The sequence below is a fragment of the Sitophilus oryzae genome, unplaced genomic scaffold, assembly GCF_002938485.1.
Source record: "Sitophilus oryzae breed Bouriz unplaced genomic scaffold, Soryzae_2.0 scaffold_111_pilon_pilon, whole genome shotgun sequence".
In the NCBI taxonomy this organism is placed as follows: Eukaryota; Metazoa; Arthropoda; class Insecta; order Coleoptera; family Curculionidae; genus Sitophilus; species Sitophilus oryzae.
The window spans coordinates 1,976,580-2,545,343 of record NW_022145749.1 but is presented as its reverse complement, the minus strand read 5'-3'; the positions used below and the strand labels follow the sequence as shown (position 1 = coordinate 2,545,343).

Here is a 568,764-nt window from a genome sequence, read left to right as displayed (position 1 = left end):
CTATCTAAATGTTAAATATCATAGTCAGAAATAGTTTTATTATTGATTAACTGTAAAAATGGTATACTTATAAGTTTTATCAAATATTGTGATTTACTTTCTACCTTGTAGTCAAAATTTATATTTAATTGTTTTCACTCTTGGCTTTAGGTCGTTGGGGTTGCAAAGATGTTTCTAGATTTTGTTCATTATTTTTTTATTTTGTGACGACGTTTCGACAGTATATGTCTTTTTCAAGCCTCTTGAACGTAGATTCTTACAGAGTTAAAATTTGTTAAACTGGACAACACAATAACACATATTAACTATTGTTTTTAATTGTTTTTGGACATTACACTTTACTATAGAGCACGTACGTATTTCCTTGCAGATCGCTCTGTATAAAACACATTTATCGTTTCAATACCCGATGTCTACTGAAAAAAAAAAGAAAAATTATATTTAATAAACTGTAAAATTTATATATTCTTATGTTTTATTAAAGTTACTCTGATATACTAATATATCAGTGTAGCTTTAAAACTAAATCCTTTGAAATCAAATATAAACATAAAAAATATTTACAGCAGAAAAGGCGAACGCGCTGGGTTAAACGTAGTCTCTACTAAGAACACGGAGGGGCGCTTTGACCCAAAATTTTACTATTAAGTTTTATATCTACCTTAATAGAAGATTATTTTCTTTTATCTATGAGCTGAGCTTCTACCTGAATCCCTAGCGGGAAATTTAAATTCCAGTAGTCTAAGAGCTGGCTCCATAAAAAACCTTATCATCATTACATGGCTAATTTTTTGTGTGAAGTATCCTTTTGTGTAGCCATTATGAAATAGTCATGTCTGCCAGCGCGATCCCGGGGCTTAAAGCAGGGGTGGCCAATCGAAAGGGTGAAATTTTGACACTAAAAATATTATAAGGTACACGAGTTATAATTGCGAAAATAGCTTTTATTTATTATTAAGAAACGTGGAAAATTGTTGGCAGGCATTTTTCTGGTCGCTAAAATGCTGACAGACAACGCGAAAGAGGCATGAAATTTTAAAATGTGTGCATTATTTTTAAATTTTCCTGTATATTTTAGCGAACTTTATAGAACAGCCTGTTTTTTTAGCCCAATTTCTTAACCTATTTTCAGCCCAATTTCTTAACCTATCATGCTTACTTACGGCTTTACTCTATGCCTACGACACTAAAATAATGAATGCAAGGACAGAAAAAAAACAAGTGTCCCACAAACTTATTTAAAAATAAATCAATTTCTTTTTAAATTTTAAAACTTGAATAACTCGGTTATTTTGGACTTATTTGCAGGAAAATGGTAAAAAGAAAATATGTTTCTTTTATCGAGTGGTAGCTCTGAAAATATTTGCACTTATTCAAGATTCACCCTGTAGAGTAATATCGCATTTTTTATAACTGTCTACCGCTGATTGAGCCACGATTTTTTTGTTTGTTCTTTCGCATACGCCTTTTTAAATAAATAAACATGACATTCCACCAATCGACATGCATGTATACGATGATTTTTTTTGTCAAATTTCATGCCTTTTTCGGGTTGTCTGCCGGAATTTTAGCTGTCATGTCAATGTCTGTAACCAGTTTTATCCGTTTTTTACACATGTAACGATGATAATAAGGTTTTTGGTTGGCAACAATGAATATAAAATCGCACCTTCGATTACGTAACTAAAGTCGTGTGGTTATGCTCTAAAAGGTGAGATGGGTGAGTCTAGAAGCAGTACCTCGCCATACCAATCTTCCGATATTATACATGGTGTTCCTTAGTGAAATGCTAATATTTAGACAGCAATTGTTAGAGGTATTCTAAAAACACAGTGGCATTTACTCAGTGGGGGTGAAAGATACCATCGCGTAACCGCTAAGTACTTCTAATTCTTGTCTAGATTTTACGGACAATTTAAAAATAAGAACCTTTAAGCTTGATTTTTATGCACCCGTTGTCCGACGATACGTTGATACGATATTAATTTTATTGGTAGAATTTAAAGACCTTGATTGGTTAGAAAATAACGCAGTTTTTAAATTTATTGCATTTTCATGCCTCCGTTTATCGGATATACGTTGGTGTTATTTTATATTTTCGTTTTCATAACTATTTTGCTATTTTACTTATATTTTTATTCAGGTTAGATTAAATTTGTCACAAAAGTGTCAAAACATCCGTTATCGTATGAACGGATCCGTTGACGGGCTGAAGTAAAATATTTACGGATGAAAAGGGCGCGAAAACGCTATGACCAATCAGAGCGCCGTCGGACCATCGTATCAACGTATAACGGATGCATGAAAATGAAGCTTTATTCCTTCCGCAAAGAAAAAAATACATAGCCACTAAGTCCAGAGGCATCGGCGACCTCGACGGCCAACGACTGGGATCTTGGTTAGCTATTTAATTATTCTCGAAATTGGCTGCAAAAATGTATCAGTTTTTTTGGCAGATCATCAATAAGGGGTCCAAAGCCTACTATATAGTTTAAAGTGGCAAACTTATAAAAATTCAGTATTTCGAAGGGGACTATAACAAAATATCAAATGTGCTATATTTTTGGAAAGGTAATTTTAAGTTCTTTTCACTTAATTAAAAATATACAGCGTGTTCCTAATAAAAATCAAATCAATTTTTCTGTTGATAACTCTTGAATTATTAAGATTACAGTTGAGGGTTGGCACCTTTGGTGTTACACAGCAAAATAAAAACACTAAATCACCACAATACACCAAAACACTTTTACTTTTACACTGGACGCGCGTTTCGCTAACCATGTTAGCATCATCAGCAGATGATTATAAACTAAAGTACAATCTACAAGTTGAGCGTTTATATACTCGCTCAGTGGGCACCGAGTGGGCGTGGCAAAATCTAGCCAAACCGAGTCAGAGCCAACTGAGCGTAACAGTTAAATTTCCGCCACTAGAGTAGTAGGAACAAAGAACTTGAAGGAATTGGACCGTTGACTCTGTTCATACTATCTTTACATTTATTAATTCTGATGCTTTCATATGCATCTAATTGCTTGTAATTTGAGACTTGTTTAATTAATTTTAAATTATTAAGATCTATACAATGTTCTTTATCAACAATATGTTCGGCAACGCAAGATTTATCCGGTCTACCATATCTTATCTGAGCTAAATGTTCTTTAAATCTAGTTAATATTGATCTTCTAGTTTGCCCAACATATTTCTGATTACAATCTTACAAGAAATTTCATAAATACCCGACCTTTCCAGTGGAGGTGTTTTATCCTTTGTATTGCCTAATAATTGTTGTAATTTATTATTAGCACTATACACAAGTTTATAATTGACATTCTTAAAAATTACTTTTAGACCACAGGATAACTCTCTATCAAACGGTATCGAAAAATATTTAGACGTATCTTCCTCCACTTGAAAAGTCGAATTTTCAGGAAATCATTAAGCTATACCTACGTTTTCTAATTAATTTATCAACTAGTGAAGGAGAATATCCATTACACTCAGCTACATTCCTAATGTAATCTCTTTCTATTTCATTTCTTTCGTTGGAAAGTGGGAAACTAAGTAATCTATGAACTAAGAAATTTAAACTAGCCATTTTATGTTCAACACTATGATGTGATTCATTAGGAATATATCAGCGTGTGGTATTTTTCCTATAGATATCAAATTCCACGCAATTATTAGTATTTCTAATAACTAATACATCTAGAAATGGTAATCTGTCGTTGTTCTCAATTTCATGCGTAAATTTAATGGAAGGAAAACGATTATTTAACTTAGAAATAAAATTATCTATGGTGTCTCAATGTGTGTCAAAAACAACAAAAATATCATCCACATACCTAACCCATACTCTTGGAAAATACTTAAACTGATTCTTAGCTTCCACTTCAAACCTGCTCATGAATAAATTAGCCAAAAATGGAGACAATGGATTACCCATTGCTGTACCTTCCCGCTGTTCAAAAAAGTTGTTATTAAATTGAAAACAGTTTTGTTTCATACATAACGATGTAAGCTCAATATATTCAATCACAGTTTTGTTGTCGAGACCATTTGCGTTCAGTAATTCCTTCAAATAGCCTAAAGTATGTGGAATTGGAGCACTTGGGAACAACGAAGATACACAAAGGAGACCAAAATTTCACCTTCATGCAATGTTATATCTTTAATTTTGTTAATGAATTCAATATTATTTTTAACTGAGAAAGAAGGTTCATGATCAGGTAAATTTTCGAACTCCCTTGATAACCATTTTGCCAAATTATAAGTCGGAGAACCTACAGCCGAAACAATTGGGCGCATAGACTTGTCCGGCTTATGAATTTTTGGCAAAGCATACAATTTTGGTAATGAGGGATTGGATACTTGCAATTTCCTCTTTAAAGAAAGATCAATAAGGGTGTTACATTCTTTTAGAGTTTTTTTAACGTCTGCTACCATCTTAGACAAGGGATTCTTTTTCAAATTTATGTAGGGGCCATTATCGATTAAGTTGTTAACCTTATCATAATAGTCTTTTTTATCTAATATAACAACCTTATTTCCCTTATCAGCTTTTAGATAGAAACAATCTTTGTTACGCAAACTCTTGACAATATTGTGCTCTTTGTTAGATTTTAATGAATTACTTGAAACAATATTTTTTGATAACTGATTTCTACAAGCCTCTCTTGCAAATACTTTAGAAGCCTCGGGCAAGTGCTGAATAGCAGTTTCAACACCAACGACGATTTCCTCCAAAGCGCTACCAGAGTTGGGCAATGCATACTTTAAACCTTTGTTTAATAAACTGAGCTCTTGTTTATCAAAAGTCTGCGAAGAAAGATTTTCCACTATGTTTATGTCTCTTTGGAAAACATGTTTGTTTTTAGAGCTTTTTAATTTTTACCCTCCCGTTTTGCCCCATGGTCGCTTGAATTAATGAATAAATCTTTGAAAAATGAATACCGACCGCCGCGCCAGGGCCGGCACCGCCACCTAGACTGGTAGCGGGAGGGAATTTAGCTTATAGCTTTAAAATTGTGCACGCAGGGACGGTACTACGTATAGAAAAATCAAGATAATACATTCGGACTGGACGCCTCATATAATTACGATCGAACTTCACTTCAGGTAAGTTCGTTTGATCGTATAATTAAAAATATACAGCGTGTCCCTAATAAAAATCAAATCAATTTTTCTGTTGATAACTCTTGAATTATTAATTTAAAAAAAATATACTTTAACCATTAAATTCTACGCAAAAAGGTGCTTTGAAAATGTTCTCATAAAAATAAAAAACTTTCCATAGCAAAAAAGTTTGGTTTGGTTTTCGGTTCAGCGATTTTTTAAAAATGCACATTTTTGAAAAACACTCCGTAACTCATAAACGGTAACAGATACCCATGTGCGGTTTTCGTTTTCACCATCATGTTTTTTTTTATAAAAATTGAGCTCCATCAGACATTTCCTATCAGTTTTCGTCTATATCATATAGAAAAGGGTGTTTCCCTTTACACCCTGTACAATATAAAAAAAAAGTAAAAAGCATTTGATATAATGCAGATAACGCTAATAGCAAATAATTTGGATCTACTTCTTGACTTAATTAATTTGAAATATTAATTTTAATAAATAATTTCTCTTTTCCTGTAATATTTCTTATATACATATATTTATAAAATGTAACTTAGATAGTTCAACAGAAACAACTATTTTTAAACTCTAGATTATTTTCCTTTGCCTTGTAAAATCTCTCGTATTAAAGTAACACATGACAAATGAGTGACATTTTTGCCAATGATGTCATCTAAGTTTGAATTTTATATTAATGTCAGAAAAATTAAAGTAGGAAACTACGGAAATTTATAAAAGAACAGTAAATCTAATAAACACCATGGAGCAATTAGGAAAGAAATATGGGAGACCCGACGTTGAGAGAGTCGGTTTATTCAGCGAAATGCCATACATGAATGGCACAGGCTACGTTTCACCATTTCCAAGTAAGTAAATTTAGATCAGAATTTATTATTGGCTATTTAGTAAGAGCATAACCTCAAAAATGTATGTTGTTTTATTAAACGAAGAAAAAATATTAAAGAAACATGTTTCTGCAATTATGAAAAAAATATTTTATTGCAATTACATATGTATGTGCTACAGATATGCAGAGGCCTTACTTTGTTATTTACATACTTATATCTTAAAAAAAGGCGGTTTCTAAACCAAAAAAAGGCGGTTTCTAAACCGCCTTCTTTCTTTTGGTCAAAGAGAATCTATTCTCATATAGTTTGCACAAATCTGTCTGCACAAGCCGTTTTGTACAAAATTTGCGCAAATCTATCTTTTCAAACTTAAGGTCCGTTTTCACGTTCAAGCAGCTTGCGCAAATTGATTTGTGCATGCAAATTTGCACAAATCGAACTGAATTGGTGTCTTCGTTTTAACGTTCAGTTTGAACTGCACAAATTAATGGACAAGTGAACAATAGAGAAAACCTGAATAGTTGCGATTCAACTATTGTGATGTGTGTGCAGAATAATGGACCAAGAAGACGAACTACTGGCAGTAGCAGGTGTTTTAATAATTAAAAAATTAAAGGAGCCAAAAAAACGAAGAGCCTCCCAGAGATCTTGGATCGAAAAGAGGGACACCTATTTCCATATTAATTTGATTAAAGAACTAGCAAATGAGCCAAACGATTACACGGATACAAGTAAATAAGGCACGAAATTCGCTGCTACAGACATGCGCGGAAGTAGGCGATTGCGTTAAAAAGTTGGAGTGTCGTTTATACGTTCATGCACTTGCGCTAACCACAAGAAAATTATCTGGCCGCTCCAGATTCACTCAAATCAAACTTTTTGGCTTGTGCAAGTTTGCGATTTCGGTTTTCATGCAACAAGTTACTTGTGCAAATCGTACACGCACAAGCCACAGCGTGAAAACGCACCTTTACCTAGAGATTCAGTTAGTTGGTGCTATTTCAGGGGTCTAATATCAAAAGCAGCCAACTCCATCATTCTTCCACTCCGACTAGGGTTGCCACCTTTTTGCAAAGTAAAAAGGGACATTGGACTATAAAAAAGGACCGGGGGAGAGGGAGGGGGGTAAGCTTTAAAATTTTGAAAAGCTCTTTTTAAGATCAAAATGGTTAAAAAATAAAGCCAAACCATTTGAGATTAAACGGAGAATTGTAAATAATGGCACACAAATTAATACTTTTGTGGCGTTTGAATAAAAAAAAATATTTATGTTTTATAACATGTCTAATTAAATTTGGAAGAAAGGAGTATTGCTGGTTGTTGTAGTTGATTTTCTCAAGGAAAATACGTGAATAAAAAGGACTTTTTAGGTCAAAAAAAGTCAAAAGGACAATTTGTTAAAGGACAAAAAAGGACTGTCCTCTTCAAAAAAGGACAAGTGGCAAACCTAACTCTGACGCCGCAACATATACGGTCCTATAATTAAATTTGCACTTGAAATTGATACTAATAAAATATCTAAACTGAGTTAAAAATCAAGACGAGACAAATTTTATTGGAACCAAATTTTTGAACTAACGATTTCTGTTTACATTTTACGATTTATTGCCGCAATTTGTGCAAATTATTTGAGAGTTGAACCCCTTAATATCGATATTGTTTTTGGTTCCTAATTCTTTAGTATTTAGTCTATATAGTTATTCTTCAGTCTTTTTTTACTTTCTTCTAAACCGTTTTACCTTTTACACTAATGAGTGCTTTATTTTGTATAATAGTATTAAAAGTAATTGCTGAGGCTGTGAGACAGAACAGAATCTGCAATGCTATTATAGTAAATATTTGTTAGTAATATTTTATAACAAAAAACTGTTTTTTAAACCTTTTCCATAATATAGTATTGATATGCATATCGTTAATAAGTATACACTCACCGGCAAGAAAAACGGGCAACTTAAAAGTTGCGTGTATTTTAAAGTTTAATATATTTTGTTCTAGTGGGCCAATTTGGTGATTTTTAAGCAATATTTAGCTGAATTATTTGACTTTTTAGTGTCTCTTTCGAAATTTTAAATGAAATTTCCCATCTGACATTTATAGAAAGGAAAACAAAATGTTGATATTGGTGAAAGTTTGAAACACCCTGTAGAATATGTTAAAACAGAAAGGAATTTAAGAATTACTTTATCATCTAGTTACATCCTTTCTCCATAGTTTGATTATTGGTTTATCTTGTTAGCTTTATTTTTCTTGGATACTGACATTACATAAATTCTAAACACTATCTCATCATAGGTCCATTGAGTGGGACCAAACCAAATAAAATATCCAGAAAAGATGCACCTAGATGATGAAATGATTTTTAAGTTTCTTGCTTTTTTAATATATCTACACGCATCCCGACAAGAGAAGAATGGGAAAGCAACCGAGTAATGAACACTCAAGAGATAGCAGTCTACACAGATGCTTCCGCAACTTCAGGGGGCACAGGTATAGGCATCTTCTCAGAGGAACTAGACATCCGACAATCTTTAAGACTATCGGATGGCTGTAATGTTCTACAAGCAGAGGTTTACGCCATAGAGGAAGCGGCTAGTTGTATACGAGAGAAAATTGCTAATAGACCAATAGGGGATATAGTGATATACTCTGACAGCTTGGCCGCTTTAAGAATCATCACCATGCAATCAGTGAGATAGAAAATTGTGATGGAATGCCGAGAAGCACTGTCCTGGCTGCGTCAGGGCGGGGCTATTCTGTGCTGGATGCCAGGCCACAGCAATGTGGTGGACAATCAGGAAGCAGACAGACTCGCCAAAGACGGGGCCAGGGGAGAGGCCGTGGCAGATGACCCACCACTTATGACGATCAACACACTGAAGGAAGCTATAGGAACTGCCATCAAAGCTAGCAGCAAGAGACGTGGCAACACCGTGAGGACTGCGCTGCAGCTAGAAGACTATAGCCAGCGGTAGATAGCAAAAAGACAAAACAACTACTACAGCACAAAAAGGACCTAGTACGCATAATTGTAGGTGTCGTCACTGGAAACTGTCCCACGGGGGTAAACCTCGTGAGATGGAAAGTTTCCGACGACGACTACTGCAGAGAATGCGGAGAGGAAGAAGAAACCATAGAGCACCTGCTGTGCCACTGTTCGACACTGGAATACCGACGCTTTAAAACTTTAGGGCGAGGTTTTTTGAGGACTAGAGGAAGCAGCAGAAGCCAACATCAGCGACATCGGGAACTTTGCAAAGAGCTGGAAGTGCTTTAACGCAAAGAAATAATAAGAAGAAGGTTTGGTAAAACAATACAGGGGTATCGCAATGGCTCAAGGCCTCCGAGTGAGGGATCATACATGATCCCAAACCCCAGCAACCTAACCTAACATATTCTACAGGGTGTTTCTCCAAAACTTTTACCAAAATAACAACATTTTGTGTTCCCCTATAATTGACTGAGGGGAACTTTTATTTTAATTTAGAAAGAGATACTAAAAGTCAAATATTTAGCTTCAAATTGCTTTGAAATTTTTGGCAAAAAGATTTTCAAAATTGGTCCACTAGAACACAATATATAAAACTTTAAAATACATGAAATTTTAAGGAGTCCGTTTTTTGTGTCGGTGAGTCTGTATATTTATCTATTTTGTTTAATCAAAGTCATTTTGTTTCAGAACAAAGAGTCGAAAAAGGTAAAAATTTGTTAGCTGGAGGTCCGAAAGTCAAAGCTGGCTGGCAAGATTGCTATTTTGATAAAGAGTTTAAAAGATTGTTTACTGGGGAAGCAATCAAAGGCCGTGGCCTGAAACCGCAAGTAGTTCTTAGGGTCCTTATTCTTGCAACTTGAGAAAAGAAAAATCTAAAAATATCCACTTCCGTTATCTTGCTAAATGATGGTACTATTTACCCATCATCATTAATAGTATTCTTTGCTAAACATTGTCATACATAAAATACAATGTTCTCTTTGAATATACGACCAGATTTTGCATGTATTTTTTTCAATATGACTAATTTTATATTTCATTACCTAGTTTTCCACAGATATATAAAATAAAACAGTAATCTCGATATTCTACTGAAAGCTTTCATTTATATTTTCAGTATTTCCATTTTAAAATAAATGTTCTCTACACAAGAATAGGGGTCCTATTTTATATATTTTCTTACAGATAGGTGCAAATATTTTAAAAAGTGGCACATCCAATTAAATGAATTCAACTAAATATATTATTTATATTTTATTATAAACACAAATAGAAGTAAGAAAGCTATTCTATTTTACTTTTAAGTATACATTATTTTAATATTTTTGTTAGAATACGAAATATATAAGTAAATATATAACTTCCATTGTTATTATTATTATACCATATAATAGGGTATTACACTTTATAATATGCCAACAAAACAGGCGGTAAACAAGTGTCATCTTAGAAAGGAACAATCGGAAACAGGAGGAATATCTGATAGTCATTCAATTCGAAGTTGGCCGACCAAAGCCTAGAGAAGCTGAAAAAGTTAGGCAAAGAAAATAAAGTCCTCCTACCCTATAGGTGCCAGCTCACAAAGGGATAGAAAGCTATGGAAAAGCAAACGATTTTGCTAGAAAAGGAGGGACACTCCACTAAGTGGACCAAAACCGTTCTACTTTCTAAGTGGAGACCAACTTAAAGCGGAACTCAAGAACCTGGAAGACTCCATCCGTAACCTGGAATGGGAATCCTTAAACGATATAAAACATTCGAAGAAATATCTCAGAATATAGGACCGAGAAAAATCAAAGATTTGACCGCTTGATTTGAGTAAGAACAATCTTTGGATTGTCACGTGAATTTTAACAGAACACTGTCTCCTTCTCAACGAACCCCTCAGTTGATTAAAGCTAAGAAACAACGGCAAAAATGCAGTTTCTATGAGGAAAATAGGGAAACACCAGAATATCCCATCACTGAGTGCGCCGAGACGACAACCATTCGTGCCATAAAAATTTTAGTACCACTGATAACGGAGATGGAGAACTAGCCTCTGTGAAGCTGTCTCAGATACTGTTTTTTGTCAAAGCCCTGAGACTGTATATTGAGTTATAATTTGTTATAACTCAAAAAAGGGGTGCACACAATAGATGTGTAAGGTCTAAACATTCTACATTCTACAAATAAGATACTTCACTTTGTGCTAAATGTATACTGTGTTCCCTTGTAACTAAAGTAGATCATAATACATGGTAACACGTCAAGGCATTTAAATTGTATTTTTCCTGAAAATGTTTCGATCAAAAAAAATAGCTAATACTCAAATCTATTTAGGAAATCGTAGATACCTAAGACTTAGCCCGATCCTGTCGTGTTAAGCCACACCCAAAATAACAAACACACGAGCAGTTTGTTACAAAACCATATACATTATATATAACTGTAATCACAAAACTTCAATCTATTTCCGTATTGTAATAAAATTTTAAATTACGTCTTTATTTTCGAGAAAATTTAGTCCAAGCATAAGGAATATTTTGTTGATATTTGACCACCAAAATCTTAAAAATAAAAAAGTTTTCTAAAAATTTGCTACAATACGGATATATATCCTTTACCTTTAATTTGCTTCTTCATTTGTAAAAATACCTAGCCAGTTTTACATAAAACGTTAAATGCCGAACGCTTATTTAGCCTTATTTAGCTTCTTTTCAATCGCATATCAATGTCTAATACAAAGAACCGCATTTACCATGCTGTCGCACTGACATAAGATGTGTTCTGTGTTTTTTTCTTGAGATTGAGAAAAGCTGCACATGGCTTCGTCTACACTAGAGCTGTGACAGTTATTCTGTTTTTGCTTATATCAGTTCTGCAGTAAATGTTGGCGAATATTCTACTATTAAGCACTATCTCTTCCTTGCAAATTTTTCCACCATTCTAAAGATTTGTTAGTGGTCAATCACTATTCTGTGCGACTGCTTTTGCAATGCGGCAGAAAATTTCTGCGCTGATGAATGGCATTTTTAAACCTTATTTAGCCATTTTATCTATCTTTTTTATTTTCCTTGTAACCCTAGAACCCAAGAAAGAGACTGGCATGTATCTGCATCACAGGTGCCATGAGAACATGTCCAACAGCAGCAATGGAGGCCATTTTAGACCTAACAACACTGCATATTTTCGTCGGTAGTTATGCCAATGCGACAATGATTAGAATGGTCATTGACGGTAACACTACTGGGAAAACTTTCAGGTCAGGGGCTTGGAACACCCTCAAAAAGGTCTCCACTTCTCCAATTCCCAGTGGATGACATACCAAGAATTTACAACTTTGAGAAACACCTCACTGTAGTATTGAGTAATAAAAAGGATTGGAAGGAAGAAACGCTTACTCAGCATATAAAAACCATACCATAACGTGGTATACTGATGCTTCCAAAACCAAAGCAGGGACAGGAATAGGGGTATTTGGGCTGAAAACCAAATACTCCAAACCAATGGACACCTACCCCAGTATCCTTCAGGCAGAAATTTAAGCTATCGAAAGATGCGTACAATTTATCTTAGATAGGAACTATCGAAAACAGGAAATTGCCATCCTATCCGATAGTCAAGCAGCACTAAACGCGATCAACTCAGTAACCATCAATTCGAAGTTGGCCAAAGAATGCCTACAAGCTCAACAAACTAGGCAAAGAAAATAAAGTCTTCCTACTCTGGGTACCTGCTCACCAAGGGATAAAATGCAATGAAAAAGCAAATGATCTAGCTAGGAAAGGAGCGAACACTCCACTAACCGGACCAGAACCGTTCTGTTTTCCAAACGGGAACCAACAGAAAGCGGAACTGAAGAATCTGGAAGACTCCATCCGTAACTTGGAATGGGTATCCTCCAACGGTCTAAGACACTCAAAAAAGTTCCTCAAAACTTACGACCGAGAAAAATTAAAGGTTTTCCTTGATTTAAGTAAAAACAATTTTCGGATTGTCACGGGGTTTCTAACAGGACACTGTCTCCTCAACGAACACCTCATTAGACTGAAGCTGAGAAACAACGGCGAATGCAGATTCTGTGGGGAAAATGGGGAAACACCAGAACACCTTATCACTGAGTGCGCCGAGACGACGACCATTCGTGCCATGAACTTTGGTACGGCTGATGTCGAGGATGGAGAGCTGGCCTCTGTGGAGCCGTCTCAGATACTGGCTTTTGTTAAAGCCTTGAGACTGTATGATGAGTTATAACTCGTTATAACTCAAGAAAAGGGAACATGCAATAGATCTGTAAGATCGCGGTGATTAACTCCCCTCATAAACATTATACATTCTACAACCCTAGAACCCCCGTAACATAGAACAAACTTTTACATGTGTATTTTGGGTAAAAACGCTATCATACACGATGTCATATAGTTAAACGAGTAAAGTTTTAAACGGTTTAAATTATTTGCACCTATTTAAGAGTCACTTGTTTAGAATTTTCTTTTTAAAAGTTAATTTTTTTATTCACAGACCACCGCCTAAATTTAAAAACATATCCCAACGACCATTTGTACCTGCCGGAGAAACCAAGTGGCATGGCACTCCTGGCGATTGGTACGGTACCTTTGGGGGACGAGTTGAAGCATTGGATACTAAGTTGAAACCTCAACCACCATTCAAGCGCGAGCCAGGTAACCTCCTTACTAGTCCAGGAAAGAAGGGCGGTTATGGCTACAACAATATATGTATTAATCCGTATCCCGAACATAGGTATTGATATTAATTATACAAAGTGGCGCATCTCATTCGTCTCGGTTGACTATACAAAAACGGAAAGATGTAGAAGCAAAATATTTTATGGGTATGTAGAAAGACAATGTGCATAATTTAAAATTATTTTCAAATGTCCAGGGTGTGTTGGAACTAAGATTTATACCAAAGTTATACTTTTTCTTATGGAACACCCTGTATTTTATTTTATTTTTGGATTCCTGGGCATAAAATAAGGCATATAGGGGTATCAAAAATTGCCGGTATATTTTAAATATTTATTTTACATAAAAACTGTAAAAAATAAAAAAAAACTGTCAAATGCAACACTATGTATATTTTAAAATAAGTCGAAGCAGATTTAAATACCCTTTCAAATTATATTAGGGTTTCCTATACCTATCTGGCTCAGATTTTGAATAAAAAGAGATTTTTCTATGTAGCTATGTGTATGTATGAACTTATGTAGCTATTTCAAAATAAACATTAGTTTCTGGACTTTATTTAAATTTATAAAAGGTTACTTTTATTTAATTTACCTACCATAAGATTTAATAAGTAAGAACAAGTAAGTATTTATTATTTTATCAAGAAAAATGAAGCAGTATTAATAAAAATGAAGCTGGCGATGACGGAAGGAATGGATATGTTACTAGTGATCTCATTTTGTAAAGAAAATTGCTTCTTGGCCTGAAGGGTTTACAGCCCAAAAATATCCAAATAGGAATTTTCTTGACAAGCGCTCATTTGAAAAATTACTTTTCCTATTTCGCAGAGCTCTTAGTGTTGTATATGAAAAAACTATTAGGCAGAAACATGTCGTTGGAGCTGGAAGTAAAAAAAATGAATTTGCCTTAATTGGTTCTTTTATAGAAAATCCAATATATCTACATCTACAAGTCATCGTAATATAAAGCAAAGAACTATTTCTTCGTTTTTCTTGATAAAATAATAAATACTTACTTATTGAACTATTGTGTTATAGGTAAATTAAATAAATGTAAAGTGTCACTAGAAAATTGCCATGGCGACACCAGCCATCTTGATTGCCATTTTATTGAAAAATCGCTTTTTATTCAAAATCTGAGTCAGATCGCTATAGGAAACCCTAATATAGTTTGAAAGAGCATTTAAATCTGCTTCGACTTATTATAAAATATACATAGTGTTGCATTTGAAATAACGAAGTTTTTATGTAAAATAAATATTTAAAATAGACCAGCAATTTTTGATACCCCTGTATACATTTTAGGAAACAATCAAATTTTTTAGTAAAGTTTATTTCTCTGGCTTAAAAGTCAGCACAAGAATTAATATTCTGCAAAGTAATGTACCGGGTGTTGACAAACTTTTTTATTATAGCATGAATATTTAAATATCTTTAAATATCTCAAAAACCAAAGCCTTTAAACATATTAAATCTTTATAATAAATGCCTTATTTTATGCATAACAATCCAAAAATGACATAAAATACGGGTGTGTGTTCCACAAGAAAAAATATAACTCTGGTATGGATTTTAGTTCTGACACACCCTGTATATTTGAAAATAATTTTAAATTATGCAAATTTCCTCCTCACATATACCCATATAATATTTTGTTTCCACATCTTTCCGTTTTCTAACATAACATTTTTTTAATTCTTTTATAAAGTCAATAATATACTAAAGGTAGCCACACAGAGTTTTTAAAGTGAAACTTCTTTACGCGCGTTGGGAGTAAAAATTCAAGGCCGTGAGACTCGGCCTTGAATGATGACAGCGAGAGGTCGTGACGCGTGAGAGGAAAAGTGATAGCGGCAGTGTTGCCACCTCTACCCCATTCCGGGTAGATTTCCCCCCTTTGTAAAACAATAATTTAACCCCGCTATCTCGTGATAATCTACTCCGATAAAAAGTAAGCTTGTGGCAACATTGCGTAACGATATGTGCCATATGCTGGTAAGAAAATCATTATAATAAACTTCATATTGTACTAACCTTATGTGCTAGGAAGTAAATTTTCATGCATATTTTCATCGATAGGTTTTGTAGCTTCTGAATAAAGGTCTAGGTAAAGTATCTGGCTCATTTGTCAGCTCAGTTAAAATGTGTATGTTGTAATTCCTTGAAACGGTTTATTGTACAAATAAATGCACAGTCTCTATTATTTACAGTGTGGAGAAGTATGGAGTACAACCAAAATATAAAGATTATGGTCGGAAACTGGATGGCCCACTAGTTTTAGGAATGCATTCCAAGTCCTATTTTGAAAGAAATCCCTTTAAAGAACCTGACAAATTTAAACCTGGGCCAACCTATGTTCGGCCGGTAGAAAAAGAACGGCCATTCTTACCACCTGGAAAGTTCATACCAAATGGACCAGGAAAATGGGTACACATTGTCTTTTTACTTAATATTATGTTTTAATATTCAAATTTATCGATTTCTTATTATCAATACATTTTTGTACATGCTCTAAATTACTATCAATTTTTTATCATATTATTATACAGGATGGTCCAAACTGTATTCCGGAAACTTCGGCAGCATATTCTGCCACATGAAAATAAGAAAAGTTCGTATAAACTTCTATCCAAAAATGCTTCGTTTCGAAGATACAAGGTGTAGACGTTTCATTTTTATTTTTTTCTAATAATTTTTGAACTAAATTCGGTATTTGAATAAAAATTAGTATGTGGGAGTTTTTTGACATGATAAATCTGATTTCGATGTCAATATGAATCCTACTTGTAAGGGGAGTCTCCTACATATTTTTTAACTGTTTTGAAGAGTAATAACTTTTCGTCCGTTTCTGTATTACACTACTGAGTGAAAAAATATACATTTCCGTAATTTTTTACGTAATAAATATTTATTGGAAAAAATCACAGCGAGCAACTGCTTTCACGATATTTAGAATGGAAATAGTCAATACATATCATTATTGAAAAAAAAAATAAACATGTTGACTAGATAGTTATTTGACTGATATAAATTTGGGAACTTCTAATTTTTTTAAGCTAATCACGATTTTTTCTGATAAAACAGTTTTTGTTAAATCTTTGGCACAAAATCATTACAAATTTATTACTTCAGACTAATAATTACCCAGCCAACATTTACAATTTTCGTCAATTATGACATGTATTGACTATTTCGATTCCAAATATATTGAGAACCATTAATCGCAGCGATTTTTACCAAGAGACCTTTTTTACGTAGAAAATTATGAAAATGTATATTTTTTCACTCGGCAGTTTCACTCGGCAATCGAATTTTTCATGTCAAAAAACATCCAGACATCAATTTTCATCCAAATATCGGCATAACTCTTCTACACCCTGTGTCTCTGAAACGAAGTATTTTAGGACGTAAGTTTATACGAACTTTTTTACTTATTTTTGTGTGCAGAATATGCTGACGAAGTTTCCGGAATACGGTTCGGACCACCCTGTATAATGAATTTTTCTGTACTTCGCTATGCAAAAACTGACAGAAAAATACCTTTTGCATGTCGGCATTTCATTTCATACCATTATTTCTAATTCGTTATGTTTTTGTTGAAATCTTTATTTTTACAGAACAAAGTTCCTGAAAAATGTGTGTCATTATTGTCACCAGATAAAAGCAGCGCAAAAAAGCGTTTTTCTGTTTTTTTTTTGTCTATTATGTATCATTCAACCATGCTTTTCGTTGCAAAAAACTTGAACCGTTGTTCGTTGACGAATTTAAGAGTCAAACCTGAAATATAAGTTCTATGACAAGAAAATCGGAATTTAAAAAGTCAATATTTGATATTTCTACTGGTTTATCAAATCGTCTTTTACCGATATTTTTCATGGACCGTACCTAGTTTTACAGAATTATTTTATTAAACAGAATTGTATCTATTTATCTTATTTAAATACTGTAGAAGTCATTTTGAAATCCATTTTGATTTCCATGCTCGACACTTTATTATTATAACAAAATAGTCTTGTATTTTCATTTCGACTACAAATTAAAATCAGTTATGCATGAAAACTTAATATTAGTTTTGTAATAGAATTAGAAAAATGTGCTCAACAAAGTAATCAGCTAGGATATAACCCTTTAACAACTCTTTTACATGCTTTTACAGAATAGATTTTAAATAATGTGTATTTTTTCAGCCTGGTGGCTGCCATGCGGGATGTTTTGATAAATACCCAGAATACAAACCAGAAAAATACGTATCCATATATGAACTTACAAAACCAAAAAAACGTACTGGTGGAAATTTCTTCCCTCAATCATATGCAGATAAGTCCTTTTATTCATGTTCGGTAATAAATGAAAATGTTCGATTCAGAGTGAACGAGGTTAATTATAAATCGTACGAACCTACTTTTATAAAGCACTTAGTGAAATAGTATTTATATGAAAATTAAACAGAAAACAGTCTTGGCCTTATTTTAGTTTAATATTAATTCTGATATTTGCTTCATCTTGTCTTCTTTAATAATTGTCTTTTATTATTAACTTTTAAATTGTCAAGTGTCGTTTGAACTTTCGATGTCCATTGGAAATGGTCGATTATGGGTACTCCATCAACAAAGGCAAGAGATTCCAACATGGAGTAAATGAAGAGCTACGTAGGGCAGCAATAATTCCTGTCGAATAGATGGCGATGTTGGTTGGTGAAAGTAGTATAGTAACCGGGATACTACGCTAATTGTTGCTTGATGGCATGTGTCTATCAGCAGCTATCGTACCTACCGGAACTTTTAGATATTCCTTTAAGTATTGTAATTTACTTGAAATATACTTTCAGCGCAGATGGAGTTTTCCCTCACAACTCTGAAAATATTAAAATTTTATTAAACGACGTTTGATATTTCCCAAATCCATGAATTGGTACCAATATAGACCCTACGATAGCCTCCATGGTCCCCGGATTTGTCCGGTCTCGATTTCTGTATATAGGGATTTTTCAAATATGAAATATATCATGGCAACTACAAAGTCAAAGACCTAGAAAATGCTATTAGGCAAGCTTTTAGATATTTGCAAACCTCATCCCGTTATAAAAAAAAGAAAAAATATATTTTCAGAGATTCAGTGGTAACAGTTAAAGTAAAATATTTCAGTCCCACATAAAATTTTAATATGTGTATGACTATTTTAGTAAATATCTATCATTTTGATTTTTTTTATTATCTTTCACAGCCTACTAATAAGAAACTGATATCTTTTAAATATTGCAGTAAATAGTGAAAATAAATATAGAGTGATATATATTTTTGAGAAGCTTACAGTAAGGTGGATTATATGATTTATAAATATCTGTACAGGGTGTTCCATTTGAAAACACATAACTTTAATTCATATTTTCAAAAATATTTGTTTCGTAGAATAACAGACCACGCCACTGTATTCTACGCAAAAAAAACTCTCCAATAAACAGTTTTTGCCTTCTCGATACCTTTTACCATAACAGAGATACGGGGGGTGTCCCAAATTGCAAAATTTTTAAAAAGACCCTGTAGCTCAGAAACGAAGAACGCTATGAAAATTTTGTTTACTGTATCTTCCGTTTGACAGAAAAGTGGGACAGCTTCCAATCTTTACTAATAATGGAGATACTGTATGATTTCAACGAAAATGGGACACCCTGTACATATGCTTTCTGCAGAAAACTGCCGGCGAAAAAAAAAACCAATTGGCACATAATCTTTATTTTAACTCTTTCATATTTATACATACTCTTATAAACAAATAAATAACATCGTAATGTACTAAGTACTGAATTTTTTACATCTAAAATACAAACACAAAAGACAACAAAGAAAGAAAATATAGTCAACAAACACATTTACGTGTTCTTTCGACGAATTTTATAAATACAAAAGAAAACTGAAAGAAAATCGTATACAACGAAAAAAAAATCAAAAATGTTAGTCAAAGAAATAAATCGTTTATATTATATACATGTCCTAAGCTGACTAGTATCGAAATATTTAAATTTTGTTGTCCATTACCTCAATTGCGCAATCCTTAAAAGGATTGGATGAGATGGATGACTTTGAACCAAGCAGAAATTAATAATTTTTTTTGATACTATTTCTTACACCGCACCAGCGAGAAAGCTTATTCACAATACTCCGGTAATTCTGATCATTCAGATACCTGCTTAGAATTCTTTTAAGAATTTTTAAACATTAGCTTTTTGTGCTCCAACACGACAAACGATATTCATAAATAATAACATTACATGTGTATATATCTTGGGCAAGTTTACACAACTAGAAATTAGAGTATGGTGATCGGGGACTCTCAAACGTTAGGGGCTTGTATACATCTCTCGAACCACCCCATCCTCTAGGTGCGGTGTTGTAGTTATGCAAACTGTCAAAGTTGATTTTCTTCTGGGTCGGTAGAGGTGTAGATAGTAAAGAATCGTCGTAGGTTTGGCTGGGTATATAGTTCGGCGGTGCAGTATATTCAGTAGTTGGAGAATGAGCGTTGTATGCTGGAGCATAGAGATTTGGCAGAGGCGCATTGCTTTCTTTCGGCACAAAGGTTTGAGGTGCCACGTCGGGTTTGTATGTTGGCGATAGCGGAGGTTTTGATTGTGGTCTTGGAAGGGTAGATGAGCCTAGAATATATAATTTATTTGTTAAAATCATAGTTAAAAAAAAATCACCAGTAGTATTTTAGAATTTGGACAGACATGGTTGTACTTATGGAGGGTAGAGGTAAGGAGAAACAATTTTTTAAAAAAGTGGTCATCAAAATGGGAAAAATAAGGGTTCATTAAATGACCCTAGTGGCGCTAAGAAACAATAAGGGGTTGAACTGAACTTAGCGGACTGACAGAGCTGAAGAGCTGAAGACAGTCAAAAAGAGAGGCAACACGCGCCTTCAGGAATCGCATATTTATCTATCTCTTTTTATTTATTTTCTCTTAGAAAAAATTTTGTCGCTCCTTTCAAATGTAGAATTTTTGGTTACAGCAACGCCATATTAAGTGTTTCGTGTTTGATGACCACTTTTCAATACATGTTCATATATGTATATACAGGGGGTCCGTACGCAGGCTGGGCGTACATTAGAAGTTTCTAGAGAACTACAATATCTAGATCGGAGATTTTTTTGCATGTTACTGTTTCACAACGAGATCTATACTCTGTTTTTTTTCTCAGGTAAGATTTCGACAGTCGATGACAGAAAAAAAGCAGATGACTTCCATACCAATCCAATTATTTCACTAAAAGAAGTTTCTAATATTTTTTAAGTTAACTATGGATGGGTTTATAAATAAATACGTCATGCGTCATTTCTTGTTGTTTTTAACCAGTTTTATTGGTTTATTTTAAAAATGACAGATCATATTTCAATATTATTGGTTTGACGCAACGATGAACGACAAACGCACGCTTATGCGTATGAACTCGACTTAACATTTTTGAGAGTTGTCAAACTCTTGCCAAATTATAGGTTATAATTTTGTGTCATATTATGTCAAATAGAAATGATAAATATTTTGCATTTTGCATTTTGGATTGTGTTGTTACTTGTGTTTCGTGTTTTTTAAAATTAAGTGGACGAAAACTCGAGGGAAAATTAAGTGTTGACGATGAACAAAGGTCCGATTAAATTTATATCTCCGAAACTGAAGTTCCAAGAAAAGTCGTAATATTTCTACAAATTCATTTACCCACTAGTAGATATAAAAAGCATTTATGGTAAACTCTGTCTCAAATTGTTTCTGAAAAATAAAATTAATTTTCTTAAAAAGGTCCGATTAAATTTATATCTTCCAAACTAAAGTTCCAAGAAAAGTCGTAATATATCTACAAATTCATTTACCCACTAGTAGATATAAAGAGCATTTTTGGTAAACTCTGTCTCAAATAGTTTCTGAAAAATAAAATTAATTTTCTTAAAAAGGTCCGATTAAATTTATATCTCCGAAACTAAAGTTCCAAGAAAAGTCGTAATATATCTACAAATTCATTTACCCACTAGTAGATATAAAAAGCATTTTTGGTAAACTCTGTCTCAAATAGTTTCTGAAAAATAAAATTAATTTTCTTAAAAAGGTCCGATTAAATTTATATCTTCCAAACTAAAGTTCCAAGAAAAGTCGTAATATATCTACAAATTCATTTACCCACTAGTAGATATAAAGAGCATTTTTGGTAAACTCTGTCTCAAATAGTTTCTGAAAAATAAAATTAATTTTCTTAAAAAGGTCTGATTAAATTTATATCTCCGAAACTGAAGTTCCAAGAAAAGTCGTAATATTTCTACAAATTCATTTACCCACTAGTAGATATAAAAAGCATTTATGGTAAACTCTGGCTCAAAGAGTTTCTGAAAATGCTCTGACGGAGATATAAATTTAATCGGATCTTTGTTGAGGGAAAAATCAGTATTTTGAAGTAATCACTTGTCACTCAAAATTTAAATATATTAATTATTCCAATTGTACCAACTTATTTCTTTGTAAAATAAAATAAACTATTTTGAAATTAAAATAACACATCTATCACTGTCAAGGATTTTGTCGTTGGACAGACTATATCGACTAAAAAATATTTTCAATATGGCGGCACTTCCGGAAATACCGGAAGTTGACAGCAACTTTCTTATTTTAAATAGGTACTCCTATTTTTTATAACATACTTAAATTCTATGTAAGTTTTTTTATAAATTTTGATATCAAACACTATACAGGGAGTCCCAGAAATAAGTGCAGATATTTTAAGGGGTGGTAGATCTTGATAAAAGAAGCATATTTTCCCTTTGTCGTTTTTCAAATAAGTCCAAAATAACGGAATTATTTTATTTTGAAAATTCCCAAAAAAAAAATGATTTTTTCCTAAAATTTTGAGAACCATTGGATCTTTTCTGGATTTTCTTTCTTGTAAATTTAATCTAATACCTATGTTGCCACATTATCAAGAAATTATGTTTTTTAACTAAAAACTAAAAAAAAATCCAAAAAAATTTTCAAAAAATTTCGAATTTTCAAAAATTTTTTTTCGCGAAGAAAACCTCATAGGCGTGTTTCTGGGGTTGAACTATACTACCAGTTAAAATATTTGCACTTATTTCTGGGACACCCTGTATATCTAACATTAACCGTTTTTGAGAAAAACATATTTAAAATTTTTGAAGGAAAGAAACTGCCTATCAAAACAATCTGTGTAGCCGTGGCTAACGTCATATTCAAGGCCTGACTGTTTTGACAGTTCTGCCGAACTGGTCGAGAATTAGTAGTCGTAAACAAACCAATTGTTTTCATTAGTTTCGCAACAAATCTGTGTTTTTTACCCGTTTCTATGCTAATAAAATTATACTAAATAATTTTGAGTGAATAGCATATTTGACAGGTCTATCTATCTAGATCCGATTCATAACATCGTACCCGCGAAATAAACCATACTTTCGGTAAAAATTATAGTAACACCGGCGATGCCAGCTGTGTGTCCGGACTAGGAAAAAGTTGGGGAATTTATATAAAAACATAATTAATAGCGTTAGTGTTAGTGTATAGTGTTAAACCAACGTAAGTGACGTGTATTTTTAGGTAAAACAGTTGTCGTTTCTTTATTTTTACTTTGTGAAATAAAAAATGCCGCGACATTGTTCTATGCATGTGCCTTGTAGCAGCAATTATAATAAGTACTCAGGATCTGTCTACATTCTCTTTCCCAACAATATTAACTGTAACTAAGTCACGTCCAAAACCTACAGAAGATGCTGTTCCTTCCATTTTTTCTAAATCAACCCTCTTATATGACTGTGCATGTTCCCATAAAGAGAAAACATCCCGATGAAAGAAAACAAGATTTGGAAATTCAGGATGATATAAATATTGAAAATTATTATTATTATTATGAAATGGCAATATATTTTAAAGAAATTAAATGAATTGTACTTTATTTCAGTATTTTATATAAAAAAAATATCTTTATCTTTTTATTTATGATTTATGGAAATGGTTACTTGAACATCGAACTACAAATTACTTAATGATAATAGTTAATTCTACCTGATATCCACATTTTTTAAATATGTTAGGCAAATTTTTACATTTATTTTTAATTAAACTTTAAAATGTATTCTGCCCTTATCATATACAATACATTTTCTTAACTTGTCGATAAAGTATAGTTTTCAATTTTTTTAATATTTGGAAACTTCATCACAAGGTAAATTATTACTAGCTGCTAAATACTTGCTAACGCAATTTTAGGACATGCTTTTTATTATCTGGATTTTATTCTGTTCATCTTATGCTGTTGTTTATTTCATATTAACATTCGTGTTTTAAATCTAAATTTTAATGTTTTTCAATTACTTTAACGCGATAAAAAGTTAATGTTATTTTTTAATACCTTTGTGTATAATATTTTTCATATTTATATCTGGCAAAACTATCAATAAATACTATTATTTATGCAAAAACTATATGCAGTACCATATGGCACAATTCAAAAGCCCGACTATTAGCGGTGACGTCACAAATCGATGTCTCTGGCCTGTATCTCATGTTGGTTATGGTGTAGCCTAAACGGCAAATTTAGTGATTACCACAGCCACTGTGGCATTAAGAGAAGACATGTTGCTATCTATTTCAAAAATTAAATTGCTCGAATGTCATATAATATTGGCATGAAATTGAGCGATTAAAAATTATCATAAATCATTTTTTTCAAATGGAAACTGGAAACCCATTCTCTTTATTTCACTAGTGAAAATGTTTTTCAATAATTCATTACCTTGTGATTATACATGTTCCTATACCTAAAATAATTCGTTTTTAGGTTGTTTAAAATTTACTTTTAAAGCGTAATTTTTTCTTGATTTTATCTAGCTTACGGTCAAACCATCAGACAATTTATTTCCTTCTGTCAAAAAAATCATTATTTGAATTTCGTATAAATACTGCTAGTAAAAGTCTATAAAGAGTAAAAATATATCTCGTATTTTAGTGATAGCTAATGTCAGTATGACATGGCCAGATATAGTTTTACATTGTGTGATGTTTAAAGTCATAAGCAACTGATTAACAACCAAAAAATGTATTCTTTAAAACTGAATTTTAAAATAACTTAAAAACGATTTAGTTTAGGTATAGGAATTATAGGTTTATAGGAACATGGATAATAAGAAAGTAACGAACTAAAAAACCTTTTCATTAGTGAAATAAAAATAGTAGGTTTCCATTTGAAAAAAATTATTTATGATAATTTTTTAATCGCTGAATTCCATGATAGGCCATGACATATTACGGCCAATATTATATGACATTCAAACAACAGAAGATTCAAACACAGACTGTGGTAATCACTAAATTTGTCGTTTAGGCGATACAGATTTTTTTTACAGGCAGTTATTTTCCTCCAAAAATTTTAAATATTTTTGTTTCTCAAAAACGGTTAATGTTAGATATAGAGTGTTCGATGTCAAAATTCATAAAATTTTAGAGAGAATAATTATATTATATAATTATATATATTTATATATATATATTATATAATATAATTATTCTCTATATATCTATATATATATATATATATATATATATATATATATATATATATATATATATATATATATATATATATATATATATATATATATATATATATATATATATATATATATATATATATTATATATATATATATATAATATAAAATGGGGTAGCCATTTAAGATAAGAAAGTTGCTGTCAGCTTCCGGTATTTCCGGAAGTGCCGTCATATTCAAAAATATTTTTAATCGATAGATCTCGTTGTGAAACAATAATGTGCAAAAAATCTCCGATCTAGAAGTTGTAGTTCTCTAGAAACTTCTAATGCATGCTCAGCCTGGGACACCTTGTATATTATTGTCCAATTTCAAACAAACGTTGGTTGGATAGTTATACTGAATCCAGTTAATTAGACACAAACACGATAAAACAGTTATCATTCACATTAAGCTGGATGCATATTTTAAAGCTTGCCTGGTATTAATTGCTCATAAGAATTTCCATTGCTTGTAGAGGCGAATTGCATCTGCTGTTGGGAGGAGTACTGGGAAGAGTATTGGGAAGAAGAATATTTACAAAAGGAACTGTTTTCTGATTGTTGCAAGGAATATACTTTTGTAGGATCTGGTTGTAGATAATTAGATGATTGCACTTTAGAACTTGTAATGTAATATAGATTATCAAAATCTTGTTCGGCTTGTTTCAGCATACTTTGTTGTTGAATCATTTTTTGTTCTTTAAAGTTAATATTATTGCTTTGAGTACTATTAATGTTGGTATTTATAGAATTATTCTGCTTATCTGCATTTGGATGCCTTAAGCTTAATTTTTCTACGACATCAGGCAAAGGTTCTCGAATTTGTTTGTATTGCATGGGAGGCATAATTGATTGTTCAAAACTTTCTATTAACGATTTCACCGGTACTTTAACATAGTCTTCATTTTCTTCTGTTATTGTATCGGCTTGGTTTAAGGTATGATCGTTTCTATCATGTTGTTGATCTAGATATGTTTGATGTGTTGGAAGACTTTGGGGAAAGATGTTTGGTACAATTTGTTGTTGTTGATTAAATTGTGTCATAGGTGACTGCACTCTATAATTAGTATTATTTACACCATTTGTGTGTTGAGGCACGTGTCGCAAATTTTGTGATCTTGAGTAACCGTTATTAGTATTAGGATCGATATATTCTTCTTGTACTATTTGGAAATCGATATCATATTCTCTGTTTTGTTCGTAAAATACTTTTTCTACCTCTTCAAATTCGTTTGGTCGTAATATTTCTACATCCGCTTTTTCATTAGTTTTAATTTCAGCTTTTAATTTTGAATTATCAGTAACTTCTTCCTCTGATTTTGTTTCCGACTGCTCAAAATGGACTTTGTTAGGTTCCCGAACTTCCACGACATTTTTTGATCCATCTTTATATCTTCTATCCAGCATAGACTTCTTCCTTCCAACCAAGGCCTTCTTAAATTCATCATTGATATTAAGTTCACCAAAAAGTGGTCTAGCCCCAATTATCGCACCAGGTGGTTTTTTACATATTTTTGGTTCAATATCTAAATTAATATCTTCTTTTGCTGGAGACTTCTTATTTATTATTGACACATTATTTTTAGCATTATTACTACTTTCCTTTTCCTCAGATTGAACTTTACTTGTATTGTCATCAACTACAACTTTATTGTTTTCATTATTAAGAGTTTTTCCTAAATTTTGATTTACCTCAATTGTTTCAGTCAAAATAATATTATTTATATCTTCTTTTTTGTTCGCTTCTGTTTCGTTTTCTTTTTGGGTCAAATCTTTATATTCAACGTCAAATCCTGTCATTCCTTTAATCGCATATTGGTTAACTACATCGAAAGCTGTTTTTATATTATTCAGCTCCGAGAAGCATTGCTTTTGTGACTGAATTACAGTTGATTTTTCCTGATTATTTTCTATGACCATTTTCCTTACATGTTCTTCATACTCTGGATTTTTCTGTTCCACTTCGACTTTCTCAATAATAATTTTTCTTTGGTCATTTGACTTATTTGATTTCTCTTCAGGATTCTTATCAATATTTAGGTTTAAATTAGCTTCCTGCGTTTCATTTGGTACAAAAATGTGAATAGGGGATTTACCTCTAGCATTAAAATGTCCTTGATTCTCAAAAAGCTCTGACTGTATAGTTCTCGAATTAGATGCCGAATTCGTAAAGCTATGTTCTGTAACTTTATTTTGAAAGTTAGCCAAGGCATAATTAAACTCGGGTTTAGGCGGTTTTGGAGCACATTTACCTAAAGGATTGTTTAGTTCATATTTTTTATCCGTTATTGAAACTGATTCGAATGGTTTAGATGGAATCGGTCGAAATAATGTAGATTCCTGTTTCTCAGTGGACAAATACTTCGAGATATTAGGAATAGTAGGAAACGGTATAGGCCTTTCTAATTCTACAGGTGTTTCTATAAATTCTGGAGGTGGAGGAAGAGGTTCATCAAGCTGAATGTCCGTTAAACCTTCCTCCATATTGATTGAAGATTGAATTTGAAAGGGAACAGGACTGGTCCGTAAAGTTACAATATCTTTCTCCAAAATTTCTGGGTTTAAAGTTATGTCGAGTATAGTAGGAAAAGGGGATGCTGGTCTAAGCACTGACTCCACGTCTTTATTTTCTTGAAAACTTTTTATGTCTTCATCGATAACTGTTTGCTCTAACACAACATCCGGAATTGAAGGAAACGGCGAAGCTGCCCGTTCTTGGCGTTTTCGATCTAGCTCAAGCTCAGCTTCTTTTTGTGGATCAGGTTTGGGCTCTAAAAATGTCGGCGTTACTGCGCGAATTACGCTAGATTTTACCGACTGTAAAGTTTCAATATTTTGCGATACGTCAGGAATAGTTGGAAAGGGTGAAGTTGGACGAGGTTCTTCTTTTACTGGAGGTTTTATGATATTAGATAAAGCAGCAGATATACTACCTAGCGAAAGAAAGATAAAAGCATTTTAAGCACAGAATTTAAAATTGTTATTTTACTAATATTAATAAAGTTATTACTATTTTTAACATACCAAATTGTTGTTTCTTGGCTGGTCCAGAATTCCAAGCTTGTGGTAGTGCAGGCTTGTAAACATCCACGTTGGAGGTGCCTTTTTGATAATTGTCAACTATTCTGTTGATGCTCTGACTATTGTATGCCGGATTATGGGCATAAGTCTTTTCAGAGTTGTATCTAATATAATTAGAAGCAAGAAAAACATATAACAATATCAGTTCAGAAAGAATGTAACACGAGTCATGCACACGATATAAAATTATATTATTCTATTGAGTAATGTTTTAGAATAGTCAAACCGGTATAGATATACTGTATTATATAATTTATTAAAATGGATGGTAATAAGCAATTGGTTGGTCTATTTATTTTAAAATACATGTTAAGAACATTGAAAGATAGATATTTTTTCTGCTTACCCATTTGACTTTGGTATTGCCCACGACGCCAGGTTGTCGCTTTTAAGTGCCTCTTCGTAGGAATTGACAGCAGGTGCTACGTAGTTGCCTTTTGTTGGCCAAACTGGTTCAACTTGAAAAGCAGCGTCTACTGAACCTGTTTCCAAAGCAGCTTCCCAAGGAGACTTTACAAGTTTTATACGTGGACGTGTAAATTTTTCCTATATATAAAAAATAATTTGAATTCAATCCTTCAGCAAAAAAATGCTAAAAGGATAAATCCATTTTCAAATATATCCAAATTATTTTTTGTTCTGTTTAATTTCACATAATATATTCTTAGAATGTATTGATTTTGTGGACATAGGACTGAATATACTTACTACTAAATAAATTTTCTGTGGCCAAAAGAATTAATACCTGAATTTCGTCTAGCTTTTCCTTATGTTGTAGTCTCTGTTGCGTTTCTGGTAGGTAGCTTGGTGCAGGACCTAGTGGAGGTGGAGGTACTGGAGACAGCACCGGTGTTGGAGATGGAGCAATGTCAGGTATAGTGGAGGGTGGTCGAGTTCCGTTAGTTTCCGCTACTACCCACTTTTCGGATCTCTTACGTCGTTTAGCAAATAATTCGGCACCTGAAAAAAATTAATTATCCCAGAAATTAAATGTTATATTTATAAATTTAATACTTAAAGCTGATATGATTGAGGCTGATGAATAGAAATATGCATACCTATACATCTTTTAAGTTTATAACATTTGTCTGAAAATTTTTCATTTGTTGTAAATGAAATATTTGCAAATCAATTTTAATATAATTTTTTACTGCATGCCATATAGGGATTATCCAATCCCAACAGAAATTATAATCGATTATCATTTCGAAGGCAACCTTGACGCCATTTTTTGTCGACCTCACTTATTGTTAGCCCTCTTCATTAAAATATCCAAATTTACATGTAGTTTCCTTCTGTCTTTGTAATAAAAGTTTATTTAACTCCTATTTATTTATTATAATAAACATAAAGCTTATTATTAAGTATTAACAATAATATGCGGAGTCACTCTAAAAGATAGAATGCGAAACCACGACATCAGAGGGAAATTGGAAGTGCAAGACATAGTGAGGTGGGGAAGATCAAGAAGGCGTCATTGGGAAGCCCATGTTGAAATAATGGACCACGATAGAATAACAAAATGGGAGCGAACATAAATATCCAACACACCCAGACCACAGATTAGGTATCCTATAAGTATACAGATAAAAATCTTGTCCCTAATTCGTGGTACGAAAGTTGTTTTTTATGACGATGTGCAAACGAGTCAAATTTCCTGTGCGCAAAAATAAACTCGCGTAAAAGAACAATAAACAGCGTAATAGTTTGGTAATAGAGAGATATCGCTAAACCGAATAGCATGCATGGACGTTAATAAGGCCAGGTGTTATTTCCTTTACGTGAGGTGGTATTAACTCTCTTCATTTATAGTTATCGGATCGGAAAGAATTCTCTTCGCGTCGCGTCCGCTATTTAAACTTAACCTAACTTTGAATTTAAAACTTTGAAATTGTTTTGTTTACTAGGTATTTTAAAACTAAAAGCTTAAAGTGCTTATGTTCAGTGCTTTATTGTTCAACGTCTGCCAGTGGGTTTAGGGCAACACGTCACAAATTCTCTTAGAAGGGCTAAGTCGTCCTCTGCTGTAAACCTAAGCCTCTTTACAAGTTCCTTAATATTGGAAGAGGTGGAATCCATATTTTGGGCCTTATTTATTTAATTAAAACTAATCCCAGCTACTTAAATATCAAATTACCTAAAAAAAATAAAGTAATAATTTAAAACAATTCAAACATAACCTAAAATAAAAGATCTCGCCGGCCGGCCCCGGTTGTCAAATACCCGCACATGCCCATTTAAGCAATTTTTAAACGTTATTTAGAAATAGCGCTTGGTGTAATTGATCCGCAAATTACGTCAGACGGTAACGTTATTAGCGGGTGTTGCGTTAAAAATTGACTCGCGCATATCGTAGCCATGGTAAGGTACCAACGAAATGTTAAGATATATGGAATGGGTTCCGTATCGATCGATGTTAGAATGAGACAGACAAGAAGGATAGCGATAGTCAGGGCAGAAAATGGCTTCTTGTCATTAAAACCGTGTGTTTTTGTCAGTTTTTGGTGCATGTTTTTAGAGATTTTTGAGTGTATTTTTGTTTTTGGTGGAGTTTTAAACTGTTATTTATACTTTTTGGTGATTATTACAAACATTTATAGACCGCATAGACGATTTTTTAGTTGTATTTGTGTTGAAATGGTTGAATCTTGCAGTGCAGTGAATTGTAGCAATAGGCGAACAAAGGAGGTTAAAATGAAGTTTCACAGGTAAGTTTTTCCCTTTGATTAGTAATGGATTGCTAAAATATTATCTATTTTTAATAAATAATAGAATTCCCAAGGACCCCAACTTAAGAAAGTTAGGGTTAGGGTTACTGGTTATGGTTACTAATTCAAAACAATATTTAAATCGGATTTCCAAATGAGTAGGACTTATTTCCAATTAAAGTCCTATCCTAAATGGCTAAATCTTTATAACTCTGCACGATACCGATAACATTAACAATTTTACGGTGCGTGTCATTTTTCCACATCGGTCACCAATATATTCCGCATAAAAAGTCGTTCGCTTCAGATCAAAAGGATTTTTTTTTCAAACGTCTCAAGAGTAATAACTTTTGTAATTTTAACGCCTATGCATAAAATAAAGCACTGTTACGCCGACGTGCATAAAAATGTTCCGTAACTGAAATTGACAGAAATCATATAGAAATATTCAGATTTTTGTCTAGGACAGTCTAGAAGGCCATGCTTTCTGCCTGGGTATGACCGCGCCAGAACTGTTTCCAATTTTCCGGTTTACTGTCACCCCCCTGGATACAACCTCTATATCAGAAGAACCTAGTTCCTAGTTCTGCACTACACTGCGAATGATATGTATTCGAACAGCGATTTTTTGTCACTTATATGTAAATTTAAAAATTTTAGTTTAGCGGTCTAATGGATTCACACGAAATTGCTTCAAAAATCGGTCCAACATTTAAATTGATGAACAGATATTTTTATATAGTTCTATAACATTTACAATTATTTTTCGATTTATTGTCTGTTATATGTTATAGAAATATTTTTTATAGTTTTCTAAGACACATTTTTATAACTTTTACAGTTATTTTTTTATTTATTATAAAGTTTCAATAAAATTATTTTTTTTTTATTTAAATCACATGATTAAAATTAAAAAAATCACTTGATTTTAATCAAGCCAACCCTGGGTATAAGTATGAAGGTAAGAGGTTTGCTTAAATTATAGCCTTGGATTTTTTACTAACCTATATAAAAAATAAATGTATACCTACTATTTAGTGTTTTTATTTATGTTTAGTTGGGTTAATCTCGAGTAATATATTTCTATTTTTCAAAATCAGTACTTTTATTACCTTACAATTACCTCCAAATTACCTAAAATGAATTTAAAGTGTTTTTATTACTATAAATCTGAAAATATTCCTCATATTTCCTATACCGGCCATTTAAATCCGCACGTCTTTTGCCCTGACTATCGCCGTCTCTCTCTCGGACCTCTCTTTCTTATGTTGGCTGCATATTCCGCTCATTGCTTAGATAGCCCGGGGCCATTCCATATATCTTAACATTTCGTTGCAAGGTACGCGTAAATGCTGCATGACGCTATTCGGTTTTCCGATATCTCTCTAATAACTGCGCCGGTCAGGCGCTGTGCACAATTTTAGAGGCCATAAGTGGGCGTACTATGTGCGCAAACTAGTAACCTAACTAGTGTCCGATTCCGAAAATTGGAACCACGAAAAACAATAAAGAAAAAACAAAGTTTATAATCTGCATAATCTGTGCCCAGACCAGCTGGCAAACCACCAACAAGATGGTACGAAATTTGGACATTTTGTTCACAAGAGGCTTAACATTATTTTGGCAAAAACTAAGATAATAGACATAGTTATCATATCATTTTTACAATTCAGATCCTAGGGTCTCAATTGTCAAACTTAAGTCAAAAAGACTTTAAACGACACTTTATATAACTTTAATTCCAACGCATTTTATGTAGGTATTTAATATTAAATAAGTTTTTAACAAAAATTTCCATCTATTAATCTAAATAAATAATACAAAGCCAAGTAAGTTACACCATTTCTAACTGAAGAACGAGTGAACCTATTTTTATTATCTCTGATTTGTTAAATTTATCCCAACAAAACGTAACTTTAGTTTATATCTTTACAAATATTTTTTTCGTAGAAAAACAGACTACGCCACTGTATTCTATGTAAAAAGTTCTACAAGAAATAGTTCAAATAGTTCTCACCTTCTCAAATTACAAAATTTTTAAGATCCTGTAGCCCAGAAACGAAGAGGACTGTGAAAATTTTGTTTATAGCAACTTCCGTTTAACAAAAAATTGATATAGGTTTGTGGAAAACGCATTTTCCTATCTTCACTAATAACTGAGATACTGTATGGTTACAACCAAAATGGGACATGAGGGAGAAATGGGACAACCTGTACTTTTACGTCAAAGAATGAGGGAATAGCCTTTTAAAGCCACATATTTTTTTTATGGGGGACATACATTTCTGTTAATATACTTAGAGTTGATTGTAAACTTTACTTAATATTACTGGACGAGACTAAGCTAGTCTAAAGTAAAAAATAAGTTAATGGGGTATTATTGTAGTTAAGTAAATAGATTAGTTTAATTAAATTTAAATGGTAAAATTTTCTTACATTTATTTAAGTGACTCACCTTTTCCTTTTGGTGAATTTAATCCTTTGACGATCTCTAAGCAAACCTCTGGAGATAGAGCGCTTTCGATATTGTATCCTTGTTTTCTCAATGAATTGATATCGTGGCACTGACCAGCTGGGTTCATAACCAGCTTCAGAGGGTCTTTTGGTTTACCAGCGCCATCGCTTGAGTCTTTGTTTAATCCTGCTTTACCTAAAGATTTATAAAGTAAAAAAAGTATTATTCAAGGAATGGAATATTATGAGAACGTATTACGAGTTTAATATAACTAAAAGTATTTTGTATTGAAAATTAGAAACGTATTTATATCTCCAGGGACGTATTGGAACTTCTGGTATGTACGCGACGTACGATGTGCTGGATAGACGATTTCAAGTCGGTTGCCAATAGCATCAAAAATAGGTTCAATGGAAAACCATACAGTTAAAATAACAATTTAAAGGCTATAAAAATATTGATTATACACAAAATAATAGAAATAAATTTGTTACTATAATTTTTAAAACTGTTTTTAAACATTTATATTATAAATTAGCATTGAGTACTTATGGAAGAAACTCAATCATATTCAATATTCAACTCTAGAATATCTCTTCCACTTTATCTAAAGAAAAAAAGATTCGACCAATGTGTACTACCAGTATGGTATGACCTATGCATTCGAAACCTGGACATTTAAAGGTTGGTTCCCACTATACCTTCCGTTTCCATTCCATATCCACTCCATATCCATTCGATATTTTTTATTGTATTCACGCTATACGTAAGCTTCCGTTCCGTATCAGTTCCATACTTATTATTGTACAGTTTATATCATTACGAAAGTTTTATTTTAAAAATGTGTATCTTTTGAAAAATGTAATACATTTAATTACGAGGTGAAAGAATAAATAAATATCAACAAAATGTTAACAGAGCTGGTACAAATGTAAAAACTTGACAACGCTGTTTACGATACGCTTCAGTCCATCCGCCAAAAAAATGTATGGAAGGAAAGAATATAGAACGGAAGGGAAACGGAACGAATAGTGTCCATTGTCCTATTCATTTACATGATATAATATTTTATAGAAACGGAAGGGAAACGGAAGGGAATTGATATGGAGGATATAGTGAGAATCAACCTTAAAACGGACATTATAAGAAAGCTGCAGGTCGCACAACGCTCAATGGAACGAAAGTGGTACGCTTATATAATATTAAAAATGAAATAACTTTTTGAAATACAGCTTTTAAGATTCGTTTTCAAAATTAAAATAAAAATGAAATTAGAACAGAAGCAATCCGGAATATCTCAAAATAATAAAATCTTAAAAAATATTGCTATGCTATTACTACTATTTTTGAATTTATATGCTGTAAACATTGACCCTTAATATTCTACATTAAAATAGAATATTGATTAATGTTGGAGTTCATATAATTTTAATAAAATTTGAATAATTAATATAAATTAATGATTTTCGTGGACTTTGAATATTTTACATGGATACTGCACCGACCAAAGAAAATAAAACTCCTGGATATTATTTTCTTTTGTAGATAGAGACCGGAAATACATAAAATTGTGTAATCGATAATGTTGTTTTTCTAAAAGTTACAAGACGAAAAACAGATCCAGACATGAACATATATATCGAGCCAACGGACGTTCAACTAACCTTATCTTATTTCAAAAGTAAATCGGCCAGAAGAAAAACTAATATTAGAAGCAGCTTCGACCCGTAATTGATTTCTAACGATTAGCACTAATACCGGTCTACTGGTACGTCTATTTGTACAACCGCCTGCCGTCACTTTATCTAGCAGTACTATATTTTGGGCGCTATGAATTTAGTTGCTAAATAACGCAGGGTCGGACTAATAATCAATTAATCCAGATTTAGTAGGGTCAAATGTGAGACATTCAAATAAACTACTGAAAACTTATATTCAGTCAGTTTTCTTGTTAGGAACATTTAACAATTATTACTAACAGACTGGTTAAGCGTGGAGTGTTGATTTCTAAAGCCAAATTGATGATTGTGAATGAGATTTTTTTCTTCGATGATTGGTTTTAGGCTTTTCAGTAATAGTTTTTCAAACAACTTAGATAGTGTCGGAAATAGTGCTATTGGTCTATACGATGTTGTTTCAAGAGGTGGCTTTCCTGGCTTAAGAATCATTATTACTTCAGCCACTTTCCAAAATTATGGTACATATTTCAATCTAAAAGAAGCATTTATTAAATTAGAAATGTTGACCAATGCTTTTCTTGGTAGCTCTTTTAAAATTTGTCCGATAATAGTGTCATAACCTGGTGCTTTTTTTTGGATTGATATTGGTTTTTATTTCTTGTTTAATTTCAGCTGGTGTTACAAGCGGAATTGTTTCACTTTCCTGTCCGCTAACGTGGGCAAATGTAATATCTTTCTCTTCTATATTAGGTTGGAATATTTCTTCAAGGTGGTCCGCAAATCTTTCTGTTTTTTGTTCATTGTTCCTGGCCCAGGTTCCATTCTCTTCTTTTATTGGAGGAGTTTGGATATCTTTTCAATTTTTTTGTAGTTTTCCGTAGTGAATATTCTGTGATAAAATCAGTTGTTAACGTACGCAGAATTTCGCTAATCGAATCGTTTTTTAATTGTTTAATTTCATTTCTTAGTTGGGTTGTGAAATTATTTAGCTTAGTTTTGTCTTTCGGGGCTCTGGAATAATGCCATCCTAACCTTTCTCGCTCTTCTTTTTTTTTATATTAATTCCATTTTTTGGGATAACTGTTACTTTCTTTTAATTTCAGTCGGCAATAGTGATATTGGTCCATACGATGTTGTTTCATGAGGTGGATTTCCTGGCTTAAGGATCATTATTACTTCAGACACTTTCCAAAATTATGGTACATATTTCAATTTAAAAGAAGCATTGATTAAATTAGAAATTTTGACCAATGCTTTTCTTGGTAGCTTTTTTAAAGTTTGTCCAGTAATAGGTTCATAACCTGGTGCTTTTTTTGGATTGATATTGGTTTTTATTTCTTGTTTAATTTCAGCTGGTGTTACAAGCGGAATTGTTTCACTTTTCTGCCCGCTAACGTGAGGGAATGTAATGTCTTCCTCTGCTATATTTGCTACTGGTTGGAATACTTCCTCAAGGTGGTCCGCAAATCTTTCTGTTTTTTGTTCATTGTTCCTGGCCCAGCTTCCATTTTCTTCTTTTATTAGAGGAATTTGGATATCTTTTCAAATTTTTGCAGTTTTCCGTAGAGAATATTCTGTGCTGAAATCAGCGGTTAACGTACGCAGAATTTCGCTAATCGAATCGTTTTTTAATTGTTTAATTTCATTTCTTAGTTGGGTTATGAGATTATTTAGCTTAGTTTTTTTTGTCTTTCGGGGCTCTGGAATAATGCCATCCTAACCTTTCTCGCTCTTCTTTTTTCTGATATTAATTCCATTTTTTTTGGATAATTGTTACCTTTTAGCTTTTTTTTTAATTTCAGTCGGCAATAGTGATGTTGGTACATACGATGTTGTTTCATGAGGTGGATTTCCTGGCTTAAGGATCATTATTAGTTCAGACACTTTCCAAAATTATGGTACATATTTCAATCTAAAAGAAGCATTGATTAAATTAGAAATTTTGACCAATGCTTTTCTTGGTAGCACTTTTAAAATTTGTCCAGTAATAGGGTCATAACTTGGTGCTTTTTTGGATTGATATTGGTTTTTATTTCTTGTTTAATTTCAGCTGGTGTTACAAGCGGAATTGTCTCACTTTCCTGCCCGCTAACGTGAGGAAATGTAATGTCTTCCTCTGCTATATTAGGTTGGAATACTTCTTCAAAGTGGTCCGCAAATCTTTCTGCTTTTTGTTGGTTGTTCCTGGCCCAGCTTCCATTCTTTTTTTTATTGGAGGATTGGATATCTTTTCAATTTTTTTGTAGTTTTCCATAGTGTTCCATAATATTCTGTGCTGGAATCAGTTGTTAACGTACGCAGAATTTCGCTAATCGTTTTTTAATTGTTTAATTTAATTTCTTAGTGGGATTTTCAGATTATTTGGCTTAGTTTTGTCTTTCGGGGCTATAAAATAATGCCATTCCTTTCTCGCTGTTCTTTTTTCTGATATTAATTCCAAAATTTCTTTGGGATAATTGTTACCTTTTAGCTTTCTTTTGATTTCATGGGTATTTCTCCATACTACATTTTGAAAGTCTTTCACTAACTTTACCACTTCAAAATTCAGTTATTCTTCGGTTCGTAGAGAGACTGCCGAGTCGATTCATTTTTCTAATGCTGATCTAAAACTTTCCCAATCTGTTTTTTATTAGTTAGACAGGCATTGCTGGGTTTACAGATAATGTCTTCACTTATAGTTAGCACAATGGGTGTATGATAAGTGTAAATATTAGACAACTTAATAGCATGTATATTTTTAAATTTTCGGCACAACTTAAATTTTTTAAAAAAATGTAAAGAAACCAAATAACTATACAAAAAAAATAACTTAAAAATGCTGCAAAGTTAGTCATCGGTGGAGATGTAACCTTAATATATGCAACCAACGCTTTCTTATATATTGATTAAAACAGTAGTTACTGAGATTAATATTGTTTTAAAGAAATACATTGTTTTAAAATTATCGCCATCAAATTTGCAATTCGATGTTTGCTCTTTCAATAGATTTTGAGTAAATCAATCAGTGAAAACCGTATCAAATTATGTTCATTGTTTTTTTAGCAAATGCTCTTACGTACAACCCAACAAACAGTTTTCTAGCTGTACTATATTTTGGGATATTAATCAAATCATTAATCTTTTATCATTAGATAAAAATATAAATTCAATACTCGACTATATCTTAATTTTTTGTGATCTGTTTATTGTACAGATTTTTCGATCTCTATTCCTTTATTATATGTAATGATATTTTGTTTGCAAATTATGTTTCTTGAGATACTTAGCACAAATGTTCAAAAGCAGGAAATAAATTTGAATCCAATCCTTGTCGATATTTCTAATTTCCATGGCAAATAGCCAAACCCCAATTTTTTCTGCTTCCGTATAATAATGTTTGCTTCAAAGAAAACAGAAATAACTAATTTAATATTTGCAACAGTTCAATCAACCTTTAATTATCCTGAGAAACAGTCACACAATTATTCGGATATAATATGAAACTAAAAGTTATATCAAACATAAAACGTAGAATATAATATATAAATAGTATTTAGTATATATAGTATTTACATGAAACGCATTCATGTAAATACTATTTTCAATACAAGAGGATGTAATAAGTAACTGCAATTAACATTTTACCAACATAATAAGGTCTTTAATTTTGAAGTTACAAAAATAAAATATACAAAAAATATAACAGTTTTTAACAAATTTTAAAATTAGGATCATTTATTCTTCTAGTATGTATTTCTTACATTTTCTTCAAATGCAGGAGAAGAACGAATACTCTCTAGTAATGAACTTTCAATGTTCAACAATTGACAGACTCTCTTGTTTTTGTGAATTCCGAAGATATGTTTTTCAGGTTTCCCACAATTTGTCTATTTATTTTTACTCTCTCATTGTGCATTTAAATATTAAGTCTGTATGCACTATACTTAGGGATATTTCAATTCTTTGTTTTTTCCCAAATAAAACAAAAACCTTTTCGGACCCAATGTGACTAAGTACTTCAATTCAATCGAAAAAAAAAATCATCGTAGACGGTAGTACTCCATACATTTTTCTCCTTGGAAAATAGTTGCCCTTGTCTACACAAGGGCAACAAAAAAGTTTATTGAGTGCCTTACATAACCAGCGTCCACTTTTATAAACATTCTCATTAAAATGACGAACACACGATTTTAATTTAGTATTAATATTCACAATGTGCTTTGGAGGTCCTTTTTCAATATTTTTTAATTTTTCTGAATACACCATAGAAACAATACTTCAGATTGCAAAATTATTTCTATTTTACAGCCGCACTCAGAATCGGTCATCGTAACGCGCGGCGAAATTTTTTTTTATTTTATACCACAAAACAGATGAGTTTTTGTGGTTGCATCACCCACCGACCAGTGACTTTTTTAAAAACAATATTTTGAATAATTGAATAATTTTATTATAATTTTTTGAAGGGATGCGACGCATCACCCGCACCAATGGAAGCTTCGCCGCCGATTTTAATGCGTTTCTTACTTTATGAGATCATAAAAATTCAACATCATCTAATTTATTAGTACGGTTTTTCTTTCACTTTTATTGGTATTTTTACGGTCGTGAGTTTTTATAGATCTTTCATCAAAGGATTTTACCATTTCTAACATGGCGCTTGCTGTATCTTTGCTATAATGTTATTTGTACGTATCTTATTACATTTTATACAAAATTCTAACCCATTCGTGTCAACGTTAGACTTATTTGTAAGAAAATGGTTCAAAATATTTTAATAAAGTGTGTTAATCGAGAAAAAAAAATTGACAAACGATATCCAAAAATGATAGAAGAAATGATTTATTATTGAACTGAAATAACAGACCATAGCAATAAGTAAAGAAACGCGTTTCCTTTATCTATGACTGAACTGCTACTGTCGATATTCTAATATTGTCCAAATAGAACACAATCTGGAATCACAGATATAATAAAGTAGCCATCATAAATATTATAGGTATTTTATTACACGGCATAAATTCTACCATAAAATATAATACTAACACTTAAAGAACAGCAGCTGTACAAAATTTAAGTCACGAAATTAGATATTTTTATATCACTATTATGATCAGTGGCGGACCCACGGAGGGGCTTCAAACCTTTGGCTCAAGTCCTCCCATCATGTAATAAAATATTATTAATTTATTATGGTAGAAACGACTACTGAGTACAAATCGTTTGTCGGACTGTATGTACTTGAGTAAAGTTTTGTATCTAGCCCCCCCCCCCACCTTTCTCGAATCCTGGATCCGCCCCTGATTATGATTGAGCTTTAAACTAAAGCGTAGTATTTAAGTGTGTAAACGTCGAAAAAAGTGTTAACATTCTAGTTTGTCTCACTTTTAATATTCTTTAACTTTATTTCTTTTTTATACTAATAACCTTATAATTTGTTTTTAATGTATCTCTAAGCTCAAAAAGTAATTTTAAAACCTGCCAAATTAAGTACAAAATACAATATTAACACTGTGTATATATTAAATTAGCAATTTCTAATTCTTTTTTTTTACAAAACGCTTAAAGATTTTACCTACCTTCACCTTCGTGTACCCATTTAACCGATCTTTTCTTTCTGTTGACGTACATTTGGAGTCCTTTGCTACTTTGGTTGCTGATGTCGCTCAAGGAACTTGATATTCTTTTTGCCAACTCCACCTGATCTTCCACCGTTGGATGGAATCCTTTTTCATAAAAGGAAGAAGACGCAAACATTTTCCCTGCAACAAGAATCGAAATTTAGCAGAAGAAGAATTAAGACTTATCAAGAATTTAATGGATTGTAAATTCTCTGATATATCATTCAACATTGTATGGAGAAGAATACAAGAAAGTTTCCACATATATTTTTATTTCCGAAATAAATTTCCTGACATTGTTATTTTATAAGATTTTTGTATGCATAAATGGATGCACCAACTTTAGCATTGATTAGATTAAATCGAACAACATAATATTATTTATATAATGTTAAACAAGTTTTAATATAAATTTATTAATAGTATAGAGAAAAATATCAACAGTTCTTCAAATTCTATTCTTGATATTTAAGAACCTTTATAAAAAACTTTAATATAAAGCTCCTGTTACAAATAATAAACTATTTACATTATAACATATTTCTGTACAAAATCTATTTAATTCTAAATTCAACTATTACGTTTTACCACCGCGTTGCATTGGTTTGATTACATTAATTTGAAGTATGAAAATTTATGTTATTTACACCGAGACGCCATATATTTTACACAGTCCATATGTACAGTCCCCTTGAAAATGGAGCTTTTTCTAGTAGCAAGGTCAGTTTACTTCTAGCGTAAGAAATACATACAGACTAGAGATGAGCAAGAAATCGCAAACTACGATTAAATCGCAGCGATTTTAAAATCGCAATCGCCACCTGCGATTGGCTCTTATAGGAAACTGCGATTGCGATTTCTTCTATTTGCGAGTTTCAATTTAGGCAACCAGTATTACTATAGCTGCGATTTGCCATCTTAATGCGAGTTGCAATTTTGCTGCGATTGTGATTTTGTAAACTAGGACCGTGACAACTTTCTATCTGCGAGTTTGAATTTTTAGGAGTTACGATTTGCGATTTTGTTGCGAATGTAATTTTGTGGTCTATTGAAGCATTTTATAGTAAACTGCGATTGGATTTTCTCTCTGATATTATTTATTTATAGAGGAAGTATTATTTTTCTAGGACCACGATCATAATATACCAGGTGTTCCTCAAGTGTGGTTTCCCCTATAACTTTTTTTATCTTTTCTGATAAAAAACGTGATTTGGTATGTTAGTATATGACATAAATTAGGATTGATTGACGTATTCAATTGTTTTTAGTCACTTCCTGTTTCACCGGAAATGACTACAACTTTTGATTTTTAAATGACACCCTCGGTATTTTTTTTAATTTATTCAATAGAAAATGACACTCTGAATAGAATGGCATATAATATGGCAACTTTTGACATTTTCGCTTAAACAAATCGTATTTTAAATTTCCATCTAGAATGTCATGGGTGTGTTAAAAACATTAATTTTAATCCAGATGCCTTGGAAAAATAGATTTCATCGTCTATTGTTTTTCGCGTCTTGTCCTGGCCAGTTAAAAGATGCCCAAATCGTATTTTAATCATATCTCAAATTTTGCAAATGGAACGAGGGTGGCTCATTGGCATATTTAGAAAAAGTTTTTTTTTAGGATTAATTTGTTTGGGTAAATATTAAAATCACAATCGCTGGTTACAGTCGCTGCATTCAAAAATCGCAATCGCAATTTCAATTGCGATTGGAGGATTGCAGTTTTGCTCATCTCTAATAGAGACTTCAAATAATTGTTCGGATTCGTGGAACATTGTATATTTTGAGCAAATCGCATCAAAACATGTTTTAGCGTTTTGTGGAAATCAAACTAGCTTTCTTACATGTTTGTGTAAGGTTAAAGAAAGGAAACATGATACTCACTTGCGGATTTTGGTTGAATTTGTTCTCCATCGGCGGGTGTGAATATTTTCTCCAAATTAATTGGTTTTGGTGGTGGCGCATTTTCATCCTAAAATTATAATTTTACGACATTAGAATTTTTCAAATAAATATTCAACATTTAAAATAAAATATTGAAATTCTAATAAAAAACGATTCTATTTTACAGATATTTTAAATACATTTGAGATTGGGACCTTTGGCTTTACAACTGCAAAATAAAACCTAGTGTTTTACTAGTAGTAGTATCTTTTATATAGAGTGTCATTCACGGCCATGGCATGAGACGTAAAGGCACCTGTTTTATCTGTCTAAATTATTTTTAGCATTACAGTTTTGCCGTTTCGTACTAAAAGTGGTAGCATCTTTGTAATTTAAATGGAACATAAATAATGGTAACATAAATAGGAATATTTTTTTCGAGATAAAAAATCAAACATGTCTAATGATAAACTAGTTAACATCAGCAGTATCCAAAGTGTTTTAAGAATACTGTATAAATAATACAAACATGATTATGGTTTTAAAAATTTTGGAAATTTTCATGTTAAAAGTTACAGTTAGGCATGGAATCTTTGGTGTCACAATAGCGAAATAAACACTAAAGCTTCGTTCAGAACTGCAATTAGTGGAATAAATTAGTGGTTTCAATTACACTTTATACTTTTTAGTTTTCGATTATTCACAATGTCTAAAAAACACAATAATTAAAATGAATAGAATATCCTAGCAACAGCTTGCGGTAGTCAGTTGTATCCATAGAAAAAACCTAATATTTAGCTTATAAAACAACAAACTTTTGATTTCTAACCACAATTTGTCTTGACGGATGATAATCAAAGGCCAAAATGACATTCCTCGCAACTTTTAAAGTATAATTAGTGGAAAAGTTAAAAGTTAGAGGTTTGTTAACTTTTTCCACTAATTGAAGATTCCTACCACTAATTTTAACGTTGTGAATGCTTACATGATTATTAAAGAAACAAACTTCTACGTTAACTGAAACCATTGATTTATTTCACTAATTTTGGGATTCTGAATGAAGCTTAATTCACCACAATACACCAAGACACTTTACTATATGTACCGCAAACTACACGAAAAGTGGTTTAGTGTATTGTCGTAAATTAGTTAAAAGTTAACAAGCAAATATTTCCAATATGCTGTATTATGAGACAATTTTATACAAGATTGTCTTTTATTTTTATCATAAAACATAATAAAAAAATATAAAAATTGAGGTTCATTCAAAATTGTGAACATCTTGTAATTTTTTAATTAATTTTCTGTTGCGCTATCTTCTGTTACGCTATTATAAAGTTTAATCAATTATTATAAATATTTATATAAATAATGTATTTAAGCTTCTTAAAAAAAAGAAATAAATGACTGAAAACGAAACTTAAATGTTATTTTTAACATTAAAATTAAAAATACTTTTATAAAGATTGCACCCTATGTATTGTTTTAAAAGGCAGTTATTTTTTATGCATTCATGCTTTATCTGCATAATAACTACCGTATGAACGAAAAAGACGGCGTCCAGTTGGCTTGAAAATGACGATCGATGACATTCCCTATATAATTTTCCATATAAAATGACAGCGATCTTCATTTCATAGCCATCGATAACGCCGTTTTTTTCGATCGTATGGTATAAATATGTACGAATAATAAATTCTAGTGATTTTCTTTATCATAGATAAATTTTTAGTAATTACGTAGTGTAATATAATATTTTTAATAGATAAAATTAATATAAAAAGAACTAAAATAGAAAACGAACTCAACTCAAATGAAAAATATATTTTACTTTGGATATAACTTTTTTAAGATAAAGATATTTTATAAAAGGAGTTAATATATTTCGGTAATAGAAATTATGTTATTTCATTACAATAACAGCTAAAATTATTTCTAAAATGTCTTCATTGTATTATGTATTTTTAGCACTAAGACCGAGAAATATATCAATTAATTTAAATACTCGCGCAAAATCCTAACAAACAATAAAACATGATGCGTATTTATTTATAATTAAACGCCTACGAAAATAAAACTCTTATTTTTAACGCCACGTACTTCAAAGTGCACATGTTTTTCTTTTTTTGGCTTATCCGTCTTTGTTTTAGCCGGCTCATTTCTATGATTTATATCATATCCATTATCGCTATCCGAGTATCCATTCGATTTGATGCTTCCAGATCCATTCACGTATCCGTTGGAATATCCATTCGATTTAAAGGTACTGGATTCGTTATGGCTGTATTTGTTGCTATAATTCTTGTAAACTTTTTCTTCCCTTGTTTCAATACGTCTAGAATACGTTGTATTTTCAGTTTTATCGAAGTACTGTTCCTTTTTGCTGTTCACACTCGATATTTCTCCACCCAGGAACATTTTAGTTGAGTTGTTTTTTAGGTTTGGCACTCATTCAAATGGTTCTTCACAAAAACTAATTTATTAAACAGATAGAGATTTATTCGGAAACACTGAACACTACCACGCATTCACAATGTATATTTTTTTAAATATTTTGAATTATATATAGAAACTCCCGAAAAAAACGATTTTACTGGATTTAATGAATATTTTCGTTCCAATGTGAAAAATAAAAAACCTGACGGATAAAAATTATCGGTTTTAACTGTAGTGAGATGGATTTTCGTACGGAATTGACAGTGCGCGTTTAAAAGTTTTGGCTACTAATCGACGAATGCGGGCCATGTGCTGCGCATTTTCCCGTCTATTAGATTTAGTTATGATGTAACTGACCGATGTTTATAGATTTTTCCGTACGCCTTTCTTTCCGAAAAATAAATAAAACTCGATTTATCGATTTTTCTCGGCCACACACACGCGAAATTCGAAAAACATGCCGATTAACTAGTTTCGGTTGATCGAATTGAGGCGGGCATAGTTTGGAACTATGCGTATTTTTGTTTTATCGTGTTTTTATTGAGTTTTTATGTTTGAGTTTCGTATAAAGCCGCCTGCCTACTCACATGGCAATCCACAGGGACCAATCTGCAGGGACCTTGCTCATATTGTCACATGTCAAAGCTGATATTACATAAATCAAGAATCTATCAAAAATGGGACAAACAAATCACGAGACGATTTCGAGGAGGCTTACATTCAAAAAATGACAGGAAAAACAATTATCTTTGAAAAATTACCTTTGAATTCAAATAACAAAAAACAACTGCAACTGTCAAAAATTTATCAAGAGACAAACATACAGGGTCGCTGATATGTATGGGAACAGTCGATTATTAGGTAAAACAATTATCTTTGAAAAATTACCTTTGAATTCAAATAACAAAAAACAACTGCAATTGTCAAAAATTTATCAAGAGACAAACATACAGGGTCGCTGATATGAAGCTGATATGTATGGGAACAGTCGATTATTAGGTAAAATAAAGGAGGTACAGCAAAAAGTTTAATACAAAAGTTATAGGATTTTTAAATATCTATTAGCGAGTAATAAATTTAAGTATACAGGGTCTTTTATAAAGTCGTGGAACATCAAAATTTCATTTTTTTAAATGGAACCCCCTGTATATTATTGCAAATTTTGATTCCTCCTTTAATTCTAAGCAAAAATCGAAGTACACACAATGTACCTCAAACCAACCGTTTCCGAGTTATTGACTTTTAAAAATATCACTTAAACAATTTGATTTCATTAATTTCGATGTGTTTGGTTTCATTTAACGATGCCATTCTGCGGAAACTGCGATACTTAATAATATTTGATATTAGTTTTCATGTTATCATTTATAGATGTATAAAATGAGACTATATCATATTACAAAATTTTCGTTTAAGATTTCAAAATCAAAATTTCATAATTCGGAAATTGTTGAATTTAGGTACATTACGTATGTGTATTACGATTATGTACCTAAATTCAACAATTATTGCCGAATTATGAAGTTGATTTTGAAATGTTAAACGAAAAAACGAAAATTTTGTATTTTCTAGACTTGAGATAATCTCATTTTATACATCTATAAATGCTAACATGAAAACTAATGTCAAATATTATTATTAAGAATCACAGTTTTCGCAGAATGGTACCGTATTTTCATTTGAAACCAAACACATCGAAATTAATTAGATCAATATGTTTAAGTGATATTTTTTAAAGCCAATAACTCGAAAATGGTTGGTTTGATCTGTGTGTATCTCGATTTTTGCTTAGAATTGAAGGAAGAACCGAAATATGCAATAATATACAGGGGTTCCATTTAAAAAAATAAAATTTTGATGTCCCACGACTTAAATTTATTACTCGCTAATAGACATTTATAAACCCTATAACTTTTATATTAAACTTTGTGCTGCACCTCTTATATTTTACCTAATAACCGACTGTTCCCATACATATCAGCAACCCTGTATATCCCCTAAAGCCACCTGATCACACGGTAATCTACAAGAGCCAATCTATAGAATACCTATAGATTGTCACGTGTGGAACTTGGCATTTAGATTTAAATGTCAGGAAGTCTTTAGTCGGTATCAATAGGTATACCTATCGAAAATTAAATGAACAAGACAACAGGTGATTTTGGTAGGCTACATTCAAAAAATAACACAATAAAATCAATTTGGATTTGAATTTAGATAACACAAAATAACTGTCACTATCACCCGTTTTAACGACGGAGTCGGCACGTTCATTTCCCTCTAGGCCAACATGACCTGTAGTTCAGTCATTGGGGATTTTTGCTTGGAAAAAAGTTCGGAAGTTTTGCAACTTTGGAGGGTTATAGGTTTTGGGGTGCAACCTAACTAAAATCCATGAAATGCACATTTCCAGACTTGCCGCCGGCGCCGCCATCTTGCCAAGATGGCGCCCAAAATCGGTATTTTGTGAATATCTCGAAAACTATGCGTTTATCACGAAAATTTGAGGAGAGCAGAATTAAAGAGAATAAAATTTCCTATAAAAAAGGTTCTATAAAAATGTTGGCTAAAGTCAACCGTTTAGGCACAAAATCGCTGGAAATTTTACAATTTTGCGTAAAATATGATATATTATTAATATTATGTATAGTCGATTTTCCGAAATCAAATGTCGATTAGGGTTCACTAAAACTAGTTTTAGTTTAGTTTCTTCAATTTTGTCATGAAACAGTGGCGTATCATTAATTCGCTCATTAATTTATGAATAATTAATAATTTTAATTATTGAAAATGTGTACTTGTTTCCACACCACCCAAGGCCTACTCCACTAGGTAACCCTCCCCGGAGGCCTACTCCACTAGGTAAATTAAAAACCTTAACTTATCTGCACAAGTCCGATGGACCTGGCTCATTGATGTCAAAGTCGATTGTGTCTGCTGTGCTGGGCTCATCAGGGTGGTCTCTCAATACGTCCAACTCTTCATCTTCAGCCGCCAGAGGGATATCTACAGGCAAGTCCCACTCCCAATCCCACTCCTCTTTATCGGATTCGTCGAGTGACACTTCAGTGACGTTGTCACAGGATTTCCCATTGCTGTCACAGGATTTCCCATTGCAGTATGCACAAATCATTGAACATTTTAATCCTGCTTTTCTGATCCGTAGGCTTTACCACAGTTGTTGGTTTTGCATTTACAGGATAAAAATATCAATAGGGATTTTGGAGCTGGATCTTTCAACGTTGTGACTGGAGTAATGCCTGTTTTTGTTTTCTTCCAACCCCATTCTTCGGCATCTTTGGTACAACCAGACCAATGCTGAACCTGGTGGTAAATTCGCAATGAATGCTGTCCAGCACGACAATTAATTATTCATAAATTAATGAGCGAATTAATGATACGCCACGGTTTCATGACAAAATTGAAGAAACTTAATTTTTAACTAGTTTTAGTGAACACTAATCGACATTTGATTTCGAAAAATCGACTATTATGTATATCATACTTTACGCAAAATTGTAAAATTTCCAGGGATTTTGTGCCTAAACGGTTGACTTTAGCGAAAATTTTCATATAATCTTTTTATAGTAAATTTTATTCTCTTTAATTTTGCTCTCTTCAAATTTTTGCGAAAAACGCATAGTTTTCGAGATATTTACAAAATACCGATTTTAAATCTTGGCAAATAGCGGCGCCGGCAGCTTAAGTCTGAAATATTGCATTTATGGATTTTAGTTAAGGGACCCAAAACCTATAAATCTGCAAAGTTTCAAAACTTCGAGCTTTTTCCAAAGACCTTTTTTGATCCCCAATGACTGAACTACTGGTATCCATATCAACGACACGTTGTTCCTATCGCCTAGTAAACTGAGTAATTTCTTACAGTGAATAGTTTTTATGGATGTCCATTTTCTTTCAACGCGTATATACAAAATTATGTTTATTGTTTATCCGGTGTATTATACTGCTCTACCAGCAGACGCACACAGGCTTCAATAGCAGTAACACAGCAATAACACATCCCAGAATCGCATCCGACTGTAGTTCGTCTACTAGTCAATTATGAACGAACTTGATTGTTCTTTGGCATTGTGGTGTAAAAATCTGTATGCAACCCATCTCCGCCTCTCTTTCCAAAAGAATTTTGAGAGATGGCTGCCATGTATAGCCCGTACATATTTTTGGAGTTTACTTTCCAGTTTCTGGTGCAAATTCGGCGGCATGGTTTTGAGCATAGACTTATCTTTATGAAATTATAGGAAAACCTCGTGAGAGCAGCAATTGTTACTATCAAATAAGGAACTGAAAATAATTAATTGTTTCTTTACAGGAAATATAGCAAAACTGCTTATTGGCGTTTAATACCGCTTTGTTTAGTAAACAATTAGATTTCATTTTTTTTTTAGTTTAATGCTACGGAAAGGGTGATAATAGTTATCGGAAAATGTGATACTTTAACAAGAGAAAAATATATGAAGTTAATCAAAGTTAATATAAACCATCTTTCAAAGAATGAAATCGAAATTATGTTACCATAGAATCTTCAGAGAAAAGCCTTTCAATTTTTAGGACTTCGACAAAGATCACCTATATTTTCATATTTTTTTCAATTTTCTTTAAAATGGTATAGAAATTTGGAAAAGTATAAACGGGATCAACTATTTTAGAATAAGCACATTTAAACACTTTTGTGTATCGCACTCAGTTTACTGACTTGAAATATTGGTGATAGAAAAGAATAAGCAAAAGAAGTACATCGAGCTGATCGTCGAGGTTCGCAGGCTATACCCTGAACTGCAATTAAGATTGTCGGCGTTTTAGGAGGGGTGAGAGCTCTTAACAGAACTTAGAAAAAAAAATTTATTATATAGCACGGTTCATCCGGGCATCTTGCGTTGCGTATGTAATTTTTTTTGAAGTTTCACCGGTCTAGGGGGGGGGCGGTAATTACCACTCCTCTAGAACCGCCCTTGCACTTTTTCTAGTTGATACATTAGCTAAAATACTATTACTGGATTACCTTGGACCTTGTCAATATATAATTTCTTCAAATAAGTGTATTTTTCAATGACTAAAGAATCCAAGGAAGTGTAACCCCCATATACGGGCTGCAGCAGAATTTGTACTATCTGGTCACAGCGACAATTTTAGCGATTTTTAATAGTTTTAGTGTAGTGAACTTTGTATAAACCTTATTACAATAGTAATTGATTATTCAGCTTTCAAGTGTAAAAGCCGCAACGATAAGAAAGAGTCAGGAGTTTCATAGACAAATGGTGGTCCACTTCAAGGTTATTAAAAGATAAGATTGTCTCGTAACTTTTGGACCAATAGGAGCGAAGCGGAATATCATCACTGTGACGTAGAGAGAACGTATAAAATCATAGATAAAAAGAATAAAGAATAGAATGCAACGGACAAAGAGAGATAAATGGGCAATGTAATAAAGAAAACAAACATCAAACAACTAAAAACTATGGACGCCATATACCATATACACAATGAATATCGATTCGGAAATGCACCGTCGGACTGTCGGCAGTTTTTATCTCTTTATCTATGAGCGGTAGCATCCCTGTGACGTAGTAGATGACGTTTCCGATAATGGCGGATCGAGTTACGAGATAACCTTATCTTTTAATAACCTTGGGTCCACTCCACCTTTTTAGCGTTTTCTTAGTTTTCTTATTGAGTTCGGTAATTATTTTTCGGATATTATATGTACTTGATGTGTGCTATAGGTCGATACTAGTTTTGTACCTTATGTTTAAACAACCAAACATTTTAATACGTTTTTTTCGTAATTAATTAATATTATACCATGGCATATACCATAGGCGTAGTCAAAACATTTATCAAAAATATAAATAAATATATCTTCAAGTTAAGCTAAGTTAAGAAAAATATGTGGCCACGGCACTGTTTGGAGCCATGGTAACAATTTGGTCTCGGGTGTAATATGTTCTCGTATTCTTTAGTCATTGGTATTTTTATATGAAAAATACAAGTTTTCGATCATTTAAAATTTACAATAAAAATGAACAAAGGAAAAAACAGTTTTACAATTAGAAACATGAAATCGTTTAGAAAAAAATAAGCTAAATAAAAGAAAACTCTAACAACATAACAACTACATACCAATCCGACTTTGAAGACTCTTTTCGTCAAATTCGTCAGAAACGCCTTCTTACTAGGATCACTTGTATCGGATGGTCTAAATCCTCTACTTTCGATAATCTCGGTGGTACTTTGACTCCTCTGAATTTGACCGAACGGTTGCCACGAAGTACTTGGAGTACCCGGTACCGAGGACGGGACAAATTTGGAGCTACTAGCGCTCTTCGACACCGAGTACGATTTTTTCGTGACGGAATACGAGGAAGAATTTTGAGATGATTTAGAATCTACCACTTTACTTATTAGTCTCATTTTGGTACTTCTTTGTAATATATATATAATCAGCTAGTAGTCATATCCGGGCTATATAATTTAAAGGGTGGCAAATAAAATTAGATGGTGCTTAGAATTTATCAGAGCCATTAGACTGGTGAAAAAAAAATTAAATGAATCTAAATATGAACTCTGAAATGTGAAGACTGAAACTTATATAGATAAAGGCAAAAAATATAAGAATATGCACACCAAACTAACTGAATATAACATATCATCCGGTTTAACTGGAAGGGCCAAAAGGCAAATGTTTTATTAACACCCTGTATATGCATTTTCGTGTTCGTATAGATATTTATTTTTTTTTTTGGCGATTTTTTCTAATAAGTTTGTATTATTTTTGAAAATGGTCGCACAAAGCAATTTTTATCCAATTTCAATATGGCAGAATTTTAAAGTTACTAATAAGCTTAGCATTAGACAGCCAGTCAATTATTTATATGGCATTTACTCTGCGTATACCGGGGTGCGTCTTGAAAGTGGCTCACCACTATAACTTTTAATTTTTTCAGATAAAACAACGAGAGTTGGTATGTTAGTATATGACATAAATCTGGATTGATTGACATATTCAATTGTTTTCGGTCACTTCCGGTTTCACCGGAAATGACTACAACTTTTGATTTTTAAATTGCACCCTCGGTATTTTTTTACTTTATTCGATAGAAAATGACACTCTGAATAGAATGACAATATCATGTGTCAACTTTTGACATTTTCGCATATGGTTTATTTGACATTGTAACCTGCGGTTCATAACGAAAATTTAACTCGAAATACCAAGTGTGGGGTATCAAATTATTCGTAAAAAAATGCTTTTTCCAAATATCCTAATGAGCCACCCTCGTTCCATTTGAAAAAATTGAGATATGGTTAAAAATACGATTTGGGCATCTTTTAACCGGCCAGGACAAGACACTAAAAGCATTAGACGATCAAATCGATTTTTCCAAGGCTCCTTGATTAAAAATTAGTGTTTTTAACACAGCAACGTCACTCTAGATTGAAATTTAAAATGCAATTTGTCTTTGAGCGAACATGTCAAAAGTTAACTTATGATATGTCATTCGATTCAGAATGTCATTTTCTATCGAATAAAGTAAAAAAATACCGAGAGTGCCATTTAAAAATCAAAAGTTGTAGTCATTTCCGGTGAAACTGGAAGTGACCGAAAACAATTGAATACGTCAATCAATCCTAATTTGTCATATACTAACACACCAAATCCCGTTTTTTATCTGAAAAAATAAAAACGCACCCCCGGGTGCGTCTCAAAAGTGGCTTACCCCTATAACTTTTTTATATATGTCAACTTTTGACATTCTCGCTTAATAAAAAATTGTTTTTTAAAATTCAATCTAGAGTGTCATGCGTATGTTAAAAACACTAATTCTTCAATAAGGAGCCTTGGAAAAATAGATTTGATCGTCTAATAGTCTAGGAGCTAGCCTATGTCACGTGTGCCGTTGTATGTCCCCTAAATTTTGTTGTGGGGATTTGCTAAGCACCTCTGGGAGTAATTGACAAAATTGGTCACATGGTCCAGAACATGGTCATTTGGTCGCCATATTTAAAAATTGCTGGCAAATCTAAAAAAATTTTTTTTTACTATATTTCCGTATAAAGTGCTCCGATTTTGCATTTTTAAAGATCAACTTACTCCTCTTATGAAGAAAAAAATTGTAATTAATTTACTGACAAATTTATTAGTTATTGGGATATTTTTAACATTTCCACTTAGCGGAGGAATTTGGAATATTTTCTTTAATTTTATTGAAATTACACATTCTTGTAATTATAAATAAATCATAATAGAAATTATAATAAAAATAATGTTTTGTTTATTGAAATTACACATTCTTCTTCTCACAAGAGTAATTTCAGGCGATTACAACACACCCCTTCCTGTGGATTTTGACGCTTACTGGGTCTCCTGTCAAAACAAAGAATTATTGCAGTCATACTTTGTTGATTGGGTATCCCGGAAAAAAGATTCTGTCACTGCATCTATTCCCATTTACCTGGGTGGCGTTGTTAAAGATGGTCAGCCAAGGTGTTTCAGTATAAAGAATGGCCGAATTGAAGAAGAACGTACGTTGGAATCTGATCATGAAGAAGCGGATGACAGAATGCTAACCCATATTTCTCACATGACACTGACTACAAACGTAAAGGACGCATTTATTTGTTCTACCGATACTGATGTTTTTGTTAGTGCAATTTACCACTACTTGCAGAAGTTGAAAAGTGCAGGACTTAAAGAGCTTTATGTTGCTTTTGGAGTAGGAAAAACGTTCCGGTATAAAAAAATTAAGATTAAAGTTAATTAACCAAGATTAGGTTTTTTCAGTTTTATACAGTTTTTTTCACAATATTTTGAAGTAATCACTTGTCACTCGCAATTTAAATATATTAATTATGCGTTCAAATTGTACCAATTTATTTCTTTGTAAAATAAAATAAACTACTTTGAAATTAAAATGACAGACACATCTATCACTGTCAAGGATTTTGTCGTTGGACAGACTATATTCCCCTTCACTCGTTTGATAGCAGATTAGCACTTAATGTTTTAACAGCTTTACCTGCCATTCATTCTTTAACCGGTTGCGATACTATAAGCAAGGTTAGTACAAAATTAGCAGCTCTGAAAGTAGCAAAATCGTATGCTGAAAAGCTCTTGTTAGAATTTGGTAAAGAGCCAGTAAATGAAGAAATGGAAAAACAAGTAGAAGAATTTTTGGTTCGTGCACTTTCATCAAACTTGAGTACAATGGATAAGCAGCGTTTCCATCAGTTCCATCATAAAAAATTACAAAACTTTCAAGATTTGGCCCCTACTTCAAGATCAAGCCGTCTTCACATAAAACGGAGCTACTTGCAATGCTACAAATCGATTCATGATTTGGACCCATGTGAAAAACTTAATCGGTTGAACTATGGTTACATAGAGAAAAAGATGGTATTTTGATTCCACAAGTAACAGACGACCCAAAGGACCCTGAAGACTTTTCTAGACCATGTAGTTGCTAGTGTGCTTCAGAGAAATTGTATGTCCCTGTAGAAAATTAAAAATAATGTGTTGCGACTTTTGTAAATGTAAAAGTAGTGTTTTAGACCAATGCAAGAACCCTCATACGTAAGTTTTCTGCTTAAACATCTTAATTTTTTGCATTCGAAAAATTATACTTGTTGCGCGTTTTTTGCGAATACGTCTTATGCATTTAAATATACTTTTATTATTTTAAAACGAATTTTTACTAGTGCTTAAAAATGCGCCATGGTTCCATATTTTTAAATTTTACTTTCCTCAAAAGAACTACAGTTAAAATATATGTATTCACAAAATTTGTTTGCGGTCAAAAAATGCGTATAATAACCTTTAAAACTAAAATCCCGACCCTTTGTTAGGAAGATATTAAAATATATAAGAAATTAGTAACATGTCGGCCATATTTAAATATGGCGACTAAACGACCACGATCTGGAGCATGTGACCAGTTGGTTTTTAAGCTCTTATACATATTTAATAAAACGCCGCACAAAAACTTAGGGGACATATAACTGCACACGAGACATGGGCTAGCGCCCGCACTATAATGTTTTTGGTGTCTTGTCCTGGCCAGTTGGAAAATGCTCAAATCGTATTTTTAATCGTATCTCAATTTTTTCAAATGGAACAAGGGTGGCTCATTAGCATATTTGGAAAAAGCATTTTTTTACGAATAATTTGATACCATACACTTGGTATTTCAAGTCAAATTTTCGTTATGAACCGCAAGTTATAATTTCAAATAAACCATATGCGAAAACGTCAAAAGTTGGCATATGATATGTTATTCTATTCAGAGTGACATTTTCTATCGAATAAAGTAAAAAAATACCGGGGGTGCCATTTAAAAATCAAAAGTTGTAGTCATTTCTGGTGAAACCGAAAGTGACCAAAAACATTTTTATACGTCAATCAATCCTAATTTATGTCATATACTAACACACCAAATCTCGTTTTTTAACTAAAAATAAAAAAATTAGAGAATTGAACCACTTTTGAGATGCACCCGGTATTAGTCTAAAGTCAAATATACAAAGGAAAACCTTAGATCAAAATCTAATTTTATTTGCCAGAATTTCATTAATTTTTTGGAAATAACATATAAGGTAACACGTTTATATTTTTTTTATATTATCATAAATTATTGTATGATCTAGTTCATATCTTATTTATATTAAATTAAGAATTGAATATTGTGATAAACTAATTTAAGATACTTTTAGCTAACACAACTCTGAAATTAATTTACACCTGTCTGCTGCACACAATCCTGAAGAAATCGTATATAAATAGAATTTATTATAGAAGAGATAAAATTAACCCAGACTGCATTTTATATTTACTCAAGTTTAATGTCAATATTCTACAGAGTGTCCAAACATTTTATTTATATCTTTATTCAAAAGTTTTATTTTTAATGTTTATTTTTTAATATTTATTTTTTAAGGTTGTTCTTATTCTATTAAAATGTCCTTAAAATCTCTATATGTTGCTATCAACTGATACTGATCAAATATAATTATTAGCCCTTTGTATAAATTATAAAGCATATAAATTTATAAATTAAAAGAATTACTATTTCATAGTTCAAAATAATAATAGCAGTGTTCTTTACAATTGCAATTTTCTTATTTTTAATTTAAATTTTCAAGAATAATATGAACATTATAAAAAAATGATATGTTATATTATAATATACAGGGTGGTCCGAACTGTATTCCGAAAACTTCGGTAGCATATTCTGCAGATTAAAATAAGTAAAAAAGTTCGTATAAATGTATGTCCTAAAATGCTTAGTTTCGGAGATACAGGGTGTAGCAATTTCATTTTTATTTCGATTTTTTCCAAATAATTTCTGAAGTAAAGTCAATATTTGAATGAAAATTGGTGTCTGGGAGTTTTTTGATATGAGAAATTTGATTTTGATGTCAATATGGCTCCTACTAGTAGAGGGCGCCACCTACATATTTTTAATCGGTTTGAAGAGTAATAACTTTTCGTCCGTACCTGTATAAAACTACTGAGTAAAAAATATACATTTAAGACGTATTTTACGTAAAAAAGGTCTCTTGGCAAAAATCGCTACGAGTAATGGTTTTCGAGATATTTAGAAGCGTAATTATTAATACCTGTCATCATTGACATTAATTAAACATATTATGTTGACTAAATAGTTATTAAACTGAAATCATAAATTTGAAATATTTTTGTGCCAAAAGTTTAACAGAAACTGTTTTATCATCATTTTTTGCAGAAAAATTTATGATTAATTAAAAAAAAATCAAAATTTTCAAATTTATTATTTCAGTGAAATAACTATCTACTCAACGTGTTTATTTTCGTCAATAATGACATGTATTGTCTATTTCAATTCTAAATATCTTAAGAACGGTTGCTCCTAGCGATTTTTACAAAGAGATATTTTTTACGTAAAAAGTCACAGAGATGTATATTTTTTCACTCGGTTGTTTTATACAGGTACGGACAAGAAGTTATTACGCTTCACAACAGTTAAAATACATGTAGGTAGCGCCCTCTACTAGTAGGAGTCATATTGACATCAAAACCAAATTTATCATGTCAAAAAACTCCCATACACCAATTTTCATCCAAATATTGACGTTACTTCAGAAATTATTTAGAAAAAATCGAAATAAAAATTGAACTTCTACACCCTGTATCTCTGAAACTAAGGATTTTAGGACCTACATTTATATCCATTCTAAATATCTTAAGAACGGTTGCTCGTAGCGATTTTTACAAAGAGATATTTTTTACTTAAAATGTCACAGAAATATATATTTTTTTACTCAGTAATTTTATACAGGTACGGACGAAATGTTATTACACTTTAAAACAGTTTAAACACGTGTAGGTGGCGCCCCCTACAAATAGGAGACATATATTCACATCAAAATCAAAATTCTCATGTCAAAAAACTGCCAGACACTTCAGAAATTATTTGGAAAAAATCGAAATAAAAATGAAATTTCTTCTCTCTATATCTCCGAAAGTAAGCATTTTAGGACATATATTTATACGAACTTTTTTACCTATTTTTATCTGCTGAATATGCTTCCGAAGTTTCCGTAATACAGTTCGGGCCACCCTGTATATTAGGAAAAAAAGCAATAAATACATATCATTCATCAAAATTGTGAAGCTTAGACTAGACTGGAAATAAAATTATATTAACAGATATTTTAGTTATATATCTTTAATTGTCCAATCTAGATAATAGGGTTCATTTTAAGAATTTAGTCTACTTTTAGAAACGAAGCAACATATACATATATTTCTTTAATATTTAGAAAATTATCTATAATATTTTCAAAATTAAAAAAAAATCTCTACAATAAAATAAATAAATTATTGCCTATTTATTATCATATTCATTGACATTTTTGTATTACAGCATACCAATTAAATAATATAATTTTTATGTATTTCACTCGGTGGATATAGATTCTACTTAATATGACATAAGTGCTGCCATCTAGATTTACTGATATTAAATAAAAGTAGCATAAATATTTCTAATGTGAATTAACTAACTTTTACGAATGTATTTTAATATGAATTTAATTACATAGAGAAAACCACAAACAATTTCAGCTAAATGCATCCTAAAGAATTAAAACAAGTAAGCAAAAAATAAATAAATATAAAAATTAGAAATAAAATATTTCAAATTAGTAATATTGATAAACCTAGTAGATATATATAATTGATCAATTATTATCATTAACTAAAAATAGATACCTACATATTTTAAGATAAGTTTAGTCTGTTTAAATTTAATTGTTTGCGTGGGTATGGAATCCAGAAAAAAATATTTCATAACTCGTGATGCATTACAGATTGACAATTTGAAATGATAATTGTGCCATTACCAAACTATTAATTAACTTGATTGGTCAAAAACAAACATGAAATTACTGGATAATTACAAATAGATAATTTTAAATATGTTAAATGTCAAATTTCACACTATAAATATTTAGACAAGGCATTTTTTCATTTCCATTACGAAAAACCGAAAATCGGCGTGCCAAACAAAAACGTATTTTTAGAACACAGCTAACTCGCCATACACATATTTAAATGTAACATATCCGTCGAATACGAACTGCATTTTGTTATTGTTAGTGCTAAAAAGATGATGGTTACAGCTCAGAAGAGATGAGACTCGATTAATAACCGAGGATGGGCTCATTTTCGTAACCTCGATACGTCGCATGATTTATACGAAACGATCTTACTGAAGGAAATAGATGAGCAGGAGATGATGATGCTGTCAAATTTGAGACAGCTCTCTCTTCTAGTTTGAGACTAAATATAAATGTGTCACTATAAGTTATACCCAAAAATAGCACTCGGAAAACCCGACACTAATCGCACACACGTCGCGTTACTCCAATTATTCTCGTTTTGGCAGAAAAAAAAGAGAGAAGACTTTAGAGCGATTTTAGTGCCATAACTGACCGCATTTGATAACGCCGATCTTGTAAGTACACCAAAAATAATTTCGCCAGCGTCTAAACGAATATATAGTTCGTTTCTGGATGATTTCCAATAATATCTAAAGTACTTATCAACGTTGAACAATATAGCCTATGCGTGGAACGGCGCGGCTGTTCCTGCCAAACCTTGTTGTCGCGTTCGGATCGTTTTTATAAACAAATTTTTCCCGTTAAAATGAAAAATTATTTATCTAGATGCTGGATAATGGCTTGGTGTTATTTTTGGACCTGGAACACACGTACGTCGCCGGTAGACCTAATGTAAACTTAGCATTCGTGATTTAATCCTGTTGTTTTCCAAGGTTGGATTGCCAACTAAATGGGTTTCCTGACTAGTATTATGCAGGAGTCTAACTCGATTATTCTCGCTAAGTGGTGTATGGTTGGAGGGAATTTTAATAAACGCCCACAATATATTTTACGCAGATATGTGTTGTTTATTGCCCAATGTCTGGACAAAAATAAATAATAGTACATTTACTTACCGCTCGCTGTTTACAGGATATGCCGCTTTCAATCAGTAGTTAAATAAGGAATACGGAATTTTTACATTCTGTATGTTCTGTAGAATTTGACTTTAAAAGTTGAAGTTGGAATGTGTCGGAAGTTCAAATGAAAGATGTAATTTTTTTACAGCAATCAATATATCAAATCCTTGAAATTTAATTTCGACTTCAAAATATCTTACATTATAAATTAAGATGATATGGATAGGTATCATTTTCCATATACAGGGTGTCCCAGAAATAAGTGCAAGAATTTTAACTGATAGTATATTGCGGCAGAAACACGCGTATGAGGTATTTTTTGCGAAAAAAAAAATTTGAATATTTGGAATTTTAAAAAACAAAATTGGAAATTTCTTTAGTTTTAAGTTAAAAAACATAATTTCTTGATAATATGGCAACATAGGTAGTAGCTTAAATTTACATGAAAGAAAATCCAGAAAAGATCCAGTGGTTCTCAAAATTTTAGCAACAAATCGCTTATTTTGGAAATTTTCAAAGTAAAATAACTCGGTTATTTCGGACTTATTTGAAAAACGGTAAAAAGAAAAAATGTTTCTTTTGGCCCGATCTACCACCCCTCAAAATACTTCCACTTATTTCTGGGACACCCTGTATAACTCAAAAGTAATTAAAATATTTTGAAGAAAGTATGTTTTTTCGTAACTGTTAGGAAAACCTACAAAATAAACGTGTTATTTTTTGTAAACAACACTGCGTTTGATCCAAACGGTAACCAGCTGTGGCTTTTTCGTAAGGTATATCTTCTTTTACAGGAGGTATATCACCGTACATAAAACTCAGAGTTTTATGTACGGTGGTAATATCGTCTCTCGTCGTCAAAAGCAAAATACAAAAAGAAAAAAACCTAATTAATGTCTAAATTTAACTATTCAAGGACCCTTTAGATTTGAGTAACTACGCCCAATACCGGGAGCGTCTCAAAAGTGGCTCACCCCTATAACTTTTTGATTTTTTCAGATAAAACAACGAGATTTGGTATGTTAGATTATGACATAAATTAGGATTGATTGACGGTATTCAATTGTTTTCGGTCACTTCCGGTTTCACCAGAAATGACTACAACTTTTGATTTTTAAATGGCACCCCCGGTAATTTTTACTTTATTCAATAGAAAATGACATTCTGAATGGAATGACATATCATATGTCAACTTTTGACATTCTCGCTTAATAAAAAATCGTATTTTAATATTCAATCTAGAGTGGCATGGCTATGTTAAAAACACTAATTCTTAATCAAAGAGCCTTAGAAAAATAGATTTGATCTTCTAATGATTTTAATGTCATATACATATATCAATTTTTTGAAATGGAACGAGGGTTGCTCATTAGCATATTTGAAAAAATCATTTTTTACGAATAATTTGATACCACACACTTGGTATTTTGAGTCAAATTTTCGTTTCGAACCGCTAGTTATAATTTGAAATTAACCATATGCAAAGATGTTAAAAGTTGACATATGATATGTCATTCTATACAGGGTGTCATTTTCTATCGAATGAAGTAACAAAATACCAAGAGTACCATTTAAAAATCAAAAGTTGTAGTCGTGTCCGGTAAAAACAAGAAGTGACCGAAAACAATTGAATACGTCCAATCAATCCTAATTTATTTCATATACTAACATACCAAATCTCGTTGCTTTATCTGAAAAAATAAAAAAGTTATAGGGGTGAGCCACTTTTGAGATGCACCCGGTATATACTGTTGGCGTTCTATTAAAATAAAATAACATAAAGTCAAACTTGCAATTAACAATTAATTACCACCTGATCATAACTGATCTTTAATTCGAATATTTAACTGTCCAGATGGTCTAGATATTTGATCAATATAAAAAGTCTCATATTCACATAGTATTTGGTATATCACATTATTTCCGGTTTGTTATTCAGTGTTCAGTGGTTTAAGCCCCATACATTTAAAATGGACAAAATAATTAACTCAACATTTCTCAGCTGTTATTTTTATAAGTTTACCATAGGCAACTAATAATACACACTATCATGACAAGGCCACGAAGGCTTTGACAAGGGCTACTATGACGTCACAACTGTCAGCTGAAGCGCGGGAAGAGGCGAACGTACGTCTTATGAGGATGAGCAATCCTATTAGTTTACCGTTCTTGGGTTTAGCCCCATACTCACTATGCGCTGATGCTGTTCGTCGATGCGGTTCATCAATGCGTTTTATAATTCCATTCTCACCTTGAAAGAAACCACCACGTTCGAAAAGAAAACGTTACGGATTTTTGGAGCTGATCATTTTTTTAAACTCAGCGCAGTGCTTTTTACAATAAGTACATTTTTTTTGTAGGTTTCTCTCCCAGTGGCGAAAAAGCCAAACTTCTTTCCATTGATTTTTCAAAAAAATAATACGCCATTAAGGTATAGACATTATTTATTAATGAAAACTTTTGACAATCTGCAAATTTTATTGAAATTTGTATTTTATGGAGCTCAGTGTGAATTAATGTACTGTTTCAATGACGACAATAACGACAATATCCAGAAATTCCGATTTAGATCGATGACTTACCATTCTTTCACCTGATAACCTTATTTAGAATTCTTAAACTTTGTATTTTCATTTTAATTGTTTTATCATAATTCTATTATAAAATGTAAAATAAAAATGTTTATAAATACACTCACCGGCACGAAGAACCGGCACCCTAAAATTTTGATGTATTTTAAAATTTAATAAATTTTGTTCTTGTGGCCCTATTTTGATGATTTATAAGTTACAATATTATATAGTTAGTTGATTTACAATATTAATATTTGGCTTTTTAGTATCTTTTTCTAAATTAAAAATGAAAGTTTCCATCTGCCAATTATACAAGGGAAAACAAAATGTAGATATTTTCGTGAAAGTTTGAAACACTCTATGGAATATGTTAAAAAAGCAAGGAATTTAAAAATTATTTTATCATCTAGGTACGTCTTAGAACCAAGTTTGTTTTTTGATTCATCTCAATTAGCTTTATTTTTATTCCTGATATTTGCTTTTTGAAAAAATAATATAGCATTGATTTTCCGGTCATCAGCACACCTATAAAAGAGTATTCATATTGTTTCACGAAACATGTCACTGTCATTGAAAAGTCATATTGTTTTTTTTTTTTATTGACGTTTACTCTAGTAGAGATGATTTTAAGTTGAATTATTGCTATTTTAATGGATCATGGTAGAGATCAACTTTTGGATTCAAAGCCATATCGCTATATAGTAACTGCCCAACAGACAATAATAATATATGATTTTTCGAAAGCAGTGACATTGCATAAATCATAAACACTATTTTATACGTGTGATGACTAGAACCAAAAGCAAAGGCATGGTTTTAATGTAAAAAATACGAAAAAAGGTTAGTGTCTTCTTCAAAAGCGAATATCTCAAAAAAAAATAAAACGATTGAGGTGAATCGAAAAACAAACTATCGAGAAAAGATACACCTAGAAGACAAAATTATTTTCAAATTCTTTGCTTTGTTAACGTACTCCACAGGACGTTACAAACTTTCACCAAAATATCAACATCTTGTTTTCCCTCGTATCATTTACATATGGCAACTTTTATTTTTAATTTAAAAAGAAATATTGAAAAGTCAAATAATTTAGCTAGAAACTGCTTAAAATACGTCAAAATCTGCCAACTAGAATAAAATACATAAAACTTCAAAATACATGAAAATTTTAAGGTGCCCGTTTTTCGTAGGTACCGGTGAGTGTACTTATTTAATATTTACAAATGAGAAAATATATAGTATTATAATGCCAGGACATTGAAGCAGTAGTGAAAAAAATGAAGCCCGACTATTATAGTATTAATGTATTTTTTATAGGTAAAATCACAAATTAAAAATCCAAAATTTTAAAAAGCATTTCCAATCAAAATAATGTCGCTGTTTTTCTCAATTAAACACAATCGCAATTCACAAAGTTCTAAAAAAAAACTTAGTGCTGGTTTTTATTATGTTGGTTAAAAATAGTTCATCTTTCTTCCATTTTGAAAAAACCATCTGCACGATATTTATAACTTTTTGTTCGGTCAAAAAATACACGTGTCATAAATGTGTGTCAATTATTCCAGACTTCCAGCGAAAAAAACTTGTTAAAAATTGCTTTAAAGTTGCACTGTCTGTGACGTCTTATATTTTTTAGTCTTACGTAGGAGGTGCTTGACACAGATAATCGTTCGACTTGTTAAAAGTAGATGTCAGTTAATGTTAGGCAGTAAAATTTTCATCGAAGCCATAAACTTTGATCTTATTTCGTCAGTAGTATATCTATGTTATTTAAACATTCAATATATTAAGCTTTAAATTTGTTTTAATAAAATAAACGTTAGAAAGTAACAGAAATATAGTGAACATTAATTAAAGCTATTGTTGGATTTTCAATTATATTAATACCGAGATTAATACATAAAATTAATCATTCATTCTGTCAATCTAACTGAAGCAGTCTAACTGATTCAATGTTACAAATGGACAAATAATGAACGTCGACACGTTTTCAGTGAAACTGAACAGTATATTCATACTTTCAGTGAAACTTACAGTAAGTTCTACTTTTGTTCATTTTGACAGAACCAAGTTTTCCAAGTTTAGAGAAAATATTGACCGAATTGACTTAATTGAAACGAATTGAAACTAATTATTTCTAATCTGTACCCTAGAAGCAAACTATCTTAAGTCCAAAATTGGCATAGGGGCGCAACTAGACACATAGTTTTGGGGGGGCTAAAGTCTTTTGGGGGGCTTAGGTCACTATACGATAATATTTCTAAGGATAAAGCCAATTTTATACGACCCGCATCATTCTCCTGGGGAGGGGGGGGGGCTAAACAACCCCTAGTTGCACCACTGGTTGCTTTTTCTCGTTCTACCAACCACCAACCACCCTTTGCTCTTTCTCGTTTTACCAATCTGTACCAATAAAAAAAATAGTCGGTCACGTAAATGCAGTTTGGCCCAAACATCTTTGATTAGTTTAGTATGTTATGTCCACGGGTCTATAGTGACGGAAATTGATTTTGACAGTTTTGCTATTTAGGGTAGTAAATTTAAACTTAATAAAGATAATAAATTGGTTCCAAATTGCAACATACATTCCTGTTTTGCCATTTCCTGTTAAATATTTTCATATTATACCAGTACTTAATATACTTTTATTTTTATTTTTTTTAATATAAGTTAAGCTTAATATAAGTTAACTACTGTTAATCTTTCTTTTTTAATATGCAAAAAATTATGTTAAGTCGCTCAAAAAAATGTTGGTATTTGTAAATGTATTAGTAATTTATAGTGATGGAATAACTCGAGCAAAAATTCGCTAGAGTACTCGATTATTGAAATAACCGACATCGCTCGATTATAAACGACTGATGCAAGTGACGAGTTCCGAGTAACGAACGCAAGCGATCCTAGAATGAAATAAATTGAAATCCGATTTTAATGTGACATACTCGATAAAAATCCGAGCGAATTTTCTACATACATTGCAGGTAGCAAATTTATATGACGTTATCCGTTGCGTATCTGAGTGACAAAACTTTACGACCTACACCGACAATGCTTTGAAATGAACGAAATCAAGCGAACTATTCGTCGCTCGTCGCTTGATACTTACCATTCATCACCCCCACGCAAATTACTGCTTGGCGCTTGGCGTTAACGAGTACTTACAACAAGCGACGGACGAAAAACGGTATTTTTAAATACGAGCGATATATCGCCCAAGCGATCGCTAGATTATTGCAATCGCTTGAAACTCGAGTACTCAATAATTAATCGGGTTTTCCCATCACTAGTAATTTATTTAAAAAACTGTTTTATATTTGATTTAAGTTCAAAATAAGTTGTTCATAAATCTAATATTTCAATAATTATAGGTTTAAAAATAACCGAGTAATTAGAAAATGGACTTCAAAAATTAAAATGAAAGTTCTAGAATGTTTATTTCACTTTGGTACTGATGTGTTAAACAGTAACTGTTTTATCAAGCTCGAAACAACAATGTAGCAATTTATTTTTGAGTAACTTTATAGAAGAGCGTGTATAGATGTATATGTATTTTAAATATAAATATTTTTATAAAGTGCATTCTTTGTGATTACAATGCCCAATGATCTTAATTTGTAAAGCCTTCTTATGCAAAGGATCATCTCATCACTAAATTTGAGTTTTTTTTCGAAATAAATAAATTTCAGAAAAAAATAAAAAGTATATCTCTGAGAAAATAATAAACAAACAATCATATGAATATACGATAAACGTAAAAAAACTAAAACGTTTTTTTGTTCAAATAGAGATATCTTAATATTCTTTTATAAAAATTAATTGATTAAAATTGTCTCTACTCTATTCCCGAAATAACCCGAAGTAGGTCAAGATCGAATAATGAAGATGGATATTTCGTATTTGCTCACCTAACTTTGCCTAGTCCCTGCTTATTTTTAATAGACGAAGATACACGAAATACCCTACTGGGGGTAACCCTCTTCAACATTCGTCTTTGACCTACTTCGTTCGACCTATTCGGCGAACAGTGTAGTGGCCGTTTGAAATTAACAATGCATTATGGAGAATATTTTGATCATTTGCCAATATACAGGGTGTCCCAGAAATAAGTGCAAGTATTTTAAGGGGTGGTAGATCTCCCTTTGTTGTTTTTCAAATAAGTCCAAAATAACGGAGTTATTTTACTTTGAAAATTTCAAAAAAAATAAATTTTTTACTAAAATGTTGAGAACCACTGGATCTTTTCTGGATTTTCTTTCTTGTAAATTTAATCTACTACCTATGTTGCCATATTATCAAGAAATTGTTGTTGTTGTTTTGAAAAAATTTAGGAATTTTCCGAATTTTCAATTTTTTTTTTTGCGAAAAAACACCTCATGGGCCTGATTCTGGGGTGAACTATACTCCCAGTTAAAATACTTACACTTATTCCTTAGACACCTTGTATTTAGCGGCAATATTTATTTTTAATAAAGGGATAAAATATTTCACATGACAAAAAATAGAATCTCTCTGGCTCTTTTTTTCACTTGACATAAAATTACTCACCTGTTGGTTTTCAGCATCTCCATATTTGTCAATAAGCTCTTGATTTATCTGAAAATGAGGCTAGATAAATTAATTATATTTCTCATCGCAATTAAAACAGATATTATCAATTTTGTATTTAATATATGACATCTCAAAATACAAACATTTTAATAATTATATTAATTAATTATGTTTATAGAATTTTTTTCTTATATTTTTATCTGCATTATTACCCACTGAAGTTTGGTACACTATATTTTTACATCCTATACAGGGTCCGGCAATAGTGCGTCGGGCATCTGTGGTTCCTAGAATAAAAAACTTGGAAACATTGTTTAAGTGTAAATCTAAAGTATGTATGAGAATGTATCTCAAGAAAATATTTTAACTTCTATAGGGTGGCTCAAAAAAATGTGTGAGGATCTGGATGTTTTTTTTAAATGGAACACCCTGTATATTATTCCATCTTTGGCTTCCTTTTAGATCACTTTACATAATCCTAAGATATGAGTAAATATATTTCGGTAGTTTCAGAGATATTAAAAATGAATAAAAAATATATATTTTTCAGCCCTTCTTTAAATATATTAAAAATACAAGAACTGTTCTGAAAACAGCACTATATTAGGTATTTACTTTAAATCATTTGTTCTTACTTTGCTATAAATATGGTAATCGTACATAATACAGGATGTTCAGTATTCTACGCCAAACTTTCTAAAATATAAAATATTTTTTCTTTGTTTTTTTTTAAATGGAACACCCTGTATATTATTTTTTTTATTAGACAGAGAGTTAAAGAATAAACATTTTTTTGTATTTAAAGTATTTCAAAATTGTTAATAGTTTTGCAGATACATGCAGTATTATTTCATATGGCGCTTTCAATGGTAAAATACGAGATAAAAATCATTGGATGGCTTTGATAAAACTGTGTAAAAACTTACTGTGGAAAAGCCATATGAAATATAAAACCGCAAATATCTGCGAAACTGTTAAAAATTTTAAAATGCTCTAAATACAAAAAATGTTTATTTTTTAATTCTCCATCTATTGAAAAAATAATATAAAGGGTGTTCCATTTAAAAAATATGAAGAAAATTTATTTTAGAGAGTTTGGCGTAAAATTTTGAACATCCTGTATAATTTATGATTTCCATATTTATAGCAAAGTAAGTACATACCATCTAAAGTAAATACCTATTATAGTTTTGACTTCAGGACAGTTCTTGTTTTATTAATAATTTTTTTAAAAAAGGCTAAAAAATATATAATTTTTATTTATTTATTAATATCACTGAAACTATCAAAACATATTTAATAATATTTTAGGATTATGTAAAGTGATCAGAAAGGAAGCCAAAAGTGCAATAATATACAGGGTGTTCCATTTATAAAAAAATCATCCCGATTCACTCACACTTCTTTGAGCCACCCTATAGAAGTTTTAATATTTTCCTGAAATACATCCTAGTACATGCTTTAGGTTTACCCTTAAATAAAATTCCAAAGTTTTTTTATTCTAGGAGCTACAGATGACCGGCGCAATATTGCCGGACCCTGTATGTCTCATTGGAGTTGTAACAGACATCTGTCTAAAGAAGAAAATTAATTATACATATTAGCTTTTTTCGTTTTCCTGTTATTACCGATTCTGAACCGTCCTAGAACTCTGCAGCGCATGCGCAAATGAAATAATGTCTTTATATTTCCTTCTGCGCATACGCATCACAGTTCTAGGGCGGTTCAGAATCGGTAATAACAGGAAAACGAAAAAAAGCTATTATAAAAAAAATATTAAATTGATAACATCCCTTTAAAATGTAATGTTTTTTTTATGATATGTGTGATATGTCACTACCTGTGAGGAATACAAACTATTAAATGCATGGGGTGGTACGGACATAGGGCGATATTTTGGTGGTTTGGTTGGTACACCTGTCGGCAATCTGGCAACCCAACTGTCATTCTGGCTTTTGTTTGAGTTCTTATAGGGATATGTGTTATAGATATGATTCTAGAAAAAGATCATGCAACATGTATGAGTATGACGTTCGCACTATTGTCACACAGTGTTTGGTTAAGTCAGCAAATTAGATGATTTCTCCAAACTTAAAAATATAAAAAATAAGTTGTAAACACATCATCAGCCTTTGATAACTATTTTGTAAGAAAAATATAAAATTTCTTGGAAAAAAATAATTAACATGCTAATTAAATTCCAGTTTTAGTTCATATTTCTCTTCAGTTTAGTTTTTTAAAATAATAAATAATTCCTGATAACTCTTAATATTTTATCTAATAATATATAAATCACGATATCAAAATAGGAAAGAATATTAAGCCACAGGTCATATGGCCAGCCAATGGTATAATCATTTACAAAACATCCCCCTTTAGAACATTTTCTTTAATGACAATAACTGGGAATAAAAGCTAAACTTTGCGAACAGTCGCCAGAGGCGCTACCAGTCTTTATAATGACAGTCAATTATTGACGTATAGTCATAATATTCAATTAATATTCATATTAATATTCATTTATTTTTAAAATTTGTCGAAATCTGTTTTTAATTCTATTTTGTGAATATTTTGGTGTGCGATTTTGGCAACTGCACTTTCTTTAATTAATGGTGTAATTATTCATGTTTTCTTAAGTACATTTGTATTTTAGATTACTATTTAAATTCACACTGGTGTATTTTAATGGAAAACTCAAACTTTCGAGAAGTGTAGAGTTCCTAATTACGAAAATAAAAATGTTTTTTTTGTTTTCTAAATCCCTCGAAATATCTGAAGAAGCACTTTTATTTAATAATTGTATTTTAACATATTCCATTTAATTTTAATATTTATGTGTTTCGTTACATTTAATTTTTTTAAAGTAAAATTAAATATGATTGCTTAACATGTAATTACATCATTTTTAACTAGTATAGTATACTGTCATGTATGTGTCAACAAAAAAAGAATACGAAAAATTGATGTAAATTGTTAATATAATTTAGTTCTCGTTAACTAAAAATAACTAAGAAGAAATGTGATAGAATTTAATGATAGGAGATGGAAAAAAAGTGGAGACCACAGTTCGCATAGGGCATAGAGAACAATTAGTGTAAACATAGAAAACTAATAGATAAAGAAATATCAAATAAGTACTCTAAGATACTATCAAAAACAGTAGAATAATATATAATGACACAACGAATAAATTAGAAAAACTTAACGTAGCTCTTTATTAATTATTAGACCGTTAAAGCACGGCCAAAGACATAGACGTAAACGTATCGTTTGACACGTACGGCTTGCGCAGTGAGAAATTCACTTGTGTTTACGGATACGTGATACGTATCTTTACGTGCCTTTACGTACGTGCAAAATGCAAACGTATCGAACCGAAGGAGTTTCGATTTTCACCTGAATGATGCCAAACGTACAAATTCACAAACAACTCGTTTCCACAACTGGCTAGTAATTAAGTTGTTTCATAAATTTTTGGGCCAGTGTAACAGAACTGGGCAAATTTTAATGCAATAAATTTGTATGAAAATATTAATCATAATAAACTCATTTTGGAATATATTTAATTAAATGCTAGTTCTTAGCCAAAATCCATATGAGGATTCTAAAAGATGGAATGTAATAAATAATTATAAAACTGTATCTGTTTTCTAATATTTTTTATTACTAAGAGCATTTTAAGTTGTAAGGAATACTTTCTGTAATAAAATAATTTCCATTTATAATTTTTTCATTTTTCGATATTACTTTTATAAATTTAATGTGGAATCAATGGAATAATAACTATACATTTTCTGTTTTAAAATCGAATAAATTGTTTCACAAAATAATTTAGAATTACAAATGTACCATTAATTTGCGATACGTACGTCAAAATACTTGCTTTAACTCTTGTTTACACGACAACGCAACGGCAGACGTAACGTAGGTTTCTGCGTTACGTGTCGAGAGATACGTATACGTATTGTGCCTTGCTTTAACTGTCTATTATAACTTAAAGCGGAACTCTAGAACTTGGAAGACTCCATCCGAAATCTGGAATGGGAATTCTCCAACAGTCTAAGACACTCCAAGAAATTTCTTAGAACTTACGATCGAGAAAAATCAAAGATTTTCCTTGATTTAAGTAAGAACAATCTTAAAATTGTCACGGTTTTTTAAGAGGACACTGCCTCATCAATGAACACCTCAGTCGATTTAAGCTAAGAATGCAGATTCTGTGGGGAAAATGGGGAATACCTCATCACTGCAGACGACAACCATTTGTGCATTAACTTTGGTACGACTGATATCGGAGATGGAGAACCGTCTGAGATACTGGCTTTTAACAAAGTTCTGAAGCTGTATGATGAGTTATAACTCAAGAAAGGGGACATAACAAGTCTGTAAAATTGGTTAGGTTAGTTATTAACTTCCCCCCTCTCATAGATTTTACATTCTACATTTTATTAATAATTATCAAAACATTTTGTACTGACGACGCGACGTGCTCACAACTTTGAATTTCACTATAGAATACCTGTTTTAAGATATCTTGATTCAAAGATGGTAGAAAACCTATTGGTTCCTGCTTCAATTCCTTATCCTTCTCAGCGTATTTGTCCAAGTCCGAAATAATTTCCTTTAAACTGTTTTTTATATTTTCTTCTTTAATCTCAGCCTTATTCTCTGCATTGCTGTTTAATATTCTTGGGATATCTGTATTACTGTCGCTTGTCAAGGTAATCTGTGGTACAGGTGGAGGTTGAGGAGAAGACAGTGGAGGTTCTAAGTCAGATAACCTCAAAGGAGACAGAGGTTCAACTGGAACATAACCCGAAGGTAACCAGTTAGTTGCTTCCTGGTTATTATTTGAGTCTATTGGTATTTCAGTTATTTTTTCAGGTGGTTTTACTGGTTGAGTTTGCTCTTGTGTACCAGCTGAAAATGTTACCGGTCTAAAACTATGAACATTTTGACCATTATTAAGATTCTGATTTACACCGTTAAATCCATTTACACTGATATTGTTTTCTTGTTTAACAGGTTCCTTGATTAGTTCTATACCACCTATTTTAGCTAAAGCGTCAGAATATATATCTTCAATTTCTTTTACAATGGGTTCTTTATTAACTGTACCGGTTAACTGCTTAGTTAGCTCAAAAGATTTTGGTGCCTCGAATGGTTTAAGAGGTTCAAAAGCTTTCACTGGCTCGAATGGTTTTAAAGGTTCAAAAGGTTTGAGTGGTTCGAAGGATTTGGTCGGTTCCAATGGTAGGGGTTTATAAAAGCCTGCTGGTGATGTGTTCCGCACGTACTTGATGGTTTCTTTTTCTTGTTGGTCCTAATAAAGACACAAAATTTATAATATATATTTTTAGTCTAAATTTAAGTAACGTTTTGTTAGTTCAGCTACATTTTACATTTTATACTGTAAACAGCTATGGGTAAAAAAGCCATGAAAGACACCGAGACATCAAACTTACCAGAATTCGTTCTCTTACAACTAGAGTCCACAATAGGAATAAGTCTCTGAAAAACTATGTAAATATTAATTGTTTAAGTTTTTGAACTAACTTTTATTGAAGTACTGTTGTTGTAATTTTACTTTTCTATATTTATACCATTTTTAATTGTAAAATATAAATAAAATGTCATATTTTGATACTATTTATCAATATTTTTATATATACTAAGCAAATAGAACCTATGACAAGATTTAAGTGTTCATAAAATACGCTCATCGGCACGAAAAAGGGACACCTTAAAATTTTGATGTATTTTCAAGTTTAATATATTTTGTTCTACCGATTTTGATGATTTTTAAGCAGTATGTGGCTAAATTATTTGACTTTTTAGTATCTCTTTCTAAGTTAAAAATGAAAGTTTGCATCTGTCAAATATACGAAGAAAAACTAAATGTTTATATTTTCGTGAAAGTTTGAATCACCCTGTGGAATATGTTAAGGCAGAAAGGAATTTACAAATCCCTCTATCATCTAGGCACATCCTCTCTCGTTATTTTGTTTTTTGGTTCATCTCAATAGTTTTATTTCTATTTTTTTGTTTTTTGTGTTTTTTTTGCTTCCGATGACGGAAAGAGATATACTTTACGAAACGTTAAGCATTTTTTGTCCGTTAGGCAAATTTGTTTATTATTAAACCACTGCTGACAGTTAGTCTCTGTTGGATACAAACGCAGCAGTGTTTACAAAAATAACTATATTACTTTGTAGATTTTTCTTACAGTGGCGAAATACCCATAGGACTTCTTTAGGGAGATGAATCCGTCACACACTTAGATGTATAGACATGTTTTAGTTTTATTTTTGTTGAACATATTCGCATTTAAAAACGTTAACATTTTTTGTAATTTTAACATTAAAACCATACCTTTCCTTTTGTTTCTTAGCGATAAACTTACAATAAATCGATCGACTCGATTCGAAGTGCTCATACAAACGCTGCTGAACATCTAGCAGATAAACTTATTTCGAGAAGGTGACTGCACTGTACTTCGTGTACACGTAAATCTGTTAGCGACATAATTTTGATCTCTATCATCTTCAATTAAAGCAACTCTAGCGGATACAGCTTTTGGACGCAAAACCATCTCTGCTAGAGTAACTGCCCAACAGCCAACAGACAATAATAGTATGATTTTTCAATAACAGTGACATTATATAATTTATAAACAACATTTCATAGGTCTGTTGACTGGGACCAAAAGCAAAGGCATGGTTTTAATGCAAAAATTACGAAAAAATGTTAGTGGCTTCTTTAAAAGTGAATATATCTAAAAAACAATAAAGCTATTGAGATGAAGCAAAAGATAAACTATCGGAAAAAGATGCATCTAGATGATAAAATTATTTTCAAATTCCTTGCTTTTTTAACATATTCCACAGATGGTTCCAAACTTTTACCAAAATAACAGCATATTGTGTTCCCTTGTATAGTTGACAGATGGGAACCGGAAGAGAGACATTTTTTAATTTAAGTCAAATAATTTACCTACAAATTGCTTAAAATATCATCAAAATCGGTCCGCTAGAACACGATATACAGGATGCTACAAATTCGAGGTACGAGTATTGGTATCTCGGAAACCGTAATAGATGGTTAAATTGGGGCAAAGTTGCTCCTTTAGATGTTCACCAAGATGCCAACAAAAAAGTTTTAGAAATTTCAAGGATTGCTGAGTTTTTTGGAAAAAACTTATTTTTGTGAAAATCGATTTTATGTTTTCCTGTCGTTATTTTTTAGAAAATCAAAAAACTAATAGCACATTCTCATAGCCACTTTATTAAGGCTATCTGACAGTATTTTTAGATTTTCAAATTAGCTGATAATTTGTGAAATTCAGAGGCCAACTTAATTTCTTTAAATACGGACCTGCATTTTATATTTCAGGTTTTAAAAGAGCTCGGTGTACTGAGTATAATGATTGATACTTTTTTTGATTTGAGTACCTTAAAAATAACAAAACTATTTTATTATTATGAAAAATAATATCAAGTCCGACTCTGGTTTTTTAAATTATTTAGTCTGATTATATTCATTGCAACAATATTGATCAGCACTAATTCACACTGAATAAGGAAAACCGAACCAATTGAACCAGGTCAGCAATTTAAAGATATTATTTTTAACTCTTTTTATTGTGAATTTGAAGTCTCAACGTCTAATCTAATTTAATAATAGGCATAATATTAATCGTAGTAATTATAAAAAAAATCAACTTTTTCAAACTAGTTTCTAATGCTCTACGCTCTACATGTTCGAAAGGGTTACCACCCTCCCTAATGCACATAATTATTTTTCTTTCAATCTTATTTATAGCTCTTTGATCGAATTTTGTAATATTTATTGTAAATACTGAAATATATTGATTTTACTTTTACAAATGACGTCAAGTAGTGTCCCCCCCCGTCCTGTCCCTTGGCGACAGGTCCAGAAACCCAGTTGGCCATTATACTGCTCAATTTCCAATCCATCTTACGGGGAAATGATTTGATTGTTTATATTATTTATTTTATACATTTTATTATTATTTCATTGCATTTGATTTTCCGTATTCAATGTTTTACCTCACGTCATTGTTAAGTTTGAAAGTTTATCAATATTGTAACGATGAAAGGATTAAATATTTTAAAAAACAGAACCCGATTTGAAATTAGTTTAATATATAGTGTTTAAATGTCAGAAACAAAAAAATAAGTGTTGCATATCATTGTATTCAGGAGACCGAGTTCTTTCAAAACTTGAATAAAAAATGCAGGTCCGCATTAAAAAAAAAAGCCGACCTCTGTATCTCACAAATTATCAGCTAATTTGAAAATCTAAAAATGCTATCAGATAGCCCCAATAAAGTGGCTATGAGAATGTGCAATTAGTTTTTTGATTTTCTAAAAAGTAACGACAGGAAAAAATAAAATCCATTTTCAAAAAAATCAATTTTTTCCAAAAAACTCATCAATCCTTAAAATTTTTAAAACTTTTTTGATGGCGTCTTGGTAAACATCCCAAGACGGCAACTTTGCCCCAATTTAACCATTTTCGTATCTATTACGGTTTCCGAGATACAAATGCTCGTACCTATAAAACTTTAAAATACATCAATATTTTAAGGTGTCCGTTTTTCATGCCCGGTGAGTGTATATTAAGTAGTCTGTAATGTACAAAGATTATTTCATTGTATCTCTACCTTTGGAAATAGTTTTATTGTACTGCGATTGTGATCTTGTTGTAGATTGTGTGTTTTTTCTACATAGTAATCCTATTGTTGTAGTTAATTTGTTTTTTTGTTACTATTTTTATTTTATATCATTTAATATAGGAGTCTGATGAAACTGAAATAAAAAATTTCGAATCTAAAAAAAGAAAAATCTAAATATAACTGTCAAGTTAGCTAAACCTAAAAAGTGCGTCATTACCACCGCGTTAAGGGTAATATGCCAAATTAAGGAATCTTTTATAAAAAAAAATAAAACATTTTCATCCTTTTTTAATGATGCCTTTTGGAAAATTATTATTAAATTTAATAATTGTTTAAGATCACTTCTTTTCTTCACTTAAAAACATAACCAAATTTAAAAGTTAAACAGAAATTGTAAGTGACTCATTAGATTACTACCAATACCGGGTGCGTCTCAAAATTGGCCCACCTCTATAACTTTTTTTTTATTTTTTCAGATAAAAAAACGAGATTTGGCATGTCTTGTATTTGACATAAATTACGATTGATTGAATTATTCAATTGTTTTCAGTCACTTCCTGTTTCACCGGATATGACTACAATTTTTTATTTTTAAATGGCACTCTCGGTATTTTGTTACTTTATTTGATAGAAAATGACAATCTGAATAGAATGACATATGTTATTTTTGACATTTCCGAATATGGTTTATTTGAAATTGCAACATGCGCTTCATAACAAAAATTTGACTCGAAATACCAAGTGTGTGGTACCAAATTATTCGTCCAAAAATTCCTTTTCCAAATATGCTAATGAGCCACCCTCGTTCCATTTGAAAAAATTAAGATATGATTAAAAATACGATTTGGGCATCATTTAACCGGCCGGGACAAGGCACTAAAAATATCAAATCTATTCTTCCAAGGCTCCTTGATTAAAAATTAGTGTTTTTAACATATTCATGGCACTCTAGATTGAAATTTAAAATACAATTTTGTTTTAAGCAAAAATGTCAAAAGTTGAAGAAGTAAAAATATACCGAGAGTGCCATTTAAAAATAAAAAGTTGTAGTCATTTCCGGTGAATCCTGTTTCACTGAAGTAGCCGAAAAGAATTGAATACGTCAATCAATCCTAATTTATGTCATATACTAACGTACCAAATCTAGTTTTTTTATTTGAAAAAATAAAAAAATTAAACCTAAACTAACTTTTGAGACGCACTCGTTAAACAACAAAAAATATTTAATTTAAATTTGAAAACATAATTAACTCTGAAAACATAATTATCTAATATTTTGTATGTTTCCAAACTAACGAAAAGACAATCGTAAGTCAATAGATTATGACAAACCTGAGACTTGCTTTAGAAATAAGGAAAAAATATCATAAATAATAAGGTAGTGGAATTCAATACTGCAAAAAAGTAGACAAATTTCATTATCTGTTTTACATTATACATATTTTTTTAAAAATTACTTTGTTGTTTTTGATCAAATACTTACCAACTAATAAAACCTTAGTTATCAAATTCTTTTATACGAAGGTATTTAAAAATTAAATGAAAATTTTTAAAAATAAACTGAAATTTAACCATTGTCTCTGTTTTTATTTATTGTAATATATAAATCGGAGTGCGGTAGACAGATAACATCACGTATCGGGCTTGTCAGTCAAAGAAAAGCTCATGAAAGAAAACGCCTTCCGTGACCATCTTCTGATACGTGTCAAATACTCGTCAGCGAGTAATGGCAGTATGTATGTATATAAACATTATAGACTTTCGCTGTAAAAAATACATTTAGAAAATGCTGTAAAAAATCGAAATGTATATTTTTAACTCCTAATGTTAAAACTCTAGGCAAATTTGTGTTCGAATAAAGAACTAGCGAAAAGCTTTGTCTGTCAGTTTTAAATCTAATTTTATATAAAATATATTTATGTTCATTACAGATTCTTTTTTATTAGCAAAATGATCTACTAGATTTTGCAGTAATGAGTTTTTACCCTAATAATTGGTTAATATTTTAAAATAACTACTAAGAGCAGTAACTAAATATATTAACTAACAAATTAGCAATATCTGAGAGAAGGGCAAAAAAAATTAACATAAACATAAAACTAGTAATAAAACTACGAAACACTAACTGATTTTTATAAATATTTAAGTATTAATAATAAGTATGTAATAAATTTGGACTCTATTAAATTATGTTTCTGTTTAATTCATTAAATGATCAATACATGTTCTATTTTTGTTTGAAAAACACTAGATTGAAAACATACGATAAAAATTATGCTGTATCTTATATACTTTTATATTTTAAAAGGACCATAATTTAGTATTCAACTTTTTTCTACCAAAAAAATATATACAAAATCATCATTGTGAACGTATATGATTTTTGTGTCTTAGCTTTTCTGTATAGCCGTTTTCTACTCTAAAACATTACACCACACATTTGCATAGTAAATAGAATAGAAAAATAGAGAAGGAAAGGTGTGTATATAAAGGTAATATGTAACCGAAGCTTCAAAACGTTACAATTCGACACGGACAGTCACTGACAAAACCAGCAGCTATATAGAACTGAGCGCGTGATTCTGCGCGTGATCATAACATTTTGAAGCTCAGTCTCTGAAAAGAAACGAACAATAATAGTACTATTAATACATTTATTGAAAACTAAATTGGAACAATACAATGTCAAAGTTCACATAAGCGAAGACCTAGAAAGGGTAACAGTCCAAAATTTTAGTAGTGGTGCAAAATAAAAAGAAGGAAATAAGTTAATCTACGCGGAAACAAATTAAGCGCCAGTTCTATATAACTTTGGGTGTATAAACAGAGACTAAAATACATTCTGTTGTATTCTGATATGTCTTTTCCTATAGTATCACATTCAATGCCTTATATAAGTAAATAAATGCACTACAAAATAAAGATTTATTTAGAAATGAGCATGATTAAAAAATGCAATGGAAAAAATAGTTTACCAAAAAAAATGTTACTCGGTCAAAATGAGTTTTAGTATTTTATACAAAATGAATATATTTCTTTACATAAAAGAAGTAACAAAAAGGACATCACAAAACATATATGTAATTCAACCCTCTATTTCATATTCTTCTGTTTCTTCCATTGAGTAACTTTCCGAAGATTCAAACTTAGTACTAAATACCTGTTTATTTGCTGATATTGTGGATGTTTCTTGTTGCATTACATTTTTGGTAGCTTCTATTTGTTGCTTTTTGTTATCTTCTACAATTGAAGTGTTTTCTTGGCCTTCGAATGTGGCGGTTTTCTGGTGCATTTTAGATTTGCCATCATCTTTGTGAACCTAAAATAAACGTTTATATTTATATAAATCATTTTTATAACTAAATACGGAAATAATAGTAAACAATTATTCGGGAATAATAGTATATTGTTCTATTAGGAGTAAAAATGATATTACAGGCATAAAAAGTCATTTTTACTCCGAATAAAACATGCTATTTTTTTTTCAAACGGCACAAATAATTTCTCAAATAATTTTAAACGTTCCAAATAGTATAAAAGATTAATACCTTGTATGTAATTATATATCGAGAAACTATGGTTACGCTCGTTGAATTTGACACTTTCTGTCAGTTTAATAATATATTTTCTTACTTTTATGCTTAAACTTCATTCAGAAAATCCCAGTTAGTGGAATAAATTAGTGGTTTCAATCAGGGGCGGGAAAGTGAAATAGCAAAACCGGTTCCACCGTTTCCACGGAAATTTCAAATAAAATAGTTCCAGCCTCAGGCGCTAGGTGGTAGTGCAATTATTTTTTAGGTTAAGAAGTTGCTACTAGTTATTGCCAGATGGCGTTAACTCAGAATTTTTTTGTAGTTTCCATAGTTTCCAAGGGCCATTGTCATCCTATTGTCAAATTCTCAAAAAATATTGTCGTTGTCATAGCGTCAATCATAATATTATCAAATGATTATCAAAACGTTTTTCAAACTATAATTTGTTATAATATGTGTTTTAATTAGACAATTCCTTTTGTTTGTGGCCCTAAAAATATAATGTAAGTCTTTTATTGTTGTCACTTAAGTACCTATTTATATTTACTCCATTTACAAAACTTTGGGGGTATTACGTTGGTCTTGTTTTATTATAATAACCGATGTTTAAGTATTTGATTTATAAATAAAAACTTTAAATAATAAATAATATTTACACATGTTTGGCTTTAATTTTATTTAATAATTGTATAAATTATACTGTTAAATCTTATTTTTTACACATCACAACGATACTTGTTATTAGTATTGTTGAATTTGTGTAAAAAATAAGATTTAATAGTCAAATTTAATTATTTTAGAGTAAAATTCAATAAATACGCTCATTTAAAAAGCCCGCGCATCGATCCATTTAAAACAAGCCCTACTCAATACATGGCGCCACTTCTGTAGGACCATTTTTCAGTATGGCAGAGTCCATTCTTTTTCTAGCTAGGTATATTCTTTGGTTTCAATTACACTTTATACTTTTTAGTTTATGATCATTCACAATGTCTAAAAAACACAATTAAAATTAATAAAATATCCTAGCAACAGCTTGCGGTAGTCTGTTGTATCCATAGAGAAAGCATAATATTTAGCTTATAAAATAATAAACTTTTGATTTCTAACCAAAATTTTTCTTGACGGGCGATAATCAAAGACCAAAATGACATTCCTCGCAAATTTTGAAGTATAATTAGCGGAAAAGTCAAAAGTTTGTTAACTTTTTCCACTAACTGAAAATTGCTACCACTAATTATGACGTTCTGAATGCTTACATTAAAATTAGGTGAAGAAACTTCTACGGCTAATTGAAACTATTAATTTATTCCACTGATTTCGAGGTTCTGAATGAAGTTTTAGGCGTTAAAGTGCTTTACTTTTATGCCTAGGCGCTAAAATTACTTTCACGAAATGACGTCAATCACGTCGCAAAAACTAATGCTCTTATGACATTTGAAAAAAAATAGTAATTTGTTTTATTTGACACCCCAGTCGAGTGATTGAAATCAGAGTTCATAACACTTCCAAAGAATGAGTCACTTTCTAAAACTGTTCCTAAAAGTCATTCATAGAAGATTATACCGAATATGTGAAGAGCAAATTGCACCCTATCAGTTTGGGTTCGTAAACGTGCAGAATCTGGTGAACAATGTAAGAAAAACTAGTAAGAAGTATGAACTCGACATAAATACAAATAACCTAACCTATAAGTTGTTAAAACCTATGATATATGCCTAGTGAAAATATACAGTACACGGAACGAACCACAGGCCGTCTGGTGCTCCCCTGTAAAATTAGAAAAATGGCGCTTATAAAATGTTTCCTCTGGGCCCTTCATTTACCTGGGCACAATGAATCGTGGGACAATTCGCAAGAAATCAAGTGCAGAATTGGAAAAGCCAAAAGTACATTTTTAATCATGAGCGCAATCTTTAAAAACCACACCTAACTCTAAAAATAAAGTAAACTACTAAGTTAGACTCCTAAAATTCTATGTCTACTCGGTTCTCCTGTATAGTTGAATCATACATCTGGAGGAGGATACCATATCAAAACTCCGATCATTCGATCTCTTGCTATTTAGGAGCATTCTGAGAATACTATGGACATCAATATCGTCAAATGCCGTAAGATGCAATATCTAGGTCACGTGATAAAGAAACAACGAAGGTATGAGCTCTTCCAAGGCAAAATCAAGAGAAACGACGTCCAGGACTCAGGAGAATTTCCTGGCTCGCGAACCTCAGATTCTGGTTCGAAAAGACGTCTCAACTCAGCTTTTCCGGATTGCCACCAACAAAATCATTATAGCCAGTATAATTGCCAGCGTCAGTAGCGGACAGGTACTCTAAGAAGAAGAATTTCAACAGTAACTCACTCGCAACCGATAATCACATTCTAAGTTTTTGATGTTAGATTTTTGATGATAGAGTTTACCCAAGACTTTACTTACAATTATGTTATTACTATTAACGCTACGTTACTATAAGAAAAACAGATGGTTTGTCATGGCGGATGAGAAAAGCTTATTTTTAAAATGTTTTCTGATTTTGCTCGACAAAAAAATAATGCTAATGTTACAACATCACCTTGGAACACGATCTAAATTAACAAACATAACTAGGGCGCTTTAAAGCCATCTAAAACAATAAATTACCATTAAAACCGCCATATTTACCAATTAATTCTTTATCCGAGCCTCTCTGGATAGTGTTGCACATTCGTTGCGATAATAAATGCGAGAAACACTTGCGCTGGCACAGGTAGCAACAGCCAATTAAAAGGTGCGTAAAAACGTCAGATGCGACATTCATACGGCCACATTTGAGAATTCGCGGGAATATATATGGTCGATTAAGTTTCCTCCGGAGGTTTATCACGACATACTCTAGTTCCTCCGTGATGTATAATCAAAAAACATCTAATTAAACTGCTTAATGCTTTATGGATATACAAAACGGCCAGGAATATTTTTATTTATTTTTTATAATGCTAAACGAAGTCAAAGACGGTAGAATGACAATGGATGATAATTTTGGCAACGTCAATATCTAGAGGTCATTTGCGGATATAAAACTCATCAAAAATTAACACCAATTATAGAAAGACTAAAAAAGGCCTAACCTAAACAATGTTCGACGGTAAGGTTTGGGTTGGATAGTAAACATTTTCAATTAAGTTATTTATATTATAAGTTACAATATTATTTATATATTAAGTTATATTTCAATTAAGTTAAGCTATTAAGTTATCTTGTACACTTCGCACTAAAAGAAGTTCTAAAAAGAACAATGTTCGACTGCAAGGTCTGCTAGTAAACATTTTTAGCTTAAAGTATCACAACACTATTTATTTAAAGCAAAAACTCGAAATACAAAACTGAAGTGAGAAAACGAATGACATTGTCAGGAAATAAATAAATAAATGCGGCAACTTGACATTTTTTACTGCAGAGCTACCATCTAAATCCCCAGCGCGAAATTTAAATTTCGCATGTCAGCACGGCGCCGAATATGTCCATGGCTGGCAACAATGAACTTAAAAATCGCGATCTCGATTACTTAATTAATATTAATAATTAATATTAGTTATTAATAATTATCGTTAATTGATATGACATGTAGAATCACATTTTTGATAAAAAAACAAAATAATTGAAAAAACTAATATATATAACTATATAAATAATAATCCTGATTTTTTTTATTTTCTTGGGATTTAGGTTCGGGAAAACTCTGATTAAGTTTTCATGTGGATTTTAAATAATAATCTTTATTAATATAGTTAGTTCGATCCAGAGACAAACTGTATAAAACAAAATATCGTTTTAGTGGCAATGTTTTCTAAAGATTGCGGTTAATTTTCTACATTCTACCTAATAAATGAATTTCAAATACCATTAAGTAGAAATATTTAAGGATCATTCTAAATGTAAGATCTAGCAGCCAAACAGTTGTGGCAATAACTTAACGGCAGTTAAAAGTCTAATATAATTTCCTGGGCGCATATCAATTTAGTACCACTGAAAATCTAATTTTATCCGGTAGTATTTTCTGCCCGAATCCTTGTAGTTTTTTTCTTGTTTACTGCCACTTTCAATTCATTTACATCTGTTGCGCTTGTATTTCAACCGAGGCTAATTATTTCAAATAAACATGCCGTATAACACGGCTGGAAAATATACTAAATGCTTTCTGGTTGATTTCAAATATACGGAAGGAAAACATCCAACGTTCAATTAGCGGTTTTGTAGCTACTTTGTAGGTGTTTCTAATTTTAGACCTTCGGAAAAGTCAATTTAGAGTTGAAGTCTGACTAGAAATTTTTTATCTATACAGTGTTTTCTCAGATGAATTTGCATTAGATGTAGATAAACAGAGTAATAAAGAATTATCTAGAGTGAATTTATTTTACACATCTATACATATATTGCGCAATCTATTCTGTGTAAGTTATCAATAATTCTTAAAGCACCGGTCCTTCTACAAAACCCTTCACGCATCTTCAACCACTTGCATCTTGCCAATGCAACCACTTGCAAATGTTACTCGCATCTAATGTAACTCGCAAATGATGTCAAGAATTGGGTTGCAGCTATGTCGAAACACCGGTTTCCAACAGCTCACCGATGTTAATCGACATTATACGATGTGATGTTAAACTCTGTCGTGCTGTTGTTTCATGACAAGAGTGTAAAATCTATTGACAAACACTGCTCCTTCACGCCGGTTCGACGCCAGATGAGATCGAATATCTCGTGAGTAAGAGTCGATTTAAACATTCGCCAAGTCGGTAGGCTATTAACAATGTTATGGCCGAGGACCGCAGTTCGGATTCCGCGTAAACAAAGTACACCTCATCTAAATTAAACTTAGCAGCAAAAAGGAGACACTAACTTAAAATATTTTTACGTATAATAACACCCTTTATAAATAATATAATTAAGTATAGTTAAGAACATTTGTATTTTAAATTTTTGGAATCCAGTAATCGATGGAAGAATGGGTTGATCACTATAGAAAGCTTTTAACTGAAGACAGACAAGAATATCGTAACCAATAGATATAGATGGCGTAGAAATACTAGTGGAACCAAAAACTATAGAGCAAACTATAAAAACACTCAAAAATGGAAAATCACCCGGTTCAGGAAATATTCCCGCAGAACTACTTAAATGTGAAACAAAGAAGCTGTATAAAATGATCACTAACCTCTTATAATAAATATCCAAATGGACATCCAGTCCCTGAAGAATAGAAAATGACCTAGATCTCTTCGATTCACAAAAAAATTGTGAGAAAGAGTGACTCAACAATGTATTGTGGAGTAAAGAAATAGGAAAGACGCGAAAATATAATATATAGGAGATAATAAAAGGAGAATAGAGGCAGTTGAAATGGACGTATTTAGGCGGTCTCTCGGGATATACAGACTAGAAAAGAGGAGAAATGAAGAAGTCAGAGCGCTAATTGGACTAGAGGAACCGCTGACAAAAGAAGTTGAAAACAAGCAGCTAATATGGTGCAATCACGTGCAGCGAATGGAGGATTCAAGACATCCTAAGAGAGTGATGGAATGAATACCCCCATACCTTAGAAGGAGAGGAAGACCAAAGAAAGTCTGGATGGAAGGAATAAATAAGGCCATGAGTGCCAGAAACCTTAGAGATGGACAGTGGAGCAAACGAGAGGTGTGGTAGAAGGGCATCGGACTAATTTTTAAAATTTGCATTAATTTCAAATTTGAAACAAGGGAATTGTATCTTGTGGAATTGTTACAATTGTGTTTTTAGGTGTAACTAAAATTATTTGTTGATATTGTTGACGTTGTAAATTCGGCAGGTATTATAAAAATGCGTTTAAATTAAATTTCGTAATAAGATATAGAGAATATATCAACTTATATTGTGTCTTATATTGTGTATTCAGAATTATGTCACTTTCGGACAAGAATATTTTAATTGAAGAAGCCAATTCTGATTGATTTGAATAATAATTGTTCACAAACTTAATGTTCAACCCCAAAACATATATATTTATTAGATATCTTATTTAAGACCCTTGCATATATATGCGTTGAGTTTAAAAGCTATATAAGAAAAGAACTGGATTTAAATATATTCTCTAAAACATAGGTCAATAACAATTGGCAAGGAAAAATTTACTAGACAGATTTACTGCATTTTTATGTATTCTGGTCTGCTTTTAACTCTTTTGAAAAACAATGTATACGAATAGTTGGTAAGACATCATTCCGAGGTGTAATAAATGTTGTGGTTTTTCTAAATTTGTTTCTTTGACGCATATCTATTGTTTCTATTTCATTTAACTATTATTTTTATATGGGTACATAACTTTTTAAAAATAGTAGAATAATTTATGAATATCAAGAAATGATCAAATATAGTTTATTATATACGAATCAAATATTTAAAAAATAATAAAAATTAATCTACAGTAGGTCTCCAGATTGTCTTTACATGAGGATTTTTTTAAATTAACATTTTGAGGAAAATGCATTCTTCATAAAAGTTTCGCTTTGCTTGTTCTAAAATCATTATAATCCCGTTTACACTATAATCCCGTTTACAATCTTCCTTTACAAGTTCTTTACCGTTTTAGAGAAAAATATAAAAATCATGAAAATGGATATACTTCTTTTAAGTCTCAAAAATCAAATCGGTTCCATGGTAATATCATTTTTAGGTTTTCATTCTTTGGTAGATGATTATTACTAATTTTGATTAACTTGATATTTTTTGCTGTTTTAATATGTTATAGAAGCACAGTATTTATTTAGCTCAATGCAACGAAAAAGGTGATTATAAATTTTGTGCTTCTTTAACAAAATATTAAAACAGTAAAAACATATGAAGTTAATTAAAATTAATAACAAACATCTATAAAACAATATGGAACTTAAGATGCAATAGCATTATTAGGCCTAATTATTTTTTTTTCATATAATTTATTAAAATATTAGTACCATTCATCATATTTACTATTAACTTAAAATAGAAAGACTATAATTAATTTGATCTTAATATACTTTCTAGAAAACTATGCTATCATAAACTACTTTTCTAGGTATATAGAAAAGTAGTCTCTTTGATCTTTGATCTTAAAAAAAGGAGGATGCGATGCAGAAATCAAGAGAAGACTGTGTATAGCCCGCAATTCCATCATCAAAGTTAATAAAATATGGAAAAATTGAGCCGTTTCAATTAGCAGCAAACTAAGACTACTAAGATCCAAGCAGATCTCCAAACCGTTGGGTAGACCAAATGAAAACGATAATAGGTCATAGTCTGCACAAGGCCAGTATTGCCGCGCAAGACATAACAACATGAAGAGACACAATAATTTCGATTTCATAATGTCACAATACTCCCATAGAGTAATAGGAAGGAGGAGGAGGCTGTCATAGCATTGCAGAAATTTGCATGAACAGTTCCACAAAACTATTATTAATTATGCCAAGACATGACTTTAAGACGTCTTATTCAATTATATTATTTGAATTAAATTAGTTTGCTACTGTTAATGGATACTTACTTCTGTCAAAGTAGTTTCCTCTACACATTCACTGTCTTCCTCTCTGTTAGCAGATACAATTTCTCCACTTTGTTGGGGCACAGATACTTGCATATTCGACATATTGGTGCTGTGTTCCCTATTCCGTTTATCTTCTACTTTGTTGGCAAAGTCTTCAATTTCAGGAAATTGTGCTGTTGTTTTTCTAAAAGAATAATTATGTATTAGAATGTAACTATAAATGTGAAACAAATTTTTATTGCGATTTGCATCCTTTGAATTGATATTGAGAATAATATAAAAAACGTGGTAGATGATTTAATGTTGATGAAGCAGGTATTCTCTATTATTAGAGAAGTGCCATAGAATGTTTCTCTAAATATAAATAAAGCATTTTTATTATATGTAGAAGTAAATTTTGTGTTCAAAGTGAAACGTCATCTGGTAAAAATATTTTTAAAAAACACTGCAGACATTGAGCTAATTACGTGTTTGACATCACAATTGTTCAACATCACAAAAGAACTGGTCCAAAAATAATCTAGTGCGTTTGAAGGAGGAAAAAAATCTACCCTCGACATTTATTGAATATCAATTAGCAATTATTTCCGACCTTTTTCCTAAGGTATGTCTATAAATAAACATAATGCGAAACTCCAGGTTTGTCAAAAGTATAAAAAAAAACGTTCAACAAATTGTCGAACCTGTTCGGTGTGCCAACAGAGAGTGCGTATAATATGTTTTGAGATTGGTACCAAAAAACAAAGAAAATCATTTTACACCATTGAAATAGCTATACTACCTTTCTTTAATTAATTACTTTTAAAAATCAGACTTTCAAAATCATCGACAAATAAGTTTAAAGGATTGTTTGGATTATTTTCAGGGTAGCGGTCACTGCGGTCAGTGTCTCAAAAACGTATTTGTTTATGTCTCAATATTTCGTAAAAATGTGCCACAGAATTTTATAGTTATAGACCTTTATAGATTTATTATAGACTTCTGAAAAGCTTGACATTCCAAAAGCATTATTTAGCGGTATATATCAGTGGTCATGCAAAATATTTGCTAAATATAGCAATTAATAATAATTAAATGAATAGGATTATATTATGATCATTGTTAAAAATGTAAAAGATAGTCGAAAACTTAATCATTTTTTTAAGAAGTAGCTCAGCCAAAAAGCGCGCAACAAGAGGCACGCCACAAAGAGGGGTATTCACCTCTGCTGTGGCAAATTGTAATGAACCCGATCCTGACCTCTCTGACAATGAAAGGAATTAGGACATAACGGCATATGCAGACAACGTGGTAATACTGATCGTTGGCCCGCAGATCAGTGATCAGATGGAATATGCTCTGAAGAAGCTAACAGAATGGATAAAAAGGAATGGTTTGAGCATCAACCCAGACAAAACCGAACTCATTCTGTGTACAAGAAAATACAAGATACTGAACGCTACCAAAGCTGGAAGGAAAGACACTTGCACTTGCTAAGGAAACAAAATATTCAGGAACCATTCTGGACTCGAAACTTTCCTGGAAAAGGAACAAGGAGGAAAGGATGATAAAGGGAACAAATGCATTCTATGCATGTAAGAAACTGTTTGAAAGAAGATGGGGTCTGCAGCCGTACATTATACACTGGACACTGTACACTGCTATAGTTAGATCAATTATTACCTATAGATCACTAGTATGGTGGGAAGCGGTACTTAAAGAAAGTAATAGAAAAAGCCTCACAAAAGTACACCGACTAGCAGCTCTAGGTACAACTGGAGCAAGAAACAACACAGCGCAAGCTGCTCTAGAAGTAATTCTGGCCTTACAATTAATCGACTGGCTCGTGAAGGATCTGGCCTCAAAGGGTGCCCTAAGATTATAGGAATCCAGTCTGTGGAACCAGGCCAACTACGGTCACTCCAGGATATTGCCAGTGATAAGGAAAATCATGGCAAACACGAGTCCATATCTGGTAGACCAGAAAACGCGCTACAGCTCGAAGACTGTAGCCAGTGGTAGATAGCATAAAGGCAAAACAACTACTAGAACACAAAAAGAACCTAGTACGCATAATTGTAGCTGTCATCACTGGAAACTGCTCCACGGGAGTAAACCTCGTGAGATGGAAGATTTCCAACGCCGACTACTGCAGAGAATGTGGAGAGGAAGAAGAAACCATATAGCACCTGCTGTACCACTGTCTGCCACTGGAATACCGACGCTTTAAAACTTTAGGGCAAGATTTTTTGCGGGATCAGACATGATCCCAAACCCCAGGGACCTATCCTAACCTACCTAGATGAAGTCTAATTAAAAATAGTTAAGAATTTTTCCACTATACAGATATATTCGAAAGTAAAGTAAACTTTTTTATACATATATAACACGTTGAATTTGAGATACCAATGACCAAATTTCGGACAATCTGTATATTATTCTTACAAGTCATATTATTATATTGATGTTTATTAATTATCTGTCACAACAAATCGTATTTTTTATGCATTCGTTTGGCCCAGATAACCAGAAGTCGACCCAACATTGCCACGGATACAAAACTAAAATTAACTATTTTTTTCAGGCTATAAGACCAGCTTAAAAAAAATAAATATACATATTGTCCACGTCGGGTATCTGGCTAGTGTCCAAGCATCGGTTCAGCTGGACTCATAAATAAAATCGGCCGATTTTAATTTTGAAGTTGCTGCAAGGTTTGCGTAATAAATAAGAAGACATATTATCTTCATATTGGATATTCTGGAACTTTCGTGTAACATCGCGATGGTTTTCAACGGCATTTGTAAATATTAACAGCTGCATTTATTTTCATTATAAGCAGATATTCTATAAATATATTAATACGGCCGAATACTATGTTGTTCTGTAGTGTGGTCAAAAAATCTTTAGAATAATGGACAAAGTCACCAGACAAACAGTTAAGAAGTTCATACTAAAAGAAATGATGATTATCAAAAACAGTAGTTGGTTTCCTAACAGTGCACTGCAAGCTCGAAACGAATCCATAAAGTTGATAGGATTGGTGGATGAAGCCATGTGCAAATTTCGTCAATCAATAAACAAAATGGCAGGACACATTTTATGGCAATGGAAAGGTGTCTAAGTTATCAGAATTTTTGAAAAGAATATGACTAAAGAATGTATAGTGGAGTGCCCAGAGACTTTTATCTCGGAATTCAATTACTGTGAATGTATGAATGTGAAACCTTCTGTATTGAGTTTTATAGATAAAATACTAAAATGTTTACCCATTTTTTTTCGTTGCTTTTAATTTTTTATTTTAGTAATTTTAGTAAATTCTTAATTATTTCCTTCTTAATGTTTTGATTTTTCTAATTCTTTTTCTAAGTAAATTTATTGAAATAAATAAATCTAATGCATAAGCTATACTTATTCTGCTTGTATTCTAATCATTGAAATTTTGATTGAAATCGAATTATACAGGGTGGTGTCATATACGACGCGGTTTTTACAAGGAGAACAAAAGTTTGTGTTGAAGTGAAATTTTGTGAGCTTATGTAAGTCAACTTAATGCATTTTCTAAAATTATGTAGAGTTCTACAGGGTGTCCCCAAAAAAAATTACACATCAAAGTTATGTTTTTTGTAATGGAACATGAACAACCCTATATATTAATTCATTTTTGGATTCTAGTAAAAAAATAAAGGTTTGTTTTATTAGAAAAGAATATGACTAAAATGTATAGTTTTTGAAATATATTCACATGCACGAAAAATGGTCACCTTAAAACTTTGATGTAAAGATTAATATATTTTGTTTTAATGGGCCGATTTTGATGATTTTTTAAGCAGTGTGTAGCCCAATTCTTTTACTTTTTAGTATCTTTTCCTAAATTAAAAATGATACTCCCCATCTTTTAATAATTATACGAGGGAAAACAGAATGTTGATATTTTGGTGAAAGTTTGAAACGCCCTGTGGAATATGTTAAAACAGCAAGAAATTTGAAAATCATTTTAACAGCTAGAGAACCATCCTTTCTCGATGGTTTGTTTTTTGGTTCATCTCATTAGCTTTATTTTTGTTGGAAATATTCGCTTTTGAAGAAGACACTAACATTTTTCGTATTTTTTACATTAAGACCATGCCTTTGCTTTTGGGCCTAGTCAACACATCTAGTAAGTTCTGGTCCCGAAGCGACATAAGATTTGCTTCATTTAATCTTCTTCTTATAGTCCGTTAGTTAATATGTACGTTCCTTAAGTGCAATTCATTATCAATTTGAAAAGCTGGCAAACGGCGGTTTCTTAGCGATAAACTGACAATAAGTCGATCGTCTCGATTAGGAGTTATCATACGAAGGTCCCTGGACGTCTAGATTGACGTCCTCACGAACTTGGTCATAATTCAAAAACCACTTAATATACTCTATGGTATTAAGATATTTTTGAAACCGGAATTTGACTCACCCTGTATATCTATAAAAATATTTTGGAAATGTAAACTACCATTAAACACATATTTTGTAAAAAGTTTGAAGTGAAAATCTCAAATAGGAATCCTGATACAGAGCTTTTCCGGAATGTGGAGCCATCTTGTATGTATGCATTTGTGTATATGTGTTTATTTAAATACTAAAGTGAAAGCAACGAATTTAAATGGATAAACTTTGTAATATATCTTATTAACAATACAATGCAAAAAGTTTTATAAAAATTCGTTCACAGGAAATGAATTCCGAGGTTTGTATCCCATAAGGGCTTAAACCACTCTACTAGTAACCTAAAAATCAAAAAAGAATCACAATATACATATAAAGGTCACAGTGGAATAGACCAATAACCACCTCTAGTGATGAACAAATGGACTCTTTTGGTATTGGTCTTGGTCATGGGTCTTACTCCAAGACTGGTGTTTTAATAGATGTTTACTAGATGCACTTTGTACATAGAAAAAATCTCGCTCATCACGAGCCACCTCAAAAAATCTAATCCTAGAGGTTGCCGTCTTGTGAGTACTGAGACTGCAAGCACAGACGCAGAAGAACTTTACCTCAATTTTCGGCTGACAAGAGCAATGTATCTATTACTAGAATTTTGACTGGTCGAATGAAATCGTAAGTCAAATATCGTAAGTCACAGCAACTTTTAAAAAGGCATATCAAACCATAGGGTATATATCAAACTATATAGTTTTTTTTTATGAAAACGCCGGGAACGATAATTGCAGAATAAAATTTAGTAACTTTTTTCTACTTTTTTGTTACTTTCATCTCCACCTAATATTTGTTTGTAGAACTGGGATGTACCGAACATAAATTGAGTTTTTTTAAGAGATAATTTAACTTCATTCATTTAGTTGACATTAACTCGCAAGAAGCAACCAAAGAACTACAATAAAATAAAAGAAAAACTTTCCTTGATTATGACCACAATTATGGCCCAAAACGAGAGAAGACTAAGGTGGATTTTGCTGATTATAATCATCTTTTTTAAGTAGTTTTGAGATTTGTCGACATTTTGCTGATAATAACTAACATATAAATTTGTTGGTAATTTACCTAAAACATAATAAATATGATAATAAATGATCATTTTGTATCCAGTTGCCAATGATTTTAAAAAAATGTTATTTATAAAATTTACAAGTAGATCCATTTTATAACATTATAGTAAATAAACTAGGCCTATACGAGATATTTAGAAGCCAAGATGACGGTATTTTGGAGTCTGTTTATATAAATCTCGGCATGTTGAAGTTGTAGGGGTACCGTTAGCTGTAATTACAGCTCGGTTTTAAGCGTTAGCTGTTATAACAAGCCAGTTTTAACCACTCTAGAGCGGTTAAAACCAATCTGTTATTACAGCCAACGGCACCTCTACCACTTCAACAAGCATGAGAAGCTATATAAACCGACACCAAATGGGCCGCCACCTTCGGTACTAAATATCTTGTACCGCCCTGGTTTATCTACTCATTATAACATGTCATAACGTTCCTTCATGACATGCTAATATTTAAAGGGGTGATTCTTAGACCTATTCTAAGAGAAAAACTTCATGTGAATGTATGTCCTAAACATCTTAATTTCTGAGATACAAGGTGGTAAAATTTTCTAAAAAATTTTTTTTTTCTCAATAACTCTGATTTTATGACAGATATCTTTATGAAACTTAATACACGTCTTCTATCCATCAAAATGTCTTTTTTGGCGTACAAGGAATCGTATTTATTTCAACCAGAACCGTCCATATGGGTTTTATTCTCTTAAAATAATGTTTTTCTTAAAAATCTCCATTCATTTCTAAATATTTTTTTATCTCTTGATTTGTTTTCATCCGATGCATAGTATTTGCTTAAAAAAATAAAACCAGTTTATTTCAGGGTCAAATCGCTGAAAATCTGATGCATCAGTGACTCTTGTGTGGAAATCATTTCTGCATCGATCGGCTGGAAGGAAATTAAGAAATAAAACATTTTTTTTTGTATATCAAAATATGTTTTTTGATGCATGGAAGACGTGTATCAAATATAACATTAGAGATATTTTGAAATACAAAATTTGAAAATTTTACCTCCCTGTATCTGAAATGTTAAGTTGTTTAGGACAGGGTTGGCATGATTTAAATCAAATGATTTAAATCAAGTAATTTTTTTAATTTTAATCATGTGATTTAAATTAAAAAAATAATTTTATTGAAACTTTATAATAAATCAAAAAATAACTGTAAAAGTTATAAAAACGTGTCCTAGAAAACTATAAAAAATATTTCTATAACAGATATAACAGTTAATAAAACGAAAAATAATTGTAAATGTTATAAAACTTTATAGAAATATATATTCATCAATTTAAATGTTTAGCCGATTTTTGAAGTAATTTCATGTGAATCCATTAGACCGCTAAACGCAGGGATTTATTTTAAAATTTATGCATATAAGTGACATAAATTCGCTGTTCAAATACATATCATTCGCAAAATCTAGTTCAGAACTAGGTTCTTCTAATATAGAGACTATATCTTCATTCCCGAGAATCTATAATCGTCAGAAAATATGTTGTTTTATTTTTTTTAAACGGTTATTTTATGTTTCTAAATTCCTACCGACATTTTGGTCTGCAGTAAGTACTTTACACTTTGACATTAGATAAAACATACTAATTTCATTCTCGATTTAAGACTATTTTAGAACAATGGTGTATTGTTATATTAGGAGTAAAAATTATACTTTTTTTGACGATGTTGTACCTTTCGACGTCCAGGGAGGTACAGGTACAGGGAGGTACAAAAAGTACATTTTTACTCCGAATAGAACATAATATTTTTTTTAAACATTACAAATAATTTTTTAATCAATTTCAAACATTGCAAATAATATAGACAGTAATCGAGCAACAATTTGTACACTCGTTGAATTTGACACTTAATATCAGTTTAATAAAATATTTTTGTACTTTTGTGCTTAGACGTAACAGTGCCTTACTTTTATGCCTAGACGTTAAAATGACAAAAATTAATAGTTTTAAGACGTTTGAAAAAATCCTTTTTGATCTGAAGCGAACGACTTTTTTTGCAGAATATATTGGTGACCGATGTGGAAAAAAACACGCGCCGTAGAATTGTTAATGTTGCCGGTATCGGGCAGAGTTATAAAGATTTAACCATTTAGGATAGGTCTCTAATTGAAAATAAGTCCTAGTCATTTGGAAATCCTATTTAAATGTTGTTTTGAATTAAAATCAAAAAAATCTAATTTAAATAAAAAAAATCTTATTTTTTTGATTTTTTTTTATGATTGATTCTTATTATCATGATTTTTTCCAACCCTGGTTTAGGAGATATATTCATATGAAGGTTTTTCTTAAAATAGGTCCAAGAATCACCTACTTATATATTAGCATGTCATTAAGTAACATCCTGTATACAATTAATAATAAAATATAATTATTTTATTAGATCTAATGAAGCATCTAGACTTAATTAACTGTATTGGCTTAATGCTCAATACCGTCTAAAAAATGTATCACTGAACTTTAGAACAAAACAAGTGGCGCAATAACATTCTCTGAATTGAATTTAAAACATCCCAAAATAACTGATGTAATTCATTTTTATATCTTGTTGGCCAACAACTTTCATACTTCACACACAAATCAAATTATATTAGCAACAAATGTTTAATGTATACGTTGATTTAATTTTAACTGTAATAAATTTAAATATTATACGTTTATAAAACTGTCTTTGGAATATTGAAATATGAAAGCGCAACATGAGTTTTTATATTGAAATTTGGTAACGAAGATGAATTTATGTAGAACACCACATTTTTTGATCACATATCGTTTTACCTTTCACTAAAATTTGCTCTATCCACTATAAAGCATCCGAGGACAGCTATAAGAGAATATTTAATATTGTTACTGTAAAAAGAAAATACAAATAATTAATTTTTAATCTACATTTTCGTGTGATGGGTTTATATTGCATGGGTTTGGGTTTTGCATTGCGTGCATGGATTTATATTTAATATTTACATAATTTTCTAAATTATATAGAAGTTCAAAAAATGATTATATTACAAAAATATTTGTTTGAGAAAATAAAAAAATACTTTTAGCATTTAGTTACTAGATTAATATATAATTATCATAACATCGCACTGTTGGTATAAATCTGCAAAAAAATTAAATGCAGACTATATTTAAAAAAAATATTCTAAAAAATAGTATATACTTAAAAAATATACTTCAAACCATGTTGTAATGTTTCATAGATAATTTGGATTTAGTAATTTTATTTTGATAAGAATTCATAAAAAACTATTGTTATGGCGGATTCAAAATTGAAATCCAACTGAATGCAAAAAAATTAGCAAACATAAAAATAAATTAAAAAAAAAATAATAACAATTATTGTCTATAATATATTTCGAGTAAATATAACAAAAATTTAAAAAGTTTAACAAAAAATTTTTTAAATAAAAATTTGTAAAATTGAGTTTGGAATAAAAGAATATATTGATGCATGAGGTTCAGTTCAAAGACTAACTACAAAAACCCAAACTAACTAAACCAACACCAAAAAATACTGCAATATTTGAGTAATATCTTCACTAACATAAACTACTTAAAATTAAAAATTACTGTTAGTCAAAGCTAGATTAGCCAAAAATAATTTAATTTCAAAATTTATAGCTTATTCACTAAACTATTCTAAACTTTAATCTTACATTAAGATACCAATCTACCAATCTGTCATTTTTATTAATTTTCTTTGCACATCAAATATTTTTCATAGATATTATTTGTGCCTAATTTTCACCAAGAATATTTTCAAGTATTTTTATTTATTTTCATTTGCTACAACTTTGTCACTGACCCGATCTAATTATTTCCATGTCATGCCATAAAGAATTAAAATCGCATAAACAAAACAATAAAACATTAGCTATTTTATGTTTACACAAAACTGTTATAAGTAAATTGTATTTAGTAGTGTGAATTCTAAATTTACCATCTCAATTTCAATTTGGAATTTTAAGATTATGTTTTGGTGCCAGAAAAATACATTATTCCAACATATTCACGGACTACTAAGCAATAATCCGCATTTTATGCTGCTATTAAAACAGAACCGTTACACCGACGTGCTTAAAATTGATCTAAATCTTGAAACTATAAAACCGTAATAGACGTTAAGGACTCATTATTGACTGAGAAATTTATTTTAACATTTATGCTCAGCAGATGACACTCACCCTTCGATAGCATTTTTCGGGTAGTAAAGATACCGGAAAAACAACAGCCAGAAATAATTCAACCAGTCACCAATCATCGTTGTTTACCTAAAACAAACTATAAATCCAGGAAGGAGAAGAAGTAAAATGAACTGAGCTAAAACTTGAAAAAAAATCGTTGAGTAAGATCCTGCACGAATCCTGACGAATGCACATAATATACGGCACTAATACCAATTAAAATTCATTTGAAATAAACTAATTAGAGAAGAAAATAATTACACGTTCCACTTGGCGACACGCAACTGATTCAGGTTGCGCACCTTTCCAAAGAGAAACCCCACTTCCGAAAAGTAGAATCCAACATCAATTGGGGATAGAGAAAGGTTGTTTTTATTGTATTGGCAGAAGTGCATGCAGCTGCAGGTAGTGTCGTTTGGAGTTTCTAGGTGGCAGGAGAAGAAAAAAATAACTACACGGAAGTGACCGAGAGACGGTCTATAGTGTACTTCTATACCTCTCAGGCTTTTATAAATAGATGGAGACAAACACAAAGGTGCATTGACGGATTTAAAAATAGGTCCTGTAATTGAATATGCCTAGAAAATTAAAAGGATAGATGTTTTAGCGAAGAGTCTGTTGGAAAAACACTCGGCTAATTAAAAGAAAATACATTTTGTTCTAAATATGGGATGCGGATATTTATAAAGAAACTAGTGAGGCTTTCATTGGACCAACAGCTCTATGGCTACTAACAAATAAGTTATAATGTTACTCTGAATAGTTATTTGTTTATATTTTTAACACCCACGATGAGCATTGTCATATACTAACGTAGTAGAAATTTGATTTCAGAATTATTTCATTGTTTTTGACTACTATTTACACAAGAAGTAATAATTAAATTCTAGTCTTAGCTAGTAAAGGATACAGCATAGTAGTTAATGTATCGTTACACAGTAGTTAGAGGCTTGTTTAGAAATCAAACTACTCTAAACATATTTGACATCATCTTAAATCATAATTCTCCGTGCTTTAGATTTTTTGAGGTGGCTGGATCTGCCTGATCCACTGCGATCTTTTATAGACCAGATCTATTGTAGCCTCTTCTGATCCTTAGGTTACATGCTCCAATCCTATACTTTTCAAAAAATCTAGCAACTTGGAGAGTGAACCATCCAAATAACTCTCTGTCAAAGACCTACCATTACCTATTACCGCGAACTGTACATTTGCCAGGCTGTCACACCGAGATAAAGGCTATATTCCGATGCAAAACCAGGCGAACCAGACCGGTAAACTACGGTAAAGAGCGGTTCCTGAAAAACATCGGTTTGATACGGAACGGTTTGGTAAAATATCGTAAACGTCAAATGTTGACGTTTTCTAAATTTCAATACCTCTATTATAAAATTTATCTTTTATGCATTTTTAATGTACCTAGTCTCTGCTTTTACGTTTGCTTCTTCTTTTCAATGGAGTTTCATATTGAAAAGTACTTTATAAATAAACTATTAAACTCGTTAGACAGCTCAAGTGAAGATTTGCAGGTCCAATATTAAAACAGATCAATAATAAATAAACAAATCTAATCAATATTTATATTTTTATAGCTTACAAAATATTCACGATTACTTGTCTTGTTTTTCATGTTTTCTTTAAATGTTCCTGACTATAAGAAACAATTGCTGCATCATAAGTTTAAATGGTCCTAAAAAGTAATTCTATTTGGTTAATAAAATTTATTTACATTTACTGCCTACCTCTATTGCTTTTGGATGTAGATATAAAATATTATAACAAATTTTAAAAATTAAATGAGAATTTCTCTCGAACTTCCAATATTTGCTTGATATCTCTCACATAAATGACATTGATTAACAAACAAAACCAGAAAACCCAGCCTTCTCGCGCTGGTTAGTTTGGTGACAGTTAAAACCAATTTTTTCAGGAACCGTATTTCGTAATAAGAAAACTTTCAGGAAACCGATAGAAACGGAACATAAAACCATAACCAAGGTAAGCAACGGAATACACCCAAAATGTGTTCTGTCGTTTCTTCCTCAGATTGACAAAACCTGCACATGGCTCCGTCCGTCAATCCCATTAGTTATAGGTGCCTATTCAGCTTACAATGCCCTCTGTTAGTAAATCCACTACAGCTTTGACTATCTTTCTGTCTTTGCTTATCAAGCCTGCCGTGAATTTTAGCAAATGTTACTTGTTACTACAATGAACTTTTTGGCCCTGGTAAGTTCCTCCACCGTTCTAGAAATTTCGTTTTCTGGCCATTCTCGTGACTGCTTTCGCGACGCCGCAGAATGGCATTAGGAGCCTTGTTTGGCCTTTTAAGCATGCCTTTTCGTTACCCTTGTAGCTCATGCCCTGGTACCCGCTAATGTAACATTGGTATATACGCTCACCCAAAGTATTTGGAGCACACGCTGCCTCGTGCCTTACTTTCGAATATATTTGGAAAATATCCATTTTTTCCATTTTGTTATTATTGCATCCTGGCTCTAATTGAAAATACCAATTTCCATACTCCAGTAGTTGCTACTTTTCTGCTCTACAAGATGGTACCATTAGATTTTAAACCTGACGTTTCAATTCCGAGATGTCACCAGCAACTTTTTTATCCAGAGTTTTATTTTATTTCTTTAAAGAGGAACCTGAATTGTTCAAATATTTCCTAAAAAACTTATAACCTCCCAAACACAATACTGTAGCACGTTTTTCGTCCAAAATGTATAATAAAGAATATTCCCATGAGATAATGGATAGCATCCACAGAATCAAAGCCCTCAAATGGCAGGACACCTGGCAAGAAGAACGGACAACAGATTGGAGAAGGACCACAAAAATTACAGCATGGTACCCACAAGGAATTAAAAGACCTAGAAGAAAACCGAACCTGAGATGGGACCATGATATTAGGAAATTAGCAGGGATTACTTGAGCCCGCATAGCCAACAATAGACAACAATGGGCCCAACTACAAAGGGAGTATCTAAATATGTGAGGGAGGCTACACCCTAATTGGACATGGTTGAATAAGCTGAAAATGATGATGAATGATGATAATGATTCCCATAAGAAACAATGTGTTGGAAAGAAATGTCTATACAGATCATTTGTGTGTATAAAAAGACAACCAACAATTGTCGGATAAGTGTGATGCATTTTGAGATCATAAAAATGGTAATAAAATCGAAACAATAATCAATATCAATTAGTGAAACATCTGATTTTACCATTTCTTATAAAACAAATTTAGGAGCAGAAACGTCAAAAACCGTGCATGTTATATACGTATATTTCTAATTATAAAATAGTATGTGTTTCGATATTATATTTTTTTCTCACAACGCTGATCTAAAAAAACTCCAATTTCTTGCCATCTAATGTCTCCAAAAATACGCACAATATTTTTCTATTTTTTACCGCTCCAAGAATAGATTTGCAAAACGAGGTTAAACCAACTTTTTAACATCCATTGTTGCAGACTTGTTGCAGACTATTAATCGCCGTCACCAGAAACCGAAGCTGCAAGAAATACGATATTTATGATGCCAAACGGTCGCTACAAATTCGAACTCATTAATTATGTTTATATTTAAAATGGCGAAAACAAATTATGCTTTAACGCTATCTGGCTTTATTTCCGCGTTCAAAATATGGCAGGACAATATGTGCATCATTGATCTAATATTATATTTTTCATCTTATAATAAAAAAAAATCTAAATATATAATACAAAACCACCATTAACTAGTAGTATACCTAAGGGTAAAGATTCAGACTATTTTTAAATGAATCTAGACAATAGCATAATAAAAAAAATAATTAAAGGAAATTCTTGGCTTTACAGTAGAAAACAAATGTATTTGTCTTGTTTCTATAATTAGTAATTCAAATAGCTGCATATACTATACAGGGTGGTCCAAACTATATTCCGGAAACTTTGACAGCATATTCTGCAGATAAAAATAATTAAAAAAGTTCGTATAAATGTATGTCCTAAAATTCTTAGTTTCGGAGACATACGGGGTGTAGAAGTCTCATTTTTATTTCGATTTTTTCCAAATAATTTCTGAAGTAAAGTCGATATTTGGATGAAAATTGGTATCTGGGAGTTTTTTGTCATGAGAAATTTGATTTTGATGTTAATATGACTCCTATTTTTAGAAGGCGCCACCCACAGATTGTTTAACTGGTTTAAAGAGTAATCAATTTTTGCCCGTCCCTGTATTACATTATTGAGTAAAAATGTACATTTACGACGTTTTGTACGTAAAGAGACCTTTTGGTGAAAATCTCTATGCGCAACCGTTCTCAAGATATTTAGAATGGAAATAGTCAATACATGTCATTATTAACAAAAAATAAACATGTTGAGTAGATAGTATATTGATGATATAACAGATGATAAATTTGGAAATTTTATTTAAATCCTTATAATATTTTTCTTCGAAAAAATTATGATAAGACAGTTTCTGTTGAACTTTTGTTACGAAAACATTTCAAATTTATGATTTTTTGATTTTAGTCTAATAACTATTTAGTAAACATGTTTAATTTATGTCAATGATGACAGGTATTTATAATTTGGATTCCAAATATCTTGAGAACCATTACTCGTAGCGATTTTTACCTCAAGACCTTTTTGACGTAAAAAACATCGTAATCAAAATAAAAATTAAATTTCTACACACTGTACCTCCGAAACTAAGCATTTTATTGCATACATTTATACAAACTTTTTTACTTATTTTAATGTGCAGAATATGCGGTCGAAGTTTCCGGAATACAATTCGGACCACCCTGTATAATGCAAAATCCCTACAGTACATTACATTTATGCAGGGTGTTTTTTAAAACCATGTGCCATCTTTCGCGGGGAGATTCCGCATGTAAAAATAAGATTTATTTTTCTTATCAATGGATTTATGATTTATCATAATTTTCTTCTAAATTCTTTTGGCTATTAGAGTGAAATTTTGATAGTCAAAGTTACTATCAACGCAACATATTTTAATGCTAAAAAAGTGTTGACAGATTCACCAGCGATGTACATATTGGTTATCAGTGGAATATTTTTCTAAAAAAACATGTGCGTCACTGGGAGTTTTCTTCTGTTAGCAGAATTGTGTAGACCGTTTAATGCCGATTAAAAGTTGTCTCTTGATATTTTGTCGATTTCAGTCTCCTTGATAAGATAAACGTAATTTTGTTAATTTGCTTTAATCCAAGCCTAATAGCAATCTTTAAAAAATTTAGTGTCAACTGACCAAAGTGTTCAATATGTACTAATTGTGCGGGTTCAGGGAACACAACGGCTGACTGACCACTGGGACTTTTGCTAAGCAGCTGACTGTTTTTGTGTGTAAAAATAGACCGTTTAGGCAACAGATTAACTCAGCCACACTGAACGCGCCCATTGATTCCTGATCGAAAAATATGAAAAAATGTTCTCATAAACATGGGTGGGTTACCGGATGTAAAAACGTTTAAAAAATAGGTCTTTTGTAATTATCCTAAGAAATGTTAATATAAATTAATATAAAATTAAATTAAATAAATAGTTTATTAATTTTATTTGAATTTTATTAATTATTGTCATTAATAAAATTGCGTTTATCTCATCAAGGAGATCGAAATCGACAAAATATCATGATACAATTTTCGACATTAAACAGCCTACACAATTTTACAAACAAGAGAAAAGAAAGTCAGTGGCGCACATATTTTTTCTTAGAAAAATATTACAGTGATAACTAGCGATGGGAACTATCGAATGAATTAGACTATCGAATGGTTAATGAATGAATGATTTCAACTATCGAATGGTTTTATTCGAATAAAATCATTCATTCATTTGTAAACTAAAGCATATGTGACAACCTCGCCGTGCGACTAAATGGTTATTGTTGAGCCACGACTATCGAATGCTTTTGATAAATGAAATTTAGTATTCGTTTGGATTTTGTATGCGTCAGTGCATTATTGGTTTTTCCAAATTTTTATAACTTGGCCGTATAAATACTGTGCTATTTTTGCGTTTATTAAAATAGTTAAAATACTAAAATAGTATTATTTTTAATTTTATTTATTGACGATTGTGTGCATGTGCAGGTGGTCAAAAATTTTTCCGATAATTTTGTGGTTTTCCGTAGTCCGATCTTTCAATTATTTCATTTTATTGGTATATGGTCTATTTTTTAATGGGAAATTTTGAGAAGTAGCAATTTTTAAGAGAGATGAGATGAACTTACAATTAATTTTAAAAATGCATATTTGTATTTTAGATGTTTTAATAATATGAATTAGTTGAACTTAATAATCATATTTAAGTAATGTGGTTGTATAATCATATTTAAGTAAATTGTTATCGAACTCAAACTATGGGGTGAGAAAATTAAAATGAAAGTTTTACACGTGCCAATTCAAAAAAAAAAAAGTTAACGATGTTTATATTTTGTTTATGCTAATTCTCTTACATGTAGTTTTTGCGAAGAAAAAATATTTCATTTATTTTTTAAAGTAAATGCCAGTAAAAGTAAATATAATTTTTAAATAGTAATATAAAGCACCTAATATAAATAATTTTGATTTCTAATTTTTATTTATATTTTCCTTCCATTACACTGCATGCTTAGAAAATTAATAAATGTTTATATTTCATGATTTTAAAATTTGTTGTTAATATAACAAATTAGTTCTGTAATTATTATTATTTAATAAACCAACGTTATAAAAAAATTAGAGACTATATTATTTTTAAATAGGATCTAATATAAATAATTTTGACATCTAATTTGTTGTTTATATTTTGCTACTACTTTAAAAAAAATATTTATATTAAATGATTTTAAATTTTGTTGTTAATAGGTATAACAAATTATTACTGTTATTATTATTTATTAAACCAGTCTTTGCTTAAAAACATTAAAAATAATTTTCCTACATCCAAAATAACAAGTATTATTGCAGTGTAACAGAATATTAATAAAAAAATGCAGAATATATAGACATACTATCCCTAACTAACTAAAGCCACAATAATATTCTTTGCTAATATCAACTAATACAAAAATATGGCAACAGCGCCCTTCATAATGTATTTTCTGTGTAAATACTAGCACCTCAATAAAAAAAATAATGTGTCCTTATCTATATATGACTCCGCAAAAATCAAAGATGCCGGCTTCTTCATAGCATTGCCACCGACCGCTTTCTCGGAAAAAACCTACGTCGCCGGGCGACAACTAAAAGTCAGTTAATATTTTATTATAATCGATCCTGACGAATAAAAATGAATGAATTTTATAAATGAATGAATTTTATAAATGAATGAATTTTATAAATGAATGAATTTTATAAATGAATGGTTTTGCTGCCGAATTAATTTTATTAATTATTGTCATTAATAAAATTGCGTTTATCTCATCAAGGAGATCGAAATCGACAAAATATCATGATACAATTTTCGACATTAAACAGCCTACACAATTTTACAAACAAGAGAAAAGAAAGTCAGTGGCGCACATATTTTTTCTTAGAAAAATATTACAGTGATAACCCATATGCACGTCTCTAGTGAATATGGCAACACTTTTTTAGCATTAAAATATGTTTCACTTATAGTAAGTTTTACCTTCAAAATTTTTAATTCTAATTATTAAAAGCATTTAGAGGCAACTATAATAAATGAAGATTTTAACTCCCTGTAGCAACGAAACGAAGCAGAATCGGACCCATGTTGATATGAGGAATAAATCTTATTTTTACATGATGAATCTCCACACGAAAATAGCACATGTTTTTGAAACACACTGTATACTAAAAAATCTAATTTATCTCGTATTTTAAATTGAAATTTGTATAGTACTGTGTAAAAACTAAAGAATAATAGAAAAAATGTAACTTTATATCCCTTTTAATTTTACTTTTGCGTGTTTTCTGTTACTCAACATATCTAATGGAATGTGGCTTTCTAAAATATTTCGCACAAAACGAGGACACCTCAAAAATTTCGTTAGTCTACCTTGAACCACATGTTACTGACTCACTCAAAAAGTATTTTAACGAAAACTAAAACACATCGTGAAAGTATGAATGTCTTCTACAGGCTGGTCCGAATTGTATTCGTAAAACTTCGGAAGTATATTCTGCCGATAAAAATAAGTAAAAAAGTTTGTATAAAGTTATGTCCTAAAATGCTTCGATTCGGAGATACAGACTGTAGAACTTTCGGTTTTATTTCGGTTTCTCAAATAATGTCTTGGATGATAACTGATTTCTGGGTATTTTTCGTTTCCAATTTTAGAACTTCTTGTTTTTTAAGCTAACCATGAAATTTCCTAAAAAAAATGCGATCAAACTGTTTCTATTGAATCTTTGGCATATAAACATTTCAAATTTATTTTCTGAAACTAATAAATATCCAGTCAACATGTGTAATTTTTGTCACTTATGACATGTATGTCAATACATTGTATGTCAATACAGTTTTGATTCCAAATATCTTAAGAACCATATTACTCGTAGCGTCTTTTACCGAGAGACCTTCTTTATGTAAAAAAATGACAGAAATGGATATTTTTTCGCTTAGGGCTCAAACGCACTGACGACCGTCGCAGCGACCAGCATTTGATTCAACGTTATTACTGGTCGCAGCTGAGTTTCCTAATAACATTGAAACAAATACTGGTCACAGCGACTTAGTCGTCGCGTCAGTCAAAACTATGCATTTCCATACCCATGTTTATAGAAACTTGAGGACTTATTTAAAACTTTCACAAGTTAATGATATTAAATTTTTTAAAGGTTGCTATTCTTACACTCAAAATTTTATTCGAAACGCTAAAAGTACTTCAAAGAAAATTATAATAAATCGAAAAAAAACATTAAGGACTTCAACACCCACAAAACGGAATCGGACCTATGTTGAAATGAAAAATTAATCTTATTTTTACGTGAGGAATCTCCCCACGAGAGATGGCACATGTTTTTTAGAAACGCCCTGAATAAAAATAATATAGTATCACTGTAAAGTTTTCAAAAAATTTCAAAATGATCTATAATGTTCAAAAATATTATATGTATGAAATTCATACTATAAATGAAAATAAAAAGTGTATGCTTAATTCACTGGCTTAAACAAAATGAAGAGAGTTAGTTTTCCGTAATAACTAAAAAATACTAAATTTAATTTGCTGCCGATAGATTTATCTGGTAACTGCTATTTTGTCGAAACTAAAACTAAAACTTTCATCTCCGTTACTCATAATCACTTAATCTCAGTCAATGAGTAGGAAAATAACCCACGTAAAAGTCTTTTTAGAAAACATTAAAATGCAGCATCATCACATGTTTTTATTGCTCATTCTTCAACGTCTCTTAGGGTATTTGAGTTTGATTTAAGTTTTATGTTAATGTATGTGAATTTAAAGGGTTATATTAATAACCAATAATTTTCGCAGTATGTATGTTGTACAACATGTCAAAATGCTAAACCTGTTGAGTTATTACATTTAGTATTTTTTGCTTTATGTTTAATAAAAATAATGGTTCAATCAGTAATTGCAATTTATAGGTACTTAAATTAAATGTTCTTAAGACCAGAAATATTCTGAAGTGAAAAAGTAGGAGAAGCATGCAGTTATCTGTATAATAGTATTTTTATATTCTCTGCGAAATATTTTTTTCTTATTCTTAAGCTTGATTTTCATGCATCCGTTATCCGACGATACTAATTTTATTGGTTGAATTTAAAGACTTCCATTGGTTAGAAACAGTTAACCAATTGAAGTCTTCAAATTCAACCAATAAAATTAATATCGTATCATCGTATCGTCGGACAACGGATGCATGAAAATCAAGCCTTAGTAAGGTGATAATAATAACATAAGGGAATAGGGTTAGTTGGGGTAATGGTAAACGATTTTAACAAAAATAATTTTAACATGAAAATGTACATGTATAACTTTGAAACTTTCATGTTTACACTGAAAATTTTAAATGGGTCTATTTTAAGAAACTTTACTTAATAGGTGCTTTCATAGACAGCTCGAAATTCGCAATAGATTCCAACATAAAACTAGTTTACATTTTCCCCGTAGAAAAATCAAATATTGTCATATTTTGGGTAAATGAAAACATATTGTTTACTGTGCTATAAGAGGTAGGAGGTTTTAAATGGGGATAATAATGGACAAAGAACTATACAAGTTACCTTTTAATTGGATTATAAGTGTGTTTGATGATTGTGAGGATAGGTTAAAAACTTTATTTCTTCTCGCACGTTTTTTAATTGCTTCCATTTTTAAAAATTTTCGTATTCCTTTTCATAAGTTATTCGGGATTTAAATGGAAGTAGTTTGGATATGGCGTTTGTCGCCTCAGCCTGAATATCTGTTGGTAATTTACTTATTTCGTCTTGAGCCATTTCTGGCTCCAATTCAATCAGCAATCGACACGAAAGAGAATTAAAAAATATTGAATCAAAACTGACAACTAAAGAGACCGCTTTATTTATTTGTCAAATTACATAGAAACCAACGCCAACCCAGAACAATATTTTTTTTTACTCGAAATAAATTCTTTGAAATAATAAATTTCTGAATATTTTTTAAAACGTAACTCGCTATGGAAAAAAATATTGTTTTATACACCACGATAAAATTGCATTATCGTCTCCCGAAATTAATTCGGTCGACGATAAACTACCATTTTATCGTCTTGTATTAAAAATAACTATGACAATGTCCTCTATGGAGACGAAATAAAAAAATATATTTTATCTCCATGGTTGGTCCATATGTCGAGTTAGTATTGAAAACTTTTTGAGAAATATGTCACAAGTGACGTGAATAAAAAGACAAACTTTATACAGGATGAGTCTTAAATAAGTGCAAATATTTTTAGAGGTAGTATATTTCGACCCCCGAAACACGATTAGTAGGTTTTTTCGCGAAAAAAAAATGAAAATTTGGAATTTTTTTAAATAATTTTTGGAAATTTTTTTAGCTTTGAATTAAAAAACATAATTCCTTAATAATATAGCAATATAGGTAATAGATTAAATTTACAAGAAAGAAAACCCAAAAAAGATCCAGCAGTTCTCAAAATTTAAGCAAAAAATATTTTTTTTGGAAATTTTCAAAGTAAAATAACGGGCTTATTTTGGACCTATTTGAAAAACGGTAACGAGAATTTTTTTTTTATCGATATTTACCAGCCCTGAAAATATTTGCACTTATTTAACTCACCCTGTATACATAAAAACATTATAAGATATCAAGAGATCATTTTTTGAAGAAAAAAGTGGATTTTTCGCCTCTGGAAATAAAATCTACAAAATAAACTGGAAACCAGCTTGTCAGTGGCTTTTTACTGGTAAAATTAATTTTCCTAACCATCAAAAAGTGGTTAGCATTTCGGAAACAAAAAGAATTCAGAAACAAAAAATTACAAAGAAAAAAACTATTTAAAATATCTAAATACAACTGGTCAAGAACACGTTAATTTTTAGCAGATACGTCTATTATGAACCATTACTGTTCTATCAAAATGATCATGAAGCCAACATGAAGTCAAACTACAAATTGACAATTACTTCCCGATCACAGTTAATTAATAATATGATTTAAACTAATGCAATTTTAACAAAACGTCAACGGTTCATAATAGAGGTATCTGCCCAAAAATAAAATGTTTCTGAATAGAATTTCCTTTGTTTTTTTTTTTGCTTCTAATGCATTTTCGACGGTTAGGCAAATTTGTTTTGATAGTAAAAAGCCAGTGGCAGCTGGTTTCTGTTCAGATTCAAATCAGTCGTGTTTACAAAAATAAGTTTTTTTTATTTTGTAGATTTTTTCCAGTGGCGAAAAAAACATATTTTTTCAATAAATAAACACGCCACAGAGGTATACCAGGTGCGTCTCAAAAGTGGCTCACCCTTTAACTCTTTTATTTTTTTAGTTAAAAAACGAGATTTGATATGTTAGTATACGACATAAATTAGGATTAATTGACGTATTCAATTGTTTTTGGTCACTTCCTGTTTCACCGGCAATGACTACAACTTTTAATTTTTAAATCGCAACCTCGGTATTTTTTTACTTTATTTGATAGAAAATAACACTCTGATTAGAATGACATATTATATGTCAACTTTTGACATTTTCGCATATGGTTTATATGAAATTATAACTTGGGGTTCGTAACGAAAATTCGACTAAAAATACCAGTGTGTGGTATCAAATTATTCGTAAAAAATGCCTTTTCCAAATATCCTAATGAGCCACCCTCGTTCCATTTGAAAAAATTGAGATATGATTAATAATACGATTTGAGCACTTTCTAACTGACCGGGATAAGACACTAAAAATATTAGACGATCAAATCTATTTTTCGAAGGCTCCTTGATTAAGAATTGGTGTTTTTAACATAGCCACCGCACTCTAGATTGCATTTTGAATACGATTTTTTATTAAGCGAGAATGTCAAAAGTTGACATATGATATGTCAATCTATCCAGAATGTCATTTCCTATCGAATAAAGTGAAAAGTTACCGAGGATGCCATTTGAAAATTGAAAGTTGTAGTCATTTCCGGTGAAACAGGAAATGACCAAAAACAATTAAATACGTCAATCAATCCTAATTTTTGTCATATAACTAACATACCAAATCTTGTTTTTTTATCTGAAAAAATAAAAAATTTACAAGGGTGAGCCACTTTTGAGACGCACCCGGTAGATATTATTTAAGATATGCATTCGTTTCAAATGTTTCTGCCTAACGAATGGGGTAAGTAGGTATTACCACCTTATTACATAGTAACTTAGCAGTTGAGCTTCATTCAGAACCTCCAAATTAGTGGAATAAATTAGTGGTTTCAATTAGCGTAGAAGTTTGTTCCTGTAATTTGAATGTAAGCACTCAGCACATCAAAATTAGTGGTAGGAATTTTCAATTAGTGAAAAAAGTTAACAAACTTCTAACTTTTCCAGAAATTACACTTCAAAATATAAATACATCTTTAAGATTTCCGATGTAGGAATGAGTTTTCAATAATAATAAAGCACTAAATAGGTAGATTTCTAAAATGACAACTTCATTTGACAGTTATCTTTTACCTTGACTGGTGCTCATAAGTAAATACAGGGCCATAAGAAAGGAGAAATATTTAAAAAGAAATCGGCGATAACTCGTAAATGGGCTAATCAAAAATATCTAAAGTTATTCGTTTGAATGTGGATTTTAGTGCTCTTTAGTGCTCTAATAGTAGTAATAATTAGGGAAGCCAATAATTGACCCCATTAAAATTTACATGGGATTTCCTATGTCCCGTCCGACGATGCAACACCCGGTATATCATTTAATGTCAATAATTAAGATATTTCATAACATAGGGCCTCAAAGCTGTCTTTTTGTTCTAAAGCACGCCGTTAAGAGACTTACCCAACAAGACTTCTTTCGCAAACACACCACGAGCCGATTTGAAGGCTGCGTTTTTGAAAGGTTGACTTAAGGAGGCCGGCGGCGGCAGATGACTAATCCCGGGGATGCGTCGGCCTCGTTCGGGATAGCGATCCTACGCGCACATAGGCTTTAACCTGGACCGGGATGACGCGTGACGTCACCGCTGCCGACGCCGACCGGCTCTATTTTTGCCAAATTTTCGGATAAAGTGCGGTGCGTGCGTACATACAAGTTCGGGAGAGGAGAGTTTTGGCACTGGGTTCGGATTGTTTCTGTCTTCGTTTTTAGGTCGGATTTAAACGGTGTCAGATATAGGAGAGAGTGTCGCGTTTTCACCATTATGTGCGAATAAATTATTTTGATTCGATTGTCTATTGTTCACTTTAAAAAATCGTTTTGGCATAGTCAATAGTTCTTATAAACAAAGTAAAAATATAATAATTTCTCAAAAAAAATCCTATATGGGCCTTTCGCTACTGCAAGAAAATCTACAAAATATAATAGTTATTTTTTGTAAACAGGTGCTGCGTTAATAGGTTTACTGATAAACAACGAACAAAAAAATGCTTAACGTTTCGGAAAGTTTAAAAAAAAGACATCTAGACCCTTAAATGTTCGAATTAAAGCACATAAAGATTATTTAAGAAAGGCCAACTTTCACAAATCCAAGATTTGTCAGCATTCATGGGATACAAAGAACAGAATAGATTTTAACAACGCCAAAACTATAATGAAAAATGCGATAGCCTCTAAAAGAAAAATAAGGAAGGCTGTTTTAAAACAATCTAATAAAAATAAATGTATTGCTCCTGCATGTGTAGATGTTAGTAATGTATGACACAAAAATTTAAAAAAGTTAAAAATTTAAAAAAATCGTACCTCCAAAATTACAGTAGCTAGCGAAACGCGGTTTTCAATTTAAGATTATAGGAATAATATTTGCAACAAAATTTGTCAATAATATCAAAAGTCAATAACATCAAAATCAGTCAAAGTCGCAGTTTTTGAGATAATTGAAAATAAAAGAACTGCCTACCAACTTTTTCCAACTTTTTATTAACATATTTTAGTATGGGCGGCTATACGTGCCTCCCGGTCCCAATTTTTTATAATAATTTCATTGTGAATTTTACACTTTAATAACACAAAAATGATAAATTAAAGAGCAAAATTATATTTAAAAAAATTGGCTTCTTATTAGACACCCATGGGACAGAAAATACGAAATATTTAGAATAGTACTAAAATTATAAAAGACTTTATTATTATTTTATTTAAAATAATTTACTGTTATGCAATATAGCATAATTCTACAAAACTTCGAGCTATTTTTCCAGCCGGAATACAAAAAACCTGACAATACAGATTGATTTATCTCCCATGTAGAATGTAGAATGAGTGGGAGGGGGGATAATCACCGCGACCTTATTACAGGTCTATTATGAGAGATCCCAGATTATCCCAGAGCCCTGACAAAAGCCAGTATCTGAGACGGTTTCACAAAGGGTAGTTGTCTATCTCCGATATATGTTTTGGTATTACCCTACAGAATCTGCATTCGTCGTTTTTTCTTAGCTTCAATCTACTGAGGTGTTCGTTGAGGAGATATGTCCTGTTAAAATGCATCTTATACTCACCTTGGATGATGGGTTGATTTGATGCGTCGATTTAATGCGCCGATACGATGCGTTTTGAGGAGGTTAGGTGGAATATCGGTTTTTGGTAAAGAAACTAATTAAAAAAAAACATGGTAAAAGTACTAACAAATCGCATAGACAAACCCCATCGACGCATCGTATTGAACAACCTCATCATACTGACTATGCGTGTATGGACGCATCGGCGCATTAGATCGACGCATTATCGCATAGTGAGTATGAAGCTTGGTGTAAAGGACGAAATTTGGTACAAAGATTCCTTGGGTGCCGTAAGTGAGCACTAAGAGAGGATTTTTGAAAATTTGTATTCTAAAGGGATTAACTGACGTAATTCAACAATAAAAAAACGATTACTGACAATAAATCCGTTAAAGGGGGTAAAATTTGTGGTGAGAATTATAACAAATTTTAAACACCTTCAATTAGAACAGAAACATACTAACCTCTAAAATGACAAGAAATTGTGTTTTTTTGTTGGTTAGACAAATTTGTTTAGAAGTAAATAGCATTGAGAAATGCTAATTTCCCATTAGATTCAAATCTAGCTCTACTTATTTCTTATTTATTTACTTTATTGCCATAATATCCAGCCGTTTAATAGAAGCACAACATACCGAGTGTTTCGCAAAAGCACCCCTATAAATTTCTAATTTTTAGATAAAAAAGGCGATTTGGTGTGTTAGTATACATTAATTAGGATTGATTGACGTATTAAACTGTTTACGGTCACTTCATGTTCAACGGAAATAACTACAACTGTGATATTTTTAAATGACGCCCTCGGTATTTTTACTTAATTTGGTAGAAAATGACATTTTGATTAGAATGATATATCATGTGTCAACTTATTTTGACATTTTCAATTAAAAACAATAGAGTTTTAACGAAATACCAAGTGTGTGATATCAAATTATTCGTAAAAATACTTTTTCCAAATATGCCAATGAATCACCCTCGTTCCATTTGAAAAAAATGAGTTATGACTAAAAATACGATTTGGGAATCTTTGACATGAAAAACATTAGACTATCAAGTTAATACAATAATTAATGATCAAGTCAAGAATATAATTTTTTAGTTTTAATCTTGTTATGACTTATTGGAACAGACTATAATTGACATCGACGTTTAATTGATAATTAAACTTTTCTTGCACCTGATAATCTCCAAAATTATAGTTTGTAAATTTAAGGAATGTTCCTAGTTGATTTATTTTAAAATGGATTTTCTATTGTGTCTACCACGATTTTTTAGGTATTTTTTTAAATTGGTTTCTATTATTGGTTCCATTAATTTCCAAATAGGCCACTAGAATACGTTGATTATTCAGTATACTACTAATGACGTGATACATTTTAAAAAATTTAATTTGAATAAGAAAACACTGGCGGTTCTGGTTTTATAATTGCTTTTCAGAAAGGAATTATAAATAACCAATGCAATGCTTTACAGATGTACAAATTGAATTATGGGTGTATTTTCCTGCAGAATTTGTTATTCAACATTTTTAAAATTCCACTTAAACGCATTAAAGAAGTTCAATAAACTTTTCAAATAACAATAAAGCTAAATTATAAAAAACACTTTAATAAGTATTTTATACTATATTATACTAAATTATATTTATTATTTTAACCATTTTAAATTAAACATAACTAACTTATGGTAGCTGCCTATTTTTTTGGCTAGGTGTCATAAAAAACTTTTGACATTTTACATGTATAATTTTGATAAAATTATGTTAAGGAAATTATTTTTATTCAACCACTCTCTTGTGAATCACTGATATGATTCCTATTCTTATGATTCATAAGTATGGAAAAATCACAAATATATTTATAGAAATTGGTGGAAAGCACAATTGTTTTTCATCTATTGGCCAGACTTGCAATATTTCTGAATTACAGCTAACAATAATATTATTGCTTTAAGGAAAGATAATAATCAAAATGAACATATTTTCCAGGTTATAAAAGCCCAACGTGTTTAGAAAGATAAAATATGTTGGCAGACCATCAATTTTCTGGAGAAATATTCATGTCTAATCAACAGTTTTGAATGGGCAACATTTATCATATACAGATGATAGATATAATTGACTTTACAACAGGTTATTAAATATATGCGTATAAAAGACATAAATTATAATAATACCGGGTGTTTCTCAAAAGTGGCTCACCCCTATTACATTTTTATTTTTTCAAATAAAAAAAGAGATTTGTTACATTAGTAAATAACATAAATCAGGATTGATTGACGTATTCATCTATTTTCTGTCACTTCCTGTTTCACCAAAAATGACTACAACTTTTGATTTTTAATGGTACTCTCGGTATTTTTTACTTTTTTGATAGAATATTTCATTCATGTACAAAAAATCCCATATGAAGCAGGTAATTTTCGGCGAAAATTGTCCGCTAAAATCGAAAATTACCCGGCGAAAATTTCCCACAGAATGTGTAAGTGACAATGACACATTTGTCACTTCGACGTAAATTATTTTTAATAGGTATTCTAAACTTTGATTCTAAAAATATCTCGATTTGGAAACGATTCTTTAAGTGCAATTGAAGAAAAAGTTGCCGAAAGTAAGCCGAAAAACACTATAATTAATCACCAGTATGTATGGAAACAGTTTATGGGCTTTATAAAAGATAGAAACTACATTTTGGATGCGAATATCTCAATCTCGGTACTGGTCAATATTCGCCGATTAGGCATTTAATATGAAAAGGAAAAACGGCAAGACTATAAGGATTTTACGGTAAAAACTGTTTGGAATGTAACAGTCAAGCTATTAATGGAAAAATACCAAAAAGAATATAATATTAAATTTAATCCTTTTACTGACACCGAATTTAAAATATCCTGGGAGGCAAAAGGTTCCAAAAGACAACATGCTTTCATGAAAAATTATCGGTAATTTTGATGCACTTGGTGTTGTAGAGCCCTAATTATTTAATAAAAAAATAGTAGTTTTGATAGAGTGCGTAGGGACAAGAGAGAACGCGTTGTCATGGCGTTGCCGCTAACACGGTAGAAAAACTGATAGCTGTCATGTTGAAAAAATATAGAATTACAAATTTATTTTCAATGAGCTTTCATTAAAAAAGTAAGGAGGAGAAAACCATCGTCCGAAGACCACAAACGTTAATATTGGGTAATTACTTCCCAAAATTACACTTTGAATAGAATAACATATAATATGTCAATTTTTGACATTTTCGCTTAAAAAATCGTATTTTAAATTTGGCTGTGTTAAATACACTAATTTTTAATCAATGAGCCTTGGGAAAATAGATTTGATCGTCTAATGTTTTTCGTGTCTTGTCCTGGCCGATTAAAATATGCCCAAATCGTATTTTTAATCATATCTTAATGTTTTCAACTAGAACAAGCGTGGCTCATTAGCATATTTGGAAAAAGCATTTTTTACGAATAATTTGGTACCTAATATTTGGTACACACTTTGGTACTCGAGATTGAAATTTAATATATGCTATTTTTTAATTAATTCAAATGTCAAAAGTTGACATATAGTATCTCATCCTATTCACTATATTATTTTCTGTCAAATAGAGTAAGAAAAGACTGAGAATACCATTTAAAAATTAAAAGGTGTAGTTATTTGTGACATGTCATACCTATACTAACATACTAAATCTTGTTTTTTTTTTCTGAGATAATAAAATGTTCGGGGTGAAACACTTTTGAAACACCCGGTGTATAAAAAAGCTTAATAATAAATAATGATAAATTGATACGGTTTAACAAAATATTATATCTGTTAATATGATAAATCGCGATTACTTATCCAATTCCCTCAAATGAGAAATAATAATTTTCTACTTGAATAAATATTGGGAATAAAAGTACATCCTAATTAAAAACTTTATTTTTTAAAGGAATCTGAACTGAAATTGCATTGATTCTAAGCCAAGAAAATATAGTGATATTGGGCGGGAATCTTACAACTCAGGAGGTGCATCTTCATCATAAATTATTCAGTTACCAGCTGATGTGATTCTCGCTTATTTTTAAGTATTCACAATAAGAACACCAGTGCCGATCGTTTTTTAAAACGAACTTGCAATGGAATGTTAAACAAATTTGTTAAACATAATCATATCACATAAGTTAAGCGAATATCTAAGTATATACCACAGCTTATTCAGTAGCAGCTGATCTTTGCTTAATTTTGAGTATTCGCTTTTAATTTAAAATGTAAAATTAATTAAGTAAAATATCTCGGTAATTTTGAACTTATTAGAAAAATGTTAAACAGAAAATATGTTTCTTTTATCGAGATCTGCAGCCATGAAAATGTTTGCACTTATTTAAGACACCCTGTTACGTAGGTTACATTTTAAGTTTTCTTAGTTTTTAGTTAAAAATCATAATTTTTTGATAATATGGTAACATAGGTAGTAGATTAAGTTTACAAGAAAGAATACACAGAAAAAATCCAGTGGTTCTCAAAATTTAGGCAAAAAATATATATATTTTTTTAATTTTCAAATAAAATAAGTCGGATATTTTGGACCTAATTCAAAAACGGTTAAGAGAAAATATGTTAATTTTATCGAAATCTATCAGCCCTGAAAATATTTGCACTTTATTAAGACTCACCCTGTATAATTTAAGTTATATTTTTTATCGTCTGTTATACTCTGCAGCCTGCAAATTTTTAAATTTATTGTTATACTAATTGTTTTCTGAGAGGTTATCGATCTGTAATTGGTGCGCTAAAATCAACACTTTTGGATATTTTTGAGCCAAGACTTTGGCAAGGACTGAGTTATTTGTACAAAAATAAAAACAATTAAATGTAGATATTTTAAAAACGATCTGAGATAAATTATATTAGCTGGTTTGTATTTTTTGCTTTATTTTACCTTTTAGTACTGCCTGTCACTTTTGTTTTTAGTATACTGGCATTTATTAGTTTTGAATCGATATTTCAGACGGTAAGTCTTTTGATGATTTATTTAATTATAGTTATTTTTTATACCAGACGATAAAATGCATAAAATAGCATACGACCGAAATAGCGTCGACCGAAAAGATTAATTCACGAGCGATGAAATTGCGATTTGCAATTTTATCGTCGTGTATAAAACAATATTTTTTTTCATAGCGAGTTAGGTACGTTTTAAAAAATATTCAGAAATTATTATTGCAAGGAATTTATTACGAGTAGAAAAAATATTGTGCTGAGTTGGCGTTGGTTTCTATGTAATTTGACAAATAAATAAAGCTGTCTCTTTAGTTGTCAGTTTTGAGTCAAAATTTTTTTATTCTCTTTCGTGTCGATTGCTGATTGAATTGGAGCCCGAAATGGCTCAAACCGAAATAAGTAAATTACCAACAGATATACAGGCTGAGGCGACAAACGCCATATCCAAACTACTTCCATTTAAATCCCGAATAACTTATGATCGAAAAGGAATACAAAAATTTTCAAAAATGGAAGCAATTAAAAAACGTACGAGAAGAAATAAAGTTTTTAACGTATCCTCGCTGTTAAAGTATCATTTAATCTACTCTTGCGGTTAAAGTATTATTCTATCTACTATTTTTGATAGATATAAGATATAAGGCAATTTTAACAGTTGAAGACTACAGGGGAAAAACGATCTAAGTCACATTTTCTTACTTTTGAGTTAAATGATTTTGAAACTTTAAAGACTAAAGGAAAAGAAATAATAAAATGTAGCGAATCGTAAGAAGTTTTTATCAATAGTTATATGTATAGACATTAACTGATTAACAGACAAAATAAAGAAAAATAATTTGTAGCTTTGTTAGATAAAATAAAACTCGTATTCGCTTGGTTCAATGGAAAAGTGATCCAAGTCCATATGGAATAATTCTGTATGTGGTTACTCCGAGGATTACTCGTACTGGAATAAAGAGAAAATGTGTTTTTATTCTCATTTTTATTATTAATATTGTTATTATATTTCCTTAATATTTTTTTATTTATTTCTTATTTTTATTATTATTTTTTATTAATATTATTAGCATTAGATTATTTTTTACTTAGGAATGGCGATTTGTTTCTGATAAAATGAAACTACACTACAGACAGTTCCCTTATGGTTCCACTAGAACCATTTCCAGAATTTAATTTCTTTGAATTTAAAACTAGTGACACAATAGACATAATCAGACTTTTTTTCTTAGGCAGAAATAAAAGCAATATAGTTAAATTGATATTACTCACCATATCTGCATCGTTTAGATGAGCATTGTTTGACGCACAAGGCAAATTTGTGTAGTAGTCTTGCAGAGATTCATCTACGAACTTTTTCAAAGATTGTAACTGTTCATACTTGAGTTTGGGCAAAGGAATTAGGTCAGCATAAAGTTGTTGTGGTGCTGAATATATAGCTATTTTTATTCGTTTTGTATTACTGATATACTTAGTCCGTTTTTCCCATGTAGTCTTCAGTTGCTATGGAAAAAAAATATTTTTTTTTAAATTTATTTTTTTCCATAGAAATAAATATTTTTTTATTAATAAATTCCTTGAAATAATAATTTCTGAATATTTTTTAAAATATTTTTAATTAATTGCATTATCGCCTCCCGAAATTAATTCACTCGCGATTTCATCGCTCGCTTTTCGGTCGACGATAAAATACCATTTTATCGTCTTGAATAAAAAATAACTATTAATATATCTAAAAAAAACGATTAATACATTTTAAATATTCCTTTGTTTCTTTAATACTTAAATTATTAATAAACAACTTAATCGAGACATGAACCCTCCATAACACAAATGCATTGTATTGTATTGACTAAGAGTGGGTCCCATGGGGGGGACCCTCCACTGAGGCCGCGAGGGCCTATTGTGGCTCAGTTTCTACACGCTCTAATTTACAAGAGCGTCAAAGTTCACCCTCAAGACCCAGCCTCCTAATATAGGCCGTTATGTCTGAGGGCGATATAGTCTCCTAGGTCTGATAGATCTAGCATGTGTTTGCCAAACATCTCAAACCTGGTCCTGCTCCCAGCGGGGCAGGTGCACATAACGTGCTTCATTGTTTCGTCATCTTCCATACAGAGTCGGCATTCGGCCTCTTCCACCAGTCCCGTCCTCTGTAGGTGAGATCTCAGCCGGCAGTGGCCCGTGTACACTGCAGTGAGCACACGCGTTCCATTCCTACCGGCCTTTAGGAGTTCTCCTGTTCTATGTTTGAAGGCCCTGCTAGGATTTTCTTGGCATGTTCCATTCCGGAACTGTCATTCCAGTCCCGGAACGTCGCACTCCTAACCCATTCACAGAGCCTGTCTCTTGCGAGATTTTTAGGAACGCTAAGTGTGTTTCTGGGCCCACGAATGGCGAGCCTGCACCAATTTTTGCGAGGGAATCAGCACGTTCATTTCCCTCTAGGCCGACATGTCCCGGTATTCATATTAGCGACACTTTGTTCCTATCTCCCAGTATATTGAGTAGTTTCTTACAATGAAGAATCGTCATAGACGTGCTTTTCGTTGCCTCAAGTGCTTTCAGCGCGGCTTAACTATCCGAAAATATGCATATTGTTTTCCCGGTGTATTGCTGTTCTACCAGCAGTTGCACACAGGTTTAAATAGCATATAGCTCAGCTTGGAAAATCGTGGTGTGTTTTCCAAGACTGTAGTAGATCTCAGTCTTTGGACTGCTGCAGTAAATTCCTGCTCCAGATCCTTTTTCGTTTTTGGATCCGTCCGTGTACCAACACATTTCCGCATGTAGTAAACCGTTTCCCGGCTTATCCCACTCGTCCCTATTCGGAAACAGGACGTTGTAGGTGCGCGTCAAGAGTTGGACTGGTGGTGTAAGATCCGAGATCATTCCCAGAATCTCATCCGACTGTAGTTCTTCTACTAGTCGGTTTTGTATGAACATAACTGTTCCTTGGCTTCCTCGGGCTATATTTAGAAACCTATATGTAGCCCATCTCGCTCTCTTCAGTAGAATTTGAAGAGGAGGTAGGTCAGTAGGGTTTCCATAGCTTTTGACGGCGTGGAATGGAAGGCACCAGTCACCGCTAAGCAGCTTGTCGTTGTAGTTTCGACAATTTATTCTTTGCCGTTATTTGGTTGGCTTTCTGCCACCAGGCAACTGCACCATACGTGATAATAGGTCTGATGGCCGTCACGTATAGCCAGTACATATTTTTGGGGTTTAATCCCCAGTTTCTACCACAAATTCGGCGGCATGCCCATAGAGCATAGCAAGCCTTTTTTGATGTTTTTTCCAGATGAGAGGTCCAGCTAAGTTTTTTGTCCAGGTTTAATCCCAGATACTTAACTTCCTCCGCAAACGGAATTGTCTCACCAAGAAGAATGGGCGGTTTCAGTTTGTCTGTTTTCCTTCTTCTGGTGAATGGTATGATCACGGTTTTCTGTGGGTTTACACTTAATTGTTCCAGTGTGCACCAGCCGTGAATTGCATCTAGGATTTCCTGTATTTTTGAGGAGATGTCCTCCTCTTTGTGTCCTTTTACTAGGATCACCAGGTCGTCCGCATATGCCTGTGCTTCAACCTCGTATGCATCGATGATTGCCATCAGGTCGTCCGCTAACAGGGTCCACAGAAGAGGAGAGAGAACTCCTCCTTGCGGGCATCCCCTGCCCGGAACAAACCTAACGGACTCACCACTGAGCGAGGTCGTTGCTACTCGATTTTTGAGCATTTGCTCAATCCATTCAGTTATGGTAGCTTCGACTCCTCGTGCTTTCACAGCGCCTAGGAGCGATTGAGGGGTGACATTGTTGAATGCTCCCTCAATATCTAGGAATATCCCTACCGCAATTTCTTTGCGATCAAAGGTACTCTTAATTTCCCCTACCAAATTGTGAGGGCCAGTTCTGTTGATTTTCCCTGTTGATAAGCATATTGTCGGACATTCAGGGGATTAGACGTAAGAATCCTCCCCCTAATATGTCCATCCAATATCTTCTCCAGAGTTTTCAGCAGAAATGATGTAAGGCTTATTGGTCGATATGAGCCAGGTTGTAGGTTTTGTTTCCCCTCTTTCGGTATGTACACCACTTTTGCTCTCAATGCATACACACAAAATTATTAGAATAAATGATTGGATTGAGGGATTGGAATTCTTGGGATTATAAAAAACTATTATTTATTTTAAATTATAATACTTAATTTTGTTTCAAAAACATTAACAAAAAAATTTTTATTACCACAGAAGTCTTTGTTTTTACCTATTTTTTACTTATTTGAAATAAGGATAAATTTTTTGACAATTTGGCGAAGGTAAATTTATTTTTTTTTTAATAAGATTTTTGGGGTAAATTTGAAATATTGCTGGAACTACAAAAAGAAATATGACCATTATATTATATTTAATTGATTTTATGTTAAAATATATTATTATAAATGTTAAATATTTATTATCTATTAGAAATATTATACTTATACGAAACTATTTAATATTTATTATATTTGTGTAAATTCACTAACGATTTATTCTAATATTATAAAATGAATGCAAAATGATTAGAAATGTACATATATTATAAATTCATATACAAGGATATTATATAGTATACAAAATACTTAAATAACGGCTTAAATAATACTTTTCATACCATCTGTGGTAAATTTAAACATCTATATATTCTAAATCTAAGTAGAATACTGTAGGAAAAGTATTTACCTTCCTGCTATTAGATGGAAACACATTCACATCTTTTAAATTCCTGCTAAATTTATATTTTCTTTAATACCTTGAGGCGACGGCTCGTCTAAGTTTTACTGGCGAATAGTAAGAAAAATAAATAATTTGATTTCTTTAAACCTCAAAATATTTATATGTATTTATAGTTTAAAGGAATCTTAAAGAAAAATATTTTCATATATTCCATGGAAATATTATGGTCTAAAAATATTTTTATTATTGCTGAAAACTAATTTTAAAATGTTGTCAAATTTACGCAAAAATGTAGAAAATAAAATTTTCCTTACTCGAAATATTCACAAATATAAAGTATTAGTAATATGGAGATAGATATTTATGCAGGGTGTCCCAATATTTCGTGAACATAGAACTACATACAGGGTGGCGCCCCTCATACGCCGCGCCGACCGCGCCTCCGAGGCTCCAAAGAGAACGACAGTTTGTATTGAAATTAAATTTTGTGAGCATATGTAGGTTAATTCAGAGCACTTTTTAAAAATATAGAGAGTTCTACAGGGTGTCCCCAAAAAAGTTACATATCAAAGTTGTGTTTTTTTAATGGAACACCCTATATATTAATTGATTTTCTGATTCTGGGAGAAAAATAAAGGTGAGTCTTATAAGAGAAGTATATGACTAAAATGTAAGGTTTTTGACATATTTGACATTTTCTAGAAATAAAGAACAATTTTTAAATTATAATAAAACCTACCTAAATTGGAATTTACCCGGTATAGCCTAATATGTAGTTAAATAAATAATATATTGTACTTTAAATCAAATTAAAAATTGATCCAAAAAGTTATACAGAGTGAGACAAAATTAATATGGTCACCTTTAAAAGCATTTTACTCTTTTATTTTAAATGGAACACCCAGTATATTATTCCGATATTCAATGGAGAATTCATGTCTCTTCAAAATACTATAAGGTTGCCTACCCCTCAAACAAAGATTTTCCTAGATATTTTCATTTACATGATTTGATCTGGATATATCTTTATTATTTGTAAAATTTAGGTGGCTGTGATATGGATATGTCTGACGTTACTTCAACATAGTGTTATTAGTCCAACTTTAATTAGTTATCATTTTGTGTCAGTTAAAACAAAAAAATCTCTTGGAAATTTGCCGAAAATGTAAACTTATCCTACATCAGCGAGAATTGATATGATTCTATTAGTTGGTGAATGTAGTATGCATTCATCAATTAATAGAATACTTAAATGCTCCTGATTTTATATAGTCTTGTTTTTTTTTATGGGGATATGTTAAGAACAGTGTTTAAAAAACTCGTCCAACTATTGTCGACAACATGAGAGAAATTATTGTAGCTGCTTTTCGAGGTAGAACTCCACATAAAAAATGCCTTTTAAAATTAAAAAATCCTTTTCAAAATCAATCATTTTATGCAGTTAACAGGAAGGGTTAGGATTTTATTTTGAGCATTTGATTTCATCTAGCTAATTTTTGTCACATAATTATAGGTTTATATCTAGTTTTAATTGTGTAATAATTAAAATATGTTTTAAACGTGTATCTTTTTATTACCGTTGAATATGTTACTCAACAATCTTTTATTTTTGTTAAATTAACAGAAGGTATATCACAGCTCACCTAGATTTTTTCAAATAATAAAGATTTACTGACGCAAAATCATAAAAATTAAAATATCTAGGAAAATCTTTGTCTGAAGAGTAGGCAACCTTAATAATATTTTGAAGATATATAAATTCTCCATTGAACATCGCAATAATATACTGGGTGTTCCATTTAAAATAAATGAGTAACTTGCTTTTAAAAGTAACTAATGTTCCATATTAATTTTGTCTCACAAATTTCAATTTGGTTTAGCATACAATGTTTACTGTAATTATATATCAGGCTATACAAGGTCAACTAAAACTTAGGTAGATATTAACAAAATTTAAAATTTACTCTTCATTTTCACAAAATGTGAAATAGGTATGTCAAAATCCTTAGATTTTAGGTATACGCTTCTTTAATAAAACTTACCTTTATTTTTTTCCTGGAATCCGAAAAACAATTAATATATAGGGTGATCCGTTAGAAAAAACACAACTTTGATGTGTAACTTTTTTTAGGGACACCCTGTATAATTCTATATATTTCTATAAAATGCTTTCAGTTAACCTACATATACTGAAAAAATTTTATTTCGATATAAACTACCGTTCTCCTTGGAGCATCCGCGGCTTATGAGAGGCGCTACCCTGTATATGGTGGTGGTGTAGTAAAATGTTGTGATAAGCATTTTTATTTAGGTGTAATTACACTAGTGACATTAATTCACCAACTAAACATTGCTGTCAGTTTATCTTTTCCTATAGGCAATAATTAATTTATTATATTGAATAACCACTGTCTATATAATAAGACAGTGGCGGTGCCAAGGCTTATGAGAATTAATGGTGTTTAAAGTGGCATTAAAAGATCCTTGAGTAACTAAGCCATGTTTGTGTCGGAATACCAACTAATATTAGATCTAATTTCAATTTGATTACTATGCACAAAAAGTTTTATGTAAGTTATACACTTTTGCATATCCAATTTTCTAAAAACCTTCATTCAGTTGTATTGAGAATTTTAAAATGATAAATTTAAATTAGTTTTTAAGTTTTAGAGTAGATATACAAGCGGTTTCACAGTGTAACCCGTAAATTCAGCATAATTGATTCAGCATATATGAAATGTGTCATAAAACTAAAAAGATTTTTTTAAAATAATATTAAATAATTACTTCTACACATCTAAATATTCTGAACACTCTCTCTATAATTAAACTATTACTGTAGATTATACCGGATGAGTCTTAAATATGTGCAAATATTTTCAGGGGTGGTATATTTCGATCCCAGCAACACGTCTATAGAATGTTCAGCCATCGTTCACCGTCATGTCATATTATATTGTCGAACTCTCTCAATCACTTGACAACCAGATGAAACAGATTGGTGACGTCATTACGGCATTTTGTAAATTACTGGATATTCTTTTTAGTCATTGTCATTTGATTCGGGGTTATAATTTTATTGACGGACATCAATCAATGTCAGAATTAAAAAATTGGCGCCAGGAGGCACGTATAGCCACCCATACTAAAATATGTTAATAAAAAGTTGGTAGGCAGTTCTTTTAGGTTCAAAGTAAAGGAATTTTTTCAATTTTGGTCTGCGGTTATTTCCCCTATTCGCCACCTGGGGTCGCGTCCGATGGGAGTTTGGAGTTCTCCACACGGATTTTCTCAAAAACGGACTACGGAAACACGGAGTATCTCAAAAACTGCGACTTTGACTGATTTTGATGTTATTACAAATTTTGTTGCAAATATTATTCCTAATCTTAAATTGAAAACCGGCGTTTCGCTAGCTACTGTAATTTTGGAGTTACGATTTTTTTAAAGTTTTAACCCCCTCCCAACCCCCTTACGAACCCCCCCACCCCCCACAAAAACTAATGGCCAGATTCTCGGGTGCCACAGTTGTTTTGTGCCAAATTTGGTTAAAATCGGTTTAACGGTTTTTGGGTTATCGTGTTACAGACGGACAGATGAACAAACAGACAAATACCATGAAAATATTTTGTATTTAGGACCCAAATAACTCATTTTCAGTGAAATTAAAAAAAACTTTTTTTTGCCGATCTTAATAGCCTACCCGAGGGGTGTCTCACTATTGGAATTACATGTACATTTTCCTTGGCAGTCGCTGGCAGTCATTGGCAGTCACCTATAATAATTACATGGCAGTCATAGGCAGTCTTCTTCGTAGTCCTTGGCAGTCGCTTCACAGTAAAATGATATTTTGGCAGTACTTGTACATTTTTTACCGAAGTGAGACACCCCTCGAGCCTACCACACCTGTTGGTATGGTCGGCTAAAAATATAAACATAAATATGAACTGATCTCACACACCCTACAGCTCATATTTGACAAATAATGATGACGTAACGGTGAAGTATTGCTGAACATTCTGTATAGCGAGTTTTTTCGCTAAAGAAGATGTGGAAAATAGTGGATTTTCTTTTAAATATTCCTATATATTTTAGAAAACTTTTTAGAACTGCCTGAGACACCTCAAATTTTCCCACATTATATTATGGGTGTAATTTCTTAATCTCTGATATTACCATAGATACGGCACTAAATGAAACGCAAATACAGAAAAATCCGGTGGCTCTCAAATTTGTTTAAAAATAAATAATTTTTTTTTAATTTTCAAACTTGATTAACTCGGTTATTTTGGACATTTTTGAAAAACGGTAAGGGGAAAATTTGATTCTTTTATCAAGATCTACCAGTCCTGAAAATATTTGCACTTACTTAAGACTCACCTTGTATATTAACTACAGCGCCGCTACTGGTTCCCCAATTACTTCTACCGTGCGAATCATTTCGCATTATTTCTGGTTAATGCAAACACATCGAAAAAGCAATGTTATTAAATATAGTAAGACAATAAAAGTGCACATATACACGCGCACATCGAAACGTTATTTACACGTTGTACATACAGATATAGTATAATAGGTGGTATTTGTAACTGGCTGAGCGATAAGATTGTGCCTCCATGATAATAGAAGAGTGGAGAGTGTAATGAGAAAAAGAGCCTGTATTCGACAAGGTCGAAGCTCCGGGATATCGTGAATTAGATGGAATTAAATCAGACTCGACGGCATCACTTTGGCGCTTAGTTATTCGCTGGGAAACAGCTCAAACGTCCGGCGTTTTCAGTTGAACTTGATTATCTTTACTCATTTGCTCGACAGTGATTAAAAAACCGGAAGTTCAGTGCGTAAAAGAGATGAGAAAGCGCGTAGAAAGGGGTAAGTACACAGTTACTAACTAACTTACCTTTAACTATCTGAGTTTGAATTGAATATGTATTCACCGGCACGAAAAACGGGTCCATTATCCTCATGTATGTATTTTAAAGTTTTAAAATATTGTTTTCTAGTTGATCAACTTTGATGATTTTTTAAGCAATTTGTAGTAAATTAGTAAGTAAATTATTTGACTTTTTAGTATCTCCTAAATTGAAAGTTCACGTCTATCATTTGTAGGAGGGAAAACATTATACAAAATGATGATATTTTGGTGAAAGTTTGAAACACCCTGTGGAATATCTCAAACTAAGCAAGGGATTAAAAAATTGTTTTATCATCTACGGGCATCTTTTCTTGATAGTTTGTTTTTTGGTTCATCTCAATAGCTTTATTTTTTTTAGATATTTGCTTTTGAAGAAGATACTGACATTTTTTCGTAATTTTTGCAGTAAAACCATAACTTTGCTTTTGGCCCTTGTTAATGGACTTATGAAATAGTGTTTATAATTTACGTAATGTCACTGTCATTGAAAAATCATATTATTATTGTCTGTTGGGCAGTAATCGCTGCTTGAGTAACTCCCAGTAAATAATAATAATATGATTTTTCAATGACAATCAGTAGCATGAGGCCTAAAAGCAAAGGCATGCTTTTAATGCTGAAAATGCTGTAAATCTTTACTGGTTTTTTCAAAACATATTTAATAAAAATAAAGCTATTGAGATGAACCAAAAAACAAACTATCGAGAAAAGAGATGATAAATGATTTTTAAATTCCTTGCTTTGTTAACATATTCCACAGAGTGTATCAAACTTTCACAATAACATCAACATTTTGTTTTCCCTCGTATAATTGACAGATGGAAACTTTCATTTTTAATTTAGAAAAACATACTAAGAGGTCAAATAATAGCTACAAATTGCTTAGAAAATCATCAAGATTGGCCCACTACAGAATATAGTTATTATGTGTATTATAGTGTTATAGTTATTATATGTGTATATGTGTATATGTGTATTATAGAAATATCAAAGTTTACAGATCTGTAAACTTTGCTATTATTAAATTTTAAAATACATTACAGTTTTAAAGTGCCGATGAATGTAATATATCTATTGTTTTGTTATCAAAATACAGATATTTAGCTGTATTGGATAAATGGAAAAATGGTCATTCTATCGAGAAAACGGTGTCACAGCAGTGGCCTTTGAACTGACATTGTCATAGAAATTACAAAATGTTGACAATTTCATAGCCCTCCAATCATTAAATTTTGTCTATATGGCGCTGAATCTAAAATGTAAAAAAAAATTGTTTTTTTTTCTGGAGTCGACATATACTACCTCTAAAATATTTGCACTTATTTAAGACTCACCCTGTATATAAACAAATAGTTTAAAAAAATATTATTAACAAACAACTGATTAAATGTTAACCATTAAAATTAATAAAGGATTGCTTATTTTCGTCAATAAACTAGAATAAACATTGTTGTGTTGTGCTTAATTGACATGTTGGTAAAATGTTTTATTTTAACTGTTTATTCAAAACATAGAAAAATTATCATCAACATAAAGAGGTTTCAATATTTTATATAATTTTCTGATATAACATCAATTATTATTGTTTTAAACTTTAACCTAAATTTTATTTTTATTTAAATTTTAAAACATTTATTTTACCATTTTTGGACCTATCGGTCATTTTCTGAGATTTCCATATTGGACATACCGTATGATCGAAAAAAAAATGGCGTCAGAGATGGCTATGAAATGAATATCGCTGTCATTTTATATGTAAAATTAAATGGGAAATGTCATCGATCCTCATTTCATAGCCATCGCTGACGCCCGTTTTTTCTTCGATCATTCGGTACTTTGGATACTCTATCCCACTGGGTAAACTTCCTAAATAATAAAATAAGTAATACAATTAAATATAATAATTTTTAAACAATTTAATAATAAACTTAATACTTTTACACAAATGTATTTCTTCAAGAATACTTTGCAGGTTAAATGAAGTAAAAAAATACATATTAATAAATAACGTTAAAGTTAAAACCTTGTGAATTCCGTAGAGGAAGATTTTAATATAAATTTTAGGAGACTCTATAATAAAAACGAATAGTGTCTGGCTTTAGTGCAATTCAATTTAAAATGTGTGCCATAAAAATGTACTAAATCTTCAAAGATACCAACATTACCTCTGTTAAAAATAGTTTAATGAAAAGCTTTACCACATAGATTCGTTTTGAATACCTAATTATATTCAACAGGTTGTTATGTACAAAATACCCATTAATCTTATAGAATCGTTACATAAATAAATTTCTATTCTATGTATGTATAAGAAGACAAAATCAGAAAGAGTTGATGAAAACATTTACCAAAAAGCACAGATATCATATTATGTGTATTGCCTGTGTGCTACCTCTAAAATACTAGCCACAAGTTTCATTTGCTGCTTTTTTCAGTAAATAAAACACTAAATTATACAGTACCAGTACAAACTTTTCGTAAGCGGCCTACACACTATACACGTCCAAATTAGTTGATTCGCCGTTCGGGTCAAAAATTGATTATTTTTACCCGATTTTACTATAAATCTATAAATAATAAATATATATAAATCGCCAGTTGAATTTGGTTTTGTATGGGTACATAAAGCTCCGATTTGATCAAAAAGTAAAAGAAAAATGGTCTTGCCCTCGCATTCTCGTTGCCTATTTTATAACAAGTATAAAAGGGGGAGCCTTAATTTTTATTGTATTTACAATAAAAATGACTTCAAGTAATTTTTATACTTTATTCTCCAATTTTGTTTTTTTCTCAATACATAACAACTAACAACACCATAACAACAAACTACCCATAATTTTATGCTTCCAGGAAGGAGTTGTCAACCTAGTTTTTGGCGCTATATTTAAATAATTCTTACACAAGAAAAAAAAAACGAAGATTATATGCTAAAAAGTGGCTTAATAGGCCAGTTAATATGGAGGTTGAGGTGGAAAAAATTAGTACCCAACCGATCTCAACGGGAATGTGTAGATAATGATCTCCTATTTAACCCCTCAAAGGTCCCATTCGGTCCCAGTGGGGGAAGTTTGAAAAAAACCGCCGCCATCTTGAATTTTTTTGTTTTTTTTAAATATCTCCGTTTGCATAACTTTCTTCGAAAAAACTGAAGATATGTTTTTTGTAGAGAATTATATTCAGAATATTTTACCTACAATCATTTTTTTTCTAAAATAGATAGTAATAGATATAGAGCAATTTTTTACTATACGTGTTATAAATTTTCCAGTTTTTTTAAACCAATCAGCTATAATTTTTGCCTTAGCAGTATAGTCTTAATATAGATAAACCCAGTATAAATTTAAGCATTAAAACAATTAAAAATAACGTTTAAATATTATTTATTAAATAAAATTATTGGTAAAAAAATATTATTAAATTAAAGTTATTAAATATAATCTGCTATGACGTCATCCTGCGTCAGCGTCAGCGTCATTTTCGTCCTCAACTAGAACACAAAAGTTTGTGCAACTGATTCCGTAACACTGACCACACTTTGAAGAATATTTAAGACCCAGTTTTCTACAAGAGCAATTTTTAGAGCACTGGCTCTTTGCAATAGCAAAAAAATAATTTTAGTAGGTCAGGAGGCGCCACATCTTCTGTTAATTGAATAGGTGTCAGATTGTCTTTTTGATCTTTCTTCCATCCACGTTGTAAAGGATCTAACTTGTTACCAATCCATTCTTGAATCTAAAAAATACAACTCATAACATTTGCTATAATAGATATATCTTTACAGTTACCTGAAAGTATGTCCTGAATAAATGGAGTTTATTCAGGACATTCTATTGTATAGAATACAATAGGATTATGTTAAGACAAGCCCTTAACACTACGTTTAATTTAGCTAATTTGCTTCCAACTAAGAACTCTGCAAAACTCCATTTACTCAGGACATACTTTCAGGTAACTGTAAAAATATATCTATTATAGGAATTTGTATAAGTTGTATTTTTTAGATTCAAGGATGGATTGGTAACAAGTTAGATCCTTTTCAATATGGATGGAAGAAAGATCAAAAAGGCAATCTATTCAATCAACATAAGATAAATCGCCTCCTGGCCTACTAAAATAATTGTTTTGCAATTATTGCAAAGAGAGTCAGTGCTCTAAAAATTGCTTTTTTAGAAAACTGGGTCTTAAATGTTCTTCAAAGTGTAGTCACGGAATCAGTTGCACAAACTTTTGTATTTTAGTTGAGAACAAAAATGCCGCTCAAGATGACGTCATATCAGATTATATTTAATAACTTTAATTTAATAATATTTTTTTAACAATAATTTTATTTAATAAATAATATTTAAACGTTATTTTTAATGGTTTTAATGCTTACATTTATACTTGTTTATCTATATTAATATTATACTGTTGTTAACGCAAAAATTATAGCTGATTGTTTTAAAAAAACTGTAAAATTTATAAAACGTATAGGAAAAAATTGCTCTATCTCTATTACTATTTATTTTAGCAAAAAAAATTATTGAAGGTAAAATATTCTAAATTTAATTCTCTGCAAGAAACATATATTTAGTTTTTTCAAAAAAAGTTATGCAAACGGAGATATTTGAAAAAAACAAAGATGGCGGCGGTTTTTTCAAACTTCCCCCACTGGGACCGAATGGGACTCTTGAGGGGTTAAATATAAAATTATTATCTACATACATATTCCCGTTGAGATTGGTTGGTTACTAATTTTTTCCACCTTTACGTATAATACTCGGCTACGTTTACTGGCCTGTAACAGAAGAAAATCGGCCTGTTGTGCGGCTTGCTCAGCCAACTCGGATCTGATTTACAATCATCAGGTGACAAGTCTACACACAACCCGATTTTTTATCCAACCCGACTAAATCTACCCAACCTGCCGACCCAATTGGATCGTGTGTGATCGGTTTTAAAATCTCCTGTTAATTACAAAATTACATAATTTAAATATTGATTATAAAACAACAAAATATACTAATCTATTATAGGCGTTATCAGTTAATAATTTGGCTAATTATAGTATTATCTTATGCTAATAATATGCATAATCAGTTTTCAAATATTCAAAAGCTCAATCTTTGAATACATATTTCATCACTTTTAGTTCTCATATAACAAAAACAAAGGGTATAAATAGACAAGTACTGGCACATTTTAGAAAGCAAATAATGTAAAGCTCAGTTCAAGCTCATAAAGCAAAAATATTGAAAAAAAAGCAAGAATATCACAAAGATGAAAGATGAAAGTACTGCTAAGTACTATATTCTGTCGTTTCGATTAGTTATTTTTAAGTATTTTTTTTTGTAATTAGTTTATATAGCAAATAACATAATTTCTACTCTATGAATCGAAATTAACATAAAATATGTTATTATGTTATACATTTTCTGTATTTACAATTTGTTTTATTGTTGGTTCAAGGTTTATTTGTCCTACGTTTAAACTAAATGAAAAATTAGCATCTATTTTAAATATTTCAAAAATATTTACTGTATGTTAAATTTGTTTGTCTATGATATTTTTTTCTAATCTACGAATATAAAAATTTTAATTTTTCAAAATGGGTATTTTTAAGTGTATAATATCAAATTTTATAGAGTTCGAATTAGTTCAGTTGAAAAGTTATGTAAAACAGTAAAAATTATTTCAAATTTTAAAATTTATTAAGTATCTAGAAAATAGTTTAAAACGTGGATTTATATTTTAATAGATAAATAGAAGCATACGCTACCATTTAGAAATCGTTATAAATACTATGTCCTTTGTTAAAATGATTTCTAAACTATTTAATACATGCTATTATTAACACTTGAAACAGACAAAAGTAATCAACTGTGAAGTATTCAAAAATTCTTATAAACATCCTAAACTCAGCCAATATGTTATACATTACCAAATTTTCTAATCTGTAAACTTTGACATTACATAGGATTATAAAAAATCGCATCAAAATATACATTTCAAAGAGATTAGTTTTCATGTATATAATAGCATGAAAACTATTTTTGATGTTATTTATAATTTTTTAAAACTCATATTTTAAAGAAAATATACTATTTAAAAGAAAATATAGTGTTTATTGATCTTATTGTAAATATAATTTATGTAAAACAAAAAGCTTTAACGTTTTTGAAATACTATGTTCAATTCGAGGGGTATCTCACTTGGGTAAAAAAAGTAGTTTCCAAAATATAATTTTACTACCAAGCGACTGCCAATGACTGCGAAGAAGACTGCCTATATCTGCCATATAATTAGAGTCGACTGCCGACGACGGCAAGTGACTGCCAAGAAAATGTAAAGATATAATTCCAAGTGTGAGACACCCCTTAGTGCAATTTAATATCAGGGATAACATTTGCAGAGCCGAAGATTATTAAACATATTGCAGTACTGTATTTACTCAATATTGCTTTAGTTTTTCAGGTATTTTATTTTAGTATTGAATTTCTATTTTGACATTTTATCTTCAATGTGCCACACAATTTTAGTTTTTATTTTATTTAATTTGGAACTTTGATAAAAAGATCTGAGCCTCACAAAGAAGATGAAACTTAATCAAAGCAAAAACTTCAAATAACTCCTTTAAATCTTTATAAAAACAGGGTAAAATCTTTGTAATTTAATGAAATACTCTAAACTCATTATAAACATTTCAATCTTTTTTAATAGTTCTTCACTCTGTCTCTTGAGAATTTTATTTTAATACACTACTGTGATCCATGTCCTCATACTCTGGGCGTCAGCTCACCAAGGAATAAAGAAATCAAATGATATAGCTAGAAAAGAAGTGAACACTCCACTAACAGGACCAAAACCGTTCTGCTTTCTTAGCGGAAACCAACTAAAAGAAAAAACTTGGAAGACTCCAAGCGTAACCTAGGGAATTGGAATCCTGCAATGGTCTGAGACATTCGAAGAAGTTTCTGAGGACTTACGACCTGAGACATTCGAAGAAGTTTCTGAGGACTTACGACCAAGAAAAATCGAGGAGTTTCTTTGATTTAAGTAAGAACAATCTTTGGATTGTCACGGGGTTTTTAACAGGACACTGTCTCCTCAAGAAAGAGGGACACACTACATCTGCAATGCTGCGGTGATGACCCCCTCCTACTCATTCGACATTCTACCACTGCATTGAACCCAATTATCTTTCGTTAAATCCAAACGGAGACCAGATGGTCAGTGGCTTAACGTTTCAGGAGAAATGTCTTCTCCTGAAATCTTTTGTTTATTGCTTCTGACGACGCGACGCGACGTGAGGAGATATAACTACTGGAAGGATACGCATTTTTTGTCGGTTAGGCAAACTTGTTTTACTACTATAAACCCACTTATAAGCTGCTATCTTAGGATTTATTTTTAACAGTAGTGTTTGCAAAAAATTTTAAAATTTGCAAAAACTTTTTTATTTTGTAGATTTCTCTTCCAATGGCGAAAAAATACAGAGATTTTCAAAAAATATACCCGGCTACAAAGGCATGAATATTATCTAATTTTTTGTTTCTACCTCAGATCAGCAACAAATCGCAAACTGCGATACAATCGCAGCGATTTTAAAATCACAATCGCAATCTGCGATTGGCTGTCATAGGAAACTGCGACTGCGAATTTTTCTATTTGCGAGTTTCAATTTAGGCAGCCAATATTACTATAGTTGCGATTTACGATTTTTTTCTACTTGCGAGTTTCAATTTAGGCAACCAACAACCAATATTACTATAGTTGCGATTTGCGATTTTGTTGTGACTGTGATTTTGTAAACTGGGACCGTGATAACCTTCTACCGGCGAGTTTGAATTTTTAGGAGTTGCGATTTGCGATTTTGTTGCGAATGTAATTTTGTGGTCCATTGAAGCATTTTATAGTAAACTGCGATTGAATTTTTTCTCTGAAGAAGAATGTATTATTTTTCTAGGGCCAAAATTATAATATTATGATCTTGGTATATACTGGGTGTTTCGCAAGAGTGCTTCGCCTCTATAACTTTTTTATTTTTTCTGATAAAAAAAACGAGATTTCGTATGTAAGCATCTGACATAAATTAGGATTGAATGGCGTATTCAATTCGTTTCGATTGCTTCCTGTTTCACCGGAAATGACTACAACTTTTTATTACAGTCGCAGCGATTTAAAAATCGCAATCGCTGTTTCAATTACGATCGGAGAATCGCAGTTTTGCTCATCTCTAATCGGTATTATTATATAAAAAATAAACAAGTTGATATAAAATATTATAAAATAAAGAAAAATAATATAAGTATAATAGAATATACACCAAATAATTAAAATAAGAAATAAAATAAGCGTTAATGAAGCAAATAAGAATTTATCTAATATAAAACAACAAGTAGATATCTAAGTAAATCTCGTAAATCGTAAAATCTTTAGTTCTGAAACAAATTATAAAATAAAGAAAAATAATAAGTAAAATAGAATATACACCAAATAATTAAAATAAGAAATAAAATAAGCGATAATGAAGCAAATAAGAATTTATCTAATATAAAACAACAGGTAGATATCTAAGTAAATCTAGTAAATCGTAAAATCTTTAGTTCTGAAACAAATTGATATTCTCTATATATTTTATATCGCTGTCCTAGTCTAAGCAGTACTTGTTTAACTTCCACCTGAGCGAAACGTTGCTAAATTATTTAAATAACGAGTTCTCATATTTAAATATCTAATCGTGTATTCAAATATTTGAAGTCTGCTGTTAACAGTCAACAAACAACATTACGGTGTTGTGCGATTGTATACAGAGTTCTCCAGGTAACTAACTATACTAAATGATAAAAAGCAACATTAACAATGAGAGAACCTTTTAGCTCGTACATTAAGTGTACACGCGCGTATGATAAAATTGTTGATATTGCTTGTTTAAAATGAATAAGATTTTATTTTAAAACGCGCTAAATAACATTATTTAGCAGGTTTTCCGTGTGAATTTTTCGACGACAAGAGTAATTTGATACCATGCCATTTTTAAGTTTATGTTGTGTTTTTAAGTATGAAATGGTGAAATGGCCATGTATAGTACTATCTAATTAGTATCAACATATATATCCTGTTGTAAATCACAGTTCTAATAACAAAATTATACTAATTATTTTCTCTACCTTTGTGTTGGGTTCATTATAGAAAAATACTTGAGAATTTCGTTATTGAAATAGAAAACTAATGAAATAAAATTAAGTATATATTTGCAGATATACATACATTTTGCAGGGTGGTACATCACCCCATGTCATCAAAAGCAAAAAAAAATACATCAAAAAACTATTTAAAATGTCTAAATGTAGCCATAGATACACCATAGATACAACTTAACAAGTATAGCAAGATGCCTATATTTTTCTATAGTTTGAAAATTTTTATATATACTTTCTGATTGACTTTAGTTTTCTGATTTACTGACAGAATATCCAATATTTTCCAGTAATATTAAATTGTTTTTATCTTATCTACTATATAAAAAACTAGTAATTTTTTATCATAATGGTTTTAACAAATTTGCTGTTTCCTGTAAAGTAGGATTGACGTAAAATAAATAAACATGATGTAAACAAGCAATATTAAATAATTGCAAGTTGATGACAACGTGCCTCATTTGATGGTATTTATAAACAATTTTTAATGTGAGTATATACAGGGTGTCCCAGAAATAAGTGCAAGTATTTTAACTGGTAGTATAGTTCAACCCCAGAAACACGCCTATGAGGTTTTTTTCGCGAAAAATTTTTCTTTAAAAATTCGAAATTTTTCGAAACATTTTTTGGAATTTCTTTTAGTTTTTAGTTAAAAACATAATTTCTTGATAATATCACAATATAGATATTAGATTAAATTTCCAAGAAAGAAAATCCAAAAAAGATCCAGTGGTAGTCAAAATTTTAGCAAAAATCATTTTTTTTTGTAAATTTTTAAAGTAAAATAACTTTGTTATTTTGGACTTATTTGAAAAACGATAAAGAGAAAATATGTTTCTTTTATCGAGATCTACCACGCCTTAAAATACTTGTACTTATTTCTGGGACACCCTGTATATTACACCACTTTGGTTATTTTCTAATTTTTGGAGAAACAAAATTTAATACATACATATTGTATAGACAGTTATGATATAATTTAATATAATTTACAATATTCTAGAGATTCTAGCAATAGTAAAAACATAAATATGCATTTTTGTTCGAATATGTATTATTGTTAGCTAAATGAAGTGTTATACAGGGTGAGTTTTCTACGATGTTCTCTATGGGTATATCGGAAACTACACTACTGGAGATAGAGAGTCAGTTAAAGAAGAGTTAAAGAATTGCAGTTTTGTGGGGTCATAAATATGCGCCTTTCAGATTTTTGAAAAAGTTCATGGCTTACTAGATATTTGGAAAAAATAAATTTCGACTATTTTAAAACTGGTACCTAATTCCATTATAATCTATTTTAGAAAAAAAGTTTTCAGATAAAAGTTGGTTGTAGATAATCACAACCTTATTGAAATCGTGTTTTCCGTCTTTTTCTAAAGCCTGCCATTTTTGAAATTGTTTATAAAGGATAAGAATTGGCTATAACTCAGTAATTTTTGGAAAAAAACATATTATAGCTTATATTGCTGAAAATCTTAAAAAATTGCGCGTTTTACGAAGTCATGGCCAACTATGGTTTCCGTTTAAAAAAACATATGTTTGTGTCATATGTCAAAAATGACAAACTTTAGAAAAAAACGGAGAACACAATCTCATTAAGGACATGATTATCTACAACTTTTATCTGAAAACTTTTTGTCTAAAATAGATTATAATGGAATTAGGGTCCATTTCTAAAATAGCCGAAATTTGTTTTTTTAGAAATATCTAGTTAGCCATGAACTTTTTCAAAAACCTGAAAGGCGCATTTTTATGACCCCACAAAACTACAATTCTTTCCCCATTTAACCGACTCTCTATCTCCAGTAGTTTCCGAGATACCCATAGAGAACATCGTAGAAAACTCACCCTGTATTTTAGCTAGGTTAACATTTTATTTATTTACTTGTACTAACCTATTTTGCATAAGGACAACCATGTTTACAACCGATAAATAATAAGTTTCTGCATTATCAACATATGGGAACCTATTTTGTTGGAAATATTAAAAAAAAATAGATTAAATTAGATGCAAATTGGTTATTAATTTTAGCTAGATTAGTAAGTGATAAACATCAGATTTATCCCAACTTCATGTGTTTATCTACTCGTATATTTGTTGGAAATTCCCAATCCATTAATGTCGTTTAATGTCGTTTCATACCTGTTTAGTAAAATATTTTAATATGGGTAGATATTTTTATATCAAGTATTCAAAATTCATGCCTATATCCCACCATACATGTACCCTTTTATACAGGGTCATACGTGTAAGGAAGAAGATCAGAGTGGTAAAAAAATGACAGAAACTTGAACGCGTCAGATTAAGGTAAGGTGAGTTAATTTTATGCCAGAAAAGTATGTATTTAAATAATCTGAGGATTTAAACGTGACATAAAGTCACAAAAAAGCAATAATTATACCTGCAGATAAAATGGCTAAACAAAGCTCATCAGTGTCAATCATAAGCTCAGAACCCTTCTGCGGTGTCCCAAAAACAGTCACGAGGATGCCCACAAAACAATGAGTGGCCAACCCATCTCTAGAATGGTTGAGAAAAGAAAAAAAGCTGAATAGGCATCTAAAGCTAATGGGATTAACACATAAAGCCATGTGCAAGTTCTGTCAATCTGAAGAAGAAACGACAGAACACATTTTATGTCGGTGCAATACCCTGGCAAATGTGCGGTTCTCGGCAACAGGCAATGATATGCCATTCACATGCAGATAGGCCAGCTATATGGAGGATTAAGTCTCCAAGTTGCTGAACTTTGTGAAAAGAATAGAACTGGAGAATGTAACCTAAGGATATCAGAGATAGACCACAATAGATCTAAAAAGGTCCCAGTGGCTCAAGCTGATAGCCACCTCAAATCTAATATAATCTAATATTTTTAAATTCTGCGATGAAGGGTTATAAAATATGTAAATATAATTTGCTAAAACTTAACTAACCCTAACTCTACATAAAATCATTATTATCAACTAACTTAATTTCTACAAATATGAAGCCACCTGAAAGAATCTAATCTAATCTAATGTAATACCTGAAATGGCCAAGTATTCTTTTATGACTATTTTTTTACATTTTTGAAATGCTTTACACGCTCCGTCCACTAGAAAAGACTACATCATATAACCTTTTTAGCCGACCATACCAATAGGTATGGTAGGCTATTAAGATCGGCAAAAAAAAGTTTTTTGAATTTCACTCAAAATGAGTTATTTGGGTCATAAATGACCTAAATACAAAATATTTTCATGGTGTCCGTCTGTCCGTCTGTCCGTCTGTCCGTCTGTCCGTCTGTCCGTCTGTCCGTCTGTCCGTCTGTCCGTCTGTCCGTCTGTCCGTCTGTCCGTCTGTCCGTCTGTCCAAATCTGTCTCGTCCGTCTGTCCGTCTGTCCGTCTGTCCGTCTGTCCGTCTGTCCGTCTGTCCGTCTGTCCGTCTGTCCGTCTGTCCGTCTGTCCGTCTGTCCGTCTGTCCGTCTGTCCGTCTGTCCGTCTGTCCGTCTGTCCGTCTGTCCGTCTGTCCGTCTGTCCGTCTGTCTGTAACACGATAACTCAAAAACCGCCAAACCAATTTTAACCAAATTTGGCACAAAAATACTGTGGCACCCGAGAATCTGGCCATTAGATTTTGGTGGGGGTGGGGGGTTGGTAAGGGGGTATGGGAGGGGGTTAAAATTATTTAAATATCGTAACTCCAAAATTACAGTAGCTAGCGAAACGCGGTTTTCAATTTAAGATTAGGAATAATATTTGCAACAAAATTTGTAATAACATCAAAATCAGTCAAAGTCGCAGTTTTTGAGATAAAAAAAATTGGAAAAAGTCCTTGGTAGCATATTCTGGAGATGAAAGTAGTGGTTTCGGTGATACAGGGTTTAGAAGTTTCATTTTTATTTCGATATTTTTCAAATAATTTCTGAAGTAACGTCAATATTTGGATGTACATTAGTGTCTGGGATTTCTTTGACATGCGAAATTTGATTTTGATGTCACTATGACTCCTACTTGTAGGTGACGCCACCTACATGTGTTAACTGTTTTGAAGAGTAATAACTTTTCGTGCGTACCTGTATAAAACTGCTGAGTGAAAAAATATGCATTTCCGTGATGATTTTTTTACGTAATAAATGTCTCTTGGTAAAAATCGCTACGAGCAACCGTTCTCAAGATATTTAGAATGGAATTAGTCAATACGTATCATTATTGAGAAAAAATAAACATGTTGAATAGATAGTTATTTAACTGAAATGATAAATTTGCGAACTTAAATTAATCACAAATTTTTCTTGGTAAAAATGATAACAAAACAGTTTCTCTTGAACTTTTGGCACAAAAACTTTACAAATTTATCTATTTAGAACTATTTAGTCAACATGTTTAATTTATGTCAATGATGACAGGTATTGATAATTTCTATTCCAAATATCTCGAGAACCATTACTCGCACCGATTTTTACCAAGAGACCTTTTTTACGCAAAAGACGTCGTAAATGTATATCTTTTTACTTAGTAGTTTTATACAGGTACGGACAAAAAGTTATTACTCTTCAAACCAGTAAAAAAATATGTAGGTAGCGTCCTCTACAAGTAGGAGTCATACTGACATCAAAATCGAATTTCTCATGTAAAAAAATGCCCAGACACCTATTTTCATCCAAATATTGACGTTCCTTCAGAAATTATTTGGAATAAATCAAAATAAAAATAAAATTTCTACACCCTGTATCTCCGAATCTAAGCATTTTAGGACAAACATTTATACGAACTTTTTTACTTATTTTTATCTGCAGAATATGCTGTCGAAGTTTCCGGAATACAGTTCGGACCACCCTGTATAAGTGCTTTTCTCTAGTTTATTTAGAAAGTGGAATAAAGATTTAACTTCATGTAATGCCATTACATCTAAGTAAAAAATAATTAAAACATCAGTAATAAATACTTTCAGCATCTAAAAATATAACTTCAAATCATTGGAATAAATACCTTTTTAAATATTTAAAGCTACATTTTTCTTAAGGTAATTTATCAGGTTAAATAAATGGCAAAGCTTATTTTAGAAGAGAAAAATAACTTCCAACCTTAGACATACCGTATCTACATACAATACTTAAGTGTAACAAACATCTTTTGTTAGAAGGTGAGAGAGAAGATAACCAGATTAAAGGTTTCTCGTCATATTTACTATTGATAGTCCTTTGTTTGATTTGTTTGGCTTTGTCCTATTATTGTTATGGAAAGCATCGAGACCTTTCTTTAACTGGATTACTGTACAGATAAAAAAATACCGATTTTATCATCTGTCTAGAGCCCAACAAAAATTATTTAAATTTTTTGTATATACATAACTGTAGATCTTATGTAAATTTCGATGTTTAATCTTTTGTATAATATTTTTCCTAACGAATGAAAAAATCAAATAAATCAAAATACTATGTTTTTAAAGAATTTACCTCACTTTGTAACTTCATAATTAATTTCATTTAAGCAATTATTATATTTAAGAAAACTATTATTCAAAAATAAAAGAAAATATAGTTATTAAATTTATTATTTTGTTGTAGATAAAATATTTAAATATTTTTAAATTTCTTAATTTGTAGATTGTCACTCTCACATATTATATTTTCTTCTTTTTGTCCGTTAACTCTCGAAAGAGTATGATGATATCATCTTTCAATTGCGCGGTTCGTTGTTCTCCATCCCTCTTTATCTTGAGTGGCTAGAGAAGCCTCTTCCAGACGGTGACCAATAATTCGCGTCGGATACCTTCCTCTTGGTCGTTTGCTATTAATCTTCCCTTCGATGATGATTTTTCCAATCGATCTGTTCTTCTTGAAATATGTCCAAAGTACCTAAGGTAATGACTGGTTTATTTTTCGATGTTCTGTGTATGAAAGTTGCAGCATTCTTTTATAGGTCGATATTTGAAAAGCATCTATTTTTCTTTTGTTTGTAGTTTTCACGGTCCAGGTCTCAGATGCATAAGTAGCGATATGAAAAATCAATGTGTTTAGTAATTTTAATTAGTTAGGGTGGGATATTGCAGGGTCTTTCCATATTCGAATCAGTATTATTGTTCAGTTACTATTATTGACTTTCTTTAGGAGATGCGAGACCTTAGGTCTGTTCTCAGAAGAATCCCTGACTAGTCAGCACGTTTCTCATTGGTTAAAATGCGTAGAAACCTGATTGTTAGTCTGGTTTCTACCCATTTTAACCAATGAGAAATGTGCTGACTAGTCAGGGATTCTTCTGAGAACAGACCTCTTGTCGTTGCGTTGGTGGGGAAGCGCCTGGACAAGGTACTATGGCTGGGTATCACCGATTTGATCGTTGTCTTGTCCCTGTCTGTAGTGTCGTAGCCAGGGACTTGCATCAAGGCGAATAACGATGCCGGATGGGACTACTCTGTAGACGACACTAAAACCCACGATACTCAAGACAAAGAAAGAGAGTCTCTCTTTTTCCTTATCTACGTACGAAATAAGGTTGATTCTCACTATACCTTCCGTTTCTATTCCATATCCATTCCATATCCGTTCCGTATTTTTATTGTAGTGACTATACCTAAGCTTCCGTTCCGTATCAGTTCCATACTTTTTATTGTACAATTTATATCATTACGAAAGTTTTATTTTAAAAATTTGTATCTTTAGAAAAAGGTAATAGATTTAATTAAGAGGCGAAAGGATAAATAAATATCAGCAAAATTTTAACAAAGCTGGTACAAACGTAAGAACTTGACAACGCTGTTTCCGATACGCTTCAGTCCGTCCGCCAAAAAAATGTATGGAAGGACATTCCATTTCCATTTTACCTACCTACTGATTTACTATGATTCCAGTAATAATTGTAAGTTTTTTTCCACATAATCATTATATTTTCTTGACCTAGCGGATGCATAATTTATTTTGATCTTCTGTTTTTCGTACCACAGTTTATAACTTTGTTTTGTATCAAAGTCACAGGCAAAGTTTCTATTTCAAATTTTACTTCATGGTGTTTATCTTCAAATGTTGTTGAAATATACTGCAACTTCCACAAACTATACATATTTAGAGTACACAGTGGGAAAATAATACGTTTCTTCTTTCACAAAATTAAGTGAAAAAACACAAGGTAAAAATAATCCAGTCTGTAATATTAATTATCAAAGTTCTATGAATCGCTGAATCCCCAAAACACATTCACAAATTGTAAATCTTCTTTAAAATGCTTTTGGTATTTTTTGTATGCTTTAAAAATACGGGAATGCAGATGATTTTTTAAATAGGGCCACATAATTACATACTCTGATATTTATAAAAAGTGCGCGGTTGTTTACAAAGACCATCAGCGGTAAAGTTCAGCTGAATTTGACGTAGACCGCGGTTGCGCGGTTCAGCTTCCGAGTATTTCGTCCTTAGAAAAGGAAAGAGATATTTTCTTTTCTTGTCTAGAGTATCGTGGGTTTTAGTGTCGTCTCTACTCTTCCGTTATACCAGAATTTAGTCTGTGGTCCTGTATCACGGGTAGAGGGTATGGTGGGGGGGGGGGGTCTTTAACCGCCTGGACCAAGAAGAGACAACTTTACCAAAAACCTAAATCCTATGATGGCGGGATGCGTGGCTAGTTAGAATAGTATTCTATCTAGCCTCTACTACTCTCAACCTTGGGGCATCAGGGGGCAACCCATTGTATCGTCTCCCTTACATCTACATGAGGAGCTCTATAGAAGTGGACCGACTAATCCTCGCGGTGTAATTGACCTAAAATCTAAAGAAGCTATAGTATAAGAGGGATATATCCAGGGCCTATTTTTCATCTGGTCTATCCCTAGACCCAAGCAAAAATTCGGGCCCTCTTTTCCAATAAAATTCAAAAATTCTTTTGTTAGTTTGGGCTAAAAAATAAAACGTTATTTTTAGATTGGGAAATCGCCGGTGCTGGTATCTTTGATATAAATTTATAAATAATTTTAAAAAATGCATTAATTATATCAATCTAAAGCTTATTTTATTTAATTCTATTTTCCTTATCAGAGGTAACTCTTTATTTTTCTCTGCTGTGTAAATTTACAATCGAATTTGAAATTATGAATATTTTACAACCTTTAACGGGCCCCCCAGACCACCGGGCCCAAGGCCCGGGCCTTATCGGTCTTATGGTAAAATAGGCCCTGGATATATCCTCTATTATAGATTTGGGATTCAGGACAACACTTCCAACGTTGGATCCAATATTTGGCATAGTTTTCGACAATGTTATACAATACACATAATTGGCAAGTGTGCCTCCCACACGATGTGGCAGATATCCGTGTATCCACCGTTGGAAGGTGTTTTCCAGATTATGGGACCGACTTTAGACAATAATATCTATATACCTAAAGTCTTGAATTTATATTTTCGACTATCACAATAGATATCTAATCACCGCCACATCATAAGGGATAACCAAGTCTGTGGTATAACTATGAAAATAAGATAATATATGATCTCATGTTACATTCTAGTATTAACTTTACTTGTTCTATAAGATTGCTGTTAAATTTAACCGAATTTTATTACCTGCCTAGAACTTTGCCATAAATATTAAAATTATTCGTATAAAGATAAATGTGGGCGGGCCTGTAAATTACAATTAATGCTTCTAATTTAATATTTTTACCGATAAATTTTTTTTATAAAAACTATGTACTATAAATTTATGTTAGAGTGTAAAAAAATAATTGTAATTGGTAAACTAAAACTTTAAAATTTGAGTAGTTTAAACGCAGCTTGAATCTGAGCTAAGTATTTAAAAAAATGCATATTGAGAAACCCTCTCATCAAAGCTAATTATACTGTAGGTATCGAAGTCAATAATTTAGTTGATGTTGAGAGGCGGAGCAAATCATTTTATCACTAAAAACCAGACATTTGTAATTAAAAAAATGTTTGAAAAGGTTACCATCCTTCCTATTGCACAAATTTATTTTTCGTTCAATTTTATTTGTAGCTCTTCGAACAGATCTTCCTCTTATACTTTCGAATGCATTTTCTAGCCTTTATTGTAAATGTATATATATCACTTTTACAAATACAATATTACTTTATTGATTTTCCGTATTCAATGTTTTACCCCACGTCATTGTTAAGTTTGAAAGCTAAATTAATTTTGTAACGATGAATAGATTAAATGTTAAAAAAAACAGAGCCGAACTTGAAATTAGTTTAAATAAATTCTGTTCACATGTCCGAAACAAAAAAAAATTGAGTGTGGCATATCATTGTACTCAAGAGACCGAGTTCTTTTAAAACCTCAAATAAAAAATGCATGTCAGTATTTAAAAAAAAATAAGTTCTAATTCTATTAATCTAATCTAAATTTTAAAAAAATAAGTATCTCACAAATTATGAGCTAATTTGAAATTCTAAAAATACTATCAGATAGCTCTAATAAAGTGGCTATGAGAATGTGCAATTATTTTTTGATTTAAAAAAAAAAAAAAGTAACGACAGGAAAAAATAAAATTGATCAAAAAAATCCGTTTTTTTTTCACAAAACTCAGCAGTTCCTAAAATTTTTAAAACTTTTTTATGGTATCTTGGTGAACATCCCAAAGCGCAACTTTGCCCCCAGTTTAACCTTCTTCGTACCTATTACGGTCACCGAAATACCAATGCTCGTACCTCGAATTTGTAGCACCCTGTATAGAAACTAATATTGAAAAGCGAATTATCTTATTACCTTTCACATATGTGTTAGAAATAACGTTCAATTCATACACCAATAACCATAAATGAGTAAGAAATTTTTCCAAATCCGCACCAACTTTTTAAATTCCTATACGATCCCAATATTTTACCACAGTAATAAATTATTTATTTTTATTTATATACAGACTAGCTCTTTCCAGGAAATTAGGTAGATTTCAAATAAGACGTTTATTTATTTAAACGATTTTCACGCGTTCAATAAACAGGGTATTTATGAAAAATGTGTGAAAACAGTAAACGGAAGATTTTCCAATCGAATGCTTCGTGCTGTGGCTTTATCTTTTTTATCTTTCCATTTATTGATAATATGATCTGCATACAGAACGGGATTATCTATTTCCTAGATGTTTTTTACCATATTATGATTCATTAACGTTGATTATCCTTTATCTTTATTAATAATAATATATGTAGCCAAATATTTTCGTCCAAAACACTTCTAGAAAATCTATTAAAAACGTGATTGTTTCACATTGAAAAGGAACATAAGCTATATTATATTTACTTAAATATAAGCAGGATGGTTACGAATGTTTTATTGTATTGTTATTATTGCTCTAGCGCTGTTCATAATATAGTCAGATTTTCTTCACCGCGCAGAGCTTATATCCCTATAACTTTTTTATTTCTTCAGATAAAAAAAACGAGATTTGGTATGTTACTATATAACATAAATTAGAAATGATTGACATATTCAGTTGTATTCGGTCACTTCCAGTTTTACCGGAAATGACTAAAATTTTTGACTTTTAAATGGCACCCTCGGTATTTTTTTACTTTATTCGATAGAAAATGGCACTCTGAATAGAATAATATATGTTGATATATATTTCAATATATATCAACTTTTGACATTTTTAGAAATAAATCGTATTTTAAATTTCAATCTATAGTGCCATGGCTGTATTAAAAATACTAATTTTTAATCAAGAAGCTTTGCAAAAATAGATTTGATCATCTAATGTTTTTCGTGCGGTTAAAATATGCCCAAATCATATTTTTAACAATATCTCAATTTTTTCAAATGGTACGAGGGTGCCTCATTAGCATATTTGGAATAATTTGGTACCACACACTTGGTATTTTAGGTCAAATTGTCGTTATATTTGTGGCCATGGACTTCTAAAATTTAAAATGCTATTTTTTTTTAATTGAAAATGTCAAAAATTGACATATGCTATGTCATTCTATTTACAGTGCCATTTTTTGTCGAATAAAGTAAAAAAATGCCGATGGTCCCAGTTAAAAGTCAAAAATTGTAGTAATTTCCGTTGCAACAAGAAATTACCAAAAAGAAATGAATACGTCAATCAATCCTAATTTATGTCATACAGTAAAATAGCAAATCTCATTCATTTATCTGAAAAAATAAAATAGTTATAGGGGTGAGCCACTTTTGAGACCGTTGGCTTAAAGCAATAATTCATTATAATTTAACAATACGGGTAAAACGGAATATCCAAAATTTAGAAAATATATAAGTGAATGCCTATGAAAATTATTTAATCATTTTTAAAAATAAATGTTATTTTAGTAAATCAGTGTCTACCTACAGGCCTTTAGCAGTAAATCAACTATGTACAGGGTGGCTCGAATTCGACGCTCATCATTGGGATTTCGGAAACCGTAAGAGATACAGGATCGGTTAAATGGAGGCAACGTTGCGCAATTTGATGCTCAATAAAATGCCGTATTGCATTTTGGAAAATTCCGAATACTTCCGAATATATTCGAAAAAAAAACCGGAATTTTCAATTTTGTTTTCTATTGTTTCCTGGTTTTATTTGTTAAGATAACTTAAAATGAAAAACACATTTTCATGGCTACTTTTTCTGCTCTATAACTCTGTGTGATTAAATATTGACTCTGACGTTTCGGCTTCTGGCGACCATCATCAATTTAATTTTTTTAATTACGGACCTGATTTTTTTTTCAATTTAATTAAATCCTTTTATCACTCTTAAAACACTATATATAGTCACTTTGATTTTTGCCGACGTTTCGTACAGAAAATTCCATCACCAGAATATTTTACGCAAAAAAAATAAAAAATATAAATGCTATACGGCATTTTATTGAGCATCAAATTGCGCAAGTTTGCCTCCATTTAACCGATCCTGTATCTCTTACGGTTTTCGAAATCCCAATGATGAGCGTCGAATTCGAGCCACCCTGTTACAGGATAAAAACAAAATCGTTTCATAAAACACTATTTAATTGTTTTTTATCCATTAAGTTTAATTTTTCTTTCTTCGTAATATAGCTCATCAAAACTCACATTTTCCATTAAAAAACAATTGAATATCAGATTCCAATGTGTATTTTTTTCATAATGTTTCTCCTAATCCAAATAATTGTAGTTTTTGTCTATCTGCTATTAATATTTTATAAATTCATACTGAAATTTCTTAGTTCACTTTTGAAAAGACATAAAAATGTCTTTTCTACAATTTTTTTTCTATATGTATAGACATATTGAATTCGTCATATTTTTGTAATAACGCAAAAGTTATATGTAAAGTATGTACAACGAAACAGAGAAGATTTTGACAAACGACTTTACCTGTGTATTAAAATGGCAGGCGTCAACTGTCACTGGTATCATCTGGCAGATCTCTATAGTACCGTATGATCGAAAAAAAAAGTTGGCGGCGTCCAGTTGGCTGGGAAATGACAGCGACCTTCATTTCATAGTTATCGCTGACGCCGCTTTTTTTTCGATCATATACGGTATATGGAAAACAAACTTGATCATTTTATCTATCCGATTATTTTTACTTGCATATTATACGTCTGTCAGTGTATATCTGTCTAAAAGTAGAAATAAATTAATAAACAAAACTTTTTTTTAAATCAAAATACCAAGTGGGGATTTCCAAAGTATCTAATTTTTCAATTAAGTCCATTTACGTCTAAATAACAAAATGTGCTTTTCAAATTAACAACAGTATTATAGTCTCCTTATTGTTTTAAAGTAAATTTATATTTTTTATGTAAATATTTGAGCATAAAAATAATATTCAAGACAATAAAACTAAAAAACAATCGAGTTCTTCATACATTACTTAGAAAAAAATGCTAAATAAGTATGTGACATTGCATGAAAATTAACCATGTTTTTATCAATATATTATTACTTACGCGTTTATAAACTTCTCCAAGTACTGAAAGATCTAAAAGTTTTATAATTCAAGTTTCTGCTGATCAAGCAATTTTTGACAAGACTATTATTCAAATTTCTCATTAGAATTAGTGCACCAAGTAGTAGAATTAGTTATGAGCAAGACCAAAACTAAAACTCACTAGCTCTTGGTCTTACAGTCTAATAGAAGTCTTGGTTTTGGTCTTGGTCTTGCTGCAAGACTCTTGCAAGTCTTTTTTTTTTCTCTTTTTTCTAACCTAACCAAACTATAAACATCGATATTTGGATAAAATTGTTAAATAGCTGTTTCTTACATGATAAATTCGATTTCGATGTTAATATGACTCCCACTTGTAGGAGCACCACGTACAAGTTTTAACTGTTTTGAAGAGTAATAAATTTTCATCTGTACCTGTATTACGCTGTTGCTTTTTTAATCTTGGTTTCACTGTCGGTTAAGACAAAATCGAAAACACCCATTTTACCCCTGAGGGTGTCTGGGAAGTTTGGTCGGTTAAGACAAACAATCTAAATCTATGAAAAAAATCATCAGTGCTGAAAAAAAAAATTATCTTTTCTTCTGCAAATGGCATTCTTGACATTTCAAAAACGGTTAAACTTAGGTAGAGAACATTATTACAGGATGTTTTTTTTATAATCTTATTTAGAATACAAAAATCAAAAAATATATAGGGTTTCTATTTTTCTATGATTCTACTCTTTGATACTTTTTTGCGGTAAACCAAAAGCATGTACTATGCCAAATGCCAAAAGTGTGTAAAGCGAAAACATAATTGTTGCACAAAATATCAGTTGATTGCTTTTTGTTCAATAAATTACAATTTTTTTTTCTTCAAAATATGGTTCAATCAAAACTCGCATTTTCTATTTATAAACAATAATTATTGATTAATGTGTAATATTTTATTACATAAATTATTTTATAAAGATCATACCAAATAAACTTTTAGTCACGTGATTAAGCTTGACCGGCACAGCATTGCCCACTTTTACATATTTTTTTTTAATCAAAATATTATAGGAAACAAAAGTAAATTAATTATAAATATATAAACAGTTATTATTTGAAGGGTCTAGGGGAAAAACATGATAAGCGCCATTTCACTGATTTTACAGGAGAGGACTGGACGGCTGGTAGTTATCAGTTTCTTGCCATTTATTCTATTTATTTCTACCAGGCATATATCACAGGATTTAACACTTCATTGCCCTGAGGAGTTAATACATTTTGAGGCCAGTTAGACCTACTAATATAATATTGCAAAATCCTAAAATTAAGAAATTGGCGCTTATCAAGATTTCCCCTGGACCCTTCATTTACATCAACAAAAGTCACCTCCTTAACAGCACTTAAGGGACATAAAGGACCATTACTACGACATTCCCGCTCAAAATATTCTAATAACGTTGTAATGATTTTTTTGTAACGGCTATTAAGCTATCGTGTACAATTTGCACTAAAAGAGGTTCTAAAAAGAACAATGTTCAACTGCAAAGTCTGCTAGTAAAAATGTTTAAGCTTAAAGTATCACAACACAATTCATTTAAACCAAAAACTCTTAATACAAAACTAAGTGTCAAAACGAATGACAATGACATTTTTTTCAGCAGAGCTACTACCTGAATCCCCAGCGGGAAATTTAAGTTCTAGTTAGTCAGCCCGGTGCCAAATATGTTCATGGTTGGCAACAATGGATTTAAAAATCGCGCGCTCCATTACGCATCTACAAGATTAATTGGTACGGCTTATACCTTTTGCTTTATGCAATAAACAAATTAACAGCAACTTTCAGTTAAACCGAAAGTACCAGCAAATGGAAAATCTTTTAAAATAAATAGCACCTGGAAATGATCTTAACATGCAAAAGATTCAAAACATTCAAATTTGTAACGTACTAGATTGTACCCTAAGCAGTTGCGTGAAAAACCCTATATTATAAACCTATAAATTAAATATGTTTTACCAAAAAAGTTTCAAATTTATAACATAATTAAGTGCATTCAATTTCATTGTCACCCGGTATACAACTGCATATTTGTTATACAGGATGGTTCAAACTGTATTCCGGAAACTTCGGCAGCATATTCTGCAGATAAAAATTAGTAAAAAAGTTCATATAAATGTATGTACTAAAATACTTTCATAAAAAGTTTCATTTTTATTTAGATTTTTCCCAAATAATTTCTGAAGTAACGTCAACATCTGGATGAAAAATGGTTTCTGCGATTTTTTTGACAAGAGAAATTTTATTTTGATCTCAATCTTTGAATAAGAAGACTAAGGAAGGAGCATATCAAAAATCTTAGGTACACCGCGATGGGCCTCAAATATGGCCGACTTAAATTCCGGTTTATCAGTGTCGTTCTAATTGTATTTAAAAAATGTAAAACTATGATGTAGGGTAGACGTGGGGTAGACTCAATAATTTGTTGTTTTATTTTACGTTGTGAATAAATGTTGGTAGTTATTAAAATTGTTATAAAAATATATAATTCTAATAAAAATAGATAAGTTATAATAAGTATTTATTAACACAAACATCCGATACGCTACTGAAGCAGGTAAGTCAAATTAACGTATCTAAATTCTTTGACATCTAATCTTTGACAAGTAATAAATAAAAGCTAAAATGCAAGAAAAATATATAATTTAGTTAATTTAAGTGAATTTCATAAATGATCTGTTTACTACACGTATGTATATTATATAGTCACTTACTAGCGAAAAGTTGTTCCATTATTTCACTCAATTTTTGCCGAGATCTAGCGCACGCTACACAACCAACTATTTTAGAGTCTTTTTCGATAAATCGCGATAGTGTCACTGTTAATTTAAGTTCTGCCACAATTTCCATCTAGATTTACTACCTTTATACAACTATCAGTAGTAGAATAAATAATAAATAACATAAAATAAGCTCCGTATAGACTGACAAATCCACAAAATTTCAAATCACATTCAAATGTGTCAAATGAATCGTCAAACAGAACTGTCAAGGATCCCCACCCTAGAGAGCTTTTATGGTGGCTTTTCCGCCCACCATGCATGAATACATGGATAGCATTATGCTCCTTCCTTAGTCTTCTTATTCAAAGATCTCAATATGACTCCTGTTTCTAGGTGGCGCCACCTACATGTGTTTTAACTGCTTTGAAGAGTAATAACTTTTCGTCCGTACCTGTATAAAACTACCGTGACTTTTTCTGTAAAAAATGTCTTTTGGTAAAAATCGGTACGAGCAACCGTTCTCAAAATATCTAGAATGGAAATAGTCAATACATGTCATTATTAACAATAAATAATCATGTTGTGTAGATAGTTATTTTAGTGAAATAATAAATTTGGGAAATTTTTATTTTTTTAATTTCATCATAAATTTTTCTGCGAAAAAACTATGATAAAACAGTTTCTGTTGAACTTTTGGCACAAAAACATTTTAAATATATGATTTCAGTCTAATAACTATTTACGTTAATATAACAATACACGTTTAATTTATGTCAATGATGACAGGTATCGATAATTTCGATTCCAAATATCTCGAGAACCATTACTCGTAGCGATTTTTACCAAGAGACCTTTTTTACGTAAAAAAAACCGACGTAAATGTACTACTTTTTACTAAGTAGTTTTATTCAAGTACGGACGAAAAGTTATTACTCTTCAAACCAGTTAAAATATATAGATGGCGCCCTCTACAAGTAGGAGTCATATTGACATCAAAATCAAATTTCTCATGCCAAAAAACTCCAGTTTTCATCGAAATATTTACGTTACTTCACAAATTATTTGAAAAAAATTGTAATAAAAAAGAAACTTCTACATCCTGTATCTCCGATACTAAGCATTTTAGAACATATATTTATACGAACTTTTTTACTTATTCAAGTTAAGTTTCCGGAATACAGTTTGGACCACTTTGTATTATTCTTTATTTATTACTTTAAATCGACCGTCTGGCGCATTATTTGAATGAATAAGCTAGCGAGTACGTTTCTGCATTGCCAATAATATTTTTCCACCGACATCTCTAAAACAATAATATTTTGATTTCAGGCCGATGAAATCTTTCACATGGCCCATTCGGAAATCCAGGACCGATCGTCACCTTGTTTCAAGCAGCTAACCAAGATGGTCCTAAAGGAGACTTCCTACGGTTTAAAAACGTATCCAGCTTCCGTACACGAGATTTCCGCTATGTTAGTCCATGCGCAAAGGGAGTCCCTGGACGAGACGGTTCCCGGCTCCCACCATCGCCTTCGCGACGAAGAGGATGACCGTCGTTTCGGCGACGTTTCGCGCCAGAATTTAAACGTCAACCGCGGGAGCAATCACCAATGCGGCAGTTTTTTCGCAAAGTGCAAATGCAAAAATGAACTCAAGTTGTCGGGCACGTCGCGGTCCTACTCCATTCCGGTGCCACGTGACACACACGTCGACAAACGTTTGTCCAGCCCAGAAATAGACTTGTCCGAGGTGACCAGCCGGCAACCCAACGTGTGTCTCAAGCCGAAAAGCCCCGGAACAGCTAGTCCTTCTAGCGTGATCAAAACGAACGTTTTCCTCAATCATCCCGAAATCACATTTCCTATTCCGGTCGAGGTCCCTGAGGAAGATTACCAGAAAAAAACTTTCCCAGCTCATCTCTATCCCGAAATTAAAAATAAACCGGACAATTTTCATAAAGGCACTGCCTTATCCTTAAATAACGCCAACGGAGTGCAGTCATCCAGAGAACAAGAGGCTGAAAAGTTCCTGAAGGAATTTGGGCTGTTCGGTCCGATGGGGAACGAAATCACTACAAACTTTCGCAGAAAATCTCGACCGTCGACCGACGAAACCTTTGCGAATCAAACGAAGAAAAGTTCCAAGTCACTGGAGGTGAAACCGAACATGAAGATGTCGAACGTTAATATTGAAGATTACGAACATTTGAAGAATGTGGTGGCCAGGTTGAAGAAAGACTTGTGCGACATGGAGATGAAATATAGCGCAGCGCAAGTGGAGTTGCACGAAACGAAGAACCTGTTGAGTTCCAAGGAGAATGAATTACTGAAGTTGCATAGAGAAGTTCATAAGCTCAAGGTAAGTTTTTGCTAAAAACTCAGGTTAATATTAATCTATTTAATGATGATGAGTCCTTGTTTAAGTTCATTAGTGACTTCGAAACTCGACGCCATTAATCGTGAACTTCGAAATTAGTGGAATCAATTGTTGTTCGTCTATTAATTGTAATTATAATATATATTATAATCTTAAAAGTCTATTACGCTGTACTTTCGGGTTACTCTCAGAGGTCGGGTAAGGCGGGTATATGGTGTGTGGGTGAACGAAATATATATATTATATTTCAGAAATCTGCTTAAGACTTAACCCGATCCTGTCGTGTCAAGCTACACCTAAAATTCCAAACACACGTGCTTTAATTAAAGGCTTGAGTAAGGTTTGCAGATCTTCAGCATTTGCCATAAAATAGCGAGTAATTTGTTACAAAACCATATAAATTATATATCACTGTAATCACAAAACTTCAATCTATTTCCATATTGTAACGGAATTTTAAATTATGTCTTTATTTTCGAGTTTTTTATGTCTTTATTTTCGAGTAGTTAGTTTCACCATCAAAATCTTAAAAATAAATAAGCTGTTTAAAAATGTGCTACAATACGGATATAGTATAATCTTTTATCTTTAATTTTCTTCTTCATTTGTGTAAAAATACCTAGCCAGTTTTACATGAAAGCCAGTTTTACACGTTAAATGCCGAACGCTTCTTTTGCTACTTTTTCGGACTAGTGAAACGGACACTTAACAATAAATGACACATTTTAATGTAACAATCATTTAGTACATCAAAATTAGCGGTAGTAGTTTTCAATCAATAGAAAAGGTTAGTAAAATCTTAACTTTTTTAACTAATTATACTTCAAAATGTGCGGATAATGTCATTTGGGCCTTTGATTATCATCCGTGAAGGGAAATTGTGGTTATGAATAAAAGGTTTAGTGTTTTAAAACTAAATTATTAGGCTTTCCATATGGAGACAACAACAACAGACTACCGCCAGCTGTTCCTAGAATATTCTATTAATTGTGAATGGTCGTAAACTAAAATGTATGAAGTATAATTGAAACCATGGAATTTAAGTGATTAAATAAGTTAAATAATGTTCTCTTGATAGTTAGCTGAATCAGCATTTATAGGGTTTATACTAAATAATAAAATAATACAACATAAAAATCAAAATCAGGATTTTAACACACCGAATGCACTTTTGCAAGCCAGTCTCTAAGTGTACTATTCTGCAATCTGTAGCATTCTTTACATAGCTTTTAATATGAAACAGTTAAATGCCTTCTTTATAAATTTTATAAACTATCAGTATTTTCGGTATAATTACATTTAAAAAGCTCTAATAGAAAATCTCAAATATAATTTTACCATTTAGTCAAACACTAAATTGAAAACATCTATCAATCTGAACACTAATGATACAAGTACATAATTATATCTTATGATAGTTGACTATCAAGAGTTGGTAATAGTTTTTAGAGTAAACATAGGCAAATTATATTTTGTTAATGTTATAAGGCTTTCATAAAAATGATTTTAATAAATTTGACATAAAACAGTTTTACAATTACATTTAATTAAATGTAATCATAAAAACTAAAAAAATAATAATAGTAAGGTGATAGAAAGAAAATTAGTCAATAGTACATTTATCGTGGTATTTCGAAAATTATAATGGAAATTTTTTGATAATCAATTTTATATTTTTGTTCAATGTTTGTTCAGATGTATAATCTATTAATATCGATATACCTATTAATATATCTTAAAAGTTCACATAATCACGATATATTGCGGATTTTATTAACAATTGAAGAATGAGTTTTTATTTTATATTTTGAGCTGAATAAATGCATAAAGCTACCATGTCTTACTTTTTATTTTTATCCGATTTATTATAAGTTAAAAATATACATATGTATCTGAAAAGAGTGAATGTGTTTCTTTATTTCTACGAATATTCCTGACCTTTGTCAGGATCTTAGAATGGACATTGTTGAAAGAGGAAAATTATTTGAAATATATTTTTAGAAACGCAAATTCGATTTATTCTTATTAATATTATTCGACTTTGTTCATAATAAAATACATATACAAGTATGTAATAGATTATTGTTTAAACTAAAACCATTAATTAATTATTAATATTTAGCCTTCTTAACTTATTTTTAAATTATTTATCGACAATGTTAGATAGTAATTTTGAGACACAATTACAGTCTTCCATACCTCCAATTAAATTACTACTCCGAATTACATTCAAACTGGAGGTAGCGATTGAAACTACATTTTTTAACTATAAAAAATATAAAATTTTATTATGAAACCATAACATAACAAATCATTTATTGACAACATATTAAATATTTGTATATTTTTGTTAATTATTTTTAAGTATAATTTATAAATAATGAAACAACAAAAAAAATATAGTTTAATCTTAATTCAATAATTATTAATTCGATTTATAATTAATACATTTTTATTTTATTAAAAGAATTATTAAAAATTATATTACTTTGCTGTCTATTCAATATTTATTTTTGTCCAAGATAGAAATTACTGTACAAATTTTCAAATAGCGTATAAATTTTATTGTTTTTTTGTTTTAATTTATCCTAAACAATGACGTAATACTTAAAATACGAGTATCACATAAATATATATATTTTTATTTAAAATTAAGATCAATTTACATATTGCTCTTGGAGTATTTTTTGAGTCAAAAACTATATTTTTTTTTGTTATAAACAGAATATCAATTTTCTTAATGCCTTTCTTTAAAACTGAAACTAGGTTAAAAATTGTGATACATAATTGTGACACCCTGTATATATAGCACTAAAATGTTTGTGTCCTCTTTTTCTTTAATTCACTTTAAGTTTACACTGGAGAAGGTAGAAGTATGGGAGGGGAGTTGTAGACTGTAGAATGAGTAAGTGGGGGGTTAATCACCGTGGCCTTAAAAATCTATTGTGTCCCCCTTTCTTGAGTTATAGCCAATCATACAGTTTGTAACTCATCATACATGGGAATCTTCTTGTTGGTTTATTTGGGAAATTAGGATATTGATGTAGGAACTGGGGTATTGTTGTTTTATTTGGGAAAGCTAGGCTAGAACCGGAGGAACTATGCTCCCATCCTATCAAGGACCTGCATAAGCTAGTGCAGGGCACAGGGATAGGAGAATGCTCCATCTTCTATCTAGCCACGCATCCCTTTGACCAGGTCCCGCCATCATAGGATTTAGGTTTTTGTTGAGGTTGTCTCCTCTTGGTCCGGGCGGTTAGGCTAAGACCCCCCCTACACCCTCTGCCCCTATACAGGACCACAGACAGTAGAGGGTGCCTGGTATGATGGACAGGGTAGTCCCATCCGGCATCGATATACGTCTTGGTGCTATTCCTTGGCCACGACACTACAGCCCGGGAGAAGACAATGAGATGCTCCTTAGACCCCGCTAAAGTGCCAGAGGAGATTCCTCCTAGCACCTGACTAGGAGCTTCCCTCCCAACGACAAGGTCTCGCACCTCCTAAAGAAAGATGGGAGGGGGGTTAATCACCGCAACTTTACAGATTTGTTGTGTTTCCCCTTTTCTTCAGTTATAACGAGTTATAATTCATCATACAGTTCCAGGGCTTTGAAAAAGCCAGAATCTGAGACGCTTTTACAGAGGTTAGTTCTCCATCTCCGATATCAGTCTACCAAACGTCATGACACGAATGTGTATCGTCTCTGCACATTCAATGATGAGGTGTTCTGGTTTTTCCCCATTTTCCCCAGAGAATTTACATTCGCCGTTGTTATTTAGCTTCAATCTACTGAGGTGTTCGTTGAGGAGACAGTGTCCTGTTAAAAAAACCCCCGTCACAATCCAAAGATTATTATTCTTACTGAAATCAAGGAAAATCTATTATTTTTCTCGGTCGTAAGTTCTGAGAAATTTTTTCGAGTGTCTTAGACCGTTGGAGGATTCCCATTCCAGGTTACGGATGGTGTCTTATAGGTTCGTGAGTTCCGCTTTGAGTTGGTTTCCCCTTGGGAAGCAGAACGGTTCTGGTCCAATTAGTGGAGTGTTCGCTCCTTTTCTAGATAGATTATTAGTCTTTTCGTTTTCTTCTATCCCTTATCTAACCTTACCTTATCAACCGATCAGAATTAATTATAATACTTTAGAGCTGGTTATCAGTAATGCAAACTTGATTATTAAATATTTCTGTTCATTTTACCTGATCTTAATTAAATATTTATGCAATTTTATAAATGATAAAAGCGGTAAATAATTGATTTAAATAAATGAGATCTGACCGATCTTATAGATATATTTTTTAAGTGGATTCAAAAGCTATTATGCTTCCCTTGTTTCTTATTACTTTTAAAAAGTGGTAAACTGGTTGTTGAATGTTTAAAAAACTCGTTCCTGTTGATATCCATAATACCGAAATATTAATTTTAGATTATCTAGACATATTAATTAATTCTGTTTTTAATTTTGATTTTAAATCTATTTTTAAAACCATGCATAATTTTTGTAAAGATTTATAAATTCAAGGGTAGAGGAGAAAAATACCGTATTTTTGATTAAAATAAAGTACACAAGCCAAATATATTTGAAGGTGTATAATCCAAATCTGATCTTATTTTAGAGTAAAACCTCTCTTGCATTCGAAAGCAATTGCATTCGAAAGTTAGATTAAATATTTGCTATGCCGGGCAAGAATCCCGTTATTGTCCCTGGTCTAATTTACCACAAGTCATCATACTTTGGGACCTTCTTTTCTAATTGCAAAACAACCAGCGAAAAGGTCCAAGATAAAACAACCTCAAAATTCATCGGAAGCGTTAGAACTCCTACCAGGAGACCAGAATTCCTAAAATAGAAAATTGTCATTAAACGCTGCAAAATACATGGACTTACTTTATTTCACCAAATTTACAATACAATAGAGATCGCTTGTCCTCTGTGTTTCCTTGAAGCGGCCAATAGATTATCAAACTGCGCAACAAATTGCGCAACACAGGCTGTTGCGCCGAGTTGCCAATGTATGGTTTAACGTTTGATGCGTTGCGCAATTGTTTGATAAGTTTCAAGAATGTATGAATTCTTTTGTGCAACAGGCGTTTGCGCGTTTGTATGTGTTGCGCTTCGTTGTGCAATATTTTAGTTCTTGTAGTTCTTTCATCCAAATTCTTTGTTTTCTTTTTCGTTTTTTGGTATCATTGACACCATCAATTTATATCTCCGAAACTAAAGTTCCAAAAAAATTCGTAATATATCTAGAAATTCATTTACCCACTAGAAGTTATAAAAAGCATTTTTGGTAAACTCTGTCTCTAATAGTTTCTGAAAAATAAAATTAGTTTTTTTAAAAAGGTCCGATTAAATTTATATCTCCGAAACTAAAGTTCCAAAAAAATTCGTAATATATCTAGAAATTCATTTACCCACTAGTTATAAAAAGCATTTTTGGTAAACTCTGTCCCTAATAGTTTCTGAAAAATAAAATTAATTTTTTAAAAAGGTCCGATTAAATTTATATCTACGAAACTAAAGTTCCAAAAAAATTCGTAATATATCTAGAAATTCATTTACCCACTAGTAGTTATAAAAAGCATTTTTGGTAAACTCTGTCTCTAATAGTTTCTGAAAAATAAAATTAATTTTTTTAAAAAGGTCCGATTAAATTTATATCTCCGAAACTAAAGTTCCAAAAAAAATCGTAATATATCTAGAAATTCATTTACCCACTAGTTATAAAAAGCATTTTTGGTAAACTCTGTCCCTAATAGTTTCTGAAAAATAAAATTATTTTTTTTTAAAAATATCCGATTAAATGTATATCTCCGAAACTAAAGTTCCAAAAAAATTCGTAATATATCTAGAAATTCATTTACCCGCTAGTAGTAATAAAAAGCATTTTTGGTAAACTCTGTCTCTAATAGTTTCTGAAATATAAAATTAATTTTTTTAAAAAGGTCCGATTAAATTTATATCTCCGAAACTAAAGTTCCAAAAAAATTCGTAATATATCTAGAAATTCATTTACCCACTAGTAGTTATAAAAAGCATTGAGGTATATACGGTAATAATTGACGCAATGGCAATTGAGGACATGATTGTTTCTCAAACGATGCACAACTTTTAATAAAAAATTGATCAAAATTTTACTAAGTGCATGGGTGATGCAGTTGTGCAAGGGAACGTTGCGCATCGCTTTGTTGCGCAACTTGCTTGATAATGTATGAACTGCTGAATCAGTTGTGCTACGCAACGTTGTGCATCGCTTTGTTGCGCAATTTGTTTGATAATGTATGGGCCGCTTGATCTTGATCTAGTAGAGTTTTAGTATTTCTATAATAAGGGAAACTCTATATATTTTTTATCCTTGCGCAGTATTTAATGTCTGTTGTCTGTATTGACAGACTTATGTGCAATATTTTTGAAATTGTACTCATACTGTTTATGCGTGCCATAAAAACCTTTTAGCTGGAAATAACCTTAATTAAATAAAAAATTAATTAAAAAATAAGTTCTTTTCATTTTCTGGTCCTAAATATGTTAACGCCATTACAGATAACTTGATTACATAATACCGTAACTATAACTTAACATATGGTATACTATAACTTAAATAACTTTCTTCTAATTTTTTGACTTGATAATGAAAATAGTTTCATCATCAACATATTCTGCTTTATCTATCCTTAGTTCAGTGATTTTTCCCTTGCATATTATTCTATTCAAGGGACTGTGTTGTTTGCTGTTTGATGTAATTCTGTTCCAGACTCTTTACTAATATTGTGATAAAATAATGTCGTAATTGTTTTCTCACACTTTAGATAAAAGCTCTTATATTACTAAATGTTTTTATTCCTTCTTGTACAACACTATAGGACTTACAGATAATAAAATAAAAAACTGAAAATGCATAAAGCTTCATTTTTATTGTCCTCTTTCATTTTATTTTCTAATAATATTTCAATGGATTAACCTGAAGATCAAAACCCACTGATAAAAAATGGATTGTAATTCTAGCAATTTTTAACGGAATAAAAGTTGTCGCTTAGCTGCTGGGCGATAAGTATTTTAATTTCCGCTCCTTGATTTCAATGGAGCAGCGTTTGCCGTTTATTGTCCTGCTAAATATACTGATATTTCCTTCCTTAGTCCACCCGTATCTGAATAAGGGAGAAACGAGGCTACAATGGCGAGGAAAGCTACAGATAGTTCTGACAGATATGGTTTAAATCAAATATAGGAATAATATATATAAGATTCCTTTCTTATATATATTATTGAACTAACTTCTATAATGAACATTAAATATTCGTTCTATTGATTGTCATAGTGTCACAGTTTTAGTTACCATACTCCTCCGAAAGGGCTTAACCGATTTTCATTAAATTTAAAATTTAATATAAAAATTTTTCATCAAATTTTTATTTTATGGACAAAATTTTTGTGTGGCATTAAAAAACAACTCTAAATTTTCACCCTTCTACTATCAATCCTTATTTTTTTAATAACAATAGTCTCTACTTATCCCGATCGTCCGTATAACTTTATAGGTTAACTTCCATTCATGTTCTTGTCCCATAATGTCCAAGGCAAAGTTCTCCAAAGTAAACTGCCAATTCTTTCTGATATCTCTCTCTTGTGCCTTGCCATTTAGGACAAGCAAAGAATGTGAGTTCCGCATTATCTATTGCTTCATAGTATCAACAAATCTTCGTATTTGATCTTTTTCTTTTATAGAAGAATGCGCTGAAGCAGCTGTGCCCTGAGAGGGCCTTGGTGAAGTAGTAGTCGACCTCCCCGTAGCGCCTATTCTGCCAGTTGCAATTAAATGTTCATGATGATCCTATATCTCCAACCATCGGCCTTGGGTACTAGTCCTCCAGTGCTCCTGCCAATTGACCATTAGTGAATTTCGCGCCGGCGCCGTGTCTCTCTCCTATCCGTTGTGTATGTTGGCTCTTTCATTGATGAGAAGGTCTATGGGTATGATGATAAGAAGGTCTATGGGTGGTGTTGTAGCTATTACTCCGACTGCTTCAGGCTGAGATTGTTTTGTACACGTAGATTTATTCTAATGCATATTAGTCTACGAACTCTAGTGAGTTTGCTGGTAAGTATCTTATTATTTGTTGCGTTATTCCGCACTGGTGCAGCATAGAGTACCTGGGATTGCATTACACATGCCAGTGCTTTCCTTTTAGATTAGCTTGGATCGGCTATATATGGCATAAGTCTGGAAAGGGTTTTCTCCGCTTTTTCTATGGTGCGATGTACGTGTATGGAGGAGGTGAGCTTGTTGTCCAGCCACACCTTGAGATATCTCAATGATCTATCAGGTACAATTCGTGTTCGAAGCAGGTTAAAATGCACTTGTTTCAAGTTAGTCCTTTTAGTTGGGAAGACCGCTTCTGTTTTTTTTTCTGGTGCGAGTCTGAGATCCAGTTTACGACCATCATTAGACCCAGATTACCTTTTTCCATGAGCCAGTCCTCACTCCTATCAACTGCTACCATTGCTATATTGTCTTCAAATCCAATTAACGTTACGTTCTTTGGCATTTCCGTCCTCAATAGATCGTCATATAAGAGTCATATAAGAATGTCCATACTAGGATAACTAAAGATGTTATTATTGTTTTCTCTAAAAACGGCTTCTTTAAATTTACGCTTTTTCCAATTAGGTTCCCTGTGGACAACCTGGAGTTCCAACCACTTTATGCTCGAATGTTTGTTTACATCTGAGTCTAGAAACAATAAATGTTAAATTATGAGGCAAAATTGGAGACCGTTTGTTTAGTATTTCACTGTCTTTATTTTTACTGTATTATACAGCTAGGAAGTTTTCGATATCAAGAAGAAACTAAAGATTTACATCCTAAGACCCTGAGAGCTATTTAAAGGGTTTAGTCTCCAAGTTGCTAAACTTTTTGAAAATAGTAATTGGACTGGAGAATGAACCTAAGGATCACAAGAGGACCACAATAGATCTAGAAAGGTCGCAATGGATCAAGCTGATGGCTACCTCAAATAAAATAATATTATATATACAATAGTATATAATCGAATACCTTAAAGGTAAGTCAGTCGAAAGTGCTCTGCATTCGGTAGTAGAGACAATTGAAAAATCCCTCAGGGATAAGGAATACACATTAGTGGCTTTCTTAGACATAGAGGGTGCTTTCAATAATGTAAAGGCAGAGGCTATCAAAAAAGCCATGGAGGAACTAAAGGTAGAGCAGTTAACCATCAACTGGGTGTTAGAAATGCTAGAGAACAGGACTATTACATCGGAGATGGAAAACAGCTCAGCCAAAAAGTGTGCAATAAGAGGAACGCTACAAGGAGGGGTATTAGCACCTCAGCTGTGGCTGATTGTAATGAACCCGATCCTGACCTCTCTGACAATGAAGGGAATTAGGATAAAGGTATATGCAGTCTACGTGGTAATATTAATCGTTGGCAAAGACTTGCAGACGATCAGTGACATCATGGAATCTGCTCTGAAGAAGCTAACGGAATGGGCAATAAGGAATGGTTTGGGCATCAACCCAGACAAAACCGAACTCAAGTTCACGCTACCAAAGCTGGAAGAGAAGACATTTTTTGTACTTGCTAAGCAGACAAAATATTTAGGAATCATTCTGGGCTCGAAGCTTTCCTGGAAAAGGAACACGGAGGAAAGGATGATAAAGGGAATAAATGCATTCTATGCATGTAAAAAACTATTTGGAAAGAGATGGGGTCTGCAACCGTACATTATATACTGGACATACACTGCTATAGTTAGACCAATCATCACTTATGGAGCACTAGTATGGTGGGAAGCGGTACTTAAAGAGACTAATAGAAAAAGCCTCACAAAAAATCGCCTCAATCGACTGGCTCGTGAAGGATCTGGCCGGTAAGGGTGCCCTAAGATTAACAGAATCCAATCTGTGGAACCAGACCAACTACGGTCACTCGAGGATATTGCCAATGATAGGGAAAATCATGGTGAACACGAGTCCACATCTACTAGACCAGGAAACGGACTATATGCTCACCAAACATGATTTTGGAGAAAAGATAAGGATTCGCATCCCGACAAGAGAAGAATAAGAAAGCAACCGAGTAATGAACACTCAAGAGATAGCAGTCTACACAGATGCTTCCGCAACTTCAGGAGGCACAGGTATAGGCATCTTCTCAGAGGAACTAGACATCCAACGATCTTTAAGTCTATCGGATGGCTGTAATGTTCTACAAGCGGAGGTTTACGCCATAAAGGAAGCGGCTAGTTGTACACAAGAGAAAATTGCTGATAGACCAATAGGGGATATAGTGATATACTCTGACAGCTTGGCCGCTTTAAGAAGCATCACCATGCAATCAGTGAGATCGAAAACTGTGATGGAATGCCGAAAAACACTGTCCTGGCTCCGTCATGGCGGGGCTACTCTGTGCTGGGTGCCAGGCCACAGCAATGTGGTGGGCAATCAGGAAGCAGACAGACTCGCCAAATACGGGGCCAGGGGAGAGGCTGTGGCAGATGACTCACTACTTGTGACGATCAACACACTGAAGGAAGCTATAGGAACTGCCATCAAGGCCAAGCAGCAAAAGACGTGGCAACACCGTGACGACTGCGCTACAGCTCGAAGACTATGGCCAATGGTAGATAGCAAAAAGACAAAACAACTATTATATCACTAAAAGGATCTAGTACGCATGTCCCACGAGGGTAAACCTGGTGAGCTGGAAAGTTTCCAACGACGACTACTGCAGAGAATGCGGAGGGACTAGAGGAAGCAGCAGAAGCCAAAATCAACGACATCGGGAACTTTGCAAAGGACTGGAAGTGTTTTAACAGGGGTATCGCACTGGGCCCAAGGCCTCCGAGTGAGGGATCAAACATGATCCCAAACCCCAGCAACCTAACCGAACCTGACCTATAATCTAATATTTTTAAACTCTGCGATTAAGGGTTGTAAAATATGTAAATATAATTTGCTAAAACTTAACTAACCCTAATACTACATAAAATTATTATTATCAACTAACTTAATTTCTACAAATGTGAACATATTTGCATCACACAACAGCAGGAAACTTTTATTTGCGTCATGAAAGGTTATGTTATGTATATAACAAATCTTATCACCTGTGATTTATTAATCTACGAGTACATAATTACAGATATATTTAGCTTGTACGAATTTTATTAACAAAAATACAATTATGTTCTATAAATAGCAGTGCAATTAAAGACACATTATGATTAACATTTTTTTGCTGATATAAAAATAATTTTGACAGGGAACATATTAATAATGGAGCAAAAATCATATTGTGGTCTCTCACACAATACCCAACCAATACTTAACTATGTTAAAAGTTTTTGAGGATATTATTTAAATAGGACACCTTTTTTCTAGCAAAGTTTAACAGTGGCTACGAAATTGCTTATATTATCTCCTAGCCACTTGTATAGTTTTTGTATTTTGAACACTATATTGAATTTCAAACAAATTTTGTGTTAAGTCAAATATGCCGTTTTAAATGCAGAGTATCCTAAAATACCAGATCATATATTTTTTGTCAATTTGTTTTAATTTTTATATACTATACAGGATACTCATAATAATATGCTAAAAATTACATTCCAACAAATTACAAAAACACTGGATTACTTTAATTACAAATTATAACTTCCATTTCTTTTTAAATTATTTTTATCACTTATATAAAAATATAATTAATTATTATACTAATTTATTAATATTGCATTACTACAGTTTATATACCCCGTGCTTTATTTTATATTAACAAGTATCTATAAATTAATATTGTTTTAGAGCGTATTGGAACAAACAACACCATGTCACGTAGAAGAAGATATTTTAACAAGTATCCAAGAAGAATATACGATGGCTAACAGTGTCCCTCAGCTGCAAAATGGGCACACTCATGTACACCCTCACACCGACAATGCCCATCATAAGAAACAGGGTGTATCAGCAGAGTCCAGTGAAAAAACTTTAAATGCCAGCGATATCACTATTACAAAATATGAGAAAGATTTCAGGTTAGTCAATTTTGTAGTATTTGAGTTGTATTCAAGTCTAAAAGATGATAGATTTCCATGACAATATTTTTCTGTTAATCTTCAGAAGTAGTAAACCAGAGTTGTATACCAATTATATATTATAGCTCTAAAAGCCTAAAAGGCTCATGGCTTGATTGGTTATATTTCTCCATTTGTTTCTGTCTTTCGCCTTTATTCTCCACCCAGCCACTCTCTTATACTTCTCAAGTCCTCTTCTACATAATTTTTCCATCTGATTCTCGGTCTACCCCTCCTTCTCTTTTCACCTATTTCACGTTTCATTATCATACTAGGAGTTCTTGCTTCAGCCATTCTTTCAATATATCCCAGCCATCTCAGTCTTTGTGCTCTTGCTACTCCCGTTATACTCGGTGCCCGATGTAGTTGCTTTAATTCTTCATTTGTTTTTCTGGTCCATATGTTGTCTATCTTCTTTCCTCCAAAAATCTTCCTCAGTATTTTTCTTTCCCAAATCTCTAACCTTGAACTTTCCGTTGCATTGAACATCCACGTTTCACATGTATACAGCACTATTGGTCGTATCATTGTTTGGTACATTCTGATTTTTAAACTTCTAGAAATTCTTACTCTTAATAATTTTCTGTAGTGCACTGACACATCTATTTCCTGCCATTACTCTTGCCATATTTTCTTGAGTTACATTTGGATTCCTTAGAAATACGGCTCCTAGATATGACAGTGAATGTATCTACTTCCTCAAACTTGTATCGTTTACCTCTCTCAGAATTCACTTGTAGACATCTTCCCTTCTAAAAATCACTATCTGACAAGTCCATAAATTTCGTTTTCTTCTCATTAAACACTAAGCCTACTTTTTGCGCTTGATTTTCTAGTCTTTTAGTCACCGATATCAGCTCTTTCCGATCTCTTGCTAAGATAACTAAATCATCAACAAAGGCTAAGCATTGGTGTATTTTTGTATACAGAAGGCTCTCTATGTTGATTCCCGCATTTTTTTATAATATGTATACCAATTACCTTATTATTATACTCCCTACATTATCAAGTATACACTGCTTTTATTTTAACTGTGAACATAGGCGGTCAATCACTGTAATTTGTAAATCACTCTCCTGTTGTGAGTCCATAACCAACCTTTTATCATCCATCGATGAAATACCGACAGGTAATACTGTTTTTCACCGAAAAATTAATAGACATGAAATAAAACACAAAATTTTTTTTTCGTTGAAACTTAGGATTTTTGGAATTTTTTTAGCTAGATCTATTTTTAGCTAAATAAAAAATATATTTTACAACAAAAATATCTTTTTGTTGTGTGAATATTGGTTGCATACCACTCAAATCCAATGCATTGGAACAGTCAATTTAAAAATGAAAATACTTAACAAAATAGCATTGCACTCTGTTAAGCCCTATGTTCACAGTTAAAATAAAAGCACGGTATGTATTCATCTACTACTTCCAACATTTATTGTACAGGGTGGGTCCTTGGACACTTTTAAAGTGAAACATCCTTTTCTATAGGAGATAGACGAAAAATAATATCGGTGTCTGTAGCTCAATTTTTATCAAAAACATGATCGTGAAAACCGCATCTGTTATGTAATGATATCTGTTATCGTTTATGAGTTACGGGGCGTTTTTCAAAAATGTGTATTTTTAACAAATCGTTGTAACTTTTTTGCTATGGAAAATTTTGTATTTTTATGAAAACATTTCCAAAGCACCTTTTTACGTAGAATTTAATGGTTTAAGTATAATTTTTTTAAAATTAAAAATTTAAGAATTATCAACAGAAAATTTGATTTTTTATATGGAACAACCTGTATATTTTTAATTCATTGAAAATAATTTAAAATTACCTTTCCAAAAATATAACATACTTGATATTTTGCTCGATTCCTGTTCGAGATATAGAGTTTTTAAAAATTCACCCACTTTGAACAAGTAGGCTTTGAACCGCGGCTGTAATGCAAGAAACATGTAGCTTTGAGCAGCGATTAAAACGAAAATAATATTTACAATGAGAGATTTAGAATTTTATAACAATTTAAACTATATTTAACAACATCAACACATTTAAAATATATCTAATAACAATAAAAATTAATAGCAAACCAAGACGAAAGAATTCCGCGAGAAGATTTCTTGTTGGGGGTGAAAGATTCCCTCACATAACCGCTAAGTACTTCTAATTCTTGTCTATATTATACGGGCAATTTAAAAATAAGAACCTTTATTCTCCCGCAAAGACAAAAATCCATATGCACTAAGACCGGCGGCCTCGATGACCAACGGCTGGGATCTTGGTTAGCTAATCATCAATTATTCTCGAAATTGGCTGCAATAGTTAGCTGATAGTTAGGGGTCCAAAGCCTACTACTTAAAAGTAGCGAACTTTTAAAAATGCTGTATTTCGTTGGTGATTATAACAAAATATCTGCTATAAAAGTGTGCTATATTTTTGGAAAGGTAATTTTATGTTCTTTTCGTTCAATTAAAAATATACAGGGCGTCCCAAATAAAAGATCAATTTTTCTGTTGATAACTCTTAAATTATTAATTTTAAAAAAATTATACTTAAACCATTAAATTCTACGTAAAAAAGTACTTTGGAAATGTTTTCATAAAAATAGAAAATTTTCCATAGCAAAAGAGTTACAGCAATTTGTTAAAAATGCACATTTTTGAAAAACACCCCGTAACTCCGAAACGGTAACAGATATCGATGTGCGGTTTTCACCATCATGTTTTTGATAAAAATTGAACTCCAGACACCCATATTAGTTTTCGTCTATCTCCTATAGAAAAGGGTGTTTCCCTTTAAAAGCGTCGAATTTGACCCACCCTATACATGACGGTCGATTTAATAGATTCATCAACTTGACTATAAGCTCATTTATGTGTTTTCTCCAGGGTTGTAGAGATCCATTAGAACATTATATCCTTTATACCTTTGTTTTTCCAATCTATATATTATTCTACAATGTTGTGAAAACTTTTTGGGGAAATTAAATATCCCTGGAATTTTTTAAAGGTCTGGATATAGGTACTTGGATTTAAGAAAAACTGCATGTATTTTAAATTAAAACTGAACAGGTAACAATGCAAAACCAGACAAATGTCAAAAAATCTTAAATTGTGTCGACCTATGATTTTATCATTGTCAAATGTAATTTGTTCTGCTGCTTACACTACTAAAGTTGTAGTTCCTACGGCTAGTGTCTTCGAAATGCATTTTGTAATTTAAAAGCTGTTCGAATTTGGCAAAAGCCGTAATGTATATAAAATACAATTTGATGATAATAGGTTGACAACTTAAGGTATCTGGGTATTTACCTGGTTTTGCATTGTTACCTGTACAATTTCGATTCTAAAATAGATGCCTCAAATTACCTCAAATCTATTTAAAATTTAGATCAAAGCAGCTCATCAAAGATGCGCTAATGGACAATGCGTTCCTAAAAAATCTGGATACGTCACAAATAAGGGAAATAGTTGATTCGATGGTGCCAAAAGACTTTTCCGCTGGTTCCTATGTTTTGAAGCAAGGCCATGCAGGTGTGCATTTGTTCGTGTCTGCCGACGGAGAATTTGAGGTGATTCAAGACGACAAAATCCTGGGGCATATGGGACCAGGCAAAGCTTTTGGAGAATTGGCAATATTGTATAACTGTACTAGGACCGCTTCTATTAAAGGTAGGTAATGTTAACGATCTATAATTTAGAACTAGATTGTAGATATTCTATATAAAAATAAAATTACCTATTTCCAGTAATAGTAGTCTCATACCAAAGTTTATGGTATGAATGGTTATCGTCTCGGCACACTCGATGATGAGGTGTTATCACCGGCAAGATCGGTGCCGGAGTCGGCGCTGGCTTTGCACTCCTTCCGACAGTTCTATTTAATTCTATTGTATTTGCCAGTCCCCGGCTAATTTACCGGATCGGAGTATATGTGAAGGACCTAATTTATTTATATTGCAATCGATTTCAGGTGCGGCACAGGCACCGATATTACCGGCGTGTGTGAATGCGCTCTTATGGTGTTTCTAGAGGTGGGCAAAGATTGAACGAGTCGTTCATTTGAACGAATATTAAAAATAAATATTGAGATTCAATTCATTGTTTGCAATACGGTTCGTTCAATTGAATCGTGGCCAGCGCGGATCCATAAGATTTGAACGATGAGCCGTAAAAAAGAATCGTGAGAATTGAATCGGATCACAATGCGATCATTGGTTCAAAGTGTCGTGAGAATTGATTCATTGCTTACAATACGGTTCGTTCAATTGAATCGCGGCCAGCACGTATCGACAAGATTTGAAGGATGAGCCGTAAAAAAGAATCGTGAGAATTGAATCGGATCACAATGCGATCGTTGGTTCAAAGAGTCATGAGAATTGATTCATTGCTTACAATACGGTTCGTTCAATTGAATCGCGGCCAGCACGTATCCATAAGATTTGAACGATGGGTCGTAAAAAAGAATCCTGAGAATTGAATCGAGTCACAATGCGATCGTTGGTTCAAAGTGTCGTGAGAATTGATTCATTGCTTACAATACGGTTCGTTCAATTGAATCGTGGCAGGCACGGATCCATAAGATTTGAACTATGAGCCGTAAAAAAGAATCGTAAGAATTGAATTGGATCACAATGTGATCGTTCGTTTCTACGCCGCGACGTAAAAGAGTCAGGCAGCAATATTTAGACTTGAACAAAATCCCTAAACAAATATCATGGGTATAAAATGCAAACGATAAGAAAGTTATTTACAAGAAAAAAACTTATTAATACTGTGCTTAGTACGGGAGTATCTGTAATGTATTTAATTTTCACGTTAATATTTTTGTTAAAATAATGATATTACCGACTATAAACCATTAAATGTCGGACTAAAACTCGAAATCGTGTTTTTATGCAAGTCCAAATAAATGTTATTGGCCTCTGCTCAATATGAAACTCAATAAATCTGCTACAATATCAAGGATTGATAATTTAATATTACTGTTAAAATAATCAGTCCAATTACGCTAGTGTCATAAACTGTTGAAAAACAAATGAAAGAACTCTATATTTCTTTTTCTGGTCCCTTAAGTAATTTTCCGACCAAATTATCGCCGGTAGTGCCAGTTACGATTCTTGTTTTTATGAAACGAAAATTGTGCTTGTGCATGAACGAATCGTAGGAGTCGATTCAATATGAGAAATTAAATTGTGATTCGATTTACTAAAAAGAATCGTAATGCCCATCACTAGGTGTTTCCGCATTTTCCCAATAAAACCTGCATTCGCCGTTTTTTGTTTTAACGGGACAGTTTTCTTTTAGCGGGACATTTTTCTCGGCCGGAAATATTCTCGTCTTTTTCAAGGCTGCAATACAGAGAAAAAAACCTACTTAGACTATAAAATTTAAACAGCCTCGGCACTATCCCCGAAATGTTTTACAAAGTAGTTCTGGAAATATTTCGTGAAACATTTCGCAAAACATTTCTGGAAATACTTTCAGAAGTAAACTCAAATATAAGCCCGTGTTATAAAAATTAGTTTCCTGAAATAAGTCGAGACGCGCCGTGATTGGTGGTTTGTTTTTTATTGTACGACAATTTAAAATATCAAATTACCAATATAATAATCAAAGATATATTTTTGGGTACATAATATTATAAAGTGATTTGCACAAATTTCAAATACAGGATTTTAGAATTTTATTACCATTATTTTATGTTCAGATATTCACATAATCATTTATTAAAATAATCTAGTAAAATATATAGTGTTGGCAACACTGTATAACTTTGATAGGAATATAAAAAAAGATAATAATTTTTTAAATAGCGCCACTTTTTCCTTGCTTGTATGACCTTTCATAATTTCATTTATCGTTCGAAATAGATAAACAAAAGTATGTCGGCAGTTTTCTTTTATAGTTAAAATTATTAAAAATTACTAATTCTAAATTATCGCTAAGAAAGTTATTACCATTTTATTAAATTAAGTTTTTTCGTTAACAAAATATTGTTAAAAAGATAGCATCCATTCAAGATCCATTCAACGTGGTTAGCGAAACGCCCGTCCAGAGTTTAAGAGTGTTGTGTCTATTGTGGTGAATTAGTTTTTAATTTTGCTATCTGTAATTAGCTGAATTTATTATATTATATTAAATAATTTCATGTATCATAAATACGGTTTGTATGTTTGTTGAAAACTAAATTTTATTTATTGAATGTTTAATTACATTTTTTGTCTATGTCTACAAAGATTTAATCTAACATTTTTTACTTCCTAAGATTTATTAAACCTTTCCAGTGTCATAAATTACAATGATTTTATGACATGACTTTTGTGAGGTCATACCATTAACCTTCCTACTAAAAATAAAAATTATTATTGTTCTACAGGATGAGTCTTAAATAAGTGCAAATATTTTCAGGGCTGGTAGCTCTCCATAACAGAAACATATTTTACATCGCCGTTTTCATGTAAGTCGAAAATAACCGAGTTACTTTGAAAAATTCCAAAAAAAAAATTTTTTTGCTTAAATTTTCAGAACCACTGAATCTTCTCTGGGGTTTCTTTCTTGTAAATTTAATCTACTACCTATGTTGCCATATTATCAAGAAATTATGTTTTTTAACTGAAAACTAAAAAAAATCCAAAAAAAAATTCAAAATATTCCAAATTTTCAATGTTTTTTTTTCGCGAATAAAACGTCATAATCGTGTTTCTGTAATCAAAATATACTACCCCTAAAAATGTTTGCACTTATTTAAGGCTCGCCAAAAATGACAGTAATCTTCGTTTCTAAGCTAACTCTAACACCATTTTTTTCGCCACATTATATAATCCTAGTTCTCTATAGTTGTATTTGAAATTCGTTAGGCGCGATTCTCACTATAACGTACAACGTACCGCCACCGTAACATCGAGCACCACTCATACATATAATAACATATTCACGCTTACAACACACCGTAACGTCGCTGTCGCGTCGCGCGTCGTGGCAACGTCCATCTCCCATTTACTTCATGTTTTAGGCTAAGCGCAAATTGAGTCGCGTGTATCGCGTGTGACATGACCAGGCACGACGCGAGTTTTTGTAAATAACAGAAATAAATGGGACAGCGCCAACGCGACCCGCGTGCCTCGCGTTCGCGTGCCTTAATTTTGATTATTATGAATACAGTAAAATTTCCACTTCGGCATCATCCGACGGACATCATCATTGCGGACCACCAAGAAGCGCTAGTGCCGCGCCTCTTCATGTCGGTCGCATCGTCATGTCAGGTCATGTCACACGCGACTCAATTTGCGCCTAGCCTTATGTCAAGCTCGACGACGCGACGTGACGGTGACAGTACGTTACAGTGAGAATCGCGTCTTACCCGGTTTTTCAAGTCATGGATTGAATTACACTAGAATTCACTATAAATAAGTACTGTAGAGTCAATTTGTGTAAGTTATTTATTGTGGGGCAAATTTTCAAACCTTTAAAGAATTATTTATCGGTTATTTATTTATAAATCGATAAATATAAACATTACTCTTTTTTTTGAGTCTTTATATTTATTGATGTCTAGTGCAATAAATTACTAATATTTTATGGCCCTTAAGCCATAAACATTACTGGAAAAATCAAAATTTAAACTGGTCTTGATTTTACCTGTATTTATAACACAAAAACCATAAGTAGTATTTATTTAATTATTATTTTACGTAAAGAATAAAAAACATAGTCCTACAAATTCCAATTGAGACCTGTTAATCGGTTTTTTATTGTAAAACGTCAGGTTCAAGAGAAATTTTTGAATTATTAAGCATACCGGCCTCGAAAAACGTTCAACATATTTAACGTTTGATAAGTAGGCGATTATTCGCCATAGCCGTATCGCTAAAATTATAAACAAACATTGGATCCGCAAACTCTTCAATCAGGCGCTCTTGGGAAACAATATCAAACAATCGCGCTTTAGTACTCTACGGCGTGTTGCCAAATGTTACCGAGATTATTCAACTAAACCTTTCACCATGTTTGACCTGCTCAGCTGTGCGGCTCACAAGAAATCCAGAAAAATCAACAAACATCACAAGAACCAGCCGTACCAGTTGTGGCTGCTGGCAGGAAAGCAATGGTTCAATTTTATTTTGAGAGGTATTGACTTCTCTGTTTAATTATAAACATTCTTTAAATAAACAGTTACATTTAGGTCAGAATTTATTAAAAAAATGTTTTATTTCAGCTTTGACGGATTCGAAAGTATGGATGCTGGACAGAAAAGTTTTCCAACAAATAATGAAAAGAACAGGATTGCAGAGACTTCAGGACAATATAAACTTTTTGAAATCGGTGCCTCTATTGGAAAACTTGTCAAACGATGTACTCACGAAGATAGCTGACGTCTTGGAAGTGGTACGTTTAAAAACGATTACTTAGATCTCTAAGTACAAAAATCTGAACAAATATTGTTTAGAAATACAAATTTCAATATTTGTCAATTTTCTAAAATTTAAACAATATATTAAGAGATTCTTGTTAGACTAATTGACGCTTTATCAACGATTGTTGTCACTAAAAATAATTTAGGAAATTTGAAATGCTATGACTCACGGTTTTATTTACGGACAGCTTACATAATGACTATACCGAGTGATATATTTGAAACTGGCTAAAGAAATATTTATGATACATTTTTAAATAAAATATTTGAAAATAATTAATATAGTTTTTTATCTTTTCATTGTCTTTTACGTGCATAGAGCTATATGTCAATGAGCTTGATTATTTTTTTTTTTTCAAATTGATAATTAGATTTCAGTAGAACAATTTGTTGTGTATGACGTATTTAACTTATTAAGTAAACGACGGATACAAAAAATTGATAAAAAATTAATTTCATTAAATATAATTTTTCTAATTGTTATTAATTGTTAAACATTTCATATTTCAATTTTAGGAATTTTATCCTGCTGGAGCTTATATTATCAGACAAGGTGCCAGCGGAGATACCTTCTTTATCATCAGCAGTGGATGTGTTAAAGTCACACAGAGACCTCCAGGTAAGATATGAGTTTATGATGACATGTTGAAACCAAAGGATTGGCATTAAAAATGTTTAATAAATACTAAACATTTTAATGGTGTAGTGAATACTTTAGTTTCGATATAAACAAATAAACGTACAATTTTGTATTTGTACTATTTAAATTATAATAATATTTTCTTCTTATTTTCCTATATTAGTAGAAGCTTTAAATATGATTTTTTATTATATTTACTCAAATATTATAGTTTATCTTAGTATAATAGAATATTAATAAGTATTAGTATAATTAGCGTCATACTGAGAAAAGTAAGTAATAGATTTTTTTATGTATTTTCTGTTAGGAAATAATTTTAACTTAGTATGTCCAGTTCAGATAACAATAATTGATTTATTAAACAGCCATAATTTCAAAAATAACTTAGTATCTATGGATTAAAATTATACCAATAATTATATCAATCGTCTCATGGTAGAAGCGTGGTCTGAATTTTAACATGTAAGACAGTGACGCAGACAGATCAATGAAAAATCAAATGTATTAAAAAGAAAAAAAGTTGGGTTGATACATTTTTTCTATGCGGTATTGTCAAAATTTGTATTAGTATTGATCGCATTTTTACAATAGTAATTTTATATGGAATTTAGTATTTGTTCTGTAGGTTTCTCATAAAATTGCCATTCCAGAAACACCGTTCGTACTATTTGTGCATTTATAAACATGGTATTGTTATAATATAAAAGATAAAAAACACAACAAAAGTAGAATGTAGAATAATCACTGCAACCTTAGAGATCTATTTTGTTCCCCTTTCTTGAGTTATAACTCGTCATACAGTTCCAGGGCTTTGACAAAAGCCAGTGTCTGAGACGGTTTTACAGAGGGCAGTTCTCCATCTTCAATATCAGTCGTGCCAAAGTTTATGACACGAATGGTTGTCGTCTCCGCGCACTGATGATGATTCTGGTGTTCTGGTGTTTGGGTGTTTCTGATGTTCTGGTGTTTCCCCATTTTCCCTACAGAATCTGTATTCGCCGTTTTTTCTAAGCTTTGATCTACTGAGCTGTTCATTGAGGAGACAGTGTCCTGTTAAAAAAAAAACCGTGACAATCCGAAGTTCTTGAATCTTTTAGTTGGTTTTCGCTTGGAAAGCAGAACGGTTTTGGTCCAGTTAGTGGAGTGTTTGTTCCTTTTCTAGCTAGATCATGTTTTCTCATTACCTTCTCTCCCTTGGTAAGCTAGCATCCAGAGTAGGAGGACTTTGTTTTCTTTGCCTAATTTGTTCAGCTTCTGTATGCATTATTTTGAATTGATTGATACTGAGTTGATCGTTTTTAACGCTGCTTAACAATAAAAATAAGCAAAGGTACAACAAAACTAAAAATATATAAAAAATCAAACAAATCAAAAATATCTTGTTAAAAAATCTTGTTATAAAAATAGATAAGAATCACCTTGTATATGTATGAATATATTTTTAAACTGGAAATCCATCATTACCAGAATACTGGATAAAAGATTATACCACATTATACTGAAAATTTCACACCTCTACTTTTCAACCAATAACATGCTTTAATGTTGACTAGTTACCATGGCAACTGAAAAAATTTCCGGAAATTTTTTCGAGGCGCCACGAAACTTTAGTGGAAATTTTTTGACAGTTGAAAAGGTAAACATAAGATCTACAATCATAATGTGAATGAACTACAATGTATATGTCTATATATTGAAATATTACCCATTTGAGTTTTAGCATTTGATGTAACTAAGGCTGGTAAAATTTTTTATTTAAGGAAATATGTTAGATATACCTACATATGAATTTCTTCGAAATTGCCATGTTCTAAAAAATATAGTTCTGCCGCCTTTATTTAACTAAAGCTGGTATTTTTCTATTTAACGAAATATGATGGATATATCTATATGATTTTTTTAGAATTTATTTCATGTTGAATTATCTTCAATGCCAAATCTTTAATGATATCGACTAATATAGCAAAATAATAACGAAACACATTTAGTAATTATAGGTTTTATTAATATTAAAAACACAATTATTGTAAATGTTTGTAGGCTGGCTTGAATTGGTGGTTTGAATCTGGGTATTTTCTGTTTTATTTTGCATTGTGCTCTGATCATGATTGAACTGGCTAGTACTTGATGAAATGCTCCTCATGGATTCAATCATCTGTTGATGATGTTCAGCGTCCAACTGTAAGTAAGGTTTGATCGACTGACTATTACTATGTCCAGTAATTTTAATGAGCTGTTGTTCACCAACTCCTTTCTTGGCCAAATTCGAAACAGCTGTTGCTCTTGCAGAATGATTGGTTATTTTAACTTTTTTAGTGTCAATTCCTATATCTGAAGCTGCTGATTTAAACCATGAAGATACAATGTTCTTACCAACTGGGCTATTCTTGTACCATCCTTTCGAATTGGGTTGATTCCAGTATGGGTTTGGTGTTAAGAATAGTCTGTCGGTTTGAATAAGATTTCCCCTTTTTTCCATCAACTTTCTAAACAAGCGAACCGGACACATTTGTGGATTTTCGAAATTTCTAATCAACCATTTACTATCCGACAGTTTTTTAGAACCACCTTGTGTGGTTTTAGAGAAAATTGGATTATATTCTATCCGACCTTTTGGGTTTCCGAAATTATCAGTTTCTTCTTTGAAGTATTGGATACAAGCAGAATGTCCTTCCCCTCCTCTCCATGCCAGCTCATGTGAAACTATGTGAAAAAATTTACGCTGCAACCCATCTGGAGTATTTTCATCCCACATTTCAATAATTTTTTTGTATTCGTCACTGGTTAAGGCTGAAGCACTCACTTTTCTTTTTGCTGAATCTCTCTGTAGTATTTTGCGCTTAGCATCGCGTGCAGCTCTGGCGGTCACAAATTCCACATCAGAAAACGGATTAAATTTTATTTTATATTTTTCGTAATAAATTTCTTGCAACTGCTTAGCAGTAGAGTTCCACATCACTTTGACCACACTTTCCTTATAATCTTCAAAATTTTTCTTTTTCATATTAAATGCGTAGTCCTCCAGTATAGTAGCCAGCTGTACTACACTCATACACTCATGAATATTATACGACTTTTCATCACAAAATTCAACAAACTGTTTCCATACACTTGATTTTGATTTTCGGGTGTTATCTGGTTTTATATTTTCAATTTCTTCTTTAATGACTTGTTGGTTTACTTTTCCAAATCGCGACATTTCGCTATACACTTCTTACTCTACGTACAGACGTTTTAAAACTAGTAATAGCTTAATGACAGAATCGCAAACAAAAATGACAAAACACATATATGTCAAAAACATCAATACCTTGGCCAACTTAACAAATTGAAATTATTTTAAAATGTCATGTTGGATTAATATTTTTTTTTCAAATTTAGGTGTGAAATTTTCTTACCGAATACCACGCAAGCTTAAATTATTCCTGGAAATTTTCTTTCGGGCACGAATATTTTAGGAAAATTATCCCTCGTCTTCGACTCGGGATAATTTTCAAAATATTCGTGCCCTCAAAAAAATTTCCGAAAATAATTTAAGCTCTTGTGATATTATAAGTGAAAATTTCTTATAATGTACCTGATATTAAACTTTTTTGGAAGACGAACTTTTTTCGAAACTTTTTTTTAAACAAAAATAAGGATCTTAACAAAATAATAACACGATATAATACAGCATCTATTACTTTTTAATCAGGTCAGGATTTGGGTAAACTCTGTAGTTTAATAATATAAATAAATTTATTTAGGACATCTAGAAGAAGAAGAAATACGCACGCTTGGTAGAGGCGATTATTTTGGAGAACAAGCACTGCTTAAGGAAGACTACAGAACTGCGTCAGTAATTGCTCTACATCCAGGAGTCGAATGTCTTACCCTCGATAGAGATTCCTTCAATCAGCTTTTAGGTAGCTTGAGTGAAATTCAAGAAAAAGATTACAGGGATGAAGAACGGATGAACAGGCCTGTAGTTCCTGAACAACAAGGTAATTTTATGGTTTCGTTTTATAAGTAGTTATGATTTGGTATTAACCAGAAAATATTTAACAAATGATACGCCAACTCCAAATTCATAAAATTATTTAGACAGTTTATTGATGTTGCTGTTCCATTTTAGAGTATGATTACATTGAACTTGACGATCTTGACATCATTGGCACATTAGGTGTGGGAGGTTTTGGTAGAGTTGAATTAGTACAATATACAAAGGATCCAACTCTCACATTTGCATTGAAATGTTTAAAGAAGCAACATATTGTTGAAACTCAGCAACAAGAACACATCTACAGTGAAAGGGACATAATGTTAAGTTGCAAAAGTCCATTTATATGCAGGTAATAATTTTGTATCTTTCTAAGACTATTATCCTCACGATTATAGAGTAGGTATCTTTCTGTATATTTACGTACGTCCGAAATGCAAGCATCACGAATCAGGAACCGAAGGTGTTTCGATTTTTCAAATTGTTTCGAACGTTTGAATTCGAAACAACAAACAGCTGCTTTTAATACCTGGCTAGTCATTTAAATTATTCAGAAATTTAAGTAAAAGAAAGTGTACGTACCAATATAATAAATTTTCAATTTGAAAAGATTAAGGAAAAGAATAATAACTCATTTTTCTATCAATCTAATTGTCGATCTAAATGTTAGTTTTTGGCTTTGGCAATGCAGATGAGGATTCTAAAAGGTGGAATTTAATTTAAGTAAATATCCCGTGAACAAAAGTAACCATAAATATTGTCTTTGTTCTCCGATAGTTTTTTTTGCTAAAAAATTTTAAAGTTTTTAGACTAATTCCTATAAATTGTTTTTTTTTAATCTTTGTTGTTCTTCTTCTTCTAATGCATATCCACTAATGGATTTTTACTATAAAATTTCCCAAGGTTTCTCTATTCCTGGCAATATATATTTACGACTGTACACCGTGAGCCCTGTCCACTGTCTCATATTTCTCAACTAAGATATTTTCATTTTTCTGATACCCCTCCGGCTTTCGATGTTTCCTTCTATCAACTGATGCAATATCTGATATTTTGTTTTACATTATACGCCCCAGATACAAAATCAATTTAACTCGTTTTTTGTGCACTTTTTCTGGAATAGCCAAAAAGAATATCATTAAGTCTGTCTTCAAATCTGTACCGACTCTAAGAAGCGTTCTAACAAAAACAAGGTCGGAATCATCGAAACAAGAGAAAGAGTGAATTTACCAGGTCCTTTGTGAATGCGGTGAGTCGTATATTATGGAGAGACTAAACGTCCTCTAAATGTAGAACTTGGCGAGCACAAAAAAAACATGTACAAAGAGGTGACATAAAGAAGCCAGGTATTGCAGACCATGTGTGGTCAAAATAGCACAATATAAAGTAGTTGGAAGCTTGGGATATCCACAAGGCGCACCTCACTCGAAAAGGCGTAAATTTGAAGAAGCCGTTTTATAGTCAACAATAATAACATTTTTTGCAATGCTACTGCGGAAATATCTACGATATGGCAACTGCTGATAACTCAGTGGACAACCTCAGGCTTGACTGCACCCAACTTCTTGCGCGAATGTAGTATAAAAGCTCAGTACCTAGTTTTAGGAATTAGATTAGTTTACACTTGATAACTAACCTAACCTAACCCTTTATTAGGTATTAAATATACTAGATATTAAAATTATATTCTTAAATATTTCTATAATTATTTATATTGATCTGGTTCTATAAAAATATATTTGTTATATTAAAATTAATATATATTTTTTTCATTAGATTATACCGAACTTACAAAGATTCCAAATACGTATACATGCTGCTGGAAGCATGCCTGGGCGGTGAAGTTTGGACAATACTAAGAGATAGAGGATGCTTTGATGACCACACTTGTAGATTTGTTACGGCATGTGTCATAGAGGCGTTCGACTATTTACACTCTAGAGGCATTATTTATAGAGATTTAAAACCGGAAAATCTCCTCGTTGATATCCAAGGTAAATTGTTAATAAATTTTAATTAATAATATTTAAATGCTTTATTATAAAATACAGTAAACACTGAATAATTTAAACACAAATAAATAACTTTTCAGCGGCTTAATTTTTAGACTGCAAATTTTCGATTTTTTTTGTTTTTATTATCAAAGAGTATCACAATTTTTGCCTTACACCTGGCCTTTTCAGAATTTACATGGGATTTCCTATGTCCCGTTTTTTGATACATCACACGGTATATTGGATAGGTATATATTAACAGTAAAATATTCTTTCAGGGTACGTTAAACTAGTGGACTTCGGATTTTCAAAAAGATTAGGTTACAGCAGTAAGACGTGGACGTTCTGTGGAACCCCAGTGTATGTTGCACCGGAAACAATTTTAAATAAAGGACATGACAGAGCAGTAGATTATTGGGCGTTAGGAATCTTAATGCACGAATTATTGACCGGCAAGTAAGTATAGGTTTAAAATAAATTATTAAAATACTTAAAGTATTCTAATGTTTCTTTTTTTTTCATAAAACCATCAACATCTCTAAAATACGTCTATTAGCATGTGATTTCGTAGATTCCTATAATAGGTATTATTTATTTGTAGTCCTCCATTTACGGCGTCAGATCCCATGAAAACGTATAATTTGATATTAAAGGGTATTGACATGGTTGATTTCGATAATGTAGGCAGATCCGCCCAAAGTCTAATAAAGAAATTGTGCAGGGATTTGCCATCAGAGAGACTTGGTTATCAGAGAGGTGGAATAATGGACATAAGAAAGCATAAGTAAGTTATGGCTAGTAATATTCATAAGATGATAGAATATTATAAGTATACAAAAATATTCTATAACTATATTCAGTCCTATTCTAATGTTATGTCTGAATTTTACGAAAATATTTTGTTGTCAAGCTATACATTTATTATTAAAACTATTCATTAAAATTTATTTTTATTACATTATTAAGATTAAGTATTCATCCCCTTTCGGTACTGAATAAATGTTTTTGTGAAAGCGTTTCGAAACTGACAGTTTTTGATATTTATTTGAAATGACATTAGCATTAAGAGTGTATTCAATGGCGTTGGAAAGTCCAAGAAATTCCACTATCTTTTTTGGCATACCTCCAATTGTATTGATTCCAACTGGCAGAGTACAGCATTGATTTATTCGATACGTCAAGAAAAATCACTGATGTGTCACAATGAGTGGTCGAGGTTTTGCGTACTTACGAAATACATGTAAGAAATTGATACCATCTATTGGTCTGACAATCCTTATTGGCATCTACGGTCAAAAACGTGATTTCTTCCCGTCTATATGCAAATACTCCAACGATTAAGACAAAATTATAGCTAACAGGAATTCTTTGTCATCGTCTTCTTTCATAAAGAAGCTTCGTTCTATTTCCAGTTTTGTAAATACTTTTGATTTCTTTGCCTGATATCCGGAAGCTTTTCTTTTTAAAAATGCAATAAGGTTTGTGAATTTGCTAATATCTATACGTTTCTGTTCAGGTAAATCATGGTGCGGAGCATCGAATATTTACTCCACGGAGTTGACGGCTTTAAGGTAGTGGATAACTTCAGGAAATAGGCTAGCAATATCTTTTCTGTGAAATTCTCAACATGACCCAGGTTTTAAAGTTGTTGTAGGTGGTCTCTTATAAGTTTTTCGACTTCCTAGGCACTAACGTGGATAGCGCAGTTTCAGCAGCTTGTTGAATATCCAAAGCCTCGTCATTATTACTCATTTTTTCACAAAGCTTTGTAAGAAATACGGCGACGTTCGAACCTGACAGAACTTTGTCATTAAACAACGCATAAACAATGCCTTAGAAACCGATTACCAGAACATTTTAAAAAATAAATAATCATAATAGCATGAAAATCTCAAATTACCCGCTTTCACAAAAAATCTTGTATGAAATTCGTTGCGAAAAGAGTGTTTTAAGCACTCGACGCATTTTGCGTCCCGTTCTTAAAACACATTCATTTCGCAACTTGTTACATAAATAGCTATTCTTTTGTAAATTCTTAAATTAGGGGAGTGAATAGAATTGAAAAACTATAAAGTAAAACAACGAAAGAGTACATATAAAACATCGTAACCGCTTGTTTAAAAATCATACAAATTTGCATAAATGTTCCTCTTTGAATTGTATTAGTTGGAAAAACAAAGCGATTTTGGGAAATTTTCCCTTTTAGAGAGTAAAATGGATGATTTTTTATGAAATGTATTATTACAAGGGAATAATTTTATATGAAATTTGTAGTTATAAAGGGGATGAAAGTTTTTTTTGCAATAAGAGCGATGCTTTTTTATTAAATTTGTTGCTGTCTGATCTGGTAGTACGGAAGTTTATACGAAGATTTTTTGAAGTGACACTGACAATAAGAAATATAAAAGAATTTTGTGGAATATCACGCGTGATTTTTGGTTGAAAATATTTATAGCCAAAGTGATGTATTATTTAAATACACACACCGGAAAAATCTAGGGATATAATTTTATTAAAGTTAAAAATAAATGTTTTGAATAAGCAACCACATATTTGTAGGCCGATTCTTTCTACTTCGATTGAAACGAAGTAGTCACACTAGTTATTTCTAAATTTGGGATATTTGCAGAAGTGTTTGTGCATTTTTTGTCAAATGTATAAAAAGCACCTAGCATCAATTGTTCGAATTTAACCTGTACTGGCTATGTTTTTATGATAACTGGCCACAATTCAATCAAATAAATATATTTAGTATTCAACGACATTATGGAGCGTAGACATCTTAACAGAGACGAAATAAGGGCCATGGGTATGCTCGAAGCTGGAATGCGCCAAATCGACGTAGCTAGAGCATTAAATACAACGCAAAGTGTAATATCGCGATTAAGTGCACGCTACCGTGAAAGTGGTGATGTTGCTGAAAGGCACACAGGGCGACATCGCAGTACTACCCCGCAGCAAGATCATTTTTTAAAATTAAATGATCGACGCCGACAGACTCTTACAGCACCAGAGCTTAGTTTAATTCTCCAGGAAACACATAATGTAACCGTTAGTCCTGACACTGTTCGCAATAGATTAAGAGAGGTCAACTTAAGAAGCAGACGCCCCTGGAGAGCTCAACCCTTAACGAGAGGAAATCGAGATATACGATATTTGTAGGCTCAAGATCATGTTCAGTGGTCGAATGAACAATGGGCCAATGTTCTCTTCACGGATGAGTCATGCTTTGGAATTCATCCGGATTCGAGAAAGCTTAGGGTATGAAGAGAACCGGGAAATATTATTCGGTTGGATCATGTTCTGGAAGTGCACCCTTATCAAGGTGGAACGCAGTTATGGTCTTGGGAGGAGTCCAGTTAGGCCGAAAAACCGATCTCGTTTTTCTTGAAAGGTTTCTAACAGGAATCACATATCGTGATTTAATTCTTGAGCCAGTCGTGTTACCATATGCCAATGATTTTGGGATTTTGGGAAACTTCATTCTCATGCATGACAATACAGCCAGAGTGGTAAGTGAGTTTATCAATCCTCATCAATTAAACATCTTACCCTGGCCGGCACAATCTACTGACCTCAACCCCATCGAGCACGTATGGGACGCGGTCCAAAGAAGAATTTTGAGAATGGGTATGCCTCGTGAAACTCGTAGGGATCTGGTTCGGGCCGTGAATGCAGCGTGGCAGGCTGTACTTCAAGAAGAGATCGACAACCTGATCAGGAGTATGGAAAGACGTTGTAGGGCTGTAATGAACAGTAGAGGAGGCCATACCCTTTATTAAGTAAAAATGGTTTTATCTTTTTTTTTAATTCACAGTTTAAGAGTTTTTTAATTCACAGTTTAAGAGTTAATTCACACAAAAAAAAATGTGTGTATTTTTTGAGTTCAATAAAAATCAAGGTAAATTTGAAAAATTCGGTAAAACTCGCATTTTTATTTCCAATACGTCCTGTAAACTATTTGTCTATTTTAATTTTATTGTATCAGAAATGCAAATAATAAAATTACTGACGATGGCTGGATAAAATTGTAATATCCCTAGACTTTTCCGGTGTGTTTAGATGAGCTAGTAAATACAGTAAAAATAATTCAGAGGTCTTTCTTTTCATAAGCTTCCATAGCGTATTGATACTGTCATCATCATCATCCTTTTCGGGGCTACTGAAAAGGATGAATTTATTAAGTTAACCGGATAACTAGGACTTACCTAACTAAAACTAAACAATTTTGATAGTGTATTTATTAGTTAGAAGTTGTTTTCAGTTGACATATTTTTAGACAATTTACTTTATCAACTTCTTCTGTTACAGGTGGTTTCAAGGTTTTGATTGGGATGGCTTGGTTGGCAGAACGCTACCATCACCAATTCAACAGCCCGTAAGAGGTCCTTGCGATACCAGCAACTTCGATTGTTTCCCAAAAGATAACGACATTCCTCCTGACGAGTTTTCAGACTGGGACGCGAATTTTTGACGTCAACTCGGTTTTTTAAACCTGGATCTCAATATTACCGTCAACAATTACTTTACGTCTTACTGAAATTTCAAGCAATTTAAAAAACAACTTGAATTTATGCAACAAACGTTACAGGGTCATAAGTGCATATTTCCTAGTTTTTTCACTATTCTTTAAATATTACAATTATTACAATAAACATAGATAATAAGTACCGTATATAGATATAATTACAAAGTTTTAATCTTTGTCTAATACGTACGCCTTATTCTTGAAGTGCCATAGTAGTATTCTTTATATACCTACCTATAAAAGTGCCTTGAATGTTTCTTGGTTTACTAGCCAGGTACACTTTGTGTCAATTTATTTTGTATTATATTATGAAATACGCTAACCAAATACACTTTTTTATGATATGATAAGCAAAGAATTACAGAAGCTCTTTCCTTGATCTAATTTCCTTGTTGTTGGGCGTTTAGTTAACCCTATCAAACGTGTATCAAAAATTTTCAAAATATAATAACAAAACGTAGTGGAACTGGATTCGCCTAGTCTTTAGATTTCTATTTAGTAAAATATCCATCTAAGTATGTATAAAGTAACGCATTGAAAAACATATTACAATTGTAATATGTTTCTAAATAAAATTGCTAACTGAGTATTTTTATCATATTCGTTCAAAGTTCGGTATATTTTCTCATATATGTTTAGTTATAGTTGTTTTTCAACTAAGTATTTTAAACATATTTTTACCTTTATTAGAATTAGGCTAGATAACCGAATATACTTTGGAACCAATAGTTATGATTTTATTAGAAAAATTATAGTGAGAGAATTGTGTTAAAAATTTAGTACAAGCCCTAATTAGCATTATTTCATTCTTATTTAATTATTTTCTCCTATTATTTTCTTTAAAAAGACAAGCTCATTGCATTTTAAAAACTTTAATATTTATTGTGACACGTTTTTCAAAATTACCAGTAGTTTATAAAATACTCAGCAATGCTGTGTCACTATAATATAAGTTATAGATACAATATCAAAATAAACAAATCAAAGGAGTATTGAATTATAAATATTTTAATTAATTTTGTAATTTCCTATTGATGATATACTAGATAATAAACAACAAACAACATATTTCTATAAATTGTGGTGCTGTGATATATTTAACCATAAATTTTAATAATTTTAGTAATTAATCAATAATCATTTTTTATATATGTTAGAACCATTTTTAGTAAATATGATTATACCGGATGATCTTCAAAAGTGGTTCACCCATATAACTTTTTTATTTTTTCAGATAAAAAAAACGAGATTTGGTATCTTAGTGTACGACATAAATAAAGATTGACTGACTTATTCAATTAGTTTCGTTCACTGCCTCTTTCACCCGAAATGACTATAACTTTTGATTTAAAGTGATACTCTCTGTATTTTTTTACTTTATTTAATAGAAAATTACATTCTGAAGAGGATGACATATTGTATGTGAACTTTTAATATTTTTGGTTAAAAATAGTACCTATTTTAAATTATTTCATTCTAGAGTCCAAGACAATAAATATATATATAACAACAATTTGACTGGAAATACCAAGTATGTGGTAAAAAATGAATTTTCCAAATCATATGCCTCCTTCCATTTGAACAAATTGAGTTATGATTAAAAATACGATTTAAGCATATTTTAACCGGTCAGGAAAGACACGAAAAACAGTACATGATCAAATCCATTTTTGTAAAGCTCTTTGATTAAAAATTAATGGTTTTAACAGAACCATGGCAGTCTAGATCATACAAAGTTAAAAAATACTGAGGGTGCCATTTAAAAATCAAAATTTGTAGTCATTTCCGGTAAAACAGGAAGTGACCGAAAAATATTGAATATGTCAATCAATCCCTATTTATGTCACATACTAAAATACCAAATATCGTATTTTTATCTGAAAAAAGAAAAAAATTATAGGGGTAAGCCACTTTGGAAAAACACCGGTATATGTATAACAATATAATAATTATAAATTATTGTTAAATATAATAAATTAGATAAACTTTTAGTATTACATAGTCAATCACTGGATGTTAAAGTTAATTGTTAAAATGTTATTAATAAATTTTATATATGTGGTAGATGTTTTTTAATCAACCTGAATATAGTTTTTTACGTTAATTAAAAGTATTCAAGGTTAAGGTAATTTGCATTTCAGGTAGTGTGATAAGAAAAATGGAACTGTTTGAAGTTTGTGACATTCAAAATAAGTGATAAAATGACACAAGCTAGTAATTGTGCTATTTTTAAAATTTTAAGGCAACGGTTCAGTGAAAATCGAGTTCCACTAATGTATTATAAAATTATACAGGTATGTTTTTAAATAATATTTTATTATTAGAATTAATCATAATAAACTACACTTTAGAGAGCTCCATAACATATATTATTCAAATTAACCAAACACATCCAACACAATCATTTTTTTAATAAAAATAATTTGATATTATGGAGAAAATAGAGTCAGTGTAAATATTATTTAATATAATTTTAAAAGACAGTATAATTTTAATTATTTCAATATTTTATATTTTTGTTGTTCTTCGTGCTAGTTGTTTTCTATGGAAAAAAAATATTGAAAATATTAACATTCCAGATCTTACGTCAATAAATCTAATCTTCCTATAATTATATAATGCATAAGGTGCAATTTTAGACCGTATGATCGAAAAAAAACGGCGTCAATAACTTGGGAATGACAATCGATAATAATTTTGGCAAGGCCAATCTCTAGACGTCATTTACTAAAAATTGACATAAAACTTGTTAAAAATTAACACTTATTATAGAAAGATTAAAATCACAAATCTGTTTACAAAAATTGGCGCCGGGAGGCACGTATAGCCGCCCATACTAAAATATGTTAATAAAAAGTTGGTAGGCAGTTCTTTTAGTTTGAATTATCTCAAAAACTGCGACTTTGACTGATTTTGATGTTATTACAAATTTTGTTGCAAATATTATTCCTAATCTTAAATTGAAAGCCGCGTTTCGCTAGCTACTGTAATTTTGGCGTTACGATTTTTTAAAATTTTTTAACCCCCTCCCATACCCCCTTATCAACACCCCACCCCCACCAAAAACTAATGGCCAGATTTTCGGGTGCCACAGGTTTCGGGTGCCAATATGTTTGTGCCAAATTTGGTTAAAATCGGTTTAGCCGTTTTCGAGTTATCGTGTTACAGACAGACGGACAGACACCATGAAAATATTTTGTATTTAGGTCATTTATGACCCAAATAACTCATTTTGAGTGAAATTAAAAAAACTTTTTTGCCGATCTTAATAGCCTACCATACCTATGGTGGTATGGTCGGCTAAAAATTTTTTTTTTCTCGAATTTTAAACTACACCATTTAAACATCATATTTACTCAATATACAGGGTGTCAAAAAATAGTGTATCTAACCCATATAACACACAATATCCGCAGGATATTCATGGAATGTCGGAATGTCCCATTATAAGATCATCTTATAAAGACATCTATAGGATATCCTCCAGACATCTGAAATCCTGTAGATGTCTCAGAATAGAATATCCTATGGATATATCTGTCGTATATCTAATGTACATCCAGCTGAGATATCCAAACATGGTCATGATAATAAAATATCCTAACAATATCGTCTAGATATTTAGGAAAAATAAATAATGTACTACCTTTTATATTACATAAAAAGCTATAAACCATACAGATAGATATATATTACGTCAAGGCAACAAAATATCCTGTTGGTATCTTCTGGATAACTTGAATATTTATGAGCTTGGCCACTCCCAGTAATACAGAGAATTTAAAACGCCCGCGCAAAAACTTTTCCACAATCCATCTATACAGTTGTTTGTTTTTGCATCGTGTATTATTCAGTTCTTTGATTTAGTGAAATTCGAGGTGAATTCGGTCGTTTGTCGTTATTGAATGGGCTTAAAAATGACTGAAACTAACAAAACTGGTTGAGTTTGACTTAGTTTTTTCTTATACTCATAGTCCTTGTTCTAGCAGAAATTCTATCCTAACCTCAACTAATGTCGAAAAACGACGAACGACTCAGGGTCTCACAATGAAAAATTTGTGACAAAATTATAGGTGAAAATTTATTGAAAAGCGCTTGTTCTTTATCCCTAAGCCCATTTTCGTGTTTGATCTATTCAAACAGAAATCCTATTTTTGTGTTTAAATTGTGAGTTTCTGGAATGTGTGGTGTTAGAAATTATACCTGTATCCTGTGTGCTAACTTTGATGTAAACTGTTGCTGCTAGACATAAACTGCTAGACTCCATAAAGGGTAGTATAATCTGGTATAATACCATATCATCGAAAAAAACGGCGTCAGAGGTGGTTTGGAAATGAAGATTGCTGTTAATTTGTATGTAAAATTATATAGGGAATGTCATCGATCGTAATTTTTCAAGCCAATTGAACGTCGTTTTTTTTCGATGGTACAGTATAAATTGAAAGGTCTTAACGCATACAAATAGACTTCTAAATTTTGACGCAAAATTCATTGACATAATATGTAGGTATATTTTAGAGCTGTTAATAAAAATATCCAATGAATAACGTCAAAATGTGGCTAATTAAAACTAAATCGCGAACGTTTTTACTATAAACTAAGGATGAAGTAAGTATTGTCAAATAACAGTCCTCATATAATGTCCTAAAAATATTCTATAATGCTCCCAACATCATCCTTGTATTATCCTATAAATATCCCAAATAATCGTAAAAGGCTTGCCTAGGGATGTCTTGAAGATGCCTTTTTTGTCCCATCTGGATATCCCATAAATATCCTCCTCTGGTTTTTGGATATCCCTAAGATATTTACTATATCCTTGGTGGATATCCTCAAGATATCTATAGGATTGTGTTGTGTTATATGGGAACTTTTGTGGGTGATCCTGCAGATAAAAATAAAACAAAAGTTCCTATAAACATATACCCTAAAATGTTGTCGAAAGATACACTTTTTGACATCCTGCATAAATAAATTACAACGTTCTTAAGGCCAACCGGTAGTAAGCGGCCGTAAAAAATAAAGAAGAGTACAGGAATTGACCCGCCCGTTTATTTTTCGATTGTAAAGTAGTAACATCACAGATAACACAATATGACTGTGATACCATGTTAATTTACTCGGAAAACTAAATTTAAAATAAAAAATACAAAATAATAATACAGAAAGAAACGTATTTTGCACGTAAATGATATTTTAAGCTACTTACGTAGATATTAAACAAATGGGTAGGTAGTTAGCCTTAATTTAACCCCATTATCAAATGTCTTTGTTCTAAAAATAGATATTGTCCAGTGCGTGGCAACTAAAATAGCGTGAGTTCTCTATGATAAGAATATAATTATTACATGGTAGTCGGGACATGAGCCTAATGGTTACACACCTTTAATCCAGAGTTATGTATGGTGTTTAAATACAATTTTTTCACGTATTTAAAATTATTTTTATACTTTTACATGTTTAAATGCAATTGACGTATAATCTACTTAAAAAACTCCACAATTTCATGTAACAAATAAACCAGTAAAAAAATGTCACTGTATAGCGATGTGTGCAATAGATCTTTTTCGTGGTTATTTTTAGTGATTCACAATATTCAATTTCTCGAAATAAACCGACTCCTACGATTCGTTCATTTGAACAAACTACATACAGGGTGTCCCATTTTTGTGTGCTTTACAGGGTTTCTCGTTTATGAGTGGAGATACTACAAAGGTGTGACTTTCACATCACTGTGCTACTTTTTTATGAAATTAAAGATGCTAAACATGTACAGATATTTGTCCTAACCTTCTTAGTTCATAAAATACAAGGCCAATTTGAAATTGTTGCATTTTTTGACCCCCTTCAAATTTTGGTTATCTTATAACTTATCGAAAAGTCGAAAACTGAGTTTCAGCGTTGATGAAAAGAGGTAGGAGGATACGCATCCTAATGGTCAAAAATTGGTGACAAATGTGGTTTGATTTCAATCTGCGGCCAACGCATAAAACACTCATTTTCTCTAATTCGGCTAGCGAAGGCATATCGAAGACGGTATGGAACTGAAAGCGACAGTGTTGCCATATTAAAATGTTTAATATCTGTAATACGTTTGACGAAAATATCTTTGGATGAAAATACCGCGTTATACAGGGTGTCCCAGAAATAAGTGCAAATATTTTAACTGGTAGTATAGTTCAACCCCAGAAACACGCCTATGAAGTTTTTTTTGCTAAAAAAATGTTGAAAATTTAAAATTTTTCTTGACATTTTCCGGGAAATTTGAAAACCCTTTTTAGTGCCACTTGTTTATTCACCTGAGATTTCCCTACGGTGTATCTAAACCTTGCAGTGTTGCAACCTCCTATGTTATCCACATTCTACATAGTTCGGCGGAACATAGTTCTACATTTATAAATTCATAGACAAATTCCTACTCAAAAAATTAGGAATGTTAAATTTAATCTTTTATCAGTGCTCATTATTAATAATTATAGAAAAAGAAACACATTAATTATTTTTAGTACTTACCCTTTCAATGAAAACTTAACAAAAACCACCGAAAATTAACTAAAACATTACGTTTATGACGTTTACGAAAATCTTTGTTATGTTGCAAAATAACTTTATTTTGGAATAAATTTAATAAAATGATTCATATTATTCACAATCAGGTCACAAAAAGAAATTCCTAAAATGTTTATCGTAATTTAGAATTCAATTCAAGAAATTTAGAAAACAGCCCAACGAATAATCGGTTCATTTTTGTTTTGTTTGTTTTCTTTCATGTTTCTCTGTTTTATTTGAACCACTGTTTTACAAAACACCTTGAAAAGCGCACATTACTTTGAATACCTTTCTGAATGAATAAATGTTGAGAATTATTGTCTCTTATCGCCACTTTACGAACTACTTTCAATCTAAGAAAATACATGTTTCACTCAACAATTATTGACAACGTATTTTGTTTTTTCGCTATTTTTTCGATGTATTTCGACAATTCCATCGGCAGCCTAACCGTCAACAAGAACTGCCGCGTGTGAACCGGTCCTTTGAGTCGCCGGTAGCCGCGCCGTCGTGGCGGGCTTGCGTCAGACGACGATGTTAAGCAACGTTGCCGTAGTTAGAACAATTTCAAATTCAAGACATTCGAAGCAATCAAATTCGTATTAAATTTTAAAGATAAAACAGAGAAACATGAAAGGAAATATAGAAAACAAAAATGAATTGATTATTCGTCGGGCTCTTTTCGATGTATTGAATTCTGAATTACGATAAAAATTTTAGAAATTTCTTTTTTGTGACCTTATCAATAACCAATTCATTTGTGTTTTGTTTGTTTTCTTTCATGTTTTTCTGTTTTATTTTTAAAATTTAAAAAGAATTTGATTGCTTCGAGTGTCTTGAATTTGAAATTGTTGAAACTACGGCAACCTCGCATGACGCAAGCTCGACACGGCGCACGGTGGATCGAGGTATAGGAAAATAGAGACATTGGCTCTAACATTGCAATGAAATGTCCGATTTTAATAGTTTTGACCAATTCGTATAGAGAAAACCTTACAATATTGAATTTATTATGAAATTTGACATTTGCTAAAAATCTAAGATGGCGGACATTATTGTAAATACAAAAAAAATTTTTTTGGACTATAAATAATTTTTTTTACTTTTCTTGCAGTAATAAAGTTAAATAAACACCTCATCACTGAGATACATTCTTTCTTGACTGTTCATTGTTTAATTGTATCCCAAGAAGTCATTTTACTATCCACTTTACAGAAAATAGATATACATTTTCATTTCTATTTTTAAATCGCAACCAAAATTGATGTAAAATCGGCCTTGTTTAAACGTTTTTTTTATTTTCTATCAAAATCGTTGTCCCGCTTTCAACGTGGTAGTAGCAAAAAGCGTATTATAATGTTTTACTAGAAGACCAATATGTCTTAAAACGAAAAGTGTTGTAAAACGCTAGAAATTTCGAACTTTTTAAAACAGCCAATGTCCACTCTTTAGCATTGAGTCGTTCCAGTGTGGCGGCGGCGCCACAAAGGAGCCGTTACCAGTGATGCGCCGCTCTTTTGGCCGACGGCCGACGCGACGGTTGCGCTGTCGATGGAATTGTTCAAATACATAGAAAAAATAGCGAAAAAACAAAATACGTATATAAAATTGTTGAGTGAAACATGTATTTTCTTAGATTGAAAGTAGTTCGGAAAGTGGCGGTAAGAGACAATAATTCTCAACATTTATTCATTCGGAAAGGTATTCAAAGTAATGTGTGCTGTTCAAGGTGTTTTGTAAATCAGTGGTTCAAATTGTGATGAGGCCTATATGAAAATAATGTGTTAAAAATGGGGACTGTTATTTTAGTAGTTATTATAATAGCATGTACAAGTAAAGCCGCACAGTGAAGTGTATTTTAGTTAAGTGTATATCGAAAAAGAGAACTGTCACAGTTACATCGATCTGTCATAAATATCTTTTTTAATGTTGGGTAAGTTTTTAATTTAACTTTTTAACACATTTTTTAACACATTATTAAATATTTAACTTTTTAATTTATTTTATGTAATAATATCACAATCTTAAAATGTAATGCATCTCTGCAAACTCCTCAGGTGTGTTGTGATTTTATGACTTACTTTTAACATATACTTTCTTGTCCCTATGGCAACACAGTGCGTCGAATTAACTGAAATCCGGGCTTGATCCGGGTAATTGGATGTAGTTGGCGATATCTGCCGGCGGTTCTCAAAATGTTGCGATTATTTTTTTAAATTTTCAAAGCTAAATAACTCGGTTATTTTCAATTTAATTTAAAAATGGTAAAGAGAAAATATGTTTATTTTGACCAGATCTACCACCCCCTAAAATATCTGCACTCATTTCTGGGACACCCTCCATATTGAAAATTTATTCGTGTAAGGCATAGAATAAACACAAAAATAAAAATTCTTTTATAGGTGCTGAATATGTCATATGATCGAAAAAAGTCGTTTAGTTCGCGGGGGAATGACGACTATTGACATATTTACCGTAATATTTTACATATGAAATAACAGCGATCTTCATTTCCCTGCTAACTCTGACGCCGTTCTGTTCAATCATGTAATATTATATTAAACTGTCTAATGATAGAAAATCCGTATTATTAATGTACCGTACCCAAAATCCGTAAATGTAAGGATTAATCCGTAGTTCTGGCAACACTGACTACGTTACAGTATTTATTATCCGCTGCGCTGTAAACGACTATCAGAGAGCAGTGTCGCAGAACTAAACTAAATCTCGGACAGATTTTGCGCCACGAAATCACCCATAAGGTTGCGCATCTTCTTATTTCTTTAATTAACGGTTTCATATTATAGTCTTTCATACAGAATCCAATGGCTAAATAGTTTTTCGCTGCCAGCTCTCGTTTTTGAAATATGACCCATACTTATGTTTTATTTAAATGGGACACCCTGTCTAAAAATATAATACACTTTATACTTTTTTTCATAAATAATATAAAAAAGCATTATTTAACTTTTTAACATTGGCTGCCGATCTATACTAATATATAAAATCCTTAAGTGACTGACATACTGATTAATCACGATCCTGCTCAAACCACTCAATGTAAGAAGCTCAATTTTGGCATACAGTTTGATTCTAGGGTGTAGAGGGTAATTTGTGGTAGAGGTTCGATAAGAAAGGATTTTTCGAAATTCCAGTTCCAAGAGGGTGAAACCACCCCTCAAATATTACAATATATTTTATTCAAAAAACGGTCAAGTTTCCGAAAAAATGCTTAAACACGTATTTTTATTTTGTTTTTTACATATTTTAAAAATTTTTAAAAATATATACAGGGTGTTTCGAAAAATCTGGTCATTCATTAATCACGATCCTGCTTAAAGCGCTTGACGTAAAAAGCTGATTTTTGGAAAACATATTGACTTTAGGGTGTAGAGGTTTGATAAGAAGGGATTTTTCGAAACTCGAATTCCAAGGGGGTGAAACTATCCCTCAAATATTAAAATATTTTTTATTTAAAAACCGGTGAGTTTTTCGGAAAAACTCTTAAACACGTATATTATATTTTGTTGTTTTACATATTTTAAGATTTTTTATAAATTTATACACGGTGTTTCATAAAGAATGACCATTGAGTAATCACGATTCTGCTTAAACTGCTTGACGTTTAAAGCTGATTTTTTGCAAACGGATTGACTGTGGGGTGTTCGATAAGGAAGGGTTTCTCGAATCTCAAATTCCAAGATGGTGAAAACGTCCCTCAAATATTACAATATTTGTTATTTAAAAAACGGTTAGTCTTTCGGGAAAACGCTTGAACAAGCATTTATTATTTTATTTTTTTATATTATATTTTGCATATATATTGCATTTATTTATATTATATTTGGTTTTTTTACATATTTTGAATTTTTTTAAAAAATCATACAGGGTGTTTTTGTTTGGTTTGGTTTGGAAAAACTACCCCTCAAATATTACCAAGTTACATAATGATATCGCCATATTGTTTTTTCTCATGCTGACACAAATGTGAGAAAATTTTATCCACTTTGTATGTTAATGGAAATTCTTGCTTTGCTTTATCATCACCATTACAAATGTTTAATTCGACGCGAAAGAAATCGCTGGGTACAGGCTAGTATAATATATGAAGTAAACCAAAACTGTCGAATAATTTATTTGGCGTTTTCAAATTTTAGTTATTGGCTAGTTCACTGTGTTTTAAATGTTCGCACAATTGCATCAAAAATATCAATAACTCTGATTGAGAACGTGTTCTCTAAAAACTAAATAAGTTCATCTCAATAATATTTAACAGTTTGCAACATTTTCGAATTTACTGTTTCTCGTAGAAATTATAAAAGGTGTTTATGGCAATTTTTGTGCCCCTTTATAAAAAACTACACAATACAATTTCGATTTTACACTAAAAATCCCTAGTATATTAACATCATACACCAATAGCTGCAAAAATAATAGCCATTACAATAAGTGCCCGTTGAAATTTCACGTCAGAAAGAAAAGAGAACAAGAAGCTATTATGTCTAAAAAAGGTTTTGTCTGCTAGATGAAAGATCCCTATCGCTGCACAACAAATTGCCCTTATGTCAGCAAATTTTAAAATCAATATATAGATACATAATATGTCGTGAGCCAATGAATTGTGTATTTTATTATACATGGTGGTCTGAATTGTATTCGGGAAACTTCGACAGCATGTCCATGTTCTGAAGATAAATAAGTAAAAAAGTTTTTTACTTATACACAAGTTTGCATAAATGTATGTCCTAAAATGCTTCGTTTTGGAGAGATACTCGTAGTGTGGAGAAGTCTCATTTTTATTTCGATTTTTTCCAAATAATTTCAGAACTAATGTCGATATTTGGATCAAAATTGATGTCTGGGAATTTTTTAACATAAAAAAATTTATTTCGTTATCAATATGAAAATATAAAAACAAAATATACATTTCCGTTGTTTTTCACATAAAAAGGATCTCTTCGTAGAAATCGCTACGACTAAAGGTTCTCGAGATATTTGGAATCGAAATAATGAATACATATAATGAATATATCATCATTGACATTAATTAAGCATGTTGACACTAGATAAACTAAAATCATAAATTTGAAATATGTTTGCACCAAAAGGTTCAAAACAAATTGTTTTATCATAATTTTTTCTAAAAAAAGATAGATTAATTTAAAAAATAAAAAGTTCCCATAGCTACCATTTCAGTCAAATATCTAGTAAACATATTTATTTTTGTCAATAATGACAAGTATTGATAATTTACATTCCAAATATCTTGAGAACGGTGGCTCCGAGCGATTTTTACCAAGAGGCCTTTTTACGTAAATAAAAGAAGGGGTCCCTGCCCCCAAACGCTTTGTGTAAGCCAGCAACGCTGAGAAAATTCATCATAGGATCACAGATAGGATCCCGGATTCAACTAACCTAATTGGTGGAGATTCTCGCATGTTCCGTTGCCACGCGGCAGCCATGCTCAGGCGGTTTTCCTATCAGTGGCGTATTTACGTTTTTGCTTTGGGAGGGGGGGGGTCCAATAAAGAAAAAAAATGACCACGAAATAAAAAGTACCTATAATTTGATAACAACAAATAACTTAGATATAAAAATACAAAACCAGATATAAAAATAAAAAACCGAACAAAAAGAATACAACTTATACAAAAATAATTAATAAAAAATAATCTAAATTAGTTTGTGATACCTACTATTCTAAAAAAAAATTTAACATGTTCTAATTGAGAGTGCCAATCTACAGGGTGGTTCAAAAAACATGTGCCATCTCTCGTAGGGAGATTTCTCGCGTAAAATATTTATTTTTCATATCAATATAGGTCCGATTCTGCTTTGTTTCGTAGCTACAGGGTGTTAAAGTCTTAATATTTTTTCGATTTATTATAATTTTCATTATTCATTACATTTTTCATTTCATTTTAAGTACTTTTAAAAGTTACTATAAATGTGACATATTTTAAAGTTAAAAAGTGTTGAAATATTCACCAGTGACGTGCATATGCGTTATCACTGGAATATTTTTTCTAAAAAAAGCATGTACGCTACTGACTTTTTTTTCCTGTTGTTAGCGAAATAGTGTAAGCAGTTTAATTCCGATTAAAAGTTGTCTCTTGATATTTTGTCGATTTTGGCCTCCTTGATGACACAAATGCAATTTTATTAATTTGCCTTGATTCAAGTCTGATAGCAATCTATAAAAAAATAATATCATTAACTTGCGTAAGTTTTAAAAAAGTACTTATTGATTCCTCATCAAAAAATACTTTAGGTTTACACTTAATCAAAATTTCCATTTTTTTTTCTACGAGCACAGATGCCCGACGCACTATTGCCCAACCTTGTATCGCAAAAAAAAATTCTTACCTGCTTTTTCCCCGAACCCTTCATATATTTTCATAAAAGACCGCGCACTTCTGAATATTTTATGAATGAAATCAGTAATGTTTGTAGGAAAGTGCGTTCCCCTTACCGTTACCATCGTTGTTTCAGATCCATTTGTCAGACTGTAGAGGCTATCGGTTCTTTCATTCAAACCTTCATTCCTCACAATTGTGATTAATTCCTTATTCCAAAATACTATAGAAGGGCAACTACAGAAATAAATCAGGCTAATACCCTGCCAAAGTCAACTAATCCAATTATATCTCCAACCCTCCTTGAACATGAGCCAAGGCCGCGCTCAACCACCTGTTTTCTCTAATTTTCAGTGTCCAGGCTCGGCGGCGCGACGATAGAGCCACCCAACGCAAGCGCTACCTGAAGCTAGAGCAGGAGGAAGGCCCTAAAGCCGCCGACGATATCGCTCGGAAGAAGAAGTGCCCCAGGTGTGACGGACTGACGGTTTCGCGATATCAACCACAACGAGCCCGGCGCCGGCAGTCGGCAACGCAACGGCGATATCGTACCGGTCCTGCCACGAGTGCCACGAGGAAGTCGACGACAGCAGCGAAGACGGCAGGTGATAAAGATCTCTGCGTCCATCATGACACAGTAATTAAAACAGAACGCTTTTTGATCTTTCTTTTCTGTTTGTTTATGTTTTTGTTTTTCGATTGCACCGTTGAAAGTCTAACAGCACCAATATAGTACCTGCATCGGGCACTAATATACACTGTAAATAAAACGAGTGCAGAAAAAAGTGCTTACTGGTGAGTTTAGATAATTTTCTTTATAGTTAGTTCATTTGGAAAAATTCACGATAAAATTTGAGGTGGTGGTTCCTCATCAAAAAAATATGGAAAATGTTCCTATATTTCATACCAATTAAGCTTTAAAAAATCTACGTAATCGAGGGCGCGATTTTTAAATTAATTGTTGCCAACCATGGACATATTCGACGCTGCCAGCTGGAATTTAAATTTCGCGCTGGAGATTCAGGTGGTAGCTCTGCTGTAAAAAATATCAAGTTGCCGCATTTATTTATTTATTTCCTGACATTGTCATTCGTTTTGACAATTTAGCTTTGCATTACGAGTTTTTGGCTAAATTAAAGAGTGTTATAATATTTTAAGCTTAAAAATGTTTACTAGCAGACTTTGCAGACGAACATTGTTCTTTTTAGAACCTATTTTAGTGCGAAGTGTACAAGATAGCTTAATAACAGTAAAAAACTCATTGCAACTTTATTAGAACATTTTGAACGGGAAAGCGGTAGTAATAGCCCTTTATGTCCCGTAAGTACTGTTAAGAAGGTGAGTTTTGTTTATGTAAATAATAACTGTTTATATATTTATAATTAATTTATTTTTGTTTTCTAAAATATATTGATTAAAAGAAAAAAAATATATACCGTAAAATATAACAAATTACAATTTGTAACTTTCATGTTCAGTGCTACCCAAAGCAAATTTAATAAAAAATAATGGTATCTAAGATAATTACAAAAAATATTAAGTAACTTAAAATATAAGATTTATCATACTGCATCTTTATAACAATGCATTTCCGGCCTCATGTTTATACTTTTTCCATATTTTCTATGAGAAATCGCTCCATAAAGTTTGGTCGTGCAATTTTTAAACAACCTGTATAAAAGCACCGCCACAATTAGGGAAACTTGTAAAATTCCTAACTCAGTCTTACACTCTCACTAAGTTTAATATGAATTTCGTCTTGAACTCAATTTCGATATTTTTTAAGAATTGTAGCTTGATTCCTCAAGAATACATCTGACTTATTGCTATTTTTAAACGATTTGAGGAATTTTGACTGTTTTTGAGATAATCTATGGAATGAGCAACTTATAACAATTACGAAGCGTTTATAGACTCATATATTCCAAATATTTTCTTTTTTTAGTAATTCTGACCTTAATTATCTCGCGGTACACCCTGGATAGCATCTAATTATAGACGTAAACTAAATAATCTAGCACAACTGGAGACAGTGGAGACCAAACAATCCTAGCTTAGATCTCTTGGTCAATTAACCTGCGTCATTATGGTAGACGGCAAAATACTAAGGGCTGGCAAAGGTTAGTCTTGGGTCGAGATTTCCGTATGTAAGAGCAGTACAAGGCTTTTATAATGTACTGAACAAAGAGAGGACAGTAAACACGTTGCCAAACGTATACAATAAACCGAGAAACTGTGCACGTCGCTAAGAGACGTGGAAGGGGATATAGCAGATTTGTCGCAGTTGACCGGTCGACCCAATCAATACCTCTGTCAGTAGAGTTTTTCTTATGTAAACATATTGTAAAATATCCGATCTTGAAAATAAAAAAAGTTTCAATATCTAAAGTGGTTCTTGAGTTATGGCCTGTTATGTGTTAAAAAGTTGAGTTTTTAAATTATCGCAATTACTGACGTTTTCTCGGTATAAAAGAAATGACACCCTTACGATATCCTTATAATTCCATTTCAGATGCTCAGAAACATGTCTAATGATTTTATCTAGTTATCTGTTGAAAAAAAAGTCTTTTAAAAATATGCGGTTTGCGATCGTGATTTTAGTTTACTTGATAGGGAAAGCCGTATCGGCAACGCCGCAACAGCACATCGTCGCGCGTGGCGTCGGTCGGTCGCATTTCTCTCTTCTCTCACTCCGACTTAATAAGGTCCCTATGCGATTTACTTTCACACATGTAAATGCCGACCCAAAAGTAACAGATGCCAGCACGGTATGATAAAATCCCTAGTCCTTGTAAGAACTATATTATAATAAAGAATTTAGTTCTAGCATATTAGTCAATAGGCAGACTAATATAGTGGAAAAAAATAGAAAAAGTATTAGCCAAGCTAGCAGTGTGAGATTCTTCACACGCTTTTACTATTATACCGGTTGGTGTATCGTCGTTGGATACAGCAAATTGCTTTTGAAACCTTTGAACTTTCCAGATATTGGCTCCCCTGTTAATTTTAAAGCGATGTTGTAAATAAGTTTTTTAATGGTCTGCGTATGGTGAATACACATGCCGAATTTGAACAATTTTCAACAAGCGGATTTTAAATAATTTAAGAAAAACTCACCTATTTTTAAATTTACTGAAACTGAACAAGTAATTTTAATAGTATTTTTATACGGTAGAGCTTTTGTCTAATTCACACTATCCGCATGTGATGTACTGTAGTAGTGTAGAAAGCACACAAATTACATTTGACAATGTTAAAATCATAGATTGCAGAGTGGGTTGACAACTTAGGGTATGGTGACATTTGCTTGGTTTGGCTCAAAAAACCACTGTCACAAAATTCTTTATTAGTGACCTGTTTCGGCAATTCCAGCCGTCATCAGAACTTTGCCAAAAACAGCTGTTCGTTTGACTTTATAGATGCGAAAAAACCGCAACGGAGAAATTTTTAGTCAAATTTAAAGTATTATATTTTTGTTATTTTTAGCCCTATTTTCATGATTTTTTAGCAAACTGTATATAATTATATCAACTTTAATTCGTAAACTAAGTTTTTTATAAACTTTGGTATTTGGCATATTATACACGGTTAATCTGGGGGTTGTTTTATTACCCTACCTTTAAAACACCCTGTGCAATAATTTCGTGTGTAAATTTTCCTAAAATATAATTTTGCGATTAGAACCATGACTCCTGAGCATTTTGTTTTTTGATTTATATCAATATATGCTTTGGCTAATTTTTAAGAGCGAAATAAACTAATCACGATCAATTTGCAATTTTTTCAATTATCATTACTTTTTGATGTTATTTTTTAACATAGCGAGATGGTTTGGTGACTATTGTCGTAACGTCATATTACGCTGCATTGCATACCTACTCTATACTAAATTAAAAAAAAAACGTTAAAGACTAACGATACAGTCCTATGGTTTTAATAAACATTCATAACGATAACAGAACTAACGATATTAAAGAAAACATCTGTAATACTCAAGTATACAAACAGAAAAAAAAATCTAAAAAATACCCTAATACTTACTGTTACTGCCTTTATATATATATATATGTCCGTTCATACTGTCATTGAGGCTGCATATATCATATTGCTTTATGCTTTCCCATTCTTCTCTACAAACCAAGCGAAGTTCATTTAATGAACCAGGTACCGCTTCGGGACCTCAAAACCTCCTGCCAAGCATTTTCCAAATAATGTCAAATATGATGGCCAGTCATAGTAATATATAGTTCACAATAATCACCAAAGCCGCTTTGTCATATTGAAAAATACCTTGAAAAGAAATGATAATTGAAAAAATTGAATCTTTCTCAAGAGGGGCGTTTGATAATATTATCAGAATTATAGAGAGGCAGAGAACTGCTTTCGTAGTAGTGTTTATTAATTAGGAGCGTTATTAAAACAATAATTATAAAATATTTATTGGTATTTTACAATTTTTTCATCTTAAAGATTTGATATCACACGCTGTTTTCAATTTTCTTGTTTCTCACTCTACAGATTGCTTTCACTCTACAAATAGCACTGAAAATTCCTTAATTCTTTTCCAGTCTTGTATATAAAAATGAATAGTTAAAAATGGTAATTAGTTGGATGTAAAAAATGTCTATAACCTATGTGGCGGATTCATCTCTCCAAAAAAATCCTATATGGGTATTTCGCCACTGCTAGAAAATTTACAAAATAAAATAGTTATTTTTTGTAAACACTCCTGCCTTAATCCAACGGAAACTACTTGTCAGCAGTTAGGTTTACAGATAAACAAATTTGCCTTTTTTTTGCGTTTCCGAAAGTTTATCTCTTTCCGTTGTCGGAAGCAAAAAAATACAAAAATAAAGAAAAAAACTATTTAAAATATTTAAATTCAACTATTCGAGAACATTTTAGTTTTTTTTTTTAAATAGATACGTCTACAAAAACCGTTGACGTTCTGTTAAAATGACATTAATTAAATGTAGTTGGATGTATTCGTGCAGAATCCAGCTATAATTTGTAACAAATATATCATAATCGGCGTTGCGTTCGAACTGAATTCGAAAAAATTGATGTTCAACATAGTGTAAATTTTGCCTCTCCTACTAATTGTTTAGTCAAAAAAATATTTAGAATTTGTCTCCAAGATTCTATTGTTTTTGCTTATTAATTTTTATATTAGTTAACAAATATAACGTTTTTTATAGTTTTTACCTAACATAATTGTATATAAATTGCCGGTATAGTAGCTATTTTCACAAAGCACTCTATACAGGGTGATTCACGGCCGTGGTACGTAAAAATTTGAATTTTTGCATAAAGTTGCCGCATCTATGTTTAATTAATAATAATAATAATAACTGATTTTGGAGACGACATTACGTTCATAACATATTTTGATCATTTATAAGTCAAATTAAAGCTATTTTAAATCTGTGCATGATGTTTTAAAGGTATATAAAGGGGTAGTATAGTATACATAGGGAAGTTATAAGGGTAATATTTCACCCTGTATAATACACAGAAAATCGACAATTCAAAACTTTCTTATGAAATAGCTCTAACTACTAATTTTCGAAACATAGTTTAAATAGTCTAAGGCTCACTAGCAATACTAAAAACTATCATTTAAAATATGTACATGAAAAAAAGACATAAAGGAAATGCTTACAAAATTGGAGGCGTGCGCAGACGAAGTCGCGGGAAAAAGCTAGTGTGTTTTTCATCTTTATAGATGTAATTCTTTCTGCAATATTTAACGACCTTCGATAAAAATTCCATATACCACACTGAAATCACGTATTGTATTATTTAACATTAAAATATATGATTAGTTTACTTTATAGTATTATAGTTATTATATTTTAGTTACCTATGTATAACACATATACAGGGTGAGTTTCCTACGATGTTCTCTATGGGTATCTCGGAAACTACTGGAGATAGAGAGTCGGTTAAATGGGGAAAGAATTGCAGTTTTGTGGGGTCATAAACATGCACCTTTCAGATTTTTGCAAAAGTTTATGGCTTACTAGATATTTTGAAAAAAACAAATTTCGGCTATTTTAACAATTGTCTTTAATTCCATTATAATCTATTTTAGACAAAAAGTTTTCAGATAAAAGGAAAACATATAGGAACTCAGGGGCCGGAAAGTGAAATAGCAAAAGCGGTTCCACCGTTTCCACGGAAATTTCAAATAGAATAGTTCCAGCCTCGGGCGCTAAGTGGTAGTGCAATTAATTTTTAGGTTAAGAAGTTGCTACTAGTTATTGCCAGATGGCGTTCAATCAGATTTTTTTTGTAGTTTCCATAGTTTCCAGCGGCCATTGTCATACTATTGTCAAATTCTCAAAAAATATTGTCGTTGTCATAGCGCCATAGTCATAATATTATCAAAAATGATATCAAAACGTTTTTCAAACTATAATTTGTTATATGTGTTTTTATTAGACAATTCCTTTTGTTTGTGGCCCTAAAAATATAATGTAAGTCTTTTATTTTTGCCATCATTTATGTACCTATATATATTTACTCCATTTACAAAACTTTGGGCATATTACGTTGGTCTTGTTTTATTATAATAAACGATGTTTAAATATTTGACATATAAATAAAAACTTTAAATAATAAATAATATTTACACATGTTTCGCTATAATTTTGTTTAATAATTGTATAAATTATACTGTTAAATCTTATTTTTTACACATCACAACGATACTTGTTATTAGTATTGTTGAATTTGTGTAAAAAATAAGATTTAATAATCAAATTTAATTATTTTAGAGCAAAATTCAATAAATACGCTCATTTAAAAAGCCCGCGCTTCGATCCATTTAAAACAAGCCCTACTCAATAGATGGCGCCACTTCTGTAGGACCATTTTTCAGTATGGCAGAGTCCATTCTTTTTCTAGCTAGGTATATTCTTTGTAGGAACTCTAAAAGCATCTAGACAGTGAAGTGTTTAACATTTTTATTTAATATTACTGTTCGTAGTTACTAACATTTTAAACTCTTATCTATTGGTAAGTGAACCCTAAAATGCAAATCAGCAAATGTGCTAACATGAAAAATATATACCCTGCTGGTCATCCAATTTATGTGGTCTGGATTTTAATGCGTGTGACAGAGAATAATATAAATGACCGATTGACAGACAGAGAGACAAAATCAAAAGCGGCATACAGTGTTGCCGGTTTTTTATGTTTGTAGGAAAATGTGTGTAGAAAAATATAAGCTATTTTAAAAACTTTCATGTATACTACTGAAATGAAGATAATATATCTATTACAGTTGTAGCAAAATGAGTAACTACCTAATAGTGAAAAATAAAGCAAAAGAATGCAACATTTTTTGTAAACGCCTACTTGTGCGGTTTGAAATTTTTATACAAAATCCGGCAATACCGTCTAGAAGAAATGCGCCGACCCAATTTTTAAATATTTTTAATACATTTTATTTTCCATTAAGCTGTCTACATCACTGTCTTACACGTTAAAATCCAAACCGCACAGTTTCAATAACCAAATCGGTATATTCAGACAATTAAGAGGGAGAGAGAGAGAGAGAGAGAGAGAGAGAGAGAGAGAGAGATCATTAAAAAAATAATTGTATCTAAAACATCCCAAGTCAAAACTAACAGTATATAAATATTTTATCAGAAGTAGGCTCTACAAGGGGGGTGACAGTGAAATAGGAAAATTGGAAACAGTCGTTAGTGTCATTCCTGTCATTCTCCTCACGACAAGTATGGCCGCCTAGACAAGGACAGCATTGTTTTTGTCCAACTATTGTATAACTTCACAGTTTAGAATTGACAGATTTCAGTTTCAGAGACAACTTCAGCTTTGTTCTAAAACAAATTAGAAAATATTCGACGCCATTTTAATTCATTCCGTTTAATTTCGTTTTGAAAGTTCAATTTAATATTTCGGCTGAAATTTATAAATATAAAAGTAATAAAGTATATAAAATATATATTACATGAAAAATCCTGGAGAAAATGACGTTTCTGCAGTAGTAGGTATATCCCATGTATATGAAAAATAGGTAGTAAATAAACACTGTTTTTACATTTTTTAGATGCAAGAAAATGGTGTTATAATCTCTTTGATCGGCGATTTTTTTGAAAATGGAAACAATTTACAGCAAGGTAAGATCATTTTTAACTATAGCCAACATTAGTTATCTCCAGTATGTGCGATTTATTATCAATAATGCAATAAATCGGACTGATAATCTGATTATGTTATCCGACTAAAAAGTCTCTTTTTGCTTCTTTTTGATTTATAAGCCAGGTCTCTTTGGGAATAATGGACGCTTTTTTTAAACAGTATATTTATATTTTATAACTCTTGATATTTTTACATTGTTAATTTTAGTATAAAAAAATTTGTTTTTCTGTTTTCAGGTTTCTGTATAAGGCTCCCGTTTTCATGTTCCTGTGTCCGTTTTCTGTCCTTGAAGTCTGCGAATACGTGTGTTTATTTACAAATTACTGTAAGTCATGCTTATACCTTAACTAATTTACGTTAAAAGTGCATATAATTGACTAATTGGTATTGAAACAATACAATCCTCTATATTTTTATATTTATTTAGTCACGTTGTTCCATATTTCAAATAAATATGTGTGAATAAATTATTTTTTGGTTTTATTTATGAAAAGAAAAAATACAAAATACATTTGAACTGAAGACCATTGAATAACCGGAAACGGAAATGAAAATTAAGCCATCATGTCTTTATCATGTCAACCTGTCAATTGCAAAATTAGTTCTCCAGACGACAACGGAGGCTTTCGGTGGCGTATCGTGTTTCCACGATTTAACACAGAGTTGACACTTGGGCTCTACTTCCAATATTGTTTAACAAACTCGATTTATTTTTTTTTAATATCTACCTATTAGACAGATCCTAAATAGATATCGTCATTGTTATTTTGAATAATACTAAAATTTTAGTGACAGGACCGAGGACAGATACCTAGAAAAGAAGAAAATATAATATACATAAAAACATCGCAAAACACGCAAAATCACAAAAAATAATCTAGATTCTCCGAACTAATACAAAAATTACTATATATTTATGCGCTATCTTAACATTAATTTATTCCTTTTTTTCTAGCCAAGCAAAAGCGCACGAAGACACAAAATTAATTTCCCAAAGTTCCTTTCTGTCGTTCGCAAGGTGGTGCCTAAGATATTTACGTCCGAACTATTTTTAGACAGTGGAACAGTGCCATTTCTTTAATTTCGTCCTATCCACTCCTTTGACACACCCCTAAGGTCAGCCTGACGCCATACTTTATTCCCTGAGGCAAAAAATACTATTTACACAGTGAACCATAAATAATATCGATTACATCAGCAGGGCTAGTGAAGTTTTAGCAATATTTGATTTTCTAAAAATATCTTAATCCTAACTAAATAATAATATAGAAAATAACCTAAAAAGTTATGGTTATTTTCTACATATTAAGTCTGTATCTTTTGATTCGGAACCGATTCCTACACTAAAATTTTTTGGATTACAGTGGAATCCAAACGAAGATAATTTTTCTTATGTTGTCACTCCGTCAGAGAGACCCTGTACAAAAAGAAATATTTTGTCAGACATCGCCCGTGTATATGATCCGCTGGGTTTTCTAACTCGGGTAACGCTTTTTTCAAAAATTATTAATACAAAAGTTATGGACTTTAAACTTAGATTGGGATGACGTTCCACCAGCGCATATTTTAAAAAGATGGAATGATTATAATTCTCATTTGTCAGAATTGTCCGCCCTACGCATACCTCGCTGTATTTTTTCGGAAACGTATGAATATGTCGATATATGTGGTTTTTGTGATGGATCTCAACATGCGTATGCAGCGTGTGTCTTTGTCCGAATTGTATCGCAAAACAGAATAAGTACAATTCTGCTCGCTGCTAAATCAAAGGTAGCACCGCTCAAAACGCAATCAATTCCTCACTTAGAACTATGTGCAGCTTTATTGCTCATACGATTAATAAATTTTGTGATAAAGTCACTCGCTGCGACGCTTACTTTTAAAAATATTTATACTTTTACTGATTCGCTTATTGTATTACATTGGCTTCACGCATCTCCTCATCGCTTTAAACCTTTTATCGCCAATCTCATCGCTCTTATTCAAAAAGAATTACCTAATTCTATTTGGTTGTACGTCGCTACGGCAAATAACGCTGCTGATCCAGAGGCCTTCTTTCTTTAGATTTTGTAAAATTCTCTTCTTGGTGGACAGGACCAGATTTTATCAAACTACTCGGATACTCTAAATCGGATAAGGAAGAAAGAAAAATTGCTTTAATAACGGTTAATCAATTTGACATTTTTGAACAACTTTTAGAAAAATATTCATCACTTTCTAAAATACAAAGAATTTTAGGATATGTTCAACGGTTTATTTTTAATTTGAGGAACCAAGTTATGGTCCATAACTCACTTAAACCTTTGTAATTAGTTTTGTATAAAAGTTACTAAGCCGCTTTGTTTATCCTGTGTTATATAACTAACTTCTCCCGCCATCGGATTTATGACTGCGATTGTGATAAAATAATAAAAAAACCAATTTACTTGGATCAACCAATTTACTTGGATCATATGCTCTTAGATGCTGCCGTATAATATGTCTACTTATATATGAAAGCTACTCGCGTCTCATTTGTACTCCTCTTGTAAAGTATACAGAAAAAATGACAAAAACTCTGAAATTAATTGTTCTCAATTTGTTATTCAAAGGTCATCCGTACCACTAAAATTGAGAAAGAACTCTCGCTTGACTGTTAGGCGGTACAAAGTTAGCAGGTTCAGCTATTTAAATCATAAAAATACAATGCTTTACTTGTAATAATTCTGCTATTTTAAAATAAGAATAAATTTGGTATAACACGTAATTCGTTAAATAAGTAATAAAACAATACTATCGATAAATCTTAAATACACAAATAGATTGTTTGCATTTTGGAAGGTAAAATATCAAATGTTTCATAATAGTGTGTGATATGATTCACTTTTTATAACTATTGCAGATGATACTATAGACCATTCTAGAACGCGTGACTTTGACAGATCATCCATTTTCGTTGGGAGAACCATTCATTTGCATTCATTTCTTTATGTTTTTAGTCTTTTATAGTGTTATAGATATGTTTTTTTTAATTCTTAATTTTCTTTAATCCACAATTTTCATTATCCTAGAATCAGTAGACGGTCAACCAATTAAGTGGTGTTTTTATGAGGCCGAATTACAGAAGACGAAGTCTTCTGGTATTTATCTGTTTGAGAAAATACTACGTCACCGACACAAAAATAATATTAAACAATTTTATGCGTAGTGTTTAGGCCTTCCATCCAGATTTAACTCAAGGATTGATGTTTTAGATATTATTTAAAATTTATAATATGTAAACTTTATACTATTAAAAATAAACACATATTTGTTTTAAATCGTATATTATACATAAATAAACCTACATTTATTAGTACATATTTTATCTCAACACAGCCCTGTTATCGTTAAACTTATTCAGCTGGTCTTGCAGAAGTGAAATCCTCAACACGTATTTGGGCTTATCGCCTTCTATCTCGGATTTAAATTGTTTAATTAAAATTGTTTGATGATTGGAGGATTATGAAAATTCACTACTCGATTTTCATAGTTTATAGCAACACCTTCAGCCTAAAAAAAACTTAATACCGCTTGTATATAACTTAAATAACAAAACTCTGAATCATCTCTAACTCTTTTTCTGAATCTCTCAAAGCTAGAAGATGAAGACTTACAGGGTTGGAGACAGGAAGTATTCACCCAGATTTTGGCTGGGTATCTAGTTTCGATTAGACTTATGTTCTAACGTAGCAGCTGGCTTTCCTATTAAAAAAAAACAAAATGTACTTAGGGCTAATTAAATTCTATCTAAACTAATATTTTTGAAAATGTGGACTCACCAGTTATAGAGTGTCTCGAACAAATTCGTTTTTTTAATCTGGCTTTCATTCAGGATCCCTCGTTTCAAAGCTTTTACCCACGCTTCTTTTCGCACTTTTTAGATAATGCATTTAAATTAACTTCTGCTTTATTGAACAATTAATAACACAGCAAAATGGGACATTTTTTACTGTTTTAACTTTGTTTGAACCTTGGATTAACGTGTTTACATATGGACAAGGTGAAAATGAATTAGTTAGTGACAGTTTGTGTGCCTCCCAGCAAATATGGCCGATCTGTCAGTGACGTCATTCTGGAATGGTCTATAGATAAAATGCCGGGACCTTTCCTTTAGTACCTTAAATTAAAGCGTTTCCAAAGTTAAAATAAATCAAATTCACTTTGGGTTTTCTATAATTGCTGCACTCTTAAGGCATTAATTTCTTCATTATTTTATCACAATTGCCGTCATAAATCCGATGGCGGGAGAAGTTAGTTATATAACACAGAATAAACAAAGCGGCGTCAGGGTTGCCTTGGAAATGAAGATGGATTTACATTAGGCTTGAATTAATTCTAGTTTACTGCATATTCTACTTACATAGTGTTTTCTAAAAAAATATATTATATTGCAGTTTTGTGGGTCATAAATAAGCGCCTTTCAGATTTTTGAAAAAGTTTATGGCTTACTACATATTTCGAAAATCACAAATTTCGGCTATTTTAAAAATTGTCCCTAATTCCATAATAATCTATTTTAGACAAAAAGTTTTCAAATAAAAATTGTAGATAATCACATTCCTAATGACATTGTTTTTCCGTTTTTTTTCTAAAACCTGTCATTTTTGACATATGACACAAACATATACTTTTTTAAATGGTTTAACATAGTTGACTTCAAAAAAGGCTCAATTTTTTAAGATTTTCAGCGATATAAGCATTATATGTGTTTTTTTTGAGAAATTGCTTAGTTATAGCCAATTATTATAATTTTTAAACACAATTTTACTGAGTTAGCCATAGAAACAATTTAAATTTAATAGTCGTGGCTCTCAGAAATATCAAACTGTCACATCCAAACTATGTAAATTAAAATAAACAAAGATTGTAAATATAAATTTTTCAAATGAAGAAAACCGTGTAGGATTATTGGTTCAACTTTTCTTGGCCATACTTTTTCGAGAATACGTTGACCGGTGAACGTTACTTACGCTTTTTAGGGAACGGTTTTCGAATTAAGAAAGGCACTGGAAGAGGCGGTACGGGAGAATTTTAATAAACTCGACCCGTTTTTAGTTTATTAGAAAAGCTAGTAATTCAGTTTTAAAAAGATGCAATCATGTTCTCAAAATGGCGGAAAATGTTCAAATTTTCTAAAATAACTTAAAGTGTATGTAGTGATATTATTTTTTTTAAGTTTTAGTTTGTGTAATGTAAATTGTAAAGTACCTTTTAATAAAATTTTCTGTCTTTTTATACGTTATGAGTCATAACAAAATAAGAATACCATACCATGCATTCAACTAAGTGAAATTAGTCAAGAAAGATAAGAATTGGCTAAAACTCGGTAATTTGTCGAAAAAAAAACATATTATAGCTTATATCGCTGAAAAGGTCAAAAAATTGCGTGTTTTACGAAGTCATGGCCAACTATGGTTTCCGTTTAAAAAAAACATATAAAAAGCGTAAGTAACGTTCACCGGTCAACGCATCCTCGTAAATGTATGGCCCAGAAAAGTTGAACCAATAATCCTACACACCTTTTTTCTTTCTTCATTTCAAATATTCTAATTTACAATTTTTGTTTATTTTAATTTACAAAGTTTGGATGTGACATCTCTGCGAGCAGCGACGCGATGGTTGAACTTGTTTCCATTAACTAAGTGAAATTGTTTAAAAATTATAAGAATTGGCGATAACTCAGTAATTTTTCGAAAAAAACATATCATAGCTTATACCACTGAAAACTTAAAAAATGGCGCTTTTTATGAAGTAATGGCCAACTATGGTTTCCATTTAAAAAAAGTTGTTTGTATCATATGTCAAAAATGACAGGCTTTAGAAAAAAACGGAGAATACAATATCATTAAGGATGTGATTATCTACCACTTTTATCCGAATACTTGTCTAAGATAGATTATAATGGAATTAGGGACAATTTTTAAAATAGCCGAAATTTTTTTTTTTTAATATCTAGTTGGCCATGGACTTTTTTAAAAATCTGAAAGGCGCATATTTATGACCCCACAAAACTGCAATTCTTTTCCCATTTCACCGACTCTCTATTTCCAGTAGTTTCCGAGATACCCATAGAGAACATCGTATAAAACTCACCCTGTATGTATAGGTGCGGCGTTGCCGAACTGCTCGCAATTACAAACCGTCACACAAAATCACGTCGAATGTGATATCTTAAAATATATCAGAATATGTAATTCTATATTTTTCTTGTCGATGTTTTTAATAAATTAAACAGGCAAAAATAATCATAACACTTTTATCGAAAAAAGCGACACTACAAATCGATAACAATAAGCGGTCATTTATTTGGTAATGACCCCCCAAGAAGCCGCACGCAATGCTTTATGGCCAACTGCCACCACCTCTCCCCATATCGATTAGAGAATTGGGGGTCGCTTATTTTCTGCGATGACTTTGTAATTATTTCTAAGAAACGTCAACAATGTGGAGCGTGTTCGTCACGCGACTTTGTGATTTCTTTGTCTCATTTTTTTTGGAATATTAGAATTCGCTAAATTACATTCACCCCGTGTCGTTCAACTTTTATTTTGCAATGACCACGCAGATTTTTTTAACATGGCTAACTTGTTTTTTTTGTATTTCGGCGTATTAAGATAATGGCTTACAGACTATAGAATAATTCCTTGGTCATAAATTATAATCTGTAATTTATCATAAATAGAAATAAAAATAAAGGCACACATTACTGTCCTTTGTAATTGTAATATAGTTATTTTAATGCTCAACTCACCTTTACCACAGCGTATCTGTGATCGAATAATTGTAATAATGTTTTTAACCTTTTTTTCAACATTTTTAACTTTGTTAGTAACTGTATATTATAACTTGACTTGTTTGTATGACTCTCTCAAAATATTTATCTATTGGGTTGGAGAACGTTTAGTCGCTTAGGCTGTAGATAGAAAGCAACCGACATAATATTACCGATATACCACACATATTAAAAATAAAATAATGGAGGCAGGCTGAGTCAAAATGTATTTTGGTTTTTACTATACTAGGGCTGGCATTTCTGGTCTTGGGTGCCGATTTTCGTGTGTACGAAGAGTACGGTCAACACGCTTAGCAAAATAAGACGTACTGAATAAAGACAGAAGGCAAGTATTTTCCCAAGCGCATGGAATCTAGAGTCAGATTAAGTGGTTATGTAACAAATACTTCGTATTTTTGCTCTCTCCGACTTACTAGATTGCCATAGCGATTCACTACTATACATATAAACGCCGACCCAAGGTTTTGCTTGCCAGCAGGGTATGCACAGTAATTATGACGATATGTACAGAGCTATTAACAATAATTGGAATAGTCGGCTATTCTGATTATACTCGTTTGGTTGGCAATAAATTTAAAAAATATGAATATTTATCGGCTGTTATCACTAGCGTCAAAGCAAAAAAAAAATTATATATGATTAATATTCTGACAATATTTAAATTAAAAAAATCAGATGAGAAATGATTGGGTTTAATCTGAATTTTTTCTAATTTAATTATTAAATAAAATAAAAAATTGCAATAAAAAAACGCGTATTAAAATGTATAAACTAGTTTTATTTTTTTAGAAAGTTATCCAATATACAGGATGTCTCAATATTCCATGGACATAGAACTACTACGTATTTTTGGAATTAAAATAAGTTTATTGAACACAATTTCCCTCTATACAAAAGTGCTTCGTTTGTCCGTTAGAAGAAATCAAACTTTAAAAAAATAAACACATTCCGATTTCAATGAGATTTTGGGTGTCTATGTGTTACTAAGTGCCTTAACATTTGACTTTCACAAAAATCAAGAAAAAGTACAAAAAAGGTGAAAACTACCTCCCCCCCCCCCTACCTAAATTTTAGTATAAATCCAAATTAACCGACAACCGACTTTTGTTCGTAAAATTGTCGTTGTAGTATTTACTACATTTTTCGTCTCTTGTAAAAATCGCCACCGCGCTTACTTTTTGAAGAAAAAACATTTTTTTCCCAATTTGACTTCCAAAAAATGTTTTTTATCACATCAAGCTATGGAGGCGCATAAAACCAATTGTGCCCTAATAGGTCGATTATAGACTCTCAGATAAATTTGCGCAACCAAACTGCACCAAAATTAAACTATCTTAAAAAACTCACCTAACAATTAAATGCGCATTCGATAAACAAATTGTAACGTTAAATCACAAAACATCCCCTTTTAGAACAATTTGAATACACAAAAATTGACACTTAAGGCCAGAAATACCGGTCGGGTATAATTTTTGTGTCGCAACTATAGTAATATTGGTTGCTTAAATTGAAACTGACAAATAGAAGAAATCGTAGTCGCAAATTCCTATGAGAGCCAATCGCAGGTTGTGACTGCGATTTTAAAATCGCTACAGGGTGTTAAAAGGGTAAAAGTTACCATAAATGCGGCATATTTTAAAGCTAAAAAATTGTCGACATATTCACCAGGGACGTGCATATGGGCTATCAATGGAATATTTTTCTAAAAAAAAGCATGTACGCCACTGACTTTTTTTTCTCTATTTAGCGAAATAGTGTAAGCAGTTTAATGCTTATTAAAAGTTGTCTCTTTATATTTTGTCGAATTTGGCCTCCTCGATGAGATAACGCAATTTTATTAATTTACCTTGATCCAAGTCTAATAGCAACCTTTAAAAAAATGTAATATTATTAACTTGCGAATGTTTTGAATAAGTACTCATTGATTCCTCATCAAAAAATATGAAAAAGAGTTCCTATAAACATGGGTATGGAAATTCATAGTTTTAGAGTTACAGGATGTTAAAACTTTTTAAAATTAGGTTTTTTGTAATTATCTTAAATATCATTATTTTTTTATTTGAAATTGCTGTAGGTTTGACTAAAGCGTAGTTTACACGGGATAGAAAATTGCGATAGAACTTGCGATAGTGTTTACATTTAAGCAAATTTTAAAGCATTTTCTTGCAACACGTACTTTCTAAGCATATGCTTTGAGCAAGAAATTGCATGCACGTACACACGGTATGGTGTATATTGCACAAGTATATTGTTTAGTAGAAAAATGTCGCGCCGAAAAAAGAGAGCTGCAGCCACTGCTCTTCTTGTTGCAATTTTACGCAACAGTCAAGAAAATCTAGAAAAAGAATATGGGTTAAAGAATGGATTGTAAAATTTGAATTGAAAAAAATAAAGAATGGATTGTAAAAAATAAGAAATGAAGACCCAAAACGTTTAAACAATTTTCTGCGAATGTCAGAAGTCGATTTTACCTTTTGTTTTTATAATTTTGTTCCACTCCTGGTTTGCTTGGGTACGAATATTATGTTGCTTACGCTGAATCTCAGCCTCAGTTGTGTTGAATTTGTCAGTTATAAATTTGATTGCTTTTTGCTTTTAGCTCTATCTCTGTAAATTTTCGATTTTTTTTGCCACAATTCCGGAAATACTTTAAATAAATTAATCAAAGTGATGGTATCTTCTTTCGACCACATACTCCATTTTAATATCGTTATTTAACACGCCTTCGAAAATCACTTGCACCAAAAACTTTCAACAAGACGGAAATAAATTTTAACTTGCCAGAGCACTCTCCCAACCTGTTTACACTTGCAAGCGTCTTTCGTCGCAACCACTTCCCCCCAAGTTTTGTGACTTGCTGGGAGAGTGCTTTCAGATACTGTTTACATTATGCTAGTTTGGTAGAAGTGCTCTCAGACATATACTTGCGATAATTTACTTGCCCGTGTAAACTACGCTTAATAGTAATCATAACTAATTGTAATAATATTAATAATAAATTAGGCAAAAAATATAATTTATTAAATTTATTTTTATTTTAATTTTATTAATTGTAATTAATAAAATTGCGTTTATTGCATCAAGGAGGCCGAATTTGACAAAATACGAAGAGATAACTTTTAATTGACATTAAATGACTTACATAATTTTAATATCAAAAGAAAAAAATCAGTGGCGCACATGTTATTTTAATATCCCTCTGTTAACCCATATGCACGTCCCTGATGAATTTATCAACACTTTTTAGCATTAAAATATGTAGCACTTATAGTAACTTTTAGTCTCAAAATTTCATTCCAATCACTAAAAGTACTTGGCAGAAAATTATAATAAATCGAAATATTATTAAGACTTTAACACCCTGTAACTACGAAACAAAGCAGAATCGGACCTATATTGATATGAAAAATAAATGTTATTTTAACGTGAGAAATCTCGTCACGAGAGATGGCACATGTTTTTTGAAACATGTATAAATACAAATTTTAATTACGATAGGAAAAATTAATATATCCATGTATTTTGTAACGGGCAATATGCATGTGTATTCATGCAAATAGCATTTAACATATGCTCATGACGAAATCGGTCACCAACACGAAAGTACTCTATTTAATAAACTAGGCACACTTTACGAACTTTGAATACGTTTAACATAGAAATATAAAAATAATCAATAGGGGCATACACGTGCAAATTTTACCTTGACATTTAAATTTTTATTGTACGTTGTTATTGCTGTCGGAAATTAGTTTTTTCTGTAATTGCTATCCAGCTGTTCATTAACAATCATAGAAACTTTATAATTTAATCTATTGTAGATTAGTTTAGAAGTAACACATCGATTTAAGGAGAATATATAATTTTAAATTATATTTATGCAAACTTGAAAATATTTAATTTAACTTTTGGCATTACATTGTTTTTTTAATTTGCTGATAATATAAACATGTCTATCAAAACAAACAACCAGATATAAAAAATGCCATTATTAAAAATACCTTTCTATATAATATCTAAGTACAAAACTATTAGAACTAATTGTCCAACTAAGCATAAATAAATAAATAGAATATTATCCCTAATATCCACTTAGTCCATAGTCTGATAAACTCCCAAATTTGTATCTAATTTGCTAAATTAAAAATGAATAAATTAGAAGGTACAGTTGTGTATTTAGTCTTTTCTTTACCTGAATTAATAAATGATGTTTCACCGTAAATGTCTATGTCACCTTTAAAATATTGACAATAATTTCGTATCGACTTAACTTTTCATGATAAAATATAATAACTCCTACTTATTAAAAAGTTTGGATTACAGAATGAATAATATAAATTGAATTTACATAAATGTTCTGTCTGTTTTTTAACAGTATCTTAGATTTGTTATGAATAAATACATCCAACCATAAAAACAGACAAACATACAAAGAGAATAATTACAATATAATTTAAAAAACAACAATATATCTTCAAAAAAATCCTATGGGTATTTCGCCACTGTAAGAAAATCTACAAAATAAAATAACATATAACATTGTGTGTTTTGCATACAACCAAATAGAAAATTTTCAAAAAAAAAATATTCATAACACATAACACATAACCAAAATCTTAATGAGAGTTACAAAAACTAGAACTTAAAGGTTAACATAAACACAATAAATGATATTTAAACTCTTGGGATTGATAATATTAGATTCTTTTTCTTACATAATTTGTTGGGTTAGGAGAACCAGTTCTTATATCGTTATGTAACCATAACGTAATTTTCGTAATTAAGTAATAATTATTAAGTAATAATATTGGTATTTTATGCATTTAACTACTTAAAAAAAGCGCCGGGAGGCACGTATAGCCGCCCATACTAAAATATGTTAATAAAAAGTTGGTAGGCAGTTCTTTTAGTTTCAAAGTAAAGGAATTTTTCCAATTTTTTTTATCTTGCGACTTTCACTGATTTTTATGTTATTACAAATTTTGTTGCAAATATTATTCCTAATCTTAAATTGAAAACCGCGTTTCGCTAGCTACTGTGATTTTAAAGTTACAATTTTTTAAAAATTTTAACCCCCTCCCATACCCCTTTACCAACACCCCACCCCCACCAAAAACTAATGGCCAGATTCTCTGGTGCCACAGTATTTTTGTGCCAAATTTGGTTAAAATCGGTATAGCGGTTTTTGAGTTATCGTGTTACAGACAGACGGACAGACAGACACCATGAAAATAGTTTGTATTTAGATCATTTATAACCCAAATAAATCATTTTGAGTGAAATGAAAAAAAGATTTTGTCGATCTTAATAGCCTACAATACCTTTTGGTATGGTATGGTTGACCAGCTTTGATCTATTCTTCGCATAGTGTAGAGCGTGTTTTAGATTATTTATCTTACATAATTTGTTTGGTTATGAAAACAAATTCGTATGTCCTCTACCATAGTTCTTATTCTAAGTTAAACATAGATGACATTCCCCATATAATTTCACATATAAAATGACAGCGATCTCCATTTTATAGTATAATACTCCTACCGTAATATTTTTATTCAAAGAGTATTACATGTAAAATAACAGCGACTTTTATTTCCAAGCCAACTTTTCGCTAAATATTTCTTTAATCGCATAGTATTTAGTACTTAGTTACAACTATAATTATTGCATGATGAAACAATAAACATTATAAACCCTCATGAATCTCTCAAAAAAATCCTATATGGGTATTGCGCCACTGCAAGAAAATCTACAAAATAAAGTAGATATTTTTTTGTAAACACTGCTGCGTTAATCCAACGGAGACTGCTTGTCAGCAGTTAGTTTTACATATAAACAAATTTGCCTAACGAAAAAAAAAATCCGTTTCGGAAAGTTTATCTCTTTCCGTCGTCGGAAGCAAAAAAATACAAAGTATAAAGAAAAAAAACTATTTAAAATATTTAAATGCAACTATTCGAGAACACTTTAGTTTTTTTAAAACAGATACGTCTATAAAAACCGTTGACGTTCTGTAATTGTTCTCCTGAATATTAAACCACTTTTTTGGGGACTAGTGCGATTCCTAGATTCCCATAGTGTTTATTGTATGTAATGTAACAATGAGTATCAACATCAACTATACTTCTTAGTAGGGTAATTATAAATTAAGCTCAAAAATAAGGCTTGATTAGACAGCGATATTTTAATAAATGTAAACTGTTTTGAATCTAACACATTTGAATTTTAAAAAATGTCTATACCTATGTGGCGGATTCATCTTTCCAAAAAAATCCTTTATGGGTATTTCGCCACTGCACTTTTAACAGAACGTCAACGGTTTCTTGTAGACGTATTTGTTTTAAAAAAATAAAGTGTTCTCGAATAGTTGAATTTAAATATTTTAAATAGTTTTTTTCTTTATTCTTTGTATTTTTTTGCTTCCGACGACGGAAAGAGATAACTCTCCAAGCGTTAAGCATTTTTTTTTCTTTGTTAGGCAAATTTGTATTACTATGTATAAACATAACTTCTGACAAGCAGCGTCCGTTTAGGTTTAACGCAGAAGTGTTTACAAAAAATAATTATTTTATTTCGTAGATTTTCTTGCAGTGCAGTGGCGAAATACCCATAAAGGATTTTTTGGGAAACATTTGAATTTATTATTTTTTTAAAGAAATCTTGGATTAACATATAATATTATTTAGCATCAAGATATTAACCAAAAAAAACTGAAATAGGACAAACAAATAATAAAATATTTGCAACATTAAACTTTTTTGAAGATCGAAAAATAATAATGACTATAATTCCGTATCGACCCGAGTTGTTTTTTGTGCTGAATCATAATGACCCTCTTGACTTGTTTAATTATTAAAAGCTAAATTCCAACCTGTTCCAGAATCTAGTTTATCACGAAACTTTTGCCATCTTCATAAAAAATTCTCGACAAAAGGCAATTTGCCGTCCTTAGGCTTATCAATTATTTAAATGTTCGATATGCATTACTTACTTATTTACCGAAAAAGCCGATGAACAAAAAAAATATTATTTTGGCAACTTAATACTTTCTAAATTTTTTTTTTATCTAAATACAATTTGGATAGGGTGACTATACAGGGTTCCCAGTGAGCAAAGTTTTAAAACATTAGGGAACAGTTACGTATCTGCGTTTTATTGCTTCATATTAGGCACAAGAAGGGCCTGGTAACGTAACAACGACGTCACCTAAAACACATTTTCCTTAAAGGAAAAAAATGCTTACTGGATTGTTTACCCCATACAACACCGAGTATTGTTGCTAACCGATTAGATTTTTACAAATTGTAAGTTTCGGGTTTGTTGAAGGACTATTAGAGCTACAATATAAAAATATTTCTACAAGATACAGAGTGTCCCAAATAAGTTAAAAATATTATAGTTACATTTTTTTAAATAGAACACACAGTATATTATTCTATTTTTAAATTCTACGATTGAAATAAAGGTAAATTTGATTAAGGTTTATCACACTTAAACCTTACCGTTTTTGAAATATTTTTAATTTTGTGAAATTGCAGTAAAAAATTTAAGGTTTCATTTCTTCAATAGTATCAAAGTTTTTGGTACTAAATATTTACTGAAGATTATTTATTGATCAGATATTGTGTTGCACTAGTAAAAATTATACTACCTAATACAAAGTGTCCAAAATTTTATACTAAATAATTTAGCTTTAAACGTCAATAACTTGTTTAATTTGAATGGCCTAACCTAACCTAAACACCCTATATATTTTATGTGAATCAGATGCACAATTTAATTATAGATCAAATTGTATTAAACCATTTTTTACATATCTCTTCAAGTTTACGTAGAAAATGCATTTTCTTATAATTTAGACCTCATTTATCACTATACCCATGGAATATGGACATTTTAGATTATTTTTAAAAATGTAACACATTTACAGAGACAGATAAGTACTAATATTATCGACATTATCTGTTTAATATATATAATTGATATCATCCCAGTATTCAAACTACATTAATTGACTGTTTACGTTGATTAATAATCATTGCTCCAAATACTAAAAAACTGAATTTTGTATGTGTATTAGACAGTGTGGTAAAAAGTAGCACCTTTATTAATTAAAACAATTAAGTATGTAATTAACTAATTTTTATTAATGGTGCTATATTTAACTGGTATACTCGTATACTCTTTTACAAAGATTTAAATAGTTTTCTTTTATACAGGTAGTATCTGTTGCTTTAAAAAAATCTAAAATGTCAATATTCCATGGGTATAGTGATAAATGAGGTCTAAATTATAAGAAAATGCATTTTCTAAAAGAACTTGAAGAGGTAGGTAAGAAATAGTATTGTTACGTTTTTCGTCGGTTCCGTGTGGATAGAAAGTCACAATTTATTTAAACACTATTTATTTAACACTAATTAACAAAAATAATAACGATAAAAGACTTATAGAACTATTTACAAACGATTTATAACTAAGAATTTATTTTGAATTTTAGCGCGTCAACTGTATATTTATAACTGCCCCCTGTAGGCCACGGCCGCCGGCTTTTATACCGGCAGGTAAAGAACTCTAAATTGTCCATAGATCGTTAGGTGCGTAGAAGGTTTTCGAATGTTCTCGTATGTACTCGTCCATTCCAGTGGGACTCGATTCTTCTCGAACGAATGAATCATTGCGGTGTCTATGCGATGTTAAGGTCATCCGAGGCGGGCCATATTGTGAGGTTAGGTCGAGTCCACACCGGCCCGCAACACTGCCCCCTTCTTAGGTACATGCTCGTCCCGAGATGTATACGGTGAATGAAGGTATTTGCAAAGCTGGCCCCTGGTACATTGCGAAGTCTGGTAGAAATAGCAGTCTACAGTTTTTCTCTCCCGATCTCAGCTTTGGGTTGTAGCAGCAAACGGGGATCTCGATTCCACGTAAATCTGAACAAGACTTCAATCATGTTCCGGATTGTACGCCAACTCAAACCATCGAGTCCACACGCCAGCTTCGGAATGGCTAATCGTGCAATGTTGTTGTTTAGCAGGGCTTCTCTCCAGTTCAATCAGGGTCTTCCATAGATTGAGATAAGTCGGCTTACTCGGGGACCAATCCTTGGTGACCAGGTAGAAGATGTGTCTTGCTTGACCATGTGCATTGTCGGTTAGCCTCAAGACGCTTCCAACCTCTGGATCCTGTCGGCGTAGTTCTCCGACACGCCCAAACTTCTCATTAAACGTCGCAGCGATTCCTCTGGACATCCGCAAATCTCGAGCCACACAATGAGCGAGCGAATAATCAGGAGGCACGGAAAAGAGGTCTCGTTGATCTTCTTTGGTTACACCATAGCGAGCCTTCTCACTGCTGTTGTATCGGGCCATAAAATCGTCAAAGGACATCTCGAATCAGGGGATCAAAGCTGCAGGTTCTCACGGTCCCAGCACGATCTTCTATTTCGCCTTGGTAGGGACTCAAACGGTTGAAATGGACTACCGTCGGTTTTCCTTTTGGCAATTTTCACGAGGATTGTAGCTTCGGAGATAACCCACGACGTCTCTGCGGGTTATATAGCCACACCAACTTCCCTGGTTGGTATCCTCCATGCTCAGCTTGAATGTCGTAGTGTTCCTTCATTCGGTCACTAGCACTTTGAATATTTAGGCGGACTCTCTGATGAATGTCGTCCATCCTTTGACGTAGTGTGTGGACATACTCTTCTCCGGCAACTTCTTCTCCCGGTCGGCAACCAAATTTCAGATCACAGGGTAGGCGCACTTCCCGTCCCATAACGATGCTGGCTGGAGTTTGCCCTGTAGATTCTTGGACGGATGAACGGTAGGCCAGCAGGAACAGGTGAAGAAATTTGTCCCAGTCTCTTTGGTGGTCAGAGACTACTTTGGCCAGATAACGGTTGATAGTTCTGTTCATGCGTTCAACCATCCCATCGGATTGTGGATGTAGAGCAGTCGTCCTGGTCTTGCGGATGTTCAGGACTTCACAGACGCCTTGGAACAGATTGGACTCAAAGTTTCTTCCCTGATCTGAATGAAGCTCCATGGGAACACCAAACCTGCAGATCCATTCTTTAACAAGGGCATCAGCAATCGTGGATGCTTCTTGATTTGGCAACGCGTAGGCCTCGACCCATTTGCTGAAGTAATCCATTACTACCACAATGTATTTGTTGCCATCGTTCGTCTCCGGGAAAGGACCAGCCACGTCGATCGCTATTCGTTCGAAGGGACTACCAACATTGTACTGGCGCATAGGGGCTTTACCACGCTTTTGTGGCCCATTAATGGCTGCGCAAATGTCACATTTCTTACCAGGCCCTCACATCTTCTTTGCAGTTCACCCAGTAGAACCGTTCACGCAGCTTGCCAAGTGTCTTGGTAACACCAAGATGTCCTCCGCTGGTTCCATTGTGAACTTCCTCCAAGACTTCTGGGACCCTCTTCTTTGGAATGACGATCTGCCTTCTCTCCTCTTGTCCCTCCGGTCTCTCGATCACACGGCGAAGTAGTCCGTTATCTATTACCAAGGAATTCCACTGGGCCCAGTACGACTTTACGTTCGGCGAATATCTGCAAACTTCTTCCCACATTGGTCTTTGGCCTGTGTTTTTCCAGTTAATTACTAAACCTAATTCTGGGTCACTGGTTTGGTCATTTGCAAGATCTTCGGGTTGCCAACTATCATTAACCACAGTTGTTCTTAGGAGTTTCACTTCTTTCTCTTCAGCTCGGGAACAATGCTTACAGTCCTTAGCGCAAGGTCTTCTGGAAAGTGCGTCGGCATTCCGATGGATTGCCCCAGCTCGATGTTCTGTGTCGAAGTCAAATTCTTGTAATCGTTCAATCCATCTAGCTACCTGCCCTTCCAGGATTCTTAAATTGCAACAGCCATTTCAAAGCAGCATGGTCTGTTCTTAACAAGAACTTTCTTCCATAGAGATACTTGTAGAAGTGTTCCACTGCTTTAACTACTGCTAGTAATTCTCGTCTGGTTACACAGTAGTTCCTTTCCGGTTTTGACAAGGTCTTACTAAAATAACCAATGACTTTTCTTGACCATCCTGGATCTGAGACAGAACAGCGCCTAACGCAACATTGCTAGCGTCGGTATCCAATATAAAGTTTCCGTTGCCAAGAGGGTAGCTAAGTATGGGCGCACTAGTCAGGGAGCCTTCTTCAATTTTCGGAATGCCTCGTCAGAATCTGAGTCCCCAAAGAGAAACGCCTCTCGCCTTCCGGTAAGTCTGGTCAATGGTTTTGCGATGGTGGCGAAACCCTGTACATAGCGGCGATAGTATGTGCATAGTCCCAAAAAGCTTCGTAGTTCATGTTTATCTTTAGGTATCAGCCACTCTTCCACTGTCTTGGTCTTCTGTGGATCTACCGTAACTCCTTGGGAGGAGACTACATGGCCCAAGTAGTGTACCTTTTCTTGACACAGATGACATTTCTTGGGGCTAAGTTTCAAACCAGAGCTCCCTAGTCGGCTTGAAAACTTCTTCCAAATTCTTCAGATGATCGTCAAAGTTTCCCAACCACTATGATGTCATCCAGGTACACTAAACAGGTAGTCCAGGATAGTCCCTTTAACACAGACTCCATTAGTCTCTCAAAGGTAGCTGGCGCGTTGCACAATCAAAAGGCATGACGGTAAATTGCCACAGTCCGGAGCCCACCGAGAACGCTGTCTTCTCTCTGTCTTTCGGCGCCATGTCGACTTGCCAATATCCACTCTTCAGATCTAACGTAGAGAATATCGTTGACCCCGCCAGCGTGTCTAGAGTATCGTCTATCCTCGGCAGGGGATAACTATCCTTCTTGGTAACATTATTGAGCTGCCGATAATCAACACAGAACCTGGTGGTACCGTCTTTCTTCTTTACTAGTACTACCGGCGATGTCCACGGGCTGTTAGATGGTTCGATGACACCCTCTTCTTTCATTTCTCGAAGGATTTTATCAGCTTCTTCACGTTTGGCGAGCGGAAGTCTTCTCGGATTTTGTTTGATTGGTCGTGCATCTCCGGTATCAATTTTGTGTTGTACTAAATTGGTACGACCTCTCTGCCCTGCTTCTCCTTTATCAAACACATTTTGATACTTGATTATCAGGTTTCTCAATTTTCTTCTATTTTCGGGAGATAATCCTTTAACGTTTACTAACTCCTTCACCATTTTGTCCGGAATTTTTGAAGTCGAAACTTTGGAGGCTTCCACGCTTCGAATGACTGAGGAGACCGAACAACAGTACCCTAAAAGGGTTCCCTTCTTCAAGGATACAGAATAATAATTCGTGTTCATTACTCTCACCGGTACAGTTTTCTTCGCTCGCAGCAGGGCTTTTCCAACAGCGATCCCTCGTCCTATTTCGCTGTCATGGTTCCTTGGCTCCAACAGAATAATACTCCCATTATTCATTTTACCTTCCAGGCAACCATCCAAAAATATCTCACAGCGCTCAGGGATCGAAACATCTTCTGCTACCACCACGCGAAGCGTCTCCTCACATTTTCGATGTAGAACCACTTCTTCTTCATTTATTTTCAAAATTCCCTGTTTGAAGTTTAGTTCAAAACCTTTAGTGGTCATGATGTCCATTCCGAGAATAAGTTCATCTTCGATATCTGCTACTAACACTGGATGTTCAAAACTGGTGCTCCCAATAACAAAATTAAGGTTTACTTCTCCATGGACAGCAGGAGGAGCCCCCGTAGCAGTACGTAGTCGCCATTGTGTTGTTTTAACCTTCTTCGATGTTTAAGAATGTCCGGTCTGATGATAGTTTTCGTCGCACCTGTATCCAACAGCATGGTCCGGAACTCTCCATCAACAAAACCATCCACAAAAATGCTGTTGAATTTGTGTTGTGAGGCGACTTGAACAGTTTTCGTTGGGGCATGTTGGGTGCAGGTCGACTTGTGCCCCTTCATTTCGACCCTTAGTAGTTTTCCGACCTCGACGAAGCCGGTTCTTCGTTCTTCTCCTTACAACGGCTTCGCACGTGTCCCACCTGTCCGCAGTTCCAGCAACGAATCGGTCCCTTCTTGCCCATGTACTGGTCCATTACCTTCCGAACAATCCCTTCCACGGATTCGTCGGAACATTCGTCGATGGCCCGTACTCTTCCTAAAGACCGAGAACTTTGTTTCGCGGCCTCAAATTCTAGGGCACGTGCTAAAGCATCCACCAAGTGCGTTGGGTGGGCTAGGAGAAGTGCTTGTCTTGTCTCGTTGTCACGTAAGCCGTCGGAGAATGCCTGTACTGCCAACCGCTCCATAACATTCTCTGGCGTAGCAGGGGTACGCAAGGCGAACGAGGCGGGCTACGTCGGCTTCAAACTCCTGCAGAGACTCATTTGACTTTTGAATGCGATTTTTTAGCTGGGAATGATAGACATGTTCCAAATGAGCTTGGCCGTACCTCATTTCTAAATGTCGTACCAATTGCTGATAATCTCCCTGTTCCGATGGTGACAATGTCTGCAGGATATCAGTCGCATCTCCTCGCAGTGCGACAGTCAAAGCGGTAGCCTTTTCAGCGATTGTCCATCCGTTCGCTCTCGCAGCGGCCTCAAACTGGCAAAATAATTGGCCCAAGCGGTTTTCCGTCAAACTGTGGAGGCTTAATAACTGATTTTGAGATATACTTATTTTCGACTAGTTTCGGTGCCTCCGATGTTTCTTGACATTTTGGTGAATTTGCCTTTCTATTTCTTGTTTTAAAATTTCGATTTTTCTATTTACATCTTCCTCAATCTCTGTTATTTTATTGTTAAAACTTTCTTCCAAAATTACTATTTTATTATTAAAGCTGGCCTGTATATCTTTAGAATTTTCGATGATCTTATCTTCTAATGTATTGATTAAATCCTGGGAATTTTCCATAATTTTATCACTGATTTTCTCTTCTAAATTAAATTCCAAGTCAATTATTTTACTATTCAAATTGTTCAAGTTGTCGTCTAATTTTTGTAGGCACGAGTCAAGGTCACCTTCCAACTCAAAGCAAAATGTGTCAGGATCCTCACCTTCCTCCACCAAAACGTCTCTTAGTCTAGCTTGCAAAATGCTTTTCTTTCCATCTGTTTCGCATTCCCTCTCTTCCAGAACGCTTTTTAATTCCGACACTTTCAAGTCTTTCAACAATTTTTTCGGAGCCATTGTCTGTCTTTTTATTTTACTAGTCTATCACACACGCCACACTTGACACCAATTGTTACGTTTTTCGTCGGTTCCGTGTGGATAGAAAGTCACAATTTATTTAAACACTATTTATTTAACACTAATTAACAAAAATAATAACGATAAAAGACTTATAGAACTATTTACAAACGATTTATAACTAAGAATTTATTTTTGAATTTTAGCGCGTCAACTGTATATTTATAACTGCCCCTGTAGGCCACGGCCGCCGGCTTTTATACCGGCAGGTAAAGAACTCTAAATTGTCCATAGATCGTTAGGTGCGTAGAGAAGGTTTTCGAATGTTCTCGTATGTACTCGTCCATTCCAGTGGGACTCGATTCTTCTCGAACGAATGAATCATTGCGGTGTCTATGCGATGTTAAGGTCATCCGAGGGCGGGCCATATTGTGAGGTTAGGTCGAGTCCACACCGGCCCGCAACAGTATAATACAATTTGGTAAAGGGGGGTCAAAACAATAATTAAATTGTGCATCTAATTCTCGTAAAATATACAGGGTGTTCTATTTAAATTAAATAAGTTATTGCCGTTTAAAGCTAGTAATTATTTAATATACATTTTTGAACACTCTGTATAAGGTAGTATAATTTTTATTATTGCAACACAATATCTGATAGGATGATGATCTGATGAACACAAGATGTGTTAAACCTTAATCAAATTTACATTTATTTCAATCAGGGTGTTCCATTTAAAAATACAACTATAATATTTTTTTAACTTATTTGGGATACTCTGTATCTTGCAGAAATATTTTACAGTTTTTTTTACCTTACCGTTTTTAAAAATATTTCAAAAACGGTAAGGTTTAAGTGTAATAAACCTTAATATAATTTACCTTTATTTCAATCGTAGAATCTAAAAATAGAATAATATACAGGGTGTTCTATTTAAAAAATACAACTATAATATTTTTAACTTATTTGGGGACAATGTGTCTTGTAAAAATGTTTTTAAATTGCAGCTCTAATAGTCCTTCAACGAACCCAAAACTTACAATTTGTAAAAACCTAATCGTTTAACTACCTACTGTATATTTTAGTTGTTTTATGTATAATTTTTATAATACCTTAGATTCTTTCTAAAGATCTCTTTACGATACATTCTACACTAGTTTGGTAATTTTGATTACTAGTCTAGTTTTCTTAAGTACTTTTTACAAAATTATTAATTAATTATAATTAACAGGCTCTGTGAGAGATGGTTTCAATGTTCGGATAATAGTCCGAGGAATCTTCTGCATATATCTATGATACTCGGTCATAAAGTTTTCTTTGTTTACCAATAATTATACATAAAACTCGAACTACTCAAAAACCTGTATATCTCGAACGATACCCGAATAGCATTCGGTGCGTTATGCAGGGTGTTTCAAAAAACATATGCCATCTCTCGTGGAGAGATTCCTCACGTAAAAATAATACTTATAGTTCATATCAACATAGGCCCGCTTCTGCTGTGTTTCGTACCTACAGGGGGTTAAAGTCTTCATATTTTTTCGATTTATTATAATCTTCTTTCCAACTGCTTTCAGCGATTCAAATGAAATTTAGAGGGTAAAAGTTACTATGAGTGCTATATGCTATATATTTTAATCCTAAAAAAGTGTCGGCATATTTACGAAAATAATGTTGGAATGATATATAGGGGAATCTTAAATAAGTGCAAATATTTTGAGGGGTAGTATATCCTGATTCTGGTGCCCGGGGCGGTAGGGGTACAGTTCTCGTCTACCAATTCAAAGGTTGTGGGTTCGAATCCTACAGCCGGCATTTCATCCGCCGACTATTTTTAATAAAATAAATATAGTTTGGGTATCCCAAGTAGCATTTGGACGTTATCTAACGTCGGGTATACGTCGCGTTCAATAAACCCGACATCGGATACCAACGTCGGTTCGACCGCCTGACGACCCTAATTTGCACCTAAATGGGGAATACAGATTAGGGTCGCCTCGACGTCGGTATCTGACCTAATAGGGAATGTAATTCTACCAATTACCAACGTCATATTACGTTGGATTTTAGTCACTTAAAATTCGTCGCTAAGCACTTACGTTACGTTTGGTTTCATATTCGCTACCAAGAATACATAAAAAACCTAACCAAACTACCTAATTACAAATGGATTCATAATCACTCCTCGAATAGAACTATAAGTGCCTATCTAATTTCATATAATAATAATTCTGAATCATTAATCCAGACATCAGTTTTGTCAACGGAAGTCACTTTTTTTATATATCTGATTAAAATACTCCGGAAAACAACGAGCGCCTTCAAAATTAGGTAGATTTATGAAATAAAAATATCTATAAAAAAGTAACTCGCAAAATATTTTTTTTAATTTCTAGCTGGTTTAATCATAAATCTGTACTGTGGTTCCCCCCAAACTCAACCTTATCAATATTATTCTACTAGAAATCGGAATATGAATATAAATTTTAAAAACAAAAAACGATTTTAAAATGGCTGACAATCGGATACCTGTTAAGAATGGCGGATTTCTGTGTCCGACTTAATATGAACTACCAATATACCAATTCCGACCTGGTCTCCAACATTAGTCGTCTCACACGACCGAAGTCATCAAACCGGACGACCGGCAATCGTATTATGACGTATATAATTCCAACGTACGCCACGTAACCTCACTCTGCGTATCAGTGATTTGTGGATTTGTGCAACTATATTTTAGTTTTTGTTTTCTCTTTAAAACAATGGGCAGCCACTTTTTTAAGATAGTATATACAAAATTTAAAAGAACTGGAACCAGTACCTCACATATGGGAGGAGGATGGGGTCTGCTGGTTTCCTAAGCTAAAAAATGAAATTAAGATGCACCAGCATCTCTTCTGGATAAAAAGCATTCGTGGGCGGAGGGAAGACATCACTACTACTATTATTATTTTGCAAAAGCCTCGACCTCTTTCTGTAAAATGTAGATGAATGTCTAAATGCCTTTTTAGTGTTTTTTTTAGGCATAATAAAAAAATTAAGTTTGTTTACAAAAACTTTTTATTAGGTTATGTTCATGATGTTTATTAGGCCGCAAATGCTACTTAATAGGTTGTATTTACGGACGTAAAGAGAGATACGTAAATTAGGTTAAAAATATGAACATGAAATACAACAAAATATAATTGGACGTTACTTTAGGGGTTATCAGTGAGACGTATCCTATTCGGACAACGGGTAGACGTCGGGCTAGTTCACGTATAGGTACGTCGTGCAAGCCAACGTTGGAACGACGTTGGGAAATTAATAAAAATGGTACGTTGTTATTTTGTACGTCGACAGATCGTTGGATTTGCCGACTCGGATCCAACGACGTCACTTTTAATAGAAAAGCGACGTCACCAGTCGTATCACCAGCACCCGACCTAAATTTGCACAAAGTCTGACGTCGCTTCAGGTCAGATTTAGTTCGAAGTCAGATAGATGCTACTTGGGTATACCTAGGTCGACTCAGCTTTAAATGAGTACTTGGGATTCACAATCCTGAGGTAATAATAGAGGGTTGAAGCGTAATACTAGCCACACTACCTTCCTTATATACCGAACGGCTCTGGTATGGCAAGCTGTACTTTGCTACTCCCAAGGCGTTAAACGCTATATACGGAAGCTATTATTATTATTATATTCTGACCCCCAGAATCACGATTATGAGTTTCTTTACGTAAAAAAAATGAAAATTTGGAATTTTTTGAAAAAGTTTTTGGAAACTTTTTAGTTAGAAAACATAATTTCTTGATAATATGGCAATATAGGTAGTAGATTAAATATACAAGAAAAAAAAATCCACAAAAGATCCAGTGGTTCTCAAAATTTTAGTAAAAAATATTTTTTTTTGGGGAAAAAAAATATTTTTTTTTTTTGGGGGAAATTTTCACTTATAATATCACAAGAGATATATATATATATATATATATATATATATATATATATATATATATATATATATATATATATATATATATATATATATATATATATATATATATTGATAAATATATATCGAAGATATATATAATTATCAATATCATATTTTGAAAAAATATCCAGAGTCGAAGACGAGGGATAATTTTCCTAAATATTCGTGCCCGAAAATTTAAGCTTGCGTGGTATTCGGTAAGAAAATTTCACACCTAAATTTGAAAAAAAAATATTAATCCAACATGACATTTTAAAATAATTTTAATTTGTTAATAATATTAACAAATATTATTATTTTTAATTAGTTACATCAAATGCTAAAACTCAAATGGGTAATATTTCAATATATAGACATTGTAGTTCATTCACATTATGATTGTAGATCTTATGTTTACCTTTTCAACTGTCAAAAAATTTCCACTAAAGTTTCGTGGCGCCTCGAAAAAATTTCCGGAAATTTTTTCAGTTGCCACGGTAACTAGTCAACATTAAAGCATGTTATTGGTTGAAAAGTAGAGGTGTGAAATTTTCATAAAAAAAAACCGTAAAATGGATCGGTTATTTTGGATTTATTTGAAAAACGGTAAAGAGAAAATATTTTAATTTGGGTAGTCCAAACTGTATTCCGTAATTTTCGGCAGCATATTCTGCAGATAAAAATAAGTAAAAAGTCCGTAGAAATATATGTCCTAAAAGGCTTAGTTTCGGAGATACAGGATGTAGAAGTTTCGTATGTATTTCGATTTTTTCCAAATAATTTCTGAAGTAAGGTCAATATTTGGATAAAATTGGTGTCTGGGAGTTTTTTGACATGAGAAATTTGATTTTGATGTGAATACGACTCCTACTTATAGAGGGCGCCACCTACATATTTTTTAACTCGTTTGAAGAGTAATAACTTTTTGTCCGTACATGTATGAAACTACTGAGTAAAAAAATATACATTTACGACGTTTTCTACGTGAAAAAGTTCTCTTGGTAAAAATCGCTAGGAGTCATGGTTTTCGAGATATTTGGAATCGAAATTATCAACACCTGTCATCTTTGACATAAATTAAACATGTTGACTAACTAGTTATTAGACTGAAACCATAAATTTGAAATGTTTTTGTGCCAAAAGTTCAACAGAAACTGTTTTATCATCATTTCTTGCGGAAAAATTTATGATTAATTTAAAAAAACTAAAATTTCCCAAATTTATTATTTCAGGGGAATAACTATCTACTCAACGTGTTTATTTTTCCTCAATAATGACACATATTGAATATTGCCATTCTAAATATCTTAAAAACGGTTGCTCGTAGCGATTTTTACAAAGAGATATTTTTTTACGTAAAAAGTGTTGGAAATGTATATTTTTTCACTCGGTAGTTTTATACAGGTACGGACAAAAAGTTATTACGCTTCAAAACAGTTTAAACATATATAGGTGGGGCCCTCTACTAGTAGGAGTCATATTGACATCAAAATCAAATTTTCATATCAAAAAACATCCGGACACCAATTTTCATCCAAATATTGACGTTACTTCAGAAATTATTTAGAAAAAATCGAAATATCTCTGAAACTAAGCATTTTAGGACATATATTTATACGAACTTTTTTACATATTTTTATCTGCAGAATACGCTACCGAAGTTTCCGGAATACAGTTCGGACCACCCTGTATACGAGCCCTGAAAATATTTGCGCTTATTTAAGACTGTATATTGCTTGCGTTTGATCATGATGTTTATACGTACTTGATTACACAGCTGGTATTTTTTGCATAAATTTCGAATAAAGGACATCGATACAGGCATGTCAATATCATTATCAGTTACCGCTCAATCAGTGAAGTAAAGTGACGTTAAACGCGATTACTACTACAGTAGTTAAACGTTAGGGTTGATATAATATTGGCGCTTGCATTAGAGCTACCGGATCGTGTACTCACATATTAATACATAAAACGGTTTTTGTTTAATACTGTTTTACATCGGTATCATCACTTTTCTCTTATAAAAATGTGCGATTACTCTTCTACTGGATAAAGATGACACAAGAAAAAATACAATAAGATTTGCAATGTTAAATAAAGTATCCGGCATCCGCCAAAATATTGTTTTCTAATATACTGAACGGAAACAGAGTGACTGTGATACGATACGTACGTCCCTGACAATTTGAGTTAGTTACTATTAAAACGACTATGTAATATTATTCTACAGGGTGAGTCTTATATAAGTGCAAATATTTTCAGAGCTGGTAAATTTCGATAAAAGAAACATATTTTCTCTTTACCGTTTTGCAAGTCCAAAATAACCAAGTAAAGGTTGATTCTCACTATACCTTCCGTTTCCATTTTATATCCATTACATATCCGTTCCGTATTTTTCATTGTAGTGACGCTATACGTAAGCTTCGTTTCCGCATCAATTACCATACTTTTTATTGTACAATTTATATCATTACGAAAGTTTGATTTTAAAAATTTGTATCTTTGGAAAAAGGTAATAGACTTAATTAAGAGGTGAAAGAATAAATAAATATCAGCAAAATGTTAACAGAGCTGGTACAAAGGTAAGAACTTGACAACGCTATTTCCGATACGCTTAAAAATGTATGGAAGGAAAGGATATGGAACGGAAGGGAAACGGAACGGATCGTGTGCATTGTCCTATTTATTTACATAATATAATATATTTTATGTAAACGGAAGGGAAACGGAAGGTATAGTGAGAATCTATAGAATATATAGAAAGCTGATGCGGAAGGTATAGAGAATCAACCTTTATTTTACTTTGAAAATTAAAAAAAATGTTTTATTGCTTAAATTTTGAGAACCACTGGATCTTTTCTGGGTTTTCTTCCTTGTAAATTTAATTTACTATTTATTTTGCCATATTATTATGAAATTATGTTGTTAACTTAAAGACATTTCGAAAAAAAAATCAAAAAATTCCAAATTTGTCAAAAAAATTTTCGCCAAAAAAATCATAATCCTATTTCTGGGGTCGAAATATACTACCCCTAAAAATATTTGCCCTTATTTAAGACTCACCCTGTATAATTTCATTAAATTATACACTTTTTAAAATCATCTTCATATTTAAATAAAGATAAATCTTCATAAAGCCCTGATCTAGTTGTTCCGGCAAAAAAAGGAAGAAAACAAATACTTTCGTATTTGGTTCTCCAGAATCTTTTCGTGAAAGTTACAAAAGGGACACTATATACTATTAATAAAACTATATACTATAAATGCCACTTAATAGTTAAAGCTTATCTAATATAAGAATATTAATAATATCTATGTAACTAATAATTTCAATGTAACTAATTATTTTCCCACTTACAACTAAAAGTAGCAAAATACTAAACTTATTTTTTTTTCTAGCGGATACGAAGGGGACGACGAATCGTGTGCCAGTTCCTGCAGCCTGCAGCAGTATCAAAAAGTGTATCAGGAGATCGAAACCCATTTAGATCGTGAAAGGTGCGGCCTACCATGGACCACCGACACATCCGAGCACTTTATCGTCTACACCGTTCCTCAATTTGACTACAAGTTCGTCGAGGATTTGAAAATTAAAAAATGGAAAGATGAGCGGTAAGTGGATTTTGTTTTAAGTGCTTAAGATTTTTTTCTCGTGTTATGCTTAACATTTACCTCTCTATTGGGTCGAAAGTGTGTGTTTATTGTATTTTACCTACGACCATTATGTAAAATAGGCAAAAATAGTCGAATAATGCGTTTTTTATAATCTATTTAATAGATTATAAAACACTTTTAAGCAAAACCCACTGATAAAAGTTGGTTAATTAACTTTAATCGTAATTTTTTTAAACCAGTACCTTATGGCATTATTTATCTGCAGTACTAAAATGTATTATTTACCTATCGTGTGATGTTATTTTACAGATACTCCAGTTTTTGGTACCATATACGAGATGGTATACAACTTTATTTTTGGCTAATACAACTCTCTGGCCATAGTCTCTGGTAAACTGTGTCTCTGGCGGTCTCTCGACACCGAATATTAGCTGTAAACTATGATCTGGGTCAACACTTAATTTTCCTTCGAGTTTTCCTCTACTTAATTTTAAAAAACACGAAACACAAGTAACAACAAAGTCCAAAATGTAAAATACAAAATATTTATCATTTCTATTTGACATAATTTGACACAAAATGATCACCTATAATTTGGCAAGAGTTTGAGAACTCTCAAAAATGTTAAGGCGAGTTCATACGCATCGGCGTCCGTTTGTCGTTCATCGTTCCGTCAAACCGATAGTATTGAAATATGATCTGTCATTTTTGAAATAAACCAATAAAATTGGTTAAAAACAACAAGAGACGTCGCATGACGTATTTATTTATAAACCCATCCATAGTTAACTTAAAAAATATTAGAAACTTTTTTTAGTGAAATATAAGGATTGGTATGAAAGTCATCTGCTTTTTTTCTGTCATCGTCTGTCGAAATCTTACCTGAGAAAAAAAACAGTGTATATGCAACAACAGTAAAATTCAAATATCCTTTGAAGTTTATAGTGTGACATTGCTTAATAATCCTAGATCATATAAACTTACGTGGATAAATCAACGCCATAAGTTTATCATTAAAAAATATGTCTCCAACATCACGACATGCCATTTTCAAACCTTCTTTATTGTACTTATGAAACGTTCAATAGGTTTATCTCTCTCGAGGACCTTACTTTGCGCATGCGCAATAAAAGTTTTCATATTTCCAAAATAATCACAATTTTATACGGTTTAGAAAGTACAAATTATACATTGTTATGGAAACCAACTTTTCATTATCATCATATTGCCATAATCATGTCATAATTTTATTTCCATTGTGTAACGACGCTTGTTTTTTGCGTTTTTTTTTAAATTGTATTAAATATTCTTTTATCGGCCGCTTTTATATAGCCAAGGATGCAAGTGTGTTCAGTAAGAAGTTAACTTTAAGTTTGTGCAACTATATTTCTATTTTTTTTCATTGAATTTTCGAAATACTCGTAAAAATGACTATATAGAAACTGTTTAGTGTGTGAAAGTTCTAATATAAAGATCCCCGAATTATCTTTTCATAGGCAAGTAAAGTATTCAGTTATTCTTTTATTTATATTAAGCCACATGCATACTTTCTGGTTAGATTTCCTAAGAATATTGATATTCGTACGGAGTGGCTAAATGTATTTTTTATATAATTTAATTTTTATGACAGTAAACATTCAATTTATCGTTCAAATATAAGCATTTTACAAATTAAATTTTTAAAATTAATGTTCAAATTTGGCGCGTGGACGATAGGTCCTCGACAAGGATAGATAGAGTAGAAGCACCGCGTGAGCAACAAAAAAAGAAGATAAATGGTCGTTGATTTTTTTGCGACAGTTTCCATAGTGATTTACTTATCCACGTAAGTATATATGATCTGTTTTATTTTATATGGTATTAGTTTCATTTATACCTAGAATAAATTAATGTAGGTAATAAGAAAATCGGTAATACAAGCAAATTTATATTAACATTAGAAAACAGCTACTTAAATTGAATTTACGCTATCTTGACTTGACGGTAATTATTTTGAGATTGATCTAAAAAACGAAGGATAAAGTCGGCAGACCTTTTTTACACTTTTTTTTATAAGCGGCAATTTTTATTCCGATAAACATTTATCTATATAAAAACTGCTATAAAACGTCGAATTTTGTACCAATCAAAAATATTTAATCATGCAAAGATCTAATCGGCAGATCAAGTCAGCATGTCAAGTCCTCAGATCAAAATACAAGAGTTTTGGTACGTGAAAGGCAAAGTCGGCAGATCATGACCGCAGACCAAATCCGCTGGCCAAATCTTTTTGTTTAGGGGGGGGCTAATGATCTAATGAGCGTCAAAATATTAAAAACCATTTAAGATTCCAACAACATTAAATGGATTTTTTTATTAATAAATAATGAAATCTTTAAAAAATAGCCATTTTATACAAATAATAACTTTATTTGACATTTAACCCAAGCATAACAATTATTTTCTGAATAATTTAGAAACTGCCACAAGATTTTTTATGTCTACAAAATAGATGGTGATTGTTTTCCTTCCAATAGATATTACTAACTAATGGGTTATTTTCTGTCAGCAGGGCGAGTTATCGTCTTAGGGATATGTTAAGAATAAATAAGAATTATAGTATTTGTTGTATAAAATATCCACTATTTTTATGTTAATAAATATATTATTCTATTAAATGTCAATAACAATTTTTAAATTTTGAGACATAATACAGTATAGAGACATATAAAAATACATTTTTAACCAATATATTTTTACAATGTCTGCTGCGATATGTTCCAATATGTAATAGCATTCTCTATCAAAATTGCAATATAGTTTAATACAATAACCTTTCCAGAGAAACCAATCAATATTTTGTGTCCTAAAAAGCATAGACCATTTTTATTTAGGTCAAGCTGGCATCAAGAGGACATAAAATGACCTTTTATTAATTTATAATATCATAGCTTCAACGTTGCTTTATTTCCTTGCTGTTATTTTATCGATAAAAATACATGACAGACTATTATGTTTATTAATTAGAACAATACAGTAACTACATTTTTTAGATGCAAGCTTTTAACAAAAAGAGTTTTTCAATTTGTAACATTATTATTATTACAGTAGCAACATAATTGAGTTTAATATTTGTTATTTACTATTTACTGGTAATGGACGGTCAAATTTGAAGTTGTGGACGTTTTTCTAGCAACGAGTTTAAACAATTTTTGATTGATCAATTGATTGAAATATAGCATGTGTCTATTAATATACATATTTGATAATCGTGTCCTATCCAGTGCCGTAGCAACAAGTAATCGATTTTTAATTATTTTACTTGTATGTAGGTACGATGTACGAGGGCAGTTTGAGAAGTCAATGACTTTTTGCATTTTTCAAGCAGTTACTTTAAATGCAGCATTGCTCCTATCAACTGTCATCTGTTAATAGATTGCTGTCAAATTTTGAGCATACCACGTTATTAGTTTTGAACAGAGATAAAGGAAACAAGTTTAGATTGGAATGCTCGGCTTGCGCCAAAACTTATAATTGTTTTGGGGTGCATACCTTGTACAGGATCTGGTGTTGCTATAGTAGTTGCTAAGAACAACCGTAAACAGGAACAGAAATAATTTTCTCTTTTCAAAGTCAGAGTCTTCAAAAATTATAAAATCTTTCAAAATTTAAATTGCCCTCAATGAAAAATTACCGAAAAGTGTTTAAAGCGTCCATTTTCAAAATAATTATTGCTATCTTTTGAGTTTAATTTAAATTTTGTTTACTCAAACCCGTGATAATTGTGAAAACGTGGCATTAAAACCTAAAAAAGCAATGTGAACTGTGAACTGCAAAAACTATCGTGGATCGTGGTATAACATAATATGTTATAACATAAAATAAGTTTCCAATGTTTCGTAGGTATTTCATACATATCCTTATGTAAAATAAAGTTTCTTACAAATTAAAAGAAAATATTAATAAATTTAATTTGAAAAATCCGAACCGCTTAGAAATTATAAAAAGCTTTGGAAAGGGACCGTTGCGTTGTAAGAACGCTAAATAGTCATTGTTCAGTTACATTGTCCTTATGGGCACTTTCCAATCTAAACTTGTTTGCTTTATCTATGGTTTTGATCTGACAACCATTTAACGCAGACAACCTCGTGCATTTTAACGCAAAAAGAAAATAGTTAATTTCATGTGTGTTGATTAAACCTTACTTTGCGTAAACTATCACCTAAACTAACCAAAGACCTGATAAATACTATGAGGCACCATCAATTTCAATAGTTAAGAAGAGATTTACTGAGTTCCGTTGTCAACGAACCAGCTCAAGTGACGCAGAATGTTTAGGTTGCACAAAAGGAGTCACACCAGAAATCGAAATCGAAAAAATCCATGGAATGGTATTCGATGAACTTAGAATGAAAGTGCGTGTGTAAGATGACTGAGGCTGGTACATCACATTTTATATGAATATTTGGATACGAAAAAATATTATCAACGCATTAGGTACCGCGAGACACATCTAATATCATGGTCGCGATAAACCTTTTATGCCTCGGTATAGGCTTGGTGCATTCTCCGCCGGTGCTGCCACCATTGGAGAATATCATAAACAACTAGTATATACAAATACACGGGTTTAAATAGCGTGTATACGAAAATTTGTATTATTGAATTATCCTAAAAGTGATAAGGAAGTTAAATGTGAACGTATAATTTGTAAAAATTCTAAAAATAAAAAGTATCAGCCCATCTTAAGCGGAATTTTGTAATCATGACTTCAACGCTCTTGCAACTAGCTTTTTCAAGAAGAACCGATACGTTTGAGACATGGTGGAACCATTTGATTCTTAACAGTTATCTAAGGTGTCTCTGTTGCAACTTGTTTAATGCGTTTTTGTGTCGGCGGTACGGCACCCCGGTTTTGCTTCTATATAGTGGGAATTATTATTGCTCGGTACACTGCGAGTTTAATTAAGCGCATATACCTGGGCATACGAAGCTTTGGGACTTACGCTGAACATCGACAAAACTAAAATCATGTGCACTCCCCCGGAAGATCACAACAGTGCCATAAAAATCGAGAGGAACTATTGGAATATGTAGCGGAATTTAATTACGTCGGCAGTTTGATTTCGGAAAAGGCCAATATCGACTTTGAAATTCAGCACAGGATAAGCAGCGTCTGAAGAGCATTCTGAGCACAAAAATAAAACAATAGTTTACAAACTGGCGGCTCGTACTTAAAACAATATCCAATTATTCATAATTAAATTTAACTAATTCTTTTAACCTAAGTTATGTAAATTGTGATCTTATAAATGAAGATTGTTATCGACACGACCTACGCCACTCATCGGAAAATCCACCCTATTCCACCCCGTGACCGCGTCTAGCCCGCCACAATTCTGCCAGGGCTTTTTTCAATGAACCCGATCATGCGCAATAATCAGAAAATCTTTACCCGGAACGTGCACACCTCATTTCCCGACAATACTGAACATCGTTCCTCTCTCAAAACCGATCCTAACCCTAGACAAAAGCCAATATAACCAGTTTTTTTCAGTAAAACTAGTGTACGTTTAGTGTCTTCGAAAAGAAATAATCCATTTTAAGGTAATTATTAATTTTAAAACTTACACATTATAGGGTTTTACAGTTACTTTAGGTTATACGCAATTCACAATAGTATTGAATCATTTTATTAACGAATGCATAATATTTAAACTTATGATATACCAGTTCTATATAAAAAAAATAATTTCATAATTTTCTTAAAATATATTTGTAAATATTTAAACAAGACTAAATTAAACAGTGTTTATGCTTAAAACATGCATCAATAAATAGTTTTTCTAAAAGCAATTGTCAATTAAAGTTGATAATTTGGCCGAAATATGTCAACGCGATTCACAGCCCGTTAGATTTTCTCCAGACGCCTACGTCACGATGACGTCAGCCAGAGACGCCCGATCAACAGTTTCAGCGCCGGGTTTCAGCGAGATTGCTTCAATTATTCATTTTAGTCTTTTTTTAGCGGAATCGTCCTCCCTTATTTTATGAAAAGATGAAGATCATATAAAGACCAGTTGTGACGCATTTATTTTTTTTTAAATTAAGTATGTATATTTATACACTTTTCTGATTTACTGGATTGATTTTTAAGTGTATTATATTTAATATGGTTTTGAAAGGATTTTATAAATTCAATAAATATGAAAAACTTTACTAATATACTGTAGGGAAAATATGTGTTACATTTTCATATTTAGATATTACCAAATAACAATAACTCAAGCAGGTCATCAATGTTTTAAATGTTTTATAATTTGAAATTTACATAAATTGGTTATTTTAAGACGTTTTAAAAAACACTATAATATTAGTTGTTTTTTCATATAATGAATACTATATTATTTCATAGGATTTTCTTATTTAAAAATAGGACGTTCTAATTTAAGAATTTAATTAGGCTATTGTATAGGACATGATATTATTTTCTTATAAACAACAAATAAAAGTAATTTAGCTTATAGCAGACTTAACAAACTTATTCATATTTTCACAAAGAATAGCTTATTTGTCAAGATTTTTTTTGTGCGGGTGCCAAATATCACAAGCATTGTCATATTACAATTACAATATTTTATAAGTCATGTTGCACAACCCCTAGGCCCTTTCGGTCAAATTTAAAGTGTTATATTTTTGTTATTTTGGGCCTATTTTTATGATTTTTTCAATCGTTTCCAAATCAAAAAAACTGATTTTACGAATTAAAGTTGATATAATTACATACAGTTTATGTAATTATATCAACTTTAATTCGTAAAATCAGTTTTTTTGTAAACTTTAGTAATTGCCACATTATACAGGGTTAATGGAGGGGTTGTTTTTTTATTCTAACTTTAAAACACCATGTGCACTAATTTCGTGTGTAAATTTTCCTAAAATATAATTTTACGGTAAGAACCATGTCTCCTGAGCATTTTGTTTTTTGGATAACGTCAGTACATGCTTTGGTTAATTTTTAAGAGCGAAATGAACTGATCACAATCAATTTGCAATTCTTTCTGGTATCATTACTTTTGATGTAATTTTTTAATAAGACGAGATGGTTTTGGTGTATGACTAACGTCATATTTGGTATGACTAACGTCATATTACGCTGCATCCGATACTCTATACTAAATTAAAAAAACGTTAAAGACTAACTTTACAGTTCTGGTTTTAATAAACATTAATAACGATAACAAAACTAACGAAATTAAAGAAAACACCTGTAATACTGAAGTATAAAAACAGAAAAAAAAGTGTAAAAAATACCTTAATACTTTGTATTGCCTCCCCTGTTTGCTATAACTGCCTGTATACGTTCGTTCATACTATCACTGAGGCTGCATATATCATATTGCGTTATGTTTTCCCATTCTTCTTTAAGGGCCAAGCAAAGTTCATTTAATGAAGCTGGTAACGCTTCGCGACCTCTAACCCTCCTGCCAAGCATTTCTCAAACGTCAAACATGAAGGGCAGTTCATAGTAGTATATAGTTCACAATAATCACCAAAGCTGTCTTGTCATATTGAAAAAAACTTCAAAAAGAAATTATAATTGAAAAAATTGCAAATTCTTGGTGGCAAGTTTATTACGCTCTTAAAAATTAACCAAGGCATGTATTGACATGATCCAAAAAACAAAATGCTCAGGAGACATGGTTCTAACCGTAAAATTATATTTTAGGAAAATTTACACACGAAATTATTGCACAGGGTGTGTCAAAGTTGGGGTAAAAAAACAACCCCTCGATTAACCCTGTATAATATGTAAAATACTAAAGTTTATAAAAAAACTGAGTTTACACATTAAATGTTGATTCTCACAATACCTTTCATATCAGCTCCCTTCCGCTTCCCTTCCGTTTACATAAGATATTATATCATGTAAATGAATAGGAAAATGCACACTATACGTTCCGTTTCCCTTCCGTTCCATATACTTTCCTTCCATACATTTTTTTACGACGGACTGAACCGTATCGGAAACACCGTTGTCAAGTTCTTATATTTGAACCAGCTCTGTTAAAATTTTGCTGATATTTATTCATTCTTTTATCTCTTAATTAAATCTATTACCTTTTTTAAAAGATAGAAATTTTTGAAATAAAACTTTCGTAATGATATAAATTATACAATGTAGAATGTAGAAAGAGTAAGAGGGGGGGTTAATCACCGCGACCTTAAAGATCTATTGTGTGCCCCCCTTCCTTGAGTCATCACACAGTCTATAACCCATCATACTCCTGTTGTAGAGGGGACAGGGTATTTCCGATCCTCCTCTCACAACAGTTCTTTCTCCGAAGGTACACACCCTCTTCCAAGGTTAGAGTTTGGCCCTCCGTGCCTCCCTTCACAGTCGAGGAGCTTGCCTCCGGCTGAGGAACCCGTGAGGTGGAGGCTGGAGGATCTGTCTCCATTTTCTCCACCTCTTTAACTTGGTCTCTCCTTAGACCTGACACCGGTGTTGGCATGGTCCTCCGTATCTATAATAGAGGATATGTCCCTCTTTCTCTATTGCCTCCTTGGATTTGAGGTCAATTCCTATTGTGAGGACCTGACCATGACCGTCCTCCCTCGAGTTGATGACTCGCCAACTCGATGTCCTTACATTGAAGTTCTGACCCTGGATAAGGCTCAGCATATAGGTGGTATCTTTCCCCTTGCTCCTCGGCAGAAAGACCGTGACGGCCGCCCCTTTATGGATGTTTTCTCCCTTTACTGCAACCAGTTCCGGCCCTTGCCAATTTTTAAGCTTAGGTCTTCTCCACCAACCAATTCGCCTATTCTTGAGATAGACAATCTATGAGGACCATGCCCACCCGAAAGTGTATCCCCGCAAAACGCAGCTGACCCACATTTTGTAGATCGTTGTGTTGTTATCCGATCGCCACTACTTTGTCCAGTATAGCCTCTTCTTCCATATCCATTCCATATCCGTTCCGTATGTTTTATGATACTGACGCTATACGTAAGTTTCCGTTCCGTATCAGTTCTATACAATAAAAAGTATGGAACTGATACGGAACGGAAGCTTATGTATAGCGTCAATATCATAAAAAATACGGAAGGGATATGGAATTTATATGGAATGGATATGGAAGGTATAGTGAGAATCAACCTTAAAGTTGATATAATTATATACAGCTTGCTAAAAATTCATGAAAATAGAGCTAAAAATAACAAAAATATAGCAGTTTAAATTTGACCAAAATTTTCTCCATTGCGTTTTTTTTGCATCTGAGTGTAGAATGTAAAATGTAAAATGTTTAGGAAGGGAATTAATCACCACGACCTTACAGATCTATTGTGTGTTCCCCTTTCTTAGGTGGGAGCGTTAAGACTAAAATTCATGGATCTTCTAGGCAGAATATCTCGAAAACTACTAATTCTAAGTAAAAGATAATAATAAACATTTTTATAGGTAATTACCTAAGCTTTATTTTTTTATTTCATGAAAAATTTTGTAAATTGCATATTTTGGCAGATATTTGCGAAAAAGTTGATTCTTCGGCCATTTGGGGCTAACCATTTTTCCGGCCAAAACTCCAGCACGGTGTCAATTTTCCCCCTAAAACTTCTCCCCAAAACGCCTAAACTAAACAATCGACCTTAAAATCAAAGCCGACGAATTACGCCGAGACTTGGATCTTTTCGTATCCTTATTTACTGGACTATTACCCCAAATTAAATTTTTAATAAATATAAATAATTATTTGAGACTTAGAATGCACTTTTTCTTATAATCTCTTATCCTGGTTCAAAAATACAGCTGTCACATCAAGTAAACGAATTACCCAATAAAAAGATTTTAAAAAATGTCTTTACCTTTGTGGCGGATTCATCTCTCCAGAAAATCCTATATGGGTATTTCGCCACTGCAAGAAAATCTACAAAATAAAATACTTATTTTTTATAAACACTTCTGCGTTAATCCCAAACGGAAAGTACTTGTCAGAAGTTAGGTTTACAGATATACAAATTTGTCTAACGAACAAAAAAATTTTTAACATACGAACATCTTTTAAAACACAAAATACACTTAGATCCATTTTATCACATACTAAACCAATATATACAGAACAACAAACAAAAAATTTAATATACTAAATACCATGTGAATGCGATAAATTTTACATTGGTGAAACCCTTAAACCCTCACAGATAAATTTCACATTGGTGAAACACTAGACCCTTAAATGTTCGAATTAAAGAACATAAAGATTATTTAAGAAAGTTTGGGGCTTTTTGGTTTTACCTTATTAAGTAATTGTTATCAGGTAGTAATTGTTAATTTTGAAGTTTAACTTGATATAATGTCATTTTAACAGAACGTCAACGGTTTTTGTAGACGTATCTGTTTTAAATAACTAAAGTGTTCTCGAATAGTTAAATTTAAATATTTTAAATAGTTATTTTCTTTATTTTTTGTATTTTTTTTTTGCTTTCGACGACGGAAAGAGATAAACTTTCCGAAACGTTAAGCATTTTTTTGTTCGTTAGGCAAATTTGTATATCTGTAAACCTAACTTCTGACAAGTACTTTCCGGAGGATTAACGCAGAAGTGATTGTGACATATAGGATTTTTTGGAGAAAAAGATTTTATGTTGGCAGTCATGGCAAATGTTGTCGGTTGACAACAGATTTTTCATTGCAAATCTGATATTTTTCATTTTCGATCTTATTAATGTTTTTCTCTAAACTGGCATTTGTCACGTTAATCATGTTCAATTTTATTCTAAGATTTCTTTGACAACTTTGAAATTAAATCTGCGTTTGGTTTATATACTTTGATAAGCAAAAAAAAAGCAGTTCAGCTTGTGCAATATGTGAACTTAATGAACTATAAAGTTCTAAATATACAGGGTGTCCCAGAAATAAATGCAAGTATTATAACTGGTAGTATATTTCGGCCTCAGAAACACGCCTATGAGTTTTTTTGCGAAAAAATATTTTGAAAATTTGGAGTTTTTTGAAAAAAATTTTAGACTTTTTTTAGGTTTAAGTTAAAAAACATAATTTCTTGATAATATGGCAACATAGGTAGTAGATTAAATTTACATGAAAAAAAATCCAGAAAAGATCCAGTGTTTCTCAAAATTTAAGCAAAACAGCATTTTTTGTTTAAATTTTCAAAGTAAAATACCTCGGTTATTTTGGACTTATTTGAAAAATGGCAAAGAGAAAAGAAAATCTTTTTACCTGATCTACCACCCCCTAAAATATCTACTTGCACTTATTTCTGGGACACCCTATATATCTAAAGAAAATGAATCAAATAAGATTTTAAACTTTACCGTCACTAATTTCCTGATCTCTTCATTAAACTCATAAATTTAGTTCGACAGAAAGACATTACGTTGACATCAACTACGTCAATGACGTACGTAAACGGGAAGAGGAGATAGACCAAAATGTCAGACGCATTAACCCAAAAACTGGTGCCGCCACTTCCAACGTCACCCCCGTTTATATTAACGATAGAAAAACATTACGATTGTCCTGGGGTAGAGGCGAATGAGGTCACCACCCACGTCTGATTGGTCGTGTCGTAAAAATAGACTGATATCCGGACTTTAAAAAAAAAGATAGAAAAAGCACCCTTTTTTCTTTTACGCCGTGCTGCTTAATGTTCTCCAAGTTGTTTGTAATTACATAAATTGGTCTGTGTAAAAGCTTTTGTAGAACCCACGTATCGAAATAGAATATATTGTTTACTTACGTATGTATGTATATACAAGATTATTTAGAGCACGTGTTTACCATTAGCTACTTTATTATTAAAAAATAATTTATTTTAAGTGAGAAAGGGCAACAAGTGCCATATGATCGAAAAAAAACACGTTATAATGATTTTTGGAATAATATAAAAACTGATACTTTTTTAAGAAATAAGTGATACTTTTTATCAGACCAACCCCTATATCATTTATTGAATATTGAAATAAAGAGCTGCCAATGTTTAATTTTTAAATGAAAAAATTATTTTTTGAAAGTAACTCTATAGTATTAGACGGAGAGCTGGCTACATGAAAAACCTCGTTACATGGCTAATTTAACATCGTTACATGGCTAATTTTTCTTGTGAAGTATCCTTTTGTGTAGCCATTGTGAAATAGTCATGTTTGCCAGCGCGATCCCAGGGCTTAAAGCGGGGGTGGCCAATCGAAAGGGTGAAATTTTGATACTAAAAATATTATAAATGGTACACGAGTTATAATTACCAAATAACTTTTATTATTAAAAAACGTGTAAAATTGTTGACAGACATTTTTCTCGTGGCTAAAATGCCGGCAGACAACGCGAAAGAGGCATGGAATTTTAACAAAAAAAATCATCACATACATGCATGTCGATTGGTGGAATGTAATGTTGATTTATTTAAAAAGCCGTATGCAAAAGGGCAGACAAAAAATTGTGACTCAATCAGCGGTAGACAGTTATCAAAAGCATGATATTATTCTACAGGGTGAATCTTGAATAAGAGCAATAGTTATTTTCAGAGTTGATGGTAGATCTCAATAAAAGAAACATATTTTCTTTTTACCGGTTTCCAAATAAGTCCAAAATAACCGAGTTATTCAAGTTTGAAAATTTAAATAAAAATTGATATATTTTTAAATAATTTTGTGAGCCACCTGTTTTTTTCTGTATTTGCATCCATTCTTTTAGTGTGTAGCCATAGAGTAAAGCCGTACGCATGGTAGATTAAGAAAGAATTATACCGTGGGTAAATTTGCGGTAAACAGGCAGTTCTAAAAAGATTTCTAAAATATACAGGAAAATTTAAACAAAAATGCACGATTTTCTACATCTATTTTTACAATAAATTGACAATTCCACCAATCGACCATAAAAACTACAAACAATTCCACCAATGCCATAATTTTTTTCATTCTTCAAATTTAATTTTTTAATAATTTTTAAAATTTCATGCCTCTTTCGAGTTGTCTGTCGGCATTTTAGCGACTAGAAAAATGTCTGCCAACAATTTTCCCCGTTTCTTAATAATAAATAAAAGCTATTTTCGCAATTATAACTCGTGTACCTTATAATATTTTTAGTGTCAAAATTTCACCCTTTCGATTGGCCGCCACCGCTTTAAGCCCCGGGATCACGCTGGCAGACATGGCTATTTCATAGTTGCTACACAAAAAATTAGCCATGTAACGATGATAAGGTTTTTTATGTAGCCAGCTCTTAGACTATGTGGTGTTTTAAAATAAACATGAAAAATAAGAGGATATTTTTAATTTTTAATCACTTATTTTAATTGCACTAATACGCACTAATATCTAATTTTTTACCAACTTATGATGAAAATTATATTTTAGTTTAATAAATATATGTAGTACTTTTTTTGCTAGCATTTCTGCAGAGTCACTGAAAAAACTCTTAAAGAATTCGTTTTGAGATTAGGGAAACCTGCGATGAAACGTTAAAATACATAGCAGATTTATTTCCCTTCTCCAGTTTGTCAAGAAAATCTAATTTTAATAAGTTATTACATTTCAAAATAAATTTAAATTTCTGTAATATATTTACGTAAAGTATATTTCAATAAAAATAATTATAAACATATATACTTTATCAAAATTAAATTTTAAATCATTGAAATATTAAAAAATTAAAGAATTATTGAAATTTCGAATTAAATACATTGGACAGTTTGTTTAATGTTGTTCAATGTGGTTGTTGAACTTTTTATTGGAATTATAAATATGCGAATTTAAGAAATATATCAAAAATAAAAATAATATATATTAAAAAAATAGTTAAAAATCTTTTTTAGTACTTAATAACCAATATAAAAAATTGGCGCCGGGAGGCACGTATAGCCACCCATACTGAAATATGTTAATAAAAAGTTGGTGGGCAGTTCTTTTAGTTTCAAAGTAAAGGAATTTTTCCAATTTTGGTCCGCGGTTATTTCCCCTATCCGCCACCTGGGGTCGCGTCCGATGGAGTTCTCCACACGGATTTTCTCAAAAACGGACTACGGAAACACGGAATATCTCAAAAACTGCGACTTTGATTTTGATGTCATTACAAATTTTGTTGCAAATATTATTCCTAATCTTAAATTGAAACCCGCGTTTCGCTAGCTACTGTAATTTTGGAGTTACGATTTTTTAATTTTTTTTTAAAGTAATACAAATACAGGGTGGCACACCTCATTTGTCTCGGTTGATTATACGAAAGCGAAAAAATGTAGATGTGGAAAAACATTTTGCATAATTTAAAATTATTTTAAAATGTACAGGGTATGTCAGAACTAAGATCCACACCAAAGTTATATTTTTTTATGGAACACCTCGTATTTTATTTCATTTTTGGATCCTTGGTTTATAAATGTTACAATACATAACCATTATTATATAAAAATAACAATGGCAGACGATTATCGCGCTTCCAAGGTCATGGCAGACGTTTTTGAAAGTAACAAAAATTATCTAATTTTATTAAATCTGATTTTTTACTCAATCGACATGGAGTATTGTTAACAATTTGATACATCTTTAAAAATGATCTAAAATGTCAATATTCCATGGGTATGTTGATAAATGAGGTCTAAATTATAAGAAAATGCATTTTTTACGAAAACTTGAAGAGACCGGTAAAAAATGGTATAACACAATTTGATAGACAATTAAATTGTGCATCTGATGCACATAAAATATACAGGGTGTTCCATTTAAATTAAACAAGTTATTGCTGTTTAAACCTAGTAATTATTTAATATAAATTATTAGACACTCTGTATAAGGTAGTATTATTTTTATTATTGTAACACAAAACATAGTAGATAGAAAAAGTTCGGTATAATATTTGGTTTTAAAAAACTTAAATTACTTTTGTTTTATTTGCGGTAATCCAAAGTAACTGTAACGAAGTTTGTCCGAAAGTATGTCAACGACATTATCGATCGATAATTTCTCCTATCGTAATAGAAATCGATATTTTTCCGGCCAAGACGAGCGAAAGAGCGATCTGAATCGGCGCCGGATTTTATGCGGCCGCAACTCGTCCAACGTCGACCAGCAACGAAGCTATGAAACTGCAGCTGATCGTGGTGGAGACTGGTGAAAAGTGGCGAAGAGCTCTAATTAGGTAAGTTTTTGACAGGAATACACCAAAAGAACAATTATAATCGATAAACTGTGTTTTAATAGGGACTGTAACAAAATATCGATTTTTTAAATATCGATATGTGAGTAAATATAGTTTTTTTCATTGATTGTATCAATTCTCTGATATTGAATTTTATTGAATTCTCTTTAATCATTGTAGTAGTAAAATGAATATTGACCTAGCGAATGACGACAAAATAGTTGTACAAGCTGCCATTCTGTTGCTTTTTTAATCTTCATAATAATACTTCATTTAGATGCGCACACTGTATATTTTTTAAATATGTATACCGGGTGCGTCTCAAAAGTGGCTCACCCCTATAACTTTTTTAGTTTTTCAAATAAAAAATCGAGATTTGGTACATTAGTATATGACATAAATTAGCATTGATTGACGTATTCAATTGTTTTCGGTGAGTTCCTGTTTCACCGGAAATTAGTACAACTTTTGATTTTTAAATGGCACCCTCGGTATTTTGTTACTTTATTTCATAGAAAATGACAAATAGAATGACATATCATATGTGAACTTTTGACTTTTTCGAACATGGTTTATTTGAAATTGCAACATGCGATTCATATTGACAATTTGACTCGAAATGCCAAGTGTATGGTACCAAATTATTAAAAAATACAATTTTGTTTTAAGCAAAAATGTTTAAAATTGACATATGATATGTCATTCTACTCAAAGTGTCATTTTCTATACAATAAAGTAAAAAAAATACCGAGGGTGCCATTTAAAAATCAAAATTTGTAGTAATTTCCGGTAAAACAGTGGCCAAAAATAATTGAATACGTCAATCAATCCTAATTTATGTCATAAACTAACATACTAAATCTCGTTTTTTTTATCTGAAAAATTAAAAAAGTTATAGGGGTGAGCCACTTTTGAGACGCATCCGGTATAGAGCCTTAAAATTCCCTTTTCAATCATATATTAACAATTGGTATTATTTTTCCACATGCTGGCCTAGAGAAGTTTTATTCCAAATTTAATATGGCAGAGTTTTCAAATCTCTCATAGCAAACACTCTAAGAGCGCTTTCACACACACCGGCAAAATCGGTACCGGTGCCGGTCCAAAAATTGCCGTTCTGCTCGTTTCGGTTCTGCTGAGTTAACGACAACAGCCATCCGCATACCCATTCATAGTCGAATAAAACGACGTCCATTTGGCTGGGAAATGGCAGGCCGATGACATTCCATATCGTTACATACAAAATGACAGCGATCTTCTGTTCATGCGCCATCGCTGACGCCGTTTTCTCGATCAGCCGGTACTAATACTTCGGCTACTATATTTCTATCTTCTTTGTAAAACGAGATGCAATTAACGAAATATCATCGTAACAAAATCTATTTTAGAATCGTCTAGGTATGGTTATTTCACTGAGATTTATGAAAAAAGTCCTTTGCCTCAGGTATAGATACCGACACGTCGTGGAAACAGTTCTAAACGAAACGAATTTGAACGAGAAAACAAATGCGCACGAGACAGGAAACGCCAAAAAAATTCCCCCACACCCTTCTCCGCAGTTTTACGAGTAGCTCCGTAATTCTCGAGGTAAAAGCGCCTAAATCGAGAAATCAAAGTAGGTCAAGACAAACTGAAATAGACAAAGACGACGGGAGATAAGCCGAAACGCGACAAAATTAAGCGATACAACGCGACCTTGACCTGCTTGGAACTATTCTCCAAATAGGGTAGAGGGTGTATTACATCTATAATTACTATCCAATTAACTTTTAGTCATGTGATTAAGCTTGACCGGCACATCGTTGCCCACTTTGCATATTTTCTTTTAATCAAACTCATTTAGAAAACAAAAATAAATTAATTATAAATATATAAAATAGCTATTTTTACATCAACAAAACTCACCTTCTAACAGCACTTAAGAGACATAAAGGGCTATTACTACCGCTTTCCGTTCAAAAATATTCTAATAAAATTGCGATGAGTTTTTGACGGCTATCATTATTATATAATATCATGACAGCATTCATATTTTGAAGCTATCTTGTACACTTCACACTAAAGAGGTTCTAAAAAACAATGTTTGACTGAAAGGTCTGCTAAGAAAACATTTTAAGCTTAAGTATCACAAAACTATTTATTTAAAACCAAAGTTAGTCAATCCGGCACCGAATATTCCATAATGATACATTTTTTAAGACCTTCACTATAATAATATCTCTATACGAGATTTACTATTTATTCACTATCTTCACTGTGACTCAAGATACAGCACTAATCATCCAATCTCGAACATATTAGGCCGAAAGGGTTCGAATAATGGAAAAATGAGCGAACGAAAACGATTTGTTCAATAGTGTTACGTCATATAAGCGCGTAGCAATGGTGTAAGGTATATCCTCGGCTTAATATTGAGCGTTACTGTATATTAACCGAACCATAGAATTCAATTATGAACATCAATTTCAGTTAATATTGCATAGAATAAAATTTACAATAACTAGTTATAAATTTATAGTGAATTTCGCATCGGTATTTTCCAATTTCGGATATCCAATATTTCAAACAATAATATCGCTGATGAACGGGCCATCAGATATTATATGGGGCGGACGGCCTCCTCTATCGAAATCATCAAAACATATTGTTCTCAATCACGAATGCTCTTGGAAACACCTGTTTTCATCCGCGCCCCTCGATTTAGTGCGTTCGAACACAGCTTGCACTTTATTTCCAGACATTAAAGCATGGCTGTTTGCAATAACAAGTAATTTCGGCTTTCATTACCCGTCGACGTCGCGTTCTCTGCTTTTCGTCTTTTTTGGAGCTTCTGTGTTTATTTACTTCGGATTAAATAGATTTTAGAATTAGGTTCTGAATTAAACATAAAATCCCAGTAGTCACTTAAACGGATATTTTTTAGACTTTTAGTATACTAACATGTTTTACTGGATAAAAACATGTTAGTGTGAGACTCCCCCGTTTTTGAGAAAAGCTCACGGACGCCGAGTTGCCTTGGTTCGGTTCCTCGGGCGCCACCCCCAACGTTTAAAGTGTTTGAGAGACCACTAGTGCCAATACGGGTAGTTTTATACAGTGGAGATACCAGGGAGTGATGAGATGAAAAGAAAATAAAACACACAATTAACTATAACGTCACACTAGGTTTTTATTTAACTAATTAATTATGTACAGAAGTAATCAAGGAAGGTTCACGTCCTCGAATCGTAACAATAGTGACATAAAATGTATATTTAGAGACCCGTAAAGTAAAATTTACAATAACAACCGTGTACCTCTAGAGTTTTGATCCATTATTCCCGATACGTAACTCTCTGGCTGATTCTATCCCGCGAATTCAAAACGCGTTCCCGAAATGACGTTCTATTAAATAAGATGACGCGAGTTCCTGATCGGCGTCGAATTTAGCGGCGTCCTAATGAACATCGACACGTAGATACCCGGAGCAACACACTCTACTACGACGCGACTCTCTAAACGGCGGTGACGTCGTTACAGGCGTCCCGATGGTCACAGCTAAATATTTATCGGAACGGCGTCCGTTTTGACAGGGAAACACGGACCTTGGATCGGCGTCGGAGTTAAAAGCGTCCCGTGATACATAAACACGAGTCCTGGATCGATGTTGAAGTTAACAGCGTCCCGTGGGATATACAAATGCGAGTCCCGGATCTATCGCGAAGTTAACAGCGTCCCGTGGGATACACAAACGCGAGCCCTGGATCGATCGCGAAGTTAACAGCGTCCCAAGGGATACACAAACGCGAGCCCTGGATCTATCGCGAAGTTAACAGCGTCCCGAGGGATACACAAACGCGAGTCCCGGATCGACGTTGACGTTAGCGACGTCTCGGCAAGTTGTACGTCGTATGGATGAGCGCAGCCCGCATGAGCGCAGCCCGCACACACACCGCCCGGTCAGGACAGCCTCGGGATTTCAGCGAGATCCCGTCCAGCGTCACTGATGCAGGGTATCGTCCGGACGACACACCTAGAAAAATACGGGAGCTACAAAACCAGCCTCGGGATTTGGGCGAGATCTTGTTCTAGCTCCATGAATATTCGCGACCCGTGCGTTTACTGAACTACCCTGACTGTCCCTTAAGAAGATGAATTAATTATTAGCCCGTAATTAGCTTACCCCGAGAGATACACTGAACCGGAGCAGATGTCAGACAACCTTTAAAAGAAAAGGACATCATTCCTGGCGACCTGCCCGTAGCACAGCGTAGTCCCTTTTTGCCTGCTCGGCAATCCTGGCAATTTTAATATTAATGAAGAAAACTACGAACTCTCGTCTCATCAACCGAAGCAGATGTCAGACAACCTTTAAAAAAAAGGACATCATTCCTGGCGACCTGCTCGTAGCACATCATAGTCCCTCCTTGCCTGGTCGGCAATGGTTGTTCTCCCGCGCTTTTAATATCCTAGCAATCCCGTCAACTAACTCCCTTATCCCTATAACGCGTCCAGGTAGTCGAGTAAACGCTTACTAACAATAAAAATAATACGACCTACTCTCGATCACTTTGGCGGTGGGTGCTTACCTTATACAGTGCGGCGACAGGCGGCTGGCAGCAGGACACTTGGCAGGGCACTCCGGACTCGAACCTCACTGTTTTGCGTGCGACCACAAACTAACTAACTGGAGTTGCTGCAGCCAAGGTACTCGACTGACGCTCCCCTCCACTCAACCTGCACTAGCAAGTAGGGCGAGCGGCGCAAACGTTTCGGTTTTTCGCATTAAACTATAGCGACCAAAACCGATCAAAACTCTCTTACAAAATGGCAATTAAATATTTAACTTATTTAATTCAACAATAGGAACACTAATGAAGTTCATTACAATAATGAGTTAACAATAAAATACATTGACTGTCATTATTAAAAGAGAATGAAGTCTCTATTATTCTAGTATATTAACTCAATATACAGGGTGTCCTAAAAATTTTATGAACTTCATTACATTAGTATATCAAAACTTGTTGAATTAATGAACTAATTGTTATTCCCTAGAGTCGCTATGTCTTATGTAACTTAAATATAACATTGGTTTGCAAAAATACACTTCCTTTCAAACTAACGATCTAGCGGTAACCCTATTAGCATCATCATCAGATAATTAGAACTCAGTTTGTGCAGTTCAAAAATTTGACTTGAATAAAAATCTGTTTCGTCTTTATTTTTAACTGAGCGCTACCACTGTTTCATATAGCTGTGACATTTGTCGGTTAACATTTAACGTCACAATTTGTTTATCGAATGTGTATTTAATTGTGGTGACTTTTTGAAGATAGTTTAATATTGATGCAGTTTGTTTGTAGCGTATAGAGCAAACCAGTTTACGCAAATTAAGTGAGATCTAAACGGTCCTATACTGAGCGTAATGAAATAGTACAAAGTCAATAAAAAAATTATAGATCCAGAGCCATAGAGCAAAATGAATTCTTCACAAAAAATTTTTGTTCTAAAATGGTTATAATCAAGTTTATACTTTTCCAAATTTGCCTACCGTTTTAGAGAAAATAAAAAAAATTATATATGTGAATTTCCTAAAATCCTAAAAATCAAAACGCGTTTCTACAGTAATGTAATATCGTTTTCATTCTTTGATAGATTGTTATTGGCAAAATTTTAAATAGAATTTTAATTAACCTCATATTTTTTTACTGTTTTCAAACGTTAAAGAAGCACAAATTTTTTTTAGTCCAGTGCTACGAAATGGGTGATAATAGTTATCGAAACATGTGATACTTTAAGGAAAGCGAAAAATGTTTAATAATCTTTGCTTCATAAAAATTAATAACCATCTCATGTCATCATGTTTTTTTATTTTCTCTAAAAGACGGTTGGAAATTTCTAAATGTAGAAACGGGATTAACCATTTTAGAAGCAATTATTTTTGTAAGTAATGAATTTTTTTGAAAATGTCTATAGTAAAAAAAATTCCCTTGTAAAGACAATCCGGGGATATACTGTATATTAAAGAATATTCAAAATAGAAAATTAAGTCATAGTTGTGTGGGGAAAATAACATTTTCATTTTAAGTTGATTTATTATTCCAATTATAAATTCTAAACATTATTGCATTTATAGAAGTATTGATTTTATAAAAGTAGAGCAATACCCATACCTTTCCCATTAATAAAAAGCTTTAATAATTCAAATCTGTTTGGTCGTTAAAGCAAACTTCCATTTCAACCTTTAACAAACAGTAAATCTAGATGTTATCCGGAAATCAATTTTTTACTAATCTTTCTAAGCCATCGAGTAAGAACGACACTTCAATCCGAATTTAAAATGAGTATCCTCAGAATTGAAAATGTTGATTAAAATTAAATTACATTATGATTGATTTATCTGATACCAAACTAAAAAGGAAATCATTATGTGTTATAATTCCTTTAACAGTATATTAGGTATAATGAATTTTGATCCATATTTATTAATGTTTTTGTGCTTTTATGTACTTTATTAGTCTTACCCAGACATTTGATAAAATTCAATTGACTGATGTAATTATCCTATTGAAAAAAGGCGAATTCCCTCGAATATAATAAAAAATCGAAATACTGAATGCCCAAAACTACAAAGATGTAAGAGCGGTAAATAAACTAAGCAGAAAAATACCTGTTACAACAGGAATCAGAAAAGAAAATAGCTCAATCCAAACATCATAATGGGTCAAATCAAAATTGAAGTAAAGCAAGATGGGAAGGGATAACGAATGACAAAGAAATAAAAAATAGAACGGCTTCTATATAAGTTCCAACAAACGGCAAAACTATTTCATATCCCAAAATCGGTAAAGAAAATAAAATGTTTTAAAGTATACAGAGTGGTCCAAACTGTATTCCGGAAACTTCGGCAGCATATTCTCGAGATAAAAATAGCTAAAAAAGTTCGTATAAATGTATGTCCTAAAGTGCTTAGTTTAAGAGACACAGGGTGTAGATGTTTTATTTTTATTGCGATTTTTTCCAAATAATTTCTGAAGTACCTAACATTAATATTTGGATGAAAATTGGTATCTGGGAGTTTGATCTGAGAAATTTGATTTTGATGTCAATATGACTCATACTTGTAGAGGGCGCCAACAATATATTTTTTTGACTGGTTTGAAAAATACTAACTTTTCGTCCGTACCTGTATAAAACTAATGACTAATAATCTAATAATATATACATTTACGACGTTTTTTACGTAAAAAAAATATGTTGGTAAAAATTGCTACGAATAATGGTTCTCGAGATATTTGGAATCTAAATTATCAATACCTGTCATCATTAACATAAATTAAACATGCTGACTAAATAGTTATTACACTGAAATCATAAATTTAAAATATTTTTATGCCAAAAGTTCAACAGAAACTGTTTTATTATCATTTTTTATTATCATAAAAAGTTCTGAAAATTATCATTTCAGTCAAATAACTATTTAATCAACATGTTTATTTTTTGACAATAATGACATGTATTGGTTATTTCCATTCTAAATACCTCGAGAACGGTTGATCTTAGCGATTTTTAGCAAGAGAAATTTTTACGTAAAAAATCACGGAAATGTATATTTTTTACTCAGTAGTTTTTTATACGGGTACGGATGAAAAGATATTACTCTTCAAAACAGTTAAAACACATGTAGGTGGCACCCCCTACAAATAGGAGTCCTATTAACATCAAAATCAAATTTCTTATGCAAATATTGACATTACTCTACGAAAATTATTTGGAAAAAATCGAAATAAAAATTAGATTTCTACACCCGGTTTCGAGATACACTCCGAAACTAAGCATTTTAGAACATACATTCATATTTTTTTTTACATATTTTCATCTGCAAAATATGCTACCGAAGTTTCCGGAATACAGCTCGCACCACTCTGCATTAGCCTAAGAGCTGACGACATATTTAGAGAACATATTTTAGGCAGGCTAGAATAACTAAAAATGTATAGTTTATTAACTGGTGAACCCAGAATCCTAAGTCTGGCTGGGGGGTTGGGGGGTATTTCGCTACTGCGCATCCCATAAATCGCTATCGCATCATTTCGCTACTGCGCAAAAAAATAAATCCAAAAAACATTCTTTAGGCAATTTGAAATTTGTTTATTCTTAAGTTTTAGCATCTATTTAACCTAGAAATAAGTATGCCAGACTTTTTTTTCGGGTTTAAAGTGTAACCCGACCATTCCAAATATATTTAATTATTATACCTGGAAAACATACTTTAGGCATTCTAAAATTTTCACAGCGTGTTTGATAGATGATATTAAAAAATATGTGTTAATTGCCAGACGAATTCAATGGGATTTAATACTTGCCAGACGCAAATAAAGATTTTAAATGAGCGCGATAAGAAAGCAGGGGCGTAGATAGGTGTATGCTATGGGGGTGGTACTATGATTAAGTCGCAAAAAAAATCACCGTCGGAATTTTTTTGTCGAATTAAAACGACGGCGATTTTTTTGTCTAAACATAACACAAAAATTAAAATATAGATTTGTAAATAACATACACAAAAATGAAACAACGACGTTTATTAGTTAATTTTCTATAAACTATAAATAAAAAATCTAAACTATCAAAAAAAATATAAAACTATAAATAAAACTACAAAACAAATTCAAGTTTTCTAGTACGCTGTTTGGAAAACGTATCAATAACAACATCAACATTTATTTCAATATTTTTATGGATATTGATTAGAGTTAACCCCACTAATCTGTCCTGGTTAATAAGAACACTTTGTGTGCTTTTAATTAGGTCGAACATATTATAAACGATAAATCAACATAGTTAAAAAGCATACAAAGTGTTCTTTATATGTCGGATATTAATTAAAAAATCCTTTCATAGTCAATGACTATTTCAATTCTCGTATCTCGTCAAGCGTCAGGGGGGTACTGTCCTCCAGTACTCCCCCTTATCTACGCCCCGATAAGAAAGTCTTATGAGTATCTATAAGCGCGAGAAAGATAGTTTATTGAGACCCGGTCGGCAGCCGATGCTGACGTAACAGCATTTTGGAGTCGTAAAAACTTAACAAAAAAAGAACTAACTAATATTGCATAAATAAAAAGAAACATTTTTTAATAAAAATGTGATTGAAATCCTTTCAATAAGAAGACTTTTTAATTTAAGTATTTTGTATCTGAAAGAATAAAAAGACGAATAATTATTTAAAAATTAGCATAATATAAAATACATTTTTTTCAGATGTCACAAAAGTATAATTATTATTATACTTTTGCGACATATTATATTATTATTAATTTTTGCGACCTGATTGACAATATAAAAAAGTCATTTTAACGCCTAAGCATAAAAGTAAAGCACTTTTACTTACTTTTGAATCTATTTAGAAAGATTAATAATGGTACTTTAATAAAACTCCAGAATACTTATTTTTTTAGCACTGTACGTGGTACCCTTTTGTCGGGACTACATTTTCTGGTAAAACCACTTCTTTAAATTTTAAACCATGTTGTTGGCGCACTTTTAAAAATTCTTTGCATTTTTGTAGTCTGCCTTCATCAAAAACAATAACTTTGTCACTAGTAACTTTTTTACAAACTACACAACTTAAATATTTTTTATCCATTGTGATTTAGTAGTTAGTAGCGAAATTAGTAGTTACTAAAATATTTATTTGCAATAATTATTCTAAACTATTTACATTATGCACATCAATATTTAATTAATATAAATACATATTTGTACATGGTAACTTAATTCCAACAAACTAATCTCTGAATTAAAAGTCTGCAAATAATTGAAATGAAACCGAAAAAAAATTATTTTTATGAAAATTCGAAGTACTCCAAAATACTGTTACGTCAGCCGCATCGGCTGCCGACGGGTCTCAATAAACTATCTTTCTCGCTCTTATAGATACTCATAAGACTTTTTTGTCGCGCTCATTTAAAATATTTATTCGCGTCTGGCAAGTATTAAATCCCGTTGAATTCGTCTTTCAATTAACACATATTTTTTAATATCATCTAATAAACACGCTGTAAAAATTTGAGAATGCATAAAGTATGTTTTCCAGGTATAATAATTAATCATATTTGGAATGGTCGGGTTACACTTTAAACCCGAAAAAAAAGTCCGGCACACTTATTTCTAGGTTAAATAGATGCTAAAATTTAAGAATAAACAAATTTCAAGTTGCCTAAAGAATGTTTTTTGGAGTTATTTTTTTTTGCAAATATGGGTTGCGCAGTAGCGAAATACCCCCAACCCCCCAGCCAGACTTAGGATTCTGGGTTCCCAAGTTATTAAATTTTATTTTTTTTTTCTTATTCTAACTTGCCTAAAATATGTTCTCTAAATATGTCGCCAGCTCTCCGGCTATATAGTGAACCTAAGATACAAGCTCGCAATCTATAGCTAGAGTGTAGAACAAGTTATGTTACTTAAAGATCTAGGGACAAATATATCAAGCACTAGGAATATCAAAGAGAAAAGAACAAATGCATGATTAATATCCATGCCCCAAGAACAAAAGCATCAATATCAGAATATTTAAGGGATATAATTTGGAGAAATAAATATGTTATGATGCTTCTGGAGGATTTCACTTTTTAAAAAATTATTTTTTAATTGTAAATTATTTTATTATTTTAATTATTTTATTATTTATTTTTTTATTAAAATTAAAAATCAAAAATTAAACGGACATTATAACGTGCTTTATTAAATGCAAATTATAAGTGTTTTTCTATTACAATACATTGGCTTAAATAAAGAATTGATTTGCTGACACCGTGTGATCGCGGCTACGGCGATTTCCACTGCGGATGGCACAATATCGCTGATGCGGCGATTGGCAGGATGTGGCCATCGGTGTGCTTGACCGGCAAAGGTGTAAAGGTCGATGGAAAACCAATAAAACAAATATATGAGCGTCAGAAGCAAAGTAAACATTTATAAAGCTTGCATATGGATCCTGAACGACTCTCTCTAAGTACACTTAGGAAGATACCGAACGAGAATATACCTTATACAGCCGAAATAGTAGTGAAGAAATATTTGATATACAGGACGTAGTATTTGTTTCCAGTTGTCTTGACCCACTTCGGTTTGCCTCGACATACTTTCGATTCTTAAAGCGCCTGAAAACTACTCCTGTTGAGAGCGAGGGGGGATTTTTTAGCGTTTTTTGTTGCCTAATTCAATTTTGTTTTGTGCTGTTTCCAAAACGTGGCGGTATCTGTATCCAAGGCAAAGGATTTTTTTTCATAAATCTCAGTGAAATAAGTAAACCTAGACGTTTGTAAAATAGCTGTTGTTACGAGGATATTTCGTTAATTACATTTCGTTTTATGTTATATTGATATATATTCCAAAGAATTAATATTTGTCTCCAAGTTGTTTGTAATTACATAAATTGGTCTGTGTAAAAGCTTTTGTAGAACCCACGTATCGAAATAGAATATATTGTTTACTTACGTATGTATGTATATACAAGATTATTTGAGCGATGTTTACCATTAACTACTTATTATTAAAATAATTTATTTTAAGTGAGAAAGGGCAACAAGTGCCATACGATCGAAAAAAACGCGTTATAATGATTTTTAGAATAATATAAAAACTGATACTTTTTTAAGAAATAAGTGATACTTTTTATCAGACCAACCCCTATATCATTTATTGAATATTGAAATAAAGAGCTGCCGATGTTTAATTTTTAAATGAAAAAATTATTTTTTGAAAGTAACTCTATAGTACTAGACGGAGAGCTGGCTACATGAAAAACCTCGTTACATGGCTAATTTAACATCGTTACATGGCTAATTTTTCTTGTGAAGTATCCTTTTGTGTAGCCATTGTGAAATAGTCATGTTTGCCAGCACGATCCCAGGGCTTAAAGCGGGGGTGGCCAAACGAAAGGGTGAAATTTTGATACTAAAAATATTATAAATGGTACACGAGTTATAATTACCAAATAGCTTTTATTATTAAAAAACGTGTAAAATTGTTGACAGACATTTTTCTCGTGGCTAAAATGCCGGCAGACAACGCGAAAGAGGCATGGAATTTTAACAAAAAAAAATCATCACATACATGCATGTCGATTGATGGAATGTAATGTTTATTTATTTAAAAAGCCGTATGCAAAAGGGCAGACAAAAAAATTGTGATTCAATCAGCGGTAGACAGTTATCAAAAGCATGATATTACTCTACAGGGTGAATCTTGAATAAGAGCAATAGTTATTTTCAGAGCTGATGGTAGATCTCAATAAAAGAAACATATTTTCTTTTTACCGGTTTCCAAATAAGTCCAAAATAACCGAGTTATTCAAGTTTGAAAATTTAAATAAAAATTGATATATTTTTAAATAATTTTGTGAGCCACCTGTTTTTTTCTGTATTTGCATCCATTCTTTTAGTGTGTAGCCATAGAGTAAAGCCGTACGCATGGTAGGTTAAGAAAGAATTATACCGTGGGTAAATTTGCGGTAAACAGGCAGTTCTAAAAAGTTTTCTAAAATATACAGGAAAATTTAAACAAAAATGCACGATTTTCTACATCTATTTTTACAATAAATTGACAATTCCACCAATCGACCATAAAAACTACAAACAATTCCACCAATGCCATAATTTTTTTCATTCTTCAAATTTAATGTTTTAATAATTTTTAATATTTCATGCCTCTTTCGAGTTGTCTGTCGGCATTTTAGCGACTAGAAAAATGTCTGCCAACAATTTTCCAAGTTTCTTAATAATAAATAAAAGCTATTTTCGCAATTATAACTCGTGTACCTTAATATATTTTTAGTGTCAAAATTTCACCCTTTCGATTGGCCGCCACCGCTTTAAGCCCCTGGATCACGCTGGCAGACATGACTATTTCATAATGGCTACACAAAAATTAGCCATGTAACGATGATAAGGTTTTTTTATGTAGCCAGCTCTTAGACTATATGGTGTTTTAAAATAAACATAAAAAATAAGAGGATATTTTTAATTTTTAATCACTTCTTTTAATTGCACTAATACGCACTAATATCTAATTTTTTACCAACTTATGATGAAAATTATATTTTTGTTTAATAAATATACGTAGTACTTTTTTTGCTAGCATTTCTGCAGAGTCACTGAAAAAACTCTTAAAGAATTCGTTTTGAGATTAGGGAAACCTGCGATGAAACGTTAAAATACATAGCAGATTTATTTCCCTTCTCCATTTTGTCAAGAAAATCTAATTTTAATAAGTTATTACATTTCAAAATAAATTTAAATTTCTGTAATATATTTACGTAAAGTATATTTCAATAAAAATAATTATAAACATATATACTTTATCAAAATTAAATTTTAAATCATTGAAATATTAAAAATTAAAGAATTATTGAAATTTCGAATTAAATACATTGGACAGTTTGTTTAATGTTGTTCAATAATGGTTGTTGAACTTTTATTGGAATTATAAATATGCGAATTTAAGAAATATATCAAAATATAAAATAATATATATTAAAAAAATAGTTAAAAATCTTTTTTAGTACTTAATAACCAATATAAAAATTGGCGCCGGGAGGCACGTATAGCCACCCATACTGAAATATGTTAATAAAAAGTTGGTGGGCAGTTCTTTTAGTTTCAAAGTAAAGGAATTTTTCCAATTTTGGTCCGCGGTTATTTCCCTATCCGCCACCTGGGGGTCGCGTCCGATGGAGTTCTCCACACGGATTTTCTCAAAAACGGACTACGGAAACACGGAATATCTCAAAAACTGCGACTTTGATTTTGATGTTATTACAAATTTTGTTGCAAATATTATTCCTAATCTTAAATTGAAACCCGCGTTTCGCTAGCTACTGTAATTTTGGAGTTGCGATTTTTTATTTTTTTTTTAAAGTAATACAAATACAGGGTGGCACACCTCATTCGTCTCGGTTGATTATACGAAAGCGAAAAAATTTAGAAACTAGAAACAAAATATTTTATGGGAATATGTGGAAAAACATTTTGCATAATTTAAAATTAGTTTAAAATGTACATGGTATGTCAGAACTAAGATCCACACCAAAGTTAATTTTTTTTATGGAACACCTCGTATTTTATTTCATTTTTGGATCCTTGGTTTATAAATGTTACAATACATAACCATTATTATATAAAAATAACAATGGCAGACGATTATCGCGCTTCCAAGGTCATGGCAGACGTTTTTGAAAGTAACAAAATTATCTAATTTTATTAAATCCCTGATTTTTACTCAATCGACATGGAGTATTGTTAATAATTTGATACATCTTTAAAAATGATCTAAAATGTCAATATTCCATGGGTATATTGATAAATGAGGTCTAAATTATAAGGAAATGCATTTTCTACGAAAACTTGAAGAGACCGGTAAAAAATGGTATAACACAATTTGATAGACAATTAAATTGTGCATCTGATGCATATAAAATATACAGGGTGTTCCATTTAAATTAAACAAGTTATTGCTGTTTAAACCTAGTAATTATTTAATATAAATTATTAGACACTCTGTATAAGGTAGTATTATTTTTATTATTGTAACACAAAACGTAGTAAATAGAAAAAGTTCAGTACAATATTTGGTTTTAAAAAACTTAAATTACTTTTGTTTTATTTGCTGTAATCCAAAGTAACTGTAACGAAGTTTGTCCGAAAGTATGTCAACGACATTATCGATCGATAATTTCTCCTATCGTAATAGAAATCGATATTTTTCCGGCCAAGACGAGCGAAAGAGCGATCTGAATCGGCGCCGGATTTTATGCGGCCGCAACTCGTCCAACGTCAACCCGCAACGAAGCTATGAAACTGCAGCTGATCGTGGTGGAGACTGGTGAAAAGTGGCGAAGAGCTCTAATTAGGTAAGTTTTTGACAGGAATACACCAAAAGAACAATTATAATCGATAAACTGTGTTTTAATAGGGACGGTAACAAAATATCGATTTTTTTAATATCGATATATGAGTAAATATAGTTTTTTTCATTGATTGTATTAATTCTCTGATATTGAATTTTATTGAATTCTCTTTAATCATTGTAGTAGTAAAATGAATATTGACCTAGCGAATGACGACGATATAGTTATACAAGCTGCCATTCTGTTGCTTTTTTAATCTTCAAAATAATACTTCAGTAAGATGCGCACACTGTATATTTTTTAAATATGTATACCGGGTGCGTCTCAAAAGTGGCTCACCCCTATAACTTTTTTAGTTTTTCAAATAAAAAATCGAGATTTGGTACATTAGTATATGACATAAATTAGCATTGATTGACGTATTCAATTGTTTTCGGTCAGTTCCTGTTTTACCGGAAATTAGTACAACTTTTGATTTTTAAATGGCACCCTCGGTATTTTGTTACTTTGTTTCATAGAAAATGACACTCTCAATAGAATGACATATCATATGTGAACTTTTGACTTTTTCGAATATGGTTTATTTGAAATTGCAACATGCGATTCATATTGATAATTTGACACGAAATACCAAGTGTATGGTACCAAATTATTAAAAAATACAATTTTGTTTGAAGCAAAATGTTTAAAATTGACATATGATATGTCATTCTACTCAAAGTGTCATTTTCTATCGAATAAAGTAAAAAAAATACCGAGGGTGCCATTTAAAAAGCAAAAGTTGTAGTAATTTCCTGTAAAACAGTGGCCGAAAAGAATTGAATACGTCAATCAATCCTAATTTATGTCATAAACTAACATACCAAATCTCGTTTTTTTATCTGAAAAATTAAAAAAGTTATAGGGGTGAGCCACTTTTGAGACACATCCGGTATGGAGCCTTAAAATGCCCTTTTCAATCATATATTAACAATTGCGTGATGGCCTAAAAAAGTTTTATTCCAAATTTAATATGGCGGAGTTTTCAAGTCTCTCATAGCAAACACTCTAAGAGCGCTTTCACACACACCGGCAAAATCGGTGCCGGTGCCGGTCCAAAAATTGCCGTTCTGCTCGTTTCGGTTCTGCTGAGTGCGCGACAAGCTTAAGCCATCCACTTATACCGTATGATCGAATAAAAACGACGTCCATTTGGCTGGGAAATGACGACCGATGACATTTCCTATATAAATTTACATACAAAATGACAGCGATCTTCATTTCATAGCCATCGCTGACGCCGTTTTTTCTCGATCATACGGTACTATTACTACTTCGGCTACTATATTTCTATCTTCTTTGTAAAACGAGATGCAATTAACGAAATATCATCGTAACAAAATCTATTTTAGAATCGTCTAGGTATGGTTATTTCACTGAGATTTATGAAAAAGGTCCTTTGCCTCGGGTATAGATACGAATTTGAACGAGACAACAAACGCGCACGAGACAGGAAACGCCAAAAAAATTCCCCTACACCCTTCTCCGCAATTTTACGAGTAGCTCCGTAATTCTCGAGGCGCTTTTAAGAAATCAAAGTAGGTCAAGACAAACTGAAATAGACAAAGACGACGGAAGATAAACCAAAACGCGAAAAATTAAGCGACAAAACGCGACCTTGACCTGCTTGGAACTATTCTCCGAATAGGGTAGAGAGTGTATTACATCTATAATTACTATCAAATTAACTTTTAGTCATGTGATTAAGCTTGACCGGCACATCGTTGCCCACTTTACATATTTTCTTTTAATCAAACTCATTTTAGAAAACAAAAATAAATTAATTATAAATATATAAATAGTTATTTTTTACATCAACAAAACTCACCTTCTTAACAGCACTTAAGAGACATAAAGGGCTATTACTACCGCTTTTCCGTTCAAAATATTCTAATAAAATTGCGATGAGTTTTTGACGGCTATCATTATTATATAATATCATGACAGCATTCATATTTTGAAGCTATCTTGTACACTTCGCACTAAAAGAGGTTCTAAAAAAATAATGTTTGACTGGAAGGTCTGCTAGAAAACATTTTTAAGCTAAAAGTATCACAAAACTATTTATTTAAACCAAAAGTTAGTCAATCCGGCACCGAATATTCCATGGTTGGCAACAATGAATTTAATCGATTACGTAACTAAAAATTTAATTGATATCAAATATAGTATCCGTAGTGAGTAACAAATTAACAACAAATTGTTTGTTTTAAATTTCACTTCAAAATAAATTCCATATACTTGAAAGATCAATAATACTCTTATAATTTATAATTAATTAGTTTCGCGAAAAATACAAAATGATAAGCACTTTAAAAATACGAAGTAATATTTTGTCTAAAAATGGAATAACTGTTTGTCCTGATCTAACAATAGTGTATTGTTTTATTAGGAGTAAAAATGACACTTTTTGTGGCGATCAAGAACAGTTAACCTAATAGGACTGCTCATTCAGCCAAAAGTGTCCGCCAGGTGCATGCGAAAACTACTCGCTTTGTGACGTCATTGTAGTCCTTGTCATGGTTATTAGTCCTTATCCGGCAACCAATAATACACACGCGTGCATTATTGGTTGCCGAATGCAAAACGTTCATTATTTAGTTTATTTATTTAAATACCTTATATGTATGCAGTATAGAAAATTAACTGTATAAATCGTATTAAATGCTCGGATAATGCATTTTTAAGAACAGCAGTTCCCAGCATCACCTTTTGCAAGCATTCTTTTTAGAGTACTTTCATATTTTGCTTTAAAATAATTAATAAACAAAATCGTGGGCACTTAGTATGCACTTTGTCATGAGCTACAACATAAAATGAACGTTTTTATACACTCTATAGCTCTAAAAACTTACAGACAAACCTAAAGACACCTTTTCACATTTAAAATTGACAAAATAATTAACTCAAAATTTCTCAGCTGTTATTTTTATAAGTTTACCATAGGCAACTAATAATACACACTATCATGCCAACGCCACGAAGGCTTTGACATGGACTACAATGACGTCGACTACAACTGACTACGTCTTATGAGGATGAACAATCCTATTAGTTTACCGTTCTTGGTGGCGATGCTGTACGTTTAACCCCAGATTAGGTATCCTATAAGTATACAGATAAAAATCTTGTCCCTAATTCGTGGTACGAAAATTGTTTTTTATGACGATGTGCAAACGAGTAAAATTTCCTGTGAGCAAAAATGAACTCGCGTAAAATAACAATAAACAGCGTAATAGAGAGATATCGCTAAACCGAATAGCGTGCATGGAATAAGGCCAGGTGTTATTTCCTTTACGTGAGGTGGTATTAACGTATTAACTCTCTTCATTTATTATTATCGGATCGGAAAGAATTCTGTTCGCGTCGCGTCCGCTATTTAAACTTAACCTAACTTTGAATTTAAAACTTTGAAATTGTTTTGTTTACTAGATATTTTAAAACTAAATGGCTAAAGTGCTTATTTCCAGTGCTTTATTGTTTAACGTCTGCCAGTGGGTTTAGGGCAACAAGCAACAAATTCTCTTAGAAGGGCTAAGTCCTCATCTGCTGTAAACCTAAGCCTCTTTATAGGTTCTTTAATATTGGAAGAGGTGGAATCTATATTTTGGGCCATATTTATTTAATTAAAACTAATCCCAGCTACTAAGCCCAGCTAATATCAAATTACCTAATAAAACTAAAGCAATAATTCAAAACAATTCAAACATAACCTAAAATAAAAGATCTCGCCGGCCGGCCCCTGTTGTCAAATACCCGCACATGCGCATTTAAGTAATGTTTAAACGTTATTTAGAAATAGCGCTTGGTGTAATTGATCCGCAAATTACGTCAGACGGTAACGTTATTAGCGGGTGTTGCGTTAAAAATTGACTCGCGCATATCGTAACCATGATAAGGTATGCGTAAATACTGCATGACGCTATTCGGTTTTCCGATATCTCTCTAATAACTGTGCCGGTCAGGCGCTGTGCACAATTTTACAGGCCATAAGCGAGCGTGCTATGTGCGCAAACTAGTAACCTAACTAGTGCCCCATTCCGAAAATTGGAACCATGAAAAACAATAAAGAAAAAACAAAGTTTATAATCTGTGGTTTAACTACATACAGACGAGCCACAAAAAGTTATTTTTACTAGAGCATTTTTTACAGCGCTTTCAGATGGAGCGGAGGGTCCGCGACTTCGAGCAAGTACTATGAGTTTATATGAACGATTTCACATAGGTCGTGTATGCTCCGTCCGGATGAGCTATATTGAAAAAACATCCGCATGTACGGTCCGCTCCATCTGAAAGCGCTGTATATTAAGAGATGCTATTTTTTTCAAACGCCACAAATAATTTTTTAAACAATTTCAAACGTTCCAAATCAAAGTATTTAAAAATAATACCTTGTATGTAATTATATATCGAGAAAGTATGGTTACGCTAGTTGAAATTGACACTTTAAGTCAGTTTAATAATATATTTTTATACTTTTGTGCTTAGGCATAAAAGTGCTTTACTTTTATACCTAGGCGTTAAAATGACATTTTTATATTGTCAATCACGTCGCAAAAATTAATACTTTTGTGACGTTTGAAAAAAAAAATATTATTTTTAACATTTCTAATCAAAACTATAACATGTCTATATGTATTAAAGTTAATGTATCTAAACAATATCTGTATATGTATAACTGTTGACAAATTACATTTTTATTGATCCCTAATCACACCTATTAAGTATCTAAAACAAATCCAATAAATTGTAATCTATACTATATTATCTCATAGCAGTATAATTACGACGAATGTAAACAAATAGGGGAATTCCAGAAATATATTTACTGATACCCTAACCATTAGAAAAAATACATTTATAAACATTTTTGATATAATATTACGTTTTTTATAACATTATTTATAAAAAACTAAGGAATAATAAATAATTTAAGGTAAAAATAACATTGACATTTAACATACCAAAAACAAATACTCAAAAAATATTCTAATATAAAATTATTTAAAAATAGCAGATCAAATAAAATCGTTTATTTTTAACTTGAAAATAAACGTTTGGGAATTCCGCTTAATCAGCAACTTTTTTATTTCGGTTTACCTGTGAATTGCTCCAAATAATGTACAAAATCTAATACAAAACAGACATCACCTTGTCGATTGTTTGGACTTTTCATATATTGAAGTTTAAAGAATTCTAATTAAAACATATACCCTGCTGGCAAGCGAAACCTTGCGTCGGCGTTTACATGTATAGGTGTGAACCGCTATGGCAATCTAGTAAGTCGGAGAGAGCAAAAATACGAACTAGTTATTACATAATCACTTAATTTGACGCTAGATTCCATGCGCTTGGAAAAAGACTTGCCTTCTGTCTTTTTGATATTTTACTAAGCGTGTTGACTGTACTCTTCGTACACACGAAAATCGGCATCCAAGACCAGAAATGCCGACCCTTAGTATAAACAATGCCTCTGGATTGCGCTACTACTGTATTTCTATCTCTTTTGTATTGTACAAACAGTAAATAAATAAATACATTTCCATTACACATATAGTCTCTAATAACTGTATTGAAGCTCAGATATATATTTAATACCAACCTTTCTACATATTTTGACAATGTAAAACATAGTCCTATGCAAGAATTAAGGTGTACGCGCACTGAATCGGTACCAGTCCGGCGAGAAACGGCGAAGGCGGTGACTCGACTATCGTAGATAGGTAGAGGTAGGAATCTGGCCTCTACAGGCCGAAATGTTTTAGTGGACACCGGCGCCGTCTATATGTACGATGGTCGCAGTCGGTCCGATCCGATGCAGTGCGCGCGGAGCCTTACATCATTCGAAGTTTCTTCACTTTCCAGGCAGAACCAACATTCAGATTTTCTGGCTACTCATATTTTATGTTAATTCACAGGTGGCATGTATCTACTGTCATTTTTCCATCGCAGATTAAAGCCTTACAGTGTGCAGTTCCCGGAACCTAGGTGTCTTTTCTTGTACCTTTGTCTTCTGTAAGTCACATCTCTAACTTTTCTATGTTCTGCTGTAAGGCGCCCCTTTAGATCTACCGCTTCTTGCTGGTCATACTCTTGCCATTTTTTCAGGTCTAGCAAAGCTCGTCTGTAGTCAAAATGCGTGGCTTTCCAAAATGTTCTTAGGTCGGTCTTAATCTTCGTGCCTACTTTATATACCGTCTGAAATGCTAAAATCTCCCGCCATTCATGTTGCTGACAAATTTCTAAGTACCTAAAATTTTCTTAAGCCGGCCCAGTTTTTATTATTTATCTTGTTGGGCTTCCAAGTCTTCTAAAATGTTTCCCTGAGTATTTAGAAGCATTTTCTATAGGCTTGTCTTGTTTTTCTTAAGTCGCATTTCTTTTGCTTTCTTTTCTTTCTTCATGTTTTCCAAAAATTGTCTGTTAACTTGCTAACTTCTGTACCATAAAAATTGTCTAATTCAGTCGAAAATCTTTCGAAATCCATTTAATTACTACTTAAATTTCTTAAAATCTCCTTAAATCCCACTTCTGACATCAATTGACTTATATTTAGGAGTTTTCTGGTTCTTGGTTGGGATAGACCTGTTTTAATGTTTCTGCGAAAGTACTAAATAATTAGATATCTTATCTAATGTCCATTTCTACATACCAATGGCAATATAATCTATAAAACAAAAAAAAATAAAATGAAAAGATTACGCTCATGACTTTTGCTATCAAATCTATTGACCATCATTGAAAGATATTTTATTAGGCATCTTTTAAAACCTGATCTGATACCACCCATGGCTTCCTACATTTTGTGGCAATCATTTCAAAGTCAATGTCTTAAAGTCCATAAATAGGACTAAAAAACATAGCATAGTCATCATTATACACTTTTGTAGTGTCTTTTGCACAGAAGAATGAGGATAAAAACATTCTAATTAAACCGAAGAATAAATTCGGGTTACATAAAATCGCAATATAAAATGAAGAAATATCTCGCAATAAAAACATTATACCAGTAGCACTCATATTATGTATTTATGGGAATTTCAAAAATGTAAAATTTTTAACCTCTAAAGGTAAAACATGACTTAGGATAAAAACATATTGGAGCAGTTCACCTCGCCGTGATGCTCTCCGTTCACATCCCCGTGCTACAATACTGATACATTAGGACAATTGTATGTATTTTTAATATAAAACATATCTGAGCCAAACAAATCGTCACGCACCTATAGAAGCATAAATGTATCATCACCACTGCGCGGCGAGGTGAACGGCAAGCATCGCGGCCAGGTGAACTACTCCACTATATTTGTATCCTTACTAATTAAAAACCTATAACTTTAAATTTAAACCAAAATTAATTCTAAATATACGGTATATTAAAAAAATCCGGCGTTGTCTTTGCTTTGAAAATGGACGCTTTGTATGTACCGGGTGTCCCACTAAGAATAGCTCTCGGCTGTATCTCGGAAAGTATTAGCCGTAGGGTTTAAAAATATATTTAAAACTAAAGGGGCTATCAGAAATTGCTGGAAATTATTTTCAAGTTTGTAGAACGACCGCTAGGGGGCGCAACTGCAACAAAAAATATGAGAATGGGGTTTTTACACAATTTTGCCTAGATAAGGTGTACTATAAGTAATAGCTTCATAATCTTCAGTAAATTTTGAATATTTTTTGTTAGAGCCATTTTCCCCTATCTACCAAAATAAAGTGGTGGGGGGAGGTTAGATCTGTTTTTATTTAAATATTAATAACTCTGGACTGGATGATCGGAATCCAACAAGCGGCTCGTTTAAAAGAGCGTTTCTCACTCTATATTGTACCATATAAACAATAATAATAGCTTTTGAACGTAGACGCTAGGGGGCGTTGTCTTACAATTTAACAAACATTGCGCGTTTTTTCAAAAAAATTAAATGCAATAGTATATGTAATTTTAGCTGACAGTAAAGAGTAGTAAAAGCTTAAAATGTCAGCGAAAACCGCATCTTGATATGTTCTTTCAAACCGAAGATATTAGCAAAATTATAATAAATACCAAAAAATCAGCCCTTAATTACCTTATTTTTACAACACTGTATCAGAAGCCCTCTTAGTTATGCCCATTCTAACAAAAAAAAATAAGATAGAAACAGTTAGTTTATTTTAAAATCGACGAAATACAAATAAATAGGGGAAAATGGCTCTAACAAAAAATATTCAAAATTTACTGAAAATTATGAAGCTATTACTTATAGTATACCTTATTTAGGCAAAATTGTATAAAAACTCCATTTTCATATTTTTTATTGCAGTTGCGCCCCCAGCGGTCATTCTACAAACTTGAAAATAATTTCCAGCAATTTCCCATAGCCTGTTTAGTTATAAATATTTTTTTCCGCAGCCCCTACGGCTAATACTTTCCTAGATACAGCCGAGAGCTTTTCTTAGTGGGACACCCTGTACAGGGCGACCGATGACATACCCTATATAATTTTACACAAAAATAGCAGAGATCTTCATTTCCAAGCCAACCTTTACGTCGTTTATTTTCTCGTATCATATCGTACATTAGATGCGTACTTTTCTACAATATTTACATTAATATTGGTATACTGGACTACCAAATCTAAACCTGTACAAATTTCTTCACAAATAATTAAAGCAAAATCGTATAAATAAAGTGAATGTAAATGTATGTAAATATTATAATAAACTTATTATAATATTTACGTAAATATAATTATTAAACTCGAACACAGTATTATTTTTCACACAAATATACACCCTGAAATAGTTTGTTATGATTTTCGGCGCATAAATTAATCCATATTTACGGAAATTCGAGTAATTTATAGAATTTTTTATTTTGCTCCAGCTCTATTTAATTACTAAACTGTGATGGGTAAGGATGTGCATTTTAAGACAAACTATCGATATATAAATAATCAATATGACTTTTATTTAAATTCAAATTCTCAATCAAATTTCAAATAAAAATTCAAATTTTCAAATTCAATTCAATCTCTCTCCCGTAGTTGAACTCATCTAAAAAGTTTTTTAGATGGAATAATAAATTATAATACAGATTCAGTATTCAGAAAAGCAAAAGTTGCAGTCATTTCCGGTGAAACAGGAATTGAAACGCACCCGGTATATAGAAGCCTCCCTAAACACAAAATCATAAAAATTTCTCTTCGGAAACACATCATTCTCTTTTTTCCGACTTTAGAATAACTAAAATCAATTACATGAAAACGTGTTCCTGATTTAAATTCTAAACACTTTTCTTGTGTAGGTATGAACTTTACCTAGTAAATACTGTAATTTAGACGTCAATGCCGCACCGAAGAAAAAACGAAAATAAATAAAAATGAACAACCAAACCAAACCAAACCAAATTAAAAAAAACTCACCAAAGCAATCAGAACATGCTGTAGAGCATTCCGTAGAAAAAAAAATATGACATACTATTCTAAAAGGCTTCCAAATACTAAATAAACTAATAGATATTTGTCACATAACTGATTTCAAGTAAACGAAACTTGAGCAATAAAATTATTGGAGATAACATATCGATGATTTTTGTGAATATTGATCGACATCACTAAATGTCGATATTTATGGGCGTCTCTATCGATAAAATCTATTACCGGCGGCAATGGGAACAATAAATACAATTTTCCGTGATCTTGAACTTTTATTAACACCGCAATATCCCATGCCAAATTCGTTAACTTTTTTTAGAATGACAATACGGACATTGACGTAACAAATTAAATGGACTTGTTATTTTCGAGCGCGTAGTGAATTGTTTCTGTTTTTTTTTTGTAAAATTAATTACGGATCAATCCGCTTTGCTTTTATAAATAAACTATTATTTACTTTTTTAGAATTAATTTATTAAACCATAAACAAGTTTAATTATGTAAACAAAATAACAACAATATGAAAAAATACCCATTACTTATAGAACGATGAACAGTGATTCAAATAGCTGGCAATACTGTGTTAGAGGATTATTGATTGGTACTGATGTTAAAACAAATTATCGATCGAAAATCTTTAGCAAAGTATAACAATTCGGTTACCTTAATTATTATTTTGACTTTTCATTATCTTCTTGAAAATTTACAAGTTTTGACTTTCTGCTTTTTGAAATTACTATTTTTCAATACAACTATAGTATTCGACATGAAAAAGGAATCACAGCTTATTCATCCCGGTGTTCAAAACAATACTAGAAATTGAACGTAATCGGCGAAATAACTTTTAATCAATACAAAATCGCAATTTTGATCACCGTTAAATTATTTACTAAATATCAGAAAAGTATAGTTGGACGATTTTAAGAGTGTAAAGAGTGTAATTTTATTGATATCGTCGATATTTTTGTAATAACTTTTGAAAAAATCATCCAAAAATATACTACATTCACCGACACTAAAACAGGGCACCTTAAAATTTGGAGGTATTTTTTAAAGTTTAATATATTTTGTTTTAATAGGCCGATTTTGATGATTTTTTAAGCAATTTGTAGCTAAATTATTTGACTTTTAGTATCTCTTTCTACATTAAAAATCAAAGTTGCCATCTGTCAATTATACGAGACTAAAATAAATGTTGATATTTTGGTGAAAGTTTAAAACACCCTGTGGGAAATATTAACAAAGCAAGGAATTTAGAAATCATTAATTTTATCATCTAGGTACGTTTTTTCTCGATAGTTTGTTTTTTGATTTATTTCAATATTGGAGATATTCGCTTTTGAATAAGACAGTAACAACTTTAACGCAATTTTTTGGCATCAATTTTGGATCCTCATCAATACACTTATAAAATAATAGTTTTTTTTCACTTTATGTTTGATTCTATTACAGGTTTAGTAGCCCTAAACAATAAATATTAAATCGCGTTAATACCTCCCAATTCAAAATATGATAAAGAAAATATCTACTGATAACGATAACACACATAGATTATTGCACTCAACTACAAACACCAATATTATGTTTGTCAATATACAGTCACAGTCACAAAAGGCATCTTCAATAGCACCGGCATAACAATCGAATTTCAATCGAAAAATCCTTACTAATGTTATAAACGCAAAAATTTGTTTGGATGTATGGATCTTTAAGAATCTTTCACGCAAAAACTACTGAATCCGTTTTAATGAAACTTTACAATAATATAGCTTATACATCAGAATAACATAATATAGACTATAATTTATAAAGATATTATAAAAAAATAAAAAGATAAATACCAGGAGAGCAATAAAATAGCACACGGTTAGGTTAACCTCCGTCTATGGAGGCTAGAGGTGAGGACAAATATCTACGTGTATTGAAAAGTGGTCATAAAAGAGGGAAGACTTAAGATGACGCTGCTGTAGCAAAAGTTCTACATTTTAAAGAAGCGCCAAAGGTTTTTAAAACAGGAAATAATTAAAAATATATAGATAGATAAATATGCGATTTCTGAAGGCGCGTGTTGCATCTCTTTTTGACTAACTTCACTTTATTTATAACCGCTAAGTTCAGTTCGCTGAATTATTGCTTGTTAGCGCCACTGTGGTTATTTAGTGAACCCTTATTCTTCCCATTTTGGTGACTACATTTTCAAATAAAGTCCTATAAGAGGTGTTTCTCCTTACTGCCCTCCATGCCTCTGTCAAACGACTATCTTTATTCATGGACTATCAATGGCAACTAGCAGCGGCGTAGCGTGGCGTCAATACAAGAGGATGTAATAAGTAACTGCAATAACTGCAATTAACATTTTACCAACACAATAAAGCTTTTTCTTTTTTTTTATTAAAGTCTTTAATTTTGAAGAACAAAAATAAAATATACAAAAAATGTAACAGGTTAAAAAAATAATAATAATAAGGGTGCCCGGTGGCGTAGAGGTACAGCTCTCGTCTACCAATCTCAAGGTTGTGGGTTCGAATCCTACAGCCAGCATTTCATCAACCGACTATTTTTATCAAAATAAAAATAGTTTGGGTACCTAGGTCGACTCAGCCTAAAATGAGTACTTGGGATTCACAATCCTGAGGTAATAATGGGCGGTTGAAGCGTAGTGCTAGCCACATTACCTTCCTTGTATACCGAACGGCTCTACATAGCAAGCTATACCTTGCTACTCCCAAGGCGTTAAACGCTATATACGGGAGCTATTATATATTATTATTGTAAAAAAATAATCAAACATATTTTAAAAAATAACTAAATTTAGGTAAAGAAAAAACAAATCTACATGCACTACTTGGGAGATTTTAATTTTTTGGTTTTTTCCCAAATAAAAGCAAAGCCTTTTCAGACAAAATATGACTAATTGAATTTCTAGACCTCTTTCCCGACCTATATAATATATTATTTAAATCATCGTAGCCTCTTCTTCTTCTCTTCCAGGCGTTAGTATTCCATATATTTTTCTCTTTGGAAAATAGTACACAAGGCCAACAAAAAATTATTTTTTTTGTTGGCCTATTATTTGTTATCGACTGCCTTACAATTTTTGACTGCCTTACAGCGTTTTCACATGCGACGGACCGTCCGTCGTGTTTTTTCAAGATAGCCGTCGGACGAACTCCGTCGGGCGGAGCATACGCGCCCATGTGAAATTGATCATATTGTTGCGGACCGGTGTGGACTCTACCTAACCTAACTATATGGCCCGCCCTCGGATGACCTTAACATCGCATTAAAGAATAGACACCGTAATGATTCATTCGAAGATTCGAGAAGAATCGAGTCCCACTGGAATGGAGTAGTACATACGAGAACATTCGAAACCTTCTCTATGCACCTAACGATCTATGGACTATTCTAGTAATCTTTAGCTGTAGGTATAAAAGCCGGCGGCTGTGGCCTAGAGAGGGCGGTTATAAATCGACGAGTGCAGTTGACGCGCTAAAATTCAAAATAAATTCTTAGTTATAAATCGTTTGTAAATAGTTCCAAAGTCTTTTATCGTTATTGTTTTTGTTAATTAGTGTTAAATAAATAATGTTTAAATAAATTGTGACTTTCTATCCACACGGAACCGACGAAAAACGTAACAATATAAACTCATGGTACTTGCTCGAAGTTGTGGACGCTCCGCTAAATCTGAAAGCGCTGTTACAACCACATAACCAGTGTTTACATTTATAAACATTTTCACTAAAATGACGAATACACGAAAGGATGCGGCCCGTCACCCGCATCAATAGACGCCGCTGACACAACTAGACACATGTAATACTGTTGGTACTTTCAAATATTGCCACTAAGTGCTATAATAAATATTACATTAATTTTTATATTATATTAATAAAATAATTATATTACATTAATAAAATTCGTATTTTATGCCGACGAAGCCGTGGTAAAAAAAACTAGTAATAGATTTAACGACAATAGTTGTTTTTTGTAGCTCTGCAGTGAGATTAATATATGCAAAATAAATTGAAACTATATTGAAAAAGATGACAGTTACATTAGACAAATTTGTATTACCAGCAAAAAGCCACTGACAAGCAGGTATTTTACAATAATAAATACTTTTATAATTTTAAGAAATGAATTCGCGACAAAAGTATAGGTACTATTTAAGAAAACCATAAAAATAACAAAAAATGATGAATAAGATTGATTTATTAAAGAAAAGCAAAATCTAAATTGATAAAATTCTAAATTAACTTTGGACGCAATTATTTAGATGACTAAGCTGTCCAACAAAAATAAACGCACTCCAATTCGATCAGATAGTTGATCAATTTAGTTGGATTGATCTTAGTTGGCTTGATTAATCTTCTTTTTTTGTGTTATAATAATAAATAACGACAATACCAGAGAGAAGACGAGAAAGAATTGTTTGTCACGTCAATTCTTTTTTACTAGTAAAAAATACCTTCTTTGAAAAAACTGTTTGTGTCATTGACTGTACATACCTATATCATATTTTATAGTTTGCAGAAGGTATACACCAATATATATGTCAGTAAACGGTACTTTAAACGACGGTCTAGCTAGACGTTCCCAATATGAAAACTCTATCACCAACGTTACGGAATGTTTAATGCCTACTGATAATGATCCATTTGATTTAGTAAAATACTGATTTATTAGCGTGTAATATCCTGTGGACTAAGTGCTGCTAAAATGAACGATTTACCGAAAATACGCGCAGACAAAGAAGGAAGTATAAAAACAAATGTTTCCAGTGATAAATTAAACGCCAAGTGTGTCGATCAAGTATTGAAGAAAGCTAGAACCGATAGGAAATATTTTACAGTTATAGGGGTAGGAGGCAATTTTTTTAAGTAAGTCGAGTTCAAAAATACTAAGTAATAACAATATAAAAAACAAACAACAAAATTATTAATAGTTTTGACACAAAGGTAATGTGGTGACACAATAAATAAAACTAAAAATAATTAAAAAATGAAAAACTATAATAATTTAAACTAAACTGACCTACAATAATTCAATCTATCACTTTTTTACACTGTTACTTTCGATACAATGCAAAATTTTTCAAATTTGGACACTTTCTTGGCAGCATCAGTATTGACTACCTAATAGAACGATTGGATACTTAATAAAACAGTTGATATTCGAACCTTTGATAATATAACAGCAAAAAAACACAAATTCACCACAATACACAAAAAAACTTTACTTTTAACACTGGGCGCGTGTTCCTCTTAACCATATTAGATTCAGCAGCAGATGGTTTAGTTTCAATTAGGGTTTCACGAGATTCTCGAAATTCGAGATTTCTCGTCTCGATTTCGAGGCGAGATCGAGACGAGACTGAGAATTTTTTTCGAGACGAGATCGAGAAAATGACTTCGAGATTTTTCGAGATCGAGAATTTTTTTCGAGATTTCTCGATCTCGAAAAACTTTAGATGCTGCAATAACTCAACAGCTCATAAAAGGCTAGAAAAATGGAAATAAAAAACTATGTTGGGAAATATTTTCTCGTACAACGCTAATTTACATTTCTTTATTTACAATTATTACAAATAATCAAAAGATAACTTTCCCAAAACTGTTCGATCAGCCGGTCTTTTCAGAATAAAGAAATGCCGTAAATATAATATATTCTTGTTCTTATGGCACCAGGCACCATTTTTGTATAAATTTCACAATTAACTCCTATTGAGTTAAACGAATTTAAGTAATGTCGAAGAAAAAAGTTTTTCAATAAAAGACTGTTTGGAGTAAACAAAAATCAGTTTGTTGCACAACGAAGTAAAAATTTTAAACTTTCGTAGGTAGCTAGGTAAATTTTAAACCCATATGGGATAAAAGACGTTTTGATTTTCGCTTTTTAAAACAATATATTTTTATTTTTGGGATTTTGGGCCAAAGTCTGCGTTTTTTTTTTGTTACACATGGCTTTTAGTTCATACCATACCTTTAATAGCTCTGTATTCTATAACGTAATTTTTTAACAGAAAAAACTTACCCTATATTTTGGTGCAGACTTTATAATATGTTATTTTTAGCCGACCATACCAATAGGTATGGTAAGCTAAAATGATATAAATGACCTAAATACAAAATATTTTCATGGTGTCTGTCTGTCTGTCTGTTTGTCTGTAAGTCTGTCCGTCTGTAACACGATAACTCAAAAACCGCTAAACCGATTTTAACCAAATTTGGCTCAAAAATACTGTGGCTCCCAAGAATCTGGCCATTAGTTTTTGGTGGGGGCAGGGAGTTGGTAAGGGGGTATGGAAGGGGGTTAAAAATTTAAAAAAATCGTAACTCCAAAATTACAGTAGTGAAACGCGGTTTTCAATTTAAGGAATAATATTTGCAACAAAATTTGTAATAACATCAAAATCAGTTAAAGTCGCAGTTTTTGAGATAAAAAAATTGATGAAACCCTAGTTTCAATCATCTGCTGATGACGAATTTGTTCTATAGCGAATTAAAAACTCTATAATATATAACTAAATATTACTTCTGTATTGTTACACTGCAACCAACAATATTTCAATGCAGTAACTTCCATTTTAAATATGAATATACGAAACGTACTATTAGTGTTTTATAATATTGTTCAGATTTAGCATTAAACGATAAATCTTCTATACAAAATTAATATATTTAACGTTAATAATACGTCCAAGCCTATCATACAAACACAACGTCATTCTTGTTTACTTCAAGTTCTATAAAAATCGGGAATATGAAATTTTATCCTGATAATATTTGATAAATTGTTGTAAGAGGATTAAAATCTTGAATGTTAATAAACAACTAGCTCTAGTAATATAGTTATTTGATATTAAATGCTTATGAACATAGAGCTGCTATCGGATTATGGTTTAATTGCTATTGGTTATTGTGACGCATTTGCGATTATTGATTCCAATTTTTCCATTAAAAACCAGTCTGTGCGGTGAGTAAATTTTTTATTATCGTTTTAAGGAAATATTGTGCTAATTAAAAACCGTCTTTGTTTGTTTTAAGTGTAAATAGATTACTCGTTGATATAACCGCAACATTTATCAATATTATTATAAATTTCTGGAGAATAGGCTGGATATTTCACCACTAAAAGAGGAACGAAAAGAATTAAAAAAACATTATTTTTTGTAAAATGTGCACTGGACTAAAATCTAAACGAAAACCAGTTCCTCAATGACTTTTACCCTAAACAAATCTAATCAACGAAAAACATTGAACATTTCAGAAAATATATCTTCCCCCGTCGCGTCGTCAGAAGAAAAAAAATAATACTATTTGGCTTATAGTAAATGTTATTTTAATTATTTAGCACAGACAAGTGAAGTTAAAAGAAAATAGGTCTCTTCTAGGTGTGACATTGTCATTAGTGTAAAAATTGATAAGGATTTTTCGACTTGTATGTATTACAAGTTGTTAGTACTGTTAGTACTATACTAACATCACTAGAACTACTTCTCAAATACTAGTTGAGATAACTGGACGATATTAAATGAAATGGCCTATATAAAATCAATAAATAATGTCTATAGGTGCCTAAAAAGCGATCATCTCAGTAACCATCAAATGGAAGTTGGCCAAAGAATGCCTAGAAAGCTGAACGAATTAGCTGAACAAATTAGGCAAAGAAGTTCTTCTACTCTGGGTACCAGCCAACCAAGGAATAGAAGGCAATGAAAAAGCAAACGACTTAACTAGAAATGGATCGAATACTCCACAAGCTGGACCAGAACCGTTCTGTTTCCCAAGTGGAGACCAACTTAGAGCGGAACTCAGGAACCTGGAAAACTTCATCCGGAATCTGGAAAATTAATCCTCTTACGATCTAAGATACTGAAAGAAATTTCTCAGAAATTTTTTCCTTGATTTTTAAGAACAATCTTCGGATTATCACTGGGTTTTAATAGGACACTGTCTCCTAAATGAACACCTCAGTAGATTGAAGCTACTCTTTTGGCGAACGCAGATTCTGTTAGAAAAATTGGGAAATATCAAATCGCTAAGTGCGCCGAGACAACCATTCGTGCCATAAACTTTGGCACTGACTGATTTCGAAGATGGAGAACTAACCACTGTAAAACTGGCCCAAATACTGGCTGGGACAGTACAGACTGGGAGTCTGTATGATGAGTTATAACTCAAGAAAGGGAGATAATAGAGGAAGAAATAGATCTGTAAAGGTGCGTTCAGACTTGAGCACGCACGAGCTGAGCGTACGCACACGGCATTCGTTCGCGCTCTAGACACCGTTTAAATGAAAAACTTATTTTTCGACGAATAAAGTGATCCACTTGTGCGCCACTTGTACAGCAGAGTTGTGTTGGTGAATATCAAATCATCAATGGACGACCGAGAGATAGCCGCGGCTGCGTTCATTGTTATGCACAGTTTAATTATATATAAGAAGAAGAAAAATGGAAAACATTGTCACTGGTGGCAAACCCAAATTTTTAGAAATCGATGTAACATATTAAACAACTTAGTGTCTGAGAGGGCTCTATTCAGTTCAAAAACTTTACGGGAATGACTAGACCCGACTTTGAATATTTACTAAATTTAATTTACACCAAAAATTCTGAAAAAAAAATTTTTAGAATAGCAATATCACCAAGAGAACGCTGAGCATTGACTTTACGTTTCTTGGCAAGTGGATACTCGTATACCAACCTATGTAGTGAAAGCTGGGGACGTTTGTGGGGGAGAGACTGTGTAAATATTATTACATGGAGAAAACGGCTTTTCATTTTTTTATATAATATAATAGTATAATAATGCCTTTATTTCACAGATTGTCAGAGATTACAATAGAAAATATTTATAAACAAGATATATATAAAAATAATACAAAACAATAAAAAAGTATAAAAAAAATAAACACGCTCATTCCTACTCACAATCTTAGAAACCTCAAGGGGAAGTTCACCATACGGTGCTCTGCCACTTAACCCTTGAGAAATAATAAAAAAATATATATAAATAAATTCTTAAACACTAGATTTTATATTAACACACAAAAAAAATTGACCTAATTTAAGCTTATATTATGGTTACATTGGGGGCCAACCAAAACAACAGAAACATACATATTATACCATTTTTATTTTAAATAAGTAAAAAGAACTATTTTCAAGACAATAAGAATTCGTAGAGACAAGTAGGGATGTCATTGATTCAGAAATTCCTTTGTAATAGCTTTCTTAAAAGAACTACTATTTAACTGTTTGAAACGAGGTGACAGAGGATTATATAATTTATAAATAGTAAACTTAAAGCTGCGCTCATACATAGCCGTTCTGTGCTGAGGGGGACTAATTAATCCTTTGTATCTAATATTAATATTATGCACATCGGTACGAAATGATATTTTTCTGAACAAATATGGTGGTCTTCGAAGAGTAATAAATTTGTGGAAAAAACAAAGTAAAATAATTTTCTGTTTGTCTCTCATACATGTCTATTTGAGGTCTTTCAGTTTGTGTGATACATGATCATATTTCCTGATGCCATATATAAAGCGTATGCACGAGTTCTGGAGCCGCTGAATCTTATTTTGCGTATCTTGATCTAGACAAGGTGCATAAACAGGTACACAGTAATTAAATAATGATATAACTAGAGTATCACAAAGCATCTTTTTAGTATCAGTTGTGAGACTTTTACGATGTGGATACAGTAACTTCAAGGAGCCATACGCTTTTCGCAAAATCTGATTAATGTGTTCACGAAATCGAAGATGTTGGTCTATAGTCAATTCCAAGTTTTTTGCTTTCTCTACCATTTTAATATTTACATTATTAATACTTAAATTAAAATTCACATTCTTTAACATTTTCTGAAAGTCATTGCAACCATTAAAATTGTTTATGCTTTTTGTATTTATCGATATGTTCAATATTAATCTTATTTCCAAAGTCTTGCCATGCATTTTTTTTTTGGTTTTTGAATAATACACAGAATGTTTTACATCCCATAATTTTTTTTTAAAGTTTTCAGATTCTTGTATTAACCAGTAACGAAGATTCGTTAGTCCACTCCATAATTTTATTGAAGAAAACAAAAAAAAATCACGCACGCACGCACGCAGACAAAACAAATTTCCGGTGCAAATTGGGCGTTCGCGCACATATAAAATCCCTTTGAGCACGGACCAAAAGCCGACACCAGACGGCTCGCGTTCGCGGCTGCTCGCGCACAGACAGATTCAGAGTGAACAGCTGTTTACACTTGAGCATTCGCGCATGATACAATAACGGAAGCATTCGCGAAGGATCAGTGCGTGCGACCTTATGGAGCGTCTAAACGCACCATAAGGTCGCGTTGATTAACTTCCCCTCCCATACATTCTTCGTTCCACATAGGTACCTTTGTGGCAGGTGATTTTTGAAAAAAGCGTGGACATTTCGCTACTGAATGAGAAATTTAAAAATTATAGAAGTTATATTTTGTAAACACCGCAATCAGTAGATTAACACTTATAAAACTAAATAATTTAATTTGCTTACCCGACAAAAATGTTTAACGTTTCAGGAGGACCTCTTTCCATCCTCAGCAAAAAAACAAATTAAAATGTCTAAATATATACTCAACAAAAAGTCAAGCAAAAATCAAGCACTCATAAATTAAGCAAAAAATAAATAAATTAAATATTTTTTTAAGAAAACGGTCCTTTAGTATCGCTGAATTTTTGTGAATGAAGCTGGGTTTTTACTGGTATTTTTAAATTTAGTTCTAATTGCTTCGAATTATTTCTTACATACATACATTACACACTTACTTACATGTTACATATTATTCATAATTACTTTTTTAACTCTTATTTTTTGTGTACTAGGAAGGATAGGAAAATTTATCTCTCTCTCTACTTACTGTTTTTTCTTTTATACTAAAATTTTTATCGTTGTAAATAAATAAGGCTTTCATGTACAATTCTCCTTTATTATGCTTTTACAACGAGACATTTCTTACTTAATTACGTCTTTTTAATATGGTAATAGAAAGAAGATATTTTTATACATTTCTGATAAAATATATCAAAGAGCAGTCAGTGACTGTTTATCGAATACTGTCCGTTTATCTTTCAGCTAGTCTGACGATGACACTTTAAAACAGTCAGTGCGTTTGTATATGTATACATACACATAATTAAATACGGACAAATAAGTACACACGTACGTCCGCAATTGTAGATTCAAAAGCTAAAATCGGTCTAGGAGTGCGTTAAAAATATTCCATTGTCGCGTTCAGGAATTCTACATTGTTGTTTAATCGGTTAGGATATGAGCACCGACGAAACAAATAACTTGATTGGGTAAGCTGCATAAACGTATAATATGTACATATATTTAATATATTTTTATTGGTACTCTATTTTGCTTATTTAAAGTACGCAACATCAACTTGTTTAAATCCGGCATGTAAACACGAGCGTGTATTAAGGTTCTCATGGCAACACCGAGAATCCAACTAATTAAAGTCTAAACCTCAACTTTTTTATTATTGACCTGACAGAAGTATAGTCTGTCCAACAAGAGGATACATGACAGTGACAATTAATTGTGTCTGTCATTTTAATTCATAGGTAGTTCGTATTTTTTTGGATGTGAGCTGTCGAAATTTTCCCGGATACCTTATTTTAACATAAATATTGGTACATAACATATCATAAATATTCTTCATGCTTGTAAAACTATTTGTATAGAGTTATTTAATTTCCTGAAATAAATTAATGATTGAATTGATTGATGATATTTTAATATAATATTCTTTTCTAAAGTCCCCAAGTCGATGACGATATAGACGATATATTTTGACTACTTTTATTTGCTGAGTAATTTGAGTAACTTGAATCGTTATTTGATGAAGTTTATGTACAAGAACAAATAGATATACTGGGTGCGTCTCAAAAGTGGCTCACCCCCGAGCTCACCCTTATATTTTTTATTTCTATAGATAATAAAACGAAATTTGGTATATTAGTATATGACACAAATTAGGATTGGTTGACGTGTTCAATTGTTTTTGGTCACTTCTTGTTTCACCGGAAATGACTACAACTTTGGATTTTTAAATGGTACCCCCGGTATATTTTTACTTTATTTGATAGTAAAGGACACTCTAAATAGAATGACACATCTTATGTCAACTTTTGACATTTTGGCTTAAAAAAAATATTGTATTTTAAATTTCAATCTAGAGTGTCATGGCTGTGTTAAAACAATATTTTTTAATCAAGGAGCCTTGGAAAAATAGATTTCATCGTCTAATGTTTTTCGTGTCTTGTTCTGGCTGGTAGCTACACTGGTGCGATCACGATCACGATCAGGGCAGCGATAACATGAGCGATCATTCTAGCACACACCAAGGCGTTCACGTTCTCCGCCGTACCTATATGTAGGGTGAGCCACTTTTGAGACGCACCCGGTAAATAAGAAATATATTATGCCTTTATTTGATTAAAAAATAATTATGAATTAGACTAATATTTTCTAGGCACAAGTATTAAAATATGTTAGTTTTTATTTTTGATGAGGACTAGGTTTAAAGTGTTTGGCAAAACTATGCTAGTCTAAGTGCTAGACCTATCAGACCTAGGACACATATCGGTCCTCGGACATAACAGCCTATGTTAAAAGGTTGGATCTTGAGGGCGAACTTTAACATTTTTTTTTGTATAAAGAGTTTGTAATACTGAGCCGCAATAGGCCCCGACATATTTTTGATTTTTAACACATTTCCAAAAAGCCTTCAACATTTTTTTAGGAGCAGCCAAAGCTGTTTCCTCTGTCATCAACCATACTTACATTTATTTTCATAGATATATACTGTATTCATCTATTTATAGCTACTTTACAATGCTTCCGAAATGAATCATTATACTATTCATTAAGCTTATTTATATTCGTTTTTTACAGTCCCATGAATTATAGTTCTTTGAATCGTTGGAACACTTAAAAGCATTGACACGTACCAATAAATCTTTCCAAAATTTACGAATGAGAGAATTTTTTAAAATAGAATTCTCCCATCCAGAGATAATAATTTTAATGATGTCAAAATATTTAATTATTCATCTCTATTTCTCATTTCTCCTATCCAATTTTTTTGTGGTTGGTTCTAAGTATTTATAAATTCAGTTAATATTATTAAACATTATTGACACTGTCGATAATTTTAATTTTAATAATTCATTAAATAAAATGTATATTTCTCAATATAATAAATTATATAGCGATAAAATGGTAGAAATCTGTACCAAAGTAAAAGTATTAAAATAATTATCGATATGCAAATTTATTCAGACCTTAATAATAATATAATAATAGTATTTTTCCTTACAAGAAGTACATAAATAGACACATTTCTTGATGTGCCTATTCGCCTATTCTACTGCGATCTTTTCTCATCTATATTATTACCCTCCGATATATACATAGATTACAATTACCAGTTGTATCATTTTCACAAATTATAACTTGCAGACTGAACCTTCCATATAGTTTTTTGCTAATGGTATTATCATCGCCTAATACAAAGCCGCACGCTTGCCAGACTATTGCACTGACATAGAATATCCTTTCTTCTTCTAATTTGCAGGAGCTGCATGTAGCTGGGCTATATTGCTTGTTACTCACATCAGCTTTAAATAACCTTTCAAAAAGATACTCTCTTAATAGATCCGCTACAAATTTGACATTTTTTCCTGTCGTATATTTTGGCGAACATTCTAGTATGAGTTGTTTTACTTGGCTATGTCCCGGTAAATGTTTTCACCATTAATAATTAATATTTTTTGCAGTCCCACATGATTGTCGGATGTATGGCAGTGACGAGCCTTGGTTTGTCATATAATCTGTCTTTTCCTTGCACTTATACTAGGTATCTAGGATATTTTAACTCTACTACATTCTACCAACATACGTATAGAGCAACCACAGAGTCCTATACTAGCTTAGAATTGACTTCTATAGAATCGACTGCTTGCATCATTGCTGTTAGGATGTAAAAATGGCAACTGATCCTAAGAAACGATAGTTCTTGAGCCGACGAGGTTCTTAGCTCCTCGATTAAACAAATTAACATGTTGATGATAGATCTCGCTTCGCCTTGTATGAAAATATCTAGTGGCTTTAGATTCAACAGGACTTCAATGTCATATGAGGGTATAGTTTTTGTGGCCCTTCGTTACACACATACAAGCTAGCTTTTGTAAGGAACTTACTAGGCTTATTCTCCCACTTGCTGTGTTTTTGTCCACCACACCACCGATAACCATAAGTTATCATTGTTCTAAACACTCTTGTGTCCAAACCATAGTGTAATTTTTGGGTTCAATCATTTAAAATCTATCTAACATGCCTAACAACGTTTAGTTACTGAGTTGATAAAATCAAGAGAAATATTGAAGGATTGCATGTTAAAATTGACAGCATCTACAACCCAGTCAGAGTTGGAACTAACTCACAAACCAACAACACATCCGCCACAACAGTTATTCTCAGCTGCTGGAAAATCAGAACATTTAGACGTACAGGAGGAACCTGTTCATCTTTCTTGTTCTTACAAGACAAATATTTTAAAACTTCTACACCTACAAAAGTTAAAACTATAAAAAAACTGGGAAAGCACCTATATTACTACCTGAAACCCCATCATTTTATTTTTTATTAATAGATCGACAAAATCTGTAAGTCAGATTCCCAGTATACAAGTAACAAGCATTATTGCATAAACATCTCCTTCATAATTTAACCATTCAGATAATATATATTTATGAGATATATTGGAACAGACCAGACAAAATGTTCAGACATATTTTGGAACTTCGGGATATCATGACTGGTCGAATGCTTGCCATAAAATATAGTAAAACATATAGATGAAGGTGTGAGAGATGAAAGATAAGTTTGATCATAACTATGGAATTAGTCCATAATATATAATATTATCGACAAGTTTCATTGCACTTATTGCTATAGTATTAATAACAAAAATATTTTAAAGCAAATTTTTAAATAAAACAGTTTTTTTATAGTTACATACTAATAATTAACACAGTCTGGCAACAAAGAGTAATCGATAGGAGGAAATAAAGTTAAATAATTTATCTAGCATGCCATTAAAATTTGCATTAATTAGTCTTTGTAGGATGTGTAAATTGTTCTATGTTACTGACAGTATTGTTGTAAACTCTAGATAATTACGATATGTTCATACCTAATTTTAATGGGACTAAATTGTAGCCATCATTATTTAGCCTAATTAATATACGGATGCTTTTATAAACAAGAGGAAAATAAAAATGGACAACGAATACCAGACCAGTAATGTCTATGTTAGAATTCATGCGCTCTGCTCACACAAATAGCAATAACCAATGAATATTACCATATTACTAATGTTCTTTACAATAAGTAGCCAACAATTGAGTCATCTGAATACTGTGCTCAACCACAATGAATCTCAAGACGTTCAACGTCGTCAAAGACGGCTAGGAAATGATAATCGATGATAATTTTGGCGAGGTCAAGCCCTACACGGCAGTTACTTGGCCCGTACTTTTCTTTATTCCTTCCTTGGTGCTTACTGCCAGCTGACCATAAGAAAGTTGTAATTTATATTTATATTAGATAAAAATGATTTTTGAATGGTGTATGGTGTAGTTTAAAATTTGAGAAAAACACTTTTTTGGAAATAGATTTGGGTGCGTAGAAACATTCTATCCTTTTTTAATTTTTCTATATTTAGAGTTAATTTTTGACAAGCTTTATGTCAATTTTTTTCGGTCTTTGATGCCGTATTTTTTTTCGATCATACAGTATTATAGACACTGATAATATGGTTGTGCTCCATCCAGATAAGCCCTAACAACAAAAAGAAGAGGTTAACTTGGTTAATTTAAGATATTTTACATTCCCCAGTCCTTCCTCATTAGAAATAAAATTCTCTGAATCCTTATATCAGATCACCACAAAATATACCAAAATATAGATCGCCACAAAATAACAAATTGAATGTGTCGAATAATAAATAAATTTCCATGGCTTGTGTTTTATACATTTAAGATCACACAGTACATTATTTGTCATTTTTCCGAACCATAAACAAGGACAATATTTGCTACAGTTAGTTATATTTAAACAATAAGTCATTAGGAGGCACGCATTTTGCTGTAATTCGTATGGTATATTAGCAAACCATATATAATTAAATTCCATTACTCTAAAAGCATTCCTAATTACGATATCGTAATGGAAAAAATATCCGAGCCCAAAATATTGCCGGGCGTCTGCGTCTGAAGGTAGTGTGTTAAAATTGTTGTTGGCGAATTCGAAAGATTGAAAGTATCCAGACCACCATCGAAAATATGAGAGAATCTATCATATCTTTCTGTGTATGTACAGGGTGGGTCAAATTCGACGCTTTTAAATGGAAACGCCCTTTTCTATAGGAGATAGACGAAAACTAATATCGGTGTCTGGAGCTCAATTTTCATCAAAAACATGATGGTGAAAACCGCACATCAATATCTGTTACCGTTTCGGAATTACGGGGTGTTTTTCAAAAATGTGCATTTTTAACAAATCGCTGTAACTTTTTTGCTATGGAAAATTTTGTATTTCTATGAAAACATTCCCAAAGCACCTTTTTACGTAGAATTTAGTGGTTTAAGTATAATTTTTTTATAATTAATAATTTAAGAGTTATCAACAGAAAAATTATTTTTTTATTTGGGACACCCTCTATCTTTTTAATTAACTGAAAAGAATTTAAAATTACCTTTCCAAAAATATAGCACACTTGATATTTTGTTATAATCCCCTTCAAAATACAGAATTTTTAAAAGTTCGCCACTTTTAACTAGTAGGCTTTGGACCCCTTATTGATGATATGCCCTTAATGGAACTGGAAAACATATTTTCCAGCAAGACGACGCACCGCCTAAGAACGCTGAAGTTATCAGCAAATTTTTGCAGCCAATTTCAAGAATAATTGAATAGCTAACCAAGATCCCAGCCGTTGGCCGTCGAGGCCGCCTGACTTAGTGCCCATGGATCTAATCCTATGGATATATTTGCGGAAGAATAAAGGTTCCTTATTCTTCCGTATAATTTACACAAGAATTAGAAATTTATGTTATGACAGGGTATCTTTCACTCCTACTGAGTTAATGAATTCCGCGAGAATGTTTAAAATGTTTAAAAACTGCCCCGTCTGTCCATAACAGAAGTCAGTCGATATGTCGAACACCTGTAGCAAAATCTCATGTCCTGGTTTGCTCTTTATTTTTATTGTTATTAGATATAGTTTAAATGTGTTGTGATGTTGGTTAAATATATTTTAAATTGTTATAAAACTCTGTATCTCTCATAGCAAATATTATTTTCCTTTTAATTGATACTCACAGCTAGAATTTTTTTGCATTACAGCCGGTGCCGTTCAAAGCCTACTTATTTAAAGCGGGCGAATTTTTATATACTCTATATCTCGAAGAGGAATCGAGCAAAATATCAAGTGTGTTATATTTTTGGAAAGGTAATTTTAAATTCTTTTCAATAAATTAAAAATATACAGGGTGTCCCATATAAAAAATCAAATTTTCTGTTGATAATTCTTAAATTATTAATTTTAAAAAAATTATACTTAAACCATTAATTTCTGCATAAAAAAGTGCTTTGGAAATGTTTTCATAAAAATACCAAATTTTCCATAACATAAAAGTTACAGCGATTTGTTAAAAATGCCTATTTTTGAAAAACCGTAACTCCGAAACGGTAACAGATATCGATATGCGGTTTTCACCATCATGTTTTTGACAAAAATTAAGCTCCAGACACCGATATTAGTTTTTGTCTCTCCTATAGAAAAGGGTGTTTCCATTTAAAAGCGTCGAATTTGACCCACCCTGTACATACAAAATACCAATAAATTATAATATCCTAAAATAGTTATTTACAGTACAAGTGTGTTGATGAACATGATTACAACAACGAGTGTGAATAATCACACGAGCGATTCCGAAAATCTCCCTTCAGATGTAGAAGTTGCCGCAGTACGTGCCACGGAATCATTATTGCCGGAAAAGTTAATATATTTAGATGTTCGTTAGTTGATTTTCATTATTATAAAAACTAGTTGTGTTATAGATTCATAACACCACTAGTTGTGTTATGAATCTCATAACGTAACTGAAATACTAAAAAAATAGTGATGTAAAAACATTATAACTAAACGGTTGTCGATAAAATATTTTATTCAATGAAATTTGTAATAACTCCCTGCAAAATAAAACCCTAATTCATCACAAAACATTTTAAGTTGTGGAGGTGTGTTTTACTAACCATGTCAGCCTAATCATCATCAGCATATGAGTGTCTCTAATAAAATTATCTACATAAAAAAGATAATAATTTTAAATCATGGACTTATTAAGTGTTTAATTTCTGACTAGTGTCAAATCGAATGACTTTCAGTATTTTGTAAAATTGTAAATAACCTGCTATTTTATATGTTTTTCTATGGAGTTTCAATTTCAAATTTAAATCGAATAGGGGGCTTATTTCATTTTACGTTAAGTAGATAATATGTTTATAGGACTTTATAAAGTATATTCCGGTTAGTTATTGCATTACTACAAAACAATTAAACTACGACTGATCATTACAATATTTTTTCTGTCATTTAGTGGAGTGCCCAGAGACTTTTACCTCGGAATTCAATTACAGTGAATGTATTAATATGAAACCTTCTGTATTGTGTTTTATAAATAAAATACTAAAATGTTTACCCATTTTTTTTCGTTGCTTTTAATTTTTGGTTTTAGTAATTTTAGTAAATTCTTAATTATTTCCTTCTTAATATTTTGATTTTTTTAATTTGTTTTCTAAGTAAATTTATTGAAATAAATAATTCTGCTTATATTCTAATCATTTAAATTTTGATTGAAATCGAATTATACAGGGTGGCGCCTCATATACGACGCGGTTTTTGCAAGGAGAACAAAAGTTTGTATTGAAGTGAAATTTTGTGTGGTTGTGGTTAGCTTTATTTTTGTTGAAAATATTCGGTTTTAAAGAAGGCACTAACATTTTTTCGTAATTTTTACATTAAGACCATGCCTTTGCTTTTGGGTATAGTCAACACATCTAGTAGGTACGTTCTGGTCCCGAAGCAGGTCTTCTCGACATAAGATTTGCTTCATTTAATCTTCTTCTTGTAGTCCGTTAGTTAATATGTACGGTCCTTAAGTGCAATTCATTATCAATTTGACAAGCTGGCAGACAGCAGTTTCTTAGCGATAAACTTATAATAAGTCGATCGTCTCGATTACAAGTATATATTATAGCAAATTCACTGAACTCGAATAAATAAATGATATATAATTGACTCAATCTGTATATCTATAAAAATACTTTTGAAATGTGAACTACCATTAAACATATATTTTGTAAAAGGTTTGGAGTGAAAATCTCAAATAGGAATCCTGATACAGAGCTTTTCCGGAATACGGAGCCATCTTGTATGTATGCATTTGTATATGTGTGTTTGTTTAAATACTAAGGTGAAAGCAACGAATTTAAATGGGTAAACTTTGTAATATATCTTATTAACAATACAATGCAAAAAGTTTTAAACCTAACCTAACCACCCCCCCCCCTAGTTGCGTCTCTACATATTATGACTAAAACCTATGGCTGTGCCGCTTTGAAAATTAAAAGGGGAATAAGTTAAACCTGTAACGATACCGCAACAATGAAAGGTTTATATTACTGTATTACTGAGTACGCAACCAAAGCAACAGGAGAAGACAAATATATGAAGAACTGATAAGCAATACTTTTGAGAGGAATCCCCTGAAATAGTATGTTTAACAGTCCTTTTATAAAAGATTGCTAAAATAAATTAATCCTATAATAGAAAATATTTATTTTTTATTCAGATTATTATAAAACAAACATGTAAAGAATTAAAACTGTTTTTAAATATCCATAAGGAACACAAACATTAACAGTAAATAATTGCAGAGAATAATTTATAAAATAACCATATGAAAAGAATTTGGAAAAAAAATACAAATACACTTTTGTTAATTATATTATATTTTCTGTTAGTTTTGAACTATTTTAGAAGTCATTAAAAGAATAAGAAAAATGGATAATAGCCTAAATTTATTTACATATTTCACTTACATCTAACACAAAACCATCAACTGTAATTTTATGTAGCATATATACCATACTAGTGTGACAAATTTTCCATTAGCAAAACATGTTATAAAGCCATGTTTATATGCAGTAAATTCATTATTCCACACAAAGAACCTCTCTATGAATGGAACAGCGCCAAATATTAAATTAGTAGATATAGGAAAAAAACAACTCTATAAAGAAAAATTAATGAGACATTGTTAATTCAACTTTATTTTATAAAGACATTACACATACATTTGTAAATATTGGAATTTAAAATAATCAACCGAACAGAATGCCATAGGAAAAAAAATGATAACAGAATTGGCTTGGAAATGAAGTTTGCTTCCACTTTATAATATACCCGCATATAGTAAAATATATCATCTATTTTTCTACGGGGTGTTCCAGAAATAAGTGCAAGTATTTTAAATGGTAATATCAACCCCAGAAACAAGCCTAAGAGGTTTTTCTCGCATTTTTTTTTTAAATTCAGAATTTTTTGAAAGTTTTTTTAGTTTTTATTTAAAAAAAAATATTTCTTGATAATATTTTAGAAATAATAAATAAGATATATAATAGAAATCAGAATTGTACAGGTTAAGATTATTTCCAAGTATAATTTCTTGTTAAAATATTTGATTTTGATTGAATATTGACACCATATTGGTAGCCACGCAACTGTGTTTTTCAAAAGAATCTCATCTATATACGTTTTGTTTTTTCAGAAAACAAAACGAGATTTGAAATGTTAGTATACAGGGTGTTCCTTAATAACATGCTAATATTTAAAGAGGTGATTCTTGGACCTAATCTAAGAAAAAAACCTCATATGAATATTTGTCCTAAACATCTTAACTTTTCAGATACAGGGTGGTAAATTTTTTTATTTTTTTCAAAATATCTCTGATGTTATATTTGATTTGATCAAAACGTCGTCTACAAATGACGTCTACCATGCATCGAAATGTTTATTTTAATATATAAAAAAATTGTTTTATTTCTTAATTTCCTTCCAGCCGATGCAGGAATGATTTCGACACAAAAGTCACCGCATCAGGGTTTCAGCGATTTGATCCTGAAGTAAACTGACTTTAATTTTTTTTAAGCAAAAAATATGCGTCGGTAAATAATTTAAGTTATGTAACTCTTATTTTTAGTTACATTTCACCTGATATCTGCCAAGGTGTCACAGGGCGAACCCCACAAACTCGCCAGTATTTAAAACACATGAGAGCACTACTGAGCCTAAGGTTTCATCCTTGTGAAAATAAGATATGTCTGATCGCTCTGGGATCTTGGACTATAATATCTTAATTTTCTTAAGTAAACTAATATTTTTTTAATAATAATCCCTAATCCTAATTTAATAATTTGATTTTAAACTAAAATATTTTTTACTCGCTCTATATACCTACTACGTACGTAGTCAGCCTATTCGCGAATAAGAATAATATTAGCAACTTACGTCATATTTCTAAATCACCGATGATGTAGCTTTTGCATTTATGACGCCGACGATTCAGGAATTGAAATTAAAAAATAGCTTGGATTCTGATAAAAGTCTATTTTCGTGGACCGTGACTCCGTAGACTTGGCTCGCTGATAACCTTCTGCAATTTTTATTTGACTTTTCAGTTCTAAGTAAAATATTCACAAGCAATTTGACTCATACTTTGTGTCCAATAAAATTATAATTATTTCCTTTTTGTTTACCAGGTTTGTAATGATGACTAATTATGCTGATTGTATATTAATAGAATTAAAGCATAAGCTTGTTTTTTTTAAATTTAAAATTGATTAATAAAGTTGGATTAATAAATTTGTAGTACACTTGGACGCCGCGCGCGCCTCACTCTTGGAGGCTGCAAAACTGATTTTAAATCAATAAATTCGATTCAAGCAGCGTCCAAGTGAAACGTGCACAGTGTCTAAATGTACTTGATCAAAGTACTTGATCCAAGTACTAAAATAAAATTAAAAGTATTTAGACCTATTCCTAATGAAAACAAAAACACAAACTATGATAAAAATATAACAAAAAAATAACCGTCATTTATTTTTTTAACCCACGTGTGTTTTCGAAAATAAAACAATATTAGTAGTAGGTGGTTATATGTCTATAAGATTTCTATCTAATTTTAATCCTAAACAACGTTTTTAAATCAAAAACTTAATATGTATGTTTTCAAAGTCATCGTTTCATCGAATTACATATGTCAAGATATACTTTTGAATATCTTAAGCAAAAATATAAGAGAATTAAAATACTAAAACTGGTCTATTTCCAATAAACACGAACATAGAAATTTATCATTGTATCACATTAAAAATTACCAATGAGATCCAGTGAAGTGAAATAATTTATGTAAAGAACTAATATTTTACTTATTTTTTTTTCGTTATTTTATTTCTGTTATTTTTTTTTTATTAAGCAATGGTTGTTTCTGCAACAACTGTGTAAACAGGATATTTTAGAATACCAGTTAATATTTAAATATTAATAATAATAACGTTTCATGTGGATTAATTACAAATAAATATATTCTTAGTTTTTTCATTTGCTATTTTCAAAGAAGTTGTTTAGTTATCAACGTTCAGTTGCTTTTCGAATTTAAAACTCTTTGATCATTGGTTATTAATATCCCTTTATTTAGGTTATCCATTAAAAGCTGGTGAAAGTTGGTAGAATTGCATCGAAAATACATTATATCTTTCATAAACTGAAAACAAATTCGGCAGAAAACAAAATGTTAATTTTATTATTAAAAATAAATGTCTGCTTATGAGTGAGGTCATAATGGTCTTAAGTTTGCGATATACTCATATTTTTGTCTAGTGTATAGTTATTAAACATTTTACCATCTTAAAATAATCTTCAAAGTTTGATTTGCATGCTCTTATGTAAAACGCTTTGAGTTTCAAGCTTTGTAGTTATTTTTGTAGCAAGTTAAGATTATATCCAGGTTTTAAATAAATATGGGAAGGTTTCTGTTTAAACTTATTATTCAAAGTCATCAAACACTTATTTTGTTTAAAACTGGGCATAAATCTTCTATAATGGTATCTACGTCTTTCTATCCAGTGCTATATACACTAATCTAGTTAATATAAAGTGTATTCAGTGAAAGGATACTATGGCAGTTGTTGTTTCCCATTTCATTCAACCATTCACAACTAAATTTCATTCCCACTCATTTTAAGGATATCTGTCGAATTCTTCATATCAACACGATTTCCGAATCTTTCGATGACATTTGCTACTTCACTACTTTGCCTAAATAATTATATTAGGCAGAAATTGTTTCTCATTCCAAACATAAAAATGATTGCTCTTCTCTAGGATCTACATGCAACTTGAATTGTGTTTAATATCTGCTTCGAGTAAGTATTTTTAAGTCAACATAGTCAGGACACACAGGAATATCAGCAGATTTTCAGACATTTTTATTCAAATATCAAGTACCTGGTAGCAAATGATTAAAATGTAATTTGAATCAACAACATCTTTACAGAAAATGTAGCTCAGAATTATTAGCACAATCATTAACACTATCTTAAGTGTCACTTTTGCCAACAAAATGTTCATGTTTCCTACTTTAAATAATCTTGGTGAAGATACACATCACACTAAAATATAATTTACAACACTTTGTAAGGCATTTTTATAAATATTGAAAGTTGATTTTGGGCTATATCTTGGAAACAGTTGATGATCAATTTTCTTCGAAATATTATTTGTAAGCATTTAATACACTATTAACCTAAACTTCTTCAAAATAATTGGTTATTATTTATATCTAAGACCACTAGCTGACATTTTGAATTCTTGCAGCAAATGGACAATATCCAACGAAAACTTTATACGATTCAGTAGTAAGTTCTATTAATCAAACTATAATGCATACTTTAGACAGCTGAATCGAACATATTCAACAACCAAAACGATGCGATGTGAAAGTGTTTCTCCTTGTTATAAAAAACGACAGCTTCAATCTCGTTTTGTCTAACCGTTTTTCCTCGTGACTCACCGTACGAAAAGGAAAAACAAGAAGAATAGTCGTTATTAGTAACGGTACAACCCAACACCCATGGCATTGACACGAACGAGTGGGTATTAAATACTAACTTGTTCTTAAGCAAAAATGTATATGTGATTCCTAAACCTAGAGGCGCAGATATCAAGAAATCTAGATTTTGTAGTTCTTAAGATGTTTAATTCTGGTAATAATTATACAGAAACAAAACGCTAGAGAAATAAAAATTACTAGTCAAAATTACTCGCAACTGTAACGAAGAAAAAAAAAAGAAAAAAACACTGCAAATTAGGAGAAAGATGGAATACTTTGGACACATATGTAATTAGAAGAGCACCTAAATACCAGCTGCTAGATCTTATAATATAGGGAAAAGTGGAAACTAATAGGTGGATAGGGCCTAAAAGGCTATCCTGGCTACGCAATATCAGACAGTGATCTAGTCTTATGGTTGAAGAACTATTACGTGCAGCAGCCGATAGAGAAATATTCCAACAGATCAATAGCATGATGATATACCAACATCTAAAGACAGACAAAAGGTATCCGAAGAAGAAGAAGAATCAGACTCAGAAATTTTAGATTTCAATTTACGAGTCGTTGGTCTGGTTTAGACAGTACCAAAGAATAGACTTAAAGACTTAAGACTATAAGATAATATTAAGATTCTTAGTATGAGACGAACACAAACAAAAAAAGTTATTAAAATGAACTATGTGGACTAACTAATTAACTTGATACCATAACCAATCTTGCTGCTTGCTGACAATATTATCAATAAAAATGTAGATATAGAGTATATTTAATATTAATTTTGAGAAGTCTAAAACAACTACAGCTACATATGAACCAGAATAGACTAAGTCTATGTCATCTACTAGATGTTTGTACATTGTGAGATTAAAAATAATAACAAACCTTACTTTAAAAAAAGTTAAAGTGAAAAAACATTTTTCAAACAAACAAAATTTTAAAATATTGCAAATTTGGCATTTGAAAATAAATGATATAAAACAAATATAGATGACTCTAGTTAAGAGTAATAAGAATAAAGACAAAATCATAGTAACGAATTTATAACTTCTTCTTCTAACGCTGCCTATCATCTTACGTTGTTGGCGACCACGTTTGTCCATCTTATCTCATCCATTTTCTGAGATTGGCAAGCCAACATACTATAAAAGCGACTGTACTGGCTGGGGCTCGAACCCAGCACCTCTCTCACAGCAGATCGACACACTAACGCTGGAGCTACGGCCGACCACAAAAAGGAGATTTGGCCCTTTTTACAAATACCTTCACTCCACAGTGTTGAAGTATTAGATTAAATATACTACAAGATGCAGCACAAAGAATACTCTATGTTCGCCGTCGCTTGTAGTAGATTCATATTCATATCAGATTATTCTGGTATGAATATCATCATATTCATACCAGAATAATGATGATGTATATTTTCTATATTTATCTTATATTATTTGACTTAATAACCATTAAATCTTGGTGCGATTCGAACCTCCTGTGTCTCAACATTTCTAAAACTAAAGCTTTGTCTTATAAAAACTCGTTGCAGCCTTTTGTACTTAACAACACCACCATTGACGTCGTAAAATCTGTAAAATTCTTAGGGCTTGTTGTGGACAATTCTCTGAAATGGGACATACATATCTAAGCTTTGTCGAAAAAATTGAGCTCTGCCTGTTTTGCATTAAGGTCTGTTTCTAAGGAGCTTAACTTGTCAATGGCTAGAACTGTTTATTATGCACTTTTTGAGTCGCACCTCAGGTATGCCCTTCCATTCTGGGATACGTGTTGTGCAACTCAATTTGACCGCATTTTCAGGCTCCAGAAGAGAGCTGCTCGATATTCACTGGGACTAAACAGCAGAACTCATTGCCGGGACTTTTTTAAAGAATTAAAAATATTGACTCTTCCTTCCTTATTTATATTTGAATCCGTTTGCCTAATACGTAAACATGTATCAGCTTCTCAAGAAAGGCCATCTCACACTTATCCACTCAGGAACGCGGAGCAAGATCTTTATCTACCTACCCCACGCTCAGAGTTAGTTAAAAGTTCAATATTATACAACTCGAAAAAATGCACAATCACCTGCCATTTGAAATCAAATCCATAATATTTTTTTTCATTTCGCAAAGCATTGAACTCTTATTTACTAGACAAGGCTTTCTACGCCGTAAATGAATTATATTTTGAAAATCGAATTTGATCTTGTAAACACTGGTCTAATGTTTGCTATTGCTATATTTACTAATGACATCGAAATTAATTTATTTAGAGGTCATTGATATTTTACTATAAACTAGTTAAATATTTTTGAATATTATTTTTATTTTTTTGTTCTTTGACATTGTAAACATTTATAAATGTTTATTTTAACAATAAGACACAATATTATTTGTATAATGTTTTGTATTATCTTTTGTTTGTTTGTTTGTGTACCTTGTTTTTTTACTTTGTTTGTTAGTTTACCTTTGTCTACAAATTGAAAAATTTTTTGACAATAAAGTCATTTATTTATTTATTTATTTATTTAATTTAAGATCATATCGAAGGTCACCTGATCATTCAGTAGTAAAAATCGACGTTTGGCTTTTTATGAAAACCTTTACCGCAGACTCATTGTAAGACGCCGGAAGAAGACAGTATACAAGTTGAACACAATTTATTTAAACTAATTTCAAGCCCGGCTCTGTTTTTTTTGTATTAAATTTATTCATCGTTACAATATTCATAAGTCTTCAAACTTAACAATGACGTGAACTAAAATACTGAATACAGAAAATCAAATGCAATAAAAAATTAAAAATAATATAAACAATCAAATAATTTCCCCGGAAGATGGATTGAAAATGGTAGAGTAGTATATTTGCAAGCGAGATTTCTGGACCTGTCGCCGGGGGGGGCATTACTTGACGTCATTTGTAAAAGAGAATTCAATATTTTTCAACATTTACAATAAAGAGTACAAAATGCATTCGGAAGTATAATAAGAAGATATGTTCAAAGAACTATAAACAAAATTGAACGAATAATAAATGTATGCAACAGGAAGGGTGGTAACCCTTTCGAACATGTAGAGCATTAAAACCTAGTTTGTATAAGTTGATTTATTTATAATAACTACGATTAATATTATGCTCAGATTTCATATTCCACAATAAAAAAGTTAAAATATCTTTAAATTGCTGACCGGAATATTATTTATTTGAATCTTTCAGCTGGCTCGATTTCCTTATTCAATATTAATTAGCGCTGATCATTATTCTTGCAATGAATATAATCAGATTAAATAATTTGAAAAAACAGAGTCGGACTTGAAATTATTTTAAATAATAATAAAATAGTTTTGTTGTTGTTAAGGTACAAACAAAAAAAAAGTATAAAGTGTGGCATAGCATTGTACTCAGGAAACCGAGTTCTTTCAAAATCTGAAATAAAAAATGCAGGTTCGTATTTAAAAATAATAAGTTGTTCCCTCTATCTCAAAAATTATCAGCTAATTTGAAAATCTAAAGATACTATTAGATAGCCCTAATAAAGTGGCTACAAGAATGTGCAATTAGTTTTTTGATTTTTTAAAAAGTAACGACAGGAAAAAATAAAATTGATTTTCAAAAAAATCCGTTTTTTCCAAAAAAATCAGCAATCCTTGAAAATTTTGAAACTTTTTTGATGGCATCTTGGTAAACATCTCAAGGCGCAACTTTGCTCCAATTTAACCATCTTCGTATCTATTACGGTTTCCGAGATACCAATGTTCGTTCCTCGAATTTGTAGCACCCTGTATACAGAATCGTGGTCAACTAAGAATAGCATGCTGAATAATACATAATACCAAACCGTCTGAAATATGAAAGCATGTCTTCCTTCTAAAGGAACTTCCCTAACTAATAATCTCAATAGACTGATATTCGGTGTTTGAATGTGATATTATCGAAATGAATTTGGATGGGCAACAACTAATAGTGATGCAATTTCGACCTTTTCCATTTACCGAGTCCGAATGACTCGACTGGAACTAAGTAGAGGTAGAGCAGAAAGCAGAGTAGGCCGGTGCCACTGGCCAGTACCGCGCCGATCGCCGATTGTTTTTTGACGTTGGCCGTACCGCGTCGTCGAGGTGAGCGCTAGTTGCGCGTCTCGCGAAGGTCGCTCGCAGTGAAGCGGGCGTTAAAAATAGTCATAGTTGGCGGTGTGGGCATCTGTTTTGTTTACATTCTGTTTTTTGTATTGGGGAAAAATGGTAAACGGCTAGTAGTGTTGTCGATTCGATCGACGGATCTCGCGGGCACCGGCTTTTATTGAGTTTTACAATCAAACGAACACTGCCGTTGTTGTTTTTGTGGCTGCTGTGCGACTGTGTGTGTGTATCTGTGTATTCGACGGTCAATTATAACGTACTTAATAACAAGTAGCGCAAAAGCGGTAGTCTGGGTATTATATCGGTTGAACGGTTTATAGGTGTTTTGTTTTTTTCGAGGTGTTTTTGACCGCGCTGCGAATCCTGCAACAGAAATATTATTGAGGTTTTTAACTTTTAGGTATATTAGGTTTTATGAGTTTTGTTATTTCTTTAACATTAATATTAACACTTTATACAATTGCATAGGAGAAAATTATATCTAGACATAACAGATTGAATACTAATTTTATTTTTCATCGTCCAAAGAGATTTAATTTTTCCTTCTACTTTTTGTTTAAGAAATTCTTATTAACTTAATACTGATTTAACAGTTTACAATTCCTCAGAGTATCTTGCCACTAAAACAAAATACTTAAATGTCAAAATATATTTTTCATTTCTGACTGGAGGACAAAAAAAAGCGAAGAGCAAAAAAAACCCTTTAGGCTCAGAAAATAATTTACAAAAATGCACATCACCAATTCCTTCCTATTCCACAGTTAAGAAAAATAGCATGTGGAAACTAAAAACAAATCAAACTAGTCAAAGTCAAAGATATAGATGTGATGGAATATTGTTAAGCATAAGTGTCTAATTTTTTTCATTACCTTATAACATTTGATTTTATAATATGATTGACACTTTCCGGGATACTATATTAATTTTTTGAGATCCGGGACAACTTACCTAAATCGGGCAACTTTTATATATCTGTTACGCTCAATAGTCGAATTCGGGCAATGCCCGAAAAAAATACGCAAATCTAATTTTGAGCAAGGAATATTCGACTATTGAACGTAATATATCTCTATCTGGCAACCCCAGTTTTATGTAAAAAATATGTGACTATTCGCTAGGACACAAGTTTTCATTCTCATAAGAGTACTTAACATTTCAAACAAAATTGTAAAATTATTCTATATTAATTCTACCGGGTGCGTCTCAAAAGGGGCTCACCCCTATAACTATTTTATTTTTTCAGGTAAAAGAACGAGATTTGGTATGTTAGTATATGACATAAATTAGGATTGATTGGCGTATTCAATTATTTTTGGTTATTTCCTGTTTCGCCGGAAATAACTACAACTTTTAATTTTGAAATGGCACCATATTTTTAAATATTTTTACTTTATTCGATAGAAAATGACATTCTGAATAAAATGACATATTATATGAAATTTTTTGACATTTTCGCTTGACAAAAAATAATATCTTAAATTTCAATCTAGAGTGCCATGGATGTGTTAAAAACAATAATTTTTAATCAAGGAGTCTTGGAAAAATAGATTTGATCGCCAAAGGTTTTCGTGTTTGTCATGGCCAGTTAAAAGATGCACAAATCGTATTTTTAATCATATTATCTCATTTTTCAAATGGAACAAGGGTGGCAGCATGTTTGGAAAAAGATTTTTTACGAATAATTTGGTACCACACACTTGGTATTTCGAGTCAAATTGTCATTACGAATCACATGTTACAATCTCAAATAAACCATATGCGAAAATGTCAACAGTTGACATATGATATGTCATTCTATTCAGAGTTGGATTTCAGAGTTCATAAATCGAATAAAGTAAAAAATACCGTTAAAAATCAAAAGTTGTAGTCATATCCGGTGAAACAGAAAGTGACCAAAAACAATTGAATACATCAATCAATCCTAATACTAACATACAAAATCTCGTTTTTTTATTTGAAAAAATAAGAGAGTTATAGGGATGAACCACTTTTGAGACGCACCCGGTATATTTAGTGTATTTTATACTACAGGTACTATAAGACAAAAAACGGTGTCAGGGTTATTATTATTAATTATATGGTGAATATCATGGATCGTCATTTCCAAGCCAACTTGTAAAATGTAAAAGTCTTTATAAAAAACGTCTACTAGTTGACAATATGATTTTTTTCTCTTTGGTACAACTTACAACGCTTTCAGATGGAGCGGACCGTCCGCGACTTCAAGCAAGTACCATGAGTTTATATGAACAATTTCACATGGGTCGCGTATGCTCCGTTCGGATCACGGCCATTTACATAAACACATTAATATAACAGCGTTTTCAGAGGGAGCGGAGCGTCCGCGACGGACCGTCCGCGACTTCGAGCAAGTACACTGAGTTTATATAAACGATTTCACATGGATCGCGTATGCTCCGTCTTGATGAGTTATATTGAAAAAACATTCGTGCGGACACTGCGCGCGTACGGTCCGCTCCATCTGAAAACGCTGTAAAAACACGCGGACGGTTCGCTCCATCTGAAAGCGCTGTAAGGTTGGAATATTTGATTGTTCCTAGAAAAAATTAGACAAATCTACCAAAAAAAGATATCAACGCCACAATAACATTCTATCGCTCATTATGCATTGACCGCTCATTATGATTATGCATCATCCGCAGATCATTAACTAGCAAAACTAAGCTCAAGCAAAAAAAAATTGTCCACAGATGTCTTATAGCTATATTAATATATAAATATATAATATATATTATATTATATAAATAGACTCTGAGGTCTTTAGAAATAGGTTATAAAGAGAGATTTCCGATACTTACAAGGTATCGATATAATAAGTGAACTTTGAAATATGTAAATGAATTTGTATCATATGCTGATGATGATATCAATATGATTAGAAAAACGTGAGTTAAGAGTATAAAAAAGTAATTAGATAAAAAGTGTGCGAGAGAGCGAGAGAGTCACGTTTTAAACTAATAATTACTCTGTCTAAAGACAGTTGCTTATTATGAGTTAAAATTAAAAGACATTAAAGTGTTGCATAAAAAATATAATGTTTTGTAATGTAAATGATAGAAAGAGATATACTCCTAAAGTTAAAAGTTTTTTGTTGGTTTAAGCATATATATTTGCGTAAATAGTAAAGAGAAAAATTTGCCTTTCTTGATTCTACTGCAGAGTTGCAAGATTGTTATAGATAAATTCCGGGAGGGCAAAAAAAAGCTAGCGAAAAAAACGGCACTCTGAAAAAGTACACCCCTATGCCTACACCCCCTTCCTATTCCACACTTACGGGAATAGTGTGTAGAAACTAGAAACTAAACTAAACCAAATCGTAGTCCAAACATGGTTTATTGACACCAGCATAGACAACATAAACGCAAATAGTTATCTACATATATAAAATGCTAATGTAATTGGCTCTTCTAAAAACTGTCGTCGCCGGATTTTTTGTTTCTCATTTAATTAAAAAAAAAGCTTTTTTGTCATGTCGTGGCGGATGAGCCAGGCTTCAACTAGTATACCGTGCTGGCAACTGTTACTCTTGGGTCGGTATTTACATGTGTGGAAGTAAATCGCATAGGGATCTTACTAAGTCGGAGTGAGAGAAATGCGACGTTGCCGGTACGCCTTTTCCTATCAACTAAAATAAAATGACGATCGCAAACCGCTTATTTTTAAAAGAATTTTATTTTCGAAAAGATAACTATATAAAATCATTAGAAATGTTTCTGAGCATCTGAAATGGAATTATAATGATATCTTTAAGGTGTCAGTTAGTGTTTTATATAACGAGAAAACGTCACTAATCGCGATAATTTAAAAACTCAACTTTTTTAACACATAGCCATAACTCAAGAAAGAGTTTAGATATTGAAACTTTTTTTTTGTTTTGAAAATAGGATCTTTTACACTATGTTTACGTAAGAAAAAAATCGATAAGGTTGTTTTTTCCACTCAAAAATTGTAAACAACCCATCTATTTACTTTTAGAGCATAGCAATTTTCAGCAGTCGATGTAATTTTTTATTGATAAAGATTTTCACTTAATGTCTACGAAGAAAATGCAGCAGAAATATTAAGAAAGTTTTTGAAAAAAACTACAATCAATTATTTCTAATAGATTTCGAGATATCGATTTTTGAATTCAGAGTTCGAATAGCTCGACCACTGTCGAAAACCAACTCAATTTCAATTCCACTATTTTTTACCAGAAATGCAAGTGTTTCTAGCTTGCACTAAAAAATTTTCAAGCTATAGGGAAAATTACAACGACTCGTTAATAAATAAACAAATAAAGTATCACGAGACGTAATTAAATCGTGACGCTGAACGCATGATGTACACCTTTCCCTAGAACTTTAAGTACTGACAGAGGAACTGATTGGGTCGACCACTTGTGTCTAGCCCTAGCAGGCAACTATTATGCCCGACCAATCACGTTAGAGTTTTTGACAAACACAAATGAATTAACACCCTTCAAATAACCACAGTAACCAACCTGATTGGTCAAGCTTTATAGTTGACTGCTAGGGCTAGACACTTCTAGGTCGACCGGTCAACTGCGACAAATCTGATATATCCCCTTCCACGTCTCTTAGCAATGTGCACAGTTTCTCGATTCATTTCATACGTTTGGCAACGTGTTTACTGTTCTCTCTTTGTTCAGTACATTATAAACGCATTGTACTCTTCTTACATACGAAAATCTCGACCCAAGACTAACCTTTGCCAGCCCTTAGTATAATATGTCTCTGTAAATCTCCATTTCGAGTTGGTTAGCGTGGTTATTTGGAGGGTGTTAACTTATTGGTAAATCCTAGGTTTAGCGCGCTTATCCTAGGTTTTACCGCATTTCGGACATTTACAGTAACATAATATATATAATTACCAAAATATTATAAATGAAGGTAAATCTAACTACTCAAAATAATAATAGCATATTTTTTAAAATAAAATATTAATTTGAAAAACAAGACATTAAATTCCCTGAATCACGGTTTTAAATAGTATTGATACTGTAAAGGGAAATTCGAAACAATAACCCTACGCGCTGACATGCAATTTTAATCAGCCGACTATTTAGTTGCAAAATTGAAAACAATACATTCTTATAGAGCCCATCGGCTAACTGTTTGATTACCTACATGTGAGCGCAGCTTCATAAGAATATATTAGTTACATTTCTGCAACTAAAAAATCGGCCGACTAAAAATTGCCTCTCAGCGCATAGCCTAAGGCTACGCAATGCAATCAATTAGTAGACCGATCGGCTCCATAACAATGTATTGTTTTTCAAAAAACTGGCAAGAGGACGGCAAGAAAATGCACGATTCTTTTAGAAATATGTAATAATTACTTATTATTTACATATGCTATAATTGTTTTATGTAATGTAGTTAGATAATATCGAACGAAGCTAAATTAAAATATGTGATGGAATAATGTTAAGCATAAGTGTGTATTTTTTACTTTGTGGACTATTTTATAATATTTGAGTTTATAATTTTATTGACGCTTTCCGGGATAGTATAATGATTTTCTAGCTAGGATCCGGGAAAACTTACCTAAATCCGGGATTTTCACGGAAATCCCGACGTCTATAGGAGCCCTATTCTACTGTCAGTAGTATTTTAAATTTCGATTCTATTTCATTTTTGGTTATAGAAGCAGTAGGTATTCGCGGAAGAAATGAAACAACGAAGATTGTAAACATTACTAAGAAATGTTTATTATTATAGTCTCGATTATAATATTTTAGAATGTTTTTGGTAATTTTGCACTAAATCAAAATATTTAGAAATCAAAATATTTGTTTTTTAATATAAAAAAGTTTATTACTTTTTACTAGAACGCGAATTTTATTATTTATCCAAAAGGGCTTGATCCTTCAAGCAGTAGGTGGGTATAAATACTTATACATACATCTACCGCATCATTAAAAACAAAAAAACATCGAAATTAATTATTCATATATACCGGGTGCGTCTCAAAAGTGGCTCACCCGTATAACTTTTTTATTTTTCAGTTAAAAAACGAGATTTGGTGTGTTAGTATATGACATAAATTAGGATTGATTGACGTATTCAATTGTTTTCGGTCACTTCCTGTTTCACCGGAAATGAGTACAACTTTTGATTTTTAAATGACACCCTCATTTATTTTTAAATGACCCCTCAAAAAATAACACTCTGAATAAAATGACATGTCATATGTCAACTTTTGACATTTTCGCACGTTTTATTTAAAATTATAACTTGCGGTTCGTAACGAAAATTTGACTCGAAATACCAAGTGTGTGGTATTAAATTATTCGTAAAAAAATGCTTTTTCCAAATAGACTAATGAGCCACCCTCGTTCCATTTGAAAAAATTGAGATATGATTAAAAATACGATTTGGGCATTTTTTAATCGGCCAGGCCAAGACACTAAAAACATTAGACTATCAAATCTATTTTTCCAAGGCTCCTTGATTAAGAATTAGTGTTTTTAACATAGCCATGGCGCTCTAGATTGAAATTTAAAATACAATTTTTTATTAAGCGAGAATGTCAAAAGTTGACATATGATACGTAATTCTATTCAGAATATCATTTTCTATCGAATAAAGTAATAATATACCGGGGGTGCAATTTAAAAATCAAAAGTTGTAGTCATTTCCGGTGAAACAGAAAGTGGTCAAAAACAATTGGATGCGTCAATCAATCCCAATTTATGTCATATACTAACATACGAAATCTCGTTTTTTTATCTGAAAAAATAAAAAAGTTATAGGGGTGAGCCACTTTTGAGACGCACCCGGTATATACTCTAGCTGATTATATTTTTACAAAAGAATTATTGTTTTTGGGTCATGCTTGATGATAAAACTTTTTGGCCATAAATTGGCTTTTTAGCCTGCATTTTTTGTAAATACCCTGTAAATAAAAATTAAGAACTAAACCCACTTGATTCAGAATACACTGCTGTATACGTGAAAAAGGTGCGAACTAATAGAACTTTCATCAACATGATATATAATTAGTTTTTCAAAAAAATGGAGAATAGATTTTCATCTCTAAAAAATTTTCTAAATCTAATAAAGTGCCGTCAAGGTGTGATTCACTTTAAATAAATCTTCACTAAAGATATTTTAGAATTCAGTACGATCAAACGATTCACGGTAAAGCAATAAACTGAATTTTTATTGTCGACGTTTGCATATATAGATATCTCCATAACAGTATAAATAAATAATATGTAGTTACCTGCATTTCCCAATAGAGACATTGAAATTATGCGGGCAATAGTGGCAGCATGATCGATATGGTGTATTTACTTATTTATTTTTACATGAATAAACAGATAATATTAGAAAACGGGGACATATACTAGGATTTGGAAAAAATACATTTTTAACTAAGAAAATTTCTCTGTGACCCAAATATGGAACACCTTCTCGTGACAAAGTGCTACATATGCAACAGGACTTCATACGCGAGGAATATTGAGGGATTGCTCCAAATAGTTTCAAATGTTCATTCAAAACTCATTTTTTAACACTCTGGGCGTACATATTTTATTAAAATTTTTATCGGGGTCTGTTCTGTTCTACTCTGTTCGGTGGTGGGAGTACAATCCAAAGGTACTTCACCAGCATAGTAGAAGCATATATTATTCAAGAGAAGGTGACTCCGGGATGCGGAATGCTTCCCACAAATCAACTCCAACAGACTAGACTTTACCTAGAATGCACTCTCCGATTGACGACCGGACTAAGCATTCGTATAGCATAATATGATGAACCGTCTTGTTTTTCTGTTTACATGCTCTCTGCAGAATGGTGTGTCCCTTAGTCATTTTTATTTAAATGTTCGGTTAGGATTTCAGTTACAGTTCGAAGACTATACTTCCAGCCAAAATGTCATTGTTTCTCCAAATTGGGGTACTGAAAATTTTCTTTAAGTTATTTGCAACTGTCTTTGATTTTATTTGAGATATCTACCAGAGGCACACACAATTCAATAAGCTTTATTTTTTCCATGATATTTACTTAGTATTGTTTTTTATAATGCAGTGCTGTAACAATATATGTTGAAGAAGATTGTATGTGAAGGGAGGAGTTAATCACCGCTACCTTATAGATCTATTGTGTTTCCCTGTCTTAAGTTATAACTAATTATACAGTCTCAGGGCTTTGACAAAAGCCAGTATCTAATACGGTTTTACAGAGGTTAGTTCTCCATCTCCGGTATCAGTACTATACGAATAGTTGTTGTCTCGGCACATCTAGTGATGAGGTTTTGATGTTTTCCCATTTTCCTTACAGAGTCCGCATTCGCCGTTGTTTCTTAGCTTCAATCTACTGAAGTTATCACTGAGGAGACGCAGTGTCCAGTACGAAACCTTTTAACAAAACCGAAGATTATTCTTACTTAAACTAATGAAAATATTTCTCGGTTATATATCCTGAGAAATTTCTTCGGAACGATATATGTTAACTTGTCCAAAACGGCTTGGCAAACGTAACAAAACTTTTGAACGCCAAGCTGAATTCGTCTTTTTAGTCTTTTTATTTATAAGTTTAAACAAGTAATCTTTAAGTCTTTTTATTTATATTAACACATGCATTAACACCTGGACAATACCGGTACTAACCTACACGTTCGGTATAATTAAATAGAATAATATGGACCTTGAAGAACTGGATAGATTGACGCGGGTAAAACTCACTAAGTTTTCTCTTCACCATCCAACTTCGACAATCGAGCGACTCTATCTACCACGCTTGTAAGGCGGACGAGGGACGAGGTCTATTAAACATATCCCAGCTTTGCCAATCACAAGAAGTTGCCAAAATACGTCAGTGTTTCCATAGCCATAAGCATCCAAAAATAGTAGGAATTGTAGAGGCAGATGAATCCTACACCCAGCTCAACCTCACAAACCGTGAAGAAAATTTACGTTAAAAAGTGTACTTAATAACTCTAATTAAATTTTAGTTCCCTGATAGAATGAAAAAATATAATATTTTCCATTTTAATGCAGCTATTGTTTTATCATTTCAAGGTTTCAAACAATAAATAACAGGTTTACCTCATTTCAAATTAATTATTAACTTGGAAAATGTCTGAAGACAACAAACTGTCCTGTTATAAGTAATTTCTGCTATATTAAAGAATTATTATTCAAATTTAAATTTAAAAAACCTAGATACTAAATATAATTTAAAAGAATTAATAAAACTTATTTTCGGTGCATATAAAAAGTAAATGTAAAGGTGCGTTTAGACTTGAGCCCGCATGAGCTGAGCATACGCGAACGGCATTCGTTCGTCCTCTCGGCTCCGTTTAATTTAAAAACTTATTTTTCGACGAATGAAGTGATCCACTTGTTCGCGAACAGCAGAGTTGTGTTGGCGAAAGCAGTGGACGACCAAGAAATAGCCGCGGCTGCATTCATTATTATGTATTACTTTTGGCGATGAAAATGAAAATAAATTAACTAACTTCACGCCGTTCAAACTGAGCATGTGCGAACACATAAAATCTCTTTGCGCACCGACCAAACACTGTTCGCTGCTGCTCGCGAAAGTTTCAGAGTGAACGTGAGCGCACAGTCGTTTGCACCTGAGCATTCGCGATGGATCAGTGCGTGCGTACTCAAGTTTAAACGCACCTTAAGAAATGCATATAGCAGAAATTATCATATTTAACAGTTATCTGACGTTAAAATATAAATTAATTGACTCAATTATAACTTAATTTCAATCCATGCTAATTTTATTACTAATTTATAACATTCATAATAAATGAATCTAATTGTGGGTAACTAATATGCAAGAGATCTCACTCACTATATATTGATATGTAAATCTATTTAAATATATTCACAAATTTATTCTGTCTATTTCACTTCCCGTTTTTTTTTAAATAACTCTTTGGTTCGCACTACGTAGCGTCCTTTTAACACAATTAGTTTTATCTGGTGTCACATTTATGATTTTACAAAAATATTAATAAGAAACGATTTTCCACCATCTTTTATTAAAGAAACATTAAACGAAATACAAACCAGAAACCATAGGCCCACAATACATACAATGAAGACATATACAATAATACAATAATACAATACACATTATATAGGGTGTTTCAAAAAACATGTGCCATCTCTCGTTGAGAGATTCCTCACGAAAAAATAATATTTATTTTTCATATCAACACGGGTCCGATTCTGCTTTGTTTAGTAGCTACAGGGTGTTAAAGTCTTAATATTTTTTCGATTTATTCTAATTTTCTTCCAAGTACTTTTAGCGTTTCGAATGAAATTGTGAGAGTAATAGTTACTATAAGTGCGGCATATTTTAAAGCTAAGTGTCGACATATTCACCAGGGACGTGCATATGGGTTATCACTGGAATATTTTTTCTAAAAAAAGCATGTACGCCACTTCCTTTTTTTCTCTTGTTAGCGAAATAGTGTAAGCAGTTTAATGTCGATTAAAAGTTGTCTCTTGATATTTTGTCGATTTCGGCCTCGTTGATGAGATAAACGTAAATTTATTAATTTCCATTGATCCAAGTCTAATAGCAACCATTAAAAAGATTTAATACCATTAACTTTTAAATAAGAAAGTTTTAAATAAGAACTCATTGATTCCTCATCAAAAAATGTCAAAAAAAGTTCCTATAAACATGGAAATGCATAGTTTTAGAGGTACAGAATGTTAAAACTTTTTAAAATTAGTTTTTTTTACTTATATTTTAAATACCAGTATTTTTTTATTTGAAATTGCTGTAGGTTGGACTAATAGTAATAATAACTAATAGTAATAATATTTTGAAATAAATTAAGTAAAATATATAATTTATTAATTGAATTTTTGTTTTAACTTTATTAATTGTGATTAATAAAATTGGGTTTATCTCATCAAGGAGGCCGAATTCGAGAAAATATCACGAGATAACTTTTAATTGTCATTAGACGGCCTACACAATTTTCATATCAAAAGAAGAAATCAAAATATACTTAGATCTATTTTAACCCACACTAAACCAATGAACACTGAACAACAAAAGGATTGATATACAAAATACCCTGGGAATATTATAACTTTTATGGTGAAACATCTAGACTATTTAAACCGAGATTTAGACCGTTAAATGTTCGAATTAAGGAAGATAAAGATTATTTAAAAACGGGCGAGTTTCGCTAATTTAAAATTTGTCAGCATTCATGGGACACAGGACACAGAATAGGTTTTAATAACACAAAAAATATGATAAAAAACCGATAGCCTCTAAACGAAAAACAAACTAGTTTTTTTTTATTTATTGGACAAGCGGGCATATTGCAAGGGGGAAGTACATATATCTCAGGAAAGCCATTTTCACTCTAAAAATTGTGCTATAAAGTTATGTGTGTGTGCGGCAAATAGAGGTACAGATTAAACTGCACAAATTAGTCTGCAAAGTCAGCCTATGCTAAAGAACTGAGCGTCTGTGAGGGTTCTTAGATAAAAAATAATGGCTCAACTTTCGTTTAGCTGAAATCTGTTATATAAAAAATGACTTTATATATGCGTTCTAGAAGGCATTAGGAGTACAAATATACAAAAAATTTTCTGCGGAAATGCGTCATTTTCATTTTTCAGACTTTAGTATTAGCCGAAATCTGTTACATCAAAACTAGTCTTCGGGGTGTGTTTTAGATATTTTTCTAAACATAAAAACAGAAAAAAGTGTCTGCGGAAATTTTTTATTTTTATTTTACATAAAAAAATGCTTTGACTTTAGAATAACCGAAATCAGTTACATGAAAAATTAACTTATATTTGTTTTATACGAGCCTTTACGAGCAAAGAAATACAAAAAAATTCCTGCGGAAATGTGTCAATGTCAAGCATTTGGGTTGCTTTAGTTAGCTTTTCTTTGTGGAGGGTGTTAAGCTGTGGTTTTCATATTTTAATAATTAACTGTGATTTTGTAAAAATATTATTAGATTTATTATTAGATTGGTTAGCATTTTAGACACTTTTAAATTATTTTTTTTTGGTTCAAAAGTGATAAAAAGATAATTTTTCATGTATTTATGCTTACAAAAATGGAAAATGAAGATCAAGCATTTCCGCAGGAAATTTTTTATTTTCCTGAGTTTGTAAACGCTTCTAAAAGGCAAAAATATATTTATTTTTTATATAACTGATTTCAGCTATTCTAAAGTCTATTAAATTTCCTTAGAAAATAAAAATAGCTTATTTCCACAGGAAAATTTTTGTGTTTATATGTTCAGAAAAATATTAAAAATAAAACGCAAAATGTATTTTTTATAGCAGATTTCAGTTATCCTAAAGTGAGAAATTTGGAAATTACGCATTTCCGCAGGAAAATTTGTGTTTTCCGTGGTTCACAGTAGCTTTTTAAAGACAATTTTTTTTTGTAATAACTGATTTCAGCTAAACGAAAGTTGACCCAAAATAATTAAATCTGAAAGAAGATACTAGATACGATAAACATTTTCATAAGTATCATATAGCAACATACTCAGAAATACAATTACCAAATTTTCGATTATAATAATTAACATATTTCTATGAAATATTAGTAACGAAATAATGTCAGCCAGAACATTCACATATTTTTTGTTCAAAATTACGTACGGTTAAAATTACATGTTCTGATACCAGACGCCATAATAGTCGAATTACATAATTAGATTTCACCAAACGTTTAACAAAATTACACCAGCAAATCGCTACATATTAAAAATATAAGCCTATTACATAACACGAAAGTATCTTCATTTAATACCTAATTATAGTCTGAAGCTAGTGTTTTCAGTAATATGGAAGAAGTATATAGCTCCACCAATTCATAACCAGTCTATCCACTTACTGTCATTTGCTGCTAGTCTACGTACCTATATTTGATATCAATTAGACTTTCAGTTATTCAGTTACGTAATCGAGGGCGCGATTTCTAAACTCATTTTTTCCGTGTATGGACATATTCGGCGCCGCGCCGGGCTGGTCAACTGGAATTTAAATTTCGCGCTGGGGATTCAAGTGGTAACTCTACTGGAAAAAATGTCAAGTTGCCACATTTGTTTATTTATTTTCCGATATTGTCATTCGTTTTGACACTTTAGTTTTGTATATTACGAGTTTTTGGTTTAAATAAATAGTGTTGTGATACTTTAAGCTTAAAAATGTTTATTAGAATATTTTGAACGGGAAAGCGGTAGTAATGGCCCTGTATGTCCCTTAAGTGCTGTTAAGAAAGTGAGTTTCGTTGATGTAAATAATAACTATTTATATATTTATAATTAATTGATTTTTGTTTCCTAAAATATTTTGATTAAAAGAGAAAATTTCTAAAAGCTTAATCACGTGACTAAAAGTTTATTTGATATGAACTATACCTATATTCACTTATGTTATTTATGTAACTACATTGGAGTTTTTTTTAAGAAATGATAGCTTTACTGTTGGCATATGTTCAAGAATAGACTCATCAGCTGATGACCAGCTGGTACTGAATAAGCTGTGGTAATAGCTACAACAATATATGGGATAAATCAACAATATTCTAAAAACATAAGTTTAATTAAATATATTATTATGTCATGTACATACATGTATTTTATAGTGCTATTATCATTGGATGCTTAAGTTAATCCTTTGGTACATATTGCCTTAATAAAAATTTGTTTGATCTTCTCTCAGCTTTAAAGACATGGATTAGTTTTGTATTAATTTTAAAATATTCCATGATTTATTTAAATGTTTCTCTCAATATCTGGTTTGCTATTAATTATTAATTTATTGAGACCCATTATTTTTTTCTTGTTTTTATTATCCACACCTGTACCTTTCTTCTAAAATTCAAAAGTTTAGTTTTCTCTAATTGTTTGCCCGTGCATTTATCAATAACATATTCGAAACATTCAGTTTTTTCAATAAGAAGTTTGATTGGTATTCGGTTCCACAAAATTCGTATACCTATTATTATATATGTTGGAGGCAGATGCCGAAAATTAGACATAATATGTCTAATTTATCGCCATATTATGGCGAATATTATTAAATATGCCTACTTCTATCCACAAAGTTACGCGGAAGAGTTTTGATTGCATTAGTTTCAACTTCTATGCAAAGGGTGTTAATCTTTTGTTGTTATATTATACCAAAAAAAGATTAACCCCCTGGCAAGTTTAGTATGGACAAATCGCCATATGTCTAATTATTTTGGACATTGGCCGAAATTTGGCATCTGCCTCCAACGTATACACACTGTCTATGAACTGTAACAAAAGAAGTATGTGTAACAAAAGAATATATAACATTAAAAAAATATGTACGCACTATGTGCGCATATTCGAAGTGAAACTTCTTACTTCCGTCTGTTCGTCTGTCCGTCTGTCCGTCTGTCCATTTGAGGATTCCATTCGGGTATCTCTATCTGTTTGCCTAGTTTGGTTCCAATCAACCCATAATTAAGAAAAATCCTGATGATTTCGTCAATATAGATGCATCGCGACGTTCGAAACATCGAGGGCGTCATCCTGAAGGCCGTCCCCAGTTATGCCGAAATTGACCCACATTTTTCTTCAATATCAAATCCTTAGTCCAATCCTGATGCAGATGTAAGCGAAACATCGTATCCAACTTTGCAGGGTGGGATCATGTGTACCGTCGCTCACATAGCCTACCCACCAAATTTGGTCGCGATCGGACGACATCAACTTTGGACGTTTCTTACGTCAAGACTAACTGTTACAGTAGCAGATGTCGTACATGGTCAAGTTGGATTTGGTCCAATCTATTGACGTACCAAATTTCATTTAAATCGGACGATTTTTTGATTTGATGCACATTTTGGTGCACGTCATCAAAATGTCATGAAAATATTGTGCTCTTCGACCATCGATCTACATTCCAGGTTTCAGCACCCTTTCTCACATAGGGCCTGAGTTACAATAACGCACCAAAGAGCCATCTCAGCCTCCTCATTGGCTTTCCACTTTTTCGTTTGTTACCACTTTTCCTGGCGCTATCTCGTGTGTCACGACCTTGAAGTTTTATTCCCAGCACGCGTAAAGGAGTTTCACTTCAATAAAATTATAGTTGTTGGTCATTTTAGTTCAAAAGTATTAATTGTCTTTTGTATATTTTTTAGCTCTAAAATATAACTTTTGATATTTTAACTATGAACTATGAGTAATAAATCGTATTTTTATTATAGGACAAAATAAAAATTACGAAAGAGGTACTTTATATCTTATGAACTCAACGTCTTAAAGAAATTTTTAATTAACCTTTAAGAAGAAATCCTTCCAAATGTTACGTCATATATTTTATAAAAGCCATTATCTGTTATTAAATTGAACATTTACCTTAAATTAGTATTCGTCTGTAGTAAAAGTCAAAGCTGTAATTTCTTAATGTCCATAGATGGTTGTTTTGTATGTCGATTTCTAAACTAACCTAAATCAAAAATTATCAATTTATCTGATCATATTGTATTATAAAAGTTAATCAACGATTTCCAGTACTGTGAACTAGAACGCAATATTTTCTTACTGCCTATGTATTTAATGTACTGCGTGTGACATTGAAGAAAATCAGTCAACCAAGTAGTCAACAAGAAACTAACAAAAAGTAAATCATTTCAATCCTCACCATCAGATATCTATTTATGAAATTTCAATTATAGAGTATTGTTCAGTCAACGACTACTGTTTTCAAAGAATGTTTTGTTATGACTTTTTTCATTTATTTTTTGATAATATACAGGGTCTTGAAGAGTGATTTTTCGCCACTGAAAGAAAATCTGCTACATTAAAAAGTTATTTTTTGTAAACACCACTGGGCGTTAAATCTAAAAATTAGCTTTTCAGTGGCTGTTTACTAGTAAAACAAATTTGCCTAACAAACAAAAAATGCTTAATGTTTCAGGAGCTATATCTTCTTCTACCATTAGAAGCAATAAACATAAAGAACAAAGAAATTACTATTTAAAATACCTAAATACTAAAGGACACTTTAGTTTTACATATAATAATTTTATTCTGAATTGTTGACATTCTACTAAAATTATATTTATAAACATAAGAAAAGAAGTAAACATTTAAATAAATTAACCCCATCCACTAATTATAGAAACTAATACTAAAAAAAAATATGCAGATGTTGTGCTTTCAATGTCAATTACCCTTTGTTTTTACCAAGAAATTACCCCTGAAAGTTTTTTGCATTTGTTTAGAAACATCCTGTAGGTATATGTTGAAAAAAATAAAAAAGGTTTTATCATTGCCCACATATATTATTTTGTACAAATAAACAAATCGAAATTTTTGTTTGAAAAAACTGAAATCATTTACCTACAAACTACTTACTATGTATCTACCTATGAACAATTTTCATAAATATACAGGGAAAAATATCAAATTTTTTGGAACTCTTTTCAAGATCTTCAAGAATTCATATTCTTTCGATAGAAGTGCATAAACAAAGTATATACAGCGAGAGCAATTCTAATAATACAATATTTTTCTTTTATTGTCCCATTAATGATCGTAAGTATTAAAAATTCGATTTTTAAAATAGCAAACAATATAAAAATAAACTCACCTTCTTAAGGCTGGCTGGCAGTAAGCCCTGGCAGTAATTAAAAAATAAAGAAGAGTACGGTCTAAATAAATGACGTCTAGGGCTTGACCTCGCTAAAATTATCGTCGATTGAGCCTCGACCGTCTTTGACACCGTTTTTTTTTTTTATTGTATGATATTTTCTGTCGTTTTTGTATCGTTATGTCATCTGTCGAAATCTTCCATGATTCGTTGGACAGGCATAGGATATCTGTCTATATAGCTATAGCTACTTAAGTGAAATAAATCTAAAATTGTATTGTCATTTCTTGTTAACTTTTTTGAACACTGTATTAGATGTTACAATTATTACATACAGGGTGATTCCTGAATCAGTCCTTTTCGAGGAATACCCTCTTACACGCAAGATAAGGAGTATTAAAGTTTTGAGAAAATTAAAGATATTCTTTAATAGTTTTTTAACAGTTGAAGGTATCGTTATAAAATTTCATTATAGGAATCTACCTAACAGAGACACTTTAAATGTAAAAAGAAGAGGTTTTAGTTTCAACCAGTGGCGTAGATGTGATACGTAGGTATCGGGTAATTTTTTCAAAAAAAAAATAGTACGCCACTGACAAAAAATGTCGGAGTTTTTTTATTTACTCGGTTTATTTCCAAGAAAAAATGTCTCTTGCAACTTTCTCCTATCTAACACCATTTTATCACAATTTAAAAATAAATAAATGTTTTAACGAGAATCTTAAATACAGCGAATTATTATACTAGAGGGCAGAAACACCTGTGCATCGTTAGCTCTCTTCATCTTGGGTAACTTTAGTACTTTTTACTATTAGCTCTAAATAAATTTTTAAAAAATTATAAATTTAAACTAGAATTTTTTTGTATTGTTAATAATAAAATTCGTAGTTTTAAGGTAGTTATAATAATTCGCATTTTAAGGTTCTCATTAAAATTATTTATTTTAAATTGTGATAAGTGTTAAATGAGAGAATGTTGCAGACATTTTTCTTGATAAACCAAATATAAAAAACTCGAAATTTTATTTTTATCAGTGGCGTATTTTTTTTTAAATTACCCGATTTGTATCACATCTACGCCACTGGTTGAGACTAAGACCTCTTCTTTTTACATTTAAAGTGCTCCTGTTAGGTAGACTCCTATAATAAAATTTTATAACGATACCTTCAACTGTTAAAAAACTATTAAAGTATATCTTTAATTTTTGAAAAACTTTAACACCCTGTATCTTGCGTAATAGGCATTTCCGACCCATAGTATGCTATATCAAAAATTAATATTTCGACGTCCCCCATCATTCCCCGAAAGCATGACCAACTTACAGGAATCACTCTGTATAAAGGTATTTTAACTATTAAGGCTATTACGTATGGTTGTATAAAGGTTATATTGCATAACAAATCCAATCAGCAATTTCAAAATAGAATAATTTTACCTTTACATGATTCTTGAAGAATAAAACAAACTTCAAACACGGATAATCTTAGGGTATTATCGTGCCTCCCTATATATTACAATTTAATTTCCCTTTAACTACTGGCACGTGTACATTATTATCTGAATCCATTTCCAATCTATTTGTCTAACTTTTTTTTTTGGTGCCAAAATGTCTGAAGGTCAGCCGTTATATGTACATATCTTTTTTTATTCCTTTACTTCATTTTTCTAATGTTTTTCTGCAACCGAAAAGTCTTTCGAATTTAGAAATACAAAATGTCCTAATGAATTCGTGAAAATGTACAAAAAAAATAAAGTTTTTTTCATAATTCAGTAATGTATGATTCTATTTTTCGTGCTTGGAGTTGGAACCTTTGGTGTTACAATAGCAAAATAAAACACTAGTTTATCACCAAATACACCAAAATACTTTACTTTTAACACAGAACCTGCGTTTCACTAACCATACATCAGCAGGTGATTAAAACTTCTATAAAGTTTTAATAATTTTAATCGGGAGGTCTTATTGGGCAAGACGGATGTGCTTCAGTCTAGAGTATTGTAATTCTGTAGTAGAAACTAGTATTGCAAACTCAGCCAGAGACACTGTATAAAAATGCACTCGTATAAGAACACAATTAAGAAGTTTATTCATGTCTATATCTACAGAGAAGATTTGATTATACCGAAATTTTATTTATTGATATTTGATGTTCACATGCGAGATCACTGAACGGTTGCTATTATAATTTATTTTCTATACATTATTCTAATTGTGGGGTGTATATAGGGTGTCCCATGTTGTATTTTACAGGGTTTCATATTTATACATTATGGTATATGTATTTTACAGGGTTTCTCGTTTATGAGTAACGATACAAAGATGCCGTTTTCACATCATGCTACTTTTTTATGAAACTAAAGTTGATACACTTAGACTTGTCCTAGCCCTCTGGGTTCCTGAAATACAGGGCAAATTTGAACTTGTTTGTATTTTTCGACCTCATTTGTATCTTGGTTATCATGAAAAATTGAAAACTGATTATTCATTATTCCGTACAGTTTTTCATGCAGAACTCAGTGGCTAACTAGTTTTTTTGCTGGTTGTCATTTTCGAAATACGAGTCAGAGTTATATTTTTTAATGACACCCTGTATATTATCTTTTATTTTATTTGTTTTGATATGAGCTTTCTAAAATACCCTATACTTATTATCCTAAATAAGTTAAAAAATGCATTATTAAACTTATAACATAAATCAACGTAGTTAAAAGAGGATTATCATTTCATTTTATTTAATTTAACCAGATAATTTTGTTTTCCATGAGTGTTTGGCATTAATCTTAACAAGCTGCGCAAAAAATGAACTTGTGCAGGTTTTGGAGAACAGGCTGTCAATCAGAGTTATTTATATTTTTGATGCACTTGTGCACTAATTTTACACACAGAAACTAAGATGAAATAATCAGTAACCAAAATTTGACATCAAATAAATTATTTGGTTGTAACATATTGACAGATCTAGTTTACTTTATCAATTAAATATCCATATCCCAAGTCTTATAAACAAATATTAGCTTTTCGCAGTTTAATTCCATATTCATTGTTTACTAAGATTTATAGTGTGATCCTTTTGTAAGAAAAAAGAAGCGATTGCCATACATTGCTTTATTTGCATTTGAGCAATACTTGTCAGTCACTATAGGTGTAGAAATGGCATTTTAGCAACACAGTGTGTCACTCCTTTTTTTAATAATTTGATTAAAAATAGGGTTTAAAAAATAATCTCCCTCTATGTAGAAAAAAAATATATAAAAGTTATAAAAAATATATTTACTAAAATAAGTGTACTTTAAAATAATAAATTTCTGTTGCAACTGATTGTCAACTGTTGGTCTTTTTAATCAATAGCCTACTGATACAATTATTAAAATTCTTAAGTCATTTGTTTTAGTAACGATATTCGACAATAACAATAAAATATAGCGAGCAGTTTCTAATTTTATAATCCTACTTAAGATCCAGATCCTATTCTGCATTTGTTATTGAATTAGAATAAATTATTACAATTAATAGATTTAGATTAATTTTCCAATTCTTCGGAAATTAGTTTAGCATCGAAATTTAAAAAAAAACACGCAACATTAAAACCCATTAGAAAATTATCTTGCGAGTCAAAAGTCGTATACATACTGCATCAAACATGAAAAATCCGAGACTGTCAAGTTATAACATAAAACACACCGTATTTAAGCAAACGACCATGAGCTAGTTGAGGACCCAGATATTTACGGAGATATTTTTATTTAACCGTTTTTATTAGGCCATATACTACAAAACCGGTCCGAGATTCAAATGCAAAGGAATTAGCTGGTATAGTAGCTCCATTTAAAGAAGAAGCCGATAGTGAAAAATATATTCCTCTTATTTCTTTATTAGTTCTTTTTCTCTTATTTTACCGGGTGATTTAAATCGTCGTTGGAAACATACAAAATCCCATGAAAATGTTTAACTGTCAAATATTAACTTCTCTGTTGATTCTACAGCCAAATCGTAAATTAAGCTATTACAGCGAAATACATTACTTAAGCTATTTCGCTCACAAGGCCATTACCTATCATTTTATTATGAATAAAATAATTAGTTTTCTATTAAAAGACTCATTCAGAAAATAAAGGCGTAGGTTAAATAATAATAAAGGCGTTAAATAATCAGCGAAATTAACGAAAAACATACATAACAGCATAGTCGAATTTTATCATGGTGACTTTCCTCAATTTTATTGGTCACAATAATTACCTTAAATTATTATTATTATTCGTCTTATACTGGATTTTCATGCATCCATTATCCGACGATATGATGATACGATATTAATTTTATTGGTTGAGTTTAAAGACTTTGATTGGTTAGAAAATTACGAAGTTTTTAAATTTATTGAATTTTCATGTCTCCGTTCATCGGATGTAGAATTTGCTTGTGATTGGTGTCATTTTATATGTATTTTCATTTCCATAACGATTTCGCTGTTTTACTTATAGTCTAAGAGCTAGCAACGTTTTCCAGAAAGAACTTTAAGATAGCTGGTTCTTTAATATATTTTTTGTTATGATCTCGTGAACAAAGTGCGGACCGTCTGGATGCCGGTAAACGTTGCGTTCACTACTGCGCATCACAAATTCGCCCAGTATTTCAGGAACTAAGGAGCCTAGGACAAATATAGACCGTACTAGTTTCACTTAGAGCGGCTCAGATGTTACGGCACTATATAATAATATATCCAGTGACTTACGCACCATTAAATCTTGGTGCGATTCTCCTATGCCTCAACCTTTCAAAAACTAAAGTTTTGTCATATAAAAGTAATATAGAACCTTTTGTACTTAATAACACCACTATTGACGTCGTGGACTCTGTGAAATTCTTAGGACTTGTTGTAGACAACTCGTTAAAATGGAACTTGCACATCGAAGCTTTTAGCCTAAGAGCTACCAACGTTTTCGAGAAAGTATTTTAAGACGTATATTTTACTATGCTCTCTGGAACAGCATGCGGCCCGTCTGGCTGCCGATACCCGTTGCGTTCACTACTGCGCATCGAAAGAAGATCATATATTTTTTATTAATTTAGTCCTATAAATTCTACTCTTGAATATAAATCGAACATGTCTCCACCACGAACCGATGATTCAGAATTCGAATCCTGGTCAAGTCAAAGACTTTTTAATTTTATTTTCGTTTATATTCTGATAGTAAAGTATTAAATAATTCTGGTCTGCGCACTGGCGCTATGGAGACATGTTCGATTAATATTCAATACTAGAATTTAAAGGACTAATAAAAATATAGGATCTTCTTTCAATGCGCAGAAGAGAACGCAACGTTTACCGGCAGCCAGACGGGGCCGCATGCTGTTCTAGAGAGCATAGTAAAAGATATATCAAAGAGCCAGACGTCTTAAAATACTTGTTTTTCCGACGTTACTAGCTCTCGTACTATTTATCAAAGAAACTAAGCGCTACCTGTTTTGCGCTAAGATCAGTTTCTAAAGAACTTAACTTATCAACTATAGTCTATGCCCTTATTACAACTATCAGTCTATTATGCCCTTTTTGAGTCGCATCTTCGTTATGCCCTTCCATTCTTGGATACTTGCTGCGCGACAAAATTTGATCGTATTTTCAAACTTCAAAAGAGAGCAGTTCGATATTTATTGGGACTGAACAGTAGAGCCCACCTGCCAGAACTTCTTTAAAAATTTCAAAATACTGACTCTTCCTTCCTTATTCATTTTTGAATGCGTTTGCTTAATCCGCAAGCACATATCTGCTATTCCGGAAAAGCCATCTCACAACTATCCACTTAGGAATACGGAGCACGATCTTTATTTGCCAACCCCGAGCTCAGAACTAGTTAGAGGCTCAATACTGTACAATGCCAAAAAAATGTACAATCATCTGCCTTTGAATATCAAGTCAGTTTCATTCTTTCCCGCGTTTCGCAAAGCTCTGAAATCATACTTACTGGAGAGAGCCCTATATGCGGTAAACGATTTTTTTGTTGATGTTTAATCATGAACAATGTTTGAATTTTAAATTTTGATCATCTCGCACACTGGTTAAAGGTCTAGTATTTAATATTTTATTACAACTCTTACATGATTTTATCCATTTACAATTTTCCTTTTGTAAAATTTTATTGATACGCCTGTGTTCTGCAATGTCCATGTATGTTTTATTTGTAATTTTAATGACGTAAATTTTTTTGAAGCGATTTATATTGTATGACTTTTTTTTATTATTTGTATATTTTTTTGTGCTTTTGTTTGTTGTGTAAATTCTTTGTCGATAAAGCTATTTTGGCTTTTTGTACAATAAGGCGTTGTTATTTATATGTGTAGCATATTTAGTTTTATAAAAAAGTAGCAAAGTAATGTAAGAATCACATAATTGTATCTCTACTCATAAACGAGAAATCCCATAAAACACACGAAAATGGGATAATATGTACAGATGTGATCCGCAGTAGTCGTCGTAGTAGATATATTAAAGACCCCTGCTCTTCCCCTGCTTTCTTAAAATTCTTGTTTTCTCGGCGTTGCTTGTACTATAATATTTTTATTAAGGTTAGATTAAATTTGTCAAAACGTTCGTTATCGTACGTTCTTTCTCCGATTTTGTCATTGTCATCTTCTCCTAAAAAAAATATGTATAGGTATATATATATAAAAATTAACATTTTAAAATTATATTTGACAATGACAAAATTATAAGTTGACCTATTCAGAGTACCTATTTAGTTTTAATTTAAAAATAAATGCAATTTTTCATAAATTATTTAAAATCAATTTGTCCAAAATTGTTCAAGTTTGGTATGTGTATTTAATTGAGCCATGCTCAGATCTTTAAAAAATCTAAATACGAAATCGCTCTAGAATCAACAGCGGAGCAATTATTTGGACCGATCAAAATTTGCATGGTATTTCCTGTTTACAACGACGATGCACTACCCGGTACCTATAGCGTAAAGCTGGCCCTTCACGTACAGGTTTTCGGCACATTTTTTTTCTCCACATATTCTTTTCTCCATTTTTTTTCCTGCATTCATATACATATACAGGGTGTTTCAAAAAACATGTGCCATTTCTCGTGGGGATATTCCTCACGTAAAAATAAGATTTATTTTTTATATCAACATAGGTCCGATTCTGCTTTGTTTTGTAGCTACAGGGTGTTAAACTCTAAATAATTTTTCGATTTATTATAATTTTCTTCCAAGTACTTTTAGTAATTTGAACGAAATTGTGAGGGTAAAAGTTACTATAAGTGCTACATATTTTAATGTTAAAAAAGTGTCGAAAACCAGGGACGTGCATATGGGTTATCACTGGAATATTTTTCAAAAAAAAACAGGTACGCCCCTGATTATTTTTCTTTTGATGTCAAAATTGTGTAGGCCGTTTAATGCCAATTAAAAGTTATCTCTTGATATTTTGTAGAATTCGGCCTCCTTGATGAGATAAACGCAAATATATAACCACAATAATTAAGTAATAGAATTAAAATAAAAATAAAATGAATAAATTATATATTTTACCTAATTTATTATTAAATATTATTACTATTAGTCCAACATACAGCAATTTCAAATAAGAAAATAATGGTATTTAAGATAATTACAAAAAACCCAATTTTAAAAAGTTATAACATTCTGTAACTAAAACTATGCATTTTCCTACCCATATTCATAGGAACTTTTTTTCATATTTTTTGATGAGGAATCAAAGAGTACTTTATTGTTATCTGTGATTGAACAATTATTGTGATAGATATAACTTTTTGACCTTGTAAAAAAATTTGACTTTTTAATTTGTTGTGATTGTATTTTATAATTTTGACCTCTGTAATTGTTTTAGCTTTTGGGCCTGATGATGGGAATAGTTTAAGTCCCGAAACATGTCGCCCCCCTTGCTTTTTTTGAAGCATTAAAATTTACATTAAACATCTTAAAGATTGTGAGTTATTTGCCTTCAGAGGTTTTGCTTTGACAATGAGTACTTATTTAAAACTTTTGCAAGTTAATAATATTAAAATTTTTTAAAGGCAATTCAAGACAAATTAATAAAATTGCGTTTATCTCATCAAAGAGGCTAAAATCGACAAGATATCAAGAGACAACTTTTAATCGGCAGTAAACTGCGTACACTATTTCGCTAACCAAAGAAAAAAAGTCAGTGGCGTACATGCTTTTTTTAGAAAAATATTCCAGTGATAACCCATATGCACGTCCCTGGGGAATATGTCGACACTTTTTTTTTTGCATTTATAGCAACTTTTACCCTCAAAATTTCATTTGAAACAATAAAAGTACTTGGAAGAAAATTATAATAAATCGAAAAAATATTAAGACTTTAACACCCTGTAGCTACGAAACAAAGCAGAGTCGGACCTATGTTGATATGAAAAATAAACCTTATTTTTACGCCAGGAATCTCCCCACGAGAAATGGTTTGGTTTGGTTTGGTTTGAACATGTTTTTGAAACACCCTGTATATCTATACTTTCATTTAACGCGCTTTCAATCATCTACGAGTTCACAACCGCTATTTGGCTATTTTGCTGTAGAATTTGTTGGTGAGTCATTTAACTTAGATGACGTAATAATACTCTTAGTTAATCATTAGTAAAATAATTGCTGTGTGAATTATCATGGATTGTATTAATCATTCTTAACACAAAATGTGACAGTTAACAGCACTTTCTAAGGAACTCTGTAATAGGAGGAAATTTCTGCGTCACTGTAGGCGTAGAAATAGTACCGTATGATCGAATAAAAACGGCGTCAGCGATGGCTATGAAATGAAGATGCTGTCATTTTATATGTAAAATTATATGGGAAATGTCAGCGATTGTCATTTCCCAGCCAACTGGACGCCGTTTTTTCTTCGATCATACAGTATTTTAGCACAATAGTGTATCACTTCTTTTCTTAATAGTTTGATTAAAAATAGGGTTTAAGTAATAATCTCCCTCTATGTAGAAAAGCAAAAAAGGAAAAAATATACCTATTTACTAAAATAAGTGCAGTTTAAAATAAGTATTTTTTTTTTCAACTGACAGCCTTTTTAATCATTAGCATACTGATACAATTATATAAATTCTTAAGTCATTTGTTTTAGTGGCGATATTCAACAATAACAATAATATAGAAAGAGCAGTTTCTAATTTTATAATCCTACTTAAGTATACACGGTGTTTCATAAAACGTGTGCCGTCTCTCGTAGGGAGATTCCTCACGTAAAAATAAGATTTATTTTTGATATTGATGATATATTATTTTTGATATTGATGATATAGGTCTGATTCTGCTTTGTTTCGTAGTTACATGAAGTTAAACTCTTAATTTTTTTTCTCGATTTATTATTATTTTCTTCCAAATGCTTCTAGCGATTCGAAAGAAATTTTGAGGATAATTGTTACTATAAGTGCGACATATTTTAATGCTAAAAAAGTGTCGACATATTGACCAGCGACGTGCATATTATGGGTTATCAATGGAATATTTTTTATAAAAACGTGCGCCACTGACTTTTTTTCTCTTATTAGCAAAATTTTGTATGCCCATTAAAATAATGGCATTCCAATAAAAAAATAATGGTATTAAAGATAATTACAAAAGACCTATTTATTAAATGTATTAACATCCTGTAACTTTAAAACTAAGCATTTCGACACCATGTTTATGGAACTTTTTTTATATTTTTTGATGAAAAATTAATGCGTATTTATTTAACACATTGGCCAGTTATATAATATTAATTTTTTTTAATTGTTGCTAGTAGACATGGATTACGGCAAATTAATAAAATTGCATTTAACTCATCAAGGAGATCAAAATGTGACGTACATATTTTTTTAGACATTTTTAGGATATTCCAGTGTTTACACAAACACACGGCTCTAGTGAATATGCGGACACTTTTTTAGCATTAAAATATGTCGCGCTTATAGTAACTTTTATCTTCAAGATTTCATTCCAATCGCTCAAAGCACTTGAAAAAAATTTTAAAAAATTAAGATTTTATCCCCCTGTAACTGCGAAACAAAGCAGAATCGGACCTATATTGATACGAAAAATAAATTTAAAAAAGGTGTCCAGTATTCTCAGACACCTGGTTTATAAGTTAAAAACAGAAGAGACATTTTTCTTTTGTTTTAACTTTAAAAATAAATGTTATTTTTACGTGAATATCTTCTCAGGAGAGATAGCCATGTTTTTTGAAACACCTTGCAGATATCCCTCCAGTCCTCTGGGAACTACTTCGATTAAAGGGGCATTTAGACCTTCAGATTATCGAATGTCACTTGATGATAATTTTGGCAATGACAAACTCTAAACGTCATTTACATCGCCTGTACTCTTCTTTATGTTTAATGGCGCTTACTGCCAGTTGGTATTTTGAAATACTAAAAATTAACACGAATTATAGAAAGATTAAAAAAGTATAAAACGTTCCCACAAACAGAAATCTATTTTCAAAAAAAATATTTTTGTCGAATTTTAATCTACACCATTTAAAAATAATTTTTACTCAATATAAAAATAAATTACAAATAAAAAAAAGGCCAAATTGCATTAAGCGTCATTAAATAATAAAGAAGTATACGAGCCAAGTAATGATGTCTAGGGATTGACCCGGCCAAAATTATCATCCCCGATCCTCTTTGACGCCGTTTTTTTTTCGGTCGTATGGTACAAGCACTGTTGTTGAAAATAAAATTAATAAGGCTCATTAATCCTGTTTCAAATTGTCAGGATTGTTCTACTGATAGAGTTTTGAGGTAGAGTTGGGCAAAAAATCGCAAACTTTTAAAATCCCAATCGCAATCAGCAATTGACTCTCATCGCAAGTTTCAATTTAGGCAACCAGTATTACTGTAGCTGCGATTTGCGACTTTGTTGGGATTTTGCTGCGATTTGCGATTTTGCTGCGATTGTGATTTTGTAAACTGGGACCGTGATTTCTATCTGCGAGTTTGAATTTTTAGGAGTTACGGTTTGCGATATTGTTGCGAATGTAATTTTGTGGTTTATTGAAGCATTTTATAGTAAACTGCGATTGAATTTTCTCTCTGATATTATTGATTTATAGAGACGGGATTATTTTCTAGGGCCACAATCATAATATATCGGGCGTTTCTCAAGAGTGGTTCACCCCTATAACTTTTTATTTTTTCTGATAAAAAAAGAGATTTCGTATCTTAGTATACCGGGTGCGTCTCAAAAGTGGCTCACCCCTATAACATTTTTATTTTTTCAGATAAAAAACGAGATTTGGTATGACAGTACTGTCAATACTGTCATACCAAATATGACATAAATTAGGAGTGATTTACGTATTCAGTTGTTTTCAGTCACTTCCTGTTTCACCGGAAATGACTACAACTTTTGATTTTTAAATGGCACCCTCGGTATTTTTTTCCTTTATTTGATAGAAAATGACACTCTGAATCGAATAACATATCATATGTCAACTTTTGACATATTCGCTCTAAAACAAATTGTATTTTAAATTTCAATCTAGAGTGGCTGTGTTAAAAACACTAATTTTTAGTCAAGGAGCCTTGGAAAAACAGATTTGGTCGTCTAATGTTTTTAGTGTCTTGTAGTGTCTTAAGCTTAATACATTATCAAACAAATTGCGCAACGAAGCGATGCGCAACGTTGCTTTGCACAACTGATTCAGCGGTCCATACACTATCAAACAAGTTGCGCAACAAAGCGATGCGCAACGTTCCGTTGCACAACTGCCTCACCCATGCACGTAGTAAAATTTTGATCAAACTTTTTATTAAAAGTTGTGCAGTGTTTGAGAAACAATCATGTCCTCAATTGCCATTGCGTCAATTATTATCGTATATACCCTAGATGATGTCGATGATACCAATAAACGAAAAAGAAAACAAAAAATTTCGATGAAAGAACTAAAATATTGCACAACGAAGCGCAACACACACATACACTACACATCGCGTTGCGCAAACAGTCCTGTTGCACAAAAGAATTCAAATATTCTTGAAACTCATCAAACAATTGCGCAACGCATCAAACACTATCATACATTGGCAACTCGTTGCGCAACAGTCTGCGTTGCGCAATTTGTTTGATAATGTATGGGCTGCTTTAGTCTTTTTAAAAGATGCCCAAATTTTTCAAATGGAACGAGGATGACTCATTAACATATTTGGAAAAAGCATTTTTTTACGAATAATTTGATACCACACACTTGGTATTTCGAGTCAAATTGGCGTTATGAACCGCATGTTACAATTTCAGATAAACCATATGCGAACTTGTCAAAAGTTGACATATGATATGCCATTCGATTCAGAGTGTCATTTTCTATCAAATAAAGTAAAAAAATACCCAGGATGCTATTTAAAAATAAACACTTGTCGTCATTGCCGGTGAAACCGGAATTGACCTAAAACATTTAAATATTTAATCTATTCATCGTGACAATATTGATTAGCTTTCAAACTTAACAATGACGTGTGATAAAATATCGAATATTGAAAATCAAATGCAATAAAATAATAAAAAATAATGTACAAATGAATACATTACTTCACGTCATTTGTAAAAGTGAAATCAGTACATCTCAACATTTACAATAAAGAGTACAAAATGCTTTCGAAAGTATAAGAAGTAAGTTCAAAGAGCTATAAATAAAATTGAACGAAAAATAAATTTGTGCAATAGGGAGGGTGGTAACCCTTTCGTAGAGCATTAGAAACTAGTTTGTAGAAGTTCATTTATTTATAATAACTACGATGAATACAAATTCACAATAGAAAATTTAAAAAATCTTTAAATTGCTGACCTCTGGATATAATTTATTTAAATCTTCAAATTGGCTCGATTTTCCTTAATCAATGTTAATTATTAGCGCTGATCAATATTGTTGTGATAAATATAATCAGATTAAATAATTAAAAAAACCAGAGTCGGACTTGAAACTATTTTAAATAATAATTAAGTAGCTTTTTGGTATTAAAAACCAAAAAAAGTATAAAGTGTGGCATATCATTGTACTCAGGAGACCGAGTTCTTTCAAAACCAGAAAAAAATGCAGGTCCGTATTTAAAAAAATTAAGTTGGCCTCTGTATCTCACAAATTATCAGCTAATTTGAAAATCTTATAATACTATCAGATAGCCCTAATAAAGCGGCTATGAGAATGTGCAATTAGCTTTTTGATTTTCTTAAAAGTAACGACAGGAAAAAATAAAATTGATTTTCAAAAAAATCCGTTTTTCCAAAAACTCAGCAATCCTTGAAACTTTTAAAACTTTTTTGATGGGATCTTGGTGAACATCCCAAAGCGCAACTTTGCCCCAATTTAACCATATGTTCGTATCTATTACGGTTACCGAGATACAAATGCTCGTACCTCGAATTTGTAGCACCCTGTATACAGAGTCAGGGTGCAAAGATTTAAATCAACTCGATTTAAATCTGGTGATTTAAAGGAGGTGATTTAAATCGACCGATTTTTATTTTAATCGTGTGATTTAAATAAAAAAATCAACTTGGTTTAAAAACTTAATAAATCGTTCCTATAGAGCTATAAAACATTATTCCTATAACTTTGAATTCCTAGAATTTTGAAAATGCTCTCCTCATAAGTTGCAAAAATCGAGATACGCCTTTTCGTCCTAAAGCCGACGAAATGCAATATAATAATCCCGATCCACTGACATTTTTTGAGCCGCCCTGTGGAAGTTAAAATATCTTCATGAAATCGACCCCAGTACACAATATACTTACCTTATTCAGAAATTATACCATATTATACACTAATATTTAGAAACTTTAAAACTGTTAATATTAATATTACGAATCTGTTAATGAGATTTTTGATAATTTTCTACTTTTTTCTTTCTTCTTTTCTTTTCTTACTCTATTGCCTAGGAACCCTATACCGGGTGCGTCTCAAAAGTGGGTCACCTGTATAACTTTTTTTATTTTTTCAGGTAAAAAAACGAGATTCGGTATGTTAGTATACGACATAAATTAGGATTGATTGACGTATTCAATTGTTTTCGGTCACTTCCTGTTTCACCGGAAATGATAACAACTTTTGATTTTTAAATTGCACCTTGGGTATTTTTTGAGTTTATTCGATAGAAAATAACACTCAAAAAGAATGACATAATATAATATGTCAACTTTTGACATTTTTGAATATGGTTTATTTGAAATTATAACTTCCGGTTTGTAACGAAAATTTGACTCGAAATACCAAGTGTGTGGTATCAAATTATTCGTAAAAAAATGCTCTTTCCAAATAATATGCTAATGAGCCACCCTCGTTCCCTTTGAAAAAATTGAGATATGATTAAAAATACGATTTCGGCATTTTCTAACTGGCCAGGACAAGACACTAAAAACATTAGACGATTAAATCTATTTTTCCAAGGCTCCTTGATTAAGAATTAGTGTTTTTAACATAGCCATATGGTACTTTAGATTGAAATTTAAAATACGATTTTTTATTAAGCGAGATAAGTTGACATATGATATATGTCATTCTATTCAGAATGTTATTTTCTATCGAATAAACTAAAAAAATACTGAAGGTGCCATTTAAAAATCAAAAGTTGTAATAATTTCCGGTAAAACAGGATAGAGAATGCAATCTCGCAAATGCGGGGTCCCTCTGAGATTCTGCGGGATCAAAGTTGCGGGATTTACCGTGCGGGATCTGCAGGATCGACACCAGGGAATTCCCCTTATTACGGCTTGGCCATTAAAAATAAGTGAAACAAACAGGTTATTGTTAGATTTCTTTCTGGCGTATGTGCGTAAGTGAATAAAAGCGTTTAACTAGTATTTGTGGATAATTTCGTTAAATAAACTGTCGGACATAATTATCGGGAGAAGCAAAATTTTAGGGTAGATTTAAAGTTGAATGTCTGAAAAAAAAATTGAACTAAAAAAGATTTTGGGATACGGTTTGGACCAGGTTTTAGATGCCTCTATTGTGATTAAGATACTATGTGGTTTTAGAAAATATATTTAGCGAATTCTCGTATACAGGGTGTTTTATAAGAGTGTGAAAATTTGGTCAAGAAACATTTTTACCGCAAATTTACAATTTTTAAAAAATCGGAATTTTTACCAAGTACGACTAATCTGTATTGAAATTAGAAAAGAAACAATTTGATCGATTTTTTAATTTTTTTTGTTTTAAGGAAAATACGACGTTTTTTCGAAAAATATGCATTTTTAGTCATACGATGGTCCTAAATGGTACAAAAAGCTTTGTACATGCTGCATACCTATGCCAAAAAATTACTGATATAGAATGTATCTAAAAGCAGATAACTAATACAAGTTAAAAAAAACTTTTTTTGAAAACCCTGTATACATGTCGGTCCAAATTTCTTTACAGCTAGTTTAAGATACACGCTATATCAATATATTGTGGGTCTATGCAAAATGTACAATATATGCCTTTTGTCCCATTTAGAACCAAATAATGTATGACTATAAATGCATATTTTTTCTTAAAACAAAAAATTCCAAATTCCAACAAATTGTTTTTTCTAATTTCAATACAGATTAGTCGTACATAATACATTTCGATTTTTCAAAAATTGTAAATTTTAGGTAAAAAAGATTCTTGGCCAAATTTGTATACTATGTATTATAAAACACCCTGTATACAAGAATTCGCTAAATATATTTTCGAAAACCACACAGTATCTTAATCACAATAGATGCGTCTAAAACCTGGTCCAAAACCGCATCCCAAAATCGAAGAGAGAAAAGAGGAGCATTTATTGTTTACAGTCCCGCAATTTTGCGGATCCGCGGATTGATTACTTAACCAAAATCTTAATCCAAAATCTGCAACCAAAATCTTAATCCCGCAAACCCGCGGGATTAAGATTTTGGTGCGGGATTGCATTCCCTAAAACAGGAAGTGGCCAAAAACATTTGAAATAAATATTTTTTTATAATAATTTTATATAACATACCAAATCTCGTTTTTATCTAAAAAAATAAAAAAGTTATAGAGGTAAGCCACTTTTGAGACGCAACCGGTATTATGATTTTACATTATATTTGTTGAATCCAATACTCTGAGAAATCGATAGCACACCAATAGTGTTGGAAAAATTTCCATACAATACAAATTGTTTAGATTTAGTAAAATTTCATTTTTTTTGAAAATTAAATATACACCATTTTTTATTCTTTTATTTTTTTACTAGATGAAGTTTGTCAGTAAAATATGAGATGTAGAGATGTTCTGTAATTAAAATTTTATTAACTTATAATACTTTCCTGACTTAACTTTCATTAGCTGCATTTTAAACATTCTCATTCAAAATTAAACGCAGCACTTTTATTTTTCAAGTTACACTTATATTTCATGTAAGAACTTCCTTTCAAGCAGAATTCTACGAAACATAAGGAATATGAGACGTTCTTAACAATAAAACAAAATTACATTACTAAGTGTTATTTATCTATTAAAACTTAGATTTATATTTAAGTGTAATATTTTAAATAATATATAATGAAATGTGTTCAAAATATTTTTCGAATTTAAAAAAAAGTCAAAAAGTCGCTTTAAAAAGGTGTTTAGTATTGAAAAGAGGATATAATATCATGATCATGAATCATGAAAAATCACATCCACGTTCTATACAGGGTGAGTCTTAAATAAGTGCAAGTATTTTCAGGGGTAGTATATTTCGACCCCAGAAACACGTCTAAGGCCTTTTTTTGATAAAAAAAAAACTGAAAATTTTGGATTTTTTGAAAAAAATTTGGATTTTTTTTTTAATTTTTAGTTAAAAAACATAATTTCTTGATAAGATGGCATCATAGGTAGAGATTAAATTTACAAGAAAGAAAACCCAAAAAAGATCCAGTGGTTCTCAAAATTTAAGAAAAAATAATGTTTTTCATAAATTTTCAAAGTAAAATAACTCGGTAAAAATAAAATATTTATAGTTTTTTATAGTTTTCTTTATGGAGATTTAGCAGCCCTGAAAATATTTGCACTTATTTAATACTCACCTTGTATAATTTTAAATTTTTACCATAAAAGAGTAAACTGTCTATTAATATTCAAAAATATACAAAGTTACTAAAATTCTGTAAGCATAAAATATGATTAAATTCGAAATAAATAATATAAAAATATATTTATGTTTCTGAAGATTGATTTAACAATAATAAAGGATTGTTAACTTCTTTCATCTACCACCCGTATAACACAGACGTTTTGCTGGTCGCCTAATAGTAAAACTGGTAATAGCGCGCCGTGAAGTTTGCTTGAATTCCACCATTTACTTCGCTCCATTCGTCGCGTGTGTTTCTTGCGGCCTGCTTTAAAGCCCCTCTCGGTTGTTTACTTACCTCCCTTTCTAAAAGAAGACTCGTGGCAGGTTCGTCAGTGTCAGATGATTTTTGTTTTTTACTTTCAGTTTTTGTTTACCCGTGGAATTGAATTACAAATCACAAGTGCTTTATTAATATACCGTCAGTAAATAATTTTATAAATATTTAAATTGTTGATCACAGTTCTTCTAGAAAATACGAACTTACGTAGGTCATTGTGTTTACAATAAATGTGTTATTTTCTGTTAGCAACGTACGTATACCTATATTCGAAGGTCTCTCCTCGCGTACAAAGAAATATAATTACGTTCACCTGTTAATTAAGAAAAAGAAAGTTTAGGCATTCGGTTTCTTTTCGATTCGTGAGCGACTAAAATAAATCTGAAAATGCAGTAAGGTTTTCCAACAGAAAGAGGTCATTAATAAAATCTGTAAACACGTCTGACACTAGTTAGGACTTAACAACGTTCTTCTCAAATAAGTCAGCTATGATTAGCTAGCTGATACTTTAAAGGTAAGATTTATTTGATTTTTTTACTATTATTTTATACTAGATACATCCACATAATATAGATACTTGGCAGCTACAATATGTGATTATCACCCTCGTTATTTTACCTTATTTTCACCTCAAAGTTTAGAGCGAGAGTAAATGGTATCTATTATTGCAGATGTTAAATAAATAATTACTCTTTACCTCACAATTAAAACAGGGGTTTATAATCATACAGTTTGAATTGTTTAAATTCTATTTGTAGTTTTTTTTCAAATAATAGATAATACAAAGTTATAACTTTGGTACCTAGGTATACCTGTAGGTTCAAATGGTTGAGTTAGGAAATAAGTTGTACATATAGTGACTAATTAGGTAATGACATTATTTACAATATTTTTTTCAAAACTTTCAATGATTTTTGTAAAAAGTATTTTATTTATTTTGCACTAGTCCATGTGCAAATTTATCATAAAGCGAGTCATAAAGTTATAACTGAAATACAGATACCTAGGCCATAAGAGGCATATTTGTATACCTAGTTTAATTAGTTATTAATAATATAATATAGTAACAGCAATAAAATATGATATTCTTTCAAAAAATTATACCTAAAGGGAAATTAATCCAACTTTCGTTGCACGTCATCAATGACACCATGCGTCGTCTTATGAAGTTTGCTGGTGGTCATATTATGATGTGCAACCAAAGTTATTTTAATTTCTCTTTGCACATATTCTAGTGTATCATGCATCTTAGACACATTTTACCTGTTGTTAGGTAAATAAACTGTGCCTAGGTACTGCCAATGCCAAATAGTACTAGTAGTAGTAATAATAATCTTTATATAACTTTTAGGTTTAAATAGTATTTCCTCGTATTATACCGTTTTATTGTATCTATGAATCCTTTATAGAAACCAGGTAGCAAAATTTCACTAAGATGGATAGGTAGTACCTACATTGATCAATATCTAGTATAAAAATAATTTTCTTTAACTCATTTGAATGATTCGGCAATATATTTACTTTTTACTTTTATTATAATAATTGTATTGATGCAAGATGTTGACCGTTCATTGATGTATTATTTACCCTTGTACCCTTTATGAATTTTTAATATATTAAAATAGAGAATTTATTTGGAGAAGCCAAATCAATGAGCTTCAAGTAAAAATGTTTGCACCAATCATTATCGAAATGCACCATTACTAAGCAAGTTAAATATAAATTCACCTGTTTACGAAAAGGATTTACAAAGAAGCGAGGCACTAATTCTATTATTGACTCGTTTTATCTGTAAAATAACAAACCGTGCCTTCAAGCAGATCATAAAAGCCAACGCACTATATAAAAATATCTCCACTAACAATTCATTGGTCTGTGAAGATTGTTTTTCATGTCGGACAGGCTGTACAAAATACCCCGATAAATCCAGATTAAACAACATGAGATTCAACTTCAAAACATTATTGTTTACTTTTTATTTTAGGGAGGCACAAAGTCCCCAATATTTCATTATTGTTGACTATGGTTAAGTAGACAATGCTTTATCGCGAACATAATGTTATACAATATGACACCAGAAATTTTCATCTCGTGGGTCCGTTAACAAGTGGTTACGCGTATGCAAAGATTATTTGATGTAAAGGACAGTCCAGACGCAAGGACCTATCGTACGATTTGCCTACGGCGATAAAACGCTGCAGATAAAAGGTACAGACAATGAGTGCACATTACAACTACTTGTCATTGTATTCAGTCATATCATTATGGAGGAATTAATATTAATCTAGTAGATTAATATTAATTCTACAGTACAGTCAATCAACTCACTGGAAACTCTTGTGAACATTGCCTTAGGTCAACAATTATTTGTATTTGATTAGTTAACAAAAATTAAAATAAAACTACAAACAAATCGTTATGAGCGTCCATATACTACGAATTGTATGTGCAAACCGCCGAAATCTATGCCCAGGACTCCAGGGGCTGAAACTTTTAACTCAGTCTTCCGAGTTTGTGCAGTTCTAAAAATTTGTCAGAAAAAGAAAATCAGACTTACATTCAATTTGCAATGTTTAATTTATGTTACGGCTGATGAATTGATTTCCTTTTCGTTGAATAGGTATGCAGAAATGAGGTTAATTTAGTAGTTACAGCTTTTAGTGTATAATTGCATTGTTCTTAATAACTAGACGGAATACCTCTTCTCTATTATCCATAACTACCTAAGAATTTATCGAGGAATTTATGTTATCTCTTCAGCTAATATTATTTTTAATGTCTTTAAAAATATATTATATTGACTTAGTGTGTTTTTTAGAAACAAAATGGGCCTATTTGTATTATAGTAAATAATACACTTGTTCATCTAATAGTAGATACGTATATATTCTATATCTCTTTTATATCAAAAATAAAATCCCAAAATTACTTAAATCTTACTAAAATTACTTCAGGTAGTGGAATTGTAGTTTTCAAGCAATTGTCTTAAATATCTATGTACGACTTTTGCTGTATAACAGAAAGAATATGTCGTCTGTATGTATATAGACAAAAGGACCTCTTCACTTCTCGCACTTGATCGCTTGTAAAAGTCATCCCTAGCTGGACTAGTGAAAAAAACTTCATTTCGTCCAAGTTGAGAATTCGGAATTTTTAAATTATTTTAACCATTATTTTTACAAACTATGGTCTTATTAACGGTATAAATGGCACATTTGCTGCTGTAGACACTACATTTCTAAACGCGTTGTTTTTAGTAATCCAGAACTTCTACTTTTAGTAGCTATGTCCCACTTCTGATGTAAGGAAACACTCTTTTATCCAGAAAATACTATCGTTCTGATAAGAAACAAAATATAACGCAATTCTATTTACTATAATTTTATATTATTAGCTACCCTAATGTGATCGTTCCATTTGAAAAACTTGCACATTTTAACAAGCCAGAAAAAGACAAGAAGTTGACATATGATGTCATTCTATTGAGAATGCCATTTTCTATCAAATAAAATAAAAAAATACCAAGGGTACCAAAATCAGAAGTTGTAGTATTTCCGGCGAAACAGGAAGTGGCCGAAAATAATTGAATCCGTCAGTCAGTCCTGATTTATGTCGTATAATACAAACCAAATCTCGTTTTCTTATCTACAAAAATAAGTTATAGGCATGAGCCGCTTTTAAAAAACAATCGGTATAACATATCCGTCAGATTTACACTTATAGTTGATTATAATTTCCAAAATAAAGCAAAAAATGTGTTTTGCTCTATCCATTTAATTGGAAAATACCTTAATCTTTTCAATAACTCACTTGTATCTCAATTAAGTTAAGGCGTTTTTCCTTAGCACGGCATCCTTCATCAGAAGAATAACATATTTATAATAATGCTTCAACATACTCATTATTTTTATTTCTTTAATAATTATATCCGATGTCTTATTCTAGGAAAGTTATTTATTAATTAACTTTGCATTCGTATTCTTAGAAATACTTATAAATACATATAGGTACTGTGTTCGTGTTCGATACTTAGTGAACATGCAAATGAGGCATCTTTTATTATGTTAAATTGCAAATAAACTCACGATTTCTATTTCAAATACCCGACTGTATGCCTATAGAAACAACGTTACTATTTCCTAGTCGCCATCAATTTTGGATGTCTCCATTCAATCTATTGTTGGTTGGTTCTTACTTATTTGACATTATTTACATGTTTCCTTATTTATTTGAAAGATGAATGAAAGAACATAATTCAGAGGTATTATTTAAGACTAATGATGTCGTAAGTAAGCGGTAATCGTATATCCATAGTACTGATAAAAACGGCGTCAAGTTACCTTAGACATGCCGATCGGTGATAATTTTGTTTTTAAATATCGTCGGCATTTCTAATGTAACTTGACACTTGACACACCTTTTGTTATCTAGCCACTCTTTTTTCTAAAATCCCGATATACAAACGTGAAAAAAGCTTCAGTTTAAGCAAGCGTTTTTCTCTTCTGTGTTATATGCGTATATATATATATATATATATAATATATATATATATATATATATATATATATATATATATATATATATATATATATATATATATATATATATATATATATATATATATATATATATATATATATATATATATATATATATATATATATATATATATATATATATATATGTACAACCGAAAAAAGAACACTATACTACTCCGGAAACAATCAACCTAACCGCTTTAATGGGGTTGGATTCATAGTCAATAAAAACGTGAACAACAAGGTAAAGAATTTTGTGGCATATTCGGATAGGTCAGCCCTCCTGCAGCTCAAGGCTGATCCCGTAGATCTTAACATCATACAGATTTACGCTCCAACGACAGACAGGCCAGAAAACGAAGTAAAACAACTATATAAGGAAATAAAAGAACTAATGAAACTGGTGAAGAAGAGGGAGATCCTGGTGGTTATGGGTGACTTTAACGCCAAAGTCGGTCAAGGCCGCGTGACAGACGTGGTCGGGGAGTATGGCTTAGGAGAACGCAATGAAAGAGGTGACACGTTAGTTCAGTTTTGCCAAGAAGAAAAACTGATCATCGCAAACACATGGTTTAAACTTCCCCCAAGAAGGCTATACACCTGGCAGTCACCGCAACACACACCAGATTATGTCGTCAGGAACCAAATAGACTTTCTATTAATCAGCCAAAGATATAGAAATGGATTAAGTGGAGTAAAAACATATCCAGGGACCGATATTGGATCGGACCACAACCCGGTAATAGGAACACTAAAAGTAAGACTAAAGAAATTAAGACGGGCGCCGAGAAAGAAAGTCGACATGAACAAATTAAAGAAAGCTGAGATAAGAGCGGAAGCAAAGGAGGAAATAAATAGGGAAATTGCCAAAATCAGGACCCTGCCTCAACCACCGGATGATGTCGGAAAAACATGGGACCGTTTGAAGAACGCAATAGTCACCACTACAAATAACATAGTTGGACCACCTACATACAAAAGGAGGAGATGGATGACTGACGAGATTTTGTCGCTGATGGCTGAGCGCGGTCTGTGTAAGAATAGGGATCAAACCAAGTACAAAGAAATTGATAAACAAATCAGAAGGGAAATACGCAGAGCTAAGGAGCAGTGGATGGAAGATAAGTGCACTGAGATCGAGACAATGGAAGAAAAGCATGACCACTTCAATATACACAAGCTCGTAAAAGAAACAACAGGACGTACAAAACATTACAAGTCAAATAGTATAAAAGATGACAGTAACGAACTCATAACTGACATTAGCAGCCTACTGAACCACTGGAAAGAATACACCGAACAACTATTCCGCGAAAATGAACAGAGAATCTTTACGGATAATTGCGCTGGCGAAACCGCACCCAAAATACTAAAGTCAGAAATCATAAAGGCCATTAAACAGGGAAAACAGGGAAAAGCAGCAGGACCAGATGAGATTTATATAGAAATAATAAAACTGCTGGACGAGGAAAACATTGAAGTCTTGGTGCAAATGTTCAACAACATATATGAGTCGAGTCAAATACCACAGGACTGGCTACACTCGGTGTTCGTACCCTTACCAAAAAAACCCAATGCTGACCACTGTGACCAGTTTAGAATGATCAGCTTAATGAGCCAGGTCTTAAAGCTCTTCACAAAAATAATTCACGGAAGAATATACAACAGATGTGAAAAGGAGATCAGCACCACACAGTTTGGGTTTAGACAGGGATTTGGCACAAGGGAAGCATTATTCAGTCTGAGTGTTCTTCTTCAGAAGTGTCGAGACCAGCGAAAGAATGTATGCGTGTGCTTCATAGATTACCAGAAAGCCTTCGACTGTGTCAACCACTCGGAACTTATAAAACTTCTAGAGGAGAAAATGGTGGACAGGAACGACCTGGCATTCATAAAAAAGCTTTACTTAAACCAGATAGCATCGGTGAAGGTAGGAAATGAAACCACCTCTAGTTTTCCAATAGAGAAGGGTGTAAGACAGGGTTGTGTCTTGTCGCCTCTCCTCTTTAATTTGTATTCGGAGGCCATTTTTGACAGTGCCTTAAAGGACACAGACGACGGCATAAAGATCAACGGCTACGCGGTTAATAACCTTCGCTACGCTGATGATACAGTCATCATTGCTGATAACCAAGAAGCATTACAGCGACTTATCGATAGAGTATCCGCGGAAGGCGAGCGACTCGGTTTAAAAATCAACATCGATAAGACGAAGACTATGATGGTTGGCAGAACCCCGATCGACCGTCTAAACATCTCGGTGAACGGCCAACAGATTCAACAGGTCCCGAAGTTTAAGTACCTCGGCAGCTGGATTACCGAAGACCTAGATCCAGACACGGAGATTCGAAGCAGGATCGAACAAGCCCGAGCAATATTCACGAACATGAGAACTCTGTTGAGTAACCAAAGCCTGAGTCTACGCCTACGTTACCGTTTTGTAAAAGGCTACGTATACTCAGTACTACTATATGGCGTGGAGACCTGGACCCTCAAGGCAAAAACTATGAACCGACTAGAGGCCTTTGAGATGTGGATATTTCGAAGATTGCTCAGGATTCCTTGGACTGATCGCGTGAGAAATGACGAAGTTCTGCGACGTATGGGAACGGAAAGAATGTTGCTTCAAATAGTTAAAAAACGGAAAACAGCTTACTTGGGCCACATATTTAGAAACACCAAATATCAATTCCTGAAACTGATTATGGAGGGGAAGATTGAAGGAAAACGTGGCATCGGAAGAAAGAAGTATTCTTGGCTTAAGAACATCAGAGACTGGACTGGTCTCGATGCCCATTCACTCTTTAGAGTCGCCCAAGATCGAGACGAATTTGCCAGAATTGTCGCCAACATTCATTAAATGAATACGGCACACTAAGAAGAAGATATATATATATATATATATATATATATATATATATATATATATATATATATATATATATATATATATATATATATATATATATGTATATATATATACTTATGTAACTTACTACTACTATATACTTATATACTTATGTAACTTACAATTGTATTTTTATATTACCTTATTTGGTGTATATTTAAACTGACTCAGTCTCAATCTATGAATAATTTTAGTGAATACTTGCAATACTGCAAAACAACTGATCCTCGGGGTGAGCATCATTACCACGTGACTGATCATCGTTACCACATCCTAGTTTTATTTTGTCTATCCATTTTGCAACTCTCGATCATCAACGATTCAATATAGGATCTAATAATAATGTCTTAATTTATATGTATATAGGTGGCGAGATCTAGCATACGCTACTCAATCTAACCGCACCTTACAAAAATACAAAATATACATATTTTGTATCTTCTGTATATTTATTTTGTATATTCTGGACATACGAAGAAAAGAAATAAGCATAGATACACTATTGGCTACATTCCGTAGCAAATCAACGTTTATTAAAATGTCATTTTTATAAATTATTGTCATCATCATCATTTTCAGCTTACTCAGTCATTTCATTGGTAGTTCATTGTAGCCTCCGTCACATATTTAGATACTCTCTTTGTAGTTGGGCCCATTGGTTATCTATTGTTGGCTATGCGGTTCCAAGTTATCCCTGCTAATTTCCTAATAATATCAATGTCCCATCTCAGGTTCGGTCGTCTTCTAGGTCTCTTAATTCCTCGTGGGTACCATGCTGTAATTTTTGTTGCCCATCTGTAATCCGTTCTTCTTGTCAGGTGTCCTATCCATTGCCATTTTTTTGAGGGTTTTGACTCTATGTGGATGACATCTATTACCTGGATCTTTTGTCGTATCCACTCTATTCTTTACGGTCTCTCTTGGTTATTGCCAGCATATTTCGTTCCATTGAGCGTTGTGCGACCTGCAGTTTCCTTTCCGTTTCCGTTCCATATTCGTTCCGTATACTTTCCGTATAATTGCATTGTTTTCACACTATAAAACGTAACCATGGCACGGAACCATGGAACGGAACGGTACGGATAGGATAGCGTGCATTGTCCTATTCATTTGCAATATATAATATTTTACGTAAACGGAAAGGAGCTGATATGGAATGTAGAGGAACGAGAATCAACCTTTAAGTATCCAGGTTTTGCATGCATAGGTCATGATTGGTAATACACATTAGTCGAATGTTTTCTTCTTTAGATAGAGTGGCATTCTAGATTTAAATATGATTGAAATCTAGAATGCCACTCTATCTAAATTATTGTATGAAGAATTAAAGATGTCTTTTTAGTCGAATCTTGCTCGTTATCCATTTTTCCTAAACCTCCACTAGAAGATATAATAAATATATCTATTTGCTTTGCTAAGTTTGCTACTAAGTTGCTTCCAGTGAGCGCAGTTAAAACGTATAAGTTATAAGTTAGTTGGACGACTAAAAACTAGCACAGTTTATATTTGGGCAGAAACTATTTAATCGACAGATTATTTGATTGCATGTGTTCCATAAGAATATATTGGTTATAATTCTGCAACTAAATAATCATCCGGCTAAAAATGGCATGTCAGCGCCTAGCCTTAAGGGTCACCATCATTACCATTTCCTTGCTTGATTCTGTCTATCTCGCAACTCTCTCGATCATCAGCGATTCAATACAGCGTATACGATTCCATCTATTATTAAACTCATATCGGACATGCCATTACTAATTCAATTCGTGTCGTGGTAGTTTACGAGGTTCGACAAATTTGTCACGCCCCGGCCGACTCGACATCGCTCCTTATATTAGCGCCAGTTTCAATCGGAAGGAAACCTTACATAATTCCATGCATGTACAATCGGGTGGCAATACTCTAACGGTAGTCCGTTTGATTGGACTCGAAAGTTTATATCATGGGTTCAGTGCATCACAGTTTTTAGGCAAATGAATTAAAAGTTTTAGTCAGATTAATTAAAAACTGTTGAAACTAAAAAAAATGGGACTTAGATTATCTCTATTTATTTTGACTTACATCACCATCTTGTGTTCTAACAACAACAAGTCTAGAGTGTCACATCATGGATCACTGAGCGATCCCTTCCTAACACATACAGGAGTGAGGCAGGGATGTGCGCCTCTCCTATTCAACATATTCATGGCAGCGCTCTCCATTATAGTGGATATATCCAAACTGCAGGAAAGAGGATTGGGCATTAGATACAGATACGACGGCGGTCTGTTCAACATAAAAAGACTCAGGACAAAAACATGTACAAAATTCATCACAGTATCACATTCCTAACCAAACCAAACTTCAATACGCTGATGACTGCGCTCTAGTTGCAAACACGTTATAATAATTACAAGAAATGTTGAACACATATACTTGGGCACACGAGGCTTTGGGCCTTAAGCTAAACGTCGACAAAACCAAAATCATGTGCACTCCCTCGGAAGATCACAACAATGCTATAAAAATCGGAGAAGAACTATTGGAATATGTGGCGGAATTCAATTACCTCGGCAGTTTGATTTCGGAAAAGGCCAATATTGATTCTGAAATTCAGCACAGGATTAGCAGCGCCTCAAGAGCATTCTGGAAATTAAAAGACAGGATCTTCTACAATCATGACTTGAGTACAAAAACGAAACTTGCAGTGTACCGAGTAATTATAATCCCTACCATGTTATATGGGAGCGAAACCTGGGTGCCGTACCGCCGACACATGAACGCATTAAACAAGTTGCAACAGAGGCACCTTAGACAACTCTAAAGAATCCGATGGTTCCATCGTGTCTCAAACATATCGGTCCCTGAAAAAGCTAACTGCGAGAGTATTGAGGTCATGGTTACAAAATCCCGCTTAAGATGGGCTGGTCACATATGCAGAATGCAAGAAAACCGCATACCAAAATCTCTGCTTTACGGTGAGCTTGTAGAGGGTAAGAGGAGGCCGGGTGGACAACTCAAAAGGTACAAGGATGTTTTCCACGAAAACTTAAAGGGGATTAACATTCAGAATGAGTGGGAAGAAGCAGTTCAAAATATAACTCAATGGAGAAGAATTATTGTAAACTCAGTTAACAGCGACAACCAAAAAGTAAAGAGGCAACAAAGCAATGAGGTTTTTGAATGTCCGGAGTGCGGTAGGCAGATAACATCTCGTATCGGGCTTTTCAGTCACGGAAAAGCTCATGAAAGGTAACGCCTTGTGTGGCCATCTTTTGATGCGTGTCAAATACTCGTCAGCGAGTAATGGCAGTATGTTTGGTTTGGTATGTTGGTATGTATGTATTTATTTTGACTTACACCAGTGATACATCTGACCGTTATCTTATCGATACTGGCTTTTGTTAAAGCCCTGAGACTGTATGATGAGATATAACTCGTTATAACTCAAGAAAGGGGAACACACAATATATCTGTAAGGTCGCGGTGATTAACTCCCCTCCTAAATATTCTACATTCTCTTGTTTCGCTGTTTCCGGTCTTGTTTTTGTTACGATTCTTCTTAGAGTCTTTCTAGATTTGCACACAGTTTTAATGTTATATTTTTTTGACTAGCAAGAGAACATATTCTTCGGCCTGGTGTACCAATGCAATGAGTCAGTTTTACAATTCGATATAATTTTGTCCAGGGACTTCTCATATGAATTGTCTACTTTACTGGTTGTTAAGTAATACACAGTGAACAAATAATGGCAAATTTTGGTGAGATTTTGGCACGGTGAGATTCTTGGTACTAGATATTGATAAGCTATTGGCAAGTGAGAGTTAGCAAGAGAGTTATATGGAAGATTCAGTCTCCAAGATATTAAACTTTATGAAAAGGATTCAATATCGGAAGTAGTATATTGGAAGACCACAATATAGAAATGGATTGTAGGAAAAATTAGATTAAGTAATACTATTGTTTGTATACCTAGTACCGACTTTTGGTAATCATAATCTCGTAATTGTCTGACCTTTACATGTAGTTACTTAATGTGCATATAGTGGAAAGTGGGAAAAAACTATTAAAGAATACTTGGTACTCAAACAATCAAAAACTCAACAAGTTAAGAGAATTAATATCATAGGTATTTATCTCGGTATTTACTATTTTAAAAATATCACCCACTTATTAGCAAAATAATACTAACTCTTTGTTAATTTTGCGGTAGAAATCAACATAACACTAACAACATAGATTATTCTGTGTTAGTATTGTTTCTATTTAATATTAAATGCTTCTATTTACAAATTAAAGAATATTGATTATACTATTAATTTTCATCCCGACATGTTTTCTTCTTCTTTTCAACATCAGTTGAAACATTAATAAACGTTATAACTCTTTATAATATTCAATTTATATTGCTCCAACCAGTACATAGGCTGATCGAATAAACACTAATAAATATTTCCTTGACTTACGATAAAGCTAGTTTAAAGTTGTTTACAGAAAATTAATAGGCAGCGATTTATAACAAATGGCGAAGGAATTGTTGATGATTAATTCAAAGTACGTAATCCAGTGATTTTTCTTATTCTTGTTTAATAAAACAATATACATCCTATACAGGGTGAGTCTTAAATAAGTGCAAATATTTTCAGGGTTGGTAGATCTCGATAAAAGAAACATATTTTCTCTTTACCGGTTTTCAAATAAGCCCAAAATTACCTAGTTATTTTACTTTAAAAATTTCCAAAAAAAAATGATTTTTTACTTAAATTTTGAGAACCACTGGATCTTTTCTCGGTTTTCTTTCTTGTAAATTTAATCTACTTACTACATATAGTGCCATATTATCAAGAAATTTTGATTTTAACTAAAAACTAAAATTTCGAAAAAAAAATCCAAATTTTCAATTTTTTTCGCGAAAAAACCTCATCGTGTTTCTAGGGTCTAAATATCCTACCCCTAAAAATATTTGCACTTATTTAAGACTAACCCTGTATATATATACTATATTGATGAAAATTGAGTTTAATAGGGAGTCGAGTACGGAGTACTATTGTAAATTTTGATGGTTCTTACATTATAATAAAAAGGAGGATTTTAGATTTCATAATAATTTTCAAGTATACAAGAGTGAATGACTGAATCTTGTGCCATGGAATAAAAATAAATTCTAAGCATACATTTCTTTAAATATTTTTCGGTTAAAATGATCAGCGTTTGAAAAAATATGAGAATGAGTTAATCGTATGTTACTAAATCTACTTTGAAACTTAAAGAATTTGGGAGTTACGTTGTCTTTATGTCTATTTATTTTTACTTAAACAACGTTTTTTCACAAATGTATCACCGACCGTTACCATTTAATATGAACTAATTTAAATCCTAAATCTACTGAGCTTATATATTCTAGAGCAAATTATTCGCCCGTGAAAAAGTTGGATGCAGTCAAGCGTAAGTTTGTCCACTGAGTATATCCGCATAGGTGCCTTTTAAGTGGTTGCCATATTGTAAAAACTTACGGTTTCTTTAAATATTACTCTTGACCACACATGGTCTGTCTGCAATACCTGATTTCATTGTTTCACCCCTTTTCAACACCGTATGTTTTTTTTATGTTCGTTACGTCGAACATTCCGAGGACGTTTTGTCTTTCAATATACGACTCACAAGATACCTGGAGTTGCACTCTCTCTCTTGTTTTGATGATCCCGGTTTTGTTTTTGTTAAGACACTTCTTAGAGTAGTCCTAGACTTAAAAACAGATTTAATTTTATTCTGCTTGGCTATTTGCCTGATATTTGCTGAGGTTTCTTTCAAATATGGAATCGTCAGAGAGAGATTATTTATTATCGAGAGAGAGACAGGCTGGCGCACCAATAAGTCAATCTTGCAATTAGATATAATCTTGTCAAGAGACTTCGCAGAGTAACCATTCTAAAGCAAATCCGTTTTAATATTACCCAGTTCAGAATTAAGAGATTCTTGGCCACTGCATATAAACTTGCGTGCATAGAAATCGGCCCACTGTAAACTTTTAACTTTAACTGTGTCTTTTAGAATCTATTTATCAGAGCAAGAAAAAAATATGAGCTGTTTCAAAGACAATTTAACATGCTTTAATATGAGTATAAATTTATCCAAAGTACTTATCGTTTATATGCGTAGCAACGGGTAAACAAATGAAAGGCATTTGTGTTGTGGTAACAATAAGAATAAAAAACTTATCAAATATTGCAATTACTACTTTACTGTTACTTTGATGAGCTAAAACGAAGGATTCGTGCTAGACAAAGAGCCCCAACCTCTATCCCAGAGCTCATTGTTGCAGTATAAGAAAAGTGGCTTAACATACCGCAAGCAACAATATCAAACTCGATTGAATCTATGCCAAACTGTATGAGAGATGTTGTAAGAGCAAGAGGGGGTCATACCAAAGGTCATACCCATTATTGAAAATTTATTTTAGTTAATTGTCAATAAATAAATAAATAATGGCATACATCCTAGTAATAAAAAACGATAATTTGTTTCATGCATTAATTTAATAATTTTAATCCAAAGAAACCGAAATACAAATTAATATCTCTAAACTCTTCGAAGAATATAAAATTGTCTTTCAAACAGTATATATTTTTTCTTAATCTGACAAATATATTTTAAAAAATAATAAACAAAGGATGTTATCATGGAGACTATAATAAAAAGAAGAAAGAATTTATTGGGCAAGTCCACAGAAAGATTAGTCATGAGACATGACTAAAACATGACTACCCGTAGACACTTAGTGTTTCTGCCTTCCGGCTTCATCAATACGGGAGGAATCAGCAACGATGAACTAGCGATCCTGAAAAAAGAAAAAGGAGAAGCAAACGAGGCACAAAGGCGCCATTTGCAGCCTGGTTAGGCAGTAGCTTACAATTTGAAGCGTTACTACCGAAAAACCGCTGCGGAGGCGTTCCAACACACCTCGCCGCTATCACCTTGGCCCAGAGAAAACAATAAACAAAGGATGTTATCGTGGAGACTATAATAAAAAGAAGAAAGAATTTATTGGGCAAGTCCACAGAAAGATTAGTCATGAGACATGACTAAAACATGACTACCCGTAGACACTCAGTGTTTCTGCCTTCCGGCTTCATCAATACGGGAGGAATCAGCAACGATGAACTAGCGATCCTGAAAAAAGAAAAAGGAGAAGCAAACGAGGCACAAAGGCACCATTTGCAGCCTGGTTAGACAGTAGCTTACAATTTGAAGCGTTACTACCGAAAAACCGCTGCGGAGGCGTTCCAACACACCTCGCCGCTATCACCTTGGCCCAGAGAAAACAATAAACAAAGGATGTTATCGTGGAGACTATAATAAAAAGAAGAAAGAATTTATTGGGCAAGTCCACAGAAAGATTAGTCATGAGACATGACTAAAACATGACTACCCGTAGACACTCAGTGTTTCTGCCTTCCGGCTTCATCAATACGGAAGGAATCAGCAACGATGAACTAGCGATCCTGAAAAAAGAAAAAGGAGAAGCAAACGAGGCACAAAGGCGCCATTTGCAGCCTGATTAGGCAGTAGCTTACAATTTGAAGCGTTACTACCGAAAAACCGCTGCGGAGGCGTTCCAACACACAATAAATTCTTTCTTCTTTTTAAAAAAATAAATAGTTAACTTCAAAAGTTTGCCTTGGGCCGATTTCTATGCACGCAAGTGTAGTAATTTTTCAAAGTCATGATCAATTTTCAATGTTTTAACTATACCTATTTTGGTTGCTTCAGAATGAGAGGTTAAATACTGTCTCGTATGTGTGGGTTGGCGTTTCTACTGACATAAGAACATCCAGAAACGGTAGACAGAAAGTTTTTTTAGTAAATCTGATTAAGTTTCTCTGTGGATTGAGATGGTTTACCGATGGGTTCGAGCGAATATATGGAATGGTTTGAGACCAATGCCATTAGTACCACAGTCGTCAAACCCAAAATCTCGCTTCGATATATTGACGATACACTTATAATTTGGAATGGAACCAATAGACAGTTGGATTCATTCCTCAATCATGGAGAAATTGACATTGAAAGTCAACAATACATTTGTATATATTTGACGGGAATAAAAAGTATATATCTATTAGTTTTCGTGTAGATGATACCATATTCTTAATTTTTTAGTGGATTAGACAAACTTGTTTACAAGTAGAAGTGAGTGGTGAAATACCCGGTTTCCTTTTCCACCCGCTATATACTAGCTTAGAGACAATTACTGCATATCGACTTTGGTTATTAATATTAACCCAAATCAATTTAGTCGATTACGAACAGCCACCACGTCACATTGTACTACGATTTCTAATCAAGGTCTCCGAATAATACAGACAAATAAGCAAATGGTAAATGACGAGCGAAGGTCAAGCCAAACGTATCATTTGTACGGATGAAAAAACGATAATTGGTGTAGCGTAATGGCCGAGGTAGTTTAATAAAAAATTACCCAAACAGCCGGCAAACAACTTGTTGATTTTTTTCGGGTTTCAGTGGTTAGAAGTGAAGTTTACCAAATTCAGAATGAAATCTATTTTCGATAGCAACATATCTTTTGTGGTGAATATTTATTAATCCTTCATGGTAAATATTATTTTATTATCATTTTTGCATAGACTAAAGAATGTACAGCATGATCGAAATAAAACGGCGTCAAGTTGACTTCGAACGACTATCAATATCATTTACCATATAATTTTACATACCGGGTGGTGCATCGTCTTTTGTGGTCCAGGTTGTAAGTAGTTATGAGCAAGACCGGTGTTGGGGTCTTGGGGTCTTGATTTGGTCTTGGTCTTGAACAAAAAGCAAAACCAAGACTGGCATTTGATCTGCAATACCAAAGCAAGTGAGTCTTGGTTTTGCATTTGCTCATCACTAGCTGTAAATTACCAACATCAATCTATGATTTGCAATAAGAAATCTAGCGTTGACAATTAGCTCATTTAGTTTTGGGCACCTATCTAAATGAGCAATTGTCAACTTCCAAGATACAATATGACCGAAAAAAAAACGGCGTCAGCGATGGCTATGAAATGAAGATCGCTGTCATTTTATATGTAAAATTATATGGGGAATGTGTCATCGATGTTCATTTCCAAGTATACAATTTCTCGAAATAACAACGTTTAATAATAATAGGCATGATGACTGAAGAATTTTAAGAACAATGCACCGTAAATATCTTGTCGGATAAATAAATTTTCTGTTTATAATTGTGTCGACGTGCTGTGTTAAAAACTGACAAAGAATAAAAACTTTCCTTAATTTTAATTTGGGCATACAAACAAGAGAGTAAGTAAAGTAAAGTATGAGGTTGTTAAGATGTACTTAATAATTATGTTTACAGACTCTCAGTGCACATTACATATAGACAAACATATTTATATACACATAAATTGAGTCTTTATTGCCCAGGAATGCAAATGTTTATGTTATAACCGTTAAATTTTAACTAAATCTTATAGTTTGTTTATATTTTTAATTAGTCCTTTATGCACTTTATTTAAATTTACGTAATAAGTAGCAATGACATTTGAACTGATTATAATATCTAAAAAACAAATAAATGTGAAGACATGAATTAAATCGGTTTCTTCATGTTTTATTTGTAAAATATCCATAACATAAAAGTTCCATAACCAACAACATAAAGCGCTAAGTGCCACGGCTATTAAATTGTATTGGAAAAAATTCTCAGCATAGATACTGCCCGTTCTTGTTCGTTAGTTATGGAACAAAAGATATTGTTTATCTCAAAATAATGATTTTCGCACTTAGAACATTATTTAATCAAGTCTTCAAATATTTGGATTTAGAACACATTGTACAAAATTGTCCTCATTTTTGACCGTGATCAATGAAATGGAACAATAATTATGAAATTATTATAAAAATTTAAGCATTATAAACTCTCTTTATTAAAGAGTAGATACGTGTGTGTCTCTTAAATCAGTGCAAGTTTCTTAAGGGATGGTAGATCTGTACATACAATTTGTACAAATGAACTATATTTTCTATTTACCACTTTGAAATGACGAATCATTTGACTTTGAAAATTTAAAAAAAATAATGCTGACATTGTGTTCCCACATAGACCAAAAAGGTATACGAAGTGCTACAAATTCGGGGTACAAGCATTGGTATCTCGTAAACTGTAATAGATACGAAGATGTTTAAATTGGGGCAAGGTTCCGCCTTGGAATGTTCACCAAGATGGCATCAAGAAAGGTTTAAACATTTCAAGGACTGCTGAGTTTTTTGGAAAAAAACGGATTTTTTTGATAATCAATTTATTTTTTTCCTGTCGTTACTTTTTAAAAAATCAAAAAACGAATTACACATTCTCATAGGGCTATCTGATTAAATTTTCAAACTAGCTGATAATTTGTGACATACAGTGGCCAACTTAATTTTTTTAAATACGGACCTGCATTTTTTATTTCAGATTTTGAAAGAACTCGGTCGCCTAAGTACAATGATATGCCACACTTTATACTTTTTTTTTTGTTTTGGGTACCTTAATAACAACAAAACTATTTAAATATTATTAAAAATAATTTCAAGTCCGACTCTGTTTATTTAAATTATTGAATTTGAATTTATTCATCGCAACAGTATTGATCAGCGCTAATTAACATTGAATAAGAAAAATCGAGCCAATTGAAAGATTCAAATAAATAATATCCAAGCCAGAAATTTAAAGATATTATTTTTTAACTTTTTTTATTGTGAATTTGAAATCTCAGTGCACGATAATAATATGCATAATACTAATCGTAGTTATTGTAAATTAACTTCTACAAACTAGTTTATACATGTTCGAAGGGGTTACCACCCTTCCTATTGCACAAATTTATTTTTCGTTCAATTTCATTTATAGCTCTTTGAACAGATCTTCTTCTAATAGTCCCGAATACATTTTGTACTCTTTATTGTAAATGTTGAGATGTATTTATTTCACTTTTACAAATGACGTCAAGCGATAACCCCCCGTTAGCAGTAATTACTAATGAAATATAATATTGCACATGAATAAATAAAACACAACAGAAATGAAACTATAAATATTTTACTTCCTAAATTCGTCGTTTATGCGCGCCAAGCACGCGATTTCAAATTTCAATAAATGATTGAAATACTTTCCAAATGGAATTTGTACAAACCGACTTAACATTTTATATATTTTGAATAAAAATGTATTAATAATTATGTGTAATGATAAATGGTTATATTTTACCCGACGCGCGCAAGGGACCCATTCAGTAACACTTATAAATAAACTTTCGGCTAAACTTTACTACCACATAAAATTTAAATTTATTATTGTAGGTTTATAATTCTTTGATAAGATTTTTTTATAGTTATGCAATACATTTTTTTATAATTATCGAATGTAGTGGCAGTGGTTCGATTAGTTTGTTATCACATGTGCGTAGGATGCATCGCGGCGAGCTTCGCATCGAGATGCCCCACCATGTTTGTACCCTAAACTATAGTACTATCGAAAATCTTCAATAAAAAAGAAGATATATAAATTGACAAATGGTAAATAATTGTACAATTACAAATAATATGTTGCTACGCACTAAAAACAGCATACTGACATTTTTTCTAATGGGTTAATTGTTCGTCAAGTGTCTTGAAAAGCGCGTGTATTTTTTACTAAATAACTAGCATTAAAATGTCTATTTTTTAATTTATTTTTATTTTTATAGTTTAAAATAGAAAATAGTCTTTCTACAACGGCGCAACGCGGCGTATCCATATCCATAGTGTAATAGTAATAATAAAGATTAGATATCTGCATTCTTCAGAAATTGTTAATATTAAACGAAATTAATGATATACATATTAGAACAGTGCAATTGCTGGAACTCATATTTATTATTTTTAATACACCATCATTATTGAAGGGTCCAGGGGAAAAACGTGATAAGTGCCATTTTACTAATTTTACAGGAGAGCACTGGACGGCTGGTGGTTATCAGGTTGTTTCTGTGTATTCTATATTTTACTAGGCATGTCCTACGATTTAACAACTTATTGCCCTGCAGAATTTATACATTTTGTAGGGACCAGTTGACGCTTATCAAGTGTTTCCCCTGCACCAACAATTGTTGATTTCCAAAACTGAAAATAAATGTTCATCTTCACTATGATACTATGTCTCTGCTATAAAATGCCAACAAATAGAAGGAATATTTAAACACTATACTATATTACAGCGACTATCTCACTTTAAATGTCTAGTCTCCCGGTCCTTCTTCCCATCTTTAATTGAACCGAATTAACTTAATCAGATACAGTTTATTCTACATGTGCCTTTTTTTTCCGTTGCAGAATGGTCTTGGAGCCCAAGTTCGTCGACTATGGCAGCATACACCCGACATCCGACGGACACAACACGCACCCGGCCCATCACGGCGCAAGCCTAGTTGGGCGATCGGCACTGTTGCCGCCTTTGGACGACGCGGACGCCACCCCCAACACGTCGAACGGCGCCAAAATGACACAAGGTAGGTAGCTGGCAACGTGGCGCGTCTCTATGTCCCTCCATTGACGTGCGATGTCTTTTTAAATATGAAACTAGAAATTGTTATTAGGTTTCCTATTATTATTATTTATAAGAAGTCTCCGCTATCGATATTTGCGGTTGTGGAAGAAAATTGTTTAAAACTCCATAACTTAACGGATATTAATAGTACAGTTAATGTTGGAACCTTTGGCATTGCAGCAGCAAAATAAAATACTAATTCACAATATTATACACCAAAACACTTTACTTTAAATTATGGATGCGCGTTTCGCTAATCATGTCATCATCAGCAGATGATTAAAACGAAGTTCCGTAATGTTAATCGTCTGCTTATAAGTAATGATGCGCAATACGGTTCTCTTTAGTGAATCGAATCACGTGATTCGATTTCGTATAATGAGTCGACTCTTACGACTCGTTTATTTGAACAAACTGCAAACGCATTTTGCGAATGACAGTTAAAATAGTTTTTTTCACTTCTCACTTCTTTGTAATAATGAAGACAGCTAAATTATAGTTTATTTTATTATATATTATATAAAATTGGTATAATAGATTTCTATGTACGATATAATATATTTTTTTACTAAATTAATTATCTAAATTTATATCATTGATGTTACCTATATTACAAACGTTTGGCTACCCATGCTCATAGTATAAATTCCGATATTTATTTTTTAAGTGAACCGTATTGTAAGCAATAAATCAATTATCACGATTCTTTGAACGAAAGAATCGCATTGTGATGCGATTCAATTCTTACGACTCGTTCGTTCAAATTTTATGGATCCATGCTGGTCACGGGTCAACTGAACGAACGAGCCGTAGTAACCAACCGTACTGTAAGGAATGAATAAATTCTCGCTATTATTTGAACGAACGAGCCGTAGGAACGAACTAGTTGCTTTATGATCAGTTGAATTCTATAAACAAAACTTAGTTATATCTTATGTCATCCACAAATTTAATAATAAATTGTAAGAAATGAGTGAATTCTCACTATTATTTGAACTAGGGTTCAGAACCGGAATTTCCGGATATTTTAAGATATCAAAAAACCGGGACTCGAAGTTATTAATTCCCGGTTCTTTCGGTATTTTCGGAACTCGGTAATAATAATTAAAAACATATTTTTTGTTACGTGCGAAAGACTTTTGATACTTTCTAGCGGTCGAAATCAAACTCTTCTAAATTAGTAATGAGGCTATTTCTTATTGTTTCTGCTTCATTTCTCTTTTGAAGTTCCTATAATATTTATTATCTTATGTTTTAATATATATTTGCATTTTTAATTCAATATTTTAGGGCTTTCGTTTCAAATTCAGTTAAGTTGGTTTATGTTGTTTGATGTGAGATTTAAGTTACCTATTCTCTTGTCTTTACTTGTGTTCATGTTAGTTTTCTCACGACTGATCTATAAACAAAACTTAGTTAAATCATCCACAAATTTCATATTAGCTGAAATCTACGACAGTTACAGCCCCGAATTTGATTTTTCAAACCGAGGCCATAATCAATGCCCTCATCCACCATTTTAGATTTATTACTTTAGAAAATTTACATTGAATTTGAACCCCTATAATTATCACCCAACTGCGGTTTGTCAGCCCTTATGTCCATGACTACACTGTAAATCTACAATTATGATTTTAAATCAAGCTACAATTCTCAATTGGTCCAATAGTTAACAGATCGCCTTTCTAGTTTAATGGCATTTGAATAAACTGAACGTCTAATATTTATAACAATTATTGTTATGGTGGTAAATTACCTAAAAATATAAATAAGTACATTGTTAAACCACAAAAGTTAAAAATTGTAATACTTTCATATTAAAATGAAGCCTCCAGCATAATAATAAGTTATAATTCTCTTATCTAATTATGTCAGAAAACAAGTAAATTAATAGTGTTCTTAAAGCTGCTGGTGGTTTCATTCACACATAGTTCATTTATTTCCTGTTCAATTTATTAATATTCGAAATATCTCACTGGGCTTATTAAAAAATATTTGAATATTTCACGTTGAAATATTATGCACAAAACTTGTTTCAATATGGAAAAATACTAATATCAGAAGATATTAGGGACTACTGTATTAAATTTAGCATAACTAGATCACATCGTTGATTGAATAAATAAGAAGATACGCAACCTTATGGGGGATTTCATGGCACAAATCAATAGTTGCAAAAATTGGAAATCGCCAATATCCAATTATTTTCTGATTTGCTTTAGGCCCATTGCCTTTTTCAAAAAAAATATTTAACGACAGCTCAGATCGAAATAAACATAACAATAGTTTTTCACATTACCTTCGTACGTATTAATTTTGTATAACCTTCTGAATTCGTTTATTATAAAGTATTAAAATTTTGTGGCGCTCAGTCACTCTAACGGTACCGATGTTCTCAGTGCGATGCATACCAGATAAAACATGTATTTTTCTAACATAATTTGAAAACGAGAAAATTAAAAGTGACGTTGAAGTAGTTTATGTATATAGTGACTGATGGTTTAATGGCAGTTTTTAACAAATGTCTAATATTTTCAAATAAAAGAGTGGATTGGTGCCTGTAAAATGCACAGCAATTAAAAAACGAATTACGAAATAGGTATAAAGTATCGAAAAAAAAGTAAGTCTTCTTCTTTTTAATATTTATGCGCAAGTGCTATACTAAAATAGTATATATTTCTACTTTTTATGCACCTTTAATGGGTGCCTTTAATAAATAATAAGATAACTAAACTTTTACTACTTTTATTTTTACTGTTACCTTTACTTTTACTTAACTAAAATTCTTAGATGATAAAAATCTTTCATATTGTATTGTGTACATGGATACTGTCTTCAAAGATAATATATTATGGATAATATCAATCACCTAACCAGATATTTCTTTAATTTTCAAAAAAGTATTTTTAAAGACATATTTATCACTGTACATATAAATCTCATGCAGCATCAGTTGAAAACAAAAAGCAGATAAGATTCCTTTTGAACAATGGCATACTTTTTTTCTATTAGAATTTACTGACATTATTGTACAAACAAATCTTCAGTATATTTGTTTTGTGATGCAAAGTTGTCTTTAAATATCATAAAAATTATATTTGTTATTTTTCGCACTAAACTAGCGTTTGTATATACCATATACAAATATAGTTAGTATACATTATTCCGTAAGATCGAATAAAAACGGCGTCAACGATGGCTATGAAATGAATATCGCTGTCATTTTATATGTAAAATTATATGGGAAATGTCGTCGATCGTCATTTCCAAGCCAACTGGACTAGACCTGTTCGGTGTTGAGATTTGAACACCGGTGTTAGGTGTTGATAACCACCGGTGTTTCAGGCGGTATACCGGTGTCAACACCGGTGTTCATTTCAGCACCGGTGTTTATCTCGACACCGGTGTTCATCTACAACACTGGTGTTCATCTACAACACTGGTGTTTATCTTGACACCGGTGTTTATCTCAACGCCGGTGTTTACCTCGAGACCGGTGTTTATCTCAACATCGATGTTTATCTCAACACCGGTATCGCGATGAACACCGGTGTCGGTGTCGATGGTGCCGTTTGGTTTTTTAGTTTTTTTAATGTAATATTTTTTAGTTTATTTTACAGCTACGAATTTTTGTTTCTTTATGTTTTGTTTTGTTTTCTATTTGTTTTTGATTAAACAATTTTTTATTTTATAGTTGTTTATTTGATGCTTTCACTTTATTTTAGTGATTAGTCTGGCAAAAAATTATATTTAAATTTTAAAGCTTTAAGTTAAAGTCGGTGCACTTTAATAAACGATAAAAATAAGCACCGATACGACATTATTATTATCAGGTTTATTTTGAATATATTAATTAACATTATTTCTTCTTTAACCCGTTTACCAAACACCGGTATCGATATCAAAAGCGGTGTCGTAGCCAAAACCGGTATCGAGATGAACACCGGTGTCCAGACCAACACCGGTGTCGAGATAAACACCGGTATCGAAATGACCACCGCTGTCGGTGTCAATACCGGTGTCGGTGCCGACACCGGAACACCGGATAGCCTATATTTGGCCACCAGTGTCAGCCCAACACCGGTGTTAAAACGGTGTTCCAGTGTTTGGAACAGGCCTAAACTGGACGCCATTTTTTTTCGATCATACGGTAGTTCAAATAATGTATAAGTAATATCAATAAACTTTTAGTCACGTGAGTAAACTTGACCGGCACAGCGTTGCCCACTTTTACATATTTTCTTTTATTACAGTTGAGGGATGGAACCTTTGGTGTTACACAGCAAAATAAAAACACTAAATCACCACAATACATCAAAACTTTGACTTTTACACTGGACGCGTATTTCGCTTCGTTTTTTGAGTTTATAATCATCTGCTGATGATGCTAACATGGTTAGCGAAACGCGTGTCCAGTGTAAAAGTGTTTTGGTGTATTGTGGTGATTTAGTGTTTTTATTTTGCTATTTTCTTTTAATCAAATTTTTTTGCCAACGAACATAAATAAATTACAAATATATAAACAGTTATTATTTACTTAAGGGACATAAAGGGCCATTACTACCGCTTTCCCGTCCAAATATTCTAATGAAGTTGCAATGAGTTACTATTAAACCTTATTAAACTATCTTGTACACTTACAGAGGGAAATTTAAATTCTAGTTAGTCAGCCCGGCGCCAAATATGACCATGGTTGGCAACAATGAATTTAAAAATCGCGCCCTCGATTATATAACTAAAAGTTTAATTGGTATCGAATATATATAAAAATAGTTTGTTTTGTAATGAAAATAAATTACTGTCAAACTTTCTCTGATGTACTGTGTGTATAATTTATTTTTGTTAAAAAACTATGCGGCGGATTCATCTTTCCAAAAAATCCTATATGGGTATTTCGCCACTGCACTGCAAGAAAATCTACAAAACAAATATGACTGTAAAAAATAACTATTTTATTTTGTAGAATTTCTTGCAGTGCAGTGGCGAAATACCCATATACCTAGGATTTATTTTTGTTGTTGGTTTTTGACACATTGTGTTATTTTGTGATAATACAAAGGAAGTTACGAAATAGATAAAATTGAACGTGCGAATGTTATAAATTTTAGTTAGTTTTATTTAGGCCAAATGAGCCTAATCAAGTTTACAATTCTTTCCTTAATAAAATTTAACCACGTGTCAGATTCTGCCAGTCTTTTACTTATAGGTGCTTTTAATTTGTATGCAACATAACTATGTACTTTGAATACATTATACATAAGTATACCGTATCATTTTTGCATACTCGTATTCAACTAACAACTATATGTTGGGACAAGGTCATATTTTGGAATTGTTACCCTGGTTTTTCAAAATGACTGAAAAATATATGTTTAATTTTTTAAATATAAACATAGCCATATATCCTAAACAACTTGACAATATTTTTATGGATTTGTAAATCAATCCATATTTACAGTAGCGGATTTTGTTCATAAAAGGACAAATTTGCTGACAACTAAATGTTGGGACAAGTATTTTTCAATAATTAATATCATCATAGGCGGCTTTGCTATAAACGTCACAAATGTCGCAAACTGTTTACTTCAGTATTGACAGCTTGTAAGTGACTCGATACTTTGAGTAGTGAGATTTACTGTAAGTAATTTTAATTTTTTTAATTTTCAATTTTGTTAATTTAATTCAAAGTAATGGTCCGTGGAAAAGCTACAAATCAAAAACTGCGCGAAATTATCATTCGTCAATACAGTACGGGAAAAATAATTCGAAAAATTTCTGATGATTTAAGTATTCCAAAAACCACGGTCTTTAATATAATAAAAAATACTGCGAATCTGCCAATGCAGACGATAGAGGTAAAAGTTCGGGAAGGCGAAAAGTTGTATCTCAGAGAGATTTACGAAATTTAGAAAAAATTTACAAGTCTGCGGGAAGAAGTACTCTTCGCGAAGTAACAGTTTAATGGAATACTGTAACTGGTTTAAATATATCAAGAGAATGTTGCCGAAAATATATCCATAAATGCGGTCTGGGTGTTTTACAAGGTAAACTTTATTTTGTGTGGATAATCAATTACCTTAAGATTATTGATACAAATTCTTATTTAGGCCAAAGAAAAATCGCTACAATTGGGCAAAATCTAAATTATCGTGGACACAAAATGATTGGAATAAGGTAATATTTAGCGATGAGTTTAAATTTGATGTTTGCGTTGGAGATCATCGAAAACGAATAATACGAAATAAAGCAGAAGCCTTTGATAAAGATTGTTTAAAGAGGGTTGTTAAATGTCCTAAGGGGATTATGGTTTGGGGTTGCATGTCAGCAACAGGTTTGGGCAAATTAAATTTTATAGATGGCACTGTTAACGCCCAAAAATATCAACATATACTTGAGACCTTACTTTTGCCTAGTGCTGAAGAATTGTTTCCAAACGAAGACTATATTTTCCAACAAGATGGAGCATCGTGCCATTCAGCAAAATCAGCTAAAAAATGGTTCGGTAATAATAATATAAAAGTTCTATCCCATCCTGCAAGTAGTCCGGACCTCAATGTTGTATAAACTGTGTGGCATAAAATGAAGCAATATTTAAGAAACCACCCTGAACGAACAATTTGTGATTTGCGGACAAAACTGCAGGAAATTTGGGATAATTTTTCTCCTCAAATATGCCAATCTTTGGTAAATACAATGCCATTAGAGTTCAGGCAGTTGTTAAGACGAAAAGTGATGTAACTCCGTATTAAACAAATTTCTTGTGCTGTCCCAATATATAGTTGTCAGCAAATTTGGCTTGATTTTGACAAAATAAGCTATTATCAAAAGTGATTTGTTTGCAAAGTTATAAAAACATAGTAAAATTGTCTAAATCATATTGTAATGTTTGAATTTAGAATAATAAACAAAATAAATTGAGTCGTTTTAACAAATTACTATTTTTATTGCAAAAAAGACCTTGTCCCAACATATAGTTGTTAGGGCTCGTACAGGCATTAAAAAAATATTTTATTATTTTATATCTTGCAGTTCCAAAATCTAACAAAATGTAGTCCAATTGTCTACAAATGATTTTATAATAGCTATACACACCGCTAACTCTAAAATAATTGATTTTTTTATCTATAAATTAATGAGAATAGTAATGTACTTTTAAGTATAGAAATAAAGGGGGCACATTTATATATATATATATATATATATATAAACTGAATCTATGAATGATAGAACTGACATAAAAAACTTGAATCAAGTGTATTTTAGTTTGTTAAATTAATTTGTTTATTTGTTTTCTCCCTGTTTTATATAAGAAAAATCATGTATATTAAGAAGTAATATTTTGGAAACCATAAAAAGAATAGTGTTTTTACAGTTTATTGGCCAATGAAATATAAATTAGGTTTAGTGCGATTTCAGCCGTAGTCAATATACATACGTGGATCGTTTTGGTCTTACGAATAATCATTTAAAAAAAAAAATATGTAGCCATCCTCTGACAAGTTGATATTAGTTTTATTAATTATAGTAAACATTATGCTGTGTGTGTTTGTGAATTTGTTCTATGTAATTTTTGGATTATGTTCGGCACTGTTTTTTTGATTTTGGTGAGTGTTGTAAGATTTTATTTTTAACTTTCAATAGCGGGTAATTAAGTATGAAAAAAAAATAATAATTTTTGTAAATAATTATTGTGTTTATTACATAAATTTTGTCACACTTAGCTACTTAAGGTTTTTTATACATTAACTACTTGACTCTTAATTTTAACTATGTATTCGTGATTTTGTATAAATAATGTGTAAAAAAAAATTAACAGATTTTTGTGATAAGTTAATTTGAAATTGGTATTTTGTTATAGACACTAGCTACACTGATGAAGGCTGTAATGTTGGCCGAAACGTTTGGTTATTTCCTTTAAAAATGAAATAAAAATATGAAAACCCAAATGAAAACTTAATCAGAGTTTTCCCGAACCTAAATCCCAAGAATTAAAAAAAAAAACAGAATATTTAATTACAAGGTTCAAGAATAATAAATTTTCAAAGTATATATATATATATATATATATATATATATATATATATATATATATATATATATATATATATATATATATATATATATATATATATATATATATATATATATATATATATATATATATATATATATATATATATATATATATATATATATATATATATATATATATATATATATGATCGTACAAAAATTCATTTGGTGAGTAATGTGAGTAAAAAACTTGGTGTGGTTAAAACGATTCAATCTAAATATAAGAAAATCGCGTTAGTTACACCATTTATAACTCTAGAACGGCTGGACCGATTTTTATGATCTATGGACACAGATTAACTTATCATGAAAGAAGCTCATGAAAGAAAACGCCTTGCGTGACCATCTTCTGATGCGTGTCAAATACTCGTCAGCGAGTAATGGCAGTAGGTTAGGTAGCCTTTTGTAAAAAATGTATTCCCAATTGAAATAATACTTAATCTGTGGTACAGCTTGTTTGTAGCGATTCATCATACACATGCGCATAAGATATTTAATGGGACCTAACGCATCTCTCTGTTTTATTTAGTTCCTCCGTCTTACTGATAAACATGTGTTAATCTGTGTCAATGATTTGTTTCATTCGTCCCCTGTCAATCATTTCCCGTCAATCAGGGAAAAATGATACAGAAAAGTAATTTTTAAATAAATTAGGTTTGGAAATCATCTTCCGCAATTCATAGCACATGGCTCGCACACTTATAGCTTTTTGTAATACTTGTTGTCGACTGCAAATCGGTGACTGATTAACATTATAGAATAGAAATTGAACGGAAAATAGTGGAAAACAGTATATTCAGATTTAGAAAGATATTGAAATATACAGGGTGTGCCTTAATTACATGCTAATATTTAAGGAGGTGATTCTTGGGCCTTTTTATGTGTGTATGTCCTAAACATCTTAACTTTTCAGATACAGGGTGGTAAAATGTTCAAATGTTAAAAAAAAAATTTTCAAAATATTTCGGATGTTATATTTGATACACGCGTTCCATGCGTCAAAATGGTTAATTTGGTATACAAAAAAAAAATGTTTTATTTCTTAATTTCCTTACAGCCGATGTAGAAATGATTTCCATACAACAGTCACCGCATCAGATTTTCTCAGATATTTGACCCTGAAGTAAAGTGACTTTAATTTTTTAAAAAATTAAAAAATGTTTAGGGATGAATGGAGATTTATAAAATAATTTTTATTTTAATAGAAGTCAGTGATATACTATTTTTTTTTCTCCAAAAATATTCAATGTAAATCCCGTATGGACGGCATTGGTTGAAATAAATAAAATTCTTTGTACACCAAAAAGGTATTTTGATATCTAGAAGACGTGTATCAAGTTTCATACAGGTATCTATAATAAATTCAGAGTTATTATGAAAAAAAGTTTTTTTAGAAAATTTTACAACCCTGTATCTCAGAAATTAAGATGTTTAGGACATACATTCATATGAAGTTTTCTCTTAGAATAGGTCCAAAAATCACCCTCTATGATATTACCATGTCATTAAAACACCCTGTACAGAAAAACTACATGAATAGAAATACCGTATGATCGAATAAAAACGGCGTCAACGATGGCTATGAAATGAAGATCGCTGTCATTTTATATGTAAAATTAAATGGGAAATGTCATCGATCGTCATTTCCAAGCCAACTGGACGCCGTTTTTTTTCGATCATACGGTATAAACAAAAATATAGAGAACAAATGACAACAGCTGTCAAATCAATTGGTCTCAATCATTGCAGATCATTTGGTCAATCTGTCATTTGTACTACAAGATTGGCAAAAAACTCTTACATCACTGTTGGTGGTACGAGGTTCGTCCACCAATCAGCTAGTGTAGCATAAAGTTCGAAATATTTTTTTTATATTTATCTACAGTATAGAGACTTATTTAGACTTGATGAATACTATGTTTAACACTGAGGCTAAGACTAAGTTTGGTATTTTTACAGGAGATTTGTATCAAAGACAGCCCTTACTGCCCAACCCGTCCAAGACCAGCGACCATTGGACGAACTCTCATGGGACCAATAGTTCGGAGTACTACGTGGACGAGGACGATGAAATCATGGAGAAGCCTTCCAGAAGTAATGGAGAGGTGGTGCTGGACATACCCGTTTCCAGAGAGGAACCTAGGTTTCCAAAGGAAACTTGTAAAACGATATTGGGTGGGTATACAAATTTTTAAATTCAAATAAAACAATTAATTAGAAAGTGCTTGTGTAGGGTTTCCAATTTTCGGGATCGGGATCCCGGGATTGACTATCAGAATGAAAAATTTAATATCAAGAAAAACTTAACAAAAATGCAGCTACATATATCAATAAGATAATAAGAAAAGAGCTTTATTAAAATAGACAAAACAAAGTAATATTTATATTTATTAAGTAAAAAATACAATTCTGTTAAAAAAAATAAAAAATAGCAAACACGGAAATATAACTTTTAGATATTGACGTCCTGCTTAGTATAAATAAAATATGATCTTTGAAGACTAAAGTGTATACAGTCGAATCATTTTAGATTGGGCATTTAAATTTTTTGAGATTTTTGGGATCCCGGGATTTAATACCAGGTGCGTCTCAAAAGTGGCTCACCCCCTATAACTTTTTTATTTTTTCAGATAAAACACCGAGATTTGGTATGTTAGTATATGACATAAATTGGGATTGATTGACATACAATTGTTTTCGGTCACTTCCGGTTTCACCGGAAATGACTACAACTTTTGATTTGTAAATAGCACCGTCGGTATTTTTTTACTTTATTCGGTAGAAAATGACAATCTGAATCGAATGACATATCATATGTCAATTTTTAACATAGTCAGTCAAAAACAAATTCCATTTTAAATTTCAATCTAGAGTGCCATGGCTGTATTAAAAACACCAATTTTTAATCAAGGAGCCTTGGAAAAATAGATTTGATAGTCTAATGTTTTTAGTGTCTGGTTCTGGCCGGTTAAAAGATGCCCAAATCTTATTTTTAATCATATCTCAATTTTTTCAAATGGAACGAGGGTGGCTCATTAGCATATTTGGAAAAAGCATTTATTTACGAATAATTTGATACCACACGCTTGGTATTTTGAGTCAAATTGTCGTTATGAACCGCATGATACAATTTCAAACCATATGCCAAAATGTCAAAAGCTGACATATGATATGTCATTCGATTCAGAGTGTCATTTTCTATCGAATAAAGTAAAAAAATACCGAGGGTGCCATTTAAAAGTCAAAAGTTGTAGTCATTTCCGGTGCAACCGGAAGTGACCGAAAACAATTGAATACGTCAATCAATCCCAATTTATGTCATATACTAACATACCAAATATCGTTGTTTTATCTGAAAAAATAAAAAAGTTATAGGGGGTGAGCCACTTTTGAGACGCACCCGGTATAGAGATTTCGGGGACAAACATACACTAGAATCCTGGGATCCCGATTTGGAATTTCGGGATCCCGGTTTAGAAAATTAATATAGACAAACTTTACTGTAGAATACGAGGATATGTAAGATACAGGGTGACCCAGGCTTGGGAAGGAGTTTTATATTAGGTTTTTGATTTTTATTTCATTTTTTCTTCAGAATATGAGAGCAATGCTAACGCACTTTTTGAAAATGTTTTTGTGAACATACAGGGTGATTCAAACACATTTTCTATATAATAAGAATACCTACTATATATTTTTTTAGCTCAGTGGATTTGCCATTTTATTTCCATTCAAAAATTTGTCATATACTATACCGAGTGGTTTTTAAATAGTAAAAATAGTAAAGCCCCTCAAAATTCTGAATTCAAAGAATTTTAATTTTTTTTAATACAGAATCCTGTATAATAGTGTTTTCTTCAAAATTTAGTCGCCAAAACGTGGAATCTTGTTTGATAGATAACTCAAAACTAAATGTTATATTTTTCTCAGCTATTTTAAATGAAACACCCTCTATTTTGTATCATAATCGAACAAAGTTTTGTTTGATCTTTTTCTTTTAATAAGCACTTCCTTTACATATACTCGAAATCGACATTTAATGAGAAAACTGTGTTTTTTTTTAAACGAGGAGAATATAACAGATTTGACTTTTGCTCTTCTTTCATTAGAAGGAATCTATCATTAAAAGTTGCATATCTATCTACAACAAAGTAAAAAGACCTCTTAATTAATAAATTGAAGAATGAATTTTAATGTGACGAATTTATAAATATGATTTATTGCATTGGAGCAGCTTAAAATATTTTTTAACGAGAAGAAATTATCAAATCAAATATATCCAGATTTAAGAGCACCTCAATTATCATTATTCAAAAAGTTGAGTAAAGGTTTGTGATAGTATAGGCAATGTGGATTATACAAAAAATCAAATATAATCCCCATATAATTTTACGTATAAAATGACAGCGATTGTCATTTCCAAGCCATTCTGATGAACCTTTTTTTATCGTATGGTACTTTATAACAAAAACTAGGAATATACAGGTTGTCCCCGGCTGAGCGTGCATTAGAAGTTTCTAGAGAACCACAAAATCTAGGTCGGAGATTTTTTGCACATCATTGTTTTGCAACGAGATCTATCGATTAAAAATATGTTCAATATGGCGGCACTTCCAGAGATACCGGAAGTTGACAGCAACTTTCTTATTTTAAATGGGTGCCCCTATTTTTTATTACATACTTAAATTCTCTGTAAATTTCTATGACTATTGATGTTAAACGCTCTATATCATAACATTAACCGTTTTTGAGAAAAAAAATATTTAAAATTTTTGGACGAAAAAAGGTACCTGAAATTGGTGATTACCACAGAATACTAAATGTTAACCACTGTGACATAAAGAGAAGACATGTGGCTATCTATTACCAAAATTAAATTGTTCAAATGTCATATAATAATGGCGGTAGCTGTCATGGAATTGAGCGATTAAAAAATAATCATAAATCATTTTTTTCAAATGGAAACCCACTTTTTTATTTCACTGATGAAAAGGTTTTTCAATTCGTTACTTTTTAACTATACATGTTCCTATACCTAAAATAAATCTAATAATTTTTAAGTTATTTAAGATTTAATTTGAAAACGTATATTTTTCTTCATTTTATCTAGCTTCCTTTGACATTAAATGTCAAACGGTCAGACAATTTATTTCCATCTGTCAGAAAACGAATCATTTGAATTTCCTATATTATAAATACTGCCTGCTTGAGAGTTTATAAAGTGTATTTATAAAAATACGTCTCGTATTTTCGCTCTTTAGTGATATCTGATAGTTGATATTATTAATAATATTCCGTATGATCGAAAAAAAAAACAGCGCAAAGTCGGCTCGGAAATGATAAATGATGCTGCTTTTTGAACAAAGCGTCACAATATGATATGGCCAGATCTATTGTTTTACATCGCTTGACGTTTAAAGTCATAGGCTACTGGTTAAAATCAAGAAAAATATACACTTTAAAACTAAATCTTAAATAACTTAAAAACGATTTTTTAGGTATAGGAACATGTGTAGTCAAAAAGTAACGAATTGAAAAGTCTTTTCACTAGTGAAATAAAACAAATGGGTTTCCATTTGAAAGAAATGATGAAAAATGACAGCTGCGGCCATTATTAGATGACATTCGAACAATTTAATTTTTGAAATAGATAGCCACATGTTTTCTCTTTATGGCACAGTGGCTGTGGTAATCACTAAGTTTGACGTTTAGGCTATACACATATTTTTGACAGGCAGTTTTTTTCGTTTAAAAATTTTAAATATTTTTTTTCTCAAAAGCGGTCAATGTTAGGTATAGAGTGTTTAACATCAAAATTCATAAAATTTTACAGCGAATTTAAGTATGTAATAAAAAATGGGGGCACCCATTTAAAATAAGAAAGTTGCTGTTAACTTCCGGTATTCCTGGAAGTGCCGCCATATTGAAAATATTTTTAATCGACAGATCTCGATGTGGAACTATGATGTGCAAAAAATATCCGAGCTTGATATTGTAGTTCTCTAGATACTTCTAATGCACGCTCAGCCTGGGACACGCTGTATGCAATTTTTGATACTACATTATTTGTTGTTTAATGAATATTTTAACTGAAAAAAAATTAAAAAGGCAAAAGTGGGACACAATAATTTGCAAAGGTGTACAGCTGGTTCCAATAAAATTGAATACGATTTAAAACATATTTTTATTATTTCGGGCAGTATATTCTATGATACCAGTCCCCCATTTCTCTACGCATGTCATGTTGACGTTCTGAAAAATGTATCTGCCACTTTGTCAAAAGCAAAGTTGTTTTATACAATGTCACAATAACCTTAAAATGTCAAAATACTTGACACGAATATACACTGCCCGAATGTTCGAAAAAAATGTGTAAAGAGTCGTATTCATTTTTTTTGGAACCAGCTGTACGAAAAACTAATTATATCACTTATGTTTCAGCTTTCATAATAATGTGCTTTAACTTCATCCTCACGCTGACGTCTCTGAGTTTGGTACACGAACGGGTTCCAGACAGGGACGTGTACGGGCCCCTTCCCGATGTGTTCCTCGATAATGTACCTGCGTACGACTGGGCGCTCTACGTTTCAGAGTACATAATCATATTTTGTGTAAATTCTTGTATTATAGCCATGGTATTTCATAAGTACAGGTAAGCAACAATATTTATATACAGATTTCTATATTCGAAATCGGAGGTGTAAAGCCCCGTCTGTCTACACTTCGTTTTACTTGCCGGCTTTACTTCTTCAGTCAAAAAATAAAAAAAAACGCACCGTTTTATTTGAACTAAATTAGGGTGTGTTTACATTTGTATTACATCGTCCATCGTTGATTTTATGCAATTAATTGGTTTATTTAAAAAATGACAGCTTATACTCAAATAGGATTTGAATGACGGAACAACGGACGAGGCATTACGGATGCATATAAACTCACCTTTAAGATGGAAGATAGTCAAGACAACTGGCGAGATCATTGTGTTTTATAACATAATAATAATAATAACGCTGAAAAACTGTTATTGAAAGAAGCAAAAATCCCACCACGTGCCCCAGACAGAAGAGCCTTAGCACTAGTGTACCTAGACCGCTTAAAACAAAAGGCAGCCACCATGGGAACAAAAATAAGACGATATCGCGAATCTAACAAACGTAAAGAGCACTTGAGATTATTTGAAAAAGACCAGAAAAAGTTCTATAGGAGACTCAACGAAGAAACAAAAATTTCAAATAATGGACTGCCAGCAAAAGAAGACATGTGCAAATTCTGGAATAGTATGTGGGGACAAGGTGTGAACCATTCCGACGAATACTGGTTAGCAGAGGAGGAAGATAGAAACCAGGAACTGGAACAGATGGCTGATATAAAGATAGAGAAAGAAGATGTTCAAAAAGCTATAGCAACAACGCAAAACTGGAAAACACCTGGGACAGATAAATTACATAACTTTTGGCTAAAACATTTCTCGGCATTGCACGGACATTTAGCAACACATTCTCAACGTTTAATCGACCATCCGGAAGAGCTTCCTAAAGAGATATGTATGGGAAAGACTATTATGATCCCAAAATCAGAAAACACTCAAGACCCAAAAGAATACAGACCTATTACTTGCCTGTCCAACCTATATAAACTCCTCACAAAGATATTATGTAACAAAATAACAATGCATCTGGATACAATAACATAATAGCTATCGAACAGAATGGATGCCGTCGAGGATCAAAAGGCTGTCAAGAACTTCTAGTGATAGACAATGTAGTAGGACGGCAGGTCCAAGATAAACAGAGGCATATGTCAGCTGCCTGGATCGACTATAAGAAAGCATATGACTCTGTTCCTCATTCTTGGCTTAAAAATGTTTTGGAAATTTATAAGATTAATCCAAAAGTTACAGAGTTTCTCAGTCATGCAATGACACTATGGAATACAAAACTAATTGTGGCTGGACCGAAACATACATACGAAACGAGAACCATAAAGATCAACCGAGGTATATTCCAGGGTGACAGCCTGAGTCCGGTCTGGTTTTGTTTGGCCTTAAACCCTTTGAATAAGATACTTTCAAACAGCAACCTAGGCTACAAGATCACCAAGCGAAACAAAGTAGTACTAAATCATCTTATGTACATGGACGATCTTAAGGTATATGCAAACAACACGAGCAGCTTCAAAGTCTGTTGGAATTGGTATCCCGTTTCAGCCATATGGAATTTGGCTCATCTAAATGTGCTACTGTACACTACAAAAAAGGTAAGCTGATAAATCATGACAATGTTACACTAATGGATGGTACAGAGATAGAGACATTAAAAACATCTGCATACAAATATCTTGGAATGTTACAAACGGGGCAGATCAAGGATAAGGAAATGAAGACCAGAATGAAAAATACTTACCTAAACAGAGTGAAAACAGTTTGTAAAACATACTTACCGGGCAGACAGAAGATTGCAGCAGTCAATAGATGTGCAATTCCTGTCCTGGCACACACACATACGGAGTCTTGAAATGGTCCAAAACAGAGCTGCAGGAAATAGACAGAGCTACTAGGAGAACACTATCACAGTTCAGATTGCACCATCAGTCGTCTTCAGAAATCAGGTTGTATCTCCCCAGGATCCATGGAGGGAGAGGACTTATCAATGTTGAAACAGCATGCAACAGACAAAATAACAAACTAGCAACCTATTTTATGCAAAGGGATACTTACCTTCATCGAGCAATATGCGAGATTGACCGAGGCGAGTCTTCCTTGAACCTAGCTTCCCATATCCCAACGGTAGTTCCATCGGTTCAGGAACAGCTGAGGAAACTTCGAGGGAAGGCCCTGCATGGAAGGTATGCCAACGAAAGCCAGGCAGAAGGAATTGATAAAAGTGGATCTGTACAATTCCTTACCTCATAGGAGAAACCGAGGGCTTCATATGTGCAATGTGCAATACAAGATCAAGTGGTTAGCACTAGAGCGTATAGGAGGCATATTTTAAAACAAAACATACCAACTCACAAATGTAGAGTATGTCATAAGATTAGCGAATCCATCCAACACATCAGCTCTGGATGTGAGAGTCTTGCGTCAGTCCACTACACGGAATGACACATAGCAAAGATTATACACCTGGAAATGCTAAAGTACCTAAAAATCAAGAACCCTGAAAAGAAATATTATGAATACAGGCCAGCAGAATTAGAGGAAAACGAACATCATAAAGTATACTGGAATACGCAAATACAGACAGACAGATCAGTAGTTCATAATAAGCCGGACATTGTTTGGAGAGATAAAAACGAAAAGAAAGCCTACTTAATCGACGTAGCTGTACCACTAGATCACAACTTAGTCAAAACTGCAAGGGAAAAAATTTCGAAGTATCAAGACCTGGCTTTCGATATGAGGCAAACCTATCATCTAAAAGCAACCCGAGTAATACCACTCATCATTTCAAGCAATGGTCTGGTTCACATTGATTTTGAGAAGAACTTAAAGGAGCTGAAGCTACCAAAAAATATCATAAGTCAATGTATTAAAGCAGCTATTTTGGGTACGGTGAACATAGTTCGCAGAGTAATGAACATGGAGCCTTGAATGGAAATATTCCGGCGACATGCGACACGTCATGGTACAACCGATAGAATCGTGAAAAAAAATAATAGTTAAAAATGTTAATAAGAAAATATTTTTTCCTCTTGTAAAGACAATCCGAGGACATACTGCATAATATTTACATAATTAGATTTGCGTCTTTACAAATAAAATTTAAACCATAAATATTATATAGTAAAATTGCATGTTTTTTTCAAATTCACTAAAACAATGCTGTAATTAATCAAATCGCAGGTGAAACGTCCTATACATACCGGGTGAGTCTCAAAAGTGGCCCACCCGTATAACTTTTTTGTTTTTTCAGATAAAAATACGATATTTAGTATGTTAGTATATGACATACATATATTAGAGATTAGATTTCTTCTGTGCGGTATTGCCGGATATTGCATCAAAATTTCAAACCGCACAAGTAGGCCTTTACGAAAAATGTTGCATATAAGGTTGGAACTTTATTTTTCACAATTAGTTGTTTATTTTACTACAGCCGTAATAGATTATAATATAATAAAATATTATTTAGCTGAGATATATTATCTGTATTTCAGTAACATAAAAGTGTTTAAAATAGTTAGTTATTTTTTTCTACACACATTTCCTACAAATTTAAAAACCGGCAACACTGTATACCGCTTTTTATTTTGTCTCTCTGTCTATCAACCGGTCATTTTTATTTATCTCTGTCGCATGCATTAAAATACAGACCACGCAGATGAAGTGACCGGGATAGTATACTATACGCTAGCCTTTATTCCGTCTAGTCATAAAATGTTATGTCTAGAGGGAAGGCCGTCTACAGAACTCCCGTCAGTTAGTCCCCTAGACGGTCTTCCATTTTGACTGCAGGCAAAACTGGAAAGTGAAACGTCATGTGTAGACGGGCTTAAGATAATGGTATTGGAAATTATCTCAAAAGCAAATATATTTAAAGGCTATATGGCTAGTCAGGCACAGAAATTGAAGCCAAATTTTTGATATGGAACTATACAAAATCCGCATTAGTCGGTTCTTTTGGTTCAACGGCTTTGAACTACGCAAGCGCTTCGCGATCAGTTTGCGCCTTCACTTATAGATTTAAATTTAATCTCAAAATAAATGGATAGATATATCTATATTTCAAGAATATCTAAAATAACAGGTTGAAATAATGCCATTACGAAAAAAAAACAATATATTATATATTAGAGTTTAAAACAGTGCGCGGTCAGGTAACAGCCGGTGACAGTATTCATCTATGAAGTAGACGAATCAGATCGTTTTATTTGGGGCGTGCGCATAAAAATCGCGTTGAACCAAAAGGATAGACTTATGCAAGATTGATATTCCCATTTCATTTGTTTGGCTTCACTTTCCACTCATTGAGTAAATGGGCTATTAACCATATAGTCTTTAAATATATTTCTTAGAAAGAGACAAAAAGTAGACTGGTACTTGAATGAAAGTTTATTCTTCAAACAATTTTTTACACAACGAGCATGTGTCACTTTTGTAAAAAAATAATCACTCATATTCAAATAGAAAAATGAGCTTGGTAAATATTTTTGTGTAATATTTTTATTTCACACTATAAGAAAACCAAAAAATATTTATGTAAACTAATTATTCTTCTAAATGAATAACAACTTTTTTGTTATCAAAAACTTTGGTTTACTTGTGGTTAAAAATGTGTTCAGATACTGAATTTCAAGGCCAAACATTAATTGCGCTAGGTATTGTAAATTCAATTCTTGCCACAGATTTTTATGACTCTTTAATTTTTCGGAATTTTTTTTTCTGACTAATTGCATTATCTCGGAATTTTACTCAAAGTCGTTGGAATGACTGTTTAAAAAGCACTTTTTTTTTCTATCGCGCGTTTTAAGATTCATTTTTGTATAGATATATTTAATTGCTTTATGTAATAACCAGGAATATCTCCATTGACAATAAAACCATTGTACAGACCGCCGGCTGGCGCTGTTTCCTTATTGTTAATTAGAATACAGAATAGATAATAAATATTGGTGTTATGATGCATAAAAGCAGCATCAGATAAGAATTTCTTTATTATCAACTAAGAATTTATTATATTGGGTAGTGGAATTATCTTATGTATTTCAATTATTCTGTTTATTTTGGATAACTTTCTACTGCCATAATAGTTATTAAGTATAGTCCGTCTAGAAAGTATCCGGAATTTTATATTTTTCCTAATTTTGATGTATTTTTTTCTCTGTAACACTCTAAGACAATAGTAAACCATCACGTAGGTTGTACCGATAGTAGGCTATGACCAAAATCGCATGGCAACACCATCTGTCAAATATTGTTGATTTTAAACCGGCTCAAGATTTGAGAAATAATGTCACAAGTAAAAAAGAGAGAAATGGTGGAATATTTGTATAGAAAACGTTTTCGAAACGTTAAAAAATTAGTGCAATTGACTGAACTCGGAAAAAGTGCAGTATATGAGACAACAAAGAGGATAAAAAATGGCACAGATATGAAGCATGGACCAGTTTCAGGAAGACCGCGTAAGATTCGCGAAAACAAATTTGAACGCTTTAGTGGCATTAGGACGACAGAATCCGCGCCTAGGGTTTCGCAAATTGGCTAACAGATTTGTAAGTCAGCGAAAATTAAAAGTGTGTCCACAATAACGGAATGCAAATAGTTGAAGACAGGGAGTTATGGAAGCAAACGAGGGAGACTTATGTCCAGCAGTGGACTTAAATGGCTGGTTCATGATTGATGATGATGATGAGGGTTCCGTACGGAACCCTTATATAAGATCAACTGCAACTTATAAGGTCAACCATAGAGAAAACCTAATAATTAGCTTAGAAAACTTTTCAATTCCAATCACAGTTTCTCTTGACTGAATGCCATTTTGGTCTTTGATTATCATCCGTCAAGAGAAATTGTGGTTAGAAATTACAAGTTTATTGTTTTATAAGCTAATGATTAGGAGTTTTCTATGGATATAACGACTACCGCAACCTGTTGCTAGGACAGTTTTCTAAACGTTTTTACGTTTTTTTTATTTCGTCATTTCTAATAGTTTTTCTTATTCTTTGTTTTTTGTTTGGGAAAATAACCATTATATATCATTACATGAATAGTTATTATCCTAGTTTTCAGGATATTTCGTAATATTTTTTAAGTTTTAATACATTATTACTTAGACATCATCAAGTTCCGTCTTGACACTTATTCATCTATCATGACATCGATAAATATTTGTTAAATCTTAGTATATCATTTAGTAATTTTATTTCGTCAATAATGCTAAGTTCCGTTAAATATAGGACTGGTAAATAATGGAATATTTTTTTCATATTGCTAGACAAATCTTCCTAAATAATGTGTATACCTTTGTGGTGTGTTCGTTTCTGGAAAAAAGTCTGGATATATTGCCACTATTAATTAACAACTGAAATATAGTGACATTTAGTTATAAGAATATACCGGGTGCATCTCAAAAGTAGCTCACCCCCTATAACTTTTTTATTTTTTCAGATAAAAAAACGATATTTGGTATGTTAGTATATGACATAAGTTAGGATTGATTGACGTATTCAATTGTTTTCGGTCACTTCCTGTGTCACCGGAAATGACTTCAGCTTTTGATTTTTAAATGGCACCGTCGGTATTTTGTTACTTTATTCGATAGAAAATGACACTCTGAATAGAATGACATATCATATATCAACTTTTGACATTTTCACTTTGAACAAAATTGTATTTTAAATTTCAATCTAGAGTGCCATGGCTGTGTTATTAAAAACACTAATTTTTAATTAAGAAGCCTTGGAAAAATAGATTTGATCGTCTAATGTTTTTAGTGTCTTGTCTTCTGGTCGGTTAAAAGATGCCCAAATCGTGCTTTTAATCATATCTCAATTTTTTCAAATGGAACAAGGGTGGCTCATTAGAATATTAAGAAAGCATTTTTTTACGAAAAATTATTATATCTTATCTGTCTACAGGGTTGTTCACCACATACGACACGGAGTATTGTAGCTAAACGATTAGATTTTTTAAATAAGTTTTGGGTTCGTTGCAGGACTATTAGAGCTACAATTTAAAAATATTTTTACAAGATACAGAGTGTCCCAAATAAATAAAAAATATCAAAGTTGTATTTTTTTAAATGGAACACCCTGTATATTAATACATTTTTAGTTTCTACGATTAAAATATAGGTAAATTTGATTAAGGTTTATCACACTTAAACCTGACCGTTTTTGAAATATTTTCAATTTTGTGAAATTGCAGACAAAATTTTAAGGCTTCATTTCTCCAAGGGTATCAAAGATTTTAATACTAAATATTTACTGAAGTCTATTTATTGATCAGTTATTGGGTTACCTCATACAGAGTGTCTAAAAATGTATTTTAAATTATTTCAAGCTTTAAACGGCAATAACTTGTTTAGTTTGAATGGAACGCCCTGTATATTTTAGGAGAATTAGATGCACAATTTAATTGTCTATCAAATTGTATTACGGCACTTTTTACCTAACCCTTCAAGTTTTCGTATAAAATGCATTTTCTTATAATTTAGACCTCATTTATCAATATACCCACGGAATATTGACATTTTAGATTGTTTTTAAAGCAACAAAGATACAAAATGTACAGGCTAGTAATATTATCGTTTTTAGAAAAATGATAATATTACTAGCCCATTTGTATGCAAAAAGAAAACTATCTAAATCTTTATAAAAGAGTATACCATTAATTAAATATACCACCATTATTTCCGCCCAAATACTAATTAATTACATACTTAATTATGTTCCTTAATAAATTTCGCATTCCAAATCAAACCAAACCAAACCGTCCGCATGTCACTGAAAAGACAAGGCTACATATCAAGGAAGCCAAAATAAAATCCCTGCAATAACACCTCTACAAAGGCAGCGAAATATGGATTTTTGTCAACGTTTTCAAGAAGATAATTTTAATAATGTTTTTATTTCTGACGAAAGTTGTTTCCAGCTTGGTGGAAACCACCTCAAAATCCTATCAAAACAAAATGTTACCGTTCAAGTTTCAAAATTCCCCACTAAAATAATGGTTTGGGAAGCAATATCTCAGCGTGGTGCTACACCTCTGTGTATAGTTGATGGAACTATTAATAGTGCAAAATATTGTGATATTTTAAATGGTTTTCTTCTTGAAACGGTTCATGTTTTATATCCAGAGGGGTGGTGTTTTCAGCAGGATAATGCAAGATGTCATACCTCTGCCTCTACTCAAGCTTGGATGCAAGAACACCATTTGGCAACAATTCCATAGCCAGCAGCTTCACCAGACCTTAGTCCCATTGAAAACATATGGGAACTAATGAAGATTAAAGTGGAACGAGCAGCTCCACGAAATAAACAAGATTTGATTCGCTCAGTTGTCACTGAACATTTTGGTGTCGACCTAGTTTCGGGTGTACCTGGACGTTTAGTTAAGTGTTTGGAGTTAAATGGAGGTTGTATACGTAAATCAGAATTAATAAATGTAAAGATAGTATGAACAGAGACAACGGTCCAATTCCTTCAAGTTCTTTGTTCCTACTTCTCTAGTGGCGGAAATCTAACTGTTACGCTCAGTTGGCTCTGACTCGGTTGGCTAGCTTTTGCCACGCCCACTCGGTGCCCACTGGGCGAATATATAAACGCTCAACTTGTAGATTGTACTTTAGTTTATAATCATCTGCTGATGATGCTAACATGGTTAGCGAAACGCGCGTCCAGTGTAAAAGTAAAAGTGTTTTGGTGTATTGTGGTGATTTAGTGTTTTTATTTTGTCAATTTTGTATATAGAAATTTCTTAACAAAATATAAAATTGAATTAAAAACTGTTCATCACCACACAAATCCACTGAACAAATAAAGTATAACACTGCAACATTTTATAGCCAATACCAGGTGCGTTTCAAAAGTGGCTCACCCCTATAACTTTTTTTATTTTTTCAGATAAAAAACGAGATTTGGTATCACCAATATTTGGTGTATGACATATATATATATAAAATAGGATTGATTGACGTATTCAGTTGTTTTTGGTCACATCCTGTTTCACCGGAAATGACTACAACTTTTGATTTTTAAATGGCACCCTCGGTATTTTTTTGCTTTATTCGATAGAAAATGACATTTTGAATAGAATGACACATCATATGTCAGCTTTTGACATTCTCGCTTATTAAAAAATCGGTATTTTAAAATTCAATCTGGAGTGCCATGGCTGTGTTAAAAACACTAATCCGTAATCAAGGAGCCTTGGAAAAATAGATTTGATCGTCTAATGATTTTAGTGTCTTGTTCTGGCCAGTTAGAAAATGCTCAAATCGTATTTTTAATCATATCTCAATATTTGGAATGGAATGAGGGTGGCTCATTAGCATATTTGGAAAAAGCATAAAAAGCATTTTTACGAATAATTTGATACCACACACTTGGTATTTCGAGTCAAATTTTCGTAACGAACCGCAAGTTATAATTTCAAATAAGCCATATGCGAAAATGTCAAAAGTTGACATTTATGATGTCAGTGTATTCACAGTTCACAGTGTTATTTTCTATCTAATAAAGTAAAAAAATATCGAGGGTGCCATTTAAAAATCAAAAAATGTAGTCATTTCCGGTGAAACACGACGTGACCGAAAACAATTGAATACGTCAATCAATCCTAATTTATGTCATATACTAACATACCAAATCTTGTTTTTTTAACTGAAAAAATAAAAAAAGTTATAGGGGTGAGCCACTTTTTAGACGCACCCGGTATATAATTACAGCCAGGATTGATAGTTATAATGTTTTTTTCTATATTGTTAAGACATGGTATTTTTTGGACGAAGAAGGATATATTAAAATCAATGTTAAACATACTTATTACAGCAAGCGACGCGACGTTTGCGTGTGGAAAATTGATGAAATTATAGTTAAACCAAATGTCAAACGAAGTAATAACTCAACAACATAAAAATTTTCTTCAATTATTATTGATATTAACGGTAATACCACATTCTGCAATTGATTATAGAGTCAAATATATAATTTCAATAAAAACACCAGGATATTTTTTTTATTATTTACAAATAATTTTACTTTTAAAGTATTATTGAAAGTGAATAATATTTTCATATTGAATTTTGATATAAATATTGTATTTATTATTGTGTGTAATAAATGTAACATTTTGGCAATATCTACTGACGTAAAACATAATCTTGATATGTTTTTGCAGTTAAAATTAGCAATTTTGTTGATGTAAAGTCGAACTGATATCTTAATTGAATTTCTCAGACAATCATGATGAAAAACAACACGTTGAAGTGTTGTTTTAATTAAATAAAAAGCATTCAACAGATGTTATGTTACAATCTTAAAATAAAATGAATTTGCAGCAAGGTCTCTTTTCTATTCTATAAGAATAGAATTCTGCTATAGGAATTACTATAGATTTCTCGAATTGTTTAATAAATTAGCGTGGCAACTTGACAAGTTACTCATTTTTCAAAATCGAGCATTCAGGATATTGATTAATGGTGGGTTCATACTTCGAGTATTAGTCCTAACCTTACCCTTAACATTTACCCTGAGAAATTAACCTTAAGAACTTAAGGAAATGCCGCTCATACTTCTCCTACTTGTTTTGAGAATATTCTAGTTATTAAATTCCGGTCTATCAATGGCGTTTCTTTTTTTTCAATCGTGAGAGATATAAAGCAAAGTAGGCTCCATAAATGTCATTTTACTTTTACGTGTCCGGACAATAAATATGTACATATATAAGTGCAATTTAATAAAACCATTGAGTAATACCACTAATACGAAGTAATGCCAACATCTTATACACCAAAATAGGGTTACCAGAGGTCCGCATTAATCCGGACATGTCCGGATTTTCACTACATCCGGTTGGGTCGGTGCGGATTTTTTATAAGCGTCCGGATTTTAATGTTCCATTAAAAATTTCCGAATAATGCAAAATAATATATTAGTTTTAATAAATTTAGTTGCTTAAAAAATTGTCGACAAATGCAGCAGTGTAAATTCGTTGTTTTATTGCGTAAGTTTTAACTGTATTTAAAAAAAGTTATAAATGTATATTTGCCGATATGACGTCCGGATTTTGTCCGAATTTTTGGGAAGGCTTGCCCGGGATGGACAAGTTTTCAACTGGGAACCCAAACCAAAATAGACCAGCAGTTTACCCCTCGATGACCGCTATAGTCTGCCCTGCTGAAGATTTCGACAGACCGCATCCTAAAACCGATAGAAAATACAATTTACCTGTAAATTAAAATGACAGACACAACTGTCACTGTCATATTCTCTGTGGCTGGACATAGAAGTTATTATTTATACTATAGTATATATATATATATATATATATATATATATATATATATATATATATATATATATATATATAATATTATTATTATATATATAGCAATATTCTAATTGAAGCATAATGATATGGGAATTGAAAGTCATGAGACTTGTCCATATATATAAGAAAAAATAATATTTCTCAAATTACCCACGTATTAAACAAGCAATATTTCATATATTTTATTGTTTATTTCAGATTTATTATTTTCCGGAGGATATTCCTTATAATGTCCCTCCTCTACATGTACAGAGCCATTACAATGTACGTCACCGTCTTGCCTTTGTCCAGCCGGACATACCGTTGCTCGCCCAAATCCAACGAGACCTCAGCCATTCTCATTGCCAAGCGAGTGCTGCACCTGATGAGCGGCTTTGGTCTTTCCGTCAACGGGAAACACACTTTCTGCGGAGATTTCATCTACAGCGGCCATACCGTCATTCTGGTATTCAGTTATTTGATTATAGCTGAATGTGAGTATAGATCATACTAAAATAACTTTTAGTCACGTGATTAAGCTTGACCGGCACAGCGTTGCCGACTTTTACATATTTTCTTTTAATCAAACAATTTTAGGAATCAAAAATTAATTAATTATAAATATATAAACAGTTCTTATTTACATGAACTAAACTCACCTCCTTAACAGCACTTAAGGGACATGAAGGACTTAAGGGACATGATACTACAGCTTTCCCGTTAAAAATATTCTAATAAGGTTGCGATGAGTTTTTTGCAACGGCTGTTAAGCTGCTTCGGCATCTTGTACACTTCGCCCAACATATACAAGTAAAATGTAAACAAACCGATTGTTTATTTACAGTTTTATTTGACCATAAACTTAATATAATAATTTGACAACATCATTAACGAAGTTTTAGGCTCAACATATATAAAAACCATATACAACAACAGTTGAGGAGCAGACTTTCTAGATGCATCTTGTCTATTTTTTCGAATTTTGGCAAACAAAGAAAAACTGTTACGCTTTTTGCAAAAACTTAAAAAATTATATTTATTGCAATGTCGTTCTCCTACAGTAATAATTGCAATAAATTTCAATAGTAAATTTTAGTTCTGCTTTAAAAATTCTTCTGGTGTCCAAGACTGCAATGCTGAAAAGTATTCAGAATGTTTAATATATCAAACCACTTTAAGGCTCAATAATATCTTAATAGTAGTAACATTGGAATTTAAAAATTCTCAAAAATTATTTTTTGTTTGTTCTTTTTACAGATACTCCGAAGAAGTTCATTCTATTAAGAATCATCCACTGGTTGTACTGGATCTTAGGTGTTATTGGTGTTACAATGTTACAACTATCCCATGGGCATTATACTGTCGATGTTTTAATAGCTTATTATGTAACTACTCGAATATTTTGGATCTATCACACATTAGCCAATAACAGTAATCTAAAAGTAAGTATATATTATAATAAACATATACATGTGTGTATTACTAGTTTTCATTTAAAATGAATTTTAAGTGAATTTCATAGTAGACTCTACACGTAATACACATAGTAGTTTTACTACACGTAATGTATATTATAAAGTTGTGAAAAATATTCCTTTATTTCTCTCGATTTTTGACCGAGATCTATCGCAGTTACACAACTTGCTATATTAAATATTATAGTCCTTTTTCTGGGATTCGCAATAATGTCACTGTTAATTTTAGTTCCTGACACAAAATATCCTTCTAGACTTACTACCTCTAAACAAAACCAATAATTGTAGAATAAATAATAAATAACATAAAATAAGGTCAGAAAAGCCGAACAAATCCATAAAATTTCAAATCAAATTCAAATGTGTCAAAGTGTCAAACAAAACTGCCAAACATGGAGCGTTGTGATATCGATTCCCGAAAATCGATTATAAAACTCCTTCCTTATTTTTTTGGTCAAATAGCAAATCGGGCATTTGAATAAAAAAGTAAGTAAGGTCCTAATTGTTGAATATTTTTTGTATGTATATATGGGGGTTATAACGTTCTACGACGTCTTCCAATTTCTAGTCTCCATTGTTGCCCATGATACAAAGAAAACCAGGTATGATAATGCGTAGGTTGTTCACTATGGTACAGGTTATTATCTTGCCAGAGGTTTCCGTCTAATTGTCTCTCTCTGTCTTCTATTTCTCGATCTACTCCCTCTCTCCAGCTTTTTCTTGGCCTTCCCTATTGCGCCTACCAGTAGGTGTCCAATTCAGAATTGCTGGATATTTCTACAGGGTCCGGCAATAGTGCCTCAGGCATCTGTAGCTCCTGGAATAAAAAACTTGGGAATTTTGTTGTAGTGTAAACCTAAAGTATGTTCGAGGATGTATTTCAAGAAAATATTATAACTTCTACAAGGTGGCTCAAAAAAGTGTGAGCGGATCGGGATGGTTTTTTAAATGGAATATACCCTGTATATTATTGCATTTTTGGCTTCCTTTCAAATCACTTTACATAATCCTAAGATGTGAGTAAATATACCCTTGAAAGAACATACTTTAGGTTTGCACTTAAACAAAATTCCCAAGATTTTAATTCTAGCAGCTACAGATGCCCTATTGCCGAACCCTGTATATTATATTTAGAGTTTCCGAATAGGCGCCCGCATTTATCCGGACATATCTCCGGGAAATCTAAACGAAAAAAAACTTAACTTTGTTGAATATTTTTACCGTTACAATGTCACATAATCTACTAAGCAACATTGTTAGAAAATACAAATATTTGGTGTCATTTTTCATTTTTGATGCCCTCCCTCTAAGATATGAATTGTGATTTTTTTTCTCTTTCATTTGTTATGATTACGTGCGCTTTATGAATATAAATATGTTCAGTTGTACCTGTTATTTTACAAGTAAATTGTACCGTATGATCGAAAAAAAAAACGGCGTCAGCGATGGTTATGAAATGAAGATCGCTGTCATTTTACGCCCTGCTGGTCATCCAATTTATGTGGTCTGGATTTTAATGAGTGTAAGAGAGAATAATTTAAATGACCGGTTGACAGACACACAAAATTAAAAGCGGCATACAGTGTTGTCGGTTTTTTACGTTTATAGGAAGATGTGTGTAGAAAAATATAAGCTATTTTAAAAACTTTCATGTATACTACTGAAATGATAATAATATATCTAAACTAAATATAATCTATTACAGCTGTAGTAAAATGAGTAACTAACATGTTTTGGGAATCACAAACAGGCCCGGCAGCTAAAAATATAAATAAGAAACAATCAAAGTAAAACATATTTGTCAAATGAACAAAGTCAAGTAACAAAACAATAAAATACGGGTACAAGTCATAAAAGTTATTTGTACAAAGAAATGGTTACAGAATGCTAAGCTGAGATTTAACAAATAAATTACAATTACCATGGCAGCATTTATCCATCTAAAATTTCTCAAATATCATGAGTACTTAAAACTATTTCTAAATGAATTGGGAAAATTCAGATTTAGAAAAGAGTAACACTTCTTCAAGTGCCTTTAATTTTCCCTTTAAAGTCTATCCGTCTGTCCAACGAGTCAGGGAGAATTTCTTCAGATGACATCCAAACAATAATAGAAATATAATTTACTTGTTAATTAAAATGACAACAACTCTCACGATTAGGTATCTCTGGTGAACGAAGTCCTCATTTCCCCAGAATTTTTAATTCTCAACAGGTATTTAAACTCTGATTACATTTATTTACTATATTCCTACTTAGAGAATCAACCTGCAACACTATTGTACTAATGTTTTTTTTTTTAATTTTGTTTCAGCAATTTTCCTCGAATAATCTCCTGAGTCGGTCGTGGTGGTTTCCAATATTTATGTACTTCGAAAGCAACGTGGGAGGGCCCATTCCGAGACAGTTCGATTGGCCCCTGCCCTGGCCGAGAAGATGGAACTCGAAAAGCCGCGACAGTTAGTGCAAATTTAGCTGAAATAAAAGAATAGTACCTAAAAACTATTTATAAAAAAATGATATAAATGTGATAATAAAGATAAGTGTTAGCGCCTTAAAAGTTAATTTGAGTGTGCTGTGTAAACAGGGTTATTTGTTTACGTTTGAAGATATTTACATAATGCTAAAATCATCTTGATATTCTGTCTAGAGAATAGTAACTGTTTTCTTAGTTTTAATCTCTGTGATGTAAAGCTAAGTAATAATTGTGAAATTGGATATAGCACATATTTACAAAAATTTAGATAATTGTTGGAAATAATAAGAACTCAATCCATTTTTTTTTTCTTAATACAAATTAACTACAGTATACACATACATAGTGTGAACCAAAAATAAGGTTGTTTATATGACGTATTTATAATTCAACTTAAAAGACTGAGTTTGTTTATTTAGCACTGGAAAATTTAAATGCAAATAGATATTACGAAAAAAATAGCTTTAATTAATGTGAATTTTGTTTCAGTGGCCAATATACCCAGAACTTGTAAGTTGTAACAGAATACTGATATGAGTATTATCAAAGTCTAATTAACTATACCATATTTAAAGATAAAATAGTTGTTTAATGTATTTGAAGTAAATGAGCATAAATAGGTACTTAATTTAAAAATAGGGTCAAATTCTTAATTTAAATATTGTTTTGGTATCAGAACATAATTATTTTTTCTCTGAGGTCTTAACTATTCGCACAATTCATTTTTCAGTTTTTATTTTAATACTAAGTCAGGTAAAAATAAGGAAACTATAATCTGTTCATGTGTTTACTGAATTGCTACACTTAATAATAATTCTTTGTTCAAAATATGCCATCGAAAAACGCAGTCTCAATAGCATTTGAAATAATAAAAGATAAATTCTATTTGGGCCGTTGTAACAGAAGTTACACAAAAAAGTAATACGTCTTAAGTATTTTTATTTTATTTAAAATATACCTTTAAGGAAACAATTTACAAAAATACGCTTTGAAATCCTCAATTATGCTGTGTTCACACTATGCAGTGTCTACTGAATGCCTAAACATTTTAGATTGAGATGCGACACATGAAAGATGATTCTCAAACATAACCAGATAATTCTAAAAACTTTTCAATATGGGCTGCTTCGACTCTCGCCTGGCCACTATACGTAGTTAAATATAATATATATACAAAACATGAATTAATTTTTTGCCTGGTATTTTAGTTCAATTGATATTTCCGGAAATCTTTTCTTAAAGACTTTTTATATGAATATTTTAAGTAGATTTTTTAAGACGACTTAGATAATATATGTATATTTGCTGAGATATAATTATTGATATTTTTTAAGTTTTCTAATTATTTATCTAATTGTAATAAAGTGGGAAATCACAGGTAATTATACCAGACCACAGGGTGGTAGACTTCACGTAGATATATGTCACTAATTTTGATATGTGAATGTTCAATGGTGCCAATATGGTCAAAACATTTTTACGATTTTTGATAAACTGCGTTGCTGCTGAGTATTGTTGACAAGGAATGTTCCACCATCTTAAAAGACTAATTGACGTGTCTGATTATATTTCCGAAAAAAATATTTTAAATTGCTGAAAACAAAATAAGAATTACACAAAGTAGGAACTGTAGTTTACTGATTTCTGTATTAAATATTAATTTTTGACAAATTTTATGTCAATTTTTAATAAGCGACATCATTTCAAATACTATTATTACGTTTTTAATTGTAATCAACTCAAGAATATGTAGGAATAACCTACTAGCATTGAATAAGGCAATGTGCAGTGCAATTTATTTAACTAATAATTTGTACAACTTAAACACAATAATCAGCAGGAACAAATTGACCTGACATCTACCACATAATGCACATAGTAGACTAATGAGGCAAACTGGAATTGTAAAACTATTGAACTTCTAAATTTTTACCACGCATTTAGTTCATTAAACCTTTATATTATATATTTTTTTTGTAAAAATTGTAAATTAGTGATTTTCCTCGAATTTGCTTATTTAAAAAAAACAGGTCTGTCTTAGTTTTGGCTTATTTTCTACTTATATAAGGACTGAAAAGTTATGTTCATAAGCCACAAAATGTGAATCTCATTTCATAGATATTTGATGTCATCCATTAAGTATACATCATAAGGGATTTTTTGGATTATTTGGTATATTTGACTACTTGATTTATGTTTTATATAAAAAACATTATTAATTGTAAAATATAAAAATATATTAGTTAAAAAAATAATGTAAAGTAGTTATAATTCTTACTAATACTTCAAAGTTCACTACTTTTTAAGTTAAATAATTATATGTAGTAAATAATAATTAAAACATATTAAGTAAGAATGATAATGGATTGTACTAGAAAGTTTAAAATTAATAATATAAGTTATTATTTAAGACAATCATGTGTGATAGAAGACAATGCAAATATAAATTAATAATTTTCAAAATGAAATCAAATATTTAAGAAAATCTTTCCCTTAGATGTACACTTGGATTATGACACATAGTTTTATTTAATTTGTTGTTAAGACAATATGTGAAACTTTTTTCGTTGGATGAAATGAATAAATAAATTATTTTTATAGCCTATACATTCTATAATGGTTTTTATTTTAGAAATTTCTATATTTATAAATATGTAGTAGAAATAAAGATTGCATTCCACAATTACTTTCTTTAAAGATTTTTTTGGTTGTGGCTATAATAATGAAATAATTCTTTAAGAATTAAGAAAAAAAATTATTGAATTTTATCAGAATTTTTACTAATTAATCAACACATCTATTTTGGGAATTATTTCAATACTGGCCACGAACAATTGATCAGAATTTTAGTACCTATATTATTGTTAAATTAAATGGTTTAATATATTTGTACTGAAGAATGTGTATATTACTTTTAAGTTACTCTCGAACTAACATATAGAAAATATATAATTAATTTATTCACATGAAATGCAATATATTCTATATGTTGATGTAAATCAAAATTTTTTGTACGCTTTTCAAGAGTATTTATGTCAAAGTGACTTATTTGTAAGGTAAGATTTTCAGTTATGTAGTTACCAATGCTGATTATGTTAACTTTATATATGCGATTGATACAACAACTATACTGCAGTGTACATTTAAAATTGTTAAACGTTTCTTTTGGTAAAAAAACAAATTTAAACCAGTATACACTGTTATATTTTCTAATATTTCTAAATCGGTTGTCAAAAAAATGTGATGGTTTGTATTATCAATACATGATAGATAGAAATTTATCGATGTTAATAATTTCGAATGATTGTTAAAATACAGAATTATTTTCCTTAAATTTGCATTTTATTTAGTCCCAGAACAATAGAAACATGTTTATATTAATACGCAAACGATTTAATTCAAGCAGTGGCGGTGTTAGATCATTAAATTTTACGTGAATTGTACAAATATTTAAAGATATGAAATGACTTCAATTCATAGCAGTATTATACCAGTGGCACATCTATAGATTTAGTCTGGGAGGGGCAGTGGCAATATTTAAGGAAAAAAAATTTCACAAAACACAACAACATCACAAAAGTATGAATTAATGGAAATCCTCTAATAAGGGGAAGAAGACATAAACATCCAGTGGCGTGCAGTACCATTTACAGTAGGGTAAGCAACAGAATCAAAAATATGAAAAAACTAAAAAAAACGTATGTATTACATAAAATATGTACAATGTACGTATATAAAATTTACTGTCTAACGTATTTTAACTTTAAACTCATACAAAAGAAAATTCAAATAACAGCAAATAAATTTAATTATTTATAGATTAATTCGAAACGGCATTCTTTCCTTGTCTAGGGTATCGTGAGTTTTAGTGTCGTTTAGTGTCTTTACTCGACTCTCTATTAATAATAAGTCTTGTAACTTCATCAAGGGTGTTCATGGGAAAATTCCATCTTGCTACTTGTTACCAATGTGACCATCAGTACCGTTATTTAGATATATAAGGTACGACCTGTCCTTCAATAACTCAACTTGTGGAAAATAAACAGATTTCAAATTTTAGATTTTTCTTCCATTATATTATAGTAGAATGTTGAAGAAACACGGAAACGCACATTTGTATCTGGCATATTAAAATGATTATAACTTATAACCCCAGAAATGATGCACCAGCGGAATATCATTATAGATATAGGTATATAAAATACATGAAATTGTAAAGGATCAGCAAAGTAAAATTTTCGTAACAGTGAATATTGTCATCGAAAAACTGTATAGAATCTGTATTTATGCGTTATCGATACTATATAGTTCTTTATTTATGTTATAAATATCATTCATCTAGTCTCTATAGGAGAACATATAGAGGCAGTGCTTTATGGTTGCTATAAAGATTAAATACAGAACATGTCTGTAAAGGAAATATTTGAGTATTCTTTAAATATGCTTTATATATGAAGTCTTTATCGCGACATCTTTATAGAGCTTATAGAGCTCTTTCAAAACCCGAAATAAAAAATGCAGGTCCGTATTTAAAAAAATTAAGTTGACCTCTGTATCTCACATATTATCAGCTAATTTGAAAATCAAAATAAAACACTAAATCGCCACAATACGCCAAAACACTTTTACACTGCACGCGCGTTTCGCTAACCATGTTAGCATCATCAGCAGATGATTAAACTTAGTTTAATAAGTATAGTAAAAGTGTTTTGGTGTATTGTGGTGATTTAGTGTTTTATTTTGCTGTGTGACACCAAAAGCTCCAACCCCCAACTGTAATAATTTGAAAATCTAAAAATACTATCAGATAGCCCTAATAAAGTGGCTATGTGAATGTCCAATTAGTTTTTTGATGTTCTAAAACGTTAAGGAAAACGTTAGGAAAAAATAAAATTGATTTTCAAAAAAATCCGTTTTTTCCAAAAAACTCAGTAATCCTTGAAATTTATAAAACTTTTTTTGATGGCATCTTGATGAACATCCCAAAGCGCAACTTTGCCCAATTTAACTATCTACGTATCTATTACGGTTACCGAGATACCAAAGCTCGTACCTCGAATTTGTAGCACCCTGTATAAATCTACAAATTAATAGAAAATCTAATTATTTCTATATCTAATTAGATGTCAACTCTATACAACCAAACGTTCGATTTGACCTTTATTGCCAGTTGCTAAGGTAACACGACCATAACACGACTTTACCTCTGACTTTACCATTTACATACAAAACATACAAATGGTAAACATGTCAAACATGTTCACGGTAAAGCACAATGAATGCATTGGTTTTGAATCCAGGTGGAAAGTAAAAAAGTAAGTTTTCTTCACTTCTTTTATTTATAATTTCATAGTATTATTTTTATAAACATTTATTTTATACTTCTAAACATTTCTTTAATTCAGGCTTTCCACCGACACCACAACACAAACAACTGAATTCTCTGTTTCTGAGAAAGCTTGCAGTACATTAGAACATGAAAGTAAAGATGTCCAGACAATATCTACCGAAACCGAGACGCATAAAGAAGTCGATATGGAAAAACTGGCGGAATGGCTAAATCGAATCTATCCATCAGTGAAAAAGCAAATTGACAACGTTAATAACAGTAAAGTTCTCAAAAATTATAAACTATTAGACGATAACACTGATGTCACTTGTAAACTAATACAGCAGCTTAAAGTTAATGCAATAAATGAGAATGGCGACAAAGCGGTATGTTATCCATATACATTAAACCAAGAAAAAATCAATTTATTCTGTAAATAATAAATTTCCTTAGCTATCTAAAATATCCTGTGCTATTTGGAACTACAGTGGAAAATGTCTGGCAGTTTCATCTAATTTCAAGCATAAGTCATGGTGTTATCACCCTGGACAAGCCTTGATCTACCCATTTTCTAGGTAGATTATTTTAAAACAAGAACTTATATAATTACATTAAACTCTATTACTTTTAGAGAAGAAAAGTTGTCCGAAAATCCTAAAAAAAGACTAGCAACTGAATCTTGCGTAACCGTATTAAAATTTCATCCTACAAATGATGATATTTTAGCAGCTGGTACTTTTACAGGTATAGTATATAAACACCATTCATTCTAATTCAATGTACCACCTATAAATATCTTGTGGCGGCTCATCTTAAAGTGAGAACAAGTTATGTCTATGCAGCTACAGGTATTCTAAAATACACCAATGGCAATTTGAATTTTAAGGGCAAGTTTATATATGGAACGTAAGCAATGATATTGATCCATTATTATGCAATTTATCCGTACATGAACAAGCGATAACTCAAATATCCTGGGTAAACGATGCCGAAAATTCCAAGAATCTGAATTTAGCTACATCAAGCACAGATGGATTATTGAAAATGTGGATTTTCTCAAACACTGAAGCGTCTTTAACGCCAAAAATTGTGTAAGTATATAGATATAGTTAAAATATAGATCCAAGAATTGACAACAACAGATGTAATATCTTAGTTTTAAAATTAAACCGCCAATATTTGGAAAATTAAATCATTCCACAACAGTGCCAATATCTCTCACAAGCAAAGAAGATTTAGGAATAATATGTTTTAACTTTTCCAAACACATTCCAGATCTATTTATTGTAGCCCTTGAAGGTGGCTTAATAGCTAGATGCTCTGTTCTGGGAAGTACTAAAATCAAAGGTTTAAAAAAGTCACTTTTGAACTAAACATAAATATATACCAATAAATTTTAGGACCTGATAAAAACATAGCATTTGATCCTATCTTTAAATACTACCAACCCCACAAAGGTGAAATAGCGTCTGTGAAATTTTCGTTAACGCATAAAGATATGTTTCTAACTTGTGGAACTGATGGAGAAATTCGAATATATCTAATCGACCAAGATGATCCTGCACAGATAATATTCACTAAATCCGGTCAAAATGATCTATCATTTGTGCCGCACGAACAGAAGTTGTTGGCTACTTGTGGTCAAAAAGGCACTTTGGAAGTGTACAATTTTATGAATGGAAAAGCAATTGATTTAGTTTTTAACACGAAAATCACTAAGAGAAATTTGACCAGTTTAGCCATCAATCAAAAGAGGTAGGTGTGTTAACAATAGTAGGTATAGATCGAGTAGCATCACCCCAATCAATAATTATAATTATTATTGCATATATTGGATTAAGTACACACAACCAAACTTATATGGAATCATCTATTATTTTTCATAATTTTTGAGACTTATGAAAATGTTGTTTGTTTTTGAATAAAACTCAGTCCTTACCAATGACTTTTAATGCAAAATAATCCATATAGCAATAAAAGAAAATAATCAGTTCCGAAAATAAACACAATGGTATTTTTTTGGTTTCTGAAACGAAATTAGGTTTTAAATTTTTAATGACCAAAAAGCAAAAACAAAAAGAAAATTGATAATTTAATCCTTGTTGTTACCTTTAGCCCTTATTCAAGCTTCTAGCCGCGCTGGCATGTTTCTTATTAAATTATCAACGTTATCTTGGGGTATGTTTTCCTATTCTGCTAATGCTGCTTAAAGAAGCTATGTCATATTTCCTGGATTGTTTCGACGAACTCTAACCCTTCTTTTGAGCTGGTCCCACAAGTGTTCGATAGGGTTTCGATCTGGTGAACATGCAGGCCAGTCCAAAACTATGACACCTTCCTTTTCAAGACAGTCTCTAGTCACTCTGCTGGAATGGGAAGGTGCACTATCGTGCATGAAGTTGAAATTATTTCCAATTGCAGCTCTCCAAAGGCTAATGATTGGTTCTAGCACTAAATCAACATACCTCCGACCCGTTAAAGTTTGTTGCAGTGGTAACAATGGAGTTTTTGCTTCCAGCATAATACCTCCCTAGAACATTACAGTTCCTCCTTTATATCTTGGTACAGATTTGGCAGCCTGGGCTGGAACTCTGTAACTAAATAGCGATCGGTAGCGATAAAGAATACTGACCTTGGCCGTACAAAGTAAATGGCAAGCGAGAGTATTCTTCATCGCTACCGATCGCTATTTCGTTACAGAGTTCCACCCCTGGAGTCTCGCTCGTCTTCCTGGAGCTCTGAGAACCCGAATTGGATGGTCATCTGATCTTAGGGCAATTCTGCCCTCATCAGAAAAAGGGCATTTTGCCAATTCTCAGTTGTCCAGTTTTAATGTTGAAGGCATCAATTTAGCCGGTCAATTTTATTTTGCCGAGATAACTGTGGGATCCGTAACTCTCACCTGCTGTAAAACCTTAGAGCACGAAGCCTTTTTCTTATGGTTTCAACTGAAACGTTCACACCTGTAGCTGCCAGAAGTTGTCTTTCTAGCTCTGGATGAGAAATTGGAAACTGGATTTTTTTTAGCAATTTGGCACACAAGGCGGTCTTGTTGTTCAGTTGTGACTCTTTGACGACTTTGTCTGGGCCTGTTCTTGTGTGTTCATAACTCCAAGTACATTGCATATGTTTTCGATACAACACACTGGGTAACGTCTACTATCTCTGCTAAGTCTCTTTGGGGCATTCCTTCTTCAACAAAAGCGATAATTCTTCCCCTCTGTACATCTGTTAATACAACATAAGGCACTTTTTTATTTTTTGTGTTGAATGAAAATTACCGGACAATCGTGATTTTACTACTGAACACAAAATTCAAAGGAGAATAAACCGCAGCAGTAGTTTATTCTTTATTATCACGTTTATTTACAACAAAAAGCCTTACCTTAAAGTTGTATACCATTTTTTTTCCTTGCAAGAAATTTAGTCAGAAATAAAGAGTGATTCCATATAAGTTTGGTTGTGTGTATTTCGGCCGCCCATTGCTTGCTATTGGATAATTTGATGATACACATGAGAAATTATAATGTAGATACTTATTTGTTTCTACGCTATAAATAATATTTCGGAGTTATTTCGGCATTGACTGACTATAAAGCCAAAAACGATCACAGAAAAAGATTATGATAGGTCTAGCCGGGCTTCTTTATGTCTGGCTACTCTACAAAATATAATATCGTAAAAATAATAATCAAGGAAATTTTTGTTGCTATAAGAATCCAACCATTTTTTTTTTCTTTAAAATAGCCACTACTGCTAAATAATTCATATTATGATTACCCGATTTATACTGTAAAATCTATTCTGTTTATTACTGTTTTATAATGCATGCCAAAAATGGCACTATTTTTTTAATCGATCCTGAATGCTATATATCTTCTATATACTAAATTCTATTTATTTAAGGGAAAATTACGTGGTTATTGGAAATGATATTGGAGATATACAACTATGGAATGTACCCTGGAATATACTAACATAAATGCTACATTAGCACCTACCATAAACAAGGGCAGTACAACTTATCACAACCTACTCCCTATTCTTGTATAAAACCCTGTCAATAAAGACCTACAAATTAAGTATCAAAGCGTGTCATTATTATCGTGATATTTAGCATGCTAAAATAATAATATTGCACACCTATATCACAGCCTATTCAATAGACCACAATAGACAGCAAACTTTGCTAGTTTATGAGTACCCGCACTTCACTTGAAGCACCTGTTCTTCTCTTGACGCACAGCTTCTGAATAGCTCAGAATCTAACTTGTTACATAAGATAAGCGAATATTTAAGTAAGAATTCTAGGTAAATAATCGTTAAGTCGAGTGGCTGTTTAATGAATATGTTGTGGCACCATCAGCCTTAGTTTTTATAAACCGAGCTTCACTGGAGCTCAGACTGCGACTTGTTACATAACATTCGATAAGCGAATATCTAGGTAGGTATACAGAATTCCATGTAAAAGTTCGTAAGTTGACTGGCTGTCTTATGAATAGGCTGTGCTATCATACTAGTAGAGCTATTCAAAAACACAGGGTGTCCCAGGCTGAGCGTGCATTAGAAGTTTCTAGAGAACTACAATATCTATATCGGTGATTTTTTGCATAGTCACTACGAGATCTATTAATTAAAAATATTTTCAATATGGCGGTACTTCCGGAAATACCGGAAGTTAACAGCAACTCTCTTATTTTAAATAGATACCTACATTTTTTATTGCATACTTAAATTCTCTGTAAAATTTTATGAATTTTGATATCAAACACTCTAATCATTAGATACCCCTAACATTAACCGTTTTTGAGAAAAAAAAATATTTAAAATTTTTGGAGGAAAAAGACTGTCTGCAAAAAAATCTGTATAGACTAAACGACAAATTTTGTGATTAGTGATTACCACAGCCATGTGGCATAAAGAGAAGACATGTGGCTATTCTATTTCAAAAATTAAATTGTTCGAATGTCATATAATATTTGCCGTAGCTGTCATGAAATTCAGCGATTAAAAAATTATCATAAATAATTTTTTTTCAAATGGAAGTCCACTTTTTTATTTCACCAGTGAAAAGGTTTTTCAATTTATTACTTTTTAAGAAATGTCTATACCTATGTGGCGGATTCATCTATCCAAAAAAATCCTTTATGGGTTTTTCGCCACTGCACTGCACTTATTACTTTTTGATTATACATGTTGCTATACCTAAAATAAATCGTTTTTAAGTTGTTTAAGATTTAGTTTTAAAGCGTAATTTTGTCTTGATTTTATAAGGATTTTATATAGCTTTCTTTGACATTAAGTGTCAAACCATCAGACAATTTGTCAAAAAACTAATTATTTAAATTTTGTATATTATAAATACTGCTGATAAAAATTTACAAAGTGTATTTATAAAAATATATCTCATATTTTAGTGATAGCTAATTTTGTCAATATGACATGGCCACATATAGTTTTACATCGCGTGACGTTTAAAGTCATAAGCAACTGGTTGACAAACAAAAAATACAGGGTGGCGCATCTCATACGCCGCGGAAGCTCCAAGGAGAACGGTAGTTTATATCGAAATGAAATTTTGGCAGCGTATGTAGGTTAACTAAAAGCATTTTGTAAAAATATATAAAATTATACAGGGTGTCCCCCAAAAAAATTACACATCAAAGTTGTGTTTTTTCTAATGGAACACCCTATATATTAACTGATTTTTGGATTCTAGGAAGAAAACCAAGGTGAGTTTTATTAAAGAAGCGTATACCTAAAATCTAAGGATTTTGATATATTTCACATTTTGTGAAAATGAAGAGTAAATTTTAGTTGACCTTGAATAGCCTCATATTTAATTATAGCAACCATTGTATGTTAAACCAAATTAAAATTTGACCCAAAAAGTTATACAAGGTAAGACAAAATTAATATGGAACATTAGTCATTTTTAAATGCAAGTTACTTCTTTATTTTAGATGGAACACCCAGTATATTATTCCGGTGTTCAATGGGGAATTTATATATCTTCAAAATATTATTAAGGTTGCCTACCCCTCAGACAAAAATTTTCATAGATATTTTATTTTTTATGATTTTGCATCAGTAGATCTTTATTATTTGAAAAAATCTAGGTGGCTGGTGAAATATACTTTGTTAATTTAATAAAAATTGAAGATTGTAAAGTAAAATACTCAACGGTAATAAAAAGACACACGTTTAAAACTTATTTTAATTATTACAGAATTTAAACTAGATTAAACCTATAATTATGTGACAAAAATAATCTAGATGAAATCAAATGCTCAAAATTCTTCTTTTCTTGTTAACTGCATAAAACGATTGTCTTTTCAAAAGGATCTTTTCATTTTAAAAGGCATATATGGAGTTTTACCTCGAAAAGCAGCTACAATAATTTCTCTCAGGTTGTCGACAATAGTTGGTCGAGTTTTATAAACACTGTTTTTAACATATCCTCATAATAAAACCAGACTAGATAAAATCAGAAGCATTTAAGTATTCTATTAGTTGGTGAATGCACTCTGCATTCATCAACTTATAGAATCATATCAATTCTCTCTGATGTAAGTTAAGTTTGCATTTTCAACAAATTTCTGAGAATTTTTTTTGTTTTAGCATTTGACATAAAATGATAACTAGTTGTTATAGTGGGACTAATTAGAAAGCTATGTTGAAGTAACGTCAGACATATCACAGCCACGTAGATTTTATCAAATAATAAAGATCTACTCAGGTCAAATCATGTAAATGAAAATATCTGGGAAAATCTTCGTTTGAGGGGTAGGCAACCTTAATAGTATTTTGAAGAGACATGAATTCTCCATTGAATATTGGAATAATATACTGGGTGTTCCATTTAAAATAAAAGAGTAAAATACTTTTGAGTGACCAATGTTCAATATTAATTGTGTCTCACCCTGTATAACTTTTTGGATCAAGTTTTAATTTGATTTAAAGTACAATAGTTAATTTAATTTCATATTAGGTTATACCGGGTAAATTCCAATTTAGGTAGCTTTTATTGTAATTTAAAAATTGTTCTTTATTTCTAGAAAATGTTAAATATGTCAAAAACCTTACATTTTAGTCATACCGTTATCTTATAAAACTCACCTTTATTTTTCTCCCAGAATCCGAAAGTCAATTAATATATAGGGTGATCCATTACAAAAAACACAACTTTGATAAGTAACTTTTTTTGGGGACACCCTGTAGAACTCTCTATAAGTGCTCTGAATCAACCTACATATGCTAACAAAATTTCATTTCAATACAAACTATCGTTCTTCTTGGAGCCTCCGCGGCGTATGAGAGGCGCCCTGTATATTCTTTAACACTAAATATTAAATAACTTAAAAATGATTTATTTTAGGTATAGGAACACGTATAATCAAAAAGTAACGAATTAAAAAACCTTTTCATTAGTGAAATAAAAAAATGGGTTTCCACTTGAAATGATGAAATGATTTATGATAATTTTTTAAATATAATAATATATGTATATATTATTATATATATAATATATAATAATGGCTCAATTCCATGACTGCTACAGCCAATAGTATACAACATTCAAACAATTTAATTTTTAAAATAGAATAGCCACATGTCTCTTCTTTATGCCGCAGTGGCTGCGGTAATCATTAAATTTGTCGTATAGGCTATACGGAGTGTTTTGACAGGCAGTTTATTTCCCTCCAAAAATTTTAAATATTTTTTCTCTCGAAAACGGTTAATGTTAAAGTGCGTTCACATCGGCTGTGCCGCTCCGCACCGCGCCGTTCACTTGTGCGCGTTAAAAAAATACACTTCAAAAGTACATGTTAAAAAAATGTTTTGCGCTGAGAGGCGCAGCCGTGTGTACGCACCTTTAAGCCGCATATACACTTAGCGAACGCATACGGCCGCATGGCTTAGAACGAACGAATTCGGGAAATGTGTACGTAGCAACTAACGCATACGTTCGCGTGTGGTTGCGTTCGCTGACTTGGCGGTACTTCAAATGAAATACTACCGCACGCAAACAGATGTATGATGCGTTCACTAAGTGTGTAGTAACAGCGAACAGCGAAAAAGTACTTCAAACAAAATCACCGTACCTGTACGGATTTGGTCGAACGTATGCGCTCGCTAAGTGTGTACGCGGCTTTAGATATAGAGTGTTTGATATCAAAATTCATAAAATTTTACAGAGAATTTAAGTATGTAATAAAAAATTGGGGTACCCCTTTAAAATAAGAAAGTTGCTGCCTCCGGTAGTGCCAGAAGTGTTCGCCATATATTAAAAATATTTTTGATCGATAGATCACGTTGTGAAACAATAATGTGTAAAAAATCTCCGATCTAGATATATTGTAGTTCTCTAGAAATTTCTAATGCACGCTCAGCCTGGAGTACACCCTGTATATCAAAAAGACTTTCCCGCTAAATTTATACAAAGGTAAATATCTAAAAAGATATACTTTTATCCTTTTATCACAGAATCAGAAATAACTTTTACTTCTTTATACACAGTATCACCACAGTATATCGAATATTTATTTCAACTTTTTTAAAACGCTATTATTTAATTTAGACCATTCGACCTTGAAACGTACATAGCTCAAAGCAATAAACGGTTAAAAAAAATTAAAAGAAAATAGATGTGAACGAACGTTTATAAACAAACGTAACATTTCATTTAATAAATTACCAGAATATTTTCACACTTACATTTTTCTAAATAGAAAAATGTCACAATTTATTGACGCCTAATAAAAATAATAAAAATAAGGATTATTTCACGTTTACTTTGAACGGTAGCGATCTAAACATGTATGACGACTCTGAAGATTCTGATTACGAGTTTTGTTATATATACGACGCAGATGAAATTATCGGTAATTATAATTTAATATTTACTTTAATTCTTATTATTTATATCGCTTTTTTAGAAGAATGTCCAAGAACCTCCACATACGAACAAAGGATATCGCAATTGGCTGAAGAATCGCGTAAAGACGCATTTCAAACAATTTTTCACCAAAAAAAAGAGCAAATTTTTTCACTGCCAGGAGTTAATTTCTTGAAATTTACTCATAGATATATAAAATTTTGTTTTCAACCCAATTTAATATACAATGGCATATCCCAAAAATATATATTTTACTGTTCTTTGAGGTATTTAAAAAGATACGGTAAATGGATTTTAAAAAGAGAACCTATGCCAGCGCAACCGTTATATCGTAAAGTTATTCCTTCTGTTTTTATTGAAGATGATATTATTAGTCTCAGTATGGTTATTTGTAAAGTATATGAAGAGTTAAAAAAGTGGGCAAAAAGAGAAATAAAAATTCGGAGAGATAAATACGAGGTAAAACAATAAAATTAGCATATTATGTACTTTTTAGTCAATATTCTTAGTATCAGATTTAATATCTAATACAAACATTACCCTGTTACATAAATTATTTGTAGAGGTACAGAAAGGGACAAATTACTTATATTGATATAGATTTAACTGATGAAGAGTTGTATTTTTCTGATGATGAAAGACAAGCTTTGCATGAAAAGAGGATTACTGTATTGAAAAGAATGATCCCTCCCGGTTATTAGGATTATTTTATATATATTTTGTTATTTATATATTTATATACAAAACATATAAGTAACACCAGACACTTTAGACGCTTTGGTTTGTTATAAATATTGTACAATATCCTTGTTGTATTGTTATATTAGTTCCAATATTTGTTAATCTTTATATCTATATATATTTAAAATTTTATATACCTATGTTATAACTACAAAACTATTATGTTGTTTAATATTATTTAGTATTTTAATTATACTTTTTATGACCACTATACAATACATTAAATTTAGTAAAATGTGCTCTACCTAAAATGTATTAATAAAAATTAACAATTAATGTATGTCTTTTTCTAATATTAAGCTCTCCACAGTATCAACAATTGTAGAAACTTCAGCCATTGCACCAGCACCAGCGTCACCACAAATAAGCACTTTTTCAGTGACAGGAATTTCTCTATAACCCCACGAGATTAGAGTAGATATTTGATTAGCTGTTAAAGGGTGAATATACATTTTAGTGTTCATTGCAGGGCAAAATAATAAAGATTTTGACATATCCCAGGCTCGAACAGTACAAGTTAATAGATTATCACATATCCCCTAAAAGATTTTTAAATTTTATTAGAATATGATTTTAAAAACTCATAATAACATACTGATGATATTTTTCCTAATGAATTAGCATCTAAAGGAGCTATCAGAAATACATCTGCCCATTTTCCTAATTCGATGTGTAATACAGGATCACCACGATTTTTCCAAGTACTCCATTCATCATGATCAGAAAATATATCTATATCATCAGAAATATCAGTTTCTTTAAAAAAATGTTTTGCCTGTTCAGTTACTATAATACGAATCTATAAGTTTTCATTAATAAGTTAAATTAAAATACAAAAATTATTAAAGTAATATCCTCACTTTGACACTAATACTATTTTCGGAAAGCTTTTGTGTTAAAGTTCTTACTAAAATAGGTAACTTAATGGTAGCAACGCTTCCGGTGCATCCTATTAAAATATTAACCATTATTTTAATTATCCTTTACTTCTGTTACTTCTGATTGTTGTTTATCTTTATCAGAGAATCCCAGTTTTGACCACTCTTCAGAGGCCATAAGATTATTTCTCATACGGCAGTCTAGATACTCTAAAAGAAAATAATTAAGCTGAAAAGTATTACAAGATTTATTATTTGGTGCTCACCTTTTGCTTCCAGTCTACATTCAGAATTATTATTGTTATATTTACTCAAACACTGCATATAATTAATCATAGATTTCTTACATAAACCTTCGTGATCTAGAGGAAAACTACCTTTCTCAGGAGGTATAGGTTTAAAAAGTTTTTGACCAAATGTCATAGACGACATGGAGCTAAATTAAGATAAATGGCTGTTCAAGAATCAAAAACACATTATAATTATGTAAAAAAAGTTAAAAAAGGAAATTATTCTACCTATGGAAACAGATAAACCCGTGAGATCTCGTGAGATAAACACAACATAAACAGATCAATTCAATAACCTAACAATTTCTTCTTTATGAAATGATTTTAGCTTCTTCTTCCCCTTTTTTTAAGTAAACGTTTTTTTTTTCGCTGGAGCTGATCTGGACAGGGCCTACTTTGTTTACGCCTTTGTAAGCTGCTAGGACTATCCGGCCTGGCCATAAGGCACCACCACAGTCCATCATATTTACATTTCAGAATAGTTCTTCTGAACAATTGATTTTATCCAAATCTACGTACTCAATGGTTTATGGTTTGTATTTTATTTTAGATATTTTTTTAGATTATATTTTTTATTTTTGTCCGATATTTGTTTGTATTTGTGTTTTGCTAAGGTGTTTTGTGATATTTTTGGTATTTGATTTATGTGGTCATTTTTTCAAAAGTATTTTAATACTCAAAAAATGTAATCTAATAACAATGACATTCTTTTCTATGATTCTTTTCAGCAATTTAGAATGTTAAGGTTTGATAGACATTAAAAATATTAATACAATTTAAAATATTTCTTTTATTCTTTTAGGTTATCCAAGAAAAGATTTCTGTTGACTATTTGGGTAATTTTAACTCTGTCGTTTATATTCTATTCAGAATATCTGCTTTATAAATTAAATACCAAGAAGTGGTATCAGATCCCGTGCAGAAATCCAAGAGAATGTACAAGAATTCTGCTTGTAGCTGATCCACAAATTATAGGCAATTTAAATGAAGTTTTCCATCCTGTAACTCCTTTTACTATTTTAGATAGTGATAGGTATTATCAAAAGTTAATTAATAAAGTACAAAAAAACGATCTTTTTAATATTTATTAGATATTTAAAAAATACGTACTCTGTTGCTTACCAGTTTGTAAAACCAGATGTTATACTTTTCCTGGGAGATTTAACAGATGAAGGCCATATTGCTAGCGATGATGACTTCTATAATTATGTTAGAAGACTTTTTCAAATATTTTTATATCCATTTGAAAATGACCAACATGTTAAGGTGCTTTTACATTTCTACTCTCTATTGTTTTAAATATTACTATTTTAGCATATTTGGATACCGGGAGATAATGACATTGGTGGAGAGGATACAAAAGTAACTCTAAAAAAATTACAAAGATTTGATAGAGCATTTTCACAACCCAGTTTAAACAAAATAAATAACATAACAATTTTCAAAGTTAATCGACTTACTTCTATCATACCAGATTATAAAAAAGAGAGAGATTTTTATGATACTAGTAATATTTTTGTTGGTATTAGTCACATGCCTTTAATGTTCCTTCCATCACCTTTTGTCAGACAAGTATACTATTTATTAATAAGCTAAGTTAAAATAAAATAAAAGTAACTATTTTACTTAGGTGGTTGACAAAATGTTACCTCACATATTTTTTACTGGTCATGAACATAAAAGCATGATAATTAGTACAGATGGTTTGCTACGTCAAGATTACCAAATTACACCTGTTACACCCGACAATACACAAGTGTATGAATTTACCTTAGGAGTAACTGATATGTATGAAATAATGATTCCAACATGTTCTTACAGAATGGGTACAAATAAAATTGGATATGGATTCGCTGTAATTGGTAAATACGAACTCTAATACTAAATATTTTTTATAACATTTTGTGGCATTTTTTAGAGAATAATGAATTAAAATTTACTATATTATGGTCACCACACAGATTTGAACACTTAGCCATATACCTGGTTCTGATTGTATTACCCCTTCTTATATTTTGCATATCCAAAAGTTGTGGCTGTGTTATAAAATTATCAAAATCAAATTATAAGTATTCATATTTATAATATTTTGTATTATACATTGTATATAATATATTATTTTTTTTTTATTTCCTATTGACACAAAAAGGTATTTATTAGTAGATAAAAGGACTTGTTTATAAATTTCCAGTTCCTTTTTAACCCTCAACTGGCGTGGTTGGGTCCAGGGGACCCCAAGCTCTATTTAAACTTCTGTAGAATGTTTACGTTTCACATTTAGGCCTCGTCGTGCCACTTACCTGTAAGTTAGGGTACTCATATGCAACCGTTAAAGGCGCACTTTTTTTATCAAGTATTGTTCCTACCAGGGGGAAGTGAAGTTTCATTGGGGTCTCTGTGGCACCACCACGCCAAGAATGTTTCATTATTAGGAAGGTGGGTAGTCCAAAAAGTGTGCGTCACGGGGACCCTAATTTTGAGGAAGCATTAATTGAGTGGTTTGCTGAACTTAAGAAACTTAAGTGATATGAACATCATCAAGACATTGATTTTTCTCCGAAGAGTAACCATAACTCCGATTCTGAATCTCTTACTTATAGGGCTATACTGAACATAAAAAGATTGAAACTAAATAATTTGTGAATAGATAAAAATGGAATTTAAAACAAACATTAAGTTAGTCTTCAAATATAGTCGTAAATCTTGTATTAACTATCCAGGACTAGTACATCCGCGAACGGGTCGTTTGGCGGTCGACGTTGAGTCGAAGTAATTGACACTATTATTTGCCTATGAAGGTAGAGTGGAAGGAGATTCGCTCAGGGTTCGTTTCGAGACGCTTCCGCTTCGAAAGCCAGACGACCCGTGTGCGGAAGCTCTAAATGTTGAGTAAGTTGACTTTATAAGAGATAAAAAAATAGTATTACTTTGGTATTAGTTCTCCAGAATTTTTTTATCCCGTATTTTGATTGCTGAAACTCGTTTAATTACATTACAAAAATTATAATACCACAAACTAACTTTTATAAGTCAGTGATAATACATATTATAGTATTTTATCTGATGTTTACATTAGAATGAGAAACATTAATTAAACTTGTAATGTAAGTTTTTATGGATATATTTGTAATTAACAATATCATCACAATATTAAAATTTTATATTTAAACAAGTTCAGTCAAAAGTTCACTAAATGGAGTATTAGTATATAATTGCAATATTAATAAACAATGGTATTTATCAAATACACTATACACTATTCGAAATACTTAATCTATTCAACTCAAATTATATATATACTATTAGTAACTTTAACAAATACGTAACTGTTATTATTATTATTACTCAAATTGTAAAGAAAGTGTCATGCTTATACAGATAAATAGATATAGCCACCCATAAGCCGGTACCCCATAAGTTCATAAACAAATATGCTGCATGGGTTTGAGCTGTGGGGATCCATCCAAACGGGAAAGTGTTTCTGAGCAACTCGTGACCTACATAGAGAAAGATGGCGTTCATGCCGGGGTAAAAGAATGGTCTACCACCCCATTTTCTCAAGATGTCCACTATGATAAACAGAAAAGCTAGAATAACGAATGCCATTCCACCAGTAACTAGGACAAACGAAAGGGACCACAATTGTTTATTAACGGGTATGGGTCCGTTATTCATAGAAAATGTACTTAGTGCGCCTCCCAATAAACCCTAAAAATAACGACATTAACAAACATATTTTCTACTGAAGTTATAAATATTTACTGTGACACATCCCCATACAATCCATCTGATACTTTTTGCTTTAACGTTTTGATAGGTATTCAAGGTTCTGCCAGCCTGCACTCCTAAATACACTGTTAGAACAGCTGTTAATGTTCCTAAGATGCCTGTAAAATATAACATTTATATGTGTGTGAGAATTTATTTTTGCAAACGTTCTCCGAGAATGAACGAGAGGAAGAATTTATAATTAGCACAAAGAACATCAGTTGGAATATCAATCAGCTACTTTTTTAAAATGGATTTCTTTTCTCGTTTTTTCGTATCATTCTCGGGAAAATGAGAATTTTTAGGAAAATTAGAACAAATAGATATTCAGAACAGAACACCTTATCCTCCCTGGCCATATTCATATTGCGCAGTAAATATCAACACACTATATACTGCAACTTGCAAATTAAAACGGCAAATCAGTAGTTAAATCTATAAAATAGTTACAATAGTATATTGCCCATTAAACTCCTAATTTCGGCGACAAAGAACGAGACGTAATTTTCCGGGTGTTATCACGTTGTCGCTTGCCAAAGTATACAGAATTGATATTACAGTTGAGGGTTGGAACCTTTGGTGTTACACAGCAAAATAAAAACACTAAATCACCACAATACACCAAAACACTTTTACTTTTACACTGGACGCGCGTTTCGCTAACCATGTTAGCATCATCAGCAAATGATTATAAACTGATATCAGATGATTATAAACTGATATCAGTTTATAATCATTTGCTGATGATGCTAACATGGTTAGCGAAACGCGCGTCCAGTGTAAAAGTAAAAGTGTTTTGGTGTATTGTGGTGATTTAGTGTTTTTATTTTGCAGAATTGATATGTAATATGGTATATTACAAACACTGTAGAGAAAATGCTATTTTTGTTATATTATTTTTGTTAACAGCATAATCTGCTTCGACTCGGAACGTTCCCGCACAATCACTCTGAACCAGTGGCGAAGCTATGCTATTGATGCGGGTGATGCGTCGCATCTTTCAAAATATTGTAATACGTTTTAATTTAAAAAAGTCACTGAGATCTCCTATAATAAATTAAAATTCTCAGTAAATTTATTCAAATAATTAAAATAAATTTCAATTATTTTAATGTGTGTATTCGTCGAGCTTTATAGATAACTGATGTGAACTTAGCAGCCAAAAGATAGCGGCCGATTTGCCGAACATAGCCGAAGGGCCAGTGGCGTCGGGCGACTTAACTTAATATGAAATAATCATACAATTTCTTGCAGGAGGATTTTATTAATATTTAAATAGTACTAAAACGAAGTATGCTTCATTATGTTAATATATTATCGCAGTATCGCGCGTCGCGATTAGGCCATTCTAAGTGATTTGTATCTAAGTGCGGCTGTAAAATAGAAATAATTTTGCCATCATCCTTCATGTATGGTGTATTCAGAAAAATTAAAAACTATTGAAGAAGGGCCTCCAAAGCAAATTTTGAATATTGTTACGTTTTTCGTCGGTTCCGTGTGGATAGAAAGTCACAATTTATTTAAACACTATTTATTTAACACTAATTAACAAAAACAATAACGATAAAAGACTTATAGAACTATTTACAAACGATTTATAACTAAGAATTTATTTTGAATTTTAGCGCGTCAACTGCACTGGTATATTTATAACTGCCCTCTCTAGGCCACTGCCGCCGGCTTTATACCGACAGGTAAAAATCTAGAATAGTCCAAAGATCGTTAGGCGCATAGAGAAGGTTTTCGAATGTTCTCGTATGTACTAGTCCATTCTAGTGGGTCTCGATTCTTCTCGAACGTATGAATCATTGCGGTGTCTATGCGATGTTAAGGTCATCCGAGGGCGGGCCATATTGTGAGGTTAGGTCGAGTCCACACCGGCTCGCAACACTGCCCCCTTCTTAGGCACATGCTCGTCCCGAGATGTATACGGTGAATGAAGGTATTTGCAAAGCTGGCCCCTGGTACATTGCGAAGTCTGGTAGAAATAGCAGTCTACAGTTTTCTCTCCCGATCTCAGCTTTGGGTTGTAGCAGCAAACGAGGATCTCGATTCCCGTAAATCTGAACAAGACTTCAATCATGTTCCGGATTGTACGCCAACTCAAACCATCGAGTCCACACGCCAGCTTCGGAATGGCTAATCGTGCAATGTTGTTGTTTAGCAGGGCTTCTCTCAGTTCAATCAGGGTCTTCCATAGATTGAGATAAGTCGGCTTACTCGGGGACCATTCCTTGGTGACCAGGTAGAAGATGTGCCTTGCTTGACCATGTGCATTGTCGGTTAGCCTCAAGACGCTTCCAACCTCTGGATCCTGTCGGCGTAGTTCTCCGACACGCCCAAACTTCTCATTGAACGTCGCAGCGATTCCTCTGGACATCCGCAAATCTCGAGCCACACAATGAGCGAGCGAATAATCAGGAGGCACGGAAAAGAGGTCTCGTTGATCTTCTTTGGTTACACCATAGCGAGCCTTCTCACTGCTGTTGTATCGGGCCATGAAATCGTCAAAGGACATCTCCGAATCAGGGGGATCAAAGCTGCAGGTTCTCACGGTCCCAGCACGATCTTCTATTTCGCCTTGGTAGGGGCTCAAACGGTTGAAATGGACTACCCTCGGTTTTCCTTTTGGCAATTTTCTGATACGGTATACGACGTCATTAATTCTATCCATGACTTCGTATGGCCCTTCCCACGAGGATTGTAGCTTCGGAGATAACCCACGACGTCTCTGCGGGTTATATAGCCACACCAACTTCCCTGGTTGGTATCCTCCATGCTCAGCTTGAATGTCGTAGTGTTCCTTCATTCGGTCACTAGCACTTTGAATATTTAGGCGGACTCTCTGATGAATGTCGTCCATCCTTTGACGTAGTGTGTGGACATAATCTTCTCCGGCGACTTCTTCTCCCGGTCGGCAACCAAATTTCAGATCACAGGGTAGGCGCACTTCCCGTCCCATAACGATGCTGGCTGGAGTTTGCCCTGTAGATTCTTGGACGGATGAACGGTAGGCCAACAGGAACAGGTGAAGAAATTTGTCCCAGTCTCTTTGGTGGTCAGAGACTACTTTGGCCAGATAACGGTTGATAGTTCTGTTCATGCGTTCAACCATCCCATCGGATTGTGGATGTAGAGCAGTCGTCCTGGTCTTGCGGATGTTCAGGACTTCACAGACGCCTTGGAACAGATTGGACTCAAAGTTTCTTCCCTGATCTGAATGAAGCTCCATGGGAACACCAAACCTGCAGATCCATTCTTTAACAAGGGCATCAGCAATCGTGGACGCTTCTTGATTTGGCAACGCGTAGGCCTCGACCCATTTGCTGAAGTAATCCATTACTACCACAATGTATTTGTTGCCATCGTTCGTCTCCGGGAAAGGACCAGCCACGTCGATCGCTATTCGTTCGAAGGGACTACCAACATTGTACTGGCGCATAGGGGCTTTACCACGCTTTTGTGGCCCATTAATGGCTGCGCAAATGTCACATTTCTTACACCAGGCCCTCACATCTTCTTTGCAGTTCACCCAGTAGAACCGTTCACGCAGCTTGCCAAGTGTCTTGGTAACACCAAGATGTCTCCGCTGGTTCCATTGTGAACTTCCTCCAACACTTCTGGGACCCTCTTCTTTGGAATGACGATCTGCCTTCTCTCTTCTTGTCCCTCCGGTCTCTCGATCACACGGCGAAGTAGTCCGTTATCTATTACCAAGGAATTCCACTGGGCCCAGTACGACTTTACGTTCGGCGAATATCTGCAAACTTCTTCCCACGTTGGTCTTGGCCTGTGTTTTTCCAGTTAATTACTAAACCTAATTCTGGGTCACTGGTTTGGTCATTTGCAAGATCTTCGGGTTGCCAACTATCATTAACCACAGTTGTTCTTAGGAGTTTCACTTCTTTCTCTTCTGCTCGGGAACAATGCTTACAGTCCTTAGCGCAAGGTCTTCTGGAAAGTGCGTCGGCATTCCAATGGATTGCCCCAGCTCGATGTTCTGTGTCGAAGTCAAATTCTTGTAATTGTTCAATCCATCTAGCTACCTGCCCTTCAGGATTCTTAAACTGCAACACCCATTTCAAAGCAGCATGGTCTGTTCTTAACAAGAACTTTCTTCCATAGAGATACTTGTAGAAGTGTTCCACTGCTTTAACTACTGCTAGTAATTCTCGTCTGGTTACACAGTAGTTCCTTTCCGGTTTTGACAAGGTCTTACTAAAATATCCAATGACTTTTTCTTGACCATCCTGGATCTGAGACAGAATAGCGCCTAACGCAACATTGCTAGCGTCGATATCCAATATAAAGTTTCCGTTGCCAAGAGGGTAGCTAAGTATGGGCGCACTAGTCAGGTCCTTCTTCAATTTTCGGAATGCCTCGTCAGAATCTGAGTCCCAAGAGAAACGCCTCTCGCCTTCGGTAAGTCTGGTCAATGGTTTTGCGATGGTGGCGAAACCCTGTACATAGCGGCGATAATATGTGCATAGTCCCAAAAAGCTTCGTAGTTCATGTTTGTCTTTAGGTATTGGCCACTCTTCCACTGTCTTGGTCTTCTGTAGATCTACCGCAACTCCTTGGAAGGAGACTACATGGCCCAAGTAGTGTACCTTTTCTTGACACAGATGACATTTCTTGGGGCTAAGTTTCAAACCAGAGCTCCCTAGTCGCTTGAAAACTTCTTCCAAATTCTTCAGATGATCGTCAATGGATTTCCCAACCACTATGATGTCATCCAGGTACACTAAACAGGTAGTCCAGGATAGTTTCTTTAACACAGACTCCATTAGTCTCTCAAAGGTAGCTGGCGCGTTGCACAATCCAAAAGGCATGACGGTAAATTGCCACAGTCCGGAGCCCACCGAGAACGCTGTCTTCTCTCTGTCTTTCGGCGCCATGTCGACTTGCCAATATCCACTCTTCAGATCTAACGTAGAGAATATCGTTGACCCCGCCAATGTGTCTAGAGTATCGTCTATCCTCGGCAGGGGATAGCTATCCTTCTTGGTAACATTATTGAGCTGCCGATAATCAACACAGAACCTGGTGGTACCGTCTTTCTTCTTTACTAGTACTACCGGCGATGTCCACGGGCTGTTAGATGGTTCGATGACACCCTCTTCTTTCATTTCTCGAAGGATTTTGTCAGCTTCTTCACGTTTGGCGAGCGGAAGTCTTCTCGGATTTTGTTTGATTGGTCGTGCATCTCCGGTGTCAATTTTATGTTGTACTAAATTGGTACGACCTCTATCTCCTGCTTCTCCTTTATCAAACACGTCTTGATACTTGATTATTAGGTTTCTCAATTTTCTACTATTTTCGGGAGATAATCCTTTAACGTTTACTAACTCCTTCACCATTTTGTCCGGAATTTTTGAAGTCGAAACTTTGGAGGCTTCCACGCTTCGAATGACTGAGGAGCCGAACAACAGTACCCTAAAAGGGTTCCCTTCTTCAAGGATACAGAATAATAATTTGTGTTCATTACTCTCGCCGGTACAGTTTTCTTCGCTCGTAGCAGGGCTTTTCCAACAGCGATCCCCCGTCCTATTTCGCTGTCATGGTTCCTTGGCTCCAACAGAATAATACTCCCATTATTCATTTTATCTTCCAGGCAACCATCCAAAAATATCTCACAGCGCTCAGGGATCGAAACATCTTCTGCTACCACCACGCGAAGCGTCTCCTCACATTTTCGATGTAGAACCACTTCTTCTTCATTTATTTTCAAAATTCCCTGTTTGAAGTTTAGTTCAAAACCTCTAGTGGCCATGATGTCCATTCCGAGAATAAGTTCATCTTCGATATCTGCTACTACCACTGGATGTTCAAAACTGGTGCTCCCAATAACAAAATTAAGGTTTACTTCTCCATGGACAGCAGCAGAGCCCCCCGTAGCAGTACGTAGTCGCCATTGTGTTGTTTTAACCTTCTTCGATGTTTTAAGAATGTCCGGTCTGATAATAGTTTTCGTCGCTCCTGTATCCAACAGCATAGTCCGGAACTCTCCATCAACAAAACCATCCACAAACATGCTGTTGAATTTGTGTTGTAGCGAGGCGACTCGAGCAGTTTTCGTTGGGGCATGTTGGGTACAGGTCGACGTGTGCCCCTTCATTTCGACCCTTAGTAGTTTTCCGACCTCGACGAAGCCGGTTCTTCGTTCTTCTCCTTACAACGGCTTCGCACGTGTCCTACCTGTCCGCAGTTCCAGCAATGAATCAGTCCCTTCTTGCCCATGTACTGGTCCATTACTTTCCGAACAATCCCTTCCACGGATTCGTCAGAACATTCGTCGATGGCCCGTACTCTTCCTAAAGACCGAGAACTTTGTTTCGCGGCCTCAAATTCTAGGGCACGTGCTAAAGCATCCACCAAGTGCGTTGGGTGGGCTAGGAGAAGTGCTTGTCTTGTCTCGTTGTCACGTAAGTCGTCGGAGAATGCCTGTACTGCCAACCGCTCCATAACATTCTCTGGCGTAGCAGGGTACGCAAGGCGAACGAGGCGGGCTACGTCGGCTTCAAACTCCTGCAGAGACTCATTTGACTTTTGAATGCGATTTTTTAGCTGGGAATGACATGTTCCAAATGAGCTTGGCCGTACCTCATTTCTAAATGTCGTACCAATTGCTGATAATCTCCCTGTTCCGATGGTGACAATGTCTGCAGAATATCAGTCGCATCTCCTCGCAGTGCGACAGTCAAAGCGGTAGCCTTTTCAGCGATTGTCCATCCGTTCGCTCTCGCAACGGCCTCAAACTGGCAAAAATAATTGGCCCAAGCGGTCTTTCCGTCAAACTGTGGAGGCTTAATAACTGACTTTGAGATATACTTATTTTCGACTAGTTTCGGCACCTCCGATGTTTCTTGACATTTTGGTGAATTTGACTTCGCTATTTCTTCTCTTAAAATTTCGATTTTTCTATTTACATCTTCCTCAATCTCTGTTATTTTGTCTTGTGTATTTGTTATCTTTTCTTCTAAATTAAGTATTTTGTTATTAAAGCTGGCCTGTATGTCCTTAGAATTTTCTGCGATCCTATCTTCTAAAATATTAATTAAATCCTGGGAATTTTTCATCATTTTATCTTCTAAATTATTCAAATTGCCGTTTAAATTGTCTTGCAATTCCCGGGAATTTTTCGTAATTTTATCTTCTAATTTTTGTAAGGACGAGTCAAGGTCACCTTCCAACGGTAATTATTACGAACAAACAGAAGGTGTCGCAATGGGTAGCCCAATCAGCCCAATAATTGCTAATTTCTTTATGGAGAGATTTGAAGAAAAAGCGCTAGAGTCATCCGTTCTGAAGCCCGCTGTATGGTTTCGTTATGTGGACGATACATTTGTGGTTTGGAAACATGGACGTGACAGCCTAGATGACTTCCTTCATCACCTTAATTCGCAGAGCCCGAGCATAAAATTTACCATGGAAACCGAAGTAAACAACCAACTGGCCTTCCTCGATGTGCTTGTCAAGAGAAATGGCGACCTTTTGGATCACACGGTGTATCGAAAACCCACTCATACAGACCGCTACTTACACAAACTATCAAATCACCATCCAAGCCAAAAACAGGGGATTATCGGAACATTAGCAAATAGGGCAAGACGTATAGGGCACCCGGTATATTTTATTTCTAAAATTGTAATGGTAAAATTTCATTTCCGGTGTCAAACTTCCTATTAAGTAGTAATTTTTAATTTCAGAATCCCATAATAATTCCGGTTTTTAATAAAAATAATCATAAAGGTCTTTATTAACAAAAATGAAATTATATGGACGAAGTCTTGCTACATAGCTATTCACACTCAACCCACAATAAATTAACATTATAAAATCTTTTCTTTGTGTAAACAAATTAGTTGTAAATGTTTTTCACGATCCCAGTCAATAACTGCGTCCCCCATTGTCGAATACTCGGTAAAAAATAAAAATCACAGATGGACGCCCGAAATTAAATGAGACCCTTCCAAGTGTCCGGTACAATGTCCGCCGAAATGCACGCCGTTTGCTCCTTTTGATTTACCGACATCCGTCGGAAAAAGAACGCGCGCGCTCTAGTGTAGGCAGACGCACGCTCTGGCGTACAAGCTAGCCGTTCGGCGCTTCGCGCTCCTTAATAGGCCTAGGCTAGCTGTACTTGTTGGCTTTATTATTTATAAAGCTTGATTTTCATGCATCCGTTATCCGACGATACGATGATACGATATTGATTTTATTGGTTGAATTTAAAGACTTCGATTGGTTAGAGACGGTTAACCAATCGAAGTCTTTAAATTCAACGTCGGACAACGGATGCATGAAAATCAAGCTTAAATCTACCTATCTCACAATTTTCACTTAGTATCTGTTTAATTAAATATGTTCGCGAACATTTTGTTCGAATAGCTTGGACGCGGCTTAACAGATACGTTAGTTCTTTTTTTAAATTGGTTTGATTATTTTTTTTAACCTGTTACCTACATTTTTTGTATATTTTATTTTTGTAACTTCAAAATTAAAGACTTTAAAAAAAGGAAAAAAACTTTATGGTGTTAGGTTAGGGTTAATTGGTAAAATGTTAATTGCAGAGTTACTTATTACATCCACTTGTATTGACACCACGCTCCGACGCTCCGCCGCTGCTCTGAACGTTAGCAAACGTTACCTCGTGACGAATGGGAACGTTCTGTGTGTGTGCACAATAATGGACAATTTGCATGCCCATATAGAATACAGAAAAAGGAACTTTGGAAATTGAAATAGGACAAAATACCCAATAATTACTAGTGTGCACGAAACCAAACCAAACAAAGGGAAAATATTTATTGCATGCTCAATGACAAAAATGTGACAATAAAATTATTTCCCTTTAAAGATGTAAAAAGTTCAGTTAGATGATGTAAGACATTGAAGTGTCCATAGAAAAGAACAACTTCAACCTTACATATCAGTTATTTCGTTAAATTAGAAAATCAAATAATCTAGATATATTTTTAAATAATTTTGAACGGTACTATAATAGTAAAATAAAAGTTAATAAATCATTGGGTGGTATCTGAGGGTGACGCTGTTAAAAATTTACTGTTAAAGGAACCATATGTAATATACCGTGTGTTGCATCGCCGACTTCAACATAGGAAATCACATGTAAATTTTAAAATGAAGAATAAAAGATCCCCATTTTATTTTAGGGAAAAAAATATTTTCTTAAAAGGAAGCAAACTTTGAATGGTTTGAAGGTCCTCAGACTAATGCTCTTTAGGGTTTCCACATAGACTTTATTTCAATAGCTCAATAGTATTTTTTTCCTATTTGTTGTGAATTTTTTGGCACGCATTGCATATAGACTTTAATGACAAATACAACTTAGAAATTTGTGTATACACTTCATATTAATACTTACCTTCAGGATCAAAATACACGTTGTTTTCATACACTCTTTGGCATGCAGGATGTTTATACATGTGCTCACCAAATACTTGTCTATCAATATAACCAGCAGCACCTCCAGTACAATTGAAGTAACTTCCACCATCATCTAATCCTCCAGGCCCTAATGCAAAATAAACCAGTCAGCGATTTGTCTCAATTAATGTATTTAATTTTACCTAAATATCCTTTTCCACAACCTGGTACATTTACTAAGAAGGTAATACAAGTATGAATTGCTACCAACATTGATACAAACAGCCACTGAGGCCAGGCTTGAGTTATATCATAAACACATGAAATACTCTGAAAAATAAAAACTCCCTGTGAACCAATGGTACCTTATGCATTTGTTTAGCTTACATCAATTTCGATTCTCTTAGTAAATATAATTTCTAGCATTCCTACAATTAGGTAAGTTACTCCGATTCTTTGTAAGACACCAGGTAATCTCAATTTTGCAATAGTTAGATTGTGTTTGCTTGAATTAATTACTATTCCCAAGAATATGAGAAGAAGAGTCCTCCTAATTACTTGGAAAACTAATGTACGTCTGGGAACTGCCCTTCTTAATTTATTTTGTAACGAGATTGTTAAAGAGAGTCCCATAATCCACATAAACCTTTAAAAAAAATAGAATGAATAAAAAAACAAAATCTAGAAATTTCATATTATCAAAATAAAAAAAATAGATCCAATTATAAGAATATATTATTTTGATCTTATTACCAAGGAAAAACTAGATCAGCAATAGTTAAACCATTCCAAACTGAATGCTTGAAGAACCAGTATTGACCTCCACCATAATTAATAAAGATCATAAGAATAATGCATAGACCTCTAAAAACATCTATAGATTTGATTCTATGTGGATGTTTTCTAATTGATGGAGGTCTTTCGATAACTAATGGTGATGAACCTGTCAGATCCTTAAACAATAAAATGCAGATAATTTAAAGATATGTATATCAACCACTGAACATCAAGTTTATAAAATTGGAGAGCCATAAATGATAATGGGTGTGTGTAAGATCTAATAACAAAATTATATAGATATTACACCTATTAGACACTTAATACAAGAAAGTGAAAAACAGTATGATTTACAAAGAAATACCTCTTCAAGTTCAGTACTCCAAGCTAAAACTCGTCTCAACCTTCCACTATTCTTATAAATACATTTAACCATATACCAAAATGTTCCGAAACTGAACAGTATGATGAATGCCATAAGAATTGCTAAAATTAATTAAATTTATAATAATATAAATAAGGATATTAGTAATAAAAATAAATGTATTTAATTTCTTATTACTTACGCAAATAAGAATTATCTGCTGGCTCCTTAATATAAATTAAATCACATTTTGAAGTGGAAGTAATATTCCAACCATATCTATAATGTTCATAGAACAGCTTTGTGTACCTTTAAATGAACAAAATATTACTTTAAAACTACAGTATACTTATAATATGCATGAAACATGGCATACCTGCAAGATTCATTGAAATCTCCATATATTTGTAAAGGGGAACGGGTATTTATTAACAAAGATATATTATTAGATAAAGGTGGCACTATTGTTAAATTCTGAAATTTGCAATTGTGGCATTCTTCATATTGACCCCTTATTTGAACAGTTTGATTAAGGTGATTGGAGATGTCCAAACATGCCTCATCATAATCTAGATTCAGTATTTTTTCAAGACATTTGTTTTTATTTTCAAATAACATATTTGCTCCTCTAGAAACCATTATTTAAATTACAATATGCATGAAAAGTGAATGGTATGAATAATAGCTTATTAATCTTTTGTTTGTAAATTTAATTAACAAGTAGTTACCTCGTTCAACTCGAAACCTAACAAATCACAATTATTGTTGAAAAGTCTTCGATATTAGCAATTATTACTCTAGATCAGTTTTTTCATCATTTTAATTATCAATCTGTGATTATCAATAGTTTTGACTGTGATTACCATAGGTGATTACTCATTCCCTTAGGTTTTGTTTTGATGGTTTTGTTAACAAATAATAATAAAAGTGACAAGCTATGGTGACAAGCACAATAAAATGTCAAAATATGATCAAGATTTTGCGCCTATTTCATATATAATTCTTGTCATATATTTTATTTTCTAGCAGTATGTCTGTACCATGTCTGTGCTAGAATCGTGCTAGAATCATAATTTAAAATTGCGAGGTTGCCAAAATGTAATTCTAAGCTTTAATCTGTGGCAAAATCGTACAATTTCCGCTTATTGACATTTGACATTACCGGTTCCATTTTGACAGCGACTAAAAACACTTTTAACGTTCAGCTTTTATGCTTTGGTGTTTTTGTCGATTTTTAAAGATTTTAATTACAATTTTCAAGGAATTCAGGCCAACACTAGTTTTTAATGAGAAAACAGCTTTTTAGCGGTGGAGTAAGTACAATACATGCGTTTGGTTCGGTATATTTAGTTCTGTTTTTTTAGGAAAAGATGGAAGTGAAAACTGATTTGGATCTCAGCGGTAAATTAATTATTAAAGTTCAGTTTGGGGATGATATTCGTCGAATTCCTATACACAACGAAGCTATTACTTATGATGAATTAGTTCTAATGATGCAACGTGTTTTTAGGGGCAAATTAAGTGCTAATGATGACATTACATTAAAATATAAAGATGAAGGTAATTTTTCAATTAATATAATATTTTAATATATTCTCAATATGAAAAATATAAATATTCTGAGCATTATATATTAAAAATGATTGAATGTATGCTAGGAAAATATGGATTCAATATTTGTTTGGAATATTTTTTTCGAGTAGCAAAATTAATATTATATTCCAGATGGTGATCTTGTAACAATTTTTGATAGTACAGATTTGTCATTTGCAATTCAGTGTAGTAGAATTTTAAAACTTCAAGTATTATTAAATTCTGAGATAAAAAAAGAGTACGAAGGAATTACACAGACTGAAGTAGTAAACTTGAAAAAACAAATTAAAACAATTCGTGATCAAGTTAATAAGCTTTTGGACATTTTGGATAATGTGAAACCAATGAAAAGTAGTTTAACCTTACAAGGTAATTTGTGAAAAAAATTATAAAATATTATGTATAGTAAGAATTCTCTTTTAGATCCGTCAGAGTCAGCTTTAGATTCAAGCCAGTCCAGTAATACACTAAATAAAGTAAATTCTAGTGAGTTTGATCCACTACAGGAAAAGAGTCAGAAAAATGGAACTGAAGAACAAAAGGAACCTTCCAAACCATCTACTCCACAAGTAAGTTTTGGTATTGGAACAAAGGCATAAGTGGGAATTAAATTTTGATAAAATCTTTAGATTAGCAGTGAAGGTTCTAATTCGAGGCCCCAGTCTGCTTCAATGATCCCTTCAAGTAATCAAGTCAGTGGGCCACAACAGCCTCCTGTTCCGACTTCTGCTGCAGCCAATCCACACATGAGTGATTATTTTGCCAGAGGTTCTCTAAGCATGCAGTACCCAGGCCTTGGGGGATATCCCCAACAGTACAATTTTCCGTCAACTGGGTATGTTGTATGTATTCTTGTTTTTATTAAATGTAGTGAAATTGTTGTAGAATAGTTATTTCAGGTGCTTCATTTTTTTACTGCTTTTTGTTTTTATTTGAATAGTGTTTTATATGAGATATTTATATAATTATATAAATATCTTAGTTTATATTAGTTAGACAGTTGTTTTAAAATATTATATTTTTAATTTAAAAGAAGAATCTAATTAATATAATTTTTTGTAGTTTATACAGAAGATAATGTTGATCTAAAAATGCACTGCCATTTGAGAATTAATAGAGTTATTTTAAACAAAAAAGGGGCCAATAAAAATTGCATATTATAAATTTAATATTATAATGAAATGCAAAGCCCTTAAAAAAACTGTTGTTCTTTAAACAAATTAAAAATACCTAAATGATCATACCGAGTTTGGCAAATATTTTTACTATAAATAGCTTCTCTCCAGTGTAATTAAAAATATCTTTTTCTACTTAAACCTTAAAGTCTTAACAAATTTGTATTATATTGATATAAATGAAGATCTAGACTATTAACTATTTCTGTTTGGCTGGCCTAAACAGTTTAAGTTTAATAATATTCTATAAAAACAATCATTTTACCCTGATAATTCAAACTCTCTTGTATAAAACAACAATTTAAACATATTGACAAATTATTGAACCAATTATGATCTTATATATTATTGGAGATGTCTTTATATTGTTATGTGAAGTAGGGGTCAAATAATTTCCTTTTTTTGTGTAGGATGAAGAAATACCATATCTTGTTCCGCGATCATGATCAATATTTTATTTTCTGTATGGTTAATTTGTCATTACTGTGTTCTGTATATGATGAAATTAATATTAGATCACCTGTTTTTATATTCTCCTATTTATACCAGGTGGTGCATCGTCGTTGGAAACAGGAAATCCCATGCAAATGTTGAACTGTCCAGATATTGGCTCCCCTATTTATTTTATAGCGAAGTCTTAAATAGATTTTTTTTAAGCTCTACGTTTGGTAAACACACATGCCAAGTTTGAACAATTTTGGACAAGCCAATTTTGAGTAATTTATGAAAAACTGAATCTATTTTTTAATTAAAACTAAATAGGTAACAATCAAACACCATGCACCAGTCAAAAACCGACATAACTTAAGTTGTCAGCGTCATTTTCAAACCTAACTTAATTTCACAAAACATCCCCCTTTAGAACTTCATCTGTCATGTTAAGAAATGAAAGTAAATAATAAAGCGCCTCTCGTGTTTGTTCGCACTCTAAAAATTTCAATTAATGCCTGTATATATTTTTAATATATTTTTTAAATTAAAATTTTTTTAATTGTAAAGTAATATATTACATTTATGGAATATATTACATTACAATTATGTCAGTTACAGGATTACAGGCTTGTTTTCTAACATTTTTTAAATAATACGAATTGTTAAATTTCAATATATGTATATTTGTCATAGGTATGAAAAAAGTAAAATATAAAATGGACAAACGCTTACTTACATTGCAATAAAACTTCCACTTTTAGTTTTGCTATCCAAACGCAATATTTCTATTTCACAAATAAAAATATCCGACAACACTAAGATCACTGAAACTTCCGCGGCTGACAACGAAAACTGAAAAATATAACGGCACTTTTCGTTTTGGACCTACATATCAACATTACGCTGTACCATTATGAAAATATCTAATATAACTTGTAAATTTTAATATTTTAACATGATTTTAACTATTTCTGACAATAACTAACTTTTTGTTATCAAGATGACATTTTAGACGGCAACTGACATATACATATGTCATAATATTTGAATTTTAAATATATATGTAATATAATTTAAATTAATATAATGCAACTTTATACTAAGAAAACATGTATACACTCACAAAATACAACAAAGTCTAATAATATAGTTTGAAAACAATGAATATTGGAATAAAATTAAAAAAGTTAAGCGCGACCCCTTGTGTCAAAATTAGATGATTAAATTTTCGCAATTTTTACACCATTTGATGACCGGTGGCGCCTCTAGTGTTTGTTCGGGCGGTTGGTCTTTTACTCCCACTTATGGCCATTAATGAAAAAGTTCTAAAGGGGGATGTTTTGTGCTTAATTTTAATAAAATTTTAATATTCAGTGAGAAGAAGTGAGCATGATAAAATGGTACTATGCGGGAAATACTATATACATTTCTAAAGCCACAATAGGCCCTCGCGGCCGCAGTGGAGGGTCCCACCTTGGACCCACTCTTAGTCAATACAATACAATTAGGGAATGCAATCCCGCAAAGGCGGGATCCCTCTGAGATTCCGCGGGATCGAAGTTGCGGGATTTATCGTGCGGGATCCGCGGGATTGACACATTACTACTGGGTAACCGAATCGATCTCGATCAGGGTCAAACCCCTTCGTTCCGGGCCGATGAGTCGACGCTCGGAACCCGGGGGACCCGTTTAACTTGTACTTGTGGACAATTTCGTCAAATTTAATAAACTGCCGGATATAATTATCGAGACAAGCAAAATTTTTGGGTAAATTTAAAGTTGCATATCTCTTGAACTAAAAAATATTTTGGGATGCGGTTTGGACCAGGTTTTAGATGCATCTATTGTGATTAAGATGCTATGTGGTTTTTGAAAATATATTTAGCGAATTCTCGTATACATGGTGTTTTATAAGAGAGTGAAAATTTGGTCAAGAATCTTTTTTACCGCAAATTTACGAGTTTTAAAAAGTCGAAATTTTTACCGAAATTTTTTAAGTACGACTAATCTGTATTGAAATTAGAAAAAACAATTTAATCGGTTTTTTAATTTTTTTTTGTTTTAAGGAAAATTGACTTTTTTTCGAAAAATATGCATTTTTAGTCATACTTATGGTCCTAAGTGGTACAAAAAGCTTTGTACATTCTGCATATGCCAAAAAATTATTGATATAGAGTGTATCTAAAAGCAGATAACTAACACAAGTTAAAAAAAAAACTTCAACATCAGAATAATATTTTTATTTATAAAATAGGTAGATAAATTATAATAAAATTTAAGTTTATTTAATATTAAATATATTTTTTGAACACCCTGTATAAATTGGTCCAAATTTCTGTACAGCTAGTTTAAGATTCACGCTATATCAATATATTGTGGGCCTATGCAAAATTTTCAATGCCTTTTGTACCATTTAGGACCAAATGTATGACTATTGTTTACAGTCCCGCAATTTTGCGAATCCGCGGGATTGATTGCTTTAATCCCGCGGGTTTGCGGGATTTAGATTTTGGTGCGGGATTGCATTCGCTAAATACAATACAATGCGGGAAATAGCTTAAACAGTGTATCTGACATGTTTTGGTTAATTTCCCCTGAATATTAAAATTAAATTAGGTACTTTTGAAAATGACAAAATCATACTTTGTAACCTACCTGACCATTGACTGATGTTTGATTGTTACCTGTTACCGTTATAATAATTTAAAAATAGTTGCAATCTTTTTTAAATTATTCAAAATCGGCTGGTTAAAAATTGTTCAAATTTGGCATGTGTATTTACCATACACAAACCTTTAAAAAATCTATATCTATGACTTCACTGTAAAATCAATAGGGGAGCCAATATTTGAACAGTTCAAAATTTGCATGGGATTTCCTGTTTTCAACCACGATGCACCCCCCGGTATATTATCACATCAATATTACATTTCTAAAGCTTTTTTTTTCTCAAAGATTGTCAAAAACCTGTAATTTGGAATATCAGTTTTGATATAATTTGACATCTTTAATTTTGGCAATAATGCAATAAGTTTTTTAATTTTAAAAAAATTTATGCAGAATAATTTTTCTTTTAACAGGTACTAAATATTAGGTCTCTAATATTATTACATGCATATATGAATCAAAGTATGTCAGACCATATATTGGGAAAGTTATGGATTACTACTGTTTACTAAATATATTTACCAATATTGAAAGACAATTAAGTGATGTAATATCCTCCAAGGAATGAAAGGCCAGACGACTCTTGTGCGGACGCTCTAAGTCTCATCTTCTAGTAATTATATCTTTATGAATACATATGACAGAAAACAATAATGTCACAAAATTTTATTCCTAACTATAAAGAAGCGATATGGAGGATTTTTGTGTAGACTAAATTTTAAGTGAGTTTAGTTGGTTTATTTTTACTCTATAATTTTAATAGCGCCGGTTGCATTTTTCTAAACGCCACACGTGATCGCGAATCGGCTCGAGCCGAGCGTCAGCTCCTAAACGCCACTTGCGATCGCAAAACACCCTGCTAAATAGCACATGTTATCGCAAATTAGCCTGCATGTGATATGCGCAAGTTATGTTTTGATTTGCTGCATACAAAATGAGTAGTTTCGTTGATTTTCCCGATTCTTACGAGTACAAAATAACTTCGGAACAAACAGTCAGAGTGAATTTAAGGACCAGAGAAGAAGTTGAAGTAAGTTATCGCAACAGGTAGTGAACCACCTTCACATTTACTTCAACCTTTAGTTCTCGAAAATTTACCGACTGATAAAAACGAAAGCTCTAGTCAGTCAGTTGATGATTACCGAGATGATAATAGTGGTACTAATTTTGATACCTGCGTCAGCGGTACAATAAAAGTGTTGACAACGCAACTACAGAGCTATTGAATGACTGGAAAAGTTTCATAACTGATCTAGACATCAAAGTGATGAAGAACCTTGAAGATGATCCCGAGAATTTTCATTCTCCGGAGAATTTTCTCGGCTCGAGCCTGTATTCAAAGCTACACAAAAAATATAAATACACACACCGGAAAAGTCTCTATATTACAATTTTATCCAGCCATCGTTAGTAATTTTATTATTTGCATTTCTGATATAATAAAATTAAAATAAACAAATAGTTTACAGGCCGTATTGGAAATAAAAATACGAAATTTACCGAATTTTTCAAATTTACCTTGATTTTTATTGCACTCAAAAAAATATACACATTTTTTTTAATTCTAAACTGTGAATTAAAAAAAAAGATAAAACCATTTTTACTTAATAAAGGGTATGACCTCCTCTACTGTTCATTACAGCCCTACATCGTCTCTCCATCCTCCTGATCAGGTTGTCGATCTCTTCTTGAGGTACAGCATGCTACTCTGCATTCAGGGCCCGAATCAGATCCCTACGAGTTTCACGAGGCATACCCATTCTCAAAATTCTTCTTTGGACCGCGTCCCATACGTGCTCGATGGGGTTGAGGTCAGGAGATTGTGCCGGCCAGGGTAAGATGTTTAATTGATGAGCATTGATAAACTCACTTACAACTCTAGCTCTATGAGGCCTCCATGAGGATGAAGTTTCTCCCAAAATCATTGGCATATGGTAACACAACAGGCTCAAGAATTAAATCACGATATGTGATTCCTGTCAGAAACCTTTCAAGAAAAACGAGATCGGTTTTTCGGCCTAACTGGACTCCTCCCCAGACCATAACTGTTCCACCTTGATAAGGGTGCACTTCCTGAACATGATCCAACCGAATAAGATTTCCCGGTTCTCTCCATACCCTAAGCTTTCTCGAATCCGGATGAATTCCAAAGCGTGACTCATCCGTGAAGAGAACATTGGCCCATTGTTCATTCGACCACTGAACATGATCTTGAGCCGTCAAATATCGTACCTCTCGATTTCTTCTCGTTAAGGGTTGAGCTCTCCAGGGGCGTCTGTTTCTTAAGTTGACCTCTCTTAATCTATTGCGAACAGTGTCAGGACTAACGGTTACATTATGTGTTTCCTGGAGAATTAAACTAAGCTCTGGTGCTCTAAGAGTCGGTCAGCGTCGAGCATTTAATTGTAAAAAATGATCTTGCTGAGGGGTAGTAATGCGATGTCGCCCTGTGTGCCTTTCAGCAACATCATCACTTTCACGGTAGCGTGCACTTAATCGCGATATTACACTTTGCGTTGTATTTAATGCTCTAGCTACGTCGATTTGGCGCATTCCAGCTTCGAGCATACGCTCCATAACGTCGTTTAATACTAAACAGAGTTATTTGAATGAATTCAGGCCATTTATCATAAAAACATAGCCAGTACAGGTTAAATTCGAACAATTGATGCTAGTGCTTTTTTATACATTTGACAAAAAATGCACAAACACTTCTGCAAATATCCCAAATTTAGAAATAACTAGTGTGACTACTTCGTTTCAATCAAAGTAGAAAGAATCGGCCTACAAATATGTGGTTGTTTATTCAAAACATTTATTTTTAACTTTTATAAAATGATATCCCTAGATTTTTCCGGTGTGTGTAGTTCATCTTCTCTTATGAGTGGACTTTACACAGCATTCAAACCTTCTTCTTCATCAAGAAAACAAATGGTCCACACTAGAAGAAAAGGAGTGAACATTTCTGTGCAGCCAACTAGTGTAGCCCGAAGAAAAACCAAGTTCAGTGGCAAGAAACGGTTCCAGACTGGAAGAAAGCCTGTTAATTTTAAGAAGAATGGGAATCTTGCTCCTCATAGTTTGGCTGAATGCGTAAACCAAAGTCGAGCTTTAGGAGCTCGAAAAATCGCGAAGTAGATTTTGTTGTTTTATATATTTGTTAAATGTTTAATGTGTTCGTTTGATTTTTTCGATTTTTTTACGATTTGATATAATATTTTAAGTTGTGGTTGTTTTTTTTTATTAAAAGAGAATCCGCCGAGACTTTAGGGACGTTATCAGTGTTATTTTGTTTTTTTTAATTATATTTTTTTGGCACAACTTTCATCAGGCTGCCATGGGTTTTGTAATGAAACTCAAGAGCGTATACACTGTATATGCTAGAAAACGCAGAAAAATCCTTTATTCAGATTAGCGATGGGAACTATCGAATGAATTAGACTATCGAATGGTTAATGAATGAATGATTTCAACTATCGAATGGTTTTATTCGAATAAAATCATTCATTCATTTGTATACTAAAGCATATGTGACAACCTCGCCATGCGACTAAATGGTTATCGTTGAGCCACGACTATCGAATGCTTTTGATAAATGAAATTTAGTATTCGTTTGATTTTTGTATGCGTCAGTGCATTATTAGTTCTTCCAAATTATTATAACTTCGCCGTATAAATACTGTGCTATTTTTGCGTTTATTAAAATAGTTAAAATACTAAAATAGTAGTTATTTTTTAATTTTATTTATTGACGATTGTGTGCATGTGCAGGTGGTCAAAATTTTTCCGAAAATTTGTGTGGTTTTCCGTAGTCCGATCTTTCGATTATTTAATTTTATATGGTATATGGCTATTTTTTAATAGGAACTTTTGAGAAGTAGCAATTTTTAAGAGAGATGAGATGAACTTACAATTAATTTTAAAAATACATATTGGTATTTTAGATGTTTTAATAATATGAATTAGTTGAACTTAATAATCATATTTAAGTAATGTGGTTAAGTAAATGGGGTTATCGAACTCAAACTATGGGATGAGAAAATTAAAATGAAAGTTTTACACGTGCCAATTTAAAAAAAAAGTTAACGATGTTTGTATTTTGTTTGTGCTAATTCTCTTACACATGTAGTTTTTTGCGAAGAAATATTTCATTTATTTTTTAAAGTAAATGCCAGTAAAAGTAAATATAATTTTTAAATAGTAATAAAAAGCACCTAATATAAATAATTTTGATTTCTAATTTTTTATTTATATTTTCCTTCCATTACACTGCATGCTTAGAAAATTAATAAATGTTTATATTTCATGATTTTAAAATTAGTTGTTAATATAACAAATTAGTTCTGTAATTATTATTATTTAATAAACCAACGTTGCCACACACAAAAAATTTAGAGACTATATTATTTTTAAATAGGATCTAATATAAATAATTTTGACATCTAATTTGTTGTTTATATTTTGCTACTACTTAAAAAAAATAATTATATTAAATGATTTTAAATTTTGTATTAATAGGTATAACAAATTATTACTGTTATTATTATTTATTAAACCAGTCTTTGCTTAAAAACATTAAAAATCATTTTCCTACATCCAAATAACAAGTATTATTGCAGTGTAACAACAGCATATTAATAAAAAAAATGCAGAATATATAGACATACTAACCCTAACTAACTAAAGCCAAACAATAATATTCTTTGCTAATATCAACTAATACCAAAATATAGCAACAGCGCCCTTCATAATGTATTTTCTGTGTAAATACTAGCACCTCAATAAAAAAAATAATGTGTCCTTATCTATATCTGACTCCGCAAAAAATCAAAGATGCGGGCCTCTTTCATAGCATTGCCACCGCCCGCTGTCGGGTTTCTCGGAAAGAAACCTACGTCGCCGGGCGACAACTAAAATTCAGTTAATATTTTATTATAATCGATCCTGACGAATAAATGAATTTCATAAATGAATGAATTTTATAAATGAATGGTTTTTGCTGCCGAATTACTAGAATACAATATTTCAAGGCAGATGACGGATCTATTCGATAATTTTTATTCGAATAGTTTTCAACGAATGTTTTCTTACTAACTATCGAATTATTCGAATGAATTGCAACTATCGAATGTTTCGATAGTATTCATTCGATAGTTCCCACTACTAATTCAGATACAAATTCATATAACCATACCAGCTTTTCGGCCCCACCTAAACGATATGCCAATGGTTTTCCGAAAAATTTTCAATTTCATTACAACACACATGGCCTGATTGAACTAGTACCACACAAGATAAGTCTTTGATTTCTGAATAATACGTGAAGGATATACACGTAGTAAACAAATTTGAAGTCAGTCAAAATTATTATATTATTTACTATATTAGGAAATATTATTTGCGATAACGTGTGCTATTTAGCAGGGTGTTTTGCGATCTCAGGTGGCGTTTAGAAGCTGACGCTCGGCTCGAGCCGATTCGCGATCACGTGTGGCGTTTAGAAAAATGCGCGGCGGTTGTCAAATTTTCAAGGTTAAAAGCGGAAAAACATTTTATGAAAAAAAATTCCGATTATAACAATTTTTTTTCTTATATGTGGTTTTAATATGCGGAATTCTCCTAAAGTTTCTTGCAAATATTGTGAACCCATGGCATAGCTTCTATCTTTTATTTTCTTGGTATTATAGCTTCTACCTATCTGCATAGTTTCTTTTCTATCTTTTATTTTCTCTTCTACTTGCAAGGCGCTTATTTCTTCTTGCCTGTCACGCTTATCACTGCCAACAGAGCTCTTGAAGACAACGATGAGAAATTAATTTCACACTACATTTTCAAATGCAGGGCGTGCGTGAATATCTCAAACCAGTCCAGGTTTTCTGCGCGCTATTATGATGGTTTATTCCTTCTTTGTGTATCTACAGTATGTCTCTGGATTGTCTTTAAAGGGGAAATTTTTTTATTGACATTTTGAGAAAAATACATTCTTCATAAAAAATTTTGCTTGTTCTAAAATGGTTAATCCCGTGTATACTCTTCCAAATTTCCATACCGTTTTCTGAAACAAACTTTTTATTATTGACACTAATTTTGACGTTCTGAATACTTACATTTAAATTAAAGGAACAAACTTCTACGCTAATTGAAACCACTAATTTATTCCACTAATTGGGATGTTGAAGTTTTAGAAAAAAATCTACATTTTCATGTTTTTTTTTATTTTCCAGAGAAAAAATTAGTGGTTTCAATTAGCGTAGAAGTTTGTTCCTGTAATTTAAATGTAAGCATTCAGAACGTCAAAATTAGTGGTAGGAATTTTCAATTAGTGGAAAAAGTTAACAAACTTTCAACTTTTCCACTAATTACACTTCAAAATTTGCTAGAAATGTCATTTTATCCTTTGATTGCCATCCTTTAAGAGAAATTGTGGTTAGAAATCAAAAGTTGATTGTTTTATAACTTGCTAAATATTACGCGTTCTCTATGGTTAAAACTAAACTAACGCAAGCTGTTGCTAGGATATTCTATTAATTTTATTTGTGTTTTTTAAACATTGTGAATGATCGTAAACTAAAAAGTATGAAGCGTAATTGAAGCTACTAATCTATTCCACTAATTGCGAGGTTCTGAATGAAGCTTAAGTCCTAAAAATCAAAACGCGTTTCTATGGTAATATAATTTCTTTTTCATTTTTTTGATAGATTATTATTGACAGAATTTTAATCAACGTCATATTTTTTGTTGTTTTAAAATGTCAAAGAAGCACACAATTTATTTAGTTCAATGCTACGGAAAGGGTGATAATAGTTATTGGAAAATGTACTTTAACACCATTAAAAAATATGACGTTAAAGCTTCATTCAGAACCTCGCAATTAGTGGAATAAATTAGTGGTTTCTTTTTCACAAAAAAACATAAATAAAAATAAGAATAGTTATAGCAACAAGAAGAATATCATAGCAACAACTTGGGGTAGTCAGTTGTATCTATAGAGAAATCCTAATATTTAGTTTATAAAACAATAAACTTTTGATTTCTAACCACAATTTCTGTTGACCGATGATAATCAAAGGTCAATATGATATACATCATATTGACCTAAACATTACTTCTCTTGTATTTATTTTTGTGGGAAATAAAGACAATTACATACATACATACATATACCTACCTCGCAAATTTTGAAGTATAATTAGTGGAAAAGTTAAAAGTTTGTTAACTTTTTCCACTAATTGAATATTACTACCAGTAGTTTTAACGTTCTGAATGCTTACATTGATATTAGAGGAACAAACTTCTACGCTAATTAAAACCACTAATTTATTCCACTAATTTCTAGGTTCAAAATGAAGCTTAATCAAAATTAATCATAACGATATATCAAAGAATGAAATCGAAATTATATTACCATAGAAACGCCTTTTAGTTTTTAGACTTGGAAAATGTATTTGAACTTCTTGGAAAAATTCAAATAAATTTTCATGTTTTTTTTAAATTTTCTCTAAAACGGTACGGATATTTGGAAAAGTATAAACGGGATTAACTATTTTAGAACAAGCAAAAACTTTTATGGAAAATGCATTTTTCTCAAAATGTTAATAATAAAAAAGTTTTTCCTCTTGTAAAGAAAGTCCGGGGATATACTGTTATACATTTACTTTGAAACCCAGATTTTACCAAGTTGCACTTATCAACTTGTTTTTTTTTAATTGTCACAACTGAGTAATGGGTTTGAAGTTCCTTACTTAATAATTATGATATCTATTTTTATTTAAATGAATACCCAATTTATAATGTTATAGACCGAGAGCTGGCTACATAAAAAACCTTATCATCGTTACATGGCTAATTTTTTGTGTGAAGTATCCTTTTGTGTAGCCATTGTGAAATAGTCATGTCTGCCAGCGCGATCCCGGGGCTTAAAGCGGGGGCGGCCAATCGAAAGGGTGAAATTTTGACACTAAAAATATTATAAGGTACACGAGTTATAATTGCCAAATAGGTTTTATTTATTATTAGGAAACGTGTAAAATTGTTGACAGACATTTTTCTCGTGGCTGAAATGCCGGCAGACAACGCGAAAGAAGCATAGAATAAAAGAAAATCATCGTATGTCGGTTGGTGGAATGTCATATTTATTCTTAATTAATTTAAAAAGTCGTATGCAAAAGGGCAGACAAAAAAATCGTTATTGAAATAATAAAAAAATATATTTATAATATAATCGTATATTATATGATTTAACTATACTTAAATGGATGAGGCGGCCAGCGTTCCCTGAATAAAACGCTAGAGTAATATCGCGCTTTTGATAACTGTCTGCATCAGCTGATTGAGCCACGATCTTTTTGTCTGCCCTTTTGCATACGGCTTTTAAAATAAATAAATATGACATTTCACCAATCGGCATGCAAATATGCCATAATTTTTGTCATTCTTCAAATTTAATTTTTTAATAATTTTTAAAATTTCATGCCTCTTTCGCGTTGTCTGTCGGCATTCTAGCGACTAGAAAAATGTCTGCCAACAATTTTCCACGTTTCTTAATAATAATAAAAGCTATTTTCGCAATTATAACTCATGTATCTTATAATATTTTTAGTGTCAAAATTTCACCCTTTCGATTGGCCCCCGCTTTAAGCCCCGGGATCGCGCTGGCAGACATGACTGTTTCATAATGGCTACACAAAAGGATACACAAAAAATTAGCCATGTAACGATGATAAGGTTTTTTATGTAGCCAGCTCTTAGACTATTACGTCTATTAAATAATAAATATGATAAAATATACAGACTTCTTTAAAGTCTTTGGAAATGAATTATATGTATTTAAGTTTTTTTTTGCAAAATTTTAATTCTTAAACATTTCCATAATAATATTTTCCCTTTTTTTTTGTCTGATATACTTCATTATGAGTATGGTCTGTTCAACCAGACAAAGAATAATTTCAACAAACGAGTCAGACGATACACAAAATAAACTAAAAAAACAAATTGCTTTTGAAATAAAATGACAGTCAACTGATACAGTCATTCTCTCTATTGGACAGACTGTACAGGCAGTGGTGACGCTAGAACTTTTTTGGGGGGGGGGTTGGTTTTGGTTGTAAATTTAACATTATTGAACATTATAACATGCATAAATAATTATTGTTATGACAACTCTAAAATTAAAATAAAATCGTACCATCCTTAATATTCTTAATTTGTGATTTAGACGTCGCGTTGTCATGACTAATTTCCCAACTCAATTATACATTGGGGGAGCATCCCCCCAACACCCCCCATAGCTTCACCACTGTGTACAGGGTGTCCCATTTTTGTATGTTTTATGGAGTTTCTTATTTATGAGTAGAGATATAAAGATGCAGTTTTTTCACATCACTGTGTGTTTTTTATGCAACTATGATGCTACACACAGATTTATCCTAGGTATTTGTCATTGGTTTCTGGAATACAAGGCGAATTTGAAAATGTTGTATTCTTCGACCCCCTTACGAACTTATCGAAAAGGTGAAAACCATGTGAAAACTGAGTTCCGTAGAGTATTTTACGTAGAAATCGGTGGCGCAACAATTTTTTCGCTGGGAGCTAGAAATATGATTCAAATTTTCGAAATATGATTCAAATTTTAAAATGTTTTTTTAATGGGTATTTTATAGCACCTTGTATTATTTTTTAATTCTATTTGCTTTATCATGAGCTTTCTTAAAATATAATATAGTCTATACTTATATTCATAAAGAAGGTAAAAAATTAATTTTTCAACTTTTTAACATAATTAGATCTAGTTTATTATTAGTATTATTATTTTATTTTATTTAATTTAACCAAGTAAGTTTGCTGCTTTCCATCGCAGATGCTTCCGTAATTTCAGTATAGGTATTTTCTCAAAGGAACTAGACATCCGACGATCTTTAAGGTTGTCGTATAAAAAATGTTATATTTTTAGAAAGCTTATAACAAGGCAAATAAGATAAAATATGATATACACGGTGTCCTATTAAAAAAAACATGAGTTACTTTTAATTTCGCTCTGTATTTCAGGAACTAAGAGGGCTAGGTTAGGTTAGTTACAAATCTGTGTGTAGCATATTTAGTTTCATAAAAGGTAGCACAGTGATGTGAATGCTGCACGAGAAACCCTGCAAAACACGAAAAACGAATGTCAAGTTCGATGATTTGACATAACTTTTGGGGTTATGTCCTAATTCTTCTCTATTTTAGGTCTTTTTTTATTAGTGGCAATTGGACAATATGAATATTTTTTTGTATGGCGTATGACGTCACAGGTGGTATGCGCAAACTTAACGAAATTGGAGCCGCTATCGATCATACCTTGTTTTCTTTGTACCATGGATTTACGCTATAAAAAGGGCCCAGTCACTCTTATGGAGCATTAAATTACAAATTGACGATTCGGCCCACTATAGATGGTGCTAATTTATGTCGTGTATATATGGTTGCAGAACAGTTCGTCATGTATGTATGGTTGCTTCAGACGTTACTATTGGCTCGGTCTTTAAATTTATATTATAAATTTTGCGATTGATTTCCCTCTTCCGTCCACACTGTACTTCAAATACTCCTTTATTTATGGTTCAAACTATATTTAAGCTGCCTATATTTTGTTTTTAATACAAAATGTATTTCTCCTGCTTTTTATTGTATTCCGACTCCAACTTTTTCATATTATATTATTCAAAGATAGCTATATTTCTTAGTGCTTCTTGAATTATACAACTGTGATGAACTGCAACCAGATTAATTTTCACAGTATAAGCAGTAATAGTATAAGCAGCCTGTAGGATAAATTTTACATATACATTGTAGCAGGCTGAATTCATAATTTATTACCACAAAGATATAATTCTCGTAAAGGTATCTGGTAGTGTAGGGGATATGGCTCTCCACTAGCAACACGAAGGTAGCGGGTTCGAGTCGTGCCGCCGACACAACTTTTTTATTTAATAAATAAATTATTTTGACCTTGACGCCCTGAGCCGCACTCGGCCCGCTATAGATGGCAGCAAAAATTTTGTTCGCTTTTTTATTACATTGACTGATCGTTCTGTAGTTATTCTGTGGCTATAAAGGAAGCGGCCAGTTGTGTATGAGAGAAAATCGCTGATAGACCAATAGGTGAAGGCTCTGGGCACTCTGTGCTGGGTGCCAGGCCACAGCAATATGGTCTGACACTCAGAGTTATCGATATTTTTAATGCACTTGTGCAATAACTCTACACACAGAAACTAGCGTGGAATAGCCAATAACAAAAATTTTATGTCGGATAAATTATTCGATTGTTTTGATTACCTATTTTAAACCGCCTATGTTAAAAAGTTAATTAATACACTTTTTCCCTTGTTTATGAAAATAAGTATAAAAAATGTTATATTTTTAGAAAGCTTATAACAAGGCAAATAAGATAAAATATGATATACACGGTGTCCTATTAAAAAAAAACATGAGTTACTTTTAATTTCGCTCTGTATTTCAGGAACTAAGAGGGCTAGGTTAGGTTAGTTACAAATCTGTGTGTAGCATATTTAGTTTCATAAAAAGGTAGCACAGTGATGTGAATGCTGCACGAGAAACCCTGCAAAACACGAAAAACGGACATCCTGTACATACTGAAAATACGTTATGATTACGGAAAATGCACAGTGTAGAAGTTCTACTAGATACTTCAGCTTATTCTTAATACTGCTTTGACTGTATTTCAGCCGATACGTTCCCCAAGTGATGGACAGTTCCCAAGTTCCAAGTTCAAACGCGTATACAAACCCACCCCAAGGTAGCATACCGTACCCAACTCAGCAGCAATACGGCCACCCACCGGCCAGTGTAGTTTATCCACCCACGGGTGGTCAGGGCAACCCTTACTCTAAAGCATTCTCTCAGCCAAATCCTCAACAACACGGTTATATGCCTCCGCGTCAATAATAACCTGCCATCTAACGGTAGGTAAATAGACAATGGCTCTTTAATGGTCTGGTGTTTAATTTACAATACAAACGTTTGTTTTGTTTTTTATTTATGTCCTTTTAGCTTATTTACTCTGATTTAAGTTTTATCGCTAGCACAAGAAGCTTAATTAAAGTGATGCAAATTCATATGGATTTAAGGTTTTTGTGGTGGGTTTATTACTATGGAAAATCATAGCTGAAACAGAACACTCTAAAAAATTGTCGATTTAAATCCACTGACACAAACTTTCTAGTGACTTTTCATCGATACAAATTTGCATAACAAAAAAAAAATACTTGGTCCTTCAATAGTTATGTTTTGTGTTTCAAATAATTAGGTTTCAGGGGTGATTATTTTTGTTATTACCCGTAAGCTTATCTTATTTGTATTAAAAATAGCATTTTGTTAAAAGCAAACAAAAGGCCTTTCTTAATAAATCTTAATCTACGAATCTATGTAGACGTCTAGAAATGTTTGTATTATAGTTTTCTAGATTTCAATACTTTTTTTTTAATTAAACAACTAGGAACAATGCTCCAACTCGCAAACTTCCCTAATTTCTATAATGTTTTAAAAGCAAGTATTCGATGGTTTACGATGTATTATCCCTATTATCAGGTACAAAAGTCATTGAAAGAATACGACATGTCGCTGTTAATTATAATGTTAATAAGCCGTTTTTATAGCAGATAATATTTTTACTACTTAAAAAAGACATTTTTCTATTACAAAAATCATTCAGAGAAGGAATACTATATGTTCTCACTAAAATAATACAGTTTTCTCTAATGCCGAAAGACTTCTTTTTTTTATTAAGTGTTAAGCAAATACGTTTAAAATAAAGTATACGGAGGGTACCGCTTAAATTCCTGTCCCGATATTGAAGGATGGCTATAGAATTTCAATGCATTTCCTACATAAGTCTATCCTTGGTTTATAGGAGGTTTGACTAAACAAGGATGAACCTATGTCTTGAACATTCGACTCGATTTTCTGTCCTCCTTCAATACTGGGACGTAAATCCTCTCATTGCTCTTATGGGGAGGCCGTCGTATATTTTATTTAAACGTATTTGGTGTTAAGATTCACATGTTTTGATAATATAAGGTTCTACTAAAATTTATTAGAAATATACTTAAGTATCTAGTAGTTATATAAAAGTATATAAACATTGTACCTACTTTAGGTTTCAATATTTAAAATATTAAAAAATGTCTGTACCTCTGTGTGCAAATGGCCAAATACCAAACCAAATACCCATAGGATTTTTTGAAGATATTTAAAATATTACTTCGTTTATGGATAAAGAATTGTCACTGAGAAGTTTGTATCAGTGGATAAAACCGTTAAGGATTTTTTATTGTTTTAGTTGTTACTGAGGTACTCAGGTTTTCCATGAAAGTGATGATTTATCCTCAAAACTATGAATATTAACATATGTCTTATGATACATGTTTTTAATTTTATATATTATAAGAAATGCGTAGGTTTATTTCGTGTTGTCTATGTTCTTCTGGCTTATCCATTGCAGTATTTCAATGTCTTGCAGTAATTTATCGTTACTATGCTATGAGCAAATTCAGAATTTTGAAAAAAATGTAAACAAAAAAAAATTAAGTAATTTAAATTTAATAAAAGAAACAAATATGCAGCTATATGTGGGTTTTATGGATAGGAAAATAAAACAAAAATAAGTTACCTTAGCGCACTAATATTAATTATTGTAGATGGTGTTTAATTTTTTATGAATTATAACGGTTTTAAACATTTTATTAACTTTATAACAACCTTTGCCAGTATTAATAATTTCTGTTATCCATGCTATTAGAATAAACATTTATTAAGTTTCTTCAACAAATTTTGTCGAGACCAAAATCAATATAGTATTTTTTTTACTGATATTGAGCTCCAGAAATCCGGAAGTAGCCATCTCTGCCGTAGTATGGTTTAACCATATGGTTTAACCGATAATTTAAAGGCATTGAAACTGCACCCGAGATCGACTTAGGCAAGTTTTATGAAATTAAACCACTTGATATTAATTTATAGACCTTATTTAACAAATTTAATAATTTGACCTTTTTAGGAATCTGTTTAGTACTTTATGTTGTTACTGTGTAACTTCTGAAAATGTGTCTAAAATATTTATTTTACGTATAGTTAGTTATAAACAAGTATAAAAGTCTGTTCCCTAAGTTTATTTTGTATTTTATAAGGAACAATTGAATTAAATAGATAGGTAATAATTAATATAAAAAGACAATTATATTAAATATTAATGATATACAATACCGGGTGCGTCTCGAAGATGGCTCACTACTATAACTTTTTTATTTTTTTAGATAAAAAATCGAGATTTGGTATATTAGTAAATGACATAAATTAGGATTGATTGACGTATTCAATTGTTTTCGGTCACTTCCTGTTTCACCGGAAATAACTACAACTTTTGATTTTTAAATGCCACCTTCGGTATTTTATTACTTTATTCGATAGAAAATGATACTCTGAATAGAATAACATATCGTATGTCAACTTTTGACATTTTTGAATATGGTTTATTTGAAATTGCAACATACGATTCATAACGATAATTTGACTCGAAATACCAAGTGTTTGGTACCAAATTATTCGTAAAAAATGCTTTTTCCAAATATACTAATGAGCCACCCTCGTTCCATTTGAAAAAATTGACAAATGATTCAATTTTGTTTTAAGCGAAAACGTCATATGATATGTCATTCTATTCAGAATGTCATTTTCTGTCAAATAAAGTAAAAAAATACCGATGGTGCCATTTAAAAATCAAAAGTGATAGTCATATCCGGTAAAACAGGAAGTGGCCGAAAAGAATTGAATACGTCAATCAGTCCTAATTTATGTCATATACTAACATGCCAAATCTCGTTATTTTATCTGAAAAAATAAAAAAGTTATAGGGGTGAGCCACTATTGAGACGCACCCGGTATACATACATATATACCTATGATCATAAAAGAACTACGTTATCTCAATTTTACATATAAAATATGATCGAGCGTCATTTCTAAGGTAAGTTAACGGTCGTATGATATATAATACAAACGTGTTTTTGAGAAATACATATATGTATTGATAGTTTCAACATTAAAGAGCCATTATCTTGAGATACATTTTTTTGTACAAAGGCATATAATTTTATACTGTTTTTGTTTTTGTACAAATAAATTGTTTACTTTATTCTGCAAAACATACGTTTATATAAACGTAATTGATTTAAATCCGTCTAAAATTATTTTTCATATAAACCAATCAATAGTCAAAAAGTGTGTTCAGAAATTACAATTTTTGGAGATTTGTCATTGATATTTTTTGTTATTTTAATCTTAATCTATATGTATTAATTGCTCATTTATTACTATATACTACTATGATTTTTGCCCTTTGTAGCTTCTAAGCAATAAAACTCAGTTGTAAGTGTTTGGTGTTTTATTTAAATAGAATAATAAATAGGTAATATGATTTTGTTTAGCATTTAAATTTCCAGCAACAGTAATAACAAAAACCACAGAAGACAGAGTATTCTCCCTGTGTATTCCATGATCAGAGCCATGATTATATCTCCGCCGGTGCTGCCATCATCGGAGAATATCGTAAACAACTTTTTTACTCACTTGTTTCGTCGAACGGTTTCAGAAAACCACCGGTGCAGAAAATTAAAGTGAATGCAAATGGTAACCTACCGGTTGTGGTCACCGATCACTTGAGATTACTCGCTTGTTTCGTCGAACTGCTTGAATTTTGCTTTTGATCAAATCGGTGTGAGTACAGGGCTTTCAGATGGAACGGAGCGTCCGTCGTGTTTTCTCAAGATAGCCGTCGACGAACTCATCCGGACGGAGCATATGCGACCCATGTGAAATTGTTCATTTAAACTCATGGAACTCGCGGACGCTCCGCTCCATCTGAAAGCTCTATTTTGAAGCTTTAAAACGTTTCGGGAGAGTTGAATACCCGGGAAAGTTGAGTTATTGAATGTTACTGCACCCAACAACGCCCTAATTACGCTCTTCTTTATGCATTAACATTTTTTCAACAATTTTATTAACATTTGAAATTGCCACAACACGACACGCGACGCCTAGTTCGGATTCTTTTTCACTTACTTTTTACTACCCGAAACAGCGTTACATCACACAAACCTTGTATCTGAGTATTTTATTGTTTCGATAACTAAAGAGTAACAATAAAGTTTATTATTGTATTTGACAATACAATAATAAACTTTTATTCAAAGAATAATAATGTAATTTCGTGATCCTAAACTTTATCAACACCCCAGTACTTTTATTATGAATTTAAAAACCTCAAAAATACCCACTTAAACTTTCATATTGACAACATCGTAAATGGCGCGATAAATAAAAAACGCACATAAAAATTATATGGAAAAAAGTTTAAGCATTACCGCCAGGGATGGATGTGGAAAAACTATGGGGAAAATCTAACGGAAAAAACAGTTTTTACACGTAAAACCATGTTTTTACGATGTCATTATTTTGTGTTTTTCCATTACTTGTTTCTTTATTTTTTTTTGTTTTGTGTGTGAAAACTAAAAACATTACTTCCACGCATCTTAGAATTTGTTTGCTCATGATTTAAAGGACCAGCAGGTAAACAGGCGTCAGATGGGCAGATAAACCAGTTTTATTCTATCAGAAAATTCTTTATTTTTTTATAGAATATTATAGCTTTAAGTGAGCTACTTGTTAAAATTAAATTAAAAACATAATATAGTCACAAAACACAATAGTGTGAAGTAATTAAATAAAACAGAATTATTCACTTAAGGGAGAATTTAAAAAGTTAAAAATTCATGCAACTTATATTTTATTTCAGTATTTTCACATACAAAAAAACATCTATTCTACTCTTCTCTTTTTTACTATAGATCCAAGCTGAAAAAGAATAATATAAATACTTTGCCAATTATTTAAACTATTACGTCCTTACCAAGTCAGATATTGCTGGTAGATTATTGGTTTGATCACCAGCACCAGTGTTATCTGCCGGAGGAGGGTTTTTATTGCTGCCTTTAATATTTCTGTGCTGTGGAAAAGTGGGCATCAGTTTTGGATCACAGGCTGTAAATATTGATATGGTAAAATTATGTAAACAAACATCTAAGATATTCTTACGCAAAGGTTGCTCCTTAAAATAACTACTTTGTAAACATTCTTCAGCAGTGGCTCTTTTTCTTGGGTCGTACATAAACAAAAAGTTTAAAAGTCTGAGTCCAGCTGGTGACAACCACGGAAATCTCTGCTTAAGATTGTTATATGGTTGTTGCTTGAGACTGTAATTTTGTAGAGCAGGCAGACTGCTGAATCCTGGCCAAATCGCGTCAGATGGGGTACCTAAATAAGTATTTATTTAGATAGTCCTTATTAGTAACTACAATAACTTATACCTAACAGGTCTACTATTAGTTCTAGTTGTTGAATTTCAGTTCTTCCAGGAAGCAAAGGTTTATGACCCAAAAGTTCACCCAAAATGCATCCTGCTGCCCACATATCTACACTAGTAGTTTGTGTAGGGGCTTGAAGAAGTAACTCAGGTGCTCTATACCACAGAGTCACTACGTGTGGTGTCATTGGTTTAAGAGGTACACCAAACCACCTTGCTAAACCAAAGTCAGCTGCAAATAGAATTTATTTTACTCTAAGTTAATAATTCTATACATATACCTCCAGACTTACCAATTTTCACACAACCCTTATCAGTCATAAGTAAATTTGAAACCTTCAGGTCTCTATGGACCACAAAATTGTGATGCAAATACCTTAATCCTCTTAATACTTGTAACATAATGCATTTTACTTGAGACTCAGTAAAAGGAGCCTGCATATTATCCAACAAAGAAGCTAAATCTTGTTCACAATATTCCATTGCCAGAAAAATACTAAAATTAATATTTTCTTATTACTTTTTTAAGAAGAATATTAACTAACATTACCTTTCTAAACTCTTTCCTACGACCACCTCCTTTAAATGAACTATATTTTCATGTTTACAATTTAGTAACACCTGAATTTCTCTCAAACTACTTATTGGAATGCCATCCCTTTCTTGATCCATTCTTACCTTTTTTAAAGCAACAATTTGTCCAGAGACTGTATCCTTGGCTCGGTCTAAAATGATTTATTTAAATACCTACGTTTAAGTGTTAAATTCAAAAATACTTACATACAATTCCGTATGTACCTTCACCTATGCGATTTAACTTCTCAAATTCAGAAACAAATCGGCATCTCCCAAGCTATGAATATAATTATTAAAAAATATCCTTCTAATAATTATATATTAATATTATACTTACAATATCAGATTCTGGAATGTTCATCGGTTTGCCAGTTTTAAACGAAGTAAGTATACCCTTTTTTGTAATAGGGGCTGATGGTTCAGCGCCGTTCTCAATTTCCTTCATTTTTGAATCTGCCGCTGGCCCGCTTTGCAAATTATTATTACACACCGCTGATACACTATAAATATGATCATAAAATGCGCCGAATGTTTATAATAATTCTGAAAAAATCTAAAATAACCAAACTTTAGTTCACAAATTACAACAAAGTTAATAAATCAGATAATAGATTTATTACAAAATTACAAACACATACTGTTTTCTATCCGTTTTTGAAATAAAAAAAAGCCTAACCAAACATAACCTCTTCAGAATCTTGAATCTTAATAGACTGTAATAGATCATTAGATAGTGAGCTGTGATAGAGAGCAAATCCACATGGTTATATGAGAACTACTTCAATATCAAAATTTATTTTATGTCATATTATATGACATTATATATGACTGACCTCATATATCATAAAGTAGATAATTCATACCATATATCGAAATAAAAGTCGTTTCCGTGGTGTAAAAATGAACTACGAACAATTTGATCTACTAGAACCTAAAAGTAAAATCGCGTAAAATGCCGCTGTTTTTTCGATAAATTCATTATCTTCTATTTGATATAGTTACAATGGGTTATTACGTATTGGTTTAATATTCTAAACTCTTAAGTTTGGCGAACAAATTACTCGTATTGTGCTTATAAATCACACAATTTAAAGTGCGAAACTGCGAAAATTGAGGTTAAAATTACCGCAATGGCTAACCAAGAAATAACTTTTGAAATACAAGATTTTTCCGTAATTAAAGAAAAAATTATTAAAACAAAGTAAGTAAAATGACATTTATTAAACACATATCTACATATTCTTTTAATTTTTAGCGAATTATTATTGTTGTTTAAAGAAAAAAGCGATAAGCTTGGTAAAGCTACACAAGCATTTAGGAACGTTAAACTCAAATATGAAGCAAGTAATAACGAGCTTAATAAACTAAAGATAGAAATTGAGCGACTGAATTTCGTTATTGTATCAACTAAGCCACAATATGAAAAAGACAAGGAAGAGTTAACTCAATTGAGATCTGAATATGCCAATTTGAAAGATAAATATGAACATACTCTGATAGATTCCCAGTTAGCAATTGGAAAATTAGAAGAATCTTTAAAAAATTGTACTTGCGAATCTGAGATAGTTGTGTCAGCATTAAAAAGTCCAACTAGTAAAGTTAAAGATTTAAAAAAACTTTGCAGGGAGTTAAGACATATTGAAAAAGACCTAAAAATCAAAAATGGATTGTTAATAGAAAAAAACGAGGATTTAGTAGAAAGACAATGTAAAATAGAGAAGAATTTACAAGAAACAAAATCAAGAAATGAAGAACTACAGACTCAAATCATATTTTTGCAGAATAAGGTAAGAGGAAAATATTACTTGTAGCTTTATATAGTTTTTTATTCTTTTAGATTAATGAAATGGACATTTGTTTAGTTGAAATGAAGGAAACTAAATATTCTGGTGAGTCAATAAAAGAAAAATATGAACATGAAATACAGACCATAAATCTTGAAGTATCCAAATTAAGAGATGTCACTGAGAAATATAATTTATTAGAAATTGAATGTGACAAATTAAAGCAACAAATAATCAATAAAAACATATGCAACACTGAAAAGAGAGACTTTTGTGTACAAACTGATGACAACTTTAATAACATCACAAAAGTAAGAGAAAAAACATTACTTGTACCTTTATATAGTTTCTGTTCTTTAGATTAATGAAATGGACATTCGTATAGTTGAAATGAAGGAAACTAAATATTCTGGTGAGTCAATAACAGAAAAATATGAACATGAAATACAGGCTCTAAATCTTGAAGTATCCAAATTAAGAAATGTCACTGAGAAATATCATTTATTGGAAATTGAATGTGAAAAATTAAAGCAGCAAATAATCCACAAAAACTTATGCAACATTGAAAAAAGAGACTTTTGTGTACAAACGGATGACAACTTTAATAACATCACAAAAGTAAGAGAAAAAACATTACTTGTACCTTTATATAGTATTTTGTTCTTTTAGATTAATGAAATGGACATTCGTTTAGTGGCAATGAAGGAAAGTAATTATTCTTGGGAGTCAATAAAAGAAAAATATGAACAGACTTTAAATCTTGAAGTATCTAAATTAAGAGATGTCACTGAGAAATATCATTTATTAGAAATTGAATGTGACAAATTAAAGCAACAAATTATCCATAAAAAAATATGCAACCTTGAAAAGAGAGACTTTTGTGTACAAACTGATGACAATTTCAATAATATTACAAAAGTTATGAAAAAAGACTCTGGTATTCAAGTTGATATTCCACTGTACATAGAAAACTCTCTTAATATTGATGATGAACCAGAGGGTGGAATAGAAGTAATATTTAAAGAAATGATTTTGCCTAAAGCTTTATCTCCAATAACATTTTTAGAAGGTATGTATATATTTTTTTTAAATGTATTCACACTTTTTTGTTGCATTGATTGTATATCTTTATTTTAGATGAACTTGTATTAGTAAATGACATTCAACCCTTACAATTAAGTTCTAAACGTAGTATAGAAAGAGATAAAGAAATACCAAATATTATTGTTACACCACCTACTCCTTGTGTAGAGAAAAACTACCCTATAGAAATGTTAAGCAATATTGGGGACAAAATTCAAAGCAGTGCAATGTTTGATTTTAATAATGATTCAAAACTAGATGAACATCCTTCTCATAATGACGAAAATAATAAAAGGACAAATGATGCTTTGACAAGGGACGATAACGTAGAAAATAAACCATTAAATAATATACATGATTATAAAAACAAACTAAACACTAAAAAGCTAAAAAGAAGGAGGAAATTTTGGATTCCTTTTAATACTGGTGTATTTGTAAAAGCTAGGAAAAGAAATTTGAAATATATAAAGCCATCAAAGGAGAAGTGTGGTATGCAAAATATAGATCAGTCAGATACAATTCTAAAGGCCTTACGTGCATTACAGCAAAACAATATAGCCTTTACCATTTCAAATGACTCTGCACCTGTTATGGAAAGAAATAGATGGTGCTTAAATAGCACTATAATTTCAGATCTTTCTAAAAATGAAGGCGAAGTTTTTCAGGAAGAAATTTGTTGCTGGAACACTAATTGTTTAAAAGAAAATAATTATGTTCTTCTAAGGAAAGTTTCTTACGAATCTGAACCTGAATTTTTAGGATTCTTTAGTGGTGGATTTAAAAATAATACTGTCGACAAAAATAATGTTAGTACTGAAAATCTAATGAAAGAATTGTTAAACGGTGTTCAGAAGCTTGTGCAGAACCAAGAAGAAAAAAGAACATTTGAAAGTTGCAGAAAAAAAAGGTCAAAATTAAAATCAGAATTTAATTTTACTTCTGAGACTGAGACTGAAATAGAAAGGTTATTTAAAAGATCTTCAGATATTTTAAGTAGAAACAAAAAACTTCTAGCTGCTGCGAAAAGACAAAATTATGATTCAGCAGGTGAATCAAACTTTGAAAGCGAATCAGAAGTGATTGTGGATTCAGGGTTGGTTACTGCAACATCTAAAAATGATACAGATGAGCTAGAAGAATGTACTTGGGAGTCTGATATAGGTATACCTCGGATAAAGCCTCACAGTAGTAGTTCACCTAACTTTGTACATGATTTTATGATCAAGAATAATCCTGTAAAAGTTGAGTATTTGATTGATAAAGTTCCTAGTATGTTAAGCCCTATTGCATCATCAAAAGGTAGTCCCGAAAAAGCATTATTTAGAGCAGAAACCCCTGATAATTCTCCTAATTATTGGCCATTGAATTTTTCTGATACTATTTCTCAAACAAATTGTTCAAAAATTAATATGTTAACTCCTGATAGAAAACATACAGCAGATTTAAAAAGTATTTCAGTAATGAGTACACCAGAAGTATGTAATTTATATTCAAATTTAAATGAACAAAATACAAGGAATCATGATAATTACTCATATGAATCAAGCATTCAAGATGAATCCAGAATTAATTTATCTATACAAACAGCAGATTTAAATTATAGCTTAAAAGATATTAATATTTCTCAATTAGAATGTTCTCCATTGACATGCGAAAATGAAAATAGGTCTGAAGATAGTGGGAAGTCACAAGGTGTTGAGAGGAGAAGACATTCTTCAAGAGTTCGTAAAGCACCAGAAAGATTTGTTAGTTTTATACCTTTAAGTGCTAAAAAACAAGATTCTCCAAAGTTAGATGGATTGGATTCTAGAACTTTTGCAGCAAAAAGAAAAATCAGACTGTCTGATGATAAAAGCAATGATAAAAAGGTAAAAAGAAAAAAGGGATGTCCAAGAAAATCTGAACAGGAAAATAAAAATCTTGAGATATCTGATACAATGCCTGATACTGAAAAGGAACAAAATAATTTGCCCACCACCATTCCAATTAATAGTATCAACAGTGATGTTTCAACTGTTGTACTACATGATTCTCAAAACATAATCTATAATAATATTACAGAGAGTGAGGATCATAGAATTGATAATACATTTAAGGAAGTACAAATAGATGATTGCAAAGATGGAAATGTATTGAATAATTGTGATAGTAGCTTAAGATATGAAAATAATATCATAGGAAAAGGTGATTCTAGTGGTTTGAAAGGTATTCATGGAAACACAAGATTTGAAATAGGGAAAAGGGAAATCAGAAATGACCTACTAGGGGAAGAGGAGAATCAGAATGTAATATGTAAAAGTAATTTATCAGAATATGACAATGCATCTAAAACTGGCACTAAATTAAATATAGTTCAGATATCTAACTCCAATATGGCTTTGAATAGTTATAATGATTGTAATTATGAATATAAAAGTAGTTTAGGTAATATTTGTGATAATAGCTTAAGCACCAAAAAGATTTTGTCAAAGAAGGATCTTTTTGGAGAAGATATATCCGACAGTAGCGACAGCGAAGGTTCTGAGCACAAAGAAATTCAGAGTACTCAGAAAATTGCAAAAGGAAAAATAAAACCCAATTTAAAAAGGAAAATATTGAACAACATTAGAGGCATTCCATATTTACAAAGTAAATGTAATGCAGCTATTAATAAAACTAAATCTTCAGCTAATTACGAGAGAGCTAAGAAAAATATGGATTCTAATAAAAAAATTAATATTATTCAAAATATTTTAATTTCAAGTGGTAAAGTTATAAATAGACAATCAAATTCTGAATGTGATATCAATGAAGTATCATGTTTAAAAAAGCCTTCAAAGATAATCAATGCTGATGTAGAAGTTGGAGGTGTTGAATTGTCAAGTTTCAGCACCAAGAAAAAAAAAATTGAGTCAAAACTGAGTAGCAACAACACGCCTGATGACATTTTGACCAGAGTTATGCAAGATATGAGGAAGAACAATTGCAAGTCACAGAATGAAACCACGTCTTCATCACCAGATAATTTGAAATCCGAAGTGCGAATGGATACAAGAATCGAGGCACAACCAGAAAAAAACGAAACAGAAATTGAGGAAATTCCAGATTGTCCAAAATCGCCTGATATAATGGAAGTTCCTTCCAGTCAGACACCGAAATTAATACCTATAAATAAGCCATTACAATTACCGCCTAGTAAGTATTACAAAGAATGTAAAATTGAAATTTTATAAAAAAATATTTTCAGGTAAAGTTAAAATACTCATTGATAAGCTAATGTTCTTTTCCAATGAGGAGAAAATACTCAATGAAATTGCCCTTGAATTTGCTTATCAAGATGTAAAATATTTAGTAGAGTAAGTATTTATTTTATATCTTTTTAGAACCATTTAGTTTTTAAAATATGTAGTTTTCTTTAGGGTAATAGTGGAGTAATATAGTTACTGGATTTACAGTTTTCTTTTTCTATAACAAAAATAGTATATTGTTTTATTAGGATTAAAAATTATACTTTTTTGTGGCGAGGCCACAAATTTTGGTACGTTTGACATTACGGGCGAGGCACAAAAAGTAATTTTACTCCGAATAGAAACAGTTTTCAAACGTCACAAAAGTATTAATTTTTGCGACGTGATTGACAATATAAACAAGTCATTTTAACGCATAAGATTGAAAGTACGAAAATATATTATTAAACTGACATAAAGTGTCAAATTCAACAAGCGTAACAATAGTTTCTCGATATATAATTACTTACAAGGTATTACTTTTAAATATTTTTATATTATTCGGAACGTTTAAAATTGTTTAAAAAATATTTATGACGTTTGAAAAGAAATAGCATGTTCTATTCGGAGTAAAAACGACTTTTTGTATGTCGCTGTAATGTCAAACTTACAGTCTCGCCACAAAAAGTATCATTTTTGTATCTAATAAAATAATATACTATTTAAACAATTTTAAACGTCTCAAATAATATAAAAAAAATTAAAAGTAATACTTTGTAAGTAATTATTTATAGAGAAACTATGGTTAGTAACATTAAACTGACAGAGTTAAAACTATGCCAGTTTAATAATATATTTTCTTACTTTTATGCTTAGGCGTAAAAGATACCTAGGCCAACCCAGGCGTTAAAATAACTTTTTTATATTGTCAATCAAATTAATGTTTTTTTGACGTTTGAAAAGAAAATCCGTCTTAATAAAACGAAACTTAACCCCGTCGAAAAAAATAACATGGAATTTTACAACAAAAGTGTATATTTAAAGTGTATAAAGTCAATTGTGAAAATAATATTTGTTTGGTAATAGTCATTATCATTATTTGTTTGGTAATAGTCATCTCTAAAGAATTGTGTTTAGAGATATAAATAATAAAAAATTAGATTATTTTGTAACACTGCAAAAATATTATATTTTTAAAAATAGCTTATTAAAGATGGTCTATATCCATATAATTTTTTGTAAGTTTACATCATTTTTACATTTTAAAGAGAGGAAAAAAATGAAGGATTTGGTGCAAAAACCAGTCAACTCAATTTGAACAATTACATTTACAAACTATTCGTATTATGCCGCAACCGCACATGCGGCATTTAGCGAACTCCGAGCGCTCGTGATCGGACTTCGCCTTTCCATCCACACATGCAGGCTCTGATAGCAACAACATAGAGACGAGCGGAACTCCGACTTCCCCACACATAGGTAATCGGCGAAGCCTTGATCGGATATCGCCAAATGCCGCATGTGCGGTTGCGGCATGCCGATGTCCGAACGCTCGTCGCCGATCGCCGATTAGTGTGAACGGGGAAGTTTGAATTCGGCGACGAGAACGAGCGCTCGTCTCTATGTTGTGACTATCAGAGCTCGGCGATGCTCGCATGTGTGGACGGAAAGGTGAAGTCCGATTACGAGCGCTCGGAAATCGCCGACTGCCGCATGTACGGTCGCATACCAGATAAACGGAGACATGAGCATGCGATAGATTTAAAAACTACCGAATATTCTAACAAATCAAAGTATTTAAATTTAACCAACAAAATTAATAGATACCGTATCGTCGGATGTCGGCTGCATTAAAATTTGCCTTAAAACGGTCCGTTTTTTTCGTCTACACACAATGTTTTACCTCAATGTTTTGACTAAACGGGTAAGACTGACAGATTCTGGGTAGACGGGGCTTAAAGCATTTAAGATTTAAAGAAAATATATAGTAACTATTTGTAGAGAAAAATGGAATAGAACCCGGATTTAATTTCAATGAGCTCTGAAAGGTTTAAACATTATTTATGTTCAATGACATTTTATATTTTAACTTTCAGGATAGTATTAAGTAAATTATCAACGGATTACCATGACAAAGCTGATAATTTGTATCCCCCAAGTCCAGCTATGACACCTACTCAACGTATAATGTTAGGTATGACAGAAAAAATTATATGTATGATCTAAGGCTTCTTTCAAATGGCTTAGATATACGTAGGTGGTCAATCTATGTCTTGTCAGTTACAAATTAAACACTGAAATGGCTGAACTTGACTTACACTTACATATTTTCTATTTTTTTAAATTATTTTTTATTTGATATACATTTAAGAATTATATAATCTATAATATCGCAAAATACACTGATAAGCAAAAAAACGCAACGGATTTTTTTTTGGTCAAGTTTAAAGTGTTTTATTTTTAGCCCTATTTTCATGATTTTTTTAGCAAACTATATAAATCTATCAACTTTTATTCTATAATATACTCATATACTTTATTTATAAACTTTAGTATTTGGCTGATTATACAGGGTTAATTGAAGGGTTGTTTTTTATCCTAACTTTAAAACACCCTGTGTAATAAAAAACTTTTAGTGAAAAAACATTATTTTTTTTAGTAGAACCATGTCTCCTGAGCATTTTGTTTTTTTACTCATATCAACACATGCTTGGTTAATTTTTTAGAGCAAAATGAACTTGCCACCAACAATTTGCAATTTTTTCAACTATCATTATTTTATGATGTTATTTTTTAATACCACGTGGTGGCTTATATTAGGGAGTTTTCGTTGCTTACAAATTGCAATGCCGGTTAACGCTAATTGACAACTTTGACATTTCAATTTCGATTATCGTATATCGTAACCGCTAGCTGCCGATATTTTACGGACGTTAGCCAAAGCCGTTAACATAGCGGTACGCATGCGCACTAGCGCTGTAGAAACACAACATTGAAGAATACAGATCTAACCTAACATCATTCTATTTTGTTTATGTTTTGATTATTTATTTTATCTGTATTAAACTCGTTGGGAATTCTTAGTGCTTCAACTAATCGAGGAATGTCTTTTTTTTCAAAGCAGAAGTTAGCTTTGCACTCTTGGTCAGATAATATTTCTAGGTTGAACTCCCCATAAAGTCTGCTCGATATTCGATGTTGTTTTCAAACCCTTCCAACAGCATAGCATCCTCCAAATCCGAGTCCAATAAAATTAAATTGTCCATCCTATATAGCGATACCCAATAAAGTCATATAAAGCACTTTCAAATCAAACAACAATACAAAAACCCAAAATCAAAACACTACGCTACGGGCTGTGCTTAGCTGTCAGTTTTCGGTTATCGTATCGTATGTCGGCTCCGAACCGATGAACCGAAAGTCCGAAAAATGTTTTTTTATCTGTCAAAATAGCGGTTATGGTTACGTATCCGTTAACCGTACCGTTGAATTTTTTTAAAGCAACGAAAACGCCCTATTAAGATTTGAAAAAACGTTAAAAAGTAACGATGTAGGCTTCGTTTTAATAAAAAATATTAGTGGCACTAATAAAACTAACAAGGATATTACAGAACATAACTGTAATAACTAAGGGTACAAACAAACAAGAAACTTGTAAAAATACTCTAATATTTTGTATAGCCCCCCCGGCTGCGTATTTCCATAATATACCATGTAGAGAGCATAGGGTCTCCAAGCCCCGCCCTCAAGCTTATTTCAGCACTGAAGACATATTGAAAATGTCTCTAACGCGGTATAGAATGGAATAGGATAATGGCGGCAAATGCAGTATAGTATGGAGTAGACTTCTCAGCGTTACAACGTGATATAAACCACGTGTGAATTCTTAGTCACTTCTTGTATTTTGCGTTGAATTAGCCAGTTTGCGACCGCAAATTGTAAACAAGCATTAGGTGCATCAGGAAACAGTGTGTTAGAGATTATGTTAAAAAAGATTTAGAGAAAAGAGTTTTGAAGCTCAGCATGTTTTATAGAAAACAAATATGGAAAAAATACTAAGTTTAACACAGAAATAGAAAAGTAATCAGATGCTAGAAATATTAACACGCTTTAATAATATAGTCACATCATTAAATATTGATACAGAGCGGCAGTTAAAAACAATTCTACAAATATCACAATAAACTGTAAAAAAACCAAGTGTATTAAAGTACAACCAAGAGCTTTATCCAGAAGAACTTGTGGTTCGCGCTCTCAAAAAAGGCACATCAGGAAAGCCTTCAGAAGAGAACAGACTAAAAAAGAAAAAATGGTGCTTGAGCAAAAATATTACCGAAAATACCCCAAATGCCAAAAGACATTACTATTTTATTACTTGTAATTAAGACTAAGCATTGCAGTTCATCAGGAAATAGCAATGTTTATTATTATTATTTTTCTTTAAGTGTCTTATATTTTAAAGAAATTAATATAGGTACTATACATTATTTAATAAATAAAATGTTGTTTTTGTTGATATTTTGTTTTATATTTGTAGTTATGTTTTTAATTTAATGATAAAGAACAGATATATACTATTTTACGTAAATGAAAATTACTGTTAATACTATCAAAAGTTACGCCAGTAATGCGACACGAATTATACCCGATTTTGGCGCATTTCCCAATTCCATTTTATACCGCGTCAGAGACATCTTCACTGTTGAACTAAGCTTGGGGACGGGGCTTAGAGACCTTATGCTCTCTACATGGTATATTATGGAAATACGCCTCTCGGCTGCTATAACTGTCCGTAGACGTTGGTTCATACTGCCAATGAGGCTGCAAATATATTATGTTATGTTTTCCCATTCTTCTTCAAGGACCAAGCGAATATTCATAATTCCGGCTATCTTCAACAAGATCCAATGCATTTTGCACAATCTTCAACACTAAGAACTCTATTCAATCGTACACAACAATAGTCATCAAAGCCACCTCGTCATTATGAAGAATAACATCAAAAAGTAACGATAATGGAAAAAATTGCAAAGTGCTTGTGGTAGATTCCATTTTGCTCTTAAACATTAACCAAGGCATGTGTTGGTCTTGCAAGTCAAAAAACAAAATATTCATGAGACATGACTTTGGCCGAAAAATAATGTTTTAGGAAAATTTGCTCACGAAATTACTGTACCAGGGTGTTTTAAAGGTAGGGAAAAAAAGAACTTCATTACCCTGTATAATAAGTCAAATACTAAAGTTGAAATAACCTAAGAGTTTACGAATTAAAGTTGATATATTTATATAGAGTTTGCTAAAAAAATCAAGGAAAAAGGGCTAAAAATAAAAAAAAATATATAACACTTTAAACTTGACGAAAAATTTTTCCGTTTTTTTTGCATCAAAGTGTATATTGTCGAAATATTCATGTTTTAAGTTACCTACTCGAAATTATGTAAAAGAGCGCTTAGAATTTAGTGCATAAAGTGGGTATAACATAACAGAATAAATATGTAAAAATTGTAATTGTCTTTAGTATCATATTATTCATTTAAACAAGACTATCGAAATAATCTGAAGCATTTGAAGTAGTTTTATTCTTGTTCATTATATCTTTTTAATGTTTTCTTTTTTATTTCATTGCCTTTTTTATTTATTAGGGTTTTTGACCAAGTTGGACAAAACAACTCATCCTGGTATATTAATTCAGTTCCTTGATGGCGCTGAAGAGATGCTTTTTAATAGAAACCGTTCTAGTATTGAAATTGTTCAACCCATAGCCCGCTTATATACCGCCATATGCAAACTAAAAAAGGATATCAATAGAATGAGGAGGTTCATTTGTGAAGGATTTTATTTTATGGGAAATCTTGGTCCGCCAATTCTTTTCACAGTATTGACAATATGGGCAGAAGTTTTACCGATGGAGTCTGAAGTGTCAGGTACTAGGTTTTATTTTATTATTGAAAAATATCTTATTGTGTTTGTGTAAATTTTAACTATTTTTCTGAAGCGTTTATTAATCAAATTGTAGCTGTTTTAAGTTAAATATTATCAAATTTACAAGATTTCTGTTTTAAATAGTTAGCTAAACTAAAGTATATCCAGCGAGAGGAGGGGCCGTTTCGACAGACGAGAAATTGATAGAAAAAAATTACTTTTGAATTATAAGTATGAAGGGTACAGGCACAGATTATACAGATTATAAATTTTGTTTTTTCATTATTGTTTTTCGTGGTTCCAATTTTCGGAATCGGGCACTAGTTAGGTTGCTAGTTTGCGCACGTAGCACGCCCACTTATGGCCTCTAAAAATGTGCACAGCGCCTGACCGGCACAGTTATTAGAGAGATATCGGAAAACCGAATAGCGTAATGCAGTATTTACGCGTACCTTTTCATGGTTACGATATCCGCGAGTCAATTTTTAACGCAACACCCGCTAATAACGTTACCGCCTGACGTAATTTGCGGATAAATTACACCAAGCGCTATTTCTAAATAACGTTTAAAAATTGCTTAAATGGGCATGTGCCGGTATTTGACAACCGGGGCCGGCCGGCGAGATCTTTTATTTTAGGTTATGTTTGAATTGTTTTGAATTATTACTTTAGTTTTATTAGGTAATTTGATATTTAAGTAGCTGGGATTAGTTTTAATTAAATAAATATGGCCCAAAATATGGATTCCACCTCTTCCAATATTATGAAACCTATAAAGAGGCTTAGGTTTACAGCAGATGACGACTTCTAAGAGAATTTGTTGCTTGTTGCCCTCAACCCACTGGCAGACGTTGAACAATAAAGCACTGGAAATAAGCACTTTAGCCTTTTAGTTTTAAAATACCTAGTAAACAAAATAATTTCAAAGTTTTAAATTCAAAGTTAGGTTACGTTTAAATAGCGGACGCGACGGGAACAGAATTTTTTCCGATCCAGTAACTCTAAATGAAGAGAGTTAATACTTTCCCCTTATCTCTACACTCCAATATAAATCTATCAACCGTGACTCCATAGTTATAAGTTACAAATCACTTTCAAATATTCTCTTGTTGGACAGACTATACATAACTTTTAAAAACTAGTTATTTCCCTTTGAGTTATGTTGGACATCAATATTATAATTACTTTGTATATTATGTAGGTAGTCAACTATTATAACGTTCTATAAAGTTCATAACAAATGGGATTTTTTTATTTAAACATACAAACCAGTATCAAAAAGTAATTTTTGACATATTATTTATCATATAACAACTACTCACTAAAAATGTCCTTTAAACACGTAAAAAGTGGGATTAGATGAGATGATATCGAAAAGCACCAAACTACCAAAGGAAAAAGTTGGTTAGAATTAGATTTTACATTTGCGTGCCAATTTTCTTTTCAGTAGATATTGGTATTATAGCTCGATTTTTACTTTCTTTTTTTGTTAGAATTACACAGGCATTTTTAGAGGTGGTATATTTTGACGCCAGAAACGCGCATGAGATTTTTTTCCGTGAAAAAGAAGTGTTGAAAATTTGGTATTTTTTCGATTTTTTCCGTTTTCAGTTAAAAAATATAATACCGAATGATCGAAAAAAAATGGCGTCCAGTTGGCTGGAAAATGACGACCGATTAAAAAATTTATAATATTGATATATATTGATAAATTTACATATACATTGACAGCGATCTTCATTTCATAGCCATCGCTGACGCCGTTTTTTCTCGATCATACGGTATCTTTATAATATGGCAACATAGGTAGTAGATTAAATTTAGAGGAACAGAAACAGTGGTAAATAAAAATAACAGTGGTTCTTAATATTTAAGAAAAAAATATAAAAACTTTTTTTTAAATTTTCAATTTAACTCGGCTATTTTGGATTTATTTGAAAACCCGTTAAGAGAAAATTTATTTCTTTTATAGAGATCTACCAAAAACAGCCGGTATAAGTACATATTGTTACGGATTCCGTGGGTCCACTATTTAAACTCACGATAAAATACTTAACGAATTTATTTGTTTCACTCTGTACACACAACTTATACTATTTACAACACAACTTATGCAACTACTATTACTCTAACGGTATTTCGCGGTATTATCAAACTTCAGACTATCTTCAGACTTTAGACTTCAAACTTCAAACTTCGGACTTCAAACTTCAAACTTGTCCGACTGTCAAAGCGCGGGCCTTATATACCCCCTGGCGGTTGTTTCTAGATTTTTCTAAAGAATTCTATAATTTTCTTTACTTTCTGGCGGATGCGCCAGGTTCCTCAATGCACGTTGCGATTTTAGCACTATGCAGTTATGCAACCAGTAATACACCTTGACATTGCCCCCTTCTCAAATTTGATCGTCCCGATCAAGGTTTCCTGTCTGGTATCTCTTCAATCGATCCAGATGAACTACTTTCATCTTACTTCTAGGGCTGCGTTGAATCCGGTACACAACATCATTTATCCTCTTGATGACTGTATAAGGACCTTCCCATGCTGGAGTTAACTTTGGGGACCTTCCTTTCTTGCGCTGTGGGTTATACAACCATACCCTATCGTCTTGTTGAAATCCCGAGCTCTGAGGTCGTAACGAGCTTTCATCCGGTCACTGGCTAGCGTAATCTTACTTCTCACGGCCTTATGAATTCCCAATAACCTTTCCTTCAGTTCATCCACGTAGTCCTCTACGTTCGTGGTGCTGTCGTCTGGTGATCCGAACACCAAGTCACAAGGCAACCGTAATTCTCGACCAAATAAAATCTTCGATGCAGCGCGATGACAAGTGCCGCTGCTTTCTCCTGGTCGGTCCATCCGTTGGCAGCGGCGGCTGCTTCAAACTGGCGGTGGTACATAGTCCAGGTGGTTTGTCCATTGTAGGTTGGGGCCTTAAGGTTCGCAGTTCCTTGAACGCCAGATGTTCTTACTTGTGCCTTGGTCTTCTGTAGGTCCATCTCCAATCTTTCTATCTTCTGCTGAAGGCGTTCCTCAAGATCTTCTACGGCTTCTTGGAAGTGGTTCTGCTGTTCCTGGCAACGTACTTCCAACATTGCTTGTTGCTGTTCCCCCAAGCTTTTCTGAAGTCGAATTTCTTGATTTTCTAAAGTTTTCTTAAGACGGTCCTGATCTTCTTGTCTTTCTTTCTGGCGGCGCGTTTCTATATCTTCTAAAATTTCCCTCCATTCATTCTTCTGACGAATTTCTAAATTGCCTAAAATTTTCTCAAGCCGGTCCTGTTCTTCTTCTTTGTCTTGTTGTTGAATTTTCAAATCTTGGAAAATTTTTTCAAGCCGGTCCTGTTCTTCTTGTTTTTCTTGTTGTCGTTGTAATTTTTCCTCTTCTTTATCTTTACGTAGTCTTTCTTGTTCTTCAGCTTTCTCTCTTCTCATATTCTCCATAAAATCGCCCAATAGTTTGCTTACTTCCTCCATTTTCTTCGCTTGCTGTCTCGTACCAACCATAAAAATTCCCAAATTCGGTGTAAAAATCGTCCAATCCACTTAATTTCTTCTTAAAATCCTCTTGAATCGCACTTCCGACACCAATTGTTACGGATTCCGTGGGTCCACTATTTAAACTCACGATAAAATACTTAACGAATTTATTTGTTTCACTCTGTACACACAACTTATACTATTTACAACACAACTTATGCAACTACTATTACTCTAACGGTATTTCGCGGTATTATCAAACTTCAGACTATCTTCAGACTTTAGACTTCAAACTTCGGGCTTCAAACTTCAAACTTGTCCAACTGTCAAAGCGCGGGCCTTATATACCCCCTGGCGGTTGTTTCTAGATTTTTCTAAAGAATTCTATAATTTTCTTTACTTTCTGGCGGATGCGCCAGGTTCCTCAATGCACGTTGCGATTTTTTAGCAGTATGCAGTTATGCAACCAGTAATACACCTTGACAATATATATTTTTATTCTTAATCTAAGATATTTTCTCGCTGTATAATAAAACTTTTACATAAATTTAAATAAATCAGTGTAGTATTGTTTGATTATAGTTGGGCAATTTTGCTGTCTATGTTATGAAAAATTTAATAATAAATAAAGTCTTATTTTGTTTCTAGATCACAATCTTATAGCTAAAGTAATAGTTCAGCTTTGCTATTTAAAAGGTTTGAATGAACCGGGGTACAATTTTGCCCCATTGAAGGACTTATTACAGAAATATTTTGGATATCCTCGTGAGCGATATAGTTGTGAAGACATTTTTCGAGATATACTAGTAGAATATATCAGTAAGCATTATATTGATTTTTCCATTATTTCTTCAATCCGCTTCATAATTTTTATATTCTTTTAGGATGTCCCTCCAAAAGGTTATCTGACTTTACTTTGCTAGTATTTCTTAAAAATAAACCGACAGGATGGGTTCACCAAAAGATAAAAGATAGTCTTCTTCCGTTGTTCGATCAAATACCTGATTCAAATGTAAATTTAAAAGGAACGATATTAATATTACTTGCAAATATATGTTGCGGACTGAACAAATATGAGACAGAAGATTGGAAAGTGATATCAGAAATGGACCAGTGGTTGGAAAATCTTGGTAATGGTAAGTAGCGTTTTACTGTAGTATATTAATTTATAATAGCGATGGGAACTATCGAATGAATTAGACTATCGAATGGTTACTGAATGAATGATTTCAACTATCGAATGGTTTTATTCGAATAAAATCATTCATTCATTTGTATACTAAAGCATAAGTGACAACCTCGCCGTGCGACTAAATGGTTATCGTTGCGCCACGAGCCATGACTATCAAATGTTTTTGATAAATGAAATTTAGTATTCGTTTGATTTTTGTGTGCGTCAGTGCATTATTAGTTCTTCCAAATTTTTATAACTTCGCCTTGTAAATACTATGCTATTTTTGCGTTTATTAAAATATTTAAAATACTAAAATAGTAGTTTTTTTTAATTGACGATTGTGTGCGAAGTGGTCAAAATTTTTCCGAAAATTTGTGTGATTTTCCGTAGCCCGATGTTTCAATTATTTAATTTTATATGGTATATTATGGTTAGATTAGATTGCATTTTTTTAATGGGAAATTTTGGAGGGAAAAACAATTTTTAAGAGAGATGAGATGAATTTACAATTAATTTTAAAAATACATATTTGTATTTTGGATGTTTTAATAATATGAATTAGTTGAACTTAATAATCATATTTAAGTAATGTGGTTAAGTAAATGGGGGGTTATTGAACTCAAATTTTGGGATGAGAAAATTAAATTGAAAGTTTTACACGTGCCAATTTAAAAAAAAAGTTAACAATGTTTGTATTTTGTTTATGCTAATTCTCTTACATGTAGTTTTTTGCGAAGAAATATTTCATTTATTTTTTAAAGTAAATGCCAGTAAAAGTAAATATTATTTTTAAATAGTAATATAAAGTAATAAAAAGTAATATAAATAATTTTGATTTCTAATTTTTTATTTATATCTTCCTTCCATTACACTGCATGCTTCGAAAATTAATAAATGTTTATATTTCATGATTTTAAAATTTGTTGTTAATATAACAAATTAGTTCTGTAACTATTATTATTTAATAAACCAACGTTGCCATTTAGAGACCATATTATTTTTAAATAGGATCTAATATAAATACTTTTGACTTCTATTTGTTGTTTATATTTTGCTACTACTTAAACAAAATGTTTATATTATTAAATGATTTTAAATTTTGTTGTTAATAGGTATAACAAATTATTACTGTTATTATTATTTATTAAACCAGTCTTTGCTTAAAAACATTAAAAATCATTTTCCTACATCCAAAATAAAAAGTATTATTGCAGTGTAATAACAGAATATTAATAAAAAAAATGCAAAACATTAGACATACTATCCCTAACTAACTAATCCTAAAGAATAATATTCTTTGCTAATACCAACTAATACGAATATATGGCAACAGCGCCCTTCATAATGTATTTTCTGTGTAAATACTAGCACCTCAATAAAAAAAATAATGTGTCCTTATCTTTATTTGACTCCGTAAAAAATCAAAGATGCCGGCTTCTTTCATAGCATTGCCACCGACCGCTGTCGGGTTTCTAGGAGGAACCTACGTCGCCGGACGACAACTAAAATCCAGTTTATATTTCATTAAAATCAATCCTGATGAATAAATGAATTTGATAAATGAATGAATTTTATAAATAAATGGTTTTTGCTGCCGAATTACTAGAATACAATATTTCAAGGCAGATGACGCATCTATTCGATAATTTTTATTCGAATAGTTTTCGACGAATGTTTTCTTACTAGCTATCGAATTATTCGAATGAATTGCAACTATCGAATGTTTCGATAGTATTCATTCGATAGTTCCCACTACTAATTTATAAGTACAATATGATCGAAAAAAAAAACGGCGTCAGCGATGGCTACGAAATGACGATCAATGTCACTTTATATGGGAAGTGTCATCGATCGTCATTTACCAGCAAAATGGACGCCGTATATAACGTAAATATAACTTTTTGACAAACCCCGTACATGTCTTATATTAATATTTTATATTGTTTTAGGTGATTTAGATCCAGTTACAAGAAGAAGCATCAAATATGCTCGAGGTATTTTACCTAGAAAATCTGAGAAGAAGAAAAATCAGAAGACGTCTAAAGAACTGGAACTTAATAAAAACTTAAATTTAAGGGAAAGTAGTAGCAATAAAGACTAGTTACTAAATTATTGTTGGTTAAGTAAACACAAAACAATATGTGATTTAATTGTAAATTTTAGATTACCAAAGTGAAAATTCTAACATTACTTAGCGTTTATGTACCATTGTATATATTACTCAATTTCAAAAAAAATATATACCTAAGTTTCTTTTTCGTGTACATTTTTGTACAATAATTTACATAAAAAAATTGGCGCCGGGAGGCACGTATAGCCGCCCATACTAAAATATGTTAATATCTCGAAAACTGCGACTTTGACTGATTTTGATGTTATTACAAATTTTGTTGCAAATATTATTACTAATCTTAATTTGAAAACCGCGTTTCGCGAGCTACTGTAATTTTGAAGTTACGATTTATTTAAATTTTTAACCCCCTCCTATACCCCCTTACCAACTCCCCACCCCCACCAAAAACTAATGGCCAGATTCTCGGGTGCCACAGTATTTTTGTGCCAAATTTGGTTAAAATCGATTCAGCGGTTTTTGAGTTATCGTGTTACAGACGGCAGACAGACACCACGAAAATATTTTGTATTTAGGTCATTTATGACCCAAATAACACATTTTGAGTGAAATTAAAAAAACTTTTTTTTTGCCGATCCTAATAGCCTACCGTACCTATTGGTATGGTCGGCTAAAAACCGGTAATACAAAGTTTCAATGAATAATGTTTTTATTTTATAAACAATTAAAATATAATAAACAAAAATAAAATTATAATTTGACACTTAACAACTTAATGCATGAATAAACAAGTTATGCAATTATGAAAAATATTGCAAAGTAATATAACCTGAGATACAAAATTAGGAATGATATTTCTAGAACTGATTTTTCCTTACTAAAATAAATATCAACAAAAAATATTTACAAAGTTGCAGGTCGTTTAAAAGGTGTTTTTCACGTTTGTTTCGAATTAGTTTCCATTCAAAATATTTCCTATTTTGTTTTAGTTATGATTGACTGCAGGTCCGATCCTTTTGTGTGTGAAGTTTTGGAATATAGATACGCCTCTAATAGGATGTTCCAAGTTGTTACAATAAATATCGCCTGCGATTTCATCCATTCCTATTTCTTTGTCGGCTTTGGCCTTCTTTGTAGCGTCATCGACTTCGGCTCTAATTTTACTCTCAATTTCCTAAAAAATATGAATTAATACCGTTAAAATACCGTGTGATTGAAAAAAACGGCGTCCAGTTGGCTTAGGAATGAAGATCGATAACATTCCCCATATAATTTTACATGTAAAATGACAGCGATCTTCATTTTATAGCCATCGCGGTTGGTTTTCTGTCATATTGTATAACCATAGTATAAGGAAACTAGTAGCTTTAGTCCTGGTCAAATCTTTTGTTTTTTTTCTGCCACTATATTGTGAGCTTGTTCTCGCGTCTCTTGACCACTGACGTAGCTGTATAGTCATGGTATAACTAGGCAAAGTATAGTCGTGGCACTCGCCATAGTTTCACAGAGATGTATTTAGGAAAATATGAGTTCACAATAAAATAAAATAAAAAAAAAATTGATCATCGAGTAAAAATTTGCTTGCCGAGTCCCGAAGGTACCGAAAGAACCGGGAATTAATAATTTCGAGTCCCGGTTCTTTGGGAATTTCCGGTTCTGAACCCTAGTTACCATATTATCAAGAAATTATGTTTTTTAACTAAAAACTAAACAAATTTCCAAATTTTTATTCAAAAAAAAATTGCGCACTAAAATCCTCATATTTCTGGGGCCAAAATATACTACCCCTAAAAATATTTGCACTTATTTAAGACTCACCCCGTATAGGGGGATTCACGGTTATGGTACGTTATAGCGTTTCCGGAACCGGAGCTGGTTTTCGGAACCCGTTATTTCGGTACCATGCCTCTAAGGAATTCCAGTTTTTTTCGGTACTAGCAAATTATTACCAATAGCAGCACACAGTAAGGCTCTCATTTTTTTGTCAATCCGTCTCTGTGCTGGGATGCAACGCTCGAACCTCGCAGGTCGACGGACAGATTGCCGATATTCGACAGATTGTAAAAACTGGCAGAAAATATTTGGGAGAGTGCAACTACTCTTTTCCTTCTACTATGGTATAACATTACTGAATACAACGACATACTTTAATTTCTTCAGGGGTAACTAAATTCCTGGATAGGATTTTTTCTTTGAAGGAAGTAATAGGATCCCTACTGTGACGAACTTCTTGAACCTCTTCGCGCGTTCTGTAACTTGTACCAGGGTCAGACATAGAGTGGCCAGAATATCTGCAAATGAAAATTTAAAGTTAGCGATGTTATTTATATTTGTTGTTTTTTTTTTGTTATATCACCTGTATGTGACAACTTCAAGAACAATAGGCCCTTTTCCACTAGCACAGTAGTTCACAGCATATTTAGCGGCTTGTCTGACAGCCAAAACATCCATACCATCTACCCAAATACCAGGAACATAATCACCTCTAGAATAAAAATCTGTACTTGCTGCAGCTCTCTCAGTACTTGTACCCATACCTAATGAAGTAATATATTTTCAACAAACTGAATTATTTTAATAACGTGAATCAAATGATGAACTTACCATAGCCATTATTTTCACATACAAAAATACAAGGAGTGTCTAGCAGTTTTGTGATGTTAAATGCTTCAAAAAGTTGACCTTGATTGGCGGCACCATCTCCATATAATGTGAAGCACACTCCATCAGTTCCTTTGTACTTGGCTGCCAGAGCAATTCCAGCTCCCAATGGCGCCTAATAAAAATATAAATTAATTGGTAAAATCATTCAAAGAGAGAATACATGAGTTTTCTGTCATCTTAATTCAAAAGTGAAATGCAGTTTGTCATTTTTTGAGGGTTTTCATTAAAATCTTCCCTGACTAACAGACTGGACCTTTGAATAAGAAGACTAAGGAAGGAGCATATCAAAAATCTTAGGTACACCGCGATGGGCCTCAAATATGGCCGACTTAAATTCCGGTTTATCAGTGTCGTTCTAATTTTATTTAAAAAATGTTAAACTATGATGTAGGGTAGGCGTGGGGTAGACTCAATAATTTGTTGTTTTATTTTACGTTGTGAATAAATGTTGGTAGTTATTAAAATTGTTATAAAAATATATAATTCTAATAAAAATAGATAAGTTATAATAAGTATTTATTAACACAAACATCCGATACGCTACTGAAGCAGGTAAGTCAAATTAACGTATCTAAATTCTTTGACATCTAATCTTTGACAAGTAATAAATAAAAGCTAAAATGCAAGAAAAATAAATAATTTAGTTAATTTAAGTGAATTTCATAAATGATCGGTTTACTACACGTATGTATATTATATAGTCACTTACTAGCGAAAAGTTCCATTATTTCACTCAATTTTTGCCGAGATCTACCGCACGCTACACAACCAACTATTTTAGAGTCTTTTTCGATAAATCGCGATAGTGTCACTGTTAATTTAAGTTCTGCCACAATTTCCATCTAGATTTACTGCCTTTATACAACTATCAGTAGTAGAATAAATAATAAATAACATAAAATAAGCTCCGTAAAGACTGACAAATCAACAAAATTTCAAATCAAATTCAAATGTGTCAAATGAATCGTCAAACAGAACTGTCAAGGATCCCCACCCTAGAGAGCTTTTATGGTGGCTTTTCCGCCCACCATGCATGAATACATGGATAGCATTATGCTCCTTCCTTAGTCTTCTTATTCAAAGGACTGGACAGACCTAACTTTTCTGCCATCCCAAAAATAAAAGATTTTAGTTAAAAAGTATTTTTGCTCCATTTAGAAAATTGAAATATCAGCTGTCCAAATAATTAAAATTACATTTTCTTTTAATTAATTTGATTTAACTATGGTCCAATTATTTAAATCCATAACAACTTATACTGTATGATCGCATGTATGATCGAATAAAAACGGCGTCAGCGATGGCTATGAAATGAAGATCAATAACATTTCCCATATAATTTTACATACAAAATGCCAGCGATCTTCATTTCATAGCCATCGCTGACGCCGTTTTTATTCGATCATACGGTATTTATTAAAAAAATAAACAATTTTCATTGTTTTGGCAGATCGCGTTTCGCCATATAGAGAATATTTATATCAGAAGAACTATATGTGAACTTTCCTGTAATCGAATCCCGTTTCTTTGTCTAATATCGACAAAACAAATACTACAAAAAAAACATTAAAAAGAAACAGAAATACATTTCTTACAAAAATTATACTTTTAAGTGTAGATTGGAAAGTACCTATAAGGGCAATGTAAAATGTAAATACTATTTGGCGCTATTCTTGCAACGGTCGCTCACCAAAGCTTTTGATAATTTCGAAGCGGTTCGGCTTTTTACGGAATTATGTCGCCAAATATTGTTTATTCAAATTTATTATTTTCTTTGAATTTTATAAATAAAATATAGAGTGTTTTATATAAGGACATGTATGAAATACCGTATGATCGAGAAAAAACGGCGTCAGCGATGGTTTTTGCAGTTCACACAGCTTTTTAAGTTTTTAATTTTTAATGCCACTTTTTCACAATTATCACGGGTTTTGAGTAAATAAAATTTAAATTAAACTCACAAAACATTCCCGTTTAGAACTTTTTCTGTAATGGAAATAAACGGGAGTAGAAAACTGGTCATCAAATGGTGTAAAGTGTAAAAATTGCGAAAATTTAATTGAATTTAATCATCTAAATTTTGACACAAAGAGTTGCGCTTAACTTTTTTAATTTTAGTTCAATTTTCATTGTTTTTAAACTATATTATTAGACTTTGTTGTATTTTGTGAATGTATAAATGTTTTCTTAGTATAAAGTTGCATTATATAATTAGATAATTTAAATTACCTATATTGCATACATATTTAAAATTAAAATATTTTATGACATATATGTCAGTTGTCGTCTAAAATGTCATCTTGATAACAAAAAGTTAGTTATTGTCAGAAATAGTTAAAATCATGTTAAAATATTAAAATTCAGAAGTTATAATTAGATATTTTATATTATTTCAAAAACAAAAACATAATGGTACAGCGTAATGTTGATATGCAGGTCCAAAACAAGAAGTGCTGTTATATTTTTCAGTTTTCGTTGTCAGCCGCAGAAGTTTCAGTGATTTTAGTGTTTGGTTTGGTTTGGTTTTAAGTTTCGGTCGAATATTTTTATTTGTGAAATAGAAATATGGCGTTTGGATTGCAAAACTAAAAGTGGAAGTTTTATTGCAATGTAAGTAAGCGTTTGTCCATTTTATATTTTACTTTTTTCATACCTACGACAAATATACATACAGGATGAGTTTTCTACGATGTTCTCTATGGGTATCTCGCAAACTACTGGAGATAGAGAGTCGGTTAAATGTTCATGGCTTACTAGTAGAGCTAGCAACGTTTTCGAGAAAGTATTTTATGCCGCATGCTGGTTCCAGATAGCATAGTAACAGATATCTCAAAGAGCCAGCTTTCTTAAAATACTTTCTCGAAAACGTTGCTATTAGACTACTAGTAAGCCATGAATTTTTTCAAAAATCTGAGAGGCGCATATTTATGAACCCACAAAACTGCAATTCTTTTGTCAATAAAAAAATGTAAATTTAAAAAATATTTTAAAAATATATACAGACATTAATTGAAATTTTTAGTATGCGAACAAACACGAGAGGCGCATTTTTATTTACTTTAATTTCTTAACATGACAGATGAAGTTCTAAGATGTTTTGTGATTAAACTCACACAAGGATTTTGACTTTGACAAGAGAAAATTATTTCTGTTCTTGTTTGGCGATTGTTCTTAGCAACCGTTATAGCAGCGCCCTACAACGTATGCGCTTCAAAACAATTATAAGTTTTAGTGGCAAGCATACACCATCCTAAAAAGAGAGGATCGGCGTATCGGCGTAACGACCTTGAATCGATTTCCAGCACTTCTATTGGCTGAAATTTTCGAAAATTCATCTGTAAATTTCAGCCAATAGAATTACTGGAAATCTATTCAAGGTCGTTACGCCGATACGCTGTTCCGTTTTTTTTAGGATGGTATGATGGATGTATGCAGCATGATTTTATTTTGCACGACAGTTTGACGTTCAGTGGCGAATATTTGATAGTAGCCGAGGCTCTTGCTTATAAAAATTGACTGTCTATCAACACAAAGTTGCACGAATGAGTATTGGTTGCTTTAGTTAGCCTTTTTTGCCTTTTTTGGTGGTGAATCTTTTGTTTTTTAAAATAAAATCGAATTTGGATGTCTTTTTTAGTGAGTTTTATGCAACCAACGATACATATGTGACGTCAAATTGTCGTGCAAAATAAAAATATGCATGGATGCACCCTGACTTGTTGATTGTTCGTTGACGTTAATGACGTTAATTAAAATTCTATAATTATAATAAAATATAATTGATAATACTCTATCAAAGAATGAAAACAAAATGATATTACCACAGAAACGCGTTTTGATTTTTAGAACTTAAAAAAAATTCAACAACATTTTCATGTTTTTTTTTTTAAATTTTCTCTAAATCGGTATGGACATTTGGAAAACTATAAATGGGATTAACTATTTTAAAACAAACAAATTTTTTGTGAAGAATGAAGAATGCTTTTTTCTTAAAATGCCAATAATAAAAAAGTTTTCCCTCTTGTAAAGACAATCCTGGGGACATAAAAATAGCTTGTTTTTATTCTAGAAGATAAACTGTATTAGATAGAAATGAGGCATAAATACAAGTGTCAGTGTCTTTTTCTTTATCACTAGGATAAACATAAAAGAATGTAAACAGAAAACATTCTGTTCATCAGAAAAAGTTTTATAATTACAATTATTCCAGACTAAACTATTATCATGTGATTAAAGAACAGTAAATAATTGAATAGAATGTCTTAAATGTTACTATAAAGCTAATTAGAAATATAGTGAAATATAATTTGATCAAACTATGTATATAAAAGGTATAATACCTGAGCTCCCACAATACCATTTCCACCATAAAAGTTTTCACAGTACATGTGCATAGATCCTCCTTTGCCTCTAGCACATCCACCTTGTCTACCTGTTAGTTCTGATAAAACATTTACTAAAGGTACGCCCATTATGTAGGTCCATCCGTGAGCTCTGTATGAAGTAATAACACCATCATGAGGACGTAAAGCGTGCTTAATACCGACAGCAACAGCTTCCTGAGAATTATTGTATTCATAAAATTATATTCAATTGAAATTGTTATAATACTATACCTGACCAGAATAAAGGTGACAAAATCCTCTAATAATTTTGTCTTTATATAAATTACCAGCTGATGTTTCTAAACGACGAATAGTGTGCATCTGAGTGTATATGGTTAAAGCTTCTTGTTTGTTAATGGTTACATGAGTCGAAGGGCCCTCTTCCAGTTTGTGCAATTTATAATTCTAAAATTAAACATAGAAAAATATTATTTCCCTGAAATGAATTATATATTTAGCACTTAAATACCCAAAATAGCAAAAATATTCAAATAAAAATAGGCATTACCATCCCTCTTACATGATATAAAATTTTATTTTTTAGTGATATCATTTGGATATTGATTAGAACAAGATTAGAACATACATACCGCAGTATCAAAAGAGGCTTCTGTAGTATATGCATTCTTGGAAATTAATCCTAGGGCTTTCTGAAACAACAATAAATTAAATTTCTTAAATATATCCTAATATAACCTCAAACTATTATGTAATCCTATATTAAAAAAACTAAGCAAATTTTATTACATTTAAATACTTAGAAACTCTCTTAGCCATGCTGCATCCACTTTAGCTTATTTTCTATTATTTTTTGTACTTCCTATTTGGTTAATAAGTCTATAAACCCAGCTTAATCTAAAATATGGACAGAACATAAGAAAATTACTCACTTTTGCTGGAACGGTTTTCTTACAAACTTGTCTGACGCACACAGGAAGCATTTTCGTGGATCTTTCTTTAACAACGCTGGGAGGGTTTATAAAAAGAAAAATAAATAGTTATTTTAAAAAGGTCATTTAAAAGTTATCAACGTGTGGTGTTAAAGGTTGAGTAGTTGACAGCCAGTGTTGCCAGAAATTTTCGAGCGAATTCCTTCAACGCAGCTTTAAAATCTATGTTTAAAATCTTAGATTAAGAATTAAAAAAACCTTCATATTCCTTTAAGTTCACAAAAAATCCAGATCTTGTGAAAAATCGCGAAATTTCGTCTATTTACATATTTTAAAATTAGGAAAAAAAATTAAAAACTTATTTCTGGTTATTTTTGGTCACCAATGTAAATAAACATTGTATTAAAAAAATAACACGGCCAAAAATGCTGTGATAGATACTCGACAACAGAAAACAGAATTATAAATTTCAAGTAATTCATTGCTTACAATCTTACAGACTGCTCTTGACATTACAATGACTTCTTGAACCGAGAATAATTATTAATCGTGCAATACGCCATGATTAGCTGACTTAATAGATATATTTCGATATTTATTAGAGTTTTCCGTTTCCCTATTTATTTCTTTTCAACATCAAGAAATTTAGTTCAGTTTATTTATGGTATCTCTGCTGGTACGTGAACGAATTTGCGGACTTTTTGACAGAAACAAATCTTTAAACTGAGGCATCCTTAATCCTCCTTAATTTAACACTTTTCAAGTGAAAAAAATAGATGTACTGAAATAAACAATGAATACTCCTACTACATATTTTAACAATTTTTATTGTGCAAAACTGCCAGAAACCTTCATATTGCCTTCTTTTTGAATAAAAATCCTTCAGCCCTTCAGTCGACAAAATTTGACTATAAAATTCTTCATATTGAAGAAAATTCTTCAATTCTGGCAACGCTGTGACAGCAAAAGTGGTTATTTTTGTGACGTTTACTAAAAATTGTTACTATAGGCAACCAAATATACACATTTAATTTTAACTTTCTGATAGCTGCCGAATCTGCTAATTAAACTTAAATTCGCTCAAAAAAATAATAATTTGATTCTTAAACAAATAAGTTATTCGTATTAGCTAAACCAATATTAATTCTATACCAAAAAGGAGATCCATACTGTATTTTACAGTATATATTCTGTGTCAATTGATACAAAACATTTTGGAAATATTTTAAATAATTTGATTTAATATAAATGATTTTTTTTATAAACAAATAATTAGCACATGAAAGTACACCAACGTGAAATACAAAAATAGCCATGCCATTTACATTACTGGATTTATTGGACACGTAATTTATGCATATTTTATATCTAGCGGTATAGCGTTTATCTGGTTGCAGACTCTTTATTGCTAAAGTCTAAGGCTAAAGTCTTTTTGATTTTCTACAGACATGATACAGAGTATCCAAATTGTACAATTTGATCAAATTTAAAGACAATGGCGTTAAAAGAAGGGGCGGAAGGGATACTTGTACTTTCTGTCACAGAATATACTAACGAAAAAGAAGCTCAAGCTTTCTGTTTTGAAAAGAAAAATAGCCAAAAAGTCATTAAAGCGCGATCTAGACGTAACGACTTACCGTACGATGTTTTTGCGTCGACAAGACGTTGCAGATAAAACGTACAGACGCAAGTTATGTCCATGTTACAACGACAAATAACAACTTGTCGTTTCTTTTGTATTCTGTTATATCATCATAGAGGAAATACTGTTGTCGTTAGTTTTTGCAAATTCTTTAAATAAAGTTTAAAAAAAGGCAAGTTACAAACAACAAACAACGCTCAAATTTTTAACTGTGCCAGCTCTCAAATTTGTTCAAACTTGCTGTCCACACGCTAGGTTTTATATGCACTTTTTGTCGATGAAGGCAAATCGTACGATAAGTCGTTAGAGTCTGGACCGCGTTTTTAGGACTATGCAGGAGCAATGTATAAACAAAAATAATTTTATAAGTAGGCTGTCGGTCGGACGGGTCGTCTGGCTTTTGAAGCTGAAGCGTCTCGAACTCCGAGCGAATCTCCTTCCACTCTACCTTCCTATATAAATAAATACTTAGTATATCAATCACTTCCACTCCGCGTCGACCACTAATGATCCGTTCGTCTACCATTCTACTATTATATACGTCTTATTCTTTATTCTACCGTCTAGTATTATATACGTAGTGCGATACGTAGGAAGTGGAGTGGAGGGAGATTCGTTCCAAGTTCGAGACGCTCCCGCTTCGAGTTTGAGACGACCCGTATGCTCACGGTCTTAGTTAATTTTCCAGGGTGTACAATTTTTGTTTATCGAATCTGTATTTAATTATTAGGTGAGTTTTATAAAATCGTTTAATATTGGTGCAGTTTGGTTTGTGCAAACCAGTTTGCGAAATTAACTGGGAGTCTAAACGGCCCTTAATAATCACAGGTATACAAACAGAAAAAAAAATGTAAAAAATATCATAAAACTTTGATTGCCTCTATTGACCGCTATAACTGCTTGTAGACGTCCGTTCATACTGTCAGAGATCATATGTCATATTCTGTTATGTTTTCCCGTTTCTTTTTTAGCCCAAACCCAAATCAAGCGAAGTTCATTTAATGAAACTGATGCCGCTTAGCGAACTCTAACCCTATTATCAAGCATTTCCCAAACGTGTTCTATAGGGTTCAGATCTGTCGAACATGCTGGGCAATTCATAGTGGTATCGTATAGAGTTCACAGTTTACAATAATCACCAAAGACCAAAGCCACCTCGGGTACCTCGTCATATTGAACAATAACACCAAAAAGAAATGATAAATGAAATAATTGCAAATTGTTGGTGGTAAGTTCATTTCGCTCTTAAAAGTTAACCAAGGTATACCGGGTGCGTCTCAAAAGTGTCTCACCCCTATAACTTTTTTATTTTTTCCGACAAAAAACGAGATTTGGTATGTTAGTATATGACATAAATTAGGATTGATTGATATATTCAATTGTTTCAGTCACTTCCGGTTTTTCCAGAAATGATTACAATTTTATAATTTTAAATGGAACCCTCGGTATTTTTTTACTTTATTCGATAGAAAATGACACTCTGAATAGAATAACATATCATATGTCAACTTTTCACGTTTTCGCATATGGTTTATTTGAAATTATAACATGCGGTGCATAATGACAATTTTTGACTCGAAATACCAAGTGTGTGGTACCAAATTATTCATAAAAAATGCTTTTTCCATGCTAATGAGTCATCCTCGTTCTATTTGAAAAAATTGAGATATGATTAAAAATACGATTTGGGCATCTTTTAACCGGTCAAGAACACTAAAAACTAAAAACATTAGGCAATCAAATCTATTTTTCCAAGGCTTCTTGATTAAAGATTAGTGTTTTTAACACAGCCATATGGCACTCTAGATGGAAATTTAAAATACAATTTCTTTTTGAGCGAATATGTCAAAAGTAAAAGTTGACATAATGTCATTCGATTCAGAGTGTTATTTTCTATCGAATAAAGTAAAAAAAAAACATTGAGGTTGCCATTTAAAAATCAAAAGTTGTAGTCATTTCCGGTGAAAGAGGAAGTGACCGAAAACAACTGAATACGTCAATCAATCCTAATTTATGTCATATACTAACATACCAAATCTCGTTTTTTTATCTGAAAAAATAAAAAAAAGTTATAGGGGTGAGACACTTTCGAGACGTACCCGGTATACTGACATGATCCCAAAAATAAAATGCTCAGTAAACATGGTTCTGACTTCTGACCGATAAATAATGTTTTACGATCATTTGCTCACGAAATTATTGCAAAGGGTGCTTTAAAGTTAAGGTAAAAATCAACTCTTCGATTACCTTAGATAATCTAAATCGTTTACTCCTGTATAAAAAGCCAAATACTGAAATGTAAACAAAAAAATTGAGTTTATGAATTAAAGTTGATATATTTATATACACTTTGTTAAAAAATTCATGAAAATAGGGCTAACAATATAAAAAATATAACACATTAAGCTCTCTAAAAATCGAAGTTATTATAGCTCCTTATCGGTATCCAACTTATTTCTTAATTTTTGAGTGCCATCTACAATATGCAGTTTAAAACAGAATTTAAAACAAGTGTTAGTTAACAATTAAGAAGAAAAAAGTAAACAGGAAAAAAGGTTTTACATCATCAAACTACAAATTTTGTTTAAAAATAAAAGAAACATTTTTTTTCAACCCCGGTAGTTATATACAAAGTTCGCCCTGTATATGGAACGGCCGTAATTCACTTCTTGATTCCAGGAGGGTCGAGCCTTTCTTTTCGAAAAGATGATTTGTTTGGGAAGTGCACCCCACGAAAACATATAATTGCGACGTAAACGGGGGTGGGCTTTCCGAGAAAAAGGCAAATCTCGACAGCGGTCGGTTGGCCAAACACAGAAAGGCTGCAGGTTGGACTTTTGTATTTATTCAGAGGGATAAAAAATAATTTTTCATAGCTATTATTTTACTACTGATTTTCTTTTTTGAAATAGGCAAATAAATTCAAATAAACAAGATGTATTATTATCGGTTTTAGAGCACCATAATTTAAATTCCGATAAAATTAAATATTAGCAATATTAGCCTTGTTTATATATAGGCATTATAAGGGTCTCCCAGTGTTGTCTCCCAAATCAAAATAAGCTCATTGATAAAATTTACCTCTATACAAAAGTGCTTTGTTTATCCGTTAGAGGGCATCAAATTTTAAAAAAATAAACACATTTTTTAAGATATTTTAAGAACCGTTATTCCGACATGAATGAGATATGGAGCGTCTATGTTTTGCTAAGTACTTAAATATGTGACTGTTACAAAAATCAAGAAAAAGTACGGGAAGGGTGAAAACTAACAATATAAATATGACTTATAAAAAATGTTTCTTGTCGCATCAAGCTTGGTTGGCATAAAATAATATAGTATGCGCTAATAATCTAGTTGGCGAAAATATGGAATTTGATGTTATGCCAGGGTCCAAACCAAGGCGACAAAAAGTACATAAAGACGATTTTGGACAAAAAAAAGACAAACTTGCGACAAAAAATGGGGAATTCTGACAAGACAAACTTGAGACAAATTGTCCACACCGCAAGGTAAAAGGTTAAAAGTACAACAAAGTCAAAAGTTTAGTTATTGCGAATGAGTTTTATTAACCACTAGCGTGTACCAGCGACTTCGTTCGCGTCGAATTAATCCTTTGTAAATGGTGATGATAAAGCAAAGTAAGAATTTCCATTAACATACAAACTGGATAAAATTTTCTCACATTTATGTCAGCATGAGAAAAAACAATATGGCGATATTATTATATAACTTGGTAATATTTGAGGGGTAGTTTCATCTCGTTGGAATTTTATTTTCGAAAAATCCGTTTGGCAAAAATAAGCTTTTAACGTCAAGCAGTTTAAGCAGAATCGTGGTTAAGCAATTACCCAACTTTTTGGAACACCCTGTATGATTTTTTTAAAAATTTCAAATTATATAAAAAAACTAAATAAATTATGGTTGTCCAAGCGTTTTCCCGAAAGTCTAACCGTTTTTTAAATAACAAATATTGTAATATTTGAGGGGCGTTTTTACCCTCTTGGAATTTGAGATTCGAGAAACCACTCCTTATCGAACCTCTACCCACAGTCAATCCGTTTGCCAAAAATCAGCTTTAAACGTCAAGCAGTTTAAGCAGAATCGTGATTACTCAATGGTCATATTTTATGAAACACCCTGTATAAATTTATAAAAAATCTTAAAATATGTAAAACAACAAAATAAAATCACAAGATTAAACGAACTTACCTGAAGTGAAGTTCAATCTTGATTATATGAAGGTCTCGTCGAAATAAATAAGTACAATGTAGTACCCTTTTCTGCGTACTGCGACCACACATTTTAAAGCCTAAACAAACAAATTTCAACATGCCCCTCGCTTCCCTGCTCCCTTACCTCATTATATGCCCTTGCATCATTTCTTATTTAGTCAATTTAAAGATACTTATTATGTTGTTGTAAATTGAGGTTGAGGGTGGGAGGGGAACTTATTTATTTCGACGAGACCTTCATATAATCAAGATTGAACTTCACTTCAGGTAAGTTCGTTTAATCTTGTGATTATATACGGTCTCGTCTCATAAATAAGTACAATGTAGATTTTTAAAGTAATAACAACAACATAATCTTTTCTCCCATTTCTATATTGAAAATATATAAAGATTAATTTCTCAGCGAAACTATTCGCATTATCCATCAAGGATCTATTGTAAACAGTAGCGAACATTCTAGAATTTTTAGACCAACCAGCAGCGAGTCTGATGGTATCAAAATTTAACCCTTTCCTGGCAGCTGCTGAAGTTACAGCATGCCGTGTACTATGAGCGGTAAAATGATCCGTATCAATCCTACTCTTATTTAGGACAATTTTAATCCAGCTCCCCAAGGTTTGAGTGGATGTTTTCTTATGCGGTTTCTTGATTGTTACGAAAACAGAAGTTATACTTCCTCTAATGCTCTCTGTTCGTTTTAGATACTCTACTAACGTGCTAGCTACGCATAAATTAGCGTCTTTCTTGAAATAAGGTAAGCGTAAAAAGGGTTGCGGCTTATTTCTACCGAATGTTTTTAATCTTGCGCTAATTTTTATATGTATTTCCCCTAACTTCCGAAAAATTTCCCTTATATCAATAAGCGATAGTGTTTGTAAACGTTGACCCGATGCTAAGGCCAGTAATGTCACTAATTTATGCGTAAGCCCCTCCAAGGTTAACTCATAATTATTTTTTATTTTTAAATAATTAAGTACTACGTACGTAGGATCCCAGGTATTTTCGGACTTGGGCTTATTAGGTCTCAACATATATATTCCCTTAAAAAACCTTTGCATACGAAAATCTTGTAAGAGGTCTGGGCCCGCTATCTGTGCTATGGCTGCTCTATAAGAACTTAATGAGCTAAAAGATGCGCCTTCGTTAAAGAGTTGAGTCAAAATATTAGAACGTTGGAACCCGAAACCGAGAAGGGATCTAAGTTCTTAACGCTACAAAATTCCCACCATTATTTAAGCCCTGAGTTAGACTGTTTTAAGGTGTTACTTGTTATTGAAGACATGCAAATTTCCAGCGCTTCTTCTGGAACATTCCCTAAGAGCAAGGCTTGCCTGATAGCCGGACCTCCCGTCAGAGAAAGATGTTGGCTAACGGGTGGGGAGATCCGCTAAAAGAAGTAAATATTTATTAATTTAAAAAAATAATCGGCTCATCTATTAACATCGCCCTTAAAACCGAATACCAAGGTTGCGAAACCCAGTTGGGTACAACCATTATACCTTCTGCCTGATCAGAAATAATTTTTTTTCTTTTTGCAGAGCCTTTGGGACCATTGAAAATGGAGGGAAAGCAAAAAATAAAATGTTTCCCAGTTTGTTGTAAAGGCATCAATGGCGTACATATCTGGGTCCCTGTGCCACGATATGTATTTCTTGCATTTAGCATTTATATGCGTAGCAAACAAATCTATTTCCGGTAAACCCCACTTATAGTGACCAATTTCCCAAATGCCCAGCTCGCTAAACTCCATTCTGTCTCGACCTTAAATTCCCTGGAAGCCCTGTCAGCTTCCTTATTCTCTTGAGATCTAATATAAGAGGCTACGATAAATAATCTCCTTTCCTCACACCATTGCCAAATTATTCGAGGGATATTGTTTAACTTGGAAATTGAACACATTATGTTCTATGTAATATAGGTATATGCCAGTGCAGTAACACTACTGCACTGGCATATAGGGTAGACAACACTGTCTACCTTGCACAAGCTAGAAACGTTAGATAAGTCATTAGCAAAGCCTTTCAAGCCAAAATAAACAGCTTGTAACTCCCTAAAATTTATGTGTTCTTCTCATTCGTAGGTAGGCCAGAGACCTTGAGAACTTATGTTATTGCAACAAACACCCCATCCAATATCTGATGCGTCAGAGAATATTTCCATAGAGTATTTACTATATGATAATAAGTTTTTGCTAATAGGTATGTTTCGAATCCACCAATCGGTATCAACACATAACTTCTTAGAAATTTTCATAGTTCCGTTATAATTTCCTTTATTACTCTTTAACGCTAAATTTTTTTCTCTCTCGAAACAATTTGGTATATAAATAACCGTACTTATGGCTGGACATATGGATATCAACTTCCCTGTTAGCCTTACAAACTCCCTTGTAGTGCATTTCTTCCATCTTAAAAACTTTTTTAAATGCAAAATTATTTTTGTGATTTTTTCCTCTTGAACAGAAATAGTCATATCCATAGAGTTTAATTTAAACCCCAAAAACGTCACAATTTTTTGTGGAGATAATACTCTTTTTATAGTTTACAATAAACCCCATATTCGAGTAGTCCAATTGTTTCTAATACATTTGCTAAACATGCATCATAAGAATCTCCTAGTAATTAAAAATCATCTAAATAAACAACTGAAACGTGAATATCTCTGTAATAAACTGATTTTTACATGGCTGTGCCTTAGAAATAGCCCCTATACTAAGCAATCTCCGAACGTTGCCCTCAATTGTCTTATGTTGTTGCACCGACCATTTATGTCTACCTGAGATTATGTTATGTGATGGTCTCGTCACAAACGGAATTTTAAAACCTTGCAACCATGCCATAATACATCTATTATCCCTATACATCTTCCCTGAGAACGCGACCTTACGCCGAAGTGTTGTATTCGGTTCCAGGTCCGCCTTTGACGTGGGCGGTTGTAGGAAGTTTCTCGAACATGAGTCTGTCCCGTTTCCCTCCCTGCTGATGTTGAGGCAGACTTTTGAAGTTTAAATGCGGCGTGGACCGAGATCTGGCTGCATTTGATACGATTCTTCCTGGAGTACTTCTGACAGTCTTTAACTGACTGGATGACAGTTAAAGGCGGACAACTCTTTGCCCGCCTTTAATCTTCCTTCCAAATCCTCACCAAATAACCAGGTATCCAAAGGGGATTCCGTTAGAGTGGTTTTCCAATTTTTATTTAAATCGAAAGACACTAGTTCCCTCCTCGATATTGACTTGGAATGGATAACACCAGTTATAAAACGTTCTGTGTCGTTTAGGGTCTCTATATAATGCTTTATATTCCTTTCTCCCCCCTTTCCCTTTTCCTCTAAAATTTTTGCCATTACTTGGCCTATAGCCGACAAACTGGCTGCTAATCTTGATTGAATTTTAGCCAATTTCATCTCTGCACTCCACATTATCATGTATGGCCTGTTTCCCCATTAAATTTAACTGTGGTGGTCCTAAAGAGGTGGCATTCTCTGGAGAGGGGTACTTTTCCATTAATAGGTTAAGAACGGGTTCTTCAAGGCCGGTTTTTGCGATGTGTATGTATCTTTCTGCAATTTCCGGTTCAATCGGTGGTGTCGTGGTATTTTTCCCGTCTACCTTATCTCCTAAAACCGCTAATAAACCTTCCTAGAAAGGTTTAGGTAGGCTCTTTCCAATACCTTTTTCAATAAGTGTACTAGCGCTTTCACCTATAAGAAAATATCATGATATGTAAACACATATTGGGGCTAACTCATGCTTAAGGAGTTTATAAATCTTATACAGCTAGCTTAGCAAAACGTCACTCCATAAGGACAACCACCAACGTGCCCTTATGGGACTACCAACTTTGAAAATAAAAGCAAGACAGCCATGCGATAAGTATTCACCAATAATACATATATACCAAGCTAGAGTAACCACCAACGTACTCTGCTGTATTAATGTAATAAGTGGGAAAAACTAGGTAATATAAGCATTCACTGAGGTATTCGCCAACAATACCTACACACCAAGCTAGAGTAACCACCACTGTACTCCGCTACAATTAACTTGAATAAATTTAATGTCCTATAAACCAAGCTAGAGTAACCACCAACGTACTCTGCCATATTATTGTAGTAAGACAGCCATGCGATAAATATTCACCAATAATACATATATACCAAGCTAGAGTAACCACCAACGTACTCTGCTGTATTACTGTAAAAAGTGGGAAAAACTAGATAATATAAGCATTCACTGAGGTATTCACCAACAATACATACCCACCAAGCTAGAGTAACCACCACTGTACTCCGCTACAATTAACGTGAATAAATTTAATGTCCTATAAACAAGCTAGAGTAACCACCAACGTACTCTGCCATATTAGTGTAATATAAGGATAAGTGGAAAAATCTAGATAATATAAGCATTCACTAAGGTATTCACCCACAATACCTTAGAAGAAACCCAAGCTTAGAAGAAATTTCCCCCTACTATTCAGGTATTGTATATGTATATGTTATATGTTTATTTACCTTTATTTCTAACATCTCAAACACTGCTTCTAATCTCGTCCTCAGAATCTTGCGAATAATCACTACTATTCGCCTGCCTCTCAAAACTTGTTACACTTTCCTCTTCCGAACTTGTCACTAATCTTTTTCTTTTATGCATGTTTTTATTTTCTAATAACTTTAATCGCTTATCCATCCGTTTAAGATAATCTAAAAACACTCCGCTCTTCGGAGCGAGAGCGCGATCGTAAATCGATAAAAGATCGTAAAAGATATTTACGCGACATTCGATGTGGGTCGTACCGCACACAAAAAAAGACTAAATAAGAAATGATGCAAGGGCATATAATGAGGTAAGGGAGCAGGGAAGCGAGGGGCATGTTGAAATTTGTTTGTTTAGGCTTTAAAATGTGTGGTCGCAGTACGCAGAAAAGGGTACTACATTGTACTTATTTATGAGACGAGACCGTATATAATATACGTGTTTAAGAGTTTTTCTGAAAAACTCACCGGTTTTTAAATAAAAAATATTTTAATATTTGAGGGATAATTTCACCGCCTTAGAATTTGAGTTTCGAAAAATCCCTTCTTATCGAACCTCTACACCCTAAAGTCAGTCTGTTTTCCAAAAATCAGCTTTTTACGTCAAGCGCTTTAAGCAGGATCGTGATAAATCAATGACCAGATTTTACGAAACACCCTCTATACGCGTTTTTTCGGAAACTTGACCGTTTTTTAAATAAAAAATATTGTAATATTTGAGGGGTGGTTTCACCCTCTTGGAACTGGAATTTCGAAAAATCCCTTCTTATCGAACCTCTACACCCTAGAATCAACCTGTATGCCAAAATTGAGCTTCTTACGTTGAGTGGTTTGAGCAGGATCGTGATTAATCAGTATGTCAGTCACTTAAGAATTTTATAATATTAGCACAGATAACATATTAGTATAGATGTACGAATTTATAAGTGACAAAAATTCGCTGTTCGAAGTTCGAATACATATCATTCGCAGACTAGTGCTAGGTTCTTCTGATATAGAGACTATATCTTCATTCCCGAAAATCTATAAACGTTGTCAGAAAATATATTGTTTTATATTTTTTTTGAAACGTTGTTATGTTTCCAAATTGCAGTAAGTAATTTACACTTTGACATTAGATAATACTAATTTCATTCTCGACTTAAGACTATTTTCGATCAACAGTGTATTGTGTTATTAAGAGTAGAAATTATACTTTTTGACGATGCTGTACATTTGTAGGGCCATCGTAAAGCTATTCCGACGGTACAAGCAGGCACAAAAAGTACATTTTTACTCCGAATAAAACACTATTTTTTTAAAACATTACAAATAATTTTTTAATCAATTTCAAACATTGCAAATAATACTAACAGTAATCGAGAATCAATGTGTACACTCGTTGAATTTGACACTTAATATCAGTTTAATAATATATTTTTGTACTTTTGTGCTTAGGCGTAACAGTGCTTTACTTTTATGCCTAGCCGTTAAAATGACAAAAATTAATACTTTTGAGACGTTTTAAGAAAAATCCTTTTAATCTGAAGCGAGCGACTTTTTTTGCGGAATATATTGGTGACATGGTGACCGATGGGGAAAAATGACACGCGCCGTAGATTGTTAATGTTATTGGTATCGCTCAGAGTTATAAAGATTTAGCCATTTAGGATAGGACTTTAATTTGAAATAAGTCCTAGTCATTTGGAAATCCGATTTAAACATTGTTTTGAATTAAAATAAAAAAAATCTGATTTTTTTTTTATTTTTTTTTTAAATCATGATTTCTTCCAACCCTGGTGAAAACTAACAATAAGTACATAAATTTTAGTATAAATATGACTTATAAAAAATGTTTCTTGTCGCATCAAGCTTGGTTGGCATAAAATAATATAGTATGCGCTAATAATCTAGTTGGCGAAAATATGGAATTTGATCTTATGCCGGGTCCAGACCAAGGCGACAAAAAGTCCATAAAGACGATTTTGGACAAAAAAAGACAAACTTGCGACAAAAAATGGGTAATTCTGACAAGACAAACTTGAGACAAATTGTCTACACCGCAAGGACAAAAGTACAACAAAGTCAAAAGTTTAGTTGTTGCGAATGAGTTTTATTAACCATGTGTGATTTCACTGGTCTCCTACTGTTGGCAGCACACGCCATCACTGCGCCGACAACTTGTCGTAAAATATACGAACAAAACATAGAACATAGACACTTTGATCTTTACCGACTCGAGACGGGCTATTGAAAAGTCTCCGAATTTTGAAACAAAACAAAAATGAGACAAAAATTTCGCAGAAATGTATTGGATTTCTTACAACTTTATCGTAAAACATGAATGTTTCTGTCTTGTCGTTGTTTTGTCTGCTTGGTCTGAACCCGGCATTAGAATATTAGAATCACAAATGATATTGACAGTAATCTTCATAAATTTTAAATTAAGTAACGTTCGGATTTATTTTTAACCGATGCCTTCTAACAGACAAACGAAGCACTTTTGTATAGAAGTAAATTGTATGCAATTAACTTATTTTGGTTCAAAAATGACGTAGTTGTTCTATGTCCACGGAATATTCCAACTCCCTATATATTTTGTATAGGTCTACTTTAGAAAAAAAATTCTCATATAGCACCTCATAGTAGATAAGTTATCACATGCCGCATTACAAACTTTACCGTCAACCATGGTGAAAAGCATAACATGATATACAGGGTGGCAGTTTGTATTGAAATTAAATTTTGTGAGCATATGTAGGTTAATTCAGAGCACTTTTTAAAAATATAGAGAGTTCTACAGGGTGTCCCCAAAAAAAGTTACGTATCAAAGTTGTGTTTTTTGTAATGGAACACCCTATATATTAATTGATTTTCTGATTCTGGAAGAAAAATAAAGGTGAGTTTTATAAGAGAAGTATATGACTAAAATGTAAGGTTTTTGGCATACTTAACATTTTCTAGAAATAAAGAACAATTTTTAAATTACAATAAAAACTACCTAAATTGGAATTTACCCGATATAGCCTAATATATAGTTAAATTAACTATTGTACTTTAAATCAAATTAAAACTTGGTCCAAAAAGTTATACAGGGTGAGACAAAATTAATATTGAACATTGGTCACCTTTAAAAGCATGTTACTCTTTTATTTTAAATGGAACACCCAGTATATTATTCCGATATTCAATGGAGAATTCATGTCTCTTCAAAATACTATTAGGGTTGCCTAACCCTCAAACAAAGATTTTCCTAGATATTTTCATTTACATGATTTGATCTGAGTAGATCTTTATTATTTGATAAAATCTAGGTGGCTATGATATGTCTGACGTTACTTCAACATAGCTGTCTAATTAGTCCAACTTTGCCAACTAGTTATCATTTTGTGTCAGTTAAAACAAAAAAATTTCTTAGAAATTTGCCGAAAATGCAAACTTATCCTACATCAGAGAGAATTGATATGATGATATGATCCTATTAGTTGGTGAATGCAGTATGCATTCGCCAATTAATAGAATACTTAAATGCTCCTGATTTTATCTAGTCTGGATTTTTTATGGGAATATGTTAAAGACAGTGTTTACAAAACTCGACCAACTATTGTCAACATGAGAGAAATTATTGTAGCTGCTTTTCCAGGTAGACTTCCACATATACCTTTTAAAATGAGAAGATCCTTTTGAAAAGACAATCATTTTATGCAGCATTTGATTTCATCTAGCTAATTTTTGTCACATATAGGTTTATGTCTAGTTTTAGTTCTGTAATAATTAAAATATGTTTTAAATGTGTATCTTTTTATTTCCGTTGAGTATTTTACTCTACAATCTTTAATTTTTGTTAAATTAACAAAAGGTATACCACACAGCCACCTAGATTTTTTTCAAATAATAAAGATCTAATGACGAAAAATCATAAAAATTAAAATATCTAGGAAAATCTTTCTCTGAGGGGTAGGCAACCTTAATAATATTTTGAAGATATATAAATTCCACATTGAACACCGGAAAAATATACTGGGTGTTCCATTTAAAATAAAGGAGTAACTTGCTTTTTAAAGTGACTAATGTTCCATATTAATTTTGTCTTACCCTGTATAACTTTTTGGCTCAAATTTCAATTTGGTTTAACATACATGGTTACTGTAATTAAATATCAGGCTATACAGGGTCAACTAAAATTTAGACAGCTGTTATTGAATTTTAAAATTTACTCTTCATTTTCACAAAATGTGAAATATGTCAAAATCTTTAGATTTTAGGTATATGCTTATTTAATAAAACTCACTTTTATTTTTTTCCTAAAATCCGAAAATCAATTAATATATAGGGTGTTCCATTAGAAAAAACACAACTTTGATGTGTAACTTTTTTTGGGGACACCCTGTATAATTCTGTATATTTTTATAAAATGCTTTCAGTTAACCTACATATGCTGTCAAAATTTCATTTCGATATAAACTACCGTTCTCCTTGGAGCTTCCGCGGCGTATGAGAGGCGCCACCCTGTATAAGAAATTGTTTGTCTTGCAAATTTATTACTGCTGGAACAAGAGAATCTATAGCTGCCTGGATATATGCAATCTCTTCTTTAGTTATATCTGATGTTTCTTTTATAAATATAATTCTAATAGGGCGGCAATATCGAGGCGAAGAAGGATTGGGGTTTTCCCAAACTAATTTATCATTATATCTGGATTTTAACTGAAGAGGGACAAATGAACTTTGAAAAATATTCGCGCCAGAGTCTTCAGAACTTTCAAATTTTTGCTTGAATTGGACTTGTTGTGAACCATCACAACCCCGCTTGTAGATAAGCGTTAAAGATTCTCTTTCATCTGCACCTAGTGTTATTAAAATCTCTTCCAAAAAAAGACACACCTTCTGACAGTAAGAGCCAACACATCTTGTAGCCTTATTTCCGCGCATGTTTCGGTTACTCTGTAAGCCTCTTTGTCAGGATAACTTTTTCTTTTTTCTTTTTGGATTAAGCTATAGCATGGATATAATTTTTTGGCTGAATTTCTAATAATTTCATATTGTTTTCTTGTCAAGTGGCTTCCACAAACATTGAGAGAGCTTGAAATGTGGTTAAGGGAGAAATGCGTTCTTTCTTTGACACTGCTTTTTTATATTGTTTCGCTTCGTGTGGATCAGTAAGTATTTATTTTACTAACTTTGATGCAGTTCGATGTCCTTCTGCATATAATTGCATTTGAGTCGCGTAGGTAAGTAACTTGGCATCTGTTTTAGTAAGAACTTCCTTGGCCTTTCTTCTTTTACTTCTATCACTCAATTCAAAAAACGACTTTTTAGGTCTTCCCATGTTTGGCACTGCTTTTGGCAAACAAAAAGATGTTTCAAGCCACGTAGAATTTTTTTGAGAAAATATTTTTTCTGAAAACTTGCTTCTGACCATTTTTTAAACTCGGCCCTAAATCTTGAAAATTTATGTTTTATTTCTTTGTTACAATCATCCGAGAAATCATCGTAAGAAAGTAAAAAGTTTTCTAAAAAACACAGTTTTTCTGTTATATATTTGGCAATTCTTGTTCATTCATTATATCAAATAATTGCTTTTTGGTGAATATCTTCACGCCAGATGGTCCTAAAATTAAATAACGAAATAAAAATTAACAAGTTTTATAATTGTGTGAAATTTCATGATTTTTTTAAAAAGAAAAATCGGATATTATCGGGTCTAAACTTTTTAAATTCGTGTACTAGACACTACCATCTACACAATTTAAAAAAAAATTAGGCGGGAAATACACGGAACTATAACAAAAACCTAGCTTTACTTAAAATTTAAAACGTCAAATCTTTTAAATTTACTTTTAGGAACAGTTACATCGAATATATTGAACAAGATATTAAAAACTTGTAGTATTTACCTGCTTCATCAATATCCATATTAACGTTTTCAAGAAAAGTAGCTACTACAAAAGGTATCGAATATCAAACTTTGTCTTAATAATTCAAATAAATAAGTGTTCACTTATCTTGAACAATGGAAACAAAAACAAAAATTCCTTAAGGTGGAAAAAATCCATAATATATAGTGTATTCATATGTTATCTTAACAATAATATTGCTGTTTCTTAAAAAAGGTCACATTTGCCAAATCAAATTTTGGCCACCTAAATTTATCAGATACCCTTCTGTGCGTCGGCACCGCCGCCGTTGACTGCTCTGGACTCTATTATGAATTTTAAGAGCTCTGATAACACTGATAATTTTGTATAAAATGCAAAAAATGTAACAATGAGAATGTGAAAATCATATTGTGTTATATCTATTTAAAATAGAGTCATATAAAAATAAAAATGAAATCGCCAATATTCGTTTTATTCCAAAAAGCTACGGAACTATTCGGAATTTTTAAACTTTTAAAGTGGTATTTTGACCAGCATTGAATTGCGCAAATTTGCGCCCATTTAATCGACCTCGTATCTTTTCTAGTTTCAGAGATCCCAATGATGAGGCTCCAATTTGGGACACCCTGTATACCGAATTGATTATACAGAAAATGGCTAGTTGAAATAAATCAACAAATGACACGAGTTCAAGGTAAGTTTATATAATCTAACTATTCAATTAACGTGCAAACCTCCCACACATAGTACCGTCCGGTACGTAGACCCGTGTACATCACAGATTGGAAGTAAATACTATTAAAAAAGTAACACCCTAAAATACCATGGAATTTTGAATAAAAAACAGTACGCTTTTACGCTTCTTAATACCTGTTGAAGACCGCAAGTAATCGGGTGGTGGACTAACCTGTACATCATTACAAACAGTCCATAAATTAGTAAAATAAATGTCTGAAGAAGAAATTAATCACTAGCATAATGATGTAGCGGGAGAGGATCAGATAGGCCTACTATAGGTATCAACCCGGCCGGAGCAACATTAAATAAAAAATAAAAGCCATAGCTTTCATATTTTTTGGAGTGAAACTACTTTACGCGCGTTGTGAGTAAAAATTCAAGGCCGTGACACGACACGGGACAGGAAGTGGTAAGGACAACCTACGGCTTAGAAAAAATCGTCCGATTTAAATAAAATTTATTATGTCGATAGATTGGACCAAGGCCAACTTGACAATCTACGACACGTGTCACTGTGACAGTTAGTTTTGACGTAAGAAACGTCAAAAGTTGATGTCGTCTGATCGTGAACAAATTTGGTGGGTAGGCTATGTGTGTGACGGTGCACACGGTCCTACCCTGCAAAGTTTGATAAGACGTTTTGTTTACATTTTCATCAGGATATGATATTGGTCGATTTCGGCATAATTGGGGACGGGCTACAAGATGACGCCCTCAATGTTTCGAACTGATACCTCTAAATGGACGAAATCATCAGGATTTTTCTTAATTATGCGTCTATTGGAACAAAACTTGACACGTGGATAGAGGTACCCGAATAGAGTCCACAGACGGACAGACGGACGGACGATCATTTTAATACAAATTTTGTAAAAGTGAATAAAATTATTTATTAATTTATACTTTTTCAACCTTTCAAACTACATTTTTTCAAACCTTTCTTCAAATTCTTCAATTTTAATAGCTGTTAGTTAGATGTTTTATTTCAAATATGCGCACATAGTGCACACACAATTTTTCTTGTTAGCGCTTATAAAGAACAAAGTTAATTAAAGAAAAAAAATATTTTATAAAGTAAAAATCAGATGGCAGGAAAAAAGTTAATAGAAAGGAGTACAGTGATTTTTAAATTGTATGTATGTATTGTATCACGATTACTCATCATCACTCTACCTTACATTCCTTTAACATTTTTTGTTAGGTATTATTACCATTTTATCGAATTTTATAGGAAAATAGGTAAATTATTGATGTTTTTATAATTTTCGACCAAACTGGACGCTGTTTTTCTCAATATATTATAACAAGAATAATAAATAAAACATATTTTTTATTGAATTTAAAATAAGTTATAGTCTGTCCAACGAGCGAAGGAAGATGATATTGCAATTTAGCTGTGAACTAAAATGACAGAGACAACTGTCACTGTCATGGAGCCTGTTGTTGGACAGACTATAGACAATAAGCCAATGTTTCTGGCGTAAAAAGGACACGTGCATTAAATAAAGTTTAATATAGTGAAAGTGAAAATTAACATTATTAGTTTGAGTGTAAATAAACTGCTTAGAAGGAATTATTTCTAGGTTAGATAACTTTGTCGTGTGAAATTGAAATAAAAAAATCTATAAAAACAATAGATTTTTAATTAATTTTCCGGAAGTATATTAAAATTTGATACTTTTTAAAGTACAATTTAAATTGATAGATGTAAAATTAAATTCTGAAAAACTTTGCTTCTTCATATTTTTTGAAAGACTGATTTTTTGTTTTTGACAGTATTTTTTGTCGCTAGGATACTTACTATATCTCAATATTAAAACAGCTTTATACTATACCGGGTGCGTCTCAAAAGTGGCTCATCCCTATAACTTTTTTATTTTTTTCAGATAAAAAAACGAGATTTGGTATTTTAGTATATGACATAAATTAGGGTTGACTTGACGTATTCAACTGTTATCGGTCACTTCCTGTTTCACCAGAAATAACTACAACTTTTGATTTTTAAATCAAACCAAACACCTTCGTTATTTTTTTACTTCATATGATTGAAAACGACATTCGGAATACAATGACATATCATATGTTGACTTCTGACATTTTGAATTAAAAAAAATGCCTCGCCCAAATGCCTAGAATTTACCAAAAAAATATGTAAACAGTATGCCATTGATGGTCTTTGTTACTTTCTTAAAAATGTTTATACTCAAAACCATTTTCTACAAAACTTTTTTTTTAAAACATAAGCTACCCATAAGTAAACATAAAATAGTTAAACATGTTTTTCGCTTTCACAAATATTTCTTGTACATAAATATTTCTTCATTTTCTTTTCTGTACAAATGAGTGGGAGTAGCGAAAGAGACATATTAACAATTTTTTAAAGTATTGTAGCGATAGACGAATATTTTTTAGATTTTAAGTATGGTATGTAAAAAAGAGAACTTTTTCAAAACGCGAGAGAAAAGAGGACAGTGAGATCAAAAAGACGACTGTCCTCTGTTTTATCCAGTTTTTTTAGCAAGAATGTCAAAAGTTGACATATGATATGTCATTCTGTTCAGAGTGTCATTTTCTATCGAATAAAGTAAAAAAATTTAAAAATCAAAAGTTGTAGCCATTTCCGGTGAAACACGAAGTGACCGAAAACCAGTGAATACGTCAATCAATCTTAATTTATGTCATATACTAACATACCAATTCTCGTTTTTTATCTGAAAAAATAAAAATGTTATAGAGGTGAGCCTCTTTTGAGACGCACCCGGTATACCTATTTATTTAAAATTTTTGCCAGTTAGTAATTTTTCAACATTTATTATTTATTTAATTTTTTAACTTCAACTAAAACAGACTTTTGTTTCTTATTTTCAAGTTTTTCATTTCGTTTTTACCTCATACATATTAAATGTACCTACTTGTTTAATTTTCCAGCACAAATAAATACTGTTCTACGGCCAGTTGCAGTTTCCTAGAATTAAAGCTTTTGAAACGTAACGTTTGACGAGTGTCCGCCGCACATCAACAAATTTTCCAAAAAAAAATTCGGCCTTTAAATACCATCGAAGGCGCCGGTAAGGACTTTCGGGCGGTGTCGTGCGCAGTCGTGCGGCTGCCATTACTGCGAGCCGCCTCGGCAGATCAAAGCGGCAGCTGATTGGTCGGGCCCGACAGAGAACTGAGAAGCGCGCCTGCTTGATTCTATGCGCCCAGCGCCAGTTAGTGTTTGGTAAAGGGCGCCGCCGTTAGGCTGCTGTCAACGGCACGTGTTACGACACTTACTGACAGTCCGTGATTCGCGTGCTCGTAAACAACAACAGATCAAAAGTGTGAGTGTCATGGTGCCGCGCGGTTTTTCCGTATGACGTGTCCTAGTGATCCAGTGAGCGGGCTGTGATGCCGCTGTGTCGTGTTTTCAAGTGAATCATGCCACACGTCTCGTCCAGTGGTGGCGATGATCTCGGCAGCACCGATGAGGTTAAGGTGTTTAAAGACGAGGGTAACGACGAAGACGAAAAGAGGTCCTCGGAGAACCTCACCGAGGAAAAGAGTAGCCTTATCGACCTCACCGAGTCGGAGGTACGTTATAAATACTTATACAAAAATGAATCATTTTTTGTCTGGAACACACAATGGACCAAAGAAGAAACATATCTCAGTTAGTCTAAATCTGTTTTGCCGGTGTATTTACTGAATTCAGACATGTAGAGTAGGCGTCGAGATCCGCCGGAAAGATGCTGTGTGTAGCGCTGTCAGAAAGAGTCGTCTTGTTGGGATTTATAAATAAAACTGCTTTGACCGTTCATTTAAATATATTCTCATGAAACGTTTTTCTTTGTTTGAATTTTCTCCCGTTCTTTCCTCGAAGCGATGCATTTTGTTTGTAAACAATGTCGCCATTGACTGAAAAAAAATCAAATAAATATACATACTATGCTTCTTTCATCTAAGTTTACAAAATAATCATTAATTCTATAATGCATTATGCAAATAACAAATAATATTAGCTGAACTAAACTGTTGTTCGTAATTCATTACCACGAAAATAAACTACCGTCGGACTAAACTTTACTCACATCCTAACAAGATGACAAACACAAAATCAAAACAATTGAACAACTTGTCATATCATAGTTATTTATAAATCAGTATTGTCTTTAACAAAATTAGTATTCGGTATGTTTAAATAAATGAAAGTGAGAGTGTAAAGTATTTAGAAAATGTATAAATACCTAGACATTCAAAAACGAGAATAACCGCCAATATAAACACCGCTCTTGATATTAAGCACATGTGACTTTTATAAACCAAACGTACGGTTAGTAGTGAAAGGAAATAAGTAGAATTATAAATTATATTTTGATTTAATTATCATACGGGTGCAAATGATAAGTACTTACCTTTGTAACCTGCGTGATAAGTACCTATTATTTAATTGAATTATGCGGTAGGTAAGTTACGTTTCAAAAATAACAATACCTACTAGGTATAATGCAATATCGTGTTCATTTTTTTTTTCTGACACATAAAAAATAAATTAACCATGATAAAAAGACTCATAAAAAGATGAAAACAGTTAAATTAAAATGTCAGAATGTATTTAAAGGCCGCTTTAAACATTTTGGATCAACTTGTGTGATTGTGGAGGTTATTTCTATTTTTGTACAATAATTAAGTACCCATAATAGGTAGCTTTTTGATCGATCAAAAAGATTAAGTCATTAGTTAAATAGGTGAGAAGATCTACTTACTTAAAATAGCCTAAATACTTACTTAAGGAGAGAACACATCTGTTCTATTAAGGAAATATTATGGAGGGAAATATATTTTTTTTCTTTTGTAAATATTATCGTGGGTTATACCGTATTAACGAAAAAAAAAACGGCGTCCAGTTGGCTTGGAAATGACGATCGATGTCATTTCCCATATAATTTTACAGATAAAAAGTGACAGCGATCTTCATTTCATAGCCATCGTTGACGCCGTTTTTATACGGAGATTATAGATCATACGGTACGTAAGTACCTGTTACCCACAATTTTATTAATTAATTTTGTTTATATTTTTTAATTTTTATATAAAAATAAATAGAAATCAATATTATAAGTGATTATGACCCGGATTATGAATTAGACTGGAAATTAGATGTTTTTAGTTTTTAATTTAAGATACAATAAATAAAATTTATATTTAAAAAAAGTAACAAATCCACATGTAGTAACTCTTGTTATCAGTTTATCAGCAATAAAGATTGGTTGTAGGTACATACACGCAAATTTGTAAGCATTTTACCTAGGTATATTTTTTACGAACTATTTAGGTATAGAGAAATCTATCAATATTACATACTACAATGATGAGTGACGGTGATTTCTGTTTAATATTTACAATACTACTCACCGATACTACTAAAGTATATATTATAGAAAATTTGAATTTATCAAAATTGTATTAAAAAATATCTCACCCATAATAAATCCGCATGTATGCATAATGAGCTCTTGTTTGTTATTAAACTACTACTTGTTTGTTTACAACCTAACCTAACCAAACTTAACGCTAATTATTATAAAATACAAATAAATAAACACACATAAAGAAGACAAACGAGAATAATACCTAACTGACAATAAAAAAATAAAATAAAAAATAAGTATATGTTTTAAAAATTAAAATTATTGGATAATACAAAAATAAGTACCTAGTCTTTCTAATTATACATATGAGTTACTAGCAGCAGCAACTATCTCAACAGTCCACATTGCATTTACAGTAAAAACAAAATATGTTAACTAACATAAAAGAGAGACAGGTATGCGAATCCGGAAAGAAATCTTTAAAATATCATATATGGATTTTTAATTGGTCTTTCAGTTCAATTTTTCTTTCCATGAGACATGACCCGCAACTCATCAGGGAATCTATTAATTATTTTTATAACCAAAAACTCAGTATTTTTCTGTATATGAACTATAATTGCATTTGTTGGGTAGAAGATTATATTTATTTTCCAAACCAAACCAAACCAAACCAAGTCAGCAAAGAAAGAAGAACATATTATGAGTCCTAAACATTGTAAGCTATAATAACTATAGGTACCAAACCAAACCAAACCCTTTTGTATAAAACTTTCAAAACGCTTCATCCCAAATATATTTCGAATATGTACATCTTTCTGTTTATATCAGTACAATTTCCCCAAATGACCAAGCCATATCTCATTTTAGATTTCACAAAAGCATAATAATCTGTCAGTGCAGCATCTTCATCCAAATTCTCCAAAGCAATGTGTATACCTACATATAAATTTTACCGTAACTTAAAGATGCTTTTGTAATCTCTTTATCTTACCAAATACATAAATATACATATTTGTTTTTTTTTTCGATTTTATGAAGAGCAAGTACTTACATAAGTAAATATAAAAATTGAGATTAAAATACCAAAAAATATACTTACTACTAATAGTACTAATCAATTATCAATTCGATGGAAAACAATTATTGTTTCGACAGCTATTTCTATTTAATATACCCGAACATACCTATAGTATACCTAATAGTTAGCTTGATAACAGAAATTATCTGACAGCAGCTGAAAAGTGCACTATATACAATTATGGATACAATTTATGCAAAAAATACTAATTGTTTGGTAGCGTATAAATATATTATAAGAAATAATAACCCTCTACTAAGTCAAATAATAATGAAATTCTTTATTTTTAATAATTACAACTTAGAATTTAAGTGGCTTCTCTATTTTAGATCTGGAATATGAGGTTGAGTTACACAGGGTGAGTCTCAAATAAGTGCAAAAGTTAAGTTTGCAGGGCTTGTAGATCTCGACAAAAGAAACATATTTTCCTTTTGCCTTTTTTAAATAACTCCAAAATATCCTCGAAAATAACAGAGATATTTTACTTTGAAAATTTCCCAGGGAATTAAAAAAAAATATATATTTTTCGCTTAAATTTTGAGAACCACTGGATCTTTTCTTTCTTGTAAACTACAAATGTTGCCATATTATGTTTTTTAACTAAAAATTATAAAAAATCCAAAAATTTTTTCAAAAAATTCCAAATTTTTGAAATTTATTTTTCGCAAAAAAAAAAGCCTCAGACTGTGTTTGGAGTAGAAGTATACTACTCCTAAAAATATTTGCACTTATTTAATACTTACCCTGTATATGCAGATATAATATTATGTGGTACTTTTATTATTGTGCATACATTTCAGAGTTTAATATAGTAATATTTTTCAACCTTAGTTGTTATGCCATATCTATAATTCTTGGGTAATTAAATAACTATTAGATCACGGCAACAATTATTTTTTTCTAATGATTAGTCATTTTTCTGAGAAATTAGTTTACAATAATTCTAATTGATATCACTGCCAGTTGCAGACAGTTTTATAGAGATATATTTTTGTATAAAAGAATTACAAAGTTATGAATAGACTGTGGTACAAAGTTGGATAATAGGAACTAGAGAAGCCTAAAATCCTAAGTGCGTGGCCCCACATGAGGCGTACAGTGTAGCGTAAAGCGGAGAGGACCGCGAAGCGTTTAAATGCACTAAACTCAGCATGCCGAGGTGGCCATTTGAGGTGGCCCCACACACAGCGACGCGTATTGCGGATTGACCCGTATTTTTTTGCGTATGATTTTCTATTATTTTGGGCTGTATGTTTCTGATGCGTATTATTTTGAGTTGTATGTTTCTGAGACTCGTATTATTTTAGGCAACATAAAGCTGGTAGCATCTTATGGCGAGTGCGTACAGTGTGAGAAAATACGCGTCATGTGGGGCTACTTCGTTATAATTTTAAAAAATGCATTTAAACGCTTCGCGGTTTTTTTTCCGCTACGCCTCATGTGGGGCGATGCACTAAGAAACACCACTTTTTATATGAAATTATTCATACTTAAATTGAAATAAAATATATTGTAATGTTTATAATAGCCTAGCTACTCTACATGTCTCTCTATTAAAGAAATATCGAGGGAAATATATGTTTTTATTTATCATATCTTATTTTATTTGGGACAATTCTTTCGTATGTTTTTTCAAAATAGTGAAAAGAAAATTTCTTAGGAGCCAAAAAGTGGGTCCACGATACCATCATAAATCTAAAATATTTCTGCCTTCTTGGAATTCTTCCTACCATGATAGTCGTTACCGAGAAAATTGGGCAGGTCGGCCTTTTTGACATTTTAGAAAAATACATTACTTTTATTTACTAGCTGTTTATCTTAGTTTATTATTTTAATATCTGTCATTATTTTCAGGAAAAGAGTGGTGGAAATTACAATTCTTCAAGTAAAAATGCTCAACGACCGGATCACAGCCCCGTCTTTGGTATGTATATTATTTTTTTATTTTTCCATTCAATGATCACGATTGTATCATACTCACTATTTTAACTTTAATGAACTAAGAAATTGACGTATGCCGCGCCGCGCCGTAATAAATAAATTCATTAAATAATTTTTCCTGTTATCACAATACTCATAATAGGTTTATTATACAGGGTCCGGCAATAGTGCGTCGGGCATCTGTAGCTCCTAGAATATTTTTTTTGATTTTGATAGTTTCAGACATCATTTTTGAATTTGATAGTCATAGACATGTAGCGTTTTTCTTTCAAACAATATTGAAAGCCACCTATTGAAAAGACTATTTTTACAAATTATTGACGTTTAAAAGCCACTGTGTATAACTTATCGTACATTATTTGAATCGCAATGAATTTATCTATTTAGACGAGTAGAAATCTAATATGGTGGCTAATAAGAAAACATCAAGTTGATGATGGTGGTCAAAAGACGAAACGTCGGATGACAAATCTGAAAACACTGCTGGAAAAAGGTGGAAATAAAAATGTGCTTTTAGTTTTAGGATACCTTGTCAAATAACGTCAGAAAAAAAAATGTTGCGGACCCGTGTGGACTCGGCCTAACCTGACTAATATGCCCCGCCCCCATATGACCTTAATATCGCATTAAAGAATAGAAACCGTAGTGACTCATCGAACGTTCGAGAACAATCAAGTTCCACTGGAATGGGGCGTACATACGAGAACATTCTAAATCTTCTCTATGCTCTAATGATCTAATGGACTATTCGAGAACTGTTTAGCTGTGGGTATACATTTCAGCTCGGGTATAACCCGAGGCCTGTGTAAAGGAGGGACAGAAACAATCGGTCGACGTGTACAGTTAGTTACCGCGCTAAATTCAAAATAAATTCTTTTTAGATAAATAGTAAATAAGTTGTAAATAGTTCTTTAAGTAGTTATATCGTTATTGTTTTGTTACTTAGTGTAAAATAAATTGTGTTTAAATAAATTAGACTTTTTATCCACATGGAACCGACGAAAAACGTAACAATACATTCGAAATCTTCAACTTTCGGTTTTTCTCGAATATCTCCGGAACTACATGCAATTTTAAATGTTTCAAAATGGCATTTTAAGAGACATATAAATGCACAACTTTGCCCTAGTTTAACCATTCTCGTATATCCAATAGTTTTCGAGATCCAAATGGTGGAGATCGGGGAAGTTAGCAACTCATTGAAAGCAGGAATTATAAAATACGATCCTGTATGGGCTGCTACAATCCTGCTTCAAATCCCAACCCAGCCACACCTGCCAAATTTCAAAAATTAAATTTCTATGTTTACCTGAATAAAATACAAAAATTCTGTGACATGATATTATTAAGGTCTCGATACACGCTTTTTTTAATATTCCGTCTAGCAGTACACGTAGGAAATCTCGACGTTAGATATGCAAATATAGATGCTATTCGATTGACATAAGGCGAAACGTATGACTGAAATATTTATACGGCCTTATCCTGGTATGATCTCACGCGTAAGTCACTCGGTATGAAAGGTAATACTCGGGAGACGACTAAAAATTTTACAGATCTAATCTTGACAAATTTTATTGCCGGCAATTTCTACCTAGACTTGTAGATTAGGCCTCGTCAGGTTTTTTACTCCTTCTAGAAAGAGGATTCTAGCTCGACTGCGTTCCAATTGTTTGATTTTGCTTATTTTTTATTTATATGTATTACGTATTTTTTGTTCATTTTTTTTGTTAAATGTTGAATTACACCAGTTAAAAATTCATTATACTTACTATATTATTAAGTTGTATTTTTTAAACATAACGCCCCGTATATTATTCAATTTATGTTTATACGATGGGAATAAATGTAAATTTGATTAAGGTTTAGGTTACTTAATTATTACCCTTTTATAAATATTTACAATTTTGTGAAAATGGCGTATTGTCCTGCAATAATAAAAATAATACTAGGTACCTTTTATAGGGTTCAAAACATTAATAAATACATAATCAAAACAATAACTTTAAATCGCAATCACTTGTTGTTACTGTGATTAGTTTTTAATTATTTCTACCGACATACAGATTTTATATCCAATATTCATTATTAAATTATTACTAAATAGTAATAATTGCTGTAGTAATAATAGTAATAACAAATTCGCTGCTAATAAATATTAGCAGCGCATTTTGTGTGCGCAACACCAAAAGTTTTAGTTTAGATTGTAAGTACATATATCCAAATCGAGATCCAAATCAAGTACCTACATAAGAATATTAGAATTTGTTGAATTATATGGTATATTATGTTTATAAAACAATATTGTTTTCTTTCTGATGCATGATAAGTTAATAAGTGTAAATAGAGTTTTATTAAAAATATTTAATAATTAGCAAAAGGTCAAATTTAAATTTTGAAAACATAGTCTGACTATGAACTATCTTGAAAGCATCATATTAAAAAAATAAAATATTAGGAAATCCGCAGTCATATTTATAAAATAAACAGAACTTTAAATTGCATCTACCAATTTTTTCCAATTTGTTAATTTAATAATTTTTATAACAGGGCAATTTTAAATATTTCTTAGCTTATTTTTACCACATTTCAAACAAGAATGTTATAGCCAAAATCCGGGTTTTTCAGCTACTAGGTAAATAACATTTGTTACGATCATGTCCAGCTTTTGTTTCATATTATGGAGGGTTGAGTTTTTTTAATTTTTAACTGAAATTAATATCTTCTGTGGCGTAACCAAAGCGTAACTAAAATAAAGCCCCGCCTACACATAACGTTTTGCCTGTCAGTTTTGCGTGTCACATAAAACTGTAGACCCTAGACCAGTCTTAGCCCCGCTTACATATAATGTTCTTTCTGTCAGGTAAGACGGATTATAAAAACTAGTAGTGATGGGAAAACCGATGAATTTTAATAATCGAGTACTCGAGTTTCAAGCGATTTCAATAATCGAGCGATGACTCGGGTTTTCGCCGTCGCCGTCGCTTGTACTTCTAATCTTAACGCCAAGGAGTAATCTGCGTGCGTAGAGCGCATATTCTTTCGATGATAGTGGCAAGCGACGAGTAGTTTCGCTTGATCATGCATCGAGGCCTTGTCGATGTAGGTGGTAAAATTTTGTCACACAGTTACGTAACAGATAACGTCGTATAGTCCTATAATTAACAATGTTGTCCCAATCAAAAGAACAATCTGTTGTTTGAAGATATTTTACTAAAAATACTAATAAAATATTGCCAATTTGCAATGTATGTAGCAAATTCGCTCGATAGGATCGCTTACATTCGTCGCTCGTTTATAATCGATTGATATCGGTTATTTCAATAATCGAGTACTCGAGCGAATTTTCGCTCGAGTTATCCCATCATTAAAAACTAGCGTATACTGGAAGTATATCCTGCCGTTTTATCAATTCTAGCATTGTGTTTAGTGAAGTTGAAAAGAAAAAAACCTTAATTTTACAACAAAATTGTATTTATGGTTTAAATTTATTTTTTCTACGATCGTGCTAAAAGTATCTATTTTTTACACTATCTACTGTTTTAAAAGTAATTTTTTTACATTAGTGCAAAAAGTCTCCTTGAGGACTTTAACTAAAGTGAAAAAATTTGCAAATTTTTGTAAAAATTTGTAAAATCCTGGAAGATAAACCAAGTACTTGAGTAGGTGTACCAGTAAACCTGGACACCTCGCAGCAACATTCCGGAAAAGAGTTTTAAGTGAAGAACAGGAACCCGAGACCTCCACGAGCAGAACTAAAAATAAAATTCAAAAGACTATTAGAAATGAAGCTTGTACATCAATTACCTTAGTAAATTTTTCAAACTGCGACATTAAAATTAAAATGAACTTAAAAAAAAGTTATAAAAAATAAATGTGTCATTGTTAGTGGTAATATTAATCTGTTACTGAATTACTGTAACTTCTTTTTAATGAACATTTAAATAAGAATTTCAATTCGATCGTAGAAAAAATGTGTACAAAAAGCATAATTATTGCACTCAGCTAAGTGCAGCTCTCGACTTTGTCATGCAAAATTCATGCATCGTGCAACAAATATTTTTTGCACTAGTTACACAAATAAAAAATATTGGCAAAGCTAATTGTAAAAATAGTATCGTTTGGTAGTTTGGTCATAATATCATTAAATATCTCTAAATTATTTTGTAAAATTACATTATTTTGTGAAAGTATGCAAAAATATTATATTTTTGAAAGACGCTTATTAAAATTGCTGTAATATGTATATCCATATTATTTTATGTAAATTCTTGTTGTAGGCAAAAACAGTTTTGATAAACCTCAACGATTGCGTTAGTTCAGTTCAAGTAAACCGTCTTTTTTTGTCTACTCAAAAGGTTTTACTTTATATATTTTGACTGAACTGGTAAGACTGACAGGCAAAACGGTATGTGTAGACGAGGCTTTTTAAAGGTACCAAAAACTTCAGAGATGGTCATAACTCGTGATCTAGGAACGCAGCTCCCTCATAAAGAAGACAAACTCAAACCAACGTCTAAGCCATTTCTCCTGGCATTTCGGACTCGACAAGATCCTCATCCTTTATTGCTCCGGGTAATAGCTCGCCATATTTACAAATAAGAACCAGATGTGGAGATAAGATTTACTAGTTTTTTTTTATGGAGGCGTTTACATACACGCCGAGAAGGACAATTCCGGCTATTCAAACAGCCGCTGCTAGCTTTTCGTCAGTCGCGGTGTTAAAAATACAGGGTGGTCTCAGTTGTATTTTGGAACATAATCTGCAGATAAAAATAAGTAAAAAAGTTCGTATAAATTCATGTCCTAAAGTGCTTCGTTTCGGAGATACAGGGTGTAGAAGTTTCATTTTTATTTCGATTTTTTCCAAATAATTTTGGAAGTAACCTAGATATTTGGATTAGATATTTAGATGAAAATTGGTGGTATGGGTGTTTTTTGGCATGACAAATTTGATTTCGATGTCAATATGACTTCTACTTGTAGGGGGCACCACCATATTTTTTAACTGGTTTGAAGAGTAATAACTTTTTGCCCGCACCTGTAGAGTGAAAAAATGTACAGGGTGGGTAAAATTCGATGCTTTTAAATGGAAACACCCTTTTCTATAGGAGATAGACGAAAACTAATAGCGGTATCTGGAGCTCAATTTTCATCAAAAACATGATGGTGAAAACCGCACATCAAAAGCTGTTACCGTTTCGGAGTTACAGGGCGTTTTTCAAAAATGTGCATTTTTAACAAATCGCTGCAACTTTTTTGCTATGGAAAATTTTGTATTTCTATGAAAACATTTTCAAAACACCTTTTTACTTAGAATTTAATGGTTTAAGTATAATTTTTTCAAAATTAATAATTTAAGATTTATCAACAGAAAAATTTATTTTTTATTTGAGACACCCTCTAAAGTTTTAATTAACTGAAAAGTATTTAAAATTACCTTTCCAAAAATATAGCACATTTGATATTTTGTTATAATCCCCTTCGAAATACAGAATTTTTAAAAGTTCGCCATTTTTAACTAGTAGGCTTTGGACCCCTTATTGATGATATGCCCTTAATGGAAGTCGAAAACATATTTTTCCAGCAAGACGACGCACCGTCTCTGAACGTTGAAGTTATCAGCAAATTTTTGTAGCCAATTTCAAGAATAATTGAATAGCTAACCAAGATCTCAGCTGTTGGCCGTCGAGGCCGCCTGACTTAGTGCCTATGAATCTATTCATATGGATATATTTGCGGAAGAAAAGGTTCCTTATTCTTCCGTATAATCTAGACAAGAATTAGAAAATATCGAACACCTGTAGCAAAATCTCATGTCTTGGTTTGCTATTTATTTTTATTGTTATTAGATATAGTTTAAATCTGTTGATGTTGGTTAAATATATTTTAAATTGTTATAAAATTCTGCATCTCTCATAGCAAATATTATTTCCGTTTTAATTGATGCTCCCAGCTAGAATTTTTTTGCATTACAGCCGGTGCCGTTCAAAGCCTACTTATTTAAAGCGGGCGAATTTTTATATACTCTATATCTCGAAGAGGAATCGAGCAAAATATAAAGTGTGTTATATTTTTGGAAAGGTAATTTTAAATTCTTTTCAATAAATTAAAAATATACAGGATGTCCCATATAAAAAATCAAATTTTCTGTTGATAACTCTTAAATTATTAATTTTAAAAAAATTATACCTAAACTATTAAATTCTACGTAAAAAGTTGCTTTGGAAATGTTTTCATAAAAATACAAAATTTTCCATAACAAAAAAGTTACAGCGATCTGTTAAAAATGCACATTTTTGATAAAACACCCTGTAACTCCGAAACGGTAACAGATATCGATATGCGGTTTTCACCATCATGTTTTTGATCAAAATTGAGCTCTAGACACCGATATTAGTTTTCGTCTATCTCCTATAGAAAAAGGTGTTTCCCTTTAAAAGCGTCTAATTTGACCCACCCTGTACACTTCCGCCATTTTTATGTAAAAAGACCTCTTGGCAAAATCGCTACGCGTAACCGTTCTCAAGATATTTGGAATGCAAATTATCAATACATGTCATCAGGGTTGGGTAACGATGCGTAGAAAATTAATTTTCTACGTGTATTGAGAAAAGTGCGTAGAAAATGTAGAATATTAAGTAGAAAATTTATAAAATCTGAGAACAGGTACAAAATTAATGTTTTATATTTAATGCTGTTTTTTTAGTTTAGAAGTTTCTTCCTTTGTATTTTCTTTAAATTTTATAAGTGTTAAAACTGTATTATGTGTGCGCGTGCTATTCTGAACGGTTTTGTTCTATTCTGTGACGGTGCTAATTCCCTGAAGATAAGAGAGAGTATTAATTTAAAATTAATCATTGACAAAAAATAAACATGTTGACCGAGATCTACCACACGCTGCACAACTTACTATTTTAGTGTTTTTCTCTCGGTTTTTTGGTTAGGTTAGGTTGTGAATTCTGGAATTCCCAATAATGTATCTGTTAATCAAGCTGTTAATTTAAGTTCTAGCTCAATATCCTTCTAAATTTGCTGTTTGTTGCCTCTGAACAAAACTAGTTGTAGAATAAATAATAAATATCACAAAATAAAAGGCTCAGAAAAACACAACAAATCCGCAAAATTTCAAATCAAATTCAAATGTGTCATTTGAAACGTCGCGCGTCGAACAGAACTGTCAAAATGGGGGTTCGTGATGTCGATTTTGTCTTTAATGCATGAATACATGGAGCGCATTATACTCCTTTCTTAAGGTACATTCAGGCTGAGAGCGTCGCGTCGCGTTTGCGTCGCGAAACAGAAATCTGCATGATCGGCTACTTGAAGAAATAGTTACAATTTTAGGTATTTCTAGTAAGTATTTTTTCACAGTATGAGTAAATCGAGGGGTAAATATATGAGAGCTTTCGCCGGACGCGACGCTCGACGCTCTCAGCGTGAATGTACCTTTAACCTTTTCATTCATCATAGGTTTGCCCACGTGTATTTGAGCTTTTACAACATTTTTTTGTCTTATGAAAAAGCCTAAATGACCAAAAATGTTGTATACTTTTAAACTGGTATATCATATCACAAGACTTTTCGTACAATTTTCCTAAAAGACAAAACAGAAAACAACGAGCCTTTAAGTAAGGAGCCACATAGTAGGTTTGTTTAAAAAAAATTGGGTGATGTATTTGAGACAACCAAATCAGCTGTGAAAGGAATCCTACCAAATATTTTTAAACATAATTTTAGAAATTTCCAGTCTACATTGAGGTTGGTTATTGTTTCTATATAATAATCTTTTTAAGCCTTTTTCTGTTTTATCATTATTGATAATACGATAAAGCTCAGATATTTTTATCTCAGTTTACACATATTTGTTTATAACAAGCCTTTGATTAGTAAAAAGTAAATTCGAGAGGCTTGGAAGAATTTGTATTATTTGAATGGGACATTTGATATGAGATATAACTTAATATTTTGGGATTATATAAAAAAGAGATAGGTATAAAAATGTATTCGAATATTTATTTAATGTTTAAAATTAACTTAATATTTTCTAAACAAATTTAATTACTTATTGTAGTAAAAAATCAGCCAGATTGTTGGTCTGGCTGATTGATCCAATGTTTTTTTTTCAAAAGATATAACTCTCCAACGAGAGTATACCTGACAGTGACAGTTATGTGTGCCAAATACACCACCCATTTTTATCCGTCAGTTATCTGTCAATTTTTTGTCATTTTTTGAATGTCATCTGTCGACATCTTTTCTGACTGGTTGGACAAACCTTAACAGATTATATTTATTTGTGTTCAAATAAAGGACCAAATCTATAAAATAGATAGTTTGATTTTAGTGCTTATAAATAAAATTAATTAGAATATACCAGTATTTTTGAATATTCAAGTATCTTTTATCCGTTTACTATTAAGTTCCAACGTGGGTGCTAATCGTACTACTTTAATGTCATATCAATATATCAACAAAACTGAAATTATCTATATGTATAAATACTGAATATAATTTAAAAATGAAAAAGCAGCTGGCAAATACTCTTTAATTTTATTTGCTTTTTCTAGTTTGACTGAAACGGATGCGTTGATTTTGTTGACACTGATAGTGTCTGCGTTACAACGAAGATAAGTTGTTTAGAATTATTACAATGATGACAGAATGTACAAATAATATTCGACAATCTAAAATAGTAAATGTAATTAAACATTCAATAAATAAAATTTAGTTTTCAACAAACATACAAACCGTATTTATGATACATGAAATTATTTAATATAATATAATAAATTCAGCTAATTACATATAGCAAAATTAAAAACTAATTCACCACAATAGACACAACACTCTTAAACTCTGGACGGGCGTTTCGCTAACCACGTTGAATGGATCAGTCTTAATCATCTGTTTATGATGCTATCTTTTTAGCAATATTTTGTTAACGAAAAAACTTAATTTAATAAAATAGTAATAACTTTCTTAGCGATAATTTAGAATTAGTAATTTTTAATAATTTTAACTATAAAAGAAAGCTGCCGACATACTTTTGTTTATCTATTTCGAACGATAAATGAAATTATGAAAGGTCATACAAGCAAGGAAAAAGTGGCGCTATTTAAAAAATTATTATCCTCTTTTATATTCCTATCAAAGTTATACAGTGTTGCCAATACTATATATTTTACTAGATTATTTTAATAAATGATTATGTGAATATCTGAACATAAAATAATGGTAATAAAATTCTAAAATCCTGTATTTGAAATTTGTGCAAATCACTTTATAATATTATGTACCCAAAAATATATCTTTGATTATTATATTGGTAATTTGATATTTTAAATTGTTGTACAATAAAAAACAAACCACCAATCACGGCGCGTCTCGACTTATTTCAGAAAACTAATTTTTATAACACGGGCTTATATTTGAGTTTACTTCTGAAAGTATTTCCAGAAATGTTTTGCGAAATGTTTCACGAAATATTTCCAGAACTACTTTGTAAAACATTTCAGGGATAGTGTCGAGGCTGTTTAAATTTTATAGTCTAAGTAGGTTTTTTTCTCTGTATTGCAGCCTTGAAAAAGACGAGAATATTTCCGACCGAGAAAAATGTCCCGCTAAAAGAAAACTGTCCCGTTAAAACAAAAAACGGCCAATGCAGATTTTATTGGGAATATGCGGAAACACCTAGTGATGGGCATTACAAATTCTTTTTAGTAAATCGAATCACGATTCAATTTCTCATATTGAATCGACTCCTACGATTCGTTCATGCACAAGCACAATTTTCGTTTCATAAAAACAAGAATCGTAACTGGCACTACCGGCGATAATTTGGTCGGAAAATGGGACCAGAAAAAGAAATATAGAGTTCTTTCATTTGTTTATGAACAGTTTATGACACTAGCGTAATTGGACTGATTATTTTAACAGTAATATTAAATGATCAATCCAATTCATATATACTATTTATTAAAGACTTCTTAATACCTATTTAATATTTTTAGAGCCGATTTTTTTTAATTCCGATTTAGTAATCATAATAAATAGTATATAATAGATCCGCGCTGGCCACGATTCAATTGAACGAACCGTATTGCAAGCAATGAATTGAATCTCACGATTTATTTTTAACATTCGTTCAAATGAACGACTCGTTCAATCTTTGCCCACATCTAGAAACACCATAAGAGCGCATTCACACACGCCGGTAACATCGGTGCCTGTGCCGCACCTGAAATCGATTGCAATATAAATAAATTAGGTCCTTCACATATACTCCGATCCGGTAAATTAGTCGGGGACTGGCAAATACAATAGAATTAAATAGAACTGTCGGAAGGAGTGCAAAGCCAGCGCTGACTCCGGCACCGATCTTGCCGGTGATAACACCTCATCATCGAGTGTGCCGAGACGATAACCATTCATACCATAAACTTTATATATTATTACAAAATAGTTATATTACAAAATGAAGCATGTTTTTAAGATTATTCTGCAAATAAAGTCCCAAAATATACAGGTCGAAAAAAATAGGAAGTAATTTTAATTTATAATATTTTATAAATAATAATAAAATATTTATTATAATTTTCTAATATAGAACTTGACGTTTTCCTAAAAAGGCATTTTCTTCGACAAGGTGGATTATGCACACTGTTTGTTACGACTTTTTTCAAAAAATTGTTCACTACAAACATTTGATCTTTAGTGTGTGGATATCGTAAATCACGTTATGTTTTTAAGTAGAATAATTGCTTGGCTATATTATATACAGGGTGTTCAAACAGCAACTATTGTTTTCTTTCTTTGAATCCACTTTGGGTGCAGCCCGCTCTGCATTCACAAATTCGCAGTACATAGGTGCATTATCAGGTACATAGGTACACCCTTTCCCTTGTTGCGATGTTTTTGGTTGTTTATAAAAACTAGAGATGAGCAAAACTGCGACTCCCCAATTGCAATTAAAACGATTTTTAAATGGCAGCGACTCTAACTTTGCAATCGCAGGTTATTATAATAGGTTTGTTCCAACCCCAAGTTTTAGAACGGTTCTGGAACGGTTCACTTTTTGTTTGATATAAGATGTAAACAAAACAAACCTTAATAATATTCTTCACAGATATTCTTATTAATTGTATAGAACAGTGGAAACTGTAAAAAGTTGTTAATTACTACCTACATTAATTAATAATGGACACAAACCATAATTTTGGTAAGTTTCACTTGGTTTACTATTCGTTTTTTTTTTGTTGAAACTAAAACCCATTAAACTCCAAACAAATCCACAAAAACAAGCAAACGCCCCGGCCCAAATGTCAATCAGCTGATAAAATTTACTAACTGCGCATGTCAGTACAAACAGTTCCTACTTACTGGCAAGTATCAAAATTACGGTTCTGAAACCGTTGTAATAACGAACAGAAAATTGGTTGGAACGCGAAGAGAATCGTTCGAGAAGGATCCCCATCAAGGTTGGAACGCTTTTAGCCCTATGCGCATGAACGGAACCGTTCCTGAACGGTTCTCAGCGGGGTTGGAACAAACCTAATATTTCCCAAACCAAATTATTCGTAAAAAAATGCTTTTTCTGTACTATATGCCAATAAGCCATCCTCGTTTCATTTAAAAAAAAAAATAAGATATGATTAAAAATACGATTTTTTTAAGCGAAAATGTCAAAAGTTGCCATATGATATGCTATTCTATTCAGAGTGTCATTTTCTATCGAATAAAGTAAAAAAATACCGAGGGTGTCATTTAAAAATGAAAAGTTGTAGTCGTTCAAAGATAATTGAATTACATCGTTTTTTTTATCAGAAAAAGTAAAAAAGTTATAGGGGTGAACCATTCTTGAGAAACACTCGGTATATTATTGATCGTGGCGCTAGAAAATAGAAATACTGCCTTCTCTATAAATAAATAATATCAGAGAGAAAATTCAATCGCAGTTTACTATAAAATGCTTTAATAGACCACAACCAATATACCACAAAAGAGACCAAATTCGCAACTCCTAAAAACTCAAACTCGCAAATAGAAATCACAGTTCCAGTTTACAAAATCACAATCGCAGCAAAATCGCAACAAAGTCGCATATCGCAGCTATAGTAGTAATGCTGGTTGCCTAAATTGAAACTTTGCAAGAAGAAATCGCAATCGTAGTTTCCTATGAGAGCCAATCGCAGGTTTGCGATTTTTTGCTCATCTCTAGTAAAAACGTCTATAAAAATCCGTTGACGTTTTGTTAAAATGACATTATGTCAAATTAAACTTCAAAATTAACAATTTTTTTTCTACTTCGAGCAAGGAAATAATAGAACACTCAACTTCAGAACTTAGAACTGCACACTAAATTTAAAAAACGTAGTAGATGTCTGTTAACATTTTTAACTACAATTGACCTAGTAGTACTACACATGACATTACATTCTTTGCTGGGCGATCGTATTTTGCAAATTAAAAGTGAGATGCGTATTGTAATTTTGATTCATCCTGTATAAGCAAATTATTTTACTGGGTTTACAAAAAGCAATGACCTGCCTATTTTTTTCGCTCATATTTACATCCTATATGAGAAATAACGCTGAATCAATTATTTATTTCAGCTAATGAATAATACATTATTTTATCCACTACTTACTGAATAAGATATTATGATAAAATATTAAATTACGGTTTTCAGCCAGACCTTTTAAAATCTAATTACCAATTATTTTGTGATTCTTCTCCTCTCGAACTGGAAGTACTGTCGAGATTCTTTCGGTTGTCTCGCTTTAATTCGTTCGTATTTCGCATTTCTCACAATCTATCTCATTTTTTATCTTCAAAATAGTTTCGGTTTGCATTTTTGCACCTCTCAATTTTCATATCTCGGACTGCAGCGTATCGCAGAATGTCTGAAAGGGATATTTATCGAAACGGTTTGCATTTTAAGTGAGCGGAAATCAGTAGCGTACGTTTTTTTTTCAGTATCGGATGCCTGTTGGGTAAGTTTCAAAACAGTCAGTAATAATATTAATAGTAATAGACAGTAATAGTATTAATGTTGGTAATACTTGGTATTACAATATTTTTAATGTTATCTTTCATTTTTAGATGTCTGTCAAAATTACGTTCTCTCTCGTTTGACAGATTTTAAATGTACAACTTAAAGTCAATAAAGATCAAGTTAAACACATTAACATTTTGTGTATATTTTTTTCAAATTTTGACTCGAATTTTGATAAAACAGGGTATGTGTCATACAGGGTGTTTGAAAAAACATGTGCCATCTCTCGTGGGGAGATTCCTCATGTAAAAATAAGACTTATTTATCATAACAACATATGTAGGTCCGATTCTGCTTTGTTTTGTAGCTACAGGGTGTTAGAGCTTTAATAATCTTTCGATTTATTATAATTTTCTTCCAATTACTTTTAGTTATTTGAATGAAATTTTGAGGGTAAAAGTTACTATAAGTGTTACATATTTTAATGCTAAGAAAGTGCCAATAGATGCATAACGGGACGTGCATATAGGTTATCACTGGAATATTAAAAAAAACACGTGCGCCACTGACTTTTTTCTTTTGATATCAAACTTGGGTAGGTCGTTTAATGCTAGTTAAAAGTTATCTCTTGATATTTTATCCAATTCGCCCTCCTTGATGAGATAAACGCAATTTTATTAATCACAATTAATAAAATTAAAATTAATAAATTATATATTTTACCTAATTTATTATTAAACAGTATTATTATTACTATTAGTTATTATTACTATTAGTCCAACATATAGCAATTTCAAATAAAAAAAATATTAATGATATTTAAGATAATTACAAAAAAAACTAATTTTAAAAAGTTTTAACATCCTGTTACTCTAAAACTATGCATTTCCAACTTTTTTTCATATTTTTTGATGAGGAATCAAAGAGTACCTCTTTAAAACTTTCGCAAGTTAATGATATTAAATTTTTTTAAAAGATGCTATTATCAAAATATTTAGGACTTATATTTGACTCGCAGTTGAGGTTTAGATCTCAAGTGAGTAAAGTGGTCAGGGCATCGTTCATCTCCTTAAGAAACCTATACAAAAACAAAGATTTTCTAAACTATAAATTAAAAAAGCAATTATGTGAGGCTCTTGTATTATCACAGTCCAATTATTGTAATTTTGTTTACGGGCCTTGTCTCGATCAAAAATCTAAGAGACAGTTACAGAAAGTACAGAATTCATGTATTCGCTTAATATACGGATTAAGATCGAGAGACCATGTTACATATAAACTAGATATGTTGAATTGGCTAAATATTGAAGACAGACAAAAGTTACATTTTGCATGTTTTTTACACAGAATTTTGCGGAATGGTTTTCCTGAGTATTTAACTAATAAACTTAAATTTCGATACTCTAACTATGCTATAAGGCAGTGTAACAATATGGAAATTCCCAAACATCGCACGGCGCTATATCAGCGTTCTTTCTCCTACCTGGCAACCAAGGTGTACAATTCCAACTTGAATCTATACTCCCTTGATTTAAAGACGTTCACTTTCAAAACAAAATTAGAAACTTATATGTTGAGCGGATATAGAATTACACAATAATTTGATTTATTAATTTTTGTATCCTTTACGGAACAATTTTCATTTTTTACTGTTTTTGCTTTAACTTATTAAGTTGTTAATTTTTCTTTATCTAAAGTATATTGTTAATTTTCATTTTTCTTACTATTTTTTTTTCTTTGATGAATGTTATTTTTTAAGAATGTATTATATTATTTACTTTTTTATATGCTCGGTTAACAGCTCTGCTGAATTTAGCCGAGTAAAAAAAAAAAAAAAAAGACGTTATTTATCTTGCATCAAGGCAAATGAATAAAATGGCGTTTGTCTCATCAAGGAGGCCGAAATCGACAAAATATCAAGAGACAACTTTTAACTGGCATTAAACTGCTTACGCTATTTTGCTAACAGTGATAACCCATATGCACGTCCCTGGAGAATATGTCGACACTTTTTAGCATTAAATATGTGGCATCTATAGTTACTCCATCAAAATTTCATTCGAAACGCTAAAATTACTTGGAAGAAAATTATAATAAATTAACAAAATATTAAGGGTTTAACACCCTGTAGCTACGAAACAAAGCAAAATCGGACGTATGTTGATATGAAAAATAAATCTTATTTTTACGTGGGGAATTTCCAAACGAGAGATGGCACATGTTTTAAGCATACCAAATTTTCTTTACAGCGCTATATCAGAAGTCAGAATTTGCGTTGAATAACTTTTAGTTGACTCTATTTTTTTGTAAACTAAATTGCTTAAGACGATGTAGGCAATATTTCATCATGAAAACAAATGTTTGTTTACTAAAAAAATTGTACATGTGTTTTCTAAGTGACATTATTGACATTTACATTATTTGTTTTCAAGGTAAAAATACAGACCAGGTACATAGAGAAGCAGCTATTTTTATAAAGCTAAAGAAAGTAGTAAAGGGCTGCTTCTATACTGCTATATTAAAAATTAACTAATAATAACTAATATTGAAAATTAACTATCATTTTTATAATTAATAAAGAAACTACAGTGACAATAAAATCTGAAAAATACCAAAATAAATAATTTATTTGGCTGATTAAAAAAGAAGACTTTATTTTGAAAAAAAAAAAGAAAAATATTTAGAAGCGTATAATAAAAACTTGATACTAACTATCCTTGTTAGTATCAATTTTAGATCTTAAATATATTTTTTAATCGTCATGGTTTAAGTGAAAATTAAACATCTATCTAAAACATTTATAATTTATCTATAACAACTTTTGGACCTTTAAAAATGAGTAAATATTCACTTCAGTAAATTGTTTTAGGAAAAGTTGAACCCCACACATCATCGTTCAATATGGGATACCTCGTTTCACCCTACAGCTACGCCAATGGAGCACCAGGACCTGTTTCAATGGTAAGTACCTACAATTCTTTTAGTTCCACATAATACAAATAACATACTATTTATTGGAAATTAAGGAGTCAAATCAAAAATCAATTTGATCATACTATAATGATAAAAAATGATAAAAAATAATTATTTATGTTGTATCTGGAATTGCAGGGAATGTTAAAACAATTTCATGATAATACAATACGTTAATGATGTCTTTTAGTTTATTATAATTATGAATATATATTTTTCCAAATTTTCATACCGTTTGAGAGAAAATTAAAACAATATGAATATATAGTTTAATTATTTTTTAAAAAGACCTAAAAATTAGAAGGCGTATATAATTTTTATTTAATTCTTTGATAGATGGTTATTATTAATTTTGATTAATGTCATATTTTTTCTGTTGTTAAAATATCACGTTTTCTAATAACTATTATTCACAAACAATTAAAAACAGCAAGAGATATGAGGTTATTAAAAGTCTATCAATAGCAATCTATCAAAATATTAAAAATTGTTTAATTCATTACCATAGAAAAGCGTTTTGATTTTACTTTGTTTTTCTTAATTTTCTCTAAAACGGTATGGAAATTTGCAAAAGTGTAAACGGGATTAACCATTTTAGAAGAAGCAAGAATTTTGCTTCTTCTAATCAGTATGCATTTTTCTCAAAATGTCAACAATAAAAATGTTTTTCCTCTTGTAAAGACAATCCGGGGACATAATGTAGGTATATTAAATTTTTAATCCATTTGTCGATAAATAGTAGGATAGGTATTCGATAGAAGAAGATAACCTTTCTCCCAATTTTCCTTATCTCTTCCTTATCCAGGATACATAGAATATTATATTGAAGTTTTATTAAATTACCTAATACATACATACATACATACGCCATTACTCGCTGACGAGTATTCGACACACATCAGAAGATGGTCACGCAAGGCGTTTTTTCTCATGATGTTTTTCTGTGACTGAAAAGCCCGATACGTGATGTTATCTGCCTACCGCACTCCGGACATTCAAAAATCTCATTGCTTTGTTGCCTCTTTATTTTTTGGTTGTCGCTGTTAACTGAGTTGACAACTCTTCTCCATTGAGTTCTATTGTGAGCTGCTTCTTCCCACTCATTCTGCATGTTAATCCCCTTTAAGTTTTCGTGGAAAACGTCCTTGTACCTTTTCAGTTGTCCACCCGGCCTCCTCTTACCGTCTACAAGCTCACCGTAAAGCAGACATTTTGGTATGCGGTTTTCTTGCATTCTGCATACATGACCAGCCCATCTTAAGCGGCATTTTGTAACCATGACTTCAATACTCACGCAGTTAGCTTTTTCAAGGACCGATACGTTTGAGACATGGTGGAACCACCGGATTCTTAAGAGTTTAAGTCTAAGGTGTCTCTGTTGCAATTTGTTTAATAAGTTCATGTGTTGGCGATACGGCTTCGCGGCACCCAGGTTTCACTCCCATATAACATGGTGGGGATTATAATTGCTCGGTACACTGCAAGTTTTGTTTTTGTACACAAGTCATGATTGTAGAAAACCCTGTCTTTTAATTTCCAGAATGCTCTTGAGGCGCTGCTAATCCTGCTGAATTTCAGAATCAATATCTGTGCTGAATTTCAGAATCAATATTGGCCTTTTCCGAAATGAAACTGCCGAGGTAATTAAATTCCGCCACATATTCCAAGAGTTCTTCTCCAATTTTTGTCGCATTGTTGTAATCTTCCGGGGGAGTGCATATGATTTTAGTTTTGTCGATGTTTAGCTTGAGGCCCAAAGCCTGGTACAGGTATATGTGTTCAACATTTCTTGTAATTGTTGTACTGTGTTTGCAACTAGAGCGCAGTCATCAGCGTATTGAAGTTCTGTGATGAATTTTGTACGTGTTTTTGCCCTGAGTCTTTTTATGTTGAACAGACCGCCGTCGTATCTGTATCTAATGCCCAATCCTCTCTCCTGCAGTTTGGATATATTCACTATAATGGAGAGCGCTGCCATGAATATGTTGAATAGGAGAGGCGCTTAGACACATCCCTGCCTAACTCCTGTATTTGTTAGGAATGGGTCTCTCAGTGATCCATGACACTCTTGACTTGTTGTTATGGAGGCTTTTACACCCTGTAAGAAATTTGTTGGGTACTCCGAACTTTTCCATAATTGCCCAAAGCGCATCTCTGTTCACAGAGTCGAAGGCTTTTGTTAGATCGATGAATGCAACATAAAGTTTAGACTGCTGCTCTTTTACTTTTTCCTGTAGTTGGCGGCTGGAAAATATGGAATCGACGGTGCCGCGGTGGATACGAAAACCGTACGATAATAAATTAATGTATGATATTACGACCACCCAGATACATATTCGAGATATTTTCTTGAAAACAGATTTGTTACAGGAAACTTTTGACTTTTTTCTAAATTAAATACTAATTTTTATTATGATGACACATAAAGGTCGATCCTACAGAAATGAGCTCTTTATCGTCTTTAATAATAGGGACCTCACAATAAATAAATAAATATAGAAACAAACCCGGTTTTCATACTAATTCTATTTTTGAATCGTGTATAAAGAACAGGTCTCACGTTTGACCATTAGCTATTTACAATTTTCATTCATTACACCTGTTTTATTATACGTATCTAATTAAAATTAATTTAGAGCTGGGTGTAATTAACAGTGGCGCGACGATAGTTATTATACCATTACGAGTAATTTAATTAAGTGTATTAATCGATTGTTGATGATTTATATCAAAGTAGAGGTGCAAGTATGCATATATTATTTTTTTTTAATTCTGTTTATATACCTACTTTTTTAAAAAATTATTAATTACTAAAATATTTTTGTCTACTGCTTTCAAACGGTTTATGGAATTCAAGTGAAAGAATTTTTTTAAATAAATTTGTCAGGTTAATAAAATCGAACCTTTAAAGAAAATTTTTTTTTTGGTTATATATATTATATTATTATTTAAATTCTTGGATTGCTTTAAAAATAAGGATTTAGTGCGCCCTGTAGTCTATTCTATACCTTATCGGCAATCTTGGGAGGATATGTGCATCTCTAGGAGTGGATCGCTATGCTATCTTGTAAGTTGGAGAGAGAAAAAACACGATGTGTTTATTACATAAGTATTTAATACCTTGGGAAAATACTTCCTCTCCTTTCTTTGTTCAGTACATCATATTGTACTGAGCATCTTGACACTCCTCTTCGTACACACGAAAATCGGCACCCAAAGGCAGATCTTGCTGACCCTGTATGAGAAAATATCTTGTTTAATGTTAAATCCAAAAAATTTATAGAAATAAACCCTATGATTTTATTAAAAGTTTTTTTTAATAATTTGTTAAGTCCTATGATATATGCCTAATAATAATATAGAATACACGGCAAGAACCTGATAACTACCATACGTCCAGTGCTCTCTTGTAAAATTAGTGAAATGGCGCTTATCAGGTTTTCCCCTGGATCCTTCATTTAGTAAAACTATCGGAAAAACCGAGGGAAAAGCCTAAATGTTTTTCATTGTTCATTTCTTTTGTTTGTTAAAGGTTTCTTGAACAATTTTCAACTACAATGATAAATACATAAAAAGAGTAAGTATTATTTAGATTAGATCCTTCGAGGTGGCTATCGGCCTGATCCACCTTTTCAGATCTATTGTGGTCATTTTCTGATCCTTAGGTTACATTCTCCAATCCCTCCTATTCTTTCTATAGATTGACAGAACCTGCACACCTGCACATGGCTTCGTCCGTCAATCCCATTAGCTTTAGATGCCTATTCAGCTTACAATGCTCTGTTAGTAGACCCACTACAACTTTGACAGTTTTTCTGTCTTTGTTTATCAGGTCTGCCGCGAATTTTGGCGAATGAACTTTTTCCCCTGTTAAATGGTAAATTTCCCCTGCCCTGGTAAATTTGTCCACCATTCTAGAGATTTGTTGGCCACCCATCGTTCTGTAGCCATTCTAGTGATTGTTGTTGCAATGCCTCAGAAGGGTTCTGGGTCTATGAATGGCACCGATGAGAAAAATGGTAGGTATACTGCTGATACAGAGCATTTTTACTTATCACACTGTATAATCCCACTCATATGCATCGCGTACGCTAATTTGAAGTAATTGCGAGCTGGCGGGGACGGTCGCGACTCGCACAATGCCTCCAAGTTTGGAGAGGCTCGCCGACTGCATAGAGTGGCTTAAAGTGCCCCGCGTCGAGCCTAATAAGCCTCCAGCTCGGGTCGGGTGCACCGACACCACTCGGGCACGAAGATAGGGCAGATCGAGGAAGGTAGATAAGCTGCCGATCGGTGGAGGAGAGTCAGTCTATGGTAGAAACAGCGCAGCGGTCTTGTTCAAAAAAAATCAATTATTTGTACTCATTTCCGATGAAACATGAAGAGACCGAAACTAATTGAATAGGTCAATCACTAGGATTTCCAAACCGGGATCCCGGTGTAGGTTTACACCGAAATCTCGATATTAAATCCATGGATCCCGAAAATCTCAAAACATTTTCATTTTGACATATGTATGTAGCTGCATTTTTATTAAATATTTCTTTAGATTAATTCACTCATTCTGATAGTCAATCCTGGGATCATTATAGCCTGGGATTTCAAAACTGGTTCGCGATTCCGAAAATTGGACGCCCTAATCAATATCGAGTTATGTCATATTATCATACTAAATTTCGTTTTTTTTTTTCTGAAAAAAAATAAAAAAGTTATAGTGGTGAGTTACTTTTGAAAACCACCCGGTATATCTAATATCATTTACTAAATTAGTACATATTGATGGTTGTTTCTATTTTCCAGTAGAAAAATAAATTGCGAAAAAATGGATTGCAAATAACTATTAAATACTTACTGTGCCGTATTAGTTACATCAATGGCTTGGCGTTACTTCTAGCGCATCGTAGACATTTTTTCCTACAAGGATGATACCTTTGCACAATGGGCTCCAAATGAGAATGCATAAAAGTTGCTGATTAAGTTTTTCCATAATGGACGCATAATATGCGCGTTTTTATGGCCGCCGGAGTGATTTAACCATATTAAGAGCTTTATGGGTGTTTTACGACTGAACAAATTTGATACTGTATACATAGCTAATGGGCTTTTTCGATGCCTTTTTTATGGCCGGTTCGCGTCTCGAAAGGATACGGATCTTTAGAAATGATAATTTCATTCATTATCGATAGATGGCAAATTTAATGGAATGAGATAAATATGGAAAGCCTGTCTACCGGAATACAAAAATGGCCATAGAATAAATTATGGTTTAAAATAAAACTACTAAATAAAAACACAGTAAAAAGTGGAACTTAATTTTTAAATATTAAGATGTTAAACCATAGTGATGTAGGTGTAGATTGCATGGGTCAGAGTTGTACCAAAGTCTACCAGTCGTATCAAAGCTTATGGGATGATTAGTTGGTCGTCTCGGCGCACACTATGATGAGGTGTTCTGCTGTTTCTCCATTTTACTGTTGTTACTTACCTTCAGTCAGCTGAGGTGTTCATTGAGGAGGCAGTGTCCTGTTAAAAGGCCCCGTGACAATCCGAAGATTGTTCTTACTTAAATCAAGGAAAAATTCTTATTTTTCTCGGTCGTAAGTCCTGAGAAACTTCTTTAAAACCATAGTGATAGAAACTCAACTAAACGAATAAAACGAAATAATTTTTAGAGGTATTAAAGTAATAGTAAAGTGATACAAAAATATAGTCCGATTCAGAAAAGTTAACGATTGCATTACACTAATAGCTCGGGGCCGATACGTTTTATATGGGTGACCTTCAACAAATTAGAGACAAGCTGCAATTTTGTATGGAGCTTAATTTTGTAGATCTTTAAACATCCTCAAAGCCCAGCGATGAACCGTTGAGCCCGTCAACCCAAAACCACCCCTACAAGGGGTAAAAATGGCCTTTTTTTACTTTTTCTTCAATAACTCTAAAATTACGAATTTTAGGAAAAAAAGTCACGAATAAAAAATTGAAGAGAAGAAAATTTCCTACCCCATAGGTAAAGAACCAAATTTTTTAGAATTTCAGTGGCGCAGGTGCGAATTCTTTAATTTAGGATGATTGTTTTAACAACCCACCATTCTGTGTTAACTTCAAATGAAAGCATTTTTGAGATAAATCTCGAGACCAACAAATTTATTAGGACACAAGTTCCTATAAAAACGATTTTTTTAATAAAGGTAAGTTACCAGTGGCGGAGATAATTTTTTCTAAATGTGCGTTTTTTTACATTTTAAAAACATTGAATAAGAAAAATTGCAGTTTCACAAATAATTTTCCATGAAATAGGTATATTGAAAAATTTACAGGTTTAATAACAAAATAAGAAAAACCTTAGCTCAAAAATAGGATAACTTATCCTTATAAGGATAGTCCTCATTCATTTCCATATTTGTTGGGTTCATACATGTAATGCCATTGCATTGACCACATGCCATAGTGCAGGTGAGTTCCATTCGCTTGCATGTATATGCTTTTTTACAGCCTCCCGAAGAGCAATTGCAAAAAAAAATTTTTTCTCTAAAACCCATGTAGGAGCAATAGGCTGGTCTGAATGTATTGGATTCATTTCTCGATTTTTCAGATTCCAACCCCAATCTTGCGGTGGAGTTAGTTCCCTGCTATTGCAACTCTAGAGAGCTTCGCTGTCGGGTAATATAACCGTATCTTTTTATTATATTGTTGTTTAATATTTCCCCATTTATTTTAACCCCTAATCCGCAGATCCTTAAAGCGTGTGAATAAAGCTGTTCAGGGTACACACTGAGGAAAAGCGGGGATGCAACCCTGTCTTACTTCTCTTTTTATTGCTTCTGACCACGTTATTCCGCATTCCACCCTGATAATAATGTTTTAATTCAACTTCATCAATTCAGTCGTTTGTGTGTAGCAGTAGTTAATTATTTTCCACATACCTATTTGTTGGTTATTATATTTTTTCCTGTCTATTTTCGAAAATAGCTACTTCATCAATTCAGTTATTTGTATAGCAGCAGTTAATTATTTTCAACACATTTTTTGGTTATACATACAATTTTTTCCTGTATATTGTCGGAAATATTTGATATAAATAGCCCAGACGAATTAGACGATGTGTTTTTTTAAATACGACATATTTTTGGCTCCATTCCACGGTCGTGTCAAAAAAATTGCGATCCTTTGTTTTACAGAACTTAACAGTTATTATTTATCGATAGTGATATGTTTTTGTTCGAACGTCTTTCTAGGTTTCGACAAACATATAAGTTATTAGCGATAGTGTGACAAGAGTAGGCTGTAAACAGGCGGAGTTATTAATGCGACGATTTTTTATTTTCTGACATAAAAATCTTATTTTGTTCCGGGTATAGTTTTTCTTTATATGTAATTTTATACTTATTTTGTATATAGATTCTGCTACGCCATGCTCTGCCGTGTTAATAAACATCCCCTATCTGATGCATGGAACAAGTTAGGGTCTTTTGTGTTAATATTTGCAGATAGGGTATTCTTATGTATCTAAATTTACACTTAAGGTGAAATTACTGAGTGAGCCACAATGATTATAATAGTTGGTTATTCTGATTTTGCTCGTTTGGATGGCAATAAATTTAAGAAACTCGAATATTTATCGGCTTTATCACTAGCGTCAAAAAACAAATGAAAACTGAAATAATATTGATTTTTCGACCAAATTCATTTTTCATAATGTAAAAATGAGGAAATGGATTTAATCTGAAGGTTTTCCAAATTATTTGTTGAATAAGTGTATTCAAAAATATAGGTTAGGTTACGCATATTGAGGTATCATTTTGTGACCAAGTTAAAGAGATGGAGAAAATTGAGACAGATCTTCCTGCCTCTACCTCATGGATACCTCAGCCGGAGACAAGCTCTTCGACTGTGAAGGCAGTGTTGCCAGATATTATTTTAGCTGGTCGCCACTAGAGGTGGCGAAAGTCGCCAAAATAAAATAAAAGTCGCCAAATATTTTTATACTAAACCTACAAAAATCTGAAGCAACTATTTCATTATAAAGATTATACCTATCACAATTCAAAATATGACTAATATTTTAAGTGGTTTGATAACGTCACAAAGGGGAAAAATGGCAGATTGGAGAGAGAGAGAGAAACGTGCTGAGAACATACTGAGAACCTTACACTGACAACTAAACTGAAGTCACAAACGCCAGTTGATAGATGAGCAATATAAATCGATATCTTCTCGGATATTGATCTACTAATATGTAATTGCGATTTTCGCCGTTTCGGGAATCGATGTCTATAATAATTACAAGAATTAAGTCAATATTGGCAATGCATTGATTGACTGGTGCCATAAGTATCTTAACCAAAATCGCCCAAATGGCGACTTGCGATTTTCCTAAAATTCAGGTCGCCAGAGCAATCGGAAAATCGCCCAATTTGTGATAAATCGCCCAATCTGGTAACACTGTGTGAAGGGCACGGACGGCTAAACCCCAAGGAAGGGTCCTACCTCCTACGAGAGTAGGAGGTAGATGTCTACTCCTCGAAGGATGAACATCTGTTGCCAGAGGAGGATGGGACATATCATATCTCCCCTTTAACAGGAAGATCCCCATATATGATGAGTTATAACTCAAGAAGTGGGACACAATAATCTATAAGGTCGCGGTAATTAACCCCTTCCCTCCCATTCATTCTGCATTCTACAAGTTATCATTAACTAGTTTTATTCGAAAAAAATGTTTGTTAGGTGGTATCTAATACACAATAAAATACATTTGAATGTTTACAGGTGCACTTATTGAGGAACCGTCACTGGCACTAATCATATCTTTAGGTACTTAATTCTAAGAATATGTACTGCTACGGTATTACATCCGGTACCCGAATAGTTTTATAGCAACTCGGACAAGGCCGTTCTTCTAAGGTACTCGAACCAAAACATTACTTGTTGTTGGTGGTGGTGTCGGCCCGGAGACTTTTTGTTGGTTCTCTCCGCTCGTTCTGCCTGCGCCGTACGTCCGTCGTCCCCGCAGAGCCCCTCGCGGGGTTGGTTGGGGCTCTCAGAAAAGCGGCCGGCCACCTGACCCGGTCCCGGCAAGTCATCTTGTACAATGACCTCCGGAATGTGGCTTCCATTCGTTCTCGCTCGTACCACCGCGTCTCTTTCTGGCCAGCTCGCCCTTGCTCGCCAGGGCCGAACTCTCAAGGAATGGACTTGGCTAATTTAAATATGTCTAATTAGGCATTTGATTATTCTATAGTACGACTCACGAACGCGTTAGGCTATTTTTATTGAGAAAAATTTACCCAAATGTGACGGATGGCACTTTTTTAATTTATTGTCTGTAAGTCCATAAACATATCAAAACACTTTTTTTTAACCTCCCTTGGGCACTTTAATAATAGTAATCTTTGGATAATATTTCGGTTGCGTTGTTTGGTACAACCCCAGAGTTTTGAATACAATAAGTCCATATTGGCTTCAGGACTTGTTGATAAAGCAAGAACTTATATATTGACAGGGTTGAATGTCGCCCTAACAACCACCAGTAACCACTACATTTTCCTGTTACTTTCATAATTTCTAAAAACAATTATCTTTTGCTAAACTTTTGGGAACCACTGGATCTTTTCTGGACTTTCTTTCTTGTAAATTTAAGCTACTACCTATGCTGCCATATTACCAACAAATTATATTTTTTAACTAAAAACAAAAAAAAAATCCAACATTTTTTTCAAAAAATTCTAAATTTTCAATTTTTTTTCGCGAAAAAAACTTCATAATCGTTGTTTCTGGGATCGAACTATATTACGCCTAAAATATTTGTACTTATTTAAGACTCACTCTGTATAGTTCAATTTAACGATTATTATTATTTGGCAATGCATTGCAATGTTTGTTTATTTGCTAAGCCAAACCTGAATATACTAAAGTTCCCGTAGTACACCTACTGCACTTATAATTCTACCAATTAAGGTAATCTGAAATAAACCAACAGGAATTCGCCACAAAGCCCAGTATGTAAACCTACTTTTATGCAAACTTGTGCACTAGTCTGTTTCTATCTCCAGAATTTAATAATTAAATGACCCCAGGTCAGTGGCGGAGCGCCACTACCGCAAACCCAGACCCAAAAGGGACCCAATACCTTTTTTTAGTCTTAAAGGATATTTTTTTATTTTGTTTCTTTTTCGCTAGATTAGCAAACCAAAGATTTTTTTTAGTTTATATTGCTTTAGTTTTGAAGAGTATTTTTTATTTTGTATTTGTTTATTCCTTATTATTGTTCGCTACTTAGGCGTACTAGGTGCCTGAACGTTTTTCAGTTTTTGTTCCTTCGAGTTTCAAAAATATTTTTGGTCTTGTTCTTTGTTCGAAAATAATATTTTTTGTATTGTAACGTTCTTCGCACATCGTGTCACATCGTGTATTGTATATATTTTTTTGTTTTTATATGCATTAAAGTTGAATTTTATATTAGGTTTGGAGTTGAGATATATTCCTTAATTTTGTTTCCTGAATTGGTCATACCTACAAGCTTCATATTCATATAAAATAATATAAATATAGAATTATTCTTAAAATAGGGAATAGGGGTGCTGGCCGGGGGGGGGGTTAACACAAGTTTCGCGGGGGGGGCCCATAATTTGTCGCTACGCCACGGCCCCAGGTAATTGACATTTTCCGGCTATATAGTTTATAAGGTTAATAAATACAGCATTAGTTATAGGTATAAAATAATAGAGAAGCAAAATACATATTAAATAGTATTAAAGTAAACTAAAAAACATATTTCAAAGACCTGTTGTGTTTGAAAATTAAAATCTTAAAATCTTTTTTAGGAAACTTACTATAATAAGAAGAGATTCCATTCAAAAACATTTCAAACAATAAACAATTTCTGTTGTCAGAGAATCCGTTTATTTAGTGTAGATTTCGGGGCCAAAAGTCCATAACATTTAACAAATGTTAATGATGAATACATATTTGCATAAAAGTACGATGTATCTAGTAGGTAACACGGAGAGCATTGTTTTCATAAAACCATAAAATTTCGTCTCAATGTTGGCGACTTAAAAAATGTTAAAATAAATAGTAAGTTTAAGATAAATATTCATTTAAGTAGAATAGAATTTGACTTACTTTAGTTTAAGATAAGGATTATGAATTAAAAATATTTTGTTAAATATACAAACATTGTTTTTGTTAATTCTACAAATTTGAATATGTTTATATTAATTTAACAGCATTTTTATATAAATATTGAAGAAAAGTTACAGTAAACTTTATTTTAGAAAATTATAGTAAAATATGTATTAAAGTTATTTGGAGACAATAATTGCTAGATTTATTATTGATTTATATTCAAGAAAAAGTCATAATTTTTCATTGATCTAAATTTTGATCCTTCCTTTTGAAAATGCCATTGTTGCTTCCTTATTCGGTACTTCAACATTTATTTCAATTTTTTTTATTTTGTTACTTCTAGTCTGTTTATTAACTGGTTATAATAATTGTTATTCTTTATTGGTGTTAATATAATGTTTACACATGTCTCAAGATATCAATAATAATAAAATTGAACAATAATTAAAATACTTCTGACAATCAGTAGTAAATTACTGTTGGGGGTTGGAACCTTTGGTGTTACACCAGCAAAATAAAACACTAAATCACCACAATACACCAAAACACTTTTATTTTTGAACTGGACGCGCGTTTCGCTAACCATGTTAGCATCATCAGCATCAGATGATTAAAACTCATTTTTAAAGAAAGTTATAATCATCTGCTGATGCTAGATTATATTTCTAGAGATGGCTCTTGGCCTGATCTGCTGCGACTTTCTCAGATCTACTGTAGTCCTCTTCTGATTCTTAGATTACATTCTCCAGTCCGATCCTTTTCACAAAGTTTAGCAACTTGGAGACTGAGCCCTCCATGTAGCTCCCTGGCAATGGCTTATCATTGCCTATTACCGAGAACCGCACATTTGCCAGGCTGTCGCACCGACATAAAATGTGTTCTGTCGTTTCTTCTTCAGATTGGCAGAACCTCCACATAGCTTCGTCTGTCAGTCCCATCAGCTTTAGGGTACGTTTATGTTGGAGCTGCAATAAACGATAAAAGCAGTGAATTAGCGCTGCTCTTATCGTTGCTCAACTGCCAACCGTCTCTCGACTCGTTGCTCCAATATAAACACATACATATAAATTAATATAATAATATTCTTTGCTTCTCTACTATCGCTGCTCTTATCGTTTATTGCCGCTCCAACATAAACGCACACTGAAAAAAAGCATCTCTCAGTCGAAATGAATATGACTTTGACCCAAAAGATTGGCGCTTTTCAATAGGGTTGGCCCTATAACGACGTTTCTTTGCTCAAAGCATTAACTATCTTTTCATAAGCTTTAAAAAATTACTTTAGGGAATAGAAGAATCTATCTGTCCAAAGTATTTCACTCTTGACCCAAAATGAATATGCAAAGAAGTTCTTGCTACAAGAACAATAGTCTCTTTGATTCATGCAAAAATTCTTGATTGAAAAGGGACATTTCTTGATTAAAAAGACACTTTTCTTAAACCAATAGCGAATACTATTGACTCAACTAAAATTTATTTTTATCTAAGAAAAGTCTATAAATCATATACAGGCATATTACGAGGTATATTATTTTCCGATAAATTTAGGTTTTCCTGGTCTGTAGTAAATAAAGTGATATTATTTTCCTCGATAGTAGTTATTTCTGCTTCTTCACACCTTGGTATTTTTTGGGATGGTTCATCACTCTATAAATTACAAAAAAATGTTACATTACGATTAATCAAAGTAAAGCAAATAAATTATTAAAATTATAAGTTTTGGTCACATTTTGAATAATACGATGACTGAAATTCGTCGTATTTCAATTCTTTTGAAATAGACGACTTGAAATTCTAAAATTTTTGTAATTATTTGCATAAAAAAAATCGATACCTATATTCTTATTCTATTTATAGTCACGCATGCATTATCTAAACAGGTGCATTAGGTAAATGTCTCTTACCTTCAAATATAACAAATAAATGCTCTAATTTCCATTTTTTCAGAAACTCCTTTAAAAAATCCATATATCCTAAAATTTGTTCATAAAAAATGACAAATGCATGTTAATAACGATCACTAATTTGTTATACGATATGCGTTTAAAAAGCAAATTATGCAAAATTCCAAGTGGAAAATTCCAAGCAACAAAACCCGTGCGTACTATGATGTGCGATCTATGAAATGCGACGTACGACTGATCAGACTGCCGACTGATTGTATATACCGTCCTTCGCCATCGTCTTTGCGTGTCGTTATTATTTTTCATCAAAAGACTATTTAGCTATTGGAAAAATGGCCATGTTTCTTGAATGAAGTACTTCCTAGCGTATTTTTCTTATTATCTTAAAACAAAGTAACTTGCACTTGGTTGAATGAAAATAGATTCAAGAGAAATTTTCGAATTTTTCAAGAGAACTAGTTTTCTTGAGTTAAGAGAATTTTTCTTCAGGCAAAATATTTTCTTTTACGCTAAAATAAATTCTCTTCCCACTAAATTTTTTTTTCAAGACCGATGACGACTTTAGTTCAAGTCTATGTTTTTTATCAGTGCACCCTTAGATGCTTATTCAGCTTACAATGCCCGTTAGTAGACCCACTACAGCTTTCACTGTCTTTCTGTCCTTGCTTATCAGGTCTACCATGAATTTTGACGAATGTTCTACAATGAACTTTTTTGCATGTCTCTGCTCTGGTGAGTTTTGGCCTATGAATGGCATTGATGAGCCTTGCTTGACTCTTTCATCTACCTTTTCGTTACCCTTGTGACCTTCGTGCCCTGGTACCCAGGCCAACGTAACAATACTACGTTCGCCCAAAGTATTCAGAGCACGCACACAGTCCCACACTAGTCTAGAATTGACCTCCGCGGTGATGACACTAACATGGTTAGCGAAGCGCACGTCCAGTGCAAAAGTAAAAGTGTTTTGGTGTATTGTGGTTATTTAGTCGGTTTATTAGTGAGTATTCTGATTCTGACGGCTCTCTCCTGAATTCCAAAAATTCTATATGCAGTAGCAGCATTTCCCGATGTCAGTATGCCATAAGACATGACTTAAATAAGCAAAATAGGAGCGTTGTTATATGTCAAGTTATATGCCATTTACTTTTATTTTTGTCTTACGGGTTAAAATACATACAACCAGATTTAAAATAACCATGCCGGTATATTGAACTACTCTTGCAAATTTTCAATATTTTTTATCATTCTGCCTGCTTACGGTCCTGACTTCGATCCTCCACTCGACGAGCCTCGTTTTGGTCGTCTTGTTGGAACCCAAGCGAACGGATGGCCGGTGCTGTGTGCCTTGTTGTGTACCCGGGACCCCAATTTTCAGCCGAAGTTACGAGCTTCAGTGGTGGACGCTGTCTGATTTAAACGCGCCAAAAATTCGGTCAAATAGTCGGTTGGCCAGGTCGGGACGCCTATGGCCTACAGGTTTGTCTACAACGGGAGGGTTGTTTTGACTGGGCTATGGTACGGTCAGCGTTTCGATGGGTGATTGACGGTGGGTTACGGATTAAGATGGAATAAAGAATATTGTTGAGGAATTAATTAAGTTTTGAATAGGTGGAGATAATGTGTTGAGAGTCGTTCTGCTATGTCGATTCGAAGATTGGAAATTGAAGTTTCTTTCTGAGAAGCTCTTTATATGGTTGAAGGTGCTTGTATTATTATTTGATAAAGACGTTGATGTATTTAACATTAAATATTATTGTGACGCAATTGATTTTTGAGGAAAATAAATAATTAGATAAACTGATGAATATTTTTTGATCTTAAAGAGTTGTTTTAAATCTGGAGACCAATTTCTGAATGGGTTAATCACTTGAAGAAAAATGTTTCTTACCAACAAAAAACACTTAACGTCTTAAAGGTTAAGTGTATATCTTATTATAATATAAGGGATTTGCTTCAGAATTTGTGTCTCTGACAAGTCCCTTGATTAGATAATTTCGAATTGCAAGCTAGAGCAATTGGTGCGTCAGCCTGAAGAAGCCTCTCCCTCTCTTGTGTGTCTTGACGATTCCACATATAAAAGGAGCTTCAGAAAATATCAGGCGAGTAGCCAAAAAGAAATTCGTTTATGAAGCGTCAAAAAACAAAACCGGAAGCATCAAAACAATTGAAACATTGCATCTACCAGGTAACTTGTGAATGCGGTGGGATTCCACATATAAAAGGAGCTTCAGAAAATATCAAGCGAGTAACCAAAAAGAAACTCGTTTATGAAGCGTCAAAAAACAAAACCGGAAGCATCAAAACAATTGAAACATTGCATCTACCAGGTAACTTGTGAATGCGGTGGGTAGTATTATAGAGGAGACAATACGTTATCTAAATGGGCTACTTATCGAGTATAAAAAAACAGATGCAAAGAGTTAAAACAATGAAGTCATTAGTTAAAACAAAAAAAAATAGTGTAGTATACGCAACACATCATAGTGTAGTCGACTACGTGTATCCAACTTCTTCACGGGTGTGTGCCACGGTGGTTTGGTATATAAAATCTACGTCCAAAGGCCAAAGTAATGCCGAAAATTCAGATTAAATACCAAATTTCTCGCTTAATGCCACTAATGCCAAACTAATATTACGAGTAATGCCAAAAATATATTTTTGGCCAAAGAAAATAATGTCCAACTACCCTGGGTTCCAGCCCACCAAAAGATAGAAGGCAATGAAAAAGCAAACGATCTAGCTAGAAAAGGAGGATCACTCCACTGGACATGAACTGTTCTGCTTCCCAAGTGGAAACCGACTTAAAGCGGAACTCAAAAACTTGGAAGACTCCATCCGTAACCTGGAATGTGAATCCTCCAACGGTCTAAGACATTCGAAGAACTTTCTCATGCGACCGAGAAAAATCGAAGATTTTCTTTAATTTAAGTAAGAACAATCTTTGGATTGTCTCCTCAATGAACACTTCAGTAGATTGAAGCTAAGAAACAACGGGGAATGCATCAGATTCTGTGGAGAAACACCAGAACACCACATTACTGAGTGCGCCGAGACGACAACCATTCGTGCCATAAACTTTAGTACAACGATAGCGGAGATGGAGAGCTAACCCATGTAAATCCGTCAGTAGTTTTTGTCAAAGCCCTGAGACTCTATAAGTACTTATAACTCAAAAAAGGGACATAATAGATCTGTTAGGTCGCGGTGATTAACACTCTGCAACGCCAAAAATTCCAACTAATTCCAATATTATACTAGTAATACCACGAATAATGCCAAAATTCCAACTAATGCCAATAATACCAAGTAATGCCAATATCAAAACGGAAAAAGCCGCTAAAACGCAGAAAGTACTGTTTCTAAATCAATAAAATAATAAAATCTTTTGTTTTCAGCAGTTTTTCTTGTTTAAACCTGTGTTTTCTTCTTTATTATAGTTTATTATTTGTTTTTAATTCACTTGCGTCACTTCTTGCTTTTTGCTTTACTCGCTGCTCTAATGGGTAGAAATGGCCCTCTATGCATGGGTAGGTCCGGATGGATATGCCATCCACGGACCTCTCCGGTGCCGGTACTGATGGATGCAGATCCTATTTAATATCGACCTCTATCCGCGGAACAACATAATGATCATTTTGCTTCTTCTATGTAAAGTTCGTAATGCTTTGCCTCATAGTCATAAATATGAACTTTAGTGTACCTCTACTAAATAAAGAGTACAGCTAAATAGGTGATAAGGATTTGGCCAAAACGCAAATATCAGAATTAAAATTAAAGGTTAGAATGATATAGACCGGCGGAACTGGAACCGGGATGCAAATCCACGAAGCTTGAGGTAACTCCGGATCCGACTCTTAAAATACCTGATCTACCCATCTCTACTACACATGTTTATAAGTAATTTTCATTTTAGAAGTCTTAAACTTTAAAGTACAATACCAACATTAACAATTGTACCAAAATGAGAGGAAGAGGTAGACTTAAAGTGATCTACGCCAATGGTGCGGACGCGTAGCCATCGCCCATCGGTTCGCGGCTTATATTATGCAAGCAGACGGATAGCAATTACGCTTTCGCCTGCGGGCATCTGGCGCGATGATGATCGCGCCCGATTATTATTGAGCTAACGTCCTGCACACAGGCCGCAGCCACGAGAATTAACACTAGCGCCAATTTGGAAGACGACCACGACGACGGACGGACCACTGGCACTTTTTTACACCCAATTATTCTTCGGAGTTAAGTGCGAGGAGCGAGGAGAGGCCGACAGCAGCCAGCGGTCGCCCATGGGAAATAGGTCATTTCAGGCTAATAAATGATGCGTTGTGTTTTTGGGCTGCTCTGGAGGATCGTAAGATGTTACTTGGGTTTTTTATGATGGGGTTATTACATGTGTTTTAATTAAAAGTTCTTGGTAATATATAATAAATATAAAAAATAGTACAATATGATCTTGAAATGTCGTAACAATTTATTTCTGCTCCTAATATTATAAGGAGATCAACAAAGGAGTGCAGAATCTTGGACTGCTTGTATATTGTTCTCGGGGAGACTCACTTTATTTAAATAACTAGGCATAGCAAAACCTTTATCCAAGGACTTAATTCTAAAACCACCAATGAACTGCATAAATGCACTCAGACAGTCTCAAGTTTCTTGACAGGACATATGGATGTTAAGTGGTATCTGAATAAGCTCAACCTGTATCAAGAAAGTCTTGGCTGCAGACTCTGCGAAGAAGATTGGAAGGTTTCTTGAGGCAGAACAGATCTTTTGAGCACGTTGTTCTTTTCCCCTTTAAAAATGATGTATTAGTTGTGACATTTTATTTCACCAGGTGTTTTGCGAATGTTTCTTCTTCAATATAACACTTGTTCGTACATATCACACTATAATGTATTACTTTTCCCCAAAAAAAATTATGAATCTTTTGTTACCTGTATTTAGTGATGTAAAATTACCGGTAATTTATAAATCGTTAATATCACTGGTAATTGACAAAACTTGGTTGCAAAACTGTAAAAATATTACAAAAAAAGAAAAGAACGTTTAAATTAGTCAGAGTCAGAGTGGCCTATGTTAAGCCGGTCCCACACAATGTGACACTTCCAAAGTTGGACACATGAACATTTGCCACATCGTCTTGAAGATGGAAATCTGTGCCAAATGTTGGTTACAAGTTACAACGTTGGAACCTTGGTTGAAATCAACGTTGGACGCATCGTGTAAGACCGGCTTTATAGTATAGCACGTAATAGAGTAGGTAGATAATGGTAAATCATCTTCAATCTCGTCATCTGGTTCTTCTTTCTCTTTCGTTAACTGAGTCAAGTCTATTAGGTACTTCGAAATAGATATCTTCTTCTTTCATTTCTTTCTCAGCAGCTTCTACCATTCTTGGATGTTCTTTTCCATTTAGTAAATTATAATTATGGGCAATGGGCAAAATTCCGACCTTTTCCACGGTAAGTCTGTTTCCTCTTAGTCGGTGAACAAATCCATAAGTACTAAAGGCTCTTTCGATTGCGGCTGTTCACGATGGTAAATTTAAAATATCGACAGCCAACATACTTATTTTAGAGCTGGGCACATGAAAAAGAGTAGAGCAGAAAAATACAATATTTCCAGTGTTACCGATCATGCGATAATATTACGTAATATTACCAAAATTACCGGTAATATTACCTCGGTAATATTACATAATTTACATCAGTACCTGTATTTCTTGGTAGGTACGCTATCTATTAGGTGACAGTAGTATTAAATAACTCGAAATAAAATTTATTGTGCAACATGGCAAGAATTTGTAATTGAAATGGGCGGAGACGTTTCAGAATACTGAATTTTCGTTTCTAGCAGCTATCTTCTTCGTGATCTCTTAATATGCAAGGCCTGGCGGTTCATTAACCGTGCCCATCTAATAGTTTTTTAGAAATATTAGAAAATAAAGGAAACGGCATACATAAATATGTACATTTAATTAATTTTATGGCTTTTAATAAATACATTATTATGTTGTTATATTGATAGTATTATAAATTATTGTAATGTAGATTATAGTTAAATTCTATACAAAATTTATTCAGGAAGTCTGATCGGTTTTAATTTAATTTGTTTTCGATTGATTTTATGTCGTTTCAATATAGTTTATTAATTTATTCAGTTCATTAGTTATATAAGTTTTTGACAGATATTTTAATTAACATTTCTATACAAAATTATTTGTTGTAAAACGTCGTTTTAACTTTTTTTTTTATCACGAATTGATTAATAAGAAAAGCAGGCAAAAGAACTCCCTATTTAAAAAAAGCGATCATAGATCGTTATTGCTTAGCATACATTTTAATATATTTAAATTTAAACCAAAGTATCAAAGACTTGGTTATTCCTATCATATTCCGTTCCATTGAGCGTTGATATAGTTTCCTGATAATGTTTCCTTATAATGTCCGTTTTAAGTGTCCAGGTTTCGCATGCATAGGTCATGACACATTGGTAGTGCACATTGGTTGAATGTTTTCTTCTTTAGATAAAGTGGCATTTTAGATTTGAATATGATGAGTTTCTTCCATAAGTACTCCAGTGTATTTTCAGCTATACCACACATAATTACTTTCAGATCGGCTTCTGTATGTCATTTGTAAAAAAATGAATTGGAAAAAGTAAGCAAATCTATTCAGAAAATATTTTTTTATAAGATTGATTTGTGTCTTTGCGCGTTCTACTTTTTTCTAAATTAAACATGAATTTATGACAAATTTTTATGCCAAGAATTATTGGAATGCTATCGGCCCGACGGAAATAAGCATCGATTATCATTTTAAAGACCACTATGACACTTTTTTTTTCTCTATATCATACGGTACTTCCTTTCTTTAATAGATACATAGACACACTTCAATCAGAAATTAAATTTTTTTGCCTACGCATGCACGCATCTATATTTTTTTGTTTCAAAAACCTCCATCTCTTTTGATGCTTTATGTATCAGTTTCTCCTGTATCTTTGCAATTTCTATATTCACCGAAGCATCCCCTTTTGCGTATATAATGCATATACCTATATACACTTACATACACATACCTATATGCTGTCGGTTGTCGTTTTTTTTTGTTTCGCCCTCGGATGTGATTTCGTTAAAAGCGCACCGGGATATCCACTTTACTTTTAAATTTTCCATTTCCCGTTTTTTTTTTCACTCTCGTAACGAGGTAGAGAACTGTAAAAAAGATACAGCGGACGAAAGTGAACAAAAGCGTAAATAATGTTCTGATACGCATAATTGTGAAGTTTTTTGAGGTTTTTGGATGGAATTGTAACTAAAAATTTAGTATTGTCTAGCTTGAAGCTAATATATTAGTATTTTAATACAATACTCTTTTAGGTCTTTTTTAAGAGTTTCTTAAAACTATCCGTCCAACTACAGTGTAACGAAATATGTTTGTTATGGGGATAGGTTTAAGAACTTTACAACGGGGATAATGAAAAATGTGTTTTAATATTCTTTATTAATTTTTACATTATTATCGTTTTTAACTGATTTTAATATCTGTTCGAGGTAATTTAAGGGTCTGCTTTTTGATTCTCTATATATTCAGATAATTGTATTTATATTAATTGTGTGACCATTTAATATTATAATGCGTTGCTAGACCGGAACTTTGTTGGAGATTATTAATACATTTTATCTGTTGTTTAATTCTCATATCTAAATTTATATCTGTTTAGCTTATGTACGGCATCAAATTTATCGTGATCCATCCTAACCCGATTTATTTTTGACGTTAGTTTTGCTTTTTTTTGTAAATAAGTTAATTGTTAGATGTTAGACAGACATATTCCGTGAGTACTAAAAGGTAGATAAAAGGCTAAATAAAAGGTAGATAAAAGGCTCATCAATGCCATTCATAGGCCTATAATCCTTCTGCGGCGTTGCAAAAGCAGTCACAAGAACGGCCACAAAACGATGGTTGGCCATCTCTAGCATGTTGCAGAAATTTCCCAGAGTTGAAACAGGCGACAAAGTTTATAATGGAACATTTGCCAAAAGATCTGATAAGCAAAGAGAGAAAGATAGTCGAAGCTGTATCTATACAGGGTCCGGCAATAGTGCGTCGGGCATCTGATTAAAAAACTTGAGAATTTTGTTTAAGTGCAAACCTAAAATATGTACCAGGATGTAATTCAGGAAAATATTTTAACTTCTATAGGGTGGCTCAAAAAAGTGTGAGTGGTCCTGGATGATTTTTTTTTAAATGAAACATCCTGTATATTATTCCATTTTTGGCTTCCTTTCAGATCACTTTACATAACCCTAAGATATTTCGATTAGTTTCAGAGATATTAAAAAATAAATCAAAAATATATATATTTCAGCCCAAATACAAGAACTGTTCTGAAATCAAAACTATATGAGGTATTTACTTTAGATGGTCTGTTCTTACTTTGCTATAAATATGGTAATCGTAAATCATACAGGATATTCAATATTCAACGCCAAACTTTCTAAAATATAAAATAATTTTTCTTTGTTTTTTTAAATGGAACACCCTGTATATTATTTTTTTATTAAATGGAGAGTTTAAAGATGAACATTTTTTGTATTTAGAGTATTTCAAAATTTTTAACGGTTTCGCAGATACACGCAGTATTATTTCATATGGCGCTTTCAATGGTAAAATACGAGAGAAAAATCATTGGGTGGCTTTGATAAAAATTTACTGTGGAAAATGCCATATGAAATATAAAACCGGAAATATCTGCGAAACCGTTAAAAATTTTGAAATACTCTAAGTACAAAAAATGTTCATTTTTTAATTCTCCATCTATTGAAAAAATAATATACAGGGTGTTCCATTTAAAAAAACGAAGAAAAATTATTTTATATTTTAGAAAGTTTGGCGTAGAATTTTGAACATCCTGTATAATTTAAGATATTCATATTTATAGCAAAGTAAGTACAGACCATCTAAAGTAAATACTTAGTATAGTTTTGATTTCAGAACAGTTCTTGTATTTCTAATATTTTTATATAAGAAGGACTGAAAAATATATATTTTTGATTTATTTTTTAATATCTCTAAAACTATCGAAATGTATTTATTCATATCTTAGAGTTATGTAAAGTAATCTGAAAGGAAGCCAAAAATGCAATAATATACAGGGTGTTCCATTTAAAAAAATCATCCAGATCCACTCACACTTTTTTGAGCCACCCTATAGAAGTTAAAATATTTTCCTGAAATACATCCTGGTACATACTTTAGATTTGCACTTAAACAAAATTCTCAAGTTTTTTATTCTCAAGTTTTTTTATTCTAGGAGCTACAGATGCCCGACGCACTATTGCCGGACCCTGTATAGTGGGTCTACCATCAGGACATTGTAAACTGCTGTAGCCCAGTGTTGTACTTTCAGCTATACCACACTATCGAAAAAAAGCGAAATCTGGTGGCTTCATTGCAAAACCGATGGCCTTTGAAATGACGGTCGCTGATAATTACTGTCAGATCGGCTTCTATATGTCATTTGTGAAAAAATGAATGGAAAAATAAGTAACTAAGCAAATCTCTTCAGAAAAAATTTCCTTTTGGAAAATATAACCTAAGATCCAGAGGAGGATCACAGTTGATCTGAAAAGATCGCAGTGGAACAGGTCGATAACCACCTCAAAAATATAATATGATCTAACCTCGAAATTTAAGTAAAGGCACATTGGTGATGACATTGACTGGGCTGGCTCATGATACAAAGAGGGTTAGATAAGATATTGCGCAGGTAGTGGGCGGAGCTTAACAGAAAATTACTACCCTAGTGACGTCATGCGCGCGGAGAACAGATTTGCGACCGCCAAGGATCTTATCTATGGGGCTGGCTGTACTTCCTCTTTTGAACAAGCATTTAAGAGTCCATTTTACTAGTCCGAAAAAGTAGCAAAATAAGCGTTCGGCATTAACGTTTTATGTAAAACTGGCTAGGTATTTTTACACAAATGAAGAAGGAAATTAAAGATAAAGGATTTTGCTATATCCGTATTGTAGCGCATTTTTAGACAACTTCTTTATTTTTAAGATGTTGATGGTCAAACATCAACAAAATATTCCTTATGTTTGGTCTAAATTTTTTCGAGACCCCTGAGATCGACCCGAACAGTACAGCGTAATAGACTCTTAATATCAGAACAATTGTATAACAATAATTGTTAACTCCATTTTTATCCTTGATTGAAACGTTTTTTTTATTCTGAAAAATAATGTGTACCATGATTTGAGAAATTACTTCTTTCATTGAACAGGAATTGGAAGTTTTTTCATTCCGAATGAAAAATAAAACTTTTTTTTTGACTGTGTAAAAAGAGACAAATATAATAAGAGGTCCTAGTTCTGAACTAGTCGGTCGTAAAAAAAAACAAAAAAAAAACGAAACTGATTTTTTCTGAGGTATTGTAACTGAGTGACTGTGCAAACCAACTAACGACCGATCCGGAAAGGCAGAAACCATCGTTTCGAGGAAGGCTTTACGCCCAATTTAAATACCGAGAAAAATAAGACGGGCGCTGTTAACGAGCTGAACAAATGAATTCATTGTTTTTGGCTCCTCGTCATTTCATCGTCAACAGCGATCCCCAAAACTAAGAGCGTGTATTTATGGTAAAATGGACATTAAAAATAAACCAAAACGTTTATTGGAAAAAATATTCATGATTTTTCAGAGATTGATGCTCACTTGCACCGTTTGTATAAACTTTGTTTAAAGGTTAAACAGTGATAAACTATAATCAAATATTAGTATATAGAGGTAATCACTGTTTAGCCTTTAAACAAAGTTTATTCAAACGGTGCAAGTGGGCATGAATAATCAAAAGAAAAATTAAAATTATTCATTTTAAAAATCTCGCTTAGTTCTGAACACCGTTGTCCCAAAAACTTATTATGTACGATTTTGCACTTATTTAGGGCTCACCCTGTATAGGTAAGTAATTCAGCTTATTATAAGAATGAATCTAACTTATTTCAAGATGAATTTAATTGAAACTAAAATTTCTATAATTCACATTCTTAAAAGTTATTATGGTTAGTATTGAAGAAACCAACTCTTCCTCAATAGACCAAAAAAGGTTAACATAATAATGAATGTAAGACGGCTATATTAATTACTTATGTCTAAACATTTAGATAAAGATAATTTATAAAACCAAAAGAATCTCGGGCAAAAACGGATACCAGTAATTAATTATAGAAATAATTCATGTATTATTTAATTATTTTATTTTATGGAACATTCCAAAGCACTTAATCATCTTGGATTAAATTATTTTTTTTGTTTATATTCAGTATTCAATTTTCAGCTTTTATTAAATAATTATCATTTGTATGTGTATTCAAATATTTTTATCTTCGTATAGTTAGTTATATTCTATACGCATTTAATATACATTGTTCTAATAATAATTTTATATTAATTTTACATTAGTGCCGTATTACAATATTTTTCTTAGAATTTTTTAGAAGATTCTACATTACTTTGTTATTTAGGTAAATATTACTACTTCATCAGAAACCAGATTTTTTGCATCAGATAAGTGATTATTGTAAATTCCAAATTTCTGATTATCGAATAAGTTATCTTTTTAAAAAGAAGAATTTTGTCATTTTCTTTGAAAAATCATATTATTATTGTCAAAAACAATAAGAATATGACTTTTCAATAACAGTAAACACTATTTTATAAGTGTGTTGATTTGATGAGGATCCGAAATCAATGCTAAAATTGCTGTAGATCTTTACTGTCTTATTTAAAAGCGAATATCTCCAACTAAAATAAAGCTAATTGAAATGAATCAAAAAACAAACTATCGAAAAAAGGCCTACCTAGATGACAAAATTATTTTTAAATTTCTTGGTTTACCTTTTAGAAGAACAATATTAGGCGGTGCATCAAATAATTATTGTCTAATATTTATAGTGGAATGTTGTAACAAATAAATGCAAATAATAAAGGTATCAATCGTTGTTATTTTTATCTTAAACAGTAGTAGGTAAAAAAATTAAAAGGAAACAACAAAATTAATGAGATATACAGGGTCCGGCAGTAGTGCGTCGGGCATCTGTAGCTCCCAGAATAAAGAAACTTGATAATTTTGTTTACGTGCAAACCTAAAATGTGTACGAACATGTATTTTTAAATTCCTTGCTTTTACGTTAATTAATTAATGTTAACATATTCGACAGGGTGTTTCAAACGTTCACCAAAATATCGACATTTTGTTTTCCCTCGTATAATTGACAGAAGGTAACTTCATTTTTAATTTAGAAAGAAACACTAAAAAGCCAAATAATTTAGCTACAAATTGTTTAAAAAATCATCAAAAAAGTGTGGCATATCGTTGTACTCAGGAGACCGAGTTCTTTCAAAACCTAAAATAAAAAATCCAGGCCCGTATTTAAAAAAAATAAGTTGGCCTCTGTATGTATCTCACAAATTATCAGGAAATTTGAAAATAAAAAAAAAACAGATAGCCTGATAAGTGGCTAGGAGAACGTGCAATTAGTTTTTTGATTTTCTAAAAAGTAATGACAGGAAAAAATAAAATTGATTTTCAAAAAAATCCGTTTTTTCCAAAAAACTCAGCAATCCTTAAAATTTTTAAAACTTTTTTGATGGCATCTTGGTGAACATCTCAAAGCGTAACTTTGCCCCAATTTAACCATGTTCGTTTGTATTACGGTTACTGAGATACCAATGCTCGTACCTCGAATTTGTAGCACCCTGTATAAAACTTAAAAATATACAGCATAAAATCAAAATCTTATGGTGCCCGTTTTTCGTGCCGGTGAATGTATCTACTGTTCGCCATATACAGAAAATGGAGGTAAATGCTTTTTTTATGGTATTGAGGGGAGTAACTTCTTCTGGCGTATCTAGCTCAAGACACGAATCTCGCCTTGCAAGTTTCTCAGCGCATTCGAGCTTTTTTTAGGCCTTGTAACTCTTTCCCAAGAATTTTTTTCTCGACATTTTCTTCACTCAGTAATTCTTCGAATTTTAATAATTTAAATCAATTGCCAAAATGTTCCGAAACCAACGCGACTTGGAATGCAAACCGAAAAACAATCCCCGCATAATTGAAAACGTTATGTACGCAGAAAATTTCGATAATAACAGCGTACAGGTGTGTAAACCGGTCGTAAGTCCTCCGAAATTTCCTCAGACACGTCCACAAGCCGTGTCGTCCCCACGTTATAATTTGGCTGTCAGTCTTCACGCCTCGTAACGAGAATCGTGCGCTCGCCGAGATTGCGATCCGCTTTGTTTTTTAATTTGCATCTCAATGATACGTTCCGAAATTTCGCGTTTCCCGTTCGCGGCACCGGCCACGGCCTGAAGATGGACGCGCCGCGAACAAAGAAACGTCGGACGGACGGACACAATACCGGCGCGACGACGACGGAGTTTCATAACTGCATAATTTGTGAGAGGCTGCCGCTGTTGTTGCGTGGGAAGTTCTTTGGCCAGTGACTGACTGACTAACCAACCGGTCTTGAGGAATGGACTGGATTTATTAAAATCAGTTTTGGTTTACAGATTCTGTGTTGTTTGTGAATGTTTTAGAACATCGGTTCCCAAACTTCTTCAAGCGCGGTTTACTTTTCAGAAGAACAATATTAGGCAGTGCGTCAAATAATATTTTCTTATTGTCTAATATTTACAGTGGAATGTTGTAATAAATAAATGCACAAAATAAAAGGTACAGATCGTTATTATTTTTATCATAAACAGTAGTAGGTAAAAAAAATAAAAGGAAACAACAAATTAATGATGACTTACTACGGCTATGTTTGGTATGATATTCCACAGTTGTAATTGAATACAGGGTGGCCCATCGAAAACGTTCCGCAAGGCATAACGGCCAGGTTAATTTTTTTTCAGAAAATTAAAAAATACGTCAATTTTGTTTGTGAGGGGGGCAATTTTTGCCCCAAAAATGATTGCAAAATCTTCAACCCTCTAAGTGGGGGTGTCATCCCCCAATTTTTTTCAAATGGGAAGGAGGGTCAAGTGGTACCGCAATGAAAAGGGCTTTCTATTCTCTATATTTTCCCGCTTCGTTTTTGAAAATCGGTCGAGTCATTGAGAAAATATGAAGGATTGAAATTTGAAAAGTTAATTTAAACATTTATCAGAGTCTTATAATAAATTCGATTAGATAATAAATTCCTTCGACCAATTTGCTGTTTTTTCGTATTATTTCTAGATGTTTACGCATTTTTTCACTTGCCACAAGGTTGAACGATCAGGTTAGGTAGAGTGTACTTTCTTTTTGAACGGTGTAGTTAATCGGCACAACCGTCGGTATTGGGCTGAGGACAACCCCAGGGTTTTTCACGGGGTGCACACACAATACCCTCAGAAATTGAACGTGTGGGCTGGTATTTTTAGAAATTCTATTGTGGGTCGTTTTTTTCTTCCTGGAAATCTAACAGGTGATATATACTTGGATTTACTGGAAAATAGTATCGACCCAGCCCTAACTGACATCATAGAGAACAATCCTGGATACGTTGAAGCGGAACTAATATTTCAACAAGACGGTGCACCTCCACATTACTCTCACAATGTGCGTAATTATTTAAACAATAACTTTCCCGGTCGGTGGATAGGACGAAGGGGTGTAATTGAGTGGCCTCCCGGTCACCCGACTTGACTCCTTTAGACTTTTTTCTATGGGGACACATAAAAAGTAAAGTGTATAGCACTCCACCCGCCTCATTAGAAGACCTGCGAAGACGAATTATTGATGTTTGTCGCGAAGTGACCCCGCAAGTTCTTCAGAATATTCTAGAACGGGTTGAAAATAATTTGTATTACTGTATGTAGGTTGACGGGCAACATTTTCAGCATTTGCTTCATTAATAAGGTAAGTTTTTTTTAATTAATTCAATTTATGCGTTTTTTTTGCAAAAAGTACTTTTCAAATTTCAATCCTTCATATTTTCAAAATGACTCGACCGATTTTTAAAAACGAAGCGATGAAATATAGAGAATAGAAAGCCCTTTTCATTGCGACGCCACTTGACCCCCCTTCCCATTTGAAAAAAGTTAGAGGATGACTCCCCCGCTTAGACGGTTGAAGATTTTGCAATCATTTTTAGGGCAAAAGGTTTCCCTCTCATAAACAAACTTGACGTGTTTTTGGATTTTTTGAAAAAAAAATACCCTGGCCGTTATGCCTTGCGGAACGTTTTCGATGGGCCACCCTGTATCTGTTAGCTACATTAACCAGAAAAATCATTTTTTTTTTTGAACCTGAAAAATCATTTTTAATTCACATAAACATGTAGTGGCTACGGTTTCTAAACTGGGATCCCGGTGTATGTTTAGCCCCGAAATATTCATGGCAGCGCTTTCTATTATAGTGAACAGAAAACTGCAGGAAAGAGGAATGGGTGTTAGATACAGGCATGACAGCGGTCTGTTCAACATAAAAAGGTATGATATGTAGCAAAAACACGTATAAAATTCATCGCAGAACTTCAATACGCTGATGATTGCGCTCTAGTTGCAAAAACGTTACAGTAATTAAAGAAATGCTGAACACATACCTGGGTATACGAGGCTTTGGGCCTTAAGCTGAACATCGATAAAACTAAAATAATGTGCACTCCCCCGGAAAATCATAACAATGCTATAAAAATAGGAGAACTACTGGAATATGTAGCGGAATTCAATTACCTTGGCAGTTTGATTTCGGAAAGGGCAAATATTGACTCTGAAATTCAGCACAGAATTAGCAGCGCTTCAAGAGCATTCTGGAAATTAATAGACAAGGTTTTCTAAAATCATGACTTGAGCACAAAAACGAAACTTGGAGTGTACCGAGCAATAATATTCCGCCGGCAAACGAACGGATTAAACAAGTTAGACAACTGTTCAGAATCAAATGGTACCACCATGTCTCAAACGTATCAGTTCTTGAAAAAGCTAGCTGCGAAAGTGCTGAACTCATGATTACTAAATCCCGCTTAAGATGGGCTGGCCACGTATGCAGGATGTAAGAAAACCCCCTACCGAAATCTTCTTTGCGGTGAGCTTGTAGAGGGTAAGAGGAAACCGGGTGGACAACTCAAAAGATATAAGGATATTTTCCATAATAACTTAAAGGGGATATAAACATCAGTGGAAGGAAGCAGCGCACAATAGAACGCAGTGGACAGCAATTGTAAACTCAGTTAACAACGAAAACCAAAAATTAAAGAGGCAACAAAGAGAGATGTTAATAAGATTTTTGAATGTCCGAAGTGCGGAAGAGAAATAACATCACGTATCGTATTTCAGTCACAGAAAAGCTCATGAAAGAAAACGCCTTGCGTAACCATCTTCTGATGCGTGTCTAATAATCGTTAGCGAGTAATGGATGTAAGTAAATAAGCCTCGAAATCCCGATATTAAATTCCGGGATCCCGAAAATCTCGAAAAATTTAAATACTCAATCTAAAATGATTCGACTTTATACACTTTGGTTTTCCAATTTCCGTCTTCCAGTCTATTGAACCAGGGCACTGATATCATGGTAGTAGAACACTATTTAACACAATACAAAACATTACACAACTTTAGATACCTTACAATGCCCTGTTCGTATAGCCACTACAGCTTTCACAGTCTTGAATCAGAAGTTATTGATATTATATGAATTATCCGAATACGTAACATATTTATCAATTTTCCCTTCAAACTAAATTTGCAGCAATACTAAAATCAATTCTATTGTCATCAGTACAACCAGGAAAGAATATAGTGTAATCTTAAAACTTTACAATCATTCGTTGAATTGTACTATTGACAGTTTTGACTGATTAACGATCCAAAAATAATTCGGGAATGGATAATCTTTAGAATTTAAGATTTATTCTCGGAGAATGGGCCAAACCGAAGGCGCATTAACGAGATATGCGCCTTCGGTTTCTTCATGCAGTAAGCGGGAACGGCCGAAACCATATGCATATAGATAGGTCACAAAGCCGAAGGTTGCAAGTTCAACAGCCGTATGATATTACCAATTTACATTACCGGGGAGTTGTTGAATTTAGAAGGTCTGCATGCGTACCTATGAATGAAGTAAAATTGTAATAGGGGAAGATAACCTACTTTTTATTTATTCCATTTTAATACCTATACTCGATAAAATTATTTCTTCTCTAAACAAGCATCTGATCTAAACCTTATTTTTGTTTGAAATTATTTTTGAGTATGTCACTTCCAAGATTTGGAACAGTTTTCATTGTATTGAAATTTTAAGAATATAATTTTCTTTAAAAATGTTATGTTATTATTGTTATTAATAATAATTTTGAATACCACCAAGTAAGGAACAGGTGGAGTACCAAAATATCAAAACAGAGTTATTGAGCATATTTCTAAATTAACAGTGGGAGTACATAGCAGATGTGCTAATTTCATTCATCGACTCTAACGACAATTTTAGCTTTAGCATTTTGTCCAAATGATATATTATCCGAAAGGGCAATTAGCAGATTTTTAAAATAATAACAGTCTTCTTTTTTTGGCACTTAGCCTGTTTCTTATCTTATTGAGGCATTGTGAATAAAAAAGTAATTACTTATATTATACTTTCAACTTTTTTGGATTTACTAAAATTTATGTATTAATTGAAAATTAGAGATGAAAGTAATGTCTACTTTGCTATTGTCACTTTAGCTATGCTAACAATGCGGACCTTAATTTTTAATTTACCATTTTATGTTATCTCTAACTACAAAATAAATTGTGATATAAAAGTCATAGTATAGCATTTAATTTTGTGGGAATAGCAGCATTATTTGAAGTGTTCCGGAAGTATGACATCTAGTGACCACTAACAAAGTCATTACTGTGCATTGTATGGTCTAGTAATAAACAAATACACCAAATTGATTAAGGAAAGATTTCGTCAGACGACATCCAAAAAGTAACAGAATATAAAATTTACTTACGAACTAAAATGATAGACAGACACAACTGCATGGAATCTGTTTTTGGGCAGTCTATATCAATATTTGAATGTAAAATTGTTTAATCTGTTCTAACTACTTTATTGTTGACAATGATCTAGAGCAGAAAGAGCATTATTGTTTGAAGAATATAGTGTTTATATTTTCATTATACCTCAATTAGGAAAATGTAAATCAGTTAGAAAATAGGTATTCTTGATTTTGTATTGCTGCAACTTTTGAACGTAACTTTAAAATAAATTAACTAACGATTTTCCTAGGCCGATTTATTTATGAATATTTTTTTTCTTTTAAGCTCTATCATTAACGGTTTCCGAGTTACAGTTTTTGAAATAAAAAGTGAGTTAGGCAGGGGTACTTTTTCTTCCAGTTTTGTTCAACTTATATGACGGAAAGAGCATTCACTCAGTCAATCGCTGCCAGTCCTATTGGTATACAAATAAATGCCATTTCCATTAATAATTCTATATGCGGATGACATCGCGATCTTGGCATACAATGCAGATGATCCTTCTAAATAAGGTTAATGATCAAAGCCCTGATCAAAGCTTCAAAAAGACTGGGTCTAAAAATTAATGTTGGAAAAACTAAAGTTATGGCTGTTAGTAGAAACAAAATTCTAAACATTCGAATTCACATAAATGCTGAGAGTAGTGATGGGAATAATCGAATTATTTTCACCATCGAATAATTAGTAATAATTCATATTTCACAATCGAATTAATAATTCGAATTATTTAGTAGAATTATAAATTTAACCTAAAAATAAATTCGTCCCAGCTAGGGGTCGGCTAGGGGCTATTTTAAACAATTCGCAGAAATCTGAACCATTGCCATACCTATATTCTATCATTGAATAAAGAATAAAAAAATATATTCTTTATTCGATGTATTCTATTAACTGTGCCGAAGCCGTTTAATAAATTAAACCATAATTTATAGTTTTAAATTTAAAAGTGCCGAGTTTATGATTGTTATTGTTTTGGCCTTTTATAAACACTTCAATTCCTATTGAAAACCTCCTCCCTAAAATAAAAACTTCTTCTAAAACTTAAAAAAAGGGATTTATTCACTCAAATTCACTAATAAAGTTGCGAATGCACTTGTTTACGTGCGGTTCGTACTTCTTTTTATTTTATCAGTGGCAATTAATAATTATTTACATAAAAGAAGAAAATTAATTTTAGTGTTCGGTGAAATTTGGGTGAAATGAACCAAATAATATTAGTATTCTTTCGTTCTGAACGAAATGAAAATTTTCACTCAAACTGATTTATTCCTACGTGGTATAGGAAATAACAATGATTTCTGGATTTTTCTATATCGGATCGTTCCTTTCTTTGTAGATTCCCTTTATTAATCAGTTTAAGTGAAAATTTTCAGTTCGTTCAGAACGAAAGAATACTACTAATTACCATACTAATTTGGACGAATATTAGTATATTCGTCCATAAGAGGTTATGTTTTATGCTCATTTGTAATTCGGTTACCACAGATATAATATAAAATACTACTAATTTTTAACTCGATATATATCGAATATCGAAAAAGATAATCGAATTAGTTGCTTTTAATTTACTATCGAATTAGTCGAATTATTTAATTCGAATTTCCCAACACTAGCTGAGAGGGCATTCAGCAAGTCACACAACTTAAATACTTGGGATATATGATTGACAAAACATGGGATACAGATTAGAAGATCAAATGTAGGATCGACCAGGCTAGAACAACTTTCCTAAAACTTCGAAGGTTTAACATAATAACATATGTTTAACATACGTTCATAATATAATCACACATAAGAACTTGAATTTCGGCCTTAGATACAAGATGGTGAAGTGCTATGTCTGGTCTATTCTGTTATATGGAGTCGAAGCATGGGCACTGAAAGTACCATCAATAAATAGAATTGAAGCCTTCGAAATATAGACCCTACGACGAATGCTGAGAGTGTTTTGGGTCGATCGTGTGAAAAATGAAGACATTCCCAGACGAGCTAGTCTAGAAGAACGTAAAGAAAAATAGCTTATTTGGGAAACATACCATTTGATTACTAAATAAGTTTTTCGTTATTTAAGCGTGTTGTGTTGTTTAAACTTATCACAGAGCACCTGTAGTACTCTCGTTACAATGCAAGCGGAAACGTGGTATTGCCTTGACCCATCTTAGACCGCATGAACTCGATTCCTTTTCGAGTTGCAACAACGATCAGAAATTATCAATCAGCGCCGGCCTGCCCGGCTCCGTGTATTTATTAATCGCCTATGTATATCGAATAAAACAAATGTTTCTTTAAATATCGGCGGGCGGCACGCACGCTCTGGCAACGCCGCGGGCGGTACTAAACTGTTTGAAAACATCCATCCCGCCGCGGTAGCTCGTTTGCCCGATTCCACTGTTACGAATTGTTGTTTTTTCGAAGGTTTATCATCGTGCGAGATGATGATAGGGATGTTGATGTTGAAAAAAATATCGATATTTAACAGGTATATCGATATGCAGGGTGGCATTGTCTGGGCTTGCATTGGAAGTTTATAGAGAACTAGATTATCTCGATTGGAGGCTTTTTTGTCTGTCAGTGTTTAATAATCTTCAAGAAAACGCCAGATAAACAAACAACAATTGTTTGTTTATGAATACTGCACTAGGTTATTGGTCATATACGCTTGTATTCGATTCTCTTCGACAGACTCATCAACGTTTACCGAACATAGGTAACACTCGTAATTTTGTCGGCCAAAGCTGTGTTTATTGGGCGGACAGAACTTCTTTTGCTATTATTACTATTGTAATGGCGAGCTGTATTCATTGATAGGTATATGTAATCTAAAATTGGTAATCCTTGCTGTAGTGATTTTTCACTTTACTTTTTCATAATAATTGTTTCTAAAGTGCGTTTGAATTTTACTTTGAAATGGAAAAAAGGTAATATTAGAATGTTTTGAAAATATACAGGGTGTTTCAAAAAACATGTGCCATCTCTTGTGGGGAGATTCCTGACGTAAAAATAAGATTTAATTTTCATATCAACATAGGCCCGATTCTGCTTTATTTCGTATCTACAGGGTGTTAAAGTCTTAATAATGTTCCGATTTATTATAATTTTCTTCCAAGTATTTTTAGTGATTCGAATAAACTTTTGAGGGTACTATAAGTGCAACAGTTGAGTTACTATAAGTGCAACATTTTTAATGCTAAAAAAGTGTCGATAAATTCATCAGGGACGTAGATATGGGTTATCACTGGAATATTTAAAAAAAAACATGTGCGCCACTGACTTTTTTCTTTTGTTATCAAAATTGCGTAGGCCGCTTAATGCCAGTTAAAAGTTATCTCTTGATATTTTGTCGAATTCGGCCTCCTTGATGAGATAAACGCAATTTTATTAATCACAATTAATAAAATTAAAATAAAAATAAAATTAATAAATTACATATTTTACCTAATTTATTATTAAATATTATTACTATTAGTCCAACCTACAGTAATTTCAAATAAAAAAATAATGGCATTTAAGATAATTACAAAAAACCTAATTTTAAAAAGTTTTAATATCCTGTAACTCGAAAATTATGCATTTCCATACCCATGTTTATAGGAATTTTTTTTCATATTTTTTGATGAGGAATCAATGAGTATCTACTTATTTAAAAGTTTCTATTACTTTCTAAACAATAGGGGATAAACCATTTTGTAAAAATTCTGGATCAAAAATTGGTTCATTAAACATATTTATTTAAAGAAAGTATATTTTTGTTGTTGAGAATAGCTAACATTATAAATAATCATTTAATCTGATAGCTACAATATAATTTTCGGATCTTTTTATGAAGAATGACTCACTAATAACTTATTCCTTAACAATCTCGTTTCCTTAAAGCGTCTTCTGCTCCTCTCTTAATAGATTTACAGAAGTGCGCGATCCGAGACTCGACTATGTCTGGAATTGCCCGCTCACTTAACTCTTTAATGAGCTACCAGCAGAGCAGCATACTGTAGAATAATTAATCCATATTAAGAATTAAAAACCCTGACAGTTGCAGAATAGTCAGTCGTCTTATAGCGCGCACTGCACAATATTAATCACGCAAAGAACCGTGCCTGTAAACAATTGCTCCGTTGTTATGTAGGCTGCATGTGTGGACTCTTCTCTGAAACGCGTGATGTTTTTGAGTTATGTTATAACTACTATTTGTAAGTTATATACATATTTTTTTTGGTGAACACTCAAGAGATAGCAGTCTACACAGATGCTTCTGCAACTTCAGGAGGCACAGCTATAGGCATTCTCGGAGGACCTAGACATCCGACGATCTTTCAGGCTATTGGATGGCTGTAATGTTCTACAAGCAGAGGTTTACGCCATAAAGGAAGCGGCTAGTTGTATACGAGAGAAAATTGCTGATAGACCAATAGGGGATATAGTGATATACTCTGACAGCTTGGCCGCTTTAAGAAGCATCATCATGCAATCAGTGAGATCGATAACTGTGATGGAATGCCGAGAAGCACTGTCCTGGCTGCGCCAGGGAGGGGCTACTCTGTGCTGGGTGCCAGGCCACAGCAATGTGGTGGGTAATCAGGAAGCAGACAGACTCTCCAAAATCGGGGCCAGGGGAGAGGCCGTGGCAGATGACCCACCACTTGTGACGATCAACACACTGAAGGAAGCTATAGGAACTGCCATCAAGGCCAAGCAGCAAGAGACGTTGCAACACCGTGAGGACTGCGCTACAGCTCGAAGACTATGGCCAGTGTTAGATAGCAAAAAGACAAAACAACAACTAGAGCACAAAAAGGACCTAGTACGCATAATTGTAGGTGTCTGAAACTGTCCCAGTCGTCACTGGAAACTGTCCCACGCCACTGGAAACTGTTACCTCGTGAGATGGAAAGTTTCCAACGACGACTACTGCAGAGAATGCGGAGAGGAAGAAAACCATAGAGCACCTTCTGTGCCACTGTCCGGCACTGGAATACCGACGCTTTAAAACTTTAGGGCAAGGTTTTTTGGAGGGACAAGAGGAAGCAGCAGAAGCCAACATCAGCGACATCGGGAACTTTAAGAGCTGGAAGTGCTGTAACACACTATGTACAGAAAGAATGAGGGGAAGGTTTGGTACAACAATACAGGGGTATCGCAAAGGGCCCAAGGCCTCCGAGTGAGGGAGCAATCAAAGCTGTTTGATTGGCAAATTCTGTTTTTAAATGCGGATACTTTTTTAATTCTGTTGTGGTGGTGTGCTGACTACTGCTTCACTTTAAGAAAAGTTAGTATATCAGATTTCTTGAAGTAAATTAATATTTATTTTGGTTTCTTCACAATTCACAATAAATCTCATCATGACATTTCCCAAATATATATGGACAACTCTGGCGGTAGAGTAAAACATGATATCACAGTTTAAAGAATATAAAATATATCAGTTGACCCACTCTTCGCCCTTATCAAAATTCCTCCCGCCGCTCCCCGCCTGTCTTGTAGACTTGGGTCAGTCTACATCCGTTGCTCGACGTGTACACAGCGTTCCAAGTTTATTTTAGTTTTGTTTTCGACTCAACGCATAGGATGAACCAAAAATAGTGTTTTAATTGTTTTGTTCGAATTGTGAATAAAATGTCTACTAGAAATATTTGTGCAGTGGATGGTTGTGAAAGTAGAATGACAGACAATATATCGTTCTTTAGGTGCCCAAAAGATGAAGGAAGGTATGTGTTTATATAGTATAGGATATTAAGTATATAATAATTAAAGTATTAGACATATTAAGTATATTATAATTATGGAAACCTAACTATGAATAAATTGTTTTAAAAATATACATATAAATTAAGAAAAGATTTTACTCGGAATATGCACAAAATATTTATTTTTAACAATTAGTTTATTATTTTAGTAGATATTTTAGAGTAGTAGTAGATACTTTACTATTATGTTTTGGATTTTGCAGTATTTACCGGTTTGCAAAGTGCATATTAAATTATTAATCGATAGCGTAGATGTCGATAGCGTTTCGTGACAATATCATATCCAATGTTCTATCCATCATCAATGAAAACACATAGGTAGGAAAAGGATTATTCATGTAACAAGGATAAATTAAACATCTTATACATATTTAAAATATAATAAAAGGGAGAGTTTTGCAAGCTATATTTATCTGATCTTTTCTACGTTTATTGGGCATTCACCATTTCCAAGGCAGTCCCATAACAAACAAATATTTATCTTGTTGAAGGAAATAATACGTCAAACTTGCAGTAAAAATGATAATTTGTACGTTTAAAAGTTCTAACGAAGAAAATTATGGGGTTGTTGGTGTGTGGAATGGACCCACCTGAGGAACAGACTTGTCTGGTCTTGCCTTTTGGCTCCTTCATCGAATTTTGGTTCGCGAAGAGGCTCGTTTTTATGTTCTCTCTTCTCACTCTTTTATCTTTTTTTTTCATTCTCGAGTTTAAGCATCAAGGTTATAATTAAACCGTATTTAAAGAACCATCAATAACACGGTACGTGGTTTTTATACGCTTCCACAACACGTCTCGAAATGTAGGATAAGCGGCATCTGATCGGGTTCGGCGTAATCATTATTAACATCTATTTTTTTGAAAATTTCTATAGATTTCTAAATAACAGGGTGATTACTAATATACAGGGTGACTCTTAAATAAGTGCAAATATTTTTAGTGGTAGTATATTTCGGTCTCAGAAACACGTCTATCTAACATATCTCGATTATTTTGGATTTATTTAAAAAAACAGTAAAGAAGAAATGTTTCTTTTATAGAGATCTACCAGCCCAGAGAATATTTGCATTTATTTAAGACTCACCCTGTATAGAGTCAGACTTTTACAGCCGTCCAGGATTTATGTGTACTGGTATTGAGCTGTCATCGATGATGAAGATAATAAATATCAGGATATGTGTTTTTTTTTGACAAGTATACCTTCCGTTTATTTTCCTATTCTTTTCCATGATGAGTTCGAAGAAAAAACTTATTTTCGAATCCATATTATTTCACATTATCAGAATTTTAAACGTACTTTTTACCTGTATTTTTTTTGAAGCTTATTGAACATTGGCTTTAATAGCGTTTCGTTAAACGCAGTCGCATAACAAACAAATATTTATCTTGTTGAAGGAAATAATACGTCAAACGAGCAGTAAAAAATGATAATTTGTACGTTTAAAGGTTCTAACCGAGCAAATTATAGGGTTGGTAGTGCCGAATGAACCCACCTGAGGAACCTGCTCGTCTGGTCGTGCCTTTTGGCTCCTTCATCGAATTTTGGTTCGCAACGAGGCTTGTTTTTATGTTTTGCCTCTCTCACTCTCTTATGTTTTTTTCCAATCGTGAGTTTAAGCACCAAGGTTATAATTAAACCGTATTTAAAGAACCATCAATAACACGGTACGTGGTTTTTATATGCGTCCTCAACACGTCCCTAAACGCAGCATAAGAGACATCTAATCGGCTTCATCTTAATCAGTGTTGCCAACTATTGATTGAATACTTATATCAATATAATTTTGATGACTATAACTTCCAGGAATTATAGGTGTCATTACGTACTTGTATTCAGCCGCTGTAGCGGATAATCCGAATGTCCTGTAATCTGGATCTTCTTGTTAGCCGGACGAAATTGAAATATGTATTGAATTTTAACATTAGGTACCTTATAACCCGGATCGTTAGGGATCCGGTAATCGGAACTGGAACGGTAAAGGCGATCAGTCAAACTGCAGGAATATTACAGTTGGGGGTTGGAACCTTTGGTGTTACAACAGCAAAATAAAACACTAAATCACCACAATACACCAAACAATCATGAAAACTCCGTTTTAATAATCTGCTGATGATGCTAACATGGTTAGCGAAACGTGCGTCCAGTGTAAAAGTAAAAGTGTTTTGGTGTATTGTGATAATTTAGTGTTTTATTTTGCTGCAGGAATAACCTATAGGAATTTCTTGAAATCAACAGCCTGCTGCAACAAATTTTGCCTGGTGCATATCTCCATCGAGTGACTTATCAACATTTTCCGACGATATATACTCCAAATGTAGCTTGCTATACCGGGTGTTTCTAAATGTTGCTCACCGCTATAACTTTTATATTTTTTTCAGATAAAAAAAACGAGATTTGGTATGTTAATATTTGACATAAATCAGGGTTGATTGATTTATTCAACTGTTTTCGGTTACCTACTTGCTGTTTCACCGGAAATAACTATAACTTTTGATTTTTAAATGACAATACAATGACTCGAATTTGACTCCAATTACCAAGTCTGTGGTACCATATTACTCGCAAAAAAATATGTTTTTTCCAAATATGCTATTGAGCGATCCTACTCCAATTTGGAAAAATTGAGATATACAAATCTCGTTTCTTTTATCGGAACTTCTTTCTGACAAAATTTTCAATGCTATTTCGGATTTCAGTGGTGTGTGCTCTCTGTTGATTCTCAAGAGCAACAGAAAATTTTTCTTTTTTTTTCGCGAATATTATAAAATATGGCAACCGTGTTTTACTCGAACCCGGGCCATGTTTGTCTTTGTTGAAAGTGCTGAATGGTCAAAGTGGTGTTTTTTTTTCTTTGCCCTTTCTGGAAGTCTCTCCGGGCGCGAACCGTTCGAAGTGGAGAAAACGAGGCGAATAAAAACCGAAGAGTGGTCCGTTTTTACCTGCCTCAGACTGGCCGTTTTACCTGCGAATATTATATCATTTTTTTAAGGCGATTACAAAATACACATTTCATTAACGAGAAGACTGGGGCTCGGGATGTCCGTTTGTTTTTGATAGAATTTTGTTCTGTGGTCAGTTTTTTAATTATTTACTTGACCGCATTTTTTATTTCTAAAATGGTGCGTATATACAGGGTTTTGCACGTAACTATCCATTATTTTTTTTAAGATATAATTTACATACAAAGATTAAGATTGTTCCCCAGAAACACGTTTATCCATTTTTTCGTTAAAAGAAAATTTTTTTAAAGGCGTTTTATAATATGCCTAGTGTTTTTGTAAAATGCCTAATTATTCGACACGCCTGCGACATATACATAAATAAGTGCATAGCAAAGACCCCTTGTTTGATTTTCAAACTTTTTCTTCAATTTTCAAACTTTTTTTTTCAAACAAAGAAATTTATGTGCGTACAGTTTTCAGAGTTAACTCCTGTGATACCAGGGTTACATCTTCATTTCTTTCTTCCGTTTCGTTCTTATGCTTCAATTTGTCGAGTTCTTCTTCAGTGAGTTCAACAATATGCGATTCACATAGGTCATTTATATTTTTCTCGTTCATTTTTCAACTGCAAATCATTGAACTCCCTCTCCTGGTAATGGCTTTCCTAAATCTACAATTTCTTTAATTTGATCTCTTGATACCAAGCATGTGGTCGTTCATATCTATCTTGCCGTTGCTCATCAATGTTACAATGCAGTGTGTTACAACTCGACAACTGGTTTATTTGTTCTTGTATTGAGTTACATACATATAAACCTTTCTTTTCTAATATGGTATTAATAAAACCGCGTACAAGTGAACCGCGTAAAATAGGCGTTATTTGAGTGTCAATCTTCTTCTGGTACCGTCCGCTTCAGTAGCGTGTTGGCGTTCATATGTCCACTAGGCGCGATCTGCTCCTGGGCACGATATAAAGTGTACCCTTCTCAGCTCTTCTAAATATCGTGTCAGTGTTCGCAATGTTACACCATTACGGATATTGCTAAGCCATGAATGTTGTTTCCGGCCCTCTTCTTCCTTCGATCTTACCCATAAGTATTGTTTTTACGAGGGTGTACCTAGGACTTCGCAGTATATGACCCAAGTATGATGTCTTCCTTTGTTTCACTATTTCTAAGAGCTGCCGGTACGTATTTGCTCTTTCTAAAACCTATTCATTTGATATATGGTGAACCCATGGAATTTTAATAGGGTTCCCAACCGTCCCGGTTTGGCCGGGATTAACCAGGAATCAGAAAGTTTGTCCCGGCGAAAGTTTTGTCTTGGCCGGGACCTGGTAACTAAAAAAGTGTGTACTACACACATAATATATTTTTTCTCTAATATTTAATGTTTTGTTTCAATTATTTAAAAGCTTAAAGATAATTGTCCCGGAATCGCCGATGCTCAAGTTGGGAACCCTAAATTTTAAGTAATCTTTTTAATCACATTTCTAAGGCTTCAAACCTATTGAGGGATTTGATCTCATGACAGTGACCATGTTTCGGTTCCGTACAGCAGTATTGGCCATATGTAATATTTAATTACTCGTAGCTGTAGACTTAGGGGTACTTCCTGTCTTAGAAGGTAGGTTTGGAACTTGAGTGTGATCGGCGATTGATGTATTCGGTGATGAGTGTCAATAAGTTTTAATAAAAAGTTAATATAGGTACTGCAAAATAGTGAAGTGAAACGTTCTGTGAAACTCTAATTTAAAACTATACAGTAAAACACTTTACTTCCTACCTTCTGTTTCGCTAACCTTGATAGCATCATCGACAGATGATTACAACTGTATTCTCATATATTGACCACTGTAGACCGAGATATTCAGTTCTAAGGATTCGCTGATGATGATAACATGGTTAACAAACCACGCGTCCACTGTAAGTTTTATGATGTATTGTGGAGAATTAGTGTTTTATTTTGTTGTTTGCTAAACTATTTTGCTAATGAGCAGGCGTTAGGTTCGCTTTAGAAATAGGAATACTAAAATAATTTTGGATAATAAATGCATTTGATTTTGGCCAATATAGATGTATTTACTTTGAAATTGTTTTTGTAAATCGTTTTTGTAATCGTATGTTTAATTGTAATTGTAAATGTCTTATATGTCACTTGACCCTATGAAGTAACTATAAAATATTTTAAGAAATAATATATTAGTAATAACAATAACGTATTAAAATTAGATGCAAATTTAATTCTAGATACCTTTTTAATGTCCGATCATTACAACACGAGTCCAAGACGTTCTGTGTGTCTCGTCCGAGCCGAGCTAAAGCTAACGCAATTTCCACAACCCATGATCATTTCTCCCCGTGTAACGAGTAATTTGGGCTCGAAAAACCATCGGAGCTGGGGAAGGCGTGCGATGGGGCACGCCTCCCCGCACCGTCCGGCACTAATTCCCAACGACCCATGTCATTGAACCAAATTGGACGGAACCTGTTGGCGCGGCTACAAACACGACGGCGGCGGCTGCTACGGCCAAGGAGAGGCAACAAGAAGAAGAGAGTGAAATCATCTTCTACGTAGCCTTCGTCTTCGACATCAATCATCAAGAACGACGATATGGAGGAGAGTAATAAGATGTGGATAGGCCTTAGAAGTCGATAGGAAGACGAATCAATATTTCACAATAGGCTCCTTGCGGGTATTTTTTTATTGTCCTAAAATGATCATTTAGTTACGATAGTGACATCACAAGGTACTATTTTGTTTTGACATTTTATTAAGTTACGATTTTTGACGAGGTTTTTTACTAATTTTCGAATGCAAAATGATTTATCGATACTGTATGGTACCAGGTTGCAAAAGTACGACACTTTTCACTCCTGGAAAAACATTTAACATTAGCCTATCGAAGAGAAACAGCGAAAAATCTGGCTATAGAAAATAAGACACCAACCTGAAGTTCTTCAAAAAGCCATATTTACCTTTGTGAAGACCATTTAATGTAAGTATTTAAATTTGAAAAGCATAATTAAATTGCAAGTTTATTTTTGAGTTAGTTGAGAAATACAAACATAAAACTTTAACGTTTTTAGTTCGTTACATGTCTTTTTTATATATAATATATGATGTCTGGCGTATCATCACCGGGTTCCCTATCGTTCAGACCGGATAATTTATTTGACGCGCTTGGCGTAATTTTTACGTTCTCTAGTCCACAACCCTATTATCGTTTGACACAACCCCTGTTATCGCTTTGTGGAGGCGCTGTCAACATCGCTTCTGTCAACTCTCTGTGCTGTGGACTCACTTTTGCTTTTAGCACTCTGTAGCCTAACCTAACCATCCCGGCTTTTAGAAATGGTGATTATTTAAATCTTGCTGTATAATCTGAATCAGCTGCTATTTCAAAGCAACAGGTTAGAGTTTTGGATGTCCCAACTTAACTTGTATTTGTATTTTGCTGGCACGTTGGCGTCCCTTTTCTTTTGTCCTCCAGAATGTTACATGGAAGAAAGGACAGTTTCTTTGTTTATTATTGAGCCCTCGGAAGTAATTCGAGGGTCCAAGGTTATAGGCCTAGGTTATGGTCCAAGGTACGGGTAGTGTTCCCTTGTACCACTATCCTATGTACGGATGTCCTGTGGACGAGTGTCCCCAGTAGGAATGATTTTTCTTACATATAAAGTACCCCAGCGTGGATGTAGCTTGAGCCCCATGCTGCTTCGTTCCCATCTATAAGCTAGTTAGTAGTTACGGCTGATCAATTCATGGTGTCCTTTTTCTGGCCCCTTTTGTTGTATTGGATGGCCGAGTACAGAGATGCGAGACCACCTCACGCTGTTACTGTTTGAAGCAAGATTACATAAAGAACAGCTAAGTGTAGACTTAAGTTATAGTTTTACATTTAACATTTAAAACATTTTCAGTCTTAGACAATAACGTACATCTTAAGTAATATCGTACAGACTATGTTTAGTGGTTAGATTGTAAAGAACATCATGAATAAATATAGTCATTAGTTTTAAGTAATATACAACTATGTTTTCTTTCTCTGTACATGCCTGGCGCCCAATATCTATATTTTTTTGTTTATTGTTAGTGATTAGTTTTTTCTCTAGTGAAATACCTTATCCACGACTGCTCTCCGATGAAAAGCTGCCGTTCGCAGTGGTAATGTTTTATAAAAAACGCTACAAAACAGTAGGAAAATAAGGAATAAGTGTTAAACTAACTCACTTTTATTTTTATGGAGTTTATAAATAGAACTTTTTTCTAGTTGGAGCAAAATATGGCAAATTATATGGAATGGAAAATGATATGTGTTTAAAAACGAATGAAAGATGTAGTTCCCCATAAATTTTTGCTTGTCACCGAGATAGAAAACAAGCTTATCCCCAACCTCCTCGAATGAGTTCTATAAAGGGGGCAAATGAAAGTATTATTCAAGATGTTTTGTGTGAAGCCAGTACTTCAAAATCTGAATTACCCATAAAACATTTACCCATTATAGGATAGGCATCGTAGAAGCTATATCAAAAGTCTAAGCCTAAGAATCCGTATCGAAACAGTTATAAAGCGTTTAAGAGAGTTTGAAGTGTTAAAATATTACGCTTACATCTACATTAACTTGATTTCTCAATTAGACTATACTATAAACTATAATTATTGCCTGTGTTATAATGAATACGCAACGACCCTTAATAAGTTGACAAAAACAGCTTTTTATTATATTAATAGTAAATGTTTATATTTTGTCAAGATATTTACATAGTGTATAGTGTTACCATTTTATTTTGTCCTACTTTTTACTACCTATAAATTTTTTAAATAAATAATAAGGTTTTAGTCAAGTTTTATTATGGATTAATCAAATTTTATATAGGTAAATCAAACAATATGACCAACTACGTGGCTAACTTGAAAGCAATAAACATATTAACATTTGTGTATATTATTACTAATAGTACCCGAACAAAGCAACGTGAACAACGTAAAATATACAGACTTTGGTAAAATGGCAGTAAAATGATTTAGAGAATAAAGTCTGTTATCTACTTAGGTGCTCGGACAAAACTGGGCTCTTCAGGGTTTTTTTGAACCTCTATTTCGTTTTGAGTTTTACTTAGTTACACGCGTGAGTTTTGATGCTAAAATGCTGCGTTTTTGTTGAAATTTCCGAATACTTCAGAGCACTGGCACTAGTAAAACAGCAGACTTTATCCGCTTGTGTAAATTGCCTTAACGAAATCGTACCTTGTGACGTCACAACCAGTGGTGTAACCTTTTCGTGTGACGTCAAATTTAAAGGTCCCGGGTGAAGTTTATAATGGAAATCATGGAATAATTTGCTTTTTGGAAATAACATCGTGGAGGTGCTACGTGTTGTAGCACGAGGTAGTAGAGGCCTATTTACCTCCTGATACAACATACTGTCTACTGTCACTGAGTGTGTGACAAACAATCATTTAGCACAAGATACAGGGAAAGAGACACATTGGAAGATGACGATTTCATCTAAGCTGTTCAGAGCTGCATCAAGTAAAGCATAGTTGAAATGATAGCCAACGTTCTCCTTTGAGAATGGCATTTGAAGAAGATGGAGTGAAGTGATGAAATAATACACGTAAACTACACCAAGTCTTAAGTGCTGCAGGGAGACAATTGTAAGAGTTGTATACTATAAAGAAAATGTTGCTTATATTCTGTATCAGATCCATGAAACAACATCATTTTGTATAGCTTACACAAAAATAAAAGTAGCATTAATCGAAATAGAGGTTCGTATTTTTCTATCTCGCCTAAAGAAAAATAAACGAACACATAAATAACCTGAAGCCGGAAACGTTGGCAATGGATCGAACACGTTTCTAAACGACAACGAAATAATGGCGTCTAATAACGATCGGAAAGGTGTCCCGACCGTAAGACAGTTTCGTCTTCCCTATAAATAATCGGTGTGGATTCTAAATTGTGGCTATTACTAATTTCGAAGTGCATCGACGACGTCGCCGGTAAATCAGCGGCGGTCTTAGTTCGGGCGCCAAAACGGCAGGCGCGGAATGAAAAACGCGGCGCAGGTGCTCGCCTTCAGCCAAAACAATTTTTGATTTATCGCTGGATTAGCGCCCCTTTCTCCTAGCCCTCCTCCCCGCCTCTGACGTTATTTCGTCTTAAATTAAATGCAGACTCTCCATCGAATCGAAATCCAAAGTCCAGCAAGATGCTTGACCTGAGTATATCTCGGAAGACAAAGGAATACGTTTGCTTTGATGAAAGATCTGTCAAAAGACTATATTTAGAAAAAAGAAAACTTTTTTTTATCAGAATTAGCTTTTGTTAATCACCGCGACTTTACAGATCTATTGTGTCCTCTTTTCTTGAAAACTCATCATACAGTCTTAGCGCTTTGACAAAGTTCTCCATCTCCGATATCAGTCGTATCAAACTAAATGGCACGAATGGTTGTCGTCTCGGCGCACTCAGTGATGAGGTGTTCTGGTATTTCTCATTTTCCCCACAATCTGCTTCTTAGCTTCAATCTACTGAGGTGTTCGTTAAAGAGGCAGTGTCCTGTTAAAAACCCCGTGATAATCCGAAAATTATTCTTACTTAAGTCAAAGAAAATATTTCATTTTTCTGAGAAAAAAGTTCTGAGAAATTTCTTCGAGTGTCTTAGATCGTTGGAGGATTCTCATTCCAGGTTACAGGTGGAGTCTTCCAGGTTCTTAAGTTCTGCTTTAAGTTGGTTTCCACTTGGGAAGTAGAATGGTTATGGTCCAGTTAGTGGACCACGTTATTATCCTAATTTGTTCAGCTTCTCTAAGCATTCTTTGACCAATTTCGAATTGATGGTTACTGTTACTGAGTTGTTCGTTTTTAATGCTGCTTGACTATTGGATAAGATGGCTATTTCTTGTTTCCGATAGTTCTTATCTAGATATCTTCTGTAAAGTCTACTAGACATCTAGGCAACGGCCCAGCTACGTCGAAACACCGGTTCCCATTAGAACACCGAAGTTAAGCGACGTAAGGCGATACTAGTGGATGGACGGGTGACCGGTTCGAAACTCTGTATCGTGCTGTTGTCCAAAAAAAAGCATGAGTGTAAAATCTATTGACACACACTGCTCATTCACGGTGGTTCGAGGCCGGATGATATCGGATATCTCGTGCGTAAGAGTTGATTTAGACACTTGCCAAGTCGGTAGGCCATTGACCATGATATGGCCGAGGACCGCGGTTCGGATTCCGCGGAAACAAAGTAAGCCCCGTCCAGATTAGCCCTGGCAGCAAAAAGGAGATGTTAACTGAAATCTTTACTTTACTTTTACTAGACATCTGATATTGGTACTTACCAGAGTTTATTCCACTAGAAAATTAAATTAATAGTGAAAAAAATAAAGCAGAGAAATGTGTTGCAACATACGCTAAACACACCATTGTATTAGCAAATATATTTTTTTAAATATGTAGATATTATCTTACCGTTTTTGTATTGACGAATAATTAATGGATCAACATTTCTCTTTATAATAAGAGTTGTGCATACAAATTTAAACATGATCATTTATAGAGATTTGTAGATTAAATATGCTGCTAAATATTGATATGATCAGTTATGTCTATTTGATATGGTGTATAATATGTATATAAATTACTGAAAAATCATATAAGAACCGGTTATTTTTGAGTATAGTGCATCTAACATTAACGATTCTATGTTTCTAATTTGTAACTGGTTTTAAGAACATCCTAATAATCTAGTCATTGTGTGCATTTAAACTAACTCTTCCGTATTCCATGCGGAAGTAAAGAAACAAGCCTTCAATGTCTTTCACGATATTAATAAAAACATCATCTGCAAAACAATATAAGACCTGTTAACTATATACATATATTTATTCTTCTATGCGTTGCTCGCGTGTATTTACTCGCTACTGGATGATATTTGTATAATAACTTTATGTCTTTTAACATCTTCAATATTTGATATCACTAAAACACTATTTCAATATTAAAACATGTCAGTTTTTACCGAGGTTTTTACCAAACATTTACCATTAACAACATTTATCCTATTACATTTATTTTAACGGTAATAAGGGGTAAATATTTTAATATCTTGTTTTCGTTTTACTGAGGTTTTCACTTTAAGGTTAATTATACATATATGACTCGTGATTTGTTAAATAGGCATCACCATTCAGTTATTTTTGAGTATGTATTTTTTTTCAATCCTACATTAATCATACTACAGTTTCTTATTAAAAGGACCTCTGTTGTGACATTCACAGTGTTATTATAGCGCACAAAATGTTTGGAGTTTTATATAAAGACATCAGTCATTAATTGATGCCTTTTCTCAAAACTTAGGTTTTCTGATTGATGCCCATTTAACAAATCATGATTTATATAATCTGAATAGTTAGCTAAAACGACATCACTGTAAAAATATACACTTTGCTTGGAAATTTGGTTAGAAATCTTGATGCAATTTCATTATACTGAGATCTTTCTAAAATCTTTGGACTGAGATCTAACAATTTTACTTATATGCTCCAGCCGCTCCAGGTTACCACCTTAACCTAAACTATATTGTTCTCGAACGAACAATACCTGTCTTCAAATCTTATTTATTATGTTTTTGATTGTTCTGTAGGAACCAACAGAAATAAAACGACCTGACGCCTACTATTAACATCTTCTCGAAAGACAATGCACAGGAAATCGTTAGAGCTTTAAAAAACACCAAGCATTACTTTTAAAATTTGGTATGCTCCTCTCGTTTCTCTGCGTAACCATTAATTCCGATCCAAAGAACCAACAACATACATCTAGACATGTAAAACAGGGCTTTATTATGATTAGCTGGAAGCGGGGAAAAATACGATAGTATAGGTATTTGGTACCTAATTAGGCCCTGGGGCTGTCACTGATGGATTCTTAATAAGCTCGCGTCCTCTTTCTTGTACGCCAAACGACAGTTGGGCTTTTGTGCTTACTGTCAGTGGCGTACACACAAAAATTTTTATAAGGGGGATCTATTACTAAGTTATTCCAGAACTTTTTGAATCACGTTTCAAAATCTAGAATCAATAATCAATGGTCAATATTGATTATTGATTCTTGATTTTTGATGACAGGATTTAAATGGAATGAAATGAAGGTTTTCTATAAGATATTACGAGAAAAAAATTGAGTTTTAATAAGTTGTTTATCATATCACTGTAATAAGAAATGCTCATTTGTTCATTTTGTGATGATCGTACAAAACTAATTTTGGAGTTTGTTTTTTCTCCATCGATTTTTGAGTTTGAAATGGACTAAACTAAAAGTTGAGAATATGATGTAGATCAAAGATTCCCAAAGTGGTCCACGTGTGTCCATTGTTAGATCTAATCTTAACAATTTTTGACGAGTTTTGGGAATATAGTAGAAATATAGCAGAAAATAGACTGATGCTGAAGAAGCAGTGGAACAAAAGAGTTGTCTACTTACGAAGAGTTCTTGCTGGTTTTTTGGAATTTTGTAGACAATGATTCACTAGTGAAACTAAAAGAATTTCGGACTTTCATTGTTTTTATTTTTTTTTATTAATACAACGTTTTGGTCAGAAGGATCACCGTGTGAAAGATCACCGGGAAAACGTGTATAGGGTGATAACACTGTTACACAGTTTGTAGATTTTTCTGCAACCTTCAGAAATTTAACGAGCAGTTTAATTAATATTCCTCATCGAGTTTGGGCAGAAGCATCTTTATATTAACATTGAAGTATGTTCTTGTTCAGACAGAAATATGCAGGTTTGAGCGTTTTTCGGCAGGAACTATATCGAATGAAATTTTTTTTGGAGAAAATTAAATACTTATGATTTAGTAATAGAAAAAAATAAAACAAAAATAAATAAGAAAATTTTCATTTTTTGAGAAATTCATGATTTTTTCAACGATAGTTTCAAACGGATGGGAAGGATATATTCCGAAAAATACCCCATGTGCACGCCACTGTTTACTGTACCGACTCGTGGTTAACTGGCCGGTCGAACAATTACGTATTTCTTCGAAACGAACACACGACGACGAAAAAAAAAGTTCGTTTAATCCAAGACGTACTGGTCCAAGAAAATATACAGATAATTTTTTATCCTTATGAATGGTCCTATTCTTTCCTTTCTGAATTCTTAAATTTTGGCTCATTATGATTGAAATGACTATATACTTATATCACTGAAGTTAATTCGGGTTTCTTTAGTTAAATAAGATAATACTATGATACATATACAAAAAAAATGAAAAATAACAGAATGGAACTGACTCGATAATACATTTACATCTAATGGAAATATCAATAAATAAAACTTAACATGTTTACAATTCAACCTATTGTAAAAAATACTGTACAAGGTGGTCGGATGGTAATCATGTTACATTGCAAAGTTAAACGTAGATATAACATTCAGTTCAAGATTTGATATGTTGTGTCCGAATTTCTTATAGAACTGGCGATTGATGTTCAATCATTTAAAGATGATTGCATTGACAAAAGAAACCATGTGGTCGATTCTCCTCGGTCAGAAGAAGAAAAGCCAGAACACATTCTTAATGTGTTGCGATTGCGATGGCCTGTTAAATATATTTTTGTTCTAGGCAATAATAAGCCATTGATAAACAATTGTACAGAAGGTAGTTTTTTATGTTCTCCACTCTAAGTTATTAGACTTTTTTTAGAAGATTTGACTGGATAATTCAATCTAGAGATAAGAAGAGGACCACAACGAATCTGTAAAGATTGTAGTGTAATATGGCAATAGTTCTCTTATAAAATCTAATCGTAATAATGGAATGAAACAACACGTAGATAATCTAAAGGCAAATTGATGTACCTACTTTTTGACTTTTTCATTTCAAGTTAATAAGAAGATATTGAACCATATTTGGTCCAATTTATCTCCATATTAAATAGCTATATAAATTTGTAGCTAAATTATTTGACTTTTTAGTGTCTCTTTCTAAATTAAAAATGAAAGTTTCCATCTGTCAATTATACGGAGGAAAACAAAATGTTGATATTTTGGCGAAAGTTTAAAACACCCATGTTAACAAAACAAGGAATTTAAAAATAATTTATCGTCTAGGTACGTCTTTTCCCGATAGTTTGTTTTTTGATTCATCTCAATAGCTATATTTTTATTGGAGATATTCACTTTTGAATAAGACAGCAACGATTTAAAGCAATTTAGCATTGACTTTGGGTCCTCATCAACACACTTATAAAATAGTATTTATTGATATTGTAATGTGAACACAAGACAGTGACATTACATAAATCATAAACACTGTTTTATAGGTCTGTTGACTAGGACCAAAAGCAAAGGCATGCCTTTAATGTAATAATATCTCCAAAAAAATAAAGCTATTAAGATGAATCAAAAAATAAACTATCGAGAAAAGCTACACCTAGATGACAAAATTATTTTTAAATTCCTTGCTTTGATATCGTACTTCACAATAAGGAAATAAGACGGGCGAAGAGAGAGTCGTGGAGAAGGTTCTGTGGGAGTCTGGTCGATCTACCTCAAAGCACCAGAATTCACAAGATTCTCTCAAAAGAACCAGTGAATGAGCTAGGGACGATACAGCGCCCCGACGGTAATTTCACAGAGTCCAGGAAAGAAACGCTACAGATTTTGGCCCAAAAACACTTCCCAGACTGCTTGATACTAGGTAATGAAGAGCTACAAGCATGCTTAGCGGTGACTGGTGCCTTCCATTCCACGCCGTCAAAAGCTATGGAAACCCTACTCGATCTACCTCCTCTTCAAATTCTTTTGGAAAGAGAGGCGAGATGGGCTACATATAGGTTTCTAAATATAGCACGAGGAAGCTAGTAGAAGAACTACAGTCGGATGAGATTATGGGAATGATCTCGGATCTTACACCACCAGTCCAACTCTTGACGCGCACCTACAACGTCCTGTTTCCGAACAGGGACGAGTGGGATAAGCCGGGAAACGGCTTATTACGTGCGGAAATGTGTTGGTACACGGACGAATCCAAAAACGAAAAAGGATCTGGAGCAGGAATTTACTGCAGCAGTCCAAAGACTGAGATCTACCACAGTCTTGGAAAACACACCACGATCTTCCAAGCTGAGCTATATGCTATTGAAACCTGTGTGCAACTGCTGGTAGAACAGCAATACACCGGGAAAACAATATGCATATTTTCGGATAGTCAAGCTGCGCTGAAAGCACTTGAGGCAACGAAAAGCACGTCTATGACGATTCTTCATTGTAAGAAACTACTCAATATACTGGGAGGTAGGAACAAAGTGTCGCTAATATGGATACCGGGACATGTCGGCCTAGAGGGAAATGAACGTGCTGATTCCCTCGCCAAAATTGGTGCAGGCTCGCCATTCGTGGGCCCAGAACCGACACTTAGCGTTCCCAAAAATCTCGCAAGAGACAGGCTCTGTGAATGGGTTAGGGGTGAGACATTCCGAGACTGGAATGACAGTCCCGGAATGGAGCATGCCAAGAAAATCCTAGCAGGGCCATCCAAACATAGAACAGGAGAACTCCTAAAGGCCGGTAGGAATGGAACGCGTGTGCTCACTGCAGTGTACACGGGCCACTGCCGGCTGAGATCTCACCTACAGAGGACGGGACTGGTGGAAGACGCCGAATGCCGACTCTGTATGGAAGATGATGAAACAATGAAGCACGTTATGTGTACCTGCCCCGCTGGGAGCAGGACCAGGTTTGAGATATTTGGCAAACCCATGCTAGACCTATCAGACCTAGGAGACATATCGCCCTCAGACATAACGGCCTATATTAAGAGGCTGGGTCTTGAGGATGAACTTTGACGCTCTTGTAAATTAGAGCTTGTAGAAACTGAGCCACAATAGGCACTCGCGGCCTCAGTGGAGGGTCCCCTATGGGACCCACTCTTAGTCAAATACAATACAATCGTACTTCACAGGGTGTTTCAAACTTCACCAAAATATCAATTTTGTTTTTCTTCATTTTTCATTTAGAAAGATATATTAAAAAGTCAAATATTTTAGCTACAAATTGCTTAAAAATTCTTCAAATCGGTCCATTAGAACACAACATAGAAAACTTTAAAATACATAAAAATTTTAAGGTGCCCGTTTTTCGTGCATATGACTGTATATGAAAAATTCGAAAAATATTTATTTAAAGACTAACAACGTGTCTTCAAATTATTAGATGTTTTGAAAATGATACGCCTGAAAGATGTAATTTAGAGATCAGAAGACCACAGTATATCTGTAAAGGTTGCAGAAGAGTAAGCCAATAATCACATAAAAAATCTCATCTAATTTAGTAATGAAAAAAAAACATTTGTATATGGATGTACCTTTTCATTTTCTTAAAAGGAGTATTCTCTGTCCAATTTATCTATATCAAATTGCTTGGCTTGAGACTGAGCAATCCAAAAACCAGCTCATATAAAGTGAAAAAGCAAATGTATGTACCATTTTATTTTCTTAAAATCAATATTCTCTAGACTTGGTCCAATTGCTCGATGCCAAATTGGCGTCAACCTGCATCAAGCAATATCAACTGGCCGTTTTATATCGGGCATCGGCGGATAACGCGAGGCCCGGGCGCATCTCATAAATGTAAATTTTATTACCATAAATAATAATTACATTATGCGATGCGTCGTAAAACGCTAAAAAATATCGGGCCGTAAATAATAATTTTTATAGTCGAACGGACACAAAACGGTTTTACGAGCCCGAACTGGCCGAAAGAAAATAAAACTCTTTTTATTTAGATGGTGTTAATGAAATTTCTGATACGACGGCGATTAAGAAAATTGGTGGTCGTAAATGCTGGAGCAGCGACTTTGTATAAATCAGATTTAAATGTAAATAAACGCTTGGCGCAATAAAAAAATTGAGTTCTCTCTAACTGGCACAATGGCCAATTCGGAAATAAAACAGCGATATTTGGAAATAAAGTCGTTAAATTACGAATATAAATTTTTTACCTATAAATTTTAAACAGCGACATTGGAGAAAATCAATTTACATTTTTGTTTATTGGTACACAAAATAATAATATACCTTCAGAATCCCTGATCAAAAACTTCTTTAAATGTTTGGAGCCACTTACATTGCTTAAGCCCACGATTGCACACAGAAAGTGTTTTTTGCGTGTGAGGCGTTCTTTCGTGTTTTTTATATTCAGGGTGAGTTTCCTACGATGTTCTCTATGGGTTTCTCAGAAACTACTGAAGATAGAGAGTCGGTTAAATGGGGAAAAATGCAGTTTTGTGGGATCATAAATATGCGCCTTTCAAATTTTTGAACAAGTGCATGGCTTACTAGATATTTCGAAAAAAAATTTGGCTATTTTAAAAATTGCCCCTAATTCCATTATAATCTATTTTAGACAAAGTTTATATAAGGGGGGGGGTCATAATGAAAGTCATGTTGGAACCACTCTATTGATGCGCGAGTGTCTAAATTTAACTTTTCTAAAACCGTTCTCTCTAAAAAACGTAAGTAACGTTCACCGGTCAACGTATCCTCGAAAATGTATGGCCAAGAAAAGTTGAATCAATAATCCTCCACGCTTTTCTTCATTTGGAAAATTCACAATTTTTGTTTATTTTAATTTACAAAGTTTGGAAGTGACAGTTTCACATTTAACGACGATTGATCTTGTTCCCATGGCTAACTAAGTAAAATTGTTCAAAAATGATAGGAATTGGCTACTCAGTAATTTTTCGAAAAAAAAAACATATAGCTTATATCGCTGAAATGCTTAAAAATGGCGATTATGTAGTCAATTAGTAGGCAAATTATGAAGTCATGGTCAACTATGGTTTCCATTTAAAAAACCTATGTTTGTGTTATATATGTCAAAAATGACAGACTTTAGAAAAAATTGGAGAACACAAACTCATTAGGGATGTGATTATCTACAACTTTTATCTGAAATTTTTTTCTCTAAAATAGGTTATAATGGAATTAAGGACAATTTTTAAAATAGCCAAAATTTGTTTTTTTCCAAATATCCAGTAAGCCATGAACTTTTTCAAAAATCTGAACGGCACATATTTATGACCCCACAAAACTAATTTTGTATTTTATAATCGGTTTTAACCGCTAATTTTGTGTTTTATAACTGCTTTTTAGGTAATAGAGAAATCTCTAGTGAGGAGCGGACCATGGCCCCCCTCTCTTGGCTTGATGACTCGTCAACTCGATATCCTTAAAGGAGTTCTCCAAGAAAGGAGTACCAAGGAGGTAATAGAGAAAGCTCTATTACCTCCTTGGATTTGAGGTCAATTCCTATTGTAAGGAGCTGGCCATGGCCTCCCTCTCTTGGCTTGATGACTCGTCAACTCGATGTCCTTAAAGGAGTTCTCCAAGAAAGGAGTTCTGGCAAAGCTCGTTATACACCGCAAGGGTTAATCGATGCACTTCTACAGAGTCCCGTGTGTAGATTTAAGGCAGACGAGAATACAATGGGTTACCCCCTGGTGCTCCAAGGTTGAGACGGTAGAGGCTAGTCTTCTACCTAGCCACGCATCCCTTTGAGCTGGTCCCGCCATTTATAGGATTTAGGTTTTTGGTGAGGTTGTCTCCTCTTGGCTCGGGCGGTTAAGCTAGGACCCTTGCACACCCTCTGTCCGTTAAAAACTTTATTTTTTGTCTGATGATGCTCGTATGAGCGAAACACATTGAGACCGAGACTTTCAGTCTTTTTAATTTAAGTATTCTAATGGCTTCTCATTAGAATACTTATTGTTAGATATAATATAATAATATTAAAAGTAATGTGTGCCAGGAAATTATTGAAATAATTCTGTACTATACTCGTTCTTTTTTAGAAATTGTGAAATTCGTGATTATAAACATATTTATCCAATAAATATATGGCAACGTCGCATAGCCGACAGTACGTTTGCTTTCATCATGTTAAGTTTCAGAACCAGTAGCCAGTTTAATGTGTTATTTTGCATATTATTATAATTTCATGCGTGACTTGACGCTAAATACGGACTAAGAATTGTGTTCTTTTCATAATTGTATGCATATACGATTTCTTTTACAAATCGGTAAACGAAGAGTTTTTATATGACAGCATATAATTATTGTTTAATTGATACTGGATTTATTTGTTATATTTATATGCAGGTGTAGAATTTGATATTTTTGTTTGAAATAATAGATTTTTTAGGATTATTATAAAAGTGCCATTGTATTTAGTTAAATTTGATTCTTCAGAAAATTTAACATACTGTCAAGGTGTATTACTGGTTGCATAACTGCATACTGCTAAAAAATCGCAATGTGCCTTGAGGAACCTGGCGCATTCGCCAGAAAGTAAAGAAAATTATAGAATTCTTTAGAAAAATCTAGAAACAACCGCCAGGGGGTATATAAGGCCCGCGCTTTGACAGTTGGACAAGTTTTAAGTTTAAGGTTTGAAGTCAAGTCTGAAGATAGTCTGAAGTTTGAAAATACCGCGAAATACCGTTAGAGTAATAGTAGTTGCATAAGTTGTGTTGTAAATAGTATAAGTTGTGTGTACAGAGTGAAACAAATAAATTCGTTAAGTATTTTATCGTGAGTTTAAATAGTGGACCCACGGAATCCGTAACAATTGGTGTCAGAAGTGGGATTCAAGAGGATTTTAGGAAGAAATTAAGTGGATTGGAAGATTTTTAGACCCAATTAGAGTATTTTTATGGTTGGTACAAGAGAACAAGCGAAGAAAATGGAGGAAGTAAGCAAGTTATTGGGCGATTTTATGGAGAATATGAGAAGAGAGAAGGCAGAAGAACAAGCAAGACTCCGTAGAGAAAAAGAAGAGGAAAAACTACGACGTCAAGAAGAACAAGACCAACTACAGAAAATGCTTATGGAGAATCAAGAAATTAGACAAGAACGGTTGGAGAAAATTGTAGAAAATCTAGAAGTGCGTCGCCAGAAAGATAAACAAGAAGAACAGGACCGGCTTGAGAAAATTTTAGGAAATCTAGAAATTCGTTTGGAGGAGCGACGTCAAAAAGAAAGACAAGAAGAACAGGACCATATTCAGAAAATTTTATAAAATCAAGAAATTAGACAAGAACGGTTGGAGAAAATTGTTGAAGATTTAGAAGTGCGTCGCCAGAAAGAAAAATTAGAAGATCAAAACCGTTTTAAGAAGGACTTTGAAGAACTGGAATAAAGGCAAGACATTCACCTTCAAGAAGCCGTAGAAGATCTTGAGGAACGCCTTCAGCAAAAAATGGAAAAATTAGAGATGGACCTACAGAAGACCAAGGTACAAGTAAGGACAACTGGCGTTCATGGAACTGCGAACCTCAAGGCCCCGACCTACGATGGACAAACCACCTGGACGATGTACCACCGCCAGTTTGAAGCAGCGGCTGCTGCCAACGGATGGACTGACCAGGAGAAAGCAGCGGCACTTGTCATCGCGCTGCGTGGCCCTGCCCTGGAACTGTTGCAAACTATTCCTGCAACCCAACAGCAGGAATACCAAACTTTGGTCGCTGCACTGGACAGAAGATATGGCGACCAACATCGACGCCAACTTTACCAGGCCCAGGTCAAGACACGCCTGCAGAGGTCCGGAGAGAGTCTGCAGGAATTCGAAGCAGACTTACGTCGGCTGGTACACCTGGCATATCCAGAAGCACCGGAAGGATTTAGGGAGGAACTCGCTGCTCAATGCTTTATCAGCGGACTGAGGGACAACGAATTGCAGAGGGCGCTGCAAATATCCCAATTTTCTACTAGCAGCGAAGTACTCGTCAGGGCGCTGGAAATAGAAGCTGCATTTAGCGCCATTCCTAAACCGAAGATAGGCTCGGTATCGGTTGAGGAACAGCCAAAGTTCTCACATACGTTTGGAGGAGATGTTTAATAAACTATGTGAATTACTAGTGAACAAGAGAGTCAACAACACCCAGACAGAGAACCAGAGAAGATCCCAGGATATTAGGTGCTATAGATGTGGCAGGAATGGCCATATCAAACGGGATTGTCGCATCCAAATGCGATTCCATTCACCATCCAGAGAACATCGGCACATCGGAAGATCCCAGGACATAAGTTGCTATAGATGTGGCAGGAATGGCCACATCAAACGGGATTGCCGCGTCCAAATGCGATTCCGTTTACCATCGAGAGAACATAGGCACCAGGAAATCAACACTAATGAGCGAGTATTGGCTGAAGAAAACAGAGCCCCTAGGATGTTTTCCGTTAGGAGTCTAGGAAAAACCGCTGACAGTTTGGTGATCAACGGGAAGGTCAATGGTAGAAGAATTCGAATGACTGTGGACACTGGCGCTATGGTATCGTTGGTACGGGCTAACTCAGTGCAAGGGTTGAAGCTGATACCTCTGAGAAGAAGAGTGTGTTTACGTACAGTTACGGGGGAAATGGCCGTTGTACGGGGAGAGGCTATCGTCGAACTGAAGTTAGGAAATTTGAAGTTCCAGCATAGCGTTTTAGTGGCAGATATTGAAGATGACTTCATCTTGGGCATGGATGTGATTCGTCAACATGGATTTTAATAATAATAATAATAATAAATTGCCTTTATTTTACAGAAAAAAAAATACATAAGACGGTAACGAAATTGCAAGTCTGGCGTAGTCTAGCTGCAATAGCTACTCAACTTAACCAGAACATGCAAACTCAATAATTAAATATAATGTTTTACAAATTGCCTTAAAAAAAAAAGTTTCAAATGTACAATGCAAGTAAAGTATAAAAAAAAAAGAAAAATATGAAAAATTACGAATGCATTAAAAGATACTCTCTGTATTTATGCTTAAACGCATTCTCACCCAAATTCAACAATTCTGTTGGTAACGAGTTATACCCCTTAACGGCATTATATGAAAACCCGCGCCGAAAAATGGCTGTCCGATGATGAGGCATCGTAACTCACCTCCATTCCTAATATTAACTTCGTGTATGTCACGTCTGAAAATTAAACGCTCTATAATAGATAGGGGAGCAGCGGGGTTGTTAATTATTTTCACAACATATGTACACAAGTGTAAAGTTCTACGCGAGTCCATTTTTAGCCAATTAAGTTCTTTAAAAAAGGGGGCCACATGATCAAACTTTCTTATATTAAAAATAAAACGAACACATCATTTTGCACCTTTTGAATGCGCAACCTACTCTCTAGATCCAGACAAAAACCAGAAATAAAATCGCCATAGTTAAAGTGAGATATTACAAGCGATTCGCAAAGATTTTTCTTTAGGTATACATTTAGAATATGTTTGTTGTTGTATAACAGCTTTAAAGCAAGGTATGCTCGTTGTAATAGTTTTTTCAAATGCTCCTTAAATCTAAGTTCCACATCCAAAAGTAATCGTAAATTTTTTGAACTGTTAACAAAAGTTAGCTTTCCATTGTCTATTGTTATATTAAGATTGTTTTCCAAGAAATTAATTTTGTTGCTGCTTCCAAAGAGTAAAATGTAACATTTAGAACTATTCAGTACCAAATTGTGACCTTTTGCAAGTTGGCTTAAGATCTCTAAATCTTTATTTATATTTACTTCAGTTTCCAGATAGTCATCCATCTCAAAGCAACTATACAGTTGAGTGTCATCCGCAAATGTTTGTACTTTACAAGCAGTAAAGACTTTAATATGTCAGATGAATAAACAAGGAACAGCAACGGACCCAAGACAGAGCCCTGTGGTACACCAGAGTGCAGCCTAATTTTGTTGAAATATTTATTATTAGAAAAAACAGTCAAAAATCTGTTGGATAAATAAGACTCAATTAAGAAATACGATTCAGTACAAAAGCCATAGAAATGTAATTTAGATAAGAGAAGTGCATGGTTTATTGTATCAAAAGCCTTTGAAAAATCTAACAGTATCAAATGCTAGCAAGACTTTTGTCGCAAGCTCTGATGATATCATCAACAACATTCGCTAAAGCCACTGTTGTTCCAAAATGTTTTCGAAAACCACACTGACTATGAGGAATAATTTCATTAGTAATAAAATAATCATACATTTGACTGTATAAAATTTTCTCATATATTTTTGACAGTGCCGGTAGAATACCTATTATCCGTGGATCGTTGTATGTCGTCGGACTAGTAACTTTAGAAAGGGGTATTCCTATAGATATCTTCCATTTATTCGGAAAGTAATTGCGTTCCAAGCAACAATTAATTATGTGCGTAATATACTTGTCTATATATGGACTGCAATATTTTAACATCAGCGGCGTAATCTTGTCTTCACCAGTTGCGTTAGTCTTTATGCTATTCAAAATTTCATTTATTTCAGATACTTTAGCAAGTCTAAACGAAAATTGTAAATTACCACTGAAAATATTTTTTCTGTAATACTCAGTTTTTGTATCACAATTTGACATATTTCGGAGGTACGAAGAAAAGAAATTACACAATTCATTAGGGTCAGACAAGGACGGAGGAATATTGTTT

At 32.4% G+C, this 568,764-nt stretch overlaps 14 protein-coding genes across 26 annotated transcripts in view; 9 read left to right on the top strand and 5 right to left on the bottom strand.

The window, feature by feature from the left end:
- The first annotated feature begins 5,777 nt into the window (after positions 1 to 5,777).
- Positions 5,778 to 18,127, top strand: LOC115882877 (UPF0602 protein C4orf47-like). Its single transcript, XM_030901147.1, has 5 exons — positions 5,778 to 5,984; positions 9,643 to 9,778; positions 13,459 to 13,698; positions 15,856 to 16,072; positions 17,833 to 18,127. Exons 1-5 carry the CDS (start codon positions 5,879 to 5,881, stop codon positions 18,070 to 18,072), a joined length of 939 nt encoding a protein of 312 aa, XP_030757007.1. The 5' UTR covers positions 5,778 to 5,878; the 3' UTR covers positions 18,073 to 18,127.
- A 1,232-nt stretch (positions 18,128 to 19,359) lies between these two features.
- On the bottom strand, positions 19,360 to 109,894 carry LOC115883847. Of its 3 annotated transcripts, none has more exons than XM_030902275.1 (14): positions 109,654 to 109,894; positions 86,484 to 86,667; positions 78,570 to 78,728; positions 71,231 to 72,034; positions 68,552 to 68,707; positions 66,709 to 66,756; positions 42,642 to 42,729; positions 40,708 to 40,890; positions 33,471 to 33,665; positions 29,053 to 29,267; positions 28,654 to 28,853; positions 28,251 to 28,411; positions 25,664 to 28,159; positions 19,360 to 20,297 (listed from the first exon to the last, which is right to left on the bottom strand). In XM_030902275.1, exons 2-14 carry the CDS (start codon positions 86,583 to 86,585, stop codon positions 19,945 to 19,947), a joined length of 5,160 nt encoding a protein of 1,719 aa, XP_030758135.1. In that variant the 5' UTR covers positions 86,586 to 86,667; positions 109,654 to 109,894; the 3' UTR covers positions 19,360 to 19,944. The 3 variants fall into 3 exon arrangements, with proteins under 3 accessions (XP_030758135.1, XP_030758120.1, XP_030758126.1); XM_030902260.1 differs by lacking the exon at positions 109,654 to 109,894 and adding an exon at positions 96,206 to 96,481; XM_030902266.1 differs by lacking the exons at positions 68,552 to 68,707; positions 109,654 to 109,894 and adding an exon at positions 96,206 to 96,481.
- A 15,637-nt stretch (positions 109,895 to 125,531) lies between these two features.
- LOC115883833 (cGMP-dependent protein kinase, isozyme 1-like) lies at positions 125,532 to 186,792 on the top strand. 2 transcript variants are annotated; one of them, XM_030902241.1, is made up of 12 exons: positions 125,532 to 125,872; positions 152,044 to 153,072; positions 164,914 to 165,143; positions 168,568 to 168,848; positions 173,395 to 173,564; positions 174,109 to 174,211; positions 177,979 to 178,215; positions 178,347 to 178,563; positions 179,988 to 180,205; positions 180,484 to 180,661; positions 180,807 to 180,989; positions 184,517 to 186,792. In XM_030902241.1, exons 2-12 carry the CDS (start codon positions 152,062 to 152,064, stop codon positions 184,677 to 184,679), a joined length of 2,991 nt encoding a protein of 996 aa, XP_030758101.1. In that variant the 5' UTR covers positions 125,532 to 125,872; positions 152,044 to 152,061; the 3' UTR covers positions 184,680 to 186,792. The 2 variants fall into 2 exon arrangements, with proteins under 2 accessions (XP_030758101.1, XP_030758108.1); XM_030902248.1 differs by lacking the exon at positions 125,532 to 125,872 and adding an exon at positions 134,586 to 134,717.
- Positions 186,793 to 198,119: 11,327 nt separating this feature from the next.
- Positions 198,120 to 389,569, top strand: LOC115883825 (phosphatidylcholine:ceramide cholinephosphotransferase 2-like). Its single transcript, XM_030902233.1, has 8 exons — positions 198,120 to 198,243; positions 234,136 to 234,348; positions 356,027 to 356,202; positions 366,273 to 366,488; positions 370,755 to 370,965; positions 382,504 to 382,778; positions 383,542 to 383,726; positions 386,074 to 389,569. The coding sequence occupies exons 3-8, from the start codon at positions 356,028 to 356,030 to the stop codon at positions 386,221 to 386,223; spliced, it is 1,212 nt and encodes a 403-aa protein (XP_030758093.1). The 5' UTR covers positions 198,120 to 198,243; positions 234,136 to 234,348; position 356,027; the 3' UTR covers positions 386,224 to 389,569.
- Positions 389,570 to 389,677: 108 nt separating this feature from the next.
- Positions 389,678 to 395,654, top strand: LOC115883779 (WD repeat-containing protein 34-like). Its single transcript, XM_030902191.1, has 9 exons — positions 389,678 to 389,892; positions 391,359 to 391,550; positions 391,641 to 391,950; positions 392,018 to 392,139; positions 392,196 to 392,308; positions 392,451 to 392,655; positions 392,721 to 392,911; positions 392,965 to 393,319; positions 395,471 to 395,654. Exons 2-9 carry the CDS (start codon positions 391,474 to 391,476, stop codon positions 395,544 to 395,546), a joined length of 1,449 nt encoding a protein of 482 aa, XP_030758051.1. The 5' UTR covers positions 389,678 to 389,892; positions 391,359 to 391,473; the 3' UTR covers positions 395,547 to 395,654.
- A 4,197-nt stretch (positions 395,655 to 399,851) lies between these two features.
- On the top strand, positions 399,852 to 401,196 carry LOC115883801. Its single transcript, XM_030902207.1, has 3 exons — positions 399,852 to 400,449; positions 400,504 to 400,922; positions 401,027 to 401,196. Exons 1-3 carry the CDS (start codon positions 400,383 to 400,385, stop codon positions 401,162 to 401,164), a joined length of 624 nt encoding a protein of 207 aa, XP_030758067.1. The 5' UTR covers positions 399,852 to 400,382; the 3' UTR covers positions 401,165 to 401,196.
- LOC115883809 (phosphopantothenoylcysteine decarboxylase) lies at positions 401,051 to 402,790 on the bottom strand. 2 transcript variants are annotated; one of them, XM_030902214.1, is made up of 5 exons: positions 402,601 to 402,790; positions 402,349 to 402,536; positions 402,065 to 402,292; positions 401,800 to 402,003; positions 401,051 to 401,743 (listed from the first exon to the last, which is right to left on the bottom strand). In XM_030902214.1, the coding sequence occupies exons 3-5, from the start codon at positions 402,170 to 402,172 to the stop codon at positions 401,477 to 401,479; spliced, it is 579 nt and encodes a 192-aa protein (XP_030758074.1). In that variant the 5' UTR covers positions 402,173 to 402,292; positions 402,349 to 402,536; positions 402,601 to 402,790; the 3' UTR covers positions 401,051 to 401,476. The 2 variants fall into 2 exon arrangements, with proteins under 2 accessions (XP_030758074.1, XP_030758081.1); XM_030902221.1 differs by having other exon boundaries at positions 402,349 to 402,518.
- A 153-nt stretch (positions 402,791 to 402,943) lies between these two features.
- On the top strand, positions 402,944 to 404,485 carry LOC115883788 (uncharacterized protein C630.12). Its single transcript, XM_030902198.1, has 6 exons — positions 402,944 to 403,117; positions 403,175 to 403,405; positions 403,464 to 403,638; positions 403,687 to 403,944; positions 404,003 to 404,234; positions 404,291 to 404,485. The coding sequence occupies exons 1-6, from the start codon at positions 403,110 to 403,112 to the stop codon at positions 404,455 to 404,457; spliced, it is 1,071 nt and encodes a 356-aa protein (XP_030758058.1). The 5' UTR covers positions 402,944 to 403,109; the 3' UTR covers positions 404,458 to 404,485.
- A 1,032-nt stretch (positions 404,486 to 405,517) lies between these two features.
- Positions 405,518 to 417,601, bottom strand: LOC115883771 (heparan-alpha-glucosaminide N-acetyltransferase-like). The gene is made up of 10 exons (XM_030902183.1): positions 417,400 to 417,601; positions 417,048 to 417,299; positions 416,874 to 416,980; positions 416,672 to 416,793; positions 416,284 to 416,483; positions 415,918 to 416,176; positions 415,734 to 415,860; positions 415,529 to 415,678; positions 406,135 to 406,259; positions 405,518 to 406,080 (listed from the first exon to the last, which is right to left on the bottom strand). Exons 2-10 carry the CDS (start codon positions 417,287 to 417,289, stop codon positions 405,718 to 405,720), a joined length of 1,695 nt encoding a protein of 564 aa, XP_030758043.1. The 5' UTR covers positions 417,290 to 417,299; positions 417,400 to 417,601; the 3' UTR covers positions 405,518 to 405,717.
- A 245-nt stretch (positions 417,602 to 417,846) lies between these two features.
- LOC115883757 (protein TFG-like) lies at positions 417,847 to 434,499 on the top strand. Of its 2 annotated transcripts, none has more exons than XM_030902168.1 (6): positions 417,847 to 417,984; positions 418,036 to 418,231; positions 418,397 to 418,633; positions 418,688 to 418,833; positions 418,894 to 419,099; positions 434,262 to 434,499. In XM_030902168.1, the coding sequence occupies exons 1-6, from the start codon at positions 417,958 to 417,960 to the stop codon at positions 434,479 to 434,481; spliced, it is 1,032 nt and encodes a 343-aa protein (XP_030758028.1). In that variant the 5' UTR covers positions 417,847 to 417,957; the 3' UTR covers positions 434,482 to 434,499. The 2 variants fall into 2 exon arrangements, with proteins under 2 accessions (XP_030758028.1, XP_030758034.1); XM_030902174.1 differs by having other exon boundaries at positions 418,894 to 419,106.
- A 4,859-nt stretch (positions 434,500 to 439,358) lies between these two features.
- On the bottom strand, positions 439,359 to 441,269 carry LOC115883750 (cyclin-dependent kinase 10). The gene is made up of 9 exons (XM_030902162.1): positions 441,166 to 441,269; positions 440,865 to 441,080; positions 440,732 to 440,804; positions 440,502 to 440,676; positions 440,245 to 440,447; positions 439,956 to 440,183; positions 439,684 to 439,902; positions 439,499 to 439,629; positions 439,359 to 439,443 (listed from the first exon to the last, which is right to left on the bottom strand). The coding sequence occupies exons 2-9, from the start codon at positions 440,970 to 440,972 to the stop codon at positions 439,408 to 439,410; spliced, it is 1,173 nt and encodes a 390-aa protein (XP_030758022.1). The 5' UTR covers positions 440,973 to 441,080; positions 441,166 to 441,269; the 3' UTR covers positions 439,359 to 439,407.
- Positions 441,270 to 441,429: 160 nt separating this feature from the next.
- Positions 441,430 to 459,429, top strand: LOC115883738. 2 transcript variants are annotated; one of them, XM_030902149.1, is made up of 12 exons: positions 441,430 to 441,728; positions 441,783 to 442,314; positions 442,365 to 442,622; positions 442,672 to 442,929; positions 442,981 to 443,380; positions 443,449 to 446,568; positions 446,621 to 446,729; positions 448,697 to 448,794; positions 452,243 to 452,524; positions 456,650 to 456,820; positions 456,886 to 457,137; positions 459,125 to 459,429. In XM_030902149.1, exons 1-12 carry the CDS (start codon positions 441,658 to 441,660, stop codon positions 459,274 to 459,276), a joined length of 5,703 nt encoding a protein of 1,900 aa, XP_030758009.1. In that variant the 5' UTR covers positions 441,430 to 441,657; the 3' UTR covers positions 459,277 to 459,429. The 2 variants fall into 2 exon arrangements, with proteins under 2 accessions (XP_030758009.1, XP_030758014.1); XM_030902154.1 differs by lacking the exon at positions 442,672 to 442,929.
- A 795-nt stretch (positions 459,430 to 460,224) lies between these two features.
- On the bottom strand, positions 460,225 to 467,361 carry LOC115883724 (pyruvate dehydrogenase E1 component subunit alpha, mitochondrial-like). Of its 2 annotated transcripts, XM_030902141.1 has the most exons (9): positions 467,209 to 467,361; positions 467,043 to 467,150; positions 466,886 to 466,945; positions 466,527 to 466,700; positions 466,251 to 466,469; positions 461,851 to 462,022; positions 461,603 to 461,783; positions 461,393 to 461,537; positions 460,225 to 460,420 (listed from the first exon to the last, which is right to left on the bottom strand). In XM_030902141.1, exons 2-9 carry the CDS (start codon positions 467,070 to 467,072, stop codon positions 460,232 to 460,234), a joined length of 1,170 nt encoding a protein of 389 aa, XP_030758001.1. In that variant the 5' UTR covers positions 467,073 to 467,150; positions 467,209 to 467,361; the 3' UTR covers positions 460,225 to 460,231. The 2 variants fall into 2 exon arrangements, with proteins under 2 accessions (XP_030758001.1, XP_030757994.1); XM_030902134.1 differs by lacking the exon at positions 467,043 to 467,150 and having other exon boundaries at positions 467,186 to 467,361.
- A 19,988-nt stretch (positions 467,362 to 487,349) lies between these two features.
- The window catches only part of LOC115883697 (protein pangolin, isoforms A/H/I/S), a 480,212-nt gene continuing 398,797 nt past the window's right edge, over positions 487,350 to 568,764 (top strand). For 3 of the 6 annotated variants that reach the window (XM_030902094.1, XM_030902102.1, XM_030902091.1), the window contains exons 1-3: positions 487,354 to 487,768; positions 492,482 to 492,551; positions 508,435 to 508,526. In XM_030902094.1, the coding sequence (XP_030757954.1) occupies positions 487,616 to 487,768; positions 492,482 to 492,551; positions 508,435 to 508,526 (315 nt within the window). In that variant the 5' untranslated portion in view covers positions 487,354 to 487,615. Of the gene's footprint in view, positions 487,769 to 492,481; positions 492,552 to 508,434; positions 508,527 to 568,764 lie in introns of all 6 variants that reach the window. The other 3 variants (XM_030902123.1, XM_030902116.1, XM_030902099.1) reach the window with 3 other exon arrangements.

Coding starts and splice junctions, on each gene's coding strand:
- LOC115882877 (XM_030901147.1), top strand. CDS start 5,879: ATGGAGCAATTAGGAAAGAAATATGGGAGACCCGACGTTGAGAGAGTC. Junction 5,985..9,642: donor CTACGTTTCACCATTTCCAA/GTAAGTAAATTT, acceptor ATTTTGTTTCAG/AACAAAGAGTCGAAAAAGGT. Junction 16,073..17,832: donor CAAATGGACCAGGAAAATGG/GTACACATTGTC, acceptor GTATTTTTTCAG/CCTGGTGGCTGCCATGCGGG.
- LOC115883847 (XM_030902260.1), bottom strand. CDS start 96,282: ATGATTGGTGACTGGTTGAATTATTTCTGGCTGTTGTTTTTCCGGTAT. Junction 72,035..78,569: donor CAATATCAGCAAATAAACAG/GTATTTAGTACT, acceptor TGTCTTTATTAG/GACCAACAAGAAAAAGAAAC. Junction 29,268..33,470: donor AAATTCACCAAAAGGAAAAG/GTGAGTCACTTA, acceptor AATTTTTTTCAG/GTGCCGAATTATTTGCTAAA.
- LOC115883833 (XM_030902241.1), top strand. CDS start 152,062: ATGGCCCATTCGGAAATCCAGGACCGATCGTCACCTTGTTTCAAGCAG. Junction 168,849..173,394: donor TAGGACCGCTTCTATTAAAG/GTAGGTAATGTT, acceptor GTTTTATTTCAG/CTTTGACGGATTCGAAAGTA. Junction 178,564..179,987: donor AAAAGTCCATTTATATGCAG/GTAATAATTTTG, acceptor TTTTTTCATTAG/ATTATACCGAACTTACAAAG.
- LOC115883825 (XM_030902233.1), top strand. CDS start 356,028: ATGGTCTTGGAGCCCAAGTTCGTCGACTATGGCAGCATACACCCGACA. Junction 366,489..370,754: donor AACTTGTAAAACGATATTGG/GTGGGTATACAA, acceptor CTTATGTTTCAG/CTTTCATAATAATGTGCTTT. Junction 383,727..386,073: donor CCAATAACAGTAATCTAAAA/GTAAGTATATAT, acceptor ATTTTGTTTCAG/CAATTTTCCTCGAATAATCT.
- LOC115883779 (XM_030902191.1), top strand. CDS start 391,474: ATGGTAAACATGTCAAACATGTTCACGGTAAAGCACAATGAATGCATT. Junction 391,551..391,640: donor TCCAGGTGGAAAGTAAAAAA/GTAAGTTTTCTT, acceptor TCTTTAATTCAG/GCTTTCCACCGACACCACAA. Junction 392,912..392,964: donor GGGAAGTACTAAAATCAAAG/GTTTAAAAAAGT, acceptor AATAAATTTTAG/GACCTGATAAAAACATAGCA.
- LOC115883801 (XM_030902207.1), top strand. CDS start 400,383: ATGTATGACGACTCTGAAGATTCTGATTACGAGTTTTGTTATATATAC. Junction 400,450..400,503: donor CGACGCAGATGAAATTATCG/GTAATTATAATT, acceptor TCGCTTTTTTAG/AAGAATGTCCAAGAACCTCC. Junction 400,923..401,026: donor TTCGGAGAGATAAATACGAG/GTAAAACAATAA, acceptor AATTATTTGTAG/AGGTACAGAAAGGGACAAAT.
- LOC115883809 (XM_030902214.1), bottom strand. CDS start 402,172: ATGGTTAATATTTTAATAGGATGCACCGGAAGCGTTGCTACCATTAAG. Junction 402,004..402,064: donor AAAATAGTATTAGTGTCAAA/GTGAGGATATTA, acceptor GAAAACTTATAG/ATTCGTATTATAGTAACTGA. Junction 401,744..401,799: donor CATTAGGAAAAATATCATCA/GTATGTTATTAT, acceptor AAAATCTTTTAG/GGGATATGTGATAATCTATT.
- LOC115883788 (XM_030902198.1), top strand. Junction 403,406..403,463: donor ACTATTTTAGATAGTGATAG/GTATTATCAAAA, acceptor AATATTTATTAG/ATATTTAAAAAATACGTACT. Junction 404,235..404,290: donor ATATGGATTCGCTGTAATTG/GTAAATACGAAC, acceptor GGCATTTTTTAG/AGAATAATGAATTAAAATTT.
- LOC115883771 (XM_030902183.1), bottom strand. CDS start 417,289: ATGTTATTTGAAAATAAAAACAAATGTCTTGAAAAAATACTGAATCTA. Junction 415,861..415,917: donor CTAAGAGAATCGAAATTGAT/GTAAGCTAAACA, acceptor TTTATTTTTCAG/AGTATTTCATGTGTTTATGA. Junction 415,679..415,733: donor TTGTGGAAAAGGATATTTAG/GTAAAATTAAAT, acceptor ATTTTGCATTAG/GGCCTGGAGGATTAGATGAT.
- LOC115883757 (XM_030902168.1), top strand. CDS start 417,958: ATGAGAAAACAGCTTTTTAGCGGTGGA. Junction 418,634..418,687: donor AAGTAGTTTAACCTTACAAG/GTAATTTGTGAA, acceptor ATTCTCTTTTAG/ATCCGTCAGAGTCAGCTTTA. Junction 418,834..418,893: donor CCAAACCATCTACTCCACAA/GTAAGTTTTGGT, acceptor TAAAATCTTTAG/ATTAGCAGTGAAGGTTCTAA.
- LOC115883750 (XM_030902162.1), bottom strand. CDS start 440,972: ATGAAGGAAATTGAGAACGGCGCTGAACCATCAGCCCCTATTACAAAA. Junction 440,448..440,501: donor GTAGGAAAGAGTTTAGAAAG/GTAATGTTAGTT, acceptor TATTAATTTTAG/TATTTTTCTGGCAATGGAAT. Junction 439,903..439,955: donor ACTAATAGTAGACCTGTTAG/GTATAAGTTATT, acceptor ATACTTATTTAG/GTACCCCATCTGACGCGATT.
- LOC115883738 (XM_030902149.1), top strand. CDS start 441,658: ATGGCTAACCAAGAAATAACTTTTGAAATACAAGATTTTTCCGTAATT. Junction 446,730..448,696: donor GATGTAAAATATTTAGTAGA/GTAAGTATTTAT, acceptor TTTAACTTTCAG/GATAGTATTAAGTAAATTAT. Junction 456,821..456,885: donor TATACTAGTAGAATATATCA/GTAAGCATTATA, acceptor ATATTCTTTTAG/GATGTCCCTCCAAAAGGTTA.
- LOC115883724 (XM_030902134.1), bottom strand. CDS start 467,236: ATGCTTCCTGTGTGCGTCAGACAAGTTTGTAAGAAAACCGTTCCAGCA. Junction 466,470..466,526: donor GTCACCTTTATTCTGGTCAG/GTATAGTATTAT, acceptor AATAATTCTCAG/GAAGCTGTTGCTGTCGGTAT. Junction 462,023..466,250: donor ATGGTATTGTGGGAGCTCAG/GTATTATACCTT, acceptor TATTTTTATTAG/GCGCCATTGGGAGCTGGAAT.